This window comes from Atractosteus spatula, chromosome 4 (genome assembly GCF_055471065.1).
Source record: "Atractosteus spatula isolate fAtrSpa1 chromosome 4, fAtrSpa1.hap1, whole genome shotgun sequence".
NCBI lineage: Eukaryota > Metazoa > Chordata > Actinopteri > Semionotiformes > Lepisosteidae > Atractosteus > Atractosteus spatula.
Genome location: NC_142709.1, coordinates 27,047,354 through 27,621,091, shown reverse-complemented (window position 1 = coordinate 27,621,091; position 573,738 = coordinate 27,047,354). Strand labels below are relative to the sequence as shown.

At 35.2% G+C, this 573,738-nt stretch overlaps 6 protein-coding genes and 1 pseudogene across 13 annotated transcripts; 5 read left to right on the top strand and 2 right to left on the bottom strand.

Annotated features, from left to right (window-relative positions):
- Positions 1-2,702: 2,702 nt before the first annotated feature.
- abcc4 (ATP binding cassette subfamily C member 4 (PEL blood group)) lies at positions 2,703-99,890 on the top strand. Of its 7 annotated transcripts, XR_016090979.1 has the most exons (32): positions 2,703-2,937; positions 11,501-11,611; positions 14,742-14,862; positions 16,980-17,204; positions 18,155-18,244; positions 20,013-20,176; positions 21,203-21,328; positions 24,919-25,168; positions 26,903-27,010; positions 28,718-28,807; positions 30,944-31,135; positions 31,306-31,400; positions 32,237-32,323; positions 33,528-33,624; positions 33,773-33,991; positions 36,048-36,188; positions 44,550-44,587; positions 46,115-46,215; positions 47,326-47,472; positions 57,534-57,613; positions 68,959-69,109; positions 70,772-70,891; positions 71,337-71,447; positions 72,807-72,907; positions 74,331-74,522; positions 77,340-77,495; positions 85,276-85,365; positions 86,153-86,325; positions 88,027-88,132; positions 92,210-92,344; positions 95,474-95,628; positions 96,469-99,890. XR_016090979.1 is itself a non-coding variant. In XM_088914027.1 (31 exons), the coding sequence occupies exons 1-31, from the start codon at positions 2,864-2,866 to the stop codon at positions 96,565-96,567; spliced, it is 3,990 nt and encodes a 1,329-aa protein (XP_088770153.1). In that variant the 5' UTR covers positions 2,703-2,863; the 3' UTR covers positions 96,568-99,890. The 7 variants fall into 7 exon arrangements, 6 of the variants coding, with proteins under 6 accessions (XP_088770153.1, XP_088770154.1, XP_088770155.1 ...); XM_088914027.1 differs by lacking the exon at positions 95,474-95,628; XM_088914028.1 differs by lacking the exon at positions 96,469-99,890 and having other exon boundaries at positions 95,474-95,682.
- A 47,088-nt stretch (positions 99,891-146,978) lies between these two features.
- Positions 146,979-149,523, top strand: sox21b (SRY-box transcription factor 21b). Its single transcript, XM_088913426.1, has one exon. The coding sequence runs from the start codon at positions 147,531-147,533 to the stop codon at positions 148,272-148,274; it is 744 nt and encodes a 247-aa protein (XP_088769552.1). The 5' UTR covers positions 146,979-147,530; the 3' UTR covers positions 148,275-149,523.
- A 32,347-nt stretch (positions 149,524-181,870) lies between these two features.
- gpr180 (G protein-coupled receptor 180) lies at positions 181,871-193,721 on the bottom strand. Its single transcript, XM_088913538.1, has 9 exons — positions 193,490-193,721; positions 190,626-190,784; positions 188,114-188,314; positions 187,193-187,373; positions 186,364-186,413; positions 185,610-185,767; positions 185,293-185,484; positions 182,777-182,854; positions 181,871-182,636 (listed from the first exon to the last, which is right to left on the bottom strand). The coding sequence occupies exons 1-9, from the start codon at positions 193,626-193,628 to the stop codon at positions 182,478-182,480; spliced, it is 1,317 nt and encodes a 438-aa protein (XP_088769664.1). The 5' UTR covers positions 193,629-193,721; the 3' UTR covers positions 181,871-182,477.
- A 364-nt stretch (positions 193,722-194,085) lies between these two features.
- tgds (TDP-glucose 4,6-dehydratase) lies at positions 194,086-208,564 on the top strand. Its single transcript, XM_088913537.1, has 12 exons — positions 194,086-194,412; positions 194,956-195,022; positions 196,092-196,160; positions 197,146-197,236; positions 200,546-200,688; positions 201,533-201,631; positions 202,693-202,752; positions 202,848-202,891; positions 203,938-204,103; positions 205,245-205,303; positions 205,832-205,929; positions 207,826-208,564. Exons 1-12 carry the CDS (start codon positions 194,327-194,329, stop codon positions 207,909-207,911), a joined length of 1,068 nt encoding a protein of 355 aa, XP_088769663.1. The 5' UTR covers positions 194,086-194,326; the 3' UTR covers positions 207,912-208,564.
- A 3,089-nt stretch (positions 208,565-211,653) lies between these two features.
- On the top strand, positions 211,654-225,546 carry dct (dopachrome tautomerase). 2 transcript variants are annotated; one of them, XM_088913349.1, is made up of 8 exons: positions 211,654-211,942; positions 213,116-213,415; positions 215,609-215,709; positions 216,659-216,825; positions 217,231-217,410; positions 221,231-221,366; positions 221,897-222,098; positions 223,763-225,546. In XM_088913349.1, the coding sequence occupies exons 1-8, from the start codon at positions 211,654-211,656 to the stop codon at positions 223,936-223,938; spliced, it is 1,551 nt and encodes a 516-aa protein (XP_088769475.1). In that variant the 3' UTR covers positions 223,939-225,546. The 2 variants fall into 2 exon arrangements, with proteins under 2 accessions (XP_088769475.1, XP_088769476.1); XM_088913350.1 differs by having other exon boundaries at positions 211,674-211,942; positions 223,769-224,063.
- Positions 225,547-232,787: 7,241 nt separating this feature from the next.
- On the bottom strand, positions 232,788-570,538 carry gpc6a (glypican 6a). The gene is made up of 9 exons (XM_088913348.1): positions 570,075-570,538; positions 510,825-510,983; positions 406,398-406,789; positions 370,501-370,666; positions 282,123-282,253; positions 278,395-278,538; positions 240,597-240,733; positions 234,101-234,276; positions 232,788-233,381 (listed from the first exon to the last, which is right to left on the bottom strand). Exons 1-9 carry the CDS (start codon positions 570,223-570,225, stop codon positions 233,179-233,181), a joined length of 1,659 nt encoding a protein of 552 aa, XP_088769474.1. The 5' UTR covers positions 570,226-570,538; the 3' UTR covers positions 232,788-233,178.
- On the top strand, positions 473,233-480,627 carry LOC148836028 (uncharacterized; annotated as a pseudogene).
- Positions 570,539-573,738: the final 3,200 nt, after the last annotated feature.

The following is a 573,738-nucleotide window of genomic DNA, read 5'->3' as shown; positions in this document are numbered from 1 at the left end:
TAGGGTCCCTGCTTTTGTCAGCTATTCTGCAAACTTTGCCTTCAGTGGAAAATTAAATCCATATATTCTGATGATGATTCGCTGTTGATGACTCGCATGTACTGTACTGTAAGTGCATTAAAGGCTTCTAAAACTCTTGTAACAAGCAAGTGACACAGAAGAATAGAATTAAAAAGGATTAAAAAGTTCCTACGTTATTCATCCTCTCAACTGCCAATTCAACTGCCTTCTTCAGTTTGTGGAGCATATTGCATGTCAGTTTTTTCAACCTAAACAGAAGCTAAGGCGGTACCAAACCTTGAGGACATCTTTCACCAAAACATGAAAACGTCAGCCACTTCAACGTAAGAGAGATGTATTTATAAGGAAAACATATTCATAGTAGTAACAATACTAACAATTTTGAACTTATTATTTTAAAATCAGTGCTTTTAGCTTTCTCCTTTATGCTAAGGGAATGGGGGAGACAAGATTTAATTATTTATGTATTTTTTAAGGCTTTCTGGTCCTGATGAATTTAAATTCCTGACCCTGACTGAACTGAGCATCTACACTCAGATATGAAGACAAAAAACAAGGAGATTGCCCAAACTGAATATACTACTAGAGCCAGACACAGAGGATCTTTTGGCATGACCTGTCAGAGTGTTTTTGATTACAAATAAAGAAACCTTAAGGAACACAAATAATAGATGCCTGAGGAAACACTTGTTCTCACTTGACACAACATTTGACACAACAGGCTACTCTTTTCCTTATTGTAACCCAGTGTCACCATATGCTATTTTTTGAAAGAAAGACAAATTATAATGTTTAAAAAGTTATAATCTACAGTATGTACCTGACCACTTGATTAACATTTTTTGGGGGTTAACATGAGTTCAGGAAATGCAAATACAGTACATAATCTCTAAAGGCTTCAAATGCAATCTCATCAATATATTTTGCATGAATTCGGTGAAAAGCAGATACATGTTCAAGTTTTTTGTATTTGTCTTTTGTTTTTTGCATTCTGGTTTATTGTACATGGTTAAGCGAAAGTGATCTCCCTTGTGGTACGTTTGGTGTTGTAATAAGTATGAAGGAGGATTTTTATTGATTAAGTCCGTGGTTTACTTTTACTGGTTTTGCGAAGAGGAGTACTTAATCTTTCACCTGAGAGTGCGGGCATAAATAGATGCCCCTGTTATGTGCAGCTGCAGAACAGACCTTTCTGACTGCTCCTGTTGTGAAACAGCCGATAGGAGACATCAAGAGTGTGACCTAGCCTTTTTCCATTTCACAGCACTAATATGCATGGATGACTTTCCTAAACTTTGACAACAAGTTTTTTGAGGTCATCTTTTATTATAAAAAATCTGACGTCTATGGGATTAAATTATGGAACGGGATTACATCTATGTTATTTTGTCTTTAAAGTCAAGCAATTTGTGTTTGTGATCATGTAATTCACACAAATAGTAAGTACAATACAATATACATTTTATTTTTAAATAATTCCCATGTATACATTTGATCACATTACAAATAAAATGTTCTTTGTGATCAACCCAGTGATTTCAAATGACCATAAATATGTTGGATCAGAATCTCACTTAGTCAATGGACAACTCAATCCATATCATTGTTATAAACAATGGCAAGCACAGAAGAAGCAATAATTACTTTCATTCACCTTATTTTAAAGCATCTAGGCAAATGCAAACCATATGCTAAGGTACTTTTCCTTGGCTTTTCTTCAGCTTTTAACACAAACCAACCAGACATTATATTATTAAAAATGATTCAATTACAGATCACCCCATATTTGATCTTTTGGTACAACTCATTCCTTACAAGAAGACTGCAGCAAGTTAAAGTACTGTAAATGGTATACTTTCTTCCAAGTAAATAACTGTGGAGCACTCAAAGGGTGTATGAGTTCACCACAGCTCTTCACTCTCTGCACGAAAGATTGTGTTGCCAGTGGTTCAAACCAACACATTTTTTGATGATTCCACCTTACTTTCTCTGATGAATGTGATGACTCTGTGGCTAAGGATCTGTGCCTGTGGCTGGCAGATGAATCCTACTCCGTTGGGCCCCTGAGCAAGGCCCTTAACTACAATTGCTCCAGGGGTGCTGTATAAATGGCTTACCTATGCTCTGACCCAAAGCTTCTCTCTCTGTCTGTGTGTCTCATGGAGAGCAAGTTGGGGTATATGAAGACAAATTCCTAATACAAGAAATTGTACAGTATATGGCCAATAAAGTGATCTTATCTTACAACCCTGCCTTGCCCCCGTTGCTTGTTGGATAGACTAAACTGCGACCCTGAAGAAGAGGTTAGCAAATTGACTGATGGCTAGTTATTGCATACAACAAAATTTAAAAAAAGAAATATTCCGTTTTGCCGTAAGAAATATGAAGTAGTGTTATGCGACGAACAGTGATTAAAATTATTTAAAATTAACAACCACCTGACTCTTCAAAACTAAAGAAAAGACTTTAAAGAATTACGTAACCTGAATTTACAGAACACGCTAAATAAGACCGGATAATACAGTGCATCCCAGGCTGCTCCGTTACTTGCTTTGCACCATCCAGTAACCTTGACAGACATCAGGGGTGCTGCCAGTTATAATTACAAGGCGCGTTGGTAAACCAATCCCAGAGACGTGGGCGGAGCAAGCCAGAACCTGGTCTCAGTGTGAGTCTCGCGTCTTGAAAATTGGTAGGCAGTACTCAGTAGAGTTGTAGCTGGATTACCATGTGCAAAAGAGGGGTTATACAATCTTGCACAAGACATTGGTATAAAAAACAGACAAGGAGTACCACAGCCTTTCCCTTTTGGCCCAGACATTGAGCAAAGTGCTAGGGCACGATGGAACAACTGCGGAAAGATGAGAAACCTAATCCATCGGCCACAGCTAATCTGTTTTCCAAGGTTTTTTTCTGGTAAGAGGGCGATTAAGCTAGAAAGGACGTAGAACAAATCGTATTTTCTCTTATATTCTGGTTTTCTTTGTTGCCGTAAATCCATACAGAGGCTTTTTTGTTACTGTTACGGAAGTTTCCGTTTTTAGTTTTGGAAGCGGTAGGTTTGGAGCCGGTGGTTTTATCGTGAAATGTACATCAGCTACGCTGAAACGAGACAAAAACCAAATAAGAGCTAAAAATGATATAAAAACTGTATGATTAAGAAGTTAACAAAGCTAATTGGTTAAAAAAAAACTTAATCGAAATGCATAAGCATCGTCTTAACAGAGGTTTTCCTTAATATGCAGTGAGCACGTGACAAGTGACAATGCAGTATTTGATAGGTCTGCACTCACGGCAATATTTAAAATGTGCATCTCGTGTATAATATTTAAAAAAAAACTGGTGTAGTGTAAATATATTTAATTACAAATATAAATTTAATTGCTGTGTCGGTCGTTTCTTTCTTTCTGCTTTTTATGTTGCTTATGTACGTTGGTTGATCCACAGGTTGCAGTGTTGCCATTGTGTTTTAATATTATCTTTTGTAGTGAACCTTACCGTTATAGAATGTAACTTAATAATAACACTGATAACATGAAATAGGTGCTTTAAATAACACTTAATGTCATGTCATTTAATAACACGAAAACGTGCTTTTCGTTAGATGCTTTGGAAACTAAAGAAATAGAAATGTATCTCCAGCGTTATAGCGAATATTAGGTTATTTTAAAAATGTGCGTTCAAGCACTGTGGTGTGTTAAATAATAATTCCACATTTAGTGTTACGATGTACCTGTACGTTTGCTCTTCTTTATATCAAAAGTCAATCGTATGAAGCACTTTTTAAAAGACATACGCTTCTTCTATAAAACTACTCAAGAAGGTACCAACTGTAATAGGATCCACTACCGCGGGAATTTGAAAGCCACTCTGAATGTCATCTCTGTACTTTGGTTTATGAGTTGCAAGTCAATTATACTGATGTAACCTTAAGTACTTGTAATGTGTTCTTCATGTCTGTCTAGCTTTCTCACAATAGGCAAAAAAGCTTGAAATATCCACATCCTGGTTCATGGTTTCTGTACAGTAAGATGCAGTAGCTTGTAAAACCTGAAATGGATCGAACTCCTATGCAATGTGAATTTCTCTGTTCACTATTAGGTGGGGTGGAAGCGTATTTTGCCTATTTTCTTGTAAAAATATGAAAGTGCACCATCTGACTGACAAGTTTTAGAAGACTTTGTTCCACTGTCATAACCAGTATTATTTTAATTTTATCTGCCGATAATAACCAAATAGTATTTGACGGTTTAAGAGATAACATAATTCCTTGCTTTTGTACAACACTTCTCATCTCAAAGGATCTTCAGGCTCTCTGAAAGATCTGAAACTTTGATCTCTGAAACTAAGATGGTCCTGGTCAGTGCTGGAACTGGAGCACTTTGAGAATAGAAGCAGTTTGCTGACATCAGTGGTGTTAGTAGAAGAGTTAGCAGAAATTATGGACCAGAATTTTCAAAACTAACATGACAAGATAGTGACAGGGGACACTGCTATAGAGGACACTGTCCCAGATAAGATGTCAAATGAAGATCCTGAATACCTGGTTATTAAAGATCTTATGGAATTGTCTGTAAGAGTAGGGATGTTAAATGAAGTGGCTAAATTTCACTCCGGGCTTGTACAATTTAACCTCCCTAAATTTCTCACTAAATTCAGTTGTTGTTTAATTCATTTCTAATTTCCCCACCTGATTAGCTGTGTAATGGGTCTGCCAGAGTACTGTATAGTGGCTACATCACATCACATTGTTAGTGGCTGGGAAATTAATCTCTCTCTCATCCTAGCGTTAATCCCGCATCAGCAGGGTCTGCTTGTCTGACCGAGAATACTCCAACCGGCGCGTCGCTCCCCCTGCCGTCGGAGTGGGGGGGGGGGAAACAAAGTAATGTAGCCAATTCATAGAGGGGGATTATTAGGAAGCATGGGGAATTTGGCCAGGACGCCGGGGTTACACCCCTACTCTTTTCGAGAAACACCCTGGGATTTTTAATGACCACAGAAGGCCAGGACCTCAGTTTTACGTCTCATCCAAAAGATGGCGCTTGTTTACGGTATAGTGTCCCCATCACTATACTGGGGCATTAGGACCCACATGGACCGCAGGGTGAGTGCCCCCTGCTGGCCTCATTAACACCTCTTCCAGCAGCAACCAGCAGTTTTTCCCAGGAGGTCTCCCATCCAGGTACTGACCAGGCTCACACCTGCTTAGCTTCAGTGGGCTGCCAATTGTAAGTTGTAGGGTGACATGGCTGCTGGCTGGGAAATTAATCTCTAATTTTAAGAAATGTACAGTACCTTGCCTTTCTTACATGAGTTCCACTCTGTTGGAAGCTGCAGTGTACTGTAAATACAGATGCATCTGTGTTGTATCTTGTTTTACTACAAACCTGTAATTCCATTTTTTTAGTACTCGTTAGTAGTTTGTTGAAGGTTGTGACTCTTCAGTTATACATGATTTAGGATTTGATGACCCTGCTTTGCTAATTTAAAAATAAAGTGTTGTGTGGACACACCAGTTTCTCATATATTAGTGAATCCATTGTCCCATTATCTTTCTTCTCTCATTCTGTATTTTTCATATTGGAGCATGATTAGAACACTATTTTAGGAGTTACAAAAGATAAATTTCACATTTTAAGTGAACCTGGTGACTTTGGAATTGAATGTCTTTTATTACGAGACATGGCTTTGTTTTAATTGGTCTAAATTATAGTTATATAACTGGTGGCATAACCAAGTGAAGACAAACTCCTGCTTTTATGTATACATGTGGTATACTGTAACTATATTGGCTGTATAAATGCAGCTGACACTGTAGAAGAGAAGTAGTCCTGCCTCCTCCTTGTTTCCTCTCTTCACATTTCTGTTAGTACAAACATGTGCAAGGAGCTCATTTATGATCCATCTACTGGTATAAAAGGGCAAATGTTAATGTGTAAACACTCTGTGTAAAGATAATGTACATTACAAAGGAGAAAAACATGACAGGTCTAATTTTTCTCTTGACTTAATAGTTTGGCTTGATTAGGAAGGGTGATTAGGGTGATTAGGAAGAAATAGCAGAACCAAAAACTTTGTTATACTTGCCTTTGCACACAGTTAAAACCAAACAGAGAAAAAGATCTAGTAATGAACATAAAGGTGACATGGTATGAACCTTATTTGTATAGATAAGCAGCGTGCAGTAATCCCTCATTATACTATCTTAATTTGTTCTTCAGAAACGGCTTGTAAGGTGAAAACTCATGTGGTATTTTTACAAGCTTAAATGGATCAAGCTGATAATGATAGGAGGGTCCAATTCGGCAGTTTCAGTCCTTTATACTAGAATTTTGTCTCCAGGCTTAGAAAATGTATTAAAGTGATGGGGCATGCATTCATGGTAATTTTAATCCTCATATTTAATTTATTAAACCCTAATTTTAAAATGTTGATTCCATGTGAATGTTAGCTATACACTATTATGTTAAGCAAAACATAAACTATATAAATTCTTTAAAAAGAGATGTAACATTTTTGTAACTTTAGGTAGAGCATTATATAAGAAACATGAATAATCAGCCTATCTGAAGAGATGGTGTGATATTTTTTACCATTCAGTTCTGCATAATATTTGTCTTCCTAAATAATTTTTTTTTCTCAGTACAATTTAAGTGAAAGGTGCTATGCCAAAATCATAATGAACAGAGGTGTAGACTTCATGTTGACAGGCTGTGTTTGATACTTTAAAACTGTGCAGAGGACAAGGAGAAACTCCTCAGCATAGGCCAGTAATGAATACTCTGACACGGTTTACATGTTCTATGTGTTTTCTTTGATTCCCCCTCCCTAACAATCTGTATAAATAGGAAATCATAACAATGGCATTTTGTACACTGCTTCAAAGAAATTGTACTTCCTGTCGGCGATGATGAAATAATGATCTAAAACAGTCTAATAATTTACACTGGCTACTGATGTTCAGCTTTTGTATACAGTATTTTTAAGTTTTAGGTCAGTATGAAAAAAAAGTGTTTTTTGCATTTTTAATACTACGAGGACGCTGATGAGAACATTCTTTTGTTACTGTGTGAGTCAGGTGTAGCTGTGTTTGTGTTACTGGATGTGCATTTCAGATTTCCAGTTAGGGAACACGTCTGTTTATGGAAAAGGTTTTGAGGCTATGACAGAAACATATGCTAACTCTGTACCATGGTGAATTCTGTCAGTTCATGATTTCAGGAAATTCTTGGATTTTGTAATGGTGGAATAGTGAATTCTGAACAGCTTAGTACCACAAGTCAGTTTTTAAAAATTATGCTTAGCCAGTGAGATTTCTCAGTAATAAATATCCATAATGATTTTCCTATACAGAGTGTAACTCTTTACATCATTTAAGTTTCCAAATCTGTTCAGCTTTTTCGGTTGTTTTATTAAGACTTTCAGGCAGTTCCTGGACTACTTCTACTGTCCCTTCCAAAATTATTCACCCCCTTCCAATGAAGCCCTAATTTGTTGAATTCCTATTGTTGTATAAGTAGAAGTAAGTATAGAAGTATAAAATAACACTTTTATGGATAAAAGAAGTTAGGCTATATGTCAGTGCAATCGGCAAATAAAAAAAAAAACTAAAATCTGTATGATTTCATAAATATTCACCCCCTTTGCTATGGCACACCTAAAGTAGTTTAGGTGCACAAAATTAGTTTGCCAAGTCTTATAAGGGCATTTCAACTAGTTGTCTAGTGCAATAATAGTGGATCACTTGATTTAAGAATAAATATACCTGTCTCTGTAAGGTCCCTCAGTTCTGAATTTCAAGCAAAGATTCAACAATGAAGACCACAGAGCTTTCAAAACAACTAAGGGCAAAGTAGTGGTTAGTCACGTATCAGGAAAAGGGTATAAAAATATTCCTTTAAGAATATGTGAATGCTGAAGTTGATCATTAAAAAGTGGAAGATGTATTTTACTACTTCAATCTGAAGAACTCAGAGTCGCAACGTTGAACGTCCTCACTGACAGTTTGCATTTGTGCTTTAAAATCGGCATGAGTAAATAGCGTAACTAAAGGTTTTGGATTTCTGTCCAGCTCTGACAACGTGCCCCACACAAACATTAGTTCAGCATAATCAGCGTTGGTTTCAAAAGTTCCACCTGATCTCAGGAGTGCTTTTCCAGGTGAAATTGAACAGTTGCTTTTCAAGAAATCAAAGCAAATCTGTATTTAAACTCCTGCTGCACCTGAACATTCGTTCATTGGTGTCAGTTTCCTGAAATTTTAACAGGTTACTTCATTGTTACCATGCTTTGCCAATTATCAGTGTGGTATCTGAGTGGCTGTTCTCTACAATAGGCCTACAATGAAGACACAATGAACATGCTTACCTTAAAGTCTGTTGAAACCAACCTGACAAGAAACCTGAATACTGACATATTTAAAAACTTCAAAGATCACCTGATCTTGCAGAAATACTGTACCTTACAGTATGGTAAGAAGAGCAATTTCCCTGTACTAATTCTGTATCTCTGTGAGGTTAACATGCTTTACATACTTGCAAAATAACCAGAAAAAGTGTGAAAATCACCAATACATATTAGTTATAATTCAAAATATGGTGTCATTTGGAGGAGATTTTTTCGGGGTGGGAGGTAGTAACATTCCTCTTAAACTCCAAAAAGGCTAATCTGGCTCTTCTCTTAGTTTAGTTGAAGTTTACTTTCACTGTTTAAATGGGTAGAGATTTGTTTGGAAGCCTTCCAAACTTGCCTGTAGTGTTACTGTTCTTTTTTCATCATTACGCGGGTGTTGGAATCGCAAATTAACATTGTATGTCTTGTTGGGACTTGAAAATCTCACCCGCAGAAAAAGTCTGTGAACTCTGAATATGGATTTCAAAGGGGAGGATGGAAAGGAATTTCAGTGAGTAGTGATATACAGTACGACTGCAGAATCTAGGTGGATACCGGCCTGAATTTGTCTTCCAAAGAGCCACACTTGATTAATGTCTCACTGTATGAGCAGTTCTTAGGTTTTTACTCAAAAAGTCAGGCCATAAAGAGTTAAAACATTTCAGTCAGGATTTGGGGGTTTATGAATGGCTAAACACTACACAGTAGTTCAGGTTTTTTATTTTCTTTCCTTTCTCACTGATTTGTCTGTTGACCAAAGCACAATGGCTGGTGACGTGCCAGAGGTAGGGATTCCAGTAACAGGATTCCAGAGAATGTTACCAGGAATCGCAGGATGATAATACCACTGTTTAAAATAAACTATTTTGGTTTTAATATTTTCCTTGCAATAGATTACTCATTATATTATTTTAGATATAAGAAATAATGCTTTCAGTGGTTTAAATTGCATAATTGCAATTATTTATGGTCAAAACATAAAACCTCTACTTCTTAAGTAGTAAAAACAAAAAACTTTTGAACTAAGAGGCCTATTCATTTACTGTAAGAAAGACGTGGATTAAAAAAATGTAAACTATAGAGTTCAGGCACTTTAATAATGTTAATGGGAAAGGAAAATTTACATAGACTGTTCATTATGTTGTCCAGCACTTACACAATCAAATTGATGTTTTTTTCTTTTTTTTAAAGAAAGTGTTTTAGCAGTTACATAGCTCAATAAATAACTTTGAAATTAACCTTGAAATGTGAATGAATCAGTGATGTATGGGTATAAACGTGATGTTCTTTTCTTGTGTGGAGCGTAACATCCTTTTTGGCATTTGTAATGACTAGCAGTCATCAGTATTGTTTTTCTATCCAAGTATAACTACAGTGGTGTGAAAAAGTGTTTGCCCCCTTCCTGATTTCTTATTTTTTTGCATGTTTGTCACACTGAAATGTTTCAGATCATCAAACAAATTAAAATATTAGACAAAGATAACACAAGTAAACACAAAATGCAGTTTTTAAATGAAGGTTTTTATTATTAAGGGAAAAAAAAATCCAAACCTACATGGCCCTGTGTGAAAAAGTGATTGCCCCCCCTGTTAAAACATAAATGAAATGTGGTTTATCACATCTTTGGAAAGCTGAGTTCAATTTCTCTAGCCACACCCAGGCCTGATTACTGCCACACCTGTTCTCAATCAAGAAATCACTTAAATAGGACCTGACTGACAAAGTGAAGTAGACCAAAAGATCCTCAAAAGATAGACATCATGCTGCGATCCAAAGAAATTCAGGAACAAATGAGAAACAGAGTAATTGAGATTTATCAGTCTGGAAAAGGTTATAAAGCCATTTCTAAAGCTTTGGGACTCCAGCGAACCACAGTGAGAGCCATTATCCACAAATGGCGAAAACATGGAACAGTGGTGAACCTTCCCAGGAGTGGCCGGCCGACCAAAATTACCCCAAGAGCGCAGCGACGACTCATCCAAGAGGTCACAAAAAAACCCACAACAACATCCAAAGAACTGCAGGCTTCACTTGCCTCAGTTAAGGTCAGTGTTCATGACTCCACCATAAGAAAGAGACTGGGTAAAAATGGCCTGCATGGCAGAGTTCCAAGACGAAAACCACTGCTGAGCAAAAAGAACATAAAGGCTCGTCTCAGTTTTGCCAGAAAACATCTTGATGATCCCCAAGACTTTTGGGAAAATACTCTGTAGACTGACGAGACAAAAGTTGAACTTTTTGGAAGGTGTGTGTCCCATTACATCTGGCGTAAAAGTAACACAGCATTTCAGAAAAGGAACATCATACCAACAGTAAAATATGGTGGTGGTAGTGTGATGGTCTGGGGCTGTTTTGCTGCTTCAGGACCTGGAAGACTTGCTGTGGTAAATGGAACCATGAATTCTGCTGTCTACCAAAAAATCCTGAAGGAGAATGTCCGGCCATCTGTTCGTGACCTCAAGCTGAAGCGCACTTGGGTTCTGCAGCAGGACAATGATCCAAAACACACCAGCAACTCCACCTCTGAAAGGCTGAAAGACTCATTGCCAGTTATCGCAAACGCTTGATTGCAGTTGTTGCTGCTAAGGGTGGCCCAACCAGTTATTAGGTTTAGGGGGCAATCACTTTTTCACACAGGGCCATGTAGGTTTGGATTTTTTTTTCCCTTAATAATAAAAACCTTCATTTAAAAACTGCATTTTGTGTTTACTTGTGTTATCTTTGTCTAATATTTCAATTTGTTTGATGATCTGAAACATTTCAGTGTGACAAACATGCAAAAAAATAAGAAATCAGGAAGGGGGCAAACACTTTTTCACACCACTGTATATGATGTATGCTGTATATCCATCTATTATTAGCTAACCTGGAAGCTACTGGATGATGCATCTGTCCATCGCATAAATCACACATGCACAAACACACAGGGTCAGTTAGTTTAGAGATGCCAGTAAACCAAAACAGCATATGTTTGAATGAAACAAGACTCAGGAGTGCTTATAGCTGTATCATAATGCTGCCCATTTTCTCCACATTTCCAAAATGAAAGATCTGGCTTAATTTTTTTTTTTTCCTTGATTTGCAGTTGGTTGAATCCTTTATTTAGAATTGGGTACAAAAGAAGGCTGGAAGAAGATGACATGTATAAAGTGCTACCAGAAGACGGGTCAGAGAGGCTTGGGGAAGAACTACACTGGTATGTCTAAATGTGTACACACATCTGTCCTTGTACTGTACATCTTACAGGTACATTAATTTACAGTATATAATGTATGTCGTAGATGAAAAAGAGTATAAAACAGGTTTTATCCTTGCTCTTTAGTTTCTATAAACTGACACTGGTAACAGCTGATAAAGGCAGCAGAATTCATGTGTATATGATCAACCATCAGTGGTAACTTTTTAATGCTTTCTTTTTCATTATATTGTTGCCAGTCTTTCTAGTTCAGTGTCCAGAGATGTTGCTAATGCGTTTCCTCAGAAGTAGAAACCAAAACATTATGAATATTAAAAGATGTGAAGAGTTGAGAGAGCTGAATCTCTTTTTTTATGAAACATGTCTGTTCTTAATTGGAAAAAAAATGCTTACAAAGTTTTCAGCATTTTGTTAATGTTTATTATATTCCTGGTATTTGCAAATTGTTTTGTTCGATCTTTTGAATGTTTCAACCAAAATTTCAGGTTAAGAATGGGCAATTAACAAATACTTCTATGCATTACATAAAGGTGTCAGGTGACTTGTCAGATTGAGTCATAGAAATAAGATACAGGATATGTCAAGTTAGATGTGTTGTCTGAACACTAGATACTGAAATACTTAACTGGTGACCTGGATATTTCTCACAGTGAGTCTCGAGTATAAGGAAGTATTAGGTGAAACAGAGTATAAATTTGAGGTTCCCAAGTGCAGTTCTCATGGTCCTGAATCCAAGAGGTTTTCTAGGTCTCCTTAACTTATAAACAGCACTTCTCCTGAGAGAAGTGTTAAATTAATCCAATTAAGGTCTGACTGGACCATTGAGTTTATTTGTGGGACTGAGTCTATTCCTCATCTCCAACCTTCAGCCTTTGATGATTTAAAAACGTGCGGTCTAGACTGTGAGGTTCAGAGCTTGGAGCCATGGAATACACAGTAATAATCTTGGACAGGAAGGTGAAATTAATTTGGAAACTAAATTAATAATAAAGGTACTACATGTTACAATTAAAAAGTAACAATTTTTAATACCTCCCTTTGTTCTGTACAAAAGGAGTGTTTGCTCAGTTTCAAATGACAGAAGCCTTACAGTTGATAGTTTGCCTATATTGAAGAGCTACAACTACTTGTCTGGGCAAACCAGGATTAATCACTTATGTCATCACTTAGTTTCACTGCAATGTGGCTTGGAACCTCCACTCCTCATTCAATAGTGGAGTTACCTGGCTGTCAGCCGTTTAAGGCAGATTGTGATCTGAAAACCTCAGCGATAAATCTAAAGGTGGGAGCATGTGTTTTTATGTGAACAACCGCTGGTGTAAAACGTCACTGTTCTTTCCAAAAACTTTTCTCCTTTGTTGGAATTGCTGCATATACTGTAAACCTCAAACCTTTCTATTCTCCCAGAGAATTTGCATCTGTTATTCTGGCTGGAATATATATTTCCCATCAGGCTAATGCACAGCCAGTCAGCACAACAATTGCAAGATGATCAAATTTCAGAACTAGGGAACTAGAGAAAAAACATTCAGATACTCCCATTATTGTTATTGGGACTTTTACTAAGCAGAGCAGTGACTTGCCTAATTAAAAACAGCTAATTAATTGTTAAATTAGGGAAGGGAGAACCCTTAATCACTGCTCTAGCATACCATGCTTTCCACCGTGCACCACTGGGAAATTCTGATCATGCTATTGTTCAATTAATACCTACATATAAACATAAACTGAAATTAACCAAGTGAATTAAGAAACCAGCTCAAAGTTGGACCACTGAAACCACTGAGGAACATTTTGACTCAACATACTGGAGTGTTTTCCATGAGACAGATGACCGCATTGATGAATGTATAGATGATTTCTCAACTTTGTCACAACAGGCAACAGGTGCAACTTGGTCCTTATTTGTCAGTCTGTGAATACTAGTGTACTTCAAAGATGTATGCTTTTCCCATTACTCTGTTCCCTGTATAGACATGTCTGCACCTTTAGAGCACCTCTTCTGTCAAACTAAGTTTGCAGATAACATCACCTTTTGGAGGTTTCTTCACTATTGATGAGTATCATGGTATGCTAACAAACAGCTGCAGCTTAATACCCTTAAAATGTGGAAATAGTGATTTCTGGAAACATTTGGCAAAACCTCTCTCCCTGCTAATCAGTGATGTGGTATCAAGAGTTATGGAGTCCTTTAAGTTTTTGAGAATTATGATCTCTAATTCCCTTAAATAGGACATGAATATTCCCAGTATCACAAAGAAAGCACAGCAAAGCATGTACGTTTTGTGCAAACTAAAAAAAAATTAATCTCTCAACCAATTCTAATACAGTTTACAGGGCATTCTGACTGCCTCTATAAGTGTTTGGTTTGGCAATGTATCTGGCTGGTCCCAATGCAGTGTGTGTTGCCCTCTCTGCGGAGAGGGTCATTGGCTGTCATTTGCCCTCCATTGATGTTTTGTACAATTCCAGATTAAAGTAGAGGGGATGAAATATTGATGATGTCACCTCCCACCCAGTTACCACCTGTTTGATAAGCTTGCCTCTGGAAGGTGCTATCTATTAAAACCAGAACTACCCATTTCTGAACATTTTCATAGGGATTTTTTTTTCTTAATCAGAATTTCAAGTTATTTGTGCACTGCCTTAATAATATCTGATATTCTTCTTTTTTATGGTATACATTGAATGTCTTTGCAGCACCAAGTATATCTGAATAAATTCCTTCTACATGATATGTACTTTGCGAATAAAGGTGATTCTGACTCTGATGTAGAGAGATAAACATGGTATTGCTATACTGTGTCATCATGGCTTTGGGGATACTGCTGAATTATTGAAATATATTGTGTATAAAACATAATGGGTGTTAGCAAATACAATGACTAAAGACATCTGGTAATAATGGTTAAACCAATAAAAGGGCTGGTTGCACAGACCATGGCGTATGTTTAAAAAAATCTTTTATAATAACAGGGAGGTACTGTATAAATGGCAGTGGTCTAAGATAAGCTTAGGGAACACATGTTGAACTGTTAGCAAAGCAAATGTGATGTGCTGATGTCTTGTGATGCAGAACATATTTCATTCATTTGTTACAACATTGTGTTAACTGCCCTGTATCTTTCAGGTATTGGAATCAAGAAATGCAACAGGCCGCAAAAGAACTTAAAGAACCAAAGCTGACCAAAGCCATAGTGAAATGTTACTGGAAATCCTATGCTATTTTAGGGGTCTTTACTTTAATAGAGGTAAACGTACCATTTTTTCTGCTTTCTTAATACCATACCTGTCTTTGCGTAGTTGTTGAATAACATTTAATACTACATTTTTATCACTTCAAATTTCAGAATTATTCTTATTTTGTGTCTTTATTTTATTTCTGTGCTATGACATGGTGATATTGCCAGCTATTGCATTCTGTATTGGAACTGAATTTGGTCCTATATTTATTAAGAATTTTGATTAAAAATAACCCAGTTTATATTGGCTCTTTGCGTCATTATGTAGCATCTCAAATACAGTCACTTTCATTTTGAGAAATTTACAGATCTTATAGGGACATATGTTTTCCTTGGTCTATGATAATGATATAGACTTCATACAAATCATACTTGGGTTAATAATGTATTTATAAAAGTACATTTATTTGCAGTTGTTAACACATGGCAGCCTTTATCTAATGGGAATACAGGATTTTGTTTCATACATTATTTTCATGTATTTTTATTGCCAATATAATTTGTCATCATTCCAAGCTCTTTGCAGACAGTAAAAACTTTAATATAAAGAATAAATGTATAAATATTTTATGGGACAATACAGATTAAATCCAGAATTAGTCTGTGAATACAAAAAGGTATAGTAATATGCAGATCTTTACTGTTTTAAATTTAGATTTTCGATTTCCGATTTTAAGTATAGATGAACTCTACACAGGCAGCTAAAGCACACTTTCGAAGAGAACATATAAAATACACTTTGTAAATACTATAATTTGGATCACTGAGATAAAACCGGAAAGAGCCCTTGCTAAATTCTTACTTATTTTACTTACAAAAAATTAAACTCCTAAACCTACAGATACATGGACACAACACCACGTCACACAGAAATCAGACAAAGGTAGAAGGCTACAAAAAGTGTCTTTTCTTTCTCTGATAAATGACAGTTGCTGTCATACCATCATATTTTTAAAATGTTTCATGTTTTTACCATGATATATAACCAAAAAATTCTTTGATGGATTCACTCAGCCCTGACAACTTTTAGGCATGTGCTAAAGACCAGATTGAGACTAATAATCTAAGACAATTTCTGCACTTCAGCAAAGGCTCAGCAGCAATACAACCTGTTCTTCAAGTCAACTTTTCTGTTTTTTCAAGCCATTGTACTTTATATATACAGTATTGTTACAAATGGGGGTTTATGCAACTTGTTTATATCATGAGTTGACTGGGCAGTTTAGTCAATAAGTAAAATAAATATTCATAACCACCAACTTGTAAGTGATTTCTTTAGAATATACCAGAGAGGTTGGTATAATTAGAGGCACGAGAATTCTTTATCTGGCACAGCTTTGATGAAGAGAGTAATAATTCAGGCACTTGGTTAAACAAATATTTATTAACGATGCCAATACAAACACTACGCACGGCAAAACATACAACACACAAGTTACTATATTTATAGTGTGTTCACACAAGGTATTTCAGAGGCCTAACATCCTAATCAACCAGAAAATCTAAGGCTGCTACTGAGTATTGAATTATTAAACAATGTCTTCAGAGGCCAAAATAAGAGATAAGCTGCCTTCTCAATAAATGCAATACAATTGGCCCTTTAATATATCTTTCTGCAAGCCTGGATGTCAGAAAATAAATGGAAGCCTATTTCTCTATTTGAAAAATGCACTCACAAGCGGGAAAGACTGTCTTTACCCTGGGTGTCTGTTATTCAGGAAACCCAAGTTCCGTAAAAACACAGAATAGCAAGCTCACTCTAGCAAGGTTCAAAGATCTAGCTCCATTCAGGTTTTGCCTGGATGATCATGTAGTAGGGGCTCTCACCTGGTGCAAGCTTCACGTTCCAGCTCCCTCTCCCTCTCTTCTCTCTCCTCTGTCATCTTCATATGATCTTGTATAATATGATCTGGACTGGTAAACCAAGGTAAACATTCCAATTATTTTTGATCAGGGGACCCCCTACATCTCAGCAAACACCCCCTCTGGTTTGAAGCTGGGAATGTTTACACTGCCAAGTGTTACACACTTTATCACTTAGAGACCGTGCCATATTTTTGTTTTTACTGCCATTTTCAATTATTATTCATAAATCTCTAATATTTTTCCCCTGTTATTTCTTGCAGGAGGTAATAAAAATATTTCAACCAGTTCTTTTGGGAAAATTAATTCAATATTTTGAGGGCTTCGACCCTAATAACATGGATGCTCTCTATGCAGCCTATGGGTATGCTGCTGGTGTATCTCTTTGTACGTTTGGATTGGCACTGCTGCACCACTTGTATTTCTATCATGTCCAAAGAGCAGGAATGAAAATCAGAGTAGCAATGTGCCATATGATTTTTAAAAAGGTAAGTGATCAGCACAGATCTATAGCTAGGCTATATCTGTCCTCACAAGAGGTTTTCACTGGGTCACTGGCAAATTGTTTTGTGAAAGATTTCCCATTTTCAAAAAGGGTATTTTCATCATGCTTGATATCCAAATATGAATGAATCTGTTTGCTTCTTTCCTTTCAACCATATGCAGTATACTGTATACAGTATACATGTTTCTAATTGATCAGTATATAAATAATAATTAATGTATTTAACATAGAATATTAAAATTAATTGTGTTTTGTAAGAAAAATCCAAGTTATTACATTTAGGTATTTTGATATACAGGTTTAGCTTACACCATATTTTCTATTGAAACTGAAATTGGTAATTAGTAGGGATGTTATTTTAAAGGCGGTAGTATAAAAAGGAATACATTATACAGAAGAAAAACTGATGTGGTGTTATGAAGATTTTATAATGTTTTTTTTCTTTAAAAAAAGTAGCTTTATACATTAGGCACGGATGTAGTAGAAAAGTCATTCATTGCTAACTTGAGTGAATTAATCATTTTATTGGAAACGGCATCTCTTTTATCACTAGACTAGTGAATGTTTCTTTGGCAACAACCCTTTACACTGCAACACACTGCCTTCTGGAGCTTATTACCTACAATTACTACTCCCTAACTTTACATAGAAATATTCAATTTTTTTAATAAAAAGATGAAGTGCAAATGTACGTAATATCTGACCTGCTTTACAAGTGCTTTCATTGTTTCAAATGTGCAGAAATGAATTGAGAACTAAAGGACATACAGTATAATGAGTTTTGAAGGTACAAATACTAGGAAACAATAGATATATTGGGGGAAAAAAAATCTTGTTGATGAAATTATTTTTAAAATGTGGGGAAAGTGATGTTGTAAAAAAATATGAAAATATTAAGCATTTATTGCTTTCTTGTTGTTTTCAAATTTCTAGGCACTCTGCCTCAGTAGCAGTGCATTGGGAAAAACTACCACTGGCCAGATAGTAAACCTGTTATCCAATGACGTCATTAGGTTTGATGAGGTATGTTCCTAATTTTACTTCTGACTGTTCTGTTTAATTGAATAATAGGGAAGAAATTCTTCACAGATCTGCAGATTTGTGGGAATCACAGGATAGTTCTTCTGAATTGTGGAAATAGTCATGTCATTGCCAAACTGCTTTATAACATACGGTGTCGCGGGAAGCCGGAGCCTACCCGGCAAGCAACGAGCACAAGGCAGGGTACATCCTGGATGGGGCGCCAGTCCATCGCAGGTCAAGTGCAAGCCAGTCATACATGGGGACAATTTGGAGGCCACGGTAAAGGCTGAGGGGGGAAATTTGGCACGGACACCGGGAAAAACTTCCTACTTTTATTGAGAAATGCCTGGGGATCTTTAATGACCACTGACAGTCAGGACCTCGGTTTAACACTCATCCGAAAGATGGTGTGGAAATAGTATGAAAACAAATTCTGTTGCTGGTACTAGGATTAGGTTGAAAATGTGAAAAAGGACATTAATAATCAACTGACGAGGGTTTTGAATAAAGGTTCCAGGAATTTTCCCTGACTGGACTACACAGGAAGTCAGTCTCCACTTAATATTCATAAGTAATTGACACCATAAACATCCTACTGGCTACCAGTCTTAAGACTTTGAATCCATAAAATGTGCACCCCTTTTGCCTTAAGATTACATTTACTTGTATTTTTTGTGACAGAGACTTTTTAATAAGAAAAATACCATATCCACGAGTTCTGGCTGAAAAATAGTACCGTTCTTGTGTGAACAGAAACAACAAAAAAAAAGCTGTTAGGTAAACAGAAAGTGGTCTTATTTACAGTGTGAGGTTAAATTAACCAACACTGCAAAACGAGTCTTATCCCCCCTTTAAGCTTCTCACTAGATGTTTTCAGTACCTATCTTTTATCAGTATCCAGGCAGCTAAGATGCATACTGGCCGAAACCTTCAGCCTTCACCAAGTTCTCTGTTGTTACTTGTTTGGTTGGATGTTTCCTTCTCTGCATTGGGTGCAGATTGCACGACAGAGGAACTTCTCTGTGTCTTCAGACAGCAGATGAAGACAAACCTTAGAAGCCTTAATTTCTTGGTCACCTGACCAATTGGTCACATAACTGAGGGTAGCCAGTCATTCCCCACATCTTTCTGAGGAATGTAGTTCAGATAGGAATCTCCATCTTGTCTTAATCAAATGTCTTCTCACAAAACATGATGATTACTTCTTCATATGCAGTTCATTTTCCTATCATATTGCAGTTGTTATCAAGGTTGCAGTTGTTATCAGCAAACAAGGTTTGCTGTGTGTTCAATAGTTTTACACTGATTCACATAGGTCATGGTTCTTGAGCCTTTGGGGAAAGGAAGTTGAGACTTATTTAAATGATAATGATATTGAACTTGAATTAAAAGAAATTGAGTTGTCTTTAATAAAGTTCTGTTAAAATTTTAAGCATTAATTAATATTTTAAGAACTTCTTCTTGAAGAAGACAACTTAACAGCTGAAATGTTACTTTTGTTGCCACAAACCTTAAACGTGGTAATATGAATCCAACATTTTTACTTTTCATGGGTGGAGTGGGGGTTTTTCAACTGAGAAACAAAATGTTCTTCAGCCCAAGATTCCCAGTAATACATAATTAATTGAGGTGATTGAATACTCTTGAGGGATGAAACATGAAGTGTATTATACACATATGCTGGGAATAAGGAATACTCTTTATGCAGGATGCACACCAATCCATGATTCCCCTTATAGCTGACATGTTTTTAATGCTATTTTGACAGGTGACCATTTTTTTGCACTTTTTATGGGTGGGCCCACTGCAAGCTGCGGCTGTGATAACACTGCTATGGTATGAGATAGGCCCATCTTGCCTCGCAGGCATGGCTGTCCTGCTTTTCTTGATGCCTTTGCAAACTTTTTTTGGTCGGCTGTTCTCCTCCCTGAGGTAATTTGTTCTACTGTTATATGGCATCTGTTATAGTAACCGATGTTCGACATTTAGGTCCATAATATCAGGGCACCTGGTGACTTCTTGGGTTGAGGAATGGAGATTGGTCAAAAGAACAAGAACTAGAGCATCTTGGGTTCTTCCTACAAAGATGTTAACATTCAGTATGTATAACTAGCCAGCATGGGTCCTGTCCCTGTCTTCTCATTTTGCAGAAGTTAGATTTAGTTCCTCAAGGTTTACGCTCTTGGCTTGCTCCTAGGTGGACTCCTGTAGACAGTAGCAGCACAGATGCTATGTGGTAAAGACAGGGGAATGATATCCTTATTTAAACCTAATGAACACAAACTGTAAATGTGTAGGCTTGTTTTTTTTTTCTGAGAGTATGTGTGAGAAGTGCTGACATTCATAACTGCCTTAGAATCATCCTTAGAATAGGATGCTTCATTAGAATTTCAGATTACAGATTTCAATACATTTGATTTCAGACTTTTCAGAAATTGATTATTTCCTTCTGCAGCGGCCACTATTGTAAAATGCCAGCAACACTGCAGTTTAAACTGCAGTTTAAAAACCTTCCTTTAAATTCTACTCTTATCTTAATGTGCTGCCTTTTTTGCAGAAATGCTTAAAATGGAAGTGGTTTGTTTTTAAAAGTAAAAATATGTCAAATATTTTAGCACTCTTCTAATTACGTATACAGTTTAGGTGCTCATGCATTGTAGCAAACACTATGGTAAGGTGTTTATTTCATTTTAAAATCTTATCTGTTTAATTAGCCCTTAGATATTCTAATTTGTCACATTGTGACTTTAATATGTAAGCATGATATTGTTCATCCATAAAACCTTAAAACATTTTTGAAAAAAAAATCCTTCATTCTCTAAAATGAAAGTGTCTTTGTGCTTCTGTTTTTGGATCTCTGAAGTGAAATGGGAAAAACAACAGTATTTTATTTTCTTTGGTTATATCACTTTAATGATGGTAATTCCCATGAGAATTTAAAACTATTTTTTCCTGTAGGAGCAAAACAGCTGCTTTTACTGACAACAGAATACGCACAATGAATGAGGTTGTGTCTGGAATCCGAATAATTAAGATGTATGCCTGGGAGCAACCTTTTGCTAAACTGGTTACTGAAGTCAGAAGGTAAAGTTGAATGAATTTGCATAGTATTTGTAGAATATGGAGATGTCTGTAATTTTAATTTTGGATGTTATACAAAATAATTATTTTAATTTAGTTTTATTCATATATATTCATATATTTATGAGCTTGACATTCAACTGAGAACTTTATAAAGTTATTACAACATTTTTGGATTTGGAATTTCCTCTAAGAATATGTTATGTTTTTTCTTATCTTTTAATAATTACATTTTAGAGCTTTTAGCAAGAACTGACAAATGCGTGGAATCTATCCCTAAGCAAATGGCTAGTATGTGGAAATCACATTACAAGATCAGAATCAGTGCGGAGCTTAGGTATGAAATAAGTCCTGTGATCGAGTGATAGTTACATAGTGATCATATTCTCTGAAAACAGTAACATATAACAGTTATCACAATAGGGCTAATAAAATAATAAAATGACTTTAGGTAAATGGTAAATGTGATATGCATGAATGGACTTTGTAACTATTTTATTGAAAGAATATGAGTTTTTTGTAGTCTTTCCATCTTCTCCAAAGACTTTCGATTCTTCTGAGTTGTTAAAACTCTGTTGAAGATCATCCAAAGAACATGTAGTAAGGGAAGGGAAAAGGCTTCGCCTAGGTCTTACAGTTATGAGAATGAAGGAAGATGCTATTCAGCCCATTTAGCCCATTTGGTAGTTAACGGCTAATAGATCCAAAGATCTCATACAGCTTTTTCTTAAAGAAACAAGGATGTCAGCTTCAACAACATGACTGGATAGCCTGTTCTATACCCTCTAAACCTTTTGTGTAGATGGAGAAAGAAGGAGAAGAAACTGTTTAATAGAGGGCACTGCAGTCCTGGCTTCATAAGCTTAAAAAGATATGAATTTATCTTGTCTATTGCTTTCTTTAGGAATTCCAGGAAAAGATGCATTGTGTCTAAAAACTAAAGCACTCAGATTGTTCTAATCTAAAAGAAATTTTCTATTTACTGTTTTATTTAATTGAATGTAGCTATTTAGCTACAGTAGTTTACATTCTTTATAGTTAAACTGATTTGGTGACACATTTACCACTTAAATTTCATGTTTTACTTTTAAACCATTATTTAATTTAATTATAAGGTGCCCTACTTTATTATTATTATTCCTTATACTTAATGTTGCCCTTTTCTGGACATGCCAGAAGAAGTGTAATGAAGCCAGTTCATAGTTGGGGATTGTTAAGAGGCCATGATTGGTAAAGGCCAGGAGTGAATTTGGCCAGGATACCGGGGTAACACAGAAATGCCAGTGTGTTATGGACACAGACACCTTTATTAAGATGTTTAAGATTATGTAGGCCATTAAAATAGAAACACACATGTAATCTATTGTTTATTGTTTGGTGAACTACTAAGTCACCATTTTATAATCTTTAGATGAAAGGTCATGGTACCTCAAAGCTATTTTGTCCTTGAACCTTTTTTTTCAGAATAAAACAATGATGAGCCCTTTCACTAATCACATCTTAGCACTTTTGTAAAGCAAAACATATGAAACCCTCAAAAATGTAATAGGTAGCTCATTTTGATGGTAATTTGACACCTGGTATGCAATATTACAAGTTAATTTTCATTCTTCCTCTTGGTAAAGGGTTAGAATCAAATGTACTATAAGTATCTGAAAAGCAGTTTAAATGCTAGGCTGAGATTCTCCTAGAAATGTATGTTCACTTCTTCCGATGTCTTTTCTCCAGATCTCTTTAACCAATACTGTACAGTATAATGCACAGCCCGTACTGAGGCAGATTAGTATTTGATTAATGCTTCTTCTGGCTGTCATCTTAGTTTTCAGGTGTATACAGTCAAAAGAAAAAACTAATTAGCATAATTGGTTTGGGGGAGGTGTTGGGCTTTCCATTGCCTAAGGGTTGGTATTGACTTGTCTTTACTGTACCCTGGGATTTACCCATAAATAGACCTGACTGAATCGGCTGTTTGAGGGAGGTGGTTCAAACCAGATCTTTTGCTAATCCAGAGATCATAGTGTGAGCCAGAATTTTACATAATCAGCTTGGCAGCAGTATGGATTTAATATTCTTTCTCACTGCTAGTGCTTTGTAAGCTTACTCTGGTTGGGAGCTTCTTGGAAAAATACCTGATATCACAGGTACATAGAATTGGTAGTATAATGTAACTGTTTATATTTGGTGAGCTAGGATAGTATTCAGATTGGCATAAAATCATCATTGGAATATTGACCTTTGTTGGGTTTTCATAATTTTAAACTTAATTTTTTTGTTAAAATGTTCACATTGCAAATGCCAAAACAAACCTTCTTACTATGAGAGGATCTAAGAGAAAGCATTGCTCCTTTTTAAGAATATGAATGCCATTTCCAGAATTATACAGGAATCCCTTTACAAATGTTTAGACATGTTATCTAAAATTAATTTCCATAAGATTATATGTAAATCCCTCCAATTAGTTCCTGAATCCGGGAAGAGTCATCCATAAATTTCAAATTTTTGTGTAGTACAAAAGTATTAAAGTGACAACAGTATTACTATTTTGTTAATTAATGACTATTAATGTTTAATTAAACTAACAGATCTCTGTTAGGTTGTTAAATGGTGTTTACAGTGTAGAGTAGCTATGCAAATTATACAAGTATTAAACAAAACTTACTAAACAAGAAATATGTGTAATGGTTTAATCTTAATTATAATGTACACAATTTAAAATAAGTTGAGATTTTAACACTTAGATCAAAGAAAACTGAAAAATTAGTAAATAATTCTGTATGCTATTAAATTAGGAGAGAATAATAAAATTAAGGCATTATTTAAAAAAAGTTGAACTGAACCTGAACCACCAGAAAGCTGACATTGGATAAAATTGACTGGACAGTTTTCATTGTAGAGGAAATTCGTAAATTGGTTGGTCGTAAACTGAGGGATGCCTGCACACTAAGATGCTGAACATCACATCTGCAGATTGTTACTGAATGATATAATTTTAACTGAACAACCTGGCTGTAATATGGCAAAAAATCTACTAATCTTACAATTAGAGCTCCAAATGTGTTTTTATTTTGATAATTGGAAAATGCCTTTGCCTCTAATCTTTAAAAGATTATATTCATTATATCTTTTCCATACTCAGCTGCAGTTGAATCATACTTTATTATAATGAACATAGTTTGTTACACCCCCTTGTTGTAGGAAAACAACACAATGTTGGCCTTTGACTTGGTCTTCTGTAAATAGTTAACTTTTATAGCAAGAGACTTAATTTTCAGCTGTCAAACTTTACCTGAGGAAGAATAACACCAGTTCTGTAGTACTCTCAACTACTTTTCATGAAGAAATTTCTATTCATTTGACTTAATTGTAGATGACGTGATCTGCAGTTCAGTATTTAAATGTCTTTCAAAGCTGCGGAAGAATGGTTTGAATTAAATACACATTTTCTGCTAGACTGCTTTACAAACTGTGCACACCTAACCATATTAAATACCCCCTTTAAGGGCCTGTTAAAAATCGAAATCTCTTAAACTCAACAGAAACAGTATTTTAGCTCATAAAGATGAATTAGTGTTAAAACATTATTTCTGTTTCAGGAAGGAAATTTCTAAGGTGACCAAGAGCTCCTACCTGCGTGGGATGAACATGGCTTCATTTTTTGTTGCAAGCAAAATCATACTCTTCATCACTTTCACCACCTATGTGTTGCTTGGAAACCCAATTACAGCCAGTCGTGTGTTTGTGGCCGTGTCCTTATACAGCGCTATCAGGCTCACTGTCACCCTCTTCTTCCCAGCTGCTATTGAGAGAGCCTCAGAGGCCATGGTTAGCATTCGCAGGATAGAGGTACAGTATTGCAAACAACACTGGGAAGAGCAACCTTTTTTTTTTCCAGATCTTTAGATTTGGGGATAGTGAGGAGTTCATATATGAAATATTGATAATCACTTTTAGGAAAATTAAAATAGCTCATCTTGGGGGATGTGTGTGTGTTCAAGGTAGCTGCTTGTCGGCTGCCCCCCCCCCCCCCACCCAACTGCTGCTTGATGATCACTGTCTAATTACCCTCTATATCTTCAAGCTTCGGAAAAATGTGTTTCTTTAGCAGATGTAAGTGACATCATGGAGACAGCAGCCTCAAGGCCAGAACCCTACATGAATGGAAGCTGTCATCTTTATTGTTGTGGAATGCTGAGTTTAGAAGGTGGTAAAACTGTGAAAACATGTAAATAGTAATGGACATGTTACTTGAAACAATTTAGCAGTATAGGATAATATATTAAGGTGCTCTTGCTCTTAAACAGTAAAAGTTTTAATCAGCAGTTATGATTGAGGAAGCAGTACTTGGGTACCGATGGTTCCTGATATACAGTACTTAGGTGTTAGGGACAAGAAAGTCGAAATGACATATAGGGGAATTTTTCCCCATAAGAACAGTGTAAAAGAACAGTATAGTTCTTTTACAGATACTGTAGTTAGTGTCACCAAATCCTTTTGAACTGTGGTCCTGTCAAAACCAGCAATGTCATTTGCTTCTTCAGTGCAGATTTTTTTTTTGCACACTGTTAGCAATCAGACCTTGATCCATTGGTTGGATCAGTGATGTACTGTATTGCATGGTGGTGAGAGTTCAATTTTAATGTTGGGGCATAATGACTCATACAAAGTTTGAGATCCAGACATTAGATAATTCAATTACAATGAAGATTGAGCAATCTAGGCAGAACAGAACATGTAGTTTAGCTACTGTCAAATTTAAATGCCTGCAAATATGTGAGATCAGTTTTTGTTAGGTCAATGTAACCATGCAATTAATTGCTGGATCTTGGTTTTTGTTGTTACTGATTTCCTTTGAGCTTGGCTGGGGTGATAGTTTATTGCATGGTAAATCAACAGCTTCTTGTTAACTCTTCTACATAAGAGGCCTTTCTTTTGTCTATGTTTTAGCTTAAATATTTCTTAGAAATAAAGGTCTTAATTGTTACCTGGCGAAAGCTAAGACATTTGCCTATGTTTACAGAAAACTTTAGATTACTGTATGAAAAATAACAAATTGCTGCATGGCATGATTTTAAATATTTTTACAGACTACTCTAATTTTAAGATTTTAATACAGACTTTACATGTGAGGAAATTTATGCTTATTTGTAGTCCATCATGTTTTTTCTAAGCCAGACCAAGCCTTCTCTCATTTACCACCGATTCCATCTTTTGAATTTTTTTTACATTGTAGGGAATGGGGAATTAATACCATCTTCATGTTTCTAGCATTTTCTCTCAGTTTACTCTGCAGTGTAAACATCTTGAAAAACTTCCCGTGAGACAGGTCCATGTCCTCTTTAGGTATAAATACCAGACAGTGTAAAAGAAGGTGATTCTTTTTAGTTTTGTTTATGTTCTTAATGCTTTATACTGAAGTATATTGCCAAATGTCTCTTAGAAGTATCTGTTAATTACTGTACCACATACATTTGTTAATTAAAGCAAATTAAAGAGAAAGGGGTGCAACTGACAATATTTTAAAAGCATGCAAATTACATTTTGTCAACTACTAGAAGTTGCTGTGGTTTGTTTCTGTAGACATTTCTGTTGCTGGATGAGATTGAGAAACCTAAATCCGAGCTGCCAAAAACTGAGGTGAAAGAATCACTGCTTGAGGTCCAGGATTTAATCTGTTACTGGGATAAGGTAAATATTACACTTTTTACAGAACTTCCAGTCTTTTCATTCTCTGTACCTGAATACCTCTTGAGGTGTGCACTGTGCTAATGCAGTACATAGTGTGACATGTCATGTGAGCTGTGGTTTTCAATGCTGTTGAAATCCTGGTCATGCCTGACTCTACATCAGATGTAGAGGAAATGGTTTATAGACTTTAGTGTTCCCTTGCCTTAGAGAATAGATGAGAGCTATGCATTACTAGCCTCACTACTTCAAATTAATTGGTAATTATAAGGTGTCATTTGAAGTTCACTAGCTCTTAATTTTTTTTTTCTGGACAAAGAGTAAAAACCTGCCAGATAAAGCTTTCTGCAATTAGTCTTTCTCGTGACAGGCACGTACTGAAACAGACAGTTTTAAAAATTAAATATATGTGAAAACATTTAAAACATAACATTTAATTGATGTAACAATTCAATAAAGGTCAACAAAACATTAGATATTTTCTTAATATTTCCTTTAAATTTCATATTACAAAGGTAAGGGAAGTTGCTACTAGGTTGCAGGTACAGTATACTGTAATAACACACAATGTAAAAAAAATACAGCATTAATTTATTTTCCACCAAGAAACTAATATTTAGAAACTATTGATGAATGTACTAAATTAATTTCCAATAAATCTGATGTTTGAGCTGTAAACCCTACATTGGGGATTATTTTGAAAGGAAAACAATTACTTTGAGGTTAATGAAGTCCCAGATCTGTGTGTTATTTTGGAATAAATCTTCATAACACAAAGTAAAAAGTTCTATAATGTGTGTAAAAACGGCATCCAAAATACACACATATATTCTTCCTTTTAAATGAATAAGTAGTTGACATTGGTGTGTTAAGTCCACAACTAAAACTACAAACAACTTGTCTAGATATTTAACTTTTTGACTTCGTTAAGAAGAATTTCCAAAGATGTTGCTGAGTGCAGTGCTTTCTTCTTTTTTTGGTCTCGAAGGTTCTATAACTTCAGTTTTTCATCATATTGTAATAAATGTTTAAAAACAGTTACAGTTTTTTTTTTACTTTAGCAGAGTAATGAATACATGTTTGTTCACATCAGTAAATCTCTCATTTCAGAAAGGAGTTTTAGATTTGAAAAGGAGTAATAAACTGAGAAAAGGCTTTGACACACCCACCAGTCATAAATTCTAGAAACCATTTCAAATTTTCTGTTTACCAGATATTTCTTTTTGTATACCAGGCATTTCTTGTCTCTGTTTACTATAAAGTGGCTTTCCAGTGCCAGGTTGCCATGACTGGCTGCTGAGTCAAAGATTAGCAGTTTTTTATATGCAAAAAAGACTTATACTGGGCCTCAACATCTGTGTTTTTCTTAAATAGACAGTGCTTGGCAATTCTGATGTTTCTGGGGATTGAATATGAGAACAATCCCTTTATTTTTTTTAAGTGAAGAAACAAGGTGAGGCAGAAAAGTACTGATGCATAGAACGTGTAAGGTTTTCCCCTGCAGTTTCTCACAGTCAACCCTGACTTACTATACATTTCTAGTTTCACTAAAATTTTTGTGAAGAGTAATCGCATTAAAAAGAAGTCAAACTGGCCTAAGGAATTTAAACAAAGAATGAAACAGCAGCTCAAAGTGGTCACATTAGTTTCTTTAACCTGCGTAATGATACGCTGATTTGTTTACCCTTGGTGCTTAATATTATTCTGCAGTCACTGGATGCACCAACACTACAGAACGTTTCCTTCACTGTGAGGCCTGGGCAGCTGCTGGCTGTGATTGGGCCAGTAGGAGCAGGGAAGGTAAGTCTCCATGTGTTACACAGCAATGCAGAGACACTCAGGGCAGAAAAGGGGAAGTTTTCATTTCCCATCATATGGTATTACGCAAACCCTTTCCTAAATATTAGGATTCTATTTTTATCCCAGTTAACTGATGCATAAAACAGTGTTGCTGCCTATTAGTCATATTTCTTCGAGGCATTAGCTTTCCTGTAGTTTAAATTTGATGTTAGCAGCTTTGCTTAACTCTTGGTTTAATATTGAAGATTAATAATTGAAACATAATTGCTCAGCTCAAGAGTGATACGTACTGTATAAAGGTGATTAATCTAGTATCCCAAGTTAATACATTTATTGTGCTTCATTATCAGAATATAGTGTAATTTCTTCTCAGGCATGAAACTTTATTACTTGACGCTAACTGCTTTATTGGTAATTTGTACTGTGAATATATTTTAATTTTTCAAAACTTAGAAAATACAACACAAAAGTAAAAGTGATCTCCCTCCCACATGCATAGAGCACTTGTTCACCCATTCCCCTAAATGCTACTTTCTTCGATGTTTTTCACTGATGACCCCTAAGGCATGGTCAGACAGCAATGATGGAAGCCCCTGTGTCAGCAGAAGCACTCCAAGCCTCCCCAGTCCTCCCACTTGGACCGTTCTTTACTTGTTTGCTTGTATATTGTCTACTGTTTGCTTGTATATTATCTAAATTCACTGTCTGCACTTTGTGTTTTTTTACAATTGAGACTTTCTGTAAGCAAGATTTCCATTGTACCAGAACATGTACCCATTATATATGGCAATGCAGTTCAAGTTCAAGTTCTAAAAGTCAGAATATCACTACAGTCCAGCATCCAGTGATGCCAGGAGAGGGAACATGTTGGTTCCCAGCACACTGCCAGTAACTTCTCAGCTGAACAGTGCCAATCAAATACATTTCTGCTGATTCAGGAGGCTCAGATTAGAGTCCACATCTAACTATAGAACCACATGAGACCAGGAAATATCCCCTGTTCAGAATAATAGCCAAGCATATAGTGGTTTAACATTTGATTTCTCATTATTCATGAGAATACTGATTACTGAATACTGTCTGGTTTATTGTGAAAATATATGTGAAAAATATACTAAAAACTAAGGCTTTAATAACCAGACAAGTCCTTTGAGAACAAATTCTGAACCTGGGGAGTTGCCATTTATACCTTTTTTTTCTTTTTTTTTCATTGGAGCAATCTCAGTACAGCACCATGCTAAAGGGTACTTCAACATTGTCACATCTGGGATCCCCAGCCTTCCATCTGAAGTCCAATACCCTGACCACTGTTCCACTTTAAAAATGTGCTTTGTGTAATTTCAGATGTATTAACTTTGTTGATATTTTTATCCCTGGTTATTTACTGTACCTGCCAAATTTATAATAACAAAATAATTTCATTTGCTATTCAGTTTTTTGGTTACAGGCAAAAAACTGAATAGCAAACCACTAGAGAATGAAAGCGAGTGAATACCCGAATGGAACAACAGTGCTTTTTTCCATTTGATTACCATAAAGGCTAAATTAATTTATTAATAGGTTTTATAGTATAAGGTCTTCTATTTCTTAGACATCTAAAATTATTGGAAAGGCATTCCCTCAAAAACAACCAAAAAATCCCTCAAGATTAAGTTTTAAAGGACATTGAGTGAGCAAAGCTAAATATAGGAGAACAATTTCTGTTCGTCGACTGATTAAGGTGGTAAGGTGGGTATGTTTGAAAAAAATAATAGACAAAATGGAGTTCTGGTTGTGGTGAGGCTGCTGTGTCGGTAGGTTGTCATGGTCATTTTGAAACCGCTTCTCCCAAAGAATTGTTCCAGTTAAGGCAGTAACCAGCTGGGTGAGCTTGTTAAGAGCTGAGATGGAATTAAAACTCACAGACACACTGGCTCTGCAGGACCAGATTGGACAAGCCTGGTCTAAAATATACACATCCAAAACAATTATTTAGCAGTTAAATTATTTTCAGCCAAATTTGGATGTTCAGCACAGTGATGGTTTTTCTTTCCTTTGAACCATATAGGAAGAAACAAATGCTCGCTTAGCTTTACTGAATATGCAACATTTAAGAACAGTGACCTTTTTCTTCCTAATTGGCTGTTTATTTTGCAGTCTTCGATCCTGAGTGCCATTCTGGGCGAGCTGCCTCTGGAAAAAGGCATGGTGAAAATGCAAGGAGACCTGACCTATGCCTCTCAGCAGCCGTGGGTCTTCCCGGGGACCATCCGCAGCAACATCCTCTTTGGGCGGGAGTACCAGCAGCAGAAGTATGAGAAAGTCCTGAGAGCATGTGCCCTTAAGAAAGTAAGCCTTTGGTTCCATTTTCACGTACTGTAAATATATGTTTACTGCATATTTAAAAAGATGTGCAGAATATATAGGTTTCTTCTTTCTACAGTGGGCGAATATTTTTTTTTTGGTGTGTTTTTAAAAGATGCTTCAGTTTTACACATAGTTGATTCACTTGTTTGTAGGATCTGGACTTGTTGCCAGATGGGGATTTGACAGTAATTGGAGATCGGGGTGCTACACTGAGCGGAGGTCAGAGGGCTCGAGTGAATCTTGCCAGGTAACAGAACACCTTCGTTTTCAGAATTCTAGAATAAATAACACATACTGTATACCCGGAAATTATACAGAATCCTTCAGTAATTCCATAGGGTCTGCATGGTTCATGGGTTACTCTTAATGGCCTTCAGTAGCCCATGTGTTTGTTGGTTTCTTTACCTTGTAAGTGGGAAGAAAAATGAAAAGGGATATAAATTCACCCAAAACAGAAACACAAACATCACTTTGTAAATGTAATAGAAAATATAAAATACGAAATATTGAAACAAATGTTAATCCAGTAAATCCAACAACAGAAATTTTGAACAACCCTCTAATCCTCCTCTTCATTATGTACATTGTATCAAAATAAATATAATTTGTTGCTTTTTAAACAAGTGTTACTTCATCTATAGGATGAGAGAGGTGTCTTAGATTACCTTTATCTGTAACAACCAGTTGTGAAACATTATACAGTCATTAAAAAGTCTTAAGTTACCTTCATTCATCATATCCAGTATAACTTGTTCTCCTTCTATAATGTATTTGGACACTGCAGAGCCCAGGTTTAATCTTTTTATTGTTATGTACCTGTTTTTGTTTAAAGAGAGTGCACGGATGTCAGACAAAATTTCCTTAACACTTCAGATGTGGTATTATTAAAAGAAGAAAATGAATCCCTGAGGAAAAAAAATGGAATTTGAAAGCAAGTTGATGCCTGACTAGCTTTAATTATTCAAGAAATACCAGTTTTTTTTTGTAAAACATCATATTAAAATGTAAATAGGTATCCATTAAACCCTTGAGTTACATACCAATGTAAGCCACTTTTATTTCAGTCTGTTCTTTTTTTTAAAGAGCTGTGTATCAGGATGCTGACATCTACCTGCTGGATGACCCTCTTAGTGCTGTAGATGCTGAAGTGGGAAGGCACTTGTTTGACCAGTTAAGTCATTTTTTTGGTTTGAATCTGTAAGGAAAGATGAAACGCTTAGGTGGTGCTCTCTTTAAACAGGGTTTCCCTTCAGAAATTGCAGTTTTCTATTGTGTCGACTCTGTCTAAACCACCTGCATTAGTGCTGAGTTCTGAATGTACAGTGCTGTTTCTAATCTCTGGAGTGCTTCTCCTAAGAGTTCCCTTACTCTCCCCATATTGTTTTAAATCTTTTCCTGGCTTCAGAACTCTTCAATAAGACACAATAAGTTATTGTTTTAGTAGGGAGGTTTTCTTTGTTATTTCATAAAAAAACATGCAAAGGAAACAAATGGTAAGAAGGATAAGACCAATGTATTGTGAAACTGAGAGGGACAATGTGTTCTTATAATCCTATTTTAAAACAGTTCATTATTAATGAACTGTATTTGGTACAAATTCGTTTATTTTTATAGAACATATTGGTGACAAAACAGTAAGTTAGCATATGTAAAACAACAACATTGTACTACCCTGTTTTAAAAAATCTTCCTTGTTTCCTACCATTTTACCAGTGCTTGGTGGTTTTTCATCATGTCTCCAGATTTTAAAGTAGACCTGTTATGCAAACAAAAAAAGGGTATATACAGTATATTGTTGCATTTTCTACAACTTAAAACTTTGCAAAGTAATGGCTGTGCTTAGTATACCCTCTTACCGGTCTGTATCAGTTTCAGTAAGCTGCTCTAATTTACATTGTGTTAACACTAATACCAACTTTCAAATGTTTTCAGTAATTTACTGTAGATACCTTTACAATTTCTTTTCAGTACTTTATTACTTATCTTGCCTGTCAATCTTGCTTGTTTTCAATGTTTTTTGAAAACTGAAATTATAGCAAGCCCATATCAGCATTTTAATTTCAGTTTACCGGTAACACCACCAGCTGAAAAACTACAAAAGAGAGTATTCCAGCATCTCTAAGTGAAGTGGTGTAACACTAGTAGTTCAAGAATTGAAACTGTTTAATACAGAAGAAAACAAATATCAAATGAACTGAAACTTTTCACATTAAATGGGACAGATTCACACCTCCCAGCCAGTCTGGTAAATCAGTTAGGGTTGTTGGAAGTGATGTAAAACCTCAAAGGTTGAGTGCTTTTTTATGATAATTCATTGAATTTCATTGCATGGAAATGCTTACACTCAGCTAACAGTGTTTCTTTTGACATTTAGGTGCATCTGTGGTTTGCTACGGAACAAACCCCGTGTTCTTGTGACACATCAGTTACAATATTTAAAGGCAGCTGACCTTATCCTTGTCTTGAAAGAGGTTAGTCCCGTCTTCATGTCTATTAATTCAAACTTTGTTTTTAAATGAATGATCATGCAGATGGCAGGCAACAAGGTAAAATTTTGCTCATGACCTTATTTCCCTTTTTTTAATTTATTTTTTTAAAGAAAACATTTATGCATTTTAGGGTCACACAGTTGCCAGAGGAACCTTTACAGAGCTGCAGAGATCTGGGGTGGATTTCACCTCCCTGCTGAAAAAAGATGATGAGGAGGAGCTTCAGCCTGTGCCAGAGACGGCTGCCAACAACAGCCGGTCTCTGAGGTGTCGTACCATCTCCCAGACCTCTGTGAGGTCACACACCTCCTCTATGCTGTCTGTGAAGGATGGGTCAGAGCAGCTTCCGGTGTGTAAAAGAGAGTGAATTCAGTTCTGTTTTTACAAACGTTTTACTTCAGCTACCTTAACTGCCCCCCAGTTTGCTGGGCTTTCCTGAGCTCCCATGCAGTTTAGAAAAAATATATTATGCAGCAGCCTTTATTTACAACCACAAATGTAGACCTAAGCAATTCCAAAAGATCAGTAGTCTGTATAGTAGATGTAAAAATTACGATGAGCCAAATTTTTTCATGCCAGCTTTGGAAACAGTGTTACATTGATGGCTTAGAGCAAGAGCAATGACAGAAAAGTCTGATATACTTTGGCTGTAACATTCATATTGATGCAAAGTAGTTTAGAACATGAGAACATATGAAAGGTTACAAACAAGAGAAGGCCATTCAGCTCCTCTGGCCTGTTTAGAAGAAATAAAAAAACTCTACTAGGATATATTGGAAAACCATGAACCAACTAGCATATATACTGAAGAACATCAGAAAGCTTATGAAAATCGACAATTTAACCAAGAAATTGAATTAGATGTGTTTTGTCTGCTTTACTGCCGTCTGACACTAGAGGGCAATATTGATTTTTTTAACGATTCAAAGTACAGTAAAGAGCATTATTTTGATATTGATATGAAAATATTTTTTAACTTTCTCTAGTTTTCTAAGACTTGTTAAAGTTCTCACTACACTTGTGTATAGTGACACATTTACTAATTGACTTATCTGGTCACAGGTGTTGTTCCACCTTCGGTCTTTGTTCTTAGATTTGCTGTTTGTTATTCATTACACTTTCAGCTTATCTTTTATAATAAATCATGTAATAAATACTTAAAATATATTATAATTATGATTTAAATACTTTTCTAATTTGGAAATTGCTAATTAGGAAAATAATATGTGACTTTAACTACTAAAAAGGCTCTTGTACACTTTGAGTTCCAGATCTTGATGTATTATACATGGAGGTAATAACATAAGAAAGGTTCCAAAATGAGAGGGGTTCATGCGGCCCATCTAGCCTGTTTGGCAGCAAGTACTTAGTTGATCTAAAGATCGTATCCAGCTGTTTCTTGTTGGTAGACAAAGTATTGGCTTCAACCACATGTCTGGGTAGCTGTCTTCGGGTGAAGAAGTTCCTCCTGTTCTTGGTTTTAAATGCACTTCGGTGTATTCCATTTGTGTCATCTGGTTGTGTTATCTGGTGTTTCCAACCAGACGACACAGGTGCCACCGCAGAATATTCTGTTAAATCCCAGCTTGCAATTGAATGCTCTTCTCTGGACTGATTCCAGAGCAGCAATATCTTTTTTTGAAGCACGGTGACCACAATTGTACATGACATTCTGAATGAGGCTTAACTAGTACGTTATGCAGTTTTACTATAACATCCCTTGGCTTGAATTCTACACTTTTAACTGTACAGTCTAACATTGTTTTGCTTTTTTTATTGTGTCCCTGCATTTTCTGGAAGCTATGTGTCAACATAAACTGCCAAGTCTTTTTCATAAGTAAATATCTTGTTTGGAAGTGTAATGGAAGATGTTGCTGCCATTCTGTGAATAGCTTTTAGTAATTGCGTCAGGGTTCTTTTTTTCAGGTAGAGCATGTGCAGATGGCTTTCGCTGAAGAAACTCGCTCTGAGGGGACGATCGGTGTTAAAGTCTACTGGAAGTACTTTAACACCGATCGTGCCACCGACACAGGTGCCACCGCAGAATATTCTGTTAAATCCCAGCTTGCAATTGAATGCTCTTCTCTGGACTGATTCCAGAGCAGCAATATCTTTTTTTGAAGCACGGTGACCACAATTGTACATGACATTCTGAATGAGGCTTAACTAGTACGTTATGCAGTTTTACTATAACATCCCTTGGCTTGAATTCTACACTTTTAACTGTACAGTCTAACATTGTTTTGCTTTTTTTATTGTGTCCCTGCATTTTCTGGAAGCTATGTGTCAACATAAACTGCCAAGTCTTTTTCATAAGTAAATATCTTGTTTGGAAGTGTAATGGAAGATGTTGCTGCCATTCTGTGAATAGCTTTTAGTAATTGCGTCAGGGTTCTTTTTTTCAGGTAGAGCATGTGCAGATGGCTTTCGCTGAAGAAACTCGCTCTGAGGGGACGATCGGTGTTAAAGTCTACTGGAAGTACTTTGCGGCTGGAGCCCATATTTTAGTTCTTCTCATTCTGGTCCTGCTCAATGTCTTAGCACAGGTGAGTGACTATAGGTTCCTATACAAGAGTTCTATCTGGTTGCATCTCATCTTTCTTGTGATGTGGTTTTAAAGCCTCAAAAACTGAACTGATAATGTCCTATACCCTATTTTATCATAAACCTATCAACCATAATTGGGGTTGTGAAAAATTAGTAGTTGGTTTCAGCTTGAAAATTATTCTTCTTCCTCCAGTGCATTCCCCTCCCCAGGTTAGAGCATCTTTTTTTGTCATATACTGTATGCATCTTTTTTCCTCTTTGTGGTTCTTCTGCTAGCCAGCTTTCTCACAAAGTGATTTATTAATCAATTGAAGACGTTCTTTAAGTTAACTTTGCCAGGTGTGCAGCTTTTATGTGATACTAAATATGAAAGATGTCTGTCCTACTTGGCTGCCCGGTACACATCTGTATGTACTATTTAAAATGTGTCTCCTGCTTAGCTGTATTTCACAAGACACAGCCATTTCCACAAAATTCCTATTGAACCATTTCCAGATTAGTGCATGTGTATTCCCGTTTTATTGTGCAGCAGGATATTTTGCAAAAGTTAAACTTTTGATATAGTACACTTCACTGTAATTGCTGTGATTGGCAAAGTGGCTGCTGTGACAAAGTTGTCCCTGTGATTTCATAATTCCTTTCTGCTTCAGTTTTTTAAGAGACTGTAGTAAAGGTATGTGATGTTATAAATTGAACATAGTGTTTGTTAATGGTATATGATATTGTAGCGGCGAGGCTTAATAATAAGGCAGAATTAAGTGTTTCTGAGCTTCCCAAATGAGGCCCCATTTCTCTGTTCATCTCTGTGGTGCAGCCACAGAGAGACCATTAGGGTGATTTAAGGTTTCCTAGGACAGCTCCCAAAGGGGGGTGCACTTAGCTAAGCCTGGCTATCATGATCAATGGTCATCCACTGGCGCCTATCAGTCTAGGGAGTGCCGGATGGACATCTGGACTGCATTACTAAGTGTCAGGACTAAGTGACTCATATCTCACCTTGATCAACCAATCAGGGACTGGTAGGGCTGAGTAACCCACGTGGGACTCTGATGCCCATGGAACTTTCAGCCAATCAACGAGCTGAAGTTCCTCCAGGTAAAAACAGGCAACACAGAGAGCCTGAAAGATTCAACAAGATTCAGATTCGGGAGATTCAGTAAGATTCTGGAGAGGATTCTGTGGACTGTTCTAAAGGGAATTCAAAGGAGAATTCCAGGGCAGGACGGCCCAGGAGCAGAAGGCTCCCAAGGGCAGGACAATCACGCAGCGCGCCTCCTGACCATCCCGAGACTCAGCCCGGACAACCACGGAACGGCCAGTGTGTCCGAGTGCCAGAACTTTCCTTTGTTCTAAGAGTCTAGAGTGGAGGTTGCCAGAGAGTAACCAGCAGCAGGCCTCGTGGACAGGTCAGAACTGTGGACAGCTGAATCACTATTCAGAACTAGCTCTTCATCAGGAACGAACCGGTCCTCTTCCTGACTTGCTGGGATCCACAGTCATCTTTTCTCCTGTGCACAAACTTTGCTAGTTAAAGCCAACACTAACTAGCCGGTCAGTGAGCATCAGCAGCGCACCGTCGCAAGCCGCACAGCACAGCCTGGCACGGAGCCAGAGAGCGCGGATTGGACAGCAACAAGCCTGCAGCTGATTGTTTGTGCCTGCAGGAGATCTGAATCCCCAGAAATTGGATGAGTATTCAACTTCAATGCATTACAGCTCGAGAATTCAATTGTTATCCCAACCAGTTGATATCAATTTAATTCCTAAGAGTTATGTACTTGTTTTGAGTATCTAATGTAGAAGTTGTAACCAAGTTCACTTTACGAAACGGTCTTAATGAATGATATACTGAACGTATGTCCTCTTGATATGTGTAACACTTCGTAACTGATTGAATATATACCTTTTGTATTCTGATAACCCTCTCGATAAGATCTGTTAGGTTTATATGCATATTCTATGTATTAATAAATTTATCCTCGTGTATTAGTACCTGTGTGTGCGCGTTGTTTGAGTTATGTCGCGTGGTTGGATTCTAAAGCCATCAAAAGAATCAATTTTGTGATTTACTGCTACAATTAATAATTGTCTCAGTAAATGCCCAAACCCTACAGAACTGGTGCCTTCAGAGAGCCACTATGATTACATATTTGGCGTCCCTGAACGGCTATGAAACACTACATTTATGGCGTCCCTGGGTGGGCGTGGCAAGACTGAAATGAATCAACCAAGCGGAATAATTCAATATAAAACGCCGCGGGTTTCATACACGACAATACAGTGTGCTGAAAGCCGAAAGGAAAAAAGTTCCCCTTGCTCTTTAAGCAGTGCTTGATTGTTTTGTGATCTTTTGCAATCTACCGGGTTGATTGCATACTTGATCTTGTGGTTTTCTGTGGTAAAACTGTGATTTCGTACTTAAAAGTAATACTCTTTAAGTTTAACGATGGTTGCTAAAAGGTCTGAATTCGAGTCGCTATTAAGCACTCTCTCTAGCTGCAACAAGTCTGACCACGATCTCTTCCATATCTCCGTCAGCGGAGAAGCTAGAAGAATAAATCTCCATTCTCTGAGAGAGCTAGCGAAGGACATAGAGAGATTTGACCCCGCAGTGTCAGAGAATAATATCGAGAGTTATATTCAAGACCTCAGGTATAACCTGCAGTTCCTGCCAAACGCCACAGAACAGGAGAAAGTGTTTCTGGTCAGGAAAACTACCAGCAGAGCTGTACATGAGTGGATGGCTAGGCAGATGAAAGAAGTCTGTAATGACTTTGAGCAGCTATGTCAAGCACTTATCGAAGAATACAGTGCGTTTATTGACCCGACTGCCGCGATAGCCGCCGCCCTTAACATTAAGCACGAGAGAGCAGAGTCCCCTCGCGAATATTACGAGAGACTTAGACGAACTTATTTTGCAGGGCGAAATGATGAGGGTTGCGAAGAGAACACACATTTCAAGGGTTTATTCATTGCGAATCTCCACCCGTCAGTCAGAAAGATGATCTTAATGCATACAGATGCACAGACCATGAAAATGACTGATATTAAGAGATTCGCGCAGAAAGCCTGGGAGTATGATGTCCAAAGTCGCTCTGAGCAAAAAGCTGCTAAAGCGACTGTGTTCGCCGTCAGAGCCAGCAGGGTTAATTCCCCCCTGCTCGAAGGAGCACAGGCTCCTGAGCTGGCTAAGCCCCGTTCCAAAGCACTCACACAGGACCGCACCCAGCGTCCTAAGTGCCATGAGAACACCGGGGAAGGGAAAGGGCTAGAAAAGGCTGAACAAAAGGATTCAGTAGCCGCCCGCCTGGCCAGGCTTGAACAAGCTTTATTAGGACAGGGACAACCGCTCCCCAAGGCTGCCGGAAGCGTGAATGAGCTGATACTCTCCACTGGAGGAGGCGGAGACCCGCCCCCTCTCCCTCCCTCAGTCTATCTGATTGAGCGGAAGGGTTCCTGCCTGGATGAGGTCAGCCACTCCCAAGCGAGTGCTGACTCCACCCCTGAAGTCACAGAGCAGGCAGTAAAACACAGAGGAAAAGCACGAAGCTTTTACCTCAAGGCTGCCATGGGAGATGTCTTACCCAGTGAGACACTGATTGACACTGAGGTTGAAAGGTGTTTGATGTCACACGGCAAGCTCAAACGGGTAGAAAAAGAAAAGGGTATGCGACTCAGAGTGGAACCTTTGGTGGATCACCAGAAAGGCAAAGTGTGGAAACAGGTCAAGGCTCCTAAGCCTTCTGTACAGAAGGAAAGGGGGGCCAAGAGGCAGACTGTGCTTACACAGTGCCCACCGAACACAGAAGCCTATGCGGAGATTCCTTCTGTTCCCTCTGGACAAGAAATAAAAATATTTTCTTGTTCCCCGGATATACAGGGAAGTCGTGCCCTGGCCAGGGTCCCAACAGCCTCCATGCCACAGGAGCGGTGCTCCGAGCAGCCGCCTGATCCACCAGGTAAAGCACACACCTTTTACATCCCTAAAGAGGAGCAGATCTCCCCACCTGGCGATGAAAAGGAGCTTTCCCTGTGCACCCTGGCACCCAAGAGGGGTCAGGACCACCACCCTGCAGTGGTGGAAGGGATCCAGATGGCAGGAGAGCAGGTTGGTGATGTAGCCCTCGCCCTTAGCCCTGAGAGGTCCTCTATTAGTGAGGATCTGCTTGAGCAGCTGTCACAGGGCCACCGCCAGGTGCCCCTGGTGCAACATTCACAGGTTAGACAGGAGGTCCAGCTGGACGCTGAGACTACTGCGCTGTGGACACACCTGATCCCAGATGCCGATTCCCTCTGCTGTGACCCAGGGAACCTGCAGTCAGGTAACATTATTTCTCACAACTACCAGGTAGTGAGTGAGACTGACCTGATTGTTCCTGCCTCGACAGCAGGGTTGCCAACACACCCAGTCCCCCAGAAGGGACAGGGAATGAAAGCCGAGCCGGTTTTCTTACAGCCACCAGCTCAGTCTGTCAGTCTGAGTCTGACCAACAGTGGTTCACCCAGACTGGAGCTGGATGGTCAAGTCACCCGCCTGCCAGTGCAGGACATCGCAAAGAGGGGTGTCAGAATCCCCGCCTGCACTGACATGGGCCTGGTGGGTGATAGTAAGTTCAAAGACAATGAACTAGCTATCCCAGTGCTGGGGCAGCTCCCTGAACCCCTAGCGAGGGAAGGGGGGAGCGAGCAGGTGTCCTACACCTACCCCCAGCGAACGATTGTAAACATGCCGATAGAGGGATTCCTCAATCAGGAAGGGTGCAGGGTGGACCTGAACAGTGAGAATGGGGTAACAATCCCAGATCACTCAGGTGCTCCAGATGACCACTCAGCCGAGGGTCAGGTATGCTCCACCGCTGCACCGCCCCCTGCAGGGTTCCTAGAGCACAGGCATGAACAAATCGAAAAAGCAGATGCCCTGGAAATGGAGGAGCAGCATCAGCCGCTGCGTCAGATCTCCCCAGATTTCCAGGATGTTGGTGCCCAGGATGCCACATGGCATACTGAGAAAGACACCATGTACAAGCTGCGCCAGCTTAGAAAGGCAACAGTCACTCAGAAGGAGATGACTGGGATCAGCCACCCGAAAAGACTTTTGGGAAGACTGATTGCTGCCGCCACTGTTGCACGTTTGCTTTTTCTGGTAGGTTTGTGTGCTGCTGGCACTCTCATCCTGACTGCCCCAAGAAGGCAGGTGTCAGAGAGGCCAGAGGGTAGTGACAGACTGTATCGACAGCAGCAAAAGTTGGAAAGCTTAGGGAAAATCCTACAGGCAACTTCCTATGCAACAGGGTTAAACCTTATTCCCCAACCAGTGGACATGATTGTTGGTGTTATACAGTGGGTTTATGCTTGTGTGCAACAGGCCAGAATGTTGACACAAGACCTGTTAAGGGAGTTTAGTGCCACTGTAGCCAGTCTAACCACGGCACAATTCCCAACCCACTTGATCCCACTCTTCTCAGTAGAGGAGTATGTGACATTAACCCCATCGCTCATAGCTCACCCAGAAGGCAATCCAAGATTGAATTCGGTTCCAAATCTTGAGATGGGTATGGCTACCAAAGCTATCCATTGGCTGTGTCTAAACGATTCACCAATGAAGGGTGTAAAGCTACTAATGGGCAGAGGGAGGTTAATGAACCCCATGAAGAGCAGGTGGGACGTAAATGGCTGGTCAACACACCACATTTAACTGACACTATGACTTGTGACAGGCATGATACAGCTACCGCAATGCAGCTACCTAATCAAACAGTTCCTGTAAGTTCCCGAGGAGGCCATAGTACAGCTTGAACTTAACACTGTACGGTCTGGAACCAGACAATATAAGACCAAACTTGAGGTCGTGGATGCCTTCAGGTGCCACACTATTGAATTGGATAGAAATCCAAGAAACAGTAAGCCCTGAAGAGGTACAGGTAGTTGAGTTTGCTTTAATGGAACAAACCTCCAAACCACCCTAGCAGATACCCAACACAGGTGTTCTGGTTTATCGGGGGGCTGGGAACAGGAACTGTTGTTATTGTAACACTACCGCCGGGTAGCTGGATCATGACTGGATGTACTCTGAATGCTGTACTCTCACATCAAGATGTACTCTGGGTAGCACGAATGAGTCAAAGGTAGCATGTCAAAAGAAAGGAAGTGACTTCTCCCCAAATATCTACCACAGAGGTATCAGATATTGACAGTGAACTTCCTGATGTGTAATTCCTAGACTTAGATAATGTCTCCTACCGTGTTTATACATACTCCAGATGTTATTCATCCTGTTTGTATCCAATGCTGGTTCTGGTATGAATTCTCGAGGAGTAATGTGGACATTTAAGATTAATGTTCTAATGGCAAGGGACATCACTTAACTCTGTTTTTGTTTTGAAGGCAACAACGCCTCAGGACCTCGTGACCTTCAAAAAGGGGGGATATGTAGCGGCGAGGCTTAATAATAAGGCAGAATTAAGTGTTTCTGAGCTTCCCAAATGAGGCCCCATTTCTCTGTTCATCTCTGTGGTGCAGCCACAGAGAGACCATTAGGGTGATTTAAGGTTTCCTAGGACAGCTCCCAAAGGGGGGTGCACTTAGCTAAGCCTGGCTATCATGATCAATGGTCATCCACTGGCGCCTATCAGTCTAGGGAGTGCCGGATGGACATCTGGACTGCATTACTAAGTGTCAGGACTAAGTGACTCATATCTCACCTTGATCAACCAATCAGGGACTGGTAGGGCTGAGTAACCCACGTGGGACTCTGATGCCCATGGAACTTTCAGCCAATCAACGAGCTGAAGTTCCTCCAGGTAAAAACAGGCAACACAGAGAGCCTGAAAGATTCAACAAGATTCAGATTCGGGAGATTCAGTAAGATTCTGGAGAGGATTCTGTGGACTGTTCTAAAGGGAATTCAAAGGAGAATTCCAGGGCAGGACGGCCCAGGAGCAGAAGGCTCCCAAGGGCAGGACAATCACGCAGCGCGCCTCCTGACCATCCCGAGACTCAGCCCGGACAACCACGGAACGGCCAGTGTGTCCGAGTGCCAGAACTTTCCTTTGTTCTAAGAGTCTAGAGTGGAGGTTGCCAGAGAGTAACCAGCAGCAGGCCTCGTGGACAGGTCAGAACTGTGGACAGCTGAATCACTATTCAGAACTAGCTCTTCATCAGGAACGAACCGGTCCTCTTCCTGACTTGCTGGGATCCACAGTCATCTTTTCTCCTGTGCACAAACTTTGCTAGTTAAAGCCAACACTAACTAGCCGGTCAGTGAGCATCAGCAGCGCACCGTCGCAAGCCGCACAGCACAGCCTGGCACGGAGCCAGAGAGCGCGGATTGGACAGCAACAAGCCTGCAGCTGATTGTTTGTGCCTGCAGGAGATCTGAATCCCCAGAAATTGGATGAGTATTCAACTTCAATGCATTACAGCTCGAGAATTCAATTGTTATCCCAACCAGTTGATATCAATTTAATTCCTAAGAGTTATGTACTTGTTTTGAGTATCTAATGTAGAAGTTGTAACCAAGTTCACTTTACGAAACGGTCTTAATGAATGATATACTGAACGTATGTCCTCTTGATATGTGTAACACTTCGTAACTGATTGAATATATACCTTTTGTATTCTGATAACCCTCTCGATAAGATCTGTTAGGTTTATATGCATATTCTATGTATTAATAAATTTATCCTCGTGTATTAGTACCTGTGTGTGCGCGTTGTTTGAGTTATGTCGCGTGGTTGGATTCTAAAGCCATCAAAAGAATCAATTTTGTGATTTACTGCTACAATTAATAATTGTCTCAGTAAATGCCCAAACCCTACAGAACTGGTGCCTTCAGAGAGCCACTATGATTACATATTTGGCGTCCCTGAACGGCTATGAAACACTACAATATAAATATTTCTGTTCAGTTTTTCAGTTGCCTAATATATTGTTCTGCAGGGTAATATGCCACAGTATGCATAAAGGCTCTTTGTTTATGATTTTCAGTTTCTTTATCTGCTTATGTTTGATTTGAAGTGGGGAAAAAGGGATTAAATTCTGACTTTGAATTTTGAAAGGAAAACATGAAAAAAGAACTGAAACATTTTATGCTAATTTAAATGGTAAACCACTAAGTCAACAATGGTTTTGATTCAGTTTGATTTAAATTTCATTTTAAGGTAAATTTGATCTCTGCAACTCTATATTTAAATGCAAGTATAATTGAATATATATGAGCTGTTGTGATGTCACTGAAAAGCACCTCTCATATTACAAATTCACAATTAAAGTGTTGTCACTTTATAAGAGAATGTGGCCATGTTTAATGCATACTTCAAAGCATAAAAGACAACGTGTTGTTTTTTTTTTCTTTTTTATAGGCAATGTATGTCCTTCAGGACTGGTGGCTATCTTATTGGTAAGAAGCATCAGCTTTAAGGTTCAAATTCCATTTTACTCAGATTGTGGTCACTGCAGTGCACTAACATAGACATGGGGTTGTCTACTTAATCTTAAACTACATTTAAAAATGGGCTCAAAGTCCAAATCAGATTACATACAGGTAATAACCAGGAAGCTGAGCTCCTTCTTAAACAGCTTTTTAAAAGCTTCACTCTGAGACTCTTTCAAAAACATAACCTCTCAGGTTGGTCACTTTTTCTGGTGAGGCTGCACACAGAATCTGCTCTCCGTACCTCAGACAGCCGATGAAACCCAATCCAGAAAGCCTCTACTTCTCACAACCAGTCACATGACTGAGGGCTGCAGCTCATTCCCTACTGCCTTCTGGGGAATGTGGTTCAGAACAGAATCTCCATTTTCCCTGACCAACAATTTTCTCCATGACAGAAATCCAGAATTGTTTCAGATTTTATACATACTTCACACTGCTGTTTTACTGTGAGGCTGCATGCAAATTAAATTATTTTTTCAAATTAAAAAAACATTAAGATTTATACATTATTCTCTACCATTTGTTTACATTACCTGTAAAGCGCTTTGAGTGGAGTGTCCAGAAAAACACTATATTAGTATAAGGATATTATTATAGTCATACCAAGCATTATATTGGTATGTTCATCACTTATCTACATAGTCTTGATAAGGACACCGAGTTCTCTTTCATTTGTAGATTCATGCTGTGTAGAATCACATACATAAAAATTGTATGTTTGTAAAATTGTATGTTTTTATTTCCTGTATTAACCACTTTGCACTCCATGTTAAATTTCCACTTGCCTATTCTGTAGCTGAAATTCTTTTTGTAAGTCATTTGCTGTTGCTTTGTTTTCTTTACCACTTTCCATAGTTTTGCATCTACAAAGTTAGTTAACTGGTTTTCTGTTTAAGAATCTAAATTGTTGTAGTTCTTTAAGAGAAGCTGTCTTAAAAATGATCCCTGCAGCTTACCACTTCTTACATCTGCCCAATTAGAGGTTATACCCTTAAGATTTCTGTTTTCTGTGTTTAAAACAGTTCTTGATCTTGATTATCTTTGATTTCTGTAGCATTTAGTTTGAGAATTAACCTTTTATGAGATATTATCATACGATTTCCTGTAAACTTATAATTAATTATATTCCTGTAAAAACCCAGATCCTTTAGTTTTTTATTTACTCATGTATATTTCCTTTGCTACACCATATACAAAATGGAAAACTTAAGAAGGAACATACTGTATTGTGGTTAAGAAAAAAAGAGCAAAATGAAACATTTTTTCTACAGCAATTGTGATACAAAATACTGATATTATAATGATATCCAAAATGACTATTTTTAGCTTTTGTCCTCTTTTAACAACCATTTCCCTACTACATATATGTGTAATGGAGTTCATGAATTTTCTCTGGGCTCTGTGTTTTTATTCTTCCTGACTCCATTGGGTTATTAACTGAGACATTACTTTATTTGACCTTCTACTTTTTGATTCTTTTGTGATGTGTAGGGCTTCTGAACAGGAGAGACTAAATGTTAGTGAGACTATTCAGGATGTGCACAATGAAACTCAGCAGTTGGACCTTGGCTGTTACTTAGGAGTTTACGCAGGTAAGTTACAGTGAGTGTGTCATTATTCATGCACAGCTGTGAGAAAAAAATATTTTTTATTGAAGGCATTAGTAGTCCTTGGCTGAAAAACAGGTATATATTGTATTTCCTATATGCCTGTACCTTTTGCATCTTGAAAGTTTTTAAATTATATTTATTTAGGTCCGAATTGTGTTTGAACACATGTTTTATGTTACTGGACACCTTCCATTTTGAAAGACCAAATTAAATAATGAAGATTGACAGTCAGCCGTTTTCATCATCCAGAACACAGGCCTATTTTTGTATATATGCAAAGAGAGGCTTATCGTTAGCAAAAAAATATGTTTCAAGCTGTTTGACTAATGAGCACCTTTGTTGAAAGCTCTTCCATTTCTGACAGTAAAAGGAATTTGTTTTCCTTTTACTGTCACTATGTATACTCACAACTGTAAATCCATTGTTTAATTTCATTGAAGTCAAAGTTTCTAATAGATTTAATGGACTTTCTTTTACACATCATTCGTGATACTGCTGTTCTCAGTGGTGATTGTGGGCAATACAGCCTCTTAGGGGAAACTTGCCTACTCTTCTTGAAATGCTTCTAGTCCCCCTGCATAGAATGAAGTATAGACAATGAAATTATTAATGTGAAAATGAATTCACCTAAAATCTGTTGTGCAAGTTCTCCTAGTTTTGTAAGTAGTTACAGCATAATGGTTTAAGAAACCACTTCATATATCCATCTGAAAATAAAACCTGTATGCCAAGACACCTTTAGTCTTCCCATGCTGTTTTTATAGATCACTGAAGGGGATGTCAGGGATGAGTAACCTCCCATTGTTTTTTTTTTTCATTGAAATGCTGGCCCATGTCTACAAAAGTCATAGGGCCTTTATGACCATTAGTCTGAAGAAGGCTGTATCTGACCTATGCATCTTATTGCATAGTGTCATAAGGTTAATCTTTTTATTAAAGTGTTTAATGTGTACTTTAGAATTCTTGGTTTCAGTTAACGTGCCGCACCTTTTCACTTTTCTTTTTGGTATTGGGTGCTGTTTTACAATCCTCCGAGTTTCTTGAAAAGCGCTCATAAAATTGAATTATTCTTATATTTCCCATTTTTTTTAGGTTTGACAATAGGCACAGTACTCTTTGGATTTGTCCGAAGTGTGCTGTTTTTTAAAGTCCTCGTTAATGCAGCACAGACCCTGCACAACCACATGTTCCAGTCTATACTCAGGGCTCCAGTGAGGTTCTTTGATGTAAATCCCATCGGTAAGTGACTTTATTAAATGTTGTAAGTCAGGTTGACATGTGATAAGTTCAGTTTGTATATTTGAATACATGGTTTTCTTACAAAGTTTTGAAAACTACAAGAAGTATCTGTCTGCTATAGGAATGTAACTCCAATTTTAGTATCTTGTTTATGTGCTCATTTTTATTTTACTTTTGTTAGGGGATGTGTAGCAGCATTTCATACAAGCTGAAGTCTTAATATAGTGTGGTTAGGTCTACCGGATAGTATTCCAAAAAAATCACTTCATCTTGGAAATAGTTTTTGATGGAAAAATGTAAAACAAGAGTTCTTGGCCAAATAGTACATCTAAATTAAGTTTTGAGGCACTGGAGGTTAAGACTATAGCCAACTATGTTTAGATCAGACAGTTCAGAGTTCTCCTTTCTTAAAGTAATAACTCTGTTATATCTGAATGTAATGTAAGAAACACATAATTAAGGAAAATCATGAATATTCCTTAACATTAGAAATAAAATTCCAGATACTTTGTAATTCAGAAACCCGTATTTCAGATTTTGCTCACTTTGTCTAGTAGGTTCATATGATGTGAAACTGGTGTAAAAATCTAAAAATGTGTGATTTGTGATGAGTTACTTTCTTTGGGAAAGCTGTTGGTGTATGCTTGTGCTTCTTTTATTTTACCAATAGAGGGCATCCTTTTATTGATAGATGGCTTAAACAAGATTTAAATTTCCTTGCATTGCTACTGAAGTTTGTTGTGAAACATACCGTAATTGTGTAAACACACTTCTTTATATCTGTTTGAACATTAAAAGATGTCGATATTCCTGTATTCATAGTGCTTTCTATGTTGATATTTGTTTTTTTTAATTAAAAAGATGATGTTTCCTATTACATTAAAAAATATGTAGATAGGTATGAACATATACTGCAAATCTTCTAAAGATTCATGTTCTTCTTTTTCTTCCTGAAATATGTTCATTTCTATGGGATACACTTTAATATAATGTTTAAAGAAAATTGCCATTATTAATATTGAACCCTGAATAATTTTAATAGTCACGTCGTATACCCTGTTTACATTGTCCCAATACTGGCTTACATCTGACAGATAAAAGGATCATTTTCATGCCATGTTTACATGGATTTTTCCTTAAACTATCCTTTGTCTGATCTGTATGTGCATATATTGTAAACTATCCTTTGTCTGATTTGTACTGTATGTATATATCCACGAGCAGTTTGTATATGGGACAGTTACCATAATCTTGGACAATGTTTTGCCAGGACTACCTTAAAGATTTTCTGCTTGCTTGGTAAAAGTTTTCTAACAGTGTTTTCAAAAAATATATAAAATATATTACAATGTCAGTCTTTGTTTATGTATTGGCCTGGTACATTTCCTGTGTTCTAAAACTTCGTTAATTTCTATAATAAATTTAGTCAGTACAGCAGGTACTCCATTTAATTATGTATATTTATATATGTAAACAATAGCTGGTTCTTAAGGGAAGAATAATTTATTAAAACATGATTGTTTTTACCATTTTGTTTAGTTAAACCTGTTTTTCATTTAGGAAGCTAAAGCAAGAGAGCATATTATTATTTATGACAGAGAGGAATTAAAAATGCAACAAATGAGTACTGGAACTAATAACATTTGTTGCATTTTAAAGCACTTGGTGTAAGTGTGTATATTCAGTAGCATACCTTATTTCAACAGTATCGCTGTAACCAGGCTGAAAACTAATAAAGAGGAAATTGAGATAAATGATGGCTACATTTTAATCACCTGATATTCTGCTTTTTTACATTACATGTGATTGATGCAATTCTAAACCTAGAAAAAATGTTACCGTTTTATAATTTAGAAATTGAAACTCTCTTATATTCAGTTGGCACACTCTACGTCTTCTTTGTTATAACTAGCTTCTAATGTACAGTACCACTTTACTTGATTTAGAAAAACTTTAGTGAGGGACAGCTGAAGTAGAGCTTAGGGTCAGCTAGCTACATGTACCCTGCCATAAACTGGACTACAGGTGAGCTAGAAATTCTGACAATAAAAGGAAAAAGGGAGAGAACTAACATTATTTTACTTAGAACCTTCAAACATGTGCATGAAAAATAGATGATAACATGTACCATTTAAAAATAAACCCTTTTAAACCTTGAACAGGAGTATGGCTTTGCAGTAAAGTTACATTAGGCTGCCAAGGGAAGCAAAAAGGATTTCAGAATCAGTCTGAAGTTAATCTTTTCTTAAGGTGTAACTATGAATTTGCAGGGGGAAGGCATATCAATGAACAGTGAACCAAGACAAAAAATTCAAATAATAATATTGTAATAAAAATTGTTTGCTTTAGATCTTGGACACTGTAAGATATTTGTACGGTAGAACTGAGCAAATAAAATTGAATTTGCCCTAAGGACTGTATCTGAAGTGTTTGATAGTTTCATTAGCTTAGTAGGTTGTTGCTGTTTGGACAGATGTGAGTAGGCAGGCTGACACAATCTTAAAAGAGAATAAACACTAAAACCAGGATTTGAGCAAATAAACACTAACGGTAAGATCAGAATTTCCTTTCCAATTTTCCTTCTAAATATTTAGCAGATGGGGGGCATGGTGGCACAGTGGCTAGCATTTTTGCCTTGCAATGCTGGGGCTCTGGGTTTAGCTGCAGACCTGGGGTGCTATGCGCATGAAGTTTGTATTTTCTCACCGTGTTTGCGTGGGTTTCCTCTGGGTGCTCCTGTTTCCTCCCACAGACCAAATACATACTGGTAGGTTAACTGGCTTTTGGGAAAGTGGACCCTTTGTGTGAGTGTGTGCGTTTGTGTATGTGTGCCCTGTGATGGACTGGTGTCCCGTCCAAGGTGTGCTCCGCCTTGTGCCCATTGCTTGACAAGATAGGCTCAGGCTCCCCTGCAACCCTGAATTGGAAGATTAAAAAATTGATGGATAGATATTTAACAGATTGTCATCTTCAAAAATATGATTCGAAAGATCGGGATCTGCTTGAAAGCTGTTTTGGCTCTTTTAATATCGAAAAAGAAACAAAAATGTCATTGTTATAAAGAGTTTTGTTTTATATTGAGATAATAATGCCTAAATCGATTGCTGAATTGGTTTTTAGCTTTTGGATTTGGACTTTTCTTTTTTTTCTATAGCTCACATCTTTAAATTCATAATCCATTGATAATTACATAAATGTGTAATTGTGAATTATCTGTTCTGCTTAAGAATTGAAAGCACGAAGACAGGTGGTATCAGCCATAATGAGTCATAATGGCCACATAATAACCTACTAAATATAAATTAAGGGTGTTCAAACACTGGGTATGTTTGATATTTAGAGTAGGTGGTGTGATTAAGGTTTGTTTTGGTTCAATGTTTAGAGCAAACATTGTTTTTAATTCCTTTTTATTCTAGAAGATTAAGTATGTGTACCTCATCACTTATCTGGGTGTGACACATAAAAAGAGGTTTATAGGCGGAGCTCTTGCACTTTTAATAAAGCATTATTTAGTTTTATAGGGTTGTAAAAAAGTTTAACAGTTAGTGCTATCTGATTGCTGTTGTGTTGCTATCAGTTACCATTGTACAGTAAGGGCAATTAGATGAGGAACTCCCCTTGTCAGATATATTACAGAAGCTTTATGCTTAGACTTATTTAAACTTTTAATAAAGAATAGGTTCTTGAAACTGGAAGTTTGGTTGTCTCAGTATGTTTTTTATTATCTAAAAGGGACTCCTAATATAACTAAGGTCTAAGGTGGAGGTGGTTTGTAGTCCATTTTAAAGCTGAGGCTGACTCTTGTATAAAGTTGTCTATAAACCATTCTTGCTTACCTTTGGTAAAGCAAATTTTACTCTCCCATTTCATGTATTGGTTCAATAAATTTGAGTCATTATTTTATAAAAGGTAGGATACCTAATTCTCTAACCATAAGCTCCAACTGATCTGAGACTAGTTTTTATATTGATAAGGCTCAAGTATGGTACTTAACTTGATTTTCCACATTTTCTGTTCCTTGGTGTTGATGTCAATATTTGTATTTTTTAAATTTGACCACCTGAATCTTTAGATTAATTTATTTAGGATAGTTCCTGCTGATATTGTTAGTCAAACCTTACCTCAAAGGTTAGAAATTTAAAATGTTTTTTTGGCAAGTGAATTAAAATGCATTAGCTTTTGGTGACATCAGAGCACAGCTGGGACAATATATGGAGCCAATAAATCCGTTCAATCAGGAATAAATCGATTTTTTAATCAAGGAGAGAACAACTGAGATTCAGAGAATGAATGTAAGCACCTGCGCTTACCTGCTATTACAGTACTTCCTTAAGATAGTACAAGACTAAAAGACAAACACCCCCCCGTACACATTTCCTCACCGTGATTTTTTTTACTAGCAGTAGCCAAAAACAGATTGAAACTTTTTAATTGAACTGCAACTTAAAAACAATTTAAAAATTGCTAGCAAATGTTAAAAAACTTTTCCTCAAGGATCCAAACTTGAATGTTCAATTATGACAATTTGTTGAGCAGTTTGTGGAAATGCTATTAGTAAGACACTGTGACAAGTGCTGGTACACAATTCGCTACAAGCTTTGTTCGTAGAAGCCAACACTGCCAGTGTGCTGCCTTAACTTTTCTGCATTTAAGTGGTCCATCCTTTGGCCCTCTTTTCTAGTGATTCTAGTTCTTAACTAATGGTCCCCTCTCATGGAAAACTGCATGGTCCTCTTACTTCTGCTGGTCTTTCCTTAGCTTTACTCATGCTCAACACACCTTCTTCTAACTCTTCATTCTGTTTTTATTAACCATCAGGCATTGGAGAATTCAACTCGATAAACTGTGTTACTCAGTTCTCAATCTTCACTAATCACGAGTGAAGTTCCTGATGAAGAACTGATAAGCACAATGAGTCCACACCATCACTGAGAATGTTGGCCAAACAATTGACCCAGGAACTGCTTAAAAAGGGAAATTACTGAAGATTTTATAACAACTTGTGCATTATCGCAAATGATCTTTCTTTTTAAGGGTTGTTGGGGTTTTTTTTCAAACTTCCCATTACAACTACAGTAACAACTGCAGTTGTAATGTAGGACAACGATTATTTTTGAATTTGGTTCATTATAAAAATGTCTGTATTATTTATACATACTATCCGCATGGAGAATTGTTAAGATTAAGGGTTTATCATAATTAAAAAGTAGGTATTATAAATAAAATGACAATTCAATTAATTGTACCTACAAGGCAGCAATGTCTCCTTGGTTTAAAAACTGCCATTGTTCCAGCCCTGCATTTCTAGTATTGTGTTTGCCACAAACCCAAAATAACCACATTTCAGAGCTAAAGCTAAAGGTCTTTTATGACACTTGGAATTTTCCTAGCTCATCCATTGATTAATTACCTGGATAATCTTCTGAGTTTTTAAGTGGGAAAGATGGGCTCCCATTGATATTCTCCCTATTTTTTTTTACCATTTCTTTTATCATTTTAAACAATGTTTTGAAATATTAACAAAATATTTTCAGTTCTACATGTCTTTGTTGAATATCTAGTTATAAAAGTATCGAAAGATGTAAGTTAAAATAAAATTCATATATGAAAAAGGACTATGTACATGGAGTATAGAAGACATGACTCCCCACTGCTCTGTGGTTAGACAGTTTAATTGCATAAAAGAAAAAAAAAGATTGAAGGGACCTCAACCAGGCACCATAAATAATCGATTTATAATGTATTAGTATTGACAGCAAGGTGCACTCTGTGGGGAATTAGAGCAATGTCTGTTGGGATCCAGGAAACACAGGTGAGTGCCTCTGACTCCTACTGTCCACGTCCTCCCTCAATCGGCCTTTGTGATTAAACCAGAATAAAAAATTCTGGGAGCTATTTTGCAGGGTGCTGGCAAATCAGCATCCCGATGGCGAGTGGTTCAAGCTATTGGAATTGGCAACATGCAGTGCGTCTCTGCAAGCCTCAAAGTGTATCAAGATCTTTGCTGCGAACTGCATTTTGGACAGAATTTGTTAAAGAAAGATCCCACTGTTAATTTTATAAACCTTATATCATGTAACGTAGGTGTTTAATTTGATGACCCAAGGAGCAACCAAAGCCAGGCGGATCTGGTATTTCTTTTTACAAAAAAATGGTGCAAATCACACTTGGACACAGAGTCCATGAAAAATTCTTAAATACTAAAGCAGAAGAGCTTCTGAAATGTCTATATAGCATCCATATCAAACATAATACATTTGTTGCTGATCAGCGCTGATGGAAACCATATTCGTAAGATTTATACCTTGCGGGCATTTTCATACTGTAAGTCCCTTTGTGTAACTGCATATCTGTAATGTATATCACAGGCATATTTTGTCAGACAGGTGAACAAAGCATTTATGTTTCTTGGCACAGATTTTATGAATGTATATCCTAAGAGAAGACAAAATAAGAGCTATGAATGTTATACAATGTAACTTGGAGGCAGGGATACCATGAAAAACATAATTTGAGTAGATTTGGAAGAATTTGGTGTTTAAATACCTGAGAGCAAAGTGCTATACTGGGTGAAAATGATGTATTTTTAAGGATGTCAACAGTACTTACAGAAAGGGAAGATTGTAACTTTAAAGTCCACAATACATTTGAACCATGGTTAACAGAATCATTTCTTGGCAGTTTAAAACCCAAACCTTAAAAAAAAAAATTCAAGTGAAGTGCATCTTGCTGTGAAGTGACAGAATTTCATATTTTCAGTGTTTAATGGAATATATAGAAGAAGTAGTGATGAAGAGGGTTGTACATTTAATCAGGAAAGCTATTTAAACAGTTGAGATTAATTGATAACATACCCAATACTTTTTTTTGAAAAATACAGAATTCAGTAGTACAGTACTATTACAATGGTACTATACTTATCTGTAAAATCCTGCTGTTACTCGAATAAGTCTTAATGTCTGATCATTTTGGTTTCCTGGACACCTGTTTTATTTAACAATACAACTTGCAGTACCTTCATATCTGTCCTAGTGGAGGCAGTCTTCTAACACTCTTGAGGTTATATGGAAATGATCTGATGGCGTGATGTGAGTTGAAAGACTCTCGATTGTTTGACATACTGATCTTGGTGGTTTTGGGGGACATTTTGAAGAGTCAGTAAGTAGATGCCATCAGGAAACACTAAGCTGCTTATACAGTTTAAAGACCATAATTACAGGGGCCTCCACTGAGTGATGTACTATGATCTTCAAGGTGGCAACAGCGCCAACTCAGGAATATAACTTTGAGGCCGCTGCCTTGACAACGCATTGTAACAGTCAACAGTTTTTTTATGTCTGTTGCTTTGTCAGTTGACTTTTATCATTGAACTTCTTGACATGCTTACTGCCATATCTAAATTTCCAGAACGTCAGATTTGCCACATAATGCAAGCATCTGCTCACAGACTTTTTAAGGCAGCACGTTTCTTAAGAAAAAAAGTCAGTACCTATCCCTTCTTATCAGTATATTATCTAAGTATTTATAATGTGTGTGTGGTACTTTTTTGGCTGTATGATAAGGAAACAAGCTGTAAACCTCATGACTCTATCGTATAATCTTAGCATCATAAAAGTAATAAAAAAGACATTAAGGTTATGTCAAAATAATGGCAGCACACCTTAAACTTATATAGTGTACTTTTAATAGCAGGAGTGTTTTAAAGTAATACTGATAACCTGCCCTTTTTGTCTCCAGCAATTCATGTAACTTCTGCGTCTTGGCATGTTATGTGTCTTGGCAATCGTTTTATTGTCTTCACTAGAAAACAAAAGATGTAAGTAGTGCAATGGCTGGAGTAGGAAACATACATTGCTGAATGAAAACAACAAACACATTTCCTTTTCTGATCTTTGAGAAACATGGAATTATGTTTGTGGTGTTGTTCTCAAATTGTTTGTACTTCTGTAGTCTGTAGTAGCATGATTTTAAATATCACATTCCCATCCATTAAACTGAAATCCCAACTTAAAAGTACAGCAATTTCTTTCTCGGATTGAAGAGGCAAAACTAGTGTATCATCTTAATTGAATAATAAAAGCATCTTCAAATCACATAGCTAAATTTATTTTTAAATAGGTTTATAATAAATGGATCACTGATATCTATAGCTATTTCTATTGACAAAAAATCCCAGTGTGTTCATTCTTTGCTTGCGAACCTGCATAAGTGTTTTTTTAAATAGTTCCCAATTCACTTTTGAGTAATTTGTTGTCAGAATGAAGTTTTAGATTAGCAGACAGGAGCAGTTTCATCAGGCATCAGAATAGCTAATTCTCACCACTGTGAAAGCATAGCTTTACCCAAACCTGACCGCTGAGCTGTGGTGTGGTGGATCTCCCCAGGGTGTCACTGCTGAGTCATTCCAAATTACGCTCCAATGCACTGTGGCTTTGTGATGTGGGTTGAGGAGAGTTTGAGACTGCAGTGATTCTACTAAACCAGTTTCACATGTATCCTTTCCACCATCCCCAGAAGTGAATGGTGAGCAAGTTAGCTTCACGTAGCAACTTGTTTCCATGGTTCATATGCTCATTAGTAAACCACATTTCTATATTGTGAGTTTTTTCTGGGAAACCTTAACATTTACTTGCCCTCAAAAGATGGAGAAAACCATAAATACACTCGGTCTACAACTGAAGCAGTCTTACAGACTGAAAGATATCAGAACCTGTCTTGCGTGCATACTTTGCTCACTGTGGCTTTGGGCACTGTGATTAGGACCCAAGTGGTAAACATTTCAGTGCAGGTGTGGTATAATCTTATGTGCTTTTGGATCTGGATTAAAACAAAGTTTCTAAAGGACACACAATAAAGTGCCGATGGAACACCTGCAAAACCAAAAGTGGATAATGAACACCTGAGCACATTCTAGCTAACCCAATTAAACTCATTGACTTAGCCAGTTATAAAAGAATGGTAGGTATTGAGGTTTTGGTCCCTTATTGTCTTCACACAAAAGGTTTTCAGATGTATTCAGTTCACAGTAGGGCAGGCTATGTATAATAAAAGGAGTTTAATGAATCATTGTTTAATTTAGATATGGCTCACTGTTTGACCATTCGATAGGCCTGAATGTATACATACAATTCCTGTGACAACCACTTAGTCAAGTGTGATTAATTTATTTTGAGAATAAAAACCCTGCAAATGATAAATTTAGTGATTAAGTTGAATTTGTGGAGTTGCAGCTGTGGACAGTGTAATTATATCATACTGTAAATACAAAGGCAGGAGAAGTAAAAAAAAAACATACACACACGACCTTTAGATAGCTATGCATCTCTGCTGAACTGTAGTTCCCCGCATTGTACTGTACCTAAGGCAGGGGGCTCATTACTCCAGTTCTGGAGGGCTAGAGGTTTTCTGGTCTTCGTTTCAACTTAGCCTTTAATTAACTAATTGAACTTATTATTTGTGCATTGAACAAGTTGAAGCCTTTCTTTGTTCTTAAGAAGCTAGAGATGTGCAGAGACCTATTAAACCTGCTGGACAGGAAGTTCCTACTTGAGAAATTTGAGCACTCCTGTCTTAAGGTCTTATACTTCAATTGTGAATTTCCTGGGTTTCACTGGAGTCCCTAGTAGCAGTCAACCTGTGAAATGTCATGGGCGGATATTAGCATTTTTTACCCATATCTTTTAGAATCCAGTAAAACCTCTTGATCAAATATCATTCTCTAATAGAAGGATGCAATGTCTAAGCTATCATTGAAAAATGCAGTGTAAAACACGTAAATGATCTTTTATGTAGTGATTCTACCATTTGTACAAGCCTTTATATTTTACAATTCTGCACAAGTTGCACAAGTTATGAACACCATTTCACTTCTGCCAGTACATGTTGTGTTCTTATTATACGTGATATTTTTATTAATTTTGAGAACAGCTTGAATAGATGGAAGAAAGATTAATCACAATCCATTACAGCACTACACTGCTTTAAAAATCTGTGGTGTTCCAAGGTTACAAAAGCACCTGCAGCTTCATTTCATGTATTGGTTTTTGTGTTCTGTCTCTCAGGACGAATCCTAAATAGGTTCTCCAAGGACATTGGTCATTTGGACAGCCAGCTGCCCTTCACGTTTGTGGACTTCGTACAGGTAAGGCAGCACCTCTGCAGCCTCAATGCTATCTATACGTTGTGAGGCCATTTCATGGATGGCTGGGTCTGCTTTGTGGACATGGCCCTGCAATCTCAAAACAATTACTTCAGGATTACCAGCTCGCCTGACAGAGCAGCAGCACTGGTTTAATAAAAGTGTCAGCACATCAAGAGAGGGTGTGGCTGCAATTTAATAATACACCAAAGCAAAAGTTAGCAGTGCTCTCATTAACTTACATAGGAGAGTCCTAGAGTCCTGCTTCCCTCTGTCCTTTCAGCAGATCCTTGCTCCTTGTCCTGCTGCCCTAGGGCACTCTGGCACACGTCCAGGTAATGTTACAGAAAGCCACCACAGTAGAGAAACAATCATCTCTCATGAAAGACCATGAAGATGAGCCAGCTCATGCACCTATTACCACAAAGGAGGGAATGTTTGCAGCACAATCAGAAGTATAGAAGCAGGCGTGGTTCCTTGGTTTGGGTAAAAGAAAAGAACAAAGCCTGGATGAAAATTAATACTTTCTTAACAATAAACGAGTGATGTTTGTGGCAGATACAAATCTCACAGGGAACAAAAGCCTTCTTAAATGATAGAAGCACAAAAGATCATATTCACAGAGGCTTTTTGTGCAGTATTGCCTCTCGATTTTAATCATACACTACATAATGGGTAGAAAAAATAGTCTTACGGAAGGCCACTTTTAAAAAGTTTCAAGTTGAAATCTTAATGGCAATTCTGTCATAGAAGAAACGTGTTTGTATAGTGGTATCAGTTTTCTGATTTAGTAGTAAATTTAACAGATTTAGCTAATATGAATGAATCAGTCTAATGGAATATCTAGTTTTCTTCCCATAATATGGAGATATTACATTTTTTAGGCATTTCAATGGTGTGTTTAATATTCAATGGCATGGACAGTTTTCCCTAATGTGTATTAGAAAAACATTTACAGTCAATGCCAAATTTTATTTACTTCTTAATTTTTAATATTATTCTGTGGTGTTGTAGCCATAAATGAGAGGGGATCACTAACAGTTGTAGTTAGGACAATTGGATCTTCCAGGCTGATATGTCCTCTGGTATTTGTCCATTAGAGTATATTTTTACATGAGACTGAAAAGATCAGAAGTTCAAATACTAGATGTTAGTTATGTTTACAACAGATACAATTTCCAATAGCAAATAGATGCTCTTTCAATGAAAAGCAGATTTAGAATAAAAGATTGAAAATGGTAATATAATGTTAATTAATTGCATTAATCTTCCGTGATTTAAAGTGAGAAATCCACATTTTCTAAATTTAAAATTGCCAGTTGTATTTTTCATTATAATCGCCAGCTGTGTGTTTCTGTACCGGCTCTCATCTACAAACTCCACAACCGCATGCAGGAGAATGAGAACGTGTACTTTTCTGACGCATCCACCTTTGGGCCCCTTGTCTCACATGTCAAGCCCTGCTCGGAATTTCTGTGCTGGTGGGCACAGATGTTGCATGAGAACTGTGTCCCTGGCTGACTATTTCCATACTTCTCTTGGCTTGATTGCATCCACTTGGGGGGAATCCCAGTTTACTAGTGCCATGACCCAGGCTCGAACCCGTGATCAGAGAGCTCAACCTATGCTTGGGAAGTAGCAATACCAATTGGGCCTCTTGGGAGGTCCTATATTTTCACTGAAACGTAATTAAAAGTCCCAAAGATAGAGGTAAGGTTAGAATTAGTTAGCACACTTAACTGCGCTAGTAACATTTATTATATAATTGTTCTTGGGGAAAGAATGAACAACACCAGTTGAGGTGTTATCATAAAGTTCTGCTGCTGTAAATTTTTTGGAATTCGGGAATTAGCATCAGCATCCTCCTAAGTATCGCAACTATGTTCTAAAGAAGGTTTGATCAGTTGAAAAGACAGTCAATGGAAAATGAGAAATAACTGTTTTAAGAGAGCACAAAAATCATAACCATTCACTGATGAAAGCTATGATTTACTTATGGTACAGTGGCATGCATTTGCTAATTTTCGCTTGCTTGTCAAAAACAAAGCAATTTATGCTCTGAATAAAGCTAATTACTTTAACATGTACGATATTTATGACTGTTCATTGTTTATATACAATGTAGTCTTTTCCTCTAAAAGAAAATGCAATTTTATTATGCAAAGGACAAAGGTTGCATCATTTCAACAAAGTGCTTTTGTTTGTTACCCATTATATTTTTGTTTGCAGGTGCCTTTTGTAGAACAGTCTTTAATTCTTTCAGGAAGGACTATTTTTTCCTCTTTTTATAAAGTATTAGCTAGACAGAAAAGCCACTGATCCTTACCATTGTTGTTCATTCTCTGAGGGACATTTCCCAACAGTCATTGTTTAAATGGTTGTCAAGGGGAGTAAAGTGAAGCTTAATAAACAATGTGGTAACTGGTTTATCTCACTCTGTGGGGAAAAGACTTTTCTTTGGGGGATTTGCATTTAAGTAGTGGTCTTTTTTGTTGGGGTTAGCACTTTGCCATTCTGAAGAGCACCAAATATTCTTAATAAGGTGCTTCTCTCAAGTGGGAGAATGTAGTTTCTCCCAAGCAATATTTTTGTTCATTCTAGTTTAGTGGGCATTTATCAACAATTTTAGACATGGAAAGGTTTTGTTTTTTTCTTGTATTCATTCAAAGTAAGAAATGTCAATTATAACTACCTAGGAAAACTGGAATGAATAGTTGGCTTTTGTGTGTAGTTGACCTTTAAATCCTAGGTTGCCTTTTCTTTTAAAAATGGAGCATTTTAGGATGTGAAGACAACAGATGTAGCACAGAAGATTTTGATGGACATGAGAGGCTGAATTATAAAAGCTCTTGTTCAAACCACTCTGAAGGCTACTTTGGTTTCTTTGCATATATACCTAAAATGGTTTTCTTTATAAGAAAGTGAGAAATGCAAATGATAGTGAAATCTGAACTTCTAAATGTTGCTTTTTGGGGAGAAATATGGTTATGTGGTCATATTCATGTAGAGATAATTCCTTTCATCGAATTGAAGCACAAAAAATTATGCTGCAAGCTCAGTGTATACTGGTCAGTTACTAAGGCAGTAGTATTATGGAACTGAAAGCGACTGTAAGTCTGAATAATAGAACATTGTTTTAGTTCACAGGGTAAGCGAAAAAAGGCAACAGGCACAGAGTTATACAGTTTTGTATTTAAAAATATAATATTATATGTGCATATACATACATAAAAAGTTGCATTTTTGCTCAGTTTGATGCACAAAGGTTCATGGTTCCCCTAAAGACATGCCAAGTGAGGCTCTTCAGTAGTCAGGAGTGTTTTCATGTGAATGAGGAGAAAAGGGGAAGTAGGCTGACTAAGATGCTAGTAACAGCACTAGCAGTCATGTGCCTACAAGCCCCGTGTGAAAACCTTCAAAGCCTGTGTGGTCTCATGGCATTGTGGTCCAGTAAATATTTCACATAGCTCATCATGGCTCTCATATTCACAGGATCACCTCGTGAATGACTGACCCAACATCAGTTTCTTTTTTCTTTAGAAAAAAAATGAGATCCGATCGTAATTGCATGGGAAATTACCACTGCGGTGCGGCAGCAACAAGTTGTTCCATGGAGGTTATTTAAACTATTTCGCTGTATGTAAGTGACCAGTTAGGAATAGTTTGGACCAAATGCGTGATACTAATTCTATCATGTATCAGATCTGAATGATTTCTTCAGAGCTTGCCCTTCTTATTCTAGTGTGTCCTAAGCCTTAAGCAGAAGTCTTTTTGTGTGTGTACTCATGTGAGTGTGAGGGTAATTGTGAGCTTGGAAGTGAAAGCATGTGAATGTTCTTGCAGCTGGTCTATGGAGAGGGAGTAGTGATTTATAGAGGAGAGAGTGAATTTCAAAGCCTTTCTTTTTTTAAGGAAAAAAATCAACAGCTTGACTGAGCTCAAATAACTGACTTTTCTTACCTTTTCTTTGGACACAAAGGCTTAATCCTTAGACTACTTGAGCCACCAATGTAGACAGTGACTGAGACCACCACGGAATGTGTCAGTCCCTCCTCACCACACACAAAACACATTGACTGCAGCTTTATGAAGTGAAAATGCCAAAGAAAGGGAAAATGTGAAGGAGGTGTCCACAGTCATTTCTCTGAAAGAATAGCTGCTGCATCTGGTTATTTGGAACAAAAAGGCCTTAAGACAAGGATAATAACATGGGTCACTCGCATTCTTGCATTCTAAAAAGTGGAACTGCCTTTCCTCGTTTCAGTACCACTGACCCTTACATTTCATTGTACTGCTCTGTCAGGGAAAGTGTGTTGAAAAAATTCCAACGATTATGTTCTACAGAATCTTTGTTTTTGTTTTTTTTTGTTATTGCAGCGTCTGTTCTTCATTCAGAAACCCTGCACACAGTTCCTAGTTTAAGAAAAGAAAAAGATTTCTGTTGATACTCGAACATCTAATTGTCCAAGACATATTTATGCATAATTGTGGAACAACAGTTGTTATCAGTGTAGAGCACAAATATTCCAATTTTCTTCAATTTTCTAATTTTATATGGACATCAAAGTTCAGATAGTATCACTTGCAAAATGAAGCAATTAAGGTAGTCAAGATATGAATGCTGTATGGACAGTGGTTAAACCACTGAATCGCATGTTTGCAGTAGTTTTCTGTTCTTAGCAGAAAGCAATTAGAGGTCATGCTTTATTTCAACTGTTTATATACAGAGGCTTTTTTCACTTGATTTTCAGCGTGCTTTAGATTTGGAAGTTTTTTCTGCTTTATTTTTTATGAGATTGGGAGTGTGGGTTTTTGTTGGGGCTGGGTAACTTGTTTATTTGTAATCAGGCTCATCTGTATGTATAGTGGGTGGGACAAAGTTCTGTGATTCGGACATGATAACTGGCAGACCAGGCAAATTGATCACATCAAACAAGAGCATGGCGACAGAAGCCCTCTAGAGACTTGACTCAAATATAATTAATCCTGCTTGGTTTATTTGCCTCAGATGACCTGTGTTGTCAGAAATCATGCAAACTTCATGTTTTGAATTTGAAAAGATTTGAACAAATTAAGAAGGGAGTTTAAAATCTAAATACAAATGTTAGGTACTTGGGGTATTAAAATACAGTTAGAAGATCAGAGTGGAAATCTAGAAGCAAGTTAAAGCTTTTTTCAAAAATGTTATTTTTCCTACAATATTTATTGAACGTAAAAACAATTACAAATGATAGGAGACCTTTGTGCCCATCAAAGTACATTTGGTGGTCAGTAGTTTGATTCAAAGATCTTATACAGGCTTTTCTTGAAAGAAGCCAAAGTATTGGTCACATGGTAGCTTGTCTCATGCTCTCACAACCCTTTAGTTAAAGAAGTGTCTCCTATTCTTGATTTTAAATGCTCTTCTACACAGTTTCCACTCGTGCCCTGTGGTCTGCAAATTTCTGATACAGTGACCATAATCTATAAACAACAACATTAACTATGTACATTAGGTTGGACATTGGAAGCAGGCTGAATGTTCTATAATGTTCTACAGGAATTGTGATGGCAGCTCATAGGTATAAAACATTTACGTTAATTATAATGAAGCTGTGATCAGAGAAACCAGAATATTTACTATACAAGCACTTACAGTGGTGTGAAAAAGTGTTTGCCCCCTTCCTGATTTCTTATTTTTTTGCATGTTTGTCACACTGAAATGTTTCAGATCATCAAACAAATTGAAATATTAGACAAAGATAACACAAGTAAACACAAAATGCAGTTTTTAAATGAAGGTTTTTATTATTAAGGGAAAAATCCACATCTTTGGAAAGCTGAGTTCAATTTCTCTAGCCACACCCAGGCCTGATTACTGCCACACCTGTTCTCAATCAAGAAATCACTTAAATAGGACCTGACTGACAAAGTGAAGTAGACCAAAAGATCCTCAAAAGCTAGACATCATGCTGCGATCCAAAGAAATTCAGGAACGAATGAGAAACAGAGTAATTGAGATTTATCAGTCTGGAAAAGGTTATAAAGCCATTTCTAAAGCTTTGGGACTCCAGCGAACCACAGTGAAAGCCATTATCCACAAATGGCAAAAAAATGGAACAGTGGTGAACCTTCCCAGGAGTGGTTGGCCGACCAAAATTACCCCAAGAGCGCAGCGACGACTCATCCAAGAGGTCACAAAAAACCCCACAACAACATCCAAAGAACTGCAGGCTTCACTTGCCTCAGTTAAGGTCAGTGTTCATGACTGTACCATAAGAAAGAGACTGGGCAAAAATGGTCTGCATGGCAGAGTTCCAAGACGAAAACCACTGCTGAGCAAAAAGAACATAAAGGCTCGTCTCAGTTTTGCCAGAAAACATCTTGATGATCCCCAAGACTTTTGGGAAAATACTCTGTGGACTGACGAGACAAAAGGTGAACTTTTTGGAAGGTGTGTGTCTCATTACATCTGGCGTAAAAGTAACACAGCACTTCAGAAAAGGAACATCATACCAACAGTAAAATATGGTGGTGGTAGTGTGATGGTCTGGGGCTGTTTTGCTGCTTCAGGACCTGGAAGACTTGCTGTGGTAAATGGAACCATGAATTCTGCTGTCTACCAAAAAATCCTGAAGGAGAATGTCCGGCCATCTGTTTGTGACCTCAAGCTGAAGCGCACTTGGGTTCTGCAGCAGGACAATGATCCAAAACACACCTGCAAGTCCACCTCTGAATGGCTTAAGAAAAACAAAATGAAGACTTTGGAGTGGCCTAGTCAAAGTCCTGACCTGAATCCGATTGAGATGTTGTGGCATGACCTTAAAAAAGCGGTTAAGGCTCGAAAACCCTCCAATGTGGCTGAATTACAACAATTCTGCAAAGATGAGTGGGCCAAAATTCCTCCACAGCGCTGTAAAAGACTCATTACCAGTTATCGGAAACGCTTGATTGCAGTTGTTGCTGCTAAGGGTGGCCCAACCAGTTATTAGGTTTAGGGGGCAATCACTTTTTCACACAGGGCCATGTAGGTTTGGATTTTTTTTTCCCTTAATAATAAAAACCTTCATTTAAAAACTGCATTTTGTGTTTACTTGTGTTATCTTTGTCTAATATTTCAATTTGTTTGATGATCTGAAACATTTCAGTGTGACAAACATGCAAAAAAATAAGAAATCAGGAAGGGGGCAAACACTTTTTCACACCACTGTAAATATAAAAAATAGCTTTCATAAATATATCCATTCCCTTGAAACAGTGGTTATTTTAAAAACAAGAAACAAAGTGCTATAAGTTTCATTTTATGTTTTTGTTAATGTTAGGTTTTAAATAGAAACCTTACAACTAATAGCAAAAACAGCTACGTGCATTCTTAACCTTGAGCTTTTTAAGGCTCCTGTTCCCTATGAGCTCTCTGAATGCTTCTTTCCAAGTTCACTCCGCCACTGTTCCACTGATCAGTTGTGATCAATCTGATCTTGCCTAGCAGGTACAGTACGCGAGTCCACATGCTCTATGTGGCTGTCATTCTGCTTGTTTAAGGATAAGTGTCGTTCATTTCAGTCCAGCTGTAAAATAAAACCTTGAAAGTGAACAGACAGAAGGACGTTTTCTCTGTAGTATAAAACCCAGTAACACAGAGCTGCTGAGTTATAGCTTGGGCGTGAATTTAACATTAAGAGCAGGAGATGAATGGAGTAAATCTGATCCTTTGTCTCTGGGGTGCGTCAATGACTCAAATGTGAGTGTTGCTTCATCAGGATATAAGTATATAACATGCTTTCTCCAAATACATTGCAGATATATTATTAGGCATGCTGGTCTAGATGCTATGACCATCTCATTTTTCTAACTGTTCTTCATTTAATAAAACCAATATATTTAATTCATTTAGCAATCAATTGAATTAAATATATTGGTTACAAATACAAAATAGATGGTCTTGTTAGCCTTTAGAAATAATGTGAAGAATTCATGTTCCCTTTTGATTTCTTTATTAAGTTATGAGTGGTAAAAGCTCAGATTGGAACATCATTTAGTCTGGTGAGCACTGACATAGATAATGTTAAAGTTTGCTAACATAAACAGTGGCAAATAGTAGCTTGTTTGCCAAGCTTTTGTTGAAATAGCAAGGCCATTATGTGAAAAATGTAGTATTTCTTGGCGCTTTTAGTTAATTATTTACGCTGTTTAAATTAGACTTGCAAATGAACTGAATAAATTTGGATATTATTAGTCAGTTGAGGTGCATTTCTTTTATTCATTCAAAATATACAGTGATTTAATATTTTAAGGGAAGTGATTTGGCTTCAAGAAAAAAAAACTTGTTTTGTAGAGAAAGTTTCAGAGGAACTCCTACAGCTTTTTGAATCTCGTTCTTTTCTAGTACAGGTTTCTGTAAAATTAATTCTAATGGTTAATCTTCAGCTGTTATAACATTGCAGTGTTATTGTACTGTATATAAACGTGAAGTAGAATGATACAGTGGTAAATCTTTTTTGTATATTTTGGAAAACATTTGCCTGTTTTGCCCATTCAGCCCTCATCATTTAGTCTAGGAACTTTCCTGCATTCTACAGACAAATATAATTTTGTGTGCTTTGGACGTCCTGTACGTTTGGATCCATTGTGCTGTGTAATTTCTACTTGATGGTTGATGGTGTGTGCTATACAGCAGCAGTTGTGTAGCTGGTAATACCCCCTTATCTAAACTATAAATGAAATTGAGTTGGTTTTCATTAGAAATGATATTGCAAGTGATCATGCTTAAACATGTGGTTAAGAGCTTGATAACATCAGCAATTAAGGTGCTAAATTAAATTTTATTTCTGAATCCTGTACAGAAACCAGCAAACTTACATGGCTGATACATCTGATTCTTTGTTGCCTTACAAGGGGGTTGGATGACAGTGTCAGACTGTCTCTGATCTTAAGGTGCTGGGCTTCGGTTTCTTGTGAAATTAGAACATAAGAGAGGCTACAGATGAAAGGATGCTACTCCCTCCTCCACATCTTGCTCAAGCTGTTCAACTGTTAGCTTATTGATCCAAAGATCTTGTCCAGCCGTTTGAGGGATCCTTAATAAATTGGCTTTAACTGCAAGGCTGGGTCATTGGTTCCAGAACTTCATTTGTGTAGTGCTTCCTGATTTCAGTCATAAGTACTCCTAATTTCCCGTGTTAAATAAACTGGTGGACTTTACCATCATCTTTTAAGAATTTCAATACTACAGTACTATCACTTCTTCTCTAATGTATTTTATTTACTTTACATACATTCATCTATTTATTGTCTATCTATACATCTATACATATATCTATTTAGATATTTTTATATCTAGTTTTGGATAAATGTGTTATCCCGTACAGGATCACAGTGGAGACGAAGCCTATCCCAGCAAGCTTTGGGTGCAAAGTGGGATACACCCTGGCCTGGACACCGGTTAATTGCAGGGCAGACACAGACACAAACGCATACACTCAACCAGGGCCAATTTTTCCCAGCAGCCAATTAACGTACCAGTATGCCTTTGGACTGTTGGAGGAACCTGGAGCGCCTGGCGGAAACCCAGGCAAACACAGGGAGAACATACAAACTCCATGCAAATAGCAGCCCATGAATTTAGTCCAGTACCTCAGCACTGTGAGACAGCAGTGCTAATCATTGCATTGCTATGCTCCTCATTTTTTTATTTACAGTACCCTATATGTACTGGTACAGTGAATTACAGTGATTACTAATAATTTTTTGCCACGACCGATAAGTACAAATCAGTTCTACGCTCTTGTCTCCATTAAACAAATTGACAGTGTTTGACTTTATTTTGAAGAAGCAATAATATTGGAAGAGCTGGTTAACTGGTGTCTCTTGTTGTTCAGGTGTTTGTTGTTGGATAATTGGGCACTCAAAACCAAACTATAAACCTGTTTTGTGTAGTCAAAGGCCAAAATGCAAACAAAAGATAATTGCTTAAAACCAATGTAAGACAGAAACATAATGTAGAATTTGGGTATTCTAAATTGGAAATTTGGAATATAATAAAAAAGAAAGAAATCACACGTATAATCACCAGCCAACTAAACTCTGGCTGACCTAGAAAAACATCTGCAGGTGATGACAGAAACGCCACCAGGGCTGTTAAACCAAACCTAAAACAGCAAAGCGCAATGTTGAAAGTTCGATACCATTTGTGTTAAAAAATAACATACAAGCAATAGAGAATTGGGTCCACAATGTGTATTGTTTCGATTTTTAGTTGAATGTGGTTATAATATTACAGTTATAAGTCACTGCTTGGGCAGTTTCCAACATCTGGTCATAAAATCTTCATAAAACTCTGGGATATCTTGTTTGTTGCAAAACTCATGTCTATTTATCAAATAGAAACATCAGTGACTGAAGAGTCACTGTGTTATGTGGAAATGCAGTTGACTACCCTGATTTCCTCGGAGAGTTCATTTATCCATTAGTGTTTATATTTAAGATATGAATTTGTCGACTGATGTGGGAGATACAGGGGTTTCTTTATAGATATGAACTGTCAGTGGTCGGTGAAAATTAATATCTTACTTTTAAACTATAGATGACATCTTGTGCTATGTAGTAGTAGGGGAAAGCCTCCAGTTTTGTATCTGTAAGTTGGCAGCAATTAGGCAGTGTGATGTACTTGTTTACAAGAAGTACATGTCATAGTGTTATGTGGTAGAAGTGCCTGTGGTTTTCTAATGCAGTTAGAAATCGCAGTCTGTCATACCATGTCAAGTAGTGATTGCTCCTCAGAATGGTGATGACCAATTGCCAAGGGCCTCAAACTAGTTGAATGTGGCTCTGAGGAAAGCTGCCACTAGAAAGCCTGCAGGAAAGGGCTTACAGTGGTTTCAGACAATCAAATCAAGAAAGGAGAGAGAACACATAGCTACTGCAGGATATCCTATCATCTTTTCAAAAGTAACCTAATAGTATACTCATGTTTCTTGTTTTGATATTGACATAAGCTTTTGAGCAGAGATACTGAACCCAACTGCTTGATTTATGTACGTTGCTTTGAAGATTTCACTGTCCAGGTTTTCATTTAAAAAAAGTTAGTTTACTCGAAGAAAAACAGTTTTGATCCGTTTTATGAATTACGTTTATATTTCTGCTGTTGTGTTACTTGTGGTGCCTCTTTTTGAGTAACATTTATATGGTTGTGCATTTTTTGTTTTAGTTAGTTAATTGGAAGTTGGAAATGATCAGGAACATTTTGTCACGTTTTAAAATTGTCCTTTTTAAAAAAAAACTCATTCCTGAAGTGCCTTGAAGATCAAATTAATCTACTTTATATGAATTTTTTTAATTGACAGAATTTGCTTTTTTTTCCCCCTAAACAGACGTTCCTGCAGATACTTGGTGTTGTTTCCGTGGCAGTCGCTGTAATTCCATGGGTTATAATTCCCATTATTCCCCTCTTCATTGTCTTCATATTTCTGAGGCGATATTTCCTGCAGACCTCTCGAGACATAAAGCGCTTGGAATCAACCAGTAGGTTTCAATTCTTATTAATATATATACTGTATTTTGTTGTGGAATGTGTTGGTCATTAACACAAAGAGATATATGTTTAACCGAATGCTGGCAATGCAAATTTTTAGACCTTTTGCAAGTTCCCAATGAATAAACAGTTGGGAAAACAAAGCAGTAAATGCCAGCAGGCAAAAAAAGGACCACATTTATCCACCTCGGGGCCAAGGCCACTAGCCCCAGTGGATGAAGGGAGTCATGGGTGGACATGCCATTCAAGCAAAACAATGGTGTTAAGTTTCTGTTCTATTAGAAACCCAGCCTTTTCTTATTCATTTAATTTCATTGTACATAATCAGAATAGTAAAGGAATGTGAAAGAGAAAAGGATTTTTTTTTCTCCCTGTAGTGCCGTTGCTTGGTAAAAATGCTACAGTGTTGTATAATGATATACATCTGTCAATTAGAAGTGAAGCTTTAGTATTGCAATCATCAAACCCAATCTATGAAAGCCTGAAACAATTTAGTTATTTTATACCAAGGAAAATATTTTAGCAAATGACAGGCTAAAAGAAGATAAACTATAGATTTTAATTTGGGTATGGTCATCAGAGTCCATTAAAAAGTTACTGACCTTGAAATGCACTCAGTTTCTACACTGGGTTTAGGTTAGAAAATGGAAAATCTATATTTTTGGTGATTCTCTTCCACTTTATGATGAGGTTAGCCAACTATAAATGTATTACCAACTCTTTCCTCTTTTTGGCTGTAATTTATTTTAATTTTGGATAGAATGGTGGTCTGACAGTTAGCAATGCTGACTCACAGGCCTTAGCTTCTGGGTTTTATTATGTCCTGGGATGTCTCCTGTGTAGAGTTTCAATGTTCTTCCAGAATGGGTTTTCCCACATGGTCCAATTACCTCCTAATTGCTAAAGACATGCTGTCTAGGTTAACTGGTGTCTCTAAATTGTCCCTGTGTGTGCCCTGTGAATGAGTGGTGTCCCATTCCAAACTTCCTATATTTCTATAATGGATAGATGGTTCTTTAATTCTTGCTTCAAAATTCTTGCTTCAAAATATATTAATTATATTCCCAGAAATGGAGCAATTTTTGTTACATGCCTTGCATATCAGGTCCTACATTAGCAAGAAGAAAAAATCCTTCTTTTTTAAAGATTTTGACCTTGTGCAGCACTTAAGAATTCCCGTTCTGTGTTATATTGTTTGTAAAAGGTGTTACTAGACCCATGAAGGAAATTCTGGCCTTTACAGACATATAAACTTTGCATTATGCAGGTGAAGATACAGTACATTGTGTGACAGTAAATTGTTTATTCAGTGTTGCATATGTTATTTGCACTCTCTTAAAGACTTAAGATTCTCTTTATCTAAAAAGCTAGAAGCAAACTGTTCCTTCCATCAAATTAATTGTACAAACAGCTGTTTCAATATACTTTTTTGCTTCAGGAAAATAATGTTGAAACATTTATTTGCACAAGGTGTTCTTAATTTCTGTCCAAGTTTGAGGTTCTTTTAGATAATTTTACAATTATGGGTATTTTCTTCTTAAGGACAGGCATTAATGTGGTGTTTAGTTATTACAGAAAAATGCAAATGCCTGGAAGTATGAGCACAAGGAGGTGAAGGATGTTTTGAAACATCTTTTCTTTTTCTGCTTTAGCACGAAGTCCTGTCTTTTCCCATCTGTCCTCCTCTCTCCAAGGACTGTGGACCATTCGTGCCTTTAAGGCAGAAGAAAGATTTCAGAAAATATTTGATGAGCATCAAGATCTCCATTCAGGTTGGTATTTCTAAAATCAGTTTAAAGGACTTATCTTAACATATCTAACATTAATATAAAAGAATAATGTATATGAACATTAGTTTTTAATCTCATGTTTAAAAATCTGAGAACATTAAAACAACTGAAAATTGGGTAGGTTTTAATGTTTTAGAGTTTAAGAATGTGTGAGTCTTTGCATTTTAAGTCGGATGCATAACACAAATGATTAAATCAGACACATTGACAAATTAAGATTTAGTTAAACAAAAAACATTACAAAAACCTGTATAATTGTTGTATAATTTTATAAACATATAGCAAGACCACTGATTAACAATTGAAGGAAAAGAAACTAAGGTGTCTCTTGTTTTTTTAAACATCAGAACAGAATTAGTTAGGTATGAATGAATTGAAAAAATGCATCCTGTTTAAGCAACTAACTAAATATTCTTGGTTGTTTCAGAGGCCTGGTTTTTATTCCTGACCACATCCCGATGGTTCGCTGTCCGGTTAGATGGCATTTGTGCAATTTTTGTCACAATCGTTGCCTTTGGGTCTCTCTTTCTCAGAAATGGTAAGTAGTGTGAAGCTTCATCAATGGATGATGAGGAGGTTTGCTTTACAGTGCATCAGATAAAGCCAGCTCCATCACTCAAGTGCTACAGGAGCCTCTTGTTTTATTACTTCTCTGATATAAGGCCTCGAATTGCCATCCCTGAAGTAGACACTTCCAAGGCATTGTCCATGCTGTGCAGTGGTTTCACAAGAGCCTCATGTTTATTTCACTGTTCATAGATGTACTGGTACTAAAGCTCTTGAGAAAATAATCGCTGTAATACCATACCAAGGACCACAGCAATTTATCTTTATGACTGAGCCGGGGTATATAGTAAATGATGATTTATAGAGACCTATAAACTCATAGAGATTACTATCCCTGCTCTGACTCTGAGTGTCCAGGTCTTAAAATGTTACCTATAATAGAGACTATGTTTATCCTTCATGACTAAGCCATGAAAGGACTCAGTAATTATTTCAACAAAGCTCATTCTGTGGAAGGTATCTGAGCTTGGTAAAAACTATAGAAAAGAGTTCTGCTAGTATCTTCATTCCCTAATTTTAGAGACATATTTGTGATTTTAGTTGAAATTCTGATTTGTTCTTGATATTTTGAACCTCACAGTCATGGAAATTGCTGTCAGGTCTGCCTTTTGTTCCTTGTCAATTGGGTGAATTTGGACATAAATATATGAATCACTCCATTAGTCAGAAATGTTAAGTGCTTGTCAGAGTGCTGGAACCAAGGTTTAGGAATTTCACTTTTTCTCAGGCACTGATGCAAATAAAGCTCCTTAAAATGACCATACTTTATAGTTTTATACTTTGCTGAAAGGAAGCAGGAATAGCAGAAATGCATAGAATTACAATTCACTTGTTGGTGGTAATTAGCCTACCCTCATGATTTGCTCCTACATAAAATGACTTCTACAGTTTGTTTTTAATATGGAAGAAAGTGTCATCCTCTAAAGAACGCTGCAATAGGTTCCCACAGTCATTAGGGGCCAAAGCAGGATGTATACTATACATTCTCAATCAACAGTAGGTGCTCAAACAGTGACCCCGTCACAGTGCATTAAACTAAATCTTTTCTGAAAAGCTATTAATTAGCCATTTCGAGCAGCCTGCCACTCTTATAAAGATATTGCTTTTGTTGTTTATTAATATATTTCTTTCAATGCATCCAATTCAATAAGAGAACTTACTGTATTAGGAGGGGGGGTATAAAGTAAATTTCTAGATTGTTTTTGTAGACAATATGGCAAGCTCACTCAAATTCAGAGTCAGATTTGGATAGTTATACAGTACTCCTTAGGGACTGGGAGCAGTTTATATACATTATTTTGGCTTGTTCTTGTTTTTCTCTACCCTCTAGACTTGGAGGCTGGGGATGTTGGTTTGGCGCTGTCGTACGCTGTCACTCTGATGGGAATGTTTCAGTGGGGAGTGCGGCAGAGTGCTGAAGTTGAGAATCTGGTAAACCATAGCAGCTAATACATTTAAAACTAGGAATTCTAGCCACTTAAAATAATGCATCAACACCAGTTTCGTCAATGTAATCAGCATCGCAGGGAAATGCACAAGTAGAATCTCAGTCAGCATGCCCTCCAGTATTCCTGCTGTCATGACACTGCAACAACATTGATTGGGAGATGGGAATTAAAAGATAGCCTTTATGTCCTTTGTTCAAGAACATTCCTTTTGGTTTTAAGCAAGGTCTAATGTTTGGTATTTCTTTACATGTATATAAAACCATAAATGCCATGCGTTTTCTTCTGTTCACATGGTTACTGTTATCCATCCATCCATTTTCTAATTGATTTATCCAATATAAGGTTGTCGGGGAGACAGCCTATCCTGGCAAGCAATAGTCTCTGATCAGGATGCCAATCCATCGTAGGGCACACACAGACAAATGCGCACACACTCATATCTACAGCCAATTTTCCCAGAAGTTAATTAACCTACCCCTATGTGTTTGGACTGTGGAACACAGAGTAAAGCCACACAAACACAGAAAGGACTTAAAAACTCCACACAATAGCAACCCAGATCCAGAATTGAACCCAGGGCTCTGGCGCTGTGTTGCAGCAATGTATTTTTTCCATAGAAAATGGACGTATTACTAGCTTGAATGTATTACTGCGGCATAATATGTGTTTCTCTAATCCATTTAAAAAGAAAACAGTGAAAAAATAGATAAAATAAATCATAATATGTATCAATATTTAAATCGCCAAGCAATGAGAAATTCTATGGAGGTGGACGAGAACGTGTATCTTAAGAACCTTTTTTAAGAAAACACAAAACTTGGGCCAGTAGCATGAGTGCTATTAAAGCAATACAGTAGCTTTTAATTTTTTTAACTTATACCACGGAAACTAGCAGAACACTATACCCTTGCCACTGATATTGTAATACCAATATTTATATCAGTTTCTAAAGCATGAGAATATAGAAGCTGAGCACAGATACACTCCTTTGATGCGTATGCAGTTTGGGCAAAGACTGCCACCAATGCTTGAGAGATATGCCATGCAACCGTTTAAGTCTACCACTGTGACTAGTTCTAGTATACTGTACCTGGAGTTGCGTTTTAGCCCACATGCACCCATGTTATGGAAAAAGTGTTCCCTGATGAATCATGTTATAGCTGATTTGCGTTATAGAAACTTGTGTGGGAGCAGAATGACTTCCAGTATTTGAGTGGATCAATATTTGGGCTACTAAACATCAGAACTGTATGAACCTAAAGTAAATCTGCTCAGAAAATCAAAGCTTCCTTTTCCTGGAAGCCATATCTTAATAGTATGCTGTGTGAGACTTGGGTGTCTTGAGTTTGTGGGGTTCTGTGCTTCAAAGGCAGCAGTCAGAATAATGGCTCTCTGACCATTCTCAGATGACATCGGTGGAGCGAGTTCTGGAGTACACTGAGCTGGAGAGTGAAGCTCCGTGGATCACACAAAAACGGCCGCCCCCCAACTGGCCAAGGCAAGGAATGATCTCCTTTGAGGGAGTCAGCTTTTCCTACAGCAGTGACGGGCCTGTTGTTCTGAAGAATATGAAGGCAGTTTTCGAATCAAATGAAAAGGTGAGCTTCAGATTTCTAACAATCTTATTTTAATAATCCACTGTTTAATCAGGTTATAGAAATGGCAAATAGTGAAAAACAATTTTTGACTTAGTTAATCTGTACTGTGTAATTTGTGGTTTGTTCTTTAATTTGGGTATATGCAGATTAAGCTGAAACATTTAGCAAAATTATGCTGAAGGTATCAACACATTTGAGCAAAAATTCCTACAGTTTGACTTTTCATATTTTATTTGGCCATTTTACGTTTTTATTTCTCACTGTGAAACTGCTTTGTAAACACTCTTTTAGCCTGTTACATGACTGATAGAACATCATTGGCTGAATATATTCACTTGCCCATTTTCTGACAGAGTATTTTCAAAATAACAGAATAATTTCAAAATAATTAGAGAAAAATGTTCTTTAATTCATTTAAGGTTCATATAATTACTTCTTTCTTTCTTATTAATGTCAATAGAATCCAATTGTTTATCCTGTCAGTTTGCAATTTTTCCACAGAATAAGTATCAGTGTTAGTAATTAAGCACATCCATTTGGCCCATATTTGAATATATTCTATCCAAAAGCCATGTTCACTGTTACAAATCCAAGATGCAATTCCTCTTCTATACAGTGTATTTAAGTTGAACGTGAAAATTATGGATTTCACAATAAAAGTAAAGGTAAATGAAAAGACTGTTCTTGAATTTTTTGTAGCCTATAGGAATACACTTCATTTATAACAGTAAATCAGAAGGTATTGTGTGTTCTGACAGGTCTTTCCACACACTTTAAGTGGAACAAACATCTGCCACTCAGTGGCTTTTACATCTAAGTGAAATGCACATACCTGTGGACTAATAGAAACACTCAGACAATGACACAAACCAGTTTAGGCTGCCAAAGGGTGAAAGAGAGATTAAAGGGGTTATGCTAAGTGTTGCCATCACAATACCAGTCTAATGAATCTATTTTTACAGCTTCTGATCTGTCCTTAGTTGTATTTATTACCTTTTTTCTCAAGAGACTTCATTTAAACACAAGTTCATCTTTTAAAAATGTATGGTATATTATAAATCGCTATGCAATTAAATTTCATTGGTCACACCTAACATGTTAATATTAAAAATGTGGCTTCATTTTCATGGCTGCAAAGAAGTGTTTTGTTCCAATAAGAAGTGCCTCATGGAGACTGTTAAATGTAATGTAATAAGTAAATTAAAAGTAATAATAAAGTAATAAAGTAAATGTAATAAGTAAGTATTAATAAAATAGCAGAATATAAAGAACAGAATTTTAAGATGCTTTAAAAACATGTCTATATCTATGTCTATACTGTTTGTATGTTCTTGATTCCACATATAAACTTGTGGTGATATGTGCTTTATCAGTAGCAAATCCCACAAAATACACTGCTCAGCTTAGTTAGCAGTGACATATAACGCATCGGTTTTGCAGTGACAACTGACTGTCCTTTAGCCAGAATAGCCTGGTACAGTGTGTACTAGTCATTCTTCCTTACTCCATCCATTTTCTAACCAAGTTATCCAGTACAGGGTCATGGGAGAGCTGGAGCCTGTCCCTGCAAGCAACAGATGCAAGGCAGGATATACCCTGGATGGGACACCAGACCATCACAGGGCACACACACACAAACACAGTCACACGGATACACAAACACAGCCACACTAGGGACAACTTTCCCAGAAGACAAATAACTTACTGGTATGTCTTTGGACTGTGGTAGAAAACTGGAGCACCCAGAGAAAACCCAGGCAAACGAACTCTACGCATGTAGCACTCCCGATCTATGCTACTGTGCCACCCTGTTCTTTATATGTAGCACAATTTGTACAGCACATGTCATTGGTGTTCCTAATTTTAAGTTTAATAATTTCATCTGTGATCCATGAATCCAATCCATACATCATAGAGTATAGTGTATTTGGAAAATAGAGGTCTGTCTTAAATCTAATGGTGGACTCATCTATTGAAATGGGGCATTTCACCCACACAGAAATTGAATTATACATCTGGTCAGTTGTCATATCATTGTAAGTAACAATAATGAGATGGAAGTGCTAGAGATATGATCTATGACTTTTGAAAAGATCAGAATGGTTTATCCTGCCTTTGACAAAAAAGGAAAGTGGAAATGTGAGAAGGATTCTTTTTAATGCTCTGAGTGTCCTGTGTGCTGTGTGATAGACTGGTGTCCTGTCCCAGTTTCTGTTGGGTTAGGACCCAGCTCGCTTTGATTCTATATTGGACTAGGCAGTTATTAAAAATGAATTAATGGATAGATAATTGCTCAGATGATAGAATCTTATTACAAAATTTCTGTGTCAAACATTTCCTTATTAATAAAAGGTGAAATTTGCATTGTTGTTTTGATGCTGCTTAAAAAATGTAGAGCCTACATTTTTTATTGGTCTGGTCACACATTCTCAATGTGCTTTTGTATTCTGTGTCTTGCATTAAGCTTGAACATTTTTTTAGATCTTCAGCGCTTTTTATACACTGTCAAATTAAGACTTTAGAGAACGGTATGTCCTGTAGGTGTGACCCTTTCTCTCTAAAGATCTTTCTAAAAGCATTGAGAAAAGTTAGTGAAGGTAATATCACAAAGCTATAATGGTCATCGGAGGTGGAGCAATCAGTTATTAAAGATACTATTTAAATCTGTTTAAATCGTTTGTATTTTGCTGGGGCATAAAAATCAGGGTCAGATGGTTAATGTACGAGTCTGATGATAACCACCTCTTGAGTGCTGTTAACAGGAAGTAAATGGTCTGTGTGCCTGTCAAGTCATGCTACTTTGTCTTGTCCTCGAAGGTTGGGATCGTTGGAAGGACTGGTGCTGGAAAAAGCTCTCTCATCTCTGCTCTGTTCCGACTGGCTGAACCTGAAGGGAATATCCTCATCGACAACATTTTGTCATCTGAAATTGGTCTTCACGATCTACGTCAGAAGATGTCTATAATTCCTCAGGTATTTTTTTTTTGCTCTCTCATCAACCTCTTCTGCCGAAACGTACATCAAGTTTCTTGGTGTAAAATATTCTAAATCAGTTAGGTCCCGGCTAAATGAGTTTTCAGTAACTGGTAAGCAGTGAAAATGGAATGAGAACTGAATACTGTTGTGATACTAAAGAGGGAATAAGAAAGCAGTAGCCAAACTCAACAGGTGAGTTGCACATTGTTGCAGAAGGGAGCTTGCCCCAGTTCAACCACTTATAGAGATGTGTTTCAGCATTGCTGGTGAATTAACCACTGATGGACTAGCATCCCATCTATGGGGAATCTTGCATTCTCAGTTTGCTTTATACTAGAATATGCTCCATTCCAATGAGCTAGTATAGGACATTGTAGGAGATCTCTAGGTGTTGCAATATATATTACAACAGCTGGGACTCTGGAATTCACAGTTCATTCAAACTATCATTAATCGGTTAATAATAAGACCATTTGTTACAAATAGCAACACACCAAGCAATAAACGAACAGGAGTCTGTATAACAATTTACATCTGAATGAGGAAAGAAAGAGCAGTTAAATGATTTTAGGCATATTTAAGAATTTTAATAAAGCATGTAAACAACTGGAGATCATTTGGTCCACCTTGTTCCTTTGATAGTTTAGTAGCAAAGTAATACCAAAATTCTGTCCAGCTCTTTAAGTTTGGGTCTCAACCACCTGGCTGGGTAGCCTTTTTCAGGTACCAAAAACTGTTTGTGTAAATAAGTATTTCCTATTCTTGTATTTACACTATACTCATTAGGCTCTTTGTGTACTTTCATAGAAACATTACCTCTTGATAACTTTGTTTTAGACTGATGAAATTTACTGTAGTTCCTTTAACCTGTCGGTGTATGACAATCTTTTTAGACCAGGAGTCATGTTTCTCTTCCTTGACCTCTTAAAAATGATATTGTCTGTGGTACGCTGATCAAAACTGAACACAATAGTCTTATTAAGGTCTTACTTAAAAAGGTTCGGGATAACTTCCCTAGGGTTGAATATTTCACCCATTTTACTACCTACACAGGCATTCTGTTTCCTTTTAATTGTTTCCCCACATCGACTTGATGAAGAAGTATAGAATCTACATAAACCTATATCCATTTTGTGAATTGCTTCCTGCTGCTCCAGATCAACCATGTGATATGTAATCATTCGTATAGAACAGGAAGGGCAACAGGAAAAAAACAATCCCTGCAGCACACATCTGCCCAGTGAGAAGCTGTGCCTCTTAAGATGATACAGTTCTCATGTGTTTCCACTCAATTTATGTGAATACATTACCTTGGATTCCTCTTGGCTTTAGTTTCAGCCTTTTATGAGGGATTTTAAAACCTTTCTGAAGGTCTAAATATGTTATACTGTATGCTTTAATTTTATCTACCAGACCTCCCATTTCTATACTCATGTTGGTGGTCTCACACCATTTTTTAATTTGTCTTCTAATAAAGTGTTGCTAACAAACTATCATGGCCAGATTAAAAGCCCAGTGCAGTCCTTCCTCTATATTTATTCACTGATCACATCACTTTGCAGGTTAACTAGTCACTCAGGTGGCTGACCTTACAGTGTGTAAAGAGAACATTACATGGGTGTGATATTAGTTTGAGTAGATGAATAACAATTCATTTCTGAGATACAACATTTGTAAAGTAAGATAAATGTTTTTAGAATGTTAAGGTATATTTCTGAGATTTAGAAACGGCAATTCTGTTTTAGATCAAATTTCACCCATGGGCGTTATTATTGTAAAGTTTAGTGGAGTGACTTTTGGACTTTTAGTAGAGTATGACAGGAAATGTAATTCCAGTGCCTCAGCTACATATAAAAGCTACTTAATTTTTTCATGGATTGTTGAGTCCAAATTGTTTAAAATTTTGGAAAGCTGTAGGGATTTCAACATGAATTCATTAAGGTTTTTATCATGGCTCAGATGTGTTTCTGGTGTCAGCATTTTACCAGATAAAATTTATCTTCTGAAAAAAGATGTTCTTGTTCTCATCTTCCTCGGTAGGTCTGTGTTTTGTCAGTAGCTTGATCCAGGGAATAGGCATGTTCATTATACCACAATGCAGTTTTCCCTATTTAAAACCATTGGAAATTTAGGAGTCTGATTACTGTTGTACTATATATAAATATGATCACTCTAAGACAGTAGTATGATATTTCAATTAAATAGGCATTGTTTGAAACATATAATCAATATAAAATTTGACAAGGGTATTATGAATTAATTGGTAATGTGGCTTTATGCTTCATTATTAACAGTTTTTATGGTGATCTGTGATAAACTGTACTGCAGTATTCCTGATAGAATATCTTACAATTTTCATTTTTTCTCATGAAATAATTGTAATGTAATTTTTTTCAGACTATTACTTCTATTATTTTGTAGTGCATTAGGCTGGTATAGGATGCCTGGCAGTGTATGACACCATCTATGAAAATACCTGGTGGGGATTCTGCTGTGACTACACAGAGGGAGTCTGCTTAGGCACAGTTTGTTTCAGTCCTCAAGGAAGCTGAAAAATTGATTTTTCAGTTCATTTACAACAGACATTTTTGACTTTTTGTTACTGTGTTTATTATGTTGGTTGTCAATTGGATGTCTTTTCAAAGGAGTCATTCTCTTGAGAGCTAATACGAAAAGAGAGACTTAGATACAACAGTTCAGTGAATAGACAGTGCAAAGAGTACAAGTGAATTATGATAGCAGGAGTCAAGGGGAAGAACCAGGCTGTAAAAGACTTAGTAAAAATTAAGAGTTGTTATCTGATTTAAACACAGATATATTTAGTAAAGGACTATTTTACAAAAATGCATTATCCAAGAGTTTTCTCGAAAGTACCATTTAACATTGCCAACTTTCTGCATCATACAAAAATCATTATATTACATCGTCATTCATATACTGTTTTTTGAGATCCTATAAGAGAAGCGCAAAAAGAAAAAGGGTTTTGAATCCTTGCAAATCCTATATGTCTATGACCATCTTTGCTTGTATTTTCAATGTCATAATTTATTGTTAAAACTGTATTCTCATCCTTTCAAATGGAAAGTAAGTCATGAAATTTACATAAGATGCTCAATCCATTACTTTGTAAAGCTGTCTGTAGATGAATACAGGTAGAATAGTCACAGAATCTACAGATATGATATACATTCTTTACATTCCAACCTCTGAGAAGAGTCATATTATTCTACGTGTTCCTTAAGATTTTATTATGATAAGCTTTTATTAGTATATGGTATTAACACTGAATCCATTTCATTTTCTATTGAAAGTGGAGAAATGACTTCAAAATATAAATTAATTCAGTAGCAAAAAGCAAGCTTAGAATTGTTCGAGCACATAATCACTCTTTAGAAAAATGTGTTCAATGGCTGTTTCCAGCTTTACGTTGAATCCTAATTAAAAATGTCACAAAAACTATTTCACATTACATCTTGAGCTTCCGTGTTGACATGGTAGCTGTGTTTTGAGAATTTGGAACAAATGGGAATTCGGAAATTAATAAAAAATACATTGTAAAAGCTAATACTTATTATGTAGTGTATTATGTAGAGACTAAAAAGCGAGGCAATTATTTAACTACAAGACATAAGGAGATTACCTTAAGGATTGTGTTTGTGATTATTTGTAGTTATAAAGGCTCTAAACATGCTTCCTCTGCATCCAGTGTTATCATTGTGCAGGTATCTTGATTCTGTGACATATGTAAGCAAATCTTTAGCCCACTGGTCAGGCAAGACAAAAGAGTAATAGAAGGGAAACCATTAGAAGGTATATGTCAGGAACACAGAAAAGATTGGTTTAATTAATCAAAGTGTTAGTGTAGTCGTCACCCTCCTCTGCCACTACTCTACACAGTACCAAAAAGCCTAAAAGCCTTGTCTCATACTCTGCAGAGTTTCTCTTTTATAGCACAGAATCTAAGTAGATCCATTAGTTTGTTTTTATATTGGGTGATTGATAACAGAGATGTGGCTTGTTGGAAAGTATTAATGAAAACTAATTAAAACTATAACAGTCCTAAAGAAATATTGTCTTATTATTAAATAATTTTCAAAATATCTCACTTTCAGGGTAGCTGCAAAGTGGTGTATCTAGAGATACCCTGAACATAGTAGTAACTACTTTGTACATTTTATTTTGTCTAAAGTTTTATGAGTTATTTAACTGTGAACATCCTACCAATTTGAATATGAGCATTTTTAACATGAGTAGAAAAGCTTGTGCACTATCTTATTACACTAGCAACACTGGCATATTTTTCTCATTCAGTTTCAGTATATACTGAGACTAAATGTATATATCTTATTTAAGCAATAAAGTAAAATGTGCTATGAACTAGAAGGAAGAGCACTAGCTATGGTCAGGTATGCAATGGCTGTTCAAAGTTGTATAACTAAGGATAACCTACTGAAAAGCATTTCAAATGCAACAAATGTTTTTGGATCCAGTGCTCATTTGCTGTGCTTTTAATGCCTCCCAGCGCAGATTTTCTCTTGTGTGTAATGAAAGTAATTTAAAAGAGCACATGAGGTATTAAAACATTTGCTTTCCAAAAAACTCCTCTTTTGTTTCACTTTATGCTTCCTCCCTATGCATGCAGCAACAACACAAGACTGTCCTGATTGGTTCTCTCATGTGTCTTTTCATCAAATAAATATAGTTTATCACACTTTCTGGACTAAACTCTAGATCTTGCCACACTGCTGCTTTTTTCTATGTTGCTCCAAGATGCCGATACACACTCAGTAGTGTTTTTTTCAAATGGTAATTATGAACACTGTTTGTCACTGTTAGTCAAGGTAGCAAGATACAGATAGTGTTTGCTTTCTGTGTAAGAATGGTGATACAATAAGGAAATAATACGGTGAAAAGCCAGGTGTCATACTCTTATAACATTAAATATATGCACATTCTTTTGTTGCTGCTGTGTAGAAAGTTGCTGAATGTTTTCTTTATATGAACTTGAGTCACGTTCTGTACATTTAAAAGATACGTGCTCTGGGAGTCTCGTTTGCACTCAAGTGTTTTTTTAACCTACATTTACTGCAGCCACTTTTCTTGTTAGAACAGTTGCTCTCAGTTTAAAGTACAATATAAAGCACATAATAATAATTTTTATGTACACTTCATCAATGAAAGTGTAAATCATTCTGTTCTTGAACCTTGATCCAACTTTTTAAATAAAAAATCAGTTGCCAGAATTATGACGCGTTCTTTTATTTGTGCAGAAACAACCTTGTACAAGTAGGGAGGCTGAACATAATCTTTTCCTGGGTGGGTACCCTCTCACAGGTATGTGAGACTGACCAATGTAAGCCATTACTGATATTATCTTTTCTTAAATGGGGTGGGTTTCTTTTCAGCTCAAGTCGGACCTAAGCCTGCCTATCTGCTTCTTGAGGTAGAGCACCTAATGTTTGCAGGTGACAGGTTTGTGATGTTAAAACATTGCACAGTACAGCATTGTACAAACCAGTCAGAAGTTTCTTTCACTGGTATTTCAATATGTCAAATAAATAAAGCATTATTATGAAATATATTCAGTCATATAATAGAATTTTGTTCACAGTATCTATAGAAAACTATGTGTGAACTAAATATTCAAATTTCTATGGTAGAATGTTTCATGTTTTTCATACATGAGAGACTGTGCTAATGTTTGATCTCTGATTTGACTGGAGAAATGGAATTGCTGTTAGCAGCGAAAGTATTGAAATGCCTGGCTAACTAATCTCAACCCTTCCTTAGACACTCTTATCCAACTGTGTCCTGGCTTTTGGGGAATCTGGTCAGCTGCTGACGTGTCCTGGAATTGAGCCAGTAATGTCTGAGACTTCTCATTCAAGTGTCTGCTAGGATTATGGAAACAATGTTCTGTCACCCAAATTAGTTTCAGGCATCAAATTTTGCATATTCTCCAAAATGACAAAATCCTGACAGTGCAATATCTTAAATAAATGTACTGTTAAATTGTCCCAGTTGTTTCCTAACAGGGTTTGTCAGGTCTATCACAAATTGCTTTAAGTTTTGAGACAAATCTGAACTTGAAGTTTCCACCAAAGCTAAAACTCTCTTCCTAAAGTTGTTTTTTTTAATGAAGGGAGCAGGATTACACATTCATTCTGACAATAAAGCAGTAGTGACAATGACAATAATAAAACTTGGTCTTTGTTGGTCCTAAAAACTGTCACGATATTACTACTACAGCAGTGTTCTCCTTGTGATTTTGGGGTGGTCCATAGTACGTCACTTTTTAACAACAGTTGTTTTGTCACTAGTTTTGCAAATGGTCTTAAATTAATTGCATGCAGACACACTAATTTTATGTAAAGGATGTGATTGTACACAGCCTACCCTGCACACAAAACCAGTGATGTATTATTAAACTTCTCTGTATATAGATTACATGATGAGACTGGAATATTTTCCTTTGGAAAATTGTTATTAACTCGTACTTAGAAGGGTGGCGTGGTGACGCAGTGGTGCCTCAAAGCGCTAGGGCCCTGGCTTTAATTCTGGACCTAATGTGCTATCTGCTTGGAGTCTGTATGGTTTCCCTGTGTTCCCGTGGGTTTTGTCTGGGTAGTCTGGTTTCCTTCCACAGTCCAAAAACATTCAGGTAAGTTAATTGGCTTCTGGGTAAACTACCCATGGTGTTTGTATGTATGCTTGTCTGTTTGGGTCTGTCTGCCCTGTGATGGACTTGTGGACTGTGCAGGGTGTACCTTGCCTTATGCCTGTTGCTCCCTGAATTGGAAGAAGCAGTTAGAAAATTGATGGATGTACAGTACTTACAATGAACAGTAATGAAAACAGAACATCAAACAACATGCTTGTCAATACCTCTTCACTCACACTACAGCTGCCAATGAGAGGAGGGTTTAGAAGAAGACATCCATCAATCTGTGGGGTATAACTGAGATACTATACCTCCTCCAAAACATAAAGCAGGACAAGTTCTAAACTTTGATGTTTTAGCAGATGTTTTTGTTATCAGTATGCTGAGGGTTGGCTTGTTTGAAAGGCAGCCAAAATATTTTTGAAAAGCTGATGTCAAGGCCAGGCTGCAGCTCTTTATCTTAAAATATGCATTATATCTTAAAATTAAAGCTCCTGGGTTAAAACAATACTCTGCCTGCAAGTTATCCAGGAAAAGCTTTGGATTTAAGACAACTTGAACTTGTTAAACCATAAATAATAAATAGTGCAATGTATAGGACAGGTTTTCCTAAAGTACCAACTTTGTCTAACATGAATTTGATTTACTGTGAATTTCCCAATCATGGTAATCTCTTGTGATGAGTGATGGTAGTGCTAGTTAGAGTGGTGATAGTGATCAGCTCAGTGCAAAAACTCAGTGTGATTAAGAGTTATGAGAACAATGATCAAACACATCATAGTGTCTGTGTTACTGGCTTGAAGGAAACATTGTTGCAAACTATTGGTAGAGATGCAGAGAAAACCAATGTTCCAGTTTTAAGACTTTTGTATATACTTTTATTGACAGGGTTGCTAGAATTTGAGAAACATTCTAAAACTAAGCATGGTCCAGTCATTAGTCATTTCAACACTTTATTAAAGTAGGCTATGAGTATGTTATTGGTTTATAATTAAACCTTTGTTTCATAAAGGACTTCCACTTTTATCACACTTCTGAAACCTCTCCTTGTGATTTCGAACTGCGCTTTGCTTGTTATGATCTTACACCCCCTTAACGGTTGTGTCTTGTTACTAGGACCCAGTGTTGTTCACTGGCAGCATGAGGAAGAACCTTGATCCATTTAACCAACACACCGATGAGGACCTGTGGAATGCACTCGAAGAGGTACTTAAAAATGCAGTCTTTTCTTTGACTGATCTGTTCTCTAGCTGAAGTTGACATAGTGATCTTCCTTTGCACACTGTCTGTTCTCTCAAAATTGCAGGGAAATTCTGATAACACAGCCACGCTGTGGATGAAGGCTATGCAGCCTGTGGATCCCAAAGAAGGCTCTACAGCTGAAATGTTTCTTTTCTTCTCTTTCCAGCATGGAATAAACATTTACTTGCTCTTTTGCAGTCTACGCATGCTGACGCAGATACCTACTTGAACTTTCTTGTGAAAGGATGTATTGAAAGTGATCAGTAGATACTATGGCCAGATATGATCTGATAATAAAGAGTGCCCCTCAGTAAATGAGATTCCAGGTTTTGGTTTCTCATTTGTGCTTGTTTCAGTACAAGGTTAATGATGATGAAATATCAAAAGCTAGTGTTGGTCCTTGTCTTTAGTTAAATAAACATGGATTTAGTGTATTTCGTTCCATTAGAGTGACTTTTTATACAGTGATATTCCGTATAAAATGGCCAGACTTCGCACTGAGCAGCTTTCCCGATATAGTGATAGTCATTTAATTGAGCTAATGTTAAGCCTCGGTTCAGGATTTTCTGCATTAACAGTAGGTCATTGCAGTGTTGTACAAGGTGGTGACAGTGTTTCTGTTCTAACTTTCATTGATTTTGGTTGATCCTTCAGTGTGTGGTGTGCAGAAATGAAAAGGTACGCTACATGACATCCAGTCAGATGGCATCCAGATATCTCAGGATGAACTGTAATATTATTCCCTGTCCAGGTGCAGCTGAAGGGGGTGGTGGAAGAACTGCCAAACAAGCTGGAGACTGAATTGGCAGAATCAGGTTCCAATTTTAGCGTTGGCCAGAGGCAGCTGGTTTGCTTGGCCAGGGCAATCCTCAGGAAAAACCGTATACTGATCATTGACGAAGCCACTGCAAATGTGGATCCAAGGTATTGCATTGTTTTCAGATACTGAAAAAAAAAATTATTTAAAAAATTCACTGTGTACCCTTCCATCACAATAAATGTCCTAGTCTAGATGTATGCTGACTTGCACAGTACTGTTTAGAAGTCTGGAAGAACACTGTTAATGATTCTTCATTTTAATTCATGTTGTAAGATGTTCCCATTGGTGATACACACTAACCTCCTAACTTGTACTTATGACATTCAATAGGCAGATTGTTACCAACTGCCCTTTCATTTGCCTGTACAGCACTTGTGTCACCATTAGTTTGCTACTGTTAGCCCACTGTTACCCCCATTTTTGTTAACTCTCTTAGGGTTGCTCCCAGTGCCTCGTTTTCTCATTTCTCTCTGCTCTTATTTTTCCCCTTCTCCTGTGATTGGGCCTAACAAATGGAGAATTCCTTTTCTCCACCTGCCCAGTCCCTGTGATCTTCTTCAGCAGACCATCCCTCAACCTATTTTCATGCAACTATGAATCCCACATGACAATTTGTCACACCGATCCACAAGCCTCTGGGAGAATTCTAACCACAGAGCCCTCAGTCTTTCCTTCTCACCCAACTGATGCAGTCTGCAAAGCGATACGTAGGATCAACCAGTTTGATGGATTCTTTCCTCTCTGTGTTCTGCATCTAGCTAGGAAGCTTTTTTGAAATCTCCTTATTAACAAAAGAGGCATGGCTAATTCTATGTGCGTCTATCAGTCACACTTACATGGAAACCCACACTGTTTTGCCCTGATTTATAAATTCCAGGTGTGTTTCACTAAACGACACACCTGCTTCTTCATCAGCTGTGTGATTGCTTCAATGTGTTCACATCAGCTCAATGCTCATGTGGACATTGTTGCACCTAGATTGATTCAGTATCTTTTGATTAACATGAACAGTCTCCTCTAGAAATGAATCACAGACATTGTTGAGGGGATTGTCTCATTGTCTTGTTTCTCTTGCTTATACTGGAAAATCTATTAAGTTAGAATTTCTTAATAAGTGGTTTTGGGGTACATAGTTGAATTGCTGTTTACATTTTGGCAAGATTGGAGTTTTAAAGTTTTTTAGCAATTAGAAGAAAAACAGTGTATCCAGAGAAACCAAAATTTAAGAAGCATGTATCCTAAAGTAATTGAACAATCAAAACATACACTAAGTTACACAGTTATTAATTAATTAGAGTGAAGCGTGAGCAATATTGTTCTGTCCTCCAGCCTCTCTGTACTTGAAGTTTCCAGTCTTTTGTGAAGAACTGTATGACAGGCCACCTTTGAGCCTTGAAGAGAAGACCTATAACATTGGGGAAAAAATAGAACAAATAACTTGTAGAAGCAAATCAGGGAATGTGTTAATTTGTATAGCAGCCCATAAGATGATGTTTAATTCACATTTTCATACCATTCTAAACCATCTAGCTAATCGTGGTCAAATGAATCTGGAGAATTCACAAGTATTGTTCAGTCTCTAGAAGGGATGTTTAATGCAATTACCTCTTATTCCCATTTTGGCGGATTTTCCTGGATTAAAATATTAAATGTATGATCACAGACAAAAATAAATATTAAACTAATTGTTCATTTTTAAGTGGTTTTACAATGGTATGCCATTTGTTTTTATTTAAAAATTTAAACAGTGCCTTCCTAGATTCTGCACTTGCCATTTAAGTGACCTGTTTTCCTTGGTGTTACAGAACTGACGAGTTAATTCAGAAGACAATCAGAGAAAAGTTTAAGGAATGCACAGTACTCACAATAGCACACAGACTTAACACTATCATCGACAGCGACCGAATACTGGTAAGAAATATGTTGAACTTTCATTTAGCCATTGGTATGCTTGCATCATCTCATAGGCTTTGTGTATTTTAGATAGGAGTATGAGTCTACTTCAGAGTGCAGTGTATGTGCTTTATCATAGATTACTTTCTTATTGCTTTATTATAGGAGCATGTGTGTAGAGAACCTTTCTACACACATGCATCTTTTGTGAATAGCAGTAGCAATGATGACATATACATGTCTTTATACCATCCAGTTGTGCAATACAGAGAAATTCCTATAATACAATGTTCACCTTTAGTGCTCAATAAAGTCATTCCATGTGTTTTATTGGCAGGTATCTACAGAAACAGGTAAATGTCTTGTTTAAAGATAAGATTGGGTAGAGCAGATTCTGTCTTCACTGTTTATGTTAATGTTTCTCTGTACCTACCTACACTGAATTAAAAAGACAATTTTAAATTTTGCATCCAGCTTACCTGAGTTTAGTTTACCAGACCCCCTTTTGTTTTTAAATAAGTTTTAAAATGTTTTTCTTTAACTTTTGTTTGTGTGCATATAAAATATGTAGCTTATCTACAGTTTTCTGTTTTGAATTAATAATATGCCATTTAGGGTCTACTACTAGACTACACTATACTGTTATACTGCTTACTGTTTTTAAAATGGGTATCTCATGTTCATTGTAGTTGGAAGAGAGATTGCCTCTGATTGCCTCCCACAGTCCAGAGATGCTAGTCATTGGCAACTGTAAACTGTCCCCTAACCTGGAGAAGCTAGAGTAGGGCCCCCTCCTTAGGTAACCCACCCTGTCCTGAATAATTCTGCTACAAACAGTGACCTCTTTTGGGTAGGACAAAGCAATGGAAGAAAAAGAAGAGCTAAGATCTTATTTCCTTTCAAATAGTGTTAGAATTGGTACATGCTGAATTTAGTAGAAAACATGGAGGTTTGTCTTCGGAAAAACTTAAGATTGAATTTACAGGCATATACTGTACGTGTACTTGCTATTAACCTTCCTAATGTCTAAATAAATAACCACATAGTCAGTTTTTGGATTTGCCACTTAATACCTTATTGATTTATGAAGTCTTAGATACACTTAACCTGAAGCATAATCCTTAGTTTAATGCTTTTGATTTAATGTTCACTGTATAATTACGAATAACATTTTAAGTGTTATTACGTACCCTTCAAGTGGCATTATGGGCTGGATTAGAGTTAACAAGCTTATAGTGTAAAATAGGCATTTAAAATATTTTCTACTCAAGTATGCAGTTTTTTTATTTTTAAGTAACTATTTTGAGATCTTCGGGTTTTCTGTTAATATAGGTTCCCTATAAATTGCTGACCTTTAATACATAGTGTGTTGTTTTATGAGTGAAGGGGTCATACTTAGGGAATGTAGGTTTTTCCTGTGTGGGTCAAAGAAAGTGTGGAATCATACTATAGATGTGTAAAAAGTAAGGTATTTTAATGTAAAACAATGTTCTGCCTCAACAGTAATTTTAGAGACAATCATTGTGTCACTTGTCCTTCTTTGCTTTTTATGGTGTGGTAATACCAATTAAATATCTCGTTTTTAGATCCTAGCAAGGAATTATTTTTCCATATGTACCCTTAAAAACAAGTTAAGGTCAAAATGGACACTATGGATCTGCCATAAAAATGCAAACTAAACGGGATTAAGATTCTGCTGTGAATTTCTTCTTAACTGTCTCCAATGTTTAAACCATTCTGAAACATTCCTTTTTTATCATAAAATACTTAAAATCTTTGCTTCAAATTAAAACCAACATTCTGTAGTTAAAATTGAAAGTTATGAAGTTTGGAGAGTTCAGACACTAGAAATATTAACATCTCCAATCATATCTCCAGCTAGTGTACAGTATTTCTGAGCTAAATATTTTTAAAAAAGGTACTTTTAACCTGTTTTTAATGAAGGACCCTGCTTGTATCCCAACATATACAAGTGTAACTGCTGAAATGCATTTAACAATAGTGTAGCACACGGTCCTTTCATTCGCTCCTCTGCTCCTTATCCGTTAATGATCACAACCAACACAAAACGTTGACATCAAGTTAAATGTAACCTAACCATAAGCCACACAGACCTACCTGCCTGTGCAGCTTGCTTATATTTTTCAGACTGCTTTCTATGATGTAACAGCTTGAGCATTTTAATGAGTGAGCAAAACATGGTGAGACCTGTACTGAGTTGTGTCACTGATGAACAGACCACTGATTTTCTCGCATATATTTTGTTTTAGCCAAGAATGTGCTGTGTAGATCTTCATCCCCACCTAAAAGAAGGGCCCTATAATTAATGCTTAGACCAAGGTCACTATTAACAAGTCACCATTTCAAACCCCAACTCATGTATAGCTAAGAGCACAGAATGAGTTCTGGATAATTTTAGTTTTCTTGAAGTTGCTGAATACAAAGTGAAGGTGACAGCAGGCCCATTTTCTTCACATTATGTCACTTCTCTGTACTAGAGGGACAACACTTCAGTGCAAAGGCTAATTCATTCATCATGCCCACCTGATCTTTGGCCTTTCTAAGAGGCTGCCTGCAGAGGTGCCAATTAGTGCCATTTGTGGTGGCATTTGTTTGTGTCCACTAGGAACTGGACTGATACTAATATACGTTTCACACAGAGCATGGCAAACACAAAACCCTAATGGCTTGCAGACGTTACTATTACTCACCCTGGCTGGTGTAAAATGCCCCCAGATTGCATTCTGTTGAGAATGGTGTTTGATTAATATAGATCTAGAATTTTCTCACATTTGTAAATGCATATGAAGTGCAATTCTTATAAATGTGTGGTGATTAAAAGACTTAATAGACAGCTTAAGATCAGTGCTGCACTAAGATTGTCTGTTTTTATTGATGTTAATAATCTTACAATCAACTACTGTTTTCATTTTATTAAACACTTAAAGCTATCTGCAATTTTGATATTGTCAAAGGATAATGTCTACTGAAATTGGTTTCCAAAAAAGCTGCCATGCTATCTGAGAGCAGACTTGACCTGTACATCATGTTGGCTAGTTCTTGACACATTGATCAGCCAATGAGTTTAACATGGTCACATTTCCTAAATAATACCAAGATGAAGAACAGATATATTGAAAGACATAGAACAGGTCCTGATACAAAACTTAGGATTTTATTATTATCAGGTGCAATATAATGTTGATAAATACCAGTGTATCTTTATCATGTTTATTTTTTGAATATGTTTACCTTATGTAGTACAGCTGGTTTTAGATGCCTGATATTCTGGCATGGTTTTGTATTCAACAAGATAATCTCTTGTGAATTATGCATGGTCTTTAAAGGTCTTCCTTTCTCAATTTCTTATGTACGAATATTTTCATATTACTCTCGGCTAGTTTTTAATGTCAAATCTGAGCATCTTCAAGTATCTGGTGGACAATGAAGTATATTTTACAAAAAGCAAGTTAGTCTGTTTGGTGTATTGAGCAGTAGGATTCTGAACGGCCATGATATTAAAATCTCTGTATCCTAGAATGCTTAGATGTTTGTGGGTGCTGTCTTCACTGCTCTCTGTCGAACAGCAGAGTGAAAAAGAAGTCATGTCTTCTTTATGCTGTTGAGCTGCCATCTACAGCAGAGCTACCCCTGCTGATGGAGAAATGATATGTTATTTTGTTAGCTTGTAAAAGGTGTAATTGATGCTTCTGACTACCACCTCTGTGGTGCTCAAAAGAGGGTCATAGCACCTCTTGAATACCTGTGAGTTAATGAAGCTTAATCCCTGTATTTACAGGCGCTTATTGTATTATGGTGTGTAAGATTGTTAGCTTACACTTTCATATTGCATTTCAGCTAGTATGTTTATTATTGAGTTGGGTAAATAGCTCTGCTATATGTTAACATGTGACTCATTAAATGGAAGGTTAAAGCATGGAAAGAAATGCAGTACCATACACTTTTTTTGCCTTTTCTTCCAGCTAACCCCACAGACATCTGAAATACCTGTTACAGTAATGAAGGTAAATAGGTGAGGGCAACAAAACTTTTGTGTACTCCAGCATTGTTTATGCGTGCTTGTCTTGATTACAGGTTCTGGATGCAGGAAGAATAAATGAATATGATGAGCCCTATGTTCTTCTGCAAAATAATGACAGCATATTCTGTAAAATGGTGCAGCAGACAGGCAAGGCTGAGGCTGCAGCTCTGTTTGAGACGGCTAAGCAGGTAACTCCTCACCCAGGCTGTAATTAAGCCTGCCTTAACAGCTCACTTTTCATTACACAGCATTCTCACTTCAACTTTCGACACCTTGCTTATTGAGAAAGTTGCACCATATCATATTTAATATAATATTTAAAGTATTATGAAGCCAAAATAACCTTCTTCAACTTGGGGGAGAGTCTGCCACTGGTAAGGGATACATATAGCCAGTTTGAATTACCTAATAAACTGAAGTGAACGTGTGAGATGAAATTATGAATGATGGTTGTCTGAAAAGGCAAGAAGCCTGCTTGATGGACACGTAAAATGTCTGTCTTCAAGTATTTCATGAGTGTTATTTTTTGGATAGTAAATATTTAGCATGATCCTTTCTTTTTAATTTTGGAACTACAGTATGTAGAAATGTAGAAGACCAATATAACACTGTTAAGAATAAAACAAGCTCTTTTCAAGACTTTCAAAATAGTATTGTATGCCCACCATTGAGAAGTCACCAGCTTTTTTACAACAAACACTTGTACAAACTCTGAAGCATTCTATCTTATCTAAAGGCAGAAATGTAATTTTAAAGTAAATCAAGGAACAGGTTTGGTGGGTTGGCTTTATTCATTGCATTTCTTCTATGAAGAAATATTCTGTATCAAGTTTGTCTGGATTTGGGATGAAGTTCCTTTGTGGATTACTGTAATGGTTCTCACCTTTTCCTTAAAAATTCATTTGTAGTGTACTTTTTTTCAAGCACATTTCAGATAACACTGTGGTATTCATCTCTAAATTCAATTTTTATGTGCATCTGTCAGGAGCCACAGATATGATATAGCAACTTAAAAATTGGCCTTTGTGAAATAAGAAAAACTGGCCATCGTTTCATTTCCTTTCTGTCCCTCTTACACGTTTATCAGAAAAGCTGTATCTCTTCTAGTACAGGCAGAAATTGGTCAAATACTCAGCATAGTGTCCTATTATTTAGTATCACCTTACACCACACAGTAGTTGCTTGGTTGAGACATTGTTAGAGTCCTTGCGTCTCCTTTCTTTATTGTAGGGTGCTCTCCTCAGATCAGATTACTATAACTCCCATAACCGTCTAGCACCACTTATTAAATACTGAGACTTTTCATAAATGGAGTGTGAAGTTTCTATAGTTGTCAGTCAAGGTTTAAATGCATTGAATAATCTGATATGAGGCTCCAGCTCTTTTGTGTGAACTGAATGAGAAACCCTGTGTTAGGAGTATATCTGCTGTTGTGGTTATGTGTTTTTTTTTTCCTCAATTTCTCACATATTTGATTTTTTTTCTTACAAGGGAAAACTTTTCTGATATTGTTTTTTTCTTCTTTTTCTTTTTTTTCATCAATGTTACTTGTCACATTGATTCCACCCTTTATAATAGGGAAGCAATTACAGAAAGAAAATAGAAAGGCGATATCATGGCATGGAAGTTAGTGCTCACATTTAACATTTCTTGGGTCCTTGGGTTTTTGGGTCCATTCTTGGGTTAAGATAGATAGATAGATACTTTATTGATCCCGTGAGGGAAATTGCAGTGCAACAGCAGCTTAACACACACAACACAGCCACAATGTAACGAATTATATAATAATAGTACAATACATACAATACAATACAAGAGTTACTCACAGTCCAGACGCACAAGAACAAACTAGAACAGAACAGTACACAGAAAATCATATCACACTCATATCACACATATGGATATAAATATAGATGTAACTGTAGATATAAATATAAATGTATTGCACAGGTCCCTGGCATATATTGCACAGAAAGTGGTTGTAAACGGGAAAAAGAAAAAGAAAAAGAAGAAGAAGAGAACAGATGTAGCAGTAGATGTGTAGATGCGTTTAATCCAGATACAGGTCACTGTCGATGTTGCCTCTGCCAAGACGCAAGGTGGATGCGTTGTACAGTCTTATGGCAGACGGCAAGAATGACCTCCTGTAGCGCTCCCTGTTGCACCGTGGATGAATCAGTCTATTGCTGTACGTGCTCTTCATTCCTGCAAGCCTGTCATAGAGGGGATGGGAGAAGTTGTCCATGATGGCCTCTAGTTTGGACATCATTCTCCTCTCAGCCACTACCTCCAAGGAGTCCAGGTCAGACCCAATGACAGAGCTTGCTCTCCTGATGAGCTTGTTCAGCCTTTTGGAATCTACTGCTCTAATCCCCGAGCCCCAGCACACCACTGCGTAGAAAATGGCACTCGCTACCACCGACTGATAGAACATGTGTAGCATCTTACTACACACATTGAAGGACCTGAGCCTCCTCAAGAAGTAGAGTCGGCTCTGTCCCTTCTTATAGATGGCCTCGGTGTTCTTAGACCATTCCAGTCTATCGTCGATGTGCACTCCCAGGTACTTGTACGAGTCCACCATCTCCACGCCACTCCCATGGATGTAGACGGGAGTAGGTTTGACCTTTTTCCTCCTGAAATCTACCACCAGTTCCTTTGTCTTTGTAACATTCAGTTCCAAGTGGTTTACCCCACACCACTCCACAAAGCTGCTGACCAGTCCTCTGTACTCCTCCTCCTGCTCACCCTTGATACATCCCACAATTGCAGAGTCATCTGAGAACTTCTGCAGGTGGCATGACTCTGAGTTGTACTTAAAGTCCGAAGTATAGAGGGTGAAGAGGAATGGAGAAAGAACTGTCCCTTGAGGTGCCCCTGTGTTACTCACTACCTGTTCAGACACACAGTTCTGAAGTCTCACAGACTGTGGTCTGCCTGTCAGGTAGTCAGTGATCCACGAGGTCGTGGAGGCATCGACTTGCATCTCTTCCAGCTTCCTCCTTAGAAGTAAGGGCTGGATGGTATTGAAGGCACTGGAGAAGTCGAAAAACATGATCCTTACAGTGTTGCCAGCCCTGTCCAGGTGTGAGTAGGCCCTTTGCAGCATGTAGATGATCGCATCCTCCACACCAACACTGGGCTGGTAGGCAAACTGTAGGGTGTCCAGTGATGAGCTGACCAGGGGTCTCAGGTGGGATAAGACCAGCCTTTCCAGTGTCTTCATGATGTGAGAAGTCAGTGCAACTGGTCTGTAGTCGTTGAGGACAGAGGGGCGCCCTTTCTTTGGTACCGAGACCAGGCATGATGTCTTCCAGAGCACCGGGACTCTTTCCAAGCGCAGGCTCAGGTTGAACAGTTGCTGGAGCACTCCGCTCAGCTGATCAGCACAGGCCCTCAGAACTCTGGGACAGATGTTATCTGGTCCTGCGGCCTTACCCTCGTGCAGCCTCTTCAGCTCCTTCTTCACCTGGTCAGTTGTGATGGTCAGCCTGGCCTGGGGGTTGGTGCTCATAGTGCTTTTAGTGCTGCAGGTGTTAATGGCGGAGGTGTTGGAGAGTGGCAGCTGTGGGGGATGGGTGGGTGAGTAGCCGTCGGGGGTTGTGGCTGTAGGCGGCCATGTTTGTGGGGGGATGGAGGAGGTATTGGGCAGTCGCAGCTGTGAAGGGTTAGGGAGCGTGTGGCTGTGGGGGGATGGGTGTTAAATTCTGAATTGGGGCACCTTCTTTGTGGCATTTCCATGATATTCCCATGTTTACATGAGTTTTTTCTAGTTTCTCCAGTTTTATTTTTGTGATTAAGCTGTTCCTCTTTATGACGAGTCTAGCAAAATATACATTTAAATCAATTATTTTCTCATTTTTGTGGTAACTTATTTAATTTTGGATAACCTGGTGGTCTGCCAATTATTACTGCTGACTCACAGGTCTTGGGTCCTGGTTTATTCTGCCCTTGGGTGTCTTCTGTGTGGAGTTTCAATGTTCTTCCAGAAGCTACATGGTCCCATTTCCACCCCCTTTTCAAAGACATGCTAGCTATGTTAACTGGTGTCTCTGAACTGTCCCAGAGTGCCTTGAAGTCCTACCTTGCACCCTACCTTTCCAGAGGATGCTCCTGATTTCCTTATCTTTAATAAGTGTCTTTCTGATACTAGATTGTGTGGATGGAATATTTTGTGTTTTGTTTCAGTAGTTTGTGCTTTGAGATTGACTTGTCATTAAAGCAAAACAACAGGATACATTTTGATAGTTCTTAAGTCTTTCTCATGTTGTTTGTTTTGATACATGTTGAATAACACTTCATTTCTTTTTAGACATACATGAAAAGAAGCCGCTCACCGCCAGTACCAAATGGACAGATGGATAACAATATGACTGACACCAGTTTCATCATCTTTGAAACAGCACTATAACATCATCGTAGCAATTTTGCAATTCTGTCTACAAATTCTCAATATGAATTGTTTGTGAAGAAATAAGACAATTCTGAAGCACTCCAGTTTAAGCACTGCATTACTTAGGGACTTTGATTTAAAAAACTTAAAGCACATAAGGTCAAGAATGTTTCTTGATTATAAGTGTAAATTCGACCACAGTCCCCTGCCTAATGGGTAATCTGTAATCTTGTTTCAGTGTGAACTGTAACAATGTACAGAAGTGCTCTTATTTATGCCATATGTAAGTATCCATTAGTTGGAAAAAAACATTTTAGTTAGTTTTGGAAAATAAACTATAGTTATAATTTAAAATACATCATATACATAGTGCCTTCAATAGAAAATTGCAGTGCCAGGTAGAACATAGATATTCATTTGTCTTGAAGAAATGATTTTATACTTTGGACTTTGAAGTCCATTAAAACAGATCTAAAGAACATTGAATTGTTAAAAATAAAAATAATTGCAAAATGTGCAATAAATACAAACTGCATGTTTCATGATTAATGCAAATATGGTATATATAGGCTTAGATTGTGCCTTATTCATAATGGAATATTTATTTTATTTTTTTTTTACAAAATGTTTTTATTTTAGTGCAATATTAGGTGTTAATGTATCACAACACTAGGTGTTTGGTGTAGATAGGGCTCATCTCAGTTTCTAGATCAGGCCTGAATCAAAACAATATTCTTTCTTGATGTTTTTTTTTAATTGTGAAATTGCAAGTGTTTGAAAATTCTTTGTAAATGTATAGAACTGACACTTAAATAATTTAATTGTGACAAAATAAGGAGAAGTGAATTTATCCTAAGATTTTCATTGGACCATAATACGAAAAGAACTAAATATTTCATATACCAAATATATGCCTGTTTCACAATATGTCATTGTTTGTATGTTAATGCACATACAACCTTGCCGAAAATGATTTTTAACTGACTTAATGTACATACAGTATGGATTGAGGTGACTCAATACAGTTGTTTAAAATCATGGTAATATTTCATGAATACATATTTTTTCACAATTAGAAAATGCTGCATTTATTACATAATTTAATAGATGTATTGCCAATTGAGAACTGAAACGGCTAAGCTTCAGGACATAGACTGCCATGTTGTAATCAGCTGGTTATTGGTGATGCTCTATGTAACCTAAACAGCAGTGTTTTAAGGGCATTATGTTTTTCTTCGTATACTTAATCAAATTAAATGATTTTGTCTAACCAAGAATCACATCATACTGAATACAAAAGCAGGTGCTTGTTTTCAGGGATAGCATAATCCTAATAAGTGCCTCCAGAAGAGAGGTGGTGACCTCTTAAGGCTGTTAGCCAGGGTGAGTCTTTACCACCTTGTGGCCTCGCCTGGTTCAGATCAAGCAAGATGCCAGGTGTAGCTGGTAGAGTAGGTCTGGGAAAGGAACTGTAATTGTGACTAAAACAGAAGACTAGTCTTGTCTAAGAGCTAACAGATAATACGTAGAAAGAAAAAAATGCTCTGACTTGATAGGTTTTACGAGTAGAATAGTTTTACATTATTTTCAAAGCCTTTTTATGCACATGGCAACACCACAGCCAAGAGGTTCTTGTGCTTTGTATTGCAAAAACAGTGCATATCTTTTGACAATAAAAGCACTCTACTACAGAACACATATACTGAATACTTAGAACAGCTGTACTTATGAAAATTGAAATGGCTCAGGTATAGAATTTAGATCTGTAGTGACAGTACAGTTAATGTGAAAAAAATAAACATCAGGTGCTAGTTACAATTTTAACGTTAAGTGTTAGTTTGTTACCCAAAGAAACTACTTTCTCATAACAATTACACCTTTTTCAGTTGTAGATTTCTTCGCTGGCCTGTTTCCTTTTTTACTATAGAATGCCTTATAGGCTGTGGTTTTGCCACATCCTTTAACAGGAGAAATAAATGGGATCGCATTTGCCATATTAGGAAAAGTTTGTGGGGAGCATAGCTTTTTTTTTGCATAACAGGTAAATTAGTAATTAGATAATTAAGGGTGGTTGTATTAAACACTTGTACAGGAATTTGCCTGGATTGTCCTATATTTCATTACTAGTGATATACTGTATTTAGTCTTTCTAAAATGCCTTAGTTTAGACATTGATGAAACCTTGCCTTCAGCATTGTTCCTTTACAGATGCACTACAAATTTTATTTTTTGTAACCAGATAAGTTGGATAGCTTGAAGGCTTTTTCTTTGCTTTCTTATTTATTGTAAATGTGTCCGAATATAATTTTGAAATGATATTATTGGATTATAATCCTAAAAATCTGAGAGGTATGGCAAAAGGAAAGCCCTTGGCTGCTGGTTTTGATTCTGAACAGGGGTGCATTCTGTGAGGGGTTTGCATGTTCTCCCCACTTTTGTATGAGGTTTTGCTGGTACATTGGTTTCCACACATGCTGATATCTAAATAGCCCCTGTGTGTTTGCTCTGCGATGAATTGACTGGCTTCATGTCCAGGATGTAACCCTGCCTTGTGTCCTGTGCTTCCAGGATAGAATCCAGGAATATAGCTGGAATGAGTGGCTTTCTGATAAAGGATGGATGTTGTATGACGGGCAGATAGTTTTAAGAGCTGTTTTCTTTTAGCTGAGGAATGAATTAAGTTTAAGAGAGTTCCACATTAGTTTACAATTTAGTAATCTAATAATTGGCACCTAGTAATTGTTTGTTATAAGAATTGTTTCTATAAATGTATGCATTTTTGTATAATATTAGCCTATTTTAGAAAAAAGGTAGCCTTGTCTCAAAAATATTGCTGTTTTTTGTTGAGATTACTTTTATAATTTTAGATTTAAGGTTTTGGGCTAGGTTTTGCTGTGTCTTGGAATACAATAACTGGATTATTGATGTATCCACACTGAAATATTATAATAGCAAAAGTTATTAAGAGTAGTAAACTACTACTGTACACCACAATGTCATATACATTTATATTTTTAAGTTTAGTTTGTATGAGACAGCTGTAATACTAAGATTATGTGTGGCCAAAAGGTTGTGTTTGCAGTCTTTATTTTTTCAAACCATTTTTTTCAAACTTTTTTGTTTAAAGCATTTACTGTACCTTATCATCTTATAAATGACTTTTTTTTCATTAAAATGGCAGAAAATAACTTATATGTATGTTTTTTTGATAACTAAAGAAAAAATTCCAAAGACAGATTAAAATTTGTCTGCAATGGAGATTTTTGTTTTTCTGTTTGTAAAATGTTGTGTGCTGTCATGGTCCCTCAGTTCTTTTGCACAATAAACTATACTTAAAACAAGGATTTTGATGACTGTTTCTGTTTTGGTTTTACATAGGCTTTATACGTTTCATGACTGAGCGCTCTTCAGAATGTCCTGCAGTGCTGACCTGAACTGTACCTCCCTAAAGTGGTGCCTTTTTAGTATTAAACCCATTATTCCTGAGATCTGTTAATTTCAAATGTAAATATCCCTACCAATCGCAGGTAATGCACAAAGTTCTCTACCTGTCACCTAATTCTGACTGAGCTTAGAAAACATATGGGGCGAGAAGTAACAGGAAAGAAAGAACATAAAATGACAACAAAATGAAATTTTGATCAAATTTCCTCTTTCAATAAAAGTTCTGGATGAGATCTTTGGATCATGCAACTTCAGCAACCAAACGAGAAATTGACTCTTTTTTCCTACCTAGGTCTATAGGCCCAAATATGTGTTATGCTGGTGAAGCTGGAAATGTTTTTGAGGCTTCACCACTTAGTTTTCTATACTACACTTGCGCATTGGTCTACTCCTTCACACCACAGCAAAACACGACGGACTCCTTTTTTTATCAAAGATTGCCCTGTCAGGTATTACTAGCCAAGTGCACTGTTAGAAAAGGGTTTGATTAGCGCTCGTTACAGAATTGCCACTATCTGTAACACGGAAAAGTTAATTAGCTTCGTAGTTTAATAAGGTTGTACGGATATACTTGTTTTTTTGCATAATCAGAAAACTTCCCACAATCTGTTAACAATGTAGCATTATAATGCGTGTTGCAAATGTCTGTGTATGAATTATGCTTTCCATCTCCGCTGTGGATAGCAAAAGGAAATACGCACAAAATAAAAGTGTACCTGGTGATTGTACTGGTGACTCCAATACAAGTATATTGAAAACAATGATATTAGCAATGCTTCTTCGGTCATATTTACTTCTTTAAAATGTTTCGTTGGGAAAGATGAGCCTGTCTGGGTTGTGACGTTTTGGTAACGTACATCCCGTGGCGAAAAATAATGAAGAATTAAACTCGACGTCTTTAGTGCTTCATTCTTTTGTCTTGGTTAGTACACACAGTTAAAATATAAAAGTCCCTTAGACCACGTTATAAGTCGGTGAACGGAAATACTGGTAACAAATTATCAAAGTTAAAGGGAAAAAATCAGGACGAATGAATACCTCCCTGACAAACCATATAAAATAACGAGTCACTGTGTACATACTGGATACATAAGTGCGCATTTCGTAGATTTGCATGTAAGCAAAGATTCAAATAAATCCATGACGCTTGCTGGTTGTACGCTTAAATGGAGCCTGATTGCATTGGCGAATATGAATCCGCCCGTCTGTCAACCAAAGGGTTAATTTACTTAAACTGAAATACTATTGAGTTTCACCAAGTTTGATATAATTGTAAAGGCGGATCAATGAGGTGGTTGATGTAATTGTTCAAGTAAAAGGGGTTGCAGCCTGTGTAGAATGTTGTGGTTCGTAGCAGACACAACATGTTAGTCAGAATGAGACGGAACCGCAGAAAACATCTCACCCTGCCTATCAGAGTAATGAGTACTTTACAGGAAAATGCTGAATAATACTGGTGGCTGTTTAAAGGTACACAATAAACAAGCTTGCTTAGGGAAAAGTAGTGATATATGTGTTTGAATATTAAGAGGTGTTCTAACGTCACGTAATAATAACCTTTGCAGTCTGATACCCAAAATAACGAAACCAGGTCCTTACGAAAGCCCACCGGGTTTAATGATTTTAAATACCGGCCATCCCGTGTGTCCGCCTGCTCCCTACCAGAAAGAATGTTGGTTTTGCTTCTGACGTTCGAACATCAAAGTGTAGCGTTGGAATGTAATCTTTTTAACTCCTTTATTAATCGTTGTCATTGTACGCTCTGTTACATCAATCAGACTATAATTAACGCGAAAGAGGAAAACATTTTTTTTCTTCATAAACTGCTGTAATAATGCGATCTATTAAATACTTTGATTAATTAATGTGTTTAAGAAATAATGAAAAGGAAGGTACAGTATTAAGTTTAAAAGGAGGATGTGAAACATACTTCAGTAAATGAAGCTGTTCTGTGAGTTATATTTGAAAAATTGAGTTTAGTGCTCTCAAAATTATCCTAATTACAATCCTTCATTAATTTGTTCATTCCTTTTAAAGCTTGCTTCGATGTATTTGTAATTAAATCTGCGTTTAAGAAAGTGAAATCTGGCTGTTTCTACACTCTCGATAAGACGGTTACATACAGTACGCGTGTGTATTATTTAATCGTCATTTCACAGCCGAAGACTAATGAGTGGGGAGCTTAATTAAGTAAAGGAAACCGTTTTTAATTAAAAAGACCATCACCTTTCCATGTTGTCTAGGTCGCTAAAGTGATTCAAAATATAGTTCATTACGTGTTGATTTTCAGAATAATCCCCATAAAAGCGCACAAAGCATGTTTATGAGGATTATCAATGCAAAGTAATTGTTAGTCTATTCCTAATATAAGCCTAAATACACAGATTTTAATTAAAATGTTGAAAAGAAATGCCTGTTTTAATGGGTAGTTATTATAGTTTGAGATTTAATATTTTCAATAATTCCATTCAATTTAGAATAACTAATTATATCATAAAAATGTGTTTGTAATAGCTGTCTAGATGGGAAATGTTTTATTTTAAGTAAATGATAATGTATCTAAATTTAGGAAAATCATAAAATTGTATTTAATAAAAAGAAAACTACAATTAATAGGTAAATGTATAGTTAGGTGCATTATTTATAATGAATATTTGTTGTAGACATAATTTTTTTAATACTATCTTGCCCCTTTTTTAAATATGCAATGATGTGATAGTTTTATCCTAGTTTTGGCCATTATATAAACTTGCAACAGTGTCATTATTCACTGCCATATTTAGCCTACATTAAATAGAAAATAAAAAAGAAATATCTTGAAATGGAAGCCAGAGGTCCTTTAAAGCTGAATGATTTACACAATTCATTAAAGATAGTGATTTTTCAGTTAGCATCATATTAAATGGTTACTTACTCTCAAATAGCCCTTGGGGAGTTGGATTGCTGGGTTGCAAACAGATTAAAGTTTGTATTGAAAGAAAAATTGAATTCAGAGGTAATCAATAGCATAATGGGCCAGTGAGTGGAGCCTGCTGCCTGAAATGAAATTACCATATTTTTAATCTTAATTTTCCACTCTGTTTATCTGACAGTATGGATGTGCAATCCAAACAGATAATGAGAGAGTGGGATATTGACACTGCTGTTCTCTGGAGTACTTGTTTCAGTGATTAAATGCTGTGATCTGTGATTACTTTGTGCTTGGATGTCAGGCCTGTTGGCCAGGACCAAGGGAGGGGACAGCCACAGAGCAGCTGTAACATCAGGGGTCTCTGGGGTGCTAATGTACCTGATACAGCGTTACAATATTAAAAACATATCTGCAACAGCCCTGCATACTGTCAACACAATATGAATACTCATAGCACAATCTGTATCACAGTCAGCACATATTCTCTACACTCTTCCTGATAATGTCCCCAGCAAGAATAGGAACAACAAAGTTTGCACAGTAAGTATTATTAAACTGATACCTTATACGTTCTGGATAATAGTGCCATTTTTAACACCATAATAGCCTTAAAAGTATATCTGATTCTCCTTGTAATAGCAAAGCTGTCAGTGCAATGAATAGACATTTTGGAGATAGAATAACGTGTTGCCAAACAGAATAAGTAAAAAAAAAGCTAGGCTATATCCACAATAAGGATATAATGATAAAATAGACAGAGGAATTCAGGCTTCATTTCATATATTGCATGCATTTTTACAAAAAGCTTAATATTAATGGTATCTTGTAAAAATTCCAAAGAAGAGAAAAATAATTTCACTGTAAAAAATAAAATAGTTCTCTCCTGGCTTAGAACAGCCATTTTGGCTTGCTACAATATGTTTTTGTATATACAGAGTACAAGTGATTTTTTTTGTGTTCAGCAGAGTAGCTTTGATAAAAGAAAACAAATTACACACAGCATAGTGTATAAAATGGTATAGCTGTGCATTGCGATTTGTCAAAAGCGGTGTTAAAAGATGTAAAAGTGAAAGCTGCAGGTTGCATATGTTTCTCAGACCTGACTGATCCTTGTATAAAGCACTTGGTGAAGAGTAGGGAAGAACTTCGACAGGCTGTGGTGGAATTAGGAGAAACAACTATGCTGGCTTTGTTCTGTGCTGGTGACACGTAGAAGAGATTCAGTCTTGAGCGATTCCCCCTGAGACAATGTTTTCAACCTTTCTCAAGCACTGAAAACAGAATATCTTACAGGTTCCCAAAGCCTGACATTATTATCTGAGACCTGTAAAAAAACATGGGGCCCAGAGTGTTCTACAGAGTCTGATAATCTGATGCTAAATAGACAAAACCAGAGGTAAAACAGAACCAGAGAGATTTTTTTCTATACCTGTTAAATTAAGTAAATATATGGAGATCCTACAAATGATTTTATGTGTCCCTTCATGTCTTTCTTTTCTTAACATTTTGAAATATACCGAGAAGGCTTATAAACACAACAAATACTATTGGTATAAAAAAAATCACTTGGTATTTTTTTTAGCGCCCCTCCATATACAATGTTAATTTCTGAAAGTTCTTAACCATCCACAGTTTTAGCATTTACATTCCCATTACTGTGTCGTGTATAAGCTTCTGGATTCAAATCTTCACATTTTCCCTGTTTGTTTTTGAAATCCAGACTTAAAATACATCTTACACATATCCTGGAATCCATTAATACTACTGAAATTGACAACCACTTTTGCCTTATAGATGAGGACAAATGATTGTAAACTAGTATTACTAGTATTTGCTGTTTATGTGTAGGAGGAAATATTCTGGTATTTAGCAAAAGTATTTGCTTTTTAAAGGAAATCTTAAAGGAGATAGTATTATTACCAGTATGGTGAACAACAACAAGCCAAGTGATTTCTTCTGTAAGGTATAGATGCCAGTCATGCTGGCTCAGCAGTTTTGGTATGACCATACAGTAGATGACCTGATAAAAGATTGGTGTTCACACCTCTAATTATATGGATTTGAGGTATACCTAGCTGTAACACATGGCACATTTTCCTGGCTGTAATGTTTTTCATAAAGTAAGTACATTACCAAATGTGTGGCTTGTGTAGAAAAACGCATGGTACCTTGCTCAATTATGTGTGAGGGCAGATTTTGTAGCTAAAACATCCTGAAATAGGCTTTTTCTAAATGTTATTCAGCTAAAGTTATTAATGACATACAAACAGGGAAAAGCAGTTTCTTGCAATTACCTAGGTATAGTAAAAACTGTAAAATGACTATCTGTGTGAGATAATGCATTCTTGTTTTAAAGGCAAGTGTTTACACGGTGCAGACATGAAATGATACAGCATCTCTCCAACATATGATGATTTTTTCCATTAAAAATAAAACAGCTCATGCTGTTTCTTTTAGATTAAAAATAATATATGTGTTAATGCTGCCTTTCGATACTGGGGCCCTGAACATACAAACTCATGCAGATAGTTCATGTGGGTTTCATCCAGGTGCTCCCATAGTCCAAAGACATACTGGTAAATGAATTCGCTTCTGGGAAAAGTGGCCCTGGTGTGAGTATCTGCATGTTTGCGTCTCAGTGTGCCCTGCAGTGGACTGGCATCCCATCCCAGAGTGTCTCTTATATTCTGCCCATTGTTTGGTGGTGTAGGCTCAGGCTCCCCCAGCAGCAATTACAAGCCAGCAGCCCCACTAAACAGCATTGTGAAGAAATTGCTTCAACATCTGAATTAGGGTGAAAGGGTAAAATTTAGCCCAGGTACTTAGGCCAGGAATTTAAATGCTGTGAGCTCTGATGAGTATTGCTATGGGTCTTTTAATAGCTAAGTTGTCAAGGAGGACCTTGGTATAATCCATCCTAAGGACTCCACCTCCTACAGCACATCATCATATTGGAACATTGTGTTTTTTTAGTGGACTTTAATAAGCACATGTGTGAAGTTTTATTTTTTGGTATGTCAAAGCAGCCTTTTATAAGACTACATAGTTTGTTTCAACTTCATCTTTTCCTTCTCAAAGAATGTAGGGAATGTGAAGCAAGAATCCCCAGATATTAATCCTGTTTAAAGCTGATTGAAATGATGGAACATTAAACCTTTATGACATATCCCTTATCCCAACCTCAGCTGTTGACAATACTCCCAAATGTATGAGATTGGACTGAAAATATGGGGTGGTGTAATTATGGAGTACCACAGGGGTCTGTAGATAGACCACTGCTCTTCCTGATTTTTATCAGTTATGTAGATTCACGTTTTCAAATGATACCAAGCTAGTCAGGTTAACAAACTCTATAGAAGCTGCCAAGGAAATTAAAAAAAAAACTTTTCGATAAAAATAAAAACTGAACAAGTCCCTGATGACATGCAAGTAGAAAAAATAAAATGGGAAGAAGATGACATTTAATCCTAAAAGGTATTAATAAAGTTATCACTTTATTAACATCTTCAAAATCAATAATGAAATAGAAACCAGACAAACCAAAAAGCAAAGGGAAGCACATTAAAAAAACAGACAAAAGGGGGCACTATTACAGAAAGGGTTGTGGAAGTCGGGAACAAGCTAGTCACCCATGTTTTTTAATCTAATACCATGACTGCTTTGAGGAGACAGTTGAAAGACAGTCTTCTCAGCTCAATTAGCTACAAAGAACAAAAGAGGCCAGATGATCCAACTAACCTCCCTTCATGTGCCAACTTTCTTATGTTCTTCTTAAACAGTGTTTTTTAATTGTTAGTCAGTCAAACTTTGTTTTAGAAGAATAGAACCTGAGGTAAGTATCTTTGCCAAAGAGCTGTGTGAGTTCTGCTCATGACCATAGCATTAACATTTGAGTTTAACAGTTACAGTACTTCAACATGCCATGACATTTTCTATAACTCCTTCTCAGATGTAGTATTTGACTCATAATTCCTGATTTTCCATATCCATAGCTCATGTTTTACAGTTTATTAATGTTAAAAGAAAAATCTGTAAGCTATGTGTTATCACTAATATCATGGAAAGGATGTATTGATCAAATTCAATTAATCCTAAAATTCCTTTCTCCACTCCCTCCAGGGAAAGTTTGCAAAAAAAAACAATAAAGCTGACACACAGATGCATTCATATAAAATATTTTATTATATTTTTTATAATATTTTATAGACAATTTTGTAATATCAAACATTAAGAGTCCAAAATGATATTTATTAAAACTAGTTTGACAGTATGCTATATTGCCAAAAATAGTGTACTATTTAGTAGTTGTGGTTTTTACCAGCAATTTATTTGTGAAGACTGATGCATTTTTCTTAAGCTTGGTTCTTGGATATCTCTCAAAGAGCCTGCATCCTCACAAGTGAAAAGACAAAAAGTATAAAAGGAATCTTACTTTTTGCTTACTTTCTAAAGCCTGTGTTTGCTCTGTCACCTTAGCAAAATGGCATACAAATCTTAAGATACTACAGAAAAGAACAACACAAGAGTGAACAATAGTGAGAGGCTTATCTGATCTGTAAATAAGTGAACTTATAGCCTAAAGCTAAAGCAGAAAATGATTATTGATGATGTCATCCCATTGTAAAAAATTGCTGAAGCTTAAGCCAGGACCTGTGTTGCAATGTGTACACATACCCATTGGGGAGAATGTTCATTAAAGTTTAAGAAAAAATTCAATTCAGTTTAACGCTTGTTAAACTTTGTTTTCTTATATAGACCTCTGTTTCTCAAATGTGTGATTTTAGTTTTGATATCTGCAGTTTGTAAAAAGATCAACATTAGCATGGGCTTCATTAAATCCAAAAGTATGCAAAGCAAAACAGAAATGTGGGAATATGAACTAAAATGTCTCTTGTTAGTCGGAGAAGTGAAGTTTTGAATAGATTAAATTTGATTCTGAGTCATGTTGACATTAAGGGGACTCTTGTCTATAGCAACGGGGAGACAAGTTATTTTTCACTAAAATTAACAAGCCAGGGAGCGTATTTTTAAAACGTGGAAACATTCAAAGCCATTACTTCAAAGATCACAGACAACATGAGAATTTCCATGAGGGTATGTGTTTGTGAAAGGGCTCTGTACGCTGCATGTAAAACTGGAGTAATTGGTAAAGTTACAGAGAGTTTATGTCCTGTTTATTATGGAGGCCCATTTGAGAGCCAGTGCATCTTTGGAGGTTAGTTTCTCATCATTTTTCTTAATGTAGAGACCCACAGGGTAGATGGCAGTGCCACAATGCTGCCGTTGTATGGTTACTGTCAGCCCGCTCAAATAAGGCTTCCTGTTCATTAGACCTTCTTTCACCTCAACACAATACACTGGCTTTGCTGCAATACTGAGTCAACGCCCCTCTCTTCAATACTATATGAATAGTTTTAAATAGTGTTTATGCAAGCTATTGTTGCCTTTTGTATGGTTAGTCTTAATGCACAGTGATTCGTCTGCTTTTGTGGCCTGGGACACATTATCTTCCCTGTGTGGTTTCAGATGCATGCCATTTTTTTATCCAGTAAACAACACAACTAGAATATGAATACTCACACATAATTATTTAGATTTTGATGAACTAGAATAAACATTGTAAATCAACATGAATGCATTTCTAGTAATTGTTATTGGTGGTAACACTTATGAAACACAAATACCCTGTTTAACTCTCCACTCTAGTATTGTATTCTCAAGATAAAAGTAATTTTTTAATCTGTTTGCATCTTATGCCCAAATCATGGGGCTGTTTTTTCCTAAATATGTAAATAATGTAATTTTCTGGCACTTTGAAATTTTAATTCAACCATCCCTTCTCTAATGATAAACTCACATCTTTTGTTTCCATGCATTTACATTCACAGCAAGCTTGTTCTTGTAAATTTCCATAGTGATGTGATCAATTCTAGGCAAAATGTTCTAGTGCAAATTCCAGTACTTCTTTTACAGAAGACTGGGAAAAGCAAAGCAGAATACTTCATTGCTTTTCTTCAGTGTCTCATTGCACTGTGGGAAAATGGTTGTGTACGAAAAAGAACAATATTTATATCTCTCTGTTAATAAATTAAATCTTTACTACATTAAAGCATATATTCCTGCTCTACAACATAGCTTTGAAGAGTCCCAATACAATTAATAATGTTAATAATGTTGTTAATTCCCAATATCAGATACTCCATCTTTCAATTGTTTTCTTTTCCTCTACTCTGTTGAAGTGAAAAAAATATCACTTTAATAAAATGGTGAATTAATCCTTGTTCAGTCCAAATGTCTTGAACTGACTTTAAATATATGTCTGTGATAATGTATCCTTCCATAGTTATGAGTCTTAAGTGTTTGGTCATGCAACATATAGGGTCAATTAGAGAATTAGGTAGTGAACAGAACATATACAATATGTCAGTCATGACAGCAAGAGCATAATAACTTTAACTCTTGTTACTGCAAAGAATGTCCAGATAGCACTGTATTTGGAACAAAGCATTAACGTTCCAAGGAGACAGATTAACACAAAAACAAGAGTGTATTTGCTGAGCAAACAGGCATGCTATGCTTCCTTCTGCCTCATCTGTTTGTAGTATTGTTCTAAGTGGTATACATCACCCCTGGAGTGTAACTGATAGGTCTTGCCATTCTTACTTTGGAGGGACATACAAAAGCAAGAGATATCTGCAGTGCGGACTTCATTGTACCTAGTTCAAAAGCATTTGTGAGAAAGTATGCCGAGCTCTTTTCCATTCAAAACGTTTTTAATGCCAGCTGATCATTACAGGTTAAAGATGTAACTGATAGGTAGACCATTAAATCAGGAGCTCAAGCACAGCTGGCTTTTCCTTTCCTTCTGAAACATTTTTCAGAGAAGTACATTTACAGGTAGCTCTATAGCCCAGAGAAGGGAAATCCTAGACCTGCATTTGTATATACAGTAACTTTGTCATAAACTCATATCAAACTAATTTCAGGTATTTTCACTCAGCTGGAAGGAAGGCCTTTTCCTGTTCTTTTCTTTGTTTTTCTTGATTTTGTGTGGGATATTAATAATTGTTTGTTGTTTCTGGTTGAGAAGTTGCTTGCTTCTCTTACCAAGCAGTCCAACAAAATATCATACCAGCATGATGACTGAAATTGTTTACAATTACAACTGCTTATCAATGAAGAGCACCCCATATATTATTCATTCAGAATTATTAATTCACACAAAAACTCAAAAGTAAACTAAAAAAACAACTGAAATCTAAACATCTTCTTACATGGAACTAATTCATAACTAGTAATACAGTTTGACATTCCTTAGCAATCTCTTTGGGGATGTATTCTGCTTGTTCTTCCTGATCAGTCCTTTATCTGATGGAATGACATTAAGGACTAACACAGTTTAGTAGTTATGAGGATCTGCTCTTTAAACATGCTTTGTAAGGATGAACACCAAAATTCAACAACATCATCTTTCATAATCTGGATTGTGCCTTCAAAAAGACTATAGACTGCGGGTATCAGAGAGTTGTCTTGCACATTTTAAGATTGTAGCTTTTGCCTATGATATCAGTAATAATAATTACAATTAATAATAATTGTTTACACTTACATAGCGCTTTTCTGGACACTCCACTCAAAGCATTTTACAGGTAATTGTCACGGATGTCAGAATGGCTAGCCGTGGAATGACAAGGAGAGCAATAAAGACCCTATGCATAGTGAAAAAGGGGCAACACGGGGGTTAGCCCAGGCTCAGGGCATTACACGATATTGGAAAGAAACCTATGCCCTCAGGCCACGGACTGGAGCAGCCTGGTGCTAGGCGGGTCTCAGGACATCTGTACCTTCAATGCTGAGCGAGGAGCAGACACAGGAAGTAAATAGGCTACACAACAAGACACACCAGAAAGACAAGAATAATCACAGGGAACTAGGAACAGGACAGAAGTAGAGCGCCCTCTAGGTGTACTGGGTGTGACAGTAATGGGGACTCCCTTCCACCATCACCAATGTGCAGCATTCACCTGAATGATGCAACGGCGGCCGTTGTGCACCAGAACGCTCACCACACATTAGCTATTAGTAGGGAGGAGAACAGAGTAATGAAGCCAATTCATAGATGGAGATTATTAGGAGGCCATGATTGGTAAGGGCCAATGGGAAATTTGGCCAGGATGCCTGGGTTACACCCCTACTCTTTTTGAGAAATTATGGCTATAGTTTGCTTATTTTCTGGAGGTTTCAGTGGCTTAATTTTGGATGCACAAAATATCCAAATGAGAGATACAATGGAGTGTTATAAGTTACATTGTACAATCCACTATCCTTATTTGTTTGGTTTTCCATTTATGGTTTCAGGTTTTTGCAACTTCAGGATTTCTTGAACAGAATTTGTGGTTGAACTTTGATAGATTTTTTTCATGCTCTTTTTTTCCATTACACATCTGTTATTCATGTAAGCACATTGATTTCAAAATGTCAAGAACTGAACAGATAAAAAAGAAAACTACAACTTTAAAATAACCACACAACCGAGACAATATATGCAACCTTTTCATTGATTTACACTGTAGCATTAATATTCACACTGTTCAAAATAATCGCGTAATGTTCAAGCATAATTTGTTTTCATTGATTAAATGACATACCCCTGGCATCTCATATCAAATCTATTAATACTTATTGCATTGATATTATTTTTGCATTAACAAAAATCTTAAGAAGTGATAGAGATTGCAAGACAGATGCATCAGGGAGTTCTCACAATGACTTTAAAACCAATAGATTTAATCAAACACCGTTTTAATGCAAAATATTAAGTTTTAATCAATCTCCATTGGCAAGGCTTTTAGTACACCATCAGTTTTAACTAAATACATTCCCCTTTCTTTTTAACTAAATAATAACAAGAGTTTGGAATTATTGTATAGAACTCAACCCTTTATGTCCAACTTTTTTAAGTTGTTTTTTAAATATGAATTACTATACTGTATTTCTGTAGTACTATAGATGGGATGTACATAGTTGCAAAGCTTGAACTGTTAAACTTGAGTTCACTGAATTTCCCAAATCAGTACAACTCGTATTGAAGAACCACATGTTCCATTGTGACCAGACAAAGGCTGATGGAGCACTGTTCACCTGGAATCAACAGGTTTGACAGCTTTCATGGCTTTGTTAAAAAGAGGCAAGGATATCAGAGGACATCATCTCAGTTAGGTACATTATCCTTCAGTTTCAGGTGCATTCTGGTTTGTATATTAAAAATGCATGCAACAGAGATATTCAAGTGATTATGTTTCTAATTTTTATATTGGGTGTGGAAAGCCTTGTACCAAGAGAAAAGAAGAAAGAAACACTTAGAGTGTAGTAGTCATACAGAAGCAGTGTGAACATTTGGTATATTCTGCATCAATAATAGATACCTTAAAAAAGGACGTTAAAAGGTCCTTTTTAATTTACTTTATTACCATAACTACATTAAATGATGGATTAGCTTTCTTTTAGGTCCTTTCTCAATCTAAAATAACTGCTAGACCTGTATTTTGTCACTTTTATTCACTCTTGAAGCAAGAGAACAAGGTAAGATCCATGAAGAAACAGAAAAAGGGTTAAAAGACTTTCCTGCTGTCTTGTAGTATTAGAGGATCTGAAATTGTCCTCTGTTTTGCGTGTTCAGCCTTGTCCACCTTGACAACTTTTTATTATTGTTCACACCATTCACTAGCCTTGGAATTTTGACCATTATGAAATTAAGGCTCTAGTATTCTGGTGATCTCCTTTCATTTGTTAGTCTCTGTCCATTAGACCATCAATCTACAGTATGTACCAAATAAGGTTCTTTTTGCAAAATAATTGCATCTTGTTATATATCAAAAGTAATGCTCTTTACTTTACTAAAGATCTTTATTCACAACTTAATATTGCATACATTTGATAACTAGAACTGTGTGACAGAAGAAATGGGTTTATTATATATTATTTCCATTTGTACATTATTAGATCTATACTTTTCTTACATGACACTTCCAAGAGTATGTTGGAATTTGAAACACAGATGATCTTTTTCCATAGATTATACTGCTTATCCTGATTTATTTCTTAGCTTTCACAAGTTTGTATTTCCAGAGACCAGGGAGTTCCACTATTTAAGTGATAGTAAAGTGGAAACAGGAGTGTTTTAGCAGAATATCTATTGTTCCTTGTGACAAGGGGTTATCAGCCTAAACAGCTGTAGTATTTGCAGCTGACAGGTTCAAGGATTCAGAGTGACCTCCAATTTGTTGTTGGTTGTTATCGCAAACCAGTTACATAGTAGTATACATTATTGTGTGAAATACTTCCATAGTACTTCCTAGGAAAAAAATACAGTTAGCTGGTACTTAATTGCATCTGAAGATAACTCTCAAGGCACTTACTGCTTTCACATTTGCTATCAATGGTCATAGATACAATAGAGTTAAAATACATGTACAAAATGCAGGTACATCAAATATAATACAACATCACTGTATTTCATTTGTTAACTGTAATGTACAGATAAGGAAGGATAAGTATGTGCTGATCACAGATAAGTCTACCTAAAAAAAAAAAGATAAACAAAGATGTTTTGAGCTAATGTATGTCTATTGCTAGGCAGAATGAATGCAAAACTCACACACAGGTTTGAAATCAAATGTAATTGTTGTGCTTTAAAACCCCCCAGCCGTTTTGAATCTAAAGATTCTCCACAAGCCAAACTACATATTACTTCTTTTTCTAAAAGCATTGATCATTGGAGCTTAGCCAATATGTAGTATTATCCTGGAGTTTATTCTATGGGATGCCTATGGAAGCATATTTGCTTAGGGCAGCCATGCAAATTATTACTTACTGCCCTGTAAGCTGATAACACAAATTAGATACCCATTAAAGTTGAACAATGTATATAGAATTTAAAAAAGATTGCAAATGATACCTGAAGCGATGCCGGAGTCATATGTTATTAAATATGCTTCATGCCTGCAGACTGTAAAAGTAAGAAAAGATTTTCATCCCCAGTATAGCAAAAACCTTGTCTTCAATGTACATGATAGCTGTTACTTGAAGAACTGTATGCCTTTATAAATGTGAATTAACTACCAGTATACAGTAAAATGTGGTGACATTTGTACTTCATTTCAGTTTATGATGGCTGCCTAATACAAATGTTTTCAGCTGTATAATAAACACTCCCTGGCAAAAGAGTAAGAGTGACAATAGTCTGCATTTTGAAAAATAGGCATATCATGTGGAAACAAACTAGAGATTGTATTCTTTCTATTCACAACTAAATACTGTATTGCATACATTTGATAACTAGAACTGTGTGACGGAAGAATGTATTATATATTATTTCCTTTTCTACATTATTAGATCTATAATTCTCTTGCGTGACACTTCCAAGAGTACTTTGGAATTTGAAACATAGAAGAAACTAGAGATTTACAATATGTCAGTGTTCCACAATTGTCACAGTAAAGCAAAAAAACAATGCCATGCCAAGTGTCCACACAAACAGCCTGCCACATCAAAGCTGTGACTGCACTGTGAAACTTAACCCTCAAAAGAGTCTTCCTTTGGGCTCCTGGTAGGGCAGTTTTTGCAGAGCACTGTATCTGGAAAGCGCTACTCTGAGTAAAAGCAAATGATAACAGATTGAGCCATGTGGAAATTATTGGACATCCTACAGAGACTCCTTTCATAGAAACCTTCAATACTGGAAACGTGTGAATTTCTTTGAACCGCTAGACAGCAGTAATGACATTCTCGATGGATTTCTACAGAGTCTGATGCAATGTAATATTCTTATGTGCAGTAGCAAAAAATGTAAAAAACACCCACAAGCATACAAGTATAGAAAAGTAAAGAAAAAAGAATAGATTTTCATAAAGTATTTTGAACACAGCTAATTTTATCACAGTTCTTTGGGAAAAACCAAAAGTTTTAAAGTTTTCTTCCAGTGGCTTTCTCCCAGAAAACATCTTGTGAAAGGGACTAAAACTGAACTACCCATTAAGCAATTACACTTTTAATTTGAATTCTAAAATAATATAGAAAATTAATTCAAATTTAACTTAGTATGAAGATTTGGAAAAGAACACTTGTTTTTCCTTTTTTTTTGGGGGGGGGGGTGGTGTTTTATTTTCTCCAAGGTAAATGTCTTGGACTGACCTGAATTTTTGAGTAAAACAAACAACCTGTTAATTCAATAATGCCACCTGAAGAGCTCATGAAGGCAGGCAGTATTGTAAGGCTGTTATAGGAATGACCTCTCAGAAATATCCTTATGAATAAGTTGTATGTTACAGCATTTCACATCCTGTGTGAGAATCACATGTAAAACTTTGCTGAACTCTGTGACTAATTTGGCTGGTGAAAAAATGTTGAGAGTATATTATATTATCACAGTTCATGCATAATAATTCTTAAATAGGCATATATAAGAATATATCTGTGAAAGATCTCGCTTAGTTTTGGTGTCAATAAGCATTAACCTCAAACACTGTTTAGTAACACTTCCAAGTACGACTCTAACTTTTTCAATTTTTTGTCTTGTTTTTATTTTCGCTCTGCTGCCCTACTGATAGTTAGGGATTCATCTTAAAGCTTCTCTTTTGTCTGAGGGACAGTGCAGTCAGCAGTTATTCCCTTACTGATGGCTTTCCATGCTTTTCCTGTGAAAGTGATGAAGCTGAAACACAAAGACAAATTAAGGGTACAAAAACGCTCTCCATTGTCCCATTGTCTTGGGTCACAAATCGTTGTGCAAAAGCCACACAGCATGGTCAAAATGTATTCGCTTTTCTCCCACCCCCCCTTTTTATATTCATTAGATTCATTATAGGCCACAAAGGATTGCCAACAAAACAGCTTGTGATTTTAGTTGAATTCATCCCCCTCTGAAGCCTGCAGGGAAATTAAAGTAGGTGACTACCACAGGAGGGGGAGTAGGACTCACACATCTGAGGTTTCCATTGATGCTAATAGCCAAGCGTATCCAAAATACACAGGAGCTGACCCTAAACAGATTGTGGGGGCTTAAATCATTAGTTTGCAAATGAAGCAAAAAGTGGATTGGGTGGATTTAATAGCAACTCTTCAAAACCCCCTTGATCAGTGTTTGTAAACTCCCTTTTCTCTTTTCCTTCTCAATTGGAAAATGAATAAAAAAGAAACAGCTGAATAATTTAAACTGTTTGCATTTCGCATGCCCTTTAAACAAATGTACACAACACAGAAATCGAATTACTGGCAAGTTCAGATTGCTGTAAAATCTTCATTTAGACTAGCCCTCCAGGGGCTGCTTATTACTTGTGATTTATAGTATTAGTTCTGCTTTGCAAATACATTACAACATTCCACCTCATGCAATATGAAGTGCTTTGATAAAGGGCTACGACAAATTTGCTTATTAAAAAAATGATGCCCTTTATAGATTCATTAATTGAACTTTACAGGGCTCTGTGCTCTTTGTGACACTTTTTTTGTCAGCTAACATTGGTTTCCCACTGTAACTTCCCAAACATTCAATTGGTTCCTTTACAGTTATAGTGCGATGTATCCAGAAAGATTACAGAGTAATACCATGTTATATGGACTTATTTAAAGGTTAGTGGCATTAAAGTTTCACAGTTTTTAATAAATAGGGAAAAATAATTCTGATAGGTGTTTCATATCCATCACTTCATTTATGAGAGATTAATGATCAAAATCTACTGAGCAGTAAGACACAGCCTTGGAAGCATATTCAGACCTTACACAGTTTTCACACTTCTTTAAAGCTTCTTGTTTCTTTAAAGCTTGCAGTCATGACACTTTGAAGTTGTAATTAACATCTGTAATATACGCAGCCTACTAAACATATTCATAGTAAAAACCAAAAAGAAAGGACTACACAGATAATTAATATGAAATAAAAGCATAAACATCATGATTGCATGCATATTCAAACCCTTGACTGTGGCAAACATAAATATAATTGAGTTCCGCAAAATTACCTTAACAAGCTACACAATTTGTTGGCCTCTGCCTCTGAGCAATAACAGTAGTTCTCCTGATTTTGGAATAAAAACATCTGTCTCTGTGAGGTTTCCATGGTCAGAATCTCAAGAAAAGACTCAACCATGAAGACTAAGGGGTTTTCAAACAAGTCAAGGATAAAGCCATTGAAAAGCACAGATCAAGAAAAGGGTACAAATATATCAGTCTCCGAATGCGCCTGTGAGCACAGTCTACTCAGTGATCAAGAAATGAAAGGTGCTTCATACTTTCAGACACATTCTAGATCAGACTGTTCCTCCAAACTCAACAGGCAATGAATAAACAACTTCAGAGTTCAAAGGGGGAAAATGTTAGGAGTCAACAATATGCTGGTCAATCCACAAAAGGGGTTTGTATGTTGAACAAAAAAAAACCATCTTAAATCCTGCATTGGGTTTGTAATAAGGCACCTGAGTAATCCTACAAAAATGTGGCAAAAGGTGCTGTGGTCAGAAGTGTTACATTTGGTGCAGACCCATCTCTCAGTCACCCCAGTGGTGTGGCAGCATCATGTTATGTGGATGCTTCTATTCAGCAGGGAATAATTAGTTAAATTAGTTAGTTAAATTAGTTTCTTAGTATAGAAGAAAAAATTGGACGGAACAGAATGCTGACAAATATGAGAGGAAAACCTGTTTCAGTCAGCTAAAGACTTAAAACCGGGGCAAACATTTCACCTTTTAACAGGAAAGTGATCCAAAGCTACACATGACTGCCTTAAGAATAAAAAAGTGAATTCCCTTGAATGGACCAGTTAAAGTCCTGACTTTATCCTATTGAGAATCTATGGAAAAACATGAAAATTCCTGTTCCTATGTGATCCCCAAGCAACTTCAAAAACAACTTGAGCAAATCAGCCAAAATGAATAGGCAAAATTGCACTAAGCCACCATACAAGTTGGTGTAGACTTTCTCACAAAAGAATTTGGATAATCTTTACTGTAATTTCTGCTAAACAGAATACTGGGTCTGCAATTTTGAATACTTATGCAATTAACATATTTTTCATTTTTTCACTTTAGTTTTTGCTGACATATACTGTATTTTATCTTAAACCTATATGTCATTGGTTTGAACATTAATGTTTTGAATAAAATAAATGTCTGTATCATTTTATAATTTCTAATAATTTCATTTTGCCACTAGTAGGAATTAGTAGATAAGTTATGGTGTGTGTCAATCCACTGGTGCTGTTTTTGATATTACCTTCCTTTAAGACAAAAAAATCCTTTATACAGGAGAAAAAAGATAAAAGACTTGAAAAAGCAAAACAGAATATGTTGAGCTACAGTACAAGAGAAAATAAAAAAGACATTGGAAAAGAGAAACAGAAAATATTCTTGCTAAATATTATTTGGAATCTAAAACTAATAACAAAAATGTTTTTCAGAAAAGAATGGAGTAGTATCTAATGGAAAATAGAGTACTTATGGAAGATGAAAAGAAAATAGAATAAATATTTTGCACAGGTGTTCACCAAGGAAGAGCCCTAATAACATTCTTCATTTTAAAGAGCGACCCTTGTAAGTATTGATCAATCACAGTATAACTTAGCCTGCAAAGTTACAGGGACTTGGAGCATATAAAGAAAACAAATCACCAGGTCCTGATGGTATGTCGCCACTTGTGCTCAAAGAAAAGTGGAATGTTCTTCATAGACCACTACCTTGATTCTATTGACAGACCACTCAAGACAGATGATGTGTTCACTACACATTTAAAATCCATCTACAGAAAGGGGACCAGGTAATAAAAGAATAATAAGACTTATGTCCGTTACTTATAGAGATAATGGAGCCGTTAAGTAGAGATACCTTGTATTAATCTCAGCTGTTGTTCTTAATCAAGCAAAATCAGTAAGGGATTCCAGCAAAATGTATGTACTATATGACATGGTACTGTATATTGTGATTTCCAGAAGACGTTGGGTCAACTTGTATATAAGATTCAATTTCATATTCAAATCTGCAGTCCAAGGTCATGTAAGAAAATGTTTATTAGTAAATGAAAAAAAATGTGGCCTGGAGTATCGCTGGAGTGCTGCAAGGATCTGTATTAGGCCTACAGCTCCGCCAATGATAATAACTGTGGTGGACCTAGTAAATTTGTAGAAAGGACAAAGGAAGTGTGAGGCACTTAAATAGACACTATTTGAGACTGGGAAGTTACGGGCAAATAAAAACCTAATGTACAGCACTCAAACACAAAGCATTAAATACAAGAAGTAACACTGGAATATCAGGTAGCTCACAGTAAATGTGAAGAGTTTTTCCAATCAAAAGTAAAGGAAGCTTATATAAAAAACAGTTTTTTTTAATAGACTCAAATCACTTCTATGAGCCTTCTATATTTTGCAAAAGCTTTTTTCCAGTGGCTCTCTGGTTTGTTAATACCGTTCATATAATATTTGTGTGATAAGGTCTATTTTATTCTGTTTTATTCATTTTTTAAATGCGGGTATGATTAAATAGGTGAAAACAAACCTACCCTTATGAAATCATGTTTTATGTGTTATAATGATATAATAAGATATAATTAAGTCAAATTACAGTTTATTGCAGACATATAAGCTTGGTTTTAATTGTTTGTAATTCCACAGAGCACTAGAATTTTTATACTTGTTTGTGTGGTCTGTCTTCAGCCATTATCTGATACTCTATAATTTATGTGCATGCGAATTAAAAAGAAGCCAACAAAAGGCAATGCTTAAAAAATGATTCTTAATACATATTTCATTTCAGTATTGGGGATAAACAATTTGGAATGAATATATGGCTGGATCCTATCATGCACACACATCAGGATGTGTCCTATACTGAGCCTATTGTGGTCTATTAAAAGCAATCCTTCCCTGTGGCAACCATTTTGCAGGTTTCAAGTAGATAAATGCCTTCGAAGTGGGATAAGAATGCATTTCTACAAAACTGCATTAAAGAGTAATGTTTGTCAACGACTGTGATAAAAACTTCACAGTCCCAATTCTTTTTTAGTGGCATATAATGCATTGCCAATGTAAGCAGCTGATTGGTCCTAGGAGGCTGCCTACAGGTTAACAGGCCTCATTTCCAATCTCTGACAGCAATATGTGTCGTCGTGTGCTTCATCCTGATTTCTCATGTTGAACACAAACCCTGGTCACTCTATATATGGAAATCACTGTCTCCAGGGCAAAAAAATTAAAAAAGGTGAGATTGGCACTTTAACCTCCCTGGCCCCTGAAAATATGTTTTAGTCTGATACATTATACTAGTAGGAATTATTTATCAAGAAGATACAAGCGTGATATTTTGAAAAATAATGAGATGTTCAGGTGGCAGCTGGAAAGTTATGGTCCAGAGAGCAGCATCTATGAATCCAGGGAAATTAAGTAAATATGCAGGGAGCAGCATACATGATGCAGAGAATGTGAAAGAGTGGTCTTAAGTGCAATATTTCAGTTATAATATCATATAAAGTTTGGAATCTGAGATCCTTTTGTGACTTTAGCTCCTTTTAGTAACAAAAACCTTTTAAACTACATTTTCTTTTCCACACAAAGGTGAAGAGCTAGCAGTGGAATGAATAAAACTACCAAACTTTCACTCAAAATCAAATGAAAGATTTTCATATTATGAATCAGGGATAGAAAAAAATTCACATTTACATTGAAACAGTTTGACACTATTCACAAGGAAAGGATGATGTTTCTGAAGATGACTAAAAAAATGTGATTCTGATGTGTCATGTAAAGAAGGTCTAAGAGGAGGTAAATTGCACAAAAGATATGTTTAAAAGAAGGGAATCATGTAAATACAGGAGCTTAGGCCCAGCTGTACTTGCAACAAAAAGAAAAATAAAACAGAAGATTCTATAAAATGTTTTGAGTCAGTCGAATATTATCCTGGAAAAGACAAAGGCATTTCATCTTACATATTGCCATTCATTGTGAATACCCTTTAATGGCCGCAAATTGTTAAACAAAATCATTGTAATTCAGAAATAATTATAATTTGATTAATGTACATGATCATGCTTGTATTCTTTGAGATAACGTTTTTAATTGTATATAAATGTGTATGTGTGAGGTGGGGGTGCATGATAATTCAGTATTCATAGGCTTTCCTAGGCCACTGTTCAGAGGATTATATCAAGTACGGTGCATAAGAAAATACGAAATACATTATTAAAAGGATTCTAATCCTTGCATTTTGGCAAAGAAAGCTTTACAGAGAAAAAAAAGAATGGGTTGTAGCCATCCTGAAAACTGTTTGCAAAAAATATAAAATACTGCTTCTTTGCCATCTTCTAAGACTCAGCTAAACAATGCAGAATGTACAGTATATTTGCTAAATAAAACCAGTTTTATTTACTGACATGTTTCCAGAGGTAATTTTCAAGCATTTGAGGAATTTTTGGTATAAACTCTCTATACACAGTACCCTACAACCTAAGAATTGTAAATGCAACCTCAAAACATTTGATGAGTATCTTACTACAATATTATACACTGGCTTAACAAGAATGAACGCATGATCTAATGTCACTATCCAGGATCAATATGAATCACTGTTAATTGTATTAACAGATAAATACACAGTATGCATGAATATGTATTAAAAGACAGATTTATGTGAAGTCCACAACTGAATATTTAAATTTCAAAGTTGTTTGTAATTTAAAAAATGATGGCAAGTTAGAAAATCGACAGGTCCAGTGTTCAATAATTAATTTAATTATGAAGTTATCAAAGCTATTAACTAATTCTCTCAGTCTCACATTGTATGTAAGCTTATAATTATATCTTATAACTAACAATGAGCAAAACTACTATTAATTCTACAGGCATTAATTGAACTATAAATTAACTATTAATTAAATTGTTTGTTGTCTATTTTTGAATTTTTAAAATATTTTGTTTAGCTACATGATCCTTGCAATTTTACAGATTAAAGCAGCATTAATCTAAGAGTTCAAAAGATTATTGCGAGAACTTTTTGTATGTCTATGAATAAAAAGATCTTGAAATCATGTAGTCAAGCATTTAACCCAGTTTTCAATGAGAATTCACAATCTGTTGTCTAACTTGTATAATTTGTTGACACAAAATTATCAAGTTAAATTAAATGAAAATATTTGAAATAAATTAACTGAAAGCAATAATAATAAGGTGCTAAATACTAAATAATAAGGTACTAAAACTGATTCAATGCTAAAATATAATGACATGATGAATATGGAATTAAAAATAAATGTCTTCTAAACATATGATAGTATGACCAATACAGTGTTATTTTTTACTTGATGTGAAAATAAAATATCATTACTTCCTTTCCCATGCCTTCTTTATACACAGGAATTACATTTGGTCCTATTTTTATGTATATACTTTCCGATACATCTCTGTCTGTGAAATTTTGTTATTTACAATATTAATTGTGTGACCTCTTTCCCAAGATCTGCACTACAGCATTTTTTTTTTGTTTTAAGACATTACCAAAAGTGTATTGCAAATATCTGGCTTTAACCAGAATTTGAGTGGGGTTATTAGTGAGGATGATTTGAGAACATTTCATATGAACCTGTTGATAAAAAACTACAGATAAATAAAGTACATTTTAAATTTTGCTCTTTTCAGAAAATTTCCATTTTGTTCTAAACTCACTCATTCATTTTGATTTATTTCATCCCTAAACATACTAATGCTTTTCAGCGGTTCTATTGTTCTTTGTGAACGGGCCTTTTATTGGAGAAAAATCATGTCTGTACGGCCGGCGCTTTGCTCAATGCAGATCTTCATTAATCTCCAGCCTCAGTGCAGGCTTTTAGCAGCAAGCACTTTTGATGGGAATTGAATTTGATACTGCATTATGGTTGTAGGACTGCTCACAATGGACTGTGTTCTTTTCTGTGTCTGTGCACAATCAGAGAGACCCAATTAAATAATTTGGTACAATAATGGAGAACAAAAGAATACGAGGACTTAAAGTGAGGGCTTCAACATTTGCATTCTACCTTTTCTGTATCATGTTAATTAATTTGCTTCAAAACCAAAGGGAATGCACAATGGAGAACAGAGTAGCTCATCTAAAGTATGTAAAAGCTTTAAACACAGATACTGTGCTAAATCAACATTTTACAAAAGAATATTCTTTGTATTTCTCTGGAGCACAGATAACATTGCCAGTAGCAGATTATGACTGAATTTAAATACGTATGATGTTGCTGCTATTTGTGCAGATTTTCTGCCGCATGTTGGGTGAGCTGACTTCTTTTAAACCCCTTTTCATTTTCTGTTGTCGAACACATTTTTATTTTATGGATTGCATTCATTTACTGTGCTGCTTTGATGCAATTCCAAAACTGTAATTACCACAACATTTTAAGAATTCTGTCCTGTTGTTTTTAAATGTATACAGTTTACCCTTAAATTGAAAACATTTTTAAAGCAAATCATTATGCTGTGATATTCAAATCTACATACTAAGGTATGCAAAAATAGCTTTATGAACTTAATACTGGAACATGTACATGATGTGTGGGGTTAGATTTACACATTGCAACATGCATTATGTGATTATATGAAGTTTATGTACAGATTTATTCTGAAAATGTGTCATTGTAATTCCCTATGCAGTGATAAACATAGAATAATTGAATACTAATGAAAAAAAAAGAATTGCCAAGTTACAACACAGGAAAAATAAGGTAAAATTAAATTGTAATACATCCAAAGGACAGCTACTATCTTACCAATTTACCCATAAAATACACACATACAACCTTTTCAAATGTGTAATGTTAAGAATATCAAAATAACAGTAACTGTGTATGTGTAATACTCTACCTGCAATCATACACATTCTATAGAACTGACATAAAACAATAGTAAAAATGCTTTGATCTGAGTGTATGTTAGCACAAAATGAAATATGGTTTCTGGAAAGCTAGGCTTATGGATGTCTGATATAATGCTGAAAAAAAAAATTGATATAATTTTGCATTTCCATTGGATGTAATAGTAGCATTGAACTATGAAAACTAAACTACTTCTTCTATAGTTTCTAAAAATGGCGCTCACTTTAATAACAAGAGTGGCAAAGATGTGTTAAATAAAACTTTATATTCATAGTATTTATAAAATGGGAGCCTTGGGTTTGACAATGCTTGTTACCAGATATAAAGTGCAGCGAAGGGCAAAATGAAATTCATAATGAACAAAACAACAATTGGTATAAAGTAGCACATGATAAGAGGGGGGAGGCTCGCTGCATACGGTAGCATTTCCACCCCACTGTTGGGGTTGTCAGCGTTGGTAGTTTCACCAAGTGTAATTGAAAGAAATGAGCCATGCAGTTGACACATTAGTGCCTTCCCCAAGAGAATGTCATGGAAAGGAACTAGATGGCCAAATCCTTCACTCATCTCCTAGCTAACACACAAACACCAACACGCATGCGCACATGCACGCACAAAAGTGCACACAGAATCAGACAACAGCAAGCAGTTTCACAGGTCCACCAAGTCCCTGCAACAGGAGCTTGTCTGTTACCTCACTGTGTTTTAGCAGGCAGGCAGACACGTGCGAGACTCAGTTTATTTCCATCTAAACTGGAGGATAATTAGAAAATGCCCTACAGCGGGCAAATCAGATGATCCCTTTCCCTAGTACTTACATTTATTTGCTGTTTATTACCAAGCCCCTGCCCCTTGGGTGCAATGACTGTAAAACAGCACCTGCAGCTTCCCAGCGCTTGATTTAGTGCTCTAAATGGTGCTTCTGGAGTAGATTAAACTGGACGGTGATCAAACCTTATTTGCAATCTGATTAGACAAACTGCTCCCTGCACTGACCAGACTGAAGCAATTTCCCCTTAGAAATGTTACACCATGGCTGGTGTAAAAATGATTAACACTGACTGACCAAATATGTCAGGCTGTCAGCGAAGTGAAATGGTCTAATACTGCGCTAATATAGACACAGATATCGCCATATTTTTTTTATTTTATTTTAGGTTTAAGCCTTGAAAACATTTTCTAAAAAAACATATATACAGTACATATATGCACAAATATGTGTGCATGTACCTGTGTAGAAATTCTTGACCTCTAATTAACTGTCATACATGATTATATTTTGCTTAAACTTAAACTGAGCCTATTTTCACTGAATTTTACAGTGAAACAGTAAGATAAAAATGATTTAACTGACTGGATTCAAGCTGAGACCTTTGCAATATTTTTTTTCTTCTTTTCCTTGTGGTGAAGGGACCTTAGTACATTCAAGTATTGAGTGCACATCAGATTTGTCTTGTGAACTGGTAGATGCAAAAGGCCATCGACTTTCCCTTTCTGCCACTGAATACTGATACCTACAGGGGCCTGCTGGCCCAGCAGGGTCCTGACTGCTCCCTTCAGTTGTTCACCTCAGGTCACCAGAGAGTCAAGTTTAGTAATTTCAGTTTAACCTCCCATGGACTGTGCTCTATATCACAAGACCATTACACAACTGGTCACAGTTATCTAAATCTTATTTTTTAGAAAAGCTCAAGACTGAATTAAAATGAGGATTTCAGGTCAACACTGAAACACATCTGCTGTGAGGGGTCACACTGAAGGCATTTGATAGACAATGTATTTATCATCAGTGCTACTTTAGAAAATTGCTAATGGCCACTTAAAATGCATTTGTGTGCACAGGAATATATCTTCTTGTATTTCACTCTATAATACTAAAGAACTTTCAATATTTTTAAAGTTAGATTAAAAGCATATATTTTGTTAACATACTCATACATTTAGTTTTTATCTAGATTTTTCTACATTTTCAAACTCTTTGGCCATTTGTCATGTTCTAACTTCATCTCATCTTTTCCAGTTTAATTTAGTAACAAAGGCAAGATACTTCATCTTAAAAAGGGTGATGATGAAGTTTGTTGCAATTAAACAGAGGTTTATTCCCTGTAATCCGAAGAGATTTTGGTTCTGTGACAATTTCTACCTTTTATGAATATCTGGCTTCTTTTAGCAAAAAACTGAAATGAAACCTCATTGTTTTCTCAGAAAGAATCAGTTAAGTTGTTATATCAATATGGAATGAATGTGCAGTAAATGTTAATGCTTACTCTTGTAGTTTTTCATTAAAGATGTATATTTTGATTCTTGTGTGGAGGATAAACAATCCAGCAGGAGTCAGTATGCAATGTTTGCTGTTCAGTTTGGCTGGAAGCTATTTTTAGTTGTTTTAAACACCAGACACCTACACAATAAAATCACTTTAGCCAGGGTATTAAACACTGGAAATGTGTTTTCCTTTGTAATACAAAACACAAAATTGACAGTTGACTATCCTTTAAGGAAAACAAGTATTCAATGCTTTTCCACAACACTCCAGATTATGTCTATTGTCAGTTTGCATTGTTTGTTTGAATGCAGTAATGTGTAAATATTATTATAGCTATCCATTACAGAAATCTTAAAATCTCAGACATTCTTATTGTGTAGCACTGTATATGATACACCAGCAGACATCCAGTGTTCTTGCCTTATTTGCTGTAGTCCAGATTTGGCTTTTTTATAACCTGTGGCAGTCTTAGTTAGCCGTTTGCTACTGTAAATGTAGTCTTTGTCCTTTGCATTTCTAAAATCTATCAAGCCTATTTCAGATCTGCATAGGTATATTTAACCAGACATAATTAAAAATTAAATGAATTAATAGAAAGTCAAGCATATTAGAGGGAGTACTACTATGAGCATAACCTTCAGTGAACCTTTTGTACATAATGTTCCTTTTTTGTCATTGAACAACCCATCATCTAAAAGCACACAATATCCTCTGTAACCTTCATGCACATTGTGCTTACTGAACTAAGGCCTTCCATTTCTTTCTGAATAGAAACCACTCCTGCATAGACATTGTGCAGCAAAAGATTTCTGTGCCTCAGACAATTACAAAGACTGCTCTTCCTCTGTAACGATCAGTGCATCAGTCTTAAATATTTACACAATGCAATGCAGTTTGAATAGGTATGCAGCACATTGGCAAGCTCCCTTTTCTTTTACCTGCATCTGTGCTGAGCTAAAGAAGCATTAGCGAAGCATTTTCTGGCCTTTAAGGTTTACCTTGATCTTCTTGCAGAATGCAAAGCAACAATGTGCCCACATTTTTCCAGTATTTATTAGTATGGCCATGATGGGAGTGCCTTTTAATATGAACAGCGAAGAAAGGGGAAACATATTATGGTGAAGGAGGATTATTGTGATGAAAATGTATAAACAGCTGAGAAGAATGGAGTGCAATGTTCATAATGGAATCTGAAAGCTTTCATTTTTGTCCGCATTGTCTCTCCTTCCTTTTCTAAACAACCTTCCTTTTTCTGGCTATCAATGCAAAGTTCTTTTAGAGAAACTGAAGTGCATTCATGCAGCCTGAAAGGGGCTTTTAAAGTTGAGCACTGCCTAAACAAAAGAGAAGGTACAGCTAGCAGAGGCCTGAGAATGAGTCAATGTTTATTACTTCAGGCTTGAGAATTAGAGGACTTTCTAGGACGAAGAAACAGCCTCAACAGGTCCATGTCTCTGTTCCATCTTAGATTTGCTTTTAAACTTGTATTAACCCTTTTGCGTTTCAATATTTCAAAAATAAATACAGAAATGGTTTCATTGAGCTTTCCTTAATCCTTCTCTGCAGGGATTTTACATTTTCAAAAGATTGGGAATTTCAAAAGAATTTCAGAAGAATTAAATTATATGTGGATTACATCATTATTGCTTTGTAACATATGCAGCATACTTAGTTTAGCACACATTTTAAAATGTTAATATTATTATAAGAATTCTTTACACATTTTACAGGCTCTTTTGAGTTTGCAACTGAATATTTCAGTGTAAATGAGACTGTTTCATCAGAATTAATATGGAAACATCTTTTTCTGTTAAACATGTTGATTTTAAAATATGTGGATCTCCTTTTTAATATTAATCTAAAGCTGGCTTTAAGAAGTGTAACTCAGATATTACAGTTGGTTTTATACCATGTGTTGTAGTCATATTGGTTGTATTGGTTGTGGCGTTGTTAAGATTGAAAATTGACAAATTAAATTCAATTTATTTGTTAGAAATGGTCATTAATTGCTGTTTTTCATATTATGAAAATGAACTCACTGACTCTATTATACAGAGACAAAATGCTGTGAAACTAGTCATACTGAGATACAGGACCTGTTGTAATGCTTTTTTTCTCAAAACTAGGCATGATAGCTGTGAGTCTGGGTGAAAACAGCATAAGACAAATTAAAATTTATCTTTTTTAATTCCCACTTCGTAATTAGCATAAATATGATAGTTATTGATTAGGAGCCTTTGAAAAGATATGCATCTCGGAGATGAATGTGTGTTTACGATAAGCAACCCAAAACATTTTTCTTAGCTGTCAGCTTTTTTTTTCCTCTCCCTTCTTTTACCAGGCATTCTCAAAGCTTTCCCATCGCTGACCAAGCACCAGCCTCCCTGCTCTGATAAATGGGCTTCTTTGAATTGATGGCAGGCTTCAGGAAAAAGAGATAATCCTAGATAATGTGGACACAGTTTTCATTTCTTGTCACCCAATTAAACTGCAATTATCCCGAGTGCAAGAGCAGAAAAAAGTGGGAAGAATGGCCAAAGAATGAGGAACTGTGGCTCCCCGGGACTCTTTATACGAGACATATTAGCCAAGATTTGTTCTATTCTGATGAAAGAAACGCCATTCCTAGCACTTGGCAATGCACAGCAAGATGCAGAACAGCTGCAACCAGTGACTTAGAGAAAGGTGCTTGAAGATTTTCAAAATCTTCTTTAGTTACTGGGATATGGTTTATGATACTCCACTTTTTTTTTTAAAAAAATATTTTTTTAGATAAATACACTTCTGTTTCGATTTCAGTTTATGAGTGGACATGTTTTAGTTTCACCCAAAAAGATCTCTGTCATGGCACATTTGAGTAAATCTAATGCCCTGGGCACATCAAGGAGAATTAAAATAGTGCATTTTCTTTTGAAACTATTGTCTTCAGTGGTGAATGAATGAACAATGAAATGACACAAAAGAAAGCACATAAAAGTTCACAAACTTAAATAAAATTAGAGAGGAAACACAACTTTACTTTGACCTCATACCATTCGTGTTTGTGTTTGGTTAGTTGAGTAACAAGCAATCTTCTTTAATAAAGAACTTGCAACCTCATTTGACCAACACTTAATCCAGAATTTACTGTGAGGAGTAAATTAATGCTCTTTGCATTTACAATTTCTAATGTTAATGACATGTGAACAACTTATGATTAAGTCTATTGATTGCTGTTGATCCCCTGACACTGCTAGAACCAGTGTTTTCTGTTCAGGTGGATGTTAAAAATAATCAATGATAAAAGGAAACATTATGTTGATGGCTGAAATAGTTTACCATTCAAAAACATTTTCATTCAGATTCCCTTATTGTGATCCACTTAAATTTTAAATTTAGGATATTTTCATATATACCCAAACAAAAAATTATTTGAATACTAAGATGTTGAGGATTTTATGGCTTTAAAAATAAATTGCACTGTATTATTGTTATTAAGTAACAGCACTGCATATAATTAGTGATTTTGAAGAATACTTTTGCATTCCTGTTTTCAACCTTGTGTCATCATATCTCTGATCGAAATTTCATTGAATTGCTTCTGAATTCATTGGAACTGAAAATTATGCATTTACACACGTACAGATATATATCTCAATATGTTTATTGCCATGTAATGTTTTGAACTCTTTCTTTTAATTGTAACAAAATTAGTCCTTGTGTGAATTAAGTAAAACAATAAATATAAAAAAGCCATGCTTAACAAAAGGCACTTTGGTATATCAAAGGACTTTTGCTCACTTAATAATTTAGAAATTAAATGATATGAAACATTGTTAGTATTTCTTAAGTGCTTCATTGTCATGTAAGTTTTTACATGAGTAAGAGTGAGTGTGAGTTTGTGTTTGTCTGCCCTCCGATGGACTGGCATCCTGTCCAGGGTGTATGCTGCCTTGGGCCAGTTGCTTGCCAGTATAGGCTCTGGCTTCCTGACCACACTTAAGTGGTTTGCTGAACATGGTCACCGGGTTTCTTTTTTTCCTGGCAAAGTATGGATTCGGATACAATACAATAAATTGTATATGGCCAATAAAGTAATCTTATCTCATATATATATAACCTAGTAAATATAACCTTGAACAGGACCTGTCTCTTAAAGATAAACAAGTCCCAATAGTGTCCAAAGGAGAGTTTAAGAAAAGACTAATGTAGTTTAAAGAAAGAAAGAACAATCTTACAATATAGAGAATCGTGATGGCTGAACCTCTGATATACTGAGTTGGTCTCTTAACCAGTGAATCATCTCTTAACTTACAGTTTCATTACTGTATTTAGGCATCTTTTATCTTTTAAGAAGTCTCTGCCTATTCCTGCATATCTCTCAGTCAAACAAATACGAGGATTAGTGTAAGTGTACTACTGTGCCGTCGTTTAACAGTTTTTCTTTGTCTGTGTTGAGCTAAGTAGTGAGCAGAAATCTCAGTGGATATACACTGTATTATACACGTTGTAGTGTATTATCATTGGTTATCCATGACTGTCAAGGATAATAGTTTTCTGTGATCCCGATGGTGACTGATAGGACCAATACAGGATCTGCACACTCTCTGTCAGGTTGAGTTCATCTCACCTTTCTATATAATGTGTGCCTCCATGCACTTTTTTTATATATTTTGTGTCTTATGGGAGATAAAGATAAAGTAATAACTCCATACACTGTATTTTTCAAGTATTTGTGGACCTTTGTTTATATTTTGAAACTTTGTTATGAATAACTTGTAATATGAGTACTGTACTATCATCAGGAGGCACTATGCACACAATAACTGTCAGTAATAAAAGTCAGGTTTCTAAGTGAAGCTCGTGATAACTGCAAAAACTAACAGCGACACCACATTTTAGACAAAAAAATGGCATTAAGATGTCGCCAAAGACAATTTAAGGACATGGCAAAGTCCATTGCTGTATGCTAATGTTTTCTGACCTTTGTGCTGTGCACTTGACAAGAATCCACATCTTGTTTTAATTTTATTCTTGCTTGTAATGTAAATCAATAGACACAGTGCCTTGCAAAAGGGAAAAAAAGGGCTGATGGTCAATAAAATTAAAATTAAAAAATAAAAGCTAAACTATATTGATTGCATAATTATTCACCCAATAATGCATTTGGAATCATCCAAATAAGTATGCTTAATCCCCTGTGATGCACAACAAATGTTCGCCTGATTCCATGGGATGGTGCCTTGTACTTTTGGGATGGGCTGCTGGCTGCTGTGACACTTACCAGGAAAGAGTGGGTTTCTGGTAATGGATGATTACTCTATTTAACTTAATGGAGATTCTGATCCAGTATACCCACATTTTACTGGATAAAGTAATAGGAGGAAAGTGGTGACTGGTATTTCTGATTGTCTGTTAAATTACCAATGAGATATTTTGAGCCCAAAAAGCACATTCTTATATGAGAAAACAATATGTAATAAGTAAACCAAGCTTTCTTGGAAAAGTAATAGACTACTGGAAGCTCGTTTGTTATATACTTGAGGACCCTTGGTCTCCATGACTTGCTGACAACAAGTATCAATTTGTGTAAGATGTCAGCATTTGCACACAGTAATGTTTAGATCCTTTCCTTGCTGGTTTCACATCCAAGTGAAGATGTCCAGAGCTTGTATACTTGGATAATTTCTGGAGCGAATGCCAGAAGAAACCAATCTCATCAGTTGGGACACTATGATGTCTTGGATTCATTCAATTATTAATTCAATATTCTTACAGAACTGCTCTATTTCTTCAGTGGGTGTACTCGACGCTTCACCATGGGTTATTTTAATGACTATACGATGACATTTACAAAACCTCCAAACTATCCATCATTGCATTTGAAGTCCGGCCAGTTAATTGGCCTCAGATCACCATTCAGCATCACGGATATCCATTTTGTGGACAATAAGGATTTATCCCTTAACCATATTTCGTCCGAGGGTTTACTGTATTGATTGAAGAAATCATATGCAAGGTAACACCATTACTGTTGTGAAGCCCTCTACAGTATCTAGTTTATAAACACATTTGGTGTTGACAAGTGCCCTGGGGTCCCGTCCAGGTTGTATCCTACCTTTTGCCTGTTGCTTGCTGGGATATGCACAACCTTGTACTGGATAAAGTGGTTAGAAAATGAATTGTTAGAAGAGTGTTGACAAGAAGCAAGCTCTCACATGCTTATGTCCACAACATGATATTTTTTTTCTTTTGGAATAAAGGAATACAAGGGATTTGTAAATTGGTGTTAGTATAAGAAATGTTATACTAACACATATCACGAATAATTCAATTACAGTTTGGATTCTAAAAATATTTTAAATATGAAACACAAATCCACTGAAACATGGAGGTTGCACTCATTATGGACTTCAATATGTAAGTATGATACTATGTATTAAATTGTTTGTATTTAATGGAAAAAGTCTGTATTTCATCAAATGTTATGACCCAAGAAAATGCATTGCTGAATAACTATAAACACATATGAGCCTTGGGCAACGTTTTGGCATCAGCAAAGAAAGCAGAGATAAAAACTACTTCTTATGTATGCTCAAACCATTTTACCTTGTTTAAACTCCATTGCTGTCAGACTCATCTGGATTATGTTTGTCATATACTTGTATGACCTATATTTGTAAACTGCTCTATCTTAAATTTTTAATATATTCCTGAAAGCAATCTGTGCTATCCACTGCAATAAAGTAATGGTAAAATAATTTAAAATAATGGTATGGTTGTTAGTTATGTTTAGTTTTGTTAGACAAAAAAATGATCATTTCTCAGAATGAAAGGGCATTTGTAGTACTTGGATTGTGATTTGTGTTCTTTTGTTTGTAGACCTTTATTTGGGGAGAGCAGTTAATTCAGGTTTCAAAAGAAAGCAAAGCAAAGACAAGGTCTCAAGAAAATGACAATTATTTTGAAAGCCTGAGAGTGACAGCTGATAGTAGCTGAAAGAGAAAACTGTTGTTTCGTAGTAGTTGTTTGTATTTGATTTCTGTATTCATTGTGCCTCTCTGTGATTGACAGAGGAAATAAAACCTTTTCATTGGACCTCAGCATCACCTCAGAATCAAATAATAAGTCATGTAAGGTTGTTACAGGGTAACAAGTAAGGTTGTGGGGTTTGTAGCTGCAAGCCAAGATAAAAAAAAAACAGAATTTTCCATTCCAAAATTGGTTGGGGCATAAGGAAAAATAATTGGAGATTCTAATTTTTCAAAACAAATTAAAATACTTTGTGCTCCATCTCTATTTCCAAATGAGGCAGACTTTGGGACAGATATTGTAACTGTGATGAGAAACACTGGGCTCATGCTGGTTTTAAAGGTGGCTTCTACAAACATTGTGAGTGGTCTCCACCTTTCCCTTTTATGTTCCTGCTTCAAAGGTCTTCACTCCTTGGTGCCTCTGCCACCTACATTTTCAAATCTCCACTTACACATGCTATGTGGAAAAAAACATATTACATTTTTGTTTTTGAAAGGCATCATATTTTCAAGAATTGTAGAACAGCTTCTACTATGTCCCAGGAGAATGATGCTCTCCTAATTATCTTAATGTTTCATCTCCTCCATCTGCCAGTGTTGATCACTGTTAGCGGGGAAACCTTTAGAGATGTAAGGAGACCACAGGTACTGTAAATAACAAAAACTATTTTACTCATTGAAAAAGATTTAGTAGGGAAATAATATACAACAACGGAGATGCAATACTCTACATTGAAATTTTACCTTTACACTACCTTAATGATTAGGCGACACAGTGGTGCAGTGGTTAGCATTGCTGCTTTACAGTGCTGGTGCCCTCCGTTCAATTCTGGACCTGGGGTGCTATTTGTGTTTATAGTTCATATGTACCTTGTGTTTTTACTTGGGGTTCCTCTCACAGTCCAAAAACAGACTTGTTAATTGTCTTGGGAAGATCAGCCCAGGTGTGAGGTGTCTGTGTGTACCCTGTGATGGACTGGCATCCTGTTTCCGGTGTATCCTGCCTTATGGGAAAGGCTCTGGTTCCCTAGTGATCCAGAATTGGAAGAAGCAGTTAGAAAATGGCTGTATGGATTTCCTTAATGATGTAAGGTTCATTTCATTAAGTTCTTTGCAAAACTTTTAATATAAATATAATTCCAATGTAATTGTTAATATCTTATTAAAATCTAAGTGCTGTTTTGTATACAGAATGCCTTGTACCACAGTCTAATTAGAATGTGATTTCAGTGTGGCAGGACAGTATTCAGCTTGGCCACCAGTGCATTATTATTTTCAGAATAATCTCTTAGGGTGTCCCCTCTGGCTGTCTGCCAGGTTGATCTACACTAACATAAAGGATTAGTATAAATCTATTGCTTATCAATTGTCTTATTTGATAATTGTACATCTACTTTTTTCAGAACTGTTTACGGTGAAAGTTTTTAGCACAAATCATGAATCATGAATCAGAAATTCAGATCAAACAACAGTAACATGTTTCTCAATATTCTTTCTTAATCAGGAATTCACTAGAAGATATTTCCAAAGACTTTGCTGATTGGGTCCTTTGTCCCAGCAAAAATTTAATACACATTGAAACAGAAAAATAAAATTGTAATCATGCACATGATACATGACATTTCCACAGTATCTCATCTCAAATGTTTATTGAAAATTATTTATTGAATTGTGTAAATATATTGATTGCAATAATTACAAAATTACAAAAATGCAGAACATGGCAGAACATTCTCAGTTGAACCTCTCACATTAAAATAATTTCTCTTAAGGTTTTGAAGAGAGAAATAATCAAAATAAAAAACCAAAAAAAGATCAAAAGAACTTTTATATATTATATTTATATAACTCTTTTAACTAAAATGCTAGACATATAGAGTTCTTTACAGACCAGAATCAAAATGTCATACATGTAAATAAAAGTGTATCACCATCACCATACTCATCATCCAACACACAAAATGTGTTTCAGTCAACTCTTTGAAAAACTACTTAATAAACCCAGGAAAGAAGCAGACATACATAACAAGAACATGAGTCCATTTGGTTTTCTTTTATCATACTTGAAGAGACTCGAAATACTTCCAATTAGTTAACAATGTTTCTCTGCATTGTTTTCCATGTTTTGGTTAATGTGTTTTATTGTATGTTTTTTAATGATAAAAATGATGAAATAGATGTTCAGTGGGTGTCCACTTGTAGTGCAACTATGTTTTATTTAGATCTCTCAGTCCAGTGAACACTATAACTGGAATATATGTCTGCTCCTATAAGTATTACCTTTCTTAATGAGAAAACATGTTCTTTTAAACAAATTTATATGTACAGTATATGCACCGCCTCTATTAAAACTTGGATGTGAAACCTTTCTCTTGAAGTTCTTTATGTATTGTAAACCAGCCTATTTATGCAAGCAATGATATTAAAATAATAATAAACATAAATCAATACAGGGGCAGCATGGTGGTGCACTGGTTAGCATAGCACTGGGACCCTGGGTTCAATTACAGACTTGGGGTGCTATCTGTGTGGAGTTTGTATGTTCTCTCTGCGTTTGCATGGGTTTCCTCCCACAGTCCAATAAGATACTGGTAGGATAATTGGCTTCTGGGAAAACTGGCACTGGTGTGAGTGTGTGCGTGTCTGTATTTGTTCCGTGCCATCCCTGCAATGGACTGGTGTCCCATCCAGGCCTTGCCCCCATGGTGTGCCAGGATAGGCTCTGGATCTCCCATGACTCTGAATTGACAGAAGCAGTTAGAAAATGGATAGATTAATGAAAAATCATTATAATATCCACAGGTGGGCCAAAGTGATATGGAAAGGTACTTGGAATAAAAAAAAATGAATGAGTTAGACAAGCAGGAGTATATGATGTCATTGTAGGAATGAAGATACCTAAATAGACTGGATACACACCAAGAAGAAAGTATCAGTGAAGGACAAGATAGATCATAAATTACCAGAAAAAAAATCTTTAAGGAGGCAAGGTGAAATCAGAAACTTTGCAGGATCCAGATGGATGAGGACCGTTTGTTCTGGTAATTGTACCATCTATGAGTTTTTATTAATCTTTTTCATCTTTAAAAAGAAAAAAAGTAATATTGTTAAGTATTTGTTATAAAGAAAATGAATGTAAAGTTAATCTCAGATGTTTCCTGAAGACTGTAAAGTAGTAGGAGACCTCACAAGATGCATGATTGTTGATGCACATTCCTCTGGTTTATCTCATCAGACAGCACCCACTGAACTGACACTGCAGACACTGCTAATGTGTCAATTCAGACAGCCTCCAGGATTTACAAACAGTGATTGGAGGACGAAACAAACACCACATCTCGAAGAACAATTCAGTCTGCAAGGAGCTAATTAATAACAACCCACACCATGAAGAGCCGTTCTTGGCTGAGTGGTCCCATATCTACGGAGATATTTGTGAGCATCAAGGGTACTGACACTATGACGTAATTACCACTAGAGATGGACCAACTTGCTATTATAGGAATTCTCTGTTTTTAGTAGAGTACTATGTATGTGGCCACAAAGAGGATCAGACACAAAGGGGAAATGTCTGTTAGCTTTGCCTTTTATATCATGCAGACATTCAGAAAGCTCATGTTCATGCTAATAGTATCATTGTGAGCTCAGGAACCACAATTATATGCCCAGGGATATTTATGAATAACTGTTAGCTTGGGCTGATTTAGAGACAGAGGTAGGGTTAGGATCAGGATTTGAGTTGCAGTAATACTGTAATATGCTCAACCAGACTTAGTGTCTACTAGTGGTAGTGTTGAGAGTAATCCTAAAAGTGATATTTTAAATCTATACTATGGGTAAAAATAAAACTGTGGGAAAACTGGACAACCCCTCAGTGTTTGGATGTACTTGTTTAAATATTCAGTATTTATTTCAGAGTGTATTGAACATGCTTAGATTAAATGCATTTTTCTCAAGAAGTGATGCAAAATTAATAAGTTTTGAGAATCTGTTCTGTAGCTTGATACAATCCTATACAGGCAGTTACTTAGTTACTGTGTTACTTAGTGAGTACCAAATGACCTCAATATTGTTTCCAGGAAGGACATAAACAAAAGATCTGAGAATAAGGGAGAGTGGTCTTTGTATTTAAGTGAAAAGGGAGGGGCCAGGGCAAAAAACACAAGAGTGCATCAGTTTCCTCTGATCCTTACAGGAACTATAAATGTATCTCTGAGATGAATTATCGGGGGTTGTGCCACAAGCAAGTTTTTTTTTCCCAGTGATGAGGTAGCAAGACCTAGTGTGATAAAGCTGATAGAAAAGGTACTATCCGGTGGCAGTCAGGGTAATTACAACTCTCTATTTGGGTTCTGTAGTGATGCTAGGATGATAAGAAGGAAATAATGAAGAAAAGGGAGCAGTGATAATGCACCAACTAAATGGTTCAAAATAGTGTATCATAGCCCAAAGTCCTTTGAATGCCTGGAGGGATACAACTATCTTCTTTGGTTTTCAACCACAGAGGGGAAAAAAGCCTGCTTTCTGTGCTACATTTATGCCTGCTGGGAGAAGCAGGAAATCACATCACTGAAAAGAGAATTCGACTTTTGACAAATGATTCTGAAGGTCATTCTATAATTATTCAGAAAATAAGTTTATCGTCTGCTATTATTTCATGTGCCTAAAGGTGCAAGAATATTACTTGATGTAAGATTGCATGAAATGTCTCGATAGAGCCTGGTTAAAAGATGCAATTCTTATCAGACCTCTGATTTTCCTTGTCCTTTTATATAGCTTCTCTCCTTCTATATTATGTTTTGAAAGGTAGGTATTATTTGCTATGTCTGCCAATTCTGGAGCAGTTTCAAACCCTCTTGTGAAGTGGATTTGACTAGGGAAACATTCTCTTTTCCCTTCCATTCGTAGAAATAATAAGACATTGTCAGCAGTGACTAGTTCTTTTTGCAGCAAGTGCTTTGACATTTTATTGAACAGACAGGGGATTGGTAAATTCATTATGTTTATTAGCACTTCTTTAAAACAGGAATTCTACAGTGGAGGTCACAGGCAGTAATGCAATTCAAGCTGTACATCTGCAGCTAATGCTTTCCACAGCATTGCAGATGATGTCTTGTGGGGTTCTGTCCCACTCCTCCTATTTGGCCTGGACAAGCATGTGCATATGCATCTGTCTCTCGTCTGCAAACTCTAGAAGCAACATGTCATCCTAATTCCTCTCACAAGTCTGGAAAGTAAGGCATCCGTAGATTAGCTGTTACATTCTCAATTCACAAGGAAGCCTCGTATGAGGACATTCGGTACATCATCCTGCTAGAATGTTGTTACATCAAACCTCTACTGTGGGAGAGAGCCAACAAGAAGGGCAGCAAGTGTAGCACTGTGCAGTCAGTTTGTTATCAATTACTGTAAGTGGAGGTCTGTAGTAACTAGACACCCGTAGCCACACCTCCCCAATGATTGATCTGTTGTACACAGAAATTATATTATATCATTCAGTCAGCACTCACTGATCTCCATCAGGGTGGTCAACACAAAACCTTCTAAAAGAGTTTATAGAAGGTTAAAGAAGACTTGACTCCACTGCTTATGAGGTGTCCTGGAGTGTCTCTCCTGCCACCTCATTCAGTTACAATTTTCCTGTATTGAAAAAGTAAGTTTGAGAACTGATTGAGCAGGTCATTTATGCATGTAAATATAAATGAAGCGGTTTAATTTTTAATTTTTGCCAACAGCGTTGCAATCTTTCCATCCATCTATCTTCTATCCACTTCATCCAATTCAGCATTGCGGGGGAGCTGGAGCCTATCCCAGCAAGCAACAGGTGCAAGGCAGGGTACACACTCTCACACCAGGGCCAGTTTTCCCATAAGCTAATTAACCTAAAAGTACTGTATGTCTGAGAACTGTGGGAGGGAACCACAGCACCTAGAAGAAACCCAGACAAACACAGGGAGAACATACAAACTCCACACAGCATTACAATTTTTACAAGAAAAATATTTAACTAAAAAATGTCAAAACATCATTCTCATTAAAATAACTTTGTGGCTTTTGTTCGTGTAGCCACAACTATTCATTATAACTTCCTCTCACTATTAGCTAGCTTAACAGTACTGAAAAAAATGGAGAGAACTGCTCTCTAGAGGCAATTGTCAGTGGATATCACCTTGTTTATCACTATAAATATGTTTCTAAACAAGTTGACTTTTACTGATACATTTTTAGAGGAAAGATTTTTGATTGGCTTGATCACCTTTATTTATTTTTTCAGCTTGTGGACCTATTTACAGTATATTGATAGCAATTTGGAAACCATTATCAAGTAAGTTGGAGGGGAGGATCTATACAATCATATTTTAGTAAGTGCTTTCACCTCTTTCTAAGCACACTCTTCTTCAGTATTCCTTCTTATTTTAAGCCTTTATTCAAGGGCCAGGAAATAAATAAAACAGATTGACATCTACTTAATGTAAACCAGTATGATTACTAAATTTGTAACTTGTGAGTAGGTTCAGGCTTCAATCTTCACTATATGTATCTCTATGATTTGCTCCATTTCCCAACATGGGCTTGCAATATGCCCTCCATATTTTATTTTTATGTAAGAAAACTTGGTAGCAGTGTTATTTAGATACCATTTCTCAGGAGAACAGCACTTCACAGCATACAGTATCAATGCTTTAAATAAATGTTAAACCTTACAATCAGAATCTCTGTAACCACTCATATGTTTTTAAGATTGTAAAATACTGAACGCCCACACCAGCAGAAAAAAAAAATACACCTACCATTTATTACTCATATAGGACTGATGTTCACAGTTTAGATGTCACAGAAATGCAAGCTTTTGTATTGCAAACATTTGCAGACTTCAGAGTCACAGTTATGGATTTAGCAGGCTATGTTTTCTTTTTTTGTCTGGTGTAACACATTAACCTTAAAAAATGCAAGTGGTAACTGGTTACTACAAAGACAACAGGTGCATAAAAACACCACTGCCAATCTAATTCTGATTCTATGGGTAATTGCTTTTTTTATTTTACTTCCTTCCAAGCAGCCTCTAAAAATTTGAACTTGAACATTGAATTTAATAATTGTGGTCAAAGGTGTTTAAAAGCAGCATAGGTAAACTGTTTAAAATGCAATATTAGGGTAAAATAATTCAATGATGTTTGTGCACAAGCCTTGCAAAATGGTAGCCCGAATGCATAAAGAAGAACCTTCATTGGCAGTGAGAATATATGAAATCACTAATCTGGGTGCAAAATGGATTTACTGTCAGTAAATGTTAGAATTAATACCCTTCTATTTGGGTGGCATTTGTTTATTTTTTTCTTTTATGAGTCTATCACAGAAAAAGCACTATACAAAATGCTAAACATGCCTTTTCCTTCATATTGTGCCAGACAGGAAGTGTGACTTTTCTTCAACAAGGCAAGTGGGGAGTTCTGTGGTCATAGAAGCGGAAAGACTCCCAGAAAATGAGGAATCAGGTACATCGTCTGATCCACAGAGAAACACTGATAACTCCTCCATTTAAAGCCCTCCCAGATAATTAACGACCTTTAATCTTTGAATAAATATACAACAATCCTATGTTTTGAAGTGGCTTTTAATAGCATATTGCTGTTTATGCTTTTCAGTTCATTGTGTAAAATAAAAGACTAAAGATTTCCTGACATTTTATTGAAAAAAAAACAGACAGCAAAATGTTTTTCTCTTTCTTGAAAACAATTTCCTTCTTGTGAATGATCTTATCTTCTCATGCTCTATATTTGAGTTAAGCAGAAAATACTAAGGATAAACCTACCAAAACCCTTTGGTGACAGATAACAAATTTTAAAAGAAATTTCTATTCTCTTATTTCATGAGGAAACATGAAAGACGATTTTAAAAAGTCTGTTTCATTTGTTTTGAAAGATAATCCCTAAACAAATAACAACAATAAATTATTTTATTTACAGAAGAACTAGTGTTTTTTTTACACAATGGATATCCATTGTAATTTCTATTTATTATATTTTTTTACAAACTGGATATCTGATTTTCTTTTGCAGATGTTTTTTTTATTTATGGGAAATAATATTCATTTATCATTCAGGCTGTATGTACCAGCTACTACTTTGAACTATTTACATCTGAAATGTCGTGATATTTTGTGATCTGTGGAAAGAAACATGTCACACGTACCTTTTATAAGGTACCATCACATGAGAGATCTCTACCTATTTTACTTTTTATTATCTACTTATACAGACAGACAGATTATGATATTATCTGTTCTTTAACTTTAATTGATCTGTGCCATTAGATTTCAAGTTACATGTTTAAATTAAATTCTTTCTGACAGGTTTCCAACATCATTCATGCATTTAATTTAACTTAAAGTAAAAACACCACAGTTTTTGGTGCGTACAGCATATTTTTCCTGGTTTGATGAGGTATATTTTGGGCAGAATCTCGGCTTCTAAACCCTTGCTAAAACCTGTTATACTATAAATACTAAATACCTGTTATACCAGGTGTTATACTAAAGTCCCTGTACACCAAGCACCAGTCTTTAAAGATTTCTCTGCAGATACAATGTTCACTTTAATACAGGAACTTGCATCAAGCATTCTTATGTTTTGAAGCTTCTGACGAGAAAGCTGGTTCTGAAGTTTTGTTCTGACACTTTTGTGTCCATGTTCACTGACATAATACTTTAAATCTATTTCATTATATTATATAACATCATTTATAGAATACCATTTTATCTATATGCATGCACAGTATATAGGTAAATGAAAATGCATTTCAATAGTGAAGTTTGTCAGGTGAGCAATGAATCTGAGACTTTTCTAGTAGGGGGATCAAAAGAGTCTTCACTATGAAAACTGCAGGAAATGTACAATTAGCATCTGTCCTCTCAGGGCTTAGGCACAGAAAATGCCTGCCATTTATGCGCCTTATCACACCACTGCAACCTCTACTGAGCAAGCATGGTAGAGATCGCTCAGGTTGAGCTCAGTCTAACAGGGCTCAATAACTTCGTAACATCAGGTAATTAAATCTGACAAATAATCTGAGAGCTTTCTGTTTTCCCAACACCAACATCTAGGAGGACAGGTGGAAAGAACATAATGGTCTAAATTGGGTGGAATTAAAATGATTAAATAATGGGGGCACAAAAACATCATATTTTAACAGTTAAAATGGAATTGCTGAACAGGGAGCTTACTAAATATGCAGAGACAAGGATCTGAGGTTTTGATGAGCTCTGCTTGGCTGTCATAGGAATTAATCCTCATCAGAAAACCAACATGCCATTTAGAAAAATTTAGTTTGATTTCTGCCTGCATCCATACTTAAGAATATGTAGGGATCAGAACTAAACTGTCACCTTCACTAACCCTTAATATATGTCTTATATCACAATGTAAAGAAATGATTGAAGGAATTCTTCTTAAATATCACTTTCTGAAAAACCTTTTTGCTGTAATTGACTTTATATTTATTTCAGTCTTTGAAAACATACAGTTTAAGACTATGTAAGACACTCGTTTCTTTTAAGAGCTGGTAAGGATTAGCTGAATAAGGGTCCTATTTTTTTACTCTGTTCTTTGATTTTCCTTTTAATTGGAGGTACAGAGAATGACTAAACACAATAATATCTTTTTCTTGCAATGTGTAATTAAACTTGCTAGCTAATAAAATGCATATTAATATGGTGATGAATTAAATAGAAGGGTTGTTAAAGTAAGGGAATACTAATTAAATTAAGGGCTTACCCAGCATCTACTTATTTGTCATTTGTGGGTGTTAAACATTCTGTATGTAAGCCGATCCTCAAGTACAGACTCAGTATAAATTGGTCATGGTTCAAGAGGGCATCATAATGAACTGGACAAGTAATTAGATATTATATAATGCTGTGCACAGTAAGGCTTTGATATGTATTCAAGTGCTTGCCAACAAACTGTGAACATTCGCTTTCCTAATACTATGGTTATAGTTCAAAAGAATAAATCTTCAGTGCTTGTATAAGGATGTTAACTGTGATTAAATGCATAAAATTGCCTTTTTCATTAATGTGAAAATGACAGACTCTTTAGTTTGGCAATCTTCAAGTTAGAATGGATTATTATTTTTATTTGCTTTAAATATCTTGTGTCATTCTGTTATGGCTCTGCTTCATCCATGCATTCTATTTACACCTTACACCAGGATCTAAACAGTTTTCTTTGTCTGAAATCAACTTTACATTTCAAGTAGTTTTTAACTATTTTAGTAATGAATAAAACCAGAATTTTCTACGAACATGGTACATGTCCATTATGTATATTAAATGCATTGTACACACAAGAATATGAATACAGTTTACAGTCACCTATTAAACCACATTAAATGGCATAAATAATCCCTTATTTGTGTAATGTATTTACATCAGTATTACTGAAAAGTAACTAGCTGTAAATAAAAGTGATTACATAAGTATTATACAGAAAATCTGTTTTGATAAGAACTTTTTGATCATGTTTGGCCTTTTCGTGGGACATTGTTTCGGATATTCGATGTTTACAATTCGCACTCCTGTTGAAAGACAGACCTGCAGATTCCGTGTTCACGTGTGTTAGCACGGACTTATCCGTCAGCACTCCCAGTTCCATTGTACAGAACAGCAGCACCCCCTTATCAAGAGGATTCTTAGGACGCTACTTACTTGAAACAATAGAAGAGTCTTTCAGCACGGAGGGCACTATTTTCCCAGAACAATGAGCAGACATTAATCTTGCTCTTTAGGGTTAATTAATTTTGAAAATGTATATTACACTAAATAAAAGAGGAGGAAACATAGCGCACAATGGAATGAAATGTCCCATCTATAGAGCGACTCCTATTTAGTTCTTCCAATGTCATTCAAAACACAGATAACTTTTCTTACATGAATTGTTCTCATGAATGATTTATACATATCGTGTTATCTGAAGCCTTTTCTGCATCCCCTTGTGGATTCTTTCATCCATTGGTGGTATAATTGTTAATTTTAACGCCATAATAGCTTTTGATGAAGTATAGATAAGACGTTTTTGGGAGGAATTAATTGTATTGTAGTCATGCTGGACCGAGATTATTTGTCCAATTAATAAAAGTATGCTCAGTATATATTAGTGGATAAATTGTATATTGTTCATTAGTCTTTAGGCGGTGTAATTGTTATTTTCTACTTCATTATATTACTTTTAAAAAATCTGTACGATCGTATCGTCCATCCTTCAATCACATATGTAACATTCTCAATTAATGAATGAACTTAATTGGATGGTGGGCAACAGTCTTTATTTGGTATTTTATTTATGAACATTTACATAGAAAAGGCATAAAAAGTGGTTGGCATTAAAATAGTCAATAGCATATGTGAAAATATATGCTTATAGCCTAGTATAGTTACAATTAACAGATCCGGCAACTCAAAACGGTTGTTTTATACTTAAATATTATGCTATGGTGTGAGAGTTATGGGGGAAGCCCCTAAATTTCTGTTTGTTCTTCTTTGTGTGATTCGTAAAATGCACGACTCGTTATAAAGCGCGTCAGATACTGACCTGCAGCCTCTGGGCAAACGCTTTGAAGTTGAAGTGGGAGAGGAACGAAATTGAAGAAAATTATTAATCTAGCAAAATAGCGTTAGTTTTTTTTAATTATTAATTCATTTTAAGACACCTGTTTATAGGCTAAAATCACTCATTTAAAACGAAAGAGAATGTGATTTCTGCCATGTTTAAATATAATAATTTTAACTATTTTAAAAATATGTTTTTGTGTTCATTATATTGCTGCGTATACGTATATTCTGGATGCTAATCAGTGAATATGGTTTTGTTTTTGCGTAAAACAAGACGAGGAACATACAGATATATTTTGTTTTTGCATTTTTAACGGATTTACAGCACAGTCTAGTTTTAAATTTGTACCAAGCATAGACCCTTACTTGTATCTTTCGGCTGCAAGTCGAGCAAGGAAAACAGATTTAAAAATAATGTTTACTTCAAATTCACATTAACTACTGTAACACACTTGTGGTACACAGAAATGTCTCTGAATTGCTCAAGTGTAATAATGCTAACCTTTGAGATATAGTAACATCACAACAGAATCATAATATAAGAAGAAATAGTATTTGTTATCTTATTATGTTATCTTTTATTTTATCACGTGTCAGAATTTTTATTTCCAATAGGCTACTGTTTTTTGTATATGAGTTTAGAAACGTAGTCATACACAAATGATAAAAAGTGTCAGCCAACAAAATCGACATATAAATCAAAGATACTTTACGCCTTGCGTATAACCTGGCAACGCGAAACCTGTTTGAGGTAATAGAATCGTTTCTTGCTAGCTTCACAAAGAAATAAACGACAAGTATAAAGTTTATTGTATGGATACGCTGTAACGCATAAAGAAAACAATAAAATTATGACGTGACTATAGACAAAAGTGCGATAAGCATACTAAGTCGGTTTTTCGTTGAAATCGTCCCTGGCTGATCATAAGATATCACTCAGGTGTGTTTTTAAACTAATTTTGAAGAGTGGGTTATTCACCATTATATGGCCAAATGAGTAAAAGAAAGATTTCCTGTATTCTATACGTGGTTACGACCTGTAGTTCGCCCCCACTCCCTTCCGTGTAAGTGTCAATTCTGAAATGAAGACGCATACAACCCTACTTGTGTAACCTATGAATTTAGAGAATGAGAAAAATGCGGTTTTAAAAAGTATACCACAACCAAACTCTTGTACAGTACAATGTATTTACATAATAACAGTTCGTTTACCAAAATAAAAGTAAAGATAGTTATGTAACGTCCATATATTAAAACTTTCCATACAAATGACAGATTAATCTATTAAGTTCATTTGTTCTCAATCATTGTTATGAGCGCGACATTTTGTAATAGACTGATTTAACAAAATGGCATATCCTTTTCTAATCCTATAATGGAATACCTTCATTTTTATTGCGGTCTACCTACTTTCTAAGCATATTTAAATAAGAAGCAAGATTCCTCATATGTTTAAGTATTTTACCGTTTTTGCCAGTTCTTTGATACATGCATTATCGGTAAATATGATAAAATTAGTTCAGAACTTTAACATTTTAGAATATATTGGCCTTTTCGTTCATTGATATATTTACAATCTTTAAAAAGAAAATCAAAGCTTTGCATTTCGAGCCACCTAGATCTACAATCTGCACTCTGACAATGGCTGTTGTTTGAAGTGTAGAATACTAATAGGGTCCAATAGACTAGCTAATTATTATAACCCGTCGCTAATATGTGCTTGACTGGAGTAGGCATTGTAAATAATAGTTTTTCGATAACAGCTATCTGTTGTTCGATCACGTTGACAGATAACCCTTAGTAACCACAACATAGGCTTCCAGTTTGAAAACAATAGTTAAGGGGAGTTAATTCTCTTTTTAATTGTGAAGTCTCTTGAAAATATCAAGTACTATATTATTATTATTATTATTATTATTATTATTATTATTATTATTCTGTGCCACTCCTACTTACATCAACTATACTTTAATTGCTGTTGCATCCTTTGCTGCTAACAATTATGAATAAATGGCGAGAGGAAAAGAATTACGAGCTATTGATACAACTTTGTAAGCCGTTGAAAAGTTTTCAAAAACATCGTCAAGAAACTTTCGAGAATGTTGAGCGCTGAACGCTTCTACGGAAAATGTCATGAAAGTATTGTCTAGTATATATGCGTCCTACCCCGAAATGAATAAAGATTTATTCAGAGTGATTGTCAGTTTGCGTGGCAAGCACTGCGCATGCTCTCAGAGCTCCCACGGTACCTGCTTTTGAAGTGAGTCTTATTTCACATGGGGTAGCTTAGAGATATCAACCACTTTCGTTAATGCTGGATACAGGAGCTGATCTATTGACAGGGCTGGCGACAGGAGAAAGCAAAGGTTAAAAAACGAGAAAACAGCCTTTAAGGAGACGAAAACATCGTTTGAATCCATCGAGCTACTACCACTCATTTCTTTCCGGGATTTGTTTTTCCTGAAGAGTCTTATGTAGCGGCGGACTTTTAAGAAGCGATTCCAAGTGGACGGAACAAACTTTGTTCGTACTCTTGAAAGGTGCGTTGGCTGCGCCTTTGGTTGCAAAAAGGGATACATTTCCAGCTGCGTGGTGAACTGACAATAAAGTAAGTGAACACAGCACTTATGCTTAATTTGACAAGCATTTTTTAAACGTCAATCAAACTATTCCCTCGTGTCTCTCGAAGTCAATCAAATTAATGTCAAGTGCCAAAGCACATCCTTATATGTTGTAGAGAACTGGTGTGTCCCATACTGGGAGCAGAAAACCACCTACGGGAAAAACGACAAGACTGTTGGAAGATTGTGTATCTTATCAGGTGAAAGTGCCTTCTATATCGAAATGTCTAAGCCCATGGATCATGTAAAGCGCCCCATGAATGCGTTTATGGTGTGGTCGAGAGCCCAGCGAAGGAAAATGGCTCAGGAGAATCCGAAAATGCACAACTCAGAAATAAGCAAAAGATTAGGAGCGGAGTGGAAACTTCTCACCGAATCAGAAAAAAGACCCTTTATTGACGAGGCAAAGCGACTGAGGGCTATGCACATGAAGGAGCACCCCGATTATAAATACAGACCCAGGCGGAAGCCTAAGACTTTAATGAAGAAAGACAAGTTCGCCTTCCCAGTTCCATACAGCCTGGGAGATCATGAAGGGTTAAAGGCGAGCGGTTTATCTGGAGGAGCGCTTTCCGAGTCCTTGATTGCAAACCCGGATAAAGCAGCAGCGGCGGCTGCCGCAGCAGCTGCAAGAGTTTTCTTCAACCCCTCCGCGTCAACGAATCCATACTCATTTTTCGACTTGGGTTCGAAAATGGCAGAAATCTCCCCACCTTCCTTTCCTTACGCCTCTCCACTTGGCTACCCTAGTGGGACAACTGCTTTCTCCGGAACAGGGGCTGTCGGAAGTGGGACTCACACTCACACTCACTCTCACCCTTCTCCGGGCAACCCTGGCTACATGATTCCCTGCAACTGTACCGGCTGGCCCTCAGCGGGTCTGCAGCCGCCCCTAGCTTACATTTTATTGCCAGGAATGGGCAAACCGCAGCTTGAACCTTATCCTGCTTATGCGGCTGCATTATGACATCTTGAACTAGAGAAAAGTGTAAATGTGTAAAGACAATGAGTGAGAGTTTATGAAATGCATGTACAAATTTATACATGTGATAACAGTCCACGTCGTCTCAAATATCACATGTGTATGTAAATAAATTAATGCCTTTATAAAAGGTACTTCTTATTTAGAGAACAGTGAAGACCATGTTATACAGCCACCACTTGTCAAAGCCCCGAGGGAATGGGCAATTGATGGTTTAAGTAAAGGACTATTGTATATGCATTTACAATATTGATTTTTGGACAGAAGAGGGCAGGATCGGAAATAATTGCTATTGCATACATGCAAATATTTTAACAAGGGGGTAACTTATTTGATTACAACCTGTTGCAAATACACCTGCTAAATGAAGTTATGTCTCTCACAAGAAACAGTAGCCGACGGTGACAGGCGCAAACTTAAAATTCACGTTGACTGAAAATGATTGTTTTATTTTACAGTCTGAAATCAAGGTTTGGTGTTAAAGAGAGACTAGCCAATTATTTATAAACAACGTGCTTTATATGTGCATTTACACTGAATATTAAATGGATTTCGAACAAGGTGACTCAGACCATCTCAAGCCAGAGTGTTGACATGTTTATTTCCGTGTTTCCAAGTAGAACAAAACGTGTAAATTTGTACAGAGAAAGGAACTGGTCGGTAGAAGACACAGGTAGATAAAAAGATTACTGCAAAAAGTTCGAATTGGCTGGTTTAGCAATCCAAAATATTTGCAGATTTCTAATATTATTTTATAGCTATCTGTAATATTTATTGTTTAGTTAAACATTACAGTGACTCAATTTGATTAGAGGACTTGAAAAGTGTCCTGTAACATTTGCACAAAATATATGAAGTGCTTATAGGTTGTAACGTTTAACAAATCTTTATTTTCAAAGAAATTATGACTATTTCTCTACTTAATTTCAACTAAAAGTGATACGCATTTGAACCCAAAGGCTTCATCAGCTGCAATTTAGAATACTCTAAAATGTGTATATTTAGACTGATGCGTGTAAATGAAAGTTATTAATTGTATATGTAGTTCACTGGCGTTTATGTGATATAAAAGGGAAAATATTTTCTCGTTTTTACTAACACTTCTGAAGTCGATGGTTTGTTTTGTGTTTTATTTAACATCTCTTACATTTCTGTAAATTAGAAATTTAATGCTATTCTGTTCATTTGTTGAACGAAGGGTGTAATAAAGCGTAATGCGGAGAAATAGAAAAAAGCGCTCTGTAGTTCTTGTTGAATTGCTAACAAGATTTTTATCTGAACTGCCCTTACGTGCTTAGTCCAGGTGAAGTGTAAGGTATCCTCCAAAGGCCGCTTTTGTTCAAGCTTTGAATAGAATTACTCTGAAATCTAAATCAACCCATTGTTACCAAGAGCCAAAAACCTGATTTATCACATTTTAAATCGTGAATAGGAAGGAAGATAAAAACTGAGTCGTTGTATTCTTTTTTAAGCATTCAAGGACCAGTAAAATGGAACTCTTTGACTACATCGATAGAGCGCAGGAGAACAGGTATTGCATTGATTTCTGCTAACATTTTGAACAGAATCCGAATTGACTGCCCACTTTATCTTGTTACTGCAATTCTTTCTGCATCTATGTAATACGTTATTAGAATTAGGTTAATTCTAATTATGGTGTATTAGCTGCTTGCCATAATTTCTCCACATATCTTCTTCGGGGATATAATTTATAAAACAAGGATGTTATCAATACATATTTCAACGTGGAAAGACAAGCAATATAAAACACATAACCAGAATATAACGCAATATCATACTACTGCATATTATACTAAACCAGCACATGCTTATAGAAATATGGATTTCATAAAACTTAATCAATTATCAGTTAATTTGCAGCCTATCAAATGCGAATAGAATTAAGAATTGCTGGAATGTAAACACCTAAGTGGAGCGATTTAGACTCGCTGCATGAATAAAAATAATCCATAAATTAATTAAGAAATCTCTGGTTTTCATAGTGTTAAATGATATTAAAAAGTTAATTCATATGGATCGGAGCGATTATGCAAAACTAATTTGGACTGTCCAGGGATAATTATCTCCGACACGGTTAATTAAACCCTTTCAGCGCCCTGCATTCTCCTTTGTAACACTCCGATCTCCTCACTCCACGGAGCTTCCTGCTTCACCCTGGAAGTAAGGCTCAAGTGAAATCGGGACTGACCTTGTTTTAAACAGGTCAAATTGGATTTAAAAGGTCGGATATATTTTTATTTCTGTTTGTTGATTGTTTAAAAACAATATCATATAGATCTCCTTTTACCACTTAAACTCGAACTATGTATTCTCGGAAGTAGGCCTCTTGGAGTTGCAGAGTTTCCTGTCAAAGCTATAAAACCCAGAAACATTCTACAGCATAGGTATTACACTTAAACCTTGGGTTCATTGGGAATTTACCAGTGAAGGCCATCACATGTAATATTATTATTATTGTCTGCCGGTGTTTATAAAGAATACAATTTACAACGTGCGCTACTTTGTTTCCAAAACTCGGCCTACGACATACTTTTAGACTTTTAACATCCCATTATATTATTATTGGTTTACCGTGATTATATGTTTGAAGCCTTTAAGTTTCTTAGTGGTCACCAAACTCATCAAAGATGGGGCTGCTTTATAATGGGGCGCATATTACCAGTTCGGTGACCATTTCTCTCTTTCTTCTTCCTCCTTTTATTATATTTTATTTAAAGAAAAAGGGAAGAAAACTGAAAAGATTTTTTTTCTTTCTTCAGTGGGGAGCGTTTAGACAGTCGAGGAGGTTTTGTCTGGGAACAAAACGTGGGCTGGGAGGTTTTTGTGAGAGTGTTGTTTGTTGAAGAGGAGCTCAGCAAAAAGCGGCGGCTTTCTCCTCATTGTGAGGAAAGCAATCAGTGGTATTTGGAAAACTGTTAGCATTGTGCACTTCTTCTGTGTCCATTGTGGAGGATTTCTTTTCACAAGGTTTTTTTTTTTCCAACCGATCCAGCTGGCCGGAGTGAATAGCACTGCAATGTGTACATGCTTTGTCTCTCCAAGCCCTTCAAGTAGCCCCCATTGAATAGACTGAGTTGACACTGCATGACAGTGAAACAACATAATAAAAAATACATGAGCGCATGAATAGAGGCAGGCGCATAAATAAATAAAATGGGTGACCAAAACTGGATAAACTGAATGACAAAACGGTGAAAGGGGAACAAAAAGATATTTAACACGCTAGATTAGCATTAGAATGCAATCTACAAGGCAGAACAATTGATGAATAGGTTTACCGGCCAAGAAAGAAATGGACTAAATGCCTTTTGAATAGATATGCTTTTTTTCTTTGCAAAAGGGAGTTGAATGGGAAAAGGTGGAGATGAAGCTATGCAAATGACTGAGTTAGAAAACTTTTTTTCTTAGAAAAAATAAGGAAAAGTACTGTGGACAGTATTTATTTATGGAGACAAAATTGTAGGCCAAAGGTCTCTGACAGTCTTACTGTAAAATAAAAGACAAGAAGTCAAATCTCAGCATTGATAACAGAGAAAGATCGTTCATTAATTAATACATATCCTAAATTTCTTTTTTTACAAATGTGAGCGATAACATAAATGATATGAATAAGTATAGGAAAATATTCCTGTTCTTAACTGGGTTATCTAAAATGCAAGCTTAAATGTCTGTATATCTGATATAATGATAGGTTTAGAGCTATATGCTTTCTCTGTAGATAAAAGTAATTTTTAAAAGAAGCAAAAACAAGGGAGTATTGAAGATATTGTGAAATTCATATTTTTATATGCAAAGTCAGACAGAACATGATTTATAAGTAGAATTTTACTTTTTTTAAAAAAAAAGACAGTCATTCCCCTACATAAGCAAAGGACAACTATAATTTACTGGTAAAACTCAAAATTCACCATAGCTATTTTGTGTCGCTCAAAATTCCAACATTACCTGCTAGAAAGTAATTAGAATACATTTTAAACACACCTTTGCTTTTAACACTTAATTTAGAAACACCAGCAAATATCTAATAAACATAATTTATATTTGTGGATTCAAATGGAAAAAAAAAGTACAACAGCTGGCACATAATTCAAATAAATTAATGTTTAATTAAAATCAGGTCCTTCCAGTTTTCACTGATCCATCCATAAGTATTTAATATATATATATTTCATGTGTAGACGTTTCCTGCCTATCTTTTACTCAAGTGTCAATTTCTGGCAATTAGGTATATTTGAGGAAGCTGTTATAAATACTAAAATACCCTTTGAGACTCTGATTAAATGTTAAAAATGACAGATTTTTTCTGCTATAAAATGATTGAGCATCTGCTTAAATGTACAAGTAATTTTAAACTTTAAAAGGTTAGTAACAACACAGTTTCACATCATACATCGGAGATTTCCACTAATGACAGTACACAGTTAAAAACATAAACTACCCTAGGTCATGATAAAATCTATTTGCAGGTATAGTAGGTAGTAGATATAGTGGGTGTAGGTACCTTTTTAATTAGGATGCTTTGAAGTTAAATGACTAAATCCTGTATTTCACCAGTTTGTCTCAGTATAAATGTTCACTCCGTGACTTGCAGGTTAAATAATTGTACATTTACTTTTGATACAAAAGAAAAATAAAATACTGCAAGTGCTACAAGAATGTGGTATTTTTCAACTGACATCCATTTGCACATTTTGTAATATTTTCTTTCAAAACCAAAATACTAATAACTATCAGATTTAACCTTTATTATATTTTTCTTACAATTATTCTTTCTCATTAAAATATTAAACAAATCTTTTTTTTTTACAGGAAGTGGAACTAAAAATCATGTTTTTGGTGGTGGTGGGGTGTTAGGGTGGTAGGTGGCATTCATCTTCAATGAGACCAGCCTAATTAAAGTCAATATCTTCCTGAAGTGTCTTTAGCTTTTACCTTCACGTTGTGGATAATACCGTGTCTGTCCTTGAGATGGGTGAGGGTTATGGGTTCAGTTCAAAATCTTTGAATTTCATCTTAGGTCCCTCTCTCTCTCTCTTTTCTCCAAGACTCCACCCATTGTTTCCCTAAATAGCACACCAACGCTTTAAATAAACATTTTAAATTTTTAAAATGCTCTTCATTAGAAAATGCCTTCATTTAAATTAGACAAACGGAAGGACTGTCTGACAACACAATACTTGTTCAATGAAACAGAAATGCCATTGGTTCTATAACATCTCTGTGTTTTCTCAATATAAACCATTAAATATTTAAATGAATATTTTAGTTACATGATTACCTTCATGAACATTTTACGAGTTACTTTTTAACATAAAATCACTAGTAATTAATATTATTCACCATTATAAAATCTAGCAAATTATGCATAAACTACACATGAGTTGAGTGCTCTTATTTATAGCATTACTTATTATGATACCTGTGCATATCTCTGTATTTCAATTTTAAGATCATCTTACAGATTTACCTAAAAAACTGTATGCTGACATGTTTTTAATTGTGCACACTCACACTATTATTAAAAAAGTTAAGGCTGCTCAGAGAGCTTATTATTAGTTGCAATGGTCAAAATTCAAAAATAAATTTCAGAACCATCTCAAGATGTGCTAGATGTCCTGATATCTAAATTGCCTATTTCATTTTTAAGTACTGTATATGTAACCATACTTAGGTTTCAGTGGTTGGCTGGTGTTTGCTTTAATCAGGAAGAAAACTGAGTCTGACAGATTCCTCATCTACAGTATAACGTGAAGGTGATATTGTCTGTTCATCTAGCTAGTAAATATTTCCCTTTAGCAAGTTCTCTAACTGCAAGTGGTATTTCTTTCTTTCAGAAACCCTAATCATTGGTTATATTATATTGTTTTTAATAATATAGGTTATTTTTCTTAAATTGAAATAATTGTCTTCAGTTATAATCCTGAATATAAAGGTACAATAATGTATCTTGTCTCTACGACAGTCCATAACTGCAGTATATGTAATGACATTTACAAATACAACTATTTATTTATTTTATAGTTAAACAGTATTATGTCTTTTTGGCCAGGCACTCACTTATGGGATTGCAGTAAACGTGATGCCCAAAGCTGTTTCTATTCTTCTTTGAAGATTAGCAAAGGACATTTCATCCTCTCCTTTTTATTCTTAATAAAATACAAAGCTTTTTTAAAATGGGAATGGGCTAATGTTGTCTTTAATAATTTTGTCTTTAATAAGTTGGTATGTAAAACTACTGTAAATAAAAATAAATGCATCTCTTTCTCAGGAGAATGGCAATAAGAATAGTGTTTCAGATTGTCAAGTCACCTGGCCATTAGCTTTTTGATTTTTCTGGAAGCATATTATCAAAATATTTTAGCAACCACATAGTTATCTGCATTTTAATCTTGGTATCAGTATTCAAACTTAATGATACCTGTAAGAATTTTCAGCTTGCTTTCATTGTTTTTTGTTACTTTCGCTGGCTGTCCTGTTCTGGAGCTTACGTTTGAATGATGTATAAGGTAAGATCACTTTATTGGCCATTTACAATTTCTTGTATTAGAAATTTGTCTTTTTGCAAACCCCAATTTGCTCTCCATTAGACACACGGACAGGGAGAGAAGCTTGCAGGAGTGCAGGGTCAGCCATTTATACAATATTTTGTATGAATATTAAAGTGTACCTATGTCCAAATGTTGCTTTCCCTCTGGCTTTCACAGTAGTCAGGACAGTGGCCAGAGAGGAACTGACACTTGGAAAGCAGACCAATGTTGCTTAGAAGCACACATTAGAAAATTCCAAATTAATAATATAAAGTCCAACCCCAAGCTTGGGTTAATTGTTCAGTTTTTCCCAAAGCACTGCCATGCTCACTGTGTCAACCTTTGTAGTCAGCCTCTTGCAAGTGTGTCTCCATCACTATGAGATGATGATGCATCTGTGTCTGGTCCAGTTATTTACACCAGGGATAGTCTAATAGCGGATCTTCCAATCTATTCTGTTCTAAAGGAAGATGCTGTCATGACCAGCTCTTTAGTTATGTAACTCAATTAAGTAATTACAAACTTGATTATGCTAAATGACTGTAAGAGAATAGATTGAAAGATGTGTTATTCAGATTGCCTCTGATGCTGATTATTAAATTTAGCAAAGCATACTTTGAGTAAACTGCTCTCACTTGGTATTTCCTACAAAACAATGTCCTCATATATATTCTATTAATTTCTTTGAAAATGTTTCAGGTTGGAACTTAGCTTTCTCAATTTCTGTTTCACTCATTGACTCACTTAATGTTAATTATTTTGATGCTTATATACATGTTTTTAGCAGAGTGAACAATTCATTATAGTAGATTTTGTGGTGGGTAGACTGAAAGGAAAAATTTTAAAGACCACAAGTACACCTGAGGCTGGGATTACAGAAGTGTGTCACTTCTGAAGCTAGTTATAACCTTCTAGAAATTTCTATAGGAATGAGGTGCTACCAAGACTAATACCTTATAGAAGTCTTCCAGTTTTTAAATTGAATGTTTCATGCAGACTCTTAAAAACATCTGCAATGTTATGAACCACTTCAAAACTGCAATCTTTATATTTAAAATGAAACATTGTAATGTGTGGTTGGGATAGTGTGATAGGTTAACAGTTGGCAAAAATGGCTTGATGTTGTAATGCAGTATACAAGTCTATGGGTGATGACTAAAAGGGATTAGAAAAGGAGGTTTCACTCTGCCAGAGAAAATGCAGTGAGGCAACTTCACTTGACTTAAAAACTGATGGGTACCAAGGATTTTTCAGCAAGGAAAGCATATGATGAGAACAAGGCGATTACTGAAAGATTCTTAGACTAAGAAAATGAAGAAAAAACGAGCTACAGAATCTACTGCGTCAGGCTACACCATCCATGTGTAAGTTAGCTTTTACTGAGAAAGATTAAGCCACAAGCCATATAGTTTTTTGGCAAATAAGTTCATAGGTTAATGATTTGTAAAAGTTTTAGCAGGATTTATTATTGAAAAGATGATCATTTTGTTCCACTGAATGTGCTGAGTACAATGAATGGACAAAGCACCTCCAAGAATTCTACCAATGATGAAGCTACAGTATCTAAAAGTTATTATGCTTGGCATTAACTAGAGTGTACTTTTTTATGGGGATGCCATGGATCTTAATGCAGTTTATACTTTGATACTTTGTGACAGATACATGTATTAGAGGGAAAAAAGATAAAATGAAGTCCATATTTTTTCACAGAAGTGCTACCTGAGCTGTTTTCCACCACCACACAGTTCTTTTGCTGTGAGGTGATGGGCAAAAAGTAGACTCAGCAAATGTATTTCTCTACTGTATCTTAGAGGCATGATATATGGGAAAATTAACCATAATCTAAAGAATACAGCGTATTGACATATAGGTGAGATCTGTTATTTGTCCCTTGTGAACCTGATAACGTGAAGTCTTTACCTGCAATTATAATTTAATTTGCAAATCAAAGGTGCCAACAGATGGATTTCCAAGCACCATGTCATTAAATAAACTTTATCAAGGAACACTTAATTGTTTTACAGAATTCTGGTCTGTACATCAAGAAAAGTCTAATGAAACGGAAATAAATGCAGTGAATGCTTTATGTAATCCTTACTAATTTGAATTTGAAAATGAATTAAAATATTTTAGTGTAAAATTTTAGACAGCTGTTCAAACAAAAGTTTTAGACTTACCTGCTGTTGCATATTTCTCTTCTAGGATTAGTCAGAAATTATTATTTAGTGTATACAAGGAAAATTTTATTGATATATTTAAAAATAACATTAATTTATGTTTCTATTCATACGATGTGTCTTTCTGTATTTCAGTTGACAGAATTATAAAGTCAGTCATTTTAGAAGTAGCCTCTTCACAAGGTTTCAGTAAGTGTCTGGTTTAGAATTTCATGAAACCCCATTGATCCCCAGATATTATTATGTCCTGGTGTTAAACCTTTTAGTTGGCTGTAAGACATTTGTGCAAGCAAGATTAGTTGAATTAGCATACATATGTAATGCTGATTCGACTCAGCAGTGACCTCGGATGGATGTACAAATTCCTCGAAGGTTAAAACGAAGCTGAAGGCTATCCTTGAAGGTCTCAGATTTAATTCGAGCTTCAATGACTAAGTGGGATCATATTAAATGTCTGAAGAGTTGAATAAAATTTTGCCTATGGTATTTTTGTGATTTTATTTATTTACTTTCTCTAAGTCTCTCTAAACATGGGCATGTCTGCCTACCTCATTTAATTAGTATAATGGAAGCATTTTCCTTCTGCGTTTGAGTGCAGACTTGGTAGTCCTTCATATTTTCAGAATAGGTAAAAATAACCCCTGTAACAGGTGCAGGTTCCCTATAAATACACCAAAGGACATTGCTGAGTGCTCTAACTCATTTCAAACAAATCAAAGTGTGAAAACTCTTTCCTGCAGCAATCTGCACATCATGGATTTGTGTCAGGAATGTTTATGACCACTCCATACTGCCTAACCTGTAATTTTCTGAATGATACATTTTGGTTCTGTATGCTCCCAGAAGGGAAAAAAATTACTTAAATTATCTTGCCCAGCACCTTTGCCTCTGCACCTTACATGTTAAATTGAAGCTTTAAGCCACGAATAGCACTTTTCACAAGGCAACCAGAAGAAATTAAATGGACTGTATGTAGATTCTATATGTACTTTCCACCTTCTCTGATGGGTATTACTTTTCTTAGCAATCCAGTTTGTTTTAAAATTGCACATAATACAGAATAATTGCCTGACTTTTTTTTAACTTTGTTTACAAAAAGTTGAAACATCAGCGTTATTGATGATGGGTGTCATGCCAAGACCTGCAGTAATTGATTATTATGATGCTTTCACCGAGTATGGGTCACACAGATTCAACATCTTTGAAGACTGTGAATACAATGACGTAACTGCTCACTTTGTTTGGCCTCACCTGTTGGTGAGGAAAGATTTTTTGTTCAGTAATTTACACGAGCATTCTCCCAAAAAAGATTTTATAACTTCTTAGAGTAACAACTGATAGCTGTCATGCACATGCTGATTTAGCGAGACAAAGAAAGGAAACAATGTATAATATCATAAAGACAGACTGTGAATGTTCTTCACAATACTAATGTCAGTTATTACTATTGGTGACTCATAAGAACATGTGAATAGTTACAAATGAGATAATGCCATTTGGTAGATTATTGATCCCAGGATTTCATCCAGTCTTCTTGAATGAAGCCAGAGTATTGACTTCAACAACATAGCTATGGAAGTTGTTTCATACTCCCACAACCCTTTGAGTAAAGAAGTGTTTTCTGTTCTCAGTTTCAAATGCACTTCAACCTAGCTTTTGTTTGTATTCTCTGGTCTGTGTTTCACTGTTTAAAGAAGACTCTTCAGACTGATTCTAGAGCAGAAATCTCTTTTCTATAATGTGGCGTCCACAATTCTACATAATATTCTAAATGAGGCCATTATTGAAGATTTATAAAATTTCACTTGATTTAAACATCTGAGGGTCCTAGAATTGTTTGCTTTTTATTAGCTCAAGTCATTCTCTAGAAAATAAAAAAAAGTATTTGTCAACATGAACATGTACTGTAAGTGTTTTTTATAAGAAGCCGCTAGCTCAGTGTTTCCCATTTTGTGTTTTTAGTTTGTTACCTGCATGCACTTGTGCACTTTAAATATCAGCAGTCAGGTGCTTTGATTCCGTTTTGAAGTATATCTTAATCTTTTTGAATTTAATTTGTTGCTTCTACAGAGCTTTCTAGTACTCCTATTTTGATAACATCTACAGACTGGACTACTATCTATTGCAGAATCTAGATAATTGATATGATTTAGGAAGATCAGTGATCCTAATAGTGATGTACTGTGGTACTGCACTAATTACATCATCCAGATTTGAGTATTTGCCCTGTTCGTTCTCTCATATATTTTCCTGAGTGTCTAATGCCTGTAATTTGAGAAGTAATCTTTTTGTGATGAACTTCATAAAAGCGTTCTGAAAATCAAAATACAATATCATATGCTCAGTGTGTATCCATATTTGTTCAATGAACTCTGACAAGTTTGTCAGGCAAGATAAGCTTTTTTTATGAATTGTTGGCTATTTTCTAGAATATTATTTCTAAACTATTATAGGTAATCCCTTAATTTAATTTCCATAAACTTGTATTTATATATCTTCTTGTATGTGAAACGCTCCTGCCTCTGGTATGCTTACATTAATTGTCCTTCCACTGCCTGACATATGTTGTTTAGTTCTTCCTTAGTAAATACTTTAATTAAATACTTATTTAATACATTGTCCCATTTCTATTGTTACATTTCACTTCATCCTTAATGGTTGCTTTACAAGTACACAGCTAGTAGATAGTGGTGAAATAACTCTTCATTACTGTAAGTATTAACCATTTATAATTTTGTTAAATTACAAAAGTTGTATACATACCTGTAATTTTAAAGTGAATTTTTTAAATCAAAACATACTACTTCTAATAAAAAGCTTTATTTTATATAGCACTTTTAAAGGTGAGTTCTCAAAGTACTTTACAGAACAATGACAACAACAATAACAAAAATCCACAAGATACTAACAATGAAAATCCACAATGAGAAGAGATAGTGGATGGGGGGTATATAACAGAACCAGATGGGGGAAAAAGCCCTTTTAAAGAAGAAGGTTTTAGAGTCTAGATTTGAAAGAGTTTATGGGAGGTGTCTCTCTGATATCCTTAGGGATTAGAGTTGCAGAGCATAACAGGAGAAGTCCCTGTCACCCAGTAGAGTGTAGATGAGTTTGGGGGACAGATAGGAGACCAAAATTAGAAGACTGAAGGTTGCGAGTAGGACGATAGTAGCTCACACAGGTACTGAGGTTCCAAGCCATGCAGAGCTTTTTAGATGAGCATGAGGATTTTGAGGTCAATGCGAAACCTGATAGGAAGCCAGTGCAAGGACTCCAGGATAGGAGTCATGATATCACTTGTACTAGACCTCATCAGGATTCTGGCAGCCAAATTTTAGACATACTGGAGTTTGTTCATTGTGGATTTAGAGGAGCGAAGGTGTCGAGTGTAGATAAGAGAGTGCTATTAAGCAGATGTATTTTGTCCTCAGAGGTAGAGAAACAAGATAAGGAGGAACAAACAGAAAATTTTACAAAGCGTGGGGGGGAGTGTTAGAAACAGGTAATTCTAGATTGAAGAGAATAAGTGGTCAGGGAGGCCTAGTTTGAGGGAAGAGAAGTGAGAAATGAGTCATTTGCAATAATTAAATTAAGGGTGTTTCCTTGTTATGTGTCAGGCTGCAAACTGGGTTAGATCAAAGTATCTCAACAGAGCTAAATTAGAAGACTGTGAGTCGATATGTATATTAAAGTCACCAAAAACAGGGATCCTCTCAAATGTGATACATAAAAACAAAAGTAAATTGGCCTAAAAAGGCTTCATTAGGTTTGTGGGGTCTATAGACCGTGGCAATGATAGTAGAGTGAGGAATGGAGACATTTTAAACAAAACACACAAAAGAAGAAAGCAGGGGTACAGTAACAGGACTTAGTAATTTTATGAAGAACAACAATGCCCCCACCTCTGCCTGTGAGACGAGGGAGGTCAAGCAAACCAGACCCCAGAGCGACTAGCTGGTTGGACAGGAGACCATCTTTTTGTCTGTGCCAGGTTTCGATTAAGCACAAAATGTCATTTTTTTCTGTAATAAAGTCACTTAAGAGAAGAGCCTTATTATTCACAGAGTGGGTATTTGTAATGCTGATGGCCAGTTCTCTGGGAGTCAGGGGGCAGCAGCGTGGGTTCCAGGCACGGTAGAGAGTAAATTTTTTAGGTTGGCGCCGATGTGGGATGGTCTTGCAGCCTTGTGCCGAGAGGCAGGGATAGAGACTCCTCAGGTGGATGAAGGAAAGAAACGGCATCTTGTGCTGTGGTGAATATAACGCATCGTATGAATAGAACTCAATTTCTGTTGCAGTGACAAGTACCTTAGAAACATTTTGGTGGGATCTGGGACGATGTGACAAATACCAGAAAGGGAAACCTGAAACAGAGCAGTGGCAGGGGGATAAAAAACTCCTCAGTTGAACAATTCCAGTGGTGAGTTGTTGGTTGTACAATCAGTCACTGATCAAGTGATTGCAATGAGAAGCGGCTACCGTAGATGTTTATGTAAGTAGGAGAAGAAAAAAAATAATAAAGAGGGAGTATGAAAAAAGAAAAAGTAAAAAGGAAATGAAAAGGGAAAAAAAAACTGGCAAGCCAGTGGCAGCCGGAGCGCGCCGGCATTCCCTCTCAACCGGAACCGGAATCAAAGTCAAAACCTGAATGCTCAGCTCAAATAATTTTATGTGTAAAATAAGTAAAATGTCAAAAACTAAAAAACCTAATGCAAAAAAACTGTGCAATTAAATAATATATTTTGGGGGCAGCTTCTCATCAGCAGGAACTAGGAAGCTTGATTAGACAGGGGGACAAATAGATGTAAAAACACTGAAAACATATTGTAAGAAAACTTGCTCCAACCTGAAAAGGAACATTTAGCAAGGCAATGACGTAAAGCACGAGGCCAAAGCTACACTGGAGTGGTTTAAAAAGAAGAAAGTGAATGTCCTGGATTGATTCTGATAAATATCTGTGGCAACACTTGAAATGTGACTAAATGTGACTGTGTTTGAGTGAGTTTGTAGTGAAGAATTGAAGGTAAAAAATCACATCATCCTGGTTAGCAAAATTGGTAGAAGCTTATAAAAAAATATACAAATTTAATGGACACCTAAGTGGCCTCTTCTAGTTCAATGTTTCCCATCTCAAGTATTGATTCAGAGAAGTCAGCTCATGAAAGTGTTTGGTTTAAGTATTGCAGTTTTGATTAAATTATTAATTTAATAAAATGTTCATCTATCTGTTCTCTAACTGCTTCCTGCAACCAATGGGCGCAAAGCAGGATACCCTCTGGACAGGATGCCATTCCATTACAATGGCACATGCAGACACTAACACCAGGGCCAATTTCCCCAGAAGACAATAAACAAACCAGAGTGTCTTTGGACTGTGGTAGAAAAGTGAAGTACCAAGGGGAAACCCACATGAACACAGGGCACACATACAAACATTGTGCAGTTAGCACCCCAGGAATTGAACTCAGGGCCTCAGTGCTGCAAGGCAGTAAAGCTAACCACTGTACCACCATGCTACCCTAAAAAATATGTGCACATCATTTGTAATTAATCAAAATAGGACATCGCTGGAAAAGGGTGAATTCTTTGCAAGGCATTGAATCAACAGTGTTTGAGTCCTGTGCTGCTCTGACATATGCAGCAGTTCTTAAATGTCTGGACTTGCAACTGGAAGGCATTATAATCCCAGATGGGACACTGCTGCTGTATCCTTTAGCAATAGTGAAGCAAGGTGCTTCACTCAGATTAATCCTGTAAAATGTCCTACTATATTAATGTTAGCTAGATACATAGTAATAGAAGTACCTGAAACGGGACTGGTCGAATCCTAGTTCTGATTGCACATGCAATTGGTGAAGCTTGAGTGGTCATGGTCTGGCCAGGACATCCTCAGATGTCTGTGCTACACTGAGCTTGATGCGTTCCTATGATCATTCCTATGAGCTTGCAGTGCTCATCAGTTCTGTGCTAAGTGAGAGTTATATCAGTTCTTTGCTGTTGGCACTATAGAGTTTTCAGAATGCAAAGATATACGGTAAATGGCTCTATGGTGTACTTTTTGGTGGTTGTATGAAAATTGCTTTCATCGCTCTCTTGCTTTTGTGAGGGTTGTAGCAGTTAACTCAATTTACAATTAGGGATCACAAATTTGGTGCATGCAAAAAAATAATGGAAGTCTCTAAATTAGAGCAAACAAGCAAAAATGTAGATAACATGTATAAAGTGCATATTGAAGTTTTCTGTAGACTGGGCAATAATTAGGTATGAACCTTTATGAATGTCTTGCAAAAATAACTTAAAGAAATTGAATTTCCAGGCTTAACCATTACCAGAAAATGCAGGGAAACTCTGCATATATTACCCATCTAATCCAACTGCAATGAAGCATATTGGAATGAGCATCCCCTAAAAGTCCTGTCCATTTTTCCTAAGATACTTGCATGCTGCTATACATATTAGCCTCCTGATGAAGCATCTTTATGTTGTCCTGTATGTGCTTGGTGTTGTGTGTCAAGTTTTTTACACTATGGGGAGTCTGCTCATTTTATTATGGAAGGAGTCTATACCTTAAGTAGAAGAAAGAGTTGTGAAATATGATCGACTGATCTATCTTCCATTATGAACAATTCTGATCTTAAATTGCAATGTAATGAATTTAGAGACAATGTGTTGTTGGTATGGAGGACTAACCCTGCCAAAATTAAATGTAAACAACACCATTTGAGTTACATGTTGAGTTACTGATGTGTTTAACTTAAGAGTTTCTCGTTTGCCATTTCAAAGATATATTTAATTCTACTATTCTTGATGTGGGAAGAGCTCTCCTATAGTAACCTTTTCAAAACTTGTTTGTGTAACTGTCTACCTGTGGGAGTTGTTGAAGTTATATCTTTATGATCTTGGGTGAGCATTGTGAACATAACTTCAGACAATTAGGCTGGGATGTTTTGTTTTGCTTTTGTACTCACACCAAATTACTCATCATTTAGCTCCAGGCATAGAATTCTCCCAATGTAGTCAACCAGTAATGCAAGATTTCTTCAGGGAAATTGAGGGATTTTCTTATGATCTTCGCACGAAAGGACTTCAATTATGAGAATCCTACTGATAATGCAGCATTTCCTTTGGCTGAAAATAGCATGGCACTTGAAAAACCTTCATTGCCTATCAAAGAACGGGAAAGTAATGCCTATACAGCCCTACCAGCAAGATGTATAATTCACAAGAAATTGGCTGCAAACATTGCGCTACATAAAAACAGTAGAAAGCAGAACACCTGAGTCCTCTTCTTTGTCCACGTTTGTAACTTACTGATTCAAAATTCCAGCAACCAGCCCTATTCTAACAGCTTTGTTCATTACAGGGTTGCGGGAGAGCTGGAGCCTATCCTAGCAAGCAACTGACACAAGGCAGGATACACTCTGGATGTGATGCCAGTCCATAGCGCACACACACACACACACACACACACATCGAGGACAGTTTTCTTAGAAGCCAATTTACTACCAGTCTTTGAACTATGGGAGGAAATTGAAGTACCCAGAGGAAACCCACACAAACGCAGGGGGACATACAAACTCCATGCAAATATTACCCAAGAAATTGAACCTACTGCCCTAACACCGTGAGGCAGCAATGCTAAATGCTGCACCATCATGTCACCCTTAAATAAAAAAAAAATCTTGTCTTTCAATTACTTGACTATAGCTATGTTGTTTGCAATACACACCCAAGATATGAAGTAACGTTGATTCAAAAATCCATCCAACCATGGTCACTTCTGGGTTTTCAAAGCTTCTTGAAGATTTGGCTTCTTTGTTGTAGAGTACAAATGTTATTTTTTAAACCTGTCTGCGTGTGGTGTAAATTCTGCTTAATCATATTTAATAATTGATGAGGACTACAGACAGTGTAGGCACTTAATTTCTTAGTGCATATTCAAAGGTTCTGTTGTTTCTTCTTGAATTAATGTATTTTTTAAAATAATACTGTAGCCTCTTCTCTTTAATAATCTGTGTTATCCAAGACTACCTTTCTATAAAGGTCATCAGTTTTGGGGATGATGATTTCTATTGTGTAAACACATAGAGAGTAATTTCTTATGTAGAAAAGGAAACGTATATAGAGGGTTTTTTAAAACAGCATTTAAAAAAAACAATTGTACAGTACTTACAATTGTATTGTAATTTTTACAGAATTAATAAAAATATGCTAGCTTTTAATATTTCTATTGTGATTACCTAAGGTAAACAAAAGAATCTGTTTAGTACATTTAAAAGTACTGTTTATTTTTTAAATTGCTTTCTGTTAAGAAATTCTTTTTTTCTTGTTTTACTCATTTTAAATAGATGAACTGCAGACAGCAGTCGGTGTCCATATTACTAGCAAGAATGCTGTGAAAAAAGGCCGAATTTGTGGAAAGATGTTACATGCTTTATTTGAAAAGTAATTGGAACACAGTACACTAGTCAACAGGAAAGCTGTAGTCTCTTAATGGTTTTCATTGAACATAACATGGCTGTATCCTTAATTTAATTATGTTACTCTTGAACACGTGAGTTACTTGTTTGAAAGGATCATGCTGTAATTCAGTTAACTTTAAGAATTTCCATCGTGTTTTCAGCTCTTTGATAATGACAGGAATTGATAGCTTTGAACAAATTCTTTCAGTAAGAAACCAATTTAGTAAACATGCAGTGTTATGCCAACTGTTTGAAGTCCAGCACCCACTACTGACTGAAATATATCACGACAACAAGGGATTCTTTATTTTATTTAGTTTCTAAGAAGGCAAATATTTTTTTCTTAATAATAAAATAGTTTTTAAACACTGTTTCTGTGTGTGGAGGGCTTTTTGTGGGCTTTCCTCACTTTGGCAGTTAACACTAATCAGGATTATCAGAAATGGTAGTCTGAGACATATACAGTAAGAATACCAACGCTCATTTTTTTTTCTGCATTGCATCCAATGGGACAATTATTATTTAATGCACAGCAAAGTTCCATAAGGTTCCCAAGCCATAAAGGCTTATTTTAAACATTTTATAAGCAAACAGCTTTCAAAACATCCCAATAAATAACAGGTGGGCAGAAACATTTTCACAAACCCCCAGCTAATCTTTGTTTCAGGGCTGATCATGTCTTTTTATATGTTATGATTTTTCTTACATTGTTTTCATTGTGGTTCAAAGTCTTTTCTTTCTTCAAGAGCATAAATATATTTTGGCATAACTATCAATGAACGGTTTTGTCTTAAGAACTCCTCTGTGCTGGTAAGAGCCATTTGCTGTCCTTAAATTATTTTTTTAAAATTGCTTTCTGTTGACAAATTCTTTTTTTTCTTGTTTTACTCATTTTAAATAGATGAAATGCAGACAGCAGTGGAATCCTTTAAGTCGTTATCCGTATTTTTTGAGTAATAAAGGTTGGGCATTTGAACTGAAATGAGGCCATGTCTTAGTTGAATCTTGGTCTTCCTGAACTAAAGAATCCTGTAATCCCCTATTGGTCATCTTCCTAAAGGAGTGTGCTGTCAGTGATTTGTTGCTGTTCTAAGCCTTGCTATCTGATATGGTGTAAGAAGTGCTTTATTTCTCCCTTCTGCTACAACTTAGATTCATGCTTCGTAACTCAAGCTTTGAGAAATGGTAAAAATTCTCAAGATAGGTTAACCTACTTAAAGATCCTTTCTTGGGAACTTCAGGAACATGAAAGCTGTCAGTGGTTGCAAAATACTAATGTAAATTGTTATTCAAGTGCAGATATTGTTGGTTATGTTTGTACATGTGCCTCAGCCATGTTATACTGTAACTTACTAAAAGAAACACATATTTACACACACATATCATGTATAATAACTACTCTTGTACCTTTGAAATATTCCTTGGGACACCGAAGTTCTATAGGTCCCCCTTTTGAAGAAGTCAGTGGGCTGTATTAGAATTACATTCATTCCTTTTATCATGAAAAGCTGATTTTGAGATGCTTTATAAATCTATAGGTAGACTGACCTTCTCTCTTTGTTAGTTTTATTCACTGTCTCCTTTCTGATGCAATAAAGATATAACTTACAGTGATAGAGGGTCAGAAACGGTTCAGTTATCAGCAAAAACAAGGGGGAAATGAGAATAAATGAACACAGAGTCTTTTATACTGTATAAGCTGACAATATTGAATGCTGTCATCGGAATTCCTTTGTGAAAAGGACTAAGGTCTTATTTCCATACTCCAACAATTGACAGCAGACAGTGATCCCTCTGCTGCCAATTATATTGTGTAAAACAAGCCTGTGATGTTGGCCTTGTATCAGTTTGCTAGTAAAGAATGCAACATGCTAAACTCTGCATCTTGTAATATATATAGACGCAAAGAAGTGCACTTTTACTAGCTCCTCATTTAATGTGTAACCTATATGTTTGTATTGGGTTCCTTCATCCTGAATGCCTGAAAGGGGGAAAATTATGCCAATAACTGTTTAACTAGGTTAATTTGAGTCTTGAGTTGTTTCATTCTTTTTTTGTTTATTCTAATTTTCTTCTGCAAGACTAGCAGACACTTTAATTACACAGTCTAGTTTCTTTTACAAGATCAAATGAGTAATTTAGATTTTGATTTTGAACACTGCTTACCATGACATATAAGGATTCCTTCACAACCAGTTAAATCTTAACTTAATCATTATTTCTTTGTAGAGGGCTTCACTAGTATAATATACTGGTGGTAGACATTAGGATTATAGAGGTAGAAATGTGGAAATATAATATTAGAATCCATCCATACTGTAATGATCAGCTTTGATGTAGAAATAATATTTATACGCAACATCTGGCACAAAAGAGAGCAGACACAAACGCAGCACATTTTTTGGTTGTTTGCTCTTGTAGCTTATGCAAGTCCTGATATATAAATGCTTTATAAGGTTGATGCAGTATTGGTGCCATGGGTGTGTAACAGTTGTGGAAAGACTGGACACTTCCAGTCCTTAGTGGTATTTAGGAACAGCGCTTTACAGAACATCAGGGATTATGTATTTTTTGCTGAATATTGTTTATATCAGTATTTTCATATGCTGCATTATTGTTTCTCTATTATATGAAGCTTTAAATAAACCTTAGCAACACCAAAAAAGATGCATAACAAAAGAAAATTATACAATTATAATTGACAAAATTTTGGCTTTTTATTATGTTTGCTAAATAGGCAATTCATATTTTGCTAAGCGTTTACCATCACTATTAACAGACCCAGAGAGTCCTGCATATGCCAAATTACTGCATGAATCCATCAATAAATTAAAATTAAAATTAAGGTGTATAGCCGTAAAGAAACTAACAACTGCCATGACATTTCTTGTTCCTGCTCCAGATGTCCTCTGGCAAAGATTGTCAACCTCATATTAAATTCTCAGGTTTTCAGGGCAAAATACATCTATCAAAAAAGAAATAATGAACTTGAAGAGCTAATGCCCTGAAGAACAGTCACAAAGAATTATATACTTCTATGAGACATGACACTGGCAATTGATAAGTACCTGGAAGTTGGCACATACGTTGCTACATGTGCCTATCAATAAAGAAGATTATTTTGTGAAATGGTTATTACAGCTGAGATCTGGAGGGCTCTAGATTCCACCTTTAATGAGAAGGAATGAATCACGTACACTTGCAGCTCAACTTGAAACAAGTGAGATGTAATGTTTTTTTTTCTTCTAGGGCTTTATTAAATAGATCCCTAGTCTGCATTAATTCAGATGCTTTATTTATTTACATTTCAACAGGATTATTATATGCAAAGCCTTATTTGGGATTCATTCAATGCATTGTGATATCATGGTTTTGCACACAAATTCTGCATACTTGCTTTAATTAACAACAGCAGCAAGCAGATCATTGCCAAATGATATTTTGTTTTTCTGCTAATCCTCATGTCCCTAAATTCTTGAAACGCTAGCATCCACTTTAGAGCATGAACTTTGCTTTTGGTACTGTGAAAGAAAACAACTTTGAAAAGTCTGCAAATTGATGATTAAGGTGGAACTGCTATCTGCATTAGTGAATAAAATGTCTGAAGCACTTCCCAGGGTACACATTTCAATCACTAGGTTTCTGTACTAACTGATATCTTTCAGTTGCTATACACAGCAATAACTGTGTGTGCTTCATATTTTTGTTCTATAAAATTGTCTACATTTTAATTTTGGATTCTGCTTCTTTACTGTTGTACTGCTGAGATATGCTGAAGGAAATGCCATACTTTGTGACTGTTTGTGGGGTCTAAGTTTTACATTAGTGTTGATAAAGCTTTTGTTCACAGTTTAAATGTGTAGTTTCAGTTTTGTCTTTTTATTCTACTATATATAACAATAGGAAATCGGAAAGAATGGCTTATGATTGCATTTCTCTAAGCTTGTTGTTTACATTGGCCTTTGAGTAACATTGTGTCCATCTGTTGAAGTTTTCTTTGGGCTTCCCTAGTCCACTACCTAGCTAAATCTTATTTCATCGACATTACTGCATTACAAGGGTATCTATTAATTATAGCCCAAATATTGTATTTAATCATTTTAATTAAGTGTTGCTTCATTCAAAACTGATACTTCTTGCCTGATCTCATCATATTTTAGAAGCTAAAGGAGACCAAACCTAGTCAGTATTAGGATGGGAGACCTCCAAGGAAATCCAAGTTGATGCGGTAAGTGGTGTTGGTTGACAAGCAGGTGGCATACTGCCCTCTGGACCAGAATAAAAAAAAAGAACAATATGGTGACTGGGGCAGCTGTGCTGTAGGATGTGATGTGCTTCAGATGAGGGATTAAACTAAAGTTTTGACTGCCTAAAGATCGTGTGGCACTATTGTAAGAGTAAGTGTGTTACCATGTGTCCTGGTTAAATTTCATTCTGTGCTTTAATAATGTGGCTGCCTAGTTCCCACGTAATTATATTGGTAATGTAATTTCTCACACTAATCCACCTAAATCCAATTGCAAACACTCTTAACAATTCTCTCCACTTCCTGTGCCATTATATTATTTAATGCTGGTAATAGTTGTTTTCAAATAAATAAGTGAAACAATACCTCATTGTGTTTAATATAAAAGACAATTATGTTATGGTCCCAGTAAGATATTTCCAAAGTAACAATATTAAAAAACATTTAAAAGAAAGACAACACTTAAATTATCTTAAATAATGGATGTTTTTGGCAATGGATAATAAAAAAGTTATTTTCTGTTGTAGCACTAAAAACTATTGAGGATGAAGTAAAATATATCCAGGACAAAAACGGGAAACTTCTTGATAATGAAAGGAGAAATGCCTGATATACTAAACAAGCATTTCATTCAAGTATTCATGAAAGAAAAAGTAAAAAACATGTATTAGGAAACAGAAGGGCAAATTTCTATAAAAAGTGTATTAACGCCAAAAGGAAGAAACGTTTCAGGTACTAGAAGCACTTGGGAAATAAGAGATGTTACTCAAAAGAGCACAACTCTTCCAATAAGTGGTAGTACCCATGGACTGCAGGATTGCTAATGTAGTACCCATCCATGAAAAGGGTTAGGAAACTGAACCAAGTAATTATAGACCAATACGTCTGCTGTACATGTAAGATAGTGGAAATGGATAGAAGAAATAAGATAGATATTTACTTATATGGAAATAATATCCTAGTATTTGGAAAAGATAGGTCTTACCTCAACAACCTGCTCTTTGAACAAAACAACAACAGTAATGGATAGACCTAGGACACATGATATGATATATACGATGGCATTGGCCATAAGAAGATGTTCCCCATAGAATATTCATTCTCAAATTGCAGGAAAATGTTTGGATTGAGGATTGGTTATTAAATAGAAATAGGTGTGTAAAGATAAGGGATAAATGCTCAGATTGGGTACCAAATTAAGAGGATTAGCAAACAGTGCAGATTTAGTTAATGAAATTCAAACAGATATGCATAAAAGACAAAATTGGCAAACTCTTTTCAGATGACGTTTGATGTGCAGTGTATAAATACATTGTAAATATAAATGGGAAATTCTGAGCTAGAAGTGGCTACTTATGAAAAAGACACTTGTGTATGTTGACACATCACATCATTTATGTCTTAGAAGGTGGGGGAGCAATTAAAAAGACAAACAATGCTATTATAAATAGGTAAAAACACATAATGCACTAGTAAGGTCTGATTACGAATATTTTGTAAAAATAACTTTATAGAAAAGGTATTGCTGCTCTGGAATCAGTCCAGAGAAGAGCAACCGGATACACTCCAGAGTTTAAGGGAATGTCCTACTCTGACGGGCTGAAGGAACTGAAACTTTTTAGTCTTGAATAGAGAACACTATAAAGAGGCCTCATACAAATATTCAAAATACTGAGGCGTCAACAAAGTGAACCCAGCAGATTCCCAAAGGGTAAAGAATTGTTGAAGCCGATACCCTGGTTTGTTCCAAGAAAGATGGGCCAAATGGCACACACAGACAAAAACACACAGTCACGCCAAGACCAGTTTTCCCAGAAGACTTTTAATCTACCAGAATGTCTTTGGACCATGGGAGGAAATTGGAGCACCTGGTGACAGCCCACACAAACATGGGGACAACATACAAACTCCACACAGATAGCACCCCAGGAATTGAACTAAGCTCCCAAGCACTGCAAGGCAGCATTGCTCACCACTGCATCACCATGACACCCAACACTGTATTCCATTCTTATATAATTTTTCCCTTTTTTCTACATCTATAATGTCCATGTCGCAACAAAATATTCATTACACTGTTTTTTTAAATAGCTTGATTCTTAACAGAAAAAAACTTTTCATTCTTTTATGAAAATATATGTATTTAAAAAACACTGTACAGTATTTAACTGATGTAATTACATCGCTGTCCTACTGTTTCAACATTTTAATAGTGTTGCATACCACAGTTAAATAAATCAAAGGAACAGGTGACAGCGTTTCTTGTTCTGTGGTTCTAACAAAATGAATAATCTTACAAAATTTGTCTAAGGCCACTTTTCAGTTATCTTTTTTAATCTAACTACTAAACCTTTTAAATGTTTTTTGTAAATTTTCCAGATTGTGTAATATTCCTAATATGTGTTCCAAAAAAATAAATGCTAAGATTTCAACAGAGCAAATGCTGAATATTCTGTACAGATGTGTATTTTGAAATATTAAAATATTTTAAAGATCTACATGAAATTTGGGGGATCAGCATTTTATTTTGATATTTATTTATGTCATACTGCACAATATGTTACAGTATTCGAAGACATTCAAACACGAATTGGCTGCAGTCGAGTATGAAAGAAGAGGGCATCTTAAGAGCTTTCTGATTACTCCCATCAGGTCTTACCTCTGCTGCCTGGCTCAAGCCTTATTGTGAAAAATGTCATTGGGATTAGTTATTTAAGCAGGACTAATATTAAATCCGCATTTGAATTGAGGCCATCATAGATATGAAATGAAGGTCATCTTTGTACCACAAAAATTAAGGGATTATCTTACCCTTGGATCACACCCATCCCACCACAATGACTATTTGGTTACACATGTAGCCTGTCTGATCTATCAGCACTCAGGAGAGGAATTGAAAACACCCAACATATGAATCCATAACTAGACAGGGGTCACGCTTCCTCTAGGAAGCCAGCTAAAGGCACACAGTGGCTACAAAAAAAAAAGGTTTGGCCTGAAGAGGTTTGAGCTGCAGCACCAATGCTTGCTGCAAAGGAACAGGTAGAGGTTACTTCTGCACTAAAAGGAAAAGTGAATAACAAAAAGGCAACTAGTTTCAGCTGCTGAGGGAAAAACAACAACACATTGGCTAGATTGCCTTCTTCAGGTCTTTAGGAAAGTGAGGGAGAAAGAAAGAATGCTCTCTTAATACTTCGCCTCATATTCCAGCTCCCTCTATCCTTTCCCTCAAACACCGCAGAGGAAGACACCATTCCAAAATGTTGTTTTTTCTTCTTTTTTTATTTTTCAGTTTGGAATTAAGCTCTGCTTGTCCTGAAACAGGATTACAGTATATTTGGATCCTGATACTTAACACAGGAAAACTCATGTGATGAGTGCCAGTGCACTAACTTAACCATAAAATTAATTACACTTTCTTGTCTTTGGCTTTGCCCTCTGAAGTGACCCTGTTGATTCCTAATACTGTATGTCTGACCAGTGAAAAGCTTCAGGGCAGTACAGTTGCTATCCACTATCCAATGGAGCCAGCAAGCCTCTGAAGACCACAGCACAGGAAGCTTAGCAATACATGCGACAAGCATATTTACTTTGCATTCACTATAAAATATTTCCTGTTTGTTCCTGCTTTATACGGCATTTGCTGTTTACCTAAACTGAACTGCATTCTGAAGAAATACTTTGAATTGCCTTTAAGGGGTTAACTGTCTACACTATTGCTTTGTCTAATTTCTGACAATTTGCAGTAACTTGTTAGAAATTAACTCCTCCAGAATTGCAGTTGCTTTCCAACCAAATGAATGTTAAAAATAGCATGAAGAATATTTTGTTTAAAATATATGTACTTGAAGGCTGTGCTGAGACAGATTTATGTATGTAGGACACTATAGAAATGCAAAAATCAAGAGATAATGCTGTCAAGTGAAGTTTAGACTTATTTCAGTTTTCATACCAGAGTACATCTTCTTCCATATTTATATTCACATGAGCTAAATACAAATTTCATGTTGCGCAGCTAATTTACAAGAAAGAAGAACTGATGATTTAATTATTATTTAAGAATTTGTGCTCATACTGTATGAGTAATGGATAATATACCATATAACTAGAAAGTTACGATTTTGTATTTAGGCTTTACCAGCTTAAGTTAATGTAATGAATGACAAAGGGAATTAAAGTTCCCTTTGGAACTGCAATGGTTCAGTATTGTTATGCCACTGTAATAAAAATACCTGCTAAGGTTTTCTGTTGGAATCAGTGGATCCTAATCCTGGTCCTGCAGAACCCCTGTGTCAGCAGATATCCATTCCAGTTTAGCTGGAAAACACTAGTTCTAACAGAAGTAATTAACCGACTTACTGACTTGTTTAGAGTTTCTCTGTTTCTCTGTTTTCTGCACTCAGTCCTTAGTTTTAAAAGTACCCAACTTCAGGTATATAGTTCCAACAATATCCACATAAAGAACACTATGTACTGGGAGCCATTGGACATGTACATTGGAATTCCTATTTGTGCCGATCTCTCTGGACATGCACAGTACAGCAGATGACACGGTACAACAGACAACATCACACAATGTAGACAGTACATTACAAAATGGTACATAATAAATAGTAATAACCAGAACTGTAAATATGTTGAAGAGAATAATAAATATGTGGTAGTGAAAAACACATGGTAGTCCAAGTCAAAACTGCATAGTGCAGAGGTGCATTGAGTTCTTAGGCATTGCACAGTTAGCTGTTAAGGATGTGCCCTGCCGTAGGATAGAAGCTGTTCTTTGGACAATATAAACTATTTGGACAGTTTGGTCAATATACACCTGTCACACCTTCACTACTAGAAAAACATTTAAACTTCAGTTACTTGTGTTTCCTTCCTCCCTTAATAAAATTAAAAGACAGAAAATAAACATCCTGACATGTAATCTCTGTCAGTGAATTGTAGTTCTGTTTTGGGCCTACAAATATGAATAGACAGTTGACATTCAACGTCTGCAAGGAATGAACAGAGTTCAAATCTTCCACATCTTTCATGCACGGACCAGAAGGCAGTTGATGTATATGGAAATCAGAAATTGGTTGAAAACTTTCAGCACAAGGTCTTCTTTTCTGACTGAGGTTGGATTGGAGTCAATGTCCGGTGGAGGACATGCATCTGGAAGTGAATTGATCTTCTGTATAATTGCTCATTGCTGCAGAAAAAAAAATATTGGAAGAAGTTGTTTTTTGCATGTTGCGTTTTCACACACACAAATGCACGTAGGACCCCATATTGGAATGCTTTGTTTATAGCCCTCTCTCTTCTCTCTTTTTTTTTTTTTAAGTGTAAGCAATTACATGGAATTGTGCTGACCCCTGCTCATGGATCAGTTGGCCAGCCTATTAAATGCTGATCCACTTGAACCTGAAAATTAATTATGAGGCTCCTGGGTCAGAGGAATGTACCTTAGTATTTAAGACTTCACGATATGGTCTTTTTAACATCCTTATCCCATATTAACAAAATGTGTGTGGAAATATAAAGTGGTGGTGATACTGATGTTTAGAGAATTACATTTTGAGCAGCATGACACCTGAGACTATTGTGGATCTAAATATTCTCAGCATTCAGAACCAGATTGCTATGTCTTAGTACTAATGCTCTTCAAAACACACAAAAGCTTGCAAATTTCCTAAATCATATGGAACTGAGCTGCATATTACAACATTTTAAACGAGTGATAATGAGCATCAAAACATACAAAATCAAGGTATTTTAGTTAAATATATAAAAATATATTGTAAGTGGTCACCTTTTAAGAGTAGTTTATTCACAAAAATTGACTTATTCCTGCATTAAAGATAATAGGTAAAATGCAGAGTTACTAATTATATTACTGGCACTTATATTAAGTTTAAATTAATTAATTTCCTTCTTTCCAGTTATGTAATGGGGTAGATCATTTTAACTGTGTATAATTTACCAAAGACAGCTTTCTGGTAGCTACAGATGTGCAAGTATTTCTGTTATGAATATCTGTTTCATTCTCCCAAATTTAAAGTCTGTTGTACAAAATTGTAAAGCATAGGGTGAAAAGCATGCCTACATGTAATCTGCAGCCACTAGCAATCCAGTAACATGAACGATTGGATCACATTCTGAAGTGCGTTGATATTGTTCCTAAACTGCTGGCCGACTTCAGGGCTGACATTCAAAACATAACAAAAACAACAAAAAAAGAAGGTTTAGCAGAAACCCGAAATTCAAGTTCTGGCTTACCAAGCTGACCCAAATCTTCAGCCTCTTCCTTACCCTCCTTTGTGAGAAGGCCCTGAGGTGACAGCATTTCCCTTTCAGTGTGATTGAAAGCACATTTACATAGCACAGCTAATGAGAGATCAACACTAGGCAAGCGTATTGAATATAATGCTTGCTTGTAAAAATAATGAGCGAGTGATTGATCCATACTCAAACAAATTGGTTAACTGAGTTAATACCAAAGGCAGATTAAGGCTGGTGCCAAATGTACCCTGGCATGCAGCACCAGTTGTAAGAGGGTCCCTAACTTGTCATTACATTAGCACATGGTCAAAGAGTACAACCTAACAGTTTCATAATCTCCTTTCCTGCACAATTAGGCTACTATAATAAGCGAGCTGTCAGGGCTGAGAAAGGCAAAAGAAAATCATCTCAGACTGCGAGGAAAGGATCTATTACTGTAATGAATGGTAAGAAGTAAATGTTTCTTGACTTTTTTCTCAGAAGCTGTAAAAATATTAACAGTTTTGCTGCCATTCATTATCCCAACTGTCCATTATGTTTTGATGAGACCAGACAAAGGCAAACAGAGAAACAGACAGGCAGGGGGCTCTTTACAAAGCTGCGTCTTTAACAGATGGGAAAATCTGATGCTGAAGGTGTTGGACAGTGGGACAATGGCATGTTTCGGGGAAGACGATGAAATAATACATAAAAATAAAACTGACAAAAGGGAGAAAACTAAAGCAGAGAAAAAAATAGACGAGTAGAATACAAACAGGGGATGAAAAGAATGAGAGAATTCGGTAGTGCTTCTTGCAAAAAAAAAAACATTGATGACACCCCAGCTCCATTCTTCCGCTTTCCCTTTTCTCTGCTTTTCGCCTCGCAGCACGCCGGGCTAAGCTGGGAGCTGTAATGTCATTAAATTGCAAATGCTTTTTTTCATTTCCGACACACACTGTTTACTTATCTGGCAAAAACATATGTTGGAAGGAATCCGTTAAATTCTGCCCATTGCCTTGGGTGAAAGTGCAATAGAAACGGGCCCACTGAGCTCCTTCTTTCGTCTCCTTTTAGCACTTCGCCTTATCTACAAGGCTGCTTAGCAGCAAACTGGCGAGTTCAATGAAAAATGAAGATACAGCGGGAGATTAGTAAAGAACAGTGAGGGGAAAAATGCTTGGAGAGAGGGTCATCCCATTGCAAATGATTTCACTCCTCTCGATCTGCATAAATGACTATTTTTAAGGCATCTCCAGCGTCTGTATATTTTTCTCACTCTGCCACACATTTAATTTCACGCCCCGTGTTCTGAATATGCTTAAATGCATATCTCAGATGCACCTTTAAGCCAGAGGAAAGAAGGGGGGGGGGGAACGAAAGCAAAATTAAAGATAAAATGGTGTGATTTGCACTACAAGTCTATTACTTTGTGGCATTTACATATAGTTTACCTCTGCAATTCCAAGATTTTTTTCCCCTTCATATCTGCATTTCAGCTTGTATAAATATGTATAAATCTTTGTTGAGAAAAAATAGTATTCCCAGCAGTATTAGAAAGTTTGAAGGGTGCACTTTCTTCTTACAACTTATTCCCCCTCTCAGGAGAGTTCTGGCAGACGATGATGTGCTTTAGAGGTATGTACTTCAGGCTTGTTCTACAATAGCTGCAGCATGAACTTCATTGTGCTTTTTAATCCTCACAGCACTGTTCAGTACAATGCAGATAATAACAACTGTCCCAGACTCAAACTGGTTAGTTAAAACCGAAGTTGGCAGGACTGAAGTGTTGTAGCTGAAGCAAAACCTTGTGTTTTTTCAAGGGCACAGAGTAACGGTACTGTCAGGCTGCATGCCTGACAAGTTTGCAGTGTGCCATATACCCTTCATCATTCCAGATGAAAGCCACAAATAATGGAAGGAGAAATTTTTGAGTTTTATCATACTGCAATGCAGTTATGGGGGCTCATCCATAAATTCTATTAAAGCTGTAGTGAGTAACTTAAAGTTCTGTTTACACAGTGGGACCTGCCTCACTCTAACCTGAATTAAAACTCTCAATCAGAGCTGGATTCTAAGGGAGAATAGGCTATTCAAAGCCCACCTACACTTTATTAATATTGACCATTTTAGATTTGAATACTTCCACTAGGTGCAGCTGAGGCAGTGTAACATATGGTTCTTCTTTACCCTTGATAGTATTAGGTCTTTATGGTTATAGATCTGTGAATAAGGCTTTTGAAAAAAATCGGCAAACAAAATTAAATATGAAAGGTGACATTATTTCTAGAAAACTCAAGGTATTGCAATTTCTGCATGAGATTAGAGCTAATTCATAATTCGGGACTCAAGGTAGATAAATAAGTGTTAAATTATTGTATTTTTGTACTGTACTAAACTAAAATACAGTGAACAGTTGTACATTGTGTACAACTAAAATGCATTTAAAATGCAACTGGTGAAAAATAACAAGAGGCCTTAGCTAAAACCATATTGCATTTGTAACTAGTATTAGAGTTATGAACAAATATTCTTAAATTATTCTTACTGTATATCTCATTACTCTTCATTGTTTTCTTGCTTTCCAAATATAAATGTATTCAGACTAGTGTAGAGCAGGTCATGTCCGTCTTAATTGGATTTTCACTTGTATCCAATGTGTTCTAGTTACCTTCTTGATAGGTGAGTAATGTATTGTTCATTTGGCTCACACAGCAATGGTTCTTTAAGTAATGTGCTGTAATGTTGATTTTGCTTACACATTTTTTGTGGACCATAAAACATGATCCCAGTCTTGCTTCACATGACAAGATAAGTCTAGTATGATGTGCCATTCTACCTTTTACACAGGATGTGAGTCCCCCCTGCATTATTCTTTTGTCAAAAGACTCAACTGCACAACTGATCTCTTCCCCAAGCTACTAGTACTTCAAGGATTTGAATTCTGTAAATAGCTCCAAAACCTCTCTTATGAGGTCTCCCCCGAAGCACTTTTGAACTTATCAGGCCTGCCTTGTGCATTTTCTGATGGGGGCATTATGCTGAAATGTAAATCTGTAAGCTTGAAGAGAAGTGGGTGGGGAACTTTAAAGAAGGAGAGGTAACTGTGGATTTAAAGACTGAATTAAAAAAAAAGTGAAAGGTTTTTGTTTATCACTCCTGTGGAGCAGCCACACTTCCTATCCAGGGGTCATAACACAGAGAGAACACGCACTGCTGGTAAAGATGATAAGTCCTGGATTGACATCACTCTCTGCAAGTCTGAATACTGAAGTGAATGTCAGGATGCCATGTACCTGTTATCCTGTCAAACACATCTTTAATATACTCTAATCATGCTGGTCTTTAGGTCTTTGGTGCATTTTGCACAGCTCTGATTATAAAAGAGATTCAGAACAGCATATTGCCAACATATAATTATTTTATTGCATATGATGTACATAGCTGTATGACCTTGTTACAGAATCACAGCCTGAACTTTCTATTTATGTCTTATAGATAAGAAACCAGCTACCTTTTTATCCAAAGGTGTTCTGTTTAGTATGAACTATCCCAATGGTTGTGTCTATAAATAGTACATAGTATTATACAAGGCGGAGGTTTTATGCTGGAGATTCAAACCTGAATGTGCTTTTACTTGCACCAGAAGGCCCAAAGGCTATAATGCATTGTCGTAACAGATTAAACTAAAGGTTTGGATAAATATTTTGGGATGGTAGCTTGCTGTATACAGGTTTACACATACTGTAGGTTGTTAAAAATAAAATAAAAAAATAAGTTAAATATATGAAAATATTATCTGTGTCATCTAATTTTTTTCTAGTTTCTAATTTTGAAAACAGGAAGTCACTCTCAGCCATCTTATTGAATGATATTCCTTGCTCAGTATAACAAATGTATATCTTGTGCTTGAGTTTTTTGGAGGTTCGTTATTTATGCCATATCTGTTCGAAATTACACTATATTCAATTCAAAAGAGGTGAGTCTGTCTGCCCTTAACAGTCTACTTATAAAAACCGACGAGTTAGAATTGAGCAGACAAACTGAAGGACCATTGACAACACACTGCTGCCCTCTAGTAACCAAATTGCAAAATAACATTTTTTTAAAACAAGCAGTGGACCAGCTATTGCGAAATTCTTCTATTCTTAAAATAATTTAAAAGAACATAATGTAAAATTATAAAGTAATTGTTTTACACAACACTTTTTATTGATTTTACACTACATATAAAAAATTGGTTCTCATTATAACCAAAATGAATGTATGCAGATTTCTTTAAAGATTTTCTTTAAAAAGTGGATGGATTTATGAGCATACATATTTTATCAAATAAGACCACTTTTTTTATTCTTTCAGATACAATTTTGCTTATAACTGACAGCCTATCATAGTGCTAACAGAATCTTAGAAATGTCTTAGTAGAAAAAAAAAGAGTAGTACATTTCCAGTACTTGTAATGCATCAATAGAGTAAATAAAGAACACAAAACTATTTTAAAATTTAATAGATGTACATCCATTTATTTACATCTGAAAATAATGCTCAGCATTTAGAAGCTTCCTATATAAAACATGCATCATTTAAGTCTGACTAATGACTTGTTTTTTAAATTGAATTAACTATTTTAAAACAAAAACATCAACAGTGGTTATTGATGTGACTGAAGCACCATTCCATTGGCTAGAAATAACAGTCTAAATATTTTACACATTGTACATACTTTACAGGCACTTGTGAAATTTTAACACAGTAAATGCTGAAGGGAAACGCATTGTTTTTTTACCCTAAAGTGACTCATCTTGAACGGAACATCTTGTTCAGAGGAAAAACATTCAGCATTTGTATTCAAGTATATCACTAAATGTAAAATCACAGAAAACAAAAACACTGAAATTTTACTGTCAAAATCTAGGTTTTTTTAACTACTACTAAAGGATCTCTCAAATGTTCCAATGTACACTATATGCATGCAGAACAGTTATATATGTATAGTACAATTTTGCAGTATGAGATGGATCAAGTAAAATCACTGTCATGCAAAACCATCCGGATAGTACTTGATTTGCTAAAAGTATAGGTTCTTCATTCTAAAACATTCCAGTAGATGACCATTAACTGCAATGTCTTCTTTTTTAAGACTACAAGACTGTAATGATCTAATTTTGAAAGGACTGATAATGATAACATGGTCCCATGGTCAACTTAGAACATGGACATGTGTTAAGATTCCTATACATTTATGATTTAAAAACTATATTTGAGTATCCATTTCCAATCTGAAAGACATTTTCACCTGTGAAGGAGGAAGGTCAGAGGCATAATAAGAATGTTATGGCATATTATGGGAATAACAGAATCCGTAAAGTAACACAGTTAGAGATGTACATCCATGTGTACATTAAAAAACAAATCTCTTGTAAACTTTCTCGCTTCTCCTTTTTGGTGATCTATAGTTGTCAATACTTTTTCTTGAATTATGGCTTTAATTGACAAAACAAGCTTTCTAAACCTTAAGAAATAAGTGAAGGGGATCAATCACAATAAATGAAAGTGTCAGCATAATGTTAAGTTAAATCTTGCCAGCATGAGGTATTTAAAATACTGCTTAACGTAAGGTTAATTTTGCTCTTCTTCTGTTAGAAGCATCTTTTGAAAACGGCGCTATACACTATTACTTTTAGCGATTCTTTTTTCTAAAAAAATCACCTTCCTTGTATGATTGTCTGACATTTTTAAACAGAAAATGTGATTTAAAAGTGATTCACAATGGTAAATGTTTCACAAACCATGGAAGTATAAGAAAAAATAGAATCTTTAGACTGACATATATATATATAGGTTCAAGTTTAATTTTTTTCAACTTTTTATTCAAGAGACATAAGTACATATTTGGTTCAAGTGTTCAAGAGCAGTCCTTCAGGATTTTTGTAACTAGTTCTGGCCATGGCTTTTTAAACCAGAAGTGTAGTTTCTTCTCAATGACGGTACATAATTAAAATTTGCAAAGTATACTCTTAACCATAGGAAACCTCTACCACATACTATCTGCAAATTACTTTTTGGAAATAAAACTCAATGTTATTCACCATTTCATTTTTGGCAAATTTTGCAATTTATGCCAAGCATTTTAATATAAGAAAAAATGAACAAAACAAAAAATAACATCCATCTTTTGTATAATTATCAAATACTTCCAAAAGATGTAATGTATACACATACAATATATTCAGTTCCATTATGTGCTTTATAAATTAAATACATTTCAATTTTTACAGCATTATGAAAATTGTCCATCTATCTTGTTCTTGTCACACACACCCAAGATGTGAAGTGATATTTGCAGAATATACTGCTTCTACATTTGCAGGAGCTTTTCTGGTTTTCCAAATATGCAACACATGAAGACAGGCCTTCAGAAATGGAGTGCTCCTTGCCTTTGAAAAACCTGGGAGAATTTGTCACCATTGCAAATACTACATAAAAGCTCTTTTTGTGACTGTGATCCAGTGTTAAGAGAAGTATCGCCCTCTGTGCCCACTGGACATGGTTAACGGTAGTGTAACTGAAGACAGAGATGAAACTTCCCAGTACAGACTGCGTGAGAGGAAGAGTCTATACAGTATTACCACAGATATCGACTGGCAAAGAATAACACCAATGGTAATGATCTGTAGAAAAACAAATCAAAGGTAATAGGTCATCAGACAGTGGAGAATATTTTCCATTTTACTGAAAGAAAACCCTAAAAGTCACATTTCTGAGATACTTCACTGTTTTCACATTTCAATATTTACATAAACTTACTTACCTTTTCTCTCTGATAGTCATTGAATACCACGGAGAAAACCACAAGAGCAGGGTGGGCCAAGAACCATAAAAAGCAGCCCTAGAGTTGAGACCAAATATAGAAAAGTAAGAAATTTGTACTTATTAGCAAATCTAAACATGATTTCATGGTTAATGGTATATATTACATTTCTCTAGAATAACAGTGATAGCTGAATTTTGCAATTCTTCAGCATGCTTGACCATTAATGTGAGCTAAAATACTACTGTGTTGTTGCAGGGCTGTCTTTATACTTTACCTGTAGGCTGCAAACACTATGTCTTCAGTAACTGCTGCTGTATTCTATTTACTATTGAGTAAATTTTAGAATTGTAAAGGTGAATCTCATTTAACCTAAAGAGTAACTCCCTGTGCAACACGCACCGAAAAGGTATGATTGCAAAATTATTTTTTTCTGTGTTTACAATGGAAGTAAATTAGAAAATTTCAGGCACCAGACATTATTGCACATTTAAGACCCAAATGTTATAACTTAAACAGAAACCAGTAAATCATTTTGGTAGTTTTTTTCTTTCTGCATAATCCAGATATCATGTGTTATAATAAATACATTTGTTATTAAAATGCACAATTAGAGGTTAAATAGGTCAGGAGAGGAAAGTCCAACAAACAACAAAAAAAATTGGGAAACACTTATTTTCAAGGATTTATAATAACAGTTGCAATTATACTGCATGTCTCACAGTAAGGCTTCAATTTTATGGAGAATAATGCCTGATAGCTTGAGACTGATTGCAACTCTTAAAAGGTCTCTGCTTTAGTAACACTATAGTGCAGTACTCCATAATTAAATCTCGTCTCATCAAATCACGTCATGTCACCAGATAACTTCTTATACCACAAAACAAACAAGAAAATGGTAAAATTTAAATAGATTAAAAACATTAGAACATGCTCTGATTTAGAAGAAGCCCATGCCCATTCATTCTCTAATTCAGTGACTTTCAGAAAATATTTTTCACTAAGTTGGAACGCAGTAACCCTTAACTTAGCTGTAGTGATGCACAATGAAAACATTATAATTTATGTAAAAAAGCTCACTGGTTGCATTGTGTTGTTTACTTACAAAGTGAGCAAATAGGTACTTTGCAGACATAAGCGGCTACAGAACAATTATTCTTTTATTTTAAGTCAATGGAGAACAAATTCTCATTCACAATGAGTAAATTCACAATTTACTCATTTAAATTATATAAACATAATGGATAAATAATCATTTACTAAACAAATTAAGTAACCCCTTCCCCCTCAAAAGGGTTTTGTGTACTAGTAGTGTCAGTCTGTTTCCAAGCCAGGCCTTGAAGCTTCAAGAACATTCTCAGAAACCCAGAGCTTCTCAGTATTCCCCTGGCACTCAACTCAAAAGTCATGTGCCATTTTCCTCTCTCCTGCATTTCTTTTCAAGTTCTTTGTTTGCTCTGCATCATTACAGCCACTTACAGTTCTTTACTGCCTTCTGTTCACATTTTTGTCAAAATCCTTTTACCCATGGCAAAACGTAAATTGGAAAGACCAGAGAAAAGGACTGAAGTGGCCAAGTGAACAAAAAGCATATAGTACAGTACTGTAGCCTTCCTGAACACTACTGTACTTGGTAACTGTAAAAGTACTTGCTTATGATCATTAAAAAAAATCTCTTTATAATAGAAAACTTGTTTTATGTCATGTATTTATGTTGAGTTGCTTGATGTCTCAGCCCATGTGGTATAGATCTGCTTTTCCCCTAGTAGATATGTTTTTGGATTTGCTCTCTGCATAAAAATGACCTTCACGTTCAAAGGTCACCATTCAGCGGTAACGTTGACAGCTGAGAGCCAAAATGGCCATTTTCTCTGGGTCACAAAACATTGGAGGTTGCTCCATAAAAACTGGTACAGTGTTTTATTCACTGACCTGAGTCCAAGTGAACATATGTTGGGCCAGCTCACCCAAAGTCATCAACATGAGACACCAACCTTTGCCATCTGGCTAGAGCTACAAACGAAAAGTTGTTAAACATACGACTGCACTTGATTAGAGACTGATCAGGGATATGTGTCAGTGAGGCCAGGATTGTGTTAATGCTCAGGGAGCTCATGTCTAAGAATAAAGCTGGTATATTTCCATAATGACAGTGTACACTTATACACTTTCTGTTTCTTGATGTGTATTTTTGTTCACATTTTCTCTGTTGTTGCCTGCTACCTATGTTTTGAATTTTTTTAATCCAATAGACCTCAGTGCAGCAATACAAATTTCAAACATAAATCAATTGAGACCACCAAATACAACCCACAAATACAAATGAGATTTGAAACTAAGTTATACTGTAAATGACAAACAGAACTAGGGTCTATTTCTTTATGCTGACTCTAGGACTACATTTATTTAAATCATAGCTGTTCTAAACTATAAAACTACAAATACTCTACATTTAGAGAAAAATTGACAGGTTAGATTAGAGATCCAACAGAACCAATTAACAGAAATGACTATACCTTAGCAAAGCTTAAGTAAAAGTCTCTTTTAAGTGTGCTTCTCTCTGCTGTAATAATCTGATACAGAATAGATGCTAGAAACAAGGCGATGGTGATCCTTAAAACAATCAGAAATAAGCCAGCCATACTGCCATGGGTGTGGTAACTGTGGTGTTCAGCATCTTCAAACTGTTCCCAGAGCAGCAGTGCCCCCTTGGAAAAGAAAGAGAAGTCCAGTAAAGAAGCAGTTTTCAAGACATGTCACTTAAAACTGTTTTGCTTTAAAAATCCTTCCAGACCTGACAAGCAATAAGCAATCAATAGGCAGCTTTTACGACCTGAGTGATGACGCCTAAGAGTGCTATGGCAGTAGAGGCTGGGGAAGTATCCCACTGCAGGGGCTTGCTTTGCGATTTGCGACTCCTTCCAATCGTCCAGCCCATACACAGGCTCAGAAGCATGTACAGCATCTGAATCTGGGAGACCATGTCACAGACTGCAAGGAAAAAAAAGGAAATGCATCAATGTAATGGATGACTTGAACTGCCATCACCATTTACTGATATCACCAAGACCATATATATTCTTGACCAGTTTGAGACTGCTCTAAGTACTGTACACCAGTCTGTTCTTGGAAAATCAGGACATATAGCCTGATTTTCTCTGTGAGCAAACTGTGGGCTAACTATCCTTCCATTCCATTTACTGTAGTATAGACAGTTTGCCCACTGTTGGACAAATTAAGAACCTTAATGTTATGTGAGATTACAGGGTAGTCAGTTATTCTCAACAAATATGGAGATAATTCAGAGAAAGACTAATGGCCAAGATCATCCAGTTACACTATTTTTAAAGAAGATATTTAGGCACTACAAATGTAAAAACAAAACTTTAACCAATTTATTGGCCATTGCTGATTGAAATAAAGACACGGGTACTTCTGAGTAATTAAGATAGCATAAGCTGACTTGTATGTCCATTCATTTAAGGGATAATCAACTTGTCTTGATGCTTGATGCATTAAAAAGTGGAAACAGTTTCTTACAGCTACAGTTCTACAGTAAGCACTACAAGTCTTGAAAGATGACTTACATTCGGCTAGGCTACCCATCAGCGGTGCTCCTATGCCATCCCTTGAGTATCTGTGAATGACAATGTGTTGATTCTAAAACTAACAATTCCAATATATATATATTCCAAAATATATGGTGCATATGTAGTGTAAGATATGTATTACATAATAATATTTTTTTAATCATACTTATAGTACATTTGAGCCCAACATTTCTATTTGGGAATAACTGATATTTAAAAAAAAAACTATTTTGTTTATTTTTATACATCAAAAAAAGTATTCAAGACAAAGGGTCTTACGATATTGCCCATTACTGCAACTCCAAAGGAGAAATTCTGCTGTTGTATTTTTTAAACAGAAAATTCTCTTAAAAGCTTTCTAAATGAATAACTAAAGCACAAAGTCATACAGTATACAGTATCTGCTCATGTGTTGATCAGCTGCTTCCTAAAGCAGTGATCACCAGCACATAAAAAACAATGAAATAAAGAAACGTATTGTGCTGCCAGTGAACTTAGTGGATTCTATCAGAGGCACTGACATGCAGCCTTACATACCCATGACCCATACACAAACGGAACTCTTAATTCAGTGAATGTCCCACATGCAGTATTCAGCAGACAAATCTAGGATGCATTTTAAAGTGACACACTGACTTTTTGATAATACAATAACAAAAAAAAAGGTTTTAATGAGATTTCATGACTCCCATTATTTGGCTACTTACTACCTAACTGATTTTATAGTTCAAGAAATTGAAACTTTTTTGTCGTTATTAGAATATTGTTGCTTAGTTTTTTTTAATGAATAAAAGCACCTTCAACTGAATGAATAAGAATACTCTACCTTGCCATATGAGCGTAGTTTAAGAAAGCAGATGCAGCCTGAAGCAGCAAAGCAGTGGTCAAAACTTTTAAAACAGTGTGCATTGGTCCACTCTTTCGAATTGTTTGCCACAGTGGCTGAGCATAGATGCAGGTCGCAACAAAGTATGCAAGTATGAGTAGGAAATAAAAGTCATGTAAACCTGTGAAGAGATTTCAATCAGGTATGAGAAATCAAATCAAATCAGAAAAACAGCTAAACATTTGTTCAAGCTAGGAAGTAATGCACCATTAAAAAGATAGAAGGATGGATAAAACACAACTTATAACAAATCTCTCCTCATCTGTTTTTAGTGAGACACCAGTGTCATTAGTCATGATGCAATACACAAAAGACCTTTCAATGTACCATTTTTAAATATGTGATCAGGAAAAGCCATAATTGCAGAGTTAGGCATGTCCACTTCATGACTGAAGAAGGCTCAACTGGAAACCTGCTGTCTAGCAACAGACCAGTACCTGGCCTGGAAGAAAATGAGACGTGCTTCTCTGACATGCCCCCTAGTAGAATTATTTATCATTTTACATGCTGAAAGCACAACAGTGTCTGGCAACGGAGTTAGAACCAAATGGAGGAGAAAAGTGTCTTCACAAAGGGAAGTAAAAGTTTTTAGGCACCCAGCAAGTTGCAGAGGTACAGTAGGTATTGTGTGTTGCTGCCTGGGGAATCCTGGTTGATCCGTGACATGACAGAGGCTTGAGCAAACAATGTCTGGGCTATGGTACTCCACTAATGCTTCACTGGTTCTGTCACTTGGGAGCATTCTCATTCTGATTATTCATTTAAATATTTATTTAGGATTTCTAACCATATTCCCCTTGATGTTACCAGTTTTTCTGCATAACTCCAATAAACATCACCAAACCTAAGAAAATCTCTTACCAGCCTCTTCAGCACTGAAGTGATCCAGTGGATTTCCTGCTGAATCGGGGTTAAACATCTTTATTTCAAATTCAGTGTCTTTTAACACCCCAGTGATATCACCCTCTTGGCAGGTGTACCGATCCACATACATTAAATACCATGTCTGGGGAAACTGGAGCTGAGGCATAGTGTGGTTGTGCTCTTCCTCAGTCAGAGTAACTAAAAAAATCACAAAAAAAGGAAAAGAAATGTATTAATAGTTCATTTATGCCTTATAAGCCTTAGGTGAGTTTGTTTTTCATAGATCTGTAAAAGCATGCAGTAATCATTATTTATATCATTTGTGGAAACATCTATAAGGATCTCTGTGGCTATTTGTGTGAGTCAGTATTGCATCACTGACTGTCATTTCTTAAAGGTTAGAAAAGGAAGAATCAAAGATCTCAAAACCTCTCAACAAAGTGTTCTTTTAATAAATGCACTGTGTAAAATGACCATCAAAATCTACACTTATAGTGGGTCACAGATCTCAGTGTGAAGAAAAGGTATGGTTTCAAAGGCATTCTGGACTTATAGCCTGGCATTTCTATTGCTGAAGATTACGTATTTCTGCTGCTGTACTAGAATAATACCAATGGGATAAGCTACTGAGATTCACTCAAATTACTAATTAACAGCCTTTGTAATTTTCTTAGAGAAATGCAATCCTTCTATAAGAAATGAAGTGAATTCTTTCAATTGCAATTTTTAAAGATTTTTTTTCTGACACATTATGCTCCCAGAAATGTGTGTGAAACACAATATAGTATAAAGCATATTCAGATAGCTATTACGAAAGTGGATGAATTTTGCCTTCAACATGGTAATAAGTACATCATTTCACAAATTAAGTATCACCTTGATCAATAACACCCCTTTGAAATGCTATTAAATGAGTTTTTTTTTTATTTCTAGTACATCAAAGCCTGAAAGCTTTTTATTTCATATGATGCTGCCCTTTCATTTTTAGTTCCAGTCCTTTGAACAATACCATTTCCAGTGTGGCTGGCAGAAAGGACTCTTGACAAGGCTGTGGATCATTGTTTCAGAAACAATGGAAGACAACACTGCATGCATATTCTACACTGGTGCAATTAGCAGCGCAGAAATTAACAACACTTGAATTACAAGTGTAATGATATAGTGTGAGATATAGTGCTCAATCACTCATTTCAGAATCAAAAGGTAAAAATATATTAATTTTAATAATAAAAAAATATAAAATCTATGTGGATGAGTTAGCATGTGTTATAACAATGAACCTTGAAGGAGATCAAATTAGAAGAAAAATAAAATGAATGAAAAATGCTAAAAAAGCAATTACATGGAGGAATAGAGGAGAATGTAGAAGAGCTTTTATTTTTGTGCTTCAGAGTACAAAGCCTCTTCTTTGTAATAGACAGTCCACAGTGTTTGGCAGTTCAGAAGCTCTTTAATAGTATTTCTAATGGCAATGAAGATTAATATTACCATTTAATTTGGCTCTGGTGAGTTTCAGTCCTTTGGGGGTTGAATTTGCATTGCATACTAGTGTTACTTAATGCAGCATTAGAGACTTAAGAGACAAATTAGATTATTAAGAGCCCGTACACAGGATGAAACCTGGCTAAATGTTACTGTACATGACATTTAGTATTAGTAGCATTGATTCACTTTAATAAGACGAACAAAATGTTCTTATAACAGAGCTGGTAGAAACTGAGCCCGTTACAGAAAGAGACGTCGCCCCCTTGGAACCTGTAAAGAGCTGAATTCTTCCGCAGAGGGAGCTGGTCTTACAGAGTAGCGGAATTCACTGCTGTCTGCTGGTACTGTGTGACTCTGAAACTGAAGTGTGTCGAGTGTCCATAACAGAACTGCAGTGGAGTCATAGTTTTCCTTATCGCAGTCATTCCAATATAATTTTACTTTAAGATATTTTTGTTTTTTAAATGGAATTAATGTGGTATTTTGTATCTTTTATATAAGTCGTTGTTTTAAATCAGGAACAGAAAGCAGAAAATGCTGTCCAAAAATTAAGTTTTAGATAACATTAAGTGAGCAAAAAATTCCTTCTGTAGTTTGTGTAAAGGAGAAACTAAACTTTCTTCCCAGTTAAAACCCTACCATGACACAAAAATGTGGTCACAAGCATGTGAATTTTGAGAAAGCACAATACTCTGTGTCTGCAGCCAATCTGCAATCTTGCTTTGTTTAGCAACCTTCAAAAATTAATTTTGACTTTATAATGTCAAATACTTTTAAGTACTAATGAGACTAACAGGCTTCTGTAAGGTTATTTTTGTGTGGGCTGTTTAGTTAATCATTTTTTCCCATGTTGCACCAGGGTATTTAAGACATTAAGACATAGCATTAAGCAGAAAATCTTTAGGCTAGAAACACACGGTCAAAAGCTGTTAGCTGTTATGCTTAACATTCTTGCCCTAAAGGAAATATATATCTTTGCTTTCAAAATAATTAACATTTGAAGACATGCAAGCTGTGTACTTACTTGAGATTTGTGCATTTGTAAGGTGCTCTAAACAGCTTAGATTGTCGTATCCTTCTAGAAGGTTAAGCCATGACTGCTCTCTGAAAAGGATCAGTCTAGCTTCCTTTTCGATAGCTGTCTGGACATCCTCCACTCTGCAGTTTATCAAACCATTCTCTCCTGGTAATAGGAAAAGGAAGACTTAAATCCATTTATTTTCTACTGTATCTGATAAACATGAGTAAATATTCCACATTCTTTCCTAAGAACTGACCAAATTAAGCAATAGTGATAAATAATATAGACTTACATAACATTTAAGTGTAAAAATACAATCAGCTAGAACATATTTATGGCCACAGCATTACATATATAAACTCATTATAATATAATACACTTTTGTTTTGGAAAAGACCACAAACTTGTATACTTTTTGTCAAATGAGTGTGTCTTTTTGTTCATGACTTTAAATAGAAAATTTTTGGTAAATTTGACATGCTTTCTATGTTGTACATAAAAGTTTAAGACGTTTTAAAAATGAGGTTTTAAAAACATGTTGTTAACGTATTAAGAAAAGCAGAGATATTCTAACCTTAGTAATAATAGTATTTATATACATTAGAAGTACAAAATATATAAGTAGTAGTATATTTTTAAAACAATCTACAGATTCAAAGTTTTTGTCTTTCACAATAGCACACATATATCCTCTTTTAACACACAGAGTAGTAAATAGACTTCATAAACTAAAATGAGGAAACCTAAAATTCTAAAAAAATAATGTAAGATGTTTAAAATATTTTATTAATATACATATACATCTAGGAAGTGTTTATCTATAATTTATCATTTACAAGTTAACTTTGGTACTTAACTACAAGAATTGCAATGAATTGCATCAATTGCATCAAGAACACTATACAGCGTTGAACGTCTATTGCTGCTCTTTAGCACCACCGTGTGGTAAACTGGTAATATATAACACTTAATACTGCACTACAATATTCTACTATAGCAGACTATATCACTAACATTAATAATACCTACACAGCGATCGTAAATCATAGAGCATCGGTGACTATTGTATCGATAGAAAATGTAATCAAAATATCAGTGAAATAAACATGTAAACATTGCACATTCTTAGGTAAGATGCTCCATCATATAAACCTAACTGTACAATGCTACAGAGCTGTGAATAAAATTATAAAGCAAATGTAATGCTTATATTGCTTTCATATTCTAGTGATGAATATTTTCTTAAAAATATATATCTTAAACCATTCTCTTAATACGTATCCAGAAGAAATTGCAGGTTATTTCCCCACCCCAATTAAATACTGTAATGAGTACACTGTTCTGTATTTCAGTGCAGGTAAAATAACACAGATCTTTATGAGCATGATAAATAGTCAACCTTTGGCAAACTCTTAAGGCTATTAATATTTTTATCATCGAACAACTAAAAGCTTCTTTGAAGGCAAATTAATTTCAAAACAATCAATGAGCTGTAAGAAATACCAACACTATGCATTGTGATTTTGCACAGTGGTACAAAATTATAAGACATTGTTTAATTACACATATCCCAAAAAACAGAGGATACAACAATTATAGCAAATAGAAGGATGAATCATTGGGTCTAAAGGTATCACCTAGGAAGCAACTTGATGGCATTGTACTTATTATTAATCATGTGACCTAAACTGACCTTATTAATATGGGTAGATCTGCTGAAATACAGAAACAGGATTAAAAGTTTAACCTATGGGCCCCTTTACCCTTAAATGTTTAATGTGTTTAGGATTAGAACAGTATTTTACCCATTTAAAATGTAGATAAAGTTTAGATAGGAGCACTGCAGCTAATTTGTATAGATTGGATTGGTTGACTGCAACATTTGTAACATTTGAAACAAGTAAGAATCATTTTACTATGACATTTTTAGGGCTTTTTTTACTTGCAGGCAAATGTGTAATAATGCTACTACGTTTACTGAAGAATTAGACACCATTTCTGAAAGCAGTGTGTGTTTTAAATAATTACCTTTGTTCCTAGTTTCTTGCTTCACTATAGTCAATAAAAAGCTCAATATATATACCTTACAGGACAAGCTTTTTGGCAATTTTGAATAAACAGAACACATTAACACAAGAAACTCTGAAAAAGGTTACAGCACAAAGACGTATTATAGTTGATGTGATAATATTCTACAGAATACCAGAATACCATAGCAGATAACACCCAAAATAATACCACTAAAAGAAATACAAATATACAAACTAGAAACAACACATTCAGAGCAAAGCGGCTCCGTCGTGACTGTAGTGCTGATTACAGAAGATTTTTAAATAATTTATGGTACCATGTGAATGAATGTACTTGATTATATCAGAAGTTATGGAGTGCTGAAAGGAATATTAAAAGCACAGTAGACAAGAGCTACACTGTATCATAATAGTTTGATGTACACTATCTTACTTTTTTATTTTTTTCCCCTGGTAAACACAAGAACTTCTGTGAAACGTCTTTCGGAGAATTTTTTTAAATTGTACTCACCTTCAATTTTTATTGTTAGGCTGCACTGGGATTAGATCGAATACAGTCTTACATGTTTATGCACCGCGTTGTTCTAACAACAATTTACAGTGGATTACAATTTAAACCATACTCATCGTAAGAGTGTGAATATTCTGTTTGAACCCAGCAATTCTGTATGCAGTGATACAATAAATGAGTATCCCACAGAAATATGCAACATTTTAAATGAAGAAACATTCTATATTAAACTACGTTGTCAAACGCGATTGATATGGACACCATACTTGGATTTTTTAGTCACCTAACTATACGCACAGATTTCATTGATGTCAGTATTCACCTACCATGAAACAGAAATTTTGTAATGTACTGGCCAATGTTCTCTCTTGCTGTCTCGCTTCTGAAAAGTCCCGATACTGTTTTCCCATTTGCAGATGGCACGAAACTAGTACATGCATAGAGTACCAGGAGCATCGGATGCATATTTTTTTTATTTATATATTATACAACTCTATATTAAATAACCAGTAATGAATGGAAATGAATCTACTACAATCAGTTTCCCTTTGCGTGCACAATTTGATAGACTCTTGCGTTCTCCAATCATACCGCTCCGATCTGTACCTGTATGGACTTGAAACCAATAAGAAAGCAGAGGAAGAAGCGCACGAACCAGCTGTGGGTCCGCTGTCAACATCAAAGCCCAAGCAGGCCGCCAGCTTGAGACGTGTCAGCACTGCCGTATGGGGCAGGAAATAACGTAAAAAACTGAACGAGGATATTCCATCAAGAAGAAGTTCCTTAATATTTTTATTTAGCTAAATAAATAATTTGTCCTAAATGGATTGTCATGGATTCAGAAACTGTTTCTCGCCTTTATTTACACAATTATATTCACTAGAACTAGAACAAAATATTGACCATAATCCCTTGCAACAAGTTTGTTTTACGACGTGCCGCAAAGCCCTTTGAGTATGTAAATATGGAAAATGTAGCGGTGATATAATTTTTTAGGTCTAGTTCTAAGACCTAAAACTAGGATACGAGAGTGCCTTTGTTTAACCGAGTTGTGTATGACAAGCCATCTGTTGTGGAAAAGTGCTTTACAACTGTTTAAAGAAATGTATTGATGTAGCAGGAGTAAGGACTAAGGCCAGGGAACTCTGGCTTCTTTTGTTAATATGTCTGTAGCTAAACGTCTGCATCAGAAACACGAATTCTCTGAATTTAAAAAAACTGTGCTGGTAACTGGAGGAGCGGGTTTTATGTAAGTATTAGCTCTTTGTGATTCCTGGACCAAAACAGCAAAAATGAAAGAAATTAAAGCTTCAACCCTTTAACAAGTCTGAAGTTAGGAGCTCTAAAAACCGTAGACGTACTCCTATTAAAAGAGGAAATAATATATGAGTGCATATTTCATTTGTAAATGCATTAAAATAGTTTTACTGATATTTAGTCACGAGAGTAATAATAATAAGATAATTCATAAGTTTCTAATAATACATTAAGCAAGCCTAGTAGAATCAGTGCCTGTATGCCCCCTATACCACGTCACCACAGATCTCAAGAGGGCATACGTGTTACAATGTTGACGAAAGCAAAGATGTTTTCTTTTAATGAAATGTATTGATGTCCAATAAAAGCACGTAAGACATATTGAAGTTCGTTGGGATAGAATAGTATTTAAGACAGCATGCATTTTGCGGTTATTCTTGTTCCGTAATATAAATCTGTGGCTTTTAACTGTTTGCTGTAACTGGCATAGTGCATTTATTAGTATAGCTAAAACCCTGTTTTCTTTGTTTTCTAGTGCATCACACGTAGTTATCTCCCTTGTTGAAAAATACAGAGATTGGCTAATCATCAACTTAGACAAGGTAATATTGCTTCTTTGATCTGTAATGGCATAAAGACATTTAAAGACACTACACATTTAGAACTACACAAATGGCTTCTCTAAAAACATCTCCTTCCACTTTGTAATTGTGGTGCCAGAAATTCTATAACCTTTATGATCCCTCTCTCAACTTTTCTAGGATTCTGACTACTCTGGGTCACCCTGCCACACTTACCTCCTCATTCATCCTTCCATGTTCTAACTGCTTTATAAAGTACAGGGTCACGGGGAAACTGTAACCTGTCCTCGTGAGCAACAGGCACAGAGCAGGATACACGTTGGACGGGATGCGTGTCCATCCCAGTGCACACAGACAAACACTCACACAAGGGCAAATTTTCCCAGAACCCAGTTAACCGACCATAGTGTCTTTGAACTGTTGGAGGAAACCATAACACCCAGAGAAAACCCACGCAAACATGGGGAAAACATACAAATGTAATGTGGACACCTCCTCATTCAAGCTTAAAAAATATACGCCTATTTTAACCCTCATCTTACAGAATATAAGTTTATATATGCATATGGCCATTTTCTTTGATAAATTTTAAACAGTTTACTTACCAACAATTTTGGGTGCCCTGATGGAGGCTGTGATGAACCAAGTCATGTTCCTGTGATTCTGATCTTATAACTGGGAATAAACAAGTAATGAAAGTCTATATATGAATTAGTATTATTTACTTATTCTAGAGTGTGTGGATCTTTTCAGATTTGTACTTTTTAGTTTGGGTTGGGGGCAAATACAGCAATGAACCTGTATATTTTTGTACCAATTTGTTTGCTTACATTTGCATAGTGGTTTTCATCCCAGAGGTGTTTAAGGTGAATTATGGAATACACTCATTCATTATTATTTTTCTTGTATGACAATAAAGAATGTGAAAATTGGATAATGGCCCAGATCCAGGATAAAAAAGCCCTTAGCATACTGTTGAAAAATAATGTTTTTTTGAGAAGCAATGATCATTTAATTGTTAAATTTAGTATGGAATTTCAATTAAACTAACATTGAATCCTCTTGTGCATGCTTTTATTTACTTTTGCAGCTAGATTACTGTGCAAGCTTAAAGAACCTTACTTGTGTGGAGCAGAGACCAAATTATAGATTCATCCAGGTAAGAGTGAAATTCACAAACAGAATAAGTTACTGTTTAGATTTACTGTTTAAATTTTATTGGAGAGGTATCTGAGAAAGCTAGATGATGACAGGTTCTAAGAGTATAAGTTTTGAAATTACCATAAAAGTGTTTTCAAATGAAAACAGGTGAAAAGTTCTTGATGGATTTAACTCAGTGTGTAACCTATATAACCAAAATGCGCAGTCATGTAAAATCAATTTCAGTGATCGCGCAAGTGATTTTTAGTTGCTAAAAATATCTTATGTTTTTGTAACATTGTTATCTTGTTTATGTTGCTGTGTTGTAAAATGCTTTGAATGTGTTCGATATTCCATTTTTGAAACTGTAATATGGCTTAATGTCAAAAGCCTTTATGGCAATGAGTAGTTCCCACCCCTGGTCCAGGAGGAACACTGTCTTCTGATTTTCTCTTCAGCTGAGTGCTGTTTGATTTCGGTTATTTATTTTGGGGCATATATGTTACCTTGAGTGTAAAAGATCAGAAAGCATTTATAATTGGTATCAACGCAATCAACTGCTCTCATTCAGGTGTGTTGCCTGAAAAAAAAACCCTCTGCAAAAGGAGAGAATGCCCATTGTGGGAATAGTGTTCGATACAGCGTCCTTCCCACTTATGTCTGTTCATCACAGATTGACAAAACTAGTAAGAATTGTTCAGTCAGTAATAATGGCAATCAAGTTGAGGACTGGCTGCATAAAATTCCGTTTACTGATGCTGTTGGAAACCGTAACCTTGAAGTTTTGGTACTCAGGACTGACTGAAGAAACAAGTTAAGTCTAAATTAGCGAGATTCTCAATTAATTCATCAATTAGCAATGAGATTTAACGCTCAGCTGGAATGAAGAGCAGAAATGTTCATCCTGCACGAGGGCTGGGAACCACTGGTATAAACCCTGACTACCAGTAAATCTCTAGCCTTCACTGTTTTTTATCTTTATTCTTGATGGTTTTTCTTTGCAGAGTGACATTTGCGATTCATACTTGATAAACTGCTTGTTTGAGACAGAAAAGATTGATATTGTCCTTCATTTTGCAGCCCAAACACATGTGGGTATGTACAGTTTTTTTGCTTCTCAGAATGTATTTTTATAGGTTTTCACCTTTTCAGGTGTAGGACTATTGTATTTTAAATGGAACATCATTTCATCCATTTTTGTTTGTCATTATTTCATTATTATTTAAGGAACGTAATCTGATCTTAGTTATCTGAATGATTAAACAAGAAAACAAGAAATATGGACAACATCAAGTATAGTGTGTGCAGTTAGTTCAAATTGTGATTTCTGAAATCTTTTACACTTAGCCCAGACAAATCCATGAATAAACCCACTTTATTAAAATATGAAGGGTTTTAAAATTGTTAAGCGTCCTGAGTAATTATCATACTATTAGACCAGCTGTATAAAAAAACAGATTTTTTCACCATTGTTGATTAATGCATTTTACTTTCATAAAGTAAAACAATCCCAGTAACATTAAAGTTTCAGTGACATTTTAAGTATTCTATTATTCTATCTGGAATTGATTAATATACAGTAAATCTCATGGTTATCCTGAGATCAGGAAGAGAGACTATTGCTTTAAATCGCTTCAGTTTATAACTTTGCTATTTACAGTAAGTAAGGAACTTTGGGTACTTAGATTTGTGTTTGTTCAAACAGTTGGATCTTTCCTGCTTAATATAATGAAAGAAATGAAAGCAATGGCTTTGGAAGATGTTACTGAAAATAATATATAAAAAATAAGAATATATAACAGTAAGTGAGACTTTTCTGCAACTTCAAATTACTTGTGTTCACTAGCACTTTGTTTATGTGATTATCTGGGACTCAGATCTGATTATTACTTTCTTCTGATTTATTTCTGAGGCTAAAAAGTCATATGGACCACATGTTATTTGCTTAAGTGGCCTTAATCACAAAAAAGCTCCTTTAGAATAAATGTGATACTATGAACAATTACTGCTTAGTATTTCCTCTCCATTTTTGGCAGGTAGCACTGATGTGTATTGTGCTCTGTTTTTAGCCCATGTATGTTCAGAGCTGGTCTCATTGGAGTATGATTATACAGTTCTAATTGCTCTGAATATTTTGAGCTGAATTGTACAGCTTTGAAACCTTTGCCATTATTTTTGTCACAGAACATTCTAAACTACTGTTGACAAATCGGATACTACATATTCTGAGACACTATAAAGTAGGGCTGGGCGATATGGCCAAAAACATTATCCCGATAAAAATTTTCATATCAGTCGATATCGATAATTATCACGATAAATGTCAAATCATTATTTCTTTCAAGTTTAAAGGCAGATTTTTTCTCCTGAGTGAAAGTTGAAGAAACCAGACAGTTAATTGGTAAATTAAACAACTCTTTATTTTAAGAACACAACAAACACTTGCCAAACAGCAGAAACATTAAACAAATCTGAGGTAGAGAGTATTCAAGTCTTTTTTATGTCAAAATATGCATGAGTAAAATTTACAAAATAAATATCTTAATAGAAAAATTAAATACTGCAGTGTGATAAAACACACATAGAAGATGGCTCAGACAGACTGCAATGTTTAAAGTGCTCTGTTTTATGTCTGATCGTAAAAAGCCAAAATATCTCCAAATTACCGAAGTTGAATGACCTTTTCTGTCGACGACGTCATCGTCCTTCAAGCTGGTCTTTGGGACTACATTTGCTTCAGTGTCGCTCATTTCTCCACTCTAACTACAATCCTGTCAGCCACCACCGTGTGGGTAAACAACACCACGTCAGCTGCCCGGTCTGCAACACGCACGCTCACTCGCGCAGTATTTTGCGCAAAGCATAAACATATATATCGAACATTTATCGAACATTTGTTAAAAATATCGCGGAAAATTATATCGCGATAATTGTTGTTATCGAATTATCGCCCAGCACTACTATAAAGTGTATACAGTGCATACAGTGTAGTAATTCTAAGGGTAAAGAGTAAGCTTGGTATTATTCAAGTATTATGACAATATAAAGTTGATTTATATAATTTTTTAGGGTTACAAAAGTCACAATGTAAAAATATTTAAGATTTCCAAAAAGAAATGTATTGAATATTTGTTCATATATACTTTCACATTTTTTTTGTTATCACCTGTCCAAAAAGAGTAATTGTACTTTGTAACCTGTTAACTTGATTTGATTGGATTGGTGGCTGACAGATGTAGTTTTCTTTTGTATTTCCATTTACAGACTTTTCTTAACACATACTATAATTAAATTTAGACATTTGTGTTATTTAATTAAAAAAATAGATTGTATACATGAGTTTATGAAAATTGAATGCAAAATATAAAAACATTAGAATACAAAATACATGTATAAAGGCCACAAGGTTTAATTTTGGTGATGTTATACAGTTTTAAAAGGTAATAATTGTTGCTAATATTAACTGACCATACTCCTTTATCTTCTCAAATTGAAGTCAAAGGTTATTCATTAAAGAAACAAAGAATTAGCTTATCTTAATTTTTAAGATAAGCTAAAAGTTATTATTGTATATGTTTTGACAGATGCTTCTTTTTTTCCAAATTATTGTTTTGCAAATTAATCATCCTTCAACGCATAATAAATAGTTACTACTGAAAATGTTTGTCAGTGTTTTTGTTATAATTAAGTGTGAGCCACTAATTTCAGGGAATGTTTTTCATTAAGGAGAAGAGTGAGAATGATTCATTAAGACATGATTTGAGCTTGTTGTTTTTCATTTTACTAAGTGAAGAGAATGGTTCATATTCTTTCAATACAGGGACAGTTAGGGAGAATCTAATTATAGTGTCTGTCTTCTCTTAAGGTTTGAAAAAGGTTCTATTAATGTCTTTAGCTGAAGAATGGTGATGAATTATATTTAAAAAAAAGTTTTAAAGTATTGTTTTTTGTTCAAGAATTGTTTTAAAGTATTTGTTAACCACCCCTGTCATATGTACATATGGTGCAAGTTCCATTGGCTAATTTAGGAAATGTTAGTAGAAATGATCAGATTCAAAACAAATTAAGTAGATTAAAATTCTTTACGCATTTAACAACAAAGTTCCCTTATCCTCCTAGAAAGTCGGTTATTTCTTGACAGCATTTGGAGCAAAATAGCTGTGTAAATTTTTAGCTACTGTAAATGTTTGGACAGTTTATTTTGAAGTACTGTATTCTGTATGCGTCATCCAGCATTGACAGTGTGATATTTGAAATACTGAAAAGAATTTGCAGCATTTTTTAATTTGTATAAAATGTTTTATACTTATTTTGCTGGTATGGTTCTTTTAGTTGCATTTATTCTTATGACTTGCATACTGTGAAAAAGATTTCAACACGCTACTTTTTGTTGTTTCTTTTCAGATCATTCATTTTGGCTTTCCTCTAAATTTTCGCGTGTAAACGTTTATGGTACTTACGTGCTTGTGAATGCTGCACGTGAAGCTGGAGTTGAGAAATTTATCTACGCCAGCACGGATGAAGTTTATGGAGACAGCCTTGATGAGGTGCATCTCTTGCCCTGAAACCTTTTTCTCTTCCTGTGGAAGATGTGACTGTCCTTGATATTATCCAGGACAGCTGCACGTTTCGCTCTACTCATTGCCCCTTTTACTTTTAAATACTGATTTACTGAAGGCAGATGCAGAATAAATCTAAACTTTGATCAAACCACCTGTGACCCATTTCAGAACTAGTACGGCTGTCCACTGGGCTGACATGAGCTCTCGGAAAATAGAGAGGTGCTATCACATTCATCCAGCTTTTGCATTTGGATTTATTCTGAGCCTATGTTTGGGATTGTGTAAGATTTTATTCTATGTGGCAAGACGCAGGATCTTTTGTTTCCAAAAGTGCAAGGAGCTTGTAAGATTAGTTGACATATTGAGATTTGGACTGTGGGGAATATGGACATATCAAATGCGACAGTGACATTGAACAACTTCGTGCAGCTCGGAAATAAGTCTCCTCCATGCCTATAGCCCATAAAGGATACACAAGTGGTGGTCACTATGTGCTGATATAGCATCCTCTGGTGTGCACTGTTGTTATTTTTTACGGGAATAATCAAATAAAATCTGAATTCCATCTTATGTACACTCTGTGACATTAATTGGTATTAATATAATTTAAGTTCCAGACACCCAAATGGGTTGCCCTTGAGTGCAAAAACCTTTAAGTTCTTTTGATTCAGCAATCAAATATTTTTTTTTACTGTAGAATTAGGATAATGTTAAATATATGTGGAAACCATTAATTTTATTATAATTTTTTCTGTATCAGCTGCTATAGAATAATAAAGCCTTGATGTTTTCCTGTTAATAAAAATGTGAAATAATGTTACAATTTTAGGAGTTTGATGAGTCATCCCCAAGAAGACCAACAAATCCGTATGCAGCAACAAAGGCAGCAGCTGAACATATAGTATTGTCACACTGGAAAAAATACAAGGTAATGATGGTTTTAAATTTAAATATTGTTTAATGCTTTTGCAATTTCAGAAAAAAAGGTGCTTTTATGTTTCTTTCCCCATGCACATGAATAACGTCTCTTTTTATAAACAGTGTTGTTCATGGAACACTTCACTTAATTGAAACGATTAATAAGCTTTAATGTGCTTAAAGCTTACTAATCAACAACATTCCATTTGGTAAATGTACCAATATCCATAGTTTTTAATCCTGTTAAGTGTGATTAAATTAACATTCTCTGTCAGTGCAGTAACTTGAGGGATATAATAAGGTAGAGAATATGAATTCCCTGGGACTTTTGGCATACATGTGAATTATACATTGCCTTTATTGACATTTGTATTAAAATGAAGTTCAATGTTAAATTGTGAAGATCTTTTGTTTTTATCATATTTTGTGTATTGACTTCAGTTGCATTCAATGAAGAAAATAGTTTTTAGGAAAACAGGTAATTCCATGTCAGTTTAATCTGATTTGGGCATGGATATCTCCAAAATGTATTACATACATTAGGAGGAATGTGGAGAAAGTTATGTCAAAAAGATTTTGAGATATGATTATTTGAAGCTTGATGTTTTTAAGATCTGGGTTTAAATAAACTTCTTTTAAATCATTGTTACGTGATCTATATACTCTACATGAAAAATCTTGGTGTCATTTTATAGCTCTTAGCATGCCTTTTGTTTGCAAAGGTCTGAAAGTTCGAGGTCATCGAAAACTCACATGATTTTGCATGGAATGACCCAAACATCATCCATTATATAACTGCTGCGTCCAGTTCAAGATGACCCAAACATTCCATTCAAAGAAGCATTATTCTTCCAAATATTTGCCTGTTTAATATGTTTTTTTAAGATAGTGAAGTTCTCAGTGCAAAAATATCATGTCTATGTGGACTCTGGGTATATTGTTTTTGAAAACAAAAAGTAAAATTTAATGCATTTGTATTTACGAACTATAGATATATGATTAAGCAAACTGTATTTGATAGATTGAAAATGGCATAATTGTGTGCTTTTTTTTGCTGTCTTATTTATATAGTTCCCAGTTATAGTGACCCGGTGCAGTAATGTTTATGGACCTCATCAGTATCCAGAAAAGGTAAACTTTTCTTTATCATTTATAATTTGTAATTTTGGTTAAAAAAGACAAAACGCTAAGACTTACCCAGTAATTTGTGTATGTTGGTTTTAAAGGTCATTCCAAGATTTATATCCCTTCTACAAAGCGACAGAAAATGGTAAGTTACACTGTCTAGGCACAGTATATGTATAAGTTTCTTATAACTAATTGTCTCTGGTCACTGTGAATTAATACATATTTGTATTACTTAAAGTTGTTTTGTTTAAAGGTCCTGACTCTGTGGTTTAAAATCCTAGGCTCTTTTTCTAAAAGGTTTTACCCTGGTGTTCTGGCAGAACTTCCCACTGGCCTTTACCAATCATTGTCTCCTAATAATCCCCATTTATGACTTGGCATCACTACCCTGTTATCCTCCTCACTCATACCTGATATGTGGTAAATGCACTGGTGCACTTTGGCAGATGTCACATCATCCAGGTTGGCCTACACATTGGTGGTGGTGGAGGAGAGTCCCCATTACTTTTAAAGAGCTATATAAGTGTAAGGATTATTATTATATCTATAACGCACCTGTGGGAAATCAAGTGGTGCCCTATCATAATTTGGGCCCTGGATTGACTGGGATTGAGAGGCTTCCATGATTTGTGTTTGACTGACCGGTGTAGAGGACAGGAATGTACCTACATGTGCATACATTACCAGTTAGTCACCGATCACCAGCCCTAATTTAGGATGGGGAAATATAGGCCCTGCTATAGCTCTATATACTAACATATATTGGATATAAAACCTTGAGTTCTGCATCACTAAACTGAACTCGAAACTAGAGGGACAGAAGCAATATTGGATTTTTGAAAGATGGATCCACTCTAAATTAACTTTAGCATTTTATATATGATTAAATGTTAAGGATTTCACATGATTTAAACTATTTAGGAAATAAATTATGTTTAATAAAAGTAATGGTTTCAAAAGGGATTACAAGTTATTTGCAATATAGCAGCACATGATGCCTGTGTTTTGTGTTAAGAACAGGACATTTTTCTAAGGAATTTGAACTTCGTGAACTAAAATATGTGCATAGTGCTGTCTGTTTTCTGTATACAGTAAATCTTTGGGTTGTAATAAAGAAATTCTGAAAGGGATTTGTAGGTCTTACTTCTGTAATGTCTAGAAAAACTATAACCATTTAATGTCTTCAAGCTTTGTCCATGGCTCGGGTCGACAAGCACGCAACTTTCTGTATTCTGCTGACGTCACTGAGGCCTTTCTGACAGTTTTGGAGAAGGGGGATCCTGGGGAGATTTACAACATAGGGACCAAATTTGAGGTGTCAGTTATCCAGCTTGCCAGAGAATTGATTCGTCTGGTAAGTAAAATATTTACAGTTATTTACAGGTATACTTCTTAAGAAGTTGAAGTGCAGGTACAGGCTGCTCATTTTATTACTGTAACCACAAAATATACTGGAGAACCTGGACTTGAGAAACCATGAAAATAAGGAAATTGTGTCTATAGAATAGCTTCCAACATATTTTTGATTAAGTGATGAAATCCTATGGACATTCTTTAGATTAAAATTTGCAACTGTCGGTCGTTTTGTACTCTGTGAATCATTTAAAATATTACTTTTGTGAGGCTCTATCTTGTGGTTTTACCCCCCACAGTCAGCTGCTTAGTGGTAGTGACTGAGTTTTAACTTTTGAGAGATACATTGGGCTTGTGGTAGCAAGATGTAGTGTTTGTTCCAAGTATTCTATTTTTATCTCTGTATTGTGTTCATGGAAAATAAAATGTTAACCGCAAAATAACTAGGAAGCGCCAAGTTCATGTGTTTCATGCCAGAAGATAAGATGAATGTAAAAGGATGTTTCATAAACAGAAAGAAGTGTTCTTTTCTGTTCAAAACCCTGAATGTCTCACATATTATTGATCTGTAAAACTTGTGATTATTGACTCTCCTGTACTTGCATGGTAAGTTCCAGCATGACCTTAACCTAAAGCTGAGCACAATTAATCCTATATAATAAGGAAAAGTTGTGAAATTGTTCTGACATCAGTGTTCTGACAGCACTGATGTATTTAAACGATAATCTCTCTTATAACATCTTAATATGTTGAAAAACATTATATTTTCTAAATTGTAGTACAGTATAAGACATCCTTTTGATAAATTTGTTCTACTTTAAAATTGATATTGTAATCCACTCCTTTAAATTTATATTTGTCTTCTATTTGCACATAGAATACACTGAAAGAAGGAGCATTATTTCATTTGCCAGTGTAAATTGCATGTTTTTTTGTACGTCCATAATGAATAATATGTAATAGACATAAAATGCATAATGTATTTTTTATACTACACATGCATTATAATGTAGACATTGTATACATTGCAGTATGTGTTTTTTTTAAACATTGTGTTTTTGCTCTCATCTTTGCTCAAATCTGCAGTTTATAAAAAGGAAAAGTAAAAAAAAAAACATTTTTGTGACACTTGTTCTTTTCAGGTAAAAAACATCTCTAATGATTCAGAAATTGATGACTGGCTCGATTTTGTGAGTGACAGGTAAGGTACTACTTCTGTCATCAGACAATAAAAATATAACCATGGCTTACAGAAAAAAAAATAACTGCAGTAGTCTAGGATCTGTGAGAGATGGTGTTCTGAAAGATTCTGTCAATATCTCTTTGATAAATTAATAATCTCTTAGACATTCTTTCCATCTCTCCCTATGGGGATGGACTTTTTAAAAACGTTTGTGATTCACCTCACATTCATGAGGCAAAACCAAAGGTGTAAGTACAGTACATGTTATGAATACCAATTCCTTTATAATATGACAAAACTGGTGAATCTGTCAATAAGATATATAGGCTACCCAGACATCGTGGGTAATTTTGAATTTGGATTACATACTTCTATTATAATATTAATGGTATTTTTAAGTGGAAGGGATAATTAAGGTCATAATATGAAATTAAGGTACCATTTTCAGATTTGTTTACTGTACATTTTTCTATTCATGACTAGCTTTGTATTCTAATTATTTTGGGTATTAATGATGTGTTAATTAATGCCTTTTTTTCCTCTTAGACCTTATAATGACTTGAAATACCCAATGAATTCAGAGAAGCTGGAAAGGCTTGGTTGGAGACCAAAGGTTTCCTGGCAGGAGGGGATCAAAAAGACAAGTATGTGCTGTGTTTTTATTTAATGGAAACTTGTGTGCTCTTTGAAAAACCCATTCACCAGTGCCTTAACTGGAGTTTGTCAAACAAGTAGTTAAATTAAAAAGAGAAATGTCACCATGTGACTGAAATTCCTACAGCTTCAATTGTCCAGACTCACATATTGCTTTGTGAGGCAGGGAAGAAAATATGTGTTTTAAGCACATGCTTGTCAGTGCATATTTGTGCAAAACAAAGCAGCAAATCACTACATATTCACCAGCTTGCCTCAAGAGTATAGAGAGGCATGGGTAGAACTTTTAAAATCTGCAATGACTCCAACTACTTTATAATCCGAGTCTTATTTTCAGTGGTTACTATATGGTCCTATTGTGAATTATGGTGAATACTTTTATTATACTTACAAAGTATACATTTGATAAAGCAAAGAAAAATAATTTAAAACAATAATTTTATGCTCATTGCATGCTTTTTGTACATAAAATGAGAGAACAAAAAGACTTCTGAGACATGAGGCCCAGTTCCACTATAACAGTCATGGCTTAAACTCCCGTGACTTGGAATTTTAGCACATCAGTCACATTTTGTGATTGTATAAAAATGTGTGTAAAGTTCCATTTAACAAAAAGATGCTCTGTTTGTTTGCCTTTGGGCTAAGTTAACCCATTAGTGCCCAATAAAAGAGATAAAGACATCTCTTTTCCTGTGTTTTGATCCTCTTTGAAGGTTCAAAACATGAGAAGTCTTTTATTTTTAAATTTAACAGTTGGCTTAAGCAACAAATGCTGTTTTTTTTCCAAAAAGGTTATTTGGTTGTCATACCAATTTGTTCAGTCATTAACTTTAATTTAGATTTCCATATGAATGTGTTGTTACTGCCTGCTCTAACTAGTCATTATGATTTTCTAAATGTTTTCTAAACATTTTAATTTTAGGGGTTGCAGATGGAAATCTGCCATTGAATATCGAACTCGACACTGAATCATACATTTCAGTTTACATTTTGCTAAATGTATGTATTATTAGTTAGATTAATACACTCTCTAGAAGTCCTGTTAGAGTATTTTGAATATTAAATTTATAATTGTATTTTGAAATTTAAAAAAAGTTTTAACTTTTTAACTAAACCTATGCTGAATAATGTTTTTGTAATATCCCATAACAGACGTGCATATTTTATTACATTAGGCTGATTTAGAAAACAACCTGTGAATGTTCACAATCTACTTTGGCACATAAGTGGCCGAAGCCAGTGCAAGTACAACTATAGATGTGAATGGTTAGATGTTTAAAAGTTCTAAACTTTGTCTGAAAAAACACTTGGAACATTTTTTATTTTTTATTTTTATTGTGCACCAAAAAATGCAATAAAAACAATCCTTTTAATCTAAGGGCATTTTCTTGTTTTAACTCATCTAATTATCATCAGCATATGAGCGAATATCAATTTAAAATTCTTTGCCTCTTGAAACTAATAACATGCCTGTGATGCACTTAGATCTCGCAAATTAAATATTTCTCAGAAGATGTGACTGTTAGATAACTCTCCACTTTAATTTTTTCAAATGCTAAAAAACCTCTCTCTCCCACTGTGACTAAGTGATTTCAAGCTGCTATAATTCTACAATTAATCCACATGCACAAAATTAAGAGATAATTGACGGTTATGACTTCAAATACCTTTTGTCAGACTTTGAAGGAAATTAGCAGGTGTCAAAATCAGCGTAAATAAAATTAAAGAATGAGCATTTTGTAATAATTTTCCTACAAGTAACAAAAATATAAAATTCAAAAAGTACCAAACCTATCAATAAGCCCACCAGTAAAATGGTGGGGAACAGCATGGAAAAGGCAGAATGCAGAAATCTAAGTTCTTAAATATTGTTTTTTGTGTTTTAGTTGACTGGTACAGCAAGAACCTTCACAACTGGCCAAATTCAGAAAAGGCTCTGGAGCATTTCCCACCGCTTTGTATTAAAAACTAAAATATCAAGATGGATTCAGAGAAGAATCTGAAAAGTCTTTCACATGAGATCTGAAGCATCTGAAGCTAGACCTTGAAATTAAAAAAAGTGTAACATTTTGATGATCTTTTGTATGGCATTTAAAGTTAAAGAACAAACATATGATAATCAGTTGTATATTTGTATTTATTACATACTATATATTGCACATACAAATGTTTTCTTATACAGAGATCTATATTAAGATATTTATGTGCTATACTGTGCTACAGCTTGAGCAACTATTATGGGAGTTTTTAGATTGACTGTATCCATGTAAATATGTATAAATGCTCAAAGATAGTCATATTCTGTAGTCTACTTCTTTGTACTGTATATTGAAAGTTAATTTTTTAATACATTACACTGTTATTTTGTTTCTTACTCAGTTTTCTAAGCTGCTTCTGTAGTTTTTCTACCAATTTGACTTGTTCAATTGTTTGCTTGTAGCATCATGTTATGATCCATTATTTTTCTTATCCTTGATTCTGATCTTATTTATACTGAATGTGAACTACAGTTTTCTTGGATCATTTCCATGTTTTCCGAGAAAGACGTTCACTTAACTGTAATGCGCTAACTGTAAAAATTCTTAAATCAATCTATTTTTATGAGTAAAAGTGTTATTTAGCATCTTCTAACACATGTTTTTTCCTTAGATAAGTTTTTGTTATTTCCTCTGATTTGAAATGGCCAAATATGTATTTTTCACATCTTGGTTTGTACCACACCGAGGGATAAGGAGGATGTGTAGGCAATCTCCTCTGGCCTGTCCAACTTCAAACTGTTTATTTTTCCCAGTGCATAAGGCAGCACAGCCCAGAACAGCACAAAATCACAGCTTCAGCACAGATGGGAGGAGAACCATATTTCTGAGTGACAGTGCCACACGTCCCCCAGGAGACTATAGAGATCTCAGCATTGGTGATAGCCACAGTTGACACTTGCCTTCTGGGGAATGTGGTTTCAGACAAGAAACTTCATCTTGTTTGAACCTACTAACACTGTATACTATACAACTGAGGTGTAATCTGCTACCTGCACTATACATGTTCATGCTTATTTTTAATGTTTTATATCATCCATATAAAACATTTCTCTAAATTGAAGCATCAGATAGTCCAGATAAAGTACTGTGATGCAGTGAGGCTTCATTTGAAAGACCTCATTTTTTTAATTTATGACCTTTGTCTACTGAAAAAAGATTAGTAATGTACATCCACTGTATTATTTTATGGTTTGAATAAAGTACAGCAAGAGCAAAGTTCAGAACACAATAACATGTGGGAAAGCATGATATAAAGCCCTGGAAACTACAGTAAAGGAGAACAAAAGGGGGTTACAGCTCACAGACTCCTGGATGCTTTGTCAAGATTAATAAACTGCAAAGCAAAAGGAAGTAGAGGTGAGTAGAAGAGCTTTTCAGGACAAATCTTATACATCTGAAATTGCTTGCACATAATAGAACTGGGATCTTTTATTTCTTTTTTTTAGGTCTTGGTTGTAAATGCACATTTTTTTCTGATTTATTTATACTCTTTTAATGTCAAATACTGTAAAAAAATCTGGATGTCACCTTAATTACCATTGTGTATTAAAGGCAGCTAAACACCAGAACCACATCAGGGTGAAGAAAATCGGGGAATTGTGTGAAGATATAAGGTAATAGATTATCAACCTCAACCATCTGTGAAAGCTTTAAACAAATCCATGAGTCATCCCTGTCTTTAATCTGTCCATCATCTAGATGTTCACAAAAATGACGTTTTTTTTCCCCAAATGTGTAGTTAGAAAAGTGTTTTAGGATGCTAGTTCACACAGAACGGCAACAATTGGGAATATTCTGAAACTAGCTCCGTTTACAATGTCTGCAAAACTCATTCAAGATTATTATCATGAATCTAAGGTTTGTGGCAAAGTTCAGTAATGCTACACAAAAGAAAAGAGTTGAATAACCAATAGCAGCTAATAGACTCCCATGTCAAATGGATCCAAATAATGTGGATGGAAGGAAAACGCAAAACCCCAGCTTTTGAGCATTGTCTGGGGGGATATTACTATGAGAAGCTGAAGCTTGTGCAAAAGAAGGTTTCCCCTATTGTAATGAGTAGAAATGGATATGGGTTGTTTTGTTTCCTTTTGGTCCTGGTCTCCTAGTTAGAGCTGAAGGATCCTTTACCAGGATCCTTTAGCTAAAAACTGCCAGAAAAGTTACTTCTATCAATCTCAAGCTTAGGTGCAAATGGACTTTATAATAGGATAACAATACAAAGCCTGCATTGAGCTCATTGCCCAGATGGTTAAGAGACCAGATCATGGTCTGTAGTAGAATATTTATGGTATGTTAAAAAAGGCAGATGAAAAGCATAGAAAAGGAAGCTGGAGGAGCTGGGAAAGGTATAGAGGAGTAGTTGAATATATTTCAAGAGAGAATTAAAAATATTAATTTTATTGGAGGTGTCTGCTTCCTAATACTATAGAATACTGATTGCCAGGGATTTAATACATTTCAATAACTATTTGGTCCAATGTTCTCTATATCAATTCAATATTAGATATAATAAAAGTCTTTACATTTTTAGTTAACTTAAAATAATGTATAACTGCATTTTGATGCTAAATTAGCTTTGTTACAGTTCATAAAGAGGGTGAATACATGTAAAGCCTTGTTCCTTTGATGTCACTCGTGCGTCAAACCTATCTTAATTCGAGGTTTGAAGGGCGCATAATGTTTAGAGGTTGGAAAACGCAGAACCGTAACATACTGTACAGCTCAGGAATCCTAGACTCCTAATCCACTTCACATGATTACAGCAAAGAAGTTGTACATGTCAGCTCTAGAAATTGACAAAACGGCAACTGACATCAAAAGTTTTTTTTTATTTCATGGTAATTGGATATAACTGGAAAAGTGTTACATTTTGTTATCCATCATGTATTCTACTTTTGATATCTTCCACAATACACATCTGAGTTTTTTCATACCAATTTATTAGCTTATTACATTAAAAGGGCATTGTGGTTTGAAGCATGCCAGTATTCATCCACGTATATACAAAAATGTATTGCATATAAATGTTAAGAATTTGCAGTTTTACTAAATGTAAATCCCTATCTAATACTTGACAATGAAATTTATGTCGACAATTTTTCTATTTTTTTAAACAATGCAAAATGAACTTCCATAAATATAAGAATCGAAGTTTCTTACATTTCGTTTTTAATCATGTATTGCATTTTTTTAGCATATGGTTAACTAGGATTAAAATATTAAAACTCGTGCACCTACTCCGACAGACACAAAAATGTACAAGAATGAAAAGTGGGAGAAAAAGAGCTCTCTGTGCTATGTGGAGGCCCCCTAACCAACATCATCTGAGATAATGTATTAATCACTAGTCAGGTGATAACCACGGGACCCCGTTTTGACTTAATCCTTCTAACTAGCTCCGTGCCAATATATAAATCGACCACATTAATTAGAGCTGTGAGCAAATTCAGTAATGCGTGCGAGATACTGAATTGGCAAATGAGAAAGGCAGGCTTAATACTGTGTCGAATTTAAGATAGACTGTTTTTATTACTGCACACTGATTTTTATCAAGTTTTGGCTACATTTCAATTTTTTATAAGGGTTAAGTCGCCGCATCAGTGTTAAACCAATTTGATACGTAGTTCCACAAACTTTAGAGGAGCGTTAACATTTTCTACTCAGAGTGGCGAGATGCCGAGAACGCTAATTGCTTTCATGCTTTGGTTTTTCAGCTCACAGAGTTTCGTGGGAGCTCAGTTTCCCAGAGCTTGCTCTACGGTAGAAGCGATTGTCTCAAAGCAGTGCTGCCCTCTTCTTAGCTCGAATCCCGCAGACATATGTGGGGCTTTGTCAGGGCGAGGAAACTGTACAAATGTGCGAGTGGTCGACAAACCCTGGAGTGGACCTTACCAATTGCGAAATGTCGATGACAGGGAAAGATGGCCTTTGAAGTTCTTCAACCGGACCTGCAGGTGCTCCGGTAAATGCTTCGATCTGTTTTAATTGTAAAACACAAGATGAGTTTTGGCTTTGAAATTTTAACACTTGGCTTGATGTTCAAAAAACGTTTTGGCATAAATCCACAGAACTGTGAGGAGAGTTATCGTGAGCTACTGTAACACGTGCTCCCCGAATCTATCCAGAATCTAAATCGATGCTCTGTGAGTTATCTAAGAAAGTAGTTCGCCTTGTATAATTCAGTGGTTTTCAAACTTGTCTAGCTTGTGGAAACATTTTCAAGAAATCACATTCAATGAGGACAAGTTTTAAGTATGTAAACTAATGGAAATCTTATTATAAATAATTCTAGTCTACAATTTATTATGCAGTATTTAAATGCAGGTCAGCATATCTACCGTGCTTCTTATGTTAGTACTTTTAACACTGTAAGATAGTGTTGAGTACTGGCAAATCTAGATTTCTGGTGAAAAGGTTTCCTTGGTTTCTGGGGACTCCTGGACAGTCTCTGAAGACCTGCCCCCGTCAAGGGTCCAGCTTGAAAATCCCTGCTTTAGCCTAATCAATCAATTTGCTCTAGCTGCCTTCATAACATTTTGCCTCAGAGCGCAACGTTCGTGAAATAAATTAGTGGTTGGTGGTTAGTGGTTGTTATTTGTACATCCGCAAAAATGCTTTCTCCGGCGTTGGCTGCACTTTCATTAATACCGGATAACTCATACAAGTTAAACTCTTAATAATGTGCATATTCGATCTGCGCCAGTAATTATTTATATGTGATTAGAATATGTTAAGAACACAGAATGTTCTTGTCATCTGGAGTGTCTTGAGCAAACATTTTTTCCAGAAAGCAATGTCTAGATTCTTTAAATAACTGGGTACTTTTTAACCAGCAATGCGCTATCAAAAACGTGAACAAAACATAAATTGGTGCAAGCAAAATATAGGTACCTTAATAAAATCATTTAACTATTAGCTAGCAGCTGGTAGTTAACCTCTTTCAATTCTCTGAAGTTTAGTTTCTTTAATGTATTTCATTTACTATGTTTTACCATTGTTTTACACCACAGATGATTCACTTATTGTAGGAAGAAATTACTATGCATAAAACCAAGTATCCTGTTTGGCGTATGCATTTTAAATTGCTGTGAAGTTTTAATTGTCACTTTTGGTGTGAAATTATATATTTAACTAGGGAACTTTGCTGGGTACAATTGTGGAGAGTGTAAATTCGGCTGGACTGGGCCGAACTGTGAACAGCGAAAGCCTCCTGTAGTACGAAAGAATATCCACACTCTGAGTGCCGCAGAGCTGGTGGAGTTCCTCGATGTCCTGGATCAGGCAAAAAACACCATCCATCCAGACTATGTCATTGCCACCCAGCACTGGCTGGGCCTGCTGGGACCCAGTGGGAATGAGCCACAGTTTGCCAACATCACAATCTATAACTATTTTGTGTGGCTTCACTACTACTCTGTCAGAGACACACTTCTAGGTAAGTACTATAAATGAAAATATTTTTAATAATAAGCTGTAAGCAATATTCTGTATATTTTTAGTCATGTTTATAGTTACTTAAAATAAGTTCTTAATGTTTTACAAATGGAAAGGGACAGAAATATCAGCATGTTATGGTACAAGTACACTATGTGGTATAATGGGGATAAAGGCAAGGCATTGCACACGAGGGGCAGTAATATGGATTTTATGTGTCAAATGGGTGGCACTAAAATGGGAAAAACAATACATGCCAAAAAAATAAGGGATTTATATGGATTCATCACTTTTTATGTCTAAACAGTGAAAGGCAATAATAAAAAGACTATTGAAATGCTTGGATATGTTGTTAGTAATATTGTAGAATTGAAGTCTAGGGAAGTCATGTTAGAATTATACAATCCATCAGTTAGCCCTCACTTGGAATATTGTGTTAACCATATTACAAGAAAGATATTGCTGCTCTAGACACAGTACAAGGAAGGGCTTCTTGATTAATTCAAGAAGGAAATGTGAGAGACTCAGAGTGAATTGAAGTTTACATGGGAACTTGGTTCTGGTGTTCAGTATTTTGAAAGGCTTTGTCCCAGTCAGCAGTCAACTCCCACGTGTGAGGAAATGAAAAGTTAACCAAGTATCTCAAATGATTTAACAAATCTGTCAGGAAAAATGAAAGCATGAATAAAACAATTTAATAAACATGGTTCAGTTAAAGAAAGGGAATGCAATGAATTGCAAGCATGGGCAAAATGATCTTAGAAAGGGCAAGAGATGGAAAGGTATATTACAGTAGAGGCTAAAATAAATAGGTTATTTCAGTATTATAACAGCAAAGGAACCGTAAAGGATGAAGTCAGATGAAACCGGGACAATAATGAGAAATGTCTAGACAATGAAATTGAAATGGTTGATGTACTAAATGTGGATTTCACTCAAGTGCTCACTAAAGAAGAAGTCAACAACATGCCTCAGGCAGCGACAAAGTGCAAATTCTTTATTAAATGATGCAAGCATAGAAGAGGCAGAAAGGTTTGGGGTATTAAAATAACTCAAGTGGTATCTTATTAAATGTACTTAGGAAATAAGAGATGCTATTCATATGCCTTTGTAGAGTTTGCAATTAGTCACATTATGCAGACAATACCAAAAAAAGAAGTATTAGCCAACACTGTAGAAGTAGCAAATTGACCACAAAAAAATCTTGATGAAATACAAGACTAGGCAAACAACCGGCAGGTGACGTTTAATGAAGACTTATAATAATAATAAACTTTATTTTATATAGCGCCTTTAAAGGTGGCTTCTCAAAGCTCTTTAATGAGGTGTAATATTTAAGTACAGAGTGTTACATTCCGATATCTAAAACATAAAATATAAATGCAAAAAGGGAGGTTCATTGTTAGAGTCCCCTGGAAAACACCTCTATGCTTAGGACAACCAGCTAGGACCAGTAGATAATGGTAAATAACAGTCTCTCAATTGCAGGTTATTTTTGAGAAACTGGTTATATTAGAAATGAGGGGAGAGGTATGGTTGGCTCCGCTGATCTTTAGGTCAAATTGAGAGCACTCTGAGGAAGGGAAGACTTGGAGGGGAGAAGCACAGTGTTAGCTCTCCCAGTTGGTTAGGAGGTCTGCTTTTGCATTGAATTTTATCAAGGGCTGTTATGTTAAAATTGAATGGTAAGACCATCTTATAGAATATATGGCACAGTGTTGATCAACATAAAGATATTGTTCATCTAGAATCAGGCCAGCAATCAGCTATTTTCCAGGGCTTAAATTAACATCCTGCACTAACAGGCTAAAAGAACTGAACATTCTTCTTTGTAAAGGGAATAGACTGAGATAACCTCACCCAAGTATTCAAAAGCATCAAAGGCACCAACGGTGTCAACTCAGAACATCTGCAGAATCAACATCAATTAGCTGCTAACCTCAGAATGGGCTAAACTTGCGAATGGCGTATTCTCATTTGTAACCTGATTAATGTTCTTAACTCAGGGTACATCTTTAAGAGAGTAAAAAGGGTAAAATAACTGTAAAATGTTTTGGAAACCTTAGTATTTTTACAACATTGAACAAAGAGGAAAGAGAAACAGGGTGAAAATCCAGCATTAAATGTTCATATAAAGGAAAAGAATGTTTACAGCTTTTATTATTTGACCAATTTCTCTGCTTCTCTACCAAAGGACCAGGTCGTCCATTCAAAGCAATTGACTTTTCACACAAAGGACCAGCTTTCATCACCTGGCACAGATACCATCTGCTTCAGCTGGAAAGGGATCTGCAGGTTAGATTATGCTTCTGATACTTTATACATAAAACGAAATCCCTGGGCTCTCAGTTCAGAAGTGTAATATTACTTCATAAAGCCTTGCTGTATTTTCCATATAGATCAAATTGTAGATTCTGAAATCATCCCTCATTCTTTTTAATGTGCCCTGGAATCAGAGAAAAAATTACCTCAATATATTAATTGTTTTATGGTAGAAGGTTTAAAATGATACTTAAAGTTTAATAGAAAACTTGTAAAATCCTTCTTATGGTCACTTTCAGCAGGGGGCAAAGTGTTAATTGTACACAATTTCTCCTGGCTAGCAATGTGTTATTTAACACTGCTAGTTTAACTTTTTCATTGTTTTATGGGCAGATGATATTTTTTGCTTTACCTCTTAGTGGCCAGATAAATGTATTTTCTGTCAGTCCTGTCTGAGTAGGTTACCTTTTTTTGTGCTTTTTTTATTGTGTTTCCTAAAACAAAATTGTTACACCCTTGACTGAAAAAAAATAGCTTGCAAGAGATATAAAATTATGTTGTATTGTAATGTAAAACAGTGATGAGTGTAAAAGAGGCTTATTGTTCAGAAGTGAAATATATTATTCAGGTTCAGGAAGTGCAACATCAGGAAGAAAATTCTTGTATCCACCTTGAAGAAATTTCACTTCGGTTGTTTTATGTTCTCCAATACAAACCACAGTAATACACCATTTTTTTCTTTAATAGCATTCCAGTCATAAAAAGATATGTAGTACTTGCACATACTAAGTGTTTACACACAAACAGTCGTGATTATATTAAGCTGTTGCTGTTAACCATAGATGAAAATGTTGTGATGCTGTGCAGGCTAACCTAAAATATTTGTCTAACTTTAAAACCAATCAAATTATTTGTATTTCTTCCTCTTTCTTTATGTCTTAGACATTTTTATCTGTTATCTGTTTTTTTCCCCATCTTGCAGAAGCTGACTCGGAATGAGAACTTTGCCATTCCGTATTGGAACTTCGCTACAGGATTGAGTGAATGCGATGTGTGCACTGACTCTCTCTTGGGAGGACGCAGCTCCAATGACCCCTCTCTCGTCAGTCCTCAGTCAAGGTTCTCAAACTGGGAAATTGTTTGCAACAGGTAAGCGTGAAAGTAAACGTGTACAATTGTGCACAGCTTTAAATCTTATAAATGCTTAACACTTTTGTTAAAAGCTCCTGTATTTTGCTGTGCGTAGCAGACATCCGGTGTTCTGGTTCAGAATGTCAGAAATACAATAACTAATTATGCATGGATAGAGTAACAACATTAAAACAGTAGTTAATAAAAATGATGTAAAATTAAAATCTAAAAACAGAAATTCATACTAGTTAGATGGTAAATCAATTAATGCCTTCAAAGTGTACATTGGTGTGTAAACCATTAAATAAAAAGCTAGTTTCAAAAGTTTTGCATTCACGGTACTTGCATATATTCAGCTGTTTTAATATATGCTTGAGCTATTCAGCAAGATTTCGTTTACAGCTGATACATTTTTTTTTGCAGTTTGGATGATTACAACCGTCTGGTCACCCTATGTAATGGAACAAATGAAGGTTTTCTGAGGAGAGATCAGTTTAGTACGAGGAACTTCAGTTTACCAACTATGGATGATGTCAGAAGTTGTCTCAACCTTCGGGACTTTGACAGTCCTCCTTTTTTCACAAACTCCACTTTTAGTTTCAGGTAATTTTCTTAATTTGCTGTATTAACAATTTTAATGTAGTTTATTTATGTGGTATAGATGGATATTCTGTTAAAAGCTTCATAATATTTGCTACATTGCAAAGGTATACAAAAATAACCATTCTGAAGCACATTGGTTTTTATCTAAAACACTATTTTAAAGGTAACTAAACTCTGGCATAGATATACAGTATAAAACGCAGCATTTTCAAAGATATCATTACTTCTGGTCTCACACCTGTCCTCTAGTGGAAACTCAGAGTAAATACACCTTATATCATTTCATGGAATTAGAACAATTGGGAAATGTGGCTTACATTAAATCATAACTTAAGAACATTCTTTGAGAATACCTATAATCAAGCATGACTTGTACAGTTTTGCAAATAAGCATAATTCATTTTGAGCTATTAAATTGAATCAAAGTATTTTGATGGAGAAATAATTGTTGCAATATTCCAAATTATATCGTAGTCAAATAAGCAAATTGTCACCATCAGAAACACAAAATATAATTTTACATTTCATGTTAGTACTCATCTTTTTTTAAGTATCAGTCTAACAGTTACTCCAGTTGAGGCAGACTAGCTGTTTAACTTGTATTTGCATGTTAAGCTTTGTTTGACAAAAGCAAACTATCCAGCAGCTGGAACTCATAGTTGGGAACTCATTGAAGCTAAGCAGGTGTGAACCTGTACAGTACCTGGATGGGAGACCTCCTGGAAAATCTAAGGTTGCTGCTGGAAGAGGTGTTAGTGGGATCTGTAGGGAGTGCTCACCCTGCTGTCTGTGTGGGTTCTACTGCCTCAGTATAGTGGTGGGGATACTATACTGTAAACAGGCGCTGTCCTTCGGATAAGATGTAGAACCGAGGTCATGAAAAATCCCAGGGTGTTTGTTGAAAAGAGTAGAGTCCTGGCCAAAATTCCCTCTGGCTTTTTCCAATCATGGCCATCTACTAATCCCCATCTATGAATTGGCTTCATCACTCTGTTCTCCTCCCCACTGATAGTTGATGTGTGGTGAGTGTACTGGTGTACTATGGCAGCCATTTCATCATCCAGGTGGGTGCTACACATTGGTGGTGGTGGAGAGGAGTCCTCATTACCTGTAAAGAGCTTTGAGTGAAATGTCTGGAAAAGCTCTATACAAGTAAGGATTATTTATTAAACCATTTGTTTTTTAACCTCTTTTCCAATTCAGGGTTTCAGGGGAGCCAAATCCTGTCTCAGCAAGCAATGAGCACAAAGCAGGGTTCACTCTGGATGAGATGTCAGTCCATCACAGGGCACACACAGACACAAACACACTCATACCAGGGCCAATTTTCGCAGAAGCCAGTTAACCTATCAGAATGTTTTTGGACTGTGGGAGGAAACCTATGCAGACTTGGGAAGAACATAAAAAATCCATGCAGACCGTACCCCAAGTCTGGAATGGTACCCGGAACTCCAGCACTGCAACATATCAATGCTAATCATTGCGTCACCATTTCACAAATGCAAACCATATAACTTTATATAGTAGTCATTTTCAATCCCAGCTGGTGCTTCAAATTAAAGGACTGAAATTCAATAAAATCTACCTACTTATCAGCATGTGATCAGATGCACTCAGTATGCATTTACTGTACCTTATTAAACAAAATTGAAAAGGAAATGTACCACACTACATTAAATATCCATGCTCAGTGAACTTATCTTTTATGGAGTTATTATACAAAAAACTTGTAAGTGAAAGATTTAAAAACAAGAATGAATTCATTTCACTTCTTGGTTTTCACCATGCACCCTAGCTGTACTTTGTAAAAAAAAAAATACAAACCTAGATTTTAAGTTTTTGGAAAGTAACTATACACAACATTTTTCAGCTATTTTCTTTTCATCAGCTATTTGAACAAAAATGTTTACTGTAAAAAAGGACACCCTATGGACTATACTGAAGAATGTACGTTGAGGCTTAAGGTTACACATGCAGTCCTCGAAAATTCGCTATTACAAAGGATTAAATAGAACTGCTGTCATAGTCATAGCACAAAAAGAAGCATTAGTTTTATAATCAGAGTAGCACAAAAAAGGATGTTTTGTATTCCTAAAATATATTTTAAAAACTATGAAAGATGTGTAGCATATACATATGTAAAGCTTTCTTGTATTTAAAAAAAAACTTCTTGTACTATGACGAATCATTACACTCTTATACTAATTTCTTAAGACCCTTCAAAAGATTAATATATGTCCTGTAATGTGGGTACTATGAGCTTGTCCAAAAATACCTTTCCATTTCCTTCTTTAAGAAAGCAACCCTTTAGTTTCAGGTTATTTTTTTTGCTGAAAAATAAGAATGTGTATTGTAAGTAGCCATGGGACATAAAGTGCAGCAGAAAAAAAATATCTCTTGCATTACATTTTGAAGTCATTTATAGATGCAAATGCAGGTTTAATTTTCCAGTGTGCATGACTGCGTGATCAGCTGTTTTTTATCACTTATTTAATTAAAAGTAGTCATTGTTTTATTCACCTGGAAGATAATCAGGGAGCAGGAATACATTTCTTCCAAATGAAACATAGAGATTGTGCAAGATATAGTTTGTAAAAAAAAAAGGTCTTCAATCACAAGCAATAAAAGAATGCAAGTTAATTATTTCCATGATATGGACTACTCTATTTCCAACATATGGTATAGAGATGAGTATGATATGAATCTTCAATCAACACGCTATATATATGAGAAATGGGTGAATGGCCAAAATGTGGATTACATATTAAATACTTTCTTTGTTCTTAATTTAAAGCACATTTTGGTCTTTTGCTGGTTGTATTTGCTGTCTTTGAAACTGAACTATTATGCATTCTTTTCTGCAAAATAAAATTTTCATTCATAAAAGGTGATACACCATTTCAATTTTAATGCACTTCACCTCACTTAATTTTTTTTTATATGTCAGAGCTTGGCTGGGTGTCCTCTGGGGGTCAGGGAAATGGCAGGTATCACATGTATATTATAGTTCGGTTTGAACGACATTTATTTTAAGACAAGGACAAAATGGCTACTTCTAGCATATAATGTAAAACCTTTATTAATATTTTATTCTTGATTCCTGTTGGTTAATAGAATTTTACCCAACCTTTTTTTTACAAATTAAGGTTTTTTCCAGGGTCTCCAGTTTCCTCCTACCTTTTAAAGACACGCTCAGTAGGTTAATCAGTGACTCGAAACTGTGTGTGATCTTCACACATATCGAAGGCATACTCCCTCTTCACATCTCATGCTCTGGGTTGCTGTAACTCTGTTGCAGAATTAGTAGCTTTCAGCTAATGGATAGATCAATGGAAGAAGTCCATGAAGTTGTTTTCAAGCTGTGAGGAAAAACTAGCAGAAGTCAGATGAGAAACTGGTTTAAGTTTTTGAACAAGTAGTTCATGGGCTTGCTCAGTGACTCCATTGGGAAAAACCTGTGTATTCAAATGTATTATTGAAGTCCCGTTTTGTATCATGATTCATAAACATGCAATGAACTAAGCAAGTTAGATTTCTAGTAGGTTTTTCATCATTTCATTTTCACACCTGTAAACTTAGTTATTGTGTTCAAAGTAATCCTTCCATTTCCATTTCATTTCAGTTTCAGTCAGTGTCACATGAATGTTAAGTTCATTGCTACATAATAACTATAAACATCCATACCTTAATTGTAGTTTTTTTTAGTTTTAAGAATTCTTAATCCTTGTGCAGATTGTTAGTGCAGGTAAAGAGGGAGCAAAATAATGCTATAATATCAGATTCTTAATTGCTTATCTTAATATTTTTCTTGTTCATTCAGAAATGCTTTGGAAGGCTATGATGCTCCAACTGGTGAATTAGAGTCATCTGTGTCCAGTCTTCACAACCTTGTCCACACTTTCCTCAGTGGAACTAATGCTTTGTCCCATTCTGCTGCCAATGATCCCATTTTTGTGGTAAGAAAGTGAACAATTTGATAATATTTGTATTGCCAGTGTTTTTCTTTAGTCCTCTGTACATTTTGTGATTATCTGCATTGTTTCGGAAAAATTTCAGATGCCAAGAGGCTTCATTATCTTTAATTTTTAAGGCATTATTTCCTCCTCCATTAGATTCCGATATATAACAAAAGCACTGCAGCCCTCGTGTGTCATTTCAGTTTCAGTTGATGTCACTTGAATGTTAAGTTAATGGTCCTTTGTTCTAGTCCAGGACAACCATTGTCATACAGGTTTTGCAGATAATTTAAACTATTCATGTTACCGCCTTGGAAATGCTGGTTTGTCAAGACCGATTATGAAGTTCAATTAATTCATTACAAACAAGGCAAATGGAACCAGAAGACTAATTTGCTCTATAAAACCAGGACTGAGTGCCACTGATCCAACATGAGCTGTATACTTCAAGTTCTTAGACCAGTATGTAGAAGAGAAGTGAATACTGTACTGTTGCTTTGTTTTAACTGTTGGATGCTTGTTCTTCATAGGTGCTGCATGCCTTTACTGATGCCATCTTTGATGAGTGGATGAAGCGGTTTGTTCCTCCAAATTCCAGCTGGCCTGATGAAATGGCTCCTATTGGTCATAACAGAGATTACAACATGGTACCATTTTTCCCACCCGTAACCAATGAGGAAATCTTTGTGACTTCAGAAGAATTGGGGTATTCTTATGCTGTTGATCTTTCAGGTAACTGATGTTTGATTAACTAAATTTTACTACTCAGTGAAAAGCATTTTTGACCTATAGCTTATTATTGGAAGCTATGTGGTTTTGACAACAGAGAAAATAATTTGGTTAACTTTCACAGAATTTGTCTTTACCGTTTGTCATCTTTACCATTTAAAATGTTTCTAAAAATGTTAAAAAACACTTCAATTTTCTAACAGTCTGACTTTAAACATCCTAGAATTACATCTTTCTAGAACTTTATATCTGTCATTTAAAGTCATGTTGATGTATAGTGCAATTCAGATGTTTTGGGATGGCCAGAGTTAAAAAATTATTTTTGCCTTACAATCAAGCAATATGCATTTGTCATTATAAGAGTAACTGCTCAAAGTCAACGACACGCTGAGCTCCTTTGTGATACTGTGCCAATCCTTTACTGCAGTCTGTTTGAGGTATTGCTTGTTCATGGAGTGTTAAGACTTCAATTCTGTGTTCAGCATGTAAAACGCATGATATGCTGGATCTAGAAATTGACTTGCCAGTCTAGGTTTTTCCACTTTTTTTTTTGAGTAACTCCTTAGATACATTGGCTGTATGTTTTGGGTCATTGCCACTCTGCATGGTGAAGTGCAGCCCAATAAGTATGGAAACATTTTCCTCTACATAAGCAGACGATGTTTCTGTAAATTCTATAACTTATTCTGCTACTGCCATCATGAGTTACACTATCAATATAGATGAGTGAGCCAGTTCCAGATGCAGCCATGCAAGACATTACCTCCACCATGCTTCACAGATGAGGAATTGCTCTTTGGAACATGTACAGTTCCATTTAATGTACGCTTTGACTTTTCCATCTCTTTTGGTAAAGGTTTATTTTGGTCTCGTTTGTCCATAATACTTTGTTGTTCCAAAATTCTCCTCATTTATCTTTGTACTTCAGAGAAGGTTCAAATCTTTTCTGTGGTTTGCCTGTGCTTGGTTCTAATGAGAGGTTTACATTATGCTTTGTAGCCTTTGTAATTCTTCTGTCTCGGTCTGTGGATTTCGACAGCTTCAAACCTTCATTCTGTTTTTTTTTTTGGTGATGACAGTTATTTTTTGGGTTTTCCTTGACTGCTGTGATAATGTTTTTATCATCAAATGCAGATGTTTTTTCTTGGTTAACTGGTAGTTGTACTTGTGTTTAATATTGTTGATTTTGGCATGTGCATTTTCTGTGCTGTGGTCTTGATTTAGCTTTCTGCTTTAGCATTGCCTGCATTCCTGTAACAGAACGTTCTTTGGTATGATTTCAAACTGAATTCAAAGTGAGACAGGTTGCTAGGATTTTCACAGCTCTTTTACTAGTGCCTAATTACACAAGAAGAATGTCTGACTAACAAGAGTCACCTATCTGCCAATTGTCCGAACACTTTTCCTTCTTTAAAATACTGTACATTCAACACTCTCAATTTGATTAAATGACTTATGAAGGTAGAATCAAATTTAATTTTTTTAACAAAGTCTGTTCTTAAGAGTTGCACTTATCAGGGTTATTATGAGGGATCATAGTAAAAATCCAAGATATTCACTGTCCCAATAAATTTTAGAAGGGCTTCATGCAGCTAACATTCAGGGCGGCTCTATTGGTTGAAATTCCTCTTTGATACCTCCTAACTCTCCTGCTCCTTTTCTTTTAGATACAGATGAATCTGCTGCTACAGTGCTTCTGTGGTCTACTCTGGGTGGAGTGTTCTTGGGTCTCCTTGTTGTTCTCCTCCTGCTGGTACTGTTTTTACAGAGAAGACAAAAGCGTGGCTTTGAACCACTCATTAAAGCAGAATTCACAAACAAAAAGTACACCGAAGAAGCATAGTCATACGTTGCCAATGCATAGCTACTACACTGAGTTTTGCAAAGGTTACAATAGATTTGCCCAAGATTCTCTAAATTCACCAAAGTTATTGCAGTAGGTCACAGGCGCCACCTATACAGTATGTGTCCTCAAGCGCCCCCAGTGTTTTTAATCATGTTGTTAAAGAAGGGGTGAATGCGTTTTTCCTTTGTGTTTGGGAGATTACCATAGGATTCAGTTTGCACAGTTTAAATACCTATTATTATCCTGTTATTATTAAAGTCTTGTACGTTTGTAGTCAGGTTATTTGGCTGTTAGTTAACATCTGTATGATTAATTTGATTTGACATTTAATAATTTTTAACCGATGTTAAGATTAGAAAAAGTTCTGGTCAGAAAACAAGTTAGTGCAGGATTCTTGCTTGTAATCATTGAACTTCACTGGAGACAGATTTCAGAAAACAAATATAATTCTGAGAACTAGCCCTACAAACACCACAAACCTCAGTATTTGCACTTCTGGAAGCATAACAGGAAGCAATCTGCCATGAGCTTAGTGATCTTGAGGAAGCTGGCGCCAGTACTGGAGTGAAACGTAAGCATTGCAGGACATTTCAGTAAAAGTGTTCTCGTGGCTCATCTTTCAAACTGAATAATTCTCTATATAGGCAGAATCTGCATTAATCTGTATTAATTGGATCGGATGAGTGGCAACAGAAATGTTTCTGAAGCATGAATCGGTTACCATAAAGTTTCTAGAACAATAATGACCACGCAAAATGCATGTAGTAGGTTCTGCGTAAAACAAAATGTATATCAGGGCTTCACATTCACAGAGATTCTGTTTCACTGAAAACGTAGAGATGCTATAAGTAACAGAAGCACATGTTTTCTTCAACATGGTCATATTATTAATGAGGGCTTCAGAAATGCCAAGAAGGGCACCCCCAAGATTTTTGAAAAGTTGGCATCTACTGTATGCAGTAGGTTGGTTTTGGATCACTACCATGCCCAGGTTCCATATTCTAACAGTTGCAAACTGATTTCTTTAAATGAATCAAGTTCCCATACAGCATCATATATGAATACTTAATATTGATGCTGATAAAATCTGGAGAGATAAGAATGCCAGTCCTAATTGATTTTTGTTAATATGATTTGAACAAACCACCTTCCCTACAGGATATCTATCATACTTTACAAAGATCTGTTAATCAAGGACCTCTTGTGTATGTTTTGAGTATTATTTGTTAGACTGATGTTTTTGTTAGACTGGGGTTTTGTGCAATTAAATTTGTTTGAAGAATAAACAGAATTGAAGGGCTTTTTGATTTGTCTGTTGTGGTTTGTTGTGATCTGAATGCTAATGTAAATGCCTTTGTAAAAGGCACAAACTCAAACTTTGTGTTTAGCATTTTATTTTTTTTCAAGGCATAGTAACAGCTGCATGTTTGTGGCATTTTAGTGTTTATTACGGGGGATCTGATGGTAACTGCCTCTCTGGGGTCATTTACTGTAGTAATGGCTTGTATTCTGGAGCTTTAAAACGCGTTCCAATACCTGCTGTTACCTTGTAATGGGTTAGTAGAAATCCTGCTGGAAAATGTCACTTCACATGACATCTGAACACTGAAGATCTCTATTTCTGCTGTCATGGCATAGGAGTACAAATATGTTTTTTGGCTTTTTTCCCATTCCTTATTTTTTTTAAATCAAGACTTAAGCCCTTCATTTTCAATGGTACTGTATTTGGGACACTTTGGAAAAACAAGTGAAAGCTAGATTATGACTTGTTGAGCATTCAGTGGTTGTATTAATTGCTTTAAATTTTATTTGGTGTTAATTCTATGTCTGTGATTTTAAAGTAATAGTTTTATTTCACAAAGATTTTAAGATATTGAATTTTTAAAATAGCAGTGTAGTTTGAGCTTTGGCAAGTGCTTTTATTTTGTATGCCAGTTTCTCTTCAAGTTGTCAAACAGATACAAAATAATTATTGAAACTTTTCCAGTCAGGCAGGGAAACAGTATCTTTATGGGAATAACATATGGGAATATAAATATATATTAAAACATTTAGAAATGTACCACATCTTCACCCCTGATTATTAATTATGCAACACCACCCAGTTAACCTGTATGACTCTGATGTCAAGAAAAGTTGTGATATGCATGTAAAATACATCCCTTGTTACTTCCTGAATATGGAATGAAGTATGTCTGGTTAGAAAACACAGTGTACTGTGGCTCAGTTGGGAATGGTAAGGTGCATGCATACAAGGGAAGTGACAAAAGGTTCTCTGAAAGTATTGTCAACAGCAGTGATATTCCCTTACACGGGTTTCCTTTTACATCATAAAGTTGATTAAGTATGAGACCAATTCTACACCCATTGTTACAGCAGCACCTATGTTTAACATGATCCCTTCATCCAACATAATAATGTCCCTCACTGCCTGGCAAGTGTCATTCTGTACTTTCCTCTTCAATCTCAGATTAACTTCTTTCACTGGTCTGCTGTATCACTGGATTAGATGAAGCATCTGTCGTCAGATGCATTTGACAGAGTCCAACCACAGCCTAATAATACGAATGTGAACTATGTGACCTGGTCATGACAGATGTCTTTGACATTCTTGCTTTCCATTTTCATTCTGTTATCTTTGTGCGTCTATGTCTATGTGCATCTTTGTTCTCAATCGGATTCAGGCATGGGCCAAAATCGCTGACTTGAAATCAATATTGTATTTCTTCATGTGTGCTTTTGTCATATTTACTTTGATTATATCTTATCAAACTGACCCAAGTCTTGTTTTTGGATGTCATCCCATGTCCGGGGAAAAATAAAGATCGTTGATGCATGTTTTGACTTTATCTTGTCTGCTTAATTCTAACCAAGATCCAGTCTGGGGAGACTTTGGTTAAAAACTGGATGAACAAGGGTGCAACAATGTTTGCTCTTGCTTGACTATGCTCAACTCTTCCGCTTTCATTGAGTGAGATGGGAGATGAGAGCCTTCTTTGGGAGCCAGGATTCTCAGTCAAACAGCATAACCAGCCCTACAGAACAGATAGTATGATACAATAGCTTGAATGCTTGTAGTGTCGGCTTGAGAGAGAACAATGTTCGTGCATTTGTCCCACTTCAAATGTAAAAATAGGACTGCAGTCCTTATATGTTTGTTCTACATGTTGTCCATGTTTTGAATCCGCTGTAGTAAAGTAGAAAAGATGACTGCATGATACAGTGGTGTGAAAAAGTGTTTGCCCCCTTCCTGATTTCTTATTTTTTTGCATGTTTGTCACACTGAAATGTTTCAGATCATCAAACAAATTGAAATATTAGACAAATATAACACAAGTAAACACAAAATGCAGTTTTTAAATGAAGGTTTTTATTATTAAGGGAAAAAAAATCCAAACCTACATGGCCCTGTGTGAAAAAGTGATTGCCCCCCCTGTTAAAACATAAATCAACTGTGGTTTATCACATCTTTGGAAAGCTGAGTTCAATTTCTCTAGCCACACCCAGGCCTGATTACTGCCACACCCGTTCTCAATCAAGAAATCACTTAAATAGGACCTGCCTGACAAAGTGAAGTAGACCAAAAGATCCTCAAAAGCTAGACATCATGCTGCGATCCAAAGAAATTCAGGAACAAATGAGAAACAGAGTAATTGAGATTTATCAGTCTGGAACAGGTTATAAAGCCATTTCTAAAGCTTTGGGACTCCAGCGAACCACAGTGAGAGCCATTATCAACAAATGGCGAAAACATGGAACAGTGGTGAACCTTCCCAGGAGTGGCCTGCCAACCAAAATTACCCCAAGAGCGCAGTGACGACTCATCCAAGAGGTCAGAAAAAAACCCACAACAACATCCAAAGAACTGCAGGTTTCACTTGCCTCAGTTAAGGTCAGTGTTCATGACTCCACCATATGAAAGAGACTGGGCAAAAATGGCCTGCATGGCAGAGTTCCAAGACGAAAACCACTGCTGAGCAATAAGAACATAAAGGCTCATCTCAGTTTTGCCAGAAAACATCTTGATGATCCCCAAGACTTTTGGGAAAATACTCTGTGGGCTGACGAGACAAAAGTTGAACTTTTTGGAAGGTGTGTGTCCCATTACATCTGGTGTAAAAGTAACACAACATTTCAGAAAAGGAACATCATACCAACAGTAAAATATGGTGGTGGTAGAGTGATGGTCTGGGGCTGTTTTGCTGCTTCAGGACCTGGAAGACTTGCTGTGGTAAATGGAACCATGAATTCTGCTGTCTGCCAAAAAATCCTGAAGGAGAATGTCCGGCCATCTGTTCGTGACCTCAAGCTGAAGCGCACTTGGGTTCTGCAGCAGGACAATGATCCAAAACACACCAGCAAGTCCACCTCTGAATGGCTTAAGAAAAACAAAATGAAGACTTTGGAGTGACCTAGTCAAAGTCCTGACCTGAATCCGATTGAGATGTTGTGGCATGACCTTAAAAAAGCGGTTAAGGCTCAAAAACCCTCCAATGTGGCTGAATTACAACAATTCTGCAAAGATGAGTGGGCCAAAAATCCTCCACAGCTATGTAAAAGACTCATTGCCAGTTATCGCAAACGCTTGATTGTAGTTGTTGCTGCTAAGGGTGGCCCAACCAGTTATTAGGTTTAGGGGGCAATCACTTTTTCACACAGGGCCATGTAGGTTTGGATTTTTTTTGTTCCCTTAATAATAAAATCCTTCATTTAAAAACTGCATTTTGTATTTACTTGTGTTATCTTTGTCTAATATTTCAATTTGTTTGATGATCTGAAACATTTCAGTGTGACAAACATGCAAAAAAATAAGAAATCAGGAAGGGGGCAAACACTTTTTCACACCACTGTAAACCCTCAGTCAGGTTTCAGTTCAAATATCCACTTTCTCCACCAAGGTCTGCACTTGCAGCACTCAAGTGATGGATTTCCACAGCAGTTTATCCCTTCTGTGATATATGACTCCCAGTGTACTCTGCATTCATCAGATACTCATCCTGAATTTGAATGACTGGCATTGGAGTGTGTGCATTTGGATTTTGTTTATGGAGAATTTTGGTCTTCTAAATATTAAGTCTCAACAACTCATATGCCTGAGGATATATGTTGAGAATTGCCTGGAGATCTATTTCTGTCAGTGCAGGTGCATTTACAGAGGTATTTTTGTCAGTCTATGTCATGCCGCTTGCTTTCTTGAAACCAGCAGTGGGCACATCAAGTATTGATCATCTATGCATTTGTATTGTACTTGACTTGAATGCATCATGTAACCCATACAGCATGTGACTTGAATTTTTATCTGCAATTTCTATTTTACATAAATGCATGAAAGCATTCAGTGCAACAAGCACATATTTATAAGCAGACAATAGAAAAGAATACTGAATACGAGAGTTCTGTAAGAAACTTTCAGAAAAAAGCTCAGAAGTATTCCATAATTTAAAAACATGTAAATGCAAGTCAGCCAGAGCAAGCAGACTTAATTTTTAATAAATGTTTATTAGCACACCTTCATTATTTGTCTGTATACAAGAAAGAGTAACAAAACCCAAATGCAAACCATTATAATTGTTTTAAAAAAATTGTAAGGCATGTCTGCTTGTACAACTTGTAAGCCGTGTGGTATTTGAACCATACTTGCTTAAATCAGTTCCACAGTAACTTTACTTTTCGAGCAGTGCTCTAGATGCTGCTGTGCACAGTAAAATGTCATTGTATGGATTTCCTAACCAATTGTAATGTAGTATATTTTTTAACATGGCTTTTCAAAAGGAATATTTCTGCTGATGTAAAGAAACCTATTTTTTAACAAGACAAAGCAACATTTTTGTAAATCACTCATTCAAGATGCAATGTTAACGAAAAACGCTTGCTAAGTCAGTACAGTAAATATTTCATATAAAGCAGTTTATTAATCCTATTCGTTTTTTTGTTTTCTGGATCATTCACACTGCTTCAGTCCCAGCGTGAAAGTAATAATCAGTTACAAATTAACATATTTTATTTATTTCTTCTAATGCTTTTGCACTCATTAACCAACATATGTGTTACCTGTTCATTCAGGCAGTATTTTGAAATAAATTGGTAATGAGAAAACTAAAAACAACCACAAATCCAGACTAGACATGATACACAAAATGTAAAGATAAGTTTATAGTTCCAATGAATTATTTAGCATTAGATGGAAAACCTAAAGGGTAAAGAATGTGGTTTCAAATATTTTTTTTAAATTCTATTTTAGAGCCGCTAGCTTCTGTGTGATGTTTGAACTTCTGGAATAGGAACTCCACTCTTGAGATTACTTTTCCACTGGCTTTCATTTCTGAAGAAAAAGCCAACTTCAGTAATTCAACCTCTTCACAGTCACTGCTCTTGCTGCACTGTTGAATATTCTTACTGGTGCATTCAGCCTTTACTCTGTTGTCACTGCCACTTGAATTTCTCATTTCCAGCTCTGCTATGCCTTTCAGCTTCACCACTGTTCAGTGGCATTAGAATTAGAACCACACTGCATCTTCTTTCCTTCTTTTTAAAAGACCTTTACTAACCTGCACAGTGTTGTACAGTCTGTATTCTATATCACCTGCTGAAGTCACTCCACACCTTTTATTTTTTTTAAACCTTCCCAATTTTCCTTCTGCTAGCTTTCTGTCCACAGAACTGTGGTGTCAATTGCCAACAATTACAGTAATAGATGGAAGTGCTACAAAATGTTAATTAATAAAAAAAGGTTCTCCTAATCTCTCTTTAAACTATTTGTATAGCATGACTTGACCACATTTTGTTTTTAATTTCAACTTAAAACCTTTAAGCATTTTACTAATGACAATGTAACACTTTACACATGTAAGGCAGATATGAACTGCAAATGTATATATCTATAAAGCAGTGAGCAGTAGCACATAAAGGAAACAACGTGTTGCTTACAAGTCCAAACAAAATGTTACATGTCCAGCTGATGCTTTGCAGGAGCCAGATGAAGCTCAACATCAGTTTCTGATGTAAGATGGTTCAGAATCTTTTCAACACTGCCTTGAAAATATCTGCCAATTTTATACCAAAAAAACACTTTAAAAATGACTTCATATAATAGGAAGGAAATAAAATGTCACTTAACACTTGTTTCTGCATCGAAAAAGCTATGACATCAGAAAGATTGCTTCGGGTTATTTCTGACATAAGCTGTTATCTTTAAGTGTTGAAATTGCATCTCACAAGATTGAACAAAGAGCTGTGTTTCACATGCTCTCAAGTGTTAGCAATCAAAGTGGTGTTTGTTGTTGAAAACATTGTTACCTACTATTTGGTGAAATGTTTATATAGAAAATATGACTTCTGATCAAGAATTGAGGTGGACTTTTAAATTTTGACTTTTAAATAGATGACTTCAATGTGGCACACCTATTGTATAAATCCATAGTGAATAGCCTGTGACACAAAAGAGATTGGTTATTTTTTTCAAATCTCTTGCCGGGCTGGAAGGATTGTTATTATTTGGACACAAACACTTGTTTTCCCTTGGATAGCTGGATGGATAAGTGAATTAGTAAGAGCAAGTCTAGCATGTGCAGTTAAAAAAACGGTTGACAAAACACTTCACATGTTTACAGACATGTCAACCCTGAGCTAATAGATAAAAGTTAAAATCTGTGATTATAAAAATAGATGATTAATACTAAGACCAAAAAGGTGAAATAAAGTTCTGCTCCCATTTTGTTAGGTTACATTCTCCAGCTGAGCAGCATGATTCCTCTTTTAAAAAATACATGTATTAAAAGGTTTTCATTTTCAGCAGCACAGACCATTGTTGTGAGCATGCTCAGTGTCAGCAAGGAGAAACGACTGAGGAAAAAAGAAATGAATTGCTTTCTGAGGTGTGAAATATACCAAGGGCCCAATTCAAACAACAAACATGCAGTTTCCTTTAACAATGGCTCAGGTGCTGCTTGGGAAATTCTGATACTCCTGGCTTCATTCAAAGCACACCCAAAAGGGTGGAGGTAAAGTCTAATGGCTGGGCATTTTCCATTTTTCACTTCAATAAGATCAGTAATTGCTACTCATTGAATAAAAACCTATTATAAATAACTTTTTTATGAAATACCAGTAGAAAATAAATTGCATTTAAAGTAACAGAATATAGCCATTAGCAAAACAATGATTAGATATGAGCTGTCCTTTATTAAAAGCCAGTAAATAATAATGTAAAAAACATGTATATTATACAGTATACAGTATATACTGTACATTGTGTGTCTTAATCACTGTTCATAGGTTTTAGGAAAACTCAGTTGGAACTTGTATTTGCTTTTCTATACCAAGTTTTAAAAGGCTGGGCAAATCTTGTTGCCTCACAATTCCTATGTCCTGGGTCTAATTCCTGTCTGGGTGCTTTCTGTTTGTAGAAAGGATGTTCTCATCTGTTTTGCACCCTTTTTTTTCCAGATGCTCTGCTTTCCGACCACATGCTAAGACATGCCGGTTACATCAGTTGGTTTCTGTAGATTTATTCTTGTATGATATATTTCTGCCATTCACCCTTTGCTACCGGGTTAGGTTCAGGGTCACTAGAGCCCTTACTAGAAATAAGTGGCTTTCTGGTAATGAAACCATGGATGATGCAGATGCTTGAAGTAAACTTTATTTAAAAATGTCCCTTTATCAAAACAATCGCTTGAGGTTTTAAAGTATATGTAACCCCCCCCACACCCCCCAAATACCATATTTCCCATATCTAAAATTAGATTGTGGCTAGATTTAGAAGTCTTGAATACCAGACAGCTCATATCTTTAAAGTTGTTACTCATGACTTTTCAATGCATTCTCACAGTGGTACATTAGAGGTTTGCTTAGTTTTTTTTTTTGATTTTTACTTTTTTGTGGAAGCTTTTTTCCTGGGGAATTGAAAAGACTTCTTGGGCAATGCTTAAATCTGTAAGACCTCAACATTTCTCCATATAAAAGAAAAAAAATATACATTTTTTTTCTTTAAAATAATGTCTTGAATAGTAAGTTGTTCTCCAGTAGAACATCTTCTGAAAGAACTGGAGGAGGAGAAAGCAGTTTGGCATAAGCTGCTTCAAGATGGCACCAAGCATTCTTTGGAAATGGGGAAGCAGGTTGTAGCACTGCACTCTCTTTTTTTGAAAAAATCTGTTTTAACTGCCAAGATTGTAGTCCTGTTTCAGGTGTGAATAAAACAGCAAAGCCCGCTGTCCATCAACATGGTTACAAGCATTATCTCCATTGCCTCTGTAGTGCAAACAGCGTGCAGGTCAAGACTAAGGTCAGTAGTAGAGAGTAGCTTGGTCTGATGGCTGAAGCCTTCTCTTCACTTCTGTCTGCACCAACTGCGGGAGCTTCTGTACTGACAAAGTCAAACTCCGTAACACAAGCCTCAGTACAGCCACTGCCACTTCCTGAACCACTGCCTTCATCACCTGTAAAGCAATATTAACAACAAATGCAGTTATAAACATTTAGTAAAAATAAAGGCTTTTACAGCTACATTTTCAGTAAATTGAAAAGCCTGTCAATAGAGTGATTGTGTATCACCAGGGTATACAGCTGCCCCTTTTATTAATTCTAGTAATTCTAACCCATTATTTTTTTTAATTTCAGGCCATTGTGTAGGTTTTCAACTATTCTTATCTTTATACCTAGATTCATTTCAATGAGAAAATTATTTGTTCAAGGCTTTTCACAAAAATTGCAGCTCAAGAAATTCCATTATTCCATCACTTCCATTATTTTTATGTTTATATCCCTCCTGAAGAGGTAGACATAGTCTTTTTCAGCATATTGAGAAAGTGCTTTACACCTTCTGGAGAACCAGATGAAAGTCATATCAGGATATTTAAGGGCTTATCATGTTTTTCTGATAAGTCCAGGAAGTGGCTGTAGATTGTAATATGTTTGTACACTAAATCATTTGGAAAAATGATATTTGTGATGGAATAGATCCAGAACAAAAATTAGATATGGTTGTGTTTCATGCTACATTTTAACAAAAACTACTACCTGTACTTGCAAGGGTTTTAAATCCAATAATGAGCTATAATATGCTGGAATACTAAAACAAATGAAATTTGTTCAGCTATAGTCAGTTTAACTTGTTGTAAAAATAAATATGATTTCTGTTCATGATAATGATACATACTTGCATCCTGAAAATTGACATCATTCCCATTGTATGCATTTTTCAGCTTGTTTGTCATTACTCGTAGTGCCATAATCTGCTGACGAATGAAGGTATCTGGTCTTGTGATGTCCACCTCAACTTCCGGGTTGTTCATTTGGTTTGTGAGACCATTGTTTAAAACTTCGGGAAAGTACCTGCAAGAAAACAAGGAATAATTCATAATTTGTTTATAGCAAGGTGAAAACAAAAGAAGGACAATTCAACTGCAACAATACTCGTCTGAGTGTCTTATGGAAAAAAAAAAACTTCAGATATCCCAAATATGTTTCACTGCTTATAATTCATGTTTGAGCACATGCAAAAGGTAGAAGTCCAGGGTATTTTTTTGCAAATATTTTGTGGTCATCATACTGTACATCTTTGTTAAAGCCAGTAATAATTTAAATAGATTTCTATTGTCAGATAATGTTGTCACATTCCAGAATCTTAGGGATAGAAAATACAAAATAAAGTGTTAATTACACGGCTGCAAAGAACTAGATTTTATGACCTTAGAACCACTTTTTTCAGACAGGCCCCAAGTGTTTAGGATGCCACTCACACGAGCGGTGGTTTTTCAGATTTGGTTGTTGTAATGGCCACATGTAGCCTTTCTGTTGCAATGGGAAAGTATTTCAGGTGTATGCTTTTTATTCGATGTTATGAATCTATATTCAATAGATTTGTGAGACCCAGTCACATGCATGTTTAAAAAAGGCTCCATACTCAGTACGTTTGATTAAAATCCATACTGGAAAAATATTTTCTTCTTATTTCAAAGGTTTAAGACAGTACAATCCACCAACAAGTGTGTACCTGCTGTTTCTGAGGAACATCTCTATCACTCACTGTTTTCCTTCAGGTTAGGTTTAAAAATTCTTAATGGTGTTCAGGGATATCTGCTGAATAAATTACAGTTAGCTTATGAGCTAACTTCACTACATGTCTTAAAGCAGTGCTTCCAAATTACTGACCTAATCTTGTTTTGGATATTCATAGTGTTTATATGTAACTCAGAATTCAATTTTGTTTTAAGAGGATCATGTACTGTAAATGTGCTGATTCTTCATTCAAGTACGCATTGATTTTGGATGCTACATTTTTGTTTTATTATGAAGGATACCATCATTAATTGGTTAGGTGGGACAACGGAATTCAGAAGCCTTCTCTAATGAGAATTGGAATTTTTTTTTACTGGGAAAATTTCAAAACAATGTTCTGCTCTGAATGGACATTTATGAACCATTTAGTTTTTGACAGTAATCATTATTATTATTAATTACACAGTGGTGTGATGGTTAGTGCAGTTGCTTTCACAGCACTTGGGTCCTGGGTTTGATTCTGGCCTGGATTGCCTTCTGTGTGGTTTACACATTCTGACCATGGCCTTGTGAGCTTTCTTTGTAGTGTGCAGAGGAATGGGATGTTTCTCAGGGGATTATCCCATACAAGGTATATTCTACTTGCACTCACAGTCTGCTGAGCTAGGCTCTGTCTCACAAAGACCCTGTATTGAAGTAAAAGAGTCATTGAAAATAGATGGATTATTATTAATAATAATTGCCTTTTATAACATTTTTTTCAATTCTGGGAACCTACTTTACAAATAGGAAAGGACTGACTTCATTCACCTCTGAAGTGCAGCACTCACCTAGGTTACAAACAGCACCCATTATGCACCAGCTGCCCCATTACACAGCAGGTCAGGTGAAGAAAAACATGAAATTGCTTCATCAGTTGAGCTATGCAGAAGCTTTAGGTTGGTCAGATTGAGCAAACCCACAGATTAATTTAGCTAGTACACGGAGGGTTATAGCCTTACACTTATGAACAGTACAATGTTTAGTGACAAAGTAGTCAGGTCCCTGAGTGGTTTATCCACTCTTCTGAAAGACCCACACAGCCAGCATCACAGCGCTCGAGTTACCGTACTGGGATACTGGCCTGGTATGTTGCTCCAGGGGGAAGATTGCTACCTATTGTACTATATTTAGCACTACGACAATTTTAGGTAAGATAAAATGCTTCCATTGCCTCCTGTTACCAATGGTAAAAGTGAGAATGTAGTACTGTATTTAAAAAATTTTGTTTAACAAATGTTTATATTGTTAAAAATGGGCAGTAAAATTAGAAAGTTACTTTCAGGATCAGAAGATAAATGTATGACATTATGTTGCATAGTTTTCTTATAAATGTATAACCACACTTCATATTTTTGTAAGAAAATAATAAAAAACAGATTTCCTGCACCCAATGATGATTAGGTTAGCTTACTTTCCTCTCAGTTAAATCTATAGGCTCCCTGGAAAAATGCCATATCACAATCTAGTTTTCTTAGATGATTTAAAATCTATTTTCATTTGATCTTATTTGTGCCTTTAACATTCCATGAAATTAAAGTGATTTTCAAGCTATCCATTATCTACTTTATCATCACATATCTCTATAAGTTTGATTGCCATAGTTTCTGAACCACAGCAGTTATCTGTCAGAGCTCAGAATAAGAGAAACTGTTTGGCACTCTGGCATTTTAGCTAGAGGCATATGATTTAACAGCACCTGTGTCTGAAGTACTATTATTAATAATATAAATTGATAAAATTTGACTTAAAATTATAAAAATGGAAAGTTATATAAACGGCAAGTCTGATAGCAATAAATTAAGACTTAATTAATTAATTATATTAATGTATGTTATCTAGTGACATATCAAAAATATTTTTGGAACACATAACACTCAGTAATTGCCCATTAAGATCTACTCTGTATGTTTGCTTAATTGTTGTGTCTGAAAAACTTCTGGGGGAGCTGGTGACACATGTAACTATTCAAATATAAGAATAACTCAGCTATGACAAAGTCCCAATAATGATTTTAATAATTCAGACTTTTTTCTGTTCTACTAATATTGATGTTCTTGGAAAATACAGATGTTTGTCAAGGTTCACAACACTGAGTACTGTGAACTCCTATTAAACTATCCATGTTGAAAGATTAATTGATGCACATCAGGTTCTGCAGGGTCTGCTGTAATCAATTCTTACATTTAGTCTGCAGGTGTTATTTTAAATTGTGTGGCAGTTAAATGTGTGGAAGTGAATGTTTGCATTCACTAGGACACTGTAGTGGTTTGAGTGGAAAGGACCTCCATTTGATTAAATGATTATAATTAGCAATGCTGAAATCACTCACTGCCAGTGTAGCTTATTGAACAGATAAAATAACTATGCAAAATAAAAAAAGTTACCCAACTTTTGCACAGGTTATGAACAAATAATAAATTGGTTTCTTTGCCAAAGTAATCCTCATATGGCCCTCTTGTCTAAACTACTAGTAGTTGGGTTTACACACATTGCATGCAATCAAACATCCAGGAAATTTTAACATTGGTCTTAATATTTTGAGTGCTCCCTTGTTGGGGGTGGCAGAAGATGGGGGGGGGGATGTCTTGCCTTGTAAGCCAGCAAAAGTAAAAAGAGTCTGCACAGTATGTACCAAATATATAAAAGATCTTTTATTATACCATCTGGTGGCATTATTGCTTCATCGTGGCCAAAAAAAAGGAAACAATGATAAAAATATGCCAGCCATTCTGGCATATTATTAATGAAACTGTGAACAGATGCCTACATGCAGAAAACTCAGCTGTGTCAACTACCAGAGAGTGTTGTACATGGAGAATGGACATGCGTCATCCCACTAAAATCCTTTCGAGGCAAATTAAGGCAGATAAAGATGGCTTTCAACTGCAGTGTGCTTTGTCACCTATTTTAAATTCATCACCAGAAGAGAACCCTACCTGCACTGCAGTCTATGACATTCACTTGTCTTCCTGTTAGTCAGAAATAATGCATTTAGCATGAAAATCAGTGTACTACATTTTGCTAACATATATTTTAAAGTTGAACTCCTCAACTACCAAACAACAAAATTCAATGACAGATTTCACAAACACAAGGATCAGGCTGAAAGTTTTATCCACAAAACTGATTGATTAAAATGTCATGAAACTAAAGCTAAAATAGCAACACAAGCAGGCTATATAATACATTGTGTCACTTTAAATGTAAGATGACAAGACCTATAATGGAATTTCCTAAGGGTTTTCACAAGTAAAGAGTTAAGACTAGTGTAGTTCTTTTAATTCATGGTCAAGCCATTACAACTAATTTGCAACCTAAGACTCAAATGCAGAATTATATTTCTCATCTCACTATGATTTTTCATATTAGTGCATTGAAAATGTTTTCAGCTGACATCAAAGTTAGAGCAGTATGGATTTCTTCAAAGCTTAATTACCATAGAAACCAAAAGACTGCCATCATGACTTCCCAGCAACTTGAAATTCTTTGCCAAAAGGGAATCCAGAAGCTTTGCTCCATGCTTTGTTGATTATTCTCTGGTTCATCATGATATTGTCAAGTTTCATTACATACTGCTGTGCATGTTTATCACTTAAAATTTATCAAAATGATCAAAATTTGTGTAGTAGACAAAGCCTGTAAACATTATGCTCATCCAGTATCATTTTTGGGACATGTATGTTTCTACATTGCACAAATTATTTTTTTACAGTTGGTTTGAGGTGCCACACTGTTTATATCTACATGTATATGACTGTTTGGGAAGTCTAAATTTATGATATTGTCTTTGCACATCATATCACCATGACTTATTCAATTGTTTTTCATATTATAAGGTAAATGAAAGTTTTGAGATTAGAAACAAAGTACCTTAATTTGTAGTAAAAAACAGTATGAATATATATATATAATGAATGGCTCAAATGGTATAGTAATAGAAATATAGATACAGTACTACTACATTGCCAGGATTTCTAAAATATCATATCAAATTAAAGCATGATGGAATGTTGCCTTTGGGCCATAGAGATATGCAACACATGTGCATGGTAAAAGGAAAATATGAACCTCTCAGAGTGAAGGTACAATGATAAGCTTTGAAAGTAAAGGTAAAAAAAAGTAAAGGTAGTTTCAACTTATGAAAGTAAAATGAACTCCTAGGAACCTGCTGCTCATCTTTATGAATGTTACACTTCTCGCACTTTCAAAGTAAGCTGAAATAATAAATCTGGAAACTTCATCAGTGGGGTTTGTCTTTTCCCATATGGGATGCTCTAGTATTAAAACTCATTTGTCCAATATTTTGCTGCTAATGCAATTAGTCTCACACTGAAGTAAATGGATTTAAAATATGCGTCTGCTAAGCTTTTTGATCTGATTAGAAAAACATCAAATAAAATTAACACAAGCAGTAAACTTCCTCTGAGAAGAAAAGAGTCTCATGGTCTGTTTAGCTTATTGCTTTCATTTTAAGAATCTGCTTGGTGAATTTAAGAGAGAGCATATCTCTTCTCATGACACCATATGTGTGTAATCTTTCGTCCTACAGTACCTCACCTGCATAATGTAAATGTAATTATATACACTATGTATATTAGTGTATATACTGTATATATACACTAATATTAAGCCACTGTATACACTGTATTAAGCCACTTGCTAAGGTTAATCTTAGCAAGTGGCTTAATACAGGTCTTATACTTAAATCTAACAGTCACAGTTAGTATTACTGTGGTCAACTGATTCCATTGAGGGTTAGACTTTAATAATAATAATAATTTCTTACACTTATATAGCACTTTCCTGGACACTCCACTCAAAGCACTTTACAGGTAATAGGGACTCCTATATCCTACACCACTACCAATGTGCAGCATCCACCTTGATGATGCAATGGCAGACAAAGTGCACACCGTACCATATAACAGCTATCAGTGGGTAGGAGAACAAAGCCAATTCATAGATGAGGATTATTAGGAGGCCATGATTGGTAAAGGCCAATGGGAAATTTGACTAGGATGCCAGGGTAGCATCCCTACTTTTTATGAGAAACACCCTGGAATTTTTAATTACCATAGAGAATCAGGACCTTGGTTTTACAGTATGTCTCATCTGAAGGACGGCGCCACACAGACCACATGGTGAGTGCCCCGTACCGGCCCCACTGCAGCAGCAACCTTAGTTTTTCCCAGGAGGTCTCCCATCCAGGTACTGACCAGGCTCAAACCTGCTTAGCTTCAGTGGGCTGCCAGTGGTGAGCTGCGGGGTGATATGGCTCTTCCCCGTTTGTCTAGCTGCAAGCTTCCCAAGTACCATTTAATAACAATTAAACAAGCTGATGAATTTGTACTTAATACTTTGGCAATAACTTGCCTAGTTGAGGAAATGACAGTATTGGCCAAAGATCAGTGCTGTCACATTCCCTCTCACTTATGAAGGATAAGCCAGGGGGAAAATGCTGCAATGGTGAATTTAGGGTGAAGAGAGGGCCACTAGAAAAGATGCAAGCAGAGTTGGGGGTAGCCAGGGAGTAGAAGCACAACATTAGAATTTGACCTCCTATTGAACTCCTGCTAAATAATACCAGCAGCGTGACAGTTCTGCGACCTCACCTCCCCTTTGTGTGACCATTCCAGCATTCCTCTTCATTCGACTTGCCAGCTGTCACTTTGTCATCCACACATATACTGTCTGGTAAAGTGGACCAGAACTTCTTAGAATGCTTCAGCTTCTCTTTAATGTCAATCACCTGAAACAAACAAAAAGAAGAAGGGGAGGAAAAAGGAAGACAAAATTATAACACATTCAGTTTGATATTGAAATTAGCATCAAGTGACGAAGTGAATAACCCACAACATCCTTTTGAAATAAACCAAGAGTGGAGGATGCATGTTAATATGAGTATGCAGACTTGGCAATCGCTCAGTAGCAATTAGCATTTCAGCACTGTGTCTGACAATGTGGCCAGAGGAATTATTGAATTACCACACATACTCGGCTCAGATAAACCCTCATGAATGTGGCATAAATGTCTAGTGAAGTATGATATGGTTGTTACACTGTAATGATTATCTTTTAAAAAACTCATCTCTGTTATCTGTTAGAACATGGAATGACATTTTAGTTAGGAATTTGAACCACATGTGTGGTCTGAAACACAAAAATTCTGTAATGCTATTCATCATTTTTATCTCACACAAACTTTTATTGAATCTTAGGCCTGGATTAAATTAAAACATAAACCCAAACATCAACAGCAAATCCTAAATGCTTCCCTTGTGAGCAGGCACTTTGTTTGCTTGGGGGGATTCTTGTGCCAACTAAATATAAAACTGACATGAAGCATAGGATTTGGAATTAGTGAGTGAAAAATTAATTGAAATTTATTCCAGACCATAGTTTTTATTTGAATGTGCCAATACACAGACTAAATTAATAAAAGACAACAACAACTGAGACAAAGTAGCAGGAAATTCTAGAGAACAACCAGAATATTTTACCAACGAAAATACTAATTAATATAAGAACTGTAAGGAATAGATTTATTTTAAATTAGTATTTCTTCACTTATTTTTTTCTTTAGGACATCACAACCGATATATGACATTATGGTAAATACATCTCCTGTTGGTCAATACAACAGCGTTTTATAAGTCTTATCAGTTATCAACTTGACACAAAACATTGCTAACAAAACTACCATTTTCCTTTTAAGGAGAGCAGAGTTCAAGGTACTGATATAAACTAAATATCTAAATATGAGTGTGGATTCAAAGACTCATTTCATTTTTATGAAAAACTAATGTTTATTACTAAAGTTTATTATAAACATCTGTTTTGTGAAGCCAACATTCTATATTACAAGTGAATGAATTTAAATTGATTGAATTTTTCACTACTGCTTCTTAATATTGATTGCGTAACATTTAATCAGAGAGTACTGAATTATTATGTATTTGGTCTCAAAAATCTTAAAAATTTCCTTTTCAGTTATTTTGCATTTGCAACACTACAGATAAGAATATATTTTTCTATATGGGTGTGAAAAGAACAAAATAGAAAGAACCTGCAATACTTACATATAAATGTTCAACATTTGATAGATAATGCATATGAACCTCCTCCTGTTGTTCATTTTTGTTATCACATAGCAAACACAGATTTAAAAAGATAATAAACAAACATTTCTAGTCTTACTGTCATGTCTGAAAATATACAACAATTGCATATCTGGTAACACAGTTACCAGAAAATTTATTTGTGTGGATTAATTATGGATTAATTGTTATTTTATCACAACAGCTGGGAATTTATTCCACTTAACCTGGAAATCTGGAAAAAACTCCAACTGACAAAAATTGCTCCTATTATAAAATAAATAATTCGATCAAATTTTCCTGCAAAAAACCAACAGTGGAATATATAAATATACTTATTTCTAAAACAACTTTCTCTGACCCCAATATACAGAATAAACTCAACCACAATTCTTCTGTCAAAAAATTGCAGAAACAACCTCACCTTAACCAGATGTTCTTTATGTTCTCTCCTTTTAGACATGGTTAATTAACTTGTAACATGATGCTTACGAATTCAAACTTTAGAACATTGCAATTCCATCCATCCATTTTTAACTACTTTATTCAAAGGGTTGTGGGTAAGCTGGTATCTATCCTAGTAAGCAACAGACACAGGTTAGGATGGGACTCCAGTCTGTTAGAGGGAATGCACAGACACAGGCAAGCACATACACAATGGCCAGCATTCTCAGAAGCCAATTAACCTACCACTATGTCTTTGGACTGTATGTATTGTATGTATTGTATTATTATTATTGTATCATTCGTTATACTGTGGCTGTGTTGTCTTTGTTAAGCTGCTGTTGCACTGCAATTTCCCTCATGGGATCAATAAAGTATCTATTTAACAGCAATGTCTCGCTAAGATGGGGAGAACATACAAACTCTACACAGATAGCACTCCAGGTTTAGAATTGAACCCAAGGCTCCAGCGCTGTGAAGCAGCAATACTAACCACTGCGCCACCATGCCACACCAATATTGCAATCGTTCTTTTCAAATTTAAACCATGCATTAGGATATTACACATCTTTCCCAATTATTTAAAGTCTTAGCATCTTCTTTATACTCACACAAGAAATCAAAAGAACCTTTGAGAGGAAGAAAACAAAAAACACCCTTGTACAAATAATTTACTGTAACTACATTTTTATATTTCCTTATAAATAGTTTTTTTTAAGTATGAAAATACTACATTTGCTATTTCTTTTCTGTCAATTAATAAATGGCATAATGTGTACAGGCTCACCTTAATCATGTACAGTAAGTAATACTGGTAAAAAATTCATACAAGTTCTATAATCACTTGGTTGTGCTCACAAAATCACTGTTTCACACTTTGGTTTCCTATGAGAATCTCTGAATGGCCTGCATACATCATACTTAACTCATACTCCATGCATACACAGTGAATATACAGTATAAAAATCCAACAATTCCATATTTATGTAGCTAGAATGCATATTGTGATGCATAATGGTAAATTTTAAAGTGAAGATAACCCCAGCCGGGCACCTATAAATCACTTTTCTATCAAATGCTCAATTTCCTTCCAGTCTCCAGAATGCGAAATAAAATGACATGCAAAGCAATTCAGTGAAAATGAAATGGACTACTATATCCAATGCAGCATGTGTACAGTTATCAGAAAATAAAGGAAAAAAAAACATTTTTTCTTCATAGATAGCCTACTGAAATTACATATTCATTTCCCATTAGTGTTGATCATCTTCATTCCTTTTAATTTTAAGGCTATCATTTAATTAAAATGCACACTCTGTTCATGTCAGTGCACTACAGTAACAAAAGATGCTGGGTGCTTCGCTTTGACCAGTAGATGGGGCTACACCTTAGGGTTATAAAATGGGCTGAAAAACAACTTCCAGAAGAAAAATATGCAGTTATTTACAAATACACCTGGATAGAAGTCCTGGAAAAGTGTTGAATTTTGAGAAAATAAAACCCTTTCTGCTATCCAATTATACATAATCATCTATTTCTGCTTATATATAATCATCTATTTTAACTGTTTTAGAGGTTTCCCTTTAAATGTCTTAGTGTGTGACTACTGCCAGTCTAATTCTGTGTGCATCAAATGGCTAATTTGCTTAGCATTTGTAAACAGATGATGAAGACACAGAGAATGTGTGCACAGCACTTTCATTTAACAAACCGTGCAGAGGAACCAAGGCAAAGGACAACATCTGTGATCCCTCTGCACACGTCTTGCTGTTTGTTTAAATATCAACAAAATTAATTTAAATGGACTGAATAATTGGAGTCCATTGTTGTAGACATTTCTATATCGGTCCTAAACTATAGGAATTATGTATGAAATAGGAGTAACTGTGAAGATTGTCATTGCTCAGAGTAATGGAGTAACAGGTTAAAAATCATTGCATCAGACCTCCTCCATCTCATCACATCTTCTTTCTGAGTAGCTAAAATCAGACCAGCTTAAAATGATGATTGTGTCATAGCTTAAAGGCTTGAAGTGGTAAAGTATAACATTAAACGTTTAACCCAGGAATTCATGACGTGGCGACGCACAAATCTCTGAGGAAGTTTAAAACCTGTCCTGTTGTACTTTGTTTGGAAGGGAATGTAAATGCTTGGTAATTTATTCAGTAGGGTGAACTTCATGCTCTGGGAAAGCTCACATGATTTGCTGACCCCTGGTGCGAGGCTTCCACCTGGCAGAGAGAGCTGATCTAATGCATGCTGACCCTGATGCACTGCACATCCCGCTGGCAGACAATAGGAGCAATTAACATTAAAATTTAAAAGGCACTGTCCAGCAGGTGGTTGAAACAGAGCAAACCAAAGATCCGCTGTCTCATGTGAAGAGCTAAGCTTGGTTATAAATGAACAGTATGCACTGCACTTTTTCTACCCCTTTTTCTGTTCCTTCATTTCAGAAACATCCCTGCTTTTTTGTGTGGCACAGATAAGCACTTTGATAGTACGAGCTACAAAAGATTAGTCACTGTATTTGATGGCAATAATCTGAAGTAAAAGGAATGTGCAGGTGTAAGTAGTAATGGGTGCAATAACATGACTGTGAAGAAATAAAAACAGATACTGTACTGTATATGCTACATGAGACTTTCCTGATAGAGAAACAAGTAAGGGTGACATTAGTAATCAAAAAAGTAAAATACCCATTATCACCACATAATCCAAAACAAACTATTAATAAATATACATTTTTTGTGGAAATAAAACTTTCTAAGTTTCTAAGCTATTTTGCTATCTACATATCTGTGGACATTAAGAGCAAAACACACAATAAAGGGTAGGAAATTTCTCTACATCCTGCATTTCTGTGAAGGGTACATTTCTCTGAATAGATTCTGTAAAAAGAGACATACAGCTAAAGTCTCAGGGCCAGTCTTTCTATCCGAAAACTAACTATATTTCTCAATGAGCGTCTTGGAGTAAGATACATTATTTTTTTTTAATGTTTGGCTTTCCACCACTTGGTGATTAAGAAATGTGAATAAACTCCACTTAGCATCTGTCTTTGTTAATATGCCCAGGTGCCCAACAAAATCATGCATAGATACTGTATATACCTCAGTCTGGTTAGCTGACATTAGTATCTGTAAAATAACCTGCAATCCATCTCATTAGTTTTATAGCTGTCATCATGCTTTGGTGGTCTTATTTTTAAAACATCCACCCATTTCCACAAGTTGGAATTATTCAATATATGATTCAACACTTTACAAAGCACTGCATTTTTGATTTTTCAGGCTAATGATGGAGCTACTTCAAAACATACTGCAACACATTTTTAACTTGGCAGGGTAGATGGATTTTTTTTTTAAATACTAGGATTTATAAAACACATAGAAGCCTAGAGAGCTACTACACTGGTACAGTATATGTTCTTTCAAGGCAGGGTTGAAATCGCAGCATTTCATATCACTAAGAAGGCTGTTAAAAGGTTTTCCTACAGTATGTGAAACCATGAGGTCTCATTAATTGATCTGATCAGCAGTAGCGTGAATTTCTGCTGGTAAAAAACATCATTAAAAAATAACCTGTTGTGTGTTAATGTTCAGGAAAAAAGGAAAAGAAAAAAACAACTCAACAAACAAAATTCTTTTTATGAATCTAGCATTCATCATTTGTCAGTTTCATTTCTAATTTAATAACATTTTTTCTGTAGGTTAACAAATGTATTTGATCAACTACTGTCTATCAATGGTCATTTACAATGTGGTGAAAAAGTAAGTACACCCCCTGAAGATTTTATAGGGTGAATGATGTCTGATTTTTAAAAAATAAATAATGGCAATGTAGAATTTTGTGTGTTATTTGACAGATGTAATTTTATCAACTGTTAGGATTTATGTGAGAGCTACTGTAGGTTAATGTCAGATTTGTCTAAATATGTTAAACAATAAAATCTTATGGTTAGTAAATCTCTATACTGTAAATCTTAACCATTGTTTGTTGAGGTTAACCATGTACTGTAAATGCATGAATCCCTTTGTAAACTAATTTGAGACACAGTATTTTAGCTGTTAAAAGTTTATAGCTTGCAAATTCCATTTCTAAATTAGTTTCACCTATATTATATCAACAGAGTAGTTGTATAACCAGTTAGGAACCTATCCCTTCTAATGATTAATTTTATGTCTATCTTTAAAAGTCAGACTACATTAATGAATACTTAAGATTCATAGCTGATTTGTATTTATTAAGTCTCATTTACAACCCCTAAACCGAAGAATTACCCATTTGCCATTAACTGCAAATCATATGGCAATGCTCTAAAAGGACTTTCCTTTACTCTTTTATTTCCCCTAATATTAGCTATATTTAAAACCAATCAAACAGGCTTAAAGGCATAACAGTTAGTTCAGGATATACATCTAAAATAATCCCAAGTGTACACACAACAAAGCCACACTATTTTAAGTATTTTTCTCAAATCTGTCTTCAACAGCATTCACCTTCTTTGGTGAAAATAGCTTTGTTTTCTGCTCCAGCATTCCAAAGCGTGCATATCTTACATATATGAGTCTGTTTTTAGCTATGTACAATAATATGTGTAAGTAGCCTCTCATTATGAGCAGTCCTTTACCATTGCCAGCTCTGACATCAAACAGTACCAGTCCTCTCAGTTTTGATACCTATTATACTCCTTGTTATAGCACTTTGGTAGGGGTTAATGTTCTTCTGATAGTAAAGTGGGAACCCCACAGGAAATCATAGGGTCTTTCAAGTGTTATCTCTAAAGGAGCAACATTTTTTCTTTTCATCTCCTTGATCCTTATCCTTGGAGATGTTTGTGTCTTTTGATGCAATCTGGTTAGCCATTATTGCATAAATCTAGATGGTGCGGGGGCCCTGCTTGCATCAACATGGTTTTTAATCCATTTCTACAGAACTGTAAAGATTGTATTTAGCTTATGAAGGCATCAGCTTGACAATTGTTCGGCAATCTTGGCTATTTTGTTATTTATTGATGACAAAGGGACCTACAGTATGTATCATTTACTTGTTAAAGATTAGTTATGATCACGTGTCCAGAAATCAGTTCAAAATGAATGATAATAGTATTCGGCCTCACAAGTAGAGGTGTATAAACTGACTCAAGAATCTTATCATGTTTTTTTTTAATTTCCTAAAAAAAGCTCTGTGTTGTATTTGTCATTGCAATTGGTACACCATTATATAATGTAATCCCAAACAAATATATAGAAATTGAAAGATCTTAATATTGTTGCTTGTCAATATTTTAGTGAAAAAAGGGAATTTGGTTTTCTACTTAGCTAGAACTCCATTAACAAGGCTATCAGATTATCACCACTTTTCTACTTTAAATGCATATTTTAAAGTTCTCAATAAACTGGAAGAATTTTGTTTGTGCACAAAGTTTCATATGTTCTTAAGGAAGGTTAAGGAAGGTTAAGGAAGATCAGAAATGATATTTTAACTATTCATTCACACAATAGAGGCATTGGATTCTAGTCAAAACAGTGTCATCCATTTAATAAACATTTGTTTGAGCAGTAAGAAGTGTTCCTTATAAAGGAAGGTAAGAACTGTGTGAACAGAAGAATAAAATGTGGGTGCGTGATCGTCAAGGGACAAACAGGACAACCTGAATTTAGGGCCATTTATCTATTTTCAAATGCGTCACTGTACAGTCAGCATTTGGAATCACTTACACACCTCAGCACTGAAGTGAAAGATCAGTGTGCAACACGCATGCATCATCTTATGAAAATGTGAAAATGACATGGGCCACCTTGTTTCAAGGTGAAGGAAACTCAATGCGTGGACAGGGACTAAGCTGGAAAGTGAGACCACATCATTTAACATTATGTTTGTCATATTTAACATTCACTGGCCATGTAAATCAATAAGATAATTCTGAATGAAAATCAAAATGCATTATATAAAATACTACTATTCTGTATATGCAGAATCTAGTTAATTATATTTACAATTATTTTATCATAATATACTGTGAGCCTTTTCCATTTAAAAAAAATAAAATGACAGAATAGAAATATTTTTTATTAATGTATTTAATGTCCATATTTTGGTGCTACATGGATTGTATTCAATCTACTTGTTTTCCTTCCAAATAGGCAATTACGTCCCTATTCTTACATTAGTTTCTAAATTTCATCACAGCTAATATGACTAAACAAAAACAACAATGATGATGATGATGATGATTATTATGATCATTACACTCTTTACAGCATTCTTCTGGTTTACTTGTCAAACATGATCCCCTTTAAGGAAACAATTATTAATTGCAATTATTAGACATTTACTTGGTTGATGCATTTATCCCCAAAGCTTACATTTGTATACATTTATTTAGTCATGTCACCAAAAGAAATCTGAGTAAAATGGCTTGCTAAATGAGAGAGAACACCAGTGTCCAGCCTAGAAACTAAACCCACAACCTTCCAACTACACATCCAGAGACCTTCAATTACTGGCCATAAAATGGAAATAAAATTGTTAAAAACCTTTAATTCTATGTATCTGATTGCTCTTACCTTTGCATTTGTTTTAAGCTCACAGAGAATTTTGTTTATCTGTCTACCATGCCCCTCTGTTATTTGTTCTTCAGGCCAGATATATTTCCTGATCTTGCACTGATTTCTTTCAGAATTTATAAACGTGTTTATTTGTAATTTCATCTGTTTTTGCAATGTGATCTGGCATGCAGTTTCATTACAATACTTGATTGTTTTTGTTTTTATCACTGCCCAAGTGTTAAGTGGTTTGGCGTCAAAGGGCTATTGGAGCATGAATAAGGACAGGCACGCAGTATTGGTAGTCCCTTTGGTACAAATAACGGAAAAAAGTCACATAGTGTATGCATGAGTACTCAAACCCCTTTTATTATTTATACTGCAAATCACAAATTCAGTTAAAATAGGGGTCAGTTTCAGTGTAACTGAGCCCATTAGTCCCACGATGCCACATTCTTTACCAAAACATATCTTGTTCTGTGGTTGAATTGCACAACTTTTATAAACAACCCCAGGAATAGTAGGAAACTAACAGGGTAACTTTCTAGGCTTTTTATTCCAATAAACACTGCTCTCTTTTCTAGATTATCCTAAATGATTTTTGAAATCATATGTTGTCTGTTGCAAGATGTGTACGTTTCAGTTGTCTTATTACAGGAATATAAAAAAACTGTCAACTAAGTGGAGGCTATTCAACACATGTAGGTTCTTGGATATTGTGGTAACTAATTGATTTCATCCAGTGTTCGAAGTAATATTAACTTCACATACATCCTAGCTTGCTCCAGACTTGCTAGATTGTTGCAGACTTTGACAACAACTTGCTTTGCAGAAAAAAAAAATGTCTTTGGAAGTCACCTTGCAATCTTTAAAGTATTTGTACTATGTGATGATTTGAACCTCATATTACTCAGTTGGTTAACAATTAAGCAAAAGTGACAACTGGAAAATGATAGTCTTCTTTAGAAATAAAAAAGGAAAAGGACACATGAGTTATCACATTACTTTTAGAATGTGATATGAAAATATATCAGTATTACGAAGTACACATTGCATCTTAAAGATGATTAAAGAACATGCATTTTGTAATTTTTTGTCCACTGCAGACTTAGTTCTGTTCCCATGAATTCAGAGTAACTGCAGTAAATACATACTAACTGCAGTAAATATTATGAAAGGATTGTCTCCATGATAAAAAGCATTTAGAAAAAAAACAATAAAGAACATTAAATTTATAAGCAATTTTATGTATCCAGTAAAGAAAATGAAAGAAGGTTTTTTTTTTTTAAATTGCTGTAATGTGCTTTATTACTGTTTTGGAAAAATAATACTCTTCCATCTTAGGTATTTAGAACATATTAAGAAGGCACTGTATCTTGTTTTAGTAGTTCATACAGTACAGTCATACAAATGATGCTTGCATTTATGAGATTCTCTGGATAAAAAAAGATCAGTTTAATCACAGCATTAATATCAATCTGTTCACTGTAAATTTAGATTTACGGTATATTTCATCATTCCTGTTTTTGGCAGCATCCACCTGCTTCTGTCACAGGGATTTCATTGCTTCAAACCTATGGATGTGACTTTTTTTGGCTTAGGAATTCAATCAACAGCCTGCACTGAAATATGAGCTATTCCATAATTTTACGTATATGAAGCCAGCTCCTGTCAAGTCATGTTGTTTTTTAAAAACAATTATGGACCCATTACCAAAAATGTAATTACAGGACAATTCTAAAAGGAAGAGCAACAATAATTAAAACTGGTTTATTGTAATGATTCCTTAAGATGTTTTAAGACAAGCATTTGACATTGACATGAGAGGGAAAAAAATAACCCCTTCACAGGAACATCTTTTCTCCTTTGCCAGCTGAAACATGTGTACAGGTAAGATTAATGTCTTTTATTGAAGCTGGAATGGGCTAGTCCCTTCTGATGTGCAGTCCATGAGTGTCTTTCCTCTGCATTACCTTGAAGTGTTATTTGGAATACACATATTATAGCCATGAACATTAAAAAAACATTATTTTTTCTTGTTAAGAGTGATCACTGAAAAGCAAATATATGTTCTGGAGAAGTTTCCCTTCAGTGATTTTTTTTTCTGAGCAGAACCACTATTAGTTCAGTCAACTGTTTATCTTCAGAATATAAACACAGAAGGGATTTTTACACCCGAGTAATCTGTCCTAAATCTCCTTCACGTCTAGGTCAGTCACTGGTTACTTAACTCCCTGATAGTGATATACTAGAGCTTTTAGACTTGAGGTGCTGCACATGATGTAGACCAGATTCTATATATCAATAGCAAAGTCAATATGTATGGTTTCAATGCAACACATTTTACAGTTGTATCTAAGGCCAGATTAAAGATTTTCCAAATTAAAATCCATTTGTAAATAGTTAACTCAATTAATACCAAATTATCAGACCTTTTCAATCATGTTAATAATAAAAAAAGATTATTTGACACATAGATGTGTCTAAAATATTTGTCATTGGACACACATTTAGAATGTAAAAATTCTGGCAACCTTATGGCCTATATGCCCACTTACTATAATAGAGTAGTCATAACAGAGAATGAAAGTATTAATCTTTATGGTTTTATTTTTATTTTGCTCTCATATAAATTCACAGCACCCCTGTGTTTATTCACACATCAGGATATCAAGCTTGAAAATCTCTGTAAATATGCTAACCACTGACTTTAGTACTCATGCCAAAAGCTCATTTTCTGGCGCTACTTTTCACCTCAAAGATAAAACGCTGAACTATTAGATTTCAGAGCAAAGCTTTTATCCCTATTCATTTGGATAGTTCCCAAACAATTCCACATAAAGCAAATATTTGTTTCTGTTTGGTAATAAATACTTAAGATTGTAATTCCTTTCATAATTCCTTATTTTACAGACATTGTATGATGCAGACTTTCAAGCAAGAGATGAAATGTAAAATTTGTGTACATAGTTTTTAACCATTTTGAGGATAACTCAAGGAAAACATCTAAATACTTTTTTGAGAGGTTCATACAAAATGTGAAAAAAGAGGTTTGCATTGTTTAACTTAAAAATGTAATTATTACATTGGGAAGCTTATCTTTTTCATGTATTTTGAAAAACAACCAAAACTCAAACAGCTTTTCTGATCTAAGGCAGTGCCTTTTCCACTTGCAAGAGTCTCTCTTTCTGTCAACTTTCTTGATTGGATCATATGCTCAAATATCAAAAGATAGTGCAAGCTGGAGTATTTAAGTATGGTAACGCAATAACAGTATGGATTACAAAAGTGAACTAAAACACTAAAGGCAGGACTTTATAACGAAAGCATGAAATCTGAGGGATGTGGGATGTAGTCATCATAGGTGATACCAACAATAGTGTTGCAGATTTCTAACAAATTATATTCATGACATGCTGTGTAACTATGATTGGAACTATGAAATAAAATCTCAAATAGCTCAGCAGCTCAGAGAGGCTTTCAGACAGAATGTGTGCCAGCTCATCCATTTACCTTGAAATAGTGGTGACATAGCTGGTACAGAGTGATATACCCCATTATTTTGATTAGTATTAACAAACTCCCCTAGAAATAAATCTGCTGAGTCTGAATAACTTGGATGCAAAAGGCAGTGATTCAACTATCTGTCACTGACTTGTGGTGTGGGTGACCACCTACACTTAATTTGCAATATGTGGCACAGAATCATTTTGCAAAAAAAAGGGTCCAGTTCTCTTCGAACTTCGAACTTTTGAATGATAATGTGAGATAAAAGAAAATGTCCATAATCTTTTATGATGCTGCCAGCTGTCGTGATAACATTTTGAAGATACTTTTTGTGACTGACTTGGTCTTTACACTAGAGAACTAGCAAACACTTTTAACATGAGCAAATAATCTTCCTTTGGGTCACTGTTCTCTATCTGTAAAGATATGATTGCAGCACGGTGTTTGAGTTTTTGGTGAGAATGTATTGAGACACACAAGAACATTTAAATAAAGAGGAAAAATAATTTAGAACACTATGAATTGGCAGTTTGAATGTGCTCAAAATGGACTACATTATACAGAACTAAACTATCAACATGAGACAGAACTGGATACTGAAGGAAGCGGCCTTCAGTGTTCTCATAACTACAATGAGAGCTAGATCTATGCATAAGTGAAAAAGCTGCAACTCACAGAGGTGCTGGAAGTGAGGTTCACAACTCATAAACTCAAAATTTCAAACTAAAACTTGCCTTTTTATTACAGCTGGAAAGCAATTAACTGAGCAGTTAACCTCAGTCAATGAGAACATTCTGATGCTGGTCAATCAGCCAATTACACAACCCATTTAAATTACCTAATTGGACATACTGTAGCAGTTGCCTTTTGCTGTTTTTCTGTCTTAGCCTCAGGAGATATGCTAGAGGGCAGTATGAGGTACTATTAAAGTCAAAACAGTATTTTTAAAATAAAGAAATCATGTGTTAATGCATCAATATAATATGTACTATTTTGTTACAATAATTAATTGCTATTCATAGTATCATACATGGACACAGACTCCCAGACACACTCATTGCTTCTTAGTGTATGGACCCTTTGCCTTTCAAGACAGTATGCAAACTGTGATTTTGAATAAAAGACTGGCAGACTGTATGTATTGTGAATTACATCTTTATTAAAATTAGTGGGCTCCCTTTAATCAAGTGATTACCATGTCTACTGTGGCATTTTGAGCCTTTTGCCTTTCAGAAATTATGTTAGGGACTTTATGTATGGATTATGTCTCTGTGCTTTAGATTATTGATGTGTTGAAATATGAAGCTAAATCTGAAACCTCAAAGATTATTTCAGCCAGTAGTACATCTTCATATTTGATGCATTTACATTTTCTATAGATCAGGAATCCTAGATGTACTTTATATAGGTGTACTCAAAGTATATTTTAAACAGCTGTATTTAAAAACAATTAAATACATGAAACAGAATACCAAACGTTTCTTACAACTTTGTAAAGCTTCTGTGTGTGTATATAAGTATTTATTTTCTGAATTTTGTATAAAATTCTTCACCCATTCTTACACTTAGATTTATTTAAAATGAAACTAATTAAGTGTGTTCAAATTTAACTATTTAAGTTATTTATATGACCATGAAAAAATATTCTGTAATCTGAGTCACAGCTTTGTCCATGGTGGCTGTCAATGAATGTATCAGAGAATCTTCAAGAAACAAAATTCTCACCAGCTGTCTTGTCTTTCCCTTCTGCTAGACTACTGTACATTTTTACCAATTAGAGCAGTGTCACTGACTCCTTCTGCAATATGATTAAGTTAAAAACATTTTTATATTTATATTCTATGTTAGAAAAAATATCTAACTGTAGAACTCAGGCAAAAACTAAAATTTAAAGTTCAGTATAAAAAAGAAGTTTCCTATATATTTTGACTTAAATCATTAGCACATTTACAACTATGTTACTCTCTAAAGTCAAGGACACTAACATTGGACATTACCAAACCATTGATGGAATAATTAAAGCTTTGTCCCAAACACAGATACGTCCACCCCCATGCTTGACAGCTGGGATGAAGTTCTGTTGTTGGAAGTTAGTGTTTGTTTTTTGCCATGCAAAACCTGTCCTATTGTCATCAAGAAAAACAACATTTGACTTGTTTATCCAGAGGATATTTTTCAGGAAGTCTTTTGGGTTGTCCAGGTGCTCTTTGCCCAGCTTGAGACAGTTGGAACATATGTCCTCAAGAAAACCTTCCATTTCAGTCTATTCCTGATGGTTGAGGCATGATACTGACATTAGTTGCAGTGACAGAGGTCTGCAGATCTTTAGATGTTATGTGATGTATGTTGGCATACACACATTGTGATTTGCTGTTGGGGATATTGACTCTTATATCTAAAGATTCTTCTGATCTTAAATATTTTCCATTTGTGTACCTTTATCTGTCTGACAATGTGCAGATGGAGCTCTGAATATTTAGTAACTGTTTTGTAACTCTTTCCAAACTGTGACTGAGCAACAGCTTCTCTTTTTTCTGAGGTCCTCTGAAACCTATTTTGACTGTGGCATGACATTTTTCCTATCACATGTGTGGTGAAGACCAAATTCACATGGTTTTTGACCACTGCTGTAGGTATAGCTGCCTAAACTCAGTTCTTGTTTACCTGTTACCTAATTAAATAACTACTTAATTCAAATTACCCCCTCAATTCTTATTTTTTTCTACTTTACACACTACTGCATCTCAGAAAACATTGAATTTGTAAATATAAACTCTTTTGGTCATTGAAAAAGATATTTATTTACATTAAGATATCCGTGTAAGGAATTAAATTCCCATAATTATATTGGGGGCCCAAGCCTATGTCCACTGACTTTCATATAATCTGTAACTTGCAAAATGGACATTAAACTGGCTGGAATAGGAGATGTATAATTAACAGTTAATAGTCCTGTGGTCCATGGGGAAGGTCTATAGTACAAGCTCTGTTAAAAGATCAATCTCTTTTTCCTAACCACAGCCTAATATTACTCAGGTGAATATTAAAATATCTGGATGTTCAAGGAAGCCCGAATCAGCACCTCACTGGGGTTTTAAAGGTAACAATAGAAATCCCTTCTAAAAATTTGAAAGGCAGAAAATATTACAAACATTTTGTGCCTAAATATTTTTAAGCTATTTCTCCATAACCTTATGTCAGGGCTTATTGATAGGTGCTGCTGAACATATATACTATATAAAAATAAACCATATTTATAAATGTTAAAGTATACTGGATGATCTTTACGAAACTGAAAAAAGTTAAGAAAATAAAAATACAACATTTATACCGTGCTTTACTGTTAATGGACATTTTGTAATTATAATGTCTGTGTACATATGGTGTATTCAGAAGCAGTGCAGATGGCATTATCTCCATATTTATATATTTTTTTCTTGCTTGTAGCAAAGTAAACAAAGTAGAAGAAAAAACACTTTTCACATAATTCTACACTATACCTTACTGTTTCTCTGAAATACATTTTCTGTTACCAGTTCAATTCCTACAGTCCAGTCAGTGTATTCCAAACAATCCATTTACAATGCCAGACACAGGCTCAGTATTCAATGGCCAAATAACTCATCAGAGAAGCAATACTGTTCATCATATTGGGATTAATTTATTAAACAGCAGGCCTTCACAGCAGTAAAAGTACAGAATATTGATGAAACAGTTGTGAGATTGTGGTTCTGGTTTTTACCTGCAGCTATGACTTGAGAGTGCTGAATGGAAAGATGATTAAAGATAATATATTTTTTCTTTTACACTGTACAGAAACACAGGTCAATCATGTAAACCCCCTTATCACAAAACTAAGTCACTTGGGGAAGGAAGGGGTCATCAAAATGTAACAGGGCCAAAGTCTCCTCATTAATGTCTAGAAAAAAAAGGAACAGTTATCATAATAAGAGTGCTTAATAGCAAAGTCTTTCTGTTGTGAAGGATATATTTGAACTAAAGAATTTTTGTTAAGTACAGATTAAGGTGAAGGTGTAGAAAATGGATTATTCAAAACCCATTATGTTACAGTCAAGTTTATTTGATTTTTTTACATTAACATAACAAAGCTACTTGAACAATCACGGTAGTTCTTTTAATTCCAGACAAAGCTTTTTTTTAAGATTGAAGTATTTAAGTACAGGAAAAGTTAAAAGAGTGTCTTATAACTTTTTAAAGACAGTTGTCTCTAGGAGGATGCCTAGCATGCAACTGGATGTTTCAAATCCTGGGTGGGATACTTTTTTTGTGCCCTTGGACGAACTACTTTATTTTTTACATCAGTAAAGTGTCTTCTTCTTCTTCGCATTTTCCCACTTATGTGGGGTCTGCTTGTTGGCACCGATTTTTCCACTTCGTATGGTCTGCGGTGTCTCGGCAGGTGACTTTTGTGAGGCGCATGTCGTCTTTCAGCCGATCCAGCCAGCGCGTAAATGGTCATCCACAGGGCCGGCAGCCTTCCACATTCAATTCGAGGGCGGTCTATGCCATTGATGTGTCATTGCTGCAGAGCACGTGTCCATACCATCGCAGGCGCGATTCCCTCATTTTCTCAGTGATCTGGGCGACTTTGAGTGTTTTTCGCACCTCTTCATTCATGACATGGTCTACTCTTGTCAAGCCGAGGGTCCATCGCAGCATCTTCATTTCCATCGTATGGAGTGCCTGTTCATATTTCTTTGTCGTTGGCCAGCATTCGGTTCCGTATAGGGCCACTGGTCTGACCACTGAGCGGTAGACTTTGGATTTTAGGCGCAAAGGGATCTTCTTGTAGCACAGTACTCCAGTGACCTTGCTATCATTTCACTTGCTATCATAACACCATCGGCATACAATAGCGTCCATGGATGCCTCATTTGGATATCTTTGGTCACTGTATCCATGCAAAGTATGAAGAGCAGAGGAGACAAGGCTGAACCTTGGTGGACGCCAACATTGATCGGGAAGGTCTCTGAGGTTTCAGCTGCGCAACGTACTGAGCTAGTGGCCTTTTGGTACAGGAGCTTTGTCCAGCTGACATAGGCTTCGGGGACGTGGTGCTGTTGCAGCGCCAGCCAGATGAGATCGTGTGGTACCCTGTCGAATGCCTTTTCCAGGTCGAGAAATGCCATGTGGATCGTTTTCCTCTTTTTTGCTGTGCTGTTTTTATAGGGACTCAGGTGGTTCTTGAGCTATTAGCTAAAGTAAAACTGTACCAGAACGTCTCTAGCAACTATAAGTGCAACATACTCTATACACATGACATTGTAAGATTTCTGAATCCTTCCCAGTTTCCACCTGCTGTCAAGATTAAAGATGACCTGGGAAACTGTATGCTGTAATTTGCTTCCACTACTATCCTCAATGTTGAAATGTCCTGTGGTACTCTGGACTTTTCCTTTGCTTAGTTTCAGAAAAAAAGTACAATTTCACATTTTGTCTATTCTTTAGTGTTAATCAGATGCCTGATTAAAAAAAATCAGTAATAATAATTAACCTGAGTATTTCAAACATTTGTTAATACTACAAATTGCTATGGAAATGGGCATCAACATAATCTTTTTCATTAAACCCTGCAAGTGTCTCACAGCTGCTGACAGGTAGAATCAATTATTTTCAGAGAAAATGTACTGATGGTTGAAGTAAAAGACACCTCCATTTTCTTCTTCTTATCACAATAACTAACCTTTGACAAATTTACCTTTGGATACCTAAGGTATACCAGGTACAAAAAACATTTGCAACTCAGATATACAGAAAAATAATTACTATCTGCAATCACCATTCAGCTGTAGCCCTTTTCTCCTCTAGACAAGTAGTGCCCTGATAATAGAACTCCTCTGCCATTTTCTTTAACCACTCTTTAACAGAGTTCAAGGAATTATTAGCCTAAACCTGTACAGTACCTGTAGTATTGCTCACATTTCAGATGACAAAATATATATCCTTCACTCAGTGCTTCTGACAGTGACTGTAGTTTTATGTGGCATTTACACACCTTTTGAATCCCTGAAGATGCTGGTCATAATCTTGCCAGCTGATGCTGTGATGTAGAACTGCTTGAGGGGTGAAGCAGCTAGCTGCATCAGCTGTGCTATTTCATTATGCTTCTCAATTTTATCCTAGTGGTGAATCCATGTCTCGGCATTAGTCACCAGAGAAGAAACAAACACCAATGGATCAGAGCTCCAGCAATTCTTTGATTGATCCAATGATGTCTTTGAACTCTTTCACCTATCGTGTCACTGTGGGATAATGAGAGGCAGTTTCCCCTAGCTCAGCAACTTAACAAGAAAATCCCATGGATTTGCTTTGCCCTGTACCCATCCATTGCACAAAAAATTTATGACTGCAGATTGCTCAGGCTTTGAAAAGTCCATCACTTAATGAAGTTGGAAAGAGCAGAACAGCATTTGTCATCCACAGATGGTGATATGAGCATGAAGGCAGAAATGAATTATAAGTAAAGTACAGCTTTCAGTAATACTTCTAAAGCATGAAATAGTTGAAGTATATGAGCTGCAAGACTTTTAAAACACCTCTTCTACAGTACATAAATAGACTTCACATCTAATATTTTACAAAATTAATTCATTTTATTTTGCTTGGAAAACAAGGAAGGGGCATTAAGACACAACTCTGCCATATTAACAAAAAACATGTCTACTTTTAATTGAGAACTAAAAATGCAAAGCTTTCCCTGCATTCTCAAGTATACAGTATGCATAATGGAAATATGTTTTTAGACAGCATCTACCCTGGTTAATGAATGGACAGGACAGACGAGATTATGAGTCTCTTACATATATCTGGGTAAATTGGTTTTCAATGGCTTCAAGACAGAAATGTCAGATTGAGTTCATCTGACTGCTGTGCAGAGTCTTGAGAGTGGAACTTTATGAATGTTAGTGTAAACAACATAAGATCCCTTTAACCTGGACCTCAGAGAAGCTATTTTCAAGCACACTTAATTAGAACACAAGCTAGACATGTTGCAGAAAGTAATTCTAAGTGACTCAGACTACGTAAGGGGAAAAGTGAAGGGCTGAGTCATAACATTTAAAGTAAACAGAGAAACAGGTCCTTTTAGGGAGTAAAAACTGAAAAAAGACCTGCCAGAAGAATAACTATCCCATACACTCAATGATGTTAACTTTTATTTATATTTTAGGAAATACCATGGCAAAGCATGAACCATCTGACAAAAAATCTCAGACAGAAATGTAGTCTTTTAAGACAAAACATCTTCTAAGATGTGTGTTTATTTTAGGAATAATAACAACTGAAATATTGCTACTTAGGGTGACACAGTGGTATAGTGGTTAGTATGACTACATTGCAGTGCTGGTTTCTTGGGCTCGATTCCTGTAGAGCTATCTGTGTAGAGTTTGTATGTTCTCATATCCGCTTGCATTTCCTCTGGGTGCTCCAACTTTCTCCCATAGCCCAAACACATACTGGTAATTTAATTGGCTTTTGGGAAAATTGTCCCTGGTTTGAGTGTATAGGTATCTGTGTCTGTATCTACCTGTCTGCCCTGCCTTGCTCTGGTTCCTCCATGACCACGAACTGGCTGAAGCAGTTAGTTGTTGCATAGTATCAGATTAATGTGTGAAAGTATTTAATGAAATTTAGTCTAAGAAACTGATTTCTCTTTACAATTCTAGTCTACAGCATTCAGATAATGAGAAATTTAAACCACCACAGCAAGGCAAAACTGATGATCAACAATTCCTTGAGCAAAGATGGTGACCATGGTATGATAGTGAATCGTTTCTAATAACCACACTATGAAGAACCACTCATCTAAAACAGCAGTACATCGGCAGCAGAGGTGATAAGACACTTACTGTAGCTACACTACAAGCACATCGAAGATGACATTTGTATCAGCTTCATACAGTAGATGACAAAATCATCCAATCATTGGATAAAACATTGCATTGGCATGTCTGCAAAAGTCTGCATGGATAAACAAAATTGATTTCAATTTGAAGTTCAAAGACTCTGACCAGACTCAATCCAAAACACATGTTTAAAGCAATCCAACAAGCACTATGTGCCAATACAATTTAAATTTCACCTCTGGAGAGATACAAAACTTGACTAGATTGAAAGCTAAAGTCAATTTTGATATGAAAAAACCAGGGGGACACACATTCCCTGCAGCTAATACAAGATTCAAAGAAAGGAGATAAGTTGATCTACAGAGAAAAGAACACCATGATATTTGTTTGATGGGGATTACTGGATTAATTCCTCTAGAATGTTTGAAATTAGTCTAAATTAAACTCATGTGAGAATGTGTCTCTCAGCCCTTTACCGATTAACCAATTAATTAATCAGTGATGCACCACATGTGAATCTATTTACACACAAAAGAGGCCTGGATGACCTCTAGGTGCCGGTCAATCGAAACTACTAGCTTTTAACTTTAACTCTTTTGAAAATATGAGCTGTCATTGATTATGCTATACTGCACATACTAACAATACCCAATGACAGTAACTGCACTTCAAGTCTGGCCAATATGAACACAAGCCTATGGAAAGCTGTGGTAAGGTTCTTTCAACTGTGACAATTATGTGGCCTGTAGAATAAAGCACTGAGTTAGTTACTATTCCCCGGTCTATTTTGTTCCTGCGTGAGTGGTGGCATGGGTGCATGGTAGTCCTGGGTATGTATGGCCCCTGAGCTGAGGCTGGGTCATACACCAGTCATGCTACACACACAAGTTGCCTATGAGTGTCACCACTTCATAGGGAAATAAATAGGAATGAGCTTCATGTATTCCTGGAGCTCAGGGAATACAGCTGCAAATTGTTATACTGCTTGCTCCATAGTGACTGATTGAACTCATGGCTTTATTCCATGACCACTGCTTTTCTTGTTATTATTTTCTGCTGTAAGAGAGTTTTGCCACTGGATTGATCCAGTTCTCTTAACAATATTATGTAAACAACTAACCTTTAAAGTTTACTAACATTAATTCATAGTTTTCCTGAAAATATCTAAGTATGTGTTAAACACATTGTTTAGCTTTACATCAATTCTTGATTCAAACACAGTACTGTTTATAGTTTGTAACCGAAAGAAAAGTTTAGAAATTCCCTTGGTAATGCTCTCTGCTCAGTTCGCCAAGAGTAGCTCAGGGACACTTCTGAATCAGTCTCCAGACAGTAAACTGCAGTGACTTCAGAACTTCTTTAGAGTATAATTTAGTTAAATATTGTAGGAGTGAGCACCCACTTGGGAGCAGACACTTTCACCAGTTGCAAACACAGCAGGCAGTAACCCAGGAAGCAGGCTTGCTGCAGTGGGAGAAAAAGGTTTTGTTCATATAGAAATCCACAGTACAAGAATCACACAAAGCAATGAGTGTTTCTTTATCCCTCATGTCTCACTCAAAATAATTATATTAGTAATATTGCAAATAATATTCCAAATATCCTACTGTTACTGTTGACAATTGATTGTCACTTGTAATTAGTAAAGTATTCCACCTAATAATGCAGTATTACTGTTCATGTATAATATGGTTTGTTTTCTTGCTTTTGTATGTAGTGCTACAGGCACATAATACAATTTGACACATTTGGACATGAGATATTTTATTGTTTTCATTACACAGTTCCCTGAAAAATGGCTACAGTAATGTTTTATTTTTGTGACAGCAGAGATTGTTATATAAATCGTTGAAGCATTGTCTGTTTTTAATTTATTATATTATATGTATTAATTAAATGTTTGGTTTAAGCAATTTTCACTAAATTATTTTCAGGCAAGAGGGATTCTACTTTTGCTGAGCTACTGAATTTAAAGAATGAAACTTAATTGCACCTACTGTATTTTTAAATGGTCTGAATTGCAGATTTACACACCAAAATTGTGTGTTTAGAAAATAATATAAAACCACATCTTCAAGAGTGGATATCCAAATACTTGCTTCCATTAAGCTGCAACTTGAAACAGTAGACAGAATGCTTCAGTAGGTTTAAAATGACTGTCTCATCTTTACTAGGTGGTTATAATTGGTACTGTACATGCATGGTTTAGAAGTCTGAAAATGGAGATGAGGGATGCTTTATGCACATTCAAGTACATTCAAGCTGACCACATCCTTATTTGTAATTGCATTTAATACAGTTGGTACATCAAACACAAAAGGTTTTCCTTACCATAAATTGCAGATATTGAATTTTCATCAGTAGTGTAGTGACACTGGTGAGCTTTAATAGCATAAATTGTGGTTGTGAATAATACATTATGCATAGACAACATATAGTCTAAACGGCATGATTATTTTAAGTAATCTGTTGGCAGAGCTAAAATATACAAATCTTCCAAAACTAGATTACTTAATATTTGTTATTTTTTCCAACATGACTTGGTAGATGACCAGCTGCAGGTTTTCCACATTATAAGGAGCCTATTTATTTTAAGACACTTGTCAGATCTTTCAGTTAAGAACTCTCAGTTCTAATATATGTTCTATATTTTATTATTTTCCTGTTTAGTAACTGTGATAGACCCCAGTTTACAAGACTGTAGAAGTGAAGTGCAGGGGGTGTTTAGATTTGATTGCTTTTTTACAACTGTAACGGTTCTTGGGGTTTCCGCCCTTGCCGCTCCTGCCCTGCCAGTTCGTCCCTCACTGCCCAGGCGGCTGAGATCCCTGTTATACGCAGGGGTATATTTGTTACACAACCAAATCTACAATGGACCAACCTGCGTTCAATAAGGCTTTACTGAATTCAGTTATGAAAAGGATAACAGTTACACATTGTCCCTTTATAAAGTGATCATGTAAGACAGTAGTTTTCCACTGAATGTGAATGTTAACTGTGCTATATCAATAAACCTGGGTTAGACTGAATTTTGTTGCAATATTACAATACTACACCAACAGCTCACCCCTCCTCATTTGACCTTGGCTCTGACAACAATCCCTCCTGATATCCTAAACGTTCAAGCAGAAACAGAATGGCTGAAGAAGAAAAATGTCAAATTTTGTATTGGCCAAGCCAAAGTTGTGAGCTAAACCCTGTTGAAAATCATGAAAGGACCTAAGGCACGCTGTTCCTAAGGAAAACCTCAAACGTCACCACATGAAGTGGATATGCAAGGGAGAATGAGCCAAAGTTTAAAAAAGCCAATGTGAGAAACTGAAATACAGTTACAGGAAATGTCTAGTATAACTCATTGCTTGGTGCTACCACTTATTGAATCTAAGAATTCAAATTCTTATTCACATGATATCTACTGTTGGATAATTTTGTTAATTAAATAACTCAGATACAATATACTGTATTTTATACCTTTGTGTTATATGCTTAATAAGGCTATCTTTTCATGAAGACCTAATTACTTTTTAGTTATCAAACAGCAATGAACACAGAGCAACTTAGAAGGTTCACACACTTTTTCTTTGCAGTGTATGACCACATTCACTCATTCTGTGCTGGTTCTCCATAGAGGTCTAGTGTGCAACCAGATGCTGATTATAATTTTGTTTAAAATTATAATGTAAACTACAGGTCAATGTGCGGTACCTTTATGTATTGATATTGACACATCTGACTAAATAAGGGATTTAAAAACATAACCTATGTACCTGTAGAACAAAGTGCATATAAACAAGGCTATACTTACATTCTTATTTACACTTTTAGTTTTTTTTTTATTTTACCTGTTCCTAGACATTCATGTGGTTTTCCAAGATATGGCTGTTTACCACCACATTGCAAAGACATGAGAAGATACTGAAAATAATGGAGTGATAGTGTCTGATAAGAGCATAAAAATATATATGTAGATATATGTATAAAAATACAATACATTACAATTTTTAATCAAATGATACTGATTTATGGCATTATAAAATGTAATTATTTTAAAGGAGACATTTGAAGACAGAAATTATAACTATTATTGATATTGACTATATAGAATGATTAAATGGCTGTGTGTACATAATATTTGGTTAAAAAAAGTCAGAAACCTATATGTAACGAACTATGACAATTAAATGCGCTTATCCAATTGCTGTGTTTTGGAAATGGGGAAGCTCATAAAATGAATAAAGAAAGACTTTTTCCTTGGGGAAAATCTTTTACACCAGAGACTGCTGATATGACATCCCACAGAACACATTCTTATCTGGGTCCGCAGCTTTGACCAAGGCCAGTACAGGGGCATTCCAGAGTAACTGCAGCATGAAAAATTACTCTTTTGTTATCAGTCTGACCTAAGGTGTCTTATGTCCAATATTCTATTGCAAATACAGCAACACTGAACAAATAGCAAAGCTAGAACATGAGGCAGAAACAAGACCCGTACCTTAAATAATGGTGGCAAGACCACCTTGCCTTCTTTAAATCATAATTTCAGAGAAAACAAATCAAGTTAAAATTTGCAGGGATGTAGAATTTTAAATGTGCTAAATATTGTCCTCATCTATTCCCAAAGCAATCTTGATTAAAAAGAGCAGATATAATGTCTTTGTATTATTATTGAAAATAGTATTTCCAGCACAAATGTATGCTTTGTCATAATTAATAATAAAGAATTGGCATTAATTTAGTTTTCTGTTTTAACTTTACATGTTCAGATATATGTGTGATCTACTGTATACTTCGTATGAAATTAACTGGACTAACATTTATACATTGTTTTGTAGCCCTGCACAAACATAAACTGATATTAAATGCAGAACATGCCTTAGAATCCTATATCTCAAACACAAAACTGGTCAATAAAATGTAGAGGAAACTTGCTATATGCCTCATTATAAAAAAGATACGTGTCATATGACTAAGAGAATCTCACAGTCAAACTTCAAGGGACTCATCTGTGAAAGACCAAGAATGTGCCCTAGTTCGACTTTCACAGGTTCATTGCATTTAAATTCAATTTTTTTTCTATATTGCAGAGGGATTTTTAAAATCCCAAATGGGGTCAAAGTAGTCTCCACAGATGTTTTCAAACATTTATAAATTTTGAAATAGCTGTACAACTGCTACAGTTCAAAAATGTAAATTTTAAAGTATATTCTGAATTTAAAAGAATATTTTTTCTAGTGTTTCAGAAATAAACATTTAAATGGTCCTAATGAGTTCTTAGTGTAAATCATTTGAATTGTAACATGGGGTATACTGGAAGACCAATACTCTTATGCTATTAGCTACTGTTCTCTCGCACACCAAAAAAAAAGCACTAGAGTGTTTGGAAAATAATGATGGTAAGACCAGATGTCTTCATGTTCATTTTGGCACTGTAGGACTGCTCAGGTTTCAAAACTGCCATCTGAATCAACAGAGGTAGCATGACTACATTTCGGGATGCAAGTATTAAGACACGCACGTCCTTAGTGAACATAATTACATTTGGAATCCTAATAATCCAAATGTTATGAATAATGACAGTAATCTAAATGAAATATTACATTTTGCATTGTTCTTAATTTGAATTGAAACCTCAAAATATAGTTTTCAAATATATGTCCAGTACAATGTTTCCCTTTAGTTTGCATCAGTGACTATACTCATGCAGTAAACTTTTCCAAATCTAATTTGCAGAAGGCACAATTAATTTCCACCTACACAACTGAATTAGGACTGGGGAGGAAATTACCACAAGAGTACAAAGTAATGGATAATTGCATATCGAGTGACAGAAATCTGAGGCAACTTAGAATTTGATGATATCTAAATAATCAAATTTGGCAAGCTAGTTGAGAGCATTTAGGAGCCGATGCCTGCCAGATTTTAGATTTTGAAGCTTACTAGCAGAGCAGTAGATATAGATATAGATATAGATATCAAAGCCATGTGAATTTTCCCGTGAAATGATTTCTGTATTTTTAACAATTAAGCAACATGAAAAAATAAATATTTTAGTGTTTTCTGAACAAATACATAAGACAGAAAATAGTTTAACCAGCCTCAACCAATGTGACCTTAATAAGATCCTTTATAACCTTTCCAATTTGAAACAAACAAAATGAAAGACGCTGCTATCAGAACTCATGCCATTCCTTGCATCTTGTACGATAGTTTTAGCTAAGTGACTGTTTTTCAGGAAAGAGCTTCAGAGGATCCTGTGGTGACATTTGTTCACAGTTTAGAGGTAAAGAAAAAGAATGTGGCTAAGCAGCAGTGGCAGATTCCTGAAGTCATTGCACCAATGACAAGCAGTAATAGCTAGTCTTTCCAATAGGCTATTGCATTTCTGTATCTATTTTAATTTAGTACGTCAGACAGTTTGTCATAGGAACACTAAAGTCTGGATTAAATTAAAACTTCATCCCACATTCCACTTGCAAATTCCAAACTCCAATTATTGATGACAACTTTCCCCTGGGTAGTCACAAGATGCCTTTGGCAAGCTGCACTCAAGTGACGTGTGGAAATTGTGACTCTTGGGTCAATGATTTGATTTAATTAGTGTCAAGGATTCTTGAGGATTCTGTGCATTTATATCAAATCTAATTATGAAATAGCTGTGAACAAACAACAATAATAATCATGGTTAAAAAAAAGAATCTTTACTGTTACAAAAAGGATTGAAGGTTTCAGACTTGAGGCATACTGCATTAAGAGATTGTGGGTGTTTATTCCTGGGACAAGTTGCTGTAAGGGACAGCGACTAATTGTGTGAATGGTGTAAATGTTTACTTACTGTATCCTGTTTTTGCCTGGCAGCTAGAGGTGGGCTGGTTTTCAGATAAAATGACACACTTTTATATAAAAATACATATCTCAACTGAAAGCAGTGCAGATACAGTATAAAAAGTTGTAAAATCTAGATACAAAAGAAAGAACAATGAGTTTTCACATTATTATTCAAATGAATAAATCTACATCAGCATCAAAGTTAATACTGTCACCACAGAGGCCACTTTTATCTTGTTTTTGTTTAATATGTTTAAGAACTGGCACCTTTCCGCCATAGTTCTAAGTTCTAAGTATGCACATATAAAATTTAAGAAAAGTACACTGAAACTCAGGGAGTTAAAAAGGCTAATACCATTGTACTCCTCATTTTAGCTCAACTACAGCAGTACATCAGGAGCTGAGCTGGGATGTAATGAAACTGTTGGCTCCAGTTCCCAACTCAAATCATTAGGCCACTCTCCCTCTATCAGAAGCCTAAATGGGATTCAGGAGGTTAAATGAAAAAAAAGACCTTGTGCAGTTTCAAGGAGACAATATAGGAGAGAGTAAAAGTGAAAGAAGCATTTAAGTGATGAATGACTTGGGCATTATTGTAAACCCTTTCTAGTGTATATGCAGCTTACCAGAAGCAGAATACTTACCAGTGTGCATTTTATGCAATTTAAAAGTCTTTCTAGTACTGTCAGTCTGCCTTACTTTCAAGCAATATACTGTACTCAACACTATTCCCACAAGAACAAACATCTCAACCTGGCTAACACTTTCTAGAAGACAAAGCCAGATTGTGGCATTGAACTAACATAAGGAACTAAGGCATATTTAAAATATTTTTCTTCTTTCCTTAAAGCAGCTTAAAGGTCTTATGTTGATGTTTTTCTTTTAACTTACTTTTCCCATAAAAAAGAATATGGAGAAATGTTTCTTCTTTAGAAGTAATGTGATCTTTAATTCCATGTGTAACAAAGACAGCACTAGTATGTAGACTGGTCTGTGTCTCTTTATTGTCTTTACAATCAGAACTGCAAAATAGCTTAGACCTAAATCGTATACAAAAGCAAAAAAGTACTGTATTTAAATAGAAGAAAATATTTTTTTTCAGAAAAAAGCCAGTGTTTATCTTAAGAGTTTACTGTTCACCTCAGTGTAAATGTACAACTGCTGTCAGATAAGAAGTAAAAAAGGTTCTGTCATGTAAACAAGAACTCCAAGAGTAGAAATAATGGACCTGCCACTCAAACATTGACATCGACAAAGAGCAGAAAGATAGAAAAAGAGTCTCCACATAAAAAAGTAATATAATATATGAGAAAATAAATAAATTTGTATTTAACACTGTCTTTCACAAAACGTCATGTTGACAAAGAGCACAGCAATATGAAAGCAATCATTCACAGAGGAACAATAGGTACCTTACAACATTGGGCACTGTCTCATTTTTCTTGTTAAGATACTATTTTGTGTATGCACTCCATGTTAGACTGCAAAGATTTGTTCGGACATATAAATGGAATAGCATAAAAAATGGGTCTCTCTTGGCAGAATCCTAGATTTCCCAAAAGTTTAGAGGCAATATAGGTTTTCTATATCCTCAGTTCTGATCTGCAATGAGGTGCTGTACATCATCTACTCCTATTGTACACTGATGAATATAAACCAGCAAACGTAGGAGGATCATCTTTTTCTCTTTAAAATGGATATATGTGCATTAACAACCATAGTGTATGCCCTTAAGCAATAAAGGAGGCATTGATGAGCAATTAGAAAAAGTCGCCTGTAAAATATGTAAGCTTAAATAATACATTGTGATAGTCTTGAATAGATTTTTGTATACGTGTGGTCTCTGAACATATGTACGTCATTTTACAATTCTGTGGCAAAGCTCTAAGCAGAAAATTTTGTTGTTTACTAATATCAAAAGCTCATGACAGCATAATAAATAAATTATCTTTTCTGTGAGTAGAGCCTGAAATTTCACTGGAGACACTGGTATAAGGGGACTGCGGTTGACAGGCTAAACAGGCCTCTGCATCCCTAACTTCAAACTAAAACTAGAAAAGACAGTTTTTTTTTTAAAAGCTGCTCTATGGATGAGTTCCAATATTCTGTTTATTTATGTGTAACTAATAGTGTCTTTTTATGTGTGTTTAAAAGAGCGAAAACAGACTCTTGTTTTTGCAGGAAACCTGTGTCATTCAGCTTATCTCAAGTGGATACATAACAAGCTTATCAGTATCTTGTTTACCAGACAGTGTCTGCCATTAATGTTAAACACCACCAGAGCATTGGGCAGGTAATACTCTTGCCTTGTGAGAGGTACAGAAGCTGCTGGAGGGAGAGTTGCTTGTTTACTGGCTTGTGTCCTCAAGGATTCGACTCCATTAGTTGCTGCCGCAAAGAACTCCTTTGTGTCAGAAACTTAATGGTCAGAAAGAACTTCAAAGATCTCCCTGGAGATTTCCTGACAGCCACTATCAACTGCACAGTTCAGTTGCCGTCCATATAAGTTTAATAAAAATGACAAAAAAGGGCACAAAAATGTAAATGATTAAAGAACGTTTTATAAAAAAATCAAAAGTATATGAAAATAAAACAACATATTATTGGGTTAAGTAATATCTGTATCATAAATTAAAGTTTCATAAACATTGCCTTTTTTCATATCATGTACAAATACAGTACTTCATGAAAAGAAAAAGGTCTTCATGAAAGCAGCTATTAACCTGATCACAGATGGACACAGACCTGCTACATAATATCCACTTTAAATGTGAAACAATAGTACAGTGCACCACCTAAGTCAACTGAGAGCAAATTCTCATTTACAGTGAAGACCGACAACAGGGTGCTTACTGGAACAATTTGAGTGAAGTACCTTCCTCAAGTATAAAACAGCAGCATTCCACCTGTGTTTTGACCCATGTCTCAGGTTGGGAGCCCAGAGCACCAACCACTACTCCATTCTGCTGCCTCATATTAATATTAACAATTGTGCAACATTACTCAGGAAATGGAATGAATTGAGGAAATGAGAAAATGGAATGGAATGAGTCTTTGTGATTCGAAGCCTAATGTCAGTCCTCCAATTTTAAATTATATTTTAAATTATTTTAAATCATATTTGGTTATTAGAATATAACTATAATGTATTTTAATTATATTTGGATATTATTTTGCATTTAGGTATTGTATCATTTTTTGCTTATTATCTTTGTAATGTTTAAATACAGTTACCTATTCAGAATTAAAGTATATTTCATATTTTACAATTTACCATAGATAAGTAGTTATGAAGTAATCCTGCATATTCTGCATATCAATACAAGAAACTGTTGCAGGAGCAATTTGAATACTGTACGCAAAGAAAATCTATGTCTATATATATAGTACTTATCTATTCCTATCTGTCTTTCTATCTTGCTGATTTGGAATATTACAATTTCTGTCAGGTAGGATATGCTCAAACTATGAACAGTCACATCAGAAATTAAAATTTACATTTCTGTTTTTTGGGAAAATTTCCAAGTGTCTCATTTCCTATATATTTACTACAGGAGTGTATTGTGCATTGTTTTGGCTATAGGTTTTTTCTGAAAAACTATCAGCTGAAGTTTACTTATTCCAATACAGTATTATAGACAGGAGGCAGATGCTGGGGTTGTGCTGTCATAAACAACACAGTTAGGATCCTTTCTGTAATACATTTTTCTTTTACCTCTTAACAAATTTTCAATAAAGAACAAACTGGAGCTGCCATATCTCTGTGTGCTATTTCATTCAGTACTGTTGAAGAAAACCTCTACAATTTTACATTATGAAAAGAATTGAACATGAAGCTGAAGCATATTTCTATTTCTTCTATAGAACAATACAGATGGTAATATATGCTCTAAACCTATATTTAATCATATTTTAAATCTTATTTAAGGGTTAAATGCTGTGAGCTTTTTCATAAACCAATTATGTTCTCACTCTTGTGATTTATCACTGCCCAATTCATACTGCCCAGTTGTAATTTATTTGTTTTTTTTAAATAATTAACAAATTTGTATTATATTACATTAAAATACATAAGCAGATACAAATCAAAACATAAAGAGAAAGGAAGAAAAGAAAGAGGAAGATGAAAGTGAGAACCCAGAACAAATCATATAAGGAGACTGAATAAATTACAAGAGAATCGACCTTTGTCCAACCTGAGACAGTTCTTAAGGATGAGCATTTTAATTTAGTGGAAGAATAGAAATATAACTACTGTACAAAGAAATTCAGCCATCTGAGATTTAAAGGGAACCCCAGATCTGCAAGATAGAATTTTTAGCTGTATTAAGACCAGCTGGTAAAAGACATCACACATGAAGGCTGACAGCAATCAGGGAATTGTCATTGAGTAGGTGCAGTATGAGACTGATTTGTATGGCCACAGTCAGAAGTGCTCTATCACAGTTTCATTCCCAAAATATATTTAAACCCTGAGCACACCTGTGACAGAAAGCAACAGAAGCAATTCTCATCTAGAACTGACTGTATGGTGTTGCACAGATGAACTTGTTTAAAATGTACCGATGGTGTCAAGACATTTTCTGAAAAAGAAAAAATACTTCTGAAAACCTGAGCCCCCATAGGACTATCATCCAGACTATCTAGTTTTCTGTCCCATATATAAGTGTCTGGGACTGAAGTAGGTTTTATATGAAAGATCTTTTACAGGGATGAGACGAGAACCCTTTCTAGAACATTTGAAAACAATGAATTCATCCGCTAAATGAAAAGAAAGGGCAGCATCCCAAAACATGTGTGAAGGGATGAGAGAAGTCTGATATACTGTACATAAAACATCTCAGGAATTTAAGGAAATTAGTAGATTTCCTTAAACATGTTAAAATATGCATTGTCTATTGTAGTTACAAATGTCACTGATGTACAGTATGTACATTATGAGAGAATCATGGTAGACCAGAGAATTTTGAATGTCCCTGTATGATAACCTGGGGCACTACACTGTCATTTGGATGAGATGATAAACGGAGTTTCTGACTTGATCATTAAAGGTCCCATAGCAACATTTGAAATAACAGCATGCTAACCCTACAGTTCCAGTTAAATTCTGCTTTGGGATTGTTGGCAATTTGGCCCACCTAAATAAATAAATCTACCCTTTAATTCTATTAGTAAAGTGATTTCTCATGTATCCACCTGATCTGCTCTCATGCATCACTAAGGTGTTCTGCAATTCAGTGGTGGATAAAATGGGTTTCTTTCCTCCTATATGCAAAACACATAGGAAACTTTACAGCTATAATTAATTATATTCTAGGAATTCAGCTCTAATACTGGTGAGTTTTTAATTTAATTTGTAAAGCAATTTTTAATGTTTAACCTTATTGTCTTGAAGGTTACAGAACTCCAACTATTTAATTGCAATTTCTAATTTCTAATCAAACCAAAGCAACTGAAGATCCCCCTAATAAAGCTCTTAATCTCTTATCATAGAGATTAAGGGTTAGTTTCAAAAATGTAATTTTGTCTTTAACAAATTTTAGATATTTTGTAAGAAGACTTCATTCTGTAATAAGAAAAAATCTACTGTATATACAACCATTTAAAACAACTAATTTCTCAAACCAAATCTTTTTTTTAATGTATTGCTCATTAATGAACAATACATTTATATAGTGTTTGTTCAGATATCTATGAGCACCAGGAAATTTGTGATAGGTATTTTAATATAAAGCAATCTGGCTTTTATTATAATGTAATACAGTACATCTAAACATTCAGTTCAATTAATTGATTAATTCAAGACTTGTGCTTTCCAGGACATAATATTACAATTGACTAGGCAACAAAAACTGCTGAGATGCATGGCATTGTGCAAGCATACTGTACCACAGAACTCATTGCCAGAACAAGACACTTTTAGTTCAATAGTTTATTCCAGGATACATAACTTATTAGTCCCAAAAAATAAAAAAAGAATAGGAAAGAAGGATAGATCAAAAGTAGGCTGAACCCTTGGTAATAATACCATTATGGTGTTGTGAGATACACGTATATGATATATGATTCCCTGCAGATTGAGATATCAAAAAAAAAAAACTAAGCAATGAGAAAGGAAAAAAGGGGGATGTAGGAGATTGTTTACTGCCTTAAATAATGGACTAGATGAGGTGAAACATTTATGCAACGGTGAGATCTTTGCATTTGTGACTCAAATTGTTTTGTTACTGTTACTGGAGGATAAGTAAGATGAATAGTATATTGTAGATATTTTTCGTTGCCAAGTAATGTGGAATCCTATGATTTCCAAATTTCTATGTGGGAGCAAAGGATTTTTGATTGTATGCTGTGAAAGCTGAATAACCAGGAAAACAAAAGCAAAAGGTATCTGCCAGGTTGAAGATTTTCTGTATGCTTGGAGAATTGTTTCTTACTGTATGTATACAGAACATCGGAGAACTATGAATGTATAGGATTTGTTCTTATTTAGATCGGAGTCATAAATCCTGTGGTCTTTTACTCTTACTAAGATGTGCAGATATCTGAAGATACAGAAGAGATTCCTGGCTTAAGTTGATGGCATCATCCTCTTCAACCCCTACAAGTAACCCAATGATGCTAGAGTCTACAATTTTTGTCTTCTATCATGGTCATTTTGTTAGCATTGAAGCCTCGTTTTCGTTTCTGTCCTTCCTGAAGTCTGCCTTTCTATAACTCAAATAATATCAATTTTACTATCATGCTATTATGACTGATGAGATTACAGATGTAATTTTATCCTCCAGCCATTGAAGATGTGGCATTATGCTTATTAAGGGGGCCAAAGCAGTTTTAACTTCAGCAATGAGGTCTTTTTTTAAGGATTGTTTAATATAGAAACAATTGAAACCCAGGGGCATCAGAGAAATTCAAAGTCTACAGGTTATCTAGACACATATTTTATGGAGTATAAGTTTTTGTTAAGCTCTATTAGCCTGCTTTAATTTGTTTCAGGGAGGTTTTGGGAAAGGAGAAGGTGGTCCCTAGTTCATAAAGTGTTTTTGACATATGTGGAAATAATACAGCTGTTGGACTATGAAGGACTTACACTAATGGGTGACATTCCTACTCTTTTTCTTTTGTTCCTCCATCTTTTTAAATAATTCTGAGAATCAGCATTGAGTAAAGGGTATATGAGCTATACTGTACCATCACCTTGGACAGAACAACCAGAAGATACTGCTCTGTAAGTCTTTAATATCTCTGTAAGATTTTAAGAGCCGTTGCAATAAAGATCTTAGCACTTTCCAAGATTCCACATCTAAGTTTATTTTTGCTCTTATTTTTTATTACTATTGTGTGGGGGGAATGCCTGTGTGCTCCAGAAATAAGATACACCAAATATGATTATCTTTCTATGAAATAAATACTATGAGGATGAAAGGTTTTTTTTGCTCTCTCAGAGAACAGGAAACCTGTAAATTCATAATCAACATGCCAATAAAACGTACCAGAGGTTGGATTGCAACAAAATGCCAGAATGTTTAGGGATAACTTCAGATATATCATATAAATACACGATCTTCTCTATATCACTATATTGTATGTATATTATTTAGCCTACTTAGAGAAAGTATTCTGTGAAATATACATAATTGCAGTCCTGTAAATGAAGGTACACAGTCTAGTGCACAACCTACAGGATCAATGGTATTTCTTTGCATTTGTAGAGAAAAGATAAAGTAAATCATAATGTCAAATATTTTATAAACACTCATTATAATTAGTTACTAAGCTCTCTGGCCTTATTCCCATTTATTTATTAATGAACTCTCACATATCTCCAGTAGCTCTTTTATCTGATTGTTGTACACTTAAATCTTAAGAGTATAATATATTTGGATAATGTAAAAAAGGGAGATGAACATAAAAAACACAACCAATGAATATTGTGGCCTAATAAAAAATATATCACAGCTTTCTTTATCTTTGTATTTTTTCCAAGTTATTACCATCTGAAAACACCCCTGGAGTAAAAGGCTTCTGCACTCACTATATCACTTTCAAATACCATCTGTGCAGTTGTTTGTAATTTACCCAGCGCAAAGGAATTCACCTTGATACATCACAAAATGACTATTCCAAAGACACTGGATGAAGATGCTGTAAAAAGAAAGCTATGACAACCAAAAGGAAAATGGCATGGGTTGAGTGAGTAAAAACATGTGTGCTTACGCTGTGTTGCATTGTCTTCCAGACACTCCTCTGGAAAGCAGCATAAAACAGAAAAAGGAAGGATTTCATTGAAAAAGTAGGAACAGTGGAGAAGGAAAAGAAAAACATATCTTTAGAGTAACAGACAGAGTTCTTCAATTACAAAGAAATCGAATATCAGTCATTGCATTTGACAAATTATACTGCTCAGATAACCAGTTTCTTTCCTGATTGCAATGGCAACTTACACGATTATGTAATACCTCAGATAAAGCAATGAAAAGAGGGCTTCTTCTATCAAAGACCATTTTGATGCATTAATGCATTTAACAAAACAGTTGCTTATAAAATCTGAATAAAGAAAAAAAAACTGAAATTGTTTTAAAGAGCTCACACATTGCATATACTGTATATCTGAAGTGGCTAAAATATATTTGACCTAAAACAATTTAGGCACCATAATCCTGTGCAATAGATTGCTTGAAATGTTAAAAAAATGAAAAAGAAATACAGTAAAACATTTTTCTACCTGTTCATTAACAGAGACACAGAAGCCTAATGAAAAAATAAAGCATTTGAGACTTACAGTATATACTATCTCATTTTGTTTTGTTTGAGGTTGATCTGTAACCTCAGAACCTGTTTTTATGTTACTATAAATTGTGATTGCTATAGTATTGTAAGAATTAGGCTTTATCGTACTTTACTGATTATTAATATATAGGTAGTGGACATAAAAATGGAAACACTTGGGTAAAAGAGGGACACTGGGCATGTTGAATACATAGTCTTCTACACAGGTGTGGATCGTGCATTAATTAAGCAAGTATCATCCCAACATGCTTCAGGTCAGATACTGTATGTTGTACAGGCTTGGCTGCCTATGACTAGCATGGCTGCAATAGGAGACCTCAGTGAGTTTGAAAGAGTTTATTGTTGTGGTATTTGGCAGGAGCTTCAGTGACTTAGACACTGTAGATATTTGATGAGCAGCAGTGTCTAAGGTGATGTTAGTAAGGAAGTGAGAGGGATAGACATCAACAGCAAAAGACAAGTGTTGGTAGAAGCACATACTCAAGAATTGTGATATCTCTGAATTAATTTGAATAATGAATTAATACATTTAAAACTAGCGTGCAACTAGCCATTGAGAACCCCTTATAGCAGGATAAATAGTCAAGTATTCAAGTTGCAGGGCACAAACTGCTCATCATGCCTGACAATTCACATTTTCAAGTAGATCGGTACAAAGAGCACAAACAGAACAGTGCAAAAATGTAATAAGATTTTATGAATTATTGTTTCTTGACAGACAAGTAAACATGTACTGTAGCTCCAACCTAAAGAATTTTACATTCTTGAGTGCTTGGTTCCAACAGAGTTCTGGTGGTTCCATAATGAAGTAGGGCCCATTTTTCTGACATTAGTCAATGCTAATCGCTTCTCAGATGAGTGAACATCTTCACCCTATGTTGCAGCATTTTTTTCCTGCAGGGAGGAAAGTCCTCCAGGATGAAAATGCCCCATCCATGGAGCATGTATGGTTGCCCAGTGGTTTGATGAGCATGACACTGATGTTATCCATATTTCATGGCCTTCTCAGTCACCAGATCTGAACCCAATTGAACATTTATAGGATATTCTGCAACTATTTTTCATATGGATGTATTGTGCCATATTTCTCCTAAATAATTCAAAATGCAGGTAAATTTTGTATTAGGAAATACTGTATGTATTTGTTGGACCAATGTCGCGCCAAGTGACTTTATGGTGGTGTTTTCAATTTTATGTCCATTACCTGTACATATTGTATATATTTAAATAGATATACTTTTATAAACACATACAGTATACTTTATATATTTGTATACTGTATATGTGTGTTCTTTTATAATACAAAGAAAATATATATTAACATAAAGAATGATATTTTATATCATTCCAGTTTGGCATACAGCAACAGTGGGAACTAGAATTCTAGAAATATGAATTGTTACATTATATATGTTATAATAGATAAAACATTATATATGTTATAATATACATTATATATTTCTACTTAAATCATCTAGAAAAAGTGTTTCACTGAAGGAATGAAAAAACACACTTTTAGTCATTGTACAATACTACACTTGTCAATCATTTAATGAAAACTACACTACAGATTTCTGCCTGTTTAGCTAAATATGTAGGATCAGTGTGCATGTTATGTACTCAGTACATTTTTTCATCAACCAAATGTGCTTTAAATTGCCCGTGTTAGTTGTTTGAAATCATTGGTTTTGTAATGCAACCCAAAGAGAGTAATGCTCTGTAAAGCTGAAGTGCCTATTAAATATTTAGTGCTTAAAAAGTACTGTGGGTAAACCTACTTCTTTAAGCTCTGTTAAGAAGCTGGTAATTTATTTATTTAGCTCATTTTATAAATTGTAAAAGAAAACAAAACATGTACTTCCCTTATGTCAGATATAAGTCCTAAAAAGAGACGCAGTAATGTAAATTACTATTGTTTTTTTCTTCTTAAATAGCTGTGAAACCAAAAAAAAAAACAACAACAATATAATAATGAGTTTCATAAGCTGTAGTGTAAATTGCTTGGTAATGTGTTACACTATTTTATATAATTTTCAAAAGTAGGAACACTCACAAAAAAACCTCATTTTTCAAATGTGAGTTCTTACTTTTCAGGGTATCAAGGACTGACAGTCTGATAGCACACAGAAATCAAAAGCCAAGCGTGACCAGAAGATGTGTACAAAGAATTAATTTAACAGCTCTGGAAGGTTAAGTCTGTAGATCACAAGCTTTAATCAAGAGGGATTTCTTGTCAACCGAAGCACGGAAAGACATCCAGGAGACTAATAATGTTTACACTGAGACAAGATTATTTCAGATGGCTCACACCGACAGTCATGCCCATGTGCTTACCAGTCTGTCAAGGCTCGTTCCGGCAGCTGTGGTGGGCCTTTCTTCAGGACTGTACGGCCTGAAACGAGGATTGAAAACCTCTGGGACACCACGAGTTGATCTGCCTAAACCAGATGGTTTGGGCTGCCCACATCCTTGAAAAACCTACAATTACATAAATAAATAAATGAAATTACATACATCCTAAATTAACCATATATCACTGCTATAAAACTAGTTATCTAATTCTACCAAGAGCATGATATTTCTGAAAAAATAATAATCAAACAATGTACGGTAGTTAAGTTTTTTTCAACTTTAGTGTATGTCAGCATTTCTCATATTAGTAGGCTTTGGACAGTGTTCTTGGCAAGCGCATGCATATACAAAAAAAAATTCAATTTTGGGCATCACCACTGAAGAAATTTGAGTAATGAAGACTTTTTTAAACTGCATATACAGAAAATGAAAATGAGATGTTACTGACAAAGGAAGACTTTTTCTATGCATTGGTCATACTTAAATCATAAAGTATGGGGGGAAATAACTCCCTCTATTGCATTTGCAGGCACTTTGTGTTGTGTTTGACGTAAAATATTGATTTTTATCTTATTCTTTTCAGCATGCATATTTATTGCCTTATTGGACTTGGACGCTGACACAGCAGCCTTTGATTTTACTCCAAATACAGCACATTTTCTACAGTGTGATAGCACAGAAATAAGAACCTGCCTTCTGAGTAAGAAGAACAAAAGTTGAGTTTTTACATAGAAAACAATGTGATTCCAGAACACAAAGTTAAATAGCAAAACATAAACAATGATACAACATTATAAATGAATAGAAAACTGTAAGATTCTTTGACAGAATCCATTGTGCAATTTTTTAATTGTAATACAGTATACAGAAATCTGTGTTGTAATACAGTAATAAGGAATACGTTACTTTATAAGGCTGTAAAATGCAATTAAACACATTTTATTAAGTTGTGAATGCATACGAAAGGTTATATATTAAGTACCGGCATTATTTTACTTTTGTATGGAATTTTTGGTGTGTTGGTTATGATCAGTCATTAAATTTCTGTGTGCAGTGGCATTTTGATAAAAGTGCAGAAAATAATTTGGCTCTTTATTGCTATGTACAGTTGATTGAAATGGCATTAATGTCATGATTCACTCACTAGTACTGTAAATCTGCTCTAAACCTAACATTTGAACAAGAAACAAAAAAGAAAATATATTCTAAATATTCAAAATGACAGGGATATTTCTGTTTTGGTATGTACACAATTCTATACTGTACAAAACCAGTATGTATGCACTGTATAGGTTTTCATATTAGAACTCAAAATTGTATGATACATTTAAGAACACATACTGTATAAAATAAGGGTTTTTTAATGGAGATTTCAACTTTCCTCATATACTAGCTAGTCTTTTAAATCAAAACACAACTTCAGAGAAATAGGACAGGATACTGTAGATGAATCAAATAGAATAGGACAGGATAAATAGAATCAGTACAGAAAAGCAGGAAAAAGTTTAAGAAGATTCTGGTACAGAACAGATATATTACACAAGTAGAGAAATCAAAAGCTAGAAAGCATTAATGATTTAATAAATCAATGAATAAACATAAAAGGAGAAAAAAAGCAATCTATAAAATGAGCAAAAATTAACACAATGCAGTGTGAAGCCATGTATATTATTAGAAACACCATTTATTTCCATATTCACTTCCCTCATGCCCCAAGGACATTTATTGTATGTAAATACACAAACACAATATCCATTGTTCAAAACCTTCTGAGTAAGGCAATCAAGATTGAAGTGTAAACACTGCTAACCTCAACTGAAACACAGTTGTCCTTATGAAACATTGCTGTTTCACAATAGTTCAGAAATACCATCTTAAATAAATGAGGACTGAGAGTTTGTATACGTGGAGCAAACAATATATATACACAAGTCATAACTGAGGAATTGTTAAGTGATATTGATGATGTTGCTGCTATTGGAGTTTATATTTTAAACAGTGAGCCTAACCTTAAGAGATTACAGATTGGACTGCATGTAGTTTCTTCCAAATAGTATCTAAAACAGAACAAGAAAAGGTTTGACTCCTGTCTTTGGTAGTGTCTGTTATCTTGATGATGATTGAGTGCTATACAGATATTTGTGCAATACATGACAAACGTTATCTTACTTTGTTGACCTCATATTTTGCACACCAATAATATAACAATATAAATTCTCAGATAATACAACAATAGAAATTGATACAATATACTTTACAGACACTGCAATAAATACAGATTAGACTAAACCTTGTCTCAGGAGTTTTGAAGGTGCATTACATAATTTCATAATGGGGTTTTTTTAATGAGTAAGCTTTGCTAAATTTCCATCTAGACAAGAAGCATTGAGTGTTAATTGGATTTCAAAGGGAGGTACAGTATCGCACTGCAAAATAAATACCAAAATACTGATATATAAAATAACAGGCCAAAATAAATACCAGAAATGCAAATGTTACAATACCGCATAAAAACTGCCTAGTTTTTCAATAATAATTGGTTTACTGTATGTTTCTATAGTATTTTAGTTTTTTTGGCATATGTCTTTGGCATGTGTCAACCATGATATTTGAGGATAGTGTGAGCTTAAAAATATGCTGGGTGATATTATTTACTGAATGATGAATTTATCATAATGCGGGAAAATGCACAAGAATCTTCAGAAGCTTTACATTTAATCCTTTTTTTTTGTTAAATTAAAATGTCATTTTATGAGAAGCACTAAACTGAAATAAACCAACTATGGAACTACTGACCCCTAGCTCTCTGTGTGGGTTTTCAGATGAAAAGGACACTGAATGTTTAGATCTACTACTGTACTTGACAACACATTCAATTTCAATTGAAATACAAAGCAGAAAAAAATGTACTCTTGTTGTACTCTAAAAAATAGCTATGTGCTTCACTGCTTCTTTTTCAGTACTCAAGCAGCATGTGCTTAAAAAACAGGCCATCACTAAGAAGAAATCACATTCTACACTCACAAATATTCAAAGAGTTTTGAATGAGAAATCCTAAGTTACATTTTCACTTCAACATCTGTACCTACTGTACTGTACCTACAATATTAAAGATAAAGTAATAATATGGTATGTGATTATTTAAATAGTAAGTAAAGCTTACATTAAATACTACTAAATGCCACTAAGACTATTTGCTCCAAATGCCACTAAGACTCCAAGGCTAACATGTACAGTTTGTATCTCAGAAAGCCATGATAAATCTGTGCCTGTTTATCTACACAACTACAGTACATACAGTACCAGAAATGGAAAATTCAGGTTGTTATTTACATTCATGTCTAACAGAAGGTCAAAAACAGTAAGTAATTGTGCTGTCATATATCAAAATTAAGCTGAAATCATACATGATTGATTTGAATTGAATGATAAAAAACATGAACGACATTCCAATTAGCTTACCAAATATTCATGCTTTCCAGTTTAGTATATGGCTAAATTTTGTGCCTTCACCTGATGTGTAAATATGGTAAAATATTTTTTTGGGTATTTACAGTAATTGTGAATATGCCACATTTCTAAACTGTTAAGAAGAAATAAATAAACAGTTCACTCGATTAAACAAGCAAACTAAGGCAGGTACTCACTGGAATGCAATCCAGTTTAATATAAAAATCAAAGTTTCACATAAACTTGTGAATGGTGTGTACCTTTGATGAGACTTGTACACTGTTGTCCTGCATATTCATGATGGCTTCTGAAATCTTGACATCAATTGGCTCCATGACAGACTCAATATTGAATGGTCCCTCCAACCTTTCTGCTACCAGCAACATAGCATCTGTCATAAATGAAAAGGAGACATTCCATAAGGACTAGGACAAAACATAAACTAAAAAAATACACAAGTATACCAGAACAGCAAGTCGCCATGTCCAGACTGTCAGAAGAATAAGACCTTACAAGAGGGATGCGCGGGAGAATATGAAATATTGAAAACTATCTGCTTCCATGAATGTAGCTGTCACAATGTCACTTTTTTTCTTTTTTTTTCCAGGAATTAGGCTGAATTTTGTGTTGTCTTGTGTTAGCCTCCAATATTGTCAAAATAATTCATGTCCTGGTCATTTCTTCTGACACTCAGTCAGAGAAATGTTTTCTAGATCACGTACTGTACACTCAAATTTTGCCAAAGGCCAGACAATAGAATATAATCTTTGGGGTGCCTGGCAGAATATGAAATGACATTGTTTGTGAAAGGTGAGTAAAACGTTAAAAGGTATGTCAAGAGCTCATAATGAAAATCTGTTCTCTTTGACCTCTGTGATCCAAATCCCCAGGACTCATGATGGATTACAAATAACATAGAAGCAAAGGGTTGGACAACACCAGGTTTAATCCTAGAATTCTGCTTGCCTTACAGAGTGATGGCTATATACTGTAGAGTTAACTTACAGGGATGTTCTGTTTACAATTAGCTTTTCTAGTGTCTCAACAGTGGGATAATCAGTCTATATAATCACTCTGTTGGGAGTTTTATAATGCTGCTAATAGTAATGCCAACACTGCCTTATAGAATGATGTAAACTGTGTATCAAGGACAAACCTCCACTTCAGGCATTGCTAAAGCCTTTCAACACCCCATTATTAACACATGCTGTTAAAAGTGAAAACTGGGCAAAGGGTTTGAAAATTATCCTTATCGAGTCAAAGTACTGTAAGTTTCAAAATGAATTTTCAGACAGTTCCCTGCCATTTTTGTTTTTTCTCTCACTCTTAAACATATTCACTAATTGATACTCCAATTCTAAAAAGTGCTTTCAAGTAATGAATGTAGTTGAGATAGTTTTGTTTTGTGCCCTAGTGGATGAAACTCTTTACTCACCAACTATGTATAAAACACTAATCTCAGTTGAACTACTTTTTAAATTAGATCAAAATATTTTTTGTTAAAATTAATTTGATGTCCCTTTACAGACTTACAGACTACAAAACAGCCACCTGATACACATTTCATTCTTTGGACTCCACTCTTCACTAATACCTTGTTATTCAGAAATACATCTGTGGTTCTAATGTTTCCAATCTTGTTATCTGGCCATTACAGAAGTGATGAAAAAAACAGGTTGAATGTTTTTTATAATGCCACTCAGACAGCTGTGTGCACATTCTGAATGAATTTCTGAATGAAATGCTGGTCCTTGCAGAAAGAATATTTTGGAGAAAAGAATGTGTCAAATACTATCAACTCTATGGTCTGTTCAAGCAAAAGAAAAGGGGTATGTGTTTTGGTGATCGCTCTAAAATTATCTTCTGCAATACTTGTTGTTAATATGGTAATTTTAGTGCATGATTCACAGGTTACTGAAGTGAATTTCAGAAAGATATTTAAAAGAGTCTTTGGTCTTTATTATCAGTATGCTTTTTTGATCAATGCCTTAGTCATTGTGCTGCATGAGGTTATGAATTAAGAATGTCTTTCCTAATTGACTCTGAAATTATAAGAAAATACCTTGTTCATCATTGCATAAAGAGGTGAACTGGGCATATGAAAATGAAATAAGCTCATTATCACAACAGATGATTTTCGTAACAGCCCTGCTTCCAGGAGGAGTTTTAATTTAAATATAAATCAACCTCAGAACCAGTGGCATTGACCAGGCATTTAACAAAATGCTAAGTGCTGTGTAGACAAATTATTATCCCATTTTAGAAAAATTTCACCTGGGTATTCAGCTAGTGCTGTAAAACACATTATCCCAGCACATTTCAGATGTCCTGAACAAGACAAATGAGCCTCTCATATTACCGAATCAAGATTTAAGTGTATGTCAAAATCTTATTTGGCTCAGCTTCAAGAAGTATTTATTTCAAGATCTCCATAACATTTTAAAAAAGCACCATAAAAACCCATATATTAGCTGACTAGGTGGGCATCAACAAGAATAAGTCAAGCAATTTTATATGTACCTATCTACTCATCTATCCATCTATTTTCTTCAACTCTGAAAGGCCTGTGCGTAAATCTTTTATTTGCCTGTAGATTGGACTTTTCTCTAGCAAAAACAAAATACCTCACATAAAAAGCAACAAAATATTGATTGATTACATTCCCAGTGCCATCATCTCCTGGACTGTAACCTTCACAGTAAAAAAAAAGAGTATACTGAAACAGAATTATAAAAAAAGAATCCCAAATCCAAAGAACTAATGAATTATGTGGAAACATCAACTTCTAAACCTATTCCAAGATCCACTTTTTTACACAATGTCTCATATTCCTCAATCCATTCCTTTTTATTTCTAATTTAATTACTTGCATTTCATTAAAAATACAAGTTTCCTCACCCATTTTTCCTTTGTAGCTTGTAATATTGAATACTAATTTTAGTTATTTGTCTAATACTTTTATATATTTTTTTCTGACACTGAATTAAGGTATTAAGAAAATGTTACAAAATGTTGATTACAGCTTCCAGCGACAGTACAACCTGTGCTCATAGAATAAACCTAATCAAAGGATAATGCTAAGCTAATGATTGTAGGAAAAAGAAACTAAGGTCAAAATTAAACAGATACAGACATAGTTTATTGTAGCATGACTTCATGCATCATGCACAGTCTATTGCAGGCATTCATGCAGAAGGCTAATATTTATACCATGGGGATAGAAAGGGGAATTAAGCCCACACAGTTTCCTCTCATTTGCAAATGTCAAAATCTGCAACTAATCTTGTAGGTACACAACCAGAATCTGCAACTAAGAGGGGAGAAAATGCCAAGTGATACAGACTGGCAAATATCGATAGCTATTACATAGGTTTTGCACCAATGTTGAAAACAACCAGAGCATCAGAAATTTGTTTCCCTGGAGTGTTTTTTGGCTGTGTCAGAAAAAAAACAACTCAAACAGAATTGCTATATTTTGCTTGACCACAAGCCAAGAATTTTATGTATTTCTAAAATATTAAGTGCTGACTTCTGCACTTAATGGAAAATTTTTGGAGATCACTTGCATATCAAGCTGAGGATCTTGTTGTGAGTCTTACACAAAACAGTCCCATATAAAACAGTCAAATGGCAGACTGTTGGTCTTATTTTTTTTTCAAATGAATTTTTTAACTGGAACAGTCAAATGGGAACTTTTCACTATATATATATTTTCTGGAGTGTCTTAAAACTGACATGTCTGTGAGAAGCAATTTCATTCATGGGTGTGTAAAGGAACAACTGACTGTTGGTTTTAGCCAGTAGAGGGACATCCTAGAAAGAAAAGAAGAGCAGGCATTCATATAGTTGTACAGTAATAAAATAATCTAATGTAGCTAGTGTTTTATTACGCTTCTCTGCAAATAGGTACAGAACACAGGGGAAGGTGTCTAGTCTTGTGATGAGTTCAATCCTATGGGTTCAGAGAACAGTCTAGAGGTGAGACCACATTGAAACAGTTTTAGTTGAGTGAGTCACTGATAAAGCTCATTGCTCGTTGGTCAGCTTGGTGTATACAAATCGTGTATACCATATTGGTATTTCCCACCAGGTATGGAAATAGGTATAGCAAAAGGGTTTGTTAAGACAAGTTAGCTCATATGAATATAAGAAAAGTTAAAAAGGAGAGGAGGCCATTCGAACTATCCAGCCCATTTGATAATTAATAGTTAATTCAAGGATATTATCCAGCCATTTCTTAAAAGAAGCCAGAATATTGACTTAAACAACATGGATGGGGAGCTTGTTTCATACTCCCATAACCCAGTGGGTAAAGAACTGCTTCCTATTCTCAGATTTAAGTGCACATCCATTAAGTCTTCACTTGTGTCTTTTGGCTCATGTTTCATTCTGAAATTAGCTCACTCTCTAAGGAGCCACTGGTCAATTGGAAAAGGAGGTGAGAACTCTTGTAGATGGGGCAACTTCATCTGCCAGTTCAAGCTAAAACAAATCTGTTAAGATTTATATAAAAGTTGAATCTGGGCAGACCAGAATGTTACAGATTACATTACAGATTAACTAAGAGGAATGACAATTCTTTTAAACCAGGTTTAGTGTGGCCTCAAACCTGGTTGCTAGATTTTACTGGATTTTATGCGGTTAATGTGAGTATATCCTCTTTTGCCATGCTATCAGGATAACCAGATTTAGAAAACTGAACAGTATCAAAGAGCCAAAATATTATTTTAACATATTTTCTCTAACATTTTCATATATACTGTATAATTTGTTTTTTAATATGTACATCATTAGCAAGGACGTATTTAAGTTTTGGTTGAAATAGAAAATTGTTTTTTTATGTACTGTTTATTCAAAACAGCTCAAAGTATGCTGATGTTTTCCTTTGAGTAGGAAAGTATAATACTGCTGCATAGAGACATACAATATATGTTAAACTATAGAGTATAACATGTCTTAGATGAAGCTGCTAGATGTTTTTACAGTTTATACTGTAAAGCTGTCAATGGGCTTAGCCCATAATGGGCTTGTATTGGTTATTAAAAAGATATGATTGTAGATTTTATTCCCATTATAATCAAAATGTACAATTCCTAACTTAGAACAATTACAATTTAAAAACTTGTTTTCCAGATTAATGTATGTAATTTGAGTTTTCTAATTAGAAAAACTAGCCTACCTCCAAATTACAAAGATTTTGTTTCAGCATTAAAACCTGAGTATTGTAACCGTGGATACCACATACTGGATGGCATCTTTCAAATATGCATTGACTACAACAGCAATCATTAAACATTTCACAAGACGAGCACCCAACTGAATCTGAAATGACAAAAGTGCTGAAAATGAGTCTATATAAAGGTATTGACATTTAAAGATATATATTATAGACTTTACAATATAAAACATTCTTCTTAAAATGCAAAACACAGTACAAATGAACCCATAAAAGTTTATTTAAATTAAAAAACAACCTTACTAAATATAAGATTAAACCTATAAAAAATCCACGTAAACAGGTAAGTTTTAAGGTGAGATTTAAAACTGATAGATTTTGGGAAAGGTCTCTATCTTTCTCAGTTTGAAGTCTTGTCATGAGTCCAGAATCAAGCCCCAAAATGCTGGGTAATGAGCATACTAAATACACTTTATAGGGTGCTCTTTGACACAGCAGCAAATAGATTATTGCAGCAGTGAAGTCTGGATCAAACAAAAGAATTTTAACAATTTCTGTACAGCAGGCATTACAGAGCAAGATGTACAGTGCCCCCCAGAATTATTGGTCCCCTTGGTAAAGATGAGCAAAAAAGGCTATGAAAAAATAAACACGTGTCACAATTATTGGCACCTCTGCACTTAGTACTTTGTGTACCCTCCCTTTGCCAAAATAACAGCACTGAGTTTTCTTTTATAATGCTGGATGAGGTGGCAGAACACATATAAATGGACCTGAGACCATTCCTCCATACAAAATCTCTCCAGATCCTTCAGGGTCCTTGGTCCTCGCTTGTGGACTCTCCTCTTCAGCTCACCCCAAAGGGTTTTCAATGGGATCACCACTGCAAAAGCCTGATTCTGTGATCTGTGAACCATTTTTGTGCGGATCTGGAGGTATGATTTGGATCATTGTCCTGCTGGAAGACCCGACCACGACTCACTCTTAGCCTCCTGGCAGAGGCATCCAGATTTTGATCTAAAATCTCCTAACAAGATCAGTATGATCAGTACAGGACAGTACAGTATCCTAACAAGATTCCCAGGGCTTTTGGAAGAAAAACAGCCACACAACATCACAGACCCACCACCATACTTCACAGTGGGGATTAGGTTTTTTTCTGCATGACCTTGACTCTTTTTGTGCCAAACCCTCCTCTGGCGTTTGTTGCCAAAAGGCTCTATTTTTGTCTCATCTGACCATAGAACCCGGTTCCAATCAAAGTTCCAGTGATGTTTAGTGAACTCCAGGCATTTACGTTTGTGGTTTGACGATAGAAGAGGCTTTCTTCTGGCAAGCCTTCCAAATAGTTTGTTGGCATGAGGTGGCATCTAATTGTAGTTTTGGAGACTTGGTGATCCCAGGATGCAACCAACTCCTGCAATTGTCCAACTGTGATCCCTGGAGAAAGTTTTGCCTCTTGAACCATCCTCCTCACTGTGCATGGGGGCAAAATACACTTGTGTCCTCTTCCAGGCTGGTTCATCAGTGCTTCAGTTGTTTGCAACTTCTTAATTATTGCCCTAATAGTGGAGATGGGTATTTTCAGGTGTGAAGTTTTTTTTTTGTATAGCCATTGCCTGATTTATGAAGGTCAACAACCTTTGTCTCATTTCATTTGTGTATTCTCTGATCTTCACGATGTTGATGGATGACTAAGGGTGTTTGGCCTGCGTGTCACCTCATATTTATTCCCCAGTGAAACAGGAAGTCATGGACGACCACTTAAGAGTTTCTGAAGATGCAGGTGTGCTTAAAAAAAGTAAAATATGAATGGGAATATATGTCAATTAGGTTTTGTTCATAGGAATTTCTAGGGGTGCCATTAATTGTGACACATATGTTTTTGAGAAAAATGATCATTTTTTATAAGGATTTTTTTTCTTTGTAATTTTACCTTACTGAAAGGTTAGATTTCTCTCATATTTTCAGTGTAAGATCAAGCTGATAAACAACAAACACATGTTTTCATAGGCTTTTTGTGCTCATCTTTACCAAGAGTGCCAATACTTCTGGAGGGCACTGTATTTACATGTAAGTGATGTAGCTATAACAAAGACGTCTTTGTGAAAATCCTAGCATCTTAAATGTTAAACTATGTTAACTTATAAGTTAAATATTTCATTTTAATTCAAAATGTAATTTCAACAGCATTGATATCCATGCTTAGGATACTTAACAGTAAGTGTAATGAACCTGGTGAAATGGCATTTGTTTTATAAGTGATGAAATACAACAAATGTGTTGCACCTAAAGTGCAATTTGTCAGAATGGAGACAGCCACCTCCATGTCACACTTAGTGTGCAAATAAATCTAAATATTGTCACTGTATATGAAAAAATACCCAAAGACAATGATGTTTAAGTAAAGTTTAGGAGAAGCAGGAGAATGACCCAGAAATACACCTGAACCCACCTTGCTTTCTCTCAATATTATATTTCATAGTACTGAAAAGAGCACTGAGATCCTGCTGAGCTAGAATAGGGTAATACCTTAGAGGAGTAGAAAGTTCAAAGCCATTAATACATAATTAACAACCTTAATAAGAAGTATTCAGTTCCTTGTGCCTATAGAATTATTGAATAAAGAATTACTGAATAGAATTATTGAACTTATCATGAGACAGTCAATTCATTGCTGAGCTACAAAATGTTACATTTAAGAAAGATAGACCTTTAATTACTTAAGTTATTATTAACTTGGTTTGTCTTTTCTATTAGTGGTGTAGCAATTCTTAAGACTGAGTTCAAGGATATACAGTAGATTAAGTTTGTCACTGATGGACAGCAAGACACAAATATAAATTAGGAAGGTAGTGAAGTAGAAAGTAGAAAGTTTAATTTTATGAACAAATCTAAACTTATCAAAACTTTGTAAGATAACCTGGGCTGGGCTAATTAAGTGAATACCAGCAAGCACATCTTGGAGTAAAATAGCTGTGTTGAGGACTTAAAATTAAAAGTTTGATGTAAGTCAATGGCAATAACCTCTATAAATCAATGCAAAATCATTTGAGGAGCAAATACATGGGCATGTGAGGCTTGGTGCTAGCAACTGGTTAATACCTGAGAATAAAAGCCTTGGATTGTCATGATCTCTCTCTTTTAAACTGGATAAGTAACTGGACATGGCAGAGGCAATAGTACACCTATTCTCAAGCAATTTTTGCTTCCAAGCCTGAGAGCCTACAGTTAGCCTGGAGTTTCTTGCCTTACACTCAAACCTACAGCAAGCTACTGTAGGCTTAAGTAGCTTAATAGAGTGCAGCTGCACTTCATACCAAGGGAAACAGCACACATAGCATATCATATGTTTTATAGTGCCAGAAGTGTTGAGAATGGTAATCTGCATGCTATTATAGAGCAGAAATGAACCATATCAAAGGTTCACCTGTCCCTGATGTTCCCCTAGTGCCTACTGAGCAGATGCTTCAGTGAACCTGGGGATGGTCAATTGTCCTCAAGTTGTGAAAGGTAATTAATCATTTGGGACTGAATGTATCCTTTCATCCATCATCAGAAACATACTTATTCCTGGTAAGAGTTGCAGTAACCCAGCGTAGGGTGCAGAGGAGACGGAAGTGATTTGATGTTTTGTTATGATATAGACGGTTACAAATTTGATCAGTAAATTCACAGAATATTTTTATGGTTTCTAGGAGTCAATCAAAACTTAGTGATATATACATACCTTATCCAAATATCCAATTTTATTAATATAATATTAACATTTGGTCAGTACAGTAATATGAATATGAGTAAATATCAATCTGACTGTCAAACAACAAACAACTGACTAATTGCATAGTGATTACAAAAGCCAAATAATGCATGGTAAAGTAAACTGTCTCATATTTGGGTAATTCTTAGTCAACCTTGTAAAATCAATCTCAAAGCATAAACATTAATATTCATAAATGCTCAAAGAAATCAAGTAGACATTCAATTAGTGCCATGAATTAACACATTATTAAACACATACTCATTTGGAATAATATTTTACTCAAGTGTTAAAATGATCAAGTCACTGAAGTTAACAGGCATGACCATGCATTGTTTTCAGGATGAGAGTTGAAAAACCCATGGAGAGAGTGGCCATACTTTTGTAACAAGGAATGAGAAGAGTTTTGTTGCAGTTAGAATGCATGCATGGGGTATCAGGACTCTGAAACTGACTGCAAGTTATGACTTGATTGGGGAGAAAGTTTTGCCCGAGCGATTTGTAGCTTCGGCAAACATCCCACTTTATAAATGTAATGATTAGGTAAAATCAGGACTGGGAACTTCAAATGAACTTTTCTAGTTTCCAAAGACATTTTGAGCATACAATGGCGCTAGAATGTTTGTGAACCCTTTAGAATTTTCTGAATTTCTGCATAAATTTGACCAATATTTTAATCAGATCTTCATCTAAGTCATAAAAATAGATAAAGAAAACCCAATAAAACAAATAACACACAAAAGGACATACTTTTTCATTCATTTATTGATCAAAATGAGCCATATTCAATGTCTTTGTCGGAAAAAGTATGTGAACCTCTAGGATTATCAGTTCAGTTAAGGGGATAATTAGAGTCAGTAGTGTCAATCCATAGGACGACAATCAGGTGTGAGTTTGGGTGGCCCTGCCCTATTTAAAAAACAGAGCCTTCACTACCAAAGTCTGGTCTTCTCCACACAGGTTTGTGAATGCATGCCATACCTCGATCATAGGAGATTTCTGAGGACCTCAGAAAAAGAGTTGTTGATCAGGCTGCAAAAGATTACACAACGATTTCTAAAGATTTCACCAATTCACTGTCAGGCAGATAGTGTACAAATGGAGAAAATTCAACACCATTGTTAATCTCTCCAGGGGTGGTCATCCAACAAACATCACTCCAAGAGCAAAGCGTATAATATTCCGGGAGATCAAAAAGAACTCCAGGGTAATGTCTAAGGATCTGCAGACCTCTCTTGCAATGGCTAATGTCAGTGTTCATAAGTCCACCACCAGGCAAACACTGAACAAGAATAGTGTGCATGGGAGGATAGCAAGGAGGAAGCCACTACTCTCCAAGAAGAACATTGCTGCCTGTTTAAAGTTTGCTAAAGACCAACAGGATGAGCCAAAAGACTACTGGAAGAATGTTCTGTGGATGGATAAGTCAAAAATTGAACTTTTTGGCTTAAATAAGAAACATTATGTTTGGCAAAAACCAAACACAACACAACATAACACAAGGTGGTGGCAGTATCATGGTTTGGGGCTGTTTTGCTTCTACGGGACCAGGACGGCTTGCCATCATTAATAGAAGTATGAATTCTGGATTGTACCAGCAAATTCTACATGAGAATGTTAGGGTATCCGTCCGTGAACTGAAGCTCAACCGAAGGTGGGTATTTCAGCAACAATGACCCTTAACACACAAGTCAGTCTACCAATGAATGGTTGAAGCAGAAGCAATTTTTTGTTTTAGAATGGCCGAGTCAAAGTCCAATAGAAATGTTGTGGCAGGACCTGAAGCAGGGAGTTCATGCAAGAAAGCCCACCAACATCATTGAGTTGAAGCAGTTCTGTAACGAGGAATCGGCCAAAATTCCTCCAAGCCGATGTGCGGAACAGATCAACAGTTACTGTAAACATTTGGTTGAAGTCATTGCTGCTCAAAGGGGTCACACCAGTTAATAAAAGGATAGGTTCACATACTTTTTCCGACAAAGACATTTAATGTTGTTTAATGTTGTTCTTTTGATCAATAAATGAATGAAAAAGTACTGTATATCATTTTGTGTGTCATTTGTTTTATTGGGTTCTCTTTATCTATTTTTATGACTTAGATGAAGATCTGATCAAATTAAGGTCAAATTTATGCAGAAATTTAGAAATTCTAAAGGGTTCACAAACTTTCTAGCACCACTGTATCTGTTTTATGTACATTTACTTTCCTAGCTAGTTCATTCAGCTAAATTTCTTTTGACTTACTGTAGTAGTTTGGTGCCAACATCTGTGGTTGCATTCATATGAATACAGTAATTTGTTGTTAAGATGGCTCTGAGATTTGAACACAGTCCAGAGCAATAACTTTTACATTGCACTGCTATGGATGGTGGAGTGGCAAACCCACATGGAACATTCCTTATACTGAAGGTGTATCATTCTGGCCTTGTCAGTAGACCTATTACAAGTGATATCCAGTCAGGTTGTCAGTCCAGACATCCATCACTCTGGGAACTGTAGACTGAGAGCTGTCAGATTTGACTGGTGGGTGTCAGGATAGACCCAATTTATGGTGACATGGCATCATACTTTCCTAAATCCAATGTCAGAAACACTTCTAAGGAGAATTGATCAGTTCCTAGATTTATTTCCAAGGTAAGAGAAAAGTTAATATCTCAAACTAGGACATATTAGTTAAAGGCCTAGAGCCATAGCCTATTTTTGCTACAGGATTTGAAAATTAAGATTACAAGGAGACTTGATACAAAATGTATTCATATTTATTCAAAAAACCTCAAAAGCATTTACAAAGCAGTGGACTTCTTCAGAAACCATGAACATGTTGTACACAAAGTTGTAAAAGTTGTAAACAAAAATGTTGTGGGATTATGAAACTAGCTACCCAGCCATGTTGGTCACGTCAATACCCTGGTTACTTTTACAAAACAGCTAAATAACATCCTGGGATGAATAACTACTAACTACCAAACCATTTAGATGGGCCAAAGGGTCTCCTCTTGTTTGTAACCTTTCTTATTGTAACGCTTACGGCCGACAGGTACTGTGTAAGAGCCGGCGTACCAGAGCAGGTGACGTCACCGCCCTTCCCTGTGATAGCAGGACTACAGCTACTGGGCTGTAGAGAGATCTCTCTTTAGCTCACGGGGCTAGGTCGCTGCCGAGAGACGCAGAAGTCCCGGGTTCGAGCCCCGGACGGTGTGGGGCTGACCGGATGCGGCAAGGGTGCCCGCCTGAGCCCCCGTTGCGTTACATTGGTGTCAGCAGTGGGATGGGATAGCCCTTCGCTGGGGACGGCGATTTAAGCGGGGGAGAGTGTAACGCTTACGGCCGACAGGTACTGTGTAAGAGCCGGCGTACCAGAGCAGGTGATGTCACCGCCCTTCCCTGTGATAGCAGGACCACAGCTACTGGGCTGTGGAGAGATCTCTCTTTAGCTCACGGGGCTAGGTCGCTGCAGAGAGACGCGGAAGTCCCGGGTTCGAGCCCCGGACAGTGTGGGGCCGACCTGATGCGGCAAGGGCGCCCGCCTGAGCCCCCGTTGCGTTACATTGGTTGTGGTCCTGCTATCACAGGGAAGGGCGGTGACGTCACCTGCTCTGGTACGCCGGCTCTTACACAGTACCTGTCGGCCGTAAGCGTTACATTATGTTTATGCTCTTAAACTGCAAGGGGAGAAAATTCCCTGATCAGGATACCAGTGCAGCACAGGGCACACATACATGGGCCACCAAGCTGTCTAGACTGGACTTAAAAAGAATTAATTCTAAATTGTTTTAAATGTCCATGTCATTAGAGTCACCTAGGTTATAGGTTTTGAAAACTAATGAACATAAACAGCAAAAGTATGGGGTAGATATCCATTACAAATAGAGGGTTGTAAAGAAGGCTAAGAGCATTATGGAGTGTGTGGCTCAGCAGCTCCAATATGAATTCACATAACTCCCATCTGGGAGATACTCTGTGTCACCAGGTGTGATGGTAACACACTCAGGAAATGTTTCATTCCCTTACTATCAAACAATGTAAAGTAATTCTCCTGAAATACTGTTACTGTACTGTTTTCTTTGCTGGTAATATTCATTTGTCTTTGTTGAAACGATATATTCCAGGAGGCAAATAATAAATCAGACACTGAGAACCTCTGGTGATAATTGTATTGGCAATACAACAGTAATTACTTTAGTTATATTTTTCAACTATTTCTCTCTTCTTTTCATCTGCCATCTAGTAACAGGTGATTCTGGTGCTTAGCATTTTAGAACTTGATAACTTTTGCACTGAGAGGAAAAGACTTCCAAATGAACTTGGTAAATTGATGGATAATGTCACAAAACAATTTGTGTCACTGCAAATTTCCCTAAAGTTGGACAATAAGGCGGCCTTTCTTGTGAATACGAAGATAGATATTGCAATCAGTCGTAATATTACAGTCCTTGCTACTGTAAGTCACTATTACACTTGTCAAAATCTTAAAGTTTCCTGAACAGGAATTGCATCGATCTGTATAGTTTTTTTAAAACTGAAACCAATCACAGTCTACCCTGTCTCACCTTTTTAAAAATATTTTGACACATTAAAGCTTTACAAGTATAACGAACGGGACAGTTGTATTATTTTGTGTTATAAACACCACCTGGGTCTCCTCAATAACAATTTCTATTAGCAAAGGTCCAATGGTGTGACAAATATATATTCAGATTCTCATAAAAGTTTCAGTAAAGGGAAAGAAGAAAATGTCTCTAAAACCATGCAGGAAAAATAAATTGCACACACACAAGGCAACATAAAACATGTTTGTGCCATATGTTTTATTTAATTCTCTTTCCTCCTACAATTTCCAGATTTGAAAAAAAAACTTTAATGCTTTACTAAATTTAGTCCTCTTCTTTGCATGAAAATATATTATTTAGTGATTCACCAAACAAAACTACACATTATATTTTAGATTACACAATTAAATATGGGATTTCATATTTTGCCATTTAATGTTAAAAGTATAGTGACATTATATGTCACTATTATATGACATTATATGACATTATATGACATATAGTGATATCACAATTCTTAAGCATATTTGAAGAGGAAATTGTATTAAATAAAAAGAAAAACAGAGTTAATGGACATGTATTCTTTCCTCACTAAGGAGCATAAATGTTATATGCACATATTAAGTTCTTAAGTCAACATTATGAAGAAGAGTTACAGATGTAATAATATAAAGTATGATACTCAGCACAAGGACAGTCTGTACCTCTTAGCAATTTACACTTTCCAGGACCAAATCACTGTACATCATGGTTGACACGAATCAATAAAAAAAGGGATGATTCACCGATTTATTATTTTCATCCCTCCTATGTAGAAGTAAAACGATGTGTAATCAATTTGTGTTTATATGGAACCCATTATTCCAGATAGAATGGCACTATTGATCGACTAAGCCCTTGCAAATATGCGAATAAGATAGCATTTGATCTTTTTATAAAGCTTTACTTTGTCTTCCTGTAGTATGTTTTACAGATTTCTAAAAATGCAAGCATGTTTTTGTGCTATTAATATTAAGCAAAGTTAAAATAGAAAGACATATCTTTTAGATCTGCAACTGTCAATTAGTGTGTAAAACTGGGACTGATTCATTGATTGATTAGCTCTCATAGTTGAGGATAATTGTTTCCATTAACCCCTGGGTGATAGATAAAGCCAATGGAATCTACACACTCTGTGGCAGGTTGAGCTGATTTTGCTTTGAGAGACTGTGCAGTCTGGTAATGGCAAACTCTGCTCAGCAATCCTCACTTTGACATTTTTTATTTTCAAAGTGCAGGACTCATTCACATTATATTCTTCCTCCAACTGATTCAGTCAAAGGTCATAAATTCCCAGGAACTGATATGTTGTATTTCTTCAGGTGAGCTTATACCATATTATTTTTCTCCTCTGCTGCAATTGTCTTGGCTAAGTAGGGAGAAAAGGATTTTATGTAGGGATGTGGATTTCTGGGAACATGGATTCCAGCTTCCAGGTGACTTTCCCAACTAAAGGGAGATGTTGGTGAATGAGTAATACTTGTGCTGCCTGCTTGGGTGAGAACAATAAAGTTGGTACACAGTTTTACAGTATATAACCTTTTCGCAAACAAAGCTGGTTTCATGTCTATGAAGTCTCCTGTAGACCATCTGTTGAGTTTTAATTTTGATGTGACAGTCCTCAAAAGCTGCTTCCTCAGGCAGCCAAAGACCCAGATTTCAATTGATATTGATATTGATTAAAAAGATTTTCATCCAGAGATTTCTCAGTAAATATTTGATAAATTCAGCATCATCGTACTAGAGTTTGATGAAGCACTAGCACAGTTCTTTGACTGCTCTCCGGACTTCAAAGGACTCTGAAACAGATTGGTTAGTGACTATTACTGCGTAAGTATCATCATGAAGCAGGCAAAGGCTGCTGACAATCCATATTTTAGGAGGATCATCCAAAGTACTTCACATGTCACACAATCAAATGCTTTTCAAATGCTATCATCTTGGGCCACAGGTCTTGTGGGCCCAACCTACACTAAAATAATGGGTTAAGTTCTTCCAACAAGAATAATGATGTGGTTCATTTTTTAATTCATTCAGAAATTCTGAATTTTTACACCTGAATATTCAGTTTGAACATTTAAGTTTTGATGGAAAATATCCACTTTAAAAATGCAACATTTGGAATTGTATGTAACATGTTGGAATTCAACAAGATGGGACATCATTGGTAGGGGGTGAATATTTCTGCAAGGCAGTGTATGTGCAATGTCATACTAGAAAGGATAGCTCATCGCAATTTAAATGAAGGTTACTTAAATAGGGACTCCCCTCCACCACCACCAATGTGCAGCATCCACCTGGATGATGCGACGGCAGCCATACTGCGCCAGTACACTCATCACACACCAGCTAACTTGATTGGTAAAGGCCAAGGGTCAAATTTAACCAAGAAGCTGGGGTAACATCCTTATTCTTTTTGAGAAATGCCATGGGACTTTTAATGACCACAGAAAGTCGGGACCTGGTTTTTACATCTCATCCTAAGGACGGTACCTTTTTACAGTATAGTGTCCCCATCACTATACTGGGCCATTAGGACCAATACAGACCACGGAGTGGGCACCCCTACTGGCCCCTTTAACACCTCTTCCAGCAGTAACCTTAGCTTTCCCATCCAAGCATTGATCAGGCTCACATCTGCTTAGCTTCAGTGGGTTGCTAGTTGTGAGCTACAGGGTGATATACTGTAGCTGTTTGGCACCATTTACTTAGGAAAGAACAACTATCAAATAGAAATAATTGTCCTTTCCCACAGTTAAAAATATTACCACTTTCAATTTCAAATTTTCATTTCAATTTCATTGCCACAGTTTATTATGTATGACTCAAGACAGAAACTGTATGCTAGTTTCATACCAGAGAAACATACTGTATAAATTATTTCTATAACTTTGATTTCCTGTCCCTGTCATTCCCGCTGCATTTAATTTTCCTATTTTTAATTCCTTCAGCATTACAGTTTAGTTCATGAACTTTGGCTTTGTGCTCTATGCTTTAACAAAGTGCCACTTGATTTTAATTGCAGTATTTGTGTTATCTGTGATACGGGTATAGTCTATTAAAATACAGGAAACCTAAAAAAGGCACTTACAGCACATGGTACAGTTCATGAGACTGTGGTTAAGTGTAGTACTTCTCTAGCTGATCTATTATTTAGTGGGGATTTTGGCACATAGAGGCTACACATGTCACCTATTCTTGGCAGATACTGCACTTCAGTGCTGAAGACTTTGGTTATTATTTAAATCACTAGTGATTGTTGTGTGATTAATTGTTTTAGAAACAGCTGGTAAACAGCAACAACAAAGGCAACCTATGGTTTTAACAAATCTGAAGGTTAACGGTATTATCAAAACTGTCTCAAATATATATCGCAATGTTCAATGTTTGCTCCAGTGCAATAGTGATTCCACATTTTCTCTTCACAAATATTGCATGTTTAAAATCCCTAAAAAATAACAATAATGTAACAGTAAAAATAACATTGTATTTTGTTTCTACACCTTAAATGTCTCCAGCTTGTCAGGCACACTTCTGTAATTACTTAAGCAAGTTAGAAACACATTCTGTTCTGGAGAAAAAGCTTTCAAAATGCCCCTGCTAATGTTTAGCAGAGCCTTTACAAAATATAGTAAGTCTTATAAAGACACTTTTCTTGTATGTACAGGAAGGCATACTTGATTATAAAAATAGATATACAATATTGAATATTGAATTAGGATTTTATAATTGAAAATAATAAGAAACATTTAGTGTTTCATAGGACTCTAATCACCTTAATGACTGGCCAAATCCTTCAGGGCAAATTGTCTGCAGGATGTTTTGTGGTGACATTTCCAATATTGTTCCATTCTTCAGTCAATCTTCATTTTATATCTGGTTTTGAAGCATACTTATACATCCTGACATATCTGCTTTAAAACTGTGCATAGATGTTCAGTCAGTTTAAATCAACGCAGTGGAGAGGCCAGTGAGAAAGACTAACATTTTCTTTCAAACTATCCTCCACTACCATATGATGTATGGTATGGAGTATTATCTTATTGGAACAGAACATCTGGAGGCATTGAATCCGTTTCAATTGAGAACTTCTTTTTTATTTCCCTGTGTGCTTGCATAGCTTTTAAAATTCATTAGAACCTCCTACTAACAGTTTGCCATTCCCTGCTGATTATACAACCTCCAGACCATAATGCTTTCATAAAATAACCTGACATGAGAAACATTTCAATTTTAAAAAGATTCATCATCTTTATCCATTAAAGAGATAGCACAGGAGTTCCATAAGTAGTGACCAGACTAAGAATTTCTATTATCAGAAATTTAAAAAATTGGATTATACTGTACGGTAATCATTATTTCTCATCTGTGGACCATGTCTAATAACCTTATAATTATTTTTAACAGACCAGAGGACTTGTGCTGAGAGGTTGAAGTTTTGTACACTATTTTCCTATGCTTACCCCTATGTTGTTTGGTATCACACAACAGATCTTTTAAATTCAAGTAATTGTAACTCTCACCTCTAGGTCTGAAAAAAAACAGTTCCATTTGTTTTTCTGACCTTTACAAGTGTGTTATATGTCCTTAAATAGACAGATGTTTTTAATGTTCATATTCACAGATAGTTGTGAGTAACTTTAACTATGCCACCATTTGAAAGGGTTTAGTTTTGTCAAGCTCTTTCATGAGAGTCTGGACTGCCCTTCTAGTGTAATGTACATATGCATTTGCATCCTGAAAGCAAAAAGTTTTATTTGAGCTCTCATTCCTTTAGTTAATTCCCTAGCTTTTCACATTTTAATATTGCTGAGTAATATAAGCATCAGAGAAATTTAATTATGCTTCAATGTTCATCAACACAAAAATTGAAAATACAGCCATTCATACCACAGCTCATGAACATTATGTCCCAAAGGGTCTTGGCAGTAATTAGAGTTGAACAAAATACTATTTTTTCCCCAATTAAAATATCCCTTAAGACTTTGATTTCTGTCCATATCATTAGTCTGTAAGCAAAAGAATCTCTCTCAAAGGGACTAATTCCTGAGTTAAAATTTTATACAGTATTTGTATCCATACACTGTTAATTGCTTCTTGAAATGTCTTTTTTATTGCAACTTGTAACTCACTTATGATTTGTATTTTCTCTTTTTGAAACAATGTTGTTAAAAAGCTAAAAAAGGTTTATTTTCAATGTCCATCTTGGCAATGGTTTATTGGAAGACACATCAATGAGGTTGATCACAACAAAGCAAATACAGTTTAAAAGACATTGGATGAACTGGAAGGAAAAACAGGTGCGATTCCAAACTATATAAATCATGGCATGGAACCCAAACTAGTCAAGAGTGATATCACATGCCAAGAGATTAATTTCACAACAATTCACAGCACCCATACAGAGTTTTTGTCAATGACCTAGGAAAAGGAACTGGCAAACCAATGACTGGTACAACAAGGAAATGTACAGTACAAAGATGACATTTGTGTTCTTTAATGATATGTTAAAGCGCAGGAAAAGATTCTTTTCATGTACTTGCTTTATTCTGAGATAGTTGTTTTAGTACCAAAGATTAGAATGAAAAACTCTTGAAAGTGTTAGAAGCATTGTAAAGATGAAAAAGGAAATTCTAGGCTTTTTTAAAAACAGCAATGCTCCATGATTGCACTCCATTGTGCATTTAATGCAGAACATATACATTTTGCTCCATTATTATGGGTCGTAACTAAATTAGCTTCTCTAAGAGTCAGGAGTTCAAACACACACTGTCAGTGCAGGTTTACCTAATATGAAGAGTAAATTTGACTCAATGGCATTGCCATTCACTACATTGGTGAGATGGCAATCAGATTTGGAAACAAATTTTAACACACCTGCAAGCTATGAGCTCCAGAATGGAAAGCAGAAGGTTATACTTGTAATGTTAGAATGGAATATGGTATTGAGTCCACAAAGAGCTTCTGGGAAATCCACAATCTTGGGGTTAATTGCTTAATCTCAGTAATAAAGTACTTCACATTTGTTTTGGACATAATTAATTAACCTAAACTCTTAATTGTACTAAGAAATAGAAGTATATAGTATTAAAATACAAATGAATAATAATGTAAAGAAGCTGTTTTGTTTTTGATAGTTATAACAACATAATACTGAGGAACGTATTGTATTGTCAAAGCGAGGGCCTAGAGATCAATGACCAATCACTAAATAGATATTGTATCAAAGTAAAAGGTAAAAATTACTTTCATTTTATAAAAAAATATGATATATTTTATTATAGTGAATGTCATGATTAAGTGGTGCATGACCTTCTGAGCATAACGGATGAGCACTTTCCTATTACGGCTATTTAAAGAGCTTATAAAGGAAGCTTAACCATCAACCTCACATCAATGCAACATAATTTGTGCAAGGAGGAGTCTATGAAGGTTATAATTTCATTTTGACAGGAAGTTTTATAAGATCACGAGAAGGGTTACAATTTTTGAAGAGGTCACTCGGACTGTCTTACCACATGAAGGTACTCATAGCTAATCAACCTCAGAATCATGAAGTCCAGTTGCTACCTGAAGGATTGCATGATATTGGTTTCATAAACCTTTTTGTGTCCTTTCACAGGAGTTGAAAGACTCCCATGTAAGAGAGACTTCAGAGTCAAAAATCATTCTTAGGCTGAGATTCATATACTTCTCCATCACTCAGTGATCAGCTAATCTTTTTTAAAATCCTTTCAGTTCACAGATTGTTGCCTTTCATGCTTGCTCTTGAAATATGTCTGTCAGATTATCGTCTCACTGTTGTCCTTTACCTGGATACGGCTGCAGGCATTCTCACCTCAGCAATTTCTAAAGCTGTCCCTGCCCCTTCTCTTGTTTTCTTATTCTTGCCCTCTCCCTCTCTTCTTAATATACCCGAGGAAGGCTGAACACCCAAAACATTCTGCATGCTCTCAATTTTCAATGCTCTTCCTTTTCAATGTTGAATTTACCTCTTCCTTTTGTATCAGAAATGTGGCTGGGCATTTTTCTCCAAGCACCCAGGGCTCAAAGAGCACTCTTCACATAGTATAGTTATGAATTATTTATTTACAGTATGCTTCTTGCATTACCAGGTAATTTTCATTAACACATTCCGATATCCAAAGTTTAGGTCAAACATAGAGCTTTGTAGTATTAGGGATTTAGCTTATATTTTGATAAGCAGCAGAATGTGGTGGGATCTCAAGCACACATGTCACTGTAGAACTATAGTATTTTAATAAGAAAAAATAGGAATGGTTGATTGCCAAGTTGTATTGGCTGATGTGGCAGGGCCCCTTTCAGAGCAGCATCAGAGGATCTGTAGGTGGGGCTCCTTCAGCTTGAACCAGTGAACTATGCACATATCTAAGCACAAGACTTTACTGGGTCTGTTATCATACAAGACTATTTCTAAACCTGAACTAAAATTGTCTATAGAGAAACCTGGTGAAAATCAGCTGCATCCAATTCCTCTTAAAACACATGCTAATTAATTAATTGATTGATTGATTGATTAATTAATTAATTTTCCTTCTTTCGGATGTCTGTAAATCAACCTCTAGTAACTTAAACTGGCACTCCCAGATCTAGTTTTTCTACACCGACTTTTTTGTATACCAATGTTTTGGTATTGCATACCACAGTACAGAGTAGTTCACAAAACTGCAAAATTCCAAAGCCTCAAAGGTCCAAAAAGGTTAATTAATTGCTAAAAAGTTAATATTCTGTGTTTATATTTCAGAAGCAATATTTGTGTTTTTTCTTTGTTTTTACTTTTCAGAGTGGAATTCATATTGAGTATTTTCTTTGCAGCTTGCAAGCTGACATAGCTCCCCATTCTAAAATCCAGGTTAGTCACATTGGGCTCTGTATTTTCCTACATAAAACCACCATTAAAGCCTTGGAGAACTGTCCGTATCTCTGTATTCATTGAAGAGTCTGTACTGTAGTTGTCATTTTATTTAGTGTTCTTTAAAGTGATTACATACAGCAATAAAATAATAAGTTGACTGGGACACTTGCTTTATTGTATTGTGTGAAATTTATTATATGGGGGTACTTCAACTAGATTGGAGCCAAAGGGAGTAGAAAACACCAGTGCCATTGCATTTGTAGCTCCTTATAATTCATGTTAAGCTTACTTAAGCAATCATTTCACTATATTCCATGTTTTGTTTATATTATATTTATATTCCATGATTTATATTTAGTCCTTTTTGTATATATCATAATGGATACAAAAAATCCCTCTTACAAGAAAGCATTGACCTTAGATGTGATGTTATGGAACCTTGAGATTAAGGCAGTTTTAGAAATTCATAATGAATCAGTTTTTAATAACATTTCAATTGAACATGTAATTGAAAAGGTACAATCTTATGGATTGTGCTTCAAGTTTACTTCACATAGGCTGTAAGTGGGTGCAACTGCAATGGTTGTGTTGTTCTTTGCCTCCTGTATCAGGCACATAACATTTCACATTAAAGCATAGCTCACATGTGGATCAGCCAGGCAGATAATGGAAAATGACTGCTATATCCTCTCAGGTCGTTTTTCCGTCCTCATGAAAATGTTGTCCAGATTTTCACTAAAATGTGCTGAGATAAGAACATGAGAAAACAGAACCCAGCAGTTTCTTTATTGCAAATCTGACACATTTACCAAATTCTGCGTCTGTGAATTATGGATTATTTGCCAGTGAACATAGTCAACTATTACACAGCTAGCTTTTACAAGCTCCAGACCATGTAAAACTTTCACAGACATAGCACATTTGTTGACCAAATATAGATTTTCTGTTACCGTTACCAGCAATCTGAGAACTCTGACACTAAGAATAAAGACCTGCTGTTAATTTCACTGTCAGTGCCAGAGTATTGCTGGCTTGTAGCACTTACTTTTGGGGAACCCATGTAAAAGGCAGTTTTTGTACTAGAGAATCCATGGACACTGGAAAATAATCCTTCTTTATTTGTTTTGGTTGGATTCAATCATATTTAAATCCTTGGAAACACTAATAGTCCCTGTTAAAATTTTACTCGATGGCAAACCAAAAAGCCTATGAAAGAAGTGCTTTTTTAAAATAAAAATATCATAAGCAACCTTCAGGCAGCTAACTTTCAATCAGCTGTAGGTATATTAAGGTTTATTAAAACTGCCTGGGACAGACAGATCTTCTTTTCATACATGCATTCAAAAAGGCACTTCAGAAAGAGTTAATTATCATAAAGTCAAAAGCCAATTTTCACTTCAGAAATGGTAGGTTTTTTATTTGGCTTCTTTTAATTCTTCCAGTGAGGATGAATGGATTCTCGTTCTTCTTCAAGACAGTGTAGTGTTTCATAGCCGTTCAGGGACGCCAAATATGTAATCATAGTGGCTCTCTGAAGGCACCAGTTCTGTAGGGTTTGGGCATTTACTGAGACAATTTTCAATTGTAGCAGTAAATCACAAAGTTGATTCTTTTGATGGCTTTAGAATCCAACCATGCGATATAACTCAAACAACGCACACACACAGGTACTAATACACGAGGATACTTTTATTAATACATAGAATATGCATGTAAACCTAACAGATCTTATCGTGAGGGTTATCAGAATACAAAAGGTATATATTCAATCAGTTTCGAGGTGTTACACATCAAGAGGACATACGTTCAGTATATCATTCATTAAGACCGTTTCGTAAAGTGAACTTGGTTACAACTTCTACATTAGATACTCAAAACAAGTACATAACTCTTAGGAATTAAATTGATATCAACTGGTTGGGATAACAATTGAATTCTCGAGCTGTAATGCATTGAAGTTGAATACTCATCCAATTTCTGGGGATTCAGATCTCCTGCAGGCACAAACAATCAGCTGCAGGCTTGTTGCTGTCCAATCCGCGCTCTCTGGCTCCGTGCCAGGCTGTGCTGTGCGGCTTGCGACGGTGCGCTGCTGATGCTCACTGACCGGCTAGTTAGTGTTGGCTTTAACCAGCAAAGTTTGTGCACAGGAGAAAAGATGACTGTGGATCCCAGCAAGTCAGGAAGAGGACCGGTTCGTTCCTGATGAAGAGCTAGTTCTGAATAGTGATTCAGCTGTCCACAGTTCCGACCTGTTCATGAGGCCTGCTGCTGGTTACTCTCTGGCAACCTCCACTCTAGACTCTTAGAACAAAGGAAAGTTCTGGCACTCGGACACACTGGCCGTTCCGTGGTTGTCCGGGCTGAGTCTCGGGATGGTCAGGAGGCGCGCTGCGAGAATGTCCTGCCCTTGGGAGCCTTCTGCTCCTGGGCCGTCCTGCCCTGGAATTCTCCTTTGAATTCCCTTTAGAACAGTCCACAGAATCCTCTCCAGAATCTTACTGAATCTCCCAAATCTGAATCTTGTTGAATCTGAATCTTGTTGAATCTGAATCTTGTTGAATCTCTCAGGCTCTCTGTGTTGCCTGTTTTTACCTGGAGGAACTTCAGCTTGTTGATTGGCTGAAAGTTCCATGGGCATCAGAGTCCCACGTGGGTTACTCGGCCCTACCAGTCCCTGATTGGTTGATTAAGGTGAGATATGAGTCACTTAGTCCTGACACTTAGTAATGCAGTCCAGATGTCCAACTGGCACTCCCTAGACATAAAGGCGCCAATGGACGACCATTGATCATGATAGCCAGGCTTAGCTAAGTGCACCCCCCTTTGGGAGCTGTCCTAGGAAACCTTAAATCACCCTAATGGTCTCTCTGTGGCTGCACCACAGAGATGAACAGAGAAATGGGGCCTCATTTGGGAAGCTCAGAAACACTTAATTCTGCCTTATTATTAAGCCTCGCCGCTACAACAGCATGAAGAAAATCATGTCATGCTATAAAACAAGACTATGCTTTTCAAATAATAAAAAAAGGAAGAGTTTCTCATTTTTTTGTATTATGGAATTTTTTTATCTATTTGTGAAATATTGTAAGTGAGATAGCAGATCCTTGCAGTAATATTAGTGTATCTGAATCAGACCAGAATACCCCAATTACAAACTATTGAAAAATTTAATGCCCTTTAGTCTAATCTCAACTCATTTTCTAACTGCTTATTCTTGGTAAGTGTTGCAGTGGTAACAGGCAGAGTTAGACAGACCAGATTTCCCTTTCAACCTCCCAGTAACAGTCTCCAGCTGAGAGCTATAATCTCCCCAGGACACCTGGGTCTGCACTGTTGGCTCTTTCTAGTGAGAAAGGCCTGGTGCAGCTTCAGCAGCAGGTGCTCAGCACGCATTCTCACCAGATGCCAAAACCACCTCATCTGGCTTCTCTCGATCCAGAGAAGCAGCGACTCTTCTCCCACTTCATCATCACAGTTTCTGGTTACTGCAGTCACTGAATCAATCCACTGGTCAATCTCACCTACCCTCCTACGCTTACTCGTGTATAAAACCCTGAGGTACGAAAACTTCTCCACTGGTAGCAACTGTTCCTCCCTTACCTCTACTCTTTTCTAGAAGAGAACCATGACCTCAGATTTAAGGTCATCCCGACCATGTCATTTGAGTAATGTTTGGGTACCTTAAGGGTTTGCATCTCCACTTTTTGATGATGTTGCTGTCTTTGTCTCATCAGACTTTGATCTCTGGCACTCACTGGAAAAGTTTGCAGCTGAGTGTGACGCAGCCCTTTAGCTCAACTCACACAATTAAACAATACATTTGATGAGGAACAAGTAAAAGTTTATGCTGGAAAGAGAAGAAAAGAAACACAATGTTTTGGCTGTGGAGCCTTCTGAAGAACACACCTGAAGAAGGCTCCACAGTCAAAACATTGTGTTTCTTTTGCAGCCTAAGCATGCTGACGCAGCTACCCATTGAACTAATATATCCGAGCATGTCCATGGACATATATACAGTATATTATAACTACTGTAATTATCCATTTATCACATACTGTATATGCCAGCAGCCATATCACCCTGTAACTCATGACTGGCATCCCACTGAAGCTAAGCAGGTATAAGCCAAGTCAATACTTGTATGGGAGACCTCTGGCTGGGAAAGAGAAGGCTGCTGCTGGAAGCGGTATTAGAGGGGCCAGCAGGGGGTGCTCACCCTTCAGTCTGTGTGGGTCCTAATGCTCCAGTATAGTGATGGGGACACTATACTGTAAAAAGGCGCCATACTTCAGATGAGATGTAAAACCGAGGTCCTGACTCTCTGGGGTCATTAAAAATTCCAGGGCGTTTCTTGAAAAGAGTAGGGGTGTTACTCCAGCGTCCTGGCTAAATTTCCCCCCTGGCCTTTAACAATCATGATAGCTGATGTGTGGCAAGTGTACAGGTGCACTATGGCTGCTGTCGCATCATCCAGGTGGGCGCTGCATGTTGGTGTTGGTGGAGGGTAGTCCCCATTACCTGTAAAGCGCTTTGAGTGGAGTGTCCAGAAAAGCGCTATAGGTATATAAGTGTAAGCAATTTTTATTTATTCATTTATTTACTGTACATACAATGCCATGGAAAAGTAGTCCATCCCTTCCAATGATGTCACATTTTGTTGAATTATAAATGATGTGTACAAGTTTAAAAAAGCTGAGTATTTCAATTGAAACTTGAATGCTCAAACTGAACACTTTTATGGATGAAAGTTAAATGTCAGCAAAAACTGCAATGAAACATAAAAAACCTCTTTGTATAATTATTGTATTGACAATTGTAAAATTGTATAACATAATTTGTAAATTATGTAATCACTCATCTCCTTTACTCAAACTAAATTAGTTCAGGTGCACAAAATTACTTTGACAAGTTACAGTACACAATTAGCTGAATAGCCTTTGTGCAATAATAGTGGTAATAGTGGTATTATTTCAGAATAAATCTACCTGCTTCTGTAAGATCTCTTAGTCCCTTATCCAGTGTACAGGACATACAGTAGCAGAAGGAACTAATTGAAATCCCTCCACACGTGGTTAGAGGTACAGTGCCGTGTATTTGCCCCCTTATTGATTTCCTCTATTATTGCAAATTATTGACACTGAATGTTTTCAGGTCTTCAACCAAAATCTAATATTAGATAAAGGGAACGTGAGTGAATGAATAACACATTGTTTTGGCTTATTTCATGTATTTAATGAACAAAGTTATCCAACACTAACTGGCACTGTGTGAAAAAGTAATTGCCCCCTAGTTAAATCAACCCAATTAAAGGGATAATTTAGAGTCAGCTGATTGAACACAGCCAGGCTTGATTACACCCAGCACTGTTCAATATAAACCTCACTTATTTTGACCCTTAGCATCAGAGTCAAGTTGCCAGCACAAAGATTCAACAAGCACATTATGCCACGATCAAAAGAAATTCCTGAAGTGATTAAAAAAAAAGATGTTGATATCTATCAGTCTGGAATTGGGTTACAAAGCAATTTCTAAGGCTCTGGGACTCCACCAAACCACAGTGAGAGCCATAATCTCCAAATGGAGAACACTTGGAACAGTAGTGAATCTTCCCAGGAGTGGTCGGCCTGCCAAAATTTCTCCAAGGCGCAGCGTAAAATCATCCAGGAAGTCACAAAGGATCCTAAAAAAACATTCAAAGAACTGCAGGCTTCTTTTGCATCAGCTATGGTCAGTGTTCATGACTCCATAATCAGAAAGAGACTGGGCAAAAATGGGCTTCATGGGAAAGTAGCAAGGCAGAAACTACTGCTAACAAAGAAGAATATAAATGCTCGTCTCTCATTTGACAAATAGCACCTGGATGATCCCCAAGCCTTTTGGGAGAATGTTCTATGGATAGATGAGTCAAAAGTGGAACGTTTTGGATGACATGGGTCCCATTATGTCTGGCATAAAGCAAACACAGCATTCCACAGTATGAACATCATACCAACAGTCAATCATGGTGGTGGTAGTGTGATGGGGTGGGGATGCTTTGCTGCCTCAGGACCTGGACGACCTGCCATAATTAAAGGAACCATGAATTCTGCTCTTCTTAAGGAGAAACCAAAATTCTTAAGGAGAATGTCCAGTCATCTATCCGTGAGTTGAAGCTGAAGCCTAGTTGGGTCATGCAGCAAGACAATGTTCCAAAACACAAAAGCAAGTCCACATCAGAATGGCTGAAAAGAAGCAAAATTAAAGTTTTGGAGTAGCCTAGTCAAAGTCCAGACCTAAACCCAATAGAGATGAAACAAACAGTTCATGCTCGAAAATCTACCAATGTTTCCAAATTAAAGCAGTTCTGCGAGGAAGAATGGGCAAAAATTCCTCCACAGCAATGTGAAAGAATTATAGGAAGCATTTGGCTGCAGTCATTGCAGCTAAAGGTGGCGCAACCAATTATTAAGTTGTTAATTATTAAAAGTAATTATTAATTACTTTTTCACACAGGGGATATAGTTGTTTGATAACTTTGTTTATTAAATAAATTAAATAATAATTATAATAATAAAGTGTTATTTGTTCACACAGGTTCTGTCTAAAGTTCTGAAAACATCCATGTGAAAAATATGCAATAATAGAGGAAATCATACTTTTCCATGGCGCTGTATGAAACAGGACCAACCTACAGTACAACAAAATAGTATAGCCAACCAAATCTAACATACATATTTTAGTGAGAACATTTCCACAAAAGCTCTAGAGACCTGGAGTAATGTGACAGCAGAGCTAACTGCCACACCAACATTCCTTCCAAATGCTTAATTTAATTTTTTTTTATTTGGAAAAGAGAGGAGTTAAAATTTTAAACTGTTTTCCTGCAAAACCTTAACAGCAGCTTACTTTAATTGTTACTTTAGTGGTAATAGATATTTCACAATTTAATGTTTTATACACATACATATTTGATTATAGAAACATTAAATGGAAGAATAAGAGAAGACAACGCAAAAAAAGAGAATGAGTGAATAAGACGGTTCATCTCCTTTAGCGTTGCAATCGGACGAACAGTTAATTCAATGCCTACAATTCACAGTGACCCTTAACGCCCACCCTAACCTTGAACAGTGTTCATTTTAAGTAGGAATATCATTCATTTATTAGAACATCAAAGTTTCTAATTTCAGCTTTTAATGCTGACATTTTCCAATAAGGAAGGTAACAACAAGGTGGTATAAATGGTCAGATTACAAATTAAAATAACAGAATATTCCATTATAAATGGCAAGCATGAAAAATATGCCAGTCTCTTAATTAATGTGGTTACTATGCTAATGAATCTGTTCAGTAATAAGGTCCTGGAAAATTCAAGGATGACTTAGAATGAACCGATTAGCATGCAATTCAGTGTAAAATGTCTAATTGTTGATATAGTCAGTCCAGCTAACCTTAAAATAGATAAGAAATCAACTCATCTTATGGTGGCTAACTATAAAATATCCACTATAATAACAGGTATGATGTGAAAATCTTGACATACACAGTAAAATCTCATATTCAGGGTGAAGACTGGTCTTACTCCTACTACACTGACACCCAGTGCATCACACTCAGGCTTTTCCAGTACTCACTTCAAATATATGTGGATGAATGTACAGTAGACCCTTGCTTTCAAGTCCCATCTGTAAAGACCATAACATAGTTGACATTTGACCTTAACGTTCCTCTTCTTCTTTTTGAGGACAAGGGCTTGTGAGTGGCAATATATATGTTCCATTTGTGAGACACACCATTATTTTCTATTATATTTTCAGTGGCTCAATCTTGGCTTTAAAACCAGACAGCCATCTCATTCTTGACACGTTTGGTCAGATCCACTTGGAACACCTTCATAGTTTGACTGTGACTATTCCAGTACTCACTACCAGGTAGGTTCTTGCAGCCAGACTTCAAGTGTATGGCACCTTCATGCTGATTGCCATGCAATTGACACATTATGGAATGAGCTTGCTGTGTCATCAACAAAGGGTTCTCATTTAATCAGCTACCCGACTATCAAGACAATAAATGAAATATCTGTCTACCTGTTTTGGTACATTGTCCTAACTGGGTGTGCAGGAACAGTGGGGTGGCCACAAAAGAAAGTCTAAAAATTGTGTTGTATATAGAATACTCTCTTTTTCTTTAGATATTGAATGTTTAAATGCTCACATGGGAATTATTACTGGAGAAGCACTGTCAGAAGGGATAGACAGCTAAAAAAAAATTCACCACATGTATTTTGGGTAATGTAATGTCTTATTTGGGTGTTGGGGTTAGTTGAGTGTTGTTGGTTGTAGCAACAAATCTTTGAAGATTTATATTTCTTGTATGTATGCTTTGATTTTCATGGGCATATGAGCTAAATCCTTTGGAGTATAAGGTTTTGTGTTGAATAAAAATAAGGAGCTTATCTGACCCAGCTTATGACAGGGTCCTGCCTCTTACCAGTGTAGGTAGAGCTCAGCTGAGCTACATTTTCCTTCTGTTTTTACTATCTGAAAATTTTATTTTATGTTTTGTGTTAAGAACCGAACACATCCATTGATCCGGGAATCTTCATGGACCTTTGAATTTATGTAAATGTTAATGAGAGACTGTCAAAAACATTTTATACTATTATTAAGAAAATAGGGCATTCACTAAAATATACTGTATTTGGAATTGTAATATTGATTTCTCAGCTTCAGATAGTATCTAATTCATGCTGGGTCTCTATAAATCTTTAACCTTTTTTTCATTCTCAGAACCATCACATTGAGGCACTCTTAATTTGACATAAAATGACCTCTTTTGAAGCAGTTCACATACACACCAAGTAATTTGAGTGAAGACTGAATCTAACAAACATTTGTGGAGGAACAGTAACATGTATGTTACTCATGGGTCTTCCCCATTTTTTAAAAAATGAGAAAAAAAACACTTGCATGATCTGACAGATTAATTTTGTTTGATCTATGTATGCACTCAGGATTTAATTTTGTTACATTGACATAATGTTACACTTCTTATGGAAAGATGTTGGTCTTTGACCAAAGTGTTTTCTCATTTCTGTCTTAAAGTAGGGTAGAAAGCTAGAGCAGATGGAAGAAAGAATGATGAATCTCTTCTTCGTGGACTGCCTCTTAAACACCAAGATGTTGATGCCATAGCAAGTGAGTGCTACAGAAGGAAAAATGCCTGGACGTTTATTACACTGGGGTTAAAGATTATTAACAAACTAACAAAAACTAGTGAGGTGCATTATGCTAAAGGTGAGAATGTACAGTATAAAACAAGGTCTAATCTAAAATGTGATTTTTCCTGTTTCAAAACAGACCACAATAATTTGCTCTTGTTTCCCCACCAGTACAATTTGTCAAAAAGCTCCATCCATGCCTTCAGTGCATTTAACCCCAGGCTAAAGAACATGTATAGTATTGTGAAAAAAGACCTGGTCTCACTATTGTTCATTTATTGCTATAAAATCCAAGTAAGCTAGAGAATAACTTGCATTACCACACTGCACACCTTTTGCTCACTTCATTTATCTTATAAATCAGCACTGTAAGATTTAAACACAGAAACAACTTTGAAATGGTATCATAACACCTTGGGATAAATAATTATATGAAAATCATGCATTCCCAATATTCTAATATATGACTTGATATTATTGATATTATTGTGTTCTTACAATTAAAGCACACTGCAAAACAGATAGTGACAACATATGCATTATCATTAGAATTTGAGCTATAATATTCTAGGTAATTTAATACAACAGTTAAAAAACTCACTGTAAGCTTGATGAGACATATTTTAAGCCAATCATTCAATTAACAGGAAAAAATATAACATTTGCACTGAGATAATGTTGTTTATTGAAGATGTATAGAACACGTGTGTTGTATTGCTCTTGCAATGCCTACACTTCACAGAAGTCCTACTGTACACTGAAGATTGTGGTTAAATATACTACATTTCCTGATTCTCATTATTGTTTCAATGAATATTCATTTAAAGTACCTATACCTATTAGACTAAAGTTGATTAATGACTATATTCTGTCTGCTTTACATCTCCAAATATGCAGTATTATACACAAAATCATTAAAAATGGCTCTGCACTTGAGGATTCTGCTGCAAGTCCAATGCTCAGATCCAAGGACACCTAATGAAAGATCTAATTTGCTGATAAATTAATTAAATTCCATAGTAACCCAACCTTGACCAGTTAAAACGAAAAGGAAACAAGAAAAAAATCATCCCCCATGAGATAGTTGGGGAGATGAATTTGATAATTAATGTTAATACAGAGAACAGAACAATTATTCACTGATTAGCAAAAAATGGCATACAGTTTTTAATGTTTTTTTTTCTTCTGCTCCCTTGAAATGCCTGTGAAACTCCCACTTCCCTTCAGCTCACATTAACAAGGCATAATGAGACGGCAAAGAAGTGTTTGGCTGAGATCCTGTATCCTTCGCTCTGTATTTCTTAAAACATAATACCAATTCATTCTTGGCCTGATTTGTTATAAACTGTAGATTCTGCTTTTGCAGCAGGCAGGACCGGTAAGATACTAGCATTGTTATGAGGCTAGTGAGAGGTACAAGTTATGAAGAAAGCCACAATAAGCCACCTTCTGTAAATTTTAATAGCCTGCTAAAAGTTGTGTTTTGTTTAAGGTAAAGTAAGGTGGCTAAATAATGTACAGTACTGATTACATTGACTAGTCATATTTCCTACACCCTGACCATGCACTTCCATAAAATAAGCACTGTAGAGGTACTTTAAATGTATGTTCATGACAAAAATAATGAGTATTATATTTAACTACAATCTTTAGCGTAGGACTACTGTGAATTCTAGACATGTGTCTTTCACTGGCTAGTAACCAGCACTTCCTAAAAGGGGATTTGTTTCTGCTGACTGCTTTTTAGCACTTATACTGCTAGGTTTCTCAGCGATTGCATTGTTGTTTTGCTTCTGAAATAAGATTTGCGGGAGGAAGATTTTACTTTCTTTCATCTCAAACCGCCCTTTAGTCTACTTCTTGCATATTCTTTATTCTCATCAAAATGGCAGAGTGCAGAACAATGTTGCTGCATCACAGACAATCTGTGCCTGTCTCGTAATCTACGCATTCAAAGGGACCTTTGGGGCAGGTTTGATGGCTGTGCAGATGAAGGAAGATTTCTGACATAAATAAAAAACTCACCATGTGGACCTCAATTTGCTGTTTAGCCCAGAGCTCTCCTCTGGGGCAAGAGATTGGTGCCACGGGCACTTTTAGCTGATTTGCAGTTTCAGACTCTGTATTGCTTTTGTGATGCCGCCAATTTCAGCACACATGGAAAAGTCTTTTTGCTCTCAAAAGTAAACAAAAAATAACAACTGTCTAACAGCATCTAAAGCCCTGTTTTTTTCTAACCTACCACAGTTTAAGTGTTTAAGATTCAGGGGATGCAAGCAGACTTATTTAATTTCATAGATAGGTCAAAGAGACCTAGCATGCAACAGAAAAAAAATATGTTTTTGCCATTAAATAAGAATAACTCCTTGGTCTTTTATAGCACTTTTCATATCAAGGATATCAAAGTCCTACAAATAGGAAGGGACCCACGTCTTCCATAATGGAAGTGCAGAACTCCATCTGGATGATGTGCAGCAGCTATTATGTGCCAACAATCTCACCCTATAACAGCTCAGATAAAGAAATGAGAAATGGCTTTGTCGATAAATTAAGGACTACACAGGCCCAGAGTGGAACCTACCTAGCACATTAGAGTTAATGCCAATACTTTTATTAACAATGCCATGGCATCTATAATGATCATGTCAAGACCTAGAATTAATATTTAATCTGAAGGACAGCACCTCCTAAAGCATAGTATCCACTGGTCACCATACTGGGCCATCAGTATTACTTGTAGCAGTAACCCTGTTTTCCTTAGGAGTTTCCTGTCCCAATACTGACCAGACACAGCTTCGATTAGCTTCTGAGATCTGACTAGTTCAGGCCACAAGACAGTTATACTGCTGCCCTGAATCTGTATAAGCAGTATCCCATGTTCATAGACTGAAGCATCAGTTGTCACAATGGTAGTCAAACTAAGCAAGTCTTAGACTTTTGGCAATTAACTCTTTCACTTTTATCGAGTTCAGAAAAAGTGTGCTGCTGAACTGTTCAGACATTTTCCAAGACTGTTGGATAATTAACGATTTATTTATCATACCAAGAGGTCAGTCCTTGGAAATAATGCAAATTCATGCAAATCACTTGCAGTTGTCTTTGGTATTACATTATCCAGGTCAGGGCCTAAAGTAATTAATGAAATCACATGGGTGAGGAAAGAAAATTCAGTTTAACTAAAATAACATTTTGCAACTTTCATAACTGACTTTAGAACAGCTAACATGGATGAGTAAAATAACTCTATTAAAAGCTTTGTAAGGGGTCTGGCATTTTTATAAACCCACTGTACGGGGTGTGGTTTATTCTTCATGTTCATTTGGCTACTGTATATGGACTACTGTCGTACCTATCTGTTTCATGACTCCTTATCTTTACCATCCTGTAGCATCTACATCTCGCAATTTCAATACAATAGCTCTCCATTATAAACTCACATAAGAGACACTGAATTGCAGAATTGAACTAAGTAACAGAAAGGGAATGCTCAAACAACAATGAATATTTCATATTTGTATTGTATAATAATTTGTATTGTAGTAAAATGTTTTGAAGTATAGGTTTTTACCAATTAAAGCTTTATTTACCATCACTGAATGTTTTTCTATGCCTAAAATTATACATTAGTATATTGCAAATGTAAATCTGTGTCATAAAGATTTGCTTTTGCCAATGTGAAATAATTATTGAGAACATAAGAAAAGTTTCCTTAGGTACAACTGGTAGAATACGATGAGGCTTTGGAGATTCGTTTATCTTTTGTGCCTCTCTGTGTCTTCTATGCTAATGTTATTTAGCATTCAAATTTATCTCTGCTCAGCCTGGGTCATGTTGCCATTTTCTTTCTCGGTTAATACCTTAGTGAAATTGACATGAGAAAAATGCTTTACTACTGTATATTCTGCTATTTAATTCAATACAGTACTGCTTTAACATTCACTGAACCTGTTTCTGGCACTGGGGTCTAGCTGCATCAGACTAGCAATAGTAACTGCCTATAACTGGCAGACCCAACATAGAATTGTATGCTAAGATCATTGTATTGGTCCAATGCAGTCATGCAGCTTGGAGCCCATTTAGATGTACACATTGAGGGCATTCTGACTTTGAGTCATTGGCCTGGTTCTTGCTGATCTCATCAAGCTAATTACTTGAGGGCAGAATGGCTCTAATGTGCAAATCTATACAGGGCTGTTGTTATGGGCCAATATTCTAGGCCTGTCTAGGGTCATAGATGATCCAGTGAAGGCTTTTTCCCTTAAAGGATGTAAGGTTTTAGCACACAACACATTAATCTAGAATTGCGGATGTTTAAAATATGCAAATAATTGAACAAGAGTTTCATTGTCTTCTTCAGCAGTACAACACAGATAATACTTGCTGAGGTTAAGCTGTCAGGATACAACAATGTTTTTATTTTTTTTAGTTTCGTCATGTATATACAAAAATATGTAGGGCAAGTATATGTAACATACTGTATGTATCAGACAGTGGAGACACCATAGTAAGTGTTATAAAACTTTCCCTTGAAGATTTGTATATCAATGTGTATATCCTTATGGGCATTTCATAAAATGTCATCAAATAAAAAAAATAGGATGTAGAGAAAGGAGAATGTACAGTATATCTTGTTTTCATTTCTTTGGGTTGTACTTTAAAAACATTTCAGTTTTCAACAACTTTAATTGATTTAGTTAATGTTCACATGACATGCTGCAATTTCTCTATAAAAACAGAAGAAATAGTTTTTAGCAATTTGAAATTCTTGACATTCATCAGATCTGTACTAACAAATATATATTTTTTCAAAACAGAAATCTTGACACATGCATTTTTTTCTAAGCAACCTGCATGTCTATAAAAGTAGATTTTCCTCTTTTTTTGTAATAAATTTAAATATTAAAGGGATTTTCACTAGACTGAAAGTCTACAGTACCTCCCTCACTCCGTTAGTGCTTGACATTCTTTGATGTGCCTTGTTTGAAAAATGATCAGTAAGGCTCCAAACTGGGTCAGAGCTGACCCCATGTTGAGTGATTTAAGTCCAGTCAGCATCAAAAGAACTTCGGAACACACCACAGCATTCAACATAGGGGAAATAAAAAAAGCTTTTCACAGGACAGTGGCATGCTATGCATAGTATTAATGAGAGTGCATCATAATTATTTTAAAATATACATTATTATACCAAGGCTGTGGTCAGTTTTTCAGATTCCTATAGAAAAAAGACAGAAGAACTTCTTTAGAATACATGTCTGTACTGTACCATGCACACTGTACAGCAATTACTTTTAGTTTACGTACAAAGTAGATAATGGGAAACATATTCTTTTGATCAGGAACAGCATACTCCACATTCGGACATACAGTTGATAACTATTTCCGTCCTTTGTGGTTTGTTTGATTCACAATGTACTAGGCAGCATGTTGAAAGTGTGTTACTCTATTAAAACTCTATTAACTGACTCTGATTTTAAATCCTTGCCATTAAATTTAACAGTAACAGTAGCTAAATACATGTTAAGCCCACGTCAGCTCAACTAAACATTACCCTTACATTCTATCACTATTAAGACTAACTTGAACTTGAATACAGTGCATTTTGATTTCATAATAAAACCTTTGTCTTAAACCTTGACTTAACTTAAAACACAATTCACAATCAAGTAACAAAACGTTACAAAACTGTCAGAATAAATCTGAAATTATTGTGAAACAGAATTTTAATTTTAAATCTTGTCCAAATTAAATTCTAAGTCATACCTACTGTAGCAACAATTTCTTTCTTTCCTTCTTTCTCCTGAACCAAAGGATCTACGCTAATATCTTCCCAATATGGGATTACATATCATGATGTTATTATGATAAGCCTTGTTCAGAAATACAGTGCCTTGCAAACGTATTCACCCCCCTTGGACTTTTTCACATTTTATTGTGTTACAGCATGGAACCATGATGTATTTAACTGAGAATGTTTGCCACTCATCAACAGAAAGTACTTTATAATGTCAAAGTGAACAAAAAACCCAGAAAGTTTACAAAATTAATTAAAAATAAAAAACAGAAAATAATTGAATGCAAGTATTTGCACATCTTGACACTGGAATTTTTGCCCATTCTTCTTGTCAAAATTGCTCATGCTGTAACAATAAAATGTGAAGAGAAAGTCCAAGGGGGGTGAATACTTTTGCAAGTCTTTGTTAAATTAATACATACTGTACATGCAGATATTGCAGAGATAGCTGCAGAACACACTCTTCAGAAACACAATGCCATACTAGAATTAACACAATGAATGGTAATGGACAGGTACTGTATACTATATATATAAAAAGGATTTGAGAGTATTGAGGCAATTACATTATTAGGACCTGTTTGGTTTTAAAGGCATTTGGTCTGGAATCTTATGAAGATTATCTAATATGTTCACCTTTTGTGTTTAGGCAACAGGTGCCCAAATATGTAATGAAAGGCAGAGCACCTTACATTACAAGTGTGATTTCTGGTAAATTTACATTTTAGAAGCCAAACGTTCATCAATGAATAATGAGTCTGCATTCTGTCCCTATGAGCAAACATATGGAGATGTTTGCTTCAAGAAAATAAACTTGGTGTAATTATCCAATAAATCAGATTGTCCAGTAATGTCTGATGCCATGCCACAGAGATGTGGCAGATTCTCTGCATTCACAATGCACCTAGAGGCTTTAGGAGATTATTAGGATTAAAGAGGCCTGAGGACATAACCAACTTCTTTCCAATTTAGAAGGCTTAACCTATGTAATAGGATTAAATGACCTAAGCAAGGTGATGCATCTCTTCTTAAAGGATGGACACACAAGAAAACTCTAAATCTTTTTCAGCCATGTACCCTAGCAATTAATGTTTTTGAACAAAGCCAAAAGGTGTGTATAGTAACACATTCTTCTTGTGAACCTTTAGCCTGCACACTTTACAGCTACTCTTTAAATAAATAGGAAATTTTATTTCATCTGCAGTAAACTTGAAATGGCATATAAGCCCTTTCTCACACTTGGGTGGTTTTTTAAAACCTTTTTTTTAAATTAAAGTCATTCCATCTTGTTAAAAAAGGCTTTTGCATACCTCCTGTCAGCCCGTCTGGTCTTCTTAATTAAACAAGACCAATGTTCGGCCATCCACTCCTTTTTTTTGTCTTTCCTTTATGGATCAGCATGGATATCTGGTCTCCTTAATTTAAAGCAAAAATCTCTTGCTACACATTCAGTTTGCAGAATGTCATTGTTAGGGGGAAATCTGGAAATGCTGCTAAAAGCAAAACTATGTGTGAAATTTTATTCAGTGCAAAAAAATAAACTAATTTTGAGTTTTTGGATCTTCAAATTGATAACAGTAATACTGGTAATTTGGCAAACCTTTCATAACCAAGCAGGCTATAAATGACACAATTGGAAAAACAATACTGTATTTAAGTTATTATATTCAAGCCACTTCACAACAGGAACAAACTTGTATTAACAATTTCTTGAAAACAGTGTATGTTGTTTAATGAAAAGCTGTTTATTAACAGGAAATAGTGTCCACAAACAAATTAATTTTTGTTAAAGTTGTTTAACCATTAAATGGTGTTTAATGGTGTCCTTCATTACCTAGCCGCTGTCTGATCAACAAATCAGTATCAGCATTTAAGGGTGATAACTGTGATTAGTACTCTAAATCAGCATGGCTTTTCATTTGGAACCTTGCATGGCCTCTTGACATTAGCAGCCTGCTAAGCTGTAACATGTTGTTACCCACATCCTTCTAATAAATGTGGTATTTTGCCACTTTGTGTGACAATGAAAGAAGTGTTGTAAATTTAAAACCAAGTCACCAATTTCTTAAACACAAGTGACTTAGCAACTGCAAAAGGCAATAGACTGATTAATAGTGTTATTCAATAAAGATTCGGGTGGAGGTTAAATTCTAATCTCGCACTTTCACTTCCCTGCACATACTGTAAAAGCTTACTGGCTGAACATGGCGCTGTGTGCATCCTCTCTCACATCCCTCCCTCCACTCCAACATCACCATTGCAGTAATTCTCTCTGGCTCACACCTTGTAAGTGAGGAGGAATGTGACAGCACTGATCTCCCACCAGCACCAGCACTGTCATTTCCTCAGCCAGATGAGCTACTAAACATGCTACAGTATCTCTTTATATTCATCAACTAATTTTGCCATTATCTGAATTCAACAGAGCAACTGAATTCATTATTAAACCAACAACAAATGTTCAAATGTGAAACTAGAACTACTAGAATGTTCTACAAGTAGAGCACAACATAAATACAACACTTAAATCAAATCAAAATAGAGTTTTGCAAAGGACACTCTACTTTTAGCACTCTCAATAACACCATGAGAGTCTGACTGACAGTTCCTAATGATTTCTTTCTCATGTGGTCTGATTGGCTAATCTGTTTCCAAGACTTGTGATCGAATCCCCTTAACAACAACCCTAAAGCAATCACATGGGCCTCCTATATAAACCCTTAACTGATGTGAAATGTTATTGACTTATTTGTAGCCATTAGTGTCTGCAACTGCAATTCTCTAATAAAAAGTTCTCATTTTGTGAAGAGCAATTGCCTTTTTCAAATTAGTAATTAATTTCTGTAAAGTACTTCACAGTACACAGTTTTGAATCCCTACAATCTACTTTCACAAACAGTGGTTTGCCAAGGAATTTCGAAATGATCTTTAAACAACAGCATAGCTCTTTGGCAGAATACAATCTAATCCCCAGTCTAAAGACGAGCTGGAAGTGGAATTGTATTCGGATTTTTTTTAAAACATCCTTCATGATAGAAACTACTTTTTGTTTGCTGACAGTGTTCTCCTTTCTGTTTGATAGCTTTGTTCAATTAGACCACAAACAGCTATTCTAAACTAACTAAAAAGAGGCTTCATGCTGCGTTTAAGATGCATCCTTAGGTCTTTCATGTGTATTGTTCTGCAATTGGAGTATACAAAACAAAGCACCAGACTCAACATGGTAAAGATGATAATTTACTGTGTACGCAGACTGTGGTTAAAATGATATCCAAACGTTCTTTTATGGCTTTTCCTTTTTTCTTTGTTGTAACCTTACATGTCTAAAATAAGGGTGATATATTATTCACAATAACTGTAAACATAGCAAGTTCCTTCTCAATTGCTGCACAACAGGCACATCATTACTTTATTTCATCTTCATAGTACAGACACCAGACATTTACTTTTAGTTATGGCTCATTAATACATATCCAATTCTATGTTTAGTTTCTTACAAGCGGCCACTTATCATTCCCATTTTTCCCATTAACTTTTATTTTTGTTAGTGGACTTGTACTTAACGTTTTCAAAAGATGTACAAAAAGGTTCAAACACTGGTGTCTTTGATAATAAAAATTGCTTCTGTCTTATTACAGTATATGCCAACCCAATTTGTAATCAACAAGTGTGTCTTTATCTCACCTCATTGTCCTGACTTTTGTACCAAGATGTGGGATGTGTGGGTCCAGAGGTAGAATAAAGTGTAAAATAAAGAAGTGCAAAACAGTCTAAACACAATTAATCATTGAGCCATTCATCTTAAGACATGTTACAAACATTGTAGTGACTGAGGTTCAATGCTAACTACAGGAGAGGTGAACCCCTCATACATATCACCACAAACCTGCAGGTGCCCAAGAAGTCTCATGGGTAATATTGTTGTGAGGAGAGCCCTGACTGACAAAGATCAACCTTAACATTAACCTATTTTCAAGGGTCACATGGAATCAAAATGTGATAAAATATATATTTGGAGACAGAATATTGAATTAGTCAGGGAGACAGGTTAGCATTTTTGTATACATGCTCTGTTGATAGATTAGATGGATGACTGATGGGGAGCCTTCTCAGATGAAACCACTCTAACACAAAAGTAATAGGAGTCCATGACAGTTCCTGGATTTCTAATGTGATTTCAAACACAAACAAAATACATCACAAAAATAATAAAGATTGATTATTTTTACAAAACTAATAACGAAAATAATAATAAAGAGAGTATTGGTACATTGGTACATTGGAACTAACTGCACACAGAAAAAAAAACTCTCTTCAGGTCAGGGCAGATAAGCTCTTAGTATTAGTGACTAAACCAGTAAAAGTGCTCCCTCGAGTGCAGGCTGTGCTCTATGATCCAAGTGACTACCCAACTCACAATCATTAGCCCAACAGAGACTGGGATTCCCCGAGCAGTAGTGCGCAATTGGTGGAGTGTTGTTGAGAGTAGGTGGGATTAGTCAACCATGGATCTCTTTACAGCTTTTCATCGCATTACAGCAACCCTTGAGACTTCCTGGGCATTTGCAGGTTTGCTGTGCTGTCAGTGAGGGATGTGTGTTTTCTCTATTTAGTGCTGAACTGGTACAGCACTGTGGTTCTTATGGACGGTGGTACAGGACCGTGGTTTCTTTACTTGTTAAAAGATCAGCTGCTCAAAGGTGGGTGAGTCAGAGAAGTCTGGTTCACCTCCTCACTCTCCCACATGTGTGGATGCAGGGCGGTTAAATGTAAGCCAAGAAGTGGCAAGCAGACAATTAGAGATTCCACATTGGGTGGATATATAACAACAAAAAATAGGCAATTCTCAATTTTAAAATATGGAATAAAACAGACTTTAACAATTGAGTGACTATCATCATCTCTCATGTTCATTGACCTTTGTTTACCAGCCCTTTGTAAAAGGAAAAGGGTTTGGTTCTTTGAGCATGGAATCACCAATGTTGTGCAAATTAAGACTTACCACTACATTTAAATGATTAAGAATTCTATTATTTACAAGAAGGTCTCTCCTGCTCACGTCTTTGCTGGGTCTTAGTGGTCTCACTGTGTTTGGTACCTCAATCTACCTAATAATTTACCTCATTTATTTCTGGAAAACGTAGGTTAATAATTATCATGTTTTTAATTTCAGGGGGTAATTTGCACAGTAACATCGCCTTCAAAGTACAAACATTTAATTTATTTCAGTAGTCCAAAATATTCACTATATGCAGTACAAACAAAAAAGACATCCAAAAATATGGAGATAAAATACTTCCTTTCAGTCATAACGATTTTTTCTTTATAAAACCAACAATATCTGAAAGGATTGTAACCACAAACTTCTCAAGACATTACCAAAATTGCTACATGAACATATTTCCCCTGTAATTAGAGTTGGTTATCTGATATTCTTGGTCCAAAATATGGCATTTATGGACATAATAGCCACTTATTAAAACCAAACAAATCTGGCAAAACAGTCATTATTAATACAGTGTAATTGCAGCTAGACAAAATTGCTTCTATTTTTCACTGTTAAGCCCGGAAACAGAAATGTTCAAATGTTTTCAAAGCATGATCAGTCAATAAACTGTGCAATTTAACCCCATTTGAATCACCTTTCCTTCTGGACAGTATTATTGATCTATCATAATCTTCTGTTAAACCTTCAACGAAGATAAAATGAAAAAAGAGCATTTTAATCAATCTTGTTTTTTCTTTCTACAGGTGTTTTATGATCAGTATTCCAAAATTCTTCCAATCGTACAATGAGACTGATGACCAGAACTAGGAAGTAACTTAAATATAAGACAGAAAACTGAACAGATGTGTTAATGGTCTGTATAGGATTTTTCATAGTATATTTTGCATAGGGCAGGACACCTACTAAAATATAAAAACAAAAATAATAAAGAAGAACTGTTCAGAATATTGTATCTTTAAGCATTTCTTAATTTCTTAAATATCGCTTCAGTAGGAATAAAATATCCACGAATTAAGTGTATTAAAAAGGTTTATTGAGCGTTTAATTACAATAAATTTGGCTTAACCCACTTAACTGAGGGCCAACCTCCTGGACAGAGGACAAGGAGGCTGGGACTCCCTGGAGAGTGAGGAGTGACCAAGGGGCTAAAAAGAAGAGATAGGGTGTGTGAGGGATGCAAAAAATGAATGTGAGGGAGAGGAGATAATTATTTATTTACAATTTTATGTGAGGAAATTACATCAGGTAATGTTTTTCAATTACTGACAGCTGAGTCTGATTGAACCTCGCTGTTGTCATCCCACCCTCTTTTGTTATTAAAATCCATTATAAATGCACAGAGAAATCTGGAACATTTACCACTCAACTAAATTAGGAAAATCTAAAAGCTCAAGACATGAAATGAAAGTCTCCATAGAGCAAATAGAGAGTCAAGTATAACAGGGTCTGATCCTGTGCAACCACAATGAGTAAATATCAGTACACTCTCCACATCATTGTTACAATCCAACACATTCTAGTCTAGTCATCATATCATAGTAATTGGCTTGTATATTATTTTTATAAAATAAACTATTTTTTTTAAATCCACTGGATAAACACACAATATTTAGTGAAAGTCAAAGAAATATTTAAATTTATATTGTGTGTGGCTGAGCCCAAAGGCATTTCTGCTTTTTGTCATAATATGTTATTACTTTTAACATTTGTTTTATGAGAACATATTGTTTTGAGGAAAACACAATGAGAGTTTGACCTGATAAATTGAAAGTTTGTAATATTAATTCCCAATGTTCAACCTTATTATGGAAGGAGACTCAGAATCAGCTCCTTGAGACCCTCATTATTTGTGGTTTTTGTCTCACTCTGAGATCTTAACTATTCGGTTTTTGCTAAATGGCTATTTAAATGGTCTCAATTACCACCTTTACCAGGTCTCCAGCAGGTGATGGATTATAGAGACCTATATAAGCTGCAGGATCCAGCCCTCCAGGAATGGAATCAAGGCATCACTGCCATCGTGTTAATTGTTGTTTGTACAGTACATATTTGATTTATTTTATTAGAATTTTACCCATGCTGTGTGAATCAGCTGCCCATGCTGCGCAGCAGAAGTGATTTCCAAAATGTTTTGTGTCTTTAAATATGGTGCCTTGCAAAAGTATTCAGTCCCTTCTTTTGGTATCTCAATATATTTTTGAATATGCCAAAACAAAGAATTTCTACTCACATGATAATTTGCTTTAAATGTATGCAACAGAAACCCAGAAAAAAAAATGATTGCATATGTATTCAGACCTGTGAACTCAATATTTCATGGATGCACCTTTGGCAGGTCTTTTTGGATAAGTCTCTACTAACTTTTTACACAGGCTTGATGCCATATTCAAGTTGTCTATTCTACTCACAAGGTGCTTCAGGATCACTTATGGAGAGCATTTTCCAAGTCTTTCCAAACATTCTCAATATGATTCAAGTCAGGACTTCAACTAGGTCACTCTAGGACATTCACTTTCTTATTCTTAAGCCACTCCAGTGTACTGTAGCCATGCCCTTTGTGCGTTGGCTCAGTTGTTGTGCTGACATGAATTTTTGGCCTAGCTTTAAGGCTGTATGAAGCAGGTATTCCTCTAAGATGTGCCAGTACTTAACTGGCTCTACTGTATTTTCCCATCAGTCTTGACATTTTGTCTTGTCTGACCACAAAACCTATTGCTACTGTATATGTTAGCAGTATCACTTTGGTGCTTTGTTGTTAACTTCATGTGGGATTTGAAATGGTTGTATTTCAGTTCCACACAAATTCTTTTTGTGGAATGATTGGACATTTTCTTGTGTTCCAGTCACTGAACTCTGTTCCTTCTTCATTGGTCTCACAGAATCACTAATCATTATCCTTGCACATAGACATAATGTACAGAAATGTACAAATTGTGCTGCTCATAAAGTTAATTTTGTTCACCTAAATTAAAATAGGTTTGTCTCAACAAAGGGTTTTGAATGCTTTGGATATGCAGAGTAGGTTGTGCCTATGACAAGATTATTTGCTATTTCAAAGTTTTATGATGGCAGGCATTAAAGAATTAAAGTGTGAAAACTGTGTAAGGGACTGAATACTTCTGCAAGGCATTATATCTATGCAATCCCCCAACAACCTTTTGTGTGATTAGTTTTTTTGGTGGTCACTGAAAGACTTGGGAAAGATCTGTAACAAACCAAAAGGATACAGGACTACAGTACATATGGTATTTAAATTGTGCTTAACCTTATGCTCTAATGCAGTAAATATGGCCTCCCAGATTAATGTAGGAACAAAACAGCATTAGGAAGCAATTAAATTGGAGGTCGAGTAAAGTGATTAGGTACTAATGGCAAAATCCTCTTAATAAATGGTCATAGCTCACACTTACTATAAACCATACCACAATGTGAAAGGGATTAACAATTCATACTGGTAGAAGAACCAGTGCTTCTAGTCAATTATATTTAAATTAATTTATAAAGCATTCACTTATGTTGGCTGTAATGCCATAACCCAAGTTGTGCTTTGAATATGAAAAAAAAAACAAGATTGCCACAGTTCTTTTTTTTTCTTCTTAAGATGGCAGATTCTTCAGAAAGATGGCACTAGGCTGAACTTCAGTATTTAATATTCAAATGAGGTTTCAATGTCTGATAGGATAACCATTATCAGAAAGTCACTTAATCATGGCAACTTAAAGCTTATCCTGGATGTAAAAAGTTAAAAGGCAGGTCTTTGTCCTGAGCGTAACATCAGTCTCTCTCTGGACACACAAGAACCTAGGCAGCATGTGCCTGACAGGTGAGAGGAAACCAGAGCATCCAAAGGGAACCCATGTGGACAACGACCGCACCCTAGGCTTGAACTGAACAAATGATCCAAGAACTGTTCAGTATCAGTGCTCAGTGGAAAGCCACACCACTGTACCACCAACGACAGAGCTATGTTGCTCTAAATCATTTCAGCCATTCTTGTGTGTTGAAATAATATCTCACAAGTCCATTCCCCTTTCAAATGCATGCCACAGAGGCTGTGCCCTATTTCTTATTTCATGTCTCTACGCACATCTCAAGAATCAATGCCTTTACTGTACGACTTCAAACATGCATCTCAAATATATTTCAGATTTCATCAATAAAGTCTACTTTGTAGTTATTTGCCTTCAAAAGTGTTACTTAGATTAGATAGTAGGTGTAGTAGAAAGCTGAAAAACATTCCCCCATGGGTTTCTGAATTTTCAGTCTTTGAAGGTGCATCAGAAATTCTGCTACAACACTTTGTATTATTTAAAGTCTGAAATGTAATACTATTATCTTTGAACTTATGATCTGGTGCCTGTTAAATGATACAAGATATCATCATATTTTCCGATGGAAACAGGAAAATAAGATGTGAAAAACAGATATTAATACATAACTTATCATACTGTATACAAAATTGAACTTGTATGAACTTGAGGTGTTGTACAATGACAAACTTTAAAATATTCACTTTTTTTCATTAGAAATAACATTAGCATGACATTATATGTCTTAACAACACTTGCGTGCATTTTTCCTTATAAAACAGAATTAGCAAAGTTTTGTGCTTTGTGAGGTTTGTGAACAGGTAACACAGTTCTAAAAATGTTTTAGAATTTTTCAGAACCCATGTCATGTTATCATGGCATTTAACAGCATAATATTACAAACGCAGATACCTTTGAAAGAGTCTGTACTGTAAACACGTACAATTTAAAACAATCTCATACAAGAGATGTATTTGCCTCCTGCAACCTCAAATGTAGTAGGCAGTTTTCTTTCTAAAAACATAAGAAACATTACTAACAAGAGGAGACAATTTACTGTAACTCATCTATCTCATTTGTTTGCTAGAGGAAATCATCCAGCTGAGATATTCAATGAATATGACATAACATGACAGGGCAGTAACACCCATAGTTCCTGGTTCATGATCTTGGTGCTACCTGTGTTGCATGTGTATTCTGTCTCCGTTCAGGATGTGATTGTCTATTCTCAGACTGACTCCTAGCCCTGAGCCACTTAAACTTTCCAACAGCAATGAATTATGCTTTTGCCAATAGGCTGGATGCCCACTGTGTGAGAATTCAATGCTACTGGGAGACCTAGAAGGTTACATCACTACAGCAATAAGATCTATTACCTATTGTATGGAAACACTTTGAAAGTGACAGACATTATGCAACCATGAAAGGTTTGTTCAGGTTTCATTTTTGTAATTGATCTAGATTTTGTTCTGGTTTGTTTTGAATGGGCTTTTTTAATTCAGATGAACGATCATACAGATGCAGCCATTCAAAATGGGTGGGGTATTTCGCGGTATACCCTGGTGGGCGTGTCGCAGTATCATGCAGTATCACGGGGTAAATCGCGTCATTTGACGTCATGCCGGAAAGTATCCGGCATCACCTTGTAAAACCGCCAGGAGGAGCCAATAAAGCTTAACCTCTCATGTACAGCATTTGAGCTTTTAAATTTAAACTGTGTATTACAGCATGTTAATCATCAGTCAATAAAAAGTTGGTATATTTTATGAAAGTAAGATTGCTCAGTTGGACAAAAGTACACAACCTACCTTTATCAGAAATATTTATGCATCAAAGCCTTTACCGAAGATATTACTAATAGTATTAATAATGAATGACTTTGGACAAGCTGTAAACTCAAAGTATAATTTCTTTAGCACATTTGTACAAGCACTTGGAATCTGTCCAAGCCCTACTTTGTCAGGCATTTTCTTTTACTGCAACGGACATAAAAACTCCCTTGCTTTTAACAGAGCGTTTCATAATTTCTAACTACGAAAATTATTTAAGCTGCGACACTTATCATTCAACCAGAGCTCGAAATATCACATGGATCCTCAAGAGCATAGCAAAGACTGTATTAAAAGTATACTAGTGACTAACTAGTATACTTTAGATCTTTTTTTCTGAACCGGGGAAAATCTGATCATGTTTCTCTATAACAATAATAAAAAACATTATTTTACATATCACCTTTATGTGATATCACCTTAAGGACAGCACATACAAGGGTTAATTGCACAATGGACCGCGCAAAGAAATTTAAAATAGTCTTCTTTAGGTGTGAGGGCAGGAGTGGATCGCAGAAGGCATAATCAGCAAATTAGGAAAACAAAGAACAGGACAGGTGAGACGTTTATCCAGAGAGCGAGTGATCAGAAAAAGGAACAGCTGTTACGCCCAGGTTTTATGCTCTCTCTCTGCTGAATGAATAAAAGCATTTTATTAAAAATGCGTTTGCGTTTGTCTGGGTATTTACTTTGTAATCTGTGGTTTACATCTACTGTATTGCTATAAATGCCACTTTTAAAGGTGATATGTAAAATAAAGTTTTTTATTATTTTTATAGAGAAACATGATCAGATTTTCCCTGGTTCAGAAAAAAGACGATTAAAATCTGTAATCTTTCCACTTGTATGTCATCGGAAAATACAAGAAGTTTCTGCTTTGTGTAAGGATGGTATCAAAAAGTAATCTAAGTGGTTAGAAAGCTGTGCTCCTCAAAGCGCTTTACAGGATAAAAACAATAACAACAATAGTGTTAGGCTGGGCAAACGATTTTTTTATAGAAATACAAAATGCGATATAATGATGTGTTCCGGCTAAGACATTAACGAGTACAACCCCCCTCTCTGCGGGAGTGCTGGCTGTGATGAATTAAACCGGTTTCACAGGTATTTTCAAAGTAGAAGGGGGCGAGATTTCCAATGAAAGACACCTCCCCCCTCCAAAACCAAGGAAGTACAGTACTTACTAGTTAAGAAAGCTAGGCTCCTCAATGAAATCGCTTTAACATGCTAATGCGTTGGTGTAACAGTCCGGGCGTGGCAAGCTTCTAATGTCAACTCGACTTGATTGGAAGACAATGAACATATTCTAGCCCTAAATGAATTAATAGCAAACATGGTTTACATAAAAGACATTTTTCCAAGAAAGTTTATAATAATACGATCTATAGTTGAAATCTGAGCCTAAATAAAAAGAAAAAGCATTTTCAGAGAGCAATTACGCTGTGTTTAATTGCTTCTTTTAATTGTGGCAAGCTTCTAATGTCAACTCGACTCGATTGGAAGACTAATCTAATTACTTATTCGTTTAAAACGCTATATAAAATAAAGTTTATTATTAATTTGCTGGACAGAGCGGTGAACATTATTATGCATAAGACAAAGATAACGATCCTGATCAGTTTAGAAATCTGTGTACGCTGTAAGGTTTTTAATTCTTAAACTTTTAAAATATACATTTCGAATAGAAAGAAATCCTCTTCCTGGTACAGTATGTATAGCAAACCAGCACGTCTTTTTCTCCAATCAGAGGGGTGTCAGATGGTGTCAGCCAATCACCATTCTGAAGCCCTACCATAATCTCTGGTATGGGGAGACCCCAGAATTCTGTCCCATAGTTTAGACAGATGATAGATACTTTTATTGATCCCGTGAGGGAAATAAAGTAAATCATTTTCATTTTAGGAAATTATTAAACGCTCGTTTAAAAGCAAAGGAGATTGTCTGTTATAGTGGACATAAAAACAAGAGTTCGCTGGCATTATATCCTAGAAGACACAGACCGGCGCCAGACCAGGAGAATGCCCGCAGCGTAAAAGAAAATGCCTGATGAACTAGGGATTGGACAGTTTCCAAGTGCTTGTACAATCGATGGAAATGTTCAAATAAATGTGCAAAAGAAATAAACAAAATAATCATTTATTTCTTTATCATATTGGCTAGCTAATGTCCTCTCTTTGCTAGTTAGTGGCTGTGTTTCTGCGTTGGGTAGCAATGGGTGACTGTTCTCAGGCGGAAGATGTAAACAGCTTAATTTTTGTGTTAAATAATTTTTTAAAATTAAAATTCATTCTATACAGCAATCGCATATTTGGGTATCGTTTCATAAAACTTTTATGCTTAAAATGTTTAGGGAGAAATGGAAGACTGGTGTGTATTTTTTCTTTAAACTACCAAGACCAGCCATACACAGTACAGTTTACGTACATACAGTAATGTTTATGTTCCTAAATTAATATAGTTTATGACCTTCAAATGCGTTATGCTCCTCTTCTTTTTATGCTCAGCTACTAAAATTTCCTTTAGTGGTAAAATTCCATATAAATATTCAAAACTAAGCGGATTAAAATGTGCACATTAAAGACATTAAATGATTAAATCTTTTCACTACCAACCAATGCACCACGAGTGCCCCTGTCGGTCATTTTGGCCAGCCAATCACTTACCGCGGTGCCCTTCGGTGCCCCGCGGTGGCTTGTGGGTAGTTTACCGTACCGCGGGTTTGTACCGCGCATTTTGAATGGCTGCATCTGTACCTGCATGATAATTTGCAGTTTGTTAAAAAAAGCATCTTTGTGTTGACATCCACACATAAAAACACTGACTTGTAATTTATTCAACTGACTTACAGTAGATCCTCAATTTGCCATAACACCATGCAATAGGGTTTCAATGCATTTATTTCAAATGTATTTGTGAATCTTGTCAGTCTCATACTTTCCATAATCTGTGAAGTAGTCTTGAGAAGAAACATATCTTTGCGTTAGTCTTTACAGAAATCTCTGTATTTCTTAAAGTTTACTGAGAAACAGGATTCAATATTTATGGGAACAATAAATCCAAGCCTAAATAAATAAAATGTAATATAAAACATACATTTTCAATTTGTCATACCATTCTTTTAATCTTTTCATCTTTCTTATAGCAAGATCTACTGTAATTATTGTATAACAATGTACAATCAATAATTTACTGATTGTCTTGCTTGGTTTTAGAATATAAAAAAGGGAAAGTCTGCTACAAATAAACTAATACTTTGAAGGAAATATAACCTTCACACTGATATGTAAAATTATTCTCTACAAGGACAGCACATATTTTTCTCATTCTTTGTGATATACTGTTTACAGTATAACATCTTTTATTTTTCTAAATCTTGGCATTTTCTATTTAGATTTTTACGTAGATACAGTATCCTGCAGTTTAACATAAAATGCAAAAAGTGTACCAGGTTTTCAAATACTGTAACCAATGTAAACACCTAAAAGGAAAGGTAGTAATGAACGTCAATGCAGCTTGGTCTACAGATAGTTTTGGGAAATACTGGACAAGCATACATTTTAGTATTCATAATCAAACAAATAATGTACTGACTGTGATACATCAGTAAACTCCAGAAAGGGCATCATTAATGAATGATATTAGTGTCAAATTGTGATAAAAGTGGAGTGAATACTCTATGCAACTTTGCAGTTAATGAAATTTGAAGAGCAGATCTGGAAAAAATGCAATTCATAATTAATAACAAAAACAGGTGAGGCCCAGCTTTTCTTAGCTTCTGAGTTCTGACGGGATCAGCCTAAAATGTATTGGTGCTCCTAGAGTTATATTGTACAATCTGGGAAGGTGCATCTGTGCATTAAGATGACAGATCAATATCTGTAACCAATATTCATCAGACAGGAAAATGTCATCACCAAACTTGTTTTTCTTTATTATGATGCAAAGTACAATCACTATCTATATAAATCAAGGAGATTATTTTGGAAAAAAGGATAGTGTTTATCTTAATTTAAGAAAGTTACTTATCATAGAATGAATTAATCTCCTGGAATGGAAAGGACCAGAAGAAACAAAAAAAGCACCCATTGAGACCACTTTACAGTTAGTTAAGGTCAATATTATTCTAACTATTCTGGAAGCATGTGAACAACACTATTCATTCTTTTCATTTGAATCCATAGTTTTACTAATATTTTGTCACCCTTGAACAAACATCTGTCTTCTCTTTCATAAAATACTGCAGACACTGATAAGGAAGTAGTTTATATTTGATGACAGACTAATGTGTCCAACCTCTACAAGTTATTCCAGCTGAGACTTGCCAAACTGCCAAAGTAAAGAGTAGAAGTCCTCTGAGATTCAATTACCTATTACAGTATTTTACAGTATATCACCTTCAAAGGTGCTTTACATATTCAGGCAGCTGGAAGAAAAACACCTTATTGTGATATTTAATGTATTGCCCTTCTGTGTTTCTAGACTCCCATGTGAGGAAAAATTAATTACATCTCATCTAGACACCGCCAGAAAGTCAGGAGAATGTGAGGAAAGTCAGGAGGATGTAGGCTCCAGCAGTTAATATAACAACATTCTCAAATGGCATTTATATATTTCATGTACTGAACCTGCAGCTGTGTGGAGGGACAGGAGGTGAGTGAGGTTACAGCAAAGATTTTGTCAGGCCTTCAAGGCAGTGGGATAATGAGATTTTCAATAAGAGCAAAAAATACATGCAGCAATGGTTTTATTTTTTGGAATGAAGTGAGGCATCCCGGAAGACTGCTTTTGTGAAATGATTCCAATTGTTCTGCCTGTAATCTAATAATATTACAAATGTATTCATTTTTGAACAAGCATTTGAAGTCGGGTTATACAGTATTTAGCACAGAGTAGCAGAAGCACATGGAATAAAATGCAGCTAGTCTTTATCGATGGTTAAAACATTCTTAGTTTGCATACAGTATAAAAATTCACTATCTGAATAGCCTTACTTTGAAATAAAAAGCAAACTGGCCTAATATGACATTGCTCTTCACAATGGTTGCTTGAAGATCTAAAATTAAATTCTTAATATATGTTTTTAGAAATGTACAGGTTTTGTCTGTATTCCAAAAAAGTATTAAATACAATAAGCTAAAATATTCTTGACATTGTCTTTTGCTTTCATTTTAACATTCATTGAAAAAAGTTACAATTGAGGTTCAACTTGACCAGTCTTTTCCTGCTTATAATCTTGGGGATTTCAAATAATTTCTCTTAGCTGGCTTCCATAGTGTGGAGGAGCAGATAGTTTGTTCCCTGCCTTTGCTATCTAAGTAGAGACTCCTTATTTCAGTCCTGAATGCTTTCCAATTAATTTCCAATAATCTCCTCTTGTTATAAAATTGAAGTAATGATATGTACAGTAGTTAGAATCATGATAAATGACCTTATAAACAGACACAATAAAATAATACAGTGTCTTTTTATGTCTGTGACTGAACAAAATAGTAACTTAAGACATTTATTAGTTTAATTCTATCTGTACTACATAAAACATCACAGTATAAGCAAAAAAAGATTCAAATTATCTTAGTGTTTCAAAATTAAATTTCATGTACGTATTTTATATCCACCCTAATTGCATGCATTTGTATTCTGAAATGTTATACATATCATAGCACAATGACATTTTCAAGGCCAAATAAACTGGCAAAATCTGCTTTATCACCAAATGTCAAAATGCCCTTCCTATAATACAGTACACAGCTGTGTCTTAACAACCTGCTTTCACAAACTCTAAATTTCAACACAGTATGTGAAGTGCTGTAGCTGCATTGTCTTTTTGACCGTCAACAGCAATTTCCAAAACAAAAGCAAAACATTACGCAAACAGCATGCAATAACTTCAATTTTCATTCAGTATCTGAAGCATCATAATATTGAATGTATTTGATTTATTTGTGTTTTAATTACCTCAGATATAATACAAATAAAATGTTTTTTTATTTATAAAGACTGCAGTTATTTCTTATGTTATGCTGTTAGTATTATTATGATGGAAAAATGAAGGTACTGCAGTTAATATTTTTGTCTAAGGTGATACAATATACTGTGGTCTGCACAGACACATACAGTACAGTACAGTATGTGACTTATTTTCAGTGCATTACTAAACACTGTAATAAATATCAAACTCTTTTGCAAATAAAAAAGGCTTGGTAACTCTCAGTTTTGGAAGAATAGTGTTTATACCATCCCATTAATAATATATGCATACATATTCTTTTATTTTCAAAAATCATTTATGAAAGATGCCAAAAACGTGAGAAAGGGTATGCCATTTTGTTAGGTTGCCCCTGGTTTACAGTGATCTGTTGGATTATTAATGTTATAAGGTAAGCTAAATCTACTGCTTGAGAATTCCTGTATCTCTCAGAGCAGGTCTGGAGATGCTCCTTATTAAAAGTCTACAGCTCAGTAGTGGTGATGAGGCTAAAGGCCAGGATCTGGTTGCACAAAGCACCTTAAGTATTGAATACACTCAGTATTAAATTTCAAGACCTTTTCCTTCAATTCGAATATTGAATTCTACTCCCACAAGGAAAATGTAAAGGGAAATTATCTTAATGTGTTTTATGCCTTCTAGGAATAGGAACTTCCTTAGCTAAGCCTTGCCACATCTTACAGCAGCCTACTGTAAGTATCGTGAAATTCAACTGATTGAGGATATATTTTTTCCTTCCTTATGTGTGATTATTGCCATATTATTACACTGTATGGTACAATATTTCTACTAATGTTATATTTCTACTATGTGTTGTGGAAGCTGGCAATTTCTTCTTTTGCTGTAAATCAGTTAATTTGTCAATTGGTCTGTAAATACAGATCACAGTAATGCAAACCTCAAATACCACAATAAGGTATGGCACTTGGGAATTTTTCCTAGTAGTCACATTTGCAGATTTTTGCATTGCACTTAGAAAGTACCCCACTGTTTAAGTAAATTTATGTTCGTAGTTTCATGTATTTATACATACATAAATTCAACAGAAATAAATGAGTGAGTAACAAAATACATTATGCCCAAATATCCCTTGTCAGTGCTTATTTTTTCCGGCAAAATTCAGTTGCATAGCTTGGCACTGAAAACACCACAGCCAATTTGATTATCTTAAAAGCTTTGCCTTCTCTTCATAAACAGTAAGGATCTAGGCTTTGCTACAAAGCTATGACTTATTTTTTTATTTTCTATTTTTAAAGATAGGCCTTATCAGAAATTGGGAAATATGTCGAAAGTATATGTTTTTACATAAAGTTGTTTATTCAGTTTTTTTCAACAATGGCTTTGTATGTTCCTAAAATGGGACAAATGGGTGACTAGAATTTACTGTATTGCACATCAAAGAGACAGTTTAGAACTTTCAATTTTTAACGTAATCCCACATTTATTCAAAAATACTTTTTTGACCTCACATTTTCAGTGTCTGTCCTCCAGCCCCCATGAATTGCCCTTCTGTGTCTGAACAGTAAATGAAGTATAAAAAGACCAAAATCCCATAGAGAATAATGCCGCAAATCAGAGGTTTTTTTCATGACAGCTATAAAGCTATTTTTTACTGAATGACTAGGTTCTTTGACGCTGTGGTTTTCCCCTGGAGTCAATCCAGGTCACCTCCAGTTCTGCAAAACCTCCAGAAGAATGCCTACCTCCAGCAGGGCTCCAGGGTGTGGTAATTTTTAATGACACAGAGTCCTGTATTTAATCTTGTGAGGAATAAAACATGAGCCACAGCGCAGCACTTTAATATACTTGTCAGCAAATGGTTTTAACCTCATTTAAACTATCCCTTTAGTCTTCTTTCTTTCTTTTAGCTTTCCCACAAACATTTACAGCCCCTTTATACTCAAAATGTGTGAGGTCTGCACATAGACTTGTTTGTATGCAACATTACAAGCTTTTGTCTAACATGAGCTATCAGCATAGACTTCCAGATCTATGACATGGCATGATACATCATCACAATGGTTTAGTAGCTATTTTTCTGTATTTGAATGCAGGGTGATAAAAGTGGTCATTGTTTTTCGCTTTACTACTATAAAGGGTCTACCATGACACCCCCTTATAAGATCTGTGACCAGGGACAAAGCCATTGTAAAACTGTAATAAACTACCATAACACTGAATAAGTGAATGTATTAGTGTCATTAGAATGACCTCTTGCAATGAAGACGCTTAATACTTTAAATCACAACAACTGTTTATTATTATTATGATGATGATTATTATTATTTCTATTTATTGGACATGCAATTTGAATGCCTATCTTCTTTGTGTGTCAATGTCACAATCTCATTGATAAAGACCAGCTAACATGGGCAATGCTCCATTAACTCTGACAAAAAATGCTGTCATAGCATCTCTAGTTCCACTGCTTTCCCAGAGAAACAAGAACATGTTTAACTACCATTGCTCCTCAGCAGATATTCTTTTAAAAGTCTTGAACATTATAAACAAAGAACCTCAGCAAAATATTTTTGTGGAAATATGAGTTCTAAAATACAATACTGGTTCCAGTTGATCATTTTGTAAAGGCATGTGTTCATAAAAAGATATATAAAAAGTGGTGGGGGAGGGGTGAGGAACAGAAAATCATCTTCTTAATCAACTTAATCTTTAGAATTATAAGAAATAATGTAGGATACTCCCACAATGAATGTATACACATTTTAAATCAAAGTAAAAACTGTGTCACAGACAGGAAAAAACACCTACACATTTAGAATAACAGGGAAATAATCTTTGTACATGCCAGCAAAGACTGTAGATGCTGCAGGGAAAGCTACAGAAGTTTTGAAAGCCACTTTCACTTTTTAGCAAATTATTTCTTCAGTTCTTCAGTACAGCTTATTGACAAGTCAGTGCAGTGTACTTGTTTTGTAACTGTCATATCTGTCACACCATTCTCAAAGTCACAGTCTGTTAGAGCTGAGCAAAGATGGCACCTTGTAAAATATTAAAATCTCAAAACAGGGACTGAACATTTAGTAAAAATCTGAAAAAAAATCACTGCAAAAGTAATAAAAATGAATCATAGAATTATACTGTAATTATTATTCAATACAGTATACAGTGAGTACAGTGAAACATGCACAAGGTTAATTGACAGTCCATTTAAACTTTAACTTAGGTCTTACTTTAAATCCATTTCAGAATGTTCTTTTGTCTTATTTTTTAAATAACTTTTATTGACCAGTTATTTAAAAAAAAACACTCCATGAAATACAATTATACATTTTACTTCCATAAACATTACCTCATACTTTCAACATTTTCAAAAACTTTAAACATTTTATACATCAATAATGATAGCATAAACTGTAGTGAAAAAGATCTCAGCATATTGATGAAATAACTAATGAAATCTAATTTTATCATCTAACAAACATTAGTCAAAATTGCAAAACTATGTCCAAATATAGGTGCCTCCACATAGTTAAAGCAATCAATGCAAAGAGCAAGAATTTGCTTTCAGATAAATAAAAAAATACTTTTCAGTAAAGACGTGTGAAAAATGAAAATCTAAACATTTGCTATTGGTTTTTCAAAAGACAAATTAATTACGGTGTCTTACAAAAAATCTTAAAACTGTAGTTGGAAATATATAGGAGTGCTACAGATGCAGCCATTCAAAATGGGTGAGTTATTTTGCGGCATACCCCGGTGGGCGTGTCGCGGTATAACGCGGTGTCACGCAGTGTCACGTGGTTAATCGCGCGTCATTTGACGCTCTGCCGGAAACTATCCGGCGTCACCTTGTAAAACCGCCAGGGGGAGCTTAACCTCTCATGTACAGCATTTGAGCCTTTAATTTTGAACAGTGTATTACAGCATGTTAATCTTCAGTCATTAAAATGTTGGTATATTTTATGAAAGCAAGATTGCTCAGTTGGACAAAAGTACACAACCTACCTTTATCAGAAATATTTATGCATCAAAGCCTTTACCGAAGATATTACTAATAGTATTAATAATGGATGACTTTGGACAAGCTGTATACTCAAAGTATAATTTCTTTAGCACATTTGTACAAGCACTTGGAATCTGTCCAAGCCATACTTTGTCAGGCATTTTGTTTTACTTCAACGGGCATAAAAACTTCCTTGCTTTTAACAGGGCGTTTCATAATTTCTAACTACGAAAATGATTTAAAATGCGACACCTATCATTCAACTAGAGCTTAAAATATCACAAGGAAAAATACACACCGGTATTCCATTTCTCCCTAAACATTGTAAGCTTTGAAGTCTTTAACTAACGTGATACCGGAGTCAACAAGCATACTTTTAGAATTTGATTAAAAGGGAATATAATATGGAATCGCGTATCTCAAGAATTTAATAACGGTATGATTATATCCGTGTACTGTGGCAGGGCTGTGTAGGGCTGTTTCGCCTGCCTGCTCATGCAAGCTGTCTTGTAGCCTACTGGTCTAGGTGCGTGACTACCAACGGGCAGGTTGTGTGTTCAAATCCAGCTGGTGCTGGACCTTCCAGTTTTATTTATTTATTTTTTAATCGCGTAACATAAACATATTACCGTATGCAAACTGTACTGTATACAATATGTATATGTATATTTAATGTCTTAACTGTGCCCGTTTAAGTATTGAATATTCATATCTAATTTTACCACTGAAGGGAAATCTTAACATAAACATACAGTATATGGCTGGTCTCGGTACTTTAAAGAAAACATACACACCAGTATTCCATTTCTCCCTAAACATTGTAAGCTTCGAAGTCTTTATCTAACGTGATACCGGAGTCAACAAGCATACTTTTAGAATTTGATTAAAAGGGAATATAATATGGAATCGCGTATCTCAAGAAATTAATAACGATATAATTATATTCATGTTGCAAAAGAACTGCAACGGACATAAAAACTCCCTTGCTTTTAACAGAGCGTTCCATAATTTCTAACTACGAAAATGCCAGGTGAAAGGATTTGTAAACATATTTTGTTAAAGCAAGTCAGTTTTTTCTGCAACACATAAAATACATTTTTCCAAGAAAGTTTAGCCTTTGTCACTTATGAAACCACTAAATAAAGACATAAATATAGAAATCTTAAGATTTGTTTTATTTAATGTTGGTAGCAGGATGAACTGTCAGAGTGTATATTTTGTTCGCAAAGTTGCTGCAAGATGTTAACAGTGAAAAAGGTATTTAGAAATGAGTTATTTCAAGATGAAAAAGAAAACATACACGAAACATGGTTTCATTACGACCAGAATCGGTCTTGAGATATTTTTAACTTGATTTACAGTATTTGAGAGGTATGTCTTAACACCGATACTACAGTGCTTAAGTACTGCTCACGTATATGTTTCTAGGTTTATATTATGCATTTCATACGGTCAAATTACTTTTGAGCAACTAATAAGAAGCGCGAAACGGTATGCATTTTACTTTCGTTTTGTGCTGGGACCCGTGGATTGATTAGAGATATCAAGTACATACAAGTCATTTTTTAAATGTTGTAGTTCGTCTTGAAAAAATGTTACGAGTACATCATCTATCAACAATCACACAGGTTCTGTTTTCATATTGCGGATTTTGGTTAGGTATTATCAAATCCAGTGGCGCTGTTAGTTTACTGAGTCCCATGTCACATGGTCTGTGATTGAAGCCTGTAAAACCGGTTTAATTCGTCACAGCCAGCACTCTTCAGGTGTGAGGGTCTTCTGCTCAGAATGAAACGCTAAAATGTTTGTGTATATTCTAATGGTAGTGGGGGCAGGGTGTGTGGGAACAGGTTTGGTTGAAATTGCATTAGAGATCTATGTTCTTCACACCTGAAACATTTTCTCTGAAAGCATTTTCTTCGCAGTTTAACCGATCTTGTTACAGCATGTTACAGTTTACTTTTATTAACCATATTAATTTTAAGTGCTTAATGTAAAATCTTGTAAAAATATATTTTCATTGTTCAAATATACATTAAGTCTGACTATCATATAATAAGTTAAATACAAAACTAAAGAAAAAATAGGGTTAAATATAATTCAAAATATTTTGCTAACAATGTTAACTGTTTATGAATAATAAAATGTATTAACTAAGGAGTAGGATGGCACAGTTGTTAGTATGTTTTTTGTTTTGTTTCTTTTTCATAAATACAACAGTAGTACCTGATGTCTCAGTGGCTTTCAAAATTAAATTATGCAATAAATAACCACATGTAAGACTCTGATGCTTAAAATGTTTAGGGAGAAAGTGGAATACTGGTGTGTATTTTTTCTTTAAACTACCAATACCAGCCATATACAGTCTGTAACGTAGGGATTTCTATATGTCTTTATTTAGCGGTTACATTAGTGACAAAGGCTAAACTTTTAGCTTCAGTAACGTGTACATATATCCCCTTTTTATAAAACGACATGGTTGAAAACTGTTCCAGAGCCACTGTTGTTATAACAGTGAAAAGTACATCATGAAATGCCTCTCCCTGTTCAATCCACTGGAAAAAAGAAAAGGAGCATAAAGCTTCTGATGGTCATAAACGATATTCATTTAGGAGCAGCATCAGAGGTATGTTTTTAACTGCACTGCATTGGAGAGAATACCATAGTGTGTTTTTTTTTTACTCCCTGGCGGAAACTGGCTTCCAGAAGAATCAGTATGGCTCAGAGATTAAATAAAACTTCACTCGCACCAAACAAATGTATATTTCTAAATATCACAACATGATCGAATTTAAGTCATTTTAATAACAATGAATAGTCACCTATGCGTTACAATATAAACATTTATATTGATTTAAATCGCGTTTAAATCACCTTTATTTAAAACCCATAAATAAAGCTGATACTGTTTAGACTTTCAATTATTTAAAACTGTATTAAAGCAGCACGATACACAATGCAACGTAAATCGCTATCTTTGTCTTCTGTGTAATAATGTTCACCTCTCTGTCCAGCAAATTTACAGGTTAAAAACAATACTGTTAGGCTGGGAAAACGATTTTTTTTTAAGAAATACAAAATGAGATATAATGATATGTTCCGGCTTAGACATTAACGGAGAGCATAACGCGTATACTGCATACACTGCAAGTACAACCCCCCTCTTTGCAGGAGTGCTGGCTGTGACGAATTGAACCGGTTTCACGGGTATTTTCAAAGTAGGAGGTGAGATTTCCAGCGAAAGACACTCCCCCCACCCTCAAAAACCCAGTAAGTACAGTACTTACTAGTTAAAGACTAGGCTCCCGACTACGGCGAAAGGAACCCTTCTTTCATTAGAATACAATGAACATATTTTAGCCCTGAATGAATTAATAGCAAACATGGTTTACATAAAAGACATTTTTCCAAGAAAGTTTAGCCTTTGTCACTAATGAAACCACTAAATAAAGACATAAATATAAAAATCCTAAGATTTTTAAAATACATGACTTTGCTAAAATTTATTTGAAAATAAAAACAATTACAACCGCCAGGGGAGAGAGAGAACAGGGGAGGGATGTTGGTTTTGCATAAGGGGCGGGGCTATGGAAATTAGGTCTGTTTGGGAATGTGTAGTTACATGTTCTGGCTGTTTGTGAATTATCGTTGTTGAGTATGGAGTGTTGAGGTATTGATTTTTTGTAATGCTTTATGTTGAAAATTGAGGTGGATTTTGTTTATGATAAACAGGATAAACTGGGATGGGAGGAAGGTTTGGGTTTGCATAAGGGGCGGGATTATGATAATTGGAGGACTTTGCGAGAGTAAAATGGTTTGATATATTTGATTTTGTATTGTGGTTGTTATCTATGTTTTTGGTTGGTATTATGTTTATATGGTTGTTTTTGTTGGTTGGTTGTTATTATGGTTATTAATAATACGATCTATAGTTGAAATCTGAGCCTAAATAAAAAGAAAAAGCAAGTGATTAGGTTTATGAGCAATCTAATTACTTATTCGTTTAAAACGCTATATAAAATAATGTTTATTATTAATTTGCTGGACAGAGCGGTGAATATTATTATGCATAAGACAAAGATAACGATCCTGATCAGTTTAGAAATCTGTGTACGCTGTAAGGTTTTTACTTCTTAAACTTTTAAAATACACGTTTTGAATAGAAAGAAATCCTCTTCCCGGTACAGTATGTATAGCAAACCAGCACGTCTTTTTTCTCCAATCAGAGGGGTGTCAGATGGTGTCAGCCAATCACCATTCTGCGTTGGGTAGCAACGGGTGACTGTTCTCAGGCGGAAGATGTAAACAGCTTAATGTTCGTGTTAAATAATTTTTTTAAATTCAATTAAACGGGCACAGTTAAGACATTAAATATACATATACATACTGTATACAGTACAGTTTGCATACGGTAATATGTTTATGTTACGCGATTAAAAAATAAATAAATAAAACTGGAAGGTCCAGCACCAGCTGGATTTGAACACACAACCTGCCCGTTGGTAGTCACGCACCTAGACCAGTAGGCTACAAGACAGCTTGCATGAGCAGGCAGGCGAAACAGCCCTACACAGCCCTGCCGCAGTACACGGATATAATCATACCGTTATTAAATTCTTGAGATACGCGATTCCATAATATATTCCCTTTTAATCAAATTCTAAAAGTATGCTTGTTGACTCTGGTATCACGTTAAAGACTTCGAAGCTTACAATGTTTAGGGAGAAATGGAATACTGGTGTGTATTTTTTTCTTTAAAGTACCAAGACCAGCTATATACTATATGTTTATGTTCCAAAATTAATATCGTTTATGGCTTTCACACGCGTTACAGTATGCTCCTATTCTTTTTATGCTCAGCTACTAAGATTTCCCTTCAGTGGTAAAATTCAATATCTACAACGGGCACAGCAAAGACGTTTACTGTAAGTCTTTCTACGACAGACCAACGGACCACGAGTGCCCCTGTCGGTCAACCAATCACGTACTGCGGTGCCGCGCGTCATCTTGCGTCATACTGAGCTACGTCACCTGCGGTACGTGTCTGTAACGCGCACTTTGAATGGCTGCATCTGTATATAGTTTATTTAATATATACTTTAGAGTACACAGTATAGTACATATCTGTAACAAAAACACCCTGCTGTTCAAGAGGAATGTCTAGTTTGAGAATACTTTCAGTTTCTGTCGTAGAATGTACTATACAGCCCAGTATGGCTCAGGATGTTTTAAATTAACTCTATGAATCTACTACTAAGTTGATTGCATGTATCTGTGTAAAAAGTATTATACTTACTTATCCATACTTTCGGTCCATGATTACTGTACTTTACTCTTTATCTCTACTTTTGCTGTATCTCTAGTGTGTATTTATTGACAAACAATAAGAACTGAACTGAGATACACTACTTTTGAAGAAACAGATGGAGGGTAAAACGTGTTAAAGCACTACCATTAACCATTTTAAAAATACTTCAGGTAAAACATTTGACTTTCAATTTGGCTTTCCCAATTCTGAGTAATGATTTCAATGGCCTTATATCAGAAAAATATACAATGACTGACAGTATTATAAATATCTATACCTTCATTAATTTCACATGTGTGTAACTAAATCTATTAGTTTGTTTGGGTGAAAGTGTAGGCATAGTAAAGAGAGATGTTCGAATAACCAAAGATATGGTACAGTATGTATAGTGATGTTGGTTTTAAGCATAATATACAGTAGTTCTCATTCAATCAAAGTCAAATGAATCATATTTGTATAAACATTTGAAGCATAGGTTTTTGTAAATTTATTTTACAAAAATAAATTTACAAAATTTTAAAATAAAATTAAATTAAATAATGAAATTAAAAGCCATTACCCTACATACAGAAGGCCTGTGAGTGTTTCATCAATAGCAGCTCAGTTCTGTTTGTTGTTTATCAAGAAATGTCTATATAAAGTTACATAAGCAAAATTCTAAACTAGACCAATGATTGGTGGCATTTTAGCTTCCTTCAGTAAACACTGATTCAAGGTTTTAGTACATATGCAACCCAATATTAAGATAAGTTGAAAGGGAGAGGATTGCTTTGAAATCAGAAGAGAATGGATGGTAACACTTTAAGGAGATTCTGTGTGAAGCACAGAGGCGATTCATCCCAGGATTATGTAAATCGAAAGCTAGACAGCAGAGTTCCAAATAGTTTCAAAAACAACTAAGAAAAATATAAGGAGAAAGAAAACACTTTCTGAAGTGATAAAAAACAGGACTCAGTTTAAAAATGAAAATAATGGACTGCAAGCTCGAGTGATAAGGGATATCAGGAAGTTTGTTTTTTTAAATATTATAACACCACAGCAACAGTAAAGCATAAAAGCTGTAGAAAGAATTTAAATGAAGGGATTTCATGCTATATAGTACTTTTATAAAGCTCCAGTAAGAACTCATTTAGAGTATTTTTTACAATTTTGGGCAACATGTTACAAAAAAGATATAGCTGCTCAGGAATCAGTCCAGAAAAGAACAATAAAATCAATTCCCGGGATGAAAGGAATGCCCTGCACTGGCAGGATAAAATAATTCAACCTTTTTAGTCTTGAACAGAGAAGCTTACAAAGCAACCTGTCAACACAATTGACATCTTCCAATCAACAGTAAAACACAAAACAGAGGACACAAGAAGAAACTGTGGAGAAATGTGTTTAAAACTAAGAACAAGAGGCACTCTTGCACAAAAAGGGCGGTAGAGATTCTGAACAAGTAACCTGAATTTGTTGTTGAAGCTGATACCCTGCCTTCCTTCACAAAGTAGTTGGGTGAGATCTTTGGATTAATTAGTTACTAGCAACAAAACATGATAGATGGCCTGAACATCCTCCTCTTATTTGTAACCTTTCGTATGCTTTCCCATGTCCCATGCTATGTTATTAAACTCTTTTCGAAAGTACGTACTGTAGGACACCATAGTACAGTTTACAAAATAGGCTCCTATTTATATTGACTGAATATATTTATTTTCTATTAATTCACAGAAATTTAATTTTTTTTTTTATTTGTGGCTTGTGCCTAGGTTTAAAAAAAAGTCTGGGATCTCCTGAGTGGTTCAATTAGTACCACTGGAGCTCCGTGACTATGGGATTCGAGTCTGGGTAATGTCACTAACTGACTGTAACTGGAATTCCCCAAATGACAGCACACATTGACTGAGCACAACCAAGAGAGTAGTAGGATAGTCTGCCAGGGTAATGACATAGTAATCCCTGCAGCTTTCTAGATCCTTGCAGGCATGTAGTGCAGTTGGAAAGGGATGCTTGTTTTGCCCAACTGGCAGTGAACCTCTCGTATGGGGCTGTGCTGTCTGTTATTTTTTCAAGCCAGTGGCCCACAGGTGAGGAGGTCAGAGGAATCTGCCAGCAATTCTTAATTTTTCCCTGTATGTGGTAGCAGGGAATACCAATACCAATTCATGTGGATAGTAAAAACAAAGGTTTGATAGAGACAGACTTGATTTTGACTTTTTAACAAAGGTTATAATGTTAGTGAGTTTTGAGTAGTGATTTTCCTGAGGAGCACCACACAATTCAATGAGCAACACTGGACTTACAGTAGCTAGAGAGAGCTCTGTTGACTACCAGCAAAACAACAAAATGATTTGCAACTTTGTATTCTGAGTTGCATTCAGTATAAGAATGTACAGGAGTCAGAGCTGTGAGCGAAGAAGTAACGATGCAAATAGTGATTCCAAATTGGATGCATATATAAGAAAAATAATTGGGGATTCTAAAATAAAAAGCACAAGATAAATGTATTTCCAAAAGTACTTGCTAGAATAGATTCTAGCAATTTTTAGATACTACTTTGCCTATGGCAAATAACAATCCTTGAAGAAGAAAAAAAGAACAGAGCAACTCAGAATTAAAATATATACAAATAAAATTAAAGGATGAATCAGACACCATAATCTGCCCTTTTAAAGTTTTAAATAATTGCATTTAATTTTTCTTATTTTGTGCATTAATTTCAGTAGCCCTAAGTTATATGCATTCTTATATATGCCTCATTATTGCTTCCACATGCATTGTGGAGCCAATTCTTTATGGAACCTAAGCATGCCAAGTTGTTTTTATTTATGCTTTATTTATAAGGAGCCTTCCTCTCAGGAAAGAAATGATATTGACCTGAATTATCATGAGTCGTGAAGTTGTGGCTAGGTCCTGTTACACACTGAAACAAACTGGGCAATTAAAAAGGAATGAGCACATAAAATCAATGCAGATCACTTACACTGTGGTGGCAAAGAAGTCAACAAAGGACAACACTAACCTATACCTCAATTAGGTAAAATAATGATGGAAAGGCAGGGCAGAAAACCAATACTTTTTAGTTTATTATAAAAAACTTTTTGGAAGTAATTTATGTAGTACTTTTCAAAGCAACTAAAAGAAAAAAGGCATTGAAATAGCACCAGCATGTTGGCTTTTTACTTAATACATGACCTAAATTAGTAATACTCAACATATTATATAAAGGGTGCAAATACAGTACATAAAAGCAAAGATATAAAACTTCTGTCACATCTCCTTGTCAAAAAGATTTCCTAACTAGATGTCAACATGAAAAATGATAATGACATGCCAGGAATAATCTAGACCGAAGCATATTTGTCAGGAAAACATGTGACTAGTGTTCAGATCTCATTCATCAAGAAAAATATAAATCTTCCCAGACCATTCATATACATTTTCCTGTAATAAAATTCTGCCCTTTCCTTTCTTGAAATGACCTTAAAACACATTTCAATGGCAATATTAATGTCCTGTACTTAAGTGCTTAGGAATGCAAAACCCTGATCAACCACATGCATGCACAAATACAATAGTTCCCACTTTTGCTATTATAACCAAATTTTTTACTACCTAATTCTTCACTTTTAAGTGAAGACACAAATGCAGTGTATATCAAAATTGTTATGAACACCTGTTCTTCTCAGTAACCTCATTATAGTTTAAAATAAAATAAAAAACTAAAATATAAATAAAAAAAACTAAAACATAAGTTTCAAATACAACAGTCAAGTACTGTATTACCTTTCATTACTATTTTACAATTGCATGTCAGTACAGGAAAAACAGTATTTATGAAATAACCCACCCTAGTTTATACAAGAGAGCACAGTAGATTATATAAGTGTTAATGAGATACAAAGCTAAACATGGCAATAGGTCACATAGTTTAAGGTACCAACACTCATCTTAACAAAACATTTTTGGTGGAAAACAATATGCTTGATATGATATTGTCCATGTTTAGTGGAGCACCTGTCCTAGAGTGAAGAATAACAAGCACATGACACCAAAACCAACACCAGGAACCAACACAAAAAGCAAGAACCACCCTAATGGCACAGTTAACTTGACAGACAAGGATGGGATCAAAAAGGAAAAAAATAGAATTCTACAGTAATAAGATACATACTGTATGCAGAATGTGATAAACTTTTTGTAGAACAATAATGCATACTTAAGGACTCATTTATTCATTTCAGAATTATGTTTTCATGTTCAGCCCTAACAGTGATTTAAACTACAGGAGGTTAAAATGTTAAAGAAATAAATGAGTTTCAATAGACATATTAATTTTTTATTTTACTAAATTAATTTACAGTACTAGTAAAGAAAATTCATTATGTTCACATAATGTACCACTTACAGCAGATTCAATTGCAAAAGATATTGCCTGTAAGTTTTGAATTCCATTTCAATGCATTTTTCCCTTAAGATACGGTATCTGAAATGGTGAAGCACAAACAAACAGGACTCCATGTCAACGTAATAAAACTCCTTTTCACATTCTACTTGAAATGTGAATCATGAATAATGTAAAATTATTTTGTTAAGAGTATCACTGATTCATTTTGAAAATACCGACCCACAGAAGCAGTAGAAGCAGTAAATGTTAATATGCCATACTACTGTACCTGTGGTTAACACAATGCTTGGATCTTCAGTACACAGGTAAAATTGTAATTTATTTTCCTCGTAAATTATAGGTTTAGAGACAAAATATGGCTAGGAAAAAACTACAACTAGGGTATGTGTTACTTTTGCATTTTGCTTGTTAGGTGATACTTAAACATTAAGTTAATGCTTAGCAAGTTAGACATTGTCAAATACTGTGTTAGCTTTGTATACAGTATATTATAGAATGCAGAAAACAACAAAAATGTGGTATTCAAATACTGAGATACAGTTCACCACTTTCTTTAGAGCCATGTTTGCCTTTTCCTTGACATGGTATTGCAGTAACTGTGAAGCAAAATCTGACTTTACTTATTATGATAGCTGAGACTGAGATTTCTTTAAGCTTTCTTTAAACAAATATTGTCAGTGATGAAGTTCAGTGCTTCCTTTTCCTCCCAGAATGCTTGGAATTTTATTAGCAACATAAGAAAAGGAACAAGATACCATGGCCTTTATTGCTTAGCCTTTATGTAACAAAAAAAGCAGGAAATTGAAAAAAAAGATCTATGAAAAATGGATTCTCTGTAATTTGTATTCCAAGCCAGGTTTACTTGCAGATGATTATTTACATACTTAATAAAATATTTGGAGAGGTTTCGCAAAAGTTGTGTCACTTTTATCTTGCACATGTAAAATATCTCTGGGCTTATCATTCCCATTCCCAATACAAATTGCAGAACCTAAACAATTCTTCTTTTTCAGGGAAATTTTCAATACAGCAGCTGCTGTCAAACTAAATTGTTTCTGGTACAATGTTTCACTACTCAGCTGTGACCAAAACAAGTTGATTTAATTCAGGATCAGTAGACAAACAAGATGTAGATATGCTAGATAGAAGGCCAATGAAATCAATTAATCAAACCATGGGAGTTGTTTTTTATAACTAATATAACTCTTATACATATTCAAAATCTATGAACACTCCACTGTGACTTTAAAAACTGATCCAAGAATGTAAACCCAATAACCTGCTGATTTTAAATGTCAGATATGCTGGTTTGAGTCACCATGAAGTGCCTCAGATGTTCAATATAAATATAAATTAATCTGCTTAATTATTTGTACATTTACATGATCACTGATGCATTTTTAAGAACCTAATATCATACTCAAGGCTTTTGCTCTGTATTGCTCTAACCTCTGATTGTGTCCTGCTTAGTGTTGCAGAAACACATATATTTAATTAATCTTCTGATTTAAATGTACAGCCCTCTCTAATTGTCACCAAGAATCTAATGCAACTAATGATGGTTTGCTACAAAATAGGAATCTGGTTTCATAAGCTTTATAATTGCTCAACAAGAAGCAAATGGCACCGCCCTTGCTTGACCTATTATTTGTCTTCTATAAGTAAAATCTTATTTCCAAACTTTGTGTTTATTCTCCCGACAAAACTAAAGTTTAAACTATAACTTTAAATGTAAAATTACTAGTTACTGTCCATTGGGCTATATGTTTTGATTAATAGAGCTTATATTAATTAATACATACTACAGGCCTGTACATTTCAAAATACAGCAGCAACGGTAGACTTTTACTGTATGTGTTAATGCCCATTTGGTTCTAATTATCTAAGGATCATTAAAAATGCACAGGCACATTACCCTTTTAAGAAGAAACAAAAGAAAGGCAAAAAATGCAGTGGAATAAAGGATTTGTTCCTAAAGTGTTCTTACAGCAATAGAGCTTCCTCATGCTTCCCTGGATGGCCTTGTCACCTGATGTAGCACAAATGTGACACTTTTGTGAAAAAGTGAATTCTGTCAGAAAGGTTACAAGCTGCTGAAGAATCCTTTTCAGCTGGGGGCTTTGATTTTCAGGAAAAGAAAAAAAAACCCAAGACATTCTTTTCATCAAGTCATTTTATCATGTGGTGCCAGGTGGAAAGCGAAGAGAATGCTAAAGGAATGTCAGGTATGGTAGTGATTTCTGAAAATAACCTTCTGTGTTGTTGAGATTAAGTCATGTAGGGGCTACATGACACCATCTGAAAGGTGCAGAAGGTAGCTATGATTTATTGAATCACTAATCTCCAGGTGGGCCTTGGTAAACTCCAAGCAATAACACTGTTTTAATATTATATATTAGAGCTTGTCACCATAACTGTGGCACATACTGTACAAATGCTCACTTCATATTGTATGTGCATAAAAATACTGTACATATTCACTTGCAGAAGGAAATGCATACTGAATAATTCAAAATACAATGGAAACACAACTGAGCAATTTGGAGTTACAACGCCTCCAAAAAGCACTAAAGCACTAAAACTAATTAATTGCACTCTAGCATACATTTGGTTTTCAGTTGTCTAAGATGACAACACATCTTTTACATCTACTGATTCCAAACATAGAACAAAATGACGAGCAAACCTATTTTAATCAAAGCCATTCTTTGATGGTACACAATAATATTATTTACATTTATTTACATATATCATTCTACAGCCTGAAATGAAATGGAATTATGAATAGGATCACTAAAACATTCTTTCTCTCTTTCTCTCAATTATTTTTCTCTTTTCCGTTATAGTTTGGTTAAATAAAATATTTTTGGCTAACTCCCTGCTAAAGTGCCCTTAAGGAGTTTAACATATTTCCTTAAGTTAATTAAGCAGCATTTCAATCCAAAGTAACAAAAGATGTTGCACATATTCCCGTGTGTGTGTGTGGAGGGGTCATTCATTGCTTCATTGCTGTAGTTAAACTAGGAAAATTATTTCTGCAGACTTTGCTGCAGGTAAACTAACACATCCGATAGCTCTTTAAACTTACATATTGAAAAAATCTGTCAGAGGTGTTGGCACATGGTTGAAGAGGTTTCCTCAGTAGTAAAATAAATAAAGTAAGAGATTTGGCATGGCCTTCAGTATATATGAAGTCAGACGTCTGGCATGGCCTTGAGTGCATGTACAGTACACTTTATTGTGGTAACACGTGGTTTCAGAGTAACAAGCAATGGAATGCAAAATAGTACATAGAAATAACTTTATATTGTAGTTACCTTCCAAAACAGAAAGAAGAGAAAAGGGTGTCTCATGTGTCTCATTCATGCTAAACCCCTATTTGAGATGATATTGTAACTGTTATATATTGTTTTAATCAATCCCTGCATAAACTTCCTATTTGAGTTACAAGTTACAAGTCCCAACACACATCCTTATTTACTTTAAGGAATCAGAAACTGTGACTCTGGTGGGTAAATGAAACAATATATTATTAAAAAACCAAATCCAGTGTGAAACAAAAATAATATCATACATAATATACACATAATCACACATTTAAAATAATATCCATAATGCTATACTGCCATGCTCAAAAACCAGCCCTCTCATTACAGGTTCATGAGTTACAGAAGAAACCTTTCTTAAGTACAAGAAAAAGAGGTAATAATGCAGCATACCCATTGCAGTGTTCTTGAACACACATATATAAAACACTTATATAAAAAATCGGGATCATGCTTAGTAAATATTGGATCAATAATAAATGCAATATTGGGTGATTGGTCCTTACAGTAAATGTTAAATACTAATTGACATTTAGTAGGATGTTTGATATTTAAATACATATATGAGTAGAATATGAATAACTAATTTAGACATATAGACATGTATAGACATGTATAATACAGTATGATTATTGTGGGGCAAATTCACAAAACTTAAAATTATTATGGACATTAAAATAAAAAAAAACAACAGATAAGTTAATAATCTAGTATTTTACAAAGGAACAAGTAATAGGTTTATTCCATGCTGAAAAAAAGAAGAAAGAGAACACAACGTTTCGGCCGTGGAGCCTTCTTCAGGTGTGAGAGAGACAGGGCAGTAGGCAAAGGTAAAGTAGCGGGAGAACAAAGGTTGGGAGGGAGGAGGAGTGAGAGGCGGGAGCAGGGGACAGAAAGAGAGGCCAATCAAGAGGTGTGAAGTCAGAATGGGTGCAGAGAGGTGTAAATCTAGTATTTTAGATGGCATTCAGGGTTTACAGTCTTTTATAACCAGGTCTCATGCAATATCGTTTAATTACAGACTGCAAAGGTTCATGGTGAGGAAATCTCAATACTGGTAGTCTATGACTTATTGTACCTGCATACGTTACTTTTAGTTGTAGCAAAAACTAGTACATATATATAAAGTGTAGATATTAAAGCATAATTTTAAGCATGTTCATTCTTAAATTTAGCGTGATAATTTAGACAAGAATTAACAGCTATTTTTTGTTAAAGTTCCTTCCTTTCACTTGAAACAGAGTATAATGTTTCAATGTGATCTTTTCTATAATAACTGAAATACTGTACAAGACTTTTGGATTATGAAATTTTGGCATTGCATATTCTTTTTGAAAGTGCAAGAACAAAAACATAAATCATGGAGCAAGTTTTGTAATGGCACCAGTTATCCAGCTCAATAAATATACCTTTGCTAAGCCCTCAAATATACATCCCTGACAGAATCTAATAAAGAGCTAATTGTATTCTGTGTTGATTAATTTGCTTTAAATTAGTTATAACCTCATGAAAGAATAACCAGAGAACAAGAGACAGACCCTAAAGTCTTTGAGAATATTTTCTTTTTATTACCACCATTACTACAGTCACTTATTGATGATGGACTGCTTACTTGTTCATTTTATTATGAATCGTTCTAATTGAATGAACCTTCATACAGTAAATGTTAATAATTAAGCCATAAAGGTGTTAGTTTTATATATGAATTGTTTGCTGGAAATGTAATTTCATGTTGAGGTTCTCAATCTTATAATCAATTAATTATGTAAACTTTATTTTCAAAGCTTTTTGATTACACTAATTGGAATTATTACTTTCATAGCAAATATAAAAGTAATGGTTAGACAAAATGTAGCCAATGCAATTAGATCATCCAATACATAATACATTGTCCTATTATAAACACATATTGTAGCTTGAAGCAATTAAAACATGCAGAATCAACACTGTAGTGCTTTGCTTACAATTTCTGAACAAAATATATAACCAAAATACACTTTTAAATAAAGACAGTGTTTCAAATATAAGCATGAAACTGAGTCAATAACACAGTTATGGCTAGTTATGATTTTGCCATATAGGAAGCTCATGGTGAATAATCAGTTTGTATTTAATCCGAATGTATACCATACAGTATAATGAATTTAATTAATAAAAAACATTTTTTTTGCATTCACAATTTTTAAATAGTATTTATTTGTTTTATTGCTGAAATTATATATGAATATTAGTCTTCTTAATGAAATTGTAAATAAAAAAACCTTACAGAACGTTATCCATTCATATATTAATATATCATTTTATGCAATACAAGTCATAAAATTAGGTCAGAATCTCACAGAATGTTGGGCTATTCTAGTTTAAATGCCTCTCATGAGGTGATTAAACACTTGTGTATACTACAGGCTGGCACATAACAAAATGCTACATCTGTTCTGTGAAGACTGCTGAAGTCTCCCCAATTTCAGATATTTTGGGCATACAGTAGTTGGCTTGGGTCTTGCAATGTGTTTACTGTACTCCAGAGTAATTCTGTAATATCTTCACAAAAGATTCACAAAAGTTTTATATTTATCATTGTCTTTATCGATTGTTCATCGAAATAAAATGATTAAAATAAAAAAAAAGATCTCTGGGCAGCTCAATCTAAACCCCAGCAAGATCAGAAGTCTGACCAAATGCCTCCTTTAATGGTATTCCAGGCACTATCTGCTTCTTCATCTATTACAGATTTGATAAGGATACAAGCTTGATTTCCAGATTTAATCTTAAATCCTAGAATGTTCTTTGTTTATTTTAGGAACACAGTAAACACAGTAGACAAAAGATTTCACACTCTTTGTAGTTGTACACATTTTTACATGTAGTATGCATCCAGTATTTACACACTATACAGTATGTATATGTTTTCCCTTTTCCAAAAAAAAGCTGTATAATCTGATTTTAACTTGATTGTTTTATGGTATGTGATTTAATTTCAGATTTGTATTTCAGCCAGTAGTTAAGAAAATGCAGCATTTCATGAAGGGTAAAGCACAGCAGCCCTAGATTGCTTTAATTTGTGTATATTTACGGACATTGAGCCAAGCAAGTGCTAAATTATTAAACATTCCTACAACTTGCTAGGTTTCGTTAAATAATTAAGGATCTAAAGGAAACAGAGCCATAACCTTCCACAAGCTACATCTGAGCACCACTGATTTTTGAGGAATGTCATAAGCACAACTGTAAGTTGATATATCAATAATTCAAATTATCAGTTGCAGAAGCAAATATCCCATAATACCACACAAACATTTTCAGTAGCATTTTAAGAGAATTAATTCTGCTGATTTTTTAATAAGTTAGGTACATCCTGAAATCTAACAATGAACAATATCCTCTAAAAGTATTGGAACAGCAAAGTCAAAAATGTTATTTTTGTTTTACCTTCAAGAAATTTGTATTTGTGATCATAACATTAACACGATTGATAAGTATAATATAATATACAGTATGTTTTATTTTTGGGAAGTTATTTTATTCAATATTATTAGTAAATTTTATTTTGGCATGCAAACTTTTAATTATATCAGAATAAACAATATTTGGTATTTACTGATTTCAAGTGATCATAAATATTCAGGCAAATTTATTTTACGCACATTTTGTAGAAGTCACTAATTGGTTTAGTATATTCATTTCAGACAATAACTGCATACATTCTGCAACCAACTGAGGTCACTTAACTCTGTGTAATCATTTGAGATGTTTTGCAAAGCCTTTGCTGCAGCCACATCAAGTTTGTGTGTTTGTGTTTTAACTTCAATGTTTTCTTCAACATGAGCTAAAGTACAAATAACATTAATTTGGATTGAAATCTGGAGATCGATGAACTACTTTGTTCCACTGACATATGTTTTAGGTCATTGTCACGCTAAATGGTGAAACACTGCCCAAGGAAGAATTCACATCTACTTGAACAGAAAAAATATTCAGGTACAGTAGGTAGCTGCGTCAGCATGTGTAGGCTGCAAAGGGACAAGTAATAGGTTTATTCCATGCTTAAAAGAGAAGAAAGAAAACACAACGTTTCGGCTGTGGAGCCTTCTTTGGGTGTAAGCAAATGATGTGAACAAACTTACACCCAAAGTGTGTAACACAGGGTGTGAACAAAACCGAAGAAGGCTCCACAGCCGAAACATTGTGTTTTATTTCTTCTCTTTTCAGCATGGAATAAACCTATTACTTGTTCCTTTGCAGAAAAAAATGTTTCTGTGAATGTCATAATTTATTCTGCTGCTGTTTTTTGCATGATCAATAAAGATGAGTGAGTCAGTTCCAGATGAAGTCATGCTAGATGTTACCTCTGCCATGCTTCACTGATGAGGGTGGTGTTCTTTGGAGCATTTGCAGTTTTAATCTTTCCTCACTCCTTAACCATTCCTTCCCTTTGGTAAAGGTTTATCTTCATCTTCACTTATTTGTCCAAATAATTTTGTTCCAAAATTTTCTTAGCTCATGTCTGTGCTTCAGACCAGAATCTTGAAGCACATTGCTGGTAATGTCAAATTTTCATACAGTAATTACCAAATGATTCCAAAGTCTGATATAAAAGGGAACTGTAGGAAAACACAGGAATCCTAGGGGAGGTCTAGGAAGGTGTTATCTCAAATTGAAATCACTAGATATACAGATTAGTAGAGGAGCTAGTTACTCCTTGATCAGATAAGATCCAAATATTTTTCTTCATCTTATAATTACTGGGTGTCCCCAAAGACTAAATGTGATTATTAACATTTTCATGCTTTCAGTTTCCAACTGAGACTCTTGTGAACAAACTGGAATATATCTTTCATATGCCTTTAAGTCAAATTCACACATAAATGAGTTTATAAAAGAAAGTACTACATATACTGTAGAGGATCATGAGAACTGACAGATCATCTCAAGGGTTTTTTTGGAATGAAGGTGCACCACTGGTCAATTGAACAATACTGAGAGCCTTGGCAATTGCAAAGAAGCTGGATTTTCCATTGCTGACTTTTATTTGGGCGATTGTCCACTTCAGACAAAGTTATTTTTATATTTTTTATAATACAACAGAGATCTAAAATTGTAGAGTGTGGAATGCGACAATAAGCTACAAACATGGCAAAGTACAACATACTGTATGCAGATGGCCATGTGATTTGTCATATATTATATCCAGAGAGACAAATTTAACCTGAAGTTGGACTTCGCAGCATCCCTAATATCATGATGTCATCAATCACACAGCAAAACATGAATCTTGTTGAAAATATCCAAGACCATGCAGCATTTGCAACAATGATTAAAAGGCCTACATGCATCTAATGTATCATAATATAGTAGGGTCTCAACATTTGCAAATTTAGCATTTAACATTCGCAGATTCGCTTATTCAAGATTCAGTCTGGCCAATGGGGTCCTTAATGGAAGAAGAGCAGAACATGATGAAACCAAGCCGAAGGTTTTAACCTCACCTTTTAAATTAGCTGCCCAGCAAACTAGGATCCAGATCTAACTAGTGAGTAAGCCTCTCTTTACCACTTGCCCAAGTACCCACTGTAATGTTAATTAATTTTTCAATAATGAAGCTTTTAATGAACAGCTAGCTTCTGCTAGTCATTTATTTACATGTGTTCACCTACTGTAACTTTTTACATTTCCTGTTGTAATAGTGTTGTACAGAAATCTGGGATACCACTATATTAATTGGAGTTGCTTTTCTATATGTCATTACACCCACTTCCCAGCATTTGCGACTCGTCGTGGTCTTGTTTTTATATTGTAAGAAATACTCTCAGTTCTGTGTTGGCAGGCTGGAGACAACTTTATAGGCTCTCTGACAGTTTTATTACTCTATTCACTACAGTGGAGCATACTAATCACAGAGGCAGAAAATTAGGCTGGACACAGAGGAGAGATATGTGTTTATTATAGGTGGTTACTATTAATTTCTGATTGCTATTGTTTCTTTTAGTTGATCAATGTTATTTAAACTAGCTTAAAGCCATTAATACTTTAACTATCATATAAGGGAGGGCTATTTATGTGTTTTAACCATATATAATATACTGTATATTGTAGTACATTATGCTGTGGTATAGGTGTGGACTTGTTTATATGTGAATTTGGCTACTTGCAACAGTTCTCAGCACTGAACCCTCACAAATGTCAAGACCTTATATTTTATATATATATATTCACACAGTTTGTGCAAAAGTTGGACCAAGCCGCAATAAATAAAATAGTATTTTTGACCTGTGAACCAACTAACTTGCATATACTGTATCATTCACCTGAACTAGTACTTTTTCTGCTGCACTTGTTTGAATTAGTAATACTTAGTTGTTACTTTCTTTTTGTGTAGAGAAAAGATAAGCATTTCCTTCCATCTTAAGAACTAGGAAGTAAGTTAAAGCACAAATTAAATGAAATACACTCAGGAACAGACTGCAATAACAGCTCCAAGGAGCCCTACACTAACAAAGGAGATGACCTATTAAAATGATTGGAACCTGAAAACAATTGATCATACCACTGGAGATATTGTACATTGTAGCTGTGGGAAGTTTTTACTCTCTTGTCATGTAACCATTTCTCTAAGCCTCTGAATTATGATGCAAAGCCTGCTTATTTAAGTACTTGACATTGGACCTTGAAATTCACCACATCTAACGGTATTCTTTCAGTGTGTAGTTCATATTTTATGTGAAATATTGCAGTAATATTTTAATGGCTCTCCCTGTTCACTCACAGCCCAAGGCAAAAGGAACTGCTGAACCTAAGGTACTGCCTCCTCACTGGGCTACAGTACAAATAATGTGTTTTTTTAAAATAAACTAATGACAATAAAGTCCCTTGGGAAATGGCAGAACATATAATCCTCTGAAGTAAAGCAAAATACAAAATGTATCACTGTTATCGACATTCTTGTCCAGATCCCCCTTTTTAAAATTGCTTTTCCTAAATTATCATCATTATTTCCTTGGCCTCACATTTTTGTTCATACTGTACATTGCTAACTTATACTTTGAACCTTCAGACATATTTTGCAATATCTTGAAAAGGCTTCAGAGAATTTCTTATGATGTGGAGTGAATTACAATGACTTCTCTGTTTTTGGTAGTAACATAAAGAGAATGAAATACCCAAGACAAAGACAAACGAAGGGCAAATTATAAGAATAAGAAAACTCCACAGACTTTATTCAAGATTTGCTCAGTGTTTCACATAAGATATTGATGATGGCTTTTATTGTAGTGAATTGTGGGGTACAGGGAGATTTAATTGGTAAAAAACAACAAGCACGCAGCTGGGAAGGTTGATTTCTGTATCCTTTTTTAAATTAGTCTTTAAACTCTCTGATAACACTTGTTTTGCTTGGTAGAGCAAGCATCTGCTGCTGGTTTCAGCAGTTGCTATGAGAATTAAGATTTATATCTTCACAAAAAGCATGATGTCAGCTCTCAATGTGAATCCAAGTCTTATTTCAGTGCAGACTTACAAGCCACCCAATTACCCAATATATTAAGCAATATAAATTAATATGCTTGTAGGAAGTCAACGCTTTAGTTACTTTATTTTTCCAAATCATTTTAAATTTAATGAAAGGAACTTTGTTAAATGAAACAGGAAAAGATGCAACATTTCCATCAGTGCTGATGGCTTCCATTGCACTGAACACAATGTAAAATACAAGAAACAGAAACAGAATTCCAAAACCTGGATTCTACAGTTCTTCTATTGACAGCTAATAGGTTTGTTTTAATTACTAAATTCAAATAAATTGTCACACTACCTGCCATTAAGAGTTCTAATTGATGTTAAAATTACTGATAATGTTATCTGTGAATAAAGCTATGCATTCCAAATCTCTTGTGCCTGTAGCACATTTTACAGACACTTTGTTAAAGTAGCAAAAGATTGAAAAAATGCAAAGAAACAATTTAGGACACAAGAACAGAAAATTATACTTCTGATTGTTAAACTATAGCATGCAATTATTAATGTTACTGTAATAAAGTTGAGAGAATCCTGCTCTGCAAAAATATTGGAAAGTTGCCCCGTTAGGCCTTTTCTTTAAGTATTTTTCTAGATCAAACCATATATACAAAGTAGAAGGTAAAGTATTTTTTAGTAGTGTTGTCGGGAGAAAGAAAAAACCTCAAATGACTCGAAGACAAAGCTTTTGAAAGACAGCCACTTAAATTCATGTTATGCTTTAAGCTGGGGAAGTAGTTTATGTTGTCAAAAAAGACTCTACAAGCTTAGTTTCTCCCACAACAAATGCTGACTGCATACCTTGAAATGCCTTTCATTGTGACAGAGCAATTAGTCACAGAAAACCAGCAGCTGTGGGAGTTTTTTTAATATTTAAAGTTTCAATACACTATATGAGCCACATGCATTCTGCATGGCATAATTGTTGTCTCCTGCCTATGAAGCACAACTAAATTTTTTGTCCTTATGTTAATAATGAATGACCTGTGTCTGTATTTTAGATTTTCAAGATTAATGTTTCAGTGGTTGTACTTCTGCTTTTATTATTTTAATAGTTTCTCTCTAAACTACTTTTAAACTATATATCAAATGCCAATGTACCCAGAAACAACAACAGAATCTATCAAATCCATTTAACAGGACCAGTGTAGGCATCAGGGAATTTTCAGGGATCATTTCTATACATTTTGACTGTAACATTTTATGTTAAGCCATTATAATCAATATCTGAACTTCATAGTACCCAATTCTACTATATATGAAATATTGAATAAGGGACAATGATAGAGCTCACAATTTTCTCTAAGGATGATTCAACCAACCTGAGATTATGACTGTCTATTTTAGGGTGATTGTCCCATCAATAATACCAGTATTCAACATTGTACTGTAGCTTAAAATGAAATATACTTACGAAATATCTAAGTTATAAAGTTACAAATAAAATAACATCTACTGCATCACAAAAAAATTTTTTTAGCAGTATACCATGTGATCATAGAAATGTTGTATTATTGTTATGATTTTTTGCTGCTAGAAGCTCCTCTGTCTATCATATCCTGTTTATATGGTGAAAAAGTAAGTACACAACCCTTAAGATGTTTTAATATATGTTAAGAAGTAAAATCATTTAGACATATTTCAGCTTCAACTAGTCCTCACTGAGTCTCAATAGTAGATACGACTAACTTCATTTGACAAATAATATAAAAAAAATTAAACTTCTGATCATAGATTAGAGGTTATTTCCATACTCATACACACACATGAAAGTTAGTTTTATGTTGTATACAAGGTTTAAATGATTAATCAAATATTTAAGGATGTTTTAGACAATACATGCAGCTACAGTGGTATACTAACTTAGCTGATGCTATCCACTGTATTTCTGGTTTATAGATGATAAAGTGCAGAATCTTCTTCACACATTTTCTGCATGAGTTTTAATTTTATGTGAAGTGCTCAGTATTACCAGTGTGAGTGGGACAGCAGTTGTCAAAGTTGTTTGCAATAGTTAACATAATGTTAACATGATTCGAGAGCATTATAGGTTTGAAGGCAGCTAATCTGAAAGCTAAGCATATTATCCATGTTTTTATGTTAAATGTGAGAGTTAGCACAAAAAAAGTATAGGAGATAGTAAAACTAGGGCAATGATATTTTGGAAATCTTGCTTATCAAGTACAGTTCCTTCATTTTTGGAAACTCATATGCGATTACTGTAAGTCTAAAAACTGTATGTATTAAATATTATTATAAATATTTATCAATTATACATTTAAATGTTTTGAGGAATCAGATCAGAGAAAAAAATCAACATATCGAATATAGAAAATATATTTTTCTATGAGGCTTAGTGAACACAAATCCATTATAATACTAGAATGAGAGATGAGTCTATTTTTTCTCTTGCATAGTTTTTGCAGTTTTGTTTATTTGAGCCATTCATAATCAGCAAGCAAATTTAAAAAGTGACCAGGCAATTCTTGAGAGGTCAGTTTTAAAAGATGGTACAGTAAAACATTCACAATACAGTATACATCAAATTCAACACAGTTTTAAAGATAATAGCGATAACTCATCTTAATCCTCCAACCAAAGCAACTACAGGTACATCATGAATGGATTCCTCAATTAGTTGGGAAGACCAGACTACAGGACTTTTCTAGGTAATCTGAGTACTGATGAACTGGGATTTAGGGAAGGGATTGCTGTTTTATGAATAAAGGAACATTTATTTCCTTCTTCCTGTTATCCACCTAGCAAAAGTAATCACAGTTATTTTGATGCATTATTTGGTAAATGGTGAAGGGTTCCACTTACAGTATGTTACGCATTAATTTAGGGAGTATTTTTTTTATAAAAAATTGCTTGTTTTTTTTCCTTTAAGGCATTTGTGGCTCATGAGCAGATTTAGCATCTGATTAGTGGTTCTGTAAAAAGGAGGACTCAGGTACTCACAATAATTGTAAAAAATTGTAAGTAACAGTGGCAAATGATGTGTGATTGTGTTGGCTAATATATGTAAATAAATATTTGTTTGTGTTTTATTTTTGCTATCACATTCATTACTCTCCTACTCCACTAGGCCCCAAACAATGAAGTCATGTGCCTACACTTGTTACTGTCAGTATTTCAAGACAGTAGGAATGGTGTTGTCATTAACTTGTACAATTGCAAAGGCAATAGCAAAACAAGCTAGAGTCGGGAATTGTTTTTTTCTTTAAAATGGTAGCTTCATTTAATTCAACAGTTTTCAAAAACGGGTGTAAAAATAACACTACCAGCTGTCAGAGTAGGAGCACCCAAATGGTTACATTATAATGTTATGACAACAGTCTTGTTATCAGCCATGTTGCACTTCAGAATATTTTTGCAAAGTGCAAAGTGCGAGCACAAATGTTTTTTTTCCTTTGCTTAAAATTACATATTTACAAATATACTGTACATCTGTCCGCATTTTATATGATGAGCATCTTTAGTTTTCACCAACAAACTCATCTAAAAATATTGCTTCCTGGGATTTTACTAACACAAGTAGCCAAAGTATCTACCTGATATACAATGCCCTCAAGATTTATTCCTATTCCGATTAAATAGACACAAAAAACTCATATATCAGAAGGATTTATGGATCTGAATTAATTTAAAAGCATCTTACTTACAAATTTTACAGATTGGTCAAACAACTGAATTCCAGAAAACAAGAAAGTTACAGTACCTGTACTCACTCCGCTAAATATTTCTTTAAATACATTACAATTTAACAAAAAATAAATCTGAGTAACATGCTGGTCTTTGGAAGTGCATTGGAAGCCTCTGGAGCTCTATAGAGCCCTCTGATAGTTTCCTATTTTCCTGGGGTATAAATTGATGTAAAATGTAAAAAAAAGCAGAAGCAGCATGAATCATTATGGTTTTAAGGTCAGAGAGCTCTTCAAACATGGCAGGCAAGGTCATGGATTTCCAAAGGTTATGGCTATGAAGCTGAGTCATCCATATTACTCTTTAGTGTTCATTATTAAATCATTTTAAGGCTACAGGTGTAGTTGCCACCTTGCCAAGAAGAGAATACAAAAGTATCTTGCTACTGTGAGTTTTTAGGAGGCAACTGTAAATCTAATGACAATATTCAAAGATGCCTGCGTGACTGTGGATTTCACAGCTGGGTTAAAAGGAAGAAGGCAAACAAAAAAGTTACTCAAACTTGCCAAACATCGGAAACAATGTATTATGGTAAACTGAAATATAAATTTAGCTTTTTATACATGTTAATCGGTGATATATTTTGCATCAGAAGGGTAAAGATCATGTTAAGAAAATGCTTCTGCCCATCTTGAAATATTCTGTGGAGTCTAGAATGTTTTGGTGTTGTTTTTTCTCCATTTGTCTTGGAGTTATTGTCAAGAAAGGGAAAATCATGAACTAATAACAGGACATTTTGGCCAGACACATGGTTATTTTTGCCAAGAAGCTCAAGTATGGTTGAAATGGATATTCTAGCATGACAATGATACAAATCGTCAAAGGAGTGTTTAACTGCATACAGTACAAAATAAATGTCCACGACTGGTCACCTTAACTGCCAGACTTCAATCCAACTGAATATTTGTAAATCTAAACAACCTACTAAAGGAGGTTTCTAGCTTCTAATCTCTGCCAGAGGAGGATTTACAAAAATAAAAACTAAATGGGATGAATAAATATGACCCTCATGCGTTCTGGACAAAGATTAATTATTTATGCCATTTATGACTTTTCTCTGTACAATGCAATTACGTTTACAATATAACATTCTTAAAACTGTATTAAACAAGAAACATTATTCTATCTATGAATCTTTGTGTGATGTGAAGGTTTTTTTTGTATTACATCAGGTGTATAAATACATTTGTAGGGCACTGCAGTTGATTGCATGATTTGGGTGGCATTGTGGCACAGTGGTTTTCATTGTTGCCTAGCAGCACTGGGGACTGTTTGTATGTCCTTCCTATGTTTCATGTGGGGTTTTGGCCAGGTACTCTAGTTTCCTCCCACAGTACAAAGATATACTGTTAGGTTAATTGGTACTGATGTGAATGTAAACATTTTTGTGTCTGTGTATGCATTGTGATGGACTGACATCCCGTATTGTGTCCTTTGCTTTTTGGGTTAGGCTCCAGTTCCTCCTGCACACTGTACTGGATAAAGCAGTTTTAAAAAATGACATGAATGTAGTTTATTTCAAATATATTCCTGTGCATTGTGCCGAAACTTTATTCAGAAAATATTTAGATGGGAGGTGCTACCATGGGCACTATGGGCACTTTATTTATTGCACAACCAGCAACCATTAGAAATTTCAGTTCAGATAGGCCATTAACTATGATAAATATGAGATATAAAAATATAATGTAAATATATATTCACTTGGTGTGTGCCTACAAATCTGCAGTTCACAGATAAAATCAGTTCATGCATTCTTTCTATTCGTTATGAGGCTGGTATAGTGCATGAGAAAGGACTGCAGCTGGTTTTAATTCAGACAGCAGACAGTGTTGAATCAGAGATGGAATTGGATATATAATACAAGAAAGGTGCAATCTCCTGGTGGATTAAACTCAGTGCATCTCGGCACTGCACAAAAGACAGTGTTTGAGCTTTCCCATCTTTTATCCTTCATGGTCAGTAGAATGGAAACTTAATTAAAAAGAGCACATTTTCATTTTAAAACTAAGTTAAAGATTGCTAAATGACAACATTATTTTTTACACCCACTTTAAGCTGTACTCATAACAATGAAAGTGGCTATAATGACAGAATAGAAACCGATAGTAGAGGCTTTGAGTAAGTGTTGATGCTCTTGACATCTATGTAAATGAGTATGAAAAGAAAGTTATCACTCATAACTGCAGCAATTTTACAAAGTTATTATCAGGAGAATGTTTCTGTACCATGTGCATATTTGACATCACAAAGGATGATCAAGAGGGCACTACAGTGAATGTCACAGGCTAATAGTGTATGTGGCCTTAGTTGGAATCAAAGCAACCTTTACATCTGCTTTGCACCAGGTTGCAGATGCTGTCTTGTGGAATTGACTCATTTCTTTTGTGCCTTAGTCAAGCACATGCCTGTTCACTGGTCTCTAATCTGTAGATGACAAATTCCATCCCGTACCGTATGTTCAGATAGGATTCAGTCTGGCAGTTAGGTCATTCACAGCATAAACTATGTTTAAAGAAAATTATTGTTACCCAAATAAAATGACGGCATGTGTTGTTCTACTAGAATGCTGTCATGTCAAACTAAACCTTCAGAATGGGCAGTAAGTGAAGTCCTAGACCTTCATCAATGTAGCACTATTAAGTCAGAATGCCACCAATCACTACAAACGTAGTTCTGCAGAAACTAGACACTCCTGCCCAGACCATCAAATCTTCAATCTCACGATCGATTGATCTGCTGTAAACAACAATTAGTGTATTCTCTGCATGTCTGTGTCACACTTATGGACATCTATTATGGAAGTCTACACATACTGAAACTATAGTTCAGCACCAAAGAGGATTTGGCTCTATTGCTGGAAAGGCCACATGAGATTACTTACACCAGCAAAAATATGAATGACACTGAAGCCATTGTTGTCTTGAAAAGTAGCGCATATTGATTCCATTCTGTGTGTTTTATTTCTTGATTTTCAATAGGCTTGACTGACTCAATGAACTCCCTCATTAAAGAGGAAATTTTGTGCATATTGCATTAAGTCTCAAAAATAATCAGTTAATCAAAATGACTGTACAATATTTCAACAAAATCCCAAATCCCAATATTTTATTTTATTTACAAGACATAAATAAATATGTCTAGTTATTATATTTTATATAATGATGTCACTACTGTATGTATCATACAGAATATATAGTATAAAAAATACATATATTTTTACTTCCATAAAAGTAATCAAAGCCACATGTTTGATTTAAATATTTTCATAAATAACTAGGACAGTGTTAATAATGCATGCAACATTTAGCCTCCTCTCTGTTGGAATAGAAATACAAAATCTTCTTGAATGATGCTATGAAAGAGCAGATGTTTAAATTAGCTGAAAAATAAAACTCAGGGATAGCTAAATAAACTGCAAGCTATATTATAGAACAAGACACATCTTTAACCTCAGGGTAAACAAAAAAATCATAATTTTGGAACATTATGACCAGGAACTAAAACAGAAGAACATCTGAATTATAAATGTTAATTAAAGAGAAGACAGTACTAAGGACATGCTTTCCAAATTAAGAAAGGTTGCAATATTCAAAATGAGATCAATGTCCAGAGATATTTGAAATCAGGCAACAGCAACAGTAAATCAGTTAATGATTTCCTAAAAAAGAGCAGATACTGTATATCACGCTGCAACTCACAATTGAAAACCCACTGAAGCTGCCAGGTGTGAGCCTGAGCAGTACCTGGATGGGAGAAATCCTGGGACAACTTAAGGTTGGGGTTGGAAGAGGTGTTAGTGGGGCCAGTCCTAAAGTCCTAATGCCCCAGTTTAGCGGGGACACTATACTCTAAAAAGGTGCCGTCCTTTGGTTGAGACATTGAAGATATCTGTCTCTGGCCTTTGGTCATTGACCTGGTCTCCTAACCTGGCTTGGGAGAATTTTAGAACAAACCTCTGCTGTTGTACGCGATACCACAGAAATAGATGAAAGGTGGGGCAGTATCATCAAGAATAGCCACTGGACCATAAGTTGAATGTGGACTCTTTAACCTCCATTCATGGTAATAAAATGGACTGGGACTATAAAACCCTCTGTAAAACTGTTGCAATTGGGGGCACTGTGGGGAATACACCTTGTGTGTGTCTCCTTCAGTGTTCTCCAGAAGTGGCCATTTTTGTTACAATTAAACTCATCTCAAACCTTCAGTGGACTGCTCTGTGACTCCTTGCATCCCTACAAAGTAAAACCAAAGTCCTGACTCTCTTTGGTCGTTAAAGATGCCAGGGCTTTTTTATTTGAAAAGAGTAGAGGTATGGTCCCGGCATCCTGGCCAGATTGCACTTGGCATTTACTAATCATTGCTTCCTAATAATCCCCATCTATGAATTGCCTTCATCACTGTTTTCCTCTCCACTGATAGCTGATGTGTATTGAGTGAACTGGTGCACTTTTGTTGCTGTTGCATCGTTCAGGTGGATGCTGCACATTCGTGGTGTTGGAGGGGAGTCCCCATTACCTGTAAAGCACTTTAAGTGTAGTGACGAGAAAAGCACTATTTAAGTGTAAGGAATTATTATTATTATTGTTATTATTACTATTATTATTATTAAAACTATGAGAAAAAATAAGCTACAAATTAGTTCAAGAGAGGAGTTTTACTCATCAAGGAAAATAAAATCATTTCCATATCTAATTATATTTGTAAATAATTCAACCATCCAATAAATATTTAAAATATAAAGAAATTAATCTGAAAAGGTTAATGACCATAAACTCATCCACAAAAATGTTAACGGTTATTCAAAATGAAAATAAATTCTTCTTTGCGGTCCGGCCATAGACTTGTTAAAAATATTTAGGGCTGAAATGAAAAGGAAATGTCAAAGCTCTAAAAAACACTAATTACCCCTTATTAAAAAATACACTTAGTTTGATATATTAAAATCCTGCTATTAGGGTGAACCTCTTGTGAAATATTGAAACATTTGTAAAAGAGTTTATTCAGTTTAAAGTATTAAAAAGTATTTTCCTAAAAAAACTGCTCTGAGATGTACAGCACTGTAACATCACTTTTCAAAAACAACAAGGGACAAGGGAAACCAGTGAGGCAGCAGAACAAGTACAATCACACAGAAAGCTCCATCACTGAAGTGCAAAATTCTAGAATTTAAAATAGAACATTACAACACACCAATGTCAAAAACATTGACGCTGAGGACTTAAAATGTAATGTGCTGTTTTTCTGAAATGCTAGAAGAAACTAAGTGTCAAACTGATTACAGAAAAAAGAAAATGTATTAAAGGCAGAACAACGCTTTATCAGTGTTTCAGAATTTTCAGAATCATTTACAGATAATGATCTAAAGGAACAGCCAAACTCAAAACCTAGAAATTATAAGGCATGAAACACATTTCTTGACTAAAAGAAGAAGAGTGCTCAAAAAGAGGAGTGCAAAATGTGAGTCTCCTGTTTGAAAGAATGTATAGTTTCATGTACTGTATACTTGACAGCGATGAATTCTATTTTTAATCAAGAGTCTACCTAGAGAGAGACCATTTGACACACACTTTAAGATAGGCTCTTCTCACAGGGCTCCCTTCTCACATTCCCCTTAATTTGATTTAAAATCACATACTGTACCTGGGTTTTTCTTCTATTGCTTAACCCCTACTTTGACATCATCCACAATAAAAAATGACTTTTGCTCACTTTTTTTCCAGATGGGAATTTTTTGAACAAGTCTCCTTAGAAGAAGCCAACACTGGAGACTAAGTGACCCAAACTCCCGCTATACCTTTGTACATTGCAGGAATTCTAATTTTCCACATTTCATTTATTGGGTGCCCCTTTTGTTTCGATATCTCTGCTCTACAATATGTGCTTATGGCAGTCCTGGGGATACAGAACTTCCATTGTATCCTCTGCACAATATAGTCTTGTGGTCTTGTTGTATACTTATTGATTAAGAAATTTATAGAAATCACTAATCATTAGTATTATTTGGAATAAAGATATTTGTATCTTCATGGAAAATTTCCATCTTTTGACAGCCTTTGGAATAGATTGTGTTCTACTTCAGCAAACCGTGTTCTGTAAATGATTCACTTTAATTTTATTTCATGGAAAATACTTTAATACTCAAGTACTATTTATATTAGGCTTCACTGACACCCCTTTATTTTGATCATACTTTTACTGATTATGAGAAGCTAGCACTTTTTTTGAATGATGTGAACATGTCCAGATATTTTGGGAGTGAGAAACAGAGAACAGAGGGGCTCCCTGGCATTGAGATTGCAGGGGGAATGCACTCCCTGATTTTGAAAAGCTATTTTAAACAGATTTACATACTTATTAATTTAGTTTCATTTACCGTATGTTTGCTAAATGAACTGGGAAAGCAGCAAAACATGTATCTGGGAAATTAGCAAATCATGTAGTCCTGGCAGGTGTCAAGAAGCAAACGTTCATAATGCCTTTAACATAATTAGTGAGTTTCTGGCTGTTATATATGGTAAAAGATGGGAGGCATCTAAAAATTAACAATTTATTAAACAAGAGAATGCAAGAACTTTATACTGACTCCATTACTCACAAACGACTCTCACCACGGCAACCAGTGGAAACATAAATTCGACTCACTGCCATACTAATATGACAATTGCTGAAAATCCCAGAACACTAGAACACTAAGAACATATCACAGGCAGCTTTGACCATAGCAGTGCTGTTTAACAATAATGAAAATTCATATTTTTCCACAGTTTTAATTACTTTGAATATATCAAGGTATGCGGTTATACTATGGTGTGCTCCATTTTACAGTATGTCTCAATGAGACAAAGAAGTGTGCTATTTTCTCTATGAAAAGCTTCAGAAACTACACTTTTGAATATTACTGCTTAAAATAAATTGTGGAAGCTTTATATAAAAATTGAAAACCCTTGGTTTTTTGTAGGTCTTGCACATGTTTTCATATCTGTCACATGATTCTGAAACATCTCAGTGCACTGGTGTCCTGCCATACTGAAACATTTCAGAACTCTCTGGAGAGACATGACGTTGTCTCTGGAGGATTACTGACAGCTGCCTTGTCAGCTTCTTCTAAAGTGCGGCTTACTAATATGTTCTGTTGGAAAGCTTTAATGTTTTATACAAAACCCAAATTCCCATGAAATAAAGTGTAAAATGAATAAAAGTTTCAATATTCATACAGATTGTTCAGAAACAGGGACACTGCATGAGGAATCAAACTAGGTACTGTACCTACTGTATATCAGGTATCGTGCACTAAGCCTGTCAGCATTGCAACAATGATAAGCAAGGCAAAAAATGCAAGATCTTAAAGTTTGAAGTTTTTTTTTCTCTGACAATCCCAAAATACTGAGATCCACTTCTTACCTATGAAGAGATTCCATTCTGGGTCAAGATCAGCCTGGTTTGCAAGGCATCCTTTCATGACATTCAGGCAGTAGTTGTTGCATGGCTTTGCTGCAGGCATCCCTCGACAGTATGGGCAGTACAGCATCTTCATGAGTGCGCGGATGCACCCTGGGGTTAGGCTCACCTATGGAATTAAGAAAATGAACACATACTGAAATAAGTAGGGTATTCTACAGGCATTGAGGATTACATTGTTACAATAAATAGATGTTTACAAATTTACTATAGCTCCTATCACTATAAATAAATATTAGTTCAATACTTTTTAAGATGCAATAACCTGATTACAGAAGAAATACACAATATACAGCGAGCAATATAACCCAGACATAAAACAACAACAACAACAAAAACACATCCATCCGTTTTCTAAATGCTTAATCCAATTCAGGGTTGCAAGGGAGCCTGAGTCTATCCCAGCAAAAAAAACCCATATACAGTAAATTAGAAAACACTATATCAGTGAGCGATAAGATAACTGGTGAAACACCCCTATTGTATTTCAAACTTCAACTTTTTGGGTGTGTGTATTGTATCGAAATAGATTAAATATTTCAGAGCCACTGTGGTATAATATTGCAGGCTTTATTGAAATACATAAGCAGGAATAACTCAATTTAGCTGAATTCCAGTTTATGGCGACAGTGACAAGTGACAGTGTTTTCAGAGCTCATCACTCAATGTGAAGTTGTCTGCTGTGAATGCCATATTTTCTGCACAATAAATCTTTGGCAAAAGAAATAAAATACTGATAGTCAAGGGACATTAACCCTTCATTTCCCAATTTCGATTCCAGAAAGTTACATTCTTTCTGACACAGGAGGAGTTCAACTGGTCTTTTATGTAACACTTTTAAGGTTCTCTTGGACATGGTAATGTACATATGCTCATTAAATGGCATTCTGCAAGTCACCTAGTTTCTTTGATTGAGCTCTGGTCAGCTGTTAAATGGTACATAATTCAAGATAATGCAGAATATTAGATCTTATATCTCAGCCAGCTAGAACAGACTCAATAAAGATGCCTCTCTGTGATTTTTAAGAGGTTTGTGCAGAATAAGGCAATTACATTTTCTTATAAAGACTGCACTGAAGTTGTTATTTTTTGGTGTTAAAGAAAAGTAGTGACATCAAGGGGAGGCTGTAAGACATCAGTCTAGAATGACAGCACCTACTCTTCTGGAAAATTTAAATTGGTCACTTTAATCCTAACAAAAGGGATGTCTGTCTGCTTTACAGAAAAAATCCAGTGGTTGTTTAATATTCAATCTGGGACTAAAATGACATTTTTAATATTCTTGATGATAGTGGCTTGTGTGTTCATATGTCTTTTTGATATGATAGTGATCTGGGACTAAAAAGTTAACTGCCAGGTAATGTTTTTGAAATAAACATTTTAAAAACAATTTCATTCTCTTGAAAATGTTGCTAAATCAAGGTCTGCAAATTACACATGGCCATTGCATGACTTAAAAAGAAAATGCACCTTTAGAAATCCTGCTTTTTATTAATTTAAAAATATTTCCAGGTCTTTCAATGTTTCATTTGATTCCATCATGGATTTTCTGTGCTTACAAGTGCATTTCAGCAGATCCAAAGCAGATAACCACATCAAGATTTGTCCGTGAAGCATGTTTAGGGGATTGAATCAAATAAGCTTGTTCTGACAGATGTTATTTGCCAGTAAACACCAAATAATGCCTTTCGATAACTTTGAATACAACACAAGTGCAGTTTCATCACGGAAAGGTATGCTCAGATTGACACCACCAATTTTTTTTTGATAAACTGGGGTGACTAGGCCAGGAATCCAGGTCCTAAAAGTATACTGGGATAAATTACTTTGCTAAAAGGCTGCAACTTGAAACTTGTACTTGTGGCTTGTAAAACCTATAAACAGTCCTAGAGGTGCAGCTCTGCCACTTTCATTTTACTTCATTTTTGTATCAATTTTTTAAGTGTATGTATGCATTGGTGGTGATGGGGGAATAATGATTTCAGCCTTAGTAGAACACTGCTTTTGCTTGTTTTCAGAATATCTACATGTATCCAGAGGCTAGGTACATCACAGTGTGAACATTTATTGGCTTGCGGTGCCTCAAACCTGTCCAGACATTTATTTTTATGATAGCTGCTAGAAATCCAAAGACTAAGAGGAAATAAAGTAGAAAAAAAGCATTCATTTAAATATCAAGATAGTGGAGAAGGATGGAATAAAATAATACAATACTGTTTTATTTATCTTGCATTTTGTTCATTATTAAAATATTACTTTATACAATAAGAGACCTGAAATCTAGACAATTAATAACATGGCTTATCCCTTTCAGATTACTGCATAACAAACTTGTTCTGCATGAAAATAATGCAATTAACTTGGCGGACGTTAATAAACACAGAAGGCTGCTTTTAATCTCTGGAAATGGGAATCAAGATATAGATTAATTCTGATGCATTTATTTTGTTACAGATGGATAAAAATGTTTTTACTTTTTTTAACCTTGATTTAGAGTTTTACATTATTTGTTCTTTGATTAACATATAAAACAGAAAGCACTGGTGTTTTTTCCAGACTGCATTGATATAAATGGTTTAAATACAGTACTGTATATTTTACAGTGTATTTTAGAGGAACAACTGGACATTTATTTCACGCATTTGGAAGAAATCTAGTTCCAACTGAAATGCACTGCAACTAAATAAAATGTAGAGCATAAGCAGTCTATTGTAAACTGTAATTCCTGTATGTGACACTCTACATACTGCACTGTCATGTAAGCATTTACTTGATTCATGATAAAAGAAAAATAATTATTTCTGCCTACTCGGATCACCTTAGCTTTCCTGGGTGTTATTTTATTTATTTTTCTTTTCTTCCTTAATATGAGTCATGGCAGTTGCATAGGCACCATTTCATACGTGCTGACGTAAACAAAACCCTCTTTCTTCTTGTAAAAAAGCTTTTCCTTTCATATTTACTGTTACAGGAAAGGTAGAGAAGTCTTATTGAAACAATAATACAAGAGTACTAAATAAATGCTGACAGAACACTATGAAGCTTCGTACCCAAGAATACAGTATGACTGTAGAAAGACAAATCAAATTTTACCATTACAAAACCATGCAGATATCTCTGGCAGAAATAATCTTAAGCAATCACTTTAAATGTTTTGGCTTCATATATTAAGATATCATGACTTGTCCGTTCTAAACCATTTATCTTATTTATTTTTTAATATATTCAGGACATGCATCCCATTTAAAGCATGGTTACATTTTGCATGAATTAAATGTGCATAAACTAATTCTATCATTCTGTAACAGTTATTTAGTCCTCTCAAGGGAAAAAGTACTGACAGAACTCATCAAACTAATGTTTCACAGCACTAAGCTTGACACCAAGAAGAGAATCTTTGTCATCACAGAATGTGTTTTGTTAAAATTCTATTTTAGGATATGGGATATGAAGAAACAGTTCTTCCAGACACAGCAGTTGCTGGAGCTTTTTTTTCTTCTTCATAAAGTATAGTTACTAATACTTCTAATATGCTTCAGAATAACTGACAAATTTCCCCTAAAGGAATATGTTAGAGTGAATGTCTTTTGTACTATACAGTAGCTGTTCAAGATTCAAGAAGCTGCCTCAATGTCTTTACTCCTTTCCCTTATAAATTAACATGGATTGAACTGCTGACTTCAAAGCCATGAGAAGTCTATTTAGGGTATCATTTTCAGAGCAGGTAAAGGTCTAATTACATAATGAGCTCATCTCAGAGGGATCCTGTGATAAGAATCAATAGAGAGGCCACTTTCTCCAGCATACATTTCACCCTGACCATCAATTTCTCAGCTACTTGAATTAACCTGGATAGCTCTAACTTTAAAATTGCTTGAGATGTAAAACTGTGTAACTCTGAAATGCATTTGTAATATGCATTTGTGTATGATTTTAATAGTTACAGAAACTGTAACTTCAAGATCTAATATGTACCTACTGCAATAACATTTGAAAACAATGTTGTTTTAGTGTTTTTAAAACAACTTGAATATATTAAATGCACAGCAACCTGTTTTATTGGCCACATGACCTGTTTCTAATGCTTGCATGATAAAAGGGATATTCAACAATAATATTTTATTAAGGTAAGTATTAGGATGCCCACTTTCAGTCTGTTTCTTATTCATATTCAGTTTTGCTCAAGACATTTTGAAGTCTTTTAAATAATACAAGTTTTTTGATGAAAGCCAATTCTGAATTTAATATTCCTTCAAATATTCAGACGCTCAGATGTAATGCCTTCATAACAAAAGCTTCACACTGAGTGAATTTATGAATTAAATATTTCAGACTTCCATCTGTCTGTTCAAGCACATGCAAGACAACCAAATCCAGTTCAATTTAAAAATATTATTTCTCAGAAAGCACTTCCTTGTAGCACTATGCTGGGGAGCAAGTGAGTTCTTATGACATGCAAACACAGGGGAAAACAACAGACGTACAAGTTTGACAGAGTATGTTTGTCAAAAAGCCTGACATTTCTCTAAGGAGTTTACCTTAGGTCAAGAACATACTGTATTGTATGATGGAATATATGCATAATACACCAAATCACTTTTTACAACAGTTTATAGTCAAAATGAAGTTGGATTAAAAAAAAAAACATTTATTTTTGCACCTGGAATTAAGTTCTGTCCAGTTACAGGTACTGTAGTTGAAAAGGAGTGGAATACTGATTTTAAAATCTGATTTCACTTGTACCCATGTGGAAGAGATGGACAGAAATAAACAAGCCAGGAATGCATCATCATACAAACTGTGCTGGCTCTAGCTGTGTGGTTGAGATGAAATAGCTTTTTTATTTTGTTTAAGTGTATTTCAGACACTTAATTAACCTCTAGTAATGGGTTAAATGGGGAGTAGAAGCATTTTTTTTAATAACAAGCATCACATGCTTAGGGACAGTTAAGAAAATAAATCAGTGTAAGTAAAATATTGAATGTAGCAATTTCAATGACAAAAGTGTTGCTCCTTCTCCTTTAGAAAAACCCATTTCCCACACAATTTAGAATTGTGTACTGGTAATTAGTTTATTTTGTGGCAAACTAAGAATGGAATTTGGCATCATACCTGACAGAAAGTTCATTAGTTTTTAACTTTATTTTGTAGTTTGAGAGTGAATTCTCAAAATACTAGGTATAGATGGCCAACCAAAAATATCAAGACAGGATGGAGGCATTTTCTTCTATGTAAGCAGACAAAATGCTGATGCCAACTTCAGAATTAATTTTGATGCAGCCATAATTAGGAAATGTCAATGTATAAATGTTTTTTCCACAGCATAAGCCTTAGAGGCAATAAGTGCATGATAACTGCATGATGTCTGCAACTCATTGAGCTCACCAAGTATATTATATAATCATTGAAGATGTTTTAATTTATTTGGAGATGCACCCACTGCCAGTTCTTGCTTATGCTGAGGTACCGTTTTCTTCAGCTTTCAAAATGCATCTTTAACTGAATTGAACTGTGGCGATTTACTTGGTTCGTCTGCTATTTTTTACTTTTTATCAGCTTGTTTTGTTAATTAATTCTGCTGTTGCAATCATTAATTAAATCATAAATAAAGCAATGTAAGAGCCGGTTCTAGAAATGTATGTCATGTATTCTAAGTCAATCTCTGGTAACAGAAGTGTAGAGATATGGAAAATTAATAAAAATGTTTAGATCTGTGACAAAAGCATCCTAAACAATAATTACATGGGTAGATAATACTGTATCTGGGCAGTCTGATAATTTCAGGAGTCCAGCCTGTTATCACATGTTGCCATGTGAAATACAATGTCTGAAAAGTTATTTTACAGAAACCCAAACAGCCTTTGACTGTCCAAATTGTAACCATATGTGTAGTTTTTCCATGCAGTATTCCTAAACGAGGAATATACATCTTTTACATGCCATGTACAATATACTGTATGAATATCTGAATACAGTTAATTTAATCTTTTTGTTTATAGTGGATGGAGGGCAGGTGGGAATTGCCTTTACTTATATTCCACACTCTCAAAATCCATTAGCTATCAATGATTCCACCAAAGATCAAAGGTCAAAGACAACACATACATGTACAGCCATTTTTGAATTCTGTAACTGAGAAAGGTCACAATAAAAAACAGTATAACAGAATAATCCACATTCTATTCCACAATTAGATGGATTAACTGAACTCCTAAACCTGTTTTACCTAACTGAATGTATTTACCGGAAATAAACCCTCAAGTTATTAGTAATAATGTTCTTGGCATAATACAGGTAATTATAATAAATTATAATTTTCTCAGAAAATAATTGACCATACAAGACAAACCAGGATTTCTTTAATCGGTGATATTAACAAACCTGTTTACAGTTTTGTACAAAAACTTTTTTTTGTTTTCCTACATTCTTCATGGTCACAAATAAAGATATTCTTAAAGTCAATGTGTTGTTCCTTTATTTGAATAATTCAAATTCTTGTCAGGTTTCTTGAATCACTTCACATCTTACACATCATGTTCACATCTTTCATCATTTTCTTCTAACCAAAATGATGCTATACTGTAGATCAGTTTGGGAGACAAATTAAATATCATAATAGATTTATGCAACAAAAAATATACAGCAGTGTTCCTTGGACAGGTTGAAAACATACCAAAAACACCTTTCATTATGTTGAAAGGGGAGTTTCTTGGTATCACCTGATACATTTTGAAATGTACGCAGTCCCGCAGTGGTGAGTATTGTTGCCTTGCAACACCAGCACCCGGAATCTGCATGGAGTTTGTATATTTTCACTGTGTTCATATGAGTCAGGTGATCCTGTTTCCTCCCACAGTCCAAAGACATACTGTACTGGTACGATAATTGGCCTTGGTGTGAGTGTATGTCTATGTCTGTGTGTGCCCTGCAATAGACTGGCATCCCATCTAGGAAGTATCCCATCTTGCACCCACAGCTCGTTGGGATAGGCTCCCCCGTGATCCTGTATTGGCTATTGTAGTTAGAAAATGGATGGATGATATCCTGTCCAATTAAAACCAGACTTTCATCTTAAGTTTTGAGATTAATAATATAGTACTGTTAATTCTGGTAATTTATTTTTTAATCATTGAAAATGTATTAAACTACAGTATATAAAAAGTGAACTATAGATTCTTGAACATCTGGTTTTAAGAATGTCAGAAGCACAAATAGTTAACCAAAATAGGCCTTTAGTTTCTTATTTATTTTCATGCTACAGATTGAGTGAGACTGTTTCAGATGTTAGTCACCAACCTTCCCATTGCTTTTAGTTTATAGAACAGCTACACAAAACACATGGGCACAGTAATTATTGCTTTTAAGACAGTGCCAGTATACTGCTTAACAATGAGTGCACACATCATGTAGGTAAACAGGACAAAAATATATGTATTGTAAAGCTCCACAGTAGAACCTATTTGACTAAGGGTGATGTTACATGTTGTTCTATTGTTAGGAATTGGGATAATTCTCACCACAAATTATACAAGCTAATGCATTCAAATAGCTTATGCAGTATTGAATACTGCAAAATATAAATACTGGTATAGTATTTTACTGTTGTACATTTTTTCATCTAAAGAGACCAGGTTCAGTCCTTTAGTCCAGACGGGAATTCCTCTAATTGGCAGCATACAATATGCCTGAGTGTTGTAGTGTTAGGTGGGTTTGAGTTACACCAAATAGTCACCCTGGTGACTTAATGGATGCCAGTGTTGTCAGTAAAGCCACCATCACTCCTCCAGTCTATGCTAGTGCACTATCTACTGAACTATCAATAAAAAAAAATTACTACTGGTGGGAAACACAGTGTAATATGTATTACCTGTAGGTATCAACTATGTGTGAAGTTGCAACTGTAGGTTTGTTACAGCTCTGTGATTAAAGGGAAGGACTGCAGTTTTGCCGTACAGATACTCTGCAAGACTGCCCTTACAGAATGTCTCTTTTATTGTGCTAGTTATTGAGTGTGGTTGAAAATCCTTCTTGAAAATTATTTTTTTTAAAGCAATGAATGCATGATCCATGTTGGTTTGTCTATTTGTTTTTGGAGATAGGGGATCGTCTTTTTTTCTTTTATTAGTCAGCTATATTTTAATGAAAGGTGGGTTCAGGAATGACAGCTGACAGATAAAGAGAGAATAAACAATTACATTATAAATAAAGATATAGGACCCTACATAAAGCTTATTGAAAGAAAATTACTTTTAAATTGTGGTTTTGACAAATTTATAATAATAAGCAGAAAGCTTTTGTTTGGCAAGAGCCTTGTTCTTCTGCTGTTTGATAGATCAGAAGTAAATACAGTGGCTCATGAAAGCATGCTGCAGACTGTCTTGTTGTCTCAATGTCTGTTCTGTGCTGTAGACTGAAAACCGTGTAATTATACATCCTTTTTTCATTTTTTGATTGGAGGAGCAATGTACCCATGTTATTCGAATGCAGAATCATGACCACTGAATAATTAGAGTTGTACAGTGTAAACAGTGAAAACATGAAGGTCTGAACCAATAAAGCCTAACTGCAAACTAAAAAGGCATGGTCATCATGTTTTGCCACAATGCCTCTGGTTAGTATAAACCATGTCTTAAGCTTGGTTCACTGTTTGAGGGAAACTGGAGCACCCAGAGGAAGCCCATGTGAACATTGAGAGAACATATAAACTCCAAGCTCCCAGTGCTGGAAGATAGCAAAGCTAAGCACTGCACCACCATGCTGCCTTGGAAATATTAAATTAAGTAAACAACACAACTAAGTAAAATGTTAAGCATGTACGGTTCTACTTTTCTCTGTGTTCCCACTTTTTATGCAAAAGCATAGCTGTATGGTAATCTTCAGCTGAAATACTATCCATTTTGTCTTCAGCTAATAGTCCTGGTAGATCTGCATTTTCCATAGAAATTAGCCTTTTTGCTTTATGGATTGTAGAGGGGAGCAAATTATATTAATGATGAGGAAGACAGAGTTAATAAGATTTCACTGATAAATGTGATAGATTTGTGTACAGTTTACCTCGCATTGTTTTGAAGATTGTGATCAACGTGATTTAAAAATTACTAGATTACAAGTCTGGCCTTCTTCTTAACTAAACTAAATGTTAAAATAAAAATGATGTCTACTGTAAAAGTCGCAGGCTATTAGTATAGTGAAGTAGTGTGCCACTAAAGCTACTGTGCCAATACAAGCCCTAAATGTGCAACACATGCACCAGGCTTCAGATGAGATCTCCCACCCCTCTTGTGAAGCCAACATGAGCATGTGTCCATTTACTGGTCTCTAGGCCTATGATGTCACATGCCACATTTTCCTTTTGATTTTCAACTTTTTGATTTCTGCATTTCACTAGAATTGACATTCAATAGGTTATTCACCTGTGCCTAATCAACTATATCACTAATGGGGTGATAAAGAGCTTATGTAAAGTCACTCGGGTGCATCACATTCAGCCATGAATGGCTAATCAAAATAACAAAGAGAATATTTAATCTATATCTAAAATCTGTATGCTTTGTGTTATACAGTACATACTGTACTACTGTATATGTTTCAGGTGTGAGATGTAAAAGACACAGACAAGTTACAGCTTGTTATGCCTAATAATTAATGCCTTGTTACAGGTGTTGGTACTGTACCTTGCAGTATTTTTTCTACAGGAAAATAATGAACTCTATTGTTCCAAATTATTATACTACAAATTATTTCTAAGGTTTAAAAAATGAAATGCAGTGCAGGCTGTTATGACTCAATATCTTTTATATTCAAAAATGAATGTAGTTACTTCTAAGAAAATTGAAACAGTCACATAGACTGATTTCCTATGTTTATTTAAAATGTTCTGCATTCACAATATAAAATCCTATGTGAATAAAATTAAACTTTGCAATTTGTACAGTATTTATAATATTGTTAGGTTCTGAATGTCATGTTTGTTTGAATTATGTTTAAAATTACTCAGATTTTCTTTTATAGTGAATCTGAACATTGCAAAAAAGCTCCATTGGATTTAGTTGCTACCATTATTATTTTATTCTGAAAAACATTAGGAGTTATCATGCTTGTTAAAAATATTTTAAAAAATCTATATATTATATTAAAAAAATTAAATGATAATAAAACAGTAAAAAGCCCATTGGGCCGTTAGATGATCTGACGTTCGCATCTATTTGTCAGGGTACTGGGTTCAATAACATATCTGTGTAGCTCATTCCCTATTCCCACAACCCTTTTGTATAAAGACATGGCAACTATTCTTAGATTGAAATGCACTTCCATGTAGTTTCTACTAATAACCTGTGATTTATGTTTCACTACTAATACTGAGTAAGTTGGATCAACTGGATTAACTTTGTCAGTGCCTTTGAGGTTTCAGAATACTTGGATCTAAGTTCTTTTTAAATTATATAAAAGTAAAATGATAAAAAAAATCAGCAAAGCCTGGAACTGTGTTTGATGCAGTTCACATTTTTTTAATATTCCTCAGGGAGGCAACTGATTCAAAGAGAAAATAAAAAAAAATTTGATCACTGTGATAACCTTGGCCAAAAAATCCGAACCTGAATAACTCCACAGGGATAAACACAAGCTTGATTTTATTTGCTGGCTTGTTGCGATTATTCTGACAGCTTTTCAGAAAAATTGTCACATCTGTTTGAATTGTGTTTCAAAATTAGACATGGCAAAAGGGAAACAAACAATCCAGCTTCCTGGTTTCTTATTCTTTGGGACTCTCAGAACAGAAAGTCATTAGTATCTTTGGCGGTATCAGTGAACTGTCACAGCAGACACAAGCACACCATCTGTTTCAAAGACAAAAATTCCAAATAAAGGGGAGGAAGTAATATTTGCATTTTTTTAAGTAATAAATGAGACTAATAGAAATGAGTAAGAACTTAAGGCTTGCACATTGTATCCACACAAAGTATTTGGCGCGATTAGTAGTGGCATCTGGACAAAATAAATACATAAAAAATAATAATTAACAAAAGGCACAAATATCTACTGAAAATTATACATGCACATGAAAAAACTTATTGTCAGGGGGAAAGCTGGCATTTCAGAAGTAGAACCACAATTTCAGTCACCTGTTTCTCCACCTGCTGACCAGAACTGACCATATGTTAGTGCTTTTTTTGGGTAACCTAATGAGACAGACCTGCTAAATAGGGGCTACAGATACACTTTATGCTGTTTGGCAAAGCAAACACCATAAGCCGTATGTTAAAAGATTTTTTATTTGAGCAATTTCATAACCGTTGATTCTCAGTGTTCAAAAGGGGTCATTAAACATTACTTAAGATGGATTAACCCTGAAGTTAAAAGGCATTTTAGCTAAGTAGATGTTACTGTTATTATCTTTTTAAATGTATTTAAATGGAGATCAGCTAAGGGGTTACAGCTATGAATCTCTGCTCTCTCTGAGCCTTTCTATAACCCAGGAGAACATCAACAGCTGCAAAATCAGAGGTAAGAGAAGAATCCTGACAGAATTCATTCATGTCTCTTTAAATGGGTAACTCAAATTGAAGTCAATAAATTTGTGCCTTTAGCTACTTTAAATTCTCCTTTAAGGCTAAAACGCATGTCCTTTCCAAATGAAATGTTTAGGTAATTATTTGCCTGAAAATCAGTTAAGAAAACTCCAATGTTTTAATATCTACAATGTGAACGTGATGTTCATTTTATATTTTGTTTTGAAAGTTGCTAATAAGCAAAATCCCAGCTTGCTGTAGTCTCTCTAATATTAATATTCTCACCTTCTGTACAACTGATACCCTGATTCCCTAAAAGAGGGTGATATATTGATGGAAATGTTCATAACAGCATCATTGTACTCCAGTCAGTTTTTGATCCTACTCACAGAGCTGGAACAAAGCACTGCACACTATTAAAAAAGAGGAGACTGCATGAAGTATCTGAGTAATAGGCTTGTTTTTTTTCATAACCTCCCAATGTTTAATACAACACTGACTGTTGAGTATAAATATTATTTTTCGCTGCAAACAGTCTGCCAAAATTGTATTTAATTTCATAGCAACAGTGCGTTTAGAATAAATCACATTGGTAATACATTTGTATTGGTAATACATTTATAGCTATTCCAGCCTTTCCACTTAGAAACCTCAAATTCATGTTACGGTAAAAGTAAGGTCTGAATTTAAACCACAGTTCACAATAGTGCTGCAGCAATATTTGATTCAGTCTTGATACAGAAGGTAAAAAATAGATTTAACAAAGGAGTTCTCCTTTCATCCTCTTATTTAGGTAAGTCTTCCAACACCATGGTAGTGTCACATTTTAAAGCCATTAAAAGAAAGACTGATGTTTAATTACCCTGTTTTAGTCATATCTCTATTGCTTTTAAATGTTGGCCTTGATCATTTTTTATAAGCTGAAATAAATGAGCATGACTGAAATGTAAACCATGACCACTGATAAGGTTTCACAAAATTGTCTGCAGGTGTATGATTAAGAATGCCATTGCCAGTATCTTTTTACAGTCATTAGCTTCATTTACAAAAAATAGATATGCTCCTTATTTCCCCCTTATTGTAACATTCAAAGCTTACTATGCAAGAACATTATTTCAAATGTCATATTCTGTCTAGGTGTGAATTAGAACAGGATCTTCACTTCTACACAGATAATTACTGCATCTGCTTAAAAAGTGTTACTTTCCATCCACTGAATTACTATGTCATTTTTATTACTGCTTGCTCTTTGCAATTTGTCAGCGTCTTGAGGGATAATAATTATTTTTCTACACAAAGGAAAAGCTAGAAGCATAAAAAGAGTATAAAATAAAGTTAGTTAAATCAAATGAAAAGTCCCAATGTTAACCAAATGCTAATTTCAGGTTCCTTTTACTGGGTTTCTCTATGAGAGTTTTTTAACAAAAAAAATACTTAACACTGTAAATGTTGCAAAGCCAATGAGCAACCTCAGTTGGGGAGAAGTTAATAAAAATATATTTAACATCATTGAACATAAATTATTAGCACAAATAAGGACCCCTTCACTATTAAATAATGGTAATGTGGACTGCAAGATTTAGTTGATACACTTGCTTTAATATGTTTTTCTAAACCTGACCTAACACACTGATGTAGAAATGAAGAGATACAGTATAGAATCAGACCATAATGGAAAAAAATATATAAATAAAACAATTTTTACTCTAGTTTTCTGTCGATTTTACACTATGATTGCTTTCTGAATTTAAAATGACTATAATTATCATGCACATATATGCAAGTATAAAAAAGAAATTTACAGAAAGGTAAAGAAATTGCACTCACTATATGCAGTAGATAATTTTGAGGATATTGTCTCGGCTTAACTAAAACACCATATTACATATTAAATATAGAGTTCAAAATATTCTTTGGTCAAATGTCAAACTGGAAACAACATATAAGTATAAATTTAAACCACTACCTGGCTGGGTAGTGGTTTAAATTTCAAAACTAATACTGATAAATTAAAAATTTAAACTTGAGTCTTGTTTTCCTTTATTGCAACAAATGTTTTTATACAATATGTTCCTCTAGGCGTACACTCGATCAAATGTTCACATTCCCATCTTGGTCTTTTGGGATGTGGTTTATACTGTAGATTTACTTTTAAAAATACTGTTGGGAAACTTGATGTCTTATACCATTCTAGTATAATCTTCAATGGTGACCCTTATCCTACAAATATTGCAGCCTTTATTTTTTGAATGACTTCAAACATACATACAGTAATCCCTTGGTATACAAGAATGTACCTTGTACGAATTTGAGCATCAGCATGAGCATCAGGAGAAGAGCGAGCAACCACAAGGTCTAATCTTGTTCTTTCTCAGCCAGCCTTCTTTGCAAGCAGATAAAGTATGTCTGCTATTTCTCTCACATTCTTAAAATGCTCTGTACACTGCATTGGGCTTTGATAGTTATTGATATTTGATTGTGCAAATATTCACAGTGATTTAAATAAAAGTGATGGTAATTCGTTAAATAATAATATCCTGTGAATTAGACTCATAAGAATATATAGTAGGATTTAAAAGCATAACATAATAATTGCTGCAGTCCCTTTAAAGATACCTGAGACAATGAATGATCGTTACACCACTTTTGTTTTCAACAACTAAAGAATTCTTTCATATTATCCCTTCACTTACAAACTGAAGTTCAATATTTTTTAAATATATGTCGTTTCACCTGTGTATTGGCAGAAATCTGAAAGTAGAACAACTCCATATTTTTATGTAACATTCTTTTTTATGGATACTGATTTTCTCTAATTCATACTACTTCACCATAGTGCATCAAGAGAGTTGCAGAATGCATTAATGGCTACAGTATTTCATGCTTTTGTTCCAGATAAGAAACAAAGACATACTATCAGAATGAGAGCAACAATACATGTTACGACCTCCTAAAATATTTACACAACTGTAATTTCACTTATGGATTTTATGAGCTTCTGGGTAGATTGCTGAGGGATGTTTGCCACTCCACTTTTGTGACTGCAGTGATGGTTTGCTGGTCAAGGCCATTGATTGTCTTCCATCAAATCTATCAAGGGCAAAATGACATTCATCAGTGAATGAAACACTTCAGCAGTCTCTTTGTCTCCACTTCAGATGCTTTTTGTCCCACAAAAGATCACAGTTTTAATACTTTGCCCTCGAGCCGTTTCTCCTGAATGATCTCCAAGCATGAACATGATTTCCATACAGACACCATGATACAATCAGTCTTCGGGAGCTACAGAAAATGAATGTGCAAATTCTGGTCAGGGCGGCCACTTATGTCTTCCCAAACATCTCAAAGACAGCATGTTTTCTCTGAGCAAATCCACTGATTTGAGGAGCATTTCAGTGTATGAGCAAAATCTCTCATTGACAAACCGACTTCAGTCAGTCTGTCACCTGTTCTTTACTTAAGTATGTATTGTACAGTATGTCCAGCATTCTTGATGTGTAAATAATAGAAATGGCTATTTTGTGGGGTTTAGACTCAACATTATTCTTTATTCTTTTTAAGTAAAGTTTTGGAAATGACCAATGTCAATGTTCATTTTGAAAATGACTTAGTTTTCATTGATAATTCGCAACTGTGACACACAATATTTTTACTATTACATTAACAGCAAAATCATTTCTGTTGAATTGCTTCATTAGTGAGAGAGTCGGTTGGACACAGTTGATGTGGCAGTTTAACCTGTTGAAAAGTCAAGCGTGGTGAATAAATAGATAAATACAGAAATTAACCAAAATGCAATATAGACAGAGAATTGCCTTTGTGTTATTGGTAAGCTGGAGGCTGGGCTATGCCAGCACATTGTTACTCTGTCAACTGAAATCATGTTTAGCAATGATGACTACAATGGAATGTTCATTACAGATCTCCACTTGTTGTAACACTGCAAAATTGATTAAGTCCTGCCACCTTACTTGTTGTCCTTTCCATGGCCTCATCCTTATGTGAAAACATTCCAGCAGGACAATGCTAGTCCTCATGCTGCCCATATAATGATGGCTTGTTTGCAATATGTGAAAGTGTCATTCGTTGGATGCTCTTTGGGCCTGACTTGAGGCCCACTGAATGTTTAAGATGACCTGTAGCTTCTAGAGCGCAAAGACCAGAAATCAGGCACATGCTGTAAAAAAGGAATGGACAGAATCCCTCAAGACAGCACATATATCCCAGTGTAATTATGACTCACAGATTTATAGGTTTAATTAAACCTAAATAAAAAAACCTAAATAAACCTATATAATGATACATTACAGAAGATAACCTTGTTGATCAGCCCTGTAGATGATAAATTTTAATTAGAAAAATGAAAATACTTACGGCCATAGGTCATAGGACATTTTAATCAAATATCTGCACATGCTACAAAAAAACATATTGATATTTTCCTGGTTATAACTTTGTTATGCTGTAGGTGTGTTTTTTCACTCCCAGTATATAACCAAGAACTGATGTGACGATTATTAAGAAAATAAAATTACACAGCAATGCACCATCTGGTTCCTGCAAAGTCACTGTCTCTTGTAATTTAGAGAAGAAAACATCATTAAAAAGACATGATACAAAAGTGCTAAAGGTCTGAATGTCACTCCAGCTCACCATCATACAGTATATTTACTTTTTGAGGTAACACATACAGTATGTTGTTCTCCTTTTGGGCTTCACCTTGCTTCTTCAAGAATCACAAGGCTTCTGCCACTAACTGGTTTATTTCATAATCAGATCAGCAAGCCTGTTGAACTATTTTTACAAGAAAAAAAAATAATCCAAGGGAGTGAAGAGGTAAGTAAAGATTAGTTACAATAAAAAACACACAACAAACATTTGTTTTTATTTCAAGTGTTTATCTTTTTCTGCTGACGGATGTAATTGACATTGATGAATAATCTTTACTCTAACGCCAACATGTGTGGCCAAATGTACTGTATGTACTGTATGTACAGTTATACTATCAAAGTTGGGACAAAATCTGGGAAGTACTAACTGTCTTGGGCTTTGTGACTGACAAAAGGGAGTAATGTCCCCACAATTCAAATAGCTTTTCTATAAAACTAAGACTTTCAAAAATATTTTACGATATATGATATAATATATGATATTATATGTGTACATGTTATATCAGTTGCTGCAAAGCATTTGTATTAAACTTATTACATATAATACAACATTTTGATTTATTGCTACCATCTATCCATTTTCTAACTCTTTATCCAATTTAGGGTCAAAGGGGTGAAAAAGTCTATTCCAGTGAGCAACGAGCAAAAGGCAGGATACACCCTGGACGGGATGCCAGCTCATCGCAGGGCAGAGACTTAGACACAAATACAGCCATGCACACACTGATACTAGGGTCAGATTTCCCAGAAACCTACTTTACTGCATGTCTTTGGATCGTAAGAGAAATACAGAGTGATTTACTGCTACATTTGATTAAATTTGGTATCAGGAATTATTTTTAGCCAATTTGGTTTTTGTACTGCATGATATAAATTGGTCCAATTAAGCAAATGATTCATTAACTCATTCATTAAGCTAAGATGGGGGAAATTCATAGACCTTGAGGTCCTTAAGTACTGAAGGTGTGCCCATGTACATAAACTGCACACTTTTCTATTTCCATGAAAAACGTTTTGAAGAAGAGGTCTAGTTTTAATACCACATTCATCATTTTTATCACTTTTTAGATGCCTGAACCGTCTAACAAGTGAAGTCTGCAGGAATGAAAATGTTAAGAGTTATGTTTATTATGATATTAGTACATGTGCTTGAAGCTTATCTTACACTGGAGTTCTGGTCTGAGTTTTTCATTTTTCTTTTCATCATTTCTGAGCAAAACCAGTGTCTTATGAACCTAACTTTGTATTACAAAACACGGTGGCATGCATGTCTTTACATAGTTAATCCAGTAAAGCCAAATGTCTCACCTCAGGAGGCCATTTCAGTATTATGGTCATCACAAAGGAAGTATAGAGCTGGGGGCTTCTTTAACATTATGAACCATGTTACAGACAAGAAGCTTATGGGTCTATGATTCAAGATTGTATTCAGTGTCCTAGTTTATTAAGGTGGAAATAGGTGTCCAAACCAAAAGGTGAAAACGATCTGTGTTGCTAAAAACATGGTTGTGATTTTGCAATTTTACAGTACATGCTTTGAATGATTTAACCTGCTTTATTTACCAAGGAATAAGAATATTCTATTTTATTATCCATAAAAAGAATTACATCAGGCTACAGTGACATGGTTTATGGTTTTTAGTCAAATTTGTGTAACTTTTATTATATTATATTTTCCTGGCTACCAAATTTGTGTTCAACATTATTTTTTTTTTCATTTTTGGTATCTACAGTAAAACTATTTTTATCCATAAATCTTGATAAGACAGAAGTTGCTTTCTTGAATCACAGATAAATTGATCCTTTTAACCCTCATATGAGCATTATTAAAATGAGCAGTAGTACCTTCCTGAAAATGTGCTTTCAGTAACCAGTTGAATCGGGTTAAATTATATTTCTCAAAGGTTTCTTCTTTTATCTGCAAGACCCTTTTCTCCTTGGTTAATGAGCAAAAAAATCAACTGAACAATGCATAATTGCTTGTTTTGTTTTTTGTTATAAGCTGAAAAATCTCAATTTTGAGGCTTAAGCCTAATACAGGTAGGTGTTGAGTTTCACCGCATACTTGAAGTATTGCTCAGATAATCAGATAATCCTGAAAATGTATATTTTTGTAGGATAGTTTCAATTTGTTTTAATTCAGGTAGTGCAGAAGGCCAATATATAACTTTAAAGATATTAACATTCCTATTCTGACTTTGATATACAAAAAATGGAGATGACATTCTTTAAACATTTTGGATATTTTCCATCGTGGATAATTTAAATAACTTCTGCTTTATAAAAGTGTCTGAGAAATAAATATATGTTCTCAGTTCAAATAAAATACAGTATATAAAGTAAATTGAGTACGCAGTACTGAAACAAGATTCAAACAATATCAATTCACTTGTCACTATACTTTCCTATGACACTTGGTTTAGGTTGGTGGATATTTGTTAACTAATTCTGTCAATTTAATACACAATTAATTTAACACATATTTAATTTATCTAAATGTCTGTCTTTTACCACCTTCTTAATGCTTAGCTTAATTAGCAAATTATTCTCCTTTGTGAATGGTGTGTTTCGTGGCAAAAGGACTCTTTTTCTTTTTGTACTGATCAACCAAAATCACAATGCACTGGGACTCTACAATGAGCTATCTTCCATCTTATTATTTCTCAGTTCCTATTAGATATAGTGTATATTAACACTGACATTGACACTAGAGCAATAAAGTAAAACCTACACATTTTTAAACCCATATTATTATTTTTCTTTTCCAATCACTTAAACCAAGGTGTGAGCAACAGACAACATTCTGTAATGTAAAAATCAACCATATCACTGACCACCAGAGCATTTTCAGATTTTATTTGTAGTCATTTAACATGTTAGCTTTCATGGCTGGCAATAGCTTAGTGCTTTAAAGAGCTTATTTTTTGGCAAAGCTGCTCTTTGGAAATATTTCACTTGAAAGGATAAGCTGAAATGCACTCTGAAATACCATTTTTTTCAAAGTGTAAAAACCATTCCTTTATATCAGATATCTATAATTTACTAGTAGTATAATATCTCTTTTCACAGTTCTAGTTCTTCTCAAATTTCTATTTTTAATTTCACTATATATTTTTTACTCTCATGGGCACAGTACAGTGCCCGCCAGATTTATTCATACTCCTGATGAAAAAAGGAACAAAACACAACATACAGTATAACAGAAAGATTTATAGACTGGATACTGTGTCTTCTGTAAAATAAATTCTAATAATAATAGCATTGGAGAGAGCAAAATTAATTGTCATATATAATTATATACAGTAATATAACATCTTCACTAAAGAGGATTTCAATCCACATTGTGTGACTGTGTGTTGACACAGTGCAGCTTCCAATACGCCAGTGGCATGAAGCTGTTGTTCTCTTGATAAGCAGTCATATTCATTCCTTTCTGAAATTTCCCCAGGCTTGACATTCAAAAGGAAATTCATTGCCTGAGTCCAATCAACTCTCTTGCTAATGAAGTGATTTAGTGCTTACTGTATGCAACTAGAAGACACTTGAGTGTATCATGGTCAAATTATGAATGATCAATAAATCAAACTGATACCTAAAACATTTAATCAATATTCAAAACCAATTTCTAAAAACACACGTTCATAGAGTTTCTTTTGTTGCTCAGAATATTTTGAAATCTAATATTCTTCATCTCATTCTCAGTGATGATTCCCCGATTACTACAAATCTAATGGCACAATGTAGCTTTTTGTGGGTAGAATTGCAGACAAAAAACTATTTTACAGGTTGGGGTGAGGGGACTCTGTAAAAATGCATTTGGGTGCATCCATTTTGTCAGAAATTGACCTAATTGAAAGAAGCAAGCCTACATTACATTTTTGTAGTATAAAAACTTTGGCATCATATGACAGCACTGTGTCAGATTTATTTTTGCTTTTAGAACTTGTTTAATTAGTTTCTTTTCTTTTTTATGTCTTCATTTTTGTATGTTTCTTTTTGTTATGTTTTTGCTGTTTTTTTCTTTAAAAATGAAAATACTGTTAAAAAGGCAGATATACATTACTTTAGGTTCATACCAATCATGCAAATCACTAAAATCAGGAGCACCCTTCAGGGATATTAAACTTTTATGATTTTCATCTGTCTTTTCTCATTTCCTTTGTCAGAAAGCTCCTGTGAATTATGCTACATTTGTTTTTCTTTCATTTGGAACTTAAACAGCTCTTAATTGCTCAACAGAGATTTCTGGGGTTAAGACAAATCGCTAATTTGTGTTTCTTCTTCTGCAAATAGACTGATAAGTTCATTCCGTTGTTTTTTTCCTGTTTGCTTTCATCGTGTTACTGGTGTGGCATGATCAGCAGAGCAGAATGAATACCGCTCTTTGAGCAAAACAAACTAAAATACTAATTGTACATTCGTATCTATAACTTCTCAGCACCCAGCATTGTCACCAGAAATAATAAAGGAAAAGTTTTAGCCCAATAATGAAATGCTTAGATGTATTTCAAATGATGATTCATCAGAAAAAACGCAAAACACAAATGACATGAAAAAACTTGAAAGTAGGTAGAACCATTTTAAAATGCTGTTGTACTTCTATTAGTCTTGTTCCTTAATTCTAGTTTATTTCATAAGCATCTAGATTTATATCCATTATTTCAGCTCACTCAGATGATTGCTTATGAAGCACATTGATTTGTGTATTTTTTCTCAAAGTAAAGAATATCTTTTTAAATGGCTATACATAGTTTTAGGATATTTATCCTGATGAGAAACATACTATTCCTTTATTTGGAATTATAAATGCAAGTCACATTTTAAAATTTTCTACACACTGCCCTAGCAACTTAGAGAATGGTATTTTTCATACAAGTGAACACAGGTGTCTGAGGTAGTGAGAATGTCCCAGGTTGTGGTATTTTCCATGATTACCAAAAAGCTCCATCTCCACATCTCCATGATCTGCGAACATTGAAACTTCAGAAAACTGGTTTTGGAAAGTAACTCTCACCCAAAGTCAAAGAATCTTAAACAAACTTTGGTACTTTCCAGATACCAGCCATTTCCAGAGGCAGCATGCATGACATTACCTCCACCACACTTAACAGATTAAACATGTGCGTTGTTTTTCACACTGGTAAATGTTTATCGTGGTCTCATCTGACCATAAAACTGTGTTCCAGCTTTGTTTTAGCTCATCTTTGTAATTGCGAACAAATTCTAAAGTATGATGAAGGTAACATAATGTTCCGGGCATGATGTTGATGTACAATAGCAGCCTCTGGAACTGGCTTACTTATCTTGATGATATAAGTAATGATGGCAGCAGCAGAATGAATTCTGAAGTTTACAGATACACTTTGCTTTCTTTTGAAGAAGACAATGCTTCCATACAGTACTTATCCGGCTTAAAACATATATCCAGTGTAACCACCATTTTGTTCACCAGGAGCAAAACATTAATAATCTTAGATTTGAAAAGTCATTCTCTAGCTTTAAGCCCATTTCAAAGTGGCTTCATCAAATGTTTGGCAAACTTTCTTGTGTTTGGTGAGTTGAATGGGTCTCAAACATCATCCCTCAAAAGGATTTGGAATCAAATCTTGACTTTACACTCTTAATTTTACTTAAATTGAACAATCAAACATATACATGTAATTATCCCCAAATAAAATGCACACTTGTCATTCATATTAATTATATGATCAAAAATACAATTGGTTTGACTATAAAGCAAAAATACAGTAGCAGTTAAACTTTGCTGTTATGATATTCTTGGAGGGCACTGTATAAAATAATAACAGTCATACATTTTAAACTTTTTTTAAAAAGCTGAACATACAGTACATCTGTATTTTTAAATCAGTTTTTATATATAATTTATGAAATTATTTATTAATAATTTTGAGGCACATTGATTTCTTAGTTTTAATTTAGAGAAATCCAGTTACGATTGCTGCAGTATATTCTTAAATTGATTTCAGAGATGTAATATGTGAATACAATGTTATCAAAAGTAAAACATGATGTAGAACCTCTTTCTTCCTTTTCTCCATTCCGAACACAAATTCTGTACATAACTATACAACTATATTGTTACTGTTACATACAAAATCATAAACCTAATATAGCAGCTAACAACAGGAACATTGTAAAAACACACATAGAATGTGTACAGTATATATTTATACAATGCTAAAGCAAGCAATGACCCTAAAAAGACTGCAGAAAAGATGCTTTAATAGAAAAATGAACCACCTTAAATAAAATAATGTTTATGTGAGACAACACCATGAGCATTAGATCCCCACTGTCTCTACCAACCTAGAATTCTCTCCATAGAGCGCACATCTACCACTATCACCTAAACAACTCGTATCTGAGATGGAGGAGCATTGTGTCAATTGGGTGCTCCATGTCAGCAGCAATAACAATAGAAATACAGTATGTAACAGCTACAGTATGTGTAGAATTGAGGGCCTGAGAAGGAGACCTTTGGGATTTTTCTAAACAAAAATTTCAATCATGAAGCTCAGTGTATCCAAGATTTAGACAAAGCAAATCCTTCTGGGGTTATAAGTGAAAACATTAATGTCTACAAATGCCAGAAATAAGCCACTTGTACCAAATACTCTAATGGCATGAATCTGTAATTATAAGGTAATATTTAGTATATTTTAGTATACAGCTGCCAAGCATTGCATGATTCTCTCAACTATGCATTCCTACATTACAGCATATGTAAGCAGAGGGTGCATTTGTACAAAAGTCTTGGTTTTATGTTTCTAGTTAGGGAATATTATGTACAGTAAGCCAAATATCGATATTTCGAATCAAAATCTATGTGAGTATGGGTGAATGTTAAGCAGATGATGGTTTTTTCTTTCTCTCTTTCATGAAACATCCTGCAGTCAGCTATGTGTCTTTTCCTGATCAAAGCAACAATGTACCCAAATGGATGCACTGAACCTGCTTTAAATATTAAAGTGTAATTTAAGTACCATTGGAAAATTGCCTGCATCCTGACACTTCCTGCTTTCTCTCCAACCCCAAGCTTTTTATAGCATTGCTAGCTTTTCGCACCAAGTATTTTTTTAATGTGAATAATTCACTGAATAGCTTTACTTTTTCTTAGCTGCCTCAGGACCTCTCTATTTCTTTGATATGCCTATAATCTCTGTATACAATATAGTCATGTAATTCTAAAGCAAGCAATTCTCCCAAAAAGACACAAAAAAGCTGTTTTTATCACAAAAAAATTAAAATGACATGAAAGGGATAATATTTATGGAACATAACACGCATAATAAAATGGAACAGAGCCAAACACAAATGTTTAATTGGGCATATTATACATATTCGGCATTCATACAATGAGCATGGAATGCTTGTGGGAAGTCTGGATGATTTTTTTTTCCATTTGGTGGTGAAAATTTTAATAGGGCAGGCCTCTCTGTACATATAAATTTCTGGTGTATAATTGTGAGCACTGTTCAATATTGCAGAATATATTCTTTTCTGTTTTTTTAATGTTTCAACTATAATTTCACACACAGCCCAGACTTATATTTCAAATGCAAAAAAAAAACAACAGTGAAAGTTCAGTAAATGTCTGTAACCATCTTAGTCAAAGACATATTGTACTGAATGAAAGTCAGCTAATACAGAAATAATGTGTATCATGACAGACCACTTTTAACATTCAAAGAAACGTAATGTATAACACATCTTACAAGTAAAAAGATCCCCAGATTTGGATTAATCTAACGGTATTCTAAATGTATCAGACACAGAAGAAAACTGAAAAGATTTGATGCCTGTTTAAATTTGCTTTTCATGTTCCATAGCAGTATTATATATATCACCAATCTATGACTTTGTAATTAGTTACAATTTTGCTTGCAAAACCTGTGTCAAAGTGTTACCCATTTTAACAAACATTCATGGACTAGCCATAGATGAGCTTCACATTTTCAGCAAATTCTAACCTTTCTCCTCTACATATTACATTCATCTTCTGCTCTTTGTCTAGGTTGGACAATAGCTCTCTCTGCACATTTCTACCTGCTTTTGACAGGTATCTACTTCAGTCAAATATTTTGTTCCTTCTTTTATATTCTCTCTGCCTCGTTTCTGTCATGCTACTTTCTTACTTCACTTTCTGAAATTGCTTCCCTCCCTTATACTAACCCTTGATCCTTTCACTTTCATATTCCTCACACTTCTCAACAATATACTCTCCGCAGTCTAAAACAGTGGTTCTCAGCCTTGTCAACTGGCATTTGTTTCAGCTGGGTCCATAATCACCAGTTCTAATTGCTACCAGTAATTTATCTGCCTGCTGGTTTAGGTCTTTTTTCCGCACTCAGGGCTTGGTTTCATAAATACCCTAGTACAGTGGATTTCAGTCCTGGTCTCCTCTGTGTTCTCTTTTTTTCTCCAGCCAAGTTAATTTAAATTAAGCTAATTTATTTCAATTTTCTATTTGAAGCCCCCTTTTTTTTCAAAAAATGTTTTCAGCTCTTAAAAACTAATTGAGATTTTTAATTGGTATGAACCCTGTGCTAATTAGTGAGTTTCAGGACTGCCCTCATTCAGGTATGCAAGCTGAAATATTAAAAATTGGACTTAAGCTGAAGGAAATAGATTGACTCACTGTGTGATACAATGTCTTTCCCACCTGAATGTTCATCATAAACTGATCATGTATTGTAAGCAGTGTTCAGCCAGAAATGAGGGAACAAAATCATAATTAGAAAGTTGAGCACAGACTGCATAACATTCTGTGTTATGGAGTTGTTGCAAATAAACCACTTTAACTAAAGTATTTTTGAAACCAAGGACTATGTGCAGAAAAAAGCCTAAACCAGTATGCACTGGTTACAGGCACCTAATAACATTGGTATTTAAGTGCCCAGTTGGAAGAACAGATAGCAGTCAGGACCAAGATTAAGAACTACTGTCCTAGATCAAGGGTCATCAGGTAGATCAAATCATTATAGGCAGAACTGGACAAGTCTCCCATCCTCTTCAGGTGATGGTGCTTTAACGTGACACATATGAGACCTGCTAATTCCCAAGCTCTCCAAGACCAGGATTCGAGACCCCCTGTTCTAATCAAGTCCATTTCCTGTCTCTTGCCATCTAGTCTCCAATGCCTGTTCTTCTCTGTGCTTGCCTCCCTATGGTGCAAGCAATGACCCATGACCATCAGATCTGTCTCTAGCTTCCTTCTAGTATGCCTTTATTATTTCCCTCTCCTGCTACAGTATATCTGGCTCCTGCACTGCACTACATGACTGCTATCCTATTATAATGCACATTTTGTACTTCCACATTCATTCATTTATTATACTTCTATGTTTTTTCATGGATGAAGCTGCAAAAGTATGTGGCTGAAGCTGATACCTTGGCTTCCTTCAAGAAATGACTAGAACAGAGCCTTGGATCAATACTTGGATTTCTAACTGCAGAACGGGCCAAATAGGCCAACTGATCTCCTTTCATTTGTAAACTTTCTTATGTTCTTAATCTCCTACATTATACAATGCAAATACTATTTATACCTTGTATGTTTCTGACTGCTAGTTCCATAAGTGTATCCATAATGTCTACAGAAGGGCTACAGATGACAGAAGGCCATGTGGTTCCTCTTCAGATTAAAGAAATGGTCATTTATCACAGTGTGAAATGCAGTTTGAGAACTAGTTCAGTTCTGTACAGTATACCCATTATGTAATTATCTTAGCTTCATGTGAGGTCCTTCAGTTCACATAATGCACCACATACTGTAGGTGGTTACTGCATTCAAGTATGGGCCAAGTATATTCACTGTATGTTCAAAATATAGGAACAAGTAAAGCTTTATTCTAATGCTGAAAAGAGAAGAAAAACCTTTTCTATAATTCCTATACCAATTTTCCATATATTTTTCCTGTTTATCAGTAACATTTTAACCATCCATTTAATGGGACAATTCTTGGACATTTTCTGTATTTTTTAATTTTGTTTAAAATGTTAATCACTTGGTCTTGCCTTAAAAGCATTATTCAAAAGCATATGTTTTTCCATGTAAAAAACATTTAACATACTGCATTAATTCACATAATTATGAGCACGATTCTAGAGCCTCAACTAAGAGATTATATTACACACAGACTAGAAGAGCCACACACAGCTAAGTTTATTCTAAAAGAATGGAATCTGACACTACTTTTTGCTATCTCTCAAAGGAAAAACACCAAACACCAAAACAAAACTATAATCTTAAGAAAAATAGCTACTCTTTCCTGGCCTTATGGTTTATTAAATTTTCATCTGTTGTTTATTTTATGTTTATTTTATAAATATATAAATGTTTATTTGAATGTTTATGTAATCACCCTGTTTATTTGTAGATTGCTGATATATACTGTATATTAGTGATTCTCTTTGTTTATTGTGTTTAATAATATAAATTCTTACTAGCAGGAAAACCACATGATCCCTGAAGTTGTTATTTAAGGATTAAATGTTAATTTACTTATACTACTTTACCAAGAAATACAATTAAGTATATACAGTACAGTACATATTACATTTAGCCGTTTTTAGATAAAACTGGCTCAAAGTTTATTCATATTCTTGATGTACAGTAGATAATGGGCAATGTAACTGAAAGTGTACAATCAATATATATTGTATAAAAAAAACATTCAATGCCGTAAAGACTCATAGTATTGGACAGTGCAAAAACAAATAAGCCCAAAAGAACACCTTGGCAATCAGCATTTTATTGATTCTACTTCAATTACAGAGAGAAAGCACTTGCTATAACCCTTTAATCGATTCAGGCAATTCTTAATAGGGATTTCTGACCATTCCATCACGCAAGATCTCTACACCTTTCAGATTACATGGTTTGCGGTTGTGTACTGCCTTTTTAGTTTGTAACACAAATGTTCTATTGGATTGAGGTCTGAGGATTGTGATGCCCCTTTAACTATATGATAATATATGTCTGGTGTGCTATGAAGTGTGCTAGTGTTGCTTTTTGCAAACAACCTTGAGCTTCTTAAAGGTGTGAACCTGATTTCTGGATGAATTATCTTTATATACGATACTTTGGAATCCATCTGTTCTTCCATGCTAACAAGGCTACCAGAACTAGAGGATGCAAAACAGCCCCATTTCATCACTTCACAGAAAGGATGACATTCTTTGTCGGCATAAACTGCTGGTAAAATTGTTTTGTGTTTCATCCAATCACATCATGACCTGGGAATCAATTCGCTGCTATTTTGAAAGTTGAGTATCTCTTTCTTTAATATTGCCACAAACCTCTGCCACAGACATGAGATTTGTGTGCTTCCACTAACACCCCTTCCAGCCAGCAACAACCTTAGCTTTCCCAGGAGGTCTCCTATCCAGATACTGGCTAGGCTCACACCATAACTTCAGTAAGTTGCCAGTGTGAGCTGCAGGGTGATATATTTGAAAAAGCAAAAGTAAAGTAACATCTTGAGAATAAGTCTTGCACTATGAATGTTTGTCATACACTTCATAGTGACCACTATGGTTCAGTTGATTATTTTTACATTCCGGTTTGAAACACAAGGAAATGTAGTGTGCGGTGTTATGTAATAACTCAGAGTACTAAATTGCATTTATTTTCTTCTTCATAACTCAATTTACAAACTATTAAAGAAGTTGTCATTCAATTTACAAAGCATCTCAATTATTTCCATAAATGACACATTTAAAAACATGGTTAAGGAAAATCCAGTTCAGCAAAACAAAAATGTAGAACTGATACACTGAATAAAGTGGATTCAAGAACTTTGATGAGATTCTAAGTATGTGCAGAATCTTTTTATTTAAATGGCCATGACAAGATCCTTAAACAGAAGGATAAATAATGCTGCAAATAGTAGGCACAGAGTTTTAGTAAACTCTGTTAGTAGTAAAATCTGCCTTGACTTTGAATTTGGTGTCTAATGTCGCATCACATTAATGTCGCAAATAATAGAATAAATGTTTGCCATTTGTGTAGAGTACAAATTTTTAAAAAGTCCTGTTAAAAAGAGATGGTGGCTTTAACTAGAAAATAGTGCTTGTTGGTTTACACCTTAATGAAAATACTACCTTGCAAATAGGGCAATGGTAGAAAAAGTGAACTCAATACTGTGCAATATATACAAGATGCTTTTACAAGGCTATTCGGTTTATTGCTAAATTACACAGCATGCATTAGGAAATGGACAGGAAGTGTGTCTAATATTTTGTTTAATTCTACTCAATCAACCAAGGGGAATGTTTTCCTTTCCATTTTCACAGAAGCGAGACAGAAGCTGGCTTTTAATTAAAGTCACATTAATGTCTTCTATGCTAATGGTTTTGACCTTGGATGCAGGCCTCATTTATAAAGGACAGACAGATATATCAAATCTGGCAGAGGAAATGTAGCTTCAAGAACAGGAAAATATTAACCTCCAAAGCAGGTTAATCATTCGTATATAAACTTAAAACTCTGATGCATCATACTCCTAGGTATTGTACTCATTTTGATAATTAATTTAAAATATGTGTATATATCATCCAGGATTTCTTTACAAGAGACAGGAAGGCCCAAGAGAAAAGTACTGAAAGTTTCTGGTACAACACTTCCTGTGAGTGCCTGCTCTGTCACTGCCATTTCTAATTTAAAGGCAGGTATAACAAAAAATAAAACAATGAATTCACAATCACTAATTTTATAAGGAAGCCTAAGTATACAATAGAGAGAGAGATCCAACACCCCACCTCAGTTTGTGTTTCTATGTTTGACATGTTTTTTGTCATTTTCGTGTGGTAATATTATGAGAAATTAGCTGAGTCATCCATTACATACAGTACAACTTACACTGACGTTTGAGTACCCCAACTTTGCAGTCAAATGATTGGATGATTGCCTAATAGCACCCAAAGTCATGTTTGACCCAGCTATTAGTAAAGCACATCAAAGTCGTCCAGATGAACAGGAGAATACCTCCTGCAACTTTTGTCCTGTGCTGGTAAATTATGATTCACAGGCAATAGTGAAAACTTGCTGCTTCCTTGCGTAATTGCACAATGGCCCACACACAAAAATGCCCTACCTTTTTGCAACATGTAATGTTTGAAAGCACTGCTACCTGATAGAAATGTTAATGGACAGAAGTTGCTGCACCAAACAGAAAAAAATACAAGGCCATGATGATATACAGAAAATGGTATTACTGTACATACATGACAGAGGTTCTTTATTTCCATGCAGACTAAAACCTATGTTGGTGCTGTTAGCAATCATTACAAAAATTAGTTGTATCCCAGAAACAGTAAACAGCAAAAAAAATCTCACAAAAGCATCTCTTTCTGTATTTCTGAAATGTTAGAATTTGATAAAATGCTCTGTTAAGTGTGAAGGTGTAAAGGAATTTGCATGCTACTGTATGCTAAAAATTGATTTGGATATGTTTGATCAGGTTTTAGCATCTAATTCATTTTAATACAAAATATAACCCAAAGGAATTATGTTACAGCATATAAATCTTGTCTTTTTTGGTTATGCACACCTAAGATTGTTTAAGAAGTTCTAATCATAAAATGCTGTCAAAGAGCTGTCAGGCCCCCTTGACGTTCATCTAAACATACAGTGTATAGAGAAAAACAAATCTATCCTGAGAATCTGAACTAACTCTGCCAGTCATACTGACTTAATAATGGATAAAAATAAACAGTGTTTGATTTCAGATGTACTATAAGTGTCATGGTTTTTTTTTTATTAAATGTTAATCATGCATGAACATGGATGCTCAAATACACTGTATGAAACACTGCAATCTAAATAATTAAACATTTAATTTAAAATGTAATATTGAAAAGATAATGATAAGATATCAAAATGAATTGAAGAAAAAGTAAATTTCTCAGGCTGTAATCACAACATTACAAAATACACAGCTGGATGTGATGGTACAGGACCAGTGTGGTGATCCTCTGTGCTAACCAGAATGTGGCCTGTCCCTTACAGTTCCCTACAGCAGTTTCTTTGGTCCTGTTTTCTTTGATTGTTGATGTTTGATTTGTTTTTTCCATTCATGTGGATACTTTTATAAACATATATTCTTTTATAAATTATATTTTATTAGATGTTTTCCAGAACAAAAATGTCAAAGAAGGACAGATGAATAGGCATTGAAGAGCCTAATAGAAACATCTTTAAAAAAAGAAAGTAAATGAAATTTATTTGAACATAAAACAGTCGTTTAAAAATACCAGGTACAGCATCTACAGTTTATAAGAAAACTTCTAGATGCTTGCATCACATTTAATCCTTGTAGCAACATTTCATACTATTCTGTGAACAGAATAGATAAAATCATTATTAAAGAAAACAAAACTGCCTAATGTTTAGCCTTCACTGTGGAAACACAATGATGAGGAATTTATATTAAAGATCACAATCAGCTAACTAGATTGCGAGATATGATTTTCCCAAGCATTTAAGGGCATCTTATCGGTTTTTGTGTACCTCTGTTGGTTTCCACATATAATCACAAAACAAGTTATTTATTATAATCCTGTGCCCTGTACCCTCAAACCAAAATTGTAGCTTTAGTACAGAGATAACCACCATGCTGCACCAACAGTGCCAAAAGTATTACAGAATAAACAGAAAAAGGTCAACACTTAGAATAGGGAATAAGCAAAAATGATTAAGTGCTTTTTTTTCCTTCCAAGCAAAAACATTTTTCTACCCCTTAGCTATGTTTTCTGCATGCTTTAGGCATCACGGCACCTAAAAAGAAACCAAGGCAGCTAGACTTGGCAGTAGTTGAAATATAATCCATCATTGTCAAATTGGGTGACTATTTATTTACGCTTCTCTCAAAGTCAAATTGCTGGTTTAAACTACATCATACCAAGCTTAAAATTTAAACTGTTAAAATATCTTATATTAAAATATTTATACTGTATGACTGTATATTTAATGCTAGTATATTGTACATGCACTTTAATATACTTTTTGAAATATGGTAGGACTAGGAATAGGATATTGATCGCAACATCATTGCTACAGAATAAGTCTATAAGGATTTCGTAGCAGATACAATCTGAGCTTCTACCTTTTCAACATACACAGACAAAATTTTTAAATGAAAGACCTCCTGTCCAGCAATCAATTCAGAAATACAAAAACGGGCCTACCTTTCTGGTACATTTGTCTAAATGGCACAAGGGATATACTGTATGGTGACAGAGATACTGAAGCATGACAAGGTTAGCTGAGCCTCACTCTAGATTAATCAAAAGGACACATATTGAATCAACACACCTGCCCCCTTATGAGATGTAATAGCGATACAAGAATGCAGCTCTACAGCAAAACAGACAAAAAATTCTATGTTCAAACAGAAAATATCAAGTTTATGCCAACCAAATTAATCCTCAATCTGAAGAAAAACAAGGAGTACAGAATATCACTTATATCAATTAATCAAAAGTGAACTGCATATCAAAGTTACAGTGAGCAGTGCATACAGTAACTGCAATGTAGATATAGAAATGTAAAGCAGTAAACGAAAAATACAACATTTGCATAGTGATAAAGAAGAGGCAACAGTTTAATGTACTTGAAAGAATATAAACATGCAGTTGTATATACTGTATACTGATGGAAAACAGAAACGCAACACCTCCTCCTCCATACTCTGGCCCTCCCATCTGTGTGGAACAGGCTGAAGAGTGACTCATCCATGAAGAGGACCTGATGCCACTGCTGACGAGTCCATCGCAGCTTCTGTCTGGCCCAAGCCAGTCAGGTGTGATGTCTAGGAGGTGTGAGCAGAGACTCTGACAGGTCACCTTGCTCTAAGACCAGCAGCATAGAGCCTCACTGTCCTGTCACTGATGCGGGCATTGTGTCTGCCAGCAGTATCAGCAGCAGTACGGGTGGCAAATCTGAAATGATCTCTCAGTTGGACCAGTCTGATATGTCGATCCTGCTCTGGTGTGGTTACTCGAGGGCGACCAGATCTTGGACGATCAAATGTCCTACCGGTATGCTGAAACCTTCTCTGCAGTCGGGACACAGTGCATCGGCTTACTCTATAGTGTCTGGCAACGCTGGCACATGACATGCCTGCCTGCAGCATGCCAATGGCCCTCTCCTTTGCTTCTGGTGACATTTGAGGCATTATGGCATGCACAGAAAACTGACTAAGTGTGGCCTTTTTCTGGCAGTGACCTCAGCTTTGAATTAAGGCCTTTTTAAAGGTTACCTGATCAGGCATTGTTCCACCCGGACCTTGTTGGGTAAAAGTGCACCTAACGAGCTTTCGTGTGACTGGCAAGTTGCAATGCCTCACTGCACAAGCTGTATTGCTGGTCAGAGGGCAAATTGACAATGTTTTGTGAAAGCATAAATGTTGCATTTCTTTTTTCCATCAGTATATTTAATGCTGTTAAGAATGAAAACATACAGTATACTGTTAAAAAACCTACATATTGCAAAATGAATCTCTATAGCTTCCAAGTAGTCCCAGTGGTTTATCTTTTATCTTTCCTTTTGCACACATTTGGCCCTACAAGGGTTTTCCCCAGGCATTAAGAAGATGGAGTGTACACAGTAGCACACCACGAGCACACACTCATCAAACAGAATATTTGGGTTTGATTGACATATTCCTTTAATAGAACAAATACTGTATTATGAGACAGAAATGTATTCTTGACTTAAAAAGGCCTTCTTCCTAGTACAAAGGGTGGGCTGAGTGATGAACGCCTCTGAACCTGCCACTAAAAATACAAAAAGCCACCTGCAGTCAAAGGGAAAAAAAAGCAGGACACTTTTTCTAATCCTAGTAGCCCACAAGCCAACAAAATAAAAGACAGCTAGATGCTCATAAAGGATGCAAGTCTTCACATAAAAGTCACTGATATTGATGTAGAAAAATACATTGCCAAATGTACATTAGAAATGCTTGAATGCAATCCATGAGGTCGGTTATGTCAGAAAATATTCTGTTTGTATTTGAGCATAAAACACAAACATTGGGTGACTATGAAAACCTGAAATTAAACTTCGGGCCTATACAAAAACACATTTCTGATTAAGCTCTTGAGTTCCAACAAGTTATCTTCCCATTAAGAGCCCTACACTATTCAAAAGAGTAGTAGTGTTTCCATTCAATATGATATCTAGAATACAACTTGATATGCAAGGTCTGATCCCGATCAGAAGCTAAGCAAGGTCAGTATTGGTAATGAATGTCCACATCTATGCTTCAGTATGGTATGGAAGTATGGAAACATTGTACTGTAGGAGGAGCCATCCTTAGAATGAGATATTATACAGTACCAAGCTCCTGACTACTTGATCATTAAAATTCCCATAGCACTGTTTGGAAAAAGAAAGATGTTAACCCTGATGCCCTGACAAAATTCCATCCAGGGCAATCTGAAGTTACTTAATTCAATTGGTGAAGCAAATTCTCAGTTCTCCACTAGATCTGCTGTGTAGTGGGACTGCTGAGCGAAAGTGGCAGCTGTGTATCACCGAGGTGGGTTCTGCAGTCCAGTGGTGGATGGATTAAGTCCCTTCTTATTTGTAAAGTCCTTTGGGATCATTTGGGATAAAAGGCAATACTGTATGTACATTATACAAAATTATCTATTAATTAAATATTTATTAATATTTACCACAGAAGCTAATGTCAATAAACAGCACACATCTAATAATTATAATAATTGCTTACACTTATATAGCACTTTTCTGGACACTCCACTCAAAGCACATTACAGGTAATGGGGGCTCCCCTCCACCACCACCAATGTGCACCATCCACCTGGATGAATGTGACGGCAGCCATAGTGGGCCAGAACGGTCACCACACATCAGCTATCAGTGGAGAGGAGAGCAGAGTAATGAAGCCAATTCATAGATGGGTATTATTAGGAGGCCATGATTGGTAAGGGCCAATGGGAAATTTGGCCAGGATGCCGGGGTAACACCCCCACTCTTTTCGAGAAATGCCCTGGGATTTTCAATGACCACAGAGAGTCAGGACATTGGTTTTACGTCTCATCCAAAGGACGGCGCCTGTTTACAGTATAAGATAAGATCACTTTATTAGCCATATACAATTTCTTGCATTAGGAATTAGTCTTTTTGCATACCCTAGCTTGCTCTCCATGAGACACACAGGCACACAGACAGGGAGAGAAGCTTGGGGTCAGAGCGCAGGGTCAGCCATTGTACAGCGCCCCTGGAGCAGTTGGGGTTAAGGGCCTTGCTCAGGGGCCCAACGGAGTAGGACTCCTCTGCCGGCCGTGGAATTTGAACCGGCAACCTTCCAGCCACAAATGCAGATCCTTAGCCACGGTGCCACTGCTCCACCCCAAAGAAAACTTGTGTCGATAGCTGGATTTGAACACCCGACCTCTCGCTTATAAGTCAGTCACTTAAGCCATCATGCCACTGACACAGTCAAGTTTTTCTTTGTGGGCGTGAACCCAGATTCTGACCACAGATTAATCTGGGGTTTTGAATCCGGACTCTCACCGCCCGCAGACCAGCGCACTTCATGACGAGCCACAGTGCCCCCATCACTATACTGGGGCATTAGGACCCACATGGACTGCAGGGTGAGCACCCCCTGCTTGCCCCACTAACACCTCTTCCAGCAGAAAACTTTCCCCAGGAGGCCTCCCATCCAGGTACTGACCAGGCTCACACCTGCTTAGCATCAGTGGGTTGCCAGTTGTGAGTTGCAGAATGATATGGCTGCTACCATTTAATTGTGTTTTAATTTTTCATTACTAACAGTAAAACAGCCTCATCCCCTTGTTTGTATGTCAGAAATGAAACAAAAGAAAACCAGCAATCTGTCTGATCTTCTAGTACTGTAAGTGAAATATATGCAGCATATTTAGCTGCTTCATTATGTGGGAAAAGGAATAATTTAGAAATAGAAATGTCAAAACAGCTCTGTAAAAAAAAGGATGCAAATTAAAAATAAAAAAGACATTAACCTTATACAAGACATTTTTTGCACTTTTTGGGTATGGAAAATGATGGCAAAGATGGGCAATCAATGCAGAGGCTAATATGCTGTGCTAATATGTGTTGCAAAATATCAAAGAGTCTAAAAACACCATAACGTGTTTTACCAGCTAACAAATCAGGATGTTTCTATGTATAAACATTTTAGTTTTCTTTGGAACACTTTTTGCAAACCTAATATTAATGTGTTGGAAATGGTACTGTGCGAAAAGTGAAGCTAGACCACAAGCCGGCACAGTTTAATGAGTTCAGGGACTGCTGAAACAAGAGTGCTACCCCTTACATCGAACAAGTAATTACAACTGTAGGACACACAAAAAAGCTGCCAAAAGCATACAGCTTCCTTTATGAAGCCATCAGCAGGTGCAGAGTAATTCATAGATTAAAATCAAGCATTGGTCACAATTTGACATAGATTTTAATTAGAATTTAACACAGCTTTTAAAAGGTCTCAGCAATACAAAGCTTTTTTCTTCATTTGTATCTCTACTCTCAATTGTGAAAGAAATATATATAGTTTATATTCTTCCTCTGCAAAATGATAGAGGATCTGGGCATAAGGGTACTTGGACTACTGTCAAAAACATTCCTTACCTTGGACACTCTGTTGGCCACCTCTCTTCCGACAGTGAGCCCCTGGACAAAAGTACGAGCTGCAATAAATGCTCTAGTAACCTGAGCCTTCAGTTTTCTGGGCACATCTCCAAAAGGCTTTAGCTGGTCCGTGTATTTGCTAATACATTCCAAGTACTCATCCGTGAAATGATACTGTGAGTTCAAAAGCTGAAACATTCGCTCCAGCAGCCGAGCCCAGAAATCATTCAGCATCTCTTCTAGATTCACATTCCCGCCTGTGTAGTATCTCTTCAGCTCAGTGAAGAGGTCCATGAACACTTCAGAGTTCTGCATGTACAGCTTGCCGTAAGTCCGCACAAACATATCATTTAGGGACTTCTCAGTGTTTTCCAGGAGCTCCAGGAAAAACTCTGAAAACACAACAACAAAAACATATATTTAAAATGGAATTATGACTTTAATCACTACAAACTGGAATACTGTATTTTCATAAATTGAAAATAATACAAATTGGGCAAATACTCCACTCAATTTATTGAGAATAGCAAATGAAGAAAACTTTGGATTCCAAATTTGTTACAAAAATAAATCCTAATATCAGTTTCTTTTGTTTTCAGTAAAAAAAAAACCATGTAGTATGGGATTGGCATTTCTGCAAGATTGTTGTACCCTTTTATGGCAATTAAATCATAGGTTCTTACAATAAATGAGTGAGTGAGAGAGATGGCAAGCTTCTTTTTAGGCCAGATGTCTACTGAGGCACACAGTTTAAGTCTTGCCATTTACTCCTGGATATCACAACTCAAGTGTGTACTCCTACAGTATATGGATCTGAAATTTCAAACTGTCGCTTGCTGCCCATCTACAATACACAGCATTTCAAGCAAAGTACTTAGCAAAGCAATGCATAGTCCCTGAGTCCTTTAAGTTGATTTGAAAAGACAGCATTATCCCCAATCGTTAAGTCATACTGCCAGTAATGCACAGCAAGTACTGAAAAATGTCATTAGAAATTTCTCATCTTCAGATTATACACAGGGGCTAATATCTGATTATTAATTTTACGTCTCTGGATAACTATAAATAATTGATCAACCAAAATACCATAACCACTGCTACTCTTTTTAATAGTTAATTAAACAGTTTTCTAGCTGATTAAAACAAAATATTTAACATTGTTAATCACTATTTGTCAGCATAATATGAAGCTTCGATACAATTATTATTTTTGAAAATTTTTCTCTAGATATGTTAAACTAATTATAAGAAAAGGATGATTTTTATAGATGATAGGACAGAAAAATTACCCTGGCAAGCTTAAAAGTAGACCCCTTTACACAGCATCCATTTACAGTATGTTACAGTATGTCAGGGATCCCTCGAACAGAATGAAACATATGTGAAGCAGATAAAATAACAATGTTATCTTGTAAATAACAAATAAAAAAATAATGATAATAAGATTTGCACAACAAACTCTGACATTTACGATTTCTTCACCAAGACTAAAATAGTTAAGAAAGGAAAAAGAACTATGGTCATATACTGTAGGAAGGAGGCGAAAGCTACAATACTTGTGAGTACACTAGGTATCTTCATGGGTGGTTTGTATTATTTATACACAAGCTGTTTCATATGAAATGAGTCATGTTTACTTTATTGGTTTATTGTCTTAGCAAGCAGCTAGTACCACCATGCTAAGCATACATAACGGTAAATGACATGCAACTCAAACAGCTTATATTCAGAGCTGTCTTGTTAACAAGATTTTACACCCCAATGTGTACCACATATAAATACAGAAAATAACAAATACTGTATATCTGTTGTGTGGGACTATCAATTTATTTTCTTGTTTTTTGCAAATAAAAGTGGTACAATACATACAATAAATTGTTTGCCTTTTAATGACACTCAAAGGACCAACCTTTTCAGGATTTAAGGACTGAGCAACATTTGTGTTTGACAGCTATAACCTAGAACTGTAGGAGTTTAATACATATTCTTAAACAAAAATGTACTTTTGACTTCAGTGCATATCTCCTGTGATTAAGTGAGCTCTCATTTTGAGTAATGGAATAATTCAACTGAAAGAACAAACACAAGCTTCCTTAAGTAATGGTTATTTCTTTAACCTAGCAATGCTTGGTTGCATATTGTCTGTACATCATACTACACATACTAAAGGAATACATAAAATGTTCAAGTTTTCATTTAGATACAGTACTACTGTTAAAAAACAACAAAACAGAAAACGAATTTTCATAGTACTCAGACAGGTCTATATCCTTTATGCCAGCTGTAGTTACTATTCTTGAATTCAGCTTACAATTTATTCGTGTAATCAACTCATAATTTAACTTTTTTTGCTTTCTAACATTAAAACACATTTGAAGATGGCTCCACAGACAAACCATATATTTTCTACTTTTGAATGTGAAATTAATCTCCTATGAAGCACACTCTTGCAGTTTCCCACTTAGACCTTTTCTAATATTTAAATTAACTGTAATAGAGATGTTCATCACAACCATTAGCTAGTTTAATAGATTTTTATGTTTATACAGAGAAGGACCTCAGTTCTAAATCTTTTTTTTTTATTAAAGTGCATAACTTCAGTGACTCTTACTTGAAATAAATAACTTTCTGAGAACTGCTGAATGAAAATTCATAATGTCACACAGGTAGTTTTTTCTTTGAAATTTTTAAATGTCTGAGACAAAATTATATCTATAATTTTCAAAAGAAAGCTGCTACCCGAAGCCTATATTTTACTATATGTTTACTCTAAATCAAATAACCCTTACAATACATGTCCAAGGCACAATCCCTGAAGTACAAGTGTGGGACTGTTAAAAATAACTATAAATTAATTTTGGCTCTTGTATATTGCTGTACAAAGGATTCTTTGATTGTTAAGAAGGCTACTGTAAGCTTTTCACATTGGCTAAATTAATCAATTGTCTAGATCTAGAGTTATTTTTTCACTGTAGTACGATGTACACCAACAATCATAATATGTTAATTGACACCCCTTTCATCCAGGGATATATTAATGTATAAAATTAAAATGAAATTATAGTGAATGATTAAGAGCAGAATAAGAATTTGTATGTTTTGACAGTAATTAAATTAAAAAAGAAACAAAAGGAGAAATAAAAGATTAATTTCTAACACTAACTGGGTTTCATTCATATAAGCTACAATTTTTTAACTCTACAGAGTATTCCTAATTATAATGTCATATATCTACAATAAATGAGGAAAAGGCAAGAAGAAAAACCATAATATTTGCTGTATTGGCATCATACAGCAAATACATCATACAGCTTCTTGTGAAAAACAAAACAAATGTTTTGTTTTTTCTAGGATGCTAGGTGTAGGAAAACAGGAATCCAAGCTTGTCAATGGCTCTCTGGCATGTTTTACCCAGTACATCATCTCTCGGCTTCTGTTCTGTCCCTGCTGCAATACTCAGCCAAACACAAAATGGCATCCACATCTGTTCTGATGGATGAAGTGGTCACTTCCACAGAATCAGACATGGGGTGGAGGGAAGATAATAAAATTCAAATAAGTTCATATCAGAGAGCAGCTTAATCTCATAAAAGTCATTTAATAATGAAACCCAAGTTTAATTGAAAATGGTGTTATGGAGGAAAGCTTTGTGACACTGGATACTAAATTACTTGTGACCTGCCTAGTTGCTCTAATTGTCCTATGGTGGTTTTAAAGTGTACCTCTGATATACAATCAATAAAAAATGGGTTGAGAAAACAAAGCAATAAACTGCAAATTTTAGTCACACACAGACTGCAGTTCAATATACTGTATGTGTAGAATTATCTAATCAATTTCTCTCTGTTTTGTATCTGAAGCAATATATCCTTTAATGCATGACTTGAAAAATTTAGTTTTTCCCCCAAAAAAGCACCGAAACATACATCTCAATTAAGTGTAATGCAAATATTATTTAGGCCAATTTATTTTAAATGGTGTATTATTAAAGCGTGAAGAACCCATTAAAATTTTTCACATTTGCAAAGTTAATTGAGTTTACCCTAAACCCAAAATTACAAGATGAATTTTGTGCTACCTACTTACACTTCTGCTTCTACTGTTTACAAAACTACAATACAGTGATGTTAGTTAGCCATTTTCATGTATCACATATTCAGAAATATGTGTATAGTTGTGTATTACAAAACATATACAGTATATGTATATACCATAATACACACATCTTATAAATATGGATTTTCTTGATCAAGTGTACTTTACAGTACATCATATAAAAAAATAAAAACATAAAAAATTGCCTGAATACTACTCTTCTAACGCTTTCATAAAAGGAAACCCATTTATCCTAATTTCCCTAACATACTCTGATTCAACTACCAATTAATAGACCCTTAATTTTCACAGTAAAGTGAGTGGGAATTGATTAAAAGCTAAATGATTCTAAGGTGCTTATTAGCTCTTGGAAATGCCGCAGAAACTAATTGATTTAGAAACACATCCTAGTGGACTCCAAACATGAGATAAAATGACATTTCTAAAACATGATCTCTGATGCAGTACCATACTGAATCTGATCAGGTATATCAAATGTTCTCATTAAAAGGAATAACATCCCCACACTACTACTTTTCATTTCAAAACTGCCAAGAGGCCCATGATTACATCTTCGTTTATTAACTAATACCATCATTGAAGCTTTTTTTTAATTAACAAAAAGTTTAAGCCTTTTTACTTTGAATTTTTGTTGGATAAGTCCTCATTTTTTGCTAACAATGTTTCTAGTAAAACCCTTCGGTGAAAATATATTCCCATGCTGCTATTAGATCCAAATAATCTGGACTTTGTTGTTAATTAAAATAGTCTATTGATTCAGACTGGTTTTGTTACCATGCTTGTGTCCCATTAGTAAAACCAATTATTAAACTAATTACTTCATTTAACGGCATTTCATTTCAACTATGTCTTATAGTGTAAATTCAAAGATTTTCTAAGGACAAAAAAACAGACTCATTTAATAACTACTGTAAATCTGCTAAAAACTATCTGTGAGCACAAATTAATTGACAATATGTTACATACACAAAAATTAAAGAATTAAAATTCAATAAGCTTTTAAAACCATAAATTTCCTTTACATACAGTATTTTATAGCATTTGAAGCCATTTTTATTTACTTCATGATATATTTCTTTCAACATGCTGATAACCAACGCCACTTTACAAGTTTCTTGAATTCATGAATTATATTGATGGCAATACCTTTTACCCCTAATTATTAACTATACCATGCTAATTGATTTTCTTTTTGAGTATGCTACAGTACTATACCATGCTGTGATATGCCTGTAGAACATATAGTACTAGCTTACAAATCTGATTTACCTGTTTTAATTCCACTGCAGTGACGCCACTGACAGAGAGAAAAATCTTTGGTAATGTTCTGGCAGGAACGTCACAATGAGGAGCATACAGTATGGAGTCCATCCATCCACAATCACTACACTCCAGAAGCACTGCGTATTTGAAAGTAAATACACACGACTGACACTACAGTACATCCAGTCAACCTTACATAAAATTTCATAATCAGAGGGTGCACCTGAGAGATCCATTAATAATCGTAATAATTATGTCAGCAAACAAAATTAGGTGTCCTAAAAGACCCCAAAATCTACAAAAAGCATTACAGAAAGAAATGTCATGATTCTATATCAGAAGACTATTGCAATTTATACAGTACATCTACACAGCGGACAGCCCTCTGAATATAGACTAAAGGTGGGTTTCCAGTGAAACCAGACGCTGCTTCTAATTCAATTATTCAAATGCATGTGAGAACATAAGAAATCATTAAAAGATTTACTGAAGTTTGTGTAAAGGAATGGAATATTTTGATGGTGATAACATTAGATTGCCATCCACTGCTAAATACATGCTTAGATCTACCAGTTGTCTTATAGGCTGAACAGAGGAACACCCCTGGCAATGTCTCTTCCAGCCAAAAGTCACATTATGTGGATGCTTGTGGTCATGTAATGGTGAACAACAAGCTACTGTCGAAATCACATGCTACACGTGAACTGCTTTGGCCATCCATCATCCTGTAGACTGCCCCAATCTATAGGAAGTGCTCTAAGTGAATTTCTAAGCACTATTCATTATTTACTTTGACTTAGGCTACAGTATAAGCAAAGCATAATCTCTGGAAGAGATTAATTTACTTTAAGCCTGGAATATTCTGTATGTTTTAAAAATAATGAATGTGCTGAAATAAGTATGTCTTGATATCTGATATGAACTAAACAGTATATACAAATCACCTGGTTAAAAAATGCTTCTTTTAAGTATGATTCCTAAAAATAAATCACTCAGATACATTTTGTAAAAACTAGGATTTAACCTAACCAATCTATCACAAGAAAGGAACAGTATTTTTAATTGAACCAAAGTGAAAGATATAACATAAAAATAGAAGCTACTACAGATGCAGCCATTCAAAATGCGCGGGCTATACTTCATTATTTTGCGGTGCGCTTTACGCATTCTACCGCGAGTTACCGTAAATTCTCCTATAATACTGCAAGCAAAATAGTAGTATCCGGAATTTCCGCAAGGTGGAGCTAATAAAGCTGAACCTCTCATGTTTGAGCTGTCGCCATCAAAGTCTTTAACGAAGATATTACTAATAGTATTAATAATGAATGACCTTGGACAAGCTGTAAACTCAAAGCATTGCCCTGGTCCACATTCTTTTTTTCATTGACCGTCTTTGTAAAAGTAACACCACAGCATTTCACAATCACGCATTTGTTTCCAATCATGCAAAGTACAGTAATTTTTGAGAATCGATTCACCATGCCTTTCACATGCTCATAAAAGAGATTGATTTAGGAACATAAACATATTATCGTATGCAAACTGTACTGTAAACAGTATGTATATGTATATATAATGTCTTAACTGTGCCCGTTTAAGTATTGAATATTTATATGGAATTTTGCCACTGAAGGAAATCTTAGTACCTGAGCATAAAAAGAATAGGAGCATACTGTAACGCGTGTGAAGGCCATAAACGATATTAATTTTGGAACTTAAACATACAGTATATGGCTGGTCTCGGTACTTTAAAGAAAACATACACACCGGTATTCCATTTCTCCCTAAACATTTTAAGCATTGAAGTCTTTAACTAACGTGATACCGGAGTCAACAAGCATACTTTTAGAATTTGATTAAAAGGGAATATAATATGGAATCGCGTATCTAAAGAAATTAATAACAATATAATTATATTCATGTACCGCAACACAAGAATAGTACACGCTGTACATTGTCTGTTGATAATGTTTCTGTAGTGCTTTTTCAGCACTCTGCATGTGACCTTGCTGGTGGTGCAGTGGGTTAGGTTCCTGACTCCCACGTCACACGGTCTGTGATCGAATCCTGCTGGAGCCATGAATTTCCTTTAACAAACATTTCTTTGAAAAAATGAAACGTTTCCCTGAGTCAGAGATTAAATAAAACCTCACCCTCACCAAACAAATTTATATTTCTAAATATCACAACATGATCGAATTTAAGTCATTTTAATAACAATGAATAGTCACCTAGGCGTTACAATATAAACATTTATATTGATTTAAATTGCGTTTTGATTTAAATCGCAAACGCGGGTTTAAATATATGTGTTTTTTGATTCACAATCAGACAAATGCAACATAAATTGATATCTTTGTCTTCTAAGTATCTTAATAAACTTTCAGCATAGCTTTCTCCCCATTTAGATTTATTTTTCTTGGGATCTTGGGATCAAACGTGGAAAGATTAGATTGTAATCGTTTTTATTTTTTAAATACATTTTAGAAAAGTGTAATCTATACTAAAAATCTGTACACCACCTGCTATAAAGATATATATTGTAATACTTTCGAGTTCGGATAGGACAGACACGAGAACTCAGACTTGCGGAGTTAAAGCAAGTTAAAGCCTTGATTTTATATATCACCTTTAAAAGTGGCATCTCAAAGCAAAGTAAATACCCAACACTGATTGTACCCATCTGTCATGTTAATAAAGCACCTTGAATTGAATTGAGGGAGAGAGGGGGGGAGGGCGAGCGAGAGAGCCAGGACAGACAGGCAAATAAGATACACTCCACAGACATTCACAACAGCGACATATCATAAAACGTTTGCACATATAGTTAAGTTATTACTTGGTTTTCAAAGTGCAATGAAATACAATATTGTTGTTGTTGCTGTTATTGCTGTTTTTATCCTGTAAGGTGTTTTGAGAAGCCACCTTTAAAGGCGATATATAAAAGCGCTGATTCTTATGGAATGTGTTCTGCCGGGGATTCAAAAATTTTTAATTTTTTTTTAATCGCGTATCTAAGGAAATAGCAGTATAACCTTGTTCATGCACAAACAGTGGCATGTTACATTATTAATTTGGGTGTCTCCTCTTGCCAGAAAGCTCTAAATTGCATTTTGAGTGCGGTTTTTGGCTTTTTTTAAATTGCAACCCATAAAGCTGATACTGTTTAGACTTTGAATTATTTTAAACTGTATTACAGCAGCACAATGGACAATGCAACGTAAATTGCAAAAATGCACTTGGAATCTGTCCAAGCCCTACTTTGTCAGGCATTTTCTTTTACTGCAACGGACATAAAAACTCTCTTGCTTTTAACAGAGCGTTTCATAATTTCTAACTACGGAAATTATTTAAACTGTGACACTTATCATTCAACCAGAGCTCGAAATATCACAAGGATCCCCAAGAGCACAGCAAAGACTGTATTAAAAGAATCACGTATCTAAAGAAATTAATAAGATATAATTATATTTGTGTACTGCGACAGGGCTGTGTAGGGCTGTTTCACCTCTCTCTTCATGTGACTCTATTCAAAAGCCATTTAGCAAAGAGGGGATGAGAAGAGTGACAAACTAGTATACTTTAGATCTTTTTTTCTGAACCGGGGAAAATCTGATCATGTTTCTCTATAACAATAATAAAAAACATTGCCACACCAGGACTGTTAAACCAACGCATTAGCACGTCAAAGCCCATTGAGGAGCCGGGCGCAATAATTGTTTTGTCCCTTGATTTACTGATCTGCATTAATTACAGAAATCGAGTTCCTGCTCTTTGCAGACGACCTGGTCCTGCTGTCGCCCACAGAACAGAGGCTGCGGCAGAACCTGGCACTGCTGGAGCAGCACTGTCAGACCTGGGCGCTGACAGTCAATCTGGACAAGACCAGAGTTATGGTTTTCCAGAAAAAAAGCCAGACCTCAGGGAAACTGGTACAAATTCACACTTAACAACAACACATTAACACCTAACAACGGGAGCAGGGCCGAATTAGGCCAGTACCCACTATTGTTAAACATACAGAAAAGAATATTAAAGTATTGGCTTTAGTATTAGCCATACAGAACATTAAAGTGCCCCTTTCCATTCAGCGGGTGTCTGAGCCACTGTGTCCTATCTTCTGACAGTCGCTGTTGTGAATGTCTGTAGAATGTATCTTATTTTTAGTACTATATTTCTATATTATATTCCCTATTAATCAAACTCTAAGAGTATGTATCGGCTTGTCCCCCCCTCCCGCCCCTCTCTGTGTACAGTAGAGCCTCCTGTCCAGCCAGCACTTGTCCACAGACATTCACAACAGCGACATATCATAAAACGTTTGCACATATTGTTAAATTATTAATTGTTTTTCAGGAAGTTAAAAAAAAACACTTGAATTACTTATCCAGTCTCTCGAAATAAAGTTATTTTTCAAGCAATGCAACAAACGTCGGGCAAAGTGTTTTTTTTAATCCAACATTAACAGCCACATCTTAAATCTTGTCAGTCAGCTCTTTTTTCTCTATTTGAATTGTGGCGATTCAAACAACCTGGGATAACAAGTGGTCTCAAAGTCACCGAGCTCACAGAGCTTCAACAACAGTTGACAATTCCCTTAGTCCTCCCTTAGTCTTCCTGAAATTGTCAAAGGACAGCCCAAAAAAACAGACAATATACAGGGGGGGGAGGGCAAGCGAGAGAAAGAGTTTTTTACCCTCTGTCAAAAAAACCCAAATCACCAGGGGCAGAGACTCTGGGGGGATCATTGTATGGTACAGAACGGAGCTCAGTCAATCCAAACAAGTTCAGTAGTAAAGAGAGAAAAGTCAACAATTGATTTAAGGACGATCTGTCAAAGTGCAATGAAATACAATATTGTTGTTGTTGCTGTTATTGTTGTTTTTATCCTGTAAAGCGTTTTGAGAAGCCACCTTTAAAGGCGATATATAAAAGCGCTGATTCTTATGGAATGTGTTCCGCCGGGGATTCAAAAATGTTTTTTTTTTAATCGCGTATCTAAATAGACTTTGAATTATTTTAAACTGTATTACAGCAGCACAATGGACAATGCAACGTAAATTGCAAAAATGCACTTGGAATCTGTCCAAGCCCTACTCTGTCAGGCATTTTCTTTTACTGTAACGGACACAAAAACTCCCTTGCTTTTAACAGAGCGTTTCATAATTTCCAACTACGAAAATTATTTAAACTGCGACACTTATCATTCAACCAGAGCTCGAAATATCGCAAGGATCCTCTAGAGCACAGCAAAGACTGTATTAAAAGTATACTAGTTAAAGGTGATATGTAAAATAAAGTTTTTTATTATTGTTATAGAGAAACATGATCAGATTTTCCCTGGTTCAGAAAAAAAGACGATTAAAATCTGTAATCTTTCCACTTGTATGTCATCGGAAAATACAAGAAGTTTCTGCTTTGTGTAAGGATGGTATCAAAAAGTAATCTAAGTGGTGAGAAAGCTGTGCTCCTCAAAGCGCTTTACAGGATAAAAACACTAACAACAATAGTGTTATGCTGGGCAAATGATTTTTTTATAGAAATTCAAAATGAGATATAATGATGTGTTCCGGCTTAGACATTAACGAGTACAACCCCCCTCTCTGTGGGAGTGCTGGCTGTGACGAATTAAACCGGTTTCACAGATATTTTCAAAGTAGAAGGGGGAGAGATTTCCAGCGAAAGACACCTCCCCCCTCCAAAACCAAGGAAGTACAGTACTTACTAGTTAAGAAAGCTAGGCTCCTCAATGAAATCGCTTTAACATGCTAATGCGTTGGTGTAACAGTCCGGGCGTGGCAAGCTTCTAATGTCAACTCGACTCGATTGGAAGACAATGAACATATTCTAGCCCTAAATGAATTAACAGCAAACATGGTTTACATAAAATACATTTTTCCAAGAAAGTTTATAATAATACGATCTATAGTTGAAATCTGAGCCTAAATAAAAAGAAAAAGCATTTTCAGAGAGCCATTATGCTGTGTTTATGTAGAATAAGTGATTAGGTTTATGAGCAATCTAATTACTTATTCGTTTAAAACGCTATATAAAATAAAGTTTATTATTAATTTGCTGGACAGACCGGTGAACATTATTATGCATAAGACAAAGAACGATCCTGATCAGTTTAGAAATCTGTGTACGCTGTAAGGTTTTTACTTCTTAAACTTTTAAAATACACGTTTCGAATAGAAAGAAATCCTCTTCCTGGTACAGTATGTACGTATAGCAAACCAGCACGTCTTTTTCTCCAATCAGAGGGGTGTCAGATGGTGTCAGCCAATCACCATTCTGAAGCCCTACCATAATCTCTGGTATGGGGAGACCCCAGAATTCTGTCCCATAGTTTAGACAGATGATAGATACTTTTATTGATCCTGTGAGGGAAATAAAGTAAATCATTTTCATTTTAGGAAATTATTAAACGCTCGGTTAAAAGCAAAGGAGATTGTGTGTTATAGTGGACATAAAAACAAGAGTTCGCTGGCATTATATCCTAGAAGACACAGACCGGCGCCAGACCGGGAGAATGCCCGCAGTGTAAAAGAAAATGCCTGATGAACTAGGGATTGGATAGTTTCCAAGTGCTTGTACAATCGATGGAAATGTTCAAATAAATGTGCAAAAGAAATAAACAAAATAATCATTTATTTCTTTATCATATTGGCTAGCTAATGTCCTCTCTTTGCTAGTTAGTGGCTGTGTTTCTGTGTTGGGTAGCAACGGGTGACTGTTCTCAGGCGGAAGATGTAAACAGCTTAATTTTCGTGTTAAATAATTTTTTTAAATTAAAATTCATTCTATACAGCAATCGCATATTTGGGTACCGTTTCATAAAACTTTCATGCTTAAAATGTTTAGGGAGAAATGGAAGACTGGTGTGTATTTTTTCTTTAAACTACTAAGACCAGCCATACACAGTACAGTTTATGTACATACAGTAATGTTTATGTTCCTAAATTAATATCGTTTATGACCTTCAGATGCGTTATGCTCCTCTTCTTTTTATGCTCAGCTACTAAAATTTCCCTTTAGTGGTAAAATTCCATATAAATATTCAAAACTAAGCGGATTTAAATGTGCAAAGTAAAGAGATTAAATGATTAAATCTTTTCACTACCAACCAATGCACCACGAGTGCCCCTGTCGGTCATTTTGGCCAGCCAATCACTTACCGCGGTGCCCTACGGTGCCCCGCGGTGGCTTGTGGGTAGATTACCGTACCGCGGGCTTGTACCACGCATTTTGGATGGCTGCATCTGTATGTTTAAAAGGCTAGAAGGCAGGAGTACCAAATATTTATGCTAAAATGCATCCTGAAAGAAACACTTACAGTATATAGGATCTACTGTATAATGTTCTCCCCATGTTCTCAAGGGTTTTCTGGGGTGCTCTGGTTTCCTCCCATAGTCCAAAAAATGCTGGTAGGTTAACTGTCTTCTGCAAAAATTAAACTCTGTCATGAGTGTGTTTGTGTTTGTCTTTGTGTCTGTGCAGCATGTGCCCTGCAATTACATCCTATTCAGGGTGTACCCTGCCTTGTGCCTGTTGCTTGTGAGGATAGACTCCAGCTCCCCTGTGACCCTGAACTGGATGAAGCTGTAAGAAAATGGATGGATGGATTCAGTGATAAAACAGCCAACACCTATAACAAACCTATATAATAAACCTGGCAAATATTTTTAAAGTGTGGGTGCATCTCTCAAGTATATCAGTGTATATTTTCCACTGTATGTTAAATGTGAAAATATAAAATATAGATTTTCTCAAAGGTAACTTTGTGAAAGTTCATGATTAGTTAAGACTTACAGTACACTTTGCTGATTCAGGGTTTCTTCCTGATTATTTCTTATCACTCTTGAGCGAGTGTTCTGTTTCATTAGATTATCACACAATATAACCATATCTTGCTCTGTCTTCAAAAATAAATAAAAACAATAACTTTCTTCCTGGGGCTGTTTTCATATGAATTTTATAGCCTTCAAGTTGACGAATGGCAGTACATTAAGTGAACTCAGCAATGGCAGTCTTTTATTGTAAAACAAATGGCCCAAATTAAGCAGTAGCAAAAATGTTAATTGCCAGAAATCTGAGCACTTGAAGTACATCATGTTCATTGGAAGAGTGGAACACTTTTTTTCCCCTTTGACTAAAGGTTTCCACTTGCCCTCAAAAGATGACTTTATCATTATGAGGGCAATCACTGCCTAAGGTTACAAATAACATAGGTCACCACTTGAAGTTACTTGGAAAATGCAACAGACTGAAGGGGTTTGAAAGGAGAGACAAGGGTTAGCATCTTCAACAGTGATAATTAATTTGTGCTTTGCATAAGCTAATTGAGGGCAGCAATATAATTCTAAATGTCATTACCTATTTGTCACAATGCTAATAGTATCAGCTTGTTTTATCGTAAATGTTCATTTCATGCCAAGTACAGTAACTCTCCATTAAAAGTAATGTAATTACTTTATTAAAAATGGTTCAGTAATTACATTTCCAACACCTCACTGTGTATTCCATGTTTTACCTTGTTAAAATTTTCATAAATTAAATGTTAGGTTTACGTTACATTAATTTACATATGGTATTTATATAACTACTATATTTAACTTGTATCTTGAATATCGAACCTGGAATGCTTCGTGCATTTTGAAAATATATACTGCTTACCCTTCATATGGAAGACTCACATATCATTTATGTAGCTTTCCAAATTAATTTGCTTTTAATTTTGGCAATGTCAATGGTACAGTATGATACTAAAACAACAAGATTCATGAATACTAATGAACAATAATTATATATTTTTTTTAGCTAGTTTAAAACAATAAAACAAACAAAACAATAAAAAAGTTTAACATAGAGCAAATTCATATACTGTAATGAACATATAATAATATTATCATGTAATTAATGTATTCAGAAAAATAAATAGGTTTATTTTCTCTAATAATAATACAGCACAGAGAACACTACCATTGTCTGTAGTTACTGTATTTGCATGTTTTAGTATTTTTAAAATAATTGATGTTCAAGCTTCCTTCAATCTGCTGTATGGATAGTTCTGATGAAGGAAGAAGGTAAACGTTATTAAGTCTGTAGTAAACATAAAAATAGACAACACCAACAACTGGCCATGAATCATTAAAACATGTATTTATAGAATTTGTTAGATTTAACATAATATAAAAAACAAACAAAACTTTTACGAACCAGGTTGAGAATGCTGCGTCTTGAAAATAATAAATGATCAGATCATAAAAAGTTTCAGATTATACACATCACACAGTAAGCCCAATGCCAGGACATTAATTCTAATAGTCCATAAATGTCTTCGTTAATATTTCTCCACTGAAGCTGTAAATTTCTGTAAGAGGTCAATAACATTGTAAACCTGCCTAGTAGCTGAATAATAGGGCAGCAATAAATTAATCACCAGTGGTTATTGATCATCCCATCAAAACTGGACACTTTTCAATATAATTGACTGTCTTGGCCTTCTGATACTTAGTGAAAAATGCCTTGAAATAAAATACCACCTATTTACTAAGATCAAATTGTAAATCCTTATCAAGGTCCCAGGTTCTTGTGGCCTGTCACTTCAAAATATATTACAGAACCTATATTCAGTTAAGGTAGGACAGAACTTCTTTGTTTTTGTAATTAACCAAACATATGCAGTGAATACAGAAGAATTATGTTTTACTGGATGTGTAACAATAATAAAATCAATAATAAAAAAACAATAATAAACAATAATAAATAATAATAACAATAATAAAAAAAATAAAATAATGAAGATATTACATCAAATATGTTTTCTTCAAAATTCAAAAGCCTAAAGCTCTTTTTCTGGGAAATATAACACAGGGGTGTCTATACAGTACAGTATATACTGTATGTATGTACTGTACTGGTACTTGTGTTTTCTTTCTTTTTTTCAGCATGGAATAAACCTTTTACTTGTTCCTTTGCAGCCTAAACATGGTGACGCAGCTACCCACCTGAACCAGTACAGTATACAGTATGGTATTATTGGTGTGTGAGCTATAAGGTGCAACTTCGACAGAACTGCATGCTTATTGCATACTATTTAGCTAACAAAGCTAAACATAATAAACATGTAAGAACAATGTAAACAACCATTTTCACATAGAAACCCTTATTTAAGGTAAAATTAACGGGTTTAAATTAACTTGACATGTAAGCCATGGTTTCTGTTATTTTCCTGTGAAAACAGCAGAAGAATGATATGCTTTCCGAATTTGCATATTGACCTTACCTTTCCTTTCCATGTACATGATGTCTATTGGAGTATACCAACTTGGTCTAATGGAAACACAAGGTACAAGGCCCAAGCAACCTCAAGGCTCTTGTAGCTGGATCTTGGAATCTAAGCAACATCAGACCTGGTCAATAGCTGATCTCTAAGAAAAATCAGATTGCACCTGTAGTGGTGTTGGGGGACCATTAAGTGCCACTCTTCCTGTAGACCTAAATTTCCAAAGCAATGTCACAGTATGACAACCGGCAACGCTGGTTTCAGATGGGACAGTAAACTTATTCAATAAGTTGGTAATTAAGGTTCCAATGGCGCTGTTCATTAAGGTAGGGGTATTAATTCTGAATAAATTGTACTTTAGGTATTCACCTCCCTATATATGCCTATATATGCCCTAACACAAGTTGATTAAATAATTTCTCATGTCGCATTTTGTTCATGGCTTTGGACACGTCAAACATTTGCAGCATTGCAGTGGTACAAGAAGCTGGCCCCTTCTTAGACGTAAAGTACTTTGGAATTTTTCCTTTCGGATAAAAATTAATATAGAAATGCAATAATTTATTATATGGCTCAAGCAAGATGTTCGGAATTGTATCAAAAAACAAGAAAACTCCCCAATTGAATTCAACCTGTTTGTTATGTTTCCTGAAATATTACTCTCCATACTAAAAGGTCTGGGAACAAAAGGTTTTCTGAACAAAAAGTTTCTGTACTAAAAGTTCTGGGCTCCTAAGACTGAACATTTGTGAATAAATCTGCCTCACTTTTCCAGACTAGTTAAATATACTGCACACATCTGCTGTTCAGTACAATCCCAAGCTTACTTTACAAACAAGCAGAGCTTCATTTGCATAATGTTTGAGTTTTATTTGTACGAGACATGTTTATCCAACACAAACAGAAGATATACAGTACATCATCTTCATGTGCATTTATCAAAAAGTTACTTTGCACTGAAAGGTGACAAAAGTAATGCCAGAACACAAGTAGCATATTCTGAAAAGGCAAACGTAGTAGTCTAATGATGGCACAACATGTCTTGAATTTAAATAGGCCTTTTCTAATAAAAGACTTGTCATCAAAAAATAAGAAGGTGAGCAGGTTTGAAAACAGTTCTTTTAAAGGATACATACAGGTCTGGATTTACTACACCCGACAATGAATTTTATCACAAGCTTTACTATTTTATTTGAGCAAAATCCTGCTAGAATGTACTGTTAATTCTGAAGCACTAGAGTCAAGGTGTGCATTGTACAGTACTTTTTAAAAGCATTGAGCAAGTTTGCAAACCTGTGCATGTACGTACTGTACATTTAATTACTGGAGTTTCTTGACAAAAATACAGTATATAATATTAAAACTCGGCTGTGTATTTTGCCTTTCACTCTAACCACACAGCATAAGGTAAAGAACTGAAGAACTGATCATAAATTAAATTTAAAGGTGCCAAATTGGCAAAAATCCTATTTTTACTTCTTAAAACTAATTCTGACAGTTATTGGGATTTATATAATATTAGTGCTGCTGGACTGCAGTTCTCCTTCAAATGAAATTTAATTTCATTAACTTCAAACTGCAGGTGAAATTTCACTGCAGTTAGGCACATCTAAATGGCAGCTGGCAAGAAATTGTGCTCACAGTCTTATCCATGACAAAAGCTTTCTATTCATCCAAGAAAGCAGTATTTTAAATTGGCTGCTTTTTTCTATATGAGTACACCATAATTCTGGACCACAAAATGTACAGGATTAGCTGATAAACCTTCAAAATACTAGTGTGTTAAAAAATGTGAGACTTGGAATAAATCTCACTTTACTACAAATGACAGCAGCTATAAATGAATTTCCACAGTGCTGCTTTGATTTTTCAGAAAGGTAATTTACGCATACAATAGATGAGTTGAAGTACTCCATATTCTTTCTTAACTCCAACAACCACTGAAACATTCTCTGAAAAGCATTTTATAAAGGAAAAACAAGCAAAATGGATGGAAATGAGTAAAAAGCCTTGTGCTGCAGGATATAAACTACTTAATGGAGAATGTAGGTGTATGCGAATAAAAATCCTTTCTACTCTCCCAAAGATTCCATTTGTCATTATTGTAATAACTGTCTTTAGTCAGAATCCCACGATTTTAGCACAGATCAAAGCTTTTCAGTTGTAGTGCAAAGACACTGTGGTAAGATGCATTGCTTAATAACAGTCAAGGTTTCACACAGTATTCAAAGGTATGGATAAGGTAGGATAAGGAAGGAACAATGTGGTACTGTAACCAAATCAAATGCAATGATTGAATATGTTTCATTTAAAAAAAATCAGTTATATTTAGTGAACATCATATCAATGGAGTTTACTAGATTAGTGCCCCAAGAAAACTAATACACACATTCAAAGAGTGCACAGTTTATGACATACAAACCCTCATAAAGAGATTGCATAGATAGTCTTTATTTTCATGTTTGTATTTAACCTGTTTGATTTGAAGAACGATTGTCAGCCATATAGACAAGGAAATCAAACCAAAGGGGGATAGCGAAGGGTGTTGGTGTGACAGACGCTGGAAAATAGCATTCAAGAGACCTGTATTTATATTCTAAAACTGGTGACTAGTTGAAAATGGGGTTTTGTTCTCCTCCAAAACTTTTGTTGTGATCTACAAATACATTATTCTCCTAGACAGGTGAAGTTTATTTTTCTATTGTGTTGTACAGGAACAAATAGCCAGATTGAAAGTATATAATTTAGAAGAAGTAAACAATATCACATCACAATGACAAAACAGCTTCAGCTTGCATAAACTGCATGCCATCACTGAACCTTCAAAGTGTCTCAGGATCAGGAGCTACACTTTGTCAGAAAGTTAGTCAGGAACATTCTTATTATGCAAACATCTTTAAAAAAGATGGATGTGACAATGATGCCAGTTAGAGCAATAATTTAACATATAAATGCAAATGTCAATTATAACCTCTACAAAGCAAAGCCTTTCAAATTTCATTTTTTTCCATACTACACATAGAGCTCATGTCATCATGCTGCAGATCATGTTTTCATATGGTAAATTTAATTTTATGGAAAAAACTTCTACACTTTAAACACTACATGTTTCCGCTTTGCCATAAGACCAACAAGAAAAACACAGCTATCATCAAAGGTCCTGCAGTACCTTTGCACTATGGGTAATAATAAGATGATGCACAATTTTCCTTTCACCCCCATTCCAGTTTCCTAATGTATTCCACAACAATGTCCTGTAAGATTAGCACTGGAACCTGGTTAAGATGGTGACATAGTAGGGATGCTATCAGTGCTATTTCTCTTTTTACAATTACTGTAAGTTACAATTCTGTATATAGCTGTTTTTTTTTGGCAATACTTGCTAATGTAAACCTCTGAGAAGATACGGCAAAAAAAAAACAGATTTAACCAAAATAAAAATACAATTGTTATTTAAATAATGGTTAATAAACAGTGATAGTTCCCAAATTTTTAGTTTTAAAGTGACTGAATGGTGAGAAAACAGATTTTAATACCATGGACATTAAAAGAAGTCAGCGGTCTTAAACAGAACATGGTTTCCTTAGTTTTTAAAGTAAATGAACACACTTTGCAGATTTGTCATGGAATGAAATGAGTCTTCTCACAATAAAAATGCAAAATGTACAGAAAACAGCACAATTTAGAAACAAATTAAGTTATGTGAAAATGGATATTATTTATTTAGTGATAAAAGTTAGACAATGTTGAAAAAAGCAACATACAGGGAGGTACACCTGTATTCAACAATATACTGTATGAGCACTACTACACCTACACACAGGGGTTGAAACATCATAGTTCTCTCAAAGCTGATGACATTTTCCCATTGTTCTTACATTTCTATTGTTAACTATTATCATATATCAGATAACCTTGTCTTTCGCAAAGGTTCCACTGCATAAAAATATACTTTTTTCACATCATTTTATTTTTTGGGATCTCCTTTTCACTCTCACTGTGATACCTGGAACATATTAGGTTTAATGGTGTTATTGGAATTGTAAGCAGACAAGGGCTCTATTGACATATTTATAGCACTCCAAAGCCTTGGTAGCCTGGCTGCACCTAATTTTAAATGTTACTATTGGGTTTTTCATTTGAAGATTTTTTAAGATACATCTGAATCTGAGGACATCTGTTTCATCATTAAACAATTGAAGCGATTTAATGCCATTTAAATGTAATCAGCTAGGGTCTTTTATTTCCTGGTCCCCAAGGGTAGAACTGTTTTCCTTTTCCCATTACTGCAAATCCACTGGAAATTTCAAGGCCAACAAGCTATTCAAAATTTCATCTTTTACCTCACTGGAATACTTTTGTCTTACTAAAGGGTTCACAGCCCCTTACCTTCCTGGTCTACAAGAAACATGTTCTAGATAACACCTGTCATGACCTGTGCGCATCAGTAACATTTCTTTAAAGAAGCAATAAAAATCCATATACTGTACTTAGTACTAATGTATACAATTGATTTCATGATCCAGTTATTTAGAAGTATTTCCAAAAATACGAGTGGTGTCAATTCACATTCAATCATGATTGCCTTATTACTCTGAAAGAAGCCATATATTTTTTTTAATACAAATTAAGTCTGTACTTTAAATCATATTAAATTCTGTAAAAGAAAATTAAGGTAGCATTAATATAGGTTTGTGCTCTTCAAATTTAATTTTAGGAAATTATTGGTATTGGCTCACAATAGTATAGTAATAGTAGGTAGCTGCATGAGCATGTATAGGCTGCAAAGGAACAAGTAAAGGTTTATTGCATGCTGAAAAGAGAAGAAAAGAAATGCAATGTTTCAGCTGTGGAGCCTTTTTTGAGTGACGCTCTTTTCAGGGTGGAATAAGCCTTTACTTGTTTCTTTTTCTTAAAATAAAAGGCAGGATTCAGCCACACATGCATACCACCAAATATATTTTTCTTTTGTCTGTAATCTTCTCTTAGAGCTCATCATTAGCATCTTTGTCCATTCAAAGCTTTGAAAATATTTTATTCATAATAAAAAAGCAACCCTTCTGCTATGAAGGACTGGAAGCTATCCAGATTAATTCATGCATTTGGTTTTGATACTGCACTACAGATCAGATTACATGGTTGTACATCTTTTTTTATTATCCTATTTATTAGTTTGATTGTTAGTGATATTAATTGGATTCATGCTGCCTTATTGCTTTTTCCAAGATAGAGTATCGTGTTTAAGAACACAAGGAGGACATTTTGCCAGTGTAGCTCATTTGGTTTCTCGCAACCAATTGATCCAAGGCTCTCATCAGGCTATTTCTTTAAAGAAGCCAGGCTGTCAGCTTCAAGGGCATGGCTGGGTTGCTTTCTCTAGACACTCACAACCCTTTGTGTAAAAAAAAATTCTGTTTATGAGAACATAATTATCATGGGATTTCTTAAGAGTTTATGAGTTTATTCTACTGTATTTTACAGTAGCCAAATGTTTTATAGTCTTTACTTTTTACTTTTTGAAATATCTTGGTATTTGATAATCCTTCTGTTTTGTATCTATATAATTGATATATTGTAAATAAGAAAGAACTGGGATCCTTAAGTTACTCCACTAATTACATCACCCCTTTGAGCATTCATGCTTTATCTGTACTATTTCATTTTCTATTAACTAATTTTAATCAAATTATATGCATCACCTTTAATGCCTTATTGCCTGAAATTTTAGAGTTAATCTTTTCTGAGGAACTTTATCATACGTTCCCAGTTCTCTGTGCTCTGTTAGAAAGTATGTTAGTCAAGCAAGATCTACTTTTAATAGATCTTTTCTGACAATCCTATAAAATATTATAACCATACAGATGATTCTCTAGTTCAGTTGTAATATTTGTTTCCATAACATTGCATGTTATAGAAGTAAGACTTATTTATATTTAATTACTTTTAGCTATCTCTTTTTTATGGACAGGTGCTACATTAGCAATTTTACAGTTAATGGTTATTACCTCTGTCTTCGGAGACCGCTGGAAGAGATTTGTTAATGGTCTATGAATAACATCTCTACAGTAGTTTCCTTAAGTACAATTGGTATAATACCATTGGGCCCTGGAGATTTGTTTATCTTAAGTGCTTCTTGTAACACTTCAGTCTGTTCTATTGTAATATTATTTAAATAATATTTTGCATATCCTCAGCCTGAGGCATGCTGTCTATTTCTTCTATGGTAAACACCTGAGCAAAATATTAATTTGGTATATCAGCCATTTTCCTTTCAATGTCCTCAGTCTTCAGGTTTCACATTTTTTATGAAACACTTCATATCCTTTACTGTTCTTTTGCTGTTACAAAACTTTAAAAATATATATTATTTTAATCTCAATCACAATATTCCTTTCTCTCTATTTGCCTTTCTTATACTCTTCTTTACATGTGCCTGAAACTAATTACATTCTTGTCTTTTAACCTGATCTTGTTCTTTAGGAAATGTATGTTTGATTTGCAAAGCAGGGAGATTTATTATGCATTTAAAGAATAATTTGACAATACTTAACCTTACAATAAATGTAAAAACAAACAGTTTACTGGAATACTGCTGGAGATTAACAAGAGGAGTGAAAGCAGAGAATATCAGTTATGGAAATATTAGCTAAAGATAAAGATTTTTTTATTCATTGCCTTTTAGGACATTTACTATTATTTGCCATTAATGCTTTTACTGCACTACTGATCTGATTACATGGCAGTACATCAATTTTTATTATCATATTCATGAGTTTGTAATTATATATACTGTATATACAGCATTTAACTTTTGCTTAATAGTGTAGGAAAATACTTAAAATATTTGGGGTTTGAAAAGAATGCCTTCAAATTAACCAGAAATGAATAAAGAATGTTTAAATCCCATTCTTCTGGTACAGTATATGCCTGGCTGTTGATGTTGTATATGTTACTGTAAGTTTTCTTTCCTATGTGACAGCATATTACTTTGGCAAAGTAAAGATATAGCTGTCAACATGATCAGATGTTATTTTCAAAGGAATAACCTGTAAATATTATCTGGAGATGCACAATAAATAAAATAATATTCATTTATGCAGGTTGAAATGTATTTAAGTTCCTGTTTGAAATTTATTTTTTATCAAAATATCTTTTTTAATGTTTGTATTGGTCAAAACAATAGGTTTTTGTGAGACACTTTACTCAAGATAACTTGAGTTGATTGGTTTTCAGATAGCTGAATCTTTGCAATTTCTTGAATATTACAAATAGATAATATACTGTACAAGGCATGGAAAACTCAAACCTGCATTGACTTATTAGTATGGTATAATAATATATAGAACATGAGAAATGCAATTGATTATGGCACATTTTTACTGCACTCATCTGATCATTAATTCACCATCATCTACAGTAGGTGTGACAGCTATTTGTGCATTTGCTGTCATGCACGAGGGTTATTCTCATAATTGGCTTAGGCTAACAGACACCTAGTGTCTCCACTTAACTGTCATGACTGTCACCAAAGAGACGTAGGTTGATAAGCACTGTAGCAAGGCGGATGAAATCACTCAACAAAAAGCTGGCATGTGTCCTTAAGCAGCAGTGCGTGGGACATTGATATACACAAAGCTCTGAAATCTTGATGAGACTTCGATCTATTCTTCCACCAGTATTGCAAACAGACGGAAAGTGAAAACAGCATAATGGTGTCTCTCTTAGACTGCTCCGTGAAATGATTGATAGCTCATGAGATTAAAATCAAAGTGTCAACATCTGTTTGACTGTTTATTTTGTCTGACTGTGGAAAATGTGACTTGAACATGGGAAACAGGAAGGTGCTGTAGAGATGCATCTTATCTTCATTGTATCTGCCTTTTGCCTTTTTTGCTTTTTTAAATCAATGATCTTGCTACACCTGCTCTGTTATATTAAATGTAGCCTACATTGACCCCAAAAGAATAAGATGGTAATTTACCAGAGAAAACATAAAACATTGCTAAGTATGCTATACCTTGTTCTAGCCTTGAATGGAAGAGTTACACTGTAATAAACATTTGTAAAATATGATTCTCTGCTACTTAGAGAAACTCTAACAGCATGTGAAATTGATTTGTGATTTTCTTTGAGTGTCTATGTATTTTGTATGGGCTTCACATTATTTTTCATGTACCACAATTTAAAAAATAACAGCATTATGCTGCAATGATATAAGCAGAGACAGTCATTAACTGATTCAGGAATCAGAATAAAAAAATCTAACGTTACAGTAAATGCAAAGAGGACTGCTACCAGAGCGAGACCTGTGATTGTGCCTGTAATTCCATCATTTATTTTTTTCCTTATAATATAGTCAGATCATGAAAACGTATTTAGTAAACTTCAATAATTAACCTTAGCTCAATCTCCAGATACCAGACCACCTGAACTGAAAAAAATCTTATTAGCATGCAAGACATTGATTTTCATGCAGCACAGCATTTTACAAAATAATTTAAAAATTGGCAACCCACCAATTTGCAGAAAACAAGGACATGTACAGTACAAGTGGTACTGCCAAATAACTATTCTATTATAGAACATAACCCCTTTAGGTTTTTCTGAACATTGAGCTGAAAATACACTGATTAATAGGAGCAGCTGCTATTTTTCTGACATTTTAAAATGAAAGATATGGAAGATTGAGCAAAAAAAGCCAAAAGTGAGGTTTGGGTTTACTGGAACCTACAAAATCTCAAATTTTATACATCTCTTTTAAGAAAGGTTATATCATGACAAACCTACAGTACCTTTTCAAGTGCAAATTAACACTTTATGCTCTTTGTGTGTGTGCAAACATTCAAGGATAACTGTTGGATGAAAAAACAATGACAGGTATTATGACTGTTTCTAGTAAACAGTGGGTAATGAAATACAGTATGTTACTGTACTGTATGTGTGCAGCATTTATTCTACAAAATATAAGGTACAGTAAATAAGTATTTGCTAAAATAATAACTAAACTCATTTTCATTAAGTTTGGTGAGTCTTTTGCATTTAAATTATCCTTCCTATGTGACCAATGTGTTGTAAGGACAATACAACACTGAACAACGTCTAAAATATAAAACTTGACCAAAGGTCATGCTCTTGCCTGTTCCATACACATAACTAATAGACAGTCACACTCTCATGACTTGCACAGTGTTTCCATAAAATCAGTATCTTCATGAAGTGTTTTTCTTGATGCTGTAATTTGGAAAGGTTTAGCAGTACAAACAAAAACAATTTTCAAACTGTCATGATACTGTGCCATCAGCAAATGCATTTCTGTGAAGACATGAAGTGCAAAAACCTCCTCTTTTCAGTGATTGGTGCTTTTTAAAATTTTGTGATAATCAGTTAGACACATAGGAAAACAGGTTTCAAACACTTTTAAATTATGAAATGCATGCACAGCATGTAAAGATTAGATTAAGTTCTGATATTATTTCATCTGTACACAAGTAGATGTTCATGTTGTTTTTCCTCTGAATTGGCTACTCCACCATAACCTTTGCCTGACATTGAAACGTTTCTCTGCAAAACAGAGCCCTAAAGGCTAAAGTTTATTAAAACTGTTTCCCTTGGGATTAAGCAATGTTTCTGTATACCAGCCTCTTTTCATCAGAGAAAAAAACTTGGATCCACCAAAACGTACAGTATATTGTATGTATTGTATATGAAATCCTACAATGTAAGGAAGCTTCCAAAAAAAGAGAGATGGGAAAACTCTGCCCTATACTTTAAATAAACTACTCATAGCTTACAACTTTGCAAAGTTGATTATTGCAACGCACATATCTGTTTTAAACTTTTAATAGTACAGAAGTTAAAACATATTATCTAAGAACATGTTTTCACACATTTAATATGACAGAAACAATAAGGAGGTCACATAACTAAGTAAGTCTGCAACACACAGGGTAACAAGAGACAGTTTACAAGCCACTAACCATCATCAGCTGGCAGCTATTTTATAACATATTTAAAATTAAAGACTTAGGTGGCTGTTGTTTTATAACATGCTATTGTGTTTTAGGTAGCACTGGGAATCCAGACGAAATCCAGAGAGACAGCTCTGTGTAGAATATTTGTATGCATAGGATTGAAAAACTGAATTAAGTAGAAGGCTGTTCTTGGTAAGATAACATGAAGCGTGCATGATGATATATACAACTGAAGACAGGTCAAATATATATATATTAAACAATGATTTTAAGTGCATTATTCTACAACTAACCTACTGAGATGCAATGTATTACGCTTTGGCAAGTTCTTGACATATTTTTAAATATATCTGTTTGATTGCTTATAAACCAAATAAAGAGAATTTAACGAAACTTTGACTACTTTAAAAAATATTTGAACACAAATATATCAATTGTGACATTACTGTATGCAATAATAAAGTTGGTTTTCAGCATGCAAACTGTATATAGTATAATATTAATATCATGCTATTTCATTCCAATACTATATGCCTAAAATATGATTTCTTTTAATATGATTACTTTTGTTTGCCTATTCATTTTTATTTTTAATTGCACTTTTATTCAAGCTTTATTTCAATAAAGTATATTGATTTATTTTTATCTGTGTCTAGTATTTACGCTGATATTCAATGTAATGTTACTCAGTGATATACACAACTCTTACTCACACTAGATTTAAAAAATAAAGTCTTTTGAACTTGAAAATAAGAATTGCCGAGAGGTTTTGATGCAACTGAACACTCAGATTTTTAGAATAATTTTCTAGTTCCATCCGTGCAAACTCATATGCTATTAGAAATACAGCATGGAACTGTCCTGTAAGGAGTTCTCAAATGTGCCTATATTATTATGCCTATAATATTATGTATCTCATCAAACTGTGTGACTGAAGGGTTAAAAATAGTCTTTTATAAAAGCTATGATTGTGCTTTATAACATATGATACCCAGCAACTCTTGATTAGCATGGAACACATTTGGTAGTTTTAAAATTCTATGAATACCCCTGCAGTAAGTGAAGGGTGAGTGGGAGAACACTCTCTGCTGTGAAAAGTAGATTAGAAATGGCATTTAAAGCAGATACACAAGCAGACGCTAGCAGCAAGCAGCTTTGTAACATCTCAGCAAGTCTCTAACAAACCATCATGTTACTTTTTCTAAAAAGGAGCAAAAAGCAAAGCCACACACTTTTTAAAATACAACACATAACAGATAATAATAAGAGAGAAAAATGCACATGAAAGCTTAATATCAGAGAACACACTGTTGTAATGCAAAATTTGTCGTGATGAAAATCAAATGGTCTCGTCATTATATATAGTATGGCAGGAAATATTTTTCAGTGGAAAATTTTTGGTACCAGCTACAATAATACTGTACTAGGTATTACTGTGCACTAATCAGGTTGTTAAATTCACTTTGGCCGTAAGCCATATTTGTTTTTGACACATTTTATTATTAATGTGGGCAAAATACAACATTTGAAAGCATATCTAAAGACAATCTGACTATCTTAAACTAGGGATAATATTTTAATGGTACATGGGAACCAAATGGCAAAATACTACTCTGGATAAGATACTGAGATTAAAATAGCTTATAACACAAAAATAGCACAAGCTTTACAGGAACAGATTTTGTTATACATACATAATTTAAATATGTAAATAATGTTTAACAAAATAATAGTACAGGTAGTGGCCAAAAAAATTGAAATACCTGCGTAAATGAGTGACACAAATTATATTAAAAGCCAGGGCTTCCACATAAGTGTCCTCATGCATTCATTAAGCAAATAAAATCCCAGTATCTTTAGTCATGGAAAAAAATGCAGGATAGGCTTGGCTGCCTAGAACGCTATGACCTAGACAGCTCAACTTCCTAATTGTTACGGTTGCCCTGCTGCAACTCAGCACAGAATGTCGTAGATGTAGTGGCCAGTGGCCACACCATCGCTCTGCCCTGATCACTGAAGAGGCAGGATATGCAGAGCACTTGGCTTTAATGAGAAGTCACATGGCAGCCGGTGCTCTGGGGTATTTAAACCATGTTCACTTTTTCCTCTGTGTTGATGGTATAAATGTCAAGCAATTCACTTTTCAAGCCACCTTACAGCTTCCTAGTCCCTCTGTTCAAAACTTCCTGTTTCCCTGCTTTGCCTGGACTCCGCCTGGGAGCACTGTCCGTGGTTGAGCTGTCCAGAGGATTCAGGTTGCTAAGAAGTGTGGAACAGAGACTGGGACCCTGCTTCGGAGCCCAACTTCAGCAAACGACTCCCTTGGCCCAGTCTTTGGTGGCCTCCCTAGTCTGCCCTAACAGTTCGCCCTAGCCTGTTCTTGGCAGGAGACCCCCAGAAAAGAGTGTGCCCCGTTCATCCCAGCCCTCATCATGCCTTTCATATGACCGCCCCAACTTTGAGTATCCCGCCGAGCCTCACAGGTCAGACCCCTCTGCCCTGCGCTGCACTCTACAAATGTCTCTGGACCCTCGTAGCTCTCCTCTGTCCTTCATCTGCCATCCCTGCACTCCTTCCCTGCATCCAGTTCTAGCCTGCCTGTATCCTGGGTGATCCTGGTGGATTGTCCTTAACCTAGATGGCCCTTTCTCCTGGAGCCCAGCCATCATTACTCCAATCAGTCCCTCCTCAGTTCTCCATCTGAGGTCCAGTGAACTGGCCACTCCCCCTGGCCTAAGACAACCTTGCTCTTTGGTCCATAACACCTCAACATCTGCCCCTGGTCCCTGAGGACAGCGTGGTTATTACTCTTATGTTTTAATAGTGCCTAAGGTGATGTCAGCATAGAAGTCAGAGTGAAATACATAATCAGCAAAATTTGATTGCAAATTTCAACTTGAGTGCAGTTTAATCGAAAATGGTCCACTAAGAACTCCAAAGATATGGTATTCGGAGTCGGGCTGCAGTGCACAAACCACTCACCACACCTAATGAGCAGAGAAAAAATGTGATATGATGTGATGAATCATCCTTCAACTTTTCCAGTGTCTCTTTTTTCATATTTCATTGAGTATAGTTGAAAATGTAAAAAACATAACAATACTGCAATTCCATTGGATACTTCCAAACAGTTGTCCGTTTAAACAGAATCAATATTCATTCCAAATAGCCTTGAAACATTTTCTTTAGCAATTATTATAAAGCTATTATTGAAGTTAAGTACAAGTAAGAAGAGTTTACTGTTCTTCATAAAAGTGTTTTGTCTAAGGTAAACCTATAGTTTTTTTTTCAATTGTTACACATTCATTTCCATGTTGAACTTAAATTACCCTTATGAAAGTTAAAATACAGAAAAAATCAACAAAAATATCCATAACGTAATTTTAATAGAAGATATTACCTTGACCTACATAAATAAAAAGTCTTAGTCTCATCATTATCACTAATGTTATTGTAATCAAGAACAGGAAAAAATAATATGAACCATAAATGGACAATAGTTAAAACTGGTAATTTATGGGTCATTTTAGGACCAGAAAGAAATAAATGTTAAAACTATTACACACCAAAGACAAATATACATTAAAAGTTGAAGCATTGTATGTTTAAATCCACTCTGTGAACAGAGTACCAATTGTAACTCCAAAATCATTTTCTTTCTTTGGGCCAAAACTGCTTAACTGTTACACCTTAAGACTGATGTACATGGTAAAGGTAGCATATGTTTTGTAATCTTAAAGGTTAGCCTTGAGTAGTGTGGACAATTATTTTACTCAGATTTTTTTTGTATGCAACTCCTCTGTGGTAAGTAGAAGCAGTGCAAGGAAAAAGACTTGTGTTTATCTGTGAATACTGTTTTATTTTTTTGTTCCTATGCTTCAATTATTACAATTTTAAATTAAATATAAAGCAGAAAAATAACAAAAATAATGTTCTTTTGACACTTGGACTTTTGTTCACTTCAGTTTATACAGTACTGTAGATGCTATGAGAACATTTGCCACTTGCAGTACAGCTGCTAACAGATGTGTCACTATATGCGAAAGAACTGTCTGTATGTCAGTTGTGACCTTTCTACCATAATGCTTAACCTTTCCCTCTGTAAGGCCTGTCAGTAAAGTACAGACAGTCGTCTAAAGATCTTACTCTTCTGCAACCTTTTAATGTTTCACGAGGTAGTAACACATCTAGAAATATTTGAGGGTAGGTCTATGCCCAGTTATTCACAATACTTTGCTCTAGACAGGAATGTCCTGATAAAAAACAAACATTGTTTGAAAAATGATACCACAGTGAAACAATTGTGCTTACTACTGTTAATTAAATGTCCAATTCAATTCATTAATCATTTTTTTTATTAGACACTGCTGTTAGTTTACATCTCCAGGGGAAAGATAACAGTGTCAAAAGGAATCCTTTATTTTATAGTTTATGGTATAGTAATGTACTTTAGCCAAAATGCATTGTTTACTGTAACCACAGTAAGATAAAAAGGGTTAGCATGACTAGAGGCAAAACAAATATGGTTGGAAAAAAAAACTTTTTATTCTTCATGCATCCATTATCATTATTTAGTCCTTAACGTGTGTCCTATTCTGGAAGCATATGCTGCAAGGTAGGACTACAGTACATGCTGGATAGGACACCATTACAGGACACACATGCACAGATAAATTAGAGACACTAATTAAGTTATCCAGTATGTCTCTGAGACATGAGAGGAAACCAGGGTATGAGTCCTGTGCCCAAGGCTGAAATCAAAGTCAGGATTCAAGAGCACTTAGGTACTGTAACAGCACTAATCATCATGCCACTGTGCCACCCACTACTCCTTCTCAAAGGGCTGAAATGAATGTTTTGAAACAAAAGCAACAATTCAAAAATGCTTTCTTATTCTCTGTAGCAGAACACTGAAATGGATCAATAATGATTTTGCCTTTTTCAAAAGTTAAAGTATTAGTCACTTTTGCCACATTGAAGTGTTGAGTTGTTATGTACTGTAACATTCTCAGGGGAAAAAATGCTTTTTACTCCTAGAAGACTTAGGATCCAATAACCTTTCTTTGTAGATCTTCAAGTGTACCAACAAATCATTCAATTCTTTTTTGGAAGGTGCAATATCAATGTTTTTGACAGGGTCTCAATTTCCCTGATTTCCCTATTTTTTTACATGGGAATTTCTAGGTCACAACAGCAAAGGAGAAAATGTATATTTTGATAAAAGTGTGATTAAAAATAAGGTAATTAGAAAATGTAATCATGTTGCTGCATAGACAACATCTGTGGTCACATAGATGTATTGTGGTTTTACTGTTAATTACCTGAATGTGAAAATGTGTTTTCTAAATGAACTTAAAAACTGACAGAAACTGAAATTGCTGATAACTAAAGTTATTGTATATTAATTAAATAATTACAATTCCATTTGTGCAGGGAATTAGTCTTTGTAATAAATCTTTGTAATTGATAAATTTCGTTAGTTTGTACAAAAAAATGCTTAAACACTAGCATTACTTTATTTTGCCTCTGTAAAGTAGTATATTATAGTGAACTTGGTATTTCAAAATAAACATTTAATTTTCCAGAACAGTACACACATACAGTATGATGGAATATATCAGAATCTAAATAGTGGACAACTCAAGGATTTTTTTAGTTCCTAATCCAGCAAAATAAAATGTTATACAGTAAGTCTAGTCAAATCACAAAAATAAAAGTCCTAATCAGGTGTCATTTAAGATGCATTTATAGGGTTTAAGACTGTGAGACAACAGCAACAACCTCATTATGAAGACATACATTGTACATTTAACCTTGTATACCTCTAACCCTAACCCTAAAAGTGATGAATGTGATATAATGTAAAATTAAAGGATGCACAAAAATGTTATATATTTATGACAATTACTAAATTAAAACATTCACATATCAAAAACATATGAGCCTTAGATTGGATTAAATTTAGTTGTACCCAATACACTAAGAGGATTTAGCTTATAGAAGCCATTCTTGCAATCATTCTTCACCTTCATTGAAACCAAGACAGGCTTTGCAATAAAATATCTTTGTTAATTTTTTTGTTCAAATAATAGTGAGCATTTAATTAAACAAATCACCTCTGATAACATTAATTGTCAGCCCTGAAGAATCACTTTAAACATTTATAGGATAGTACTCTTCAAGTGTTATAAATAAAATCCTCAACAAGCATCCTCCAGAAAGCAAATAAGTCAAACAGGTGTGCTTGCTTACTGCAGCATCAATTTAAACAGTCACGATGGTTGAAAAGCATTCTGATGTTTCCAGCTGTGAAAAGACCATCTGCTCATTCTTCTTAATTTTAATTAGCACTAGTGATTGCTTTGTCATTGCTCTGCACACTACTTTTCTCAACTGAATCAATTTAATTATGATAAACAGGTCCTGCAAACACTAAGCCAGCTATACAGTAAATGTGTATTAATTTTTCACAGCACTGTTAATTGCCTTTTCAGTCAGAAAAGGTGGGATATTTCATACACTGCCAATGTTCCAAAACGAGAAACATCTGTTTCACAGGATTCAGTGGAACGATACAAGTAACTTCTTTCTGACTTGGGAATAAAGATGCCTTTTTTCAAATAAGCAATTAACTTCTACATTGTCTCTAATTTTATAGGCCTCTGCCCTAGAGAAATCACATCTACCGTAGTACCTGATATTCTTCACAGTGAAGATCAAAGCAAATCCTAATAAAATATTTAATTAATTTATAAAGACAGCTATAATGCTATGGGCACAACACAAGAGAATGAAAAAAGTAGATATCATTAGAACTTTGATATCTGTTATCACCTCTGTTATCAGCTGATCTTGCCTTTTCTGATTTTTGATTTCTTCTGATTTTCTGAATTCACAGGTGGGTGGCACAGTGGCACAGTAGTATTGCTACTGTACCTCACAGTCATTCCATATCTTTCCTGTTGCAATCTGACTTACCCATTTCTTTGATTGTACATTTGAATTTGTCACACGATCTGCTTGGAAGCACACACAATGCATTGTGTGTCACCTGATCTGGGCTGAAGCAATAATTCACAGTATGGATGTGTCACTACCAACCAGGGACTTTCAGCAGCTGGTCTACAAAACTGCTTTCACACTTCCAGGAATTTTGACTTGGATAGCCAAGCTGTACTAAGGTTCAGTGTGCTCCTTCAGAAATGTTAATAAATTACATGTATTACATAAATGTAATACATTTGTTTATTAGGTTTCAAGGGTAAGACCCTGTAAAATTTGCTGCTTTTTCAATGTCAATATATTTTTCAATATAATTTTAATATTTATAGTTATTAATTGTTACATATTACAGCATCTCTTGTAGTGAGCTTGAGGCTCACTATTTTATCTGAGATTGCCTGAGCTGTCCTTATGAAACCCTGCTTGCCTCCTCTAGAACCATTCACTACAGTCCTTAGCAGCTTTTGCTCAATGTCACTGTTTGCTGTACCCTCCACTTGAGTAATGCAGACCACACAGCTCTACCCTGTCCTGGACAAACAATGTTGTTGTAAATGCTAGGTTGTGGCTACAATGGCGAACACTTGTTTCATTAAGATTCCTTAGTGAAGAAGCCATGGGGACATTTAGGGGCTGAGAACTGGCCTTTGCTTCACATGTCATTCCTTTGTCAGAAATGCACACATTAAGAAGTAAAACCCCCTCCCCTTCCCCTCCCACTCACAAAATGTTAAGTAGTCTAAAGTTTGAAATGAGTGAAGTGACCAAACAGGTTCCAGAAATGCCAGCTTTATGCTTCTCTGCCAGCAACCCCAATCTGTTCCCATCACAATGTCTGTTTCAACTGTTCCTTCTGTGACATAGGACATTTAAGCATGGCTGGCCACAGCAGAAAAAAAAATACAGATTTTCTCTCCCTCTCATAAAAATAATTGAATTGATAGATTTTGGGATGTCACTACCAATGAACAATTGCCTTATGGCAAAACTGTAAAGTGTAAATGTTTAACTCAACTAAAGATTTAATAGAAGACTCAGATCTCAAGAGCTACAGTACCACTACCTTATCTTCTTTTTTATTGTAATCTGGAGAGTGCTACAGTTAAGAAAAGTACATTTTACACCGAAGAAAAGAGTTTATACTAAGACACAGTGGTACAGTACTTTACAATAAGTTTGATAAGGTAAAAAACAGATAATTGTACATACACAGTACCATATTACATCAGTACTATAATGCAAGACAGCAACTGGAAATGAATCATAAGGAATAATATGTACTGTATAGGCTAGAATTTGATTTAAAAGGAACATGATAATGGAATTATACAGCATTTTCCATGGTTTTCCCTGTTGCCAAACAGTGGGCATACTTATTATGTATTTTATTGTCTGGATCATGAATTGGACGTACAGTATTGCTCTCATTTCACCTATGGACTACTGTTTTTAACTTTTTATTGTTTTAAGAGCCAGCATACAGAATATTATACTTTATCCTGTCCCGTTGACTGCCATATTCGCATCATATCTGACATTCTCCCTTTGCTTTGCTTGTGGTGGACCCACAAAGTGGGTCTAAGGCCATTTTAGACTGAACTTAGCCTGTCTACTACCCCCAGTCCTGACTCCGGGAGAGAATTCTGATATTCCTGTTTTTGGTGAGATTCTCAAGCTCTTTATTTGAATCTTCATGAGAGTCTAGGGGTGGACTGTTTTTCTAGCTGGAACTTCACCTTTGACCAGTTTGTCAATGTTAAGCACTAGACTTCAGAAGACTTAGCTCTGGGGTTTATCAGGATATGCAAGCCCCTCCACTGCAGGAAGTTAATGATCTTCAGGGGGATCACTAATGGGAGCTACAGCTCTTAGCTGGCCTGGGAATGCTTTGGAATCTCCCTCTGTTGTGGAGGAAAAACATGTCAAGTCCTCCCTACTTGACATACTGCTGCAATGAATCTCAGCAGAAGGAAAGGCATAATGAAAGTGTATGGATGGATATTTGTTTCCTCCATTTTTGAATTGTGTTTCAAATTCTAAAATTTAAGAACTGTGAAGGCAGGCTAAATCAATGTGACAGAAGAAACTGAGGGAAAGAATCAGGATCCTCAGGTGAACCAAAATAGAGAATGAATAATGCATGAAATGGATTACGCTGAACTGTAAGTGTAACATGCATAAAAACAACAGCATGGAGAGACATCTTGCATTCACTCTCAGAGGACTTTGTAAAGATAGACTTGAACAGCGTCGCAATTTCATAATTAATTAAAGTGTACATGGGAAAGTATAAAAATGCTGAAGTCATTTACAGCTGGATTTTGACACTATAAGAATTACAACATATATCTTGCCTAAAATGTACGCTGCACATCTGATTTCATTTAAGAAACAGTCTTTGCTTGCTTTCTCTTTTGTTTCTTATGAGATGTCCCTAGCTTTAACCAAGATGTGTTAATGGACGTGAAAAATGTGTTTTTAGAAAAACATGCTCCACTCACATTCCTTCCTACAAATATAGAAATGAATTACTTAATTGAACAAAATCAATGAAAAAAATATTTTAGTGACTACTTACCACTCAAATTTACAATTCTAGTCTCCTCCATTTTTGTAAAGGATCTTGTAATTATTAGGATCAATATATTAATTTTGGTGCTGGTAGTTTAAATGTATTGTATTGCAATTTACTGAACCTTATACTTGTTAATCAGTGCCCTTTACTGATATTAGAACTTAGAACATATGTTTTCTTTATAATGAATTCAATTTTATCTAAATGTGTGTAGCTGGGTTAGCATGGTAGTGCAGTGGTTAGCACTGCTTTCTAATGCTGTGGCCCTGGGTTCAATTCCAGACCTTCGGTGCTGCATGGATTTGGTATGTTTGCCCTACAGTATGTTCTTCTGGGTTCTCTCTTGGTGCTCTGATTTCATCCAACACTCCAAGAACATACAGGTAGGTTAACTGGCTTCTAGGAAATCTGGCCCTAGATTTGAGTGTGTGAGTGCTTGTTTTTGTGTCCGAAGCCATTGCTTGCCCCCGCAACCCTGAATTGGAAGAAGTGGTTAGAAAATGGATGGTACATACAGTATATTGTATATGGATATTGGTCATATCTGAAAATTATGCCTACTTAAAAGTCTGTAAAAACACCTGTTAGTTTTTATCTTTCAATGGCCTCTGCAAACATATGAATAAAAACTCCCAAATGCCTTCTGTAAACTACACATTTATCACTGATTGATGGGCACCAGTCAGATTATTAGAGTGCTACAAAGTATTGCATACAGCAGTAGATATGACTTTCAATCATATGCATCTACAGGGACTAGCAATGCGTGTGTGAATTAGGATCATACACATTACAGCACTTGATCTTTAAAATGTGGTATTTGAAGTGTTTCTTTTTAAATGTCACCAGCCTTGTCCTTTCTACCACTCTGTCTACAGTAGGGTCTGGTTTGAGAACATAATAGTGTCATACAGTATCTTACTTGTCAAACCTTCTGCATGCATTTAGGATACTGGCTGTCTTTCCACCAAATATGCACTTAAAGTAAACAGAGAATCACTTTTCCAAAAAAGAACTGAGAATTATAAACATGAAAACATCCTTAAGATTTAAAAATGATTTAAGCTGATGATTAACTAACACTTACCCTATCTGTTACATTTAAATTAGATACTGTATGCTTCCATCTTATATTAAATCTCCAGGCAATACTAAAAAATAGTACAAAATATACTAAATACAGATTTGTAGGATATCTAGGATATTGGCAAAATCTTTAGACAACAAACCCTATTTGTTGTTGATAGGCACCAATTTAACATTTACACACAAGAATAGAATGGAGACTTGAATTTAAAGTCCCAACTTCTTAGAATGATACTAAATCTTGGTAACAAAATACATTCATTGACATTACAGAACTAAATTACTCATTTCAAATTAAACTTTGTGAAATTACTGTAAGTCACCATATTGTCGCAAACTTGCATTCGAGTTTCCATGAATTGAAACATGACTCAGCCCTTCCTACTTACTCCATAATGACTACTGTAATGTGATGTATGACCGAATATAAACAGGTTGTGCAGCAGGCATTTCACCGCAGAAATGTTCCAACACAATCTGCATGCACAGTTAACAAGTAGTATTTGTTGGCAAAACCATGTTGAAATTGAAAGCAATATTTCTATTGGATTTAAAGAGATGTATTCACAAGCCTCTTATTTACAATGTCGTAGGGCCAACACGTCACCTTCATGAATCTAGAAATGTAGTCTATTTTGTGGTGTAAATTGGAGGTTTTACAAGTTACTGTGTACATTTTACAAATCTATTTATCAGTGCTAATTCTTTCTAACCGCAAAATACGATAATAGCACTGCAGTTCCCCATTAAGTGTTAAAGAAGAGGACAGTTCAAGTATCCTGATTTCAAGGAAAGTACTTTGGTTATCCAATAGCTGTGTCTCTCAATAACTATCATTTTTATTGTTACTTTTAAATAAGAGTGCCATTTGATTCTGAGCAGCATGTTGACAAGTCTGAGATTCACTTTCTGTGAGTTATTGATTTAATGTATTATAAAGTTGAGACCCATATTAGCAATTTCTCCTTGTTTTCAACCCCTTCCACATATTCTGAGCAGCACTTGTCTACCAGGAATAAAGCACTTCCACAGAAACACAATGCAGCTTATTCTGAAGAATGTTTATCAGCAGGATTTAGGTTTTGGAGTTTAGCGTGCATTAGTGCTTTTTGTATCTTTAATGCCTTTACATGAAACCTGTATTTTCTTGCAGAAAGATGTAATCGAAATTATTTCTGTCAATCATGGGATGGGGCGAATTATTAAGAGACATCTGTTTATATCACTAAAATAAACAAGAGCTTAGAAGTGCAATATGTTCTGAAAGCTTCTGACAATTGGTTCTGACAGCTCCATGAAATATACTGTAAAAGATTGTCCTCACATATAATAACCTTTTTATGCATGTTTTACTGAACTAAATTCTTGTATACAGTAGCTATGTACTTAAAGTGTGAGTGTGCAGAATTGTGGTTCTATGTATAAAAAACCACTACCCACTTTGCAGATGATATGTTAATGCACAGCTAATGTAAACACTTAGAACATGTTTCTGTTTTTATCTGTAGTAAATATATGAATAAGAAATTGAATATCTTCCCACATTTTATGAATTACAATCCCTCTATGACAGATATGTGTTTAAGTATATACTTAACTTTAACTCTATGCATTTTAATTTGTTCTTTGTTTGTTATAAAAGACATACTTTAACATATAGGAAACAAAAAATGAACATGTACAGTACACATCAACTGCAGAAATAAAATAACTTTTGGTATATCTCATGACAAACTGTCAAAAGGAAACTATTACATAGTATCATCAGTTCCCTGTGGAGCTCCCTGGCAGCTTTGATGCACAGTACTGGTCATCCCGCTGTTATGGGATGTTCTGCCAATCTTCCATTCGAGCTGTAGCCTATTGGTGAAAGACAGCTGATCACAATTGTAGCACCATGTACTGTACATACAATACAGTAGTAGCACCATGGATGTTTTATTAGACACAGAAGAAAAACTGGCCATGTAACACTGACATTGTTTTCTGGATTTTGCAACTTTGTAATCCTATCACCGTATGGTCTAGCATTATTATTTTCATTTTTAAAATAAATTAGTGACTGGTAGGATCATTTGGCTTAAGGAATTTATCAATGTACAGTATTTGTGAGCAGTAAGCAAGATTTCCTTCGCCAAATACATTTTTGTGGTAATTGTGTTAATTGCTCCCCACATTATCATATTTCCACTGCTCTACTCATTGGCATGAACAACGCCAGCAGTCAGCCTAATGTTCACCCAGATCGTACTCCACACACCTAAATTCTTCTAGGCATTTCTCATGGTTTTCCTTTGCAATCTGAAAATGCTCATGCAGATCAATTACTTTATTGGCCATATACAGTACAATTTATTGTATTAGGAATTTGTCTTTTCGCAAACACCAACTTGCTCTCCATGAGACATAAGAAACACAAACACACAGACGGAGAGAAGCTTGGGGTCAGAGCGCAGGGTCGGTCATTTATATGGTGCCCCTGGAGCAGTTGCTCAGGGGCCCAACAAAGTAGGATTCTTATACGGCCATGGGATACGAACCGGCAACCTTACAGCCACAGGCACAGATCCTTAGCCATAGGGCAACCGCACTGCCCCAGTGTGATGCTCCTGGGTTAGTCTAATAACCTTCTTTTCAGACTGGAATAATGTGGTATTTTTAAAGCAAAATCTATTTTTTTACAACTTTACTCACAGGCTGACTTCAATCATGCTAATAGCAATCAAACAATCTTCATAACTCTGTCAGGGCATAGTCATAATTTTATCTGTTTTTAATAAAATCATGTATTTGTGAATGGCTATTGATATAAATTTGAAACTTGAAACTTGACAAAAAATTAAACACTCTGCACCTTACATTTTAATTAAACTTAATGATTACAGATATTATATATGATATATGATATATTACAGAAAATATAAATAACCGCTGTTTTATCATTCAAACAATCATGGTTCTGCATTGTTGTTGAAGCCATGTCTGGTGCATTTTCATTGTGCGTCAGTCTGTCAAAGGGAACAAAAGTTCTTGTATGTTACATGAAAGATGCTAAATAGCTCAATTTCTCTGTAAACACAAAGTCAAGATTTTTAAACACTGACTGGTTCAGTTGTTTTACCAAAATCTTCCCTCTCTCATTTGCTAAGAATTCCACGATAATGTTACATGGAAATTAAAGATAAATAAGTACTGTATGCAGATAGGGCAACATAATGACAAGGTGGTTAGCATGGCTGCCTCACAGTAGTAGGGCCCTGGGTTCATTCCCAGACCCGGGGTGCTGTCTGCATTTTTTTAAATCACATATGATTTGAACTGCTTCACAACATTTTACCAGAAATTAAAAACAGTACTTTTCAAATAAGTGTTATCAAAGTAATTCATACAGACCTTAGCGTGACTTTGATTACCATGCTTGCCACCTATCTCTCACAATTAGGTTATTTTAAATTGTATTAACAAAAATCATTATCTTTGTTTTATTTTATAATGTGCAACTCTGTGTGCCAGTCATCTAAAAATACTGTAGAGGCATGTATCAAATAATACAAATTAAATCCAATTAAACAAACAGAAATAATAAAATACAGGTATATGTACCGAGATAGGCATCATGGAGACAAGAACTTGAAGTATGGCATCGCTTTTCTATTTATTTGAATAAACTGATGCATAACTGCACTACACTATAAAAGTGCCAGGTGGCAGAGTGAATCCTTAAAGTACTACAGATGCGTGTAGTTGTCTGACAGATCGGTACAGTATTAAATGTTTATTAAACCATAAGCACCATCCTGTGCTAATCACATAATATACAGTACATACAGGACTAAAGACAATTTCATTAAATGCAATGATTAAATTGTTGAGAAAGGATGTTGATACCACGTTGCTACCACAACTCCAAATATGATATTGTAGATCACAATACTGTATAAAAATAATAGAATTGTTTTTTAATTCTCTACATTATATAGAATTACTAGTAGCTGTGTGTGAATAGTAATTAGAAATCAAATAAATTATATTAAATACATTTTTAGATTTTAATTTAAAAAAAATACAGTGGCTGCAAAAACCTATCAATTTAAAAGCAAATAAACACATAAAAAACAAAAACAAGGCCAAATTAAAATAAAAGTTTTAAGTAGTGATTTAAATAATTTTGTTGTATACTGTAAGTTTTATTGTAGCTGATACAAGCCTTTTGAAGTGCATATTTAATTACTTATTCCTTTAAAAAATACTGAGAGAGCTACAAAGTTACATGTTTTTTAAGCAAATGCAATTGTTCCATAATGTTCCCTAAAGGCTTAAATGGCAGCTCTTATGGTGACATTCATATTAATAAGCATTATAAATAAAACATGTGAATTTTGTTCCCAATGCTCATTCCCAAGGAAAAATAAAAAGAGGTGCAGAATAAAAGGTTTTTCAAGAGAATAGAAACTATGGAGGTTTGTTCGTGCAAAAAAGTTTGTTATCTCTGCTTTTCACTGTAACAAGATTTTTTCTTTATCCTTACAACCTGCATGTTTTATTACAACTATGTGTTTAATTAAATTGTTTTAGTTTCACAAGGAACTATGAGTTTCTGTGTATTAAGCAAATAGTTGATCTGATCAAGCTGACTGAACAAATGTACAATAATTATATTAACAGATTGTTTGAGTTCTTCCAAATATTGTATACCACATATCCTCAAGAACGGATGTGTAAGATGATTTTAATTATCAGCTTATATAATATTAGATTTAAGCCTCTGAACACTTGTAAGCAACTGTGAGTTCGTTCCCTAACACAGGCTGTTGCACCTGTACTTGTATTCTGTATGAACAAATTAGAACATCAGGAAAACAATCCCTGTATTATCTTTTTTCTGTTCTAAGGTTAGAGATTATGTGTGTGTGGACTGGACATCATTTATTGATTCTACTTTGTTTTGTATAGTAATTGCAATGTTATCAATCCAGCGTGTCATAATATGTCCTTTTCAAACTGAATACAGTAACACTTGCCCTCTATTGCAGGGGAAAAATGGGAGCAGAGTTAACAATCTTGGTTGGAACACTTGAAACCTTTTGTGCCAATACTCTCTCAAATTCTGAGGAATATTTCACATCAATACAGAAAAAAGAGTCAAAACATTAGGGCAGACATCCACTGAACATATTAAATAATTAATTTACCACCAGATCCAGCTGTCATCACCTCATGAGACAATGAGCTTTCCACTAAAAGGTGATAACCCTTAATTCAAAGTGCAAATACGTTGCCAGAAAAGAAAAAGGGCATAGACACGTCTGCCAGTTTTATGGAACAAACATGGTTGCAAAGTGTTCCAGTAGTAGTTTTTTTTTATTAAAGTCAAATGTTTAGAGAGTGGGTCATTCCCCATGCATTGTAAGTACATGGTTAATCAAAACAACAAGATATACAATTAATTTAAAATCACATTCTAGCATTCATATTCATAAATCCTTTAAATCCTTAAACAGTCCAAGGCATTTTCAAGGGTCTAGTTTCCTGGGCCAATTCCCTATCCATTGTTCCTACAGTAGGTGTACCCCCCGCTGTATGGTAACTGCAGGAAGTACAATAGGCTTACTCCAGGGCTATCAGTAAAAAGGGTAGTTTCTGAGCAGAGTCTCTTGTTCGTACCTATCCATTTAGTAGAAACTATCCTTTTCTTTGTGATAGCCCTTGCTCCGTGGTATCAGTGCATGTGTCCTAGGCTCCAAATCAGAACATTCTGATGGATTTTTAAATTCAGTTCATTTCACGTGATGCATTGTATATCTGTTGAATTTTAATAAAATATGTTTTTCTCTGTTTAATACAATATCTGATATGTCTCTGTTACAAATGGTGATGCACAATAGTGTGGGCACAATAGCTGGGCAGCGACTAATTGATGGTGGTGCATCTTGTTTGATTTATGATAGCAGTTAGTGACATGCACATTGGACATTCAGGACATTTGTTTTCTAAATTTCAGAAATGATTACATTTCACACAGATGTTCTAATCTGCTTTTTAATTATGCTGTCCTGCAGGTCCTGTCCAGGCCTAATTACTGTATACATTATAACTACTAGCTCTGACATGAGAGGACAAAGACAAACATATTCACAAACAATACTTTTGGATATTGTGAGTGGCATTCATTAATGTTACATTTCTAAAATAACTTTAAGTTTTTTTTATTGTTTTAGCATCTATTTAAAATGGAAAAAAAGTATATCCCTTGTCCAGCACAGTAAGTTGTTTTTAATTTGGAGTATGAGCAAAATAAATGCACAAAAAGCTACATATCGTGTCATAATGTAATGTGTGTTAGATCGTGCAATGTAATGTCAAAATGAGTGTGAGGAAAGTTACCAAAGTTAAAGAATGCTCTGAAGTAATATCCTCAGATAGGCACACATCGACTACTGTATTTTGCCATTCTGGTCGAATGCCTGGTCAAAGTGCACACTTCAACAATATAACAGCAAAATTTAATATTAACAATTTCAAGTTGTTTTGATTAGTTTACAGTCACTTCCTTGTTTTCTGGGAATTTCAGTGAAACCAGGCACATTAAAAAAACCAAGATCCAATCCAGGCTCCATTCATGGCACGTAATCCCCTTTTCAGAAAAAAAACTATGCGGTCACATTACATTTTAAAACAACAGCTATAAAATGTTACTAGATATTTTCAAGAAATATGATTAGTAGACTAAGAAAAAAAACTGATAAAATAAAGCAAACATTTTAGTAACATCTAAGGCAACACAAGTGCCATGTACAGTAGCAATCTGTTTTGAGTAGTGAAGGGCTGAAAACGGTATGTCAAACAGTACTGTGGATTGCCGTGGGGTTCTTTTCTTTGATGTGAGTTTTGATGCATATTCTAGATGGCTGCATCTGTAGTGTCATAAATAAATGCTTAGAAATACAGACATGATACAATGAATTTACAATAATGCCAAGAAATTACATAATCATAACATTTTGCTTTCGTTGGTCCACAGAAGTAAAACTCTGAAACTGAAGAGATTATCATGAAGATTTCTCCCAAAGCTGAGAGGCCAACTCTTCCATTTTGCCTGAGGTATGTGCTTTTCTGAATCATTTCTGTCTTCTGCTGTTCCTACTGTCAGGTAAATGTGTGCTTCAAGAACTCCAAATAACAAATGGAATTATGTAATTCTAAATTTTATCAATCAGGACTTTAAATGGAACCAAGTGCTCTGAAGAACATCTGTGTTTTAACCACAGACAAAGTATGTTTAGACACTTTGATGCTGAGATTCCAAAGATAGATGTGGTCTTAAAAAAACAAGCATTAAGGGGGTCTGGGAAAAAATAAGGCACAAACAGGTTGGGGCTCCCCTAGATGAAACAGGTGTGATTAGATATTAGGAATTAATTATATTTTTCATGTGTAGTGATAATAGTATTAATACAGTATGTTCAGTATTTAAGAGAGAAAAAACAAACATTATGATAGTAAATAAGACTATAAAATAAAGAGCAAAATAAATTATGTCTCAAATGGTACAAATAATAATAATATAAATATAATATAGAAATTATAATATTGTTATGTGCATAAGTGTCAAAGAGTCAAAAAGTATTACTCCATCTTGTAAATTGTAAGTTTAAATCCTGAAATTTGAGAAAAATCTGCATTGTCTTAAATGTTTACACAGCTGTCCAGTGTCCTTGAGTTAATAAATATGGCCAAAGATCCAAATGATCAGAAGAGTGGTGCTAATCATTACTTCGGGCTAAACTTATTTTTTGTTAAATCAAGTTAGCCCAATAAGAACATAAATATTATAACAGTAACCGGAACATTTTGAGTGAGGTCATTAAGCCTGGGGAGTGATCAGAGAACAAAGTAGGGCAAAATCAGAATAAATAGGACACACAATACACAACAACAGGGGATCTAAGAGGAGAAAGGAGAAGATTGGGTCATGGCAGAGAGATGTCTCTTTCTACAGGGGCCGTAAATAATTTGCTGAAAATTATCTTTAGTTAGGCACTAAGTGTCACACAAGATATGTATTTATTCTGTTAGGATTGATTGACTCCTGATGAATCCACTCACTACTGGAAAACATTCTTTTGTAGTACTTCAGCAGGCATGAGTATGGAAGTGATAGGCTTACAGTATTTCAAAATTATCAGCTGTAAGAACAAATATTCGAAACAGTTGTCTGTGTAGTGGGTGGTGGTGCATATTGTCTTTGTGTTCCATGGCTTGTTTGACACAAAGCAGTCAAAAGTCATTTCAGAACTGACATTGATGTAACTTTGCCAGAAGCAAGTAAAGCAATTTCAGGACCTCGTTGGTGCACAGCTGAAACACCTTGATAATGTACCAAAATGAAAAATGACACATCACACAAAATGAACAATTTCATCACCACTGTACTAAATCAACACATGAATTTGAAACATTCTTTAATTTTTGTCCATGATGGAATATTTAGCGATACAAAGGGCTATTTTAGGTATTAGCTCCTTGATTCTAATGCCCTCTGTGTGCTTCCTGTAACTACTGTACTAGCACCACTGTAACCTCTGTTTGCTTATGGGAATGGATAATTAATATTTACTAAGCCAAGAACAGCTAGCAAGACAATTTAGAAATTACTAATTAATTATTACTAATTCTTATTAATTAGAGGGAACATTTCATATTCATTGAAGTCTCTCTTGTTACCCGCTAGTAAAGTAATAGTAACAGCAACAGGAAATAACTGTCAAATGACCACATTAATTTAATTCAGTACACATGACTGTGCTGATCAGAAGCCTCTTACCTGCGTAATATATATATTTTTAATTACCTTGGTGTAATTATTCAATATTATTCAATGTTTAATATATTTATCTTGTATTTTAATTCACTGTAATTACTGTATAATGTCAGATATAATACAGGCATGTTTTTGGAAAAGAACTGCCTTGTGTTACTTGCCATCAGTTTAAGTTTTAGTGCATCCTCTATTTACTGTACTTTCTCTTCAGATGTAGAGCAAATGCTAATAATTTAAAAGCAAAAATCTAAAGCAAACAATATGAGCCAAAAGACATTTCAGAACCAATGATGTTTTAATGATTTTATTTGAAAGTGAAAAGCAATATCAGTTAATATTTTTTCCAGACATGTAATTCACATATTCCAATTGGTCATTATTCAGCTGAAACACTGAACACATTATTCAGCTTGGACGTAACACCTACCAGCCTTAAAAGGTTAGATTACTGATACTTCCAACTCTGCCATTCCACATCCCATACACTTTCTTTAAAGTGGAACAGCTACTCATGGTAGCTGTATCTGGCCAAAAGTTTGTTGCTGATCCTCATGCAGTTAGTGATGGATCTGAGCAAGTTAAAGCTACATCAATCTTTCAAAGAGGTATAAGATCTAAAATATATATGTTTAGAAACTGATGTCCCTTGGCTTTGTCATGCCATCTGTTAAGGCTGATTTAATAAATCCTATTCCCTTTTTTAATTATGGATAATTTTTATTGAAGTCCATTTTTTACAGGTTTAAAGTAATTGACCCCAAGTAATTACTCTGGTGCTCGGCAGCTTTCTAAGTAGAAACTGAAGTGAATTAAAGGCAGCAGTGGCATTTTTCACTCCTTTATCAGATTGCATTTTTCATGTAAATGTATTACTGTTTGAGGTGAGGTCATTTTTTTCTAACAGGACTAAATCTAAGAGGCTAGAAATCGCTAAACTACACAAAATAGGACGAGTTATGCTCTTTATTTATGATACTTTATGCAGAATACAATATAAACCCAGTTATGGTGAAAACATAGCATATCATCAAACACTTGCTGCACATTTCTTATTAAAAGTACATCTGCTAGCATTTTTTTAGATTTAAGGTATTATTTGTTAAAATACAAGGCTGGGCAAACAATTGACAAATAAGCTTTAGAATGTCTGCATTTGAAGACAAGTGCAGAGTATTATATGCAAGCAGCAAAAACATAAAATATAGAAAGTGGGAAATGTTCAGCTTGAAGAGGCCCCTTATGCAAAATACTTTGGTGTTAATGTTGACACTTTATTTGCATCTTCTAAACAATGTGGGGAAGCAATAAAAAGGCAAACAGAATGAAGGAATACATAGATACAAGACTAGAATTTAAATCCTTATGTTAAAAATTGTGCAAATAAATAGCAAGAACTGTCACGGTTGACATCCCTCCTCTAGAGGGTGCTCCTACCTCTTTCTGTTATTGATTTTAGTTCAGTTATTTTCTGGTGTGTCTTGTTTATGTTTTGGTTTTATAAGCCTAGTGTTTCCGTAGCTCCTGGTTCAGCTTTGAAAGACAGACGTCTTAAGCCCACCTACCACCAGGCTTGGAGGAAGCCTGAGGGCATAGGCCTTTATCCCACACGTTCTGACCTCTGAGCCTGGGGCTTGGAGTGCGTGGTCCCCTTATGCTTCTATCTCTCTGTGATCCTGGTCTTGGTTCCCCTCCCCAAGGATTTTAATCGTCGTCATCTCGGCTGGATCTCCCGGCTCATGGAATAAGGACTGTGCCCTGACTACCTCTTTTGGACCTGCCCGGGCTTGGTTGCCTTTGCTTTTCCCCATGCACCGGATCACCTCTGTCATCACTGAATAAACCCTGGTGTATCTTTCCCTGAAGTCTGTCTCCTGCCTCTTCCGGATTTAAACTGTCAGACAGGGTCTTTACCGCACACTCCACGGGAGGCCGACACTGTTCCCGTGACAAGAGCTCATTTAGAATATTGTGAACAATTTTGTTCTCTATGCTGTAAAATAGATATTGTAGCTCTTTAAGTAGTCCAACAAATACAGTAGCAACCAAATACCTTCTGGGCAGGCTGACAGGCAGAAGGAAATTTTTAGACCTTAAAAGAGAAGATAAGAAGGGGACCTGAAATAAGTATTCAAAATCCTCAAGGACACTAACAATGTCAACCCAGTGGACATCTTCACAATAAACAGTGAAATGAGAACCAAAAGACACAAGAGAGTATTACTTAGAAATATATTGATAACTGAAAACAGAAGGCACTTCTTTAAACAAATTGTTCTGGGAGTATGGAGCAAGCTACCCAGCCATGTTGTTGAAGCTGATATCTTGACTTCTTTCAAGAAATGAATAGATGAGATCCTAGGATCAGTTAGCTACTACCAAACAGACTAGATGGGTTGAAAGGCTTCTCTTTGTTTATAATCGTTCTTATATTTTTATACTAAAAAGACTATTTCAAGGGCTATACTGTATACAGTATCTGTATCAGTGCACTGATATTATGGGACATACAGTATAACTGATTGTTCATCATTTTACATTTGCAGCAGTATGTGTTCTGTATGAACTGTTGTATTGTGTTTCATCAATGTTCAAGTAAAGTAAAAATTTAACCATATCTCAATATTTTCTCCTGAATAATACAATTGAAAAGCACTCTAATGCTGATGAGTTTTATCTTTTGATAAAAGGGGAGGACATCTGTTGTCATTTTTAATGAACTGATTTTCATGAGTTTTAAATTTTGTCAAAATGTAAAAAAAAGATTTACCTCTACTACCAGAACCCCCCCTCCCCCCCACACACTACTATTTGTACCCTTTTCCAGGTTTCTACCATAGAACCCCCAAAATTAAGCCAGACATATAATTAAACCATATTTTAGAAGTACTGCTATTGCTTTCTTCTATGTAAAGAACTAAGACAGTATCCAATGATGCCAATGATGTTAGGAGAGGGAATGCTGAAGTTCCCAAATCTGTGGAAAACCTTTTTAACTGTGGTAAGACAATTCTATCAGATCTCCTGCTTCCACACAAAGAATAGTGGTCAAATAAGAGGACGCTTGTTTCCACACTGCAATCATGTGGGAGCTCCCAAAATGTTTATAAAGGTGCCCTTGGACAGAGGATACATACAGTGTAGGAAGGAATCAGCGACAAGTTCATATGACATGGCATCACAAAGGGCAAGGTACACATTGTGAGGATGGCAGATTCAAGCAAGATGTCAGAGCTGGTCTACTACTACATTCCCCTGATATTTGTGGGGATTATCCTAATACCTCAAGGACCGGTTCAGCTGGGAAAAAGACTGTCGATCAGGTGATGCTTTAAAAGACAGTCAAATGAGTCTTCCAGAGGGAGGAGAGAGCCCTGTGTGGGACAAAATAATAAGAGAATACAGTGGTTCTTGGACAGTGGATGGTCCCTGTGTGGGACAACACCCAATGTTAGACATCAGCTTCTGGGAACAGATGATGTGTGCACAAACAAACTGCGCAAGTTTTAATTTTAATTTTGGAAATATTTTGTGTTCTGAGAAGTCAGTAAGCAGCTTAGCTGGCCAGCTACAGACAGAAAAGGAACTGAAGAAGCCCAGTCTGTAGCTCAAACAAGATTTCAGGCTTTTGTTTTGGTTCTGGTTATTTTGTGATCCTGTACCATAAACAAAAAGCATATTTTGCAGCACATAACTATTTCTGTTTTACTGAGACCTGTATATTCAAAGATTGCTTGCTTTGGTACCCCAGCCTCTGAAGGGTGTGAAGGAAGTTTACTGTAGATTTAGGATTCTTTGGAAACCAAAGTTATAATTCCCCCAAACTGTCCCAGATTTTCATGTGTAAGATTTAAATCCCAATTCCAAACAGTTGCTAAAGGCTTGTACAGTATGTAACCTCTAACTGAAAAAAAAAATCCCAGTCCCTTTGTTTTGCCTCTGAAATCCTGCACATTATACAATAGTTATGTGGACAACTTTGGCCTACAGGGCACAATAGGCACATATTGTCAAATGGAGACAAAAAATGGAAAACAAAAGAAAGAGTCAGGTAGCATGTATTGAGATTACAAGTCCTGCAATGATCGAAAACCACCCTTATTAAAAATAAATTAGAATGTGAATTCTCGTATTTCTTCAAAAGGTGGAAAAGACAAAGTGAAATTACCACTAAATTTAAGAGTGTCGAAAACTGTTTCATCTAGTCTTTAAACATTTTTGGGTGTACCACAAGAGGGATGTGCAGCTTTTGCCATAGTAAGCTGCAGTCGCTAGGTAAGACAGACTTTGATCTTTTTGAAACTAAAATCTGGAGCTTACAGAAGCTATCTCTTAAACGAGTTCTTGAAAAAGTAGAAGTCTAATGCCTCGAGCATAATGTATGTTTCCTAAAAGTGTTAACTATTTTTCAGAGGTTATTTACACTCCATCTAAATTTATCTTAAGAAGTTAGCAGATGGCTTCAAGACCATACACATTAGTTTTACAATTATATTCATTATTCTTAATGTGCATTCTATTCCCTCTGAAAGAAACAATAACCAACAATTATTGAATTCCTAACGCATCAAAGCTGTCTTCCTTTCTTTACAGAAATCAGGGTTTCAGTGTATATCAAGCTACAGTACTGCTATACCGTTTAATAAATGCATGGACTGCAAATGCTCCTACACTAACCTTGTCTTTTTTATATCTCAGACAAAATATGATTAGGCTTCATGGTATGGAGATTGCTCACACTTTGCAATGAAAAAATCTTTTATGACTCATAATAAAATCCACAAAAGTATTACCTTTATTGAAGACAATGTTTTGATGACTGCAAAATTAGTCAAAAGAAAAACACCCTATTTTCTTTTTGATTTCTTTCTTTCATTGTTTTCAGTATGCTGCATATAAAAGATATAAAATTTGAAAGACGTTCATGAAAAGACATAACACAAAGACCATTTTTGTTGTCTCAGTGAAAAGAAAATTAGATTTCATTATTTTGTCATCACTGCGTGTCCTGCTTTGTAGGAACAGCAGGGTTCATTCTTCATAGTCCACTGGCTTTAATATTTAAGAAATGAAGGTCTTAAATGTCAGCCAGAGAACCCTGCTGATGAGCAAACATGTCTATATTATACCTGCTCCACTTTACAAATAGTCCTAAAGGATATGAAAGCTAATTTTGTACGTAAACATCAGGCTGTGTTTTCAATGAGCTTTTCTTTCCTAGACAATAAGAGAACTATCCTTTCAGTGTCCATCTTACAACAATCTTTTGTCTTTCTAAAGATAACAGTGTCTGCTCAATTATTATTATTATTATTGTTTCTGCTCATTTATTATGTTTGATCTCATATTTGTAATATAAGCAATGTTAATGACCAGTGGTTAAAAAACAGTAGGCCATGAAAGCAAATCATCTTACGGTGTGCAAGTAGTGGAAAGGAAGAATACATTTATTATGGAGTGAAGTGAATACATTAAAAAATACTACTGTTGTATTATATTTGCAAATAAAAAAATACATTTTTATTATAATGTACAGTATGTACAGCATATTTAGTATATATCACAATGCATATAGTGTTATTAAAATCTTGATTATTTATCTGACTAAACTGAACGTCTACAATGTGCTTAATGGTTTTGTTTTATTTAATCAGATTCCATGCATTAATGCAGGCAAATCTGTTTTATCCAAGGTATATCACCTGAGACAGTGGAACATTTTCAGAGTCTTTCTGGCTTACAGCTGGGTGGATCAAGGTACAAGAAGGCAAAATGACTAGTCCAGGGTGAAGAATTAAACTAACAGCTGAAGCAGGATAAAACCATACTCATGGGCCCTGGGTACTTAGATCTTACTGCTATGAAGCAATGAATAATTCTTACACTGGAATTGCTGGATTTCAGAGAAGTTGGTTGGTCCCTTCACACCATAGTACTGCAGAACATTTCAATTTTTCATTTAGCCTGAGGAAATGATGCGGAAACACAGTTGAAAGTAAACATTCACAGACAACAAAAATAACCACATTACTTCTGAGTGCCTTTAACTTCTTATCATTATTGGTGGCCACCTACAAGAACAATAACAAATCTAATTACTATTTTCTGTCACAGTTGTCATTAATTTAAATCACCTATTAAAACTATCAATATTGTTACAGTAGCTATACTGGAAAGTTAATCTGACCATAGCAGAAATGAAAACAGAACTGTCTGACTATGCTAATAGTGTACACATCAGTACATGTTCTTAACTGTTATAGTGTCACAGCATAATCCACTCAATCTAAGGCCACTTGACAGCCACCTCAAGTGGAGGATTTTTATTAGATTGTTATTATTCATTGCAACCATAAAGGTAAAAAGGACCATGTAGAACACACACTGTAAAATAACATATACAGTACTACATATAGAAAGCATAACATAATAATACTGTATACTGTGCATGATAATACACTGTATTCCTTAGTAAGCAAGATAATAAAATTGAAAACTTCCATATTCTTAAGTTTTATGGAAATAGCCCTAAATTTCACTTTGTATTTCAAACTAGTAAAAAAACAACACAACATTGCTTTGGCAGAGCATATCTTCAAAGCTCTTCAATGCATTTCTTCTAAGATCCTATTTAAATGATTTTTTTTTAATTGATCCTACAACAGCTCTCCCAGTTTAAAATAAATTATTTGTAGATGCATTTTTTCATTTGTATGGGTTCGCTATTTCCTTTTTTCTGCACTGCTGTAATTTTACAATAGAACTCTAATATATCAAATAAGATACTAAAGTAAGCCTATACAAGCCTTTGTTTAATTCAAATCGAAATGAAATAGCAATGTGCTTCCTAATCATCTTACTGTATGTAACAATGTTTCATTCAAAGCTTGACTGTAAAGTTTTGTAGTCATGTAATAAAAAGGTTTTTCTAACATTTCATAAACAAAATATATTGAAAAGAGAAATAAAACCAACTGTGTCTAGCACATTTACATATTTATTCTCAAGACAAATTTATGATCCTCCTTTAGTCTTTGCAAAACCTCATAGATAACACTCAATTAAGCTGAGACACGAATAGCTTGGGCTGAAAACAGGGTTGACTCAGCTGTTCTTGATTGGGGTTGATTTGATCATGCCCTTCCCTTGTGGTATAATTTAGCATGAACAGTATCTATCTACCTCTGACATCACAATTTAATGATCAATGCACAATTGTCTGTCACACATACAGGGCTTAAAAACCGTTCTTATTAACAGGAGCATAAATAAACCACACTTGGTCTAGGGTGGCAGACTTGATTTTTTTTCATTTTTATTTTTTTAAACATAATAAAGTATGGATTTGAAACCACACAATCATATCAGTAAACATACAGAAGTGTTTCTTTTCACTACTTTAATGATTGTTATTGTATACATACAGTATACCAGGTACTGAAGTCTCAGTAATTCATACTCCTAATTGTCATATGAAAGTACAAACACAAGAAACCTTTTGTATTGGTAGCTAAAATGCACACAATGAATGGATGGCATAATGAACAAAGGAAAGAAATAGTAGCAGCTGATTCTGATTCTGTCAGTTTGCAGAAGTTAAGAAAGGCTGCATTTGGTGAGTAGTTTGTGAGACCTCCAAAGAAAACTAAAAATAAATGGAGTTGGTGTATGAGTAGTTCATGCTCTGTAATGCACTTCTGGTCATTAAAGATATCATGACTCTGTAGTAGATCTCTAATAGTAGAGGTATTAACCTCTGGTAGCCTGACTAAATTGCACTTGAGGCTTGAAAAATCTGGACTAAAATAGTGATGTAATTTCTCACTAGCTTCATATTACCTGCAGTGCATTGGGCCTGCTGGCCACTTCAGTAGTCGCTGATGAGTGTGCCAACCTATATACTGTACATTCTAAAGCACTTTGAAGTTCTTTTAGGTGAAATACTTGACATGTATTAATAAACATGCAATAATTATTGACTGAATAAATGCAATAAATCAAATAGCTTTCCAATTATTGGGAAATAATAAAACGTTTCCAATATTTTGTTATTTACTGTACATTGCATTGGGTGTAGAAAGTATTGACCCTCCTTGGATCTCTACCCCATTTTGCTGTGTTACATCCTTAAATTGCAACACATTTGAATGTAATTTTTTGTATGATTAACACACCATACGCAACATTTTGATGAGGCATAATCGTTTCTATTGTGCAGTAAAAGAAAATTTAATGAAAAATGAAAAGTGAAAAATCCAATTTGAACAAGTAGTCATACCCTTGAGACCTTAAGCCTTTAATATTAAGGGGATCTCTCTTTTGCAGCAATTACTGCCTCAAGTCAGATGCATATTGTGCAACCAGCTTGCTGGTTTAATTTTTGCCCACTCTTCCTTGCAAAATTGCTGTTTCAGGGGAAGCAGTGGTGTACAACAATCTTCAGTTCCTATCAGATATTTTCTATGGGATTTATGGGATTTTCTAAGGAATTTGTATGGGATGTTTGTATGGGATGACTTCCACTTTCTTTGTTTTAAGCCACTCAAGGGTTACTTTGGCTTTGTGTTTGGGGTCATTGTCCTGTTGAAATATGAACCTCTGTCCCAGTTTAAGATCTTTTGCAGGCCTTTCCAGGTTTTGCTCCATCCATGGCCTCTATTTTGACAAGCTTACCAGTCCCTGCCAATGAAAAGTGCAACATTATGCTGCCACCACCATGCTTCAATGTTGGGATGGTGTTTTGTGAGTGATGAGCAGTGCTATTCTTTTGCCAGACGTAGCACTTGGCATTAAGGCCAAATAACTAATTTTTTGTCTCATCAGACCATTTTTGCCCATATAATTTCAGAGGCTCCCACAGTACATGTATTTTTGCACATTCAAGATGGGACTTCATGTGAGTTATTTTTTCAAATATAGCTTCTTTCTCACCATTCTACCATACAGCCCAGTTTTGTGGACCTATTGTTGACTCACTCACAATTTCTCCCATCTCAATTATGAGACACTGTAGGACTTTGAGGGCTGTTTTCAGCCTCTTGACTGCTTCTTTGACCTTCTCGCCCCGCTGCTGAGTTTTGTAGGACAACCTGGTTGTTGAAGATTCTTAGGATCTGTCCTCCTGATAATTGTTAGAACAGTGCTCTGTGGGATATTCAGTGGCTTTGAAGTCTTTTTATATCCCTCACCTGTCTTGAGGAAGCTATTTTGTTTTTATATTGCTTTGTATGCAATGTCCAATGGTGGGAAGGGTGTATTTCACGTTACAAAGATAACTATTGTATCCGCACACAGGTGGATTACAATCCAGATACTGTGTAAATTCTGAAGGCAACTGGATAAATCAGAGCTTACTAAGGAGTGTTAACGCTAAGGTGGAGAATACTTGAAGTTTTTTAAGGGTTTTTATTTTTAACTAATCTATTGTTTTAGCTGCAAACAATTAAATAAATCAATATTGTAGAGGATTTTGTATGGATCACAAGGGAAAAAATATGTAAGTCTATCAAGTCTATCAAGTTTCCTGTCTGTAACACAACAAAATGAAGCAAAATACAATGTGGGGTAAATACTTTCTACATCCACTGTACATAGTTTATACCACAAAATGATTTTAATTTTAATTTTAGGGTTTCAATCACATTTTCAAAACAAAATTAAGGCTACTTAGAATTTATGCAAATAAATTGGATTTTCCCCTAATTTTACTAAATCAGCTGGTGGGCTGATTTAGTGAAATTAAATCAGCCTTCAGCTGCAGCCTTCAGATATTAACAGGGCTGCCATGGAGTTTTTGAAAAGTAAAATAAAGCATTGTTTATATATAGTTCAGGTGGGTAGCTGCATCAGCATGCGTAGGCTGCAAAGGAAGAAGTAATAGGTTTATTCCATGCTGAAAAAAAGAAGAAAGAAAACACAACGTTTCAGCCGGGGAGCCTTTTTCAGGTGTGAGTATATATTGTTATATTGTTATATTGTTATATTGTATATATTGTATATATTGTTTATATATATATATACAGTCTGAAGCCTTCCTCTAAGACAGCACATGTGGAAAACGTGTGTGGTGTGAATTCACTTTTTCACGCTTAATGTGTAGAGAAAAAAGAAAAGATCTTAGAGCAGCTGAACAATAGCTCTATGTTTCACTGTAATTAATTCCTGCCATGGTAAAATGCCCATACTGTACATTTTGAAGCCATCTCAGATTAATCATTGAAATGAGTTGTGTTTATACTATTAATAATAATGTACTTGGGGTTTATATATACTGTATAGTATATGTGCATGTGTGGCTGAGGCAGTGTGGAGCTGGGGGTGTACTGCAATAATCTTTATTTATGTAAGAGTGCTGTGGGAGGAAAAAGGTAGAGAACTAGTGTCCTGAATAACAATATGAAAGCTATACGTCTAAATTTATTATAATTTCTGTCAGCCAAAGCCTTTGAGTCTACTCTGTCCATACTGCATTAGCAATTTCGAGGACAGTAGTACAGTATATGAGGTACAGTAGTTGCTAATATTTTCATATCTCACTTCATTATGTGGGGATTAACCCCAGGATTGCCCTTCTATTTAAACAAGTCAGCATAACATTCTTTCTTAAAATGCAATTTTTAAAAAAATATACTGTATATAATATGTTCTGCTTATACTGTATATTTTTATGCATGCATAATTCAAATTGTCTGGGTCACTTTTATTCTTAACTCAGGCTTCATCTTGATTGAAACAGACAATAAGCATTAAGCTTGGATAAAAACACAACATCTGGATGGGAGGATTAAGTATTTTTTCATTTGATTTTTTTTTCAAAAAATAAAAAGCACCTCCATAATAATTGAAAATGAAAATAACAAACACATACTGTAAGCAAATGCATTTCTGTCTAAGGCCTGTTAGTGATCAGGACAACAAAGAAGCAAGATGTCTATGGCTAAAATCTCTTCCATTCTGTGTAAATCCTAGACATCTACACATCTATTTTCTAATTGCTTTACCCAGTACAGGGTAGCAGAGAGAGCTGGAGTCTATCCCAGCAAGTAAAGGGCACAAGGTGGGATACTATCTGGACAGGACATCAATCCACCACAGAACACGTACAGACACAAAAACATACTCTCACAGCAAGGCCTATTTTACAAAAATAATTAACTTGTCAGCATGTCTTTGGACTGTGGGAGGGAACTGGATGAACATGCAAACTCCACAAAGATACCCCTGGGATATAACCCTGGTCTCCAGTACTACAAGGCAGCAATGCTAACTGCACCACCACTGCACCCCAGATTATTGGTAAAATAATTTAATCTAAAATTAATACAACCATAATAAAATCAAATATCATATGCACCCATAGGGATCTTTCTTTACTGATTTATTCCATTCTGAAAAGAAAAGAAAAGAAACACAACGTTTTAGCTGTGGAGCCTTCTTCGGGTGTGAATCTCCACAGCCAAAACGTTGTGTTTCCTTTCTTTTCTTTTCAGCATGCAATAAACCCTTTACCTGTTCCTTTGGAACCTACGCATGCTGACGCAGATACCTACTTGAACTTTCATTACTGATGTCTAATAACGTGCACCTGCTGTAGATTACATGATGCATTTCTGATGTACTTCTAGAAAACTTTAAATGAAGGTGGTCTCATCATTAAGTAAATGTGTTTATATTTATTTCCCTAAGATACAAGAACTGCCAGTTTAAAAAAGATGTATTATTACCGATACAAACTACCATTTGTACTACATCGAGTAAATTGTCTAACTCATGTGAACTAGAAGTTCTAAAGTACTCTTGATTGTTTTACCAGAACGTTAAAGAAAAAATAAAAACTTTTGTCAATGCTTTTAGAAGAGTTGTATGCAAAAGCTTTGGAATATGTGACCATGCATGTAAATGCTTGATTTCAGATGAGTGGCACTAACCAGGAGTTTGTTTGCTTTAACCCTGCAATTAATGCATGCCTGCATTCCCCAGCTTTCTGTCTTTGCGGGAAGCCTGTCCTACAGCAGTAACTTAAAACAAAGTGGAGAGATGGTAAGCAAGCACTGATGGACATGGCAGTTAATTGGATTGATGAAGCAAGTCCCATAGTGTGTTGTTTGTAGAAATGCTGATTGGACTTTTTTCAATGAGAGTTGATATTCCACAAGGTTTTTCTTTTTTTAAAGAAAAAGGTATACAGACACTGACCTGAAACTGGCTATTTAAACTGACATATCCAGCAGACTGGACAACAGGTTTCCCCAAGGGTTGGGAGACTGTCAAATTTGTGTAAGCCTAGATGGTGAGCAATACCAGAGCAAAGAAACCAGAAAACCACAAGTAGTCATCACAAACTCTGCAGGACTCAATATTATGCATTGTAAATTGGAAACAAAAGAAAAATGAACCTGGGAAGAAAGAAAGCTGCGGCTCTCAGTTTTACTTCTGTGAACAAATCACTTTGAATAGCTAAATCAGAACCAATAAAATGTTAGCAAAGCTGAGCTGCTACTAAGCTTCTAATTAAAAATTGATTTGATTGTCATACTGCAACTTGCATGAAAGCCCCACAGTCTTCAAAGTTACATAGCTTAGTGGGCTCAGAGATATCTATTAATTTGCTAATTAGAATAATATTGTAATAACTGTTTATTCAAAATACATGTTTTTCTTTAAACACTAAAGCTCAGCTCCACAACAGAAAAACAAAAAAAAATCTTTGATGTGGGTAACATTGATTTCATAAAGGGTTAAATGGTGATAAATTAATTAATAAACAAGTTAGCTACATTAAAGCTGTAATATGACATATCATATCAAACACATTTTTAGGATGACTTATTCAGTTATTGCACCTAGTCTTCATTTCACAATTGGCCAGATTGTATAGCAGTGCACAGTCAGCTGTATCTCTTTCAAAGCAAAATTGATACTTTATTTCAACATTAAGAAAGAATTATTTTCACCTCAATCAATTTTTCACACTTAGTGTAAAACCATTGGATTCCAATTCTGTCCTCCACTGATGCGGAGATAATTATGTACGTGTACAGTATGTGTTTAGCAAAATAAGATGTTCCTTTACCCAACCCTTTATAAGAAAGCAATCAAATTCCATGTATACAGTAACATATACTTAATAAATTGGGGATATGTAGCTATCAAAATGGTATGTCTGTTAAAGCTTCAAAACGAAAATAAGTAAGCAGAAAACACTACTTCCACTCCCTGTAAATCTAGAATTGTTTGATGTAATTCACAGACACCTTTGCAATAAGTGACTGTTTATGATTAATTCATGCATCTTAAGCGAAGTCATATGAGTAGCATTTGAATAATGTATGTTGTGACTTAAAATACCTATCCTAATAACACAACATGAATCTACTATACAGTATAATAAATACAGAGACATAATGTAAACTGTTACCTGCTTATATTTTTTTTCATTTGTAATTAACAAGCTTTTCATAGTATCATTATTCTGCTCAACAATATTACATCTAGGCTGCTGAAGGGTTTTGTAAATTCCCATGATCTTTATAAAAAAAAACATTATTTACTCCAGCTGTTCCCATTGTTTGTCCAACAAAGTTTGAAGTGTTTTGTTTTATTTAAAAATATGGGTTATAAACCACCATGTAAACAGTGAAAATCACAGTTTCTAAAGTAACTCATAAAACATTTTCTTAGTACAATGCTGATACAGAATTTCTGTTAAAGAGGGAGATATAGCAAGAGACTGAGGTAATTTCTCTCAGTTCCCAACTATCGAAAATGTGAATGTTAATTTCATCACTGTTAATAAAATGATTCATGACCATTAAGAGGACATATGATTTAAAATCTTCATAACATTGGACTGGAATATCAGGTACAGTACAGTATATGTACATGACAATGGATAGCTAAAAGCAGTACTAAAGAATAATTGAAAAAGAGATTTTCCTGTCACATCGTAATGTGTATTCTATTTTGGCTTTAATGAGAAATATTATGTTTGTATGTATAAGACATTTTTTAAGTTACATTTTATTTTAATCATGCATTCTTTTCAACTGACTCAATTTTAAACTACATACTTCACACAAATCTCCAATATTATACTCTGCGATGTGTGGATATGAAAATTAAACACTTATCACATTATATCATTAATCTAGGGGAAGGGTCAAAAAGTAAAACATTACACACTGTTGACAAATATTGTCAACACTCAGTAGGTCACAGATTATACGGTAACTTGAGAACATGCTCACCATTGATACAACAAAAAAATGAAATAAATGCTTTTAATCCAGGTGATTCACAAATCCACTTTCTGCCCATGTAGATTGCGAAAGCAGTGGTGGAAGTTTTATAACTTACCACCAGCCCATCAAATATGTTTGGCATACAATTTAAGTCTCCTGTTAATATGATAAGACTGTAATTCCCAAATGAAACTGAGAAATGAAAATTCTGTTAAGTCTGTTTATTTTCACACATCTAATGCAAAAAATAATTAGATTTGTAATACTGTATACTGAATGTTTTTCAGAATTATGACAATTAAGGAATAAATCAATATTAGCTATCACTAAAGACCCCCCCCCCATCACTACCAATACACAAACAAAAAATTAAAAAATCCCTGATCCTCTCATAATTTATCAACAACTTTAATGCAACGTTTTTAATGTAAAGAGAATCTTGTACTTCCTGATCACCAAACGAATACAATATCTGAAATGCCCAAAACATTAATCTATACTCGTTTGTTAATTTGACAATCTTGTACTTAAGATACTGAGAATATCTATCTATTTGGTAGATGGTTGGGGATCTTTTGGTTAATATATTATTCAGTATAAAAATAAAACAAACAGCTTTTTAAATATGTAAGAAGTGCTCACCATGACCTTTTCAGACCTAGAGAGATGTTCATGCACATATATCATGTCCATTCTCCTTTCATTCAGGTCTACAGTATGTGATGAAAGAATCCAAAAGGCCAAGTTTTGTTTAAATGACATTCTGATGGCATTTGTATAGTATGCTTAGCCTTTGTCATTTTTTATTTTCTTTGCAAATACTATATTATGCTTTTGTGTTATAGTCTTAACTAATTTAATGATATATACACAGAAAGCCAACATGTCCAATTTAGCACCCCTTAAAATCCCTCTGGTATAAAACATTACTAATTCTGTATGAACATTTGCATTATTAGAACTAAACCAGAGGATCATCTGAAAGGCAATATGGTTCCAGGGGGTAGTTAACATGTATTTAGAAAAAGAAGGCTGGCTTAATTATCGTGTCCAAGTTATTTAATAAAGAAATATTGATAAAAGAGTACATGATTATTATTATTAGATTTTCAGAAGGCTATTGATGAAGTGTCCCATAAAAGGTTATTTTTTCATTGGGAGAAAAAGGCATTTACGGTTATGTACGGTATCTATTTTGATTGACAACTGGTTAATGGATAGAAAAAAGAGATGGTATGTACAAAGTGAATATTCAAATCATAGTGATGAAATTAAAGGAGTCCTACAGAGATCTGTTTTAGGACTGATGCTCAGTATAACTTATATTAGGCTTTGATCAAATATCAGTAAACTAGCAAAGTTCTCAAACAGTGTTAGGACAGATACTACAAATGTCGAAATTAAATGAAAGGATGTTATGTTAAAATGTTACAATGCACTAGCAATACCTAATCTGGAACTTGGACTACAATTCTGATCACCACAATACACAAAATATTTAACTATTCTGAAAACAGTCTAAAGAAGAGTGACCAGGTGCTATGCTATACATTCCAGGGATTAAATGAATGTCCTATACAAACAAGACTAAAAAAACTGAATATTTTTAGTCTTGAACAGAGAAGGTAGTGGGGTGACCTCATTCAAGTATTCAAATCCTAACAAATGCAACCCATCTCTGGACATCTTTAGAATCAATGACGAAACAGAAGAGAAAACCTAAGAATATAAGAAATCCTTTTAACAGCAGGAGGATAATTAGATCATGCAGCTCATATGACAATAGAGAAAAGGAGACATTTTTACACAAAGAGTTGTGGGTATCTGGTACAAACTACCAAGCTATGTTGTTGAAGTTAAAGCTGATATCTTGACTTCTTCAAAAACCTCTGGATGTGATCCTCAGATCAATTAGCAACTACCTCTCAAACCGGCTAGATGGACTGTATGTATTATATCCACTGATTTGTAACCTTTCTTATGTCCGCAGAACAAGGATGCAGTTGTGCCTGGCTAACACAGGTAATTTTATATAGGTATAGAAGATTGTTCTCTTAACAATGTGGAACTCAACTAAAATGTTTTTGATGTGATATTTACTATTGTACAGCCAAAAACAGTCAACTAGAGTAAATAAAAGCCTGGGTTTAGCTAGATGTCATGCTTATAATTTCAAAAAATAAATAATTTGCTAGAAATGCCTTACCACTTAATATTAATATTTAGCAATTATTAATGTAAAATTAACTTAATAATTACAAAAGGAGCCAACAAATACACATGAAATATGAGAATACAAGACCAGTTTAAAAGCTTATTTCTTTAGAAAAAAAAGCTCAACCTGTATAGTATCCTTGTTTGAAACATGAAGTACACATGACATTTTTAATTGTAAAACCAAAATGCCCAGGATTAATGGGATGGGACTCTAGGGGTAATGTAAATGCTAAGTCACAGAGTTTAAGAGTAAAAATAATATGAATGTAATTAAAAATGCAATGTAAAAAGAGAATTTAAGTGCTAATTTAGTATTTTCAACAGTTATTGAATGTTTTTTTTTATTTATTTTACAGAATTAACTGTTTCTGAATATATATGGTCATGAAAGTGTTACACAGGAATAGTGAAGGTTGACTACTACAAAAATTGTCTATTTATTGAGTCATTTATTATATCTTTCAAATTCCATTATGTTAAATTATTCCATCACACAAACAGTTTTGCAAATGAAATAATTAGTTTTGTATTTGAATGTTAGTAATCTCTTTAAGTATAATCCTACCTCTTTAGTGCATTTAATTATGTTGACAATGACACAATCAAACAAAATAAGAAAAGGCAACCAAATACACCCTAAGAAGTATTCACATTTGATTTTCTCTATACTACTGCTACAATTCACTCACCAATACAACAGTATATAGTACATATAATTCTTTTTCTTAAACGTGCATTTGTTTTGTCAGTCCATTCTTCCATTTCCAAACCCTTTTATCCAATACAGGGTTGTAGGGAGCCAAAGAACCTGGATGGGAAGTCCATTGCAGGGCACACACAGACATAAAACTGCACACACTCACACTTGCACCAATTTTCCTAATTAACCTACCAGTATGACTTTGGATTGCGGGAGGAAACAAAGTACCTAGAAGAAATTCAAGCAAACATGGGGAGAGCATAAAAATGCCACACAGATAGCACCCCAGGTCCTATCACACCTTATAAACTAGGCACATGTCTAGTTCAATTTTTATTCATTGAGTGCATCTTACAATAAGAGCTCTTTTTCCCTTAGTGCTACATATCCATTCTGCCTCTCAGCAATTTATGATTCCATCTTTTCTTCAAGCAGGAGTTCTCCTGTTACACTCACCCTTACACTATTGCACAAGCTAAGAAAAGAACTGTAAACAAAGTGATGATGGTTGCACAGGAACCTAATCAAAAGTACAGGGTCTTTTGATGAGAGTGACTTTGGCACTAAGTCATGATATAAATCCCCTGGGATTCTGATGAAAAACAATACTTTCCAAGTGGATGTGAATTATCATAAAATTCCAGTGGAAGTCTGAAATGTTGAATGGTATAGGATCATTTTGACATGTATCTGTATGCTGGCACATAGTAAGATATTTCAGAGAGAAAAATGAAACCAAAATTGTTTATGGTATTCTGCTTTTATTATTATTATTGCTGTTGCTATAAAAAAGAAAAATAATAACAACAGTATTAGTTATTACTGTAACTGCAAGTTCCAGCTTGGTTGCCAAGGAACACTTGCCAATAGGAGAGAGAGTTCAAAAGTATATATTTAGCTTAACAGATTACATGCAAAATCCAGGGTCTGATTCAGTCTCTTAGACATACTGCAGCTAGGTGTTTCCCAGAAATGGTCATAAATATTGTAATCTGTGTAATAGTACAAATACTACAAAATTGGATATTCCAAAATTATAATAATGTTGAAATATCCACTTTGCAATACTTTTATCAATATTTATAATGACCATTTCTGGGAAATACCTAGCTACATTATGTCTAAGAGACTGAATCAGACCTTGGATTTCGCCATGTGTTCTGTAATGCCAAATACTGTACATCCGTTGAACTCTCTCTATTATTGACAAGTCTTCCTGTTTTCCTAATATCATGTTAACTGAGCCAGAATTCACAGTACAAAAGCATTAAGACCTGCCTCACTAGTGGAGAAGCTGTGCCTGTCGTTCACTAGCATTATAGGCTAAAAGATGTCAGTAATGTGTTCACTGTCACTGTTGTAAAGGATGCTTCTGAAGCAGGCTTGTGTGGGCTGTCAAATAGTCCTTATTTAAAAGCAAACCTAAGTGTCTATCAAAAGCCTCAGGGTAGGAGGAGAACAAGAAGCAAAAATAGAGCCCGTACTATGTGTATGTGCATAGTTTAGTGGAAACATTGGAAATATGGATCATGTTTCCAGTCTGTGGAAAGTACTTAACAGAATATAGTGTAAACACTGACATCTTAAAATATTTAGAATGTGCCAATACTAAGGAATGCAATTGTGTGAGAATTATTGTCAAGCAAAATATTAAATTAGACACAATATTATTTTATTTATTATTTCTATTCATATTTATAAGAAAAGTAAATAATATAATTTTTAGTCTGTATCACCATACTGACTGAGACTGCGAATTTCAGTTCTTGCAATAATTGGATGAGATTTTATTTTCAGTTCCTGTTTAATCTTTATCAAATGCACACATCTCCAACAAAACAACATTAAAATTATGCACAAACCAAGATGCCATTATTAAATGTTGAAGCCTTTTATAAAGATTGCATGAAAACAAGCCATTTACAAAAATGACTTTTTTAATAGCAGACTTCCAGTGGCTAGTGCTGTATTATATACCAAGGACACTGAATGACTTTTATGCTCCTAATGACAGTCAGACCTAATGTTTTCCTTTTACCTTTGACTTTTACCAGCCTTCATATAAAAATGGATTTTCTCATCAGTACTATTTTAATTAAAGTCCGGAGATTAAAACCTACTGCGCTAAGTGATGAATATTAATCAATGCACTTGGATTTTTCAACAAACTGATATCAAATTCATATCATTCTCCCTTTTGACATCAGGTTGACAGGCCATCACAGTTACCCATATTAGTATGCTACACTCATACAGACATATGGAACTTTGTAAATTAAGTTCAGTGTATCTAAATGCTTAACCTGCTTAAGTATTCCAGTCATTCAAAATGACAATGTGTCCTGGTAAAGTTTATAAAACAGCTGAAGGCAATGCTGCCTGCATGGCAGACGCTAAGAGCTCTAATGCAAATTAAGTTGTGCCTGGAGAAGCAGTTAATCATAATCAAGCTGATATGTGTTTTAAACTGTTTTTTTATCTAAAAATAAAGCCACTGAATACTTAGGAAACATACAATCAACCGCCCCATGTGTCTCTTAGCTAGGCTTTGTCAACTCTCTTGGATTGTTCTGGTGGCTCCCAGAATTATGAAAACTCCCCCACAAGTCAATCTGGGAGAAAAGGCCAAGTTCTGACTTTCACGACAAGACACTCCATGGAACCAACTGTTGTGCAAAAGAAATCCATCCCAGGTTTCAGCTCTGACTTTTGACTTGGACAGATTCCACCCTACCCTACATTAACTCCCAGTCTACAATCAGTACTGGCAACAGTACTCTCATACCTCTTTCTCTCCTCTTTACTTGTGTTGGATAGCATTTGCTTACACTTGCTAACAGATCTGATCCTACAAATGACTAAACATCAATTAGCAAAGACGTGCATCACTGAAACACTCAACTGTTGTTTCAGTTCCCTAAGATAGCTATTCTAATTTTAGAGACCATGAGTATTAAACCATTTTAATCTTCCATTTTTAATTTCCTTACTTCTCACTTCACAGTGAATACATCTGAAAAAAAACAACAAATGTAACACCATGGCAAAAGGTCTACTTTATTTTCATGAAAATAAAAATACCAAATACGTCTGTGGTAACACTTTATTTTAGGGAATGCAATCTACATCTGAAAATATGTCATAGCCTATATTATAATAATTAAACATTAATTGTGTTAATAATGCTAATAGCCTGCAATTATTTGTATTTTTCTTTCCATACCATCAATTTTACAGCTGGCAATTCTGTATTTATGTCTCAGTTCACAGCTCTTCTGCTGCATGGAGCAATGCTGATGTGCAGACAAGCTCCTCCAACCTGCCCAACCATCAAGCCATCACCATTTAACACACTGCAAACTCCACAGCAATTTATAAGAAGGATAGCAGAAGCTGGAGGAGTGATGTGTCCTGCACTGATGTTACTGCAAACCTAGAGTGACAAAAGAACTTCCTCTTTGGGGAATCTTGATCACAGCTGACTTGTGACGTGACATAAACATACAACTTCTTATTTCATACAGCTGAATTTATTATATGAGAGCTTCAAGCAAGTACTCTACATACTGTACAAAAATCTGTCAAGACAACATCAAGCCTTTTAAAATGGACCTACCGAATTCTAGCTGACTTTTGTTATTATAGTTGGGTCTCAACATTTGCAAGGGAACGAACGTCATTAAACATTGTTATTTGGAATTTAACACTTCTAACTAAATGTCATTTCACATTTGTGACAAATAGAACATAAACATCAATAATAAACATCGTAATTTCAAGAAGGGCTATTCTCTCCATAACAAGTTGACAGGAGAAGAGGCATCAGCTGATCACATGAAGCATTTCCAGAGAAGCTGAAAAAGCTCATCAATGAGAGGGGATATAGGCTAGTCTTCAACACTGATGAAGGGGCCTTGTTCTGGAAGAAAATATACTGATATACAGTACTATACTGGAAATACTGGAAAAACGAAACGCAACATTTTCTGGAATGAGAATACTATAGTTATAACTTATGTACTTTCACAAAAAGTTGTCAATTTGTTTTAAGCCCTCTGACCAGCAATACAGCTTGTGCAGTGACTCATTGCAACTTGCCAATCACACGAAAGCTCGTTACGTGCACTTTTACCCAACGAGGTCCAGGTGGCACAATGCCCGATCAAGTCACCTTTAAAAAGGCCTTAATTCAAAGTTTAGGTCACTGCAAGAAAAAGGCCAAACTTAGTTTTCTGTGCATTTCTGTGCATTCCTCGAAAGTCACCAGAAGCAAGGGAGAGAGCCATTGGCATGCTGCAGGCAGGCATGTCATCTACCAGTGTTGCCAGACACTATGGTGGAAGCAGCTTCAACTGTGTCCCAACTGCAGAGAAGGTTTCAGCAGACCGGCAGGACAGATGACTGTCCAAGATCCAGTCGCCCTCGAGTGACTACACCAGAGCAGGACCGACACATCAGACTGGTCTGTCTGAGAGATCGTTTCTGATCTGCCACCCGTATTGCTGCTGAAACTGCCGGTAGATGGAATGCCCGCATCAGTGACAGGACAATGAGGCTTCATGCTGCTGGCCTTAGAGCAAGGCGACCTGTCTGAGGCCCTTTGCTCACAACTACTAGACATCACACCCGACTGGCTTGGGCCAGACAGAGGCTGCGATGGACTCCTCTTCACGGCCCTCTTCACGGATGAGTCACTCTTCAGCCTGTTCCATGCAGATGGGAGGCCCAGAGTGTGGAGCAGGACGTGTTATGTTTCTTTTTTCCATCAGTATATATCTTCCAGATGTACAGTACATCTCAAAGGCAGAGGTGGCATGCACCAGGACTTAAGATGGATCAAATAATAGTATTTCTGTGTAGTAATATGGTCAGTCACATGATGAAGCCAGGCTTGCATTTCAGGTCTGCAAACCCTAAGGCATTATGCAACAAGAATATGAACGTTTATTGGCGGTCCAATAAGAAGGCCTGGAAGACTATGTAAGTCTTTCTTGACTGGTTTCATAAGTGTCTTGTACTTATGGACAGATGGGCAGGATAAGGCTCACTCGCTAGCATGAAGACTCACCCTGCACAAGATTTGAAATTTGCCTCAAAGCCTTGTGCCAGATCACAACCCAGCTTTATCTTGGTGACCTTCACTTGCAAAAAAAAGATTCCATGATTGTTGAAACTTCACTGTACTTAAAGCCAACAGTTATCCTAAATAACTGAACAGAAAAAAAACAACTAAAGAATAAAGTAAATATAAAAGTACAAATATATGATCTTTTACCTAAATACTATATTATTAACACCTGAAATACTGTATTTTCTAAGCAAGCAGTATAGTATATAGTATATAGTATTTTATATAGATAGATATATAGATATAGATGTGCCAATTTTACAGGTAATTCTAATAGATTTTGACAAAATACTTCATTTAATTATGTACATTTAATTTAGTCTGAATCTTTATTAATGGAATGCAATAACGTAAACTACAGTATACACAGAAATGTTAGTTTGATATATATATATAAATGTTTCCTACATGAGAAAAAGGGAGAACTTTATCTTTTTATTGCCTTTCTTTTGTTAAATTCCTGTGGCAAACATGACATTCACTGCATTTGTTACACACAAATATTATTTAAATGTCCTGGTTAATTAAATTATTATTAAGTTCATTGCTTCTTCTTAAGTGCAGTTTCTTATTCCTTTTTCTTGAAATCTCATTTAGCTTAAACTTAAATGACATTTCATATACTGTAGTACATCATAAAATAAAAAAGAACATGCCACTATCTGAACATGAAAAAGATATAATCTCTCAATTCATTATGTCACATCGATTCTGATCATGTTCAGGAATGTCTGAGTTTCAATTTATTAATGAGAAATCAAAAGGAAAAAAACAGTAATGTGATCTTCAGTGCAGAACAAATTCTGTGAAGGTTAAATGACTGGTGGCACCTGTCTCACAACAGGAAAAGGGTTTCAGATATCCAGGCGTGCATCATGTCATGCTCAAGGTTTACTACACCTATCATTACAATTTAATCTTGCTTTAAAGAAACATTGTATAACTGTGGGTTGTATGCATTCGTTTTAGGACTTTTTTCCTTGTAAAGATTTACTGACACAGCTGTATTAAAAAATATCTTCTTGATTTTTACAATATTTGCTATATTTTGAAATGAAAGTTCTTAAAACATTATGCAAGTTTTAATCGTTTTCTCAGTTTATAATGTTTAATGAGAAATTCCCATCATAATGAGCAGATTATTATATATGTGATTTCTACAATTGTGATTCAAAATCACCATGCGTTTGGCCCCAAGACTTACATTGTACTATGAAAAAAGCTTTATCTATCCAGGAATCTATATTCATTTATGTTGGTTATAATGGGGTGTTTTACAGCCATGTGAGTTTGAAATTATAATAACACTTATGCATAAATTGAGTGTCTTAGTATTGAGAATTAAGAACTGAGCCTAGATTCAAAATCTCAATTTAAAGGAAAGCAACTGGTAATAATCAGTTTTCATCCAAAAGGTTTGAAAAAAATGTTTGCTTATATTTGAGTTCTTCAGATTGACATGCAAGAGAAATTAAATTAAAACTTGCAGAGACATGCTATGGAACAGAAGGAAAGAAGAAACTTTTTTTTTACAGTAAATCAGTTGGTGATGCAAGAAACAGACAAAACATGGCAAGTATGCTGAGTATTGGACAAAACATCCACTGAGCTCATTTAAGTTTTGTCAAGCTTTTGGAAGATTTCAGGTGGACAAGCATGATGAGCCAAATGTCTTTCTCTCATTTTTAGCCTCCATTATTTTCTTATACATGGTTCTTTCCTGCTGAAAGAAGCAATATAAATTCTAATTTAAAAAATCCTGTACCATTTTCTAATTTTTCTTCAAAAAAGACAATTGCGATACAGCCTGCAGCTCTGTTTAGTGCAGTTTTGTGTGGATCCCAAGGGCTCCTAAGAGTATTTAACAAAATGAGACAATCTTCTCCCATCACCGAAGCCTTTTCGTTATATTTGTAAAATCTATACAAATCTTGCCCACTTTTAGAAGTGCTTTGTGATGCTTATTTTATAAAGGATTTGGTAGGTATGGCAACTTTTTAATCAGGATAAAAATGAAAGAAAATACTTCTGCTCTCCCTTAGATTGCTGATTTTTCTTGCAGTTTGTTACATGTTTTTCATCTGTTTGTGGTCAATATTCACCAAGTGATTTTATTTCACTTCCAAGTAGTATTCTCATGTCTAGCCAAACATCAAAATCCATTTTAAACTAAAATTTCTGGAAATAGATTAGGTGTATAAGAGATTTAGAAGACGTTGAACAAAGAGCAGAATACTCTGATGTTTTCTGCATCTAAAAATATGTTGTTTTGTCCTGTTTATAGATCAGGAAGCTATGTTTTCTAAATAATATTTTCTTTTCTTTTTCATTATTAAATTAATCTTGCCTGGTAAAAATGTAACATTAGTCACACACAATGTAAGTCATATTATATTCTCTCATCCTGACATCTCACTCACATAACAGCATTTTTACCATCTTGTAGCTAGATTAAGTTATTGAGATAACATATCTGGTTTGTATCTAGTTATGCTCTGTAGTGAGGCTATTGGTGCATAATGGCTGCTGTGCAATACCCAAATGAGTGGTGCACTTCAGTTTTGGATGAGGTGTGTCCACTCCTATTTGTAAGCATCTTAAGGAATGAAAACTGGAATACAAATACAAGACATTTATCTTACTGTTAGACTGTATATGTCTGAAGCTTTACCTGTCTTAACTGCTCTAGTATAATGAATGAATATTAAACAGCATAACCATTGTGTCTGTCCCAAGAGCCTGAGTGCTAATTTGGATTTATTAAAATTTGTACAAGATCATTAGTTACAGTATGAATTTGCTGCTTGTGGTCCCAGCTGATTACAAGAAAAATAAAAAATCCAAATTATACAGTATTAGAAGTTTAATTTGATTTCTGCTATGCAGGTTCCTTGTTTTCTGTTTTGTAGTGAAGTATAGTAGTTCATATAAATATAACTGGTGAATAAAAACGATTAATATAAAAATACCAAAATCTAGAATTCTAAAATGTATAGTCAACATCAATAATTATTTCTTATGCTAATAAAATGAAATAAATCAATTTGCCTAGGTGTTTTTGTACCTCAGCAATGAAAATGGCTACACAGCCAATGGTATGCCTTGGGAAATGGAGTGTCAATCATTTTTTTTCTATTATATTTTATTCTAACTGCTCATACCACATAAAGCATTAAATAATGTTTTATGAGTTCTCTTTTTTACATACTATGTGACTGAAAGTGTGCGTGTTAACTGATATCTGCTGAGGGGCATTAAAATGTAACAAGTGAGTAATAGTATTTGTTTCATTTTTAATGTTTCACAGTATGTTTAGATGATAATCTGAAAACAATGTGAAGTAATAAAATAACAAGTACTATTATGAACATAATCTGATGCTGGTCAATTAATAAACTGATCTGTTTATAAATGTTTGCACAAAATAAAGACTGGAGACTAAAGACTATTCTAGACTTTTCACCTCAAGATGTACAGTACCTGGGCAGCTTGAATGACAGGTATTTTAGATTCACTAACACATATCGGAAGCTTTTCATTTATTAATTTATCTAAATGGACATGTATTTGTACCAATTTATAAAATATTATAATAAATATTAAGTTTTAAAACATGTATGAATCATTTTGTAATTTCATATGGAACACCAGAGTAAGGGTTAGAATACTTTATGTTTGCAGGCCTTTGTTTATCATTTTCCCAAATGTCAAAAGACTAAAAGTTTATTACTGCATAATAAACTATTAAAGCCACCTAAAGGTTTGATGTCTGTCTTCTTCAATAATGTCAATGCTTATTATATTATCACGATCGCCTCTTATGGTTTTTGTGTGAAATAAATTACCAGAAAAACAAATAAAATACTATATGCTGGGTTTTAAAATCTACAAGTGTAAAATAAAGTACAACATGATCTGCAACACGTTAAACAACAGCATCCATGAGATATATTGTAAGGAGAAATACAAGATTTGGACAGAAGGGGAGTAATGAAGAAAGTAGTAGACAAATAACTTAGAGTCTAAGATAGTTTTTTTGTCTGGTTTTCTGTACTTACTATGTTTATTATATTCTGCAGTACAGGCACAATATTGCTACTATCGTAACATACTCTGTTCCACGGGGCAGTGTGGTGGCTCTGTGGCTATGGATCTGTGGCTGGAAGGTTTCCGGTTCATATCCTGTGGCCGGCAGAGGAATCCTACTCCGTTGGGCCCCTGAGCAAGGCCCTTAACTCCAACTGCTCCAGGGGCGCTTTATAAATGGCTTGCCCTGCGCTCTGGCCCCAAGTTTCTCTCCCTGTCTGTGTGTCTGTGGCCAGTATACTGAATGTACAGTATATGGCCAATAAAGTGATCTTATCTCATCTTATCTTACCTTATTTACAAAGCATAGCTTAGAAATATGTTTTTAGTTACAGTATATTTGGGTTTTTAAAATAGGCTTATCTAAAAGTCTAACTTCTAGGAAACAGCCAGACTCATTGGTGCTAGAAGGGTTCACAGTGAGTCTCCAGGTCTGGCATGCTGTTGAATTTCTAAATTTCCCAAATAAAACATATATCTATATACTTACAGACAAACTGACAATTTTATAAATGTACCACTTATTTTACTTATACACTACTGAATTTGTAATTCACCATCTTTTTATAGATTGTGCAATGAACCAGTAAATTAATACATTTTCTGGTTATTTTATAGATTTACTTATTTCCAACGGAAAACCTCACATATATTGTACAAAGAGAGAATAAGACTGACTAGCAAAAATATTAGAAACATTGCGTGCACTTTGAGAGAAGATGTCTGTATATATGTGTATAACATTAGAATCAAAATAGAGTAGATCCTCCTAAGACGACGTTTGAAAGACTGGGGAGGAGGATGAGACTAAGTGTTTATCTTATTAATAAAATCGGCAGACCCACTGCCTTTAGGCACCAAAATCCTTCACCCTTATTCTCCCATATTGAGAGAGGTCATCCTCCAGTCCTCTCCTCTTCTATCAGATAAATACTTTAACCAGCTAATAGGTCTGCTTGTCCTCTCTCAACTGAATACTTCAACACATTAATTCTATTATTTCAAAATAAAATACAAACTAATATCCAGTTACTGATCTCACCCACTTATTTAATAAAAACTACTCCGTCTCTAACTTACATAGGTTTGAGCTTCTCTCAAGCTGTCTGTAATGCTGCCTGTGTAACTGAGGTGTTAGCTAAAATGAGACCTACTGTACTACCTGTCCTATACCCTATTGCAACACCCCTACTCAGAGTTTAAGTCTTAGCTCATTATGCATTTGTTAATAAGTACTTTATGAGTCCCTGAAATACTGTAGGGTCTTGTTCCTTTAGAAGTAAAGTTTAGCCCTATCAAATTTGGTTAACCAAATGGTTAAAGGTTTAGGAATGTACATTCTTGCATAACTGTGATTAACTCTGGGTTGGTATAAAAAGGTGTGCATGGTAAGAGCGGTGTTGAGTTTTTTTTATGTTTGTTATTTTATGGCATAAAATAAAGCTTGATGGGTTTGAGCTTACTGTCATCGTGAGTTTGTGTGCAGACCTTGCACCCACACCTTGGTACGCCTTGCAAATTTGGTCCTCACACTGAATGCATTCTCTTTCAATAACCTTTTTTACCAACAGATGAGTGGAGTTGCCATGGGCACCAGAATGGGACCCAGCTATGCCAATATTTTTGTCGGCTGGGTAGAAGAACGCTTCTTCGCTTCCTCCACTGGCTATGTCCCTGACCTCTACAATCGATACATTGATGACTGCGTCGGTGCCGCCACATGCTCCAACGACCAGCTTGCGTGCTTCCTACATCATTTCACCTACTTCCACCCGTCCCTCAAATATACGGTTAACATATCTTCCACTACTCTTCCGTTTCTAGACATCAACTTCTCCATCAACTACCCCCCACTTTCCACTTTGATTTATTACGAACCCACAGATTCACACAGCTATCTCCTGTATAGCTCATTTCACCCCAAAAACACCAAAAACTCTCTCCCTTTTTCTCAGTTCCTTCGACTATGACAATTATGCAGCGACGACATCGACTTCTAGAACCAAGCACTCAAAATGTACTCCTTTTTCATCAACAGAGGATACCCCAGCAGTGTTATTGACAGGGCCCTTGCCCGAGCCAAAAACACCCCTCGGACCATCAGCTCAATCAGGAACTCCTGCCACAACAACCGCATTCCTTTGGTGCTTCCCTACCACCCCAACACACTTCCTATCTCCAGGACTATTAACGACAACTTTTCCATCCTACAGGATGATCCCTTCATTGGGGCCCTCTTTCCTGACCGCCCCATCATCTCATATCGCCGATCACCTAATCTGCGCAACCTTCTTGTTCACAGCTCCCTTGACCGCCCTCAGCAACCATCCACACCAGGCACTATCCCTTGCAACAGAGCTCGCTGTATCACCTACAAGTACACATCTAACACCACACTCATTCAAGGCCCCTCAGGACAATTCTGGATCACCCAGATGGCATCTTGTACCTCCAGCAACCTTATTTACTGTATCTCTTGCAGTAAATACTCAGCCATCTACATTGGAGAAACAGGAAGGAGACTTGGAGACACGTCAGGGCTATGAAGATTAAAGATCTCTCCAAGCCCACTGTTTCTCATTTCACCTCTGACGGCCATGACCACTTGAATCTCTCCGTCTGTGTTCTCAAAGAGGGTTTTACGAACTCATACATCAGAAAGACTACAGAAACCAAAATTATCCTGCAGCTAGGATCACACCTTCCCCCTTCTCTTAACGACAGACTACTTTTCTTCTAAATTTTCTCCATTCATTGGAAGTTTCATTTCACACCTCTCTACACCTATTCTGACTTCACACCTCTTGATTGGCCTCTCTTTCTGTCCCCTGCTCCCGCCTCTCGCTCCTCCTCTCTCCCAGCCTTTGTTCTCCTGCTACATTACCTTTGCTTACTGCCTTGTCTTTCTCACACCTGAAGAAGGCTCCACGGCCGAAACGTTGTGTTTTCTTTCTTCTTTTTTTCAGCATGGAATACACCTATTACTTGTTCCTTTGCAGCCTGCGCATGCTGATGCAGCTACCCACCTGAACTAGAGTGAGGGAGTGTCACACCATTGTTAAAAAAACAGGCTAAAACTCTTCTTGCAAAAAAATCCAGAATGAGTGGTGATAGCTCAATTACAATCTTATTTTGTATTTAAGAAGCTTATTTGAACATTTTCACTAAGGGTTGAGACAAAGACACAGCACTTGGTCAGCCATTATTAAGATAGTTAATGATTTGCAGATGGCTTCTGACACTGGATCACTTGATATTCTTCTGCTTTTAACTGCAATTGTTGATAACATAAATAATGGCATCCTACTGGATCAAACAGATAATTACACAGGGATCACACAGTGTTCATGAAATTGTACTTCATTTCTGACATAAATTCGTATTTTTAATTAATATTATTAAGCTTTTAATTATGGGTAAAACTTACTGAGCCAAAGGGATGTTTTAACCACATTGATTAAAGAGTTGTTTTTAGCTGTTGAGTTGGGGGTGGAATCGGAAAAAAATCCTATTAACCTACTGCAGTTTGATTATGCCGAAGGAGTGTTGCCATTACCAGGTGCTGGCTACTTCAGTCTTGCTTAGCTTTGGAAATTTAACTTAATCAGCATAGAAGGTGAAGTGGCTAACGGTTAGTTCATCTGTGATTACAGTCATACTGTATTCCACATCAGAACAGCTAAATCCTTATCATTGTACCCAACGAAGATTATGTATGAATGGTACAGAAGCAAGCAGTCTCTATAAATTACTGAAATTAATATTAACTCTCTCTATTTCACAACAGTGAGGCAGAAATGTAGACTTCTACTGTAATTCTGACTGTTTGTATACAGTATAAACTCAAATAAGAACCACGAGCAACAGTTTTGTATAAAGCCAAATAATGAAATTAACATACAAACATATAAAGTATCATGAAAAGGTCTCCTGTCAGGGTTTTGTCTACAAGCATTGCAAATATAATCACATGACATGTATCTATGTTTTCTGTGTGTATTTTACCCAGACATTTTGAGTTGTATTTATGAAAAAATAATTTCCAAAGATATAAACATCACAGATGGAAAAAAATGATATTTTCCCAGCATACATCTTACTCTGAATTGTATGATATCAAGTCAAGAGAATCAGAAAACAAACCTTTGAAACTCTTAGATTATTAAAGTTCTCAGGTCCCAATGTGGAGCAGTGATTAGGATTCTAGACTTGTAAACTGATGGTGAATGATTGTGGGTTCAGGTTTAAGATAAGTCACTGCTGTTATACCCTTGAGCAAAGTACTTCACTTGAATTTTTCCAGTCAAATACCCAGTAAATTGCTTTGGATAAATGTGCCAGCCAAATAAAATTAGGAAACACATTTTCTAACATATGATCTCAAATAATAGTTTATAACAGTAGTTTTTAATAGTCTTTCATAGTTACTGTATATTTTTATCCAAAATAATTTATCTATAATACAGGACCATTATTAGATGTTAGAAACATCATGTAACTGAAGTAAAAAAAATATTTTTGAACAATGTAATTATAGAACATTAGAAAATTATAGTCCATGTGTCTTTAGCCTTGGATCATTTCCTGCAAGAAACTAATTAGCATTATATATTCTTAAGACTCATAAGGCTCGGATGCTTTGTTTTGAGCCCTTTATTTCAGTTCTTTTTAGAGTTGCTCTGAGTTTTATCTTAAATAATTTTAGCAAGCTAATCCATCAACACAAGCTTTTCTTGAGCCAGAACACAGAAATTTCACCTAGGACACTGTATATGTTTGGTTCTGAGTCAGGTAGAAACAACAACACTGCTGTCTTCTACACTACCTCACCACAGGAGCTGAACTCCAATTTGTCAGGTTATGAAAACATCCAATGTTTTATGGAGCACATAGAAAACATAAAAGAAACACACCATCAACCATTTGATTTTCCATGTTGTTTTCCGAACATATTTTCATGTATTGAGACAGCTGTGTATTTCAGGTAGGTATCTCTTTTAATTTGCGTTTTCTGTTTTAATACAATACATTTTGTCAAAAAGGAAGAAAGACATTTAATACACAGGATAACAAATCTCAGGACCATCAACCCCTGAAAATGAATGTCTGGAATATTAATTGGTCCTGGGATTATTTCTCTAAACTATGTAAGGTAGTAATAATGTAGAGACCTCTTCAGCTCCACAGGGTATACATTACAGTATACAGTATAAAGACCAACTGACCGTTCTTACTTTTACATACAACTTACTGCTCTGAACTGTAGCTAAATGAAAATGGTTTTTGCTGTCCTAAAGAAATTAATTAGCTTACAAAATCAACCTACATCATCAAGCTGAATAAAAACTGAGTGGAATCTGGGCCATCTTTAAAACTCAAGGTCTAACCTATCCATTATACAGTCACCATGCTGCACCCACTTGATGAATAATCTAGATGTATAAATGCAAAAGACATCCAAGGCTTTTCATAAACATAGCAGTTAGCAATCCCAGTTGAGGGATGCACTCAGCAATAATTTAAAATTGTCTTGGAAGGAAATCCCCAAGGATCAAAAATCCAAATTCCCCATATAGTCATAATCATACCAATGCAGCTACAGAAGTAAACTCCATAATCCACATGTATACAATTTAACAATGATCATTAACATTCAACTATAATCTCCAAGTCTAGCAACTGTAACTAATGAAAGGTGTCAGCTCATATTAGTATCATACTGTAGGAACTCCTTGCAATGGTAGACATTTTATTCTACTGAAAGTCATTGCTGTGCATTTCCGTGATGTAGAGAAATCAGTATGTACACATTATCACTCAAGTCCAACCTAAGTACTTTAAGATATTGTTGCAGTTAACAACAACAACGACGACGACGACGACGACGACGACAATAATAATAATAATAATGTTAATGTTAATGTTAATGTTAATGTTAATGTTGTTGTTGTTCCTGACAAAACAATGTGGTACTAAATTGCTGCTTTTACAAATGAAATAAGAACATTTCCAACAGGCCATGTCAATTTTGAATATTAAAATCCACAGTGCTTTAAACACTGCTTTTGACATTTAATAACAACATTGTTTTTTAATATGCTATTTAGCTTTTTTAATATGCTATAGAGTTTTGTGTTAGATTTGCTTAACATATTGTTGTGCTGTCTTCATATTTTGCATGTTTTCGGGTTTTCAACATATTTCGTAAGAATATAATGTACAGTAAAATACAGTATATACACAAACAGGCCAGACTAAATCCAAATAATAGACTGTATTACTGTATAATTAGAATATTAAACTGTAATTTTATGCAAAAGAACGAAGATCAATTCACCTAAAATGAATTCATAATATTACAGAAAAATTGAAAATAAAAAAAAACACTAAAACAATTACTCAGAAAAAAAGTCCAAAAGTTATGAACTGGACCTGGCAATACAAATGAAAATGACTGCGGGAAAAATAATGTTGGATTAAATTTTGATGATGATTATGAAAAGCAAAGCCAACATATTCTCATGACAATCCACTCTAGTCTTAGATTTTCCATAAAATATTTAACCTTTTTGCGTAGTCTTCAAAATAACTTTTGGGCTATACCAAATCCTAGTATTTGCATTCAAATTAAAATATTAAAGCATTCCGGAAATTCATGTTAAAGCAGACATTTCCCGTATGGCTAGAGATTTTTATTAAGAACATTCCCAGGGTCTCATGTCTCCAACTTCCATCTGTGATATTATTCTCACAGGAAATGTGAGGATTTGATTTATTTTTATTTGTTAAGAAAGATGATTTCAATTAGTTGTGAAGCCTTAACTGCTCCACAGTAAGCGGCTGAAAATTACATAATGTTGCTCTGGAACCAAAACTGGCAAGAGTGTTGAATATGCGGCTTTCTAGTTGAGGCTTCAGTCTAAGGTTTTCATAATAATTAGTGTGGTTTCCGTTACTCTGTACAGTAATTTTAAATATAAAGAGTGTGTTTCTGTTGGTTCTCCACACAGCATTAGGTTTTCAAAGAATGAATGCTAGGTTCAGTTGAGCACTGCTAACAGAGCTGTAGAGGATGATTATACTTTAAGTAGAGGTATCAGCAGTGCAGATAATTTCCATAATAGATTCAGTATCACTATAATTCACATTAATGATAGTCTGAGCAAAATCAATTTCAGTCTACCTGAATAATCCAAATTTGCTTTCTGATTACCCCTGTTTATCCAGCATGAATTCAGTATTTTTAGTTTGGAAAATATTTTCTATATATTTCATGACAATGCCTAATATATACAGTATATATATATATTTATATATAACTGTATACAGACTGTATTTTACTATTTGACCCACCTAATTTCTGTTTTCACATTGATTTAAGCCAGGAGTTCAAGTCCTCTTGTAGAGGGACATGTACATAGTTTTTTTTTTAAAGTGTGCCATATTATTTGGGATGAAAACTTACACGTTTTTAATCACATTGTTTGTTGCTCTGGGGGAACACTTTTAACTGAATTATTAAGCAACACTTACTTAACACTTTATTGATACTGTGTTTTAAGGCGAAGAAATGTGAAGACAAATGAAGTCAAACCTTAATAACTGACCATTATCAATTTATAGCATTTGAATGCAACCACACAAAAGCACAGCATTAACACTCTCTAGCATTTTTTTTTCAGTACACACAGCAGTTGTTTATTATCCTGCTTTGCTCTTATGTGTATAGACTGTCTACATCCTGCTCATAAATATCCAGTAATATAGAATGTGGGGATAAAAGGGTAGATACTCTGAGCAGGAGATTTAACAGTGATGCCACCAGTATCAGGAAGTTCATTACAATATCACTAAAATACCTGGGCCAGGTGGAAACATGCAGATACATAAACTTACAAACCTTTAACAGAGGTCATATATAGTGTTGGGGTGACAGGCTCTAAGGCTATATAGTCAGAACAAGACAGCATCTGTGAAGCAGCAGACATGGGAAGATTACAAACAAGTATGTGTGCAATTGGAATGAGAATGCAAACATGAAGGGTTCACAGCTGAAGGAGGTTACCAAGCCCCATCTGACTGTGGAATAGCAGATGGTGGTGGGGGGAAACCCTTATAAATGTCAGCTTTCTGATGTTCATTTAGGCTGCTTACAAATATCCAAGATGTCTCAGAGTTTGTATGATAACATTAAAACAAAAGGACAAAGTCAAGGGAAAGATTGAAAATACACCACCTAAACTTAGGTACAAAAGAGCTTAGTCTGGCTGTAGCTACAAATAAGGGAGAAGAGTGTGAGCCCTGCCTCAGATAAGCATTCTGTTAGTAATAGAAACACTAAGAGAGATGTTGTATAGAGTTGCTACTCTACTCAAGTCTGCTTGCTAGTGTATTTCCTGTAATTCTGCTATAATTATGCTACTTAAAATTATTCTCATTTTTATTTGTATTCTTTAAGTTGCAGTGTAATTCAATTCAACAAACTTTTCTGTTACACAGATAATAAGCAAAGATTACATCTAATTGCCTAATTGACTAATCAACCCTCCTTCTGTGTAATTAGGTTGCTGGCACATAATTAGGAAATTGGGTAACACTATTTCATGGGTAACTTGTAAGAGTAATAATTTATTACTCAAATATAATTTGTTGCACATGACTAATACAGTAAATGAATGGATGCCTTCTTAGTGAAACCTGTAGTGTATGAATGAGCTTTCTATAACTGACCAAAGGTAATACAGTACTTTCCTAGACTATATACTGTAATGTTGTTGATATTTTATTGCTAGATGTCATTAATAAACAACTAACCTCACTACTAAAGTGGTGTGTTATGGGAAATTTTATAAAATGATGTCAAGAAATAAATACCATAAGGCAAAAACTGAAAATTTAAGTTCATGTGAATAACAAACATTGCAGCATGCATCTACACAATGTACAAGGTATGAACAGGAGTCTGTTTTCTCTTGTCAAAGAAATACTGTTTAATTCTGTGATACATATCAATATATCTTTTGTGATACAATGAAAAAATTAAGACCAAAACAGATATTACTTTTCAGACCACTATTTAGTTTTTCAAAATGTTTCCAACTAAACATTTCATACTTTATATCATTTCACATATTGCCATGAAACCTACGCTTTTGATGCACCAGAAGGATTCTGAATCAATTATTATTTTAATTAAGAGAAATTCAATCAACCCCAATCAATTACATTTAGCATGCTGCCTCAGGCCCTCTCAGTTTAAAAGCACTCAAAATTAAAACTGGTATGTTACATAGTGCAGATGACTGCTAAATCATTTTGCACAATTACATATGAAAAAATATGCTGTTTTTCTTAAATGATGTTTCCACTTAATTGTACACAGTGTAACTCAGTAATAGAATTAAACAAAACCTTGATTAGAAACATATTCCCTTTGGATATACATTTTTAAAACAAAAAATATTAAAGTTTATTGAAAGAACAATGAAAGCTACTAATGTTATTTTGGGGTGAAATAGGAAGCATATTCAAGTGCCACTGTTAATTTATAGCTAATTGTAGCTTTAAATGATCAATTACTAATAACCTGGAAAATACGTTACATTCTAAACATGGAACAAGAAAAGGATTATTCCATGCTGAAAAGAGAAGAAAAGAAACATGTTTTGGCTGTGGAGCCTTCTTCAGATGTCACCTGAAGAAGGCTCCACAGCCAAAACGTTGTGTTTCTTCTCTTCTCTTTTCAGCATGGAATACTATACATCTTTACTTGTTCCTTCTAACCCTAACTTAGTATTCTTTGTATTCTTTGGCACATAGCACACCTGTTAGCTGTAAGTGAAATCAAATCAACAGTATACAGTACAAATACACTGTAATCATGCACAGTTGTTTTATTGACTGTGATTGTAAAAAAAACAGACAGTGGTACAAGTAGCTAATATTATTAAAATAAAGAGTGAAGGAAGGTGTTTAAAAAAGGCTGTTCCAAGACTGTGAATAAAGTATGTCAGTCATGTTTGTCTTATAGCAGTATCTAATGTTTAGCTCAAATGACAAACTATTGAAGTGTAGTTGACAAATCATTTTAAATGTACTGCTACTTATTCACTAAGTACTGGTTTATTTTTGCTGGAAAAGACTTCATACAAACTAAATTACAGACTCATTGAGTTATTTGTTCTGATAAGTAATGTAAAAAGATCAAAAAAGCATTATGGAATTTTGGCATCTGATTCCCTTAAAAGCTAGTCTGCAGAGACCCTCACAGGGCATGTTGTCTCCTTAAATCTTTCATCTCCCACTAAATTATGGTGTCAAGGCCACCAACTAACATCCATAGTGACATTGATGAAATTACGTAGAGTGGCACCATGTCTCCTGAGGTACAAGCTGCCACAAGCCATGAGCAAAAAGGCAGGACAAACCCTATTTGCTGCTTCAGCAGCAGGGTTTTTTTTGCCACAAGCCTTTCAGAAGAACTTTAGTATATTACTTGTTCATGAAAAGTTTGCTAACGAACCTAAAACAATGTAATCTTATCTCCAGTGCACCTTCTAAAATGAAACAATGCTATCTTTTCTTGATTGCATAATTCAATTATGTATTTACAACAGAATATTAGTTTCAGAATATACAGTACAGTATGTAGAGAGAGGCTGGAGTGGGAAGCTGTGTCAGCATGCCAACTGTAAAGGAACAGTTAGAAAATCAGAGGGAAGACACTGGGAAGTAAAATAAAACAAAAACATTTCAGCTTTGCAGCCATCTTCAGGTGTGTAAAAGAGAAGAAGAAAAATAAAGGTTTGCATAGGGAAGATGAAAAACATTTTGGGTAGGGAGAGCTGAAAAGGGACCTAAAAGATATTAATCTGGCAGATGAGTACCAGAGGAAATGTAAAAGGCAGCAAACTGTACTGTATATCAGTGGCAGAACCTGAAGATTGTGAGCCTATGTGTAAATATTAAATTGGCCTCCTCCTTCCCGTTCTTACCCTGATATCACAGACCAGCAGCAAAAAATATAGTACCACACTCAGTCATTTCAAATTCATCCTCTTTCAATTTGTAACATCATCTACAACCACTTTTTAACCTCTGAATACATTATACTGTTTTACTTCATCTCCATCTGTTTTATTTTCACTAAAATCTGTTCTGTTGATTGGATAATCATCCCCAGACTCCAGTTCATTGCCCATGCAGTTGTGGAGATCAATTGTGTGGTGAATTCCTCATCATCACTTTGTCTGTGTTGCTCTGGTTCTTCCTTAGTCTCCAAAGCTGCACTGTATAATGTGTTGCTAATAAGCGGTGAGCTACAGTGAATGAGGGATTCATGCTCAAGATCTTTGTTGGTTGTGACCCGTGTTTTTGGCCTTTTGGATGCCACTTCAACTCCTCACTTTTAATTTTTCTTTTGAGAGCATCACTTTCATGCTTTTGTCTAACTTTAGTTACTGTGGCAATGAGTGAATGAGTTAATGTAAAAAATCACCATGGGCCTCCATTTTGTTTCCTCAGGTCTTTTTCTCATTAAACTTATTTTAATATGATATTTATAGCATATTTAAATACCACAATCAATATGTTTTTACAGACCTTTGTTGAGAGGGTCTCTGTGAACTTTGTACTCACTTTTCCTTCAGAAGATTCAATATTTTATAAGATGTGCATTCAGAACTGGATTGAACTGGATTGGGAGAATACAGGACACAAGGACTACTATGCAATTCTATACTGTTATATACTGTAGGAATGCGTGCTATGAACCTAAGTAACCAATTGTATTAAAAGAAGTTATCTTTAACAAACAGGGAGGTAGGAAGATGTGTGTGATCTTGGAATACTGCCAATCTTGTAAGCACAGGGAAGTGTGATAGATAACAGAAAAATATTTAAGGACTGTTCTAGTTTAATTACTTTGAGAAAAATACAGAGAGCATCTTTGTGTGTTTCACTCCCATGCAATAAAAATTTCTTTTTAACTTCTGAGACGGACTCCTGACTGTCTTTTAAGGGGAATGGGGAAAAAATTCTCCAACACCTTCATGTTGTAACTCATGTCAGTGTCAGTATTTTTTTAGTAGATTTTTACGTTTTAAATTGTATATCCTTATACCCAAACCTCAGATCTAACTTGTCCTAGCTGGACTCTAATTAAAGAAAAACTTTTAAGCAAATGACAAGAGACTACTTAGAGCAAAAACCCCTATGAGACAGACAAAAGTGAAGTGAATTTTGAGTGGTAAAACAGAATAATAACTGTTTTTCTAAACACGAAATACTCAACTTGCTATGTGACATATACAGTAGTGAGTAAAAAGTTGGCGCATACTTAAATGTAGGGAGCTCACTGGCTGCACTGCCTATAGAAAAGATTAATCCATTCTCGAGTGCTGGGGTTTTTGTCTGAACCAGGTTTAAAGACAATTTGAGTTTCTGATGTTTTTCTGGTACATTTGTCTTTAAATTATTTTCAAACAATGCAATGTAATTATGGCTCAGAAAGGTGAAATGGGAAAATATTTTTAATTTTAAAAACATAAAAGTTCTAGATATTATGTTTTCTTCCACACACTAAGTGTGGTATTGCAAAGAGACTATACATATGAGGGGAAGGGGTGCAGCAGATTTTATTAATTCAAATGGAAAAATTACAAAAAGCATTTATCACAGTGCATTTATCGATTGGTTATTTGATATAATTGAACTGCCTCTTAACTGATTCGGTGAAATTAGATGTCTGAGATAGACTACCTTCAATTAATCTCATCTCCAAGATAAATCATCAATGCCAAAAGAGTGAAAAGAAGCACCTTTCCCTATTTACTGCCATCTGTTCCTGAAGCCTGGAGGAATTCTTCCAATTTCATGCTTGCCTGCATGGTTTTATTTACACTAAAACATCATTGTACTAGCTTTGGAGATAATGCCACAAGTCGTTTTTTTCAAATCTTTGAAGCTATTTCCCCAGCAAATGTCCCTCAAAGCTTGGTTGGCAGGCAGTGGTTTGCAGGCAAGTCATGGAATACATGAAAAATGTAATGGAAACTAATGTCCTGTCCAAATCTGGTTATCATCAACAAGATACCCTAAACCATTTTACAGGCATTACAGTGTTTCTTTTTCAATAACAAATGTTGCTGTGCATTAGCTTATTCAGGTCTAGACTGCTGGGTCACAAATCATGAGCATTATGAAATGTATAATACTCCATATGACAAAGCACCTGCCTTACTAACTTTGCATCAGGTCTTCTCTAAGAGTTAATTTATATTGTATTTCAACTCCAACCAGTTGCTTGCCTAACCTATTGTTAATACATTGGGGCTTTTTCAGAGATGCATGCCAGAGTTAGTTTTCACAAGAGCAAACAACAGCTCAAAGGATAAGAATCAAACTGGATTAAAAATCGCATGCAGACTTTGATAAATGATGCAGGTAGCTACTAAGGTGCTGTGCGGGTTCATCTAATGAGAGCTCAGAAGATATTGGCAGAGACAGGTTTTCCCATCTTTTGTCTCCTTTCTTCTATGCAAATATTGCGCAAGCATCCAGAGGCCAAAAACATTGGATATGTATTATCTTTCCTGCAGTACAGCTTTATATTTTACTCAGACTGCTTCCTTAATTTAACATCAGAGATGACAATACTCAACATTTCTTTAAAGTAAAAGGAATATAGATTTAAATGAATTAAACAATTAAAATGCTATAAATACAGTGAGGAATGTTTACGAAAGTTTATATAAATGTTTATGAAAATTAGTTTAGGAAAGGGACTTCCCTACAGCCCAAGACTCTAGTATGTACAGATTGTCATTTACAAATATTCATCCATTCATTTTCTAACCCCTTCACCACTTTAGGATTGCAGGGGACACCAGTCCATTACAGGGCACACATTCATGCAAAAAGGGACAATTTTCACAGAGAGGAATTAACCTACCAGTATATTTTTGGACTGTGGAAGGAAACCAGAGCACCAAGAGAAAACGTACACAAACTCAGGGAGAACATACAAACTCTATAAAGATAGCACCCCAGTTCCAGAATTTACATCAGAGCTCCAGTCAGGTAGCAATGCTAAGCACTACATCACCATACCACGCTATTTAAAATATTTACAATGAATTTGAAGACTTAGCCACTTGGGTATCTCATTCACAAACAGACCCCAACGGCATTTGAATAAGAGACACATTCAGTTACTGACAAGTAAAGAACTTCTAATATTGTATTCTTCTACAACAAAACTACTCTCTTAATTGATTGCTAACCAGAAGGAACCATTTTCCCTATAACAAATAAATTCATCACAATATATAAGAACTGTATAAGACCATGTAAGAAACAAGAAGTGTCAATGTCTTTGAGAAATTTGAATACTTGTATCATGTCTCTTCATAAGTTAATCCAGACTAGAAAGATTAAATTCATCCAGCCTGTTAGTGTGGGACATTCCTTTAATCCCCAGAATGTACAGTATGTGGTTCCTCTTCTCTGGACTGATTCCAGAGCAGTAGTATCTTTTCTATGACTTGGTGACAATTGTACACAATATTCTAAACTAGGTCTTACTAGTACAACATCTAATTTTAGCAAAATATTATTTCATTTATTTATTTTTATTTTTGATTATATATCCTAATATTGTGTTTTCCTTTTAAGTGGCTTCTCATATTGTCTAAAAATCGTAAATGGTATTCCACCAAAAAACACCTAGTTTTACTACCTTGAAGCCTGGTTAAGTCAAATCTCAGAAGGCCAGGTTAGTACAGAAATGGGAGAACTCCTGGGTGGTGCTGTAAATGCTACTGGTAGACCAGAAGGTGTCACTCTTCCCTCTGATCTTGTATTTCTAAACAAATGCCCCACTATGGTGCCCAAGCATTCTGTACTGTAGGAGCTGTCATCCTTAAGATGAGACATTAAACAATGGCCCTGACTACTTTGTCATTAAAGATTCCATATTTTGAGAGGTGTTAACCCTGGTGGCTGGATACATTCCAGGATAAAGGCCTATTGGCTTCCTAATCTGGCCTTCCTAAAATTCCCTCTTAATTTATTTGGTGAAGAAATTTCTCACTTTACCTCTTGTTCTGTGTGTAATGGGGCTGCTGGTACATAATAGCTCCCTTATTTCACCCAAGTGGGTAAAAGCGGGTAAAACTTTCTCATTTTACACATTAATCATAAGCACAAACCTACTTGGGCAGGTGACAAAGAATGATCTGAAACAAACAGCAGTTTGGTTAGAGAATGTTTCTGTGTTTCAGTTGTACTATCTCTGTTGAGGTTGTTTATACAGGCATTAGAAGCTTCTCAATCTTGTGATTAGTATAATGACAACAAGGTACAGTTGGAAGTACAAATTATTGAATAGCTCCACATGGATTGTATTCTATAAAAATGTCAATAGTACATACCATCTTTTTATGTAAATGTCACCATTAAAATGCTAGGAATTTTTCAACACACTAATCAGTGGCACTTAGTATATATTCCTTACAGTGTAATAAAATCTGCAAAAGGCTTTTCATTAAGTACCACATGAAAGATTAATTCTTCAACTTGTATAACTTGAAACAAACAGAGCTTTTTAAACGTGTCTATTAAATGGCCTTAAACACAAATAACAAGATATACCAAAATATACTCAGTAGGCATTAAAATTGCTGTTAAGTATTAGTACAGGTCAGACTGTATGCACTTTGTTAAAGCATGCTTGTAAAAGAGCAACCACAATGAGTGATGGTAAAGATAAACGCTTAGAATACAAAACAGGATGTGTTATAATGGAATAGTACACATACAATACGGGAATCTGGATATTGCAGTGTTAAGTTTAATGTTACAGCAAAGTTAGTCCCAGACATTACCTGTTGTTTTGTTTTCACACTGGATGGATTTCTACACAGTGTTTTCCCACTTAAATGTATTGTTATAATCCAACAATTTACATCTACAGATTCATTTCCTTGTGATTTCTGCAATCGTTGATGTCAATGGGCACTCTCCACTTTGTGCCAGTGTTTTGGTACTGCCTAATTTAACCTGCTGTTAGTATTACAGGATATCACAAACTGAAACAATCTCTCTATTTTTAATTTTTACCCATTCTACTCTTGGGACCTTGATTCAGCAAAATCTGATAAATACTTCAGAGAAGGTCCAGGAATGGATTATAAAACTAAAGGTTAAGAATAACAAATCTCCTTTAGTCTCAGTAAATGACTAGTCTTTATTGAAGGCTTCAAAAAACATTAGGGAAATAAAAAAAATCTTAAATCAAGAGTATCCAGTCTCAAATCATTAAACACTATATAATAAAGTTACAAACTTTAGTACTTGTAAAATAATACTTGTTTTATAGACAACTATTACCACTACTTATGCCTGTTCTTGACTTAATACAATTAAAATTATGAAAATTCTAATTAACAAGTCGCTATAAGCAATGTAATTTTTCCGTTTTTACTTTTTTTATTCAGCTCTTTAAAAAGTCTGGTTAGAAAAGCTTGGTGCAAAGTGCTTTATGAATGCTGCTCAAAATGTGTAATGTAAGCAACAGATTGCAAACTCATGTCACTAAATTCAACACACTGGGATGCTTCAAAACACAGCTCAATGATGTGTTAATTATAGGATGCAAGAGAGTTCTAATTAACAGAAGGGCCTGTTCTCACTCATGATTATTTTTATGTTCTATGACAACTGCAAGTTTTAATGACTCTTGAAAAGCCATGTCAAACATAGCAGCAAAGAACTTTGAAAGTCTGAAAATATAATTAAGACAGGGTTTTTTTTCTGAACCACATTTTGTTTTAAAATTTTCCAAATATAGAACAAATTACCATAATGTTTTCTCCAAATCCCTGATCCTCTCACTGTCTATCTTTGACCATGTCCAGAGCCTCACATGTGGAGACTCACATTGCAATATCTTTTTAGCTGTCTTTACTACAACTAGATTTGTATCTACTGCTTCAAAGGTCAAAGATTGGAGATATAGATTGACTAGAGAACTAGGTAAAAGCAGATAATATTTTTAAGGTTATAGTATGTTACGCAATAGTATTCAATAGTATTCAGGCCATTACACAGTTTTCACATTTTGTTGTTTTAAAGGTTGCATTCATGACACTTTGAAGTAGCAACTAATATTTGTTATAGACATAACACACTCATGACATATTATTCAAGGCAAAATAAAATGAAAAAAGTCATAGATAATTATTATGAAAGAAGAATGGAAACGTCATGACTGAAGTTTTCAAACTCTTTGCATTGGGAAACCCAAATTAATTAATGTGCACAAAATTACCTTATAATGAACCCCGTGATTAGTTAAGTGGCCTCTGTGTGTAATAATAGTGGTTCTCATGATTTCAGAATAAATAAAACACCTGTCTATGAGGTTTCTTGGCCAGGTGGTAAATGTATAAAATGTAAATGTAAAAAAACACAATCATAAAGACTAAGGAGGTTTTAAATCAAGTTTTGGAGCACAGACTGGGAGAAAGATATGAAAATATTCTGAATATCCCCGTAAGCACAGTCTTCTCCCTCATCAAGAAATGGAACACACATCTTACCACCCAGACAGTGCCTTAAACAGGCAGTCAAATCAAACTGAGCAGCTGGGTGAGGAAAAAAAAAACTGATGAGAGATTCCATTGTGAATCCAGCAATAGTTCTGAAAGAGAGTCCAACTGCTGAGATGGGAAAAAAATGTGTATCAGTCAACAATTTCCAGAACGCTTCACAAAACTAGCCTGTATAGCAGGGTAGCAAACCAAACTCAAATCCCTCACAGAGTTGCAAAAAAAGAATTTAAGTGATACAAGGGTGACAAAGAGTTTAGTTGCCAGTCAGGATAAAATTGATATTTTTTGGTCTAAATGCATACTGTTATGGATAAAGACATTTAAATAACCAGAGTTACTGTATATTTGGTGTAATATACACAGTGCATCACCTAGGCAACACCATCTGTACTGCCAAGCACGGCTCTGGAAGCATTATAGTATGGGGATGTTTCTCATCAGCAGGGATTGAATAACTTGTGAACACTGAGATGAAATGGATGGTAAAATATGTGAGCAAAGTTTGGAAGAAGATCTGCTTTAGTCTGTTAAAGACCTAAAACTGAGACAGAAATTTTCCTTTCAACAGAACAACATTCAACAGCACAAGGCAAAAGATACACTGGTGAGGTGGAGTAAAAATAAGGAAGTACATTTTAGAGCGGCCCAGTCAAAGTCCTGATTTGAATCCTACTGATAATTTGTGAAAAGCCAGTGATGACTGCAGTCCAGAACTGATCACCATGCAACTTGAGAGAGATCGACAAATGGGTGAAAAATGCACCACGCCAGTGTCCAAAGATGATATTGACCTACTCAAAAAGACTTTGCACTTATAAATGCTATCAATGCAGTTTCCTCTAAATATTGTGTTCACAGGTACTGTATGAATACTAATGCATTTAACATATTTTGTTTTTTTTTCATTTGGTTTTTGCTGTAGTTTACTGTACCTTATCTAACCCTTAGAAGTGAAAAACACTTTGAACATTCAGATTTTAAATAAAATATGAAGGTTAAAAAATTGTGTATGCATCATTTTGTAATTTCACAAAATGGGACACCATAGGAAAGGTCTGAATTCTTTTATAAGGTATTGTCTATGCTGAAGTAGTGTATTTTTAAAACAATGTTTGAGTGCAGAAAAGGACAAACAAAGTCTTAACAAGCAAGCAGATCAATTAAAAGCATCAGTTAGCATCAGTGATTAAGAGCTCAGCTGCCATGAAGCCAGCAGACCCAGAGGTCCCTCAGGACCAGATTGGAATGCACCGATAGACTTTATGAAATGAATGGACATAGGGCCCCATATATTAAAATGTATCATATTAAAAATGTTCCGAAGTCATCTGCATTAGACCTTACACGATGCTTGGGCCAGTCTATCAAACATACTGTACAAATATTTGCTTTATATTTTATTAAAGCTGGACTGACTCTGTGTCAAGCTTAGTCATCCTAGCATGGCATAATGACTTCTTTATCTTATTAGGACTGTTTTGAATGTGTGTATATACTGTATATGTTTATAAAGATAAGAATTTAGATACTTCTGACTTCTAAGCAAATGTACAATATAAATATATACAAATCAAAAATTATTTTTTTCCTGTGAGTCATTACTGTACTGTATAATCCAGCAGGTGGCTTGTTTTTCTTAATTATACATACTTAACATGTAAATAGGTGTTATATAAAATTTAGCTTGTTGTTTGTTGTTTCAGGCAATTTTGTCAGTGTAGTTGATCATTATTTTTCTTTTTCTGTCGTACAATAGAAGTGTTTTTTCTAAATATCCTCAATTGTGAACAGAAGAGGAGTTCTAATATTATTTCGGAACGCCCTCATATTACAATTAACTCTGCAAAATCAAAGCACATACTGTATCAACTAGCCTGATTCATTTAGAAGTAATTTACATTCTATGGACATAATTTTACATAAAACATACTGAATTCTTTCTATATTTAGGCTCACTGTAGCAATCATAACTAAGGGTTTTGGATAGATAGAGATTAAGACTGTGGCTCAAACATGGGTTATAAGCAAACTGTAAAGCTTAGAGTAGATATATTCAGAGTTGGTATATATATACACACAGTAAACATGAAACCTGTTCTTCATTATGGTTTTTAAATCACAGGATAACCATAATAAATTCAGAGTTATGTGAATCAGGCAGTCAAAAAGTTTGGGTCTGCCAATGTCTCAAACACACTGTAGCTGCAAAATACCATTTTGATTCCTGGTTGCATTACATACTGTATTAACAAAAATGGAATTTTCATTTGTTTCAATTGATGTTTAGAAAAATTGCATGCCTCCAAGATTTAATTTGTAATTCTTTTTTTATTTCATCCAGAAAAGTATGTTTTGTTGTTTATCCTTAGCACTGCACTGCTGAAGTTCTGACATAATCACTCAATAAACAAAGACTCAAATGTTGTTACTTGAGATGTGTGGAAATGCTCCTGGGTATCTCACTGCCATGTGCAGTTCATCCTCTAAAAAACACATAGTTCAAAATCCTTGCTGCACATGCCTGCAATATTTATGATCTGTACAGCTGTACATTCAAGTAATAATGAGGCATTCACACCTTCTCCTGGTGGTGCTTTTTTAGTCAAGCTGACAAGGTACAGTAGACGGTGTTATCCAAGAAATTTATTTATTTTTTCCCTGACATAAAATGTAATTAACAAAATTAAAAATAAATTAAAGAATCCAAATTGAAATGCATTAGGAGAATTCAATTATTTAAAAGCTTAAATGTTTCCAGTCTCAAAACACATTCCTTTTTTTCTTTTAAAAGAAAACATAAAAAAACAAACAAGTAAAAGCATCTCCTTCTTTGAGGAAAGAGGTATTTTAACTCATGTGTGTGTAGTAGGATGTCACAGGTTTATGTCCTGATTTCTCTTGACTGGCAAAAAAGAGCATGACATTACCCACAGAAGCCCCATTGGCAAAACTGTAAAACCATGATATAATTCCTCTTACAAGGGCACACAGTCAGTCATTTATGTGGAGTGGAGTGGGGTGAACCACTTGGAACTGAATGTTACAAAGACAAAGGAACTGGTAGTAGATTTCAGGAGGAAAAAGGTCAAACCTACTCCTGTCTACATCCATGGGAGTGGCGTGGAGATGGTGGACTCGTACAAGTACCTGGGAGTGCACATCGACGATAGACTGGAATGGTCTAAGAACATCGAGGCCATCTATAAGAAGGGACAGAGCCGACTCTACTTCTTGAGGAGGCTCAGGTCCTTCAATGTGTGTAGTAAGATGCTACACATGTTCTATCAGTCTGTGGTAGCGAGTGCCATTTTCTACGCAGTGGTGTGCTGGGGCTCTGGGATTAGAGCAGTAGATTCCAAAAGGCTGAACAAGCTCATCAGGAGAGCAAGCTCTGTCATTGGGTTTGACCTGGACTCCTTGGAGGTAGTGGCTGAGAGGAGAATGATGTCCAAACTAGAGGCCATCATGGACAACTTCTCCCATCCCCTCTATGACAGGCTTGCAGGAATGAAGAGCACGTTCAGCAATAGACTGATTCATCCACGGTGCGACAGGGAGCGCTACAGGAGGTCATTCTTGCCGTCTGCCATAAGACTGTACAACGCATCCACCTTGCGTCTTGGCAGAGGCAACATCGACAGTAACCTGTTTCTGGACTAAACGCATCTACACATCTACTGCTACATCTGTTCTCTTTCTTTTTCTTTTTCTTTTTCCCGTTTACAACCACTTTTTGTGCAATATATGCCAGGGACCTGTGCAATACATTTATATTTATATCTATAGTTACATCTATATTTATATTCATATGCGTGATACGATTTTCTGTGTACTGTTCTGTTCTAGTTTGTTCTTGTGCGTCCGGACTGTGAGTAACTCTTGTATTGTATTGTATGTATTGTACTATTATTATATAATTCGTTACACTGTGGCTGTGTTGTGTGTGTTAAGCTGCTGTTGCACTGCAATTCCCTCACGGGATCAATAAAGTATCTATCTATCTTAAAGCTTGCTGTTCTCAACCCAAAATTCACCAACTCAACATCGACATTAACTAGGTAATAATGCTAATAATCCATTAGGAAAAATATTACTTTGATTATCATGCAACATAATGAAATAAGAAATAGAGTGAGAAATATGAGATGGCAATGAACGTGTTCTTTACAATTTTTGCTGACATTTAATTTCATTTACCCTTAAAAGTATTCAGTCTAAGCATTCACACTCGGGCAAATACTTTTGCAAGGCCCTGTATATAATGTATACAGTATAGATTGTTTGTGGCTAAAATTGCTGCCACTAATGCAATCAACATTTTTCATTATTGTTACTGTTACTGTAATTTATGCAAATATTAGAAGTCTTCAATTTTGTGAATTCAGGTTATGCATAAAATATTGAGTTTATGAAAGTTATGCATCATTTTGTAATTTCACAAAATGTGGCAACATATGAAGGGTGTGAATATTTTCCAAAGCATGGTACTGTATATAACTGTAAACTGTAATTCATCACTGTGAAGTCTCTGCTTTTTGCTTGTGTGAACTAGAAAATAAAATGATGATGATGATGTTATCCGGTCAGTCGGATCTGACTCTCGGCGATTCTATAGGCCATCTCTCGCCACTGACTGGCGGATTTTTCTACATTAATCTGTACGCGGACTATACTACTAGCTATATCAGCAAATGCATAGAAGATGTTGTCCCCGTGATTACTGTTCGCACATACCCAAATCAAAAACTGTGGGTAAATGGCTAGAACATCAGAGCTAGAACATCTGCCTTCAACTCTGGAGACAAGGACACGTACAGAAAATCCAGATCCGATCTCAGTAAAGTCACCAAAAAGCCAAATATAACTACAGGGTAAAACTCGAATCATACTATCACGACGACTGGGACACTCGTAATATGTGGAACGGAATCTTCACCATCGCAGGTTACAAAGTGAAACACAGCAACACGACAAACACCGCTACCCCCCCCCCATGAACTAAATTCATTTTACGCATGGTTCGAAGTCCATAACACGGAACCAGCTAAGGAAAACCCAGTAAACCAGGCGGAACACCCACTGTTTGTCTCCAGAGCATACACAATCCACGCAAGGCTCCTGGCCCCGACGCTATCCCTGGTCGTGTCCTGAAGGCCTGCGCAGATCAACTAGCGGACATCTTCACGGACATATTTAATCTCTCTCTCACTCAATGCACAGTCCCCTCTTGCTTCAAGAAAACCACCATCGTCCCGATCCCCAAGAAAACCGAAGTTAACTGCCTAAATGACTACCGCCCCGTTGCACTCACATCCATCATCATGAAATGCTTTGAACGGCTGATCAAAGCACACATCACCTCCTTACTGTCTGACACCTTCGACGCACTGCAATTTGCATACCGATAAAACAGATCAACTGAGGACACCATCTTCACTGCTTTACACACTAACCTCTCACACCTAATCAAGAAAGAAATGTGCAACACCTTTAAACTGTAAACCTATAATACATGTTTATAGTAAGCTCATAGAACTGCATATGAATTAGAAGGTAAACATGAAATAAACATTAATAATTACTATATAATATGCCATGTGAAGGCATGGCATCCCATTCAGGGCGTATCCAGCTTTGCTTACTTACTGAGATAGGCCCAACTACCCCTTGACCCTACATTGCCATTTTGCAAGCTATCATGATCTTTCATTGTGTAGAGGTATTCTATTGGTATGCCAGATACTGTAGATTCCACTTTATCCTTCACTGTTTTTTGTTATAGTATTATTGAAAGAACCTTTCAGAATTATTTTTAGGCTCCATTGCTATATGCTTTTCTGCCTCTGTGTTTCACGTACACTAGAATCTCTGAAAATTGTTGCCATTCATTCTCAAATCATTTCATATCTGTCCTGTATCATTCTATAACTCTTAAGATCTGTCTCATGCCTTCAAGCTGTTTTACTGAAATTGTCATCTTTTGATTTAAACTTGTCCAGGACCTTTTCAAAGTTTGCTTAAAGCATACTGTATTATGATCACATTTCCCTCATGGTTTGCTCCCCTGTTTTTATTTCTCTGTTTTCTTTAAAAAATAGATTCAATACATGCATTCCCTCTTGCAATTTTAATTTTAATAATGCAGTGTTGACATGAAATATCTGTATTTGGTGATTTACAGCCTTTACACCCTGACATTATGATTTTTTAATTAAACATAATCTTATCATGTTTCTTCAAGTCTGACCCATAAAGATTCTGTAATTGTTGATTCTTCTAATCTAGGTTCCTAATTATGAATGCTCTTTTTGATGTGTAGTGCTACACCTCCCCTTCTTCTGTATTACCTTTCTCTTTGGAACACTACAGTATGTATCCAGTTAGGTTGTTTTCATCACCATCTTTCTCAATCAGCCATGTTTCTGTGAGTCCAATTATATCATAACTCACAGCTAATGTTGTAACCATCTCATTCGTTTTGTTCCTAGACATAAAGCACTAAATTTCCTGATCTTTGTTTGTTTTCCCCCTTTCTCTTTCTGGCCTCTCTTTTGATTGCACTCCCTATGTATATTTTATTGTGTTCTCTCCTCTTCCATTCTAATTTAAATGTTTTAACAATTATTTTATGGATCCAACCGATGCCTGCTTCATATGTGTAATTGCAGTGCGAATATTTTATTTCTTTTATAGCAGTTGTTATATTTATTCTTTTATTTCAAATGGCAATCTTAAATAATGATGTAGTATTTAAAATGACAAATCTCACTGCTGTATCACTGTAAATATGCTATTATTATATGAACTGGATATTCTATATGTATGTACACTATATACTCTTCTGCAGATAATTGTGTACAGTAAATAAACAATTAAAAAATAGTGTATGTTTAAATCATAGTATTTTAATGGGAGGATTAGATACTAAAATCTGGCTGAACATGCAGGACACCCTAGATTAGCTTTGCAAATAAAGTTATTAAAACCAACAGTAATAACAAAATGTTTACTCACAAGTGATTGCAGATATATTTTCATAATCCTGTTTAGTACATTCTATGTATCCTTTACAGGTTTGAATGCTTTACAATATTAATATTAGTATTAAGTAGCTAATTCTAATGAAAGTTCAGGAAGGTAGCTGTGTCAGCATGGGTAGGCTGCAAAGGAACAAGTAAAGGTTTATTCCATGGTGGAAAGAGAAGAAAAGAAACAACGTTTCAGCTGTGGAGCCTTCTTCACATCTTCTTCTCATTTCAGCATGTAATTCTAATTATGTTGAGTTATAGTGGTGGTTCAACTGACCTGAACACAAGAGAAAAATCCATTCAACCTGATTATTTTTTCAGGTAACAAATGTGCAATAAGTGACCTTCAAAGTTCAAGCACTTTCTTTACAAATCAGTCTGTAATGTCCTCAAAACCTTATTTTGACAGCATTATATAATTCCTAATTCTGTTTTATAATCCCTTCTGACTAAATCTGTTATTGCTACAGATGCAGCCATTCAAAATGCGCGGGCGATACCGCATTATTTTCCGGTACGCTGTACGCAGTCTACCGCAAGCTACCGGTAAATACCGCGAGTTACCGGTAAATACCGCTAGCAAAATAATAGTATCCGGAATTTCCGCAAGGTGGAGCTAATAAAGCTCAACCTCTCATGTTTGAGCTGTAGCCATCAAAGTCTTTAACGAAGATATTAATAATAGTATTAATAATAAATGACCTTGGACAAGCTGTAAACTCAAAGTATTGCCCTGGTCCACATTCTTTTTTTCATTGACCGTCTTTGTAAAAGTAACGCCACAGCATTTCGCAATCACGCATTTTTTTCCAATCATGCAAAGTACAGTGATTCACCATGCCTTTCACATGCTCATAAAAGAGATTGATTTAGGGACATAAACATATTACCGTATGCAAACTGTACTGTATACAGTATGTATATGTATATTTAATGTCTTAACTGTGCCCGTTTAAGTATTGAATATTCATATCTAATTTTACCACTGAAGGGAAATCTTAGTAGCTGAGCATAAAAAGAATAGGAGCATACTGCAACGCGTGTGAAGGCCATAAACGATATTAATTTTGGAACATAAACATACAGTATATGGCTGGTCTCGGTACTTTAAAGAAAACATACACGAAACATGGTTTCATTATGACCAGAATCTTGAGATATTTTTAACTTGATTTACAGTATTTGAGAGGTATGTCTTAACACCGATACTACAGTGCTTAAGTACTACTCACGTATATGTTTCTAGGTTTATATTATGCATTTCATACGGTCAAATTACTTTTGAGCAACTAATAAGAAGCGCGAAACGGTATGCGTTTTACTTTCGTTTCGTGCTGGGACCCGTGGATTGATTAGAGATATCAAGTACATACAAGTCATTTTTTAAATGTTGTAGTTCGTCTTGAAAAAATGTTACGAGTACATCATCTATCAACAATTACACAGGTTCTGTTTCCATATTGCGGATTTTGGTTACGTAATATTATTTTCTAGATTTCACGTTGTGAATATATGATTTGGGCAAACAGAGCCGCAAAGAAGTACATTATGGGTTGTTGTTTTTTTTTGCAGTTTTATCTAGAACAAGCGATGCTTAAACCTTTGTCTGATTCTTGTGAAACTATCCACACGACAGTTACAGTACCTAGGAGTTGACTTCAGTGATGTCACTGATGGGATGTTTCTAAAAATCCATCCTCTGTAAAACGTCTTCTCTAGTTGTCCTGCATATGTATTCGCTAATGAAGCTGTGTGTTCTGAGCCTGGATCTCTACATTTCTGTATGAACCACCTTAGAGGGCTAAAGACAGCTTGTGTTTAAATTGAGTGTAAGGCAATTTATGCTTCTAAAGTCATGGTCAGCATTTTTGTACTGTGCTGTAAACTTGTTCTGTGCCTAGTCACATTATTTTATAGCGTTTTCATAGCGTTATCAAATCTGGTGGCGCTGTGTTAGTTTCCTGACTCCCATGTCACATGGTCTGTGATTGTAACCTGTAATACCGGTTTAATTCGTCACAGCCAGCACTCCGGTTGTAAAGTAGAAGCAGGCGAGATTTCCAGCGAAAAACACCTCCCCCTTCTTCAGGTGTGAGGGTCTTCTGCTCAGAATGAAACGCTAAAATGTAATGTAGGCTCTGAATGGGTTCTGACTTGCTTTAACAAAATATGTTTACAAATCCTTTCACCTGGCATTTTCGTAGTTAGAAATTATGGAACGCTCTGTTAAAAGCAAGGGAGTTTTTATGTCCGTTGCAGTTCTTTTGCAACATGAATATAATTATATCGTTATTAATTTCTTGAGATACGCGATTCCATATTATATTCCCTTTTAATCAAATTCTAAAAGTATGCTTGTTGACTCCGGTATCGCGTTAGTTAAAGACTTCGATGCTTAAAATGTTTAGGAGAAATGGAATACTGGTGTGTATGTTTTCTTTAAAGTACCGAGACCAGCCATATACTGTATGTTTAAGTTCCAAAATTAATATCGTTTATGGACTTCACACGCGTTGCAGTATGCTCCTATTCTTTTTATGCTCAGGCACTAAGTAAAAGGAGATGCTTCATATTGCTTGACTAATTTTAAAAACTAAGTTAGAAATGCAGACGCTCCCTCGGTGCGCTGCTCTGGTGCGCCGGCTCTTACACAGTGCCTGTCTGCCGTAAGCGTTACAATATACATACCCAACACTGCTTGTACCCATCTGTCATGCAAATAAAACACCTTGAATTGAATTGAATTGAGGGGAGAGGGGGGAATACTAAAGGCAATACTGGCTCAATACCCTCGATGGGCTTTGACGTGCTAATGCGTTGGTTTAACAGTCCGGGTGTGGCAGGCTTCCAATGTCAACTCGACTCGATTGGAAGACAATGAACGTATTTTGTGATATTTAGAAATATAAATTTGTTTGGTGCGAGTGAGGTTTTATTTAATCTCTGACCAAGGGAAACGTTTCATTTTTTCAAAGAAATGTTTGTTAAAAAATAAAGTCATAGTTCTATGGGATTCAATCACAGACCATGTGACAAGGGAGTCAGGAAACTACTCTAACACACAGCGCCACCGGATTTAATAACGCAATAAAAACGCTATAAAATAATGTGACTAGGCACAGAAAAAGTTTACAGCACAGTACAATAATAAATGCTGACCATGACTTTAGAAGCATAAATTACCTTACACTCAATTTAAACACAAGCTGTCTTTCTGTATGAACCTCTAAGCTGGTTCATACAGAAAATGTAGAAATGCATTAGCCTGATTATGATTAAAAAACACATAATTAAACACGCGTTTGCGATTTAAATCAGAACACGATTTAAATCAATATAAATGTTTATATTGTAACGCATACTGTCCAGCCTCCATTTCTCTATAAAAATTTACTCTGTTGCACACACACACACAATAGAAGGAGGAACCGCTGTCAGAAGGGAAGATATGTTCAAAATATCGCAAATATCGTTCATGTTGCGATATTTTGAAATATAAAAGTCAATTTATTGTCCATAATATCGCTATTCTATTTTTTCGAAGAAATGTTTGTTAAAAGAAAAGTCCGGCACCAGCTGGATTCGATCACACAACCTCCCAGTTGCTAGTCACGCACCTAGACCAGTCGGCTAGAAGACAGCTCGCATGAGCAGGCAGGCGAAAAAGCCCTACACAGCCCTGTCGCAGCACACGAATACCGTTATTAAATTCTTTAGATACGCGATTCCATATTATATTCCCTTTTAATCAAATTCTAAAAGTATGCTTGTTGACTCCGGTATCATGTTAGTTAAAGACTTCAAAGCTTAAAATGTTTAGGGAGAAATGGAATACTGGTGTGTATTTTTTTCTTTAAAGTACCAAGACCAGCTACAGTATATACTGTATGTTTATGTTCCAAAATTAATATCGTTTATGGCCTTCACACGCGTTACAGTATGCTCCTATTCTTTTTATGCTCAGCTACTAAGATTTCCCTTCAGTGGTAAAATTCAATATCTACAACGGGCACAGCAAAGACGTTTTTACTGTAAGTCTTTCTACGACAGACCAACGGACCACGAGTGCCCCTGTCGGTCAACCAATCACGTACTGCGGTGCCACGCGTCATCTTGCGTCATACTGAGCGACGTCACCTGCGGTACGTGTCTGTGACGCGCACTTTGAATGGCTGCATCTGTATATTACATTTATGCTACCATCAACCTTTATTACACACCATCATATTATTCTGGAAGTTTGTATTTTCAAACGTAAAGGGCAATGTGTCTATCTGCTTCTTTTCTTTGCACATTCATTGTCTTTTGTCCCAAATACTGTAAAGAATTAATTATACATAGTTAATGGCATGAAAGATATTGCCAAAAAGAAAAAAACACCTCATCCCTTGCATTGCAAAGATTAATAATGCTTTTATTTAAACTTGTAACAATTATTACTACCACCTGGAGAGATAAAAAGGACTTTCAAAATAGTTCACAGCACATTTCTTTTAATATCATTTTTTGTTAGTAAAACATCGTGGGGCTTATAGCTTATCTAATTTATTTATGCTAAAACCAAAGAAAAATTAATTTTAACTTGGCTGAAATAACCTGACTGTGGCCTCTATATTTTTCACTATCTAGTGTACTATTAACTTTTTTCAAAGCATACAAACTGACAGAATAATATGTAGTTGAAAACATATAACACATCAGACATATTCCTTTTGATGTACAGTCTATTATTTAAAATTATGGTATACAGTATTAGCTACCTATAAAAGCACTGATGTGTCATGCTGAAAGCCATTTATGATTTTTGAGAAGCAGCTATAACGCCAAGCACTGTATTGACAGTTTAGATCAGAGTCTTACCCTCTTAGGGTTGTGTGATAATCCTTAATACATAGCTCTATATTATTCACACTACTTCCATGTGCAAATGCAATAACCATCTAAGACGCATCCAGCTGTAAATGCCATTCAACACCTGCAAATCTGATGTGGAAAAATGCTAATTAATTACTTCCACATTTCCTTCACCTTGTTTTCTAGGATTTCTCAAGTCTCCCCTCTGCCCCAAATGAAATTTAATGAGGAAGAAGCATACTTATATAAATATGAGCATTACTCTTATTAAAAGTGAAATGTATTTTTATTATTATAATCATAATGAAGAAGGAAAGCAATTGTTATTACATTTAAAAAGGACTGAACAAGCATTGTGGAAGTACTTTATATGGTACTGTTCTGCTTAATAGAAGTAAGCAGACAAAAATTAAACAAAATGAGAAGATAGGCAGATATCATACATTCTGAGAATGATGTTGGCAAGAATGTATAAAAATCAAACTGTATTTAATAAGAATAGAAGAATTTATGATTTCATCCTGTTAACAGAAGTCAACAAGACCTAATTCAGGTCATAAAAAATGTAAAATCAATAGAAATGTCCCAGGAATTTTTGTAAGCCTGAAATCTAAATAAAAAGAATTATTATTCTCTTTGAGACTGCCCTCAATTTCATAATCTAACCATCAACATTTGTCGTGACAGATGATCAGACGAATGGCAGTAATGGGAGAATAAGCCGCATATGCTTCAAAAGCATGATTGTTGATTTTGTAGTTATTATCTTTGTGAACATCAAATCTTTTTTTTCCTGTGTATACCTAACCTTTCCTGAGAACCTTCTAATTAAAATATGTGTCATTTTTAAAACAGTGATTTGTTTAATTACACTTACATATTACAACTTACAATTACATATTTTTTGTACTGAATGAATTTTAGAATGTGACAATTTCAGCACTAAAGCTTGCTATAAATTGCATATAAGCCACAGACATGTATGAAAGAGAATATGTTTGCATTAATGTAAAAAACATTCCTCGCCACATGATGTATTAATCTGGAACCCACAAATACTATATTGCATACTTTAATGTGCCAGTGTTTAAATGCTGCACTTTTTAAAAGCCTGAAATTGAATAGCTAGTATAAAGGTACAGTATAAAATTACTTCTGAGCTTTGCACTAGACAAGAATGTTTTGTTAAATGAGTGTGAAATGAATAATAATCTACAGTACTTCTGTTGTTTGTAAATCTTTCAAGTAATTTATACTACCTAGAAATTATCAATTTCAAGTGTTATCAAATTGCTTTAATTAAAATATGCTATCAAACCAACTGTTAATATCTGAATTGAAGGCCACAGTATATGTTCAAGTAGGTAGCTGTGTCAGCATGCGTACTGTAGGCTGCACAGGAACAAGTAAAGGTTTATTCCATGCTGCAAAGAGAAGAAAAGAAACAACATTTCAGCTGTGGAGCCTTCTTCAGGTGGCTCCAAAGCTTTGGGTGACCCAAAGAAGGCTCCACAACTGAAACATGGTGTTTCTTTTCTTCTCTTTACAGTAGATGTTGTCCCTCTTGCAGTCACTGTTGTTTTACCCTTAAGCAAGGCAGTTTACCCTAAATGTCCTAGTCTAACCAGTTGCATAAATGGGTAACTGGGCGTAAACTTCTGATGGACTAGAAAGCCCTGAGGTCTCCATCTGCTCAAAATTAGAGAAACCAGGATAAGCTCAGCCAGATGAGCCCCTTGGCTGAGGCACTGATTAATTTCACCACAAAGAAAAATTAAATTTACTTTAAACATTATAGCAATATATATCCACAGAAGTGATCAGGCACTGCAACTCTTTCATATATGAAAACTGATTTAAAGTACAAAATACAGTACAAATCTCTTCTCCTCTTTCAGATGACATACATTCACATTATCTTTGAGATGATTTGAGCAAAGCTGGCTTTATTACTCTGTTGCAGAGAAAGCTGAGTTGTGGTCTGAAGAATATAATCCTTCTAATAGTGTAAATGAACTGGTGATTGCATTTCACCATTTTGAAGCAATGGATTAATAAACTCAACACATTGTTTGCAATTTGAAAAACAGTTTGACTGATCTTTTTTAAACTGCTCTATAGTTTATTTGTCATAGATTACAATGAGCAACTGAGTAAAAGAAGTTCCACATTCTTCATGCTTGATTTAAGATGTTTTTTTTTTCTTTAGCTCTTTATAAAGGGTGATATCAAAATGAAAGAAGAAATATTAAATCCTGATTCCTACAGAGAACATTCTGAACAAAACACTCTTGCCTTCATGTATATTTTATTACTATATCAATTTTGACCTACTACACTGAGGCATAACCTAACTTATCATAACATACTTGAGGCCTTTTCCTTCTGAATTAAGTGGAAAATACCTCAGTTTAACCAGTCAGCCTGGTTTTAAGATGTGTAACAGCACAATATTATATTGAACAATCAATTATTCAGTGCAATAAAATTTATAACACATGTAATTCACATGTAATTATTATATATAAAACAACCCTACGTTTCCTGTATTATACCATTTTGTTTTACTTGTACCTCAGATACATACAATATTAAAACAAGTCTAGTGTGCATACTTGTACCTTGAACAATAGCTTAAACATTAGATATTGCTTGACAAATTGTTTCACACATTGACACGTTTAAATGTATTAATTCCAATACCCCAATCTAGACCAAAATACTATAACTTGAGTGTTCTTAAAATTAATACCCCATCCTGTTGGTAAGTAATATTTTTGAATTACTGAATTTTAATTATTTAAATTATTTCAATCATAATCATAATTATTATTATAAAATATTTTTGGATTATTTTGTTTCCATATACTGTAGCTAACAAACTGTTCTTCAAGTTATCTAACTCCTCAAAGTCTTAACATAGCCCAATTCACAGGTTCAGGCAGCACTGGTTAATAGTCAGAGGCAGGCTCTAAGTGTCTTAATAAACCAGGGAAACATGAGACTTTTCTTTGAACTTCAAATTTCTAAGAGTTTTAGACAACCCTAAATCTTGAGATGTTTCCCGTCTACTCTTTTTACAAAAATAGCATTTCAAAAGGAACTAAGCATATCAAACAAAACAGAATATAAGTGAAGCAAGATGTTTTGGCATGTTATTATGACAAAAGATGACTTGAAGCAAAAATGTACCATGTCTGGCAGATGCCACCATGTCTTCATTATAGCAGTTTTATAAGATATGGAAACAGATACACTCTTGTATACAACATGCTGCTTTGAGAACGTCTCACAGTGATAATGAATTTTTTGAAACTTCTACCATTATTTAAGTTCAACGTCATTCTCAAAACCCTGCAGTCTTCAATGAAAATGAAACTTGTTTTGGAGGGAGACAATACCAGCATTTTGTTACTTACCAAATCACTCAAAAAATGACTTACCATCAAACTTTTTATGTCTGGACACAAAGGTAGTTCTCAATGTATGACTTGTTTCTTCTACTAGGTTTTCAAATTCCAGTTTACTCTGTTGGCTCAATTTGTCTTCCATTTCAGAAGTGCAGCATGTGTGACCCTGGGGACAGATGCGCAGATGTTCACCTGAAAAACACAAGCAATTTTACCATTAGCATGTTATCCACTGAGACTGGGCTTATGCACTGCATTAAGAATTAAAATAAAATAAGGGGTTAATACACAGCAAACAGCTTCTGAAGTGAAAACTATGAAGTTAAGAAAGACAGCCAGAAAGTAAATGGAGTTTTCATGAGTAAAGGCAGTATACGTTCTCCATGTGTGTTAATTCTGCCATATAAATGCTATAAAACAAAAACATTAAAAAATGTAAATAATAAATTAAATTAATTTTTGGGTCACAACAGAATGGTTGAAACTAGTCCTTTCTTCATGTTTTTGGTTGTCAAAGAATCATGGCAGTATTTCTTTCAGAAACAAAAGAATATATGCATTACCATTCTTACAGTTTGTATTACACCAGCAAATCTAAATCATTTTGGTGAATCACTTAAAATGTTCATCATCCAACAAAATAAAAGAAAAAACAATACCTAATCATTAGATATCCTGGTTTACAGAGCTTCGGGTAACTTCAATGTTGCAGCAAAGAATCACACAACACTGGCTACAACTCAACAGTAATATTTTAAAAGTATTATATAAGACAAAAAGGCACAACCACAATAGAAAGTTAAAATGTTATACAGCTGACTAAAGCGATACTTATTAATTCTCGATGGTCTCCTTCAGAGACATGCTTTGCTGCTCCTGAATGTCAACATACAGTATGTGCACTTTGGCAACATCACACTTCATAACTGCCTTTCCTACAGGGTTCACAATTAAGAGCATGAGGTCCAATAGGGATTTAAACCTGTGACCTTCTCAACAGGAAAAAGATGAACCATTTCACTGTTGTACTTCACATTGTTTTAACCAGATGACTTCCCTGGAGATATGCACTCTTTTCATCAGTATTTCAGATAAGCATGTCCATGGTATTGATTTTCAAAAGGAAATTCCAGTACTCAGTGCAGTTTACTGTAGCTGTTATTTATCAAGATAGTGCAACAGCCAACAACAATAAACAAAAATATTAAAACAGCTAAGACCTCTAATGATTAACTCATTTTGTTTGAACAACATAATATGCAACAGTTAACATTGGAATTGTACATTCCATAGATAAAGTTAGTTTATGTTTCAGTCAATTCACGCCATTGATTTTACTAATTATACAAAATAACTCTCCCTGTAATAAGTCAAAATCACCTCATGGGTATTCACAAATGGGAAGTTAACTCCATACACCTGAAGGAGAATCACATATTGTGACATTTAAATTTTCCAAGAGGATTTTTATTTTGTGTATTTTAGGAATCAAAATATTCTATAAGTGCATTGTATTTCTTCTTTTTTTAATGAACAAATCTGTTTAGTGACACTATCATTTCATTTGCAAATGTAAATATATCTCCTCACCCCCATTTTTACAAGGTAGGCTGTTTTTACTTTAGCTTACAGAATGTATAATAAATGATATCTCAAAAATAAAGTGTTGAGTAGAATCTTAAAATGCATGATAAAAAGTCAAGAATAATGCCCTTACTATGGAGCAAAGCTTTGATAATTCCCAGTGGAAGCAGCTTGCAATATGCTTTCAGAGCTATCCTTCATTCTAAAGAATATAAAGTTAAGAAGCAGTTTCGTAAGACTTCATGTTTTTAACCTTTTGAAATTTCCTCAAAATATTGATCTTTTGCTTTGACAGAAGCATTGTGCTGGATTTCTCCAATGTCATACAGTACATCACACTTCACTAACCTACATGACACATAAAGCGAATAGGAGTTTGAAGAAATAATGCAACACACCATTTCATCTTTGCTTGTTATTTTACAATATAGCTTCCTATACATTTTAATCCCTGTAAATTTTAATTACATTCTTCATATTACTACTCCGGGTGCTCTCTAGACATTCTGTATGGACATATTCCTTACAGCCTCTCAAAATGTAAATGTTTTGGTATCATTGTATTATTCAAATAATAATATAGTACACCTCTTCATTGCAAGCATATAAATATATAATGATATTTATGTACAGTATGTTGAAATTTCATCCTTATCATAGAATTTGGATAGTATATTTGTGAATTGTTACTACTATGAACATGACTCTTTATTACAGGTACCTGTACATATACTGTACTCTAGGCTATACACCCACGTGATGTTTTAAGTTTTTACTTCTCATCATGTTATAGTCCCCTACTTGCATGCTGTTGCATATCCCCACTACAAACTGTAACAATTTTGCTGAGTGGATATTATTAAAACACTATTTATGTATTAAAAAAATAAGAATCATGGCTTGTCTAATGGTTCTAGGTTCCTCTCAACTTTATAGATAAGAAGTATTTTAAATATTTCAAAGGAGCTATAACAAAAATCAATTGTTGTGCTAATGAAGCAAGTTTTACTCAGAACATATATTTGTTTTATACAGTATGTGGAACTCCATGTTTTGTTCCAGGGACCATACATTAAAAGTTCTTACCTAAATCAACTAAATGCTTAGTACCCCACAAGGTTAAGTGATGTACTTCAATTTTGTATTTGTAAATTATTGTACTCTACTTAACTTAATGAAGAACTCAGAAGCCCAGTTTAACATTCATGTTAATGATTCTACAGGAATTTGATATGTTCTAAAGATACCACAGAAGCTGACATGTCCACTGGGATCTCTTGATTTCTTTGTTTGGAAACTGAGAACACCAGGAAACCAAATATTTCTCAGAACAAAACATAAATATAATTGCACATTATGTTCATAGTTTTGTGTTTTTTACTAAACTTTTAATTCACTTGAACAAATATATCAGTGTTTACGTATTTATAGACCTTGCATCATTCCATTACTAGTCTTATTTTGTCAATATAGTTACCGTGAAAGTACAAAAATACCCAGGTTTGATGAGCCTCAACCTTAGCCTGAAATGTGTAGCTTGCATTAAAATTGCCCTGCAAATGGTAGCCTCAATAAAATGTGTCAGGATTAAAACATTTGAAAAAATTAGTCAGTTTGTTCAAAAGCAGCATGGCAAATTAGACTAATTGACCATTACAGCACAAGAAATAAAGAAAATACTCAACATTCTACTTAAAATAGACATTTTAATGATGCAATCAGACGGTTAAGATCACATCGGAAGAGAAATAAAATCAAAACAAGCTTCAAATCTGTACCTGTATATTCAATGTTACATATGGAAAAGGTGACATTTCTTGCATACTTGCAAAGGTAAAGCTTATCTACGCAAAGTTAAAAAAACACTTGCTTAGAGGTGTTAACATTAACACAAGAATTAAGATTCCCCACTATGACTGAAACATAATAAAATTCTGAAGTGATTTAAATATTCATCTTAAGTGGTCTCAATAAGTTCCCTGCATACAAATTTGTCACATAAGTACTTTTATGAACATGGTCTATGGCTTACAGGTAGTTCGGATTATATTTCATATTTAGATATTTAAAACACCTTTTAGGATAATATATACAGTAAATATAACTTAAAGGAAAGAAAGAAGTAGTGTTTAAAAATATTCCAGTTCTGATTCATTGTAACCAACTACAGACAGCTCACCAGCAGTTCTAGATTTTGACCAGTGTGTCATGTTCGCCCCACCCGCTGTTCCGCTGGGAGAGCTAGCTGTGTCTGTTCAAGGTGTTCTTCAGAATAAATATGTAAGCCTGAGAGAGCCTGTCATTGAGTTTCAACACTGAGCTCCTCAAGCTTCATTGCTATGTTTCTCTTTTCTGTTTCTGTGTTACTTTTTGTTGATACACTGACCTCTGCTTGCTTGCTGTTTACATCGTCTACTGGATCACCCCTTGGCCTTGTTTGTCAACATTGTGTTTTCTCTGGTCTGATCTTGGCTTGTCTCCTCGACCTATCAGCTACCCCACAGCTTGTAACATTCTAGTGTCACCTGGCTTTGAACGTAGACTGATACCTGACTATAACTCTCGGATATGCTCTCCCTGCAGACTGAGTTCTCTGGCTCCTTATCTAGAGATCAACAAAGATCGAGGGGCTTAGTATTGAAACGCAATGTTCTGTCAGGTCCAAGTAGTTATACTGTAGAACACTTGGAATGGGTATGGTCATAAACTGACTCCAGATGTTCCTAGTCTCCAGGTGATTAGTTTCTGCAGCAGGAGATGTAGAGAGACAGGCTGACGATGACATAACCAGATGCTGCAGATCAGCAGCCAGGGTGAGCAAGACACAGTGAAACTAGGTTATACTGTATATGGTATTTTTTAAATGATTTTTTATGTGTGTGTGTATTTGGTTGAAAGTGTTCTTCAGTTATGTTATACGTAGCAGAAGATAAAACAAATTTTGTTAAGATCGCTGATTAATTTACTAAATTAAAATTGTGACAAAGTTAACATTTAACATGGTTAAATTTCATTTTCTAAGTAGCTACACAGTTCTGAATCATGGATACATCATTCTGTAATCCTGAATCATCCTAATTGCAGAAAAAACTAATTTATTTTTCACTACCTTGATCTACAGTATTTCATGGCTATAAGCATGAAAATGAAAACGAAGCCCTAGTACTGAATTCTGTGGGACACCATTTATTGCAAAGACCAGCCCAGACACTTCTCTAATGACTATTCAGTGACCTACACTAAAACCTAGTTCAAAACCCATTATATTATATGATGCACGTCTAATTCCCCCGAGTATACACTTAAGAATGAGGAACTTCTACGGGATAAGATCCAAAATCTTGCCAAAATCTTTCTGCAAATCCAGAAAGACAAAGTTATAAACAGTTCAGATGATAGTACACTTTGTGGATTATATGAAAGAAATCTTGTATTAAATAACCAGTGCTGACTTCTCTTAGTAATAAATTTACCATTTCCATCTGATCCCATTTTACTTTTTTCTTGTCTTCAGTTTCAAGATTGAGAAAGAGAAAACAGTTCAATACAGAAAAAATGTAACAATATTTAATATACATTTTAGATCAGCTTTAACGGTTCCAATGTACAACAGGACACCATAACTAACACCAATTCAGAACTTCTCAGCAAAAAGTTCAATCTAACATGCACCACTTTAGAACTTAATTTTCAGGCAATTTAGAATTCTACCAAAATATCTTCTGTTAATGAGAAAACTCATTAGTACTGAAATACTATTGTAAAATTCTGCAAAGTACAAATATAATCATACTGTTTATTTGTTTGACTGGTGCTATTTTTTCCAAGCTAACCTTTAATTAACAATGAATTAGTCTGTATCATTTGCATATATTCTGTAAATAACAGATCTACTCTAAAAACAATGATGCAATGATGTTCAGTGTATTATCTTCTGTAAATTCACTAAATTAACTTACAATATAACATTGCATTGTACATGACAATAAGACAGGATGTAGAATATTTGCTAACTGAATTTATGTGAAGTTTAGACATGGTCAAATGCAATTTATTTTTCAAACTCACTGAAGAAAACTATTAAATTAAATTTAAAATAATTTTTTTAAAATAGACTTTGATCACTGCTACACGTTCCCATGGCAAAACTCAATACATTATTACATATATACAGTATATATATATCCATATTTTATAATATCCATATTTACTATAAAATGAAAAAAATATTTAGAGTTAAATGAGATTTAGCAACATTGAAATTTGTCAAAACAAGATAAAAGCAGTTATTTATGATACCTGACTGAGCAGGATAGTAGAGGTAGCCAGCAAAGTCATTGGTGCACAACACAGCTATTGTACAGCTTGCAGATCTATACCAAACAAATAGTGTGGAAGGCCAATATAATCATTGCCATATAATCAATATAACAACCATCCCTTGCACAGTGAATCTGAGCTTCTTCTATCAAGAAACTTAAAAGAACTAAGTTATCACTAAGAACTAAGTTACCAGCAGCCATATCACCCTACAACTCACAACTGGCAACCCACTGACGCTAAGCAGGTGTGAGCCTGGTCAGTACCTGGATAGGAGACCTCCTGGGAAAAACTAAGGTTGCTGCTGGAAGAGGTGTTAGTGGGGCCAGCAGGGGGTGCTCACCCTGTGGCCCACATGGGTCCTAATGCCCCAGTGTAGTGATGGGGACACTATACTGTAAACAGGTGCTGTGTTTTGGATGAGATGTAAAACTAAGGTCCTGACTCTCTGTGGTCATTAAAAAATCCCAGGGCGTTTCTCGAAAAGATTAGGGGTGTAACCCCGGCGTCCTGGCCAAATTTCCCCTTTCCCAGCTGATGTGTGGTGAGTGTTCTGGCGCACTATGGCTGCCGTCGCATCATCCAGGTGGATGCTGCACATTGGTGGTGGTGGAGGGGAGTCCCCATTACCTGTAAAGCGCTTTGAGTGGAGTGTCCAGAAAAAATGCTATATAAGTGTAAGCTATTATTATTATCAGTTATTCTCACAGCTATCAACCTGCTTAAGTGGATTATGTTTCTAGTCACCAATTTGGGATTTTTATGTTTAAGAGCTGGGAACAAACAATTCACATTAATCATATTACTATTAAATCAATGAAGGGTTTAATTGTGTAACTGAGGGGTTGGGTGGAACAAAAACCAACAGGTGTACCTCTGATTTACAAGAAGGTCTGTTTCTCTTAAACAGTGGATTTCTAATTGACATGCCATTAATTAACATTAACAGACATGAAGCCTTTGGAATTTCGCAGAATGAACGTTCTTAAAGTCTCCAGATCTCCTTCTAGCAATTCAGTCAATTAAATAAAAATAATGCTGTGTTCTTTTGTTGTTTTCATTTAATTTGTTAATTAATTTCATTTAACTCATTTAATTTACAGCTTTTATACTGTAAATAATAGTCTCTTTATTATAGTTTTGTACTGTCAAGTACTTTGGTTGCATCTTTTCAAATGACTCATTATTCAATTATTTCAAGTTCTCCCACTGCTGCTTCCTGCACACGGCTAATTGAATAATTGTTTGGACACGAACACTTAAAACCCCTGTGTGACCAATTTAGGTGATGGCAACGTTCAGATCCATCTAGGTAGGAGAACAAGTGGAGAGTGAGAGAAGGACTCCAACCGAGCTCCTTGCTTCACTAACTTTGTAAGATGTTCTTATACTGTTTAATGGAAAAAGCCCAAATCATGCAGTGCAATGAGAATAAGGAGTATATTATCAAACCTAAACAGAAGAAGTGAAGTAATGAAGTCCAATTTGACCAGGATAGCATGCAAAAACCACATTTAAATCCTGATAACTTCATTATACAATATGGTGTAAGATTACTGTATAAATATTTCAACTGTGGGGATTCTTAAGAGAATTCGACGGCTGAAAAGTTTAATTTTTGCTGCAGTAAAATAAGCTTTTCATTCCATAGCAGAAAAAAAGGAAAATCCCTTTTCCCTCTGTGGATTTAGTTGAGAAACCTGTGCCATTATTTAATTAGTTACAGTGCACGCCTACAGTAATTGTTAAGACTCCAGTGAGAATACATTCTTTAAAAAATCCTAACCAAACTGTCTTTCAGAAATCTTAAAATAATAAACGATCAGAGCTAAATACAAGCAAACACTATCCAACAAGAAACTATGTAGTTTCAATAGAAGTCTCTGGTGAGAAGCTTTTGGCAGACAAAACCTAAACTGTCCTTTTCCTGCAGTACTTAATCCTAGTGTAGTTTTGTTTTCAGTAATACTTTAGTAATATTAGACGTGCTTTTTACCCACAACTCGATAATGAAACACAGCTACAGATATTTTATAGTTCACCATGAGGTGGAATTCTTTCATGTGAGATAGGTAATTATATTATATTGCATAAACTGAAAGTCAGCTGCATTTCAATGGTTTTACGAACTAGTGTCCCACTGTCCAATATGCATACCCTTACATCGCACGGCAAAGAAGTAGGTACCCTGTAGGTAGAATTTCATTGCAGTGATTACCTCCTTGCAGCAGATAAAGTCTGCAGGATAGAAACCTTTACAGTGCCCTACAAAATTATGCATACCCCTGATATTTTTTTGGCAGAATGCTACTGTACCGATCATAAGTCCCTCCTCTTAAGGGCGCTCCAGCTCTTTCTTGTTTCTGTTGATTTTTTGCACCTGTCTCCTGTTCCAGCCCTTCCCTATAAAAGCCAGATGCTCCTACCATTCTAGGCTCAGCTTTGGAAGATGGACGCCTGGAAGCTCGCCTACCAGCAGTTCCAGGAGTGGCCCGACGGCATAGGCTTCAGAATGGTGTCCTGACCATCTGGGTCCGGGGCTTGGAGCGCTCCGGCTTTTAACTTTTGTCGTGTCTGTCGAGGATGGATTACCCGGTTCTGGACTTTTGCTCACCCTGGATTTCCCTATGAACTCCCTTTGGACTTTCGCCTGGACCACACCCCCCCTCGAGCACCAGTGCACCGTCGATATACCCCCCTGTTCATCTACCAGCCCCGTTCCTGGTCTTCTCTCCCCGGTGTCTGTTTCACTCCCTTCCAGATTCTGCCATCTGCATAGGATCCTGATTAATGCTTCGTGAAAGCTATTATAGTTTTTTTTTGTTTTAATGCTACTGCTATTACAGTTAAATTTTTTAATCAACACACAGTATCCAAACCATATCTCATTCTGTTATAGAATGTTTTTAGTCCTATTTCATCAGCGATATGAATAAATCTGGGTGGCAATGTATATTCGTATTCCAATTAAAGATGTGACTATTAAATGAGGCAAAACAGCTTTAATCAACCAGACTATTGCTTCTACTACTCATAAAACAAAGCATTATATTACAAATAATGTTCATTATGAATGATGTTATTATGACTGAGTGCTTATGATGGAAAAGAAAACATGAGGAAGGAACAACTTATTTTCAGCATACTTCTGCATTTGCAGATTAATAAAAATACAAAAAACAAAATATGATGTTACTGATTCTTCCAAGTGCATTGTTACATCTTTATAATGGGATAAACAATGTCGCCTGATATCATATTGTAAAATCATGCACAGAATTAAAGCCAATGTTAAAGCATAACCCAATACATACAGTGGATATAAAAAGTCTACACACCCTTATTGAAATTGCAGGTTGTTGTGATGTAAAGCCAGAAATCAAGATAAATCATGTTAGACATTTTTTCCATCTTTAATGTGACCTTGCAACTAACAAAATTCAAGAGAAAAACAAATAGATAATTATTAGGAAAAATAATTCCTAAAAGTAAAAATAAAAATTAAAAAACCTACAACACCCTGGTTGCATAAGTGTGCACTCCCTTTTATAATGTTGGCTGAAGCTGTGTTCAGAGATAGCCAATCACATTCAAAATCCTGTCCAAAGGTAATTAGCATACACCTGCCATCAATGAAAGTGATTCTGATTAACCCCAAATAAAAAACAGCTGCTCCTGTAAGATTTTCTGGAAACTTTCATAGTTGCATCCTACTGGGATAGCCATGGTTCCGCAAGGAGCTGACAAAACATCTACAGGATCTTATTGTCGAAAGGTACCGATCAGGAGAGGGGTATAAATGAGTATCAAAGGCATTAGACGTATCCTGGAGCACTGTGAAGACTATTATCAATAAGTGCAGAAAATGGGGGTGAACACTTATGCAACCAGGGTGTTGTAGGTTTTTTTCATTTTAATTATGTTTCCTAATAATTATCTATTTGTTTTTCTCTTGAATTTTGTAGGTTGCAAGGTCACATTAAAGACGGAAAAATGTCAGACATGGTTTATCTTGATTTCTGGCTTTACAACACAAAAATCTGCAATTTCAATAAGGGTGTGTAGACTTTTTATATCCACTGTATTATGCTTCTATCTGAAAATTGTGATGTTTGGTCTGACATTGATATTGATCTTTTAAATTTGAATCTTAAATTAATATTTATTTCAAATATGAATTCCCTCATTAGTTTAATTCTATTATAATTTTGCTAACATTAATAATTGAAATAATCTTGATTATTTTAAAAGACATTCTATCTTCTTTACAATGTGCATTAATGACACGTACGGCAAAGTGCAATATAAAAGTTACTTCTCAAACTCTTAAGTTTTTTTAAGGCAAAAGATAGAATAAGCCAAACACAATCACAATCACACTTCATTCTAGTGCTGTGTAGTAGATTACATAGTGTCAAAGGAGCAGTTACTGTATAGTAATGTCACTTCCCATGACTGAGAAACAGGGATCAAATCCCATCCAGGGGAGAGCCACCCACCACGCTATCCCTTCACACATACTGAAGAGCAAAGTAAAAAATGTTAGGGTATATGTAACTGAAGATTCATGCCTGAGAACTATGGATTGGGATAGGATTAAGTTGAATTAATTGTAACATTTAATTTAAATTACCTTTTGGGAGCACATACTGTATGACTTATGGTTAGATTGAGGTCAAGAACAATGTTGTAGGAGGCTGTAGTGATGCTGTAAATGTAAACATTATGTGAAATGGCTTGAGTATCAGTATTTAAATATTGCTCTGGGCTAGATTTGTTTTAAGGTTATTAGGATTACCATTTTCTGGTAAACAATCAAGTATACACATCATAAAATAAGGTTTATTTAAGATGAAGATTGTTATCTATTATGTGTATTAAAACTGAATTAGTGAATAACATACAGCATTAGCAATTATACTGGTCCATTGTGATAAGGATATTTAATGAGTGTCAGATATTAAGTTAAATCCTACCAGATGTCTGGTTCCCCATACAGATTTCAGTACTTATATGGGACATTTAAGATGACACTGCATTTGGAATTGAATTGAAGTCAGATTTGTGTGCAGGATTGTTTTGAAAGGCAGATCAAAACAAATACTGCTGTGTTTTTAATGCTTCTAAATATATTTTAAAAAGTGTCAGTTTATTTTTCAGACAACAGTAACTTTGACTTTCAACAGCAGCATGTTGTGCAATATGACACAAAAATAAATAAGATGTAAATATATATAATCTGATATAAATATAATTATTATGGTACATCACTGCATTTACAGTATAAAGGAATTTTAATCCCGAAGGACTGAAGTGCTTTATATACAGAGGAGGACCCACTCTAACCACCACTAAAGTACAGTGTGCTAAGTGTGTGCTAAAGTACAACACACACCTGGGTGATGTCTGAGAGCCATAATATACCAGCATCCCTGTGACAGCACACATAGTAGACATGGAAGAGCAGAGAAAAAATCTTTCACCAACTGAATTAAATTTCTCTCAAGAATATAAGACAGTCATACAGAAGCAAATTCATTTTAGAGGCTGCACTACTTCATCACTCTGAGCGGAGTACACAATACCAGCTATATCATGTCAGGCTACCACCTGTATTACAGTTTGGTCTTTATAAAATAAAAATACCCCTCATTCCTTAAATGTAAATTTAAGGTAAAAAGTTTAAATGAACCAAACCATTACAAAGAGGACAATCAATTGGTTAAAATCTCATACCATTTTTCCTTCTGGAAAATTGATAGGCCAATTCATTATACAGTATACAGTAAACAACCAGGGCATTCTTAAGTAAATCTTTCCAAACCTTAAATACAGTATATGTGATCCATTCAGATACAGCATAACACTTAATTGTAACATAAATTGAAATAGTATTTTCTTTCAATGAACTGGAACTAAAAGTAATTTCATTTCAATACTTTTTTACATTTGTGATTCCCTGAATTTCTTTATTTTCTCCCAACTTGCTAGAAGCGTAACGTATTGATGCTGGTTAGAGAATTTGCACACTGAGTGCATCCCATTTCAGTCACAACACACCGACAGTTCAGTTTTTTTTTTTTAAATCATCTCTGAGGACCAACAAGAGGTCAGCTCAATAAACTTTAGATGACATTTAATGATTTGGCATTCCAAGTACTGGTCCTGTAACAGCACTTTAAACGAGCCAAGCTTCACAGTTAGACCTTGCTTAGGGGCTACAATAAGTCAAGGAGTTCAAAACATCAGTTACTGATAAATAAGAACAGTGTATCTTGTGGTACTTTTCTCAGAAAGAATAAATGTCCTTATTGTTTAGAGAACAAATGTCACCAGTATGCATTAAAATAATAGAAAAGGAAATACATATACTGCAAATAGCCTCGACAATATATTCTGTTTCTGTAGGGCAGTAAAGGGAACACAAAAAAAATCAAATGTGCCTACTGTACTCGTAGATGTAAAAACACTACCTTTTATGGAAGGTATTGGTCAAAGAGTGTCAAAGAATTGTATTTCTTCAGCTATAGGTTTTAGGGTATTTCTTAAAGACTATAAATACATTTTACATACAGTATATCTATTTATTTTTCCATTTATAGTGAGACATACAGTACAGTATATTCATTATTCCTCTCCTGATTAACAAATTTTCAACACTGTGAATTAGGAATTGTACTCATCTGGTATCTTTGCAATCTTCAAATCTTCCAGCAAAAGAAACATTTGCTACAATGGTCCACAATAATAAAACATGCTTTAAATTTAATTAATAAGCTTGTATTTTAAGTTCTTGCTTTTATTCACAATTCTTTCAATATTATGACAGTTATTAAGAAAAACAAAAAGAAATCACTACACTGTATATACTGTACTTGTTTTTGACAAAATGAAACTTTCATATTTTTCAGTTCCCATTCAATCCTTGACTAAATCTTACAAACTATACCTGAAGGTTATTCACAGGATGAATATAATTATATTATTGGTTATTTTCATGCACAGAGCTGTATTCATGTGGATTTCTGCTTTCAATCAAATGTTATAATAGGGACTGATAGTACAATCAGCAATATTTTTTGTCTATAAGGAGTAAGCTCTTCTAAACCACCTGTAGAACACTGTCTAATACTGCAAAGCACAGCTAAACACTGCCTTGTAAGCAGCACACCATGGGATTTGAGGAAGTATAATTAGCTACAGCTGGTGAGGCTCTTGTGCCTGCCGACCTGAAGTAAGTCACTAATATATTTATCTCTGTCATCATTCCACCTAGGGAAATGACCAAGGGTGAACCTCCAAGTGGCCTTCTGGGTGTTTGAAGAAAGGTTAGTGAGCACATACATGTCCCATTAGTAAAAGGGCTAAGTGCAGCTTTCCATCAAGCCTGTCACTCGATGCGCAGTCTGCTCCACCTTAATGACAGCTTCCCACGCAGGGTGCCTGCAATGAATGTGTCATGGTCTCTGTAGAGCCAAGAGTCACTTAAAATTAGTCGTGGACAGATAAACTTTACAGGCAGGGCTTTCAAGAATGATTGCAACTGTAAGATACAACACACACCATTACCAAAACTACAAGCAGAAAATATAGGGGGAATGGAAGTAATTAAAAGCTTATTATTATGCTGAGACCTAGGGATGCCTTAAAGAGAAAATAATTTTAAGTCCATCAGAATATAATGTTACTGATAAATTTAACCACTTCCAGTTTTAACTGCATCTGTACTGGCACTGACAGCTGTTATATCATGAGCCCAAATACAGTATACAGTACTATATATCAATTTGAGCTCAACACAGCAGTCCATTGAGGTAACAGGTACACATTTCAGTGTGTTTTGTGCCAAATGTCTTCTACACCACATGGTTTGTCTACATTACTTTAAAAGTGAAAAGGAAAATAATATTAATCACTCTGTTAAAGGGCTTTATGTTTTAAACTCCAGCCTTACTTTCATCCAAATTGTGAGGCATGTACTGGAAGCACTGAGCAAAACATTCCATTTCAATGTCTCCAAAAATGCCACATATCCAGCTGGGTACCAGTTTATATTGTTTTCTGTCTTTATAACAGCACATCTTTCTAAAAGTTTCAGATTTTATTTCTTCAACATATGGAATATACTGGAGAACTGGTTCCCTTACAATATTTTTATTTTAATGTTATTTTAATATTTTATTTTAATCTGCAGGTTACTAAAAAGTGGTAAACTCATTTAGTGTGCAGAACAGAGAACATGCCTTCATTTCCTATTTTGTACATCCCTATTAAACAAATCACTTCACTTGTGTTGCCTTATAATCACAAAGCCTTAAAAAGCAAAGGAAAAGAAGTGTTTGCTGTTTTTTTGTTCTATAGAAATACAGTACACTACAGTTGAAAGGCAATGACATAATCACTATTTTGCCAAAAAGCAATTTTGTAGAATCTTGTTTAGACACATTCATTAATGCAATGGATTGCATTTACACAACTAGGCACAATAGGAAAGTCTATGATGACACTCTACAATGTGATCTCATATAATGTCTGGGAAATGCATGATACACAGGTATATAAATGAGAGGAGCCTACAGTATATATCCTGATCTTTTTTACCTCAGTGTTGCATTGTCAAGACACTTCTGTATCATCTATGACAGGATGTGGACATCTGTGATTTTCTCCAGTTTGTTTCTCAGTTGAGTAGACCTGGACCAGCACATAATATTTCTGATGCACGATTATTGAGCATGCATGACCTTCATCCAAAAAAAAAAAGATACTCTGGTATGTGTGTAACCACAGCCCAGTAGACCAATGCAGTTCTTCATCTTTTTGTTGCTAAGATGTCAATAGGCTGTCCCTGCATATTTCATTGCCTATATGATTACTTATCCTGGCGACTGCTGATGAACTTAAATAGCAGAGTTGGGCAACACATCTAAACCCTGCACCTGTCATACAGACAGTAGAACGTATATTATATTTATTTCATAGAAGGCAACAATTAAATAGATATTAACAATTACTATCTAATAAGCCCTGTGATGGAGTGGCATCCTGTCCAGGGTGTATCCTGCCTTGTGCCCACTGCTTGCCAGGATAGGTTCCGGCTACCCCACATTGGAAAAAGCAATTAGAAAATGGCTGGATGGACTATGTAATAAACATTAGGAATAACTATATATACAGTATCTGTTTATACTATCATTGGGTATCATATATTTTTTATATACATCTAGATATTTTTTAATGTTTTATTACACAATACTGTATGTGTTTTGTGTCATTAGTCAATAATCCATAGGTCTAAATTAGTGAAAAGTTAGAAGAAAGACCAAAAAGTTCCACTAATGTATGCCAATAGCTAACCTGCAAGTAACAGCAATACAGCAATTAAAGCCCAAATTAAACTTCCGTAGCAGTGCATATTGTTCCCATTCTATGAAATGTTATCTGCATTATCTCATAATTACAGTATACAATTACTGGCAAAAACTGAGCCAGCTTTTTAAATTGATTAATCTGCAATCAGCAAACAACAATTAAACCATTTTTGTTTATCTCTGTTTGGGAGATGAATACTTACTTTTCAGATCTGCTTTTTTTTCTACCTAAATGTTAATTAATCTGGGCCACAAGCCACTTTTTTTCTTCTTGGAGAAAAATCACAAGCATGCGAAAGCGAAAGCTGGACAAAAATGAAGAAATTACAATTACCTAGATAGTTTTTGTATATATTCTGTAAGACACTTGTCATTATTTGTGCAGCATTTACTTAAGACGACATTTAGCCTGATGTATTTATGAAGACAACTTTACACTGAGGTTATTGATTTGCCTCATAATTATGCATGTGGCTACGATGGTGATTGATATTTGCGTACAATAAAAATCAATAATGCAGATCAATGCCCTTTACACTGACATTATTAATTGTTTAGCAAAGTAAATGTATGGCAGTAGGTCTTTGGACTTAGCTTCTGTGATAAGCAGTTAACTCTGTTAGTATTAGGCTGTTGAGCACTCAGGGCCAATCTACCTTTAAAGTGCTCTTCAGCACAGGCAATACCATTTTATTATACCATTGATTCCTACATCACAAGGTAAATCCAAGGCTAAGAATGACAAATGCTGTTGTCAGCATTTTATTTATACTAAAACAAACAGCCAAATCTTAGATTTTGATTTTAAGACATCTACGGTCTATGAAGAAATACCTAAATTCATCTTACTTTTTAGTATCAGGCCTAATGTGCTTGGTTATCAGCTTTCTTTTACTGATAAAATAGTTCTAACCTTAACCTTTTTGTCAAAGAAAGTTTAATTTCTTTTAATTTAGTTTCATGAATGTAATACAAATCTTTCCAGATTAAAGGTTAATTGTACCAGAATGCTTTGGTAGAATTTAGCCTACTGTACCTGCAGCTCTTGTTTGGCTTTTAATGTAAAGGGTATTGTGTAGGATTAGCACCTTAGATCTTTGATCGTTTGTGATTTGAATCCTGAAGGAAATGCTGGGGATTTTTTCTTTAATATCTCTGCTATCAGATTCTATTTTTATTGGAAGCAACCAAATAATCCTTCAACATTAGTAAAGAACCATGGAAATAAAGGTGACAGGTTTCTTGCAACTGTAGTTTAATCTATAATATGCATTTTTCACACCCCATGCAAACAATTGTGTCTGCCTTTCCATTATCTTGAAATATGCTTCATCTCTGCATGGGTATTAAGCAACCTATCAAGGAAAAAGAAAATGTTTAAGCAATTTAGCTTGGTTCAAAATGAAGGAGATCTAAATTGTACATGGGTAGACAAAGACTGGATGTTAGAAATCATAAAAAATGACAGGTAAGTTTAAAGACTGTAAAGGGGGGAGTGGGAAGTACAGATTCATATCCAGCAGTATACTGTAGATACTATTGGTAAGATCCTCCAGTAAAACACATTATTGTTTTGTGTACATTATGTTATGGACTAATCTATTTGTGCCAAGGATACTGTACATTCCCTTAAGTAGTTTCATTGAAAATATGAGACAGAAATGAAACAGGACAGGGACAGGAGACAACAATAATTATCAACATGAGTCTGGAATTCTTTCTAGCTAATAGCATCAATGATAAAGACATAAAAACTGAAATAGCACAAAAGGGAGCTTTATAAATTCTTCAATAAATTATTTTTATTTGTTGCATAATGAAATATGATACTGAGAAGCCTTGCAATTTTTGAACCCCATGAACTTTAAATTCACAACACTTTTACTGTCATTGGCCATTCCACCTCCAGGCTAGTAAACACTAAAGAATATTTTTGAGTAGCTTCTTATACAAATAATTCAAAAAACATTAAAAGAATTGTATAAAATCTGAATCCCAGTACATGTACAGTAGATGTGTCAAGGCACACTGAAATAATCAAAGATAATGGATTAGAGGTATAGTACAGTATTTTAAAGCAATACCACAATACTGGACAAAGATCACTGTGCAGAAGACCAGTCTATAATGACTAAAGGTATTTGACATAGTAAAAACCACAGTAAATAACAGTACATTTGCCATTTGTGTGTGTAATATCTGGCTTACTTCTGACAAGTCATTACACAGAAATATGAAATAGGTGATTGCTTTGTTGGAGCACAAGGACCACAGAATAAATTGTCTAAAACATTGTTACAGGGTTTTCACAGGCTTAATCAATCCATCCATTTTCGCTCTGAGGGTCATGGCATTCACTCACACATACAATCTATGGGGGGCAATTTAGAGATACCAATGAACCTGGTTTTAGGAATTTTGGAGGAAATCAGAGAACCTGAACAAAATATTTGCTAACACAGGCAAAACATACAAACATCACACTCCAGGCCAGAATTAATTTGACAATAAATTGACGTCCTTAGTTCAACACATTTTTCCAGTTAATAACAATAGACTTTTTTTATTTTAATAAGCAGCCTTGAAAATGGGAAAACATGAGTCTCAGAACTGTAAAATAACTGTTTATGTATAGTAACAGGGCTCAGTGCACTACGCAAGTTAAGATATGACATTAACCCCCTTTGAAATCTAGACAGTGTAAAACTCCACCATGGCATAGGACCTGGTCTTTTGGCTTTACAGAGCTATCCACTGTCTAGAGAGTAGCCCTGTACAGGCTCAGAGACCACAAGCAAATGGGATTAAATTTCAGATGAAGCAGGGAGAAGTGCACTTCTCACACTTACATCAGACAAAAAAAGCTTTGAAGATGTCATGCACTAGGAGGTTCAACAAACCAAACAGAAGTATCAATCAAAAAACAACAGGTATTCTTTCAAATCATCTGCAGTATCAAAATATCACAGCTTCTGGGTGATATTTGCTGAGAAACATTTAAACATACAGTACTTAATTAAACTGTTCAGAGTCTGGGACTTTTGACCCTTGACTCAAAGAACAATTTTTGCAGTTCATCACAAACCACATACTGTATCTCACAGAGTAATTAAGAGAAATGAAACTACTCATTTCACAAATTAATGTATGGCCATCCAGTGCAGAAATAAATAACAATAATGCAAAAATTAAATTTTTGTTTTATGAAATATTGTATCTGATTAGCTAACGTAATTTACAATTATCTTATACCTTTCAAAATCCTCTGTTCGACTCAAATGCCAGTCAGTGACCCAACAAATTACAGCTTCTCCATTATCTTTGAAGATATAACTCTGTAATATATATTTTTTTTATTCTGGCACTTACATGGAATATTGTAATCTCTTAATCTGTTTAATAAGATGCGATACAGTTTGTATCTTACCTTCTGCCTAATCATAAATAAATTCAGATACCCATCAGAGCAAAGAAGCTTTTAATATGAAGTAACTGTTTAGAAATTTAGTATGCACCTTCTTACAGAATTGAAAAAAATGTAATGTAACTGTGGTAGATACAGATCAATGTGCTGAGATTTATAACATATGTGGCACATTCACCTTATATTTGTAGCTAGTGCATGCTAATCGTAGACTGGAGCTGCAGTAAATTGCTGTCATTTATTGAATTAAAGTCCACTGCTCCACAAGAAAGTCCAAGGCTTCTGGTTGACAAAGTGTACTAACTAAGGCTATGTCTTTGGTGCCATTAATAGATTCTCCTCCTTCGTGTGTGCCAAACTGAAGGTCTGATTTATTTGCTGAGGGCTCAGTTTGAGTCAGCAGTGCCTCATCTTACTGTAAGTCTTGCCAACTCCTGAAGATCACAACTGAGAATTCTGCTTTACTTACTGAGTTCTGGGGACTGTCGGAAGGACTGTATTTCTTTTATAGGCCATCTCCAAGGACCAACATATCTTTGTTTAAGACAGTTGTTAACACATTCTTACTACACACCTCTTTGTACTGTATCTATAAGGGATAACATCTACAATATAAACTAAAAATGTATAAATATTGACACATCCAGATGCACAAGAAGATGTGGTATAATTGTGTGTAATACATCCTGTATGAACCTGGAAATCTATGAGTAGTATGCAGCTTCTCTTTCCATTAATATTATTTATTCTCCATGGATATAGAGTGTATGCATTAATATAAATTTATATATACCTGTTCCCTAGCATCCTACGCATGCTGACACAGCTACCTACTTGTATGTCTATGCATTAAGATGCCTCTTCTTAGTTTACTTAGTCTTAGTTTAATTTATATTTTAGCTTTTAAACACATCTGCATACGTTTCTGATAGCAAACATTATTTGACATCTACTAAAAGGGACATTCATGCAGGCCAGTCAACCCTACCATGATTTGCCACCAGCACTCGAATAGAAATATACAGTATGTTTTAGTGTATGTTCAAATTCTTTTATCTTTTGGTCCAAATTATGTTTAAATGGGACTAATTTGCATATTCATAAATCATTCCATATTTTAGATATCGATATATACATGTAAACATAATGTAAACATATGTAAAGGCATAAGTAAGGATATTAACATTTTACTTCGGGTTTTGAACCATAAAACCTTTAATTTTAATATATCCAGTGTAGTGTCTGACAGCACATTGGAGAGTAAATGGTTTCTGGTATATTTATTTTCTCCTAGAAAATGGAAAAACTCACCAAAGGATTCATTAACATATCGGGCCAAAGGGTAGCATACAGTATGAGCTGTACTGCCACCTGGTGGGAGCCATTTGTAACCACTTCAGGGTCCCAGGGGAACTGAAGCAACGGGCAAGCAATGGGTACAATGCGAGTTAAACACTGAACATGATATCAGTTCAATGCAGGGCACAGACACATACTCACACCAGGACCAATTTTCCCAGAAGCCAATTAGCCTACCAGTATGTCTTTGGACTGTGAGAGGAAACTGGAGCTCCCAGAAGACAACCCTAATGAATACAAGAAGCATATACAAGCTCCACACAGATACTATAGTACCCCAGGTCTGGAACTGAATCCAGGGCTCCAGCAGCAATGCTAACCACTGCACCACTATGCTACCCTGACTGTTTATTCATGATAATCAAAACATTTTAATATTCAGAAATGCTGCATACTGATTTTCAGAATTTCAAGTGACATTTAACGAGCCCGTGTTAAAAATTATAATGAAAGAAGAAAATGCAAACCTTTAAGTTCCTACCATTGCATCTAGAACAGAAATTGCCTTTAGACAACATGAGCATTTACTTTCTTTCAAGAGAACATAATAAACTTGAACCCTACAGTACAGTACAGTTTCGTGTCCTGCTAATGTCATCTCCCTGAAAGAAAGATGTACTCAAATTATGGCTAAATATGGATTAGGCTGTTACACGAGGATTTACACATTCCACATTTAATCAAGTTAAGACAACATAGGCTCCTTATACTTTCACATTGTGCACAAGTCTGTCTCATTGTAGGTACTTAAGCAAAGTTTTTGATCTACAATATGTTTTAAGCAAGCCCAAAAGCTGCTGGAACCAAACCACTTTCTAAGGTTGTTCTATTGCTGCTATAATACTTCTTTTGAGAGAGTAAAGTGATATTGATTTAGTCATAATTGGCAGGGTATGGGAGATCTTGCTTTTACAAACATACAAAGTACAAACATACACACTTCTGTTCTACTGCTAGAATCGTTTGTGAATTAGATTCTGTTATTTCAACAGTCAACATTCATATACTGTACAGTACATGTTCAAGAATATGGTCAACAAGTTGGAATTAAGCAATAACTGCTACTTTTTTAGAGTGATCATTTCCAGTTAGTTCCGTTGGCAGTGCGGCAGATGACATAGTTTAGAGTCACCATGAATATAATTCCCTGCCATTCTTACAGTATCTATCTTTGATTATGTTTAAAGAATGCTGATGTATTTGTCTTGAAGTTATAATCCTCAATGTTACTACTACATGAGATCAGTAAAATGTCAAGTATAACAGTTGTTTTTCCTCCGGAAATTATGCTTAACCCTATGACATTCTCAGTGCTCAATACATGGAAAACTACATTTAATTACATTTCATATTTCTATATAATATTATTATTATTATTTACAGTATATCTACATCCAAAATGAGGTACAAAATGAACAGAAAATTTGACTTTTTAACTGAAGGTCAAAAGAGAAGTACAAACATAATGCTCAATTGACGAGCATTAGCATTAGATTAGCATCTAATTAACTGACGAGCAATTAATGAACACCTATTTCCCAGTCTTCTTCATTGCCCATCCCTTCACCCCATCATCACTACTGCAGTAGTTCCTTGGGACCAATCCACCGAACTAGGGGCAGGCAGGTTCTGAAATCCTTATCCTTATGGCCAGGCTGTACTTCACTCAACTGAGTGGGTTAAAGTTAAACTGTATCTTAAATTGCTAAAGCATTAAACCACTCCATACAGGAGTTATTCTGATGATGTCCATCGGAGTTCTTCACAAATAATAATACATTATAGCTGCACTTGAAGAGACACGAATGTGAAAGACTATGTTATAGGTACGTGTTTCCGCCCATATTTCAGCTTTCTTTAAAATAATATATAGTACAACAAAATGAACGCGTCAAAGTAAGCTAACCAAAAGTTTCAGAATACCTTTGGGCTAACAAATATTCTCTATACTGGTGCTATTTAATGCACTGGGGACTAAACAGCCAATATCAGTTTTTTAATTAGAATAATAGATATTTCACCATTTCTTTTTTCCCATAGCTAAGCATTAATTTTTTCCAGATTCATGGTAAATTAGATATGTAGGCACATTTTTCTACTCAAAATTAGATGGGTTAAAATATGCACTTTTTGGAGCCGTGGTAGCTCAGACAGAAAGGGCATCTAGCTCCTAACCGGAAAGTCCTTGGTTCAATCCCAGGTAGGGGCAAGTGATGTAACTTACTCTAATTCCTTCCAGTCAGCTCCCAGGTCCACTCAGCCTGCTTTCCAAATGAGGACTGGGGGTTAATCCTTCTGGGGGTAATAGGCCGGCCGGAGCGTGATGGTGACCACCTCATCTCCACTTCCAGTGTCGGATGGTTGAGAACAATGGTGGCCCTTGCCCCCCACTCCTCCATGGGCCTTTATGGCCTGAAAAGGGGACCCAACCTACCTACCTAAAACATGCACTTAAGACAAGCATTCAACAATGAATCCCAATTAAAAAATAAATATGAAGTAAATCTTTCTATGTATAATTAAGCAAATACTCAATCTACATCTAAATCTGGGAAACTCTGTCGATATACCTACAGTATATACTGTACACTTTGTGGGGGCATGGAGGAGTAGAGAAAATGTAACAGATGAAATTTTGGTGTCAGAAGTGTATCTGTGGGTACTGCAACAGCACTTTATATTACTGTGCAGACCACAGTGCATCAATACAAACCAATGACATTTTAAATCTTTAAAAGCAAGCAAAATAAAAAGGTATAAATAACTTCAGCACCCTGGACAGCTGAACTGAAATCTGAAATATACTGCAGCCATAACTACAACTTCCTGATTTGCTTTTTATTCAGGAAATAACCACCTCCTCAACAAATGCACAGTCCTTCTGCATTTCATATACAAGCAATTTGGCTTTTTCAGAATGAACATTTCAAGTCAGATTGAAGTTTGATCTGATTGACCTGACCTATAGTGGTTACAGAGAGCAGCAGCACAAAAAGCCAAGTATTTTTAACTTCTTTCACTTCACAAAAAAAATCTTCTTGCAATATATTTTGCTTAATAAGATGTACAGATGTATTTTTCCTACACATTGTAGCACATCATCATCTGTATGTGTATGTGTGCAAGCAGCACAGGCACTGGACGAAACATGAGCAGATTTTTTTATGCAGTATCATTCTTATAAGATATATGAAATATGCAGTATTTGTTTCATGCAAGACAGCACTGCACCCTTAAAATGAATGTTGACATTCAGAATTTAGTTTAGCTTACTATTTATGTCGACAAATGTGTGTATAATACAAAAAAATCAGGATTCCACTTCCTGTAGCATTCTGTATCTGCAACAGTTTATATGTACAGTAGAAATAAGAAGAAAAACATATCAAGGGTAATTGACATGGGCATTCCTTTACCATCTGTGCTTCCTTTTTCTTTTTCCAAATCTCCTAGTTTTAACAAATTCCTGCAGGGATTTATGCAGAACAGTGAAGATCCTGGTTAGAAACCTAACTTAAATCAATCCAAATGAGATGACACTGTTAATTCCCTAACCATTTCCTACCATATGCCACAAATCCTGGGGGCTGATGAAAGCTAACTTTTAAATAACTTCAAATGCTGACATCTGTTTTGGCATTAACTTAAAAATCTGGTTTATACTGTATCACTGATTTTTCTGTTTTGAAAGGATAATCATACTCTATGAACCCAGCAAAAGAGAGAAACAGGTGATAACAGAAAGTATTGTCATGGCGTAACAATGAGGGTCATGCACTGCAATTACAACAAGACTTCACAAGTGACAAAAGCATATTGAATTCTAAAAATGAAAGTGGAACATGCTCCGTTACTTCCCAGTAGCATAGACAGTATTACGGGTACACATACAAGTAGTTTTACAAGATGGACTGTCTCAGATTAATTTAAAACATGAATAAAGTGATCTAATAATGCAGATTGCACTACGCATGCATGCTGTATATCACATCCCATGTTACTACATGACTCATTCATGAAATGAAGTTAAAAAAAAAGAAACTATAAGGATCTTCAATTCAGAAGCTATATAACTTATTTAATAGTGAACCTCAAGTGTTCATGAGTGTGTGTACACAATTCATCTATGAAGAAAGATAAAACTGAAGCCTACAAAACCAATTTAGTACATTGTTCACTATCTCTGAAGCTGTCTATAGTAAATAATAAAATAAAAATGATACACTCTTTTATATAAGGTCCATTATCACAAGTTAATGTGCCTTTAAACACTTTATAGCTGCTTAGTTAGGCATTTAAAAAAAAATAACAGTCAAACTCAAGTTAGGATAGAAAAACTATTACTGCAAATGTCAGAATGGAAACAGTAGCCAGTTTCAGCAAATGATGCAGTTAGTCACTTTAAACAGAATGACAAGTGCTTTTCTCTGCTCCTCCACCTTCAGTATAAGTTTTTTTTTCTAAAAACAACAAAGCAGCTGTTACAAATTGTACACAATAATTTACATATCACCAGTATGGAAAGGCTAAATCAAAGAAATGCTTGGTCGTTTTTTAAACACTATAGCTGAGTAAATCGTGAAATGAATATGCTAAAAAAAATCACTGCAAAGGAATCTGTGGATTCATATGAACATGAGATACACGTTACAGGCTTGTATGCCCGTGAGAGAAATGAGAAGGAAAGGCTCTAGTTTCAAACTTGCTAACTAGAGCATGGCAAAGTGTTACAGGTAGCAGCTGGTGGCTGGACAGAGCCAAGAGAAAACCCTGAGGCCTCAGCTCATCATTATCTTTCACTCCTCATTTACAGCTTACTTCAGCAGCACTCCTTTTCATTAAACCAGATGTCTCATTAAAGCTGCAGTATCCCCTCAGCTTTGGTTATTCTGACTTGTCTGAAGAAAGAAATTATAGCCCTTCCTTCCCATTTTAGTGCCCAAAACCTGAACATTCAATCAAGCATTTTTAAAAAGGTCTTTAAAAAGCAAGATTTACACTTGCACTTGCTTACACGGGCTTTGTCAGCTGGACTGAATTGAGAGAAGCATGTCTAAAGACTGAAGAAAGTACATTTTAGACACTTCTCAGGGTTTCAACTCTTAATAGGACAGTGACTCAAAATGTCCATGATTTGAATTGTAGCAAACAAAAAACAAACCTCTCAAATATATGCAGTATATTTTTCAAATCAAAATATGTATATTTTTGTTATTAAGATATATGATCAGCATTTTACTACCCAGATCTGCCAGCTTATTATTTCGATAGAATAATCAGGCAAGAGGCTGGTTAGGGAGAGGAAACCAACCTCCTTCTCTCTCTCATCATCAAGCTGCCGATGAGAGCTTCATCAAATTGAAGCTTTTATTAAAATGGGGATTTTTCATTCTATGAAATGTACACTGAATTTACCATCTACTGTACAGCTTTTTTTTGTCATTTTTAATACTGAGCAGCTATTTACTGATAATTTAATGATACTCTTAATAATGTGAATTTAGAAAAGGCAAGTCTTACATTACTAACTTTTTTAAACAAGCAGCAGCAGCGATCAATACAAACAGAGAATAATGTAAGGTATATTTAGATTTTCATAAGTTGTTAAATAAAAGATTAATTCTTAAATTACATGAGTCAGGCATTCAAGGTTTGTATTTGGATTGAGAACTACTGGATAGAAAACAGTGCAATTAAAGGTGAATGCTAAAATAGGGGCAATATATTTATGGAGCAGCACAGAGATCTGCATTTATATCATTTGTTTTCTTAATTTATGTCAGTGCTTTAAATTTTGGTTTAGTAGAAAACAAGTCAAGTTTTTAGAATTAGAGGATTTACAGCATAAACACTAAAAAAATTAAGAAGAAGACAAAATTCAAGACTGGGCTTTTACATAACAGGACTCAATTGTAAAAAGTTACATGCATATAGCAAAAACAAATGATACAGTATATACAGTATATACTGTAAGATGGGACATACCAAATTTGAAAAAGACTTTGACACTTTTTTTCATTGCTGCTCAGAAATCTGAACAGAAGTGAGTAAACACACTTGCTTAAAAGTGTGACCAACACCAACAGGCAAAAAGAGCTGATTGTTTTAGTCTTGAACAAAAAGGACTACAAAACGACCCACTTAAAGTATTCAAAATCCTCAAAGGCACTGAAGAAGTCAATCCAACTGATCTGTCAGAAATAGCAAAACACAAACCAGATGGCACAAATGGAAACTACAGGCTTGCACTGCATTTAAAACTGAGAAAAAAGTCACTTTATTACACAAAGGTTTGTAGGAGTATAGAACAAGCTACCAACTAATGTTGTTGAAGGTGTCTTTCAAGATTTGACAGCACACAAAGGTGTTAGGCTTGTAACCTTTTACTGAGATCTAGAAATGGGTTTATCTACCATACTATATCTTACTACCACACTTCCTGTTAGAACTCTAACATAAACTAAATCATGACATAAATGCATAAAACCAAAATTAATCAAAGTAACAAAGAAAAAGGCAAAAACCATTGAATGCACTGCTGGCTGAGTTCTTGGAAACTTTAAAGCAAAGTCAATAACTGAAAATAACCAGTGCAAAACCTTGTTACTGCCAAAAAAGATCTTCATAATTCACATTTATTTAATAAGCAGTATTTAAAAAAACATAGTATCATAACTACTGACATTTGTAAGTGGTATTCTTGAAGCCACCGATTACTATAATAGCAATTCTCTTCAAATACTTTCCTTTTATAGTCTTATGGGGCTCCATATACTCAGTGTGATATTTTTAGGATATCAGTAAATATTAAAATATTTTCTGCTTCATCAGGATTTGAAGGCAAGGCAGCTTTGTCTAAATGTTATTCTAGTACCATATATACATTACTGTAAAAACTGCTTTATTATTCACCGATTCATTCATTTACTGCTTTTATATTCCCAAAGGCTTCAGAGATCTAATGATGTGTGAATTTTCCATCTGAAGCTATGTCTGTTACAATTTCATTATTTTATGGACAGTGAGAAATTTTACTTCTCTTCTTCCTCCCATTGCAAATTATTTTTTTCACAGAACTTCTAACGAATTTATACGCTTCCTTCCTTCCTCTGTTTTTAAATGTATAATGTTCCCAAATCTCTGATTTTGTTTTAGCCAGTAGGTGTACACAGAAAGCCGCAACATGCATCTGTTGTGTAACACCTGGTTTAGCTGTGTCTTTTATCAATTCTATATTTGTATCTTTTATTCTTTCTTGTCATATTAATTTTATAGTTTACACATTCCCAAAAGAAAATTAAAAGTTGAATACCATTATCGACTAATGGTCAGATAAGGCTCATGAAAACCAACTAAAATAGAAATTATCTGAATTATAATACTGTATAACATTAGATGTAATTTCCATCCATTTAGCTATAAACTATTTTCATTAAAATATTCTCAAGTAGTCCATCAACTAAAGCTAAAGCAATTTGCTCATTAACATTCAGGTTTATGTTAATGAGCAAACTGGGGTGGTGTGGTGGCTCTGTGGCTAAGGACCTGCGCTTGTGGCTGGAAGGTTGCCGGGTCGTATTCCGCAGACAGCAGAGGAATCCTACTCTGTTGGGCCCCTGAGCAAGGCCCTTAACCCCAACTGGACCAGGGGTGCTGTATAAGTGGCTGACCCTGCGCTCTGACCCCAAGCTTCTCTCTCTGTCTGTGTGTCTCATGGAGAGCAAGTTGGAGACAAATTCCTGATACAAGAAATTGTATGTGGCCAATAAAGTGATCTTATTGTCCCCTTAATACACTCTCTATAACTGCGACTATTCTTGGGACTATTTTTAGTCTGGCTCCATCCTAGAGCAGATGTGGTGTTTTAGGTCAACTATATATCAAGAACAAGCAAAGGTTAATTTCATGCAAAAATAATAAAAAAACAATGTTCATTTTTAGATGGCACAGTGGCATTGTGGTTTACATTGCTGGCTTGCAGGATTGGAACTTGGGCCCAATTACTGGGTTACTATCTGTGTGTATTTTGTATGTTCTGCCTGAGTTTGCATCGGCTTATCCAGGTATGCTGGTACACTGGTACATTAATTATGCCCATTGCTTGCCAGGATAGGCTCTGACCCAGCACTCCCCAAGTATTGGAAAGAGTGGTAAGAAAATGGATGGATGTTCATTTTAATTCCAAACAATCCCTCAATCACATAATTGAATTGGTTACTTAATTTGGAGGAATGAACATGATTTCCAGATTTCTTTTCATTGGCCTTATAACTCAAGAGAGGACCCAGCCAGAATATTATTTTTAGTAGACATCATAACCTACTATACCAATGTCCAAAATCATGTTTTAAATTAAAAAAAGGTATATTTGTTAGTGTTATGTTTTTTTTCTGTTTCCAGTTTAAGTTTGTAGACCAAGAGGCTGCGTCCTGACAGGCTGAGTAAAGAAGCAGATTTACCTATTAAAAATCTTGTTACAGCATGGAGCATTCTCCTGTGATAAGCATCCTTATTCACATGGTGAATTTCAATGAATATTGCTTGATTGATGCACACAAAATTAAATATTAGCTAATGAAAATTTCATTACATTATTCAACATGGGTGGTTGGGGGACATAATAATCACATCAATTGCTAAATATTTTCATCAAGCAGTAAGAGATAATTATAATGAAATGAAAGAATCATGCCCTTACACTCTACAACCTTTCATTTCTTGGCAGCCAATCTAGTTGTTCATCTAGTCCCAGTTGTTGTGCAAGTAGCAGCTGTTGACATTGATGCTGCTGTCCTGCAGGTACCCTCTGGGTAAAAAGATGGTACACTACACTTTTATTTACCATGTTAAATAAATACAATAAGAAAGAAAAGCTGTGAATAAATGTATAAATTTGTGTAACAACAAGCAAGAACACATTATTTTAAGGACTCTCCAGTGTGCAATGTATGTGAGATATTGACAGGACAGCAGCAGTTGGCTCATTAGACTAGCCTTGCGTTATTTCATTAGCAAGGGTCAGCTGGTAAGCTTGGTGTTTGGAAAGCGTCTGATAACACATCAACCTTAAAGTTGTCTTATATGCACTTACTGTTAAAATACACATGTAAACCTCATATTTTTTATAATCCCAAAAGTCATCAAGAAACAAAATTTTGCAAAGCCAGTTTTTCACCTCACACCACCTTTAATGACTTTAACTTACTCATTGACATACCTGTAATTGCTCTTACCTGTAAGTGCACCCAACTCTTTGGTGATTAAGAAATGTTAGTCCTCTATATAATGTAGGCCCCTGGGCTGTGACTTTTCAGGAACAGGAAAGAGGACCACTGTCCTAGAGTATATTTAGGCTGACTACACATATCTTTTTTTGTTATTCACTCAGGTTCGATCAGTAACATTTTTCACTGGACCAAGATCAGAGGACTGGCAACAAAAGTTGATCATTTTTTAAACCAATTTTGAAACCATTTTGAAATGTTCTTTATTCTTAATCTAGTGACTTATTTTAGTCAAGTGTCATTAGCATATATAAATGCAAAGCATCATGCCTTTGAGACAGTATTGTATGCATTTCAATACATACAGTAAGTTAAAAAGTCACCTTACAGCATAATCTATGTACCACTGCAGGTTTGAATATACAGATTGATGTGATACTTTCTTTTTTCACAGGGCTTTGCCTGTCATGGCCATGCTTGGTAAAGCCAAATATCCATTTAAAGATGGCTGACCTTGAGCAAATCTTAAATATAGTCAAACACTGAAGTGTGTAGCATGATAGGTTTTTTGTCTGAAATTCACAGCCAACCCATCCAGGTGTATGGATGTCATGCCACAAAACCCTTTTTGGGTGTGGTACAGTGCCTTTTATAATGGTAGGACAGATGTTCAACATGAGGAGTGACCTAGTTATACCAGCAACAGAACGAGAAGGTATGATTATGCAACCTTTTCATCTTCTACAAAAACAAACTGAAGATTTTCCTAGCTGCAATGTACAAAGCCATCCGTAGGCAGCTGCAGTACAGAAACATGTGTACCCACTTGGTACTGAAACAACTCACAGATGTTCAACAATCCACCCAAGTGGAACTCTCGCTCCTGTATCTGAGACATTATGTGCTTGAGAGCAGTTTCTTCATCAAAATTGCATGATGCATGGGTGCCTTCAACATCGTGTGACACCAAAAAAATTCATCTCATAGCCCTGATCTGGCACCCAATGATTTCTGTCTTTTAAAGAAGCACCTGTCCAACAAGTGATTTGCAACCAAGAGAAAAGTACAGCAGGCAGCTATACTTTGGCTCCAGGATATTTCTACTATGACTAATTCAATGTAATGATCTCACAATGGGACACATGCCAGAACTGATTTGGTGATTATATGGAAAAGTGATGTGAACTATTGTGATACCTGTAGCATTGTATGAAAACAGTAAATGCATTACTATAGGATATCATATTGAAACACCACTGTAAAATGTGAAAGGATAGAATGATATTGCATGTACAGAAATGGATTAATAGTAAATGTTGTTCTCACAGGCTTTTTTTAGAGATTAATCCTTAACTTTTGTATAAGTACCCCTGTTTTTTAACTGTAGGCACAACACAGAACTGTAACCAAAGTAAAACACTGTACTGTATCTACAATGATTAAGATTGAATACATTTGTGTATTTATAATTATCTTTCAAGAGGAAGGGAATTTTGTAAGGGAAGTTACAAGAAACACTGCTTTGCACTGTGGTGTGCAGACCATAAGCAAAACAGAAAAGTTATGTCTACAAATCAACAGCTAAGAGCACAAGCAAAAGCTTATAATGTCACTGAAAAGGCATAGAAAATGTAATGGCAATGGGCTGGAAATATAGCAAAAGAAATGTATCATCACTGGGCTATGGAAATAGAGAACTGGATACTAGCCTTTTCTAGGCCTACCTCAGTATGCATATAAAAAACTGAATTGCAGAAATCAACTGCAATAGACCAATATTTCAGCCCCCAATGTTTAACTTGGCTAGTATAAATTAAAAAAAAAACAGTTCTGAATGAGTATCTGTATTAACTGTTTTATTATTATTTTAATACTGGCTTCACAGTATTATTTGTATTTCTTAATATGTTTTTTTTTACATTGCACTTTACATTAATGCATTTTTAAAGCACTTTCAGACAGTGCTCAACATTAAAGGGCACTTTAGAAAAATTGATTAATTTTGCAGTTGTACTGTATATGATAAAAGTATGGCACTTACACTTGAAACTGAAATGCACACTTGAACAGAACGCACCTTAATAATTATAGCTCCAAATTCAATTTAAAAATCCCAGACATCGCAGTATAGGTTATACTATATAGGTTGCCTGTATAGGTTATATACAGGCAATATTCTCTGTTTTTAAGAGCAGCTGTGTAGCTGCCCCTGTGTAGAATGTTAAAGACAGACTTCCATGTGCAGATGGAATTTAGATGGAAATCCACTTAATATGCTGTGGTTGTGGACCTTGAATGCATTCCTGACAACACTGCTCTACTGTTCAAGGGAGTCTTTGAAACCATGACATGGCTCTGGCAGGTGCTACCATGTAAAAAAAATCTGTGATTTTTCATCGCTTTGCATAAGAACACACAAAGGTTACAAACGAAAGGCGGCTACTCCAGCCATCTAGCACATCAGATGGGTTCATTTTATTTAAAGTGTGAAAGTAATTTACATACACTTTTCAGACACCAGAATTTTGTTCACAGACATCCTATGGCATGAGGAATGTGCATTATTTGCCAGGAGGTTATGCCCCATTCTCAGAATAACAGCAAGGCAAGCTAGAGCTCCAAAACTGCACGTGAAAGATAGCTTCCTTTCCTGACTAATGTCTTTTCTGATTTATTAATGTGCTTTCCATAATGCTAACAAGAACACATTTTACAATAAACTGTACAAGATATGTAATGTGCCATCAGCGTACTGTATTGCAGAATATCTGAAATTGGTCTTTTAGTTGTCAAAAGGTGATCTAAAAATGAAAAGGCAATGCAGTGCCGTATTACATGATCTTGTCCGCATAACTGTAACCCAAGATTTAATAATGGTTCTTGAACAGCTGCCAAAACCCAGACAACCTAAATCATGTAATTTAAATGGGTTTAAGAGTAATTTCAAAAATGGTTTTGTGGAAATGTCAATTGGCGTGACTAAAAATATAATCTCCTAATGCCCCCCCTCCAAAACAAAAAAAGGCACACAGGCTGGGTAAAATAATGAAATATAATACTCATCTCTGACAATAATCTCATGTTATTTTTACACTGGTCATCAGATGAACATTGTGAGTGTATTCTCTAAACAGCTTCTAAGAGTATTTTCCTTTTCCACCAAAATAATCTGGAATTCTATACTACTGGGCTTTCACCGCTTATATAAAATGGATATAAGAGTAAATTGATTTTAGCAGTATAATAATCTTAGGTTTTCCATGAGCAAAAACACTAAATTACTAAAATAGTGTGACAAGATTCCCTCCACCAACAATGGATTATACTAAGGTCATGTACTATATAGAGGGCATGCATAGTACTCTGAAGACACATGAAAGCAAGCTTCTATTTGTTACAATGCCACTGTGACATGTAGATCTGAGCTGACAGCACTGCAACAAAGACTGGAAGTGACTTGCAATATTGCATCTGATCAACTTTACGATTCCTGAAGTGTTCTTTGCAAAATCTAATAAGGCATTGGAAGACCATGGGAAAAGAGTTGAAATATGCCACATATGATGAGGGAATATAAAACATTGGAGACAAACCTGTTGTCTGGTTTCAGAGCCAAAAGCAGCAGAGTACAGCAGTGTCTGCATGTTTACCCACAATACATGACTAATTCCACAATTACACAGTTTATGGCAGGTCACTGGCCAGCACATGCTAATGGTCATACATATGAATGCACAATGAAGGCCTGGTTGGTCCTGAGATTCCAGATCACTGGTGATGTCATTTGTTTGTTTCATACAGAAGAGTTTGGGCTTGGCGGTAATCTAGAGAATACTTTAGTATACTGTATATTCCATGGTCAATAGTGTTGAGCATAGAAATGTCACTCTGGGTGTGTTTCTCATGGTTTAGGCTAAAGAAACTGATTTTTGTGAATGACACCCTGACCACCAGCATATACAGTATTGTAACATTGTGGACAACACATACTACCAGCACTGATGTAATATTATTGCAAGAAAACAGGGGTAATAAAAGTTATAGAAAAGCCAAGAAACTGCTACAAAGGAATACTTCAATGCAGGCTAAAATAAATAATGAAAGCATTTTTTCTATATGACATTAGTGATAGAAAATAACAGCAAAGCTTCAAGTAAAGTGACTCAGGGACCAAAACTGGAAATGCTGAAATGATGAAAGAGAAAATGTATGATGAATTAGATGAACATTTTACTCAGGTCTTCACCAAAGAAGAAACAGACAACATGATACAGCCTGAGGAAGAAAGTTCATTTGAAATAGTATTAGCGTAAAAGAGGCAGAAGAATTACAGGTAACAGATGCAAATAAGATAAATACATCTCCTGGGTCTGATAATATTCTACCAATTATTACGTAGGCAATTATAGATATTATTTATAGACTATTTACAAACGTTGTTCTAGCCATCTCTCAAGACAGGGATAATATACATTGACTGTAAAATTGCTAATGTAGCAGCCATCGATAAAAACAATGATTAAAACCAGGTAATAATAGACCACGATATCTGATTTCTATACCATTTAAGAAAATTTACTTTTAAGAAATATATAGTGCCTTGAAAAATTATTGAGCCCCCAACACATTTTTCACATGTTGTTGCCACAGATTCTGAATCCGAAATAAATTGAACTAGGATTTTTTGGCACTGCTTCACAAAGTACTGAGCACCATGTCAAAACAAAATACATCTTCCAAAAACTTTCCACAATTTACTAAAAATGAAAAACATTCATCCAAAAGTATCCATACCCCTTGTAATTGCAATCTCAAATTTGTACAGGTGCAATACATTACCTCAAAAGTCACACAATTTGTTGATTGACTTCACCTGTGTAAGAAATTACTGGATCACCTGTAGTCAATTTTGTAAATATAATATACCCCTCTCTCTGTGAGGTCCTACAGCATGGTAGAGACTTTCAAAAAAAGACTCAAAATGAAGATGAAAGAGCAATCCAAACTAGTGAAAGATGGGATTATAATGAGGCACAAATCTGAGCAAGGGTATAAAACCATTGCCAAGGCTCTAAGGCATTGCACATCCCTTAGAGCTCAATGCAGTCTATTGTACAGGAAAAAATATGAACAGCCACACTGCCTAGATCAGGCCGCCACCCTAAATTTAGACAAGAAAGGCACTTATCAGTGAAGTGTGAATGTGAATCCAACTGTGCCATTGAATGAGCTACAGAAGACAGTGCCTGCGATGGAAGACAATGTACATGGGTCAACAATCTCCAAAGCATTCCACAAAAGGGGACTTTATGGGAGGGTTGGAAGGAAGAAGCCCTGGTGGAAAAAAAAATACATATCCTTGCCAGCATTTTGCAAACTCTTTGCGGGCAAGGATATGTGTTTTTTTTTTCCACCAGGGCTTCTTTCTGCAGAGATGTGGCAAAAAATCTTGTGGTCTGATGAAACTTAAGTGGATCTTTTTGGCCTGAATGCTAAGCAGTATGTATGGTGCAAATCAAACACTACACACCAGCCAGGTAACACCATACCCACCGTGAAATATGGCAGTGGTAGTATCATGTTATGCTTTTCAGTGGCAGGGACTGGCAATCTTGGGATCAATGGGTAGATGAATGTTGCACATTACAGACAAATCCTGGACTAAACCCTGCTAACCTCTGCCAAAAAGCTCCAACTGGGGAGGACGTTCACCTTTCAACAGGACAATGATCCAAATCCATTTTAAGAGCAACACTGAACTAGCTTAAAATGAAGAAAATACAGGTCCTGACCTTAATTCCATCTAAATTCTGTGGCAAGACCTTAAACTTGCTGTCCTTCGCTGCTCCCCAACTAACCTGACACAGCTTGAGGAATTTTGCGAGGAAGAATTGGCTCCAAATATTACTCCATTTCAGTGTGAAAACTTAATAGAGACTTTCCTAAAGGACTATTTGCTGTAGCTGCCAGAGGTGGTTCAACTGAGTATTGACTAAGGCAGTTGCATTTTTTTAAAAATTTAATTTAATTTAGTTTATTATCATCTTTTTTGGTGGGGACTCTGTGAAGATGAATGTGTGACTCACAAATAAAAATTCACATCCTAAAAAAATACAATTGCAGGCTGTGAGATTCTTAAGTGTAAAAAAGGGGATGGAGGCTGAATAGTTTTTCAAGGCACTGTAAATATAATTAAACTAGGTTAACTTCTGTAACGAGTGATACGTGATAGTTAATGTGGATTTAGAAAATGCAGTTCTTGCTTAATGTTAGAGTTCTTTGAACAAGCAACAACAGTACTGGATACACAGTGAGCATATTAATTATTACACCACTGAAAAATCCAAGTTTGCTTATGTGTCCTATTTATCTTGTTTCCAATCCATAACAAGTCAATATATTGCAGCTTGATTACATCATAGACATTTTAAGCTAAAGTGGTCCCTATACAGTATGCTTTCTGATTCATCAACTGATTCACCAGCCAACACAAGAAAGAATTTATGGTAGTATATGGCTCTTGCAGTGAATCATGATTCAAATTAGATTTCCTAACTCAAGACAAGGGCCTTTGGTCATTTTTATTAAAGTGTTTCTTTTCAAATAGGAATAAGGTATTCTGGGTAAATATCTGTTAGATAGGTCCTACTCATAGAACTTAATTATGACCCCATAGATTATTACTAATTGTTCTACAAATTATCTTCAATATGAGCTGCATGATGTCATAGTGATTAGCTCATGTGCCTCACAGCTCTTGGGTCCCGGGTCTTGACTAGGATCCATTCTGTATGGAACTTTTATATTCTCCCTGAGTTGGTAAAAAAATTATCTCGGTGCTCTGAGTTCCTCACACTATCCAAAGATATGCTGAATTGAACAACTGAATTCTCTGAATTTATCCTGTTCTCGAGTGTCTGGCGTCTTGTCGGGGTACAGTCCAGGGTGTGCTTCTGGGATAGGCTCCAAGTTGCTGTGACCCTTACTAGCAACAATCAGCTTTTGGATAATGGATAGATGGATTATCATCACCAACAGGCAATGACTGACCTCCATTCTCAGGTTTACCACATACTGTACATTTATTTACTTAAGCACACATTTTAAATGCTTCTGCTTCTCCAGCTGTAGGGTATATTTTAATTGGATGGCTTGTAATATATTATTTGGAACCAGGGTGACCTAAATTTTGCTGTGTCTTCCTGTTCTCATACCCTTTAGGATATCACATGACAAGAAATAACATTTTTGTATTACATTTTGCCTAAACGCCTTTGAGATTTCAAGGAGGCTTTAAATGTTTTTAAATGCTTATTATGCATACAGGTTTTTAAACCATTTGATTTTACTGTACACATTGAGAATAATGATAAAAAAGAAGAGATTTCCCATGATAAATTACTGACCAAGTCTAATGTATAACCCTCAGCTGCTGTTTATAAAATCCAGAAATGCCACGTCCTGTATTCCTGGTAAGGGTATTGGCAACCTGAAACCTATCCTGGAAGCACAAGATGCAAGGTGGAACTAAAACCTGGATGGGACACCATTCCAATTGCAAGGCAAATGCATACAGAAACACAAATACAATTTAAAGACACCAATCAACCTAGTCAGTATGTCTTTGGAAGATAACATGACATTTTGATTTCCCATTCAGTGTTCCACACTCTTTGCATCTTTGCAGTGTCAGTGTAACTGCTAGAATTTCAATTCAGAAATCCCAGAGGACAAAGGAGACAGTACAGAAGAATTAAAAAGGAAATGACAATCAAAATGCAAATCTTTTCAAAATATCACACAGTCTCATGCACTATACCTTTTAGGTTTGCAGAACTATAAATAATAGCAGATAAATTCTATTCTGGTTGTTAATGCAAATACAAATGAATGACAGATACTACAATCATAAAATCTCTGCCTTTTCCTTGACTGATGCATTTGAAAATGTTTTTTTTTTTCCTTTTTTTAACAATATGGCAAGTGTAATTGTTAACATGTGCAAGACAAAGTAGCAGTTGTATATCATAAAGATACACTACTGTATATACCTGTTAAATATAGGTGTGGGATCATTACATACTGTATATTTTAAAACTCTTTTTTATTTTTATGCTTGCAAACAAGGTGACCATACTTATACAATGTATTTCTGTACATATTATACTTAAGAAAATAAACAATTTATCCACCATCTGGTGACCTCAAGTAATAATAATTTCTTTCATTTTCTTTTAGTTTTAGTACATCTCATTTTATTTTAAATCTTTAATCTTTTTTCATCCGTTACTTCGTCTGCCAGATCCATTATTTTTAATATGCTTTCTGACCAGGTCAAGCAGGGCTTTGTATTTATTCTTCCATTTTATTATGCAACATTTCTTGTAATTCTAACATCAGTGGATATAAACAGATTTAACAGTGTTTTTAACCTATACTTCTATTAATGCTTTCCCAGGATAATGATATCCTTGGCATTCTTACAAGACTCCAGATTTCTTATCTAGCAGTATTTAAGTGGAAAGTTTATTCCAGTTCTTGTTTTCTGCAAAAGTCAACTTATAAGGTAATGTTTTTTTATACATCTTCCATTATTTGTATTTCATTTAGGAGAGCCCATGCGAAGAAGCATTTACAAAGCATTAAATATTCTTCCATGCCATGACTAGCTCTAGGCCCTGTTTTGTGAATTACCACTGCCCTTTAAGCAATTTTTGATGATCTGCTTGCCTTACCAGTGGCAATTTCTAGGCATGGAGGCAGTACACTGTCACTCTGCTTTGGTGAGCAGAGATGAAGGTTAAGGCTGATAAAGAGGTAGATAAATCAAATCCTCTGCAAGAATGATAGAGGCATCTTGAAAAATTGTCATTAATTGAATGTTTATTAATTAATGAAGCTGGACATCCACTGGGGTAAAGACGAGAACTTGCAAGCATGTGCTCCAGTATGTCCCACAACAGAGTAAAAATGATTTGCTTGTTGGAACTGGTGGTTTCCTTCACTCATGTTTTGAGATTACTTTACATTTTCTGCTTGACAATATTAAAATACCTTTTCATGACCAATGTGGTAGTCATATGAAATCCTTAATTCTTATTTACTGTAAGTGATGAAAAGGCAAAATAAAATGAACAGATTTTTAAAAACCTTGACTTTTATAATATATTTCAACTATTGTTTAGGCACACAAATTGAAAAAACATTACCCATGCCACTAATTTGAATCAACTGATTTTCCACTATGCCCACTATTTCCACTAATAAACAACTAATGTTTTCCCTAAGCATTCCACCGTTCCATACATTATTTCATTGATATAAATCTCTCTGCAGTCCATGCAAGCTGTTCTTTCACTGGAGACTGCTTTTGATCCCTGAACCAAAGTTCATGTGGATTACAAAGAATCACTGGCCCAACTACTACATGCATCAGTGAAACCAGTGCAAATAAAATATACTGTATACAGTATAGCACAATAGGACGCACAACATAATTTAGTAAAAAGAAAAAATGATCATTATAGCTTAGGAATAGCAAAAATCACAACATTAAAGAAAGAAGTAGCTTTCAAGGTAGATGGGGTGTAGGAATTTCCATGCATAATCTGATCAGGTTTTGTATGGTTTTGTAATGGTACTGAAAGACAGCCAGAGATGGAATAGTCCTGATGGCCACAAGTATTCTGTTCTACCACAGATGTGCAAGAGACAATGGAAAAAAGGTTTGTGATGGGTTGAAAACCGAATGTTTAAAGAGAAAGGGTCTAGCTGACCACAAACCACTCACTAGAAGAGGAGAGGACTAAAAGAGAAGAGCTGATGGTTTGGAGGAGAGATGGAATTAAGAGGCCATTTTAGAATGGCTGGTATGCAAACCAAATTCCAAAAGGAAATAACCAGATAGTAGAACTACTGAAGACAGAGGAAATGAAAGGGAAAACATTAATGAAGTATGAAGTATTGCCTGGAAGAAATGAGTGGGGTAAGGATCCAAAGCATGCGTGGTTACTTTATAATTCAGGAGAAAGTAGCAAACCCAGATCAGTCTAAATCAGATAGGAGATTGAAAACAGAGAGAGAAGGAAAAGGGCAGGCACAGAAGAGAATTTAAAGCAGTACAGTAGGGAGGTACACAGGCAAAGCAGGAATTCAGACAAAATGTTAGAAGCCCTTGCCTTTAATTATAATATACCAAATCTGGAAAATTAATGTTTGTTTTTGGTTGCTGTCAGCAAACTGTAGATATAAAACAGAAAATCTACAAACAACATTAGGGTTTATGAGTTTCACACATGGGTGCTCAGAGATATTTGACAGATTCACTGCTGTAACTGTTTTTATCCATTATATGAGGCAAAGAGACGACCAGAAATTACAGACAAATTGAAAGAAACCAAGTTTCTCAAAGTCTATTTCCTTCCATTATAAATATGAAGAATCAGATCAGTGCTAGACAAGTATGGAAACAATATTCAATTTAATCTAAAAAAATCAAATATGGATGGCATTACCATCTATATTATTCAGTCTTTTTTATGTGTTTTAAGTTAAGTTTACAGTATATATGGTTCATGTGATAATCATTGTGATTTTTTGTTAAATTCATGTTACTATGGAACATATTAAGAGAGTTATGTTGTATTCTGGAATATAAAATATGAGTCCAGCATCTTTGCATATGTTTAAAGTATTGGCTTTGAAACTTCGTGTTTATTTTTTTGATTAAATAAAACTCACGTTACCTACACTTTTGAAAGACTTTGATTTTCATTAATAAATTGCTTCATTAATAAGCTTTACTTTTCTTCAACAAGTATTGGAAAAACATTTTTTTTCTGCATTTGTGTTTATTGTGGTATGTCTAGTACAGCGTAATATATGTGAACTAGTGGATAAGTTCATTTGAATAAGAAAAGACCTTTCAGTTTCATGATGAACTAATTCACAGTTTAGAAAAGGTGTCACTAATTAATATAGATTTATTGTATTTTATGTGCATTGTTTAGTTTTTTCAGCACACTTGAATTCAAATCCAAAATGATCACATTACTGAGGAGAAATTAATCAGACTGTGGCTGTTGCCAACATTTTAAAAGCAAGCAATTCCTATATGACCTGAATAACTAATATTGCATCCCTTTTTAATAGTTATGTTTAATTCTAGTTCTATTAATAATGAGGCCTTAAATATTAATATACCTGAAATGTACATATATTTATAAATTCTATTTTTGTATGTGAGTGTGGGAGCATGTTTATATAATAAAGCACTACTCACAAAACTGTTAACTCCCTTTTAAAAAAATTAAAACACGGGGAGAACGATTATGTTGGATGATATAGGTGTTGATAGTTCTTCTAACTGGATGTTCTTTAATTTGCTTTATAGCAATATATAACACTGTAAACCAAGAGCATTTAATAGTTTTCTAAATAAGATTCAGATTAGTTTTATGTAAATGTCTCCACTTGGTTGAAAGGCCAGAAAAAAAACACTCTCACAGAAATCTTAAACACATCACCCTGTCATTATTTTTGCATTTGGGATAATGTGTCTCTTTGAAACAACATGTTAATTTTGACACATCTCAAGGGTGTCTACAGTCTTTCATTTTAGATATACAGTTAGAATGATGGCAAAACCTGAAAATACTGACGAAATACAACTAGTAAAGTAACAATTAATAAAGAAATCAATTCATATGGAAATCTATTTTTTTGGAAGTTCTGTAAATGTGACAATGTAGCTATATTTTTCTTCAGGTTATCCTCATCAAAATATTCCTCCTTTTCCGCAATTATAACCAAAGGTCATCTGGACTCTTTGTCACTTAACCTTAGCAGTGAATTGCCTTTTCTTCTCCTCTGTTCACTCCTAATCAGAGAGCATTATTGTCAGTCATGATCTTTTTCTCAGCATATAAAATAAATATTTCCAAAAATATAAGTTCTGTCAAATTCATCCTATAGCCTTCCATGGTGTTAAAGTTGACCAGAAACAAAACACAGTATTGATTTAAACACCTTTTGTTCTTTGTTATTTAACTAATTAAGTTGGATTCCTAAGCTGACATTGTGAAATGTGCTCTAAAAAATTCAAAATAATATTTGAACACATATGTCAGGTTAAAAAAGATAGCATGTAAAGATCTTTTGAGCATAACTGAATTAACTACCTCTTTGGTGAAATAATTTCTGATCAAAGCGAAATGCTCTAGTTTCTGCAGAGAGATCAAGTACACACAGATGCTTTACAATCGCAGGGGAGAAAAAAACAAACAAATGCTGTGGTAATTTCTTGTTAGATACTTTCTTTGACAGCAGATATCGGCTTTAGATTTTTTTTCCATTTCAGCACAGCATGTTAATATGCTATGAAAGACTGCTCTTGTTGTCTCAATGTGAGGCTAAAATTCTTGCATGCAGACTGCAGTCATTATTTCTGTGGAAAGAAGGAACGCCTGTTGAGAAAGCCCATCATACTGCGATTTAGTATTCATGGATGAATTTAATGGGGAGGAGATGGAGAACCATTTGAGGAATCCACTTTGCAGCAGAAAAAGAAACAGCTAGTCAGAGCTTTCTTGATAGGGCCTCCTGTGTATATCCCTACAGGAAACCTCAAGCTTAAATCAACAAAGAACAAAGCCTTTCCCCTAGAAACATTACTCAGCAAACTGACCTGTAATCACAAGTAATCCCTTCTGTACAATTAAAAGCTTTTACAATGTAGCTTATACTCTATTTTTATATATTACCTTGGCGCTATATTAATTAATATTTCTATGTTAAACCTACTGCACCCCACCAGGTTAAACTAAGTTTCTACATTGTGCACAAAGCTGGGTCTATATTTTAAGCTTGTGCATCAGCATATCACTGCTTCAGTGTACATGGAAGGCAGGCAGGCTGGTGCAGCTAGCTATTATGAGAAGTTACTGTACCTTCCCCTGTCATTTGTTTTATTAACTAAGGTTTGGGAATAATCATAGTAGATTAAGTGCAAGCTAATAGATGTAGCAGTAGAAGTAAAAGTAGCAAACACATGTAGTCCTAATGGCTGTCTTTAATAGAGTAAACACAGTGCACACATTAAAAACAAAAACAAAGTAACTAGGTAATTAATATGACAGAACAAAGTAAAAGTCATGACTGCATTAATGTTCAAGCCCTTTGCTGTTGGCAAACCCAAATTAATTTATGTGTAGAAAATCACCTGGATGAACCACATAATTAACCTCTGTGTTTGTGTAGTAATAGTGGTTTACATGACTGCACTATAAATACACTTATCTCTGTGAAGGTCCCAAGGTCAGGCAGTGAAGTAAATTTGAAACAAAAATTCAACCCTGAAAACCAAGGAGCTTACCAAAGAACTGTCACGATCGTTACTCCTCCTCTTAAGGGCGCTCCAGCCCTTCCTCGTTCTGTCCCATTCCCCACACCTGTTCCTTATTCCAGCCCCTCTTTAGTTCCACCTTAAAGCCAGACGCAGGCGATTGCTCGGGGCTTCTCATTGATTTCCGTGTCGTGAGAGCCCGGGGTCCTGCCGCGTCTGGCTCCGTTATGGTTTTAGTTTCCTGTTCCTGATTCCCTGCCCCGGCGGTCCCGACCCGGTTCTGGTTTTAACTACAGATGGATCCCCTGGTTTTGGACTATACTGCCTGTCTTGGATTCCCCCTCTGGATTTACCCTTGGATTGTTCGCCTGGATTCACTCCCCCTGGACACTGGCACTGCATGGACACGCCCCCCTGTCTCCTGACCGACTCCTGCATGTTATTTTTCCCTATTGTTTCTTCACCTTTCGGATCGTGTCGTCCGCATAGGGCCCGGAAAGAACTGTTCCTGACAGAATGAGAAGCCAACACTTGGGCCCAGCGGACGGCACATTGGCAACATGGACTCCATCCTTTTTTTTTTTTGTTTTGTTTAGGGCTTCGGAGCCGCCCTGGAAAGGAGGGGGGTACTGTCACGATCGTTACTCCTCCTCTTAAGGGCGCTCCAGCCCTTCCTCGTTCTGTCCCATTCCCCACACCTGTTCCTTATTCCAGCCCCTCTTTAGTTCCACCTTAAAGCCAGACGCAGGCGATTGCTCGGGGCTTCTCATTGATTTCCGTGTCGTGAGAGCCCGGGGTCCTGCCGCGTCTGGCTCCGTTATGGTTTTAGTTTCCTGTTCCTGATTCCCTGCCCCGCCGGTCCCGACCCGGTTCTGGTTTTAACTACGGATGGATCCCCTGGTTTTGGACTATACTGCCTGTCTTGGATTCCCCCTCTGGATTTACCCTTGGATTGTTCGCCTGGATTCACTCCCCCTGGACACTGGCACTGCATGGACACGCCCCCCTGTCTCCTGACCGACTCCTGCATGTTATTTTTCCCTATTGTTTCTTCACCTTTCGGATCGTGTCGTCCGCATAGGGCCCGGAAAGAACTGTTCCTGACAGAACTCAAGATAAAGATGTGTAAAGACATAAATTAGGAAAGGATGCAACTGGATATGATGCAAATGGTGACTTTAAAGGAGGTATAAAGTTCAGTTTCTGAGATGGGAGGAAATGTCCGTTGGTCAATGATATCCAGGTCACAGCACAAAGTAGGCTTGTGTGTACCTGACAAAATAGCATCTCAAATCCCACATTGGCATTCAGCCCTAAATTTATAAAAAAAATATTTTAATAATTGTGATATTATCTTGCAGCATGATTGGGCATTACTCCACTTCCCATGTGATGTGGGCAAAAGCACATAAATTATACTGCAAACTTGTTGTAAAAGATAATCAGACAAGACAAAGCTGAAACTTTATGCAATACATTACATCTGACAAAAACACAACAAAGAGTGTCACTCCATCAACACCCGTAAAGAATGGTGGTGGCATCATTCTGCTGTAATACTGCTTCTCATCAACGGGAACTGTGAAGCTTGTTGAGAGTGATGGGGACATAGATGCAGCAAAGTACTGCCAAATCCAAGAGAAAAACTTGCTTCAGACCTAAACTGGGACAAAACTTCTCCTTTCAGCAGGACAATAATCTGTAGCATAAGGATTAAGCAACACTGGAATGACTAAAGAACAAGAAAATAAAAATCCTTGAGTCAACAATAGATTTGAACCCAACTAAGAATCTGTAGAAAAACTTGAAAAAGATATGAAAAGTGTATAAGTGCTCCCCAAGCACCTTGAGAGTGTTTGAGCAAACAGTCCCTGCAGAACAAACAAAATCACAACAAATATGCAAACAACACATTTATTTTTTTCAGTTTTTTTTCTGACATTTAATTTAATTCATCTTACTCTAAGAAATCTCCAGTTTCAGTATTCAGATTGAAAATAAACAGTTTAAAAACATGTACGCATCTTTCTCTAATTTCACAAAATGGGAAACAATAGGAAGAGTCTGAAAACATTTGCAAGGCAATGGAAATTGGTCATATTGGGATTTAAATGAACAGAACTTTTAGCTTACAGAAAAAATACAATGCTTTTAATCATCCCAACAGAACATCTCACTTGGATAATACTAATTCCCAAGTTTTCAATGTCAATACAGAGTTAAGCATAATAATTAACAATAGCTCTTTTATATAGCACTTTGAATCCCAAAGGATCCAAAAAAGGCTCCTAGGAGGAAGAACTATTACATTCAACACTGAAATGTCGCACATAGCTTGGTGATGCATAGAAAAACCACCTCAGATCAGAAGGAAAAGTGAGAAATTGCTTAACCAATTGACTTTATCAAGGAATTTGAAGAAAGTCTGATGTAAAAGCCTAGAGAAGCATCACACCTTAGCTTCTGAAAAGTGACATGGATCTGCCATGTGTGGATCTTTAATGACCAAGTAGGCTGGGTTTCAGTTTAATGTTTCATCTGAAGGATGGCACCTCCTGCAGCACAGTATCTCTGATCACCACCAAACTAGGGTGTTGCCGTATAAAGCCTGGTCCAGAAGACCACCACCTACTGCTCCAGCAGCAACATGTTTTTCATTAGACATCTCCCATTTCAACATTGACTAGGACTAGCCATGCTTCTCTTGTGAGATCCGATATCGGCCTAGAAGGTTTTAATGCTACTGTAATAAATGCAAGCTATTCATTTTAAAGGGACTCAGAATCTATAAGTGCACCCTACTATTTTCGGTGTATTTTGCCCTGCTGTGAATTACAGTTAATTACAGATTTCTTAATGCATTACATATTACATGTATTACTTATATTTTCTATTTAATTCTGTAGTGGAAGAGAAGGGGTTGACTTTTAAGCTCCTCAAGAATCCCTAAATCATTGTGCAGGTGAGCTTATATAGTCAAGGGTGGGCATCCTGTAATGAACTCCATGTCATTTGACTTGAGTTAAGTACATTGGCATGTTGACTGCAAAGCTCAGAGAGCCTTGACTATTTTAGCTGTGCTTTATAGTCCAGTGGCCTTGGAAACAGCCTGTCTTGGTTCTATTTCCAGACTTTGCTTTACACTGTACACTAAGGATGCTGACATACCATTTTTGCAATACACAGACATCCAGGCTCATACTGGTGACTGCAGCAGACACACAGAGAAACTCTGTCTCTAGCACTGTGTCTGTTGCAACACACAAGCTGGCTAATTAAGGCAACAATCACAAAACAAAAAAAAAACTCTAAAAGCTTTTTTTTTCGTTCCACTGGGAATGTGCTCAAGCTTTTCTAAATCAAGATGTACTGAATCTTTCTAATTTGATTTAAAAATGTAATCTGCTGGACTATCTGTTGCTACATTTGCACTTATGAAACAACATAACTGATAAGAATCATTCTCTAGCAGGCTTTATTTCTTTCGTAATACTTAAGTATCGCAAAGCCTATTAATTATTTTATGTTTATTTTCTATCCTGTGATAAATTAACAGACGTACATAATTGCAACACTTCGGGATCAGAACTCTCAATTTAAATACTTGCTTCTTTTAGCTTCACACATTTGTTTCAAACCACATTCTTACCTAAATTCACTGTATCACCTTCTACTCTGGTCTATCTCCAATCTCATATTTCTCCCTATTCTCTCTCCTGATCTCTCTGCCCCTTTAAGTTCCCCCACAACCAGCGTTGGATGCACTATCCACTGAAATCATAACAGGCCAGTCCCTGCCCACCTTTCTGCATCTCCTCAAGACTCATCTGTTTAGACTGCACCTGTGATATGTCTCACATTGTCATGAACTTTTACAACCAACTGATACTGCATTTTTCTCAATGGCTTTCCTTCTTTACGGAAGCAATAATTCCTACCTACAGCTCAATGGACATCATTTTCACTCTTTCTACACAGGCATTGTACATCTAACGTGATGGCACCGGCACTTTAGTCATTTTTTTAACTTATTTCTTCTACTGTATTTGAATGACTTTTTTGTGTTTACTTAATGTTTTATTGTATATTAAATAAGTAATCCGGGATAAGTGTCTATGCTAAGCAAATGAATAATAACAAATAATGATGTATTCAGCTAAAATAAATTTAACATTCATGTTAAATGTTTTTATGTAGACAATAATACTAACAATAAGACAGCTGCTCAGTCCTCTTGTACTGTATAGTTCAATCATTAAAACCACTTGTTCATACAACAAGATGAGTCATACAGTCCAGACAGTTGTCTTAAATGTAAGTAACATGCTGTCATTAGCCAAATGTGACTGGAGTGCCCAAACAGCAACTGCCCAACAATGGCTGGGTTTCAGATGGACATGAACTCCTTGGTATGCTGAGCAACATTAACTCCTATGACTTGCTGAGTACCTGCGAGCTTACAATACTACCACTGAGAGCTCTGCCTGTCCACCATTCACTGCTTTCACACACACAGCATGAGTTGCTCATCGCAGCATGTTACGGAGGATTATTTCTAATTTTCCTTTAACTTATAGTATCAAGCTGGTATGAGGGTCGCAGCAGTAAGTATATCGATTGACAGTGGGACATAAAAAACAGAAACAATGTTTCAATGTTTAGAAAGTCTGAGTTAGGAGTAAAATTTTGATTTATCCCTCTTTAGTGTTTTCACCTGCTTAACTTATACTACCTCTGCATCACAGACAAATGTTTCTTTTTCATAACTTACTGCAGGCCTTAATGAAGAAGTTGTCCAAGTGTAATGAAAGTGCAATGTGGCCTCATTTTACTTGGAATGTTATATAACTGGGGTGTATCCAGATAGTCATGCAAGACTGTTTTTTGTACCATTGCTTAGACTTTTAGAAAGACTGCTAGGGGCCTTTACAATATTTGCTAGCTGGACATTTTTAATACAAGTTCTCAAAGTCTACAAATCTGGCAGCACCCTCTCCAAATGTACACTATTCCCTCATTACACTTTAGACATTTGTAGTAAATTATGAATTATGAGGTTTAATTATATGTTAAGGATTGAAAAGATAATAAAGATCCTTGTGAATCTAGGAATTACAGTGATGACAGATGAACAATATTATGCTAATCTAATAATGCTTATCTGTATACAGTATGCTTTCTGGAGAATTTTAATAGTACTAGGAAATAGAAATGTCAATACAGCATGTGTGTCAACCACAGGATTGGGGAAAATATCTCTTTCATTGCTTTCAACAAGACACACCAAGCATTTGAGATGTGTCACAAAATAACAAAATTATACAATGTATAAGACTTGCATTGAGTAGTATTAGGTGGGTAAACAAAAGCTTACTTTTAGTTATTACCCAGTTAATACAGTTATACTGTCCCCATTATTGGTCAAACAACACAATCATTACAGTTCTTAATTTGAAAGCAATTGAACCATTCTCCTTCAAATATATGTTCCATCCATGCACAGGTTAGAATCAATGTTGCTGTTACCATTTCTCTTAATTATCTGAGATGGTGACTTACTTCATTAAGCTTAATTTTTTTATTTTCTCTGCCAGGTTAGTGCTATGAAAAAGCTGAACAAATGTCCACCTAATGTTTAAGCAAGTAGAGAAAAATCTTTTTAATAAGAAATAATGTCGCAAGAACTATTATTATAAATATTATTTTGATTAAACTTAAGTGCACAAAGTAAGAAGTGACTGTCTCACCGACAAGTGAGAGCTGCTAGAAGAAAGTGACTATAGCTTAAGGGAAAATCTTTTAACTAAAAAAAAACTTTCTCTCATTAGGAAGGTGATATATTGTACAATGGTGACACTATTTTCTAATCCATATCAAGTAGCATATTTCCTAAATAAATATGAACTATTTGACCTACCTTCAGGTAGCAAAAAGATTCTGTTCTAACAATAATTGCCCAAATCTGAACAAACAAGTACCATTTTGGGTTTTTTCCAAAAGTGAAAATTAAGTGTGATTCTGAACTGAATTAATTCTTTTTAAAAGCTTATTTAAACACACATGTTCACAAACAGTCAAATATAAAGTTTACCTTGAAAAATATTAGCAATTGATTATACTGTATGCACTTATATGCAGAATCTTTATCACAGCAAGATGTAAAAGAGAGATCTTCCTCCCACTCAGCTCCATCAGGTATACTATGGGCTCTTGCTTAAGATGCCGCTCTCTGATGAAAGAATTACAAACAACATCTTACACATCACATCTAAACATATTTCATATTAAATAGGATAGAGGTACCTACTAAACTTTTGCAATTTGCTGCCACTTTATTTATAAGGGAACTTCTACAAATACTGTTATATACAGTAAGTGAACATCTTTGATAGAGGATATGCTAAGATACAGTATAACCCTTAACAGAAATTATTAATAAAATTAATCTAAATTACCATGTCCTGGTTGAACCTACAATATAAACCTTGAGTTACTGTACAGGCAAAGAGAATCATATAAAGTAAAACATTAGCGTGTCATAATGTGACATATTTGTCCTAGAAAAGTAACCCTTCCATATAAGGTTTTGAGCTTATTTTATAAAGCATGCTAATCATTACAGCTGAAACAAAGAAAAACTGCAACATTAATGCAGTTTTTAACTATTTTATAATGGTTTTCATTAAGTCATAGGCAACTACAAAGGTTTGTGTTAATATAATCACGTTCAAAATGAAATTCAATAGCTATTTTAAAACAAAGCATAAATGAATTTATTCAATACAAAACCAAAAATGTAAAAACTTTTTTTCTTCTCACGTATACTTCTTTTAATACTTTTAATCTTTTATTTTCCTTTGAATAAATGCAATGTTTCCTTCACTATTTTTTTTTACTGATTTAGTTTTAAGCATGTGCATTTAAATTAAACAAAGAAGTAACACAGTTATACTAAGATGGAAAATCTGAACTGAAATAGAAAATATTTGTATTTATTTATGCCATATTTCAAATACCTGCTTTCAAGAGATTTGTAAGTAGGTTAACACTTTTTTTTCTTTTGATTCACATTTACCTAAAATAAGTATTCATGGAATATTCCACATTTTCCATGTTCCTGGAGAATTAGACAATTGGAACACTTCGTGATAGCGATACCAATCTTTGTAATGGTCTTACTAGATCTGGTACAAAACACCTACAGTATCATCCAGTTATGCCTTATATACAATAAGTAAACAGGCTTAACCCACACAAGTTAAATGGCTTTTCTAAAAAGTATATGAATTAGGGTGCCAAGTGTGCAGTGCACTGCAACAGAAAAGAACTCCAAACTAAACTTTATTTCTGTGATTTTTCCAGCATCATGACAGTCACGCAGGTTCTTTTTGGGGAAAAATTATTTCCACACTGGAAGACACTGTCCATGACTGTGAATGATTGCCACAGCTGTCCTAAATAATTAACTTATGTAAATCAGAACAGTCTGACCATAATTAATACATTTCTGCTTTATTAATTTCGAATACTTTAGAATTGGAAAGGCAGAGATAGTATGATGTGATATCTGAATGTAAGATAAATATTCATGTCACTGTTTAATCTAGACCCTGAAATACAGCACCTGATTTGGTTGTGTTGATATGACTAATTAGCTATAATTAAGTGCTTTTTCCATCAGTTCTCTAGGGGCTACAACTAGTTTCAGAAGTATTTATGTAAAGGTTATTTGGAGATGTTAAATATCCAATTATGCACTGCAGTTTGCTTCTTGTGAATTTCAACTAGGTTTTCTCCTTACATCATTCAAAAGGAAGACAAGAGCATGGGAAAAATGTACAAAGGATGTCAAATGTCATATACTGTACATTTCTTTAAGTGCTGCCTATTACAGATAACAGTAGGTAAATCTAAATAACAAAACTACTCTATGAAACTACAGTTAAACAGTTAAAAATGTGTTTGGACATAACATTTGCTTAATAAAAAATAATAACCAATTATACGACACAATTAAACCAAGAGCAGAGCACATGAAGAAATAAAGTTCTGGTGCTTCTTAATGCTTGAATGTGAGAACAGAAGAACATCAGCATCAAATACAGTAGTTTCAAGACTTTTCAAGAGTGCTGTCATTCTGCCATTTTGTTTTGGTAAACAGACATGCAGGCTTATAAAACGCACAAATACAGTAATATAAGCATACTGAGCTAATCACCGTATAGTCTTCATGTTTTAGGGGGATCTTAAAGAACAATATTCATACAGCTTTATACTTTAGGTGTCTTCAATCACAAACTAAAGAATTAAAATAACAATTGGTTCAATTATGTAACGGAGAACTAAGATGGAATGGAATTCAGAATAAATTTTTGCTCTCTAGATCCAACTCTTGCCTGACAATACACATGAAACAGCTAACAAATTACTGTATATACTCTCAGGGAGTCCTTTCCTTATCATGCTTACAAATATTTAAAATCTAGAATCCAAAAAGTTTTGAACAAATATTTTGGCATGTTAAGTACTGTACAAATAGAAATTGTGTTATATTACCTGTGGAATATCTTAGATTAAAAGTCACATCAGTATTTATTTTCTACGATTTATTTTAAATAAACTGTTAGAGAGCAACACTTAATCTGAAACAATGAATCTACAAGGTATTTACAGAATTAAAGAACTGTTATTAGGTGTAGAGTTTTTTTCACACTGAACATTTTAGATTAATATGCATAAAGGATGAATTCCAACTGATGCTTTGCAAATTAACAGAGTCAGGCTATGAATACACAATGCAGCCTTTTTCCTTCTGCCTCCTTTTTCAGCAACTGCTATTTAAGTCATCCATTTTAAAAATATACAGTACAATTTCCTCATGACATCTTCTTAAGTGGAATTTGCCACGAGTGGAAAAGTATAATATTCTCATGTGAGAGTTAAAAGCACTGATTTTTAGTGAATGGTGTACAGCATTGTCATTCACAATGATACCACATCATGAAATCCCAGGGGTCCAAAAAATAGAGATCGTTATCACTCAGTGCTTTTTAACTACCCTATTCTGTGGTCCTCAGATGCTATCATGTTGCCTAATGTCTCCAAGCACAAATCCATACATAGTTATATTTGGAAGCCTTTTAATGAAGTTAAGCACTATATTCAACAAAACATTACATATAAATACATTACTTTCAGATTAGTAAATATTGTCAAACATGCCAAAATATATAACCTGGGCAAAAATATCATTTTTTGTTGATAAGAACAAATAAATCCATGTAAATGAGTCTATTTTCAACTGTATTATACTGTATAAGCACTAAAACTAATTAAATGATACATACATCAGAACAACAGCCTACAAGAAAGATAATATTTACTGATAAAGCTATCCTTTGTTAATATATAAACTTTAAATGTCTTGGTTTATTTAATAATATTTCAGGATTATTTTACCTGAATGTTATATAAAAACAGTATATAAATATAAAGTAAATAAACAAAGGCTAATTCACAGAATGTACAGAGTGTTTCAAGCTGAATAGTTCTGGACATCTTATTGAATGATTGCTGAAGGTTAAGCAAAATGTTAAATGTCTTTAAGAATTACTTTCCCAAGACATGGAAACAAAATAAACTTAACATATTAGGACAGTTGCTGTTCTCACAGCTGCCCAAATAATCTCTGTGGCCAAGTGCAATCTAGCCCTTTTTCATTAAGATGACTAATGCAAGAACCATCCAAGAAGGTCATATACTGAAAAAATAATATCATTATCAAGCTATTTCAGTTCTTTCAGGACCTATAGTAAAAGTAAGCATTAAATATTACTGCTACAAACAAGGGAAAATCCAAGGAGCTTCCATAAAACACCACGAGCTGGTTCTGATTTTGTTTTACAAATTTTATTTATCTGTAACAGCTGACAATTCTTTCGAGCTGTTAGTCTTTTGAGGTAAAAACGGATTGTGGCATAAGAGTAAATAAACACAGTCAGACCACAGCATTTAAATGACCACTCAAGTACACAGCCTTTGCATGTTAAAATTAGTTTTACTACTTGACACAAGTAGTACAAGAGCAACAAACAAGCACAAAACAACCAATAACAGCTTTTATACATCACACATTTGTGTGGGGTACCATATTAAATATTCCAAGGTTCTCAAATTATACAATGACGGAAATAAAGAAATGTTTTTTTTTTCATTTGTATTTAATTTTTATTCAGAGATTGTAAGCACAGAGCTAAAGTAGTATACTTTGAAGCATTTTCCACCCAGTACAGGCCTAATTTCCATTAGGGAGGGCCTAACCTTTGAATGAGCTGTATAAAATATATATATATTTGATTAATTACTTAAAATGGTTTTGAACAAGTTAACGTGCAGTAATCATAAATACTGTATACACAGAATCTCTAAGTATGGCCCCCATTTTTTTGAAGAAGCTTATAATCTTCTAAAATCATGGGTGATATTTCATTGTGGGATGTTGTCTTCACAGCAGATTTTTCATCATTGTAGACATTTTCCTCAAAGTGCCTTTGTATTGTCCCACTGCAGTCAGTGCTTCAGAAGAATGATGCAATTTTAAGATAGCTACTGTAAATACATTATACCAAGCTATGATATATTAAGTTTGTTCATAAAGTTCATAAAGTGTTTCACTTCAACTCTATGGTTTTAGTTTTAATGCTTTTGTACTCCCTTAGGCTACTTGATGTTTATCAAAATCCATAACTACCACTGGCACCAAAAAGATACCATTGTCAGCTGTTTCACCCTAGATGTATAGCTGGTATGCATATAATGAACAAAATACAATCTTATACAATGGTAACTGCCAGAAGATGGGCTATTTGTGAGGGCTTTTTATGTCCTTATTTGGTGTCTGGACTACATAAATCATAGGATTCCAGTTCTCTTTACAACACCACCTCAGGCTTAAGTTATTCTTAAAAATGGAAGAAGGCTTACATACAGTAGTAAATTCAAGTAGTGCCTAATTTATAACAGGAGAACATCACACATCATTTGTAAAATTATTGATTATTATTTTTCCTTTATACCCTACTTTAAATTTAGGATTATGGTTTCTGATATCAGCATTTGATACAACTATAAAATAAGGGGGGTTGATGGGGATAAAACAGTATATGTACTGTACACTTTTGTCTGCTGATTTTGTAAGTCCGGTCCAATAAGACAAACTATTAAAAATCTGAGCATATATTGAATACTTTGTTGTATTATTTCAGAATATAAAAGAAATGTTTAGGTTTGCTGGAGGCATTATTAAATGCATGTTTTAATAAAAATGGCAACAAAAACTGAGGCCAAATAAAGATTCTTATGTGAAAGAAATAAACATACACATCTTACATCTGCTTTATCTTCACATCTCCTCCAACAGTACATAGCTGTTTCACAATGCTGTAAAAACTGTGGGATGGGGTACTGGAGATTCCTTTCCAGTTAAGATATTACTGATGAATTACACAGAAGCACAGAAGGGAAAAAAGAATTCTGAAAAAAATGGATGAGGATAGATATTGTTTCTATCAGTTCAGACTGTTAAAGCAAAACTAAATTCTATCTGTGAATTGTTCACTCATGAGAGGTGGACCCTTCATGAATGATTTAGTAGTTGTTTCAAAGTTAAAGTTGCAAAAAATGTTCATTATTCCCAAAAACCTTTCACATTCTATCCCTAAAAATGATATGTACATTCTCACATGAAGGATCCCTTTTTATGTCCACTTAGTTTACCCCCACTATTTTGAACAGTGAATACGCATTGCTCAACCACAAGTTGGTCCCTATTCTTTTAACTTGCAGCTTATTCTGCAAGACTGATTTCTTCTTTTCATTCAATTTTACTGGATGCATCAACTTCCTAACTTCATTAGGGCAAATGTAAAAGGAAGACCTATGAAATGGTGAAGATTAACCTTCTTTCAAACACTTAATATATTAACTATTTCTCTCATTTGAAATGCCATACATTTAATTATATGGTACCTGTAACTGTTTCAAGAATAGTGGCTTTTGTACTTCCCCACCTAAAATCAGAAAGATTAATTTTTACTTAAAAATAAACATAAACATCAAAATAGTAAAACCTTTAAATTTACTGTTTGATTTCCTGACCATCCACTTTTGACAGTCAATTTTTAATATTAAAACATTTAAAAATGAAAATAAAAAACAGAATTTCAGTATCACATAACATGATGCTAATGGATGTCATTCAATACCTTTCCTATAGACACATCTAGCCGGCAAAATGAAAAAAAAATGATCAAAGTATTTTCAAACAGCTGTGGCATTTAAAGTTATCAAAAGCTTTGTTTTTCATTACCTTCTGTGATTAAATGCAAAGAGAAAAACACAGAAGTGGGAGCCTAGATCAGGTACTCATGAAGTCCATGAACAGGTGGACCTAATAAATGCATTTTCCAAATTTCTAGCTGCACCTGCAGAATGACAAGATAAAAGATCTCACGGGATTGTAATAAGCTATGCATAAAGGATCTTTAATAGAAAGGTCATTATTTGACACTTGCAGTATGACATGCAACAGATGACTGATTTTTCTTCTTTTTAATATAGTAAACTCTACACTGTTTAAATTGATTACATTGCAGTTCTTATCACTGGAGAACAATCTCCGCACTCTGTGTGTTTGGGTACACTACAGATCACACCACAGATGCCATCAACATCAGCTTCAGATGAAACATAAGGTCTATACAGCCACTTAAAAATATTAAATTCTTTTAATTCTGCAAAAATAAATTCTTTGGACTGAGAAATAACATCCTGTTGGTGATCTTAATTAAGAAACAATACTCTGTACTTATGACAGTCCAGTTAAGCTCACTTCTGATATCGCAGTAACTCAACACTATCCATGCCCCAAGAGGTTTAATCATTTTACATTTGAATGTAACTGGGTTTCATTGCATTCATTAACAAGCAAAAGAGGAGATTAACAAACCAATAATGTGTTGCATCGTAATTAAAAGTTACTGTAGGTAATTACTGTATTTGAACCACAGCCTTATTGGGCCGGAACCCATCCTGGTTTCCATTGCACAGAAAACTTTGCAAATGATTGGTGAACGCTGGTCCCTGTTCATACAGCTGTGTGGACTGAAGCACTGTGGATACAGCACCTTCCTGTACAACAGCACTGTCTCTAGCAGGGACATGAACCCACAATCCACCAGCTACTGTACATGTCCAGAGATGTACCCACTAATTGAGGCCATTGCCAACAAACTGCAAGAAACCACTAAAAATACACTGTTTATAAAAAGTGTTTCCTTTTTAAATGGTTTAACTTGACATATCCATATCTCCTGATCCAAATACAGTCATGTAATAACATAATGTATAAGTAAAAAGACAATGGAAATACAAATAGTAACATGCAGTATATTAATATATTAGTATAATATGTCATATATGGTACTATATATGGTATATTATAATCTGGCATTAATTCCTTTAATTGTTTCATGAATCATTCATTTAGATAGTACATCTGTAAAGAATGTCACATTCTAGAAGCTGACTTTAGTTCATCGATAGGTAGTTCAAGAACATACAGTATATGTCAGCATGACTTGTGTTCCCCGAACTCTTAGTTTTCCTTATTAAATTCTAATAGAAAAGGCTCCCCACATACTGTGTAAGAGATGATAATGGAGGCATGCAGCATCAAGTCACTCAGGAAGACAAAAATCACGCATAAATGCAGTTAATTATTATATGGACAGAATTCCACAACAAACAAAAAATGCACAATGTCCATCGATCATTTTAAATTCTGATAATATGAAAACAGATAATGTGAAAAAACATGTTCTAAAAAATCATGCCTAATTTATTAATATTCAGATACCTTGATTATAATTTTCATGTGCTTTAGTGATATGTGTTAAAATTCAGCATAACCCAGGCAGCGTACTGTATACAGTACAGTACCTTTCTACTGAGAAGCAAAAATGTATGAGTGAACTGCAGTAAAATGTGCAAGCTCTAACAATAATCAGCAGCTTATTTCTCAATTGAATTCACATATTCTGTAAATGAGTCTGAGTTCCAGCATTCATACTGTACATTCGTACTGTTCAAGAGGAATAGGCATCCAAATGTAAATATCATCTGTTGCAGTCACAGTGCCAGGAATGCTAACTGCTGTCAGCACTCAGCACTCCCTTTAGCAAAGCTAGACTACACTACACAGCAATACTACTGAAGCAAACCACAGTCAGTAAATACATGAAAAAGCGCTGATTATAAAATTGATTTTTCAATTCTATTTATTTTATAATATCATTATGAAAGGGCACGTATAGTTCCTCTAAATGACAAGTAAAACATGAACTGATATATATCATCTGTTTTTCTAATTGGGTCATAAATAAAATTCAATGAATGTAAATGTATATATATAATTTAATGAAAAATATATTATTCACTGAAACCCTATCGTTAATGTGCTATATGTATTAAGTGGTATTAGATAGTAGTTATATTTCATGAGTTATAAGAGGCCATGCTTCAGGCTGTGTAATTCAATTGTAAAAGGTTAGTAATCTTCAATACTTTACGTTGCCTGATATTACACAGAAGAGCCACCTACTGGACATAAGGTGGTCTTTAAAAATTTACCATATGATAAAAAATATGATTACTGTATGGATGCTGTAAGGGAATTAAATTTTGCACTCGACGAAGACAATAATACTGTACATACTGTATGGGAAAAAAAAATGAGTCAAACCAAAATGAGAATCTGTACAACATGATTCAAATTTGGCATGGGTTTCAAGTAACAGGTTCAAAACTTCCAGGGAGCCAAAAGTTTAAGTCCCCTGCGTACTGTTTCAGCGCACACTGTATTTGTATTCTTTTATTAGAAGAACTTCCGGCTTCTCTATAGGTTACCAAGGGGCCTTAAAGACAGACAATACATTATTTGCTTGTTAACGGGTTTTTTTTTTCAAATAATCTTACCTTTATTAAATTGGACTTCATGCATGGCATTTATATATTACACTCAATTAAAAATAAAACAATCAAACTTCCCTCGATGTGCATTACAAAACTACACTTATGGAGCCATATGTAATTTAATGCAGCTTGTCAAGATAATTTACATTTTTCGTCATATCCATCCTTCTTATGGGCCAAATGTTCCCAAAAACTGTTCACTTTGTACTAGATAAACAGATACCCCAGTCACAGAGGTGAAATTGCAGAAAACAATTCTTGAGTTGCTCAGAAAGTAGTTTTTTTTTATTGTTGATTACATGCAATAAAATGTGCCATTTACAAGACTTTTCCTTTAAGATGAAACTGACCTTTTATGGACGCCTTGAGTGAAAGTATAAATGTAATACAGGTTTGAAATTATCGCAATAAAAGAGCAGCTTAAACACCGCCTGCTACACTGATCTGTAGGTTTCATTGGCCTTTTCTGCAAAATGTCAGACTATTCCAATTGCCAAAGTTGTGCAACCATCTGTGAAGTCTTTTCAGCGAGGTACAGTATATCAAAGACGCTTGGTTTACGAACAGCATTTCTAAGAAAATTGTTACTTTTTATTTCTTCGCGCTTTGCGGCGCGTAGTTTGCTAATAGAAATATTTACGAAGTTGATTTCCCTGTCAAAAATAGCTCCAGCGTTGTTGTTTTTCTCTCAGCAATACCTACGGCTCTCTTTCCAACTAACTACTGTAAATCACAGAATTCCCGAATACAAGAGAAGAATGAAGTGCCTAAACTTCAATTCAGCTAGAAAGCTAAGCGATTAGGAAATTACTAATGGGGGAAATGAAGAAATTGTTAATGAGGATTGCGGCTGAGTATAATTTTGTAGCAATGGTACTCTGATATCTCAACGTAGCTACACAAGGTAACAAGTTGCACCTCTTACCAATTGAGCTTGCTCTCAATAGTTTCAATCACGGACCAATCCACGATTGACTACCCTGATTCTGAGTGCGTCAACACTTGCTTTCTCGGATCTAAGTTAATTAAAAGCTAATAATGGAGTTATGGAGAAATACATATTATTCCATCTACCATCGGATATCTTCTAATATTAATAATTACACTGCAACCTACAACAGCGTGAACGCTGGCAATGTTAGGAGCTGATTATCTACACAGTCTGCACAGCATTAATAATTAAAATATGCACTTCAAACCATAAAGTGACATTATTAAGTAAAGTATTTATCCCCAGATCTGGTCTAATGACATGCTCTTAAAACACAATTTTAAAGTTTCTAAAGATAATACAGCATTGCTTTAACAAGTAGAGCCACGTGCATTTACTATATGTTAATTTGAAATAGGTAGATTTATATGTGCAAACAATTAAATTACTTCAGTTTTATGAAAAGAATACTGTGTTAGTTGGATTTTCTTAAGTATACATGTTTGTTTTATTTAGTGTTCGGTTTTTTTCGCGTTTTAACTTAATTTGTTCATACCTGTAACTACCGGCTAAACGTAAAGCCCCTTTTTATGTTGACAATTATTGTATTTCCATTCCCACTCGTTGTATTCAATAACAGATCATTAACTGATTATGTATAAGCGACAAGTTGACTTAAGTATAATTCTCATCCTTACCTGATATTTCCTGATGAGGGACATTGACAAGACTGAAGCCTTTAGCAGTGTACGCCTGCCTGACCTCGCTGCAGCTCCGTGCTTTAAGATCAGCTCCAACTGCAAGTGACAGCACTGAGAAAGTGCAAAAAACGGCTTCTATTCTAAACATTGTACAGTCTTGTGATAAATCCGTTCCTCGGCAGACCCCAGTTAAAGAAACCAAAACGACACCACAATCCCGTTTGTATTTAACACGCGCTCCGTGGTTTCCAATATTCTTCCACTGCAGCTTTTAAAAAATCTTTATCAATCACAAATCAGACTTTTACTTTGCAATCAAAGCAGCAAAGGCTGCTGCACTCTCCGTTGAAAATGAACGCTTTGTGCCAAGTTCAGCTACATAAATCCGGTTCGTGAAGCAGCACTATGTTATGTTCAGACAACTTCTCTCATACATACTGAGATTCTGTATTACAGTCTATGAGAGGAAGCGAGAAACAGAGAAACACATACACGCCGCGCATTACTGAGGGACAGAGTCAGTGCTCAGACCAAAACACGGACTGGAATCTGCACCATCAGACTAATCTTCGCTGCTACACGCCCGTAAGCCGAGATGTTCTTTTCAAAACCAGCTACTACGATCTGCAGAATAGGATGTGCAACCTTGAAAAATGAAACCTTGAGACACTAGAAATAATTTTCTAAATATTATGAAAAAAAGCTCAAGAAACTGAATGTTTTATAACAGCTGCGTATATTTTCAAAATAAATAATATTTAAACAAATGGAACTTTTACTATCACTGGAAAATCGAGTTCTTTCGTTCTGTAGAAATATTCTAACGACATTATTATTATACTTTGAAAGATAATGAAGTGGAAAAAAAATCCTGTAATGCGTTAAATCGGTACATGATATACAGTATGCAAAACAATACATTGTTCCTAACTCAGGGTCAGCTCATTGTCCCGTTTTCAGAAATTTATGGTTTCAGGTTTTTCCATAAACTATTGGCATCATCATTCATTGTTTTTACAGGGAGCAGCTATCCAATTCACCAGGACTATCATCCACTTACTGTAATAACAGTTCACCGTTTTTCAGAATTCATATTGTACTACTTCTATAATTGCCATACTTATTTTAATAAACGTATTTGGTTTGTTAATTTAATTAATCTACGACATACTTTTATTGTTGCTGAAATAACTAACCTGCAGAAAAAGAGAACTGAGTCAGGTCATCCTTAACCCTTTCATTTAATGCTGACTAGCATGAACGTTGTCCAACAGGTGCTGCTGTCTGTGTTTGTATAAGCCCTACTGGTGTACTGATGTTTTGCATTGGAACAGCTCAGCTCTGCTGCTGGGATATAGTAAATTTGTCTTGAGCATACATTTCTAGTTGTTTCTAGTATTAACGTCTTGGTATATTTTTAGTTCCTGAATGAAAGCCCAACATAGACTCCTCTGTTCTAGACTTCTAACCTCTAGTTATATCAAATACCTTAGTCTGGGAATATTCTCTTTGCTCTTTTTAAACTCTTTGAAGAAAAGCAATAAAGCCAACAAACCAATGTTAATATTATATAAAACAGGTATGAAGCAGGGATGTTAACCCAGGTGTCATGTCTTAACTGAATTCTGGGTTTGTACAATCTGTCTTTACTAAACTTCAGTTTAGGAACCAATTCAATTCAATTGGTGAAGTGGTAACATATTTCAAATATAGAAGGCTTTTTGGGTTGTTTTAGTTATTCTAGTAACTAAATAGTTGTATTTTTTTACCATGCAGTGGTCTGTCAAATTCCATTAATATAACCAAATCTGTGTCATAACAAGTGCAATAAAATATGTAACAATGTTTCATTTTGATAGCACAAGTAAACAGGAATATGCAATTACGTAAAACAATATCCAACAATATAATTGTTTGTTTATTCTTTTATTTTAGAGGTAAGTCAATTTACAAAATAATTTACAAATACAACCTAGAGAACCATTTATACAGCTGGACATTTACTGGAACAATTCAAGTGAAGTTCTTTGCTCAAGGGTACAACAACAGTATACCACCTGGGATTTAATCCCACAATCCATCGGTCTGGAGTTTCAAGGCCTGTTCCATCTGTGCTGCTGCATAGCTGATTGTGATTAAACTAATATAAACCTTCTTCAGTTTACACTACCATCAGTCAGTTATGCAATAGCCCACTTTTCTATAACACAAATACGATAGGGACACATATAGTATTCTAATAGTATATGCTAGAATACTATTTAAAAAAGTTTAAAAAATGTATTTTTGCATAAACTCAATTACACTTTTAACATTAAAGTTTTAAAATATAAATATATATAAACCCAAAAGAATGTTTTTTTTTTTTAATGGTTCCCTTCTCCACCCTTCACGTTTTTACCAGGCACCTATACAATAATCTCCCTATTCTTCATTTTTATTATTTCTAGTTCATATTATCAGTAGATAATTGTTTGTGTTTTGTACATGATTTTTAATGCAGCTTTAAAAACAGTACCAAACAGTTAAAATGGTTTTGTTGTTATCTTTAGTACAACCTAATGCCCTTTTCATTGCAGTGGGGAGTGCTAGTCATGAAGCAGGTAAAGCTAGGAAGGAAAATAGCAGACATTCTGCAGACCCAGAGGAGGGATAAAAAGAGAACACAGGGCTCCCCAGTTTTAAAGGGGGAAACAGCAAGAAAGGGTGAACCAGGGGTAAAATTAGAGATGTCATGGGGACAGTCCATGTAGGGCTATTAGCAGACATCTCATCTAGGGACGACTAAAGCACACAGTTATACAGTACAGTACAGTATAGCTTACAACGCAGAAATAATGAGAAAAGACAGCAATATTTTAACTGATAAATCTGATTATTACTGATTATTCTTGAACAAAACTGTTTTTCGGTTAATCATAGTTTATCTTCTATAAGGTGGTTTAACACTTGCTGCAAAGCATTGTGTAAAATCAAATCCCTTTTTCTGCTTTGAATGCCTCATGCCACTCACTGGATTGGTGAAATATGAGTGATGGCTTACACTGATGTTTCTGAACTGTTACAAGAAAATGACAACCAGGCCTTTCTGTGTTTTGTCTGCTGCATAAACAAAAAATTAACCATTTGAGGATATATGAGGTCTGAGAGTGGTACTCTGTTATTGTACTATTGTACTACTTTTTTATTACCAGGTCTATAGATTATTCTAACCAATGCCAAGTTTATCATTTTAACACTGATTTATGCAGGTTTTGAGTTTATATGGTGAACAACACTATTTTCTAAGTTTTGTCTTATTGTATCACATACTGTATTTGGAAAGCATGAAATGGGTAACACAAAGTTTCGCATATTTATTAATTATTATAGTCTGGATTTAATTCTTTTTCTCTCTGGTTACTGTCTACATTGTGTGTACTTTCCCAACATAATTTTCACAAACAAATAGTATATATGTATTCATTTAAACCACAAATAAGAAAACTCTGTTACTTAGTTCTGCTTTCTAAATCTGATTTATTACCCTTCACATGAAAGTCAGTTGCTTTCTCATGGGACTATTTTATAGATGGAGATTCCATTGGAAGCAAATCATCCTGTCCATTGAAAAATGATTGTGAGGATGTGCTGATGACATGCTCACCAGTATCGCTGACAT

Bases quoted from the DNA above. Each gene is read 5' to 3' on its own strand.
- dct (XM_088913349.1), top strand. From the start codon at position 211,654: ATGCCGAGAACGCTAATTGCTTTCATGCTTTGGTTTTTCAGCTCACAG. The intron at 217,411-221,230 runs GTAATTTTCTTA...TTGTTCATTCAG, and splicing joins AACTCCACTTTTAGTTTCAG to AAATGCTTTGGAAGGCTATG. The intron at 222,099-223,762 runs GTAACTGATGTT...CTTTTCTTTTAG, and splicing joins TTATGCTGTTGATCTTTCAG to ATACAGATGAATCTGCTGCT.
- tgds (XM_088913537.1), top strand. From the start codon at position 194,327: ATGTCTGTAGCTAAACGTCTGCATCAGAAACACGAATTCTCTGAATTT. The intron at 196,161-197,145 runs GTAAGAGTGAAA...TTTTCTTTGCAG, and splicing joins CAAATTATAGATTCATCCAG to AGTGACATTTGCGATTCATA. The intron at 202,753-202,847 runs GTAAACTTTTCT...TTGGTTTTAAAG, and splicing joins CTCATCAGTATCCAGAAAAG to GTCATTCCAAGATTTATATC.
- gpc6a (XM_088913348.1), bottom strand. From the start codon at position 570,225: ATGTTTAGAATAGAAGCCGTTTTTTGCACTTTCTCAGTGCTGTCACTT. The intron at 510,984-570,074 runs GTAAGGATGAGA...TGTGTTTTTCAG, and splicing joins CCCTCATCAGGAAATATCAG to GTGAACATCTGCGCATCTGT. The intron at 406,790-510,824 runs GTAAGTCATTTT...TTGTGTTTTCAG, and splicing joins CAGACATAAAAAGTTTGATG to AGTTTTTCCTGGAGCTCCTG.
- abcc4 (XM_088914027.1), top strand. From the start codon at position 2,864: ATGGAACAACTGCGGAAAGATGAGAAACCTAATCCATCGGCCACAGCT. The intron at 14,863-16,979 runs GTAAACGTACCA...TATTTCTTGCAG, and splicing joins GGGTCTTTACTTTAATAGAG to GAGGTAATAAAAATATTTCA. The intron at 92,345-96,468 runs GTAACTCCTCAC...ATTTCTTTTTAG, and splicing joins TGTTTGAGACGGCTAAGCAG to ACATACATGAAAAGAAGCCG.
- sox21b (XM_088913426.1), top strand. From the start codon at position 147,531: ATGTCTAAGCCCATGGATCATGTAAAGCGCCCCATGAATGCGTTTATG.
- gpr180 (XM_088913538.1), bottom strand. From the start codon at position 193,628: ATGCATCCGATGCTCCTGGTACTCTATGCATGTACTAGTTTCGTGCCA. The intron at 187,374-188,113 runs GTAAGAGATTTT...ATCTCTTCACAG, and splicing joins CTTCAGTGCTGAAGAGGCTG to GTTTACATGACTTTTATTTC. The intron at 185,485-185,609 runs GTCGTAAAAGCT...TTCTTTTCCAAG, and splicing joins TCTTAGGCGTCATCACTCAG to GGGGCACTGCTGCTCTGGGA.